Source organism: Lutra lutra, chromosome X (genome assembly GCF_902655055.1).
Source record: "Lutra lutra chromosome X, mLutLut1.2, whole genome shotgun sequence".
Taxonomy (NCBI): Eukaryota; Metazoa; Chordata; class Mammalia; order Carnivora; family Mustelidae; genus Lutra; species Lutra lutra.
In genome coordinates this window covers 50,444,543-51,012,798 of record NC_062296.1, presented here as the reverse complement: position 1 = coordinate 51,012,798, position 568,256 = coordinate 50,444,543, and the positions used below count along the sequence as shown (strand labels likewise).

Below are 568,256 nucleotides of genomic sequence, written 5' to 3'. Positions count from 1 at the left end.
TCTTAATGTCCCAAAATGGAGAGCTTGAAGGTCAATAAAAGCAGCAAAGTGATAAAAGAAGGCAGTTAGGCTTCTAAAACACTCTAGAGTGTTCCCTCCTGTAGCCTCACGGTTGAGCTTAAAACCTGGCTTAGGAACTCTGTAGTAAGATAGACCCACATTTTGGCCAAATTATGTATGTTCAAGAATAGTTATGAGTGCCTGGTTGGCTCGGTCAGTTAAGCATCTGCCTTGGGCTCAGGTCGTGATCCTGGGGTCCTGCAGCAGGCTCCCTGCTCAGCAGGGAGTCTGCTTCTCCCTCTCCCTTTGCCCCTCCCCTGCTCATGCTCTCTCTCTCCAATAAATAAATAAAATCTTAAAAAAAGGAATAGTTCTTGCAGCATTGCAAATAATAGAAATGATTAGAAGAAACTCAAATGTCATTAATAAAAGATGGGCTAAATAAATTTTGTTTATACATACAATGAAAGGCTATGTGGTCATTAAAAAGAACATGAAGAGCATTGTGTACAGAATACTTTTATTTCTTTGGGAGAAAGAAAACAGAAACACACACACACAAACATTATTTGTTTGTATTTGTATAGATATCTCTGGAAGGATATGTAAATATAGTACAGGCAAAACATAATCTGTGGAAGGATATATGTATCAAGAAATTGGCGACCAGGGTAGTCTCTGGGGAAAGATATCATGTGACTAGGGAAGGAAGGAGAGTTTGTTTTTTTTTTCCACTACAGTGGATACAAAAAAGAAAAAAGTAACAACAATCAAACAAAACTAACTCCAGGGTCTCTCAAGAGACAACCCAAAATCATCTGCCAGTCAAGGACAGCTGTACGGGAAACAACATGGCACCTGTAGTTCCCAAACCCTTGCTTGGTAAGCTGCTTCACAAAGTTATTTCCACAGTCAGCATTCCATGTCCAAGTGTACTCAGATCAGTTTCCCTCTGCTCCTTCTTGCCCAGGCCACCTCCACTACTCTGGCCAGGTTGGATTTGCTCAACTGCTAAAAAATCCTGGTTTGGGCTGCCTCTTTGGCACCCAGAAGTGAAACCTTCTAGAGATTGCTGCCAAAGTGAAAAGCAGCTTGGCAGGAGTGATGCACCCAAGACGAGTACTTAAGCCCTCCTTCTCCAAAAGTGCTTCTCTCAGTCATCTGGGAGGGAGCTCTGAGGTGAGCAGAGCCCTTGTGTCTGAGTAGGTCACCCTCCCAACCAAGGAGCACCTCCTTTACCTGACCAACGGTCCCCAGTTCAATCCAACAGACTGCTTTATAAAATCTATGCAAAGCCCTGGGCCAGGTGTTAAGGTTCCAAGGTACTGGGGACAGAAGATAAAGGACACAGAGTGCCCACCTTCTAGGGATACACAGCCTAGATTTTGAAAAAGTCTGATTTGGAAGGAATATGGGGAGATAACTGAGGTAATAGCTTTCACTCAGAGTTCTGTGGGGGCCCTTGGGCTTTACAGAGAAACTTTAAGGGTTCTGCAAACATTGGAGATGTTGGCAGATTTCAGACAGCAACCAAATGCTGTGACTGTTCATTTCAAACCATTGATTTGATCAAAAGAGCCCCATAATTCTCATTGGTTTACTCTATAATAAAGTAAATGGCATAAATTTGAACTTAATAAACACATTTCTATTAATAAAGTAATTGCTTTTAACTGCTTTATACAATAGGGTTCTGGTTAAGATTTCATGAGACGGTTGAGAGGTTCAGCTGTTCCAGAAGGTTCTCCTTATTTGACAGAGGAAGAAACAGACCCAGAGAAAGGACAGGATTTGTGCAAGGTCACACAGCCTGATGGAAGTAGAGCCTGGTCCAGAACAGGGCCCACTGCCCACCAGTACTAGGCCATGCCCCCTCTACCTCTTAAATATTGATACAAAAGCTAAATGAAGAATTGAGTTGGGTTAGATGTATCCATCCCTTTGGGATCTTAACAGGGCTAGAACAGATATCCCAGGATACTTTGGGTCTCAACCAGCCCAACAAACCATTATTTTGTCCATCATATGACCCTCTTATGGGGTCTGAACTTTCAACAGGCTTCAGGTCTAGGCTTTTTTTTTTTTTTTTTTTTTTTTTTTTTTACTGTCAGAGGCACCATTCTCCTGCTTGCTCTATTCCTTGGGACTTCCTGGGATTCCCTCAAGCCAGGGCCTAACCTAGGAAAGCCAGAATTTATTACTTGCTCAATATAGCGAGATCTGACGGGACTTGACTCCCCAAAGTCTGAGGGGACTTGGGGACTTGACTCCCCAAAGTTAGATCTGAGCTCTGAGTCTCTTGCCTTCCCTTCCTGGGGGCTCACCTTCCTTGCCTTGTTCCCACTCATTTCGCCCCCTCCTTCCCAGGTGTTCACTTGCTTCAACACTCACTTGCTGGCAGACATTCTTGTGGGCCCTTCCCCTTAGTCACCACTCCCCCTGAAACCACTATTGCTGCCTCAGACCTCCTGCCTTTTATCTTGCCCCAGAAGCTGAGTGAGCCCTCCAGTACCTTAATTGTTCAGGTTGCTCTTTTCTGAACTCATTCCAATTGAGCTCCATAAATTGAAGATAATTGGACTGTCTCGCTCAGCTTATGAGCCCCTGGGGCAGTGTCTTCTTGGTCTGGTAGAGCCCTGCCCAGAAAGGGGAGAGGGGGAGGGAGAGGGACACAGAGGAAGCCAGCCTAGGAGTCTGGCTCAGACCCCTGGGGAGAAGACACAGGGTCACAGTACAGATATTCCTCTGATGGCTAAGTTTTGCAGCCTTGATCCCTGTTGCCTGCCTTAGTGCTCACAGGTCAGCTGTGTGAGGGGCCAATCTTTCTCCACCAACAATGCTGGCAGTAATTATCTGGTATATTTTTTTTCAAATAGCGTCAAAGAAGTTCTAAGATTCTGGTTAAAAGACCCTCATTTGGGGGGCACATAAGTGAGTCACCAGTGAAGAGCTAGAGGCTTATGGGGGGAAACGGAGACTAAGGAGAATCCTGGGTAAACTGTCCCTTGGTTCCACCAATAACATCTTCCCAAAGAAGTTTATGCTGCTACCCATCTTGGGTACTGCTAGGAAAGTTGAGTTGGCCACATCCTAGGTATCCAGGGATATGGGAGATAATTGTTGTTCTAAGGGATGGCTAGAGCAGGGAGTGAGTGGCTAAAGTAATAATCTTTTGTTCCAAACTCAGAATTTCCTCTTTGCCCACCATCTTATGACGTCCCGTTGCCCTGGTGCTGCAGTGGGCCAGGACACATCCTGGGGCAGTTCTTTGTCCATTCTTCCATGCTCTCTCCCCACTACCACTAAGGTCATGCTTCACAGGCTCATCTCCTTCCTCTTCCCGATAAGTCAAAAGCTCCCACCATTATCCATCAATACTCCTGAAGGCAATGGAGCCCATTATCATACCCTCAAGGCCTGGCATGGAGCCAGCATAGAGTAAATGAATGAATTAATACACGCAAAAATTATGATCTGAATTCTTCCATGCTTTAGACCTCTAAAGAATCTACCCTTCCTTCCCTTGTGGGTGTAACATCATAGTTTTCCCTCATGGGAAGGGACAAAGGGAGAACATATTGCCTGTACTCTTGCCTCCAGTTGGGACTGCATTCAAATGCTTCTAAGCAGAAGGGTTTTTAAGACTTCCATGAAATGAGGCTGAAAGGGATGCAGCTGGGCTGTAGTTGATTGAAAGAGCATTCAAACTTCAAACCAGAAGACCTGTTGTGAGATCTGCTCTTGCACTCACTAGCTAGAACCTAAATTGAAGGAAAGGAGATGAGGCCAGAAAACAGGAAAGTCTTTTTATGGTACCCCAGAAAGCATTTGGACATCAGTTCATTCAACAAAACTTTACTGTACCTACTATGTCCCAGGTACTATTCTAAAGACTTTTCATCACTCTGGCCACTGGATGAAGCCATTATTGAGGATCAAGACTCCAGACAGGGAGACAAGTTAGGAGTCAGTAGCATCACTAGTCCTGGTGAAGAGATAAAGACCTGAGTGAAGGCAGGAGCAATGGACAAAACTGATAGAACTTGATGATGTTCATCTAGGTAACCACACTCTAGATAACTACACCCAGGTTTCTGTTGTGACAGACTGAGTGAATAATGGTGTAACTAATAAAGATGAAAATCACTGGGCTCTGGTTTCATAGTTTGATGGAAGAGGATCCAGGAAAATAATGAGTTTGTTTGGGGGCCATGCAAAATCTGAGGAGGAGGAGTGATCCAATAGATAGTCTTGAGTTGAGCCAAAAGGCTTGATTGGACTGAGGGTTTGGGGAGTCCTCCTTATGAAACTATCTAGGGAGAAGGCATATAGAAAGAAGTGATGAGGGCTAAGGGCAGGACTTTCAAATCTGCTGACTTTTACAATACACATAAAAATCAACAAGAACTGAGAAGAAGCATTCAGAGAGGTAAGAAGTGAGCCATGGTAGGGGAGAATCATGAGAGCCAAGGTAGGTTTTCAAAAGACAGTAGTGGTTAGCCCAGATAGGGTAGAGAAGCATCCCAATAAAAGAAAGGTCTGGAAATGTCCCTATGGATTTTGTCCTGATTATTGTCCATGCAGTTAGTGGGGTGGCAGGAGCCTAGTAACTGTGATCTGAGGAGTAACTGAGAGGTGAGGAATTGGAGACAATGAATTAGACCACTCTTTCAAGAAGCTTAGCTGAGATCAAACAAATTAAGTTGGTAGCTGAAGGAAAATACAAGCTTGAGAAAGTTTTTAGATGAGAGAGACTTGCTGTGTGTTTGTGTACGTGTGTGTGTCTAGAAACCAGCAGAGGTTGACAACTGAATAATGAAGGAGGTATGACGATAGGATCCAAAACACATAAAGGAGGGGTTTGAGAATGTTAAGGGAGTTTGCTTACTTTTAAGTGGCATTTAGAGAGCACACTTTGGAATAAGGGCTACCATGCTGTTCAGCTTCAGGGGTACCATTCATGTTGGGGTTGATGGGGCTGGTGAAAAAGCCAGTTCAGAGCAGTATGAGAGTGAGAAAATAAGGGAATGTGATCATATGAGACTTCTGTGCTCCTCCTCACTCTTCTTGCTTCAGGTTTTCCTTTGGCTTCATGAAGGACTGATTTTTTTTTTTTTTTTTAGTATTTAAAGCATATTTATTTTACACTTTTTATTACCTAATCATTGTGGTAGTTCTTTTATTTAAATTCAATTAATTAACATATAATATATTATTTGTTTCAGGCGTACAGGTCTGTGATTCATCAGTCTTATATATTACCCAGTGCTCATTACAACACATACCCTCCCCAATGTCCATTACCCAGTTACCCTATCCCTCCACCCCTACCCACTCCAGCAACCCTCAGTTTGTTTTTTATGATTAAGAATCTCTTATGGTTTATCTCCCTCTCAGGCTCATCTTTTCCTCTCTTCCCATATGATCCTTTACTTTGTTTCTTAAGTTCCACATATGAGTGTGATCATATGATAACTGCCATCTTCTGACTGACTTATTTCACTTAGCATAATACCCTCTAGTTCCATCCACATCATTGCAAATGGCAAGCTTTCATTCCTTTTGATGGCTGCATAATATTCCTGTGTGTGTGTGTGTGTGTGTGTGTGTGTGTGTGTGTGTGTACCACATCTCATGAAAAGCTAATTAAACAGGTTTTGTATCCCCTCATTTCAGGTGGGTCTCTCTTTTAATGGCTTTCCCTTTACATTTCTCAATTCACCTTTTCTCTTAAATTTTTCTCATGCTTTTTGGCCACTTGCTCCTCACAATGTTCTGGTAGGCCCCAGCTTGAAAGAACATCTTTGTAAATTGATTTCACCATGTCACCTTTCATTCAGAAGTCAGAGAGTGAACCCAGTCCCTTTATGGTAGTGGCCTGTCTGCAGTTTCAGACAGGCTGCCATGGTCTTTTACCAGAAGGCTCCAGTTGGGCATATTCTTCTCCAAACCTGATTTTTTTAGGCAGAAGGGATGTAGTAGAAGTCTCTGAGAGAAGTATAAAAGGACAAAAAGAATACCATGGCTAAAAAAAAGTCACAACTAAAAGAAATTTTACCTTTGGGCTTCCAACACTGCTTAATAGCTCAATGTCAGTGACAGAATATAGACTCTGTTGAAGGTTAGAAAATAGATCACAAGAGAGAATGGGCATTGCCCACATCAGTTGGGCCTACGACAACCTTCTGCTCTGAGTTGGCTAATCCAAGCTCTTAATTTTAAAAGAAAAGATTCATGTAATAGTGCTCTTCCTCCACCCTATGCTTTACTTCACCACCAGACCTATTTAGTTCAGATATGAGCACCCAGCCCTAACTATGGAAAGGAATGGCCAAATCAAATTTCCTTGGAGCTTGGGACACACTTACCCTTGGCATGTACAAATGCACCTGAAACTACCCTCAGCTCCCTGTGAAACTTTCCAAATGAACCAATCCTCACTTGGACAAGACCTTAGGGCTAGGCAGAGTTTCTCAAACCCAGGTGAGGAAAAGCTGAGTGTGAACGGATGTTCCCAACATGTAATAGACAGAATTCTAGGATGGCACCCCCAATGATCAACACACCCTTATATAATTTACTCCCTCTAAGTGTGGGTGGGACCATTAAATATGATGGGCTATCAATCCCATAATTATGCTACCATATGGGAAAAGGGATGTTTCAGATGTAATGAATGCCCATATTCAGTTAATTTTTGGTAAATCAAAAGGATGATTATCCTGGGTAGGCCTGACTTAACTGGGTGAGCCCTTAAAAGAGATAAGAAATGTTTCAACAATTGATGTTGCTGTGTTTGGATATTCATAGGCAAACAAAACAAAATAAAACTTGACATACACTTTGTACCTTATATAGAAATTAACTCAAAATAAGTCATAGATTTCAATATAAATATAAAACTATAAAACTTTTAGAAGAAAACAGAAGACAATCATTGGGACCTATGAATTAGTGAAGAGATCTTAGATTTGACATAAAAACCATGATCCATAAAAGAATTAATTTGACTTCATCAAAATTAAAGATGTTTTCTGTGAAAAACCTTGTTAGGAGGAAGAGAAGACAAGTTCTAGGCTGGGAGAAAATATTTGCAACCATGTATATGACAACACATAGTTATCTAGAACATATAAATAACTCTCAGAACTCAACAGTAAAAATAAGAAACCCAATTAGAAAAGAAGCCAAATGTACAAAGAGACATTTCACTGAAAAGAATATACAAACAGTAACTAAGCACATGAAAAGATGTACAACATCATTAGCCATTAAGGGAATTGCTAATTAAAACTACCTTTTCAAAAGGCTAAACAAACAAAACATAGTGACAACAGCAAATGCCTGGTGAAGATTTGAGAAACTGAATCCCTCATAGGTTGCTGGTAAGAATATAAGATATTATAGCACTCTGGAAAAGACTGTGGCAGTTTCTTTTAAAATTTTTTAAAACTATGCATATGGGGGGGTGCACCTGGGTGGCTCAGCTGTTAAACGTCTGCTTTTGGCTCAGGTCAATATCCCAGGGTCCTGGGATCAAGCTCCAGATCCAAATCTGGCTCCCTGCTTGGCGGGGATCCTGCTTCTCCCTCTCCCACTCCGCCTGCTTGTGTTCACTTGCTCACTGTCTCTCTTTCTGTCAAATAAATAAATAAAATCAATCTCTCTTTCTCTCTCTCTCTATATATATATAGATACCTATATATATAGATATATAGATATATATATCTTTAAATAAACTATGAATATAGGGTACCTGGGTGGCTCAGATGGTTAAGTGTCTGCCTTAGGCTCAGGACATGATCCTAGTCCATTTCTCCCTCTGCCCCTGCCCCCACTCATGCACTCTCTCTTCATGTCTCTGCCTCTGTCTCTCTCTCGCAAAAATAAGTAAATAAAAAAAATCTTTAAAAATCTAAAACTTTAAAAAATTTTTTAAAAAATTAAAACTACACATGTATTTAATATATAACTGAGCTATTGCATTCTTTACATTTATCCCACCAAAAATGGAAACCCATGTTCACACAAAAATCTGCCCATGCTTGTTCATAACAGCTTTATTTGTAATAGCTGAAATAGCAAAACTGAAAACAATCAAAGTGTCCCTCACAAGTTGATTGGTTAAACCAACTGCGGTATATCTGTACCATAGACTACTGTGGGGAGGGGAACGAACCGTTGATATACGCAAGAGCTTGGATGGATCTCAAGGGCATTATGCTAGGAAAAAACCAACAACAACAAAAGCCAGTCTCAAAAAGTCACCTACTGTGTGTTGTATAGCATTCCCAAATGACAAGATTACAGCGTTGGGGAGCAGATTAACAGTTGACAGGTGTTAGAGATGGTGGGAGGGAAAGAGGTAGATTATGTCCATAAAGAAGTAGCACAAGGGAGACTTTTGAAGTGAGGAAACAGTTCAAAATCTTGACTGCCGGTGGTTACACAAATCTATATATGTAATAAAATGGCATAGAACTGTATGCAAACATTGCACCAATGTCATCTGGCTGGAGTGGACATTGTACTATAATTATATAAGATGTAACCATTGGGGAACACTGCATAAAGGATACATGGGACTTTTCTGTACTATTTTTACAACTTCCTGTTATTCTAAAATTATTTCAAAATAAAAAGTTAAAAATGAGGGAGGAAGGGATGGAGGGAGGAAAGAAGGGGTGGAGGAAGAGAGGAAGCCTCAGCAGATGTTCTCTTTTGGGCCTTGTAGAAGCAAGGAACCACGTTGTGAACTGCCTGTGGAAAGGGTTGTGTGGCAAGGACCTCAAGGTTGGCGGCCTCTAGGAGCTGAGAATAATCCCTGGCCAACAGCCACCCAAAGGGAAGAAAGAAAGAAAGGAAGAAATGAGGGAAGGAAGGAAGGAAGAAAAGAAAGAAAATATGGGAACTTAAGCTCTACAATGGCAAGGAACTAAATTCTGCCAATAGCCAGTGAGCTCAGTAGAGAACGCCAAGCTTCACATGAGATTGCAACCTTGTGAACCCCTTGATTTCAACCTAGTGAAATCCTGAGCAGAGAATCCAGCTAAACTGTGTCCAGACTTCTGATGCATGAAAACTATGAGATAATAAATTTTTGCTGTTGTGGGGTGCCTGGGTGGCTCACTCGGTTAGTCAGCTTAGGTCATGGTCCCAGAGTCCTGAAATGGAGCCCCTTATCAGGCTCCCTGCTCAGCGGGAAGTCTGCTTCTCCCTCTGCCCTTCACCCCACTCGTGTTCTCTCTCACTCGCTCTCTGTCTAATAAATAAAATCTTTAAAAAAAATTTACGCTGTTTTAAGCCACTACATTTGTGGTAACTTGTCACACAGCAACATATACCTAAGCCACAGCCCCAAGAGTGAGGTGCCACTCAACAACTGGGAGCTTTGTTTCCAGGGGTCACAGGTGGGACCCATACACTGTGACAAAAGAAACCAGCAACATCAGTGGGGAGGAGCCAGGCTCCGAGTTGAAACAGATGCTCATGGTCTTTCCCCAAAAATACGGTTTTTCCATTCAGAGTCTTGAACTGCCTCCAAACCAACCCAGTTCTGCTGGCTGCTTGACCCAGCAGTCAGCTGTCACATCGCAAATATGCTGTCCACAATCACAAATGAATTGCACATTGATGGCACTATGCACTTGCCTTGCTTCCTGCTTCAGTGTTTCAGCTGTAGCTAATTCCTTTTGCAGCATTCCTGGCCCTGCCTAGAGAAGTGGCCTCGCACCCAGGGCCCCAGCTGCTCCAGCAGCCCTATCCAGTTCACAGGCAGCTACCTTAGGCCAGCCTGAATCTCAGAAACTGGCCCTTTCCCTCATCCTTCTAGTCCCCAGACCTAGGCCAGCAGGACACCCAGGCTGGCTCTTGGTGAATGCCAGAAAGGTCAAAGACATAGAGTAGGACTGCACAGGCTGGAAACTTTCCTTCGATCTTGCTTTCTGCTGCTGTATTTCATGGTCACTGTCTTATTCTACTCAGGCTGCCACAACAAAATATCACAGACTACAGTTTCAACAACAGAATTTGGGGCACCTAGGTGGCTCAGTGGGTTAAGCATCTGTCTTCGGCTTTGTTCATGATCCCATGGTCCTGAGATGGAGCCCCGCATCGGACTCCCTACTCAATGTGGAGCCTGCTACTCCTTCTCCCTCTGCTTGCTACTCTGCCTACCTGTGCTCTCTCTCTCTCTGTCAAGTAAATAAATAAGATAATCTTTTAAAAAAATAAAATATACAACAGAATTTATTTCCTCACAGTTCCGAAGGCTAGGAAGTCCTATATCAAGGTGCCAGCTAATCTGATTCCTGGAAAGAACTGTCTTTCTGGCTTGTAGAGAACTGCTTTCTCATTACTGTCATATTATGGCAGAGAGAGAGTGCAAATGTGAAAGAGAAAGAGAGAGAGAGCCCATAAGCTCTGGGATCACCTCCTGTTCTATTGAGTAGAGCAGCCTACGGGATTAGGGCCCCACGCTTACATCCTCATTTAACCTTTATTACCTCTACACAGGTCCTATCTCCAAATATAGTTGCATTGGTGGTTAGGGCTTCATCATATGAATTTGGGGAAGACACAAACATTTAATCCATAACAGTCACATTCCGCTGTGCTGCCACCATTCACAAATACTATTTCAGTACAGGTGGACAGGGCTGGGGAGAGGTAGAGACAAGAGCCATTCAGTCATGCCCTCATAGGTTTGAACATCTTTACTTCAAGTATTGGCAAGAGCATGGACTTTGGTGTTAGGCACCTGTTTCCTCTTACTAGATGTGAGACCTTGGCAGAGTCATTTAAACTCTCTGAGCCTATCATCTGTTAATGAAGATTAGAATACATATCCTTCATTGGTGTTGTTAGAATTAAAGGAAATAATGCATGAAATAACACCTATTAGCACCTAGTGGATATTGGATAAACATTAGTGTTATTTTCCACTGGATCATCTCTCAGCCCATTCCCTATACCATCTACCTTCACTAGGTCCAATGCATGCTCTAACTACTACACACACGGATCTCCTTTGTTCTGGGTAGAAGATAGCAATTTTCAATGTCCCTGAATTGGATGCTGTTGTAGGTAGAATTTCTAAGAATGGCCCCAGAAGTCCATATTCTTATTCCAAGAACCTGTAAATGTGATGAGATATTGCTTGCATGGTTGTGTTATATTATGTGGTCCAGTTGACCTTTAAAAAGGGAGAGTCGGTGGAATATTATTCAACCTTAAAAGGAAGGGAATTCTGACGCATGCTACAACATGGATAAACTTTGAAGATATTATGCTAAGTGAAAGAAGCCAGTCACAAAAAAAACCAAATATTGTGTGATTTCATTTATATGAAGTACTTAGAGAACTCAAATTCATAGAGACAGAAAGTTAAGATGGTGGCTTCCAGGGCCTGGGGGAGGAAGAAATAGGGAATCATTTTTTTAATGGATATAGAGTTTCAGTTGGAATGATAAATAAGTTTTATAGTTGAATAGTGGTAATGGTGGTACAACAATATAAAGGTACTCAGTGACACTGAATTGTACACTTAAAAATGGTTAAAACAGTGCATTTTATGTTATTTATATTTCACCACAATATTTTTAAAAGAAGATTTTTCTGGATGAGCTTAGTCTAATTACATGACCTCTTAAAAGCAGAGAACTTTCTCCATCTGGTGGCAGAAGAGGAAGGAAGAAGGGAAAATCAAAGTCAACACACTGTCTCTGTTTTGAAGATGGAACAGGGCAGATGAGAAGAAATGCAGGTGACCTCTCTCAAAGCAGTGAGCAGCCCCCAGGTGACAGCCCACAAAGAAATGGGGCAGACCTTAGACCTGTAGCCACAGGAAGTGGATTCAGCCAACAACATAAATCAGTGTGAAAGTGGATTCTTACTCCCAGCCTCTAGACAAGAGCCCAGACCAGCTGAAACCTTGATCTTGATTTTATAAGACCCTGAGCAGAGAGACAGTGGAGCCCATCCAAACTTCCAGACCTAAAACTGTGAGCTAATTAAATAGGTCTTGTTTTAAGCTGCTAAGTTTGTGTATATGTGTATGGAAGCCATAGAAAACTAATATAGAGGTTCTGAGATTTTAGTAATACGAAGAGCCTCCATCCCAAATCCTAGAAGTTTGTTGCTGTAAGCTTTATTCATATAGATATTTATGCATGCACTTTTCTACATATTTATTGAGTGCCTCCTGTGTGCCAGACATTGCTAGGCCTTGAGGATATAGCAGTGAGCCCAGACAGAACTATGGAACTTCCAGTCTAGCCCAGGGGCAGTATTCTCTCCCTCCTCTGGCCTAATCTGGAAGCAAGCATTCTGCCCTGTTATCAAAATCCCGTTAGGCCTTCCCAGCACCCGCAGGCTGGTGCCATTCCTAAATGGTTGTGATGGGAACGGCAGAAAAGGCATTGACAGAAATATACAGGCCGGGAAAATCTCTCTGAGGCCCAGGGTCCGGGCACAGCAATTTTGTTCCATACCATATAAATATTCCTCAGAGATGCTTGTGGCAGTTGGGTAGGGCTTTCAGCATCTTGGGACAAACTGAGGTCCAAACTACTCAAATCGAAATTTCTACTTGGGCTTCTGAGAGACTAAGAGTGGGAAGGGGAGAGATGAAGTGGGTGTTATCTGGGGCCATTTTCAAGGTTCATATCAGGTATTTGTAAAGGAGGCCCATTGAGGGAGGCACATGGTGGTAAATATGCTTGAGGAGTACTGGGAAAATAGCTGGGAGCAGTGAAATACTGGCAAGAGATGGCAAAAGTGCACTAGGGAGATGGGCAAGAGCCCAGGCTTGAGAAGCAAAAAGACTTGGAGTGGGATTCCAGGTGGAGAAGCCAAGGAGAAAGGGGCAACAGTGAAGAGAGGCCCAGGTCTCGCCAAGCTCAGGGCTTCCCTCAGCAACTGAGAGGCTGGGTGGAGCCTGGGCTTTGGACACCCAATGCCTCTTCCAATCCCTCCTGGGCAAAGCTGGGGCCTAAGTTTGAGGGGAAGTGCCAGGGGTGGGGCTGGGGACAGCTCAGCTCTCCAGCTCCTTAGCAGCCCTTCCAGACTAACTGGTAATCTGTTTATGTGTTTATTTACAAGATTGGTTCTGCTTCAGTGAGGGGGAACTTGGCACTTTGCCCTCAGGCCCCCAGTTCTGAGTAAACTCCCCTGCAGGGCAAGCTGCCTGCTCCCTGTCCCATTTGGCTGACTTTCTCCTGCCTTTTCTGTTCCTTTGGCCCCCTGACTGGTGGACGAGAAAGTTTTAGGGAGCTGGTCCTCTGGGACTGGTTAGGGCTCTGGTTCCCTACAGGCCCCAGACATCTGGGGTGGGGGCGGGTTGGGTCTGGGCAGGAACTCAGACTCCAGAAGAACCCTGAGAAAATCACACTGAAATCCTGCCCAGGGAAATCAGCAATTGTCCAACAAGAGCTTCTCTTTAATACATGTGGTATTTGTGTGTGTGTGCTTATTCTGACTGTAGCAGCTGCAGAGGGAGAGGTCTGTGAGGGGGGCAATGTGACTGGAGTGGGGTGACAGGGTGGAGAGAAGGTAAAGACTGGGTTGCCACCAAAGGCCAGAGCCTAGTGTAGGGTGAAGGGGAGAGATACTGGCAGTTTGGGGTATAAGAGAAGAAATTATCATGAAATGCAGGACTGTGTCTGAAGGGAGAGAAGCAGGGGAGGTGCAGCGGCAGCCAAAGGGTGGGGTGAGGGCCTGATTGGGGTGGCACATCAGGCAGAGCAGAGGAGGGAAGGCATGAGAGAGCAACCCTTTTACTGTTGATGAATATGGTCTATTATTATAACTCAGCATGTGAAGTTTTTCTATTGCAAAACTGAAGAGATAAAATTCTAGAAGGTCATTCCCAAGGATAGGAGAGGGGCACTTGAATGAATCATCAGAGAAACCCTGGGGAAGTGGGGGGAGTTCATAACCTGAACTGGGAAAAGCCTGATGATTCACTGGGCTCAAGACCTGTCAATCCGCTCTCCTCTACCAACAGACTGAGAACTGGAGGGTTTCTTCAGACAAGACTCTGGACCTCAGTTAGTGCTATAATGGAGGAGGCGAGTGAGTTTTGAAACAGGAAGAAAAAGGGAGTGATCTTTGAAAGGGCCTGATCTGAATTGTAGAACTAGAAAGGACCTCATGATCTCTGATCCAACCTCTTTATTTTACACTTAAGGAACTGGAGCTCAGAGAAGGAATGTGATTTGGCCAGGGTCACAAAGTTGTGTTAGTGAACTAGGCAGATGGACAGGCTTTAGAAAGAGGCCATATAGGCTACCTTAGCTTCAGGTATTAGCCTAGATGGGGTCTGCAAACACTTGGTGCCACCAAACTACTGCAAATACATAGTGCCACTTAACTACTCTTACACCTGTTGTGAACATTGCTAATTAGTCATTGCACCCCAACTTCAGTGCTGACTCTACCTGAAAGTCCTTCTTAACTGAGTAATCTAGGCAATGGGTCAATATTGACCTAGAAAAGAAAGCAATTTGTAATCTCAGGACTAGAACAACAGCTGTGTGTCACAAAAGGTTAGAGTAGTCCTAATATCTAATCAGGTAGATATCATTATCTAAGGTTCTTCTGGTTGCAAGCAACAAAAGGAAGAATTGCCTCCCAGGAAGGGCAGGAACCAGGATGGCTCTGTAGAAGCCATCTATGACCCTTCTTCATTAGAGCACTGCCACCTCCGGGACTCAGCTCCAATAACTGGCTCCCATGCTTTGTGTCTCCCATTACCAGTTTTAAATTCCCCACAGTGAAGTTGATTGGACAATTTGGAACAGATTTTTAAACCTTGGAACAATAAGTGATGGAGGGAGGGCAGGGCCAACTTGACCACTGGGTTTGGGAATTGGGGCATTCCCAGAGATGCTTTCAGCTGCAATTAATAGAAAACATATCAAAAAGTGACATAAGCTATGAGGGAAATTTATTGTCAATACAATATCCAGGGTATGGGGTTCTGGGATTGGTTAATTCGTCATCAAGGACACAGCATATTTCCATCTGTTAACAAAAGGAAAGGGAAAGAGCTACAGGTAGACAATAAGCAGTGACTGTCACAGGGGTGTTGTGAACCAAACCACCACTGTCAGCGGTGTCTACCCTTGATATGCTTCAGGAAAACCAAAAGGGACCAAGAAAAACAGGCTAGGGGTAAAGGTGAAGATGGGCTTTTCAGAGACCAGAGCCATAAAGGCTCTGTAAAAGGAGTTACAGAAACACCTGTGAGGCCTCTTGCAATTCAGGAAAGGCCTCTCTAGGGCTAGATGAGGAAGTGCTTTCATCGCTCTTGGGACCAAGAACCAGGGTTTTTCTCTCAGGGGGCCAGAAAAGCTACTCAGGACAAGTACAGACTTTCCTGGGACCTGGACGCAATCTGAAAAATGTTCCCCATATCATCCTCCAAAGCTAAATTAACAAAGCAGGTTCAGGAAAAGATGGAGAATAGCACCAGCCCTACTGGTGGCACCAACCCAAACTTTCCAGGCAATGAGTCCGAGTAGTGTGGTTAAGCATCCAACTGAGACAGGATTGAGGCCAAGAATAGGAATGGGGATTGAGTGCCCTATAAACTGTGCCAGCCAAGCCCATCAGGGGAAAGATCTGAGTTCTATTAGGAAAAAGGAATCAATCTTCTGTAAACTCATTTATTTCTAGGGTTTTGTAATTAAAAAAAAAGTTGTGTTCCCCTCAGCTTCTGAGAAAAGTTCCTTTTGAGAACCCCCATCTTGTCTCAGATCAATTCAAGCAAAAAGGCATTTGGCCAGATGAATCATAACAGCTAGGAAGATTATCAAGCTCCTAAAGGGGAGGAATGGAGGTGGCTGGGATGGGCCACTTGAAGTCTTGAGATGAGAAGATGAATTCGAGGTAGATCAAGAGGTCGCATTTCTCTGAAGTTTAAAGGTCCTTCCTGGACTTTTCCCTCATGGAAGTGAAATGATTGTGGTCTGTAGATAGGATATTATTTGAGGGCTCTGAGCCTGAAGGCCAGATGAAGCTGGTAAGAATTCAGGTTGGGGCCCTTTTAAAGAAAGACTAACCCTAGGGAGGCTCAATTCTTTTCTCTCTCTCTCTCTCTCAACTTATCTCAAAGAGTCCCAATTTCCTCATTTCTTAAGATGGAGATAACAGGTAGGGATACTGTAAGGGTTAAATGAGATAATATATGAAGTGTTTAACATTCTTGGACCCAAGCAGGTGGTGAAAGAGTCAATAAAGTCAATAAAGTATACTTTTTCCTCCGTAATTCAGAGTGTGTGTGTGTGTGTGTGTGTGTGTGTGTGTGTGTGTGTCTTTGGGTCAGACTTTGGACCACTGGACACTCTGCAGGGAGCTGGATAATCAGAGATGAAATTATACAGTACCTTCCCTCAAGTATCTTGCAGTCCAGGAGATAGTTAATGAAACATCATTTATAATTCAGTTTCTAGTAAAGATATACACATACAGGCTCATTGGCAATATGAGGTAAGTGAGACCAAAGTCTACCTGAGGAATTCACAGAGGAAGTGGCATTTAATTTGGGCTCTGAAGGATGAGTAGAAATGTGCTTAGTGTACAAGCATGGGAATAGTCTTCAAGGTAGAGAAAACAGCATGTGCAAAACACAGAGATACAACAGAGCAAACTTAATTTAGTATTCCTGGAGCGTTACCGGTTACCATAGGTAACAAAAAAGGTAAATTTTTCTATTAAGTTTTTAATTTTAATTCCAGTATAGTTAACATACAGTGTTATATTAGTTTCAGGAGTACAATATAGTGATTCAACAATTTCATACATCATCCGGTGCTCATCACAAGTACACTCCTTAATCCCTTCCCAATCCCCATTTCACCCATCCCCCCAAACACCTCTTCTTTGGTAATCATCATTTCACTCTATAGTGAATAGTCTGTTTCTTGGTTTGTCTCTCAAAGAAGTTAAATTTAATTCTATAGTCCAGGACATCTTACTGAAGATTTTGTGTAGGAAAGTGGCTTATCACATTAGCAGTAATATTTAGGATGATTTTGAGGGATAGTGAAATTAGAAGTTAGATGAAAAATTACTATTGGGGGCAAAATGGCACTGGTAAATGGAGACGAAGAAGAGGAGATGAATTAGAGTTATTAAGAAGACAGAACCTTTAGAACTTGGTGATGAATTAGAGGTGAAGAACAAGAAAGGAAAGGATTCTAGTATTTGTCTGGTATATGGGCAACTGGATAGATTAGGATGACATGCACTGGGATAGGCAACACAGGAGGAAGAGGGAATACAATAAGGGGCAGGAAAGAGATGATGAGTTCTGTTCTGAAATGTTATGTTGAAGAGCCTGTGGGATGTCCAGGTAGAGATGTGCAGGAGAAACCCAAGCTGGAAATGGAAATTTAGAAAATGCCAGCAATAATTATGAAGGGAAGAACAACAACATTAAAAAGGTGGACAGATGCCCTTTGAAAGATAGACTGATAATTCTTTAAAAGGCTAATATAGAGTTACCATTTAACCCAGCAATTCTGCTCCTAGCTATATACTCCAGAGAAATGAAACGTTCATGCAAAGCCTTGTACGTGTGTGATCATAGCAGTACTATTCACAGTAGCTGAAAGTTGGAAACAATTTAAATGTCTCTCACTGGATGAATGGATAGCCAAATTGTGTCACATTCATACAATAGAATATTAATCAGCCAAAAAAAAAAAAAAGGAATGAAGTACTGACACAGGCTACATTATGGATGCTAAGAAGCTAGAAGCAATTTGCTAGACACAAAAAGCCACATAGTGTATAATTCTATTTATATATGAAATGTCTAGAATAGGCAAATACAGAGAGACAGAAAGTAGATTAGTGGTTGCCTAAGGCTGGTGAGGATTGAGAAATTGGGGGCTGATGCCTAAAGGGGTATGGGGTTTCTTTTTGTATTAACGAAATGCCCTGGAATTAGTGCTGAAAGTTGCACAACTTGGTATATATACTAAAAGCCACTGAATTGTATACTCAAATGGGTGAGTTGTATGGTATATGAACTATACCTCAAATAATCTATTGCTAATTTTTTAAAAAGATGAGCACAGAAAGAAAGGCCCTAAGTGGAAATTGTAAAAAAAAAAAAAAAAAGAAAGAAAGAAAAAGAAAAAAAGTCCAAGAAGTAGGATAAGCCAGAGCAAGTGCCAGGGCAGATACATGGAAAATCAGAGCAGGTCAAGAAAGCATTCCAAAACAAGGGTCAAATGCCATGGACAACCCATGCAAGATCACAACCACCTTTTTTCTTCCCTCCTCTTTTTTTCTCCCATCTGGATAAAGAGGTATCTCCACTAAGGTCCCTAGAAGGCAGGAGGGTCAGAGCCCTCTCATACTCAGACATTAGGACCTGTACTTATGCAAAAGCCCAGGAGTGTATGAACAAAACAGAAACTTGTTTATCCAAAGGCAATGATCATATGAGAGGAAAGGACAAGATCCTTACTAATGAGAAATATTAGGATAATCTCCAGTCTCTTCAGGTGACCATTTTTTTTTTTCCTGGAAGAAATATGATTTTGTCACCTGCTGGTTCCACAAAACTAAATTTCAGTGGGGTGTGATATGAGGGGTAGAATGGCCCTTGAGTACCCTTTACTTTGGCAAAGTCATCATCAAAGAGCACTGAAAAAGTCATTTTCTATACACAATTCTACATAAAGTGTTTTAACTAAGTGGATCTTTTGCCTTCAATTCTTCCTTGAAAAGAGTTTACAATCCAAATCAATGAAGGATATGTGTACACTTAGACCATGAGTTCCATCACTGAAAATATCACTTGTGGGACACCTGGGTGGCTCAGTCAGTTAAGTGTCCCACTCTTGATTTTGGCTCAGGTCATGATCTCAGAATCTTGGGATTGAGCCCTGCATCAGGCTCTGCACTCAGCGTGGAGTCTGCCACTCTCCTTCTGCTTCTCTCTCCCTCAAATAAAGAAATAAAATCTCTAAAAAACTAAGAAAAGATCACTTGTCATTCATTTCTATTTGTCCAGCATCCCACATGGGACCTGACACAATATAGATGTTCCTTAACTGACCGATTGACTGACTGAATAGAAAAACGAAGCAAAGGGACATACGTTGACAAAACAGCAACATGTGTAAAGGTTGGGAGATTGGAGAAGTTAAATTTCTATGGTAGAGGGGTAAGGAAGTGAGGGAAGATAATGAAAGTTCCAGCTGCAGTTGAGTAAAGCCTAGTTGCCTTGCCAATCAGATTAAGCAGGAAAAATTCCTGAGTGAAGCTGACCTAATCTGAGACAGCAGGGAGAGATGGACCTGGGAAGAAACAGAGAGGCATGCCCAGTCTATAGGCACTCCAGTTCCAACTTTTGAAAGCATTGTGCCCAACAAATAAAACCACAAGCTTAAGGGCCATACTTTGTAACCTTTAGGAAGTCTTCTTAAGAGGAGGTGGCAGTCAGAAATGTTTGAATGAAGGAAACAAGCAAGCTCATTAAGTTGCAGGAAGTGGGCGTTCCAGGGTCAAGTTGGGGCAGATTGCTCAGAGAAAGGGGAATTTGATTTAGGGACACTGAGAGGCCAGTCAAGCGAGAAAGAAGAGACTGAAAAAATAAGGTTAGCTGGAGACACTGGATAGGAGACAAAGTCCCAGTGAACAGCCATCCCAGGAGAAAGAGGCAGAATTTATCACTCCCTCCATATACAGCATAATATCACAGTTATTTGCTGAGGTGTTTGTCTTACCATAGACAGCACAGAGCCTTCATCTGATTGTTCTGAGCATGTGCCCAAAGGCTCTGAAAATGCTTGCAGACTGAATAAACAGTTGGATAAATGGATGACCGGATGAGAAGAGGTGTATTTAATGAGATAGACAGTTTAAGAAACTATCCAGAAGAAGAAAAAGCTCTACGTATAAAGATATTTATTGCAGCATTATCCATAATAGTGAAAAATTGAAAATACTTGAGTAAATGATGGTGTGTCCACTCAATGGAATATTACATGGCCATTAAAATGATAATTATGAAGACTGTAGCAACACGGCAAATGATTATGATATAATAATGCTAAGTGACACAAGCAAATTGCATCTATGTTATGATTACAAGTACGTAAAAATGATATATGCATATAGCCAATCTCCAGAAAGGAAAGCATAAAAAATAAAAACAGATGCCTCATTGGAGTGGCAGGATTATCAGTGAATTATTTTTTCTCTTCTTTTGATTTATGTTAATGTCAGTTATGCCATTACGAAGAATAAAATAAATTTGATAGTTGGGAAAGAAATGAAACCATGGCCTTGAAAATTGGACAGAGAGGGCAGTTACCAGAAATGGGAATCCTCACAAAATGATGTTGTTGAGGTGAAAGATGGCTGAGGCTGAGGCTGCTGTCATAGAAAGAAGGGGTGAGTTTTGGAGGTATATATTGTTATTGTCTGCCTGCTCCTACTTCTGCAAATCTGTGGCCTTAGCAGGTTGTACCTGTGCTGGAATCAAGAGAGCAGGGAGGGGCATCTGGGTGGCTCAGTGGGTTAAGGCCTCTGCCTTTGGCTCGGGTCATGATGCCAGGGTCCTGAGATTGAGCCCTGCATCAGGCTCTCTGTTCAGCAGGGAGCCTGCTTCCCTCTCTCTCTCTCTGCCTGCCTCTCTGCCTACTTGTGATCTCTGTCTGTCAAATAAATAAATAAAATCTTTAAAAAAAAAGAGAGAGAGCAGGGAATTCGAAATCAGAAAACCAAAGTTCTACTGCTTACTAGTTATGTGATCTTTGAGGCAGGTTTATTAAACTCTCTGAAACTCAGTTTGATAATATTTAAAATGGAGCTAATAATCATTAACTTGCAGGGTTCTTGTGAGGATTAAATAGAAGAGAATGCATATGAAAGCCTTTTGTAAATGACAAAGCTTATACAACCATAAAGAGTTGTTATTACTGTTATCAGTGTCATAATAGTTATTATTATGCCTCCCAATTTGGCCTTAAATTCTATTAATTAGAGACTTATTTCCATAACAAACAAATGCTTATGGAAGAATTTGAAGGAGGACTATCAGTCATTCAAAGAGTCAATATAGCCTAGTCCAGTGGGTCTCAAATCTGGCTGCTATTAGAATCATGTGGGAGAGGGGTTTTTTAAATTGATGCCCAGGCCCCACCTCTTACAAATTAAGGCAGAGTCTCTGGAGGTGAAACCCAGACAAGGGTATTTTCTAAAGCTCCTAATTTGCAGCTAGGATTGAGATCTACTGGCAAATGGGCCCTGAAGCCAGAGAGCCCTGACTTCAAATCCATTTTAAATTTTGTTTCCTCCATTTACTCAGTGTGTGAACTTGGAGTAGTTTTATAATCTCTCTAAACCTTACTTCCTTTATCTTTGAAATGAAAACAACAATGGTAACTACCTCACTATGGTTGTGCTGAGGATTGAATCAATTAATACATATGTACCACTTTAGTACAATTCCTGTCACACAGTAAGTGCTGTGAGATGTTAGCTAGTTTTGTTGTTGTATGTGGGCTCTGCTTTCAGCCTCATTCTGAAGGACGAATCTTGACCTCATCAGGGGAAAGAGTACAGCATGGAGTCTGTTTCATCATCAGTCTTGCTCTGACTTCCTAGCACCAGGTTCCCCCTGACTAGCTTCTTGGCTCAGATGTTCTAACACCTGAGACTTGAGTCCCTAGCAAATGACTTTTATGGCAGCCCCTCCTTAATGAAAATTGGCTTTGCCTGGAGATCTCACATGCCCATTTTTCTCAATATCTAAGCCAACCATGTGTTATGCACTCTAGTCTTCATTGTTGCTTAAATAACAGGCAACAGAGCTTGTCTGTTAGGCCAGATCTCGCCTGCCCACTTTCACCTAAGTCTTGCCCAGTCAGCTCCCATACAACCCAAATCTTTCTTCTGAAGCATTTCTGAAAAAGAAAAACTGCCAGATTTGTGCACTCTATGTCTTTCGGGAACAAAGGATAGAGATAAGACAAGTGACTCCAGATTTCTAATTTATATGGGAACTGAGAAGGTAGTAGAAAAAAAGCGAGGCACCTGTCTTCACTGTGTATAATCTATATTAGTGACAGAGTATCTGCAATAACTCAAAATGTCTGAATATGTTTTGTACCCTGTATTAAATTCCTATAGTTGCTATAACAAGTTACCACACACTTGGTGATTTAAAACAAACACTTTTATTTTATTCACCTATCTTTGGTCAGAAGTCCAAAATCAGTCTCACTGGACCAAAAGTAAGGTGTCAGGGCCATGCTCTGTCTGGAGGCTCTAAGGAGGAATCCAGTACTTTCCTTTTCCAGTTCTGGTGGCTGCCAACATCCCTTGGCTTGTGACTACATCACCCCGATCTCTACGTCCTGGGTCATACAGCCTTGTCAACGTTTTCTCTGATTCCCATTTGTAAAGGATACATGCGATTGCATTTTAGGACCAACCCAGGTAGTCTAGGGTAATCTCCCCAACTCAAAATCCTTAGCTTAATCACATCTGCAGTGTCCTTTTCTGCCATATAAGATAAAAATTATAGTTTCAGGGAGTTCAGATGTGGATCTCTTTTAGGGGCCATTATTTAGCCTACCACATACTCCATGGTGCTTTCTCCTTTAACTCCCCTCAAGCTCTCTGCTTGTTCCCTTCTACCTAAGAAATGAAGCCATTCAAGCTTTATGGATTTTGTGTCTTTACTGCGTGTGTTTATGGTCTGTTTGCTGTCTGTTATACATTTGAATGGCCATTGCAGGGCCCTGAACACTCAGTAACCTGGGAATTTGAGCATTTTTGTGAGAAATTTCCCTTCTTTGGCTGTATGGATCTGGGTCTCACTGGGGCAGAACTCAAAGGAGCTGAGTGGTTTGTTTCTCTGAAGAAACTGGACAATTTCTGGCCTGGAACTTCCTGCCTCTTCCTGAGTCCCTTGCCCACTTTTTGATTCAGCTCCTTCATACTAGTAACAACTTCTGAGGCATAGCCCAGTAGTCTACTCTGCCATGTAAGACTGCTGTACTGGGGAGATAGATGAGAGATAGGTGAAAAGTAGATAGATAGATAGATAGATAGATAGATAGATAATACATGATAGATAGATAATAGATAGATGATAGATGATAGATAGATGGATAGATAGAAGTAATTGACAGGGGAGAGAGAAAGTAGATATGATATCAATGCAACATGCTACGTGTGATACCAGCAATCCTAAGTTATTATGACTCCACAGAGTAGAGACCCCTGACCCAGATGGAAGGTGTGTGCAGGTGGTCAAAAATGCCTGAGCTGCCACAGATAGAATGGCTATCTCACTTGCCACGATTGTCCCTGCTCCCAGATGCTCCAGGGCATAGTACAGGTATAACAGTCAGTACACTTGAAGTGGAGTCCTGGCTTTCTCATATTGTTGCATGACTTTGCCAGGTTACACTATCTTCTGAGCCTCAATTTCCTCTTGTGCTAAAATTGAGAAAGGAGTGCTTAATCATAATAGCTATACTATCAGTCTGTTGTATGGATTCAGTGAACAGTATAAGCAAAGGGCTTTATAAAATATAAAAAATCATAACCTGTTCTAGTTGCTATTCTCAGTTCACCATTTAGTCTTTTCCTTCCTTAACCATTCTCCATCTTCCTTCAGGCTATTTCATGCTGATCTTTTGGTTTAGCTAATTCAATCCTGATTCTTTCATTGTTTCCTGACTCATTCCTTGCTCCACACACACCAGGGAACAATTTGTTTCTCACCTATTATTCTGCTTTCAATCAGTCTCTTGCCAGTCATACATTAACATTTGCAAACAACCACATTTATAGAGAAGCACTACTTCAAAGGGGGTTATCAGTCTTCCAAATTTGTGTTCAATCTAGATAAAAATTTTCTATTGAGTTCCAGCCACTCATGCAGTCAACCAATACTTATGGAGCACCTATTATGTACCAGGTACTACATTAAGCACTAGGGTACAGATGAGAATAAGACAGTCGTGGTCTCTGGCCTCAGGGAGCTCATAGGCTAGTGAAGGAGTCATACAAGAAAACAAGTGTATTTCGTGTGTAGGTACCATGAGAAGAAAGCACAAAGTCTGTGGAAACAAATAAAAAGATAGCAGAACACAGACCCAAAGGGTAGGGGTGATAGAGGGGAGTGGGGGGAAGAATTTTCTGAACAGAAGGAATGGCCTCTATTCTGGAGGAATGGAAAGAAGTTTAGTGTAGCAAGAGTGTGGAAGGTGAGGAGGGGGCTGGTGGGTGGTGACCAATTGAGGATGGACTGAGAGAGTGGCAGCAGCCTGATTGTACTGGTCCACATTCAAAGCCATATTTTGACTTTACTTCAAGGGAAACGTGAAGTCATTAAGGAGTTTTCAAGATTACATATCATATCTACATTTAAAAAATCCCTCTCGCTGTTTTATAGGAAAGAGATTGAAAGGAAGCAAGAATTGGATGCAAGGGGACTGGTTAGGAGATCCACGCAGGGATCCAGATAAAAGAATATGGTGACCCAGATAGGGTAATGGCAGTGGGAAAAGAGCAAGTTAGAGAGAAATCCAGTGCAGGTGCAAAGAAGAAAAAATATTTAATTGAATTTTGGACCCTTAAATTGTCTGCAACTTAACTATAAGAAACAAACTGAGGGTTGCTGGAGAGGAGGTGGGTGGGAGGTTGGGGTAATTGGTTGGTGGGCATTAAGGAGGGTACATGATGTGACAAGCACTGGGTGTTATATGTAACTGAAAAATTATTGAACACTATATCCAAAACTAATGATGTACTGTAAGTTGGCTAATTGAACATAAATTTTAAAAAGTGTCTGCAAAATATCCAAATCTGTAGAGATACAGAACTAAAGATCAAGCAAGAGAGTTGTGGCATCAACTGAATAGGGCTGATCACTGAAGTCATGCAAGTCAGTGGGATGGCCCAAGGAGAGTATATAGAGAGAAATTAGGAAAGGGGTTGAGGACAGAGCCTTTAGCAACCCCAGTTTTTAAGGAATGAGGCAAGGAATAAGAGCATAGAAATTGCCTCATAGTAAATACATAGTAAATATTGCTGCATGAATGGAAGAAGACTGAGCAGAATAGGTTGGCGATAACTAACCCTCTTTGAGATGGGGAAAAAGAGAGACAATGCTTCAGAAAGGAGGTCAGACTTGAGCTAAACTGTGAAAAATAACAAGGAGTTCACCAGGAAGAAAAGGGAGAAAAATCTCATTTCAAGAAGAGTAAAGAGCATGTTCAAAGGTTCAAGAAAACAGAAAAAGTCATGGCCTTTGCAAATGGATTCCTCCAGATTCTACTCATATCTTTTTCCCTGCTGACCTGGCTGTGTATTCTTAATAAATCTTAACATCCTTAACAAACCCTTATAATAAATCTTAGCCATGAGTGTGAAAAAAAGTCAGGGTGTACTCAATGAAGATTTTCTGAGCTACTGTGTCAGTGTCTTGGTTTTCTTTTAGAGCTGTACTCATGGCTCTCCCTATAACCAAAGGGACCTGGATTCAAGACTGCAAATACACTTCATGTTGTGCCCCAACAGAATGGTAGGGATTGCTTACAGTGATATGCTGAAAAGGAGTCTGAGGCTGCAAGTAAACTCAGTGGTAGAGTGCTATGATTGATTAATGATGTCTGCCATGGATGAAGGAGAAAGGAATTGTAGTACATGTGCCTTATGTTTGTCATGCTGGCCAACTCTTGTTGTCATGAATTGGCAACTCTCTATTCCTTAAGAATATGGTCTACATGAGAGAATAAATATTTGCTGAGAATATACCCACTGCTCAAACATTAACTGACTGTGTACTATACACTGAGAACTAAAGCTAGCCCCTAAGGGTTCCATATAGAATACATAACTATCCACCTAACCACAGGCTTCATAATGTTGAATCAATGGAGTAAATCCTAGATTTTGGGCTCCATGTTCAAAGAAAGCTTGGCTATTTTTATTCCCAGGTCCTGAGAAATGTTCATATTTAACTTTAAGGTACTAGCATGTAGTAAGGGTCTGTTTATTGTGACCTGGTTCTACGTTCTACCTTAGCTTATTCTGTGGTTACTGGCCCAGTGTACACAGGAAAAAGAGCTACTTGCTCTTTTTTTTTAAATTTTTTTTATTTTTCAGCGTAACAGTATTCATTATATTTGCACCACACCCAGTGCTCCATGCAATCTGTGCCCTCTCCAATACCCACCACCTGGATCCCCCAACCTCCCACCCCCCGCCCCTTCAAAACCCTCAGATTGTTTTTCAGAGTCCATAGTCTCTCATGGTTCACCTCCCCTTCCAATTTCCCTCAACTCCCTTCTTGCTCTTAACAAAGATATGTAAATCATACAAGCATAGTCTGTGCAGTTGAGCATACTTTTTCTCACAGAGAAACTGTTCAAAGCTTTTTTTGTATCCTCTTCATTTTACATGAAGGTGATGCATCCCTCATCCTTTCTGTTCTTGCATAAACCTCTGTAGTGGTTCTAAAACACACTGCAGGATTGTTCTGTGTATTGTGTGATGAAGGTCTTGTTATATTGTGGACCTGAAGTGGGTAATAAAGAGGGCTCACTAAACCCTTATAGAAGGCCCCAGGGCCCATTATGGGGACTCAATGATGGCAATCATTTCTTTCCAGCAAACTGGCTATGAAATAGGTAATTGCAGCAGGCCAAACATCAGAATTGAAAGCGTGAACCCTTTCGAGGCCTGGGAAATTTGAAACAGCAGAGCAAGGTTTTTGGCAGCTGATAGATGGAAATTGAGAGACAGAGGTGAGAGAGATTAAGGGCTGGGAAGTCCAGAAGTCCTCATGACCAAGCAGCAGGTAAGGTGTATGGTGGTAGAAAAGGAAAAGGTGAAGCTCCCTGCCAAACCACAACAGCTCATCAGTGCATTTCAGTTAACTGGTTGTGAACAGAGCTGTTGTTGAATGGAGCATGTTGTGCATGGGAAAGGTGTGGAAGCAGGGAAAAAGTCTTGAGAACCCCTGGCCTAAACAGTAAATCTATCTCAAGGGGGAGGGTTTGGGAACTCCATAAAGAAAGCTTTCACTGCTTTAACTGGGTTCGTGGAATTCAAAATCCATAGTGTAGAAACATGACTGTGCTGTTACTATTTTCTTTTTTTTTAATATTTTATTTATTTATTTGACAGAGATTGCAAGTAGGCAAAGAGGCAGGCGGGGGGAGGGGAGAAGCAGGCTCCCTGCTGAGCAGAGAGCCCCATGTGGGGCTCAATCCCAGAACCCTGGGATCATGACCTGAGCTGAAGGCAGAGGCTTTAACCCACTGAGCCACCCAGGTGCCCTATTTTCTTTCTTTTTTCTTTCTTTCTTTCTTTCTTTTTTTTTGAGATTTTACTTATTTATTTGTCAGAGAGAGAGAGAGATCAAGAGAGTGAGCACAAGCAGGAAGAACAGCAGGCAGAGGTAGAAGCAGGCACCCTGCTGAGCAAGGAGCCCCATGTGGGACTCCGTCCAAGGACCCTGGGATCATGACCCAACCAAAGGCAGATGCTGAACTGACTGATCCACCCCAGAGTCCCTGTTACTATTTTCTAAAATTATTTACTGTTTTCTCTTAGGCTTTAGTAAAATTCCCTTAGGTAGGTAAGTTATGCTAAGGAAAACCAAAAAAAGGGATTTTTTTCAGAGTGGGCCTGATTTTAAAGGGAGAGTGGAAAACCCCAGAGGGTTGGGCATCATTCATTCATTAATTCATTCATTCATCAAATAGTTAAGTACTTACGTGTGCGAGGTACTGTACTAGGTGCTAAAGATTCAAAGAGGACTAAGATATATCAAGAAACTTCAATTCTGGGGTGCCTGGGTGGCTCAGTTGTTAAGCATCTGCCTTCGGCTCAGGTAATGATCCCATGACCTTGGCAGGAAAACTGCTTCTCCCTCTCTTACTCCCCCTGCTTGTGTTCCCTCTCTCGCTGTGTCTCTCTCCATCAAATAAATAAATAAAATCTTAAAAACAAATAAAAAGGAAAAAAAAAAGAAACTTCAAATCTAATAGATGAAAGATTCACATAAACAGTAGTTGTACTAAATGATTCAAAATAGCACAGATATATAGCCAGGGTAGAGGATGGTATAATAGTTACATAAGGCTACTTGCTATAACATATGAATTCCCAATTTAAGGGACTTACAGCAAAAATGTATTTCTTGCTCACATCAAAGTTTATTGTGGGCCAGCTTAAGAAGGGAGGCTCTACTCCACAAAGTCATTTAGAGATCTAGGCCTGTTCCATCTTCCACTGAAGATCACTAAGCATCACCTAGCTGGCATATGGGGAGAGCCAGAGTAGAGAAGATATATCTTCTTATAACCATTTTGTCCTCTAAGTGACACAGCATGTGGTTATGTGGCCCCATATAGATGCAGGAGGGCCAAGAGTTACAATCTAACAATGTGCTGAGGAGGATATTTGAAAACAGGGTTTGGTGAATATATAGTTAGACTGCCACAGATGAAATGGTCTATTCTACCTAGAGGGGTGAGAAAGCCTTTATAGAGGAGATAATTTTGAGTGGACTATCTAAAGAGAAGTAGGTGCTGGGTATTAGCATGAAATAATGGTGTGGGAAAAATAAAGCTCCAGAGGATGAAGTTGGAGTTAACTATTACAGCCACATCTTCCCATCTTGAAAGTCTCTTTCCAGAACTCATTTGACTTAAATCATTTAACTCTCCCCCACTACTCACCCACCGTCTTCTTTCCTACTCATCCCAAAAGTCTTAGTTTAAATGTCACTCTTCCCGAAGTCTTACCTGATCATTAGACTGGGGGAGGTTCTCCTATCAGGTGGTCCCACAGTATCTGCTGTTTTTGTTGTAACTATTTAAATATCTGTCTTTCTTCTTATACTGTAAGTGCCATGAGGACAGGGACAATGTCTGGTTTTAATCACAATTGTATTTCTAGTGATTAGCACTGTGCCTGTCACATAGCAGATCTTTGGTAAGTATTTGTTGAATGAATGAATGAATGAATCTACTTTCCAAAAGCATCTCTTATATAATACTATCCTTAGTCATTCATGTGGTTGATTGGTCAATAGATATTCAGTCCTCATTAAGTGCTAGATATTCTTTTGTGTATTGGAGTTAGTGATGAATGAAATACTGTCATTTTTGTTAGATTGTAATTGCTTGTACCCCCATTCCCTTAAAAAAATAGATAGGGCAGCCAACTCATTCTGGTTTGCCCAGGGCTTTCCTGGGTTCGGCACTAAAAATATCATATCCCAGGAGCCCCCCACTCTCATCCCCAGTCCTGGGCAACCTGGGACAGTTGGTCACTCTGCAGTATGGTTTGTTTCCTATCTAGCTCCCAGATATCTAGCATTATATCTGGCACATTAGAAATTTTTTTTTAAAGATTTTATTTATTTATTTGACAGAGAGGTCACAAGCAGGCAGAGAGGCAGGCAGAGAGAGAGGGGGAAGTAGGCTCCCCGCTGAGCAAAGAGCCCAATGCGGGGCTCAATCCCAGGACCCCTAGATCATGACCCAAGCCGAAGGCAGAGGCTTAACCCACTGAGCCACCCAAGTGCCCCCACATGGTAAGTTTCCAATTAATATTTGTTGAGTATAGGTGGGTAGGTTGGTGGGTGGATGTGGACTTAAATGAGTGAATAAGTGGCTGGGTGGGTGAATGGATATGCTTGCTTGGGGAAATTTTCAGAATCTGGAGGAAAGGGAAAGAGACACCTAGAAATCTCAGAACACTCAAGAAAGGTCTACAGCAAAGAGCTGAGAGGGCAGAGGCAGCCTTCCAGGAGTTTAAGGTAGTAACACCCTCCTTTGACAACTTGTCTGAGACTGATCTGGAATGTTCTATATACCCAGAAGTGAGGAAAGTTTGGCCACTGAAGGAAACTCCCAGCTAGGATTATGGGTGTCAGGGTGACTTGGCACAGAAAGTCCCCATTCTGATTTGCCTGCCACTGGCATTATTATCTCCTGGTGGCATCCTCAGAGGAGGTCGAGGTATAAGTATTTCAGGACCTTACTTTGGGGAAGAAATGTGACAAGCTTTGATGCTACTGTGTAGAGGAGAGATGTGGACAGGTAAGAAAATAGCTAAAACTTTATTATTGTAGTTAATTATATTTTCAAAATATTTTCATGAATTTAATACAGCTAATAAAATTACATTTACGTTTTTCCTGCTCAAATTCCTGGTGGAGAAGTTCAAGTTCTTCAAATCATTATTTTAAGGACATTATGGTAGCTATTTTTTCTTAGAAATTCATTCTCTTCTGTTTTCTAGAATACCTCTCAGCCCAGTTTTGCCCTTATTCCTCAAAGATGAGTCACTATGGAGAAGCCTTTTTGATCCCTCCTAGCACTCAGAGTACTCTGTTAATACCTTTTACGGCATGTACCCTTGAGTAACACTGTGAATTATAAATACCTGCTCTTCCCATTAGATGGACACTGCCTATGCTACAGGTATAGATTCAAATACCTACTCTGCCACTTATCAGTGTGTAACTTCCAGCTAGTTACTTAATTTCTCTGAGCTTCACTGTTTCTTTCTGTAAAAGAATAACATTATTTGTCTCATAGGGTTGTTACAAAGATTGAATAAGATAATATGAGATATCTCCAAACTGCCTGGCACTAATGGGCCTTGCACAAATGTCAGTTGCCTCCTTTTTCCCCTTCTTTGAGGAAGGAACTGTGCATTACATACTTATTTCTGGGTCTCCAACATAAAGCTTGTCACACAGCATGCCTCAAATGTCAAAGAACCACAGTTTCATTGGAAGATGATATTAAACAAAGGATCAATTACAATGACATGGTGTAAAACATAGTAAACAGAAAATGGAAGCTCACACAAAACCATTCGCAAAGTTTAACATGAGCCATATCCAGCTCATCTATTTCTTTCTCTACTGATTCAGTATTATGGCTTTTATTCACTTTTTTGTTCACACTGTACTACTGGCATACTGTGTCTTAGTAATTATCATATTATGATAAAATTATATATTTACACTTTCTCTCCTCAACTGAATTATAAATTCCTCAAGTACAAAGAATGTGCCTTATGCATCATTGTGTCTCCCATACCTAGAATAGGCACCCATTTGTTTTCTTCCTTCCTTCCTTTCTTTCTTTCTTTTCTTCTTCTTTTTTTTAACCAGTTGAGCTGTTTTCAGTTACTCTGACATATCTTTCTTTGGTGAGAAACTTCTCCCTAATGTGCAGCTGAATTGAAAGTTCTTTCAAGTAATGCCTGGGTGGCTCAGTCAGTTAAGCATCTGTCTTCCACTCAGGTCATGATCCCAGGGTCCTGGGATCAAACCCCACATTGGGCTCCCTGCTCAGTGGGGAGCCTGCTTATCCCTCTGCCTGCCACTCCCCCTGCTTATACTCTCTCTCTCTCTCTCTTTATTTAAATAAAGAAATAAAATTTTAAAAGAGAAAGTTCTTTCAAGATTGGAAACCATGTTTTTCCTGTAAGACCCAGCACAGGGTGAGACCCACAGTGGGTGCTAATTGCATATTTAGTTGACCAGTGCATATTCTCTCACAATAGGCAGATGTCATTCTACATCATAAAGAACATTTCTGTATGAATTTAAGATATACAGGGTTCTGATATGGCTCATTAATGTCATGCCTTATCAGATAAAATTTGATTCCAATACAACCAAAGAACAAATACAGTTTTCTTTCTTCTGAGGAAGGAGGAAAAAAATGATATTACTGTTTTCATAAAAATAAAAAAGCAACAGATCACCCAAAATTCTACCATCTAAAAATAATCAGTGTTAATATTTTGCGAACATTATTTCAGACATCTCTCTATGTGCATATTCAGAAAAGAGATGGATGGATGGCTAGATAAAAATGATTTTATGAAAATAGGATCATAGTGTGCAGGCCAGTTTTATTAAAAATATTCAATCTAATTTTACTTGAATTTAATAGAAGACTAAAATGAAACCAAAGGAATTGCTAACCTTTGGATAAATATTATTTCACCTCAAGAGATACTGACTTCACACTAGGGAAGATAAGATTATCACTGTTATACCTCCTCTCATCTCCTCTCCCCCAACCTCCAGATTTTCATTAGTTATATCATCACTCTGTCAATGTTATTAACTGTTACATGTTGCCTGGCTACCAGCATTACCTCTGTCATTTAGGGGATGTATATGTAGTATAAATATTTACTTATATGAATTCAATGCTCCACCAGTGTTCTTCAATCATGGTTTATCTGTTCCCAGACTTTTTAATTTGATTTTTCCCTTTTGGTTGGCTGGATTTTGTAGAAGGTTTTATGAATGCTATTTTCCCTGAGTTCTACATGTTGCGTTTTTATTTGAAAAAGAAGTTGGCTGGGTATGATATCTTTAAGTCTCACTTAAACCTTCTTTCAACATTTTAAAGGCCTATTCCATTGTCTTTTGGTATTGAATATCATTGTGAAGTCTGAAACCAGGCTGATTTTTCCTTCATATGAATATCTTGCTTTTTTCTGTCTATGCACCTGAAAATCATTTCTTTATCCTTGATGTTCAATCATGCTTTTCTTTCTTTCTTTCTTTCTTTCTTTCTTTCTTTCTTTCTTTCTTTCTTTCTTCCTTTCTCCCCTCCCTCCCTCCCTCCCTTCCCTTTTTCCTGGAGCACAGTAGGTCTTTTCTGCCAGCATTTTTGGTTCTTCTTTTATTTCAGGGAAGTTTTTCTTTTTTTAAGATTTTATTTATTTATTTGACAGAGAGAGAGACAGCGAGAGAAGGAATATAAGCAGGGGGAGTGGGAGAGGGAAAAGCAGGCTTCCCACTGAGCAGTGAGCCCAAGGATGGGGGGGGAGATGACACACACGTTTGGTCGCAGGACCCTGGGATCATGACCTGAGCCCAAGGCAGATGCCTAACGACTGAGTCACCCAGGCGTCCTGAAATTTTTCCCTATTACCTTCCTAAATATGTTTTCTGGACAATTTTTTGAATTCACCTAGACTTTAGGAACCCTAGATGGTTTTCATTTTTGATGGATATTATCCTATGAGTGAATTAATCCCTTTGTTCACTATGATTATCACAATACTGCCTTTCATTATCAGTGATTCTATTTTTAGGCATGGGTACTTTAAGCCATGCTGTTTTCTAATTTATTAGGTCTAAAATGGTATTTTCTCTCTTACTATGTTTCTTTTTCTAAGATTTATTTATTTATTATTTATTTGGGAGAGAGAAAGAGAGAGAGAACGAGCAGTGGAAGGGGCAGAGGGAGAGGAGAGAGAGAATCTTAAGCAGACTCCCTGCTGAGCACAAAGCCCCTGTTTTATTGAGTTCTAAAATATGCAACGCTCAGAACTTTTGGTGTGTTTCTTCGGTTATGTTTTCTTCCATGTGTTTTTATTTTAATTGAACTTTTTATGAAGATCATTGTAGCTTCACAGACACTCATAAGAAATAATACAGGCAGATCCTGTACACTCTTTAACCAGTTTCTCCCAGAGGTAACACTTTGCATCTTAGAGTACAAATCACAACCAGGATATTGACATTGATACAATTAATCCATTTTATTCAGATTTACTTATATTCATTTGTGTATGTGTAACTTTAGGTAATTTATTGCATGTGTAAGTTTGTGTATCCATCACCACAGTCAGGATATAGAACAGTTCCAACATCACTAGGATCCTTTGTGTTGCCTTTTTATAACCACACCCTCCCTCCTGAGCTTCACTATCCCTAACTTCTGGCAACCACTAATTTATTCTCCATTTCTATAACTTTGTCATTTTGAGAATGTTTTATAAATGGAATTATATAGTATGTGACTTTTAAGGATTGGCTTTTTTCACTCAGCATAATTACCTGGAGATCTATCCGAGTTATTGTACATGCCAACAGTTTGTTCTTATTATTGCTAAATAGTATTCCATGGTATAAGTGTACCATAGTTTGTTTAACCATTTGTTCATTGAAGTACATCTGGGTTGTTTCTACTTTGGAGCTATTATGAAGAAAGACCATTCATGGACAGGTCTTTGTGTGACTATGTTTTCATTTCTCTGGGATAAATGCCCAAGACTGCAATCGCTGCTCCATATGGACTTTTTAAAATTTCTTTTCAGTGTCCCAGAATTCATTGTTTATGCACCATACCCAGTGCTCCATGCAATATATGCCCTCCATAATACCCACCACCAGGCTCAACCAACCTCCCACCCCCATCCCCTCCAAAACCATCAGATTGTTTCTCAGAGTCCACAGTCTCTCATGGTTCATCTCCCCCTCCAATTTCCCCCAACTCATTTCTCCTCTCTAGTTCCCTATGTCCTCCATGTTATTCCTTATGCTCCACAAATAAGTGAAACCATATGATAATTGACTCTCTCTGCTTGACTTATTTCACTCAGCATAATCTCTTCCAGTCCCGTCCATGTTGCTACAATAGTTGGGTATTCATCCTTTCTGATGGAGGCATAATACTCCATAATATATATGGACCACATCTTCCTTATCTCTATATGAATTTAATCTCTTCTTTGCATGTTGTGTTTCTTCCTTTTTCTTCTTTGGTTGCAGTGGTATGTTGGCATGGTAGCCATGTCTTTTCTTTTCCCCTTGCTTGTGCTCAACATGATCTTTCCAGGGCTTCTATTTGTTTTGATTTAATTTAGTTGAACCTTCCATGACAATCATCCTAGTGTATCTAGAACCTTTTCATATACTCTTCCAAGGTCTCCTTTGAAAGCAGAATGTTCTGTTCATTATTCTGAGCCTTCAAGTAATTTATGGGAAGTGAAAACAGCTAAGGTTGTGCCTCTCTTGCTGAGGAGCCTGGACTCTGATCTCTGTCCTCTGATGTTTTATTAAATGTCAATACATGACCTATTTAAGCCTGCCAGGAGTATATTCCACTCCAAAAGCTTTAGGTCAATACTTTTAAGATACAGGGATGGAGGGAACCTCTGGCAAAATGCCAAACCCTCTTAGCACCCTCTGCCTTGGCAGACATTCTACAGTAATATGTTGGGACTTCTCCTCTTGAAGGTATGTTCTGGACCCTTCCTCAGATGCAGTGTTCCTCAACCGTTTCCCCTGTCCATTCCAAACTCCTGTTGACTACTCTCCAAATTGGTGAGGTTTAGTGATGACTTATAGATTTTGTTGACTTGCCTTTTCCTAAGTGCTGTTCTGGGGCTTGGAATGGTTAGGAACACTTTGGCACTGTTCCAAGGTCTTCAGTTTTCTTCCTTGGCTGCTACTTTTACAAATTTAAATTTTGAAGTTTTACTCTTTTCTTTGTTTGTTTATTGCTGTTGAAACTGTTAGTGTTTTTAAAAATTATGATTTATCTTTGTTCGTTTTGTTAGGTATGTGGTAGGAGTGGTAAGAGTTTAAGTAAGAGTCTGTAGGTCAACATTATTCTATCAGCTTTCGCAGGAAATCTCAGTTGGTGTTTTTTTAAACTCCTCTTCAGTGCTAGAGGGCCTGAGTCTGGAGAAGAGCAACACTTTTAGGAAAGCAAGGAAGTATAACAGAGTTGGGCAGTCATTGCAACCAGGACCAGGAAGGGAGAACATAAGTTAGGAAAATGTAGCATGGCACACTCAAACATGGAACTAACCTGGGACCCCTTAAAGTATATGAACCTTCCTTCTCTTCACTCTCCTTACCAAACTCTTTCCAAGTTCTGTCATTTTGCCTAGAGAGTCTTCTCATGTGTGTCCCTTCCTCTCCATCTTACTGTCATTGCTTTTAGTCAAACCTCATGTTTCTCTTGGTTTCTGCAACATTATCCTAACAGGGCTTCATGCCTCTAGTTTCTTTCCCATGCAGGCTATCCTCCTCACAATGCCACTGAGTCAGTGTTCCTAAAACACCATTTTGTGTATACCCTCTTCATTCAAAGGCCATCAGAGACTTCCCAATTGCCAAAAAAATAAGTTCAAACTTATTAAAATGGTCTAAAAGCAGCTAACATTTATATATTTCCCTAATGCTGAGAATATTCTAATTGATTTTTACATATTCAATAATTTCATCTTCAAATCTTTGAGGTAATTATAATTATCCTCATTTTACATATGAGAAACCTGAGGTAGGGAGATCCCATAATTTTCCTAAGGTCACACTGCTAGTAAACTGAAGAAATGGGATTCAAATGCTAGCAATGTGGCTCCAGAGTCTATGCTTTTAAATCACCTACATTGTTCCCCAACAATGGCCTTCATTGTCTGCCAGCCTACAGATACTTGTAACCTTATCACTCTCTCATTACCACCCATACATGAACATTCTGACCACATCAAGCTACTTGCAGTTCCTTGAACACACCGCATTCTTTCATACCTCTGTCCCTTTTCACATGCTATTCTCTCCATGGACCACTCTCACTATACCCTACCAAATCCACTTGGTAAACTCCCATTTATAATTTTTTCTTCTGCTGTTTTTGCTAAAGTATAAATCTAATTTTGCAAAGCCTGGTTTTCTTTCAGTGAGGATTCATGGTCGTTAGGATACACGCAGCTTTCTCAGTACAGTAGATAAGGCTCTGCAAGATCCAGGTCCTGTCTACCACACAACTGTCACCTTTTCACCTCTCCCTTCATACTTCAAACTCCACCCATACCAAACTACTTCAACTTTCCTAACCAAACCATTCTATTCTATGTCTCTATGTTTTTGTCCTTGTTCTTCCTTCTGACTGGAACACCTGTACACCTGAAAGACTCTTACATGTGCATCAAGACTCAGTACAATCATCCTCTCTGCAGTGAAGCCTTCCCTTCCCTGACTCGCATGCCCTCCTTTACTTTGTTTAAGCAGAATTGGCTATTCTTTTCTCAGTGCCACCCATGCACCTTGTACATTACTTCTATTGTAGCATTTGTCACACCATGGCACAATTTTTTTTTTTTACATAGCAGGCTCCTTTATTAACTTTCTTGAGGAGAACGGCTATATTTTTATTTCTTTAAAGTTTATTCTAACTTGTACCTGGCATATAATAGTCACTCCCAAAATATGTGGTGAATGAATAAATTTTTTTTCAGATTTTAAGGCTTTTTACTTGCATATTTTAAAAAATTGTGCATTCCAATAATTAAAGTCATTTGAACAACAACAATGGCACTCTGATTAAATGGCATTTTACAGCCTGCAGAACACCTTGAACCATCCTGGGGACCTGGGTGGCTCAGTCATTGAGTGCCTGCCTTTGGCTCAGGTCATGATCCCAGAGCCCTGGGATCAAGCCCTGGACTGGGCACCCTGCTCAGTGGGAAGCCTTCTTCTCTCTCTCCTACTCCCCCTGCTTGTATTCCCTCTCTCGCTGTCTATCTCTCTGTGTCAAATAAATAAACAAAATCTTAAAAAAAAAATAGAACACCTTGAACCACCTTGGTTTTTACTCTAAATTTCACTGTCATCCCACCCAGCTTCTTCCTTCACCAACACGCAAGTTCTTTTCCTACTCTGCCAGCCAGACAGTCATATGGGAGAGGAAGGCATGGCCTTCATTATCAGTAGTTCTTTATCCTTCGATGTGAAAAGGGGCAGCACAGTCATTTAAACTTGATACAAACTCTTGCATCTTTCAAAGTTAAACAGCTAAAGAAATAAAATAAGAAGGGAGTGCTTGTGGAATGTACAGTGCATATTGGCAGTGCATGCCTCATTAAGATTTGCCTGATTGCTTCTCCCGTTCAGTCATTTCTTTTGAAGGCAGTAGATTTTTCTCTTGCGTTTTTGTCTTCTTCAATTTCAACTTATCGAATTTCTCAATCTCAGCCATATTGAGTTTGTCAGACATGGTTGCTGAGGAAGCAGAGCAAGGCCAGTGAACTAGTGATGCCTGGTTTGTGCAGTGGCCACTTTCAAGTCATGAATGAATCTTAATATCCTTAGCACAGTTCTAGGACACAGTAGGCACTCAATAAATAGCTGTTTACTTAACAAATAAATGTTTATACTCTTTTTTTCACTCTTATGTGTTTTCTTTCCAGATACTTTCCTACATCTTCAAATAAATCCTTTAGTGGGAGCCCTTAGTGCCTCAGAGCCAGCTTGTGGGTTGTTTTTCAGAGCAAAGGGTGACCTTGAAGAGAACAGCACAACCTAAGGAAACATGGCTAGAGGAAAGAGGCTGGTTCAAGCTGGGAGGAGCAGAGAAGTGTAGAATATTTGACAGGACCTAATAGGCTTGGGTGTATAAAGGTAGCTCTGTGGGTATGGCAGAGTCTTTCTGGTAGCAATGATTCCAAAACTTGAGTGGCCATTAGAATTAGGGAATAATTCTCCATAGATTTCTGTATGTCCTGTGAATAGAGGCACTGATTGCTTGTGCTCCAGACTTTCTTTCTAAGGGTGTTTACCCAGTGAACAGCCTTGGAAGATAGATTGTATTCCCTTCCAGGAAAAAGGACAGGTTTATTTCTGTCACATATAATAAAGTTAATCTCTTCTTCTAGAATAAAGATCAGGCATACTTATCACCCATCATAAAAAAGTTAAGTTCCCTCAGCTTGGTGTCCTTCTTTTGTAACACAACTCACTGCATGTTCCTGCATCACTTAGCCCTCCTCATGCCATCCTGTGAGAACTAAGGCATGGAAAATGGACACACTGATACTCTGGCTATAGGTATTGATGAGTAATAATAACTACATCATCATCGTCATCATCAACAACAACAACTCTTGTCTCTGACCCAGGAATTTCATGTGTTCTATCAGTATCCATGAAACCATGACAGGCTAACTTGTTAACTTACAAGTAGGGTAAAATCTCACAGTTCTTGACAAGGATCACCAGGAGAACTTGTTTGAAATGCAGGCTCTTGGTTCTCCTCCCAGTTATGATTTGATAGTTTCAGAATGCATTTTAGATAAGTGATTCTAATGTTAGAGGTCCTTCAATTTCCCTTAAGAAACATTGTTTTCAGGAGTATGCTAATCTATAGACTACAGATTTTACTATAGACAGAAGACAACCCTTTCTTCTTGCATACATAGAGGTAATCATAGATGAGCACATGAGTTCCTTTGGCAATTGTTCTGGTTCAAAAGAAACTGTTAATGTAGAAAATGTCTGCTCACTATAAGTAATATCTAAGAGAAAGTTATGTACTGGCTAGAGTAAAATAGAAAGAAATAGAAATGCAAGTACAAACTTGTAGCTTTGTCACTAAACTCAATTGTTTAATCACTGTCAAAATTGAACTTGGGTTTTTCTTTCTCCTCTGAGAAAAAGTGGGAAGTGGTTCTTCACCCTTAACTCTTTATTAGATTGGTTAATTCAGCCTGACTTTCAAAAAATATTTGCTGAACACCTATTATGTGTTGAGCACAGTTCCAGGAGTCAAAAATATATCGATGAATAAGGCAAAGTCCTTGCTTTTGTGGACCTTATATTCTAGTGGAGGGACATAGAACCTCACATATTTTCAGATGATGAAGAAACCAAAACAGAGTAATGGGATAAAGAATGACTTGATGAGTCAGTGGTTAGTGCTGAGGGACATTTTAGCTACAGTGGTCAGAGAAGACCTTTCTGAAGAGGTAACATTTGAACTGAAATCTAATTAAACAAGACATGTAGTTCTAACTGTCGGTCTCTGCCTACTAGAAAATTATGCATTTGTAGGAAGTGAAGCTCTTTAGCCTTCATGAGGCTTTCCTTAGCATAGCCTCACTCACCTCCTGCCAAGCCCAAACACATATCAGGAACTTCTCACTGGTAGCCTACTGTCTGAGTGATTAAAGATAGCAGCAGAGTAGGAGGACCCTAGGCTCACTTTGTACCATGAATACAACTAGATTATTATTGAATCTTCCTAAAATACCCCAGAAATTGACCTAAAGACTGGCAAAACAAACTCCACAACTAAAGGTAGAAAAGAGGTCACATTGAAGAAGTTAGGAAGTATGGAGCTATGTTTTGGGATAGAAGTGGATCATGGCCACTATAATGGGGAGGGAGCCATAGTCATGGAGAAAGGTGAGAGGCAGACTAGCACATATGAGAGTGCACAGTGGAAACTCATCCCCATAGCAATGGTGTATGGAAAGAGAAGAGCCAAATTTCATGACTTCCGGCAGCCAACAGGGCTAGAGTTTTAATGGTCAGAGACCTTGGCTGAAATAAAGCCTGGAAGACACTACACTGCTCTTGGAAAGAAGGCAGGCAAACACCTGCAGACATACAGTGTGGAAACAGTAATCTGAATAGTGCCTGGGGCACAGAGTGGGGAGATTATTTGCTCATTTCAGAGCATATCCCAGAGAGGTAGTTTTCATAGGGAAACCCCTCAGGGAACAAAGAAACTAGCAGGTGTCATTTCCCTCACCCACCTCTCAACATATGCACAGAGTCACCTACTGGACCCACTGCAGCACTGACACCTGCTACCTAACTTGCTTATACCAAGACCCACCTACCCCCACACTCCAGTGGATCCACCCTTCCCAGTCACACTTGCCTCAGTTCCAGCATGACAGGCTCCTTCCCCCAGAAGACTGGTCCAAAGCTCTCTTCACACTGGTCCCATGACATGGGAGTTCTGTGGGACTCATTCCCAGTGGCAATAGCAACAGGTCTCATTTCACAAAAAGACCAGAGCACACCTAGTTAAAATACACCACATTCAGGCCGGGGACCAAACACTGCCAACAACAGGCAAAGAGAGCCTCTGCAGATAACTGATCTGAAGAATAAAACAGCCAGGACAAAATACCAGAGCTCACTCAGCACACATTGGAGACATTCTGGAAGCAACAGGCCCTGAGGAAAAGGAGGCACTACATGGCAGGGCATTACAAGACTTATTCTTCATAAGGTCATTACACTCAAGTACCCCATCTAGAGGTGTAGTTGATGTTCCTAACACAGAGAAAATAGGCACAGAGACTTAGATAAAATGAGAAGACAGAGAAAATTATCCCAAATGAAAGAATAGAACAAGGCCATGGCCCAAGAGCTAGGTGAAATGGATATAAGTAACATGCCTGATGGAATATTTAAAACAATGATCATAACAATACTGGATTCAAGAAGACTGGAAGACATGAGTGAGACCCTTAATACAGAGATGAGGAATAATATAGAAGAGATATAGGTCTCAATAAATTAAATGAGAAACCCATTTGATGGAAGGAACAGAAGGCTCAAAGAAGCGGGGAATGAATTAATGACCTAGAAGACAAAATAATGGAAACTAATCAAGCTAAACAAGAGAGAAAGAAGAATTAAGCAACATGAGAATAGATAGGGAAACCAGAGACTCCATTAAACATTTGTATTATAGCAGTCCCAGAAGAAGAAGAGAGAGAAAGAGGACAGAAAATTTATTTCTAAAGTAATAGATGAAAATGTCTCTAAAGTAGGGAAGGAAATAAACATCAAGGTACAAGAAGCACAGAAAACTCCCATCAATATCAACAAAAGCAGACCCACACAAATCATATTGTAATTAAATCAGCAAAATATAGCGATAAAGAGGGCACCTGGGTGGCTCAGTTGGTTAAGCAACTGCCTTCAGCTCAGGTTATGATCCAGGAGTCCCAGGATCAAGTCCTGCATCAGGCTCCCAGCTCCACGGGGAGTTTGCTTCTCCCTCTGACTTTCTCCCCTCTCATGCTCTCTCTCACTGTCTCTCTCTCAAATAAAAACATAAAATCTTTTTAAAAAATGAAACCTTTGAAAGAATATAGTGATAAAGAAAAAAATTTAAAATGAGCAAGAAAAGAAGATGGAAATATACAAAGGAAACCTCATAAGGCTAGCAGGGGATTGTTAAGTAGAAACTTTCCAAGTCAGAGGGAGTGGAATGATCTATTCAGAGAGCTGAATGGGAAAAACCTGCAGCCAAGAACACTCTATCTGGCAAGTCTATCATTCAGAATACAAGGAGAAATAAAGAATTTCCTAGATAAATAAAAACTGAAGGAGTTCATGACCACAAAAGTATCCCTACAAGAAATACTAAAGAGAACCCTTTGAGTGGAAGGGAGAGACCAAAATTGACAGTATAAAGGCAGGAAACACAAAAGCAGTAAAAATTAATATTTCTGTTAAATGTCAATCAAGGAATTCAAGAAAAAGTATATAAAATATAACATATACCTAAAATGTGGGGAGGAGAGGAGAAAAGAATGGGCTCAAACTTAAAAAATAATCAACTTAATATAGAATAAAAGGTTATATACAAACCTAATAGTAACTACATATCAAAAATGACTAATAAACATGCAAAGAATAAAGAGAAGGAAATCCAAATATATCACTAAAGAAAATCAGCAAAACCTGAAAGAAAGACAAGAAAGCATCAAAGAAAATCTTCAGGAACCACCACAAAACAAGTAACAAAATGGCAATAAATATATATCTATCAATAATTACTTTGAATATAAATAGTTAAATGTGAGAAGATATAGGGTGTCAGAATGGATTAAAAAAATGAGACCCGTCTACATGCTGCCTGCAAGAGACTCATTTTAGACCTAAAGACAAATGAAAAATGAAAGTAAGGGTATTAGAAAAGCATTTATCTTGCAAATGGATTTCAAAAGAAACCTGGTTTATCAATACTTATATATAACAAAATAAACATTAAAACAAACACTGTGACAAGAGATGAAGAAGGACGCTATAGAATAATAAAGGGAAAAATCCAACAAGAAGATACAACAATTGTAGATATTTATGCACTCAGTATCGGAGTACCCAAATACATAAAACAATTAATAAGAAACATAAAGGAACTAATTGATAATAACACAATAATAATAGGGACTTTAACACCTCACTCAAAACACTGGCTTTGAATGATATATGTAACAGATGGACTTAACAGATCTATTCAAAAATTTCAATCCTAAAAGACTAGAATACACATTCTTTTCAAGTGCCTATGGAACATTTTGCAAGAGAGATCACATATTAGGTCATAAAACAGGCCTCAATAAATACAAATAGATTGAAATCATACCATGCACCTTTTCTGACCATAATGCTGTGAAACTAGACATCAAACATGAGAAAAAATTTGGAAAGACCACAAATACATGGAAGTTACATAACATGCTACTAAACAATGAAAAGGGCAACCAAGAAATCAAAGAAGAACTAAAAAAATTACATGGACACAAATGAAAATGAAAACATAATTGTCCAAAATCTTTGGGATGCAACAAAAGTGGTCTCAAGAGGGAAATATATAGCAATACAAGTCTACCTCAAGAAGCAAGAGAAAGTTCAAATAAATAAACTAACCTTAAACTTAAAGGAGCTTAAAAAAGAACAACAAATGAAGACTAAAGCCAGCAGAAGGAAGGAAATAATAGATTAGAGCAGAAACAAATCACATAAAAACAAACAAAAAACCCATAAAACAGATCAATGAAACTAGTAGATGTATCATTGAAAAAAACGAAATAAAATTGATAAACCTATAACCAGACTTATCAAAAAAATAAAAAGGACACCCCCAAAAATAAAATCACAAATGAGAAAAGGGAATAACAACCAACACCAAAGATATAGAAACAGTTTTAATAGAATATTATTAAAAACTACATGCCATGGCGCCTGGGTGGCTCAGTGGGTTGGAGCCTCTGCCTTCGGCTCGGGTTGTGGTCCCAGGGTCCTGGGATCGAGCCCCGCATCAGGCTCTCTGCTCAGCGGGGAGCCTGCTTCCTCCTCTCTCTCTGCCTGCCTCTCTGCCTGCTTGTGATTTCTGTCTGTCAAATAAATAAAGAAAGAAAAAATCTTTAAAAAAAAAAAACTACATGCCAACAAGTTGGACAACATAGAGGAAATGGATAAATTCCTAGAAACATAAAAACTACCAAAACTAAAACAGGAAGAAACAGAAAACTTGAATAGACCAGCCAGCAAAAATATTGAATCAGTAATTTTAAAAACTCTGAAGAAACAAAAGTCCAGGACCAGATGACCTCAGGCCAATTCTACCAAACATTTAAAGAAGAGTTAATACATATTCTTCTCAAATTATTCCAACAAACAGAAAAGGAAGGAAAACCCAAATTCATTCTATGAGGCCAGCATTACTCTGTTTAAAAAAAACCAGGTGAAGACACCATTAAAAAAATAGAACTACAGGCCAACATCCCTGATGAACATAGATGCAAAACTGTCAACAAAACACCAGCAAAAAATATCCAACAGTACATTAAAAAATCATTCACCATGACCTTCTCTTTTCAGCATTCTGTGAATGCTGACCCAGCAACCCGCGCCCCCCTTTGTCTTCAGAGAACATCACATCAAATTCGGAATTACAGGGGGGAGTCAAGATGGCGGAGAAGTAGCAGGCTGAGACTACTTCGGGTAGCGGGAGATCAGCTAAATAGCTTATCTAAAGATTGCAAACACCTACAAATCCAACGGGAGATTGAAGAGAAGAAGAACAGCAATTCTAGAAACAGAAAATCAACCACTATCTGAAAGGTAGGACTGGCGGAAAAGTGAATCCAAAGTGACGGGAAGATAGACCGCGGGGGGAGGGGCCGGCTCCCAGTGAGCGGCGGAGCAACGGAGCAAAATCAGGACTTTTAAAAGTCTGTTCCGCTGAGGGACATCGCTCCAGAGGCTTAACTGGAAGCCCAGGCGGGGTCAGCGCGGCCTCAGGTCCCGCAGGGTTGCAGAAGGATCGGGGGTGTCTGAGTATCGCAGAGCTTACCGGTATTAGAACGGGGAATCCGGCTGCAGAGACAGAGCCAAGGAGTGACTCTCAGCTCGGGGTTGCCTTGAACCGGTCGCAGGCTCGGTCAGCTCAGAGCGCGGCCGGAGGCCAGGGTGACGGGAGTCATTGGGCGCTGTTCTCTGGGGGCGCACTGAGGAGTGGGGCCCTAGGCTCTCGGCTCCTCCGGGCCGGAGACCGGGAGGCCGCCATCTTCATTCCCGTCCTCCGGAATTCTACGGAAAGCGCTCAGGGAACAAAAGCTCCCAAAAGCAAACCCGAGCGGATTACTCAGCTACTCAGCGCGGCCCGGGTAAGGGCGGTGCAACTCCGCCTGGGGCAAAGACGCTTGAGAATCACTACAACAGGCCCCTCCCCCAGAAGATCAACAGGAAACCCAGCCAGGACCAAGTTCACCTACCGAGGAGTGCTGTTTCAATACCAAGGAGAGCTGCGGAATTCCAAGGAGAAGAAAGCAAAGCACGGAACTCATGGCTTTCTCCCCATGATTTTTTAGCCTTGCAGTTAATTTAATTTTTTTTCTTTTTCAATTTTTTTTTTCTTTTTCTCTTCTTCTGCTAACATTTTTTTAACGTTTACCGTTTTCTTTTTTAACGTTTTTTAAATAGTTTATCTAATATATATATATTTTTTCCTCTTTTTATATTTTTTCTTTATCGGCTTTCTTTTTTTAAATAGTTTTTTTTTCTTTTTGAACCCCTTTTTATCCCCTTTCTCCCCCCTCACGATTTGGGATCTCTTCTGATTTGGCTAAAGCATATTTTCCTGGGGTTGTTGCCACCCTTTTAGTATTTTACTTGCTCCTTCATATACTCTTATCTGGACAAAATGACAAGGCGGAAAAATTCACAACAAAAAAAAGAACAAGAGGCAGTACCAAAGGCTAGGGACCTAATCAATACAGACATTGGTAATATGTCAGATATAGAGTTCAGAATGACGATTCTCAAGGTTCTAGCCGGGCTTGAAAAAGGCATGGAAGATATTAAAGCAACCCTCTCGGGAGATATAAAAGCCCTTTCTGGAGAAATAAAAGAAATAAAATCTAACCAAGTTGAAATCAAAAAAGCTATTAATGAGGTGCAATCAAAAATGGAGGCTCTCACTGCTAGGATAAATGAGGCAGAAGAAAGAATTAGCGATATAGAAGACCAAATGACACAGAATAAAGAAGCTGAGCAAAAGAGGGACAAACAGCTACTGGACCACGAGGGGAGAATTCGAGAGATAAGTGACACCATAAGACGAAACAACATTAGAATAATTGGGATTCCAGAAGAAGAGGAAACAGAGAGGGGAGCAGAAGGTATATTGGAGAGAATTATTGGAGAGAATTTCCCCAATATGGCAAAGGGAACAAGCATCAAAATTCAAGAGGTTCAGAGAACCCCCCTCAAAATCAATAAGAATAGGTCCACACCCCGTCACCTAATAGTAAAATTTACAAGTCTTAGTGACAAAGAGAAGATCCTGAAAGCAGCCCAGGAAAAGAAGTCTGTAACGTACAATGGTAAAAATATTAGATTGGCAGCAGACTTATCCACAGAGACCTGGCAGGCCAGAAAGAGCTGGCATGATATATTCAGAGTACTAAATGAGAAAAAAATGTAGCCAAGAATACTATATCCAGCTAGGCTATCATTGAAAATAGAAGGTGAGATTAAAAGCTTCCAGGACAAACAAAAACTGAAAGAATTTGCAAATACCAAACCAGCTCTACGGGAAATATTGAAAGGGGTCCTCTAAGCAAAGAGAGACCCTAAAAGTAGTAGATCAGAAAGAAACAGAGACAATATACAATAACAGTCACCTTACAGGCAATACAATGGCACTAAATTCATATCTCTCAATACTTACCCTGAATGTTAACGGGCTAAATGCCCCAATCAAAAGACACAGGGTATCAGAATGGATAAAAAGCGTTGGTGGTATAGTGGTGAGCATAGCTGCCTTCCAGAATGGATAAAAAAACAAAACCCATCTATATGTTGCCTACAAGAAACTCATCTTAAACCCGAAGACACCTCCAGGTTTAAAGTGAGGGGGTGGAAAAGAATTTACCATGCTAATGGACATCAGAAGAAAGCAGGAGTGGCAATCCTTATATCAGATCAATTAGATTTTAAGCCAAAGACTATAATAAGAGATGAGGAAGGACTCTATATCATACTCAAAGGAACTGTCCAACAAGAAGATCTAACAATTTTAAATATCTATGTCCCTAACGTGGGAGCAGCAACTATATAAACCAATTAATAACAAAATCAAAGAAACACATCGACAAGAATACAATAATAGTAGGGGATTTTAACACTCCCCTCACTGAAATGGACAGATCATCCAAGCAAAAGATCAACAAGGAAATCAAGGCCTTAAATGACACACTGGACCAGATGGACATCACAGATATATTCAGAACATTTCATCCCAAAGCAACAGAATACACATTCTTCTCTAGTGCACATGGAACATTCTCCAGAACAGATCACATTCTTGGTCCTAAATCAAGTCTCAACCGGTATCAAAAGATTGGGATCATTCCCTGCATATTTTCAGACCACAATGCTCTAAAGCTAGAACTCAATCACAAGAGGAAATTTGGAAAGAACCCAAATACAGGGAGACTAAACAGCATCCTTCTAAAGAATGAATGGGTCAACCAGGAAATTAAAGAAGAATTGAAAAAATGTATGGAAACAAATGATAATGAAAACACAACGGTTCAGAATCTGTGGGACACAACAAAGGCAGTCCTGAGAGGAAAATATATAGCGGTACAAGCCTTTCTCAAGAAACAAGAAAGGTCTCAGGTACACAACCTAACCCTACACCTAAAGGAGCTGGAGAAAGAACAAGAAAGAAACCCTAAACCCAGCAGAAGAGAAATCATAAAGATTAGAGCAGAAATCAATGAAATAGAAACCAAAAAAAAACAATAGAACAAATCAACGAAACTAGGAGCTGGTTCTTTGAAAGAATTAATAAGATTGATAAACCCCTGGCCAGACTTATCAAAAAGAAAAGAGAAAGGACCCCAATAAATAAAATCATGAATGAAAGAGGAGAGATCACGACGAACACCAAAGAAATACAGACAATTATAAGAACATACTATGAACAACTCTACGCCAACAAATTTGACAATCTGGAAGAAATGGATGCATTCCTAGAGACATATAAACTACCACAACTGAACCAGGAAGAAATAGAAAGCCTGAACAGACCCATAACCAGTAAGGAGATTGAAACAGTCATCAAAAATCTCCAAACAAACAAAAGCCCAGGGCCAGACGGCTTCCCGGGGGAATTCTACCAAACATTTAAAGAAGAACTAATTCCTATTCTCCTGAAACTGTTCCAAAAAATAGAAATAGAAGGAAAACTTCCAAACTCATTTTATGAGGCCAGCATCACCTTGATCCCAAAACCAGACAAGGATCCCAACAAAAAAGAGAACTACAGACCAATATCCTTGATGAACACAGATGCAAAAATTCTCGCCAAAATACTAGCCAATAGGATTCAACAGTACATTAAAAGGATTATTCACCACGACCAAGTGGGATTTATTCCAGGGCTGCAAGGCTGGTTCAACATCCGCAAATCAATCAATGTGATACAACACATTAATAAAAGAAAGAACAAGAACCATATGATACTCTCCATAGATGCTGAAAAAACATTGGACAAAGTACAGCATCCCTTCCTGATCAAAACTCTTCAAAGTGTAGGGATAGACGGCACATACCTCAATATTATCAAAGCCATCTATGAAAAACCCACCGCAAATATCATTCTCAATGGAGAAAAACTGAAAGCTTTTCCGCTAAGGTCAGGAACACGGCAGGGATGTCCGTTATCACCACTGCTATTCAACATAGTACTAGAAGTCCTAGCCTCAGCAATCAGACAACAAAAGGAAATTAAAGGCATCCAAATCGGCAAAGAAGAAGTCAAACTATCACTCTTTGCAGATGATATGATACTATATGTGGAAAACCCAAAAGACTCCACTCCAAAACTGCTAGAACTTGGACAGGAATTCAGTAAAGTGTCAGGATATAAAATCAATGCACAGAAATCAGTTGCATTTCTCTACACCAACAACAAGACAGAAGAAAGAGAAATTAAGGAGTCCATCCCATTTACAATTGCACCCAAAACTATAAGATACCTAGGAATAAACCTAACCAAAGAGACTAAGAATCTATACTCAGAAAACTATAAAGTACTCATGAAAGAAATTGAGGAAGACACAAAGAAATGGAAAAATGTTCCATGCTCCTGGATTGGAAGAATAAATATTGTGAAAATGTCTATGCTACCTAAAGCAATCTACACATTTAATGCAATTCCTATCAAAGTACCATCCATTTTTTTCAAAGAAGTGGAACAAATAATCCTAAAATTTATATGGAACCAGAAAAGACCTCGAATAGCCAAAGGAATATTGAAAAAGAAAGCCAAAGTTGGTGGCATCACAATTCCGGACTTCAAGCTCTATTACAAAGCTGTCATCATCAAGACAGCATGGTACTGGCACAAAAACAGACACATAGATCAATGGAACAGAATAGAGAGCCCAGAAATGGACCCTCAACTCTATGGTCAACTCATCTTCGACAAAGCAGGAAAGAATGTCCAATGGAAAAAAGACAGCCTCTTCAATAAATGGTGTTGGGAAAATTGGACAGCCACATGCAGAAAAATGAAATTGGATAATTTCCTTACACCACACACGAAAATAGACTCAAAATGGATGAAGGATCTCAATGTGAGAAAGGAATCCATCAAAATCCTTGAGGAGAACACAGGCAGCAACCTCTTCGACCTCAGCCGCAGCAACATCTTCCTAGGAACATCGCCAAAGGCAAGGGAAGCAAGGGCAAAAATGAACTTTTGGGATTTTATCAAGATCAAAAGCTTTTGCACAGCAAAGGAAACAGTGAACAAAACCAAAAGACAACTGACAGAATGGGAGAAGATATTTGCAAATGACATATCAGATAAAGGGCTAGTGTCCAAAATCTATAAAGAACTTAGCAAACTCAACACCCAAAGAACAAATAATCCAATCAAGAAATGGGCAGAGGACATGAACAGACATTTCTGCAAAGAAGACATCCAGATGGCCAACAGACACATGAAAAAGTGCTCCATATCACTCGGCATCAGGGAAATACAAATCAAAACCACCATGAGATATCACCTCACACCAGTCAGAATGGCTAAAATTAACAAGTCAGGAAATGACAGATGCTGGCGAGGATGCGGAGAAAGGGGAACCCTCCTACACTGTTGGTGGGAATGCAAGCTGGTGCAACCACTCTGGAAAACAGCATGGAGGTTCCTCAAAATGTTGAAAATAGAACTACCCTATGACCCTGCAATTGTACTGCTGGGTATTTACCCTAAAGATACAAACGTAGTGATCCGAAGGGGCACGTGCACCCGAATGTTTATAGCAGCAATGTCTACAATAGCCAAACTATGGAAAGAACCTAGATGTCCATCTACAGACGAATGGATAAAGAAGATGTGGTATATATACATAATGGAATACTATGCAGCCATCAAAAGAAATGAAATCTTGCCATTTGCGACGACCTGGATGGAACTAGAGGGTATCATGCTTAGCGAAATAAGTCAATCGGAGAAAGACAACTATCATATGATCTCCCTGATATGAGGGAGAGGAGATGCAACATGGGGGGTTGAGGGGGTAGGAGAAGAGTAAATGAAACAAGATGGGATTGGGAGGGAGACAAACCATAAGTGACTCTTAATCTCTCAAAACAAACTGAGGGTTGATGGGGGGAGGGGGTTGGGAGAGGGGGGTGGGGTTATGGATATTGGGGAGGGTATGTGCTATGGTGAGTGCTGTGAAGTGTGTAAACCTGGCGATTCGCATACCTGTACCCCTGGGGATAAAAATATATGTTTATAAAGCTGTAAAAAAAAAAAGAAAAAGAAAAAAGAAAGGATGAATACCCAAGTTTTGTAGCAACATGGACGGGACTGGAAGAGATTATGCTGAGTGAAATAAGTCAAGCAGAGAGAGTCAATTATCATATGGTTTCACTTATTTGTGGAGCATAACAAATAGCATGGAGGACAAGGGGAGATGGAGAGGAGAAGGGAGTTGAGGGAAATTGGAAGGGGAGGTGAACCATGAGAGACTATGGACTCTGAAAAACGATCTGAGAATTTTGAAGGGGTGGGGGGTGGGAGGTTGGGGGCACCAGGTGGTGGGTATTGTAGAGGGCACGGATTGCATGGAGCACTGGGTGTGGTGCAAAAATAATGAATACTGTTATGCTGAAAAAATTAAAAATTAATAAAAATCATAATAGAAAAAAAAAATCATTCACCATGATCAAGTGGGATTACTCCTAGGTTGCAAGGGGGATTCAACATTTGTTAATCAATCAACATGATACACCACATCAATAACAGAAAGGGAAAGAACCATATGGTCATTTCAATAGATGCAGAAAAAGCATCATCCATTCATGATAAAAACCCTCAACAAACTAGGCTTAGAGGGAAAATACCTCTACATAGTAAAACCCACATCTAATAATGTTCTCAATGGTGAAGAATTGAGAAATTTTTCCTCTGTGCTTAGGAACAAGACAGGGATGTCCACTCTCACCACTGTTATTATACATAGTACTGGAAGTCCTAGCCACAGCAATCAGAAAACAAAAAGAAGTAAAAGGAATACAAATGAGCAAGGAAGAAGTAAAGTTTTCACTATTTTCAGATGATATGATACCATATATAGAAAACCTGAAAGACTCCACAAAAAAACTGCTAGAACTGATAAATGAAATCTGTAAAGTTGCAAGATGCAAAATCAATGTACATAAATCTGTTGCATTTCTACACCAATAATGAAGCAGCAGAAAGAGAAATTAAGAAAACAATAACATTTACAATTATACCAACAATATTAAGATACTTAGAATAAACCTAACCAGAGGTGAGAGACCTATACTCTGAAAAGTGTGAAAAACCAATGGAAGGAATTCAGGACAACATAAAGAAATGGAAAGACATTCTATGCATATGGATTGGAAGAACAAATATTGTTAAAATGTCTATACTACCTAAAGCAATCTATGCATTTAGAGCTACCCCTCTCAAAATACCAACATCATTTTTCACAGAACTAGAACAAACAATCCTAAAATTTGTATGGAACCACAGAAGACCCCAGATAGCCAAAGCAATCATGAAAAAGAAAAGCAAAGCTGAAGGCATCACAATTCCAGATTTCAAGTTATATTACAAAACTATAGTAATCAAAACAGTATGGTACTGGCACAAAAATAGATACATAGATCAATAGAACAGAATAGACAACCCAGGAAGAAACCCACAACTATATAGTCAATTAATCTTTGACAAAGCAGGGAAACCTATCCAATGGGAAAAAGTCAGTGTCTTCAACAAATAATGTTGGGGAAACTGGACAATATGAAAAGAAAGAAACTGGACCACTTCCTTACAGCATACACAAAAATAGATTCAAAATGGATTAACGACCTAAATGTGAGACAAAAAAAAACATGAAAATCCTAGAAGAGAACACAGGTAACAACCCTTTGACATTGCCCTAGCAATTTTTTTCTAGACATGTCTCTTTTGAGGCAAGGGAAACAAAAGCAAAAATAAGCTATTGGGACTACATCAAAATAAAAAACTTCTGTACAGTGAAGGAAACAATCAACAAAACTAAAACACAACCTATGGAATGGGAGAAGGTATTTGCAAATGATGTATCTGATAAAGGGCTAGTATCCAAAATATATGAAGAACTTACACAACTAAACACCCCAAAAACAAATACTCCAAATTGGGCAAAAGATATGAAGAGATATTTCTCCAAAGAAGGCATACATATAGTCAACAGATACATGGAAAGATGTGAATCATCACTTATCATCATGGAAATGCAAATCAAAATTACAATGAGATATCACCTCACACCTGTTGAAATGGCTAAGGGCAATAGCAGAAGAAATAGTGATATATCAAGAAAAAGGAACCCTTTTGCGCTGTTGGTGTCAATGCAAACTTGTACAGTCATTCTGGAAAACAGCATGGTGGTTCCTCAAAAAGTTAAAAATAGAACTACCCAGCAATGGTACTACTGAATAATTTCCCAAAGAATACAAAACATACAAAAACACTAGTTCAGAGGGACACATGCAGCCCTCTGTTTATAGCAGCATTATTTATAATAGTCAAGATATGGAAGTGGCCCACATGTCCATTAATTGATGAATGGATAAAGATATACCACTTCTATATCTATATCTATATCTATATATCTCTTATATCCTACTATTCATATATATGTTATTATTTTTGAATGGAATGTTATTATATATGTTATATATATAACATATATGTTATATGTGTATATATATGTATATATATGTTTTATATATATAACATATATATATTATTGTTTTGGAATTCCATTACATCTAGCGGAATAATATGCCATATATAATTATATATATATATATATATATATATATATATATATATATATGATGACACATTATTCAGCCATAGAAAAGAATGAAATCTTGCCATTTCCAACAACATGGATAGAGCTAGGAGTATAATGCTAAGTGAAATAAGCCAGTCAGAGAAAGACAAATACCATATGAGTTCATTCATATGTGGAATTTAAGAAATAAAACAAAGGAGCAAAGGATAAAAAAGAAGAGTGACAAATTAAGAAACAGATTCTTAATTATAGAGAACAAACTGATGGTTACCAGAGAAGAGGTGGGTGGAGGAATGGGTTTAATAGGTGATGGGGAATAAAAAATGAACTTCTTGTGATGAGCACTGGGTGATGCATGGAAGTGTTGAGTCACTATATTATATACCTGAAACAAGTAAAACACTATGTGTTTTTTAAAAAAAGACATATGACAAATCAAGGAAAGTAAATAAATAAATTCAACATTTGTTAAAAAGAATTAGCCTGCTGCCCTAAGGACCTATCTGGTGTGTTTGAGGAAAGCTTTAATCTGAAGAACTGGGCTTCATTTTTCTGATATATATTTATGGTAAATGTATCTGTGTCAAAAATTATTCTAGGCACTGGGGATATGTCAATCAGTGTATAAGAGAGACTCCAAATTTCACAGGGCTTCTAGAAGTTTCTATGGCAATTGCTGGTTTAAATCCCCCCTACCCCACCAGCCAACTGTGAGTTTGAATCTTTTTCAATGCAGATTAACCCCTGGAATTTAGAAACCTCTACTCGAATTTCTGTGATTATTACTAGTATGCAAATACTACTGTTCTGGTTGCTAGACTCCAAATTGACTCTCAAAACAAATGCAACTAAGACTTTAATTAGCCCCATCCCCTTGGACCCTGTGATTTGGACTTTTGTTCATCTCCCTTATTCAGGTTGGGACCTATACCCTAGAGGTTTCCTTCTCCCCATCACTACTTGCCAGTCTTCTCTGTCCTCCCCCTGTCAGGGTCCCTTTTGCTGTGCCTGTGCCCATGCCTGTTGCTGTGGTTTTGACACTGACTCCCAGAACTGCTTCTAGCTTGCTTGCTCATTGCCTGATGATCAAAGCTAAATGAAAACAAAGATGATGGAGGCAGCAGCGCCTGCATCAGCAGCTCCTGTCTAGTGAAAGGTTCCTTCCAATCAAGAAGAGGTTGCTGTGGAAACCAGACCTCTTATTTCTAACCTACTCTAATCCCTCTCTTACCAATTCTGATTACAATTGAATGAATTTTGTTTCAAGAGACAACTTTCTCAACCATTTTTACAACCAGCTTTTTGGCATCTAATTGGGGCCAAAGGCTAATTGCCTTTCCTTAAAGGGAACAAATCCTTTCTCTTTCTGAATGCTTTCCAGTAATTATTTCAGTGCTTATTATACACAAGGCAGTGTGGTGGACCTTGGTGGTAGATATAAAAATGGAAATTTTTATATGATGTGTGCAATTTAAAATCTGGACCTATATTACCAAATTCCTCTCTAAAATAACTGTACCAAGCTACTGTCTTTCCTTTGGATATATATCAAGGAGTGAGATTGCTGGATCATATACTAGTCCTATTTTTAATTTCTTAAGGAGTCCCCATACTGTTTTCCAAAATGACCATACCAATTTACATTCCCACCAAACAGTGTGCAAGGGCTCTCTTTCATCCTCACCCTTGCCAACACTTGTTTTTTCTTGTTTTCTTGGTAATAGATAGCCCTGGTAACTGGTGTAAATTAGTATCTAAGATTTTAATTTGTATTTCCCTGATTAGTAATCTTGAACACTTTTTCATATACCTTTTGTCCATTTGTATCACATCTTTGTAAAAATGTATATTCAGGAAATTTACTCATTTATATTTTTTATTTTTTAATTATTTATTTAGAGTCTACTTAGTTAACATACAGTTTAATATTAGAGTCAGGTGTACAATATATTGATTCAACATTTCCATACACTTCCCAGTTCCGACACTTCCACACAACACCCAGTTGCTCTTCACAAGTGCACTCCTTAACCCCCATCACCTATTTAACCCATCCCCCTGCCCTCCTCCCCTCTGATAACCATCAGTTTGTTTTTTATAGTTAAGGTTTTTTTGTTTTTTGTTTTTTTTTTTAATATTTTATTTATTTATTTAACAGACAGAGGTCACAAGTAGGCAGAGAGGCAGGTGCGGGGGCAGGCTCCCTGCTGAGAAGAGAGCCTGAAGCGGGGCTCAATCCCAGGACCCTGGGATCATGACCTGAGCCAAAGGCAGAGGCTTAACCCACTGAGCTACCCAGGCGCCCCTATAGTTAAGTTTTTTATAGGTTTTTTTTTATGGTTTCATGGTTTGCATTTCTCTACTTCTTTCTTTTTCCCTTTGTTCATTTGTTTCTTAAATTCCACATATGAGTGAAATCATATGGTATGATTTTCTCTGACTGACCTATTTCACTTAGCATTATGCTCTCTAGCTCATCCATGTCATTGCAAATGGCAAGATTTCATTCTTTTTTATGGCCAAATAATATTCCTATAGATAGGTAGATAGATGGTAGATAGATGATAGATAGATAGATAGATAGATAGATAGATAGATAGATAGATAGATGATAGCTAGATAGATAGATTCTATATAGATATAAATATGTCAAGGAGTGAGATTGTTCACTATATGTGGGGTGTGTGTGTATGTGTGTGTGGGGAGGTGTGTGTGTTTCTTCTTTATCCATTCATCAATTAAGGGCCACTTGGGCCACTTCCATATCTTGGCTATTATAAACAATACTGTTATAAACAGAGGGCTGCATGTGTCCCTCTGAACTAGTGTTTTTGTATTCTTTGGGAAATTATCCAGTAGTGCCATTGCTGGTCATAGGGTCGTTCTATTTTTAACTTTTTGAGGAACCTCCATTCTGTTTTCCAGAGTAACCGCACCAGTTTGCATTCCCACCAACAGTGCAATAGGGTTCCTTGTACTGCATATCCTCACCATCTGGTGTTTCTTGTGTTGTTGATTTCAAAAGAAATGATTTAGGAGAAGCAAGCAGGTAAATCCTAATGAGGCATGTGCCACCAAGACAAGGTTGTCCCTTGTAAGTTAAGGACTTCCTTTGTCTTGCTGCTTTCTTAAAGCACTACATTTTGTAAATTTACTTACAACAAGTCTTGGTGTTGGCCTGCTTTTGTTGATTTTGATGGAAGTTCTCTGTGCCTCCTGGATCTGGATGTCTCTTTCCTTCCCTAGATTAGGGATGTTTTCAGTTAAAATATTTTTTTCTTCAAATAAATTTTGTGCCCTCTTTTTGTTCTCTTCTTCTTCTGTGACTCCTATAATATGAATGTTATGTTTGATAGAGCCACTGAGTTTCTACATCTACTCTCCTAATGCATAATTCTTCCTTCTTTCCCAGCTTCATTATTTTCCATTGTTTTGTCTTCTCGGTCACTAATTTGTCCCTCTGCTTCTTCCAGTATTCTGTTCATTACATCAAGCCTTCTTTCATTCTCATTTATTGCATTCTTCATCTCAGTTCTTTCTCTGTGTTAAGGTTCTTGCTGATGTCTTCTATTATTTTCTCAAGCCCTGTGAGTATCCTTATGATTATTGCTTTAAATTCTCCATCAGACATGTTATATTGATGTCTGTTTCACTTAGATTTCTCACCATGGTCTTATCTTATTATTTTATTTAGGATAAATTCCTCCTTCTTGGCTTTTGTCTAAGTCTCTGCCTTCTTCTCTGTGTTTGAAAAGCCAGTTATGTCTCCTGCTCCCAAAAGTAATGGCCTTGAGAAATGAATGGGTAAAGAAGATGTGAGACACACACACACACACACACACACACACACACACACACACTGGAATATTACTCAGCCATAAAAAAATGAAATCTTACCATTTGCAATGAAGTGGATGGAAATAGAGGGTATTATGCTAAGCAAAATAAGCCAGTCAGGGAAAGACAATTATCATATGATTTCACTCATATGTGGAATTTAAGAAACAAAACAGATGAACATAGGGGAAGGGAAGGAAAAGTAAAATAAGATGATATCAGAGAGGGAGCCAAACTGTAAAAGACTCTTAACTATAGGAAAAAAACCTGAAGTACTCTAGAGGGGAGGTGGATGGGGGCTGGGGTAATTGGGTGATGGGCATTAAGGAAGGCACTTGATGTAATGAGCATGGTATTATATACAATTGATGAATCACTGAAATCTATCTCTGATACTAATAATACACTATATGTTAATTAATTGATTTTAAATTTTAAAAAAGCAAAAAATAATAGAAGCAATGACCTTATGAAGAAGATATGGTATAGTGTGCAAGGCCTGGTGCTTCAGGAAGTGTCTCCTGTGTGGTTTATGTACTTTCCTGATGTGTTTTGGCTGTTCTATCCTTCAGCATAGTTTTCTGCAAAGGCTCTCCTTGTCTGCTACAGGCAGTGTTTGGTCCCCAGCTTGAATCTGGTGAGTTTTACCTAGGTATGTTCTGGTCTGCTTGTGAAATGAGACCGGACACCACCTTCTCAGGAACTGATGCCCTAAAGAACCATCTGGTTGGGAGACATGGTGTAGGCAGGGGTTTGTACTAGTCTTCTGGGGGAGGGCCCTGATGCACTGGGACTGAGGGATACTTGGCTGAGAAGGGTAGTCCTGCCAGATCACCATGGTGTGGGGCTTGGTGTCAGGCAGTGTGGGTGCGCACTTCCTTCTGCAGGTGGCTGTCTTGTTCATGTTGAGGGGCAACAGAGGGAAACAGTGCCAGCCAACTTCTTTGTTCCCAGGCAGCTGTGTCCGTGAATGCTCTCTCTCAGGGATGTGCTCAAGAAGAGTGAATAATCTCCCCATGGTGTGCCCCAGTTGTTCTTCAGATAGCTATTTCCGTGGGGTCTGCCCCCAAGTTGTTTGCCTGCCTTCTCTTCAGGAGCAGCACAGTGCCGTCTTGGGCTTTATCAGAGCCAAACCCATGGACATTTAAAGTTCCAGTCTTTAAGCCCTGCTGGTTGCAAGAATGCACAAAATTTGTCCTCTCTTGTTTTTTAGCCAATGGCTTTGGGGAAACCTTCTTATGTGTTCTCCTGTGTGGTCCTCTCTCTTGCTCTTCTCCTTAACCATGTCTCCCTGCAGCACCTGTGATCCATTCTCCCCCAAACCATGTTTCTGCACTTTCCACCTTCTTAGATATGGCCTCTTCTATCCCTTTAGTTGTGGAGTTTGTTCTGTCAGTCTTCGGGCTGATTTCTGGGATATTTAGGATGATTTGATAGTTATCTAGTTGTACTAGTGGAATGAAAAGAGCCTAGGGTTCTACTCTGTTGTCATCTTCCTCTTTTGTCCCTCCTTTGAACCCATTTTAAAATTATATATATGTATATATAATTTAAATTATATTTTAAATGTATAATTTAAATTAAATATATATAAATATATAATTTATAATAATATAACTTAAATTTTATATATATATTGAGTTCCTTATATGTTTTGGATATTAACCCCTTATTAGATATATGTTTTGCAAATATTTTTGAATTTTGTTTCTTTTGCTGCATAGAATATTTTTAGTTTGATGCAGTCCCACTTGTTTATTTTTCCCTTTTTTTGGTCTATGCTTTTGATATCATTACCAGAACATCATCAACAGGACCAAAGTCAAGGAGCTTTTTTCCCTGTTTTTTCTAGGAGTTTTATGGTTTCAGTCTTACATATAAGTTTTTAATCCATCTTGAGTGAACTTAGCTGTCCAGTTTTTCCAATGCCATTTATTGAAGAGGCTGTCCTTTCCCCGTTATGCATTCATGGCACCCTTGTCAAAGTTTAGTTGACGATGTATGTGTGTGTCTATTCCTGGGTTCTCAATTCTGTTCCATTGATTTACCTTTCTGTTTTTATGCTAGTGCCATACTATTTTGATTACTATAGTTTGTAGTATAGTTTAAAATCAAAAGTGTGATGCCTCCATAGTCTTTTGTGTTTTTATCCAAGGTTTTGGATTTTTTTTTCTATTTCTGTGAAAAATGCCATTGGAATTTTGATAAGGATTGCATTGAATCCGAAAGCATCCAAATCAGAAAGGAAGAAGTTAAATTTTTTGCAGATGAAATGACCTTATATATAGAAAACTCTAAATCTTCCAGCAAAAACAAAAACAAAAACAAAACAAAAATAAAAATAAAAAACAGTTAGAATGGACAAATTCAATAAAGTTGCAGGATACAAAATCAACAAGCAAAAATCAGTTGCATTTCTATACACTAGTAAAGAATTATCTGTAAAATAAATTAAGAAAATAATATGATGAATAAGAGGTTTCATTTAATCCATTGTCCCTGGAGATGCCCAGTGGAGATAGGGTGGTAATTTCCAGGAAAGGGGTGGACCTGGCTCTTGCTTTGGAGGGTAATAAAGGAGAGGGAAGGAGATGCAAACATTCATTCTTTCTGTGAGTGCTCCATAGAGCTTCCCATACTCACATCAGTTGGGTGGCTGGCATGAGCATTGATAGTATTGCTTTTGGGTACTTTTGTCCTTAGGAAGAGATGGTCCCCAAGGAACTCTTTATTTCTCAGGAAGTCCCAGGCACCAAAACTTATAGGCTCTCCCTTCCCAATTCATCTGAAGCTGGATATGAGTCCAGAAACAATGTCATATTGGGAGTTCAAGGATGTGGCAAAAGAGAAAAGGGAACTTAGAATTCCCTTTCTCCCCTTATTTGCAAGAAAGCCTATTACAAAGCTCCCTTAATATAAAGGGAAGAATGACAAGAGTGGTTAAAAAGATCAACATGAAAATATTCTAGGTGCACCTGGGTGGCTCAGTCAGTTAAGCATCTGCCTTTGGCTCAGGTCATGATCCTAGGGTCCTGGGATCGAGTCCTGCATCAGGCTCCTTGCTTAGTCGGAATCCTGCTTCTCTCTCTGCATGTACTCTCTCTCTCTCTCTCCCCCTCTGACAAATAAATAAATAAAATATTTTTAAAAAGAAAATACTCTAATAATGTCAAATATGATTTAAAATAATGTCCTTGGGGCGCCTGGGTGGCTCAGTGGGTTAATCCGCTGCCTTCAGCTCAGGTCATGATCCCAGGTCCTGGGTTCGAGCCCCGCATCGGGCTTTCTGCTCAGCAGGGAGCCTGCTTCCTCCTCTCTCTCTGCCTGCCTCTCTGCCTACTTGTGATTTCTCTCTGTCAAATAAATAAATAAAATCTTTTAAAAAAATAAAATAAAATAAAATAAAATAATCTCCTTATGTAAAGATTTCAAAAGTATTGTATGAAAGTATGAAAAAATATTTTTTCAATTAAAAAAGGGAAAACAATTCTATTTATAATAACATCAAAAAGAATAAAGTACTTGCGAATAAATTTAACCAAGGAGGTAAAAAATCTGAAGACTGAAAATTATAAGATATTGATGAAAGAAATTGAAGAAGACAAAAGTAAATGGCAAGATATCTCCTATTTATGGTCTGGAAAAGTTAATAATATGATGCCTTTTCTGATGTGTCAGTTGGGCTAGGTTACAGTTTCCAGTTACTTAGACAAACACTCTTGCTGTGAAGATATTTTGCAGGTAAAACTAAACCCTCTAATCAGTTGATTTTAAGTAAGGTATTTCCCCCCCCCCCCCAGATTATGTGGGTAAACTTAACTGAATCCATTGGAAGGCCATAAAAGCAGAGCCGGTATTTTCCTGGAACAGAAAACAATTTCTACTTATGGATCACAGCTTTGGCTGGTATGACCATAGAGTTCCACTGTGCTTATGATCTTCTCTTCTTGACTTCCTAAAGACAATTGTTTCAGCCTGTGCCATGGATTCTAATGTGCCTGCGATCTTCCTTTTCTGACTGCCTGTTCTATGCATTTAATATTTGCTTAGCCACTCCTCACATAACTTCATAGTTGTATGAGCCAATTCCTTGTAATAAATCTCTCTCTTTCTCTCTCTCTCTCTCTTTCTCTCTCTCTCTCTCTTTCTCTCTCTCTCTCTCACACATACACACACACACACACACACACACACACACACACATCCTACTGGTATTGCTTTCTGATGTAAGTCACCGTAAGACTCCCAAGTCATCCTTCAATTTGAATGTAGTCAGACAGCTCTGCTTATCATTTATGGCCCCATCTTCCTCCTCTCCAACTTCTGAAATCCTCCACAATGTTTTGTGGAATTTGTGGGCAATCATCACCAAATTCCCCTATATCTGCAACTACTTCTCTGCATATTCCCTTCATCTTCTTACTTAACTGAAATTAGCCTCTTCTGTAAGGTCCTTAGTGTCCCTGAAACCCTCTTAAATGGTGTTATCTTCTCTCCCATGCCACAAGGCCTGGAGGTAGAAAAGATGCCCTTGTTGTCACTTACAAGACATCCAGGTTGTCCTCAAAACAACCCCAGGTTTGTTATTATATCATTCACTATCTGTCCTCAGGGTGATCATTGACCCTTTATTCCTTGAAGATTTTAGCACCTGGTTCACTGTTACTCCCTGTAATACTATTCCTGTCATAATTCTTGGTTATTTCAGTATCCACATAGATGATCTTTATGATAGTCTGGCCTCTCTGTTCCTTGACCTCTTCTCTGCAAAATGTCTTATCCTCCACCCTACTTTATCCATTTACCCACTAACTCACATGGCCAAACTATTGACCTTATAATTAATAAAAACAACACAAAATCATTCCTCTCCTTTCTCAATTTCAAACATCCCATTCTTCAGCTACCACCTTCTTCTTTCTAACTCATTCCTTATCATTCCCCCACTCTAACAAAATTTCAACCCCACTCACTGAATTTACTACTTTCACTCCATGTCCTCACTGCCTTCTGTACTCAATGTAAATACTGTGGTCAATCATTACATTAATGTCTCTACCTGTACTCACAATTCCTATGCTCCTCTTTCATTTATTCAAATGGCTAAACCTCAAGTCTAGTTAGATCCAACTCTCCACCTATTATGAACCTAAATGACTGAATTTGGAAAAACACACAGCCATGCTGACTGGCCTCATTTTATGTTCAGGAGGAATATTGATCTGTAGTTTTCTTTCCATGTAGTGTCTTTGCTTGGGTTTAGTGTTAGGGTAACACTGGCTTCATATTATGAGTTGGGAAATTCTCCCCGCTCTTTTATTTTTTGGAAGAGATTGTGTATGATGATATTATTTCTTTCTCAAATGTTTAGTAGAATTTGTGAGAGGAAACCAGCTGGGCCTGGAAGCTTTTTAACTACAAATTACATTTCCTTAACAGATAGGAGACAATTCAGGCTATTTTCCTTTTTGAGTGAGTTTTGATAATTTGTACCATAAAGGAATTGATCCATTTCATCTAAGGTGTCAGATTTATGGACATAAAGTTGTTTGTAGTATTTCTTTATTATACTTATAATGTCAGAGGAGCCAACACCCATTAAAATAGCAAAACAAAGAGTTATAGCCAAGAATCTAAAGAAGACACAATAGAATAATTAAAATTATTTCAATAATCCAAAAGAAGGCAGAAAAAGAGGAAAGAGTAAACTAAAATACAGATGGAACAAATAGAAAACAAATAGCAAGATGATAGATTTAAATCTAAACACATATAAAATTACATTAAATAAAAATGATCTTAACATTTCAGTGAAAAAAGCAGATTGTTAAATTGTATAAAAAATCAATACCCAACTATATTTGCTACCTCCAAGAAAAACACTTTAAATATAAAGCTACAAATAGGTTGGTTAAAAGCAAGAGTGGGGAAAAATACTATGGTAACCCTGGTCAAAAGGAATCTGGTGTGGCTATTAATATAAGAGAAAATGGATTTCAGAGCAAAAGATATTACTAGGATTAAGAAGGTTATTTCATGGGGCACATGGGTGGCTCAGTCAGTTAAGCATTTACCTTCAGCTCAGGTCACGATCCCAGGGTCCTGGGATCAAGCCCCGAATTGGGCTTCCTGCTCAGAGGAGAACCTGCTTCTCCTTCTCCTTCCTACTTATGCTCTCTGCTGCTATTTTTGTCTCTCTCTCTCTTTTTTTCTCAAATAAATAAAATCTTTTTTTTAAAGAAAAAATGTTGTCTCATAATTATAAAGATTTAATTCATCAGAAAGAAATAATATTCCCAAACATTTATGCATCTAATAAAAGCTTCAAAATACATGAAACAAAAACTGATAGAACTACACGGAGAAATAGACAAATCCATGATTTTGATTGGAGATTTCAGTACCCCTCTTACAATACTTGGATAGCAGAAAATCATTTAGGATACAGAAGATTTGCACAACACTATCAACCAATTTGACCTAATTGACATTTATGGAACATTCTACTAGATGACAGAAAAATCTCATTCTTCTCAAGTGTACCTAGGATATTCATCAAATAGACCATATTCAAGACAATAAAAGAAAACCTTAAGAAAATTAAAAGGATTCAATTCATACAAAGTATGTAGCCTCACTATAATAGTTAAATTAGAAATCAATAATAAGGGGTGCTTGGGTGGCTCAGTCGTTAAGCATCTGCCTTTGGCTCAGGGTCCTGGGATCAAGCCCCATAGGGCTCCCTGCTCAGCAGGAAGCCTGCTTCTCCCTCTCCCACTCCCCCTGCTTGTGTTCCCTCTCTTGCTGTGTCTTTCTCTGTTAAATAAATAAAATATTTTTTTTAAAAAGGAAAAAAAAGAAATCAATAACAAAAAGATAACTGGAAAATCTCCAAGTATTTAAAAACAAAATAATACCTTTAAAAATAACTCATGAGTCATGTTGTATTTAAGAAACAAAACAAATGAGCAAGAAGAAAAGGGGGATGAGAGACAAACAAAGACTTTTTTAAAAAAAGTTTCTTTATTTGTCAGTAAGAGAGATAGAAAGAGAAAGAGTGCCCACACAAGCAAAGGGAGCAGCAGACAGAGGGAGAAGCAGGCTCCCCACTGAGAAAGGAGCCTGAGGTGGGACTTGATCCTAGGACCCTGGGATCATGACCTGAGCTGAAGGCAGACACTTAAACAAATGAGTCACCCAAGCATCCCAAAACACTCTTAATTATAGAGAACAAACTGATGGTTATCAAAAGGGAGATGGGTGGAGTCATGAGTGGAAAAGGTGATGGGATTAAGGAGTGTACTTGTTTTGATGAGCACCAGATGATGCATGGAATTGCTGAATCACCATATTGTATACCTGAAACTAATAAAACAGTGTATAGTTTTATTTTTTTAAAAAGGTAATTGGAACATATTTTAATCTTAATGAAAATGAAAACAAAACACATCAACATTTGTGGAATGTTGCTAAAGCAGGGAAAAAGGGGGAAATTTGTAGTACTAAAATAGCTATATAGAAAAGAACAAAAGGTCTAAAGTCAATAACCTCAGGTTTTACCTTAAGAAACTGGAAAAAGAAGAGCAAATTAAAAACAAAATAAGCAGAAAAAGGAAATAATAACAATCATCAATAAAACATAAATCTCTAGCCAAACTGACCAAGAAAACAGAGAAGACATGCATTACTAATAGCAGAAACAAGAGATGGACATCACTACATGTCCATGAAATGTTAAAATGATAATAGAATATTATGAACAACTATATGCCCATAAATTTGACAATTTAGATAAGATGGACAAATTGGGGCACCTGGGTGGCTCAGTGGGTTAGGTCTCTGCTTTTGGTTCAGGTCATGGTCTCAGGGTCCTGGGATTGAGCCCCACATCAGGCTCTCGGCTTAGCAGGGAGCCTCCTTCCCCCTCTCCCTCTGCCTGCCTCTCTGCCTACTTGTGATCTCTCTCTCTGTCAAATAAATAAGTAAATAATCTAAAAAAAAAGATGGACAAATTCTTTGAAAAAAACAAACTACTAAATCCCACATCAGGAAAATTAGATAACCGAAATAGTCCTGTATTAGTAAAATTGAATTGGTAGTTAAAAACCTTCCACAGAAAACATACAAATGGCCAACAGACACATGAAAAAATGCTCAACCTAACTCGTAATCAGGGAAATACAAATCAAAACCACTATGAGATACCACCTCACACTAGTCAGAATGGCTAAAATTAATAAGTTAGGAAATGACAGATGTTGATGAGGATGCAGAGAAAGGAGAACCCTACACTGTTGGTGGGAATGCAAGCTGGTGCAGCCACTCTGGAAGACAGCATGGTGGTTCCTCAAGAAGTTTAAAATAGAGCTACCCTACCACCCAGCAATTGCACTACTGGGTATTTAACCCAAAGATACAAATGTAGTGATCCAAAGGGGCACATGTACCCCAACGTTTATAGCAGCAATGTCCACAATAGCCAAACTCTGGAAAGAGCCCAGATGTCCACTGATAGATGAATGGATAAATAGTAATACCATGCAGCCATCAAAAAATGAAATATTGCCATTTGCAATGATGTGAATGGAACTAGAGGATATTATGCTAAGCAAAATAAGTCAATCAGAGAAAGACAATTATCATTTGATCTCACTGATATGTGGAGTTTAAAAAACAAAACAGAGGATCATAGGGGAAGAGAGGAAAAAATAAAACAAGATGAAACCAGAGAGGAAGACAAACCATCAGAGACTCTTTAACTATAGGAAACAAACTGAGGGTTGCTGGAGGGAGGAGAGTGAAAGGTTGGGGTAACTGAGTGATAGACATTAAGGAAGGCATGTAATATAATGAGCATTGGGTATTATATAAGACTAATGAATCACAGGCCTGCTCCTCTGAAACCAATAATATATTATATGTTAATTAATTGAATTTATATTGAAAAATGTTTTAAAAAAAAGATGTTCCATTAGTTGTTTCCTAATCCAGGACAAAATTATGGTGTCTCATCATCCTTGCTTTATTGTAATTCAGAGTAAAAACAACAGCAACCCACAAAAACAACAACAAAAAAACTTCCCACAAAAGAAAATGTTTTAAAAAATTAATTTTAAGAAAAGATTCTAAAAAACAAGCAAAAAGCAAGAACCTTTCCACACACGCACACACAAATGCAGGTCCCGAATGACTTCACTGGTAAATTCTACCAAATACTTCAAGAAGAAACAGTACCAACTCTACACTGGCTGTTCCAGAAAATTGAAGAGGGGGAAATACTTTCTAACTCATAACAACTGATAAAATGTTTTCTATAAGGCCAGCCCTATCTTAGTAAAAATGTTTTCTAGACAAAATTTCACCAAATTGAATCCGATAGCATATATGAAGAATAATTATACATTATGATGAAGTGGGGTTTATCTCACAATATGGATATGGTTTTACACTTGAAAATCAGTCAATGGAATTCACTATATTACCAAACTAAAAATGACAAACCACATGATCATCTTAACAAACACTGAGAAAACACTTGACAAAATTCAATATCCATTTCTGATGTAAATGCTTAGCAACGTGAGAAGAGAAGGGAACTTCCCTCAACCTGATGAAAATCATCTACAAAACACCCTACAGCTAGTATCACCTTTATTAGTAAAAAATCAGAAATAGGAAAAGGAATGTCCACTTTTACCCTTCTCTTCGATATTATATTAGACATTCTAGACAGTACAATCAGGCAGAACAAAGAAATAAAAGACATCGAATTGGAAAGGAAGACCTAAAATTGCCTTCATTCATAGACGTAATCATCTATGTAGAAAATATGATGGAATTTTCAGAAAATGTTTTTAAACCATTAAGTGCATTTATCAAGAGTGCAGAATACAAGATCAATACATAAAATTGTGTTTCCATACACTAACAATGGAAAGTTGATAATCAAATTAAGAAAACAATAGTATTTACAATAGCACCAAGCACTTAGTGATAATTAATCTGATACCTAATCCAAAATATGTAGGGATGAATTTGACAAAAAATGTGAAAAATCTGAGCATTGAAAACTACAGAATACTGCTGGGAGAAATCAAAGAAGACCCAAATAACTGGAAAGATATATCATGTTTATAGCTCAGAAGACTCAGCTTTATTAAGGTGTCAACTCTCCCATAATTGATCTATAGATTCAAATGCAATCCCAATCAAAATCCCTTCAGGCTCTTACAGAAATTAATAAGCTGATTTGTAAGCTTATATAGTAATGCAAAAGACATAGAAAAACTAAAACAACTCTAAAGTAGAACAAAAAAGACTAATATTACCTGATTTCAAGACTTCTTTTAAAATTATGCTAATATAGACAACATGATATTGGTGCAAAATAAATAAATAGATTAATGGAACAAAATAAGAAGTCTAGATATAGACTTACACATATATGGACAACTAATTTTTGACAAAGGTGAGTAGGCAGTTCAGTGGAGAAAGAATCATGCTTTCAATAATTGATGTTAGAACAATTGGATGGATATCTGTATGAGAAGAAAGAACTTGCATCCATAACTTGCACATATAAAAACATAAACTCAAAACGGATTATAGGCCTAAATATAATACTTCTAAATAGATCATAAACCTAAATATAACACTTCTACAAGAAAATAGGAAAAATACTTTGAATTTTGGTTAGGTAATAATTTCTTAGATATGACACCAAAATAGAATCCATTAAAATTGATAAATTATACTTCATAAAAATGAGAAACTTCTGTTCTTCAAAAGACTGGTTGAAGAAAATGGTCCACAGAATGAGAAAAAATTTGCACAAAGCTTGTATCTGATGAAACACTTGTATGCAAAATATATAAAAAACCATTGAGGGGCGCCTGGGTGGCTCAGTGGGTTAGGCCTCTGCCTTTGGCTCAGGTCATGATCCCAGGGTCCTGGGATAGAGCCCCACATCGGGCTTTCTGCTCTGCAGGGAGCCTGCTTCCTCCTCTCTCTCTCTCTCTGCCTGCCTCTCTGCCTACTTGTGATCTCTGTCTGTCAAATAAATAAATAAAATCTTTAAAAAAAGAAACCATTGAAACTTATCACTAAGAAAACAAACAACACAATTAAAAATGGGCAAAAGATATGAACAGACATTTCATCAAAGAAGATATATGGATGACAAGCAAGCATATGAAGAGATTCTCAAACGTCATTAGCCCTTGGGGAAATGTTAATAAAATTGCAATGAGATACAGACTATTAGAACGGCTAAGATTAAATTTTCTTATCATATTAGGAATTGGCAAGGATGAGGAGGAACTGGAACTCTCATGCAGTGCTGATGGGAATGAAAATGTTACAACTATTTTTGGAAAGCAGTTTATCAGGTTTTTAAAGTGTTAAACATGTATTTGCCATATAGGTTTTTACCAAAAATAAGTTAAAGCATGTGTCAAAATAAGTACTTGTACATGAATGGTCACAGCAACTTTATTTGTACTGGCCAAAAACTGGAAACAACTCGAATGTCCCACAATTGGAGAATCAATAAATGAACTGTGATATGCCCATACAATAGAATACTGCTTGGCATCAAAAAGGAATAAATTATTCCATATGATTCCATTTATGTGAAACTCTTACAAATGCAAATTAACATGATAGTAGAAATCAGATCAGTAGTTCTTGAGACAAGGCTGAATGGGAAGGGATTACAAAGGAGCATGAAGAAACTTTGCAGGGTGATGGGTATATTCAGTATCTTTAAAAAATATATCTTTTTTAAAAAGATTTTATTTATTTGCTTGACAGAGGGAGAGATCACAAGTAGGCAGAGAGACAGGCAGAGAGAGAGCGGGAAGCAAGCTCCCTGCTGAGCAGAGAGCGTAATGTGGGGCTGGATCCCAGGACCCTGAGACCATGACCTGAGCCAAAGACAGAGGCTTAACTCACTAAGCCACCCAGGTGCCCTTAAAAATATATATCTTAATTGTGGTAGTGTGCACATATGTCAAACCTTATTAAATTGTGTGCTTTATTTATGTTAATACCTAAAATTGCATTAAATTGTAAATGAAGTACACATTTTAGAAAATGTGAAAAATAGAGAAATGTATAAAGAAGAAAACAAATCACCTATAAGTCTGCTATTGTCATGGTTATACTTTCAGTCTTTTTCTATGGGTATAGATGCTAAATTGTATACTTTAAATATATGCAATTTTATTGTATGCCAATTATATCTTAACAAAGTTGCTAATTAAATGATCCCAGCAAAGGCTTTTCTAGACATAGACAAACTTTTTCTAAAATTTATATGGAAACACAAAGGACCTAAATTAACTAAAGCAACCTTGAAAAAGAATAAAGTGCGAGGAATCACTCTACCGAATATTAAGGCCCACTATATAGTCACAGTAATTAAAACAGTGTGATATTGGAAGAAAGATAGGCACATAGATTGTAGCAATGAATAGAGAACCATATGAATATGCCCAGCTGAATTTTGACAAAGGTGCAAAACCAATTCAACTGAGGAAGCATAGACTTTTCAACAAATGGTATGGGAGCAATTGAACATCCATAGACAGAAAGATGAACCTATATCTAAACCTCATGCCTATACAAAATTAACTCAAAATGGATCACAGACACCTTATACAGAATTAACTTATTCAATGACATGGATTACCATAATTTGTTTAATAATTCACGTAAATGCTATCTATGTTGGTGAAAGCTATCTAAACCATTTCCAAGTTTTCACTGTTATGAGTAAAGCTGCTATGAACACTTGTGTACAGATTTTTTAAAAATTGAGATGTAATTAACATATCATATCAGTTTTAGGTGTATATGATCTGATATTTTTATATATTGCAAAATGCAATACTAAGAATAAAAAGGAATGAACTATTGATACACACAAAAACTTGCCTGGGTAATTATGCTGAGTGAAAAGCTAACCCCACAAGTTGTATGCTGTCTCATCCTGTTTACATAATATTCTTGAAATGACAGAGAACAGAATTATGGCTGCCAGGAGTTCAGAGTGGAATGAGGGAGGGTGTGTGTGGAAAGATGATATGTGTGATTTTAAAGGGGCAAGAGGAGAGATTCTTGCAGTGATTGAACTGTTCTGTATCTTAATTTCAGTGGCAGGGATAAGAACCTACACATGTGATAAAATTGCACAGAACAAAATAGACACACAACTGAGTCCAAGTAAAGTTAGGATATCTGAATACATTTGGTAGAGTAGATCAACCTTGTTAATATCAAGGTTGTGACAGTGTACTATAGTTTTGCAAGATACTGCCATTGGGGGAAACTGGGTGAAGTATAAATGGGATCCCTGTATTATTTTTATAATTGCATGTGAAATTACAATTGCCTCAACATTAAAAGTTTAAAAGCAGAGTCTTTTAAAAAGATCTCTGCTTAAAACACCTCCAAAAGAATTAAATGATAAAAGTTATGTAAAAGTGTCTGGCACATTTTACATAATTTAGCAAACATTCAGGAAAAAATCATAATCATAACAAATTATCCATTCAATTATTTGCCATATATTTATTGAGGGTATACTATGTATCAACAGCCGTTCCAAGTTCTGTGTTATGCAGCAATGTAAAAAATTAAAATGTTATCCACCCTCACAGAACTTACAGTCCAGGGAATGGGAGAGAAAATAAATCAAAAAGCAAAAAAAAAAAAAATTCATTGAAATTGCAAATTTTGAGACACGCTATGAAAGAAATGGACAGGGTGCTGTAATAGAGAACAACCTGAGTGGATATCCTTTTGACAGGGTGATCTTGGGAGGCCTCCAAAAGGGATAATATTGAGGCTGAGAGCTGAAGGATGAGAAGAAAGAAGCTATACTCTCTCATATAGACGATAGGGGTAGAAAAGTGCAGGAGTCTAAAGGGAAGTCCAAACAGAGGGAACAGCAAGTGCAATAACCCTGAAACAAGAGAAGTTCTATAGGGTTAGGGAGAAGGGGTACAGAAAGAAGACAGTTGAAGCAGAGCATATCACCAGGGAGAGGAGATGAGCTCAGAGATATAGCTAAGGTCAAGACCATGTAGTGCCCTATAGACAATAGTAAGAACTTTGGATTTTATTCTGATTAAGATGGAATTCATTAGAGATTATTAAGCTGGGGAGTAACATGATCTGCTTCATATTTTAAGCAGATCATACATGCTGGTATACACACAGAATAAAGTAGAAAGTAGAAGGCCTATTAAAAGTTTGCTAAGTTAAGCGGTGTTAGTTTTGCTAGGTTGAAAAGGACTTAACTGTTAGCTTTGGGAGATGAGGAAATGGCCAATATTATGGATATATTAAGTTTCTTGTTAATAGAAAAGGTGGTGTTGAATGTGAAGTAGTAGCAAGTACCTCCAGATGGTACTTCCCAAAAGGTGGCTAGAAATCCAAGAGATCAGCAGGGACTGAAGATACAGATATGGGCATCATTGTCATTAAGGGTATCATTGAATGTGAGTCATTGTCATTAAGGGTATCATTGAACGCATGGAAGAGATGACATCACCAAAGGAGAAGAGCCGCTGGAGAGAATAAAGAGGACAAAGGGTAGAATTGGGGATAGCACCCAGATACATTTTATTTTTCTAGTAAAAACTACTTTTTAAAAGATTTTATTTAAAAAAAAAAGATATTTATTTATTTATCTATTTATTTGAGAGTGAGAGAGGGCACAAGCATAGGGAGCAGCAGGCAGAGGGAGAGGGAGAAGTGGGTTCCCTGCTGAGCAGAAAGCCTGATGTAGGGCTCTATCCCAGAACTCTGGGATCATGACCTGAGCCGAAGGCAGACACTTAACTGACTGAGCCACCCAGGTGCCCCTAGTAAAAACTAATTTTAATTACAAAAGTAAGACAACTATATCATAGGAATTTGGAATGCAGAAAAAAGGGGGGAAAATCTACAAAAATCAAACCACCTAAATCAACCATTTTATCATTTGGAACTATTTCTTCCTTGTAGGCTTTTCTTGTACATTTTTTAGTGTGCATGTAGTCTTATATACTATTTCCTCACTTAACAGTTTCAGAATAACCTACTGCTGGCAGTGGGAGAAGAGACCCCAACAAAGCCAACAGAGGCAGTTAGCAAAGGGGAATAGTTTAAAGGAATAAGTGGCATTAGACTTTTATTGGTGACCTTGTAGAGGAAATACAGGTATGTCTATAGATGACCAGTTTTTAGTTTGCTGGCTAAAGGAAAGAAAAGAACTAAATCTTGAAGTGGTGACTGGATCTAGAGATAGTTTTTAGAATGAGAAATATCTGAGTATGTTTATAGACAACGGAAGGAAGAAGAAGACAGGGAGAAATTAAAGATGTTGTTGACAGGATATAATTAATGGTCACAGCCTCTACAGAAGTGGGAGGGGTTGGGATTAAAAGCAGGGAGTGAGACAAATTTCTTTCTCTCACATAGGAGAGAAGAAGAGACTCTAACATCATCTAGTATAGTTCCTCATTTATAGTTGAGTGGTTGAGGCCCAGTTTAAGAGAGGTGAGCCAATTACACAGCTAGCAAGAGCTAGAGCTAGAATGTGAACTTAGGTCTGCATAAACCCCTGTCCAGTCCAGGAAAGCAAGTTTAATGCTTTCCTTCTGATCTATCCCTTAGAAGGGACATTCCCCCATCTAGTCAGACAAAAAAGGGCAAAACCCAGCAGCAGTTTTATTCCAGCTGTCAGTACTCTCCAAAATTTCTGCTTTCCTTCTAAGAGTCATCTTAGTGGACAATTCCTTTTTTTTATTTTATTTTTTTTTAAAGATTTATTTATTTATTTATTTGACAGAGAGAAATCACAAGTAAGCAGAGAGGCAGGCAGAGAGAGAGGAGGAAGCAGGCTCCCTGCTGAGCAGAAAGCCCGATGTGGGGCTCGAACCCAGGACCTGGGATCATGACCTGAGCCGAAGGCAGCGGCTCAACCCACTGAGCCACCCAGGCGCCCCTTAGTGGACAATTCCTATTCTAGAATATTGGAAAGCCAAGTATAGGCTTTCCAAAAAAGGGGGGTTAGAAGTCTTTTTATCTTAATAAGTTAGATAATACTTCTCAAAAGAGCTTCTTTCTGGGGAATCTGGGAGCCTCCATTGGTTAAGCAACTGCCTTCAGCTCAGGTCATGATCCCAGTGTCCTGGGATCAAGTCCTGCATTGGGCTCCCTGCTCAGCAGGGGTCTGCTTCTCCCTCAGCCTCTACCTGCCACTCCCCCTGCTTGTGCTCTCTCTCTCACTCTGTCTCTCTCAAGTAAAATATTTTTTTTAAAAAGAGCTTCTTGGGGTACCTGGGTGGCTCAGTGGGTTAAGCCTCTGCCTTGGGCTCAGGTCATGATCTCGGGGTCCTGGGATCGAGTCTCTCATCGGGCTCTCTGCTTGGCAGGGAGCCTGCTTCCTCCTCTCTCTCTCTCTGCCTGCCTCTCTGCCTGCTTGTGGTCTCTCTCTGTCAAATAAATAAATAAAATCTTTAAAAAAATTTAAAAAATAAAAAAAAGAGCTTCTTTCCTCTTCATCAGAAGGAAATAGAGACTAGCAAAAAATTGGAAACAACTCAGGATGACCAACATTAGGGACTTGGTTTAAGATTTTTTTTTTTAGATTTTATTTATTTATTTGACAGAGATCACAAGTAGTCAGAGAGGCAGTCAGAGAGGCAGGCAGAGAGAGAGGAGGAAGCAGGCTCCCCACTGAGCAGAGAGCCCGACGCGGGGCTCTATCCCAGAACCCTGAGATCATGATCTGAGCCCAAGGCAGAGGCTTAACTCACTGAGCCACCCAGGTGCCCCAGGGACTCGGTTTAATAAATAATGATCCACAGAGTAGGAAATACAATGCAGTCATTAAAATGATAACTAGGAATGCCTTAGTGCCTCAGTCAATTAAGCATCTGCCTCTGGCTCAGGTCATGATCCTGGGGTCCTGTGATCGAGTTTTGTATCAGACTCCCTGCTCAGCAGGGAGTTTAATTCTCCCTCTGCCTGTCCCTCCCTCTCCTTGTGCGCTCTTTCTCTCTGACAAATACATTTTAAAAATCTTTAAAATAATGATAACTATAGGGCGCCTGGGTGACTCAGTTGGTTAAGCATCAGACTCTTGATTTTGGCTTATGTCATGATCTCAGAGTCACAAGATCTAGTCCCACATCGGGCTCCAAGCTGAGCGTGGAACCTGTTTGAGATTCTCTCTCTCCCTTTCCCTCTGCCCCTCCCCCAGTAGCACATGCATGCATGCTCTCTTTCTCTTTCAAAAAAAAAAAACCCACTTTAAAATGGTAACAGGAAGACTATAGAAATGAAAACATGCTTATGATATAATGGTTAGAGAAAACATGATTCAAAATAGGATGTGTACCATAACTGCAGCATGTACAAATCATATACTCATTGCAGTTAACAGTCAGAAAGGGAAAATTGATTATGTGATGGAATTATGAACGTTATGATTTTTAAATGGTCTTTATTCTTATAACTTCTATTCAAGTAACATAACATTTAATAAGTAAAAAGTAACTATTATGTCCTCTGCAAAAGAAATACTTATTTTTACAGTTGCTGAAAATAAATGTATTTTATTGTTAAATAAATTTAAATGGAGACACAGAGGAGAACCTATTCCACTGAAATGCTCAACTTCTTCAACATAGTAAACTGAGACATTCAGCGGTAATAAGTCTTCTGACTGTCACAGGCATATTTTCTTGCGTTCCTCTCATTTAACAACACTCCTTTTTTCTCCCTCTCCTTCCTGCAGGATTAGAAGCAGATGGCAGGAGCTGGTAGCTCTGGAAGGGCAGCCCAGGGAGCAGCCCAAGGGCAGCATTAAGCTACTAGGTGTTAGGCCAACACAATTTCATTTATTTATTTGCTTTAAATTTATTTTAAACTTGTTTTTTTAAACTATGCTCCATAAGAGAAAAAGGAAGAAATCATTTTTTTAAAGATTTTATTTATTTATTTGACAGAGAGAGATCACAAGTAGACGGAGAGGCAGGCAGAGAGAGGGAGGGAAGCAGGCTCCCTGCCGAGCAGAGAGCCCGATGCGGGACTAGATCCCAGGACCTTGAGATCATGACCTGAGCCGAAGGCAGCGGCTTAACCCACTGAGCCACCCAGGCGCCCCAGGAAGAAATCATTTTTTAAAAGATTTTATTTATTTATTTGACAGAGAGAGAGCACAGCAGAGGGAGAGGCAGAAGCAGGCTCCCTGCAGAACAGGGGAAGCCCAATAGGGGAATCTATCCCAGGACTCCGGGATCATGACCTAAGCCGAAGGCAGTGGCTTAACCAACTGAGCCACCCAGGTGCCTGGAAGAAATCATTTTTATCCTGTAATCTCACTACCAAACACAGTTGTTTCTGGAGATACGTTTTTATAGCATTACAGTGAAAAAGTCTATACAGTTGTATGTTTTATTTTTGCTTCTTAACCTCTGAATATTACTGTATTTAGGCTTTTCTACGTTTATTACAGTTCTCAGAATTATGATTTTTATTGCCTACATAATATTCCAGTTGATATGTATCTTAATCACTTAATTACTTTATTTTTTTTAAAGATTTTATTTATCTATTTGACAGAAGTAGGCAGAGAGGCAGGCAGAGAGAGAGAGAGGAGGAAGCAGGCTCCCCACTGAGCAGAGAGCCCGATGCGGGGCTCGATCCCAGGATCCTGGGATCATGACCCGAGCCGAAGGCAGAGGCTTTAACCCACTGAGCCACCCCCAGGTGCCCCCTAATTATTTTGTTGGTTATTTGGCTATTACCAGTTTTTTGAGATTATTCATAATGGCATATAAAATGTGTTTTGTATGTATAGTTTTGTCTTATTTAAAGATTTTATTTACTTATTTGAGAGAGAGAATGACAGAGACAGAGCATGATGGGGGGAGGGTCAGAGGGAGAAGCAGACTCCCCACTGGAGCAGGGATCCTGATGCAGGACTCCATCCTGGGACTCCAGGATCAGGACCTGAGCCAAAGGCAGTAACTTAACTGAGCCACCCAGTTGTCCTAGTTTTGTCTTTCTTTTGAATGATTACCTTACTGAAAAAATTCCAGGAGTGAAATTGTTATGTGAAAGGGCATGAATTTTTTTTATGACTTTTGATATGTATTGTCAAATTGCCCTTCAAAAGAATTGTCCTAGCTTATCCTACTGCTGGGACACATGTAGATCTCTTTCTATCCTCTCCCTCCAAACCAAACCAACAGCATGGTTGATAATATTTTCTGCTTTAATAAGTACAAAATGGTTATTGTTCTTTAGTACCAGTATGGTTGAATGTGTTAAATCACATCATCTGAGAACCACAGGAATTTTAGATTATATCTAAATCTGGGATTAGATCTGGGTAGCTCCTGAATTATAATCAAGTGGGTTTCTTTTCCTAGTGTGTGTGTGTGTGTGTGTGTGTGTGTGTGTGTGTGTGTGTGTAAATTATCTGCTCCATGCCTTTCACAGTTGCCTAATGGAGTAGGTTGTTGATGGAGAGGGGAGCAGGGAAGGGATAACTTCAAAAGTGTTCATGTTACCCCCTGTCATACATTGTTCTTCCATACTATTTAAGAGATTCCAGGATGCCAGGTATCTCCAAGCTAGTCAATGAAGGAATGAGAAAAAAAGCAAGTTGATGAGTATTGCCAAAAAATGGATAAAACTGCCAATGAAAAAACTCCAGTTTTCTTTGGATTTCTGGACTTCTACTGGTTTTTAGGCATACATAAAACCAGAAGGTGTACAGGCACTTAATAGAAAATCAGTTACACAATACATGAAGTGCTAGAAAAATTGGCAGAATTCTTCACAATCCTCCCTAATGTGTTCCTGAAGTTTCCCAGTGGGCCTGTTCATGGGGATTGTATTTACTTGTACTTTGTTGCTAGGCAAGAGTCAAGGTGTTGTATTTCAACCAGATGTCGTGAGTTGGGCCCTGCAAGATAGAGTAGCAAAGAGAGCCATGTGTTTTCCTTTAAACCGACCTTCTCAGGCCATCACCAGCTGCTTTCAGTCTCATGGGTGGATCTCTCCACTTGTCAGATTTTCTAGCTCCTGAGGCTTTGGAAAAGCTACCCTTCATATCTTTAATCATTTAGTCATTGCTAATTCCCTTGTAAGTGTCAAATTACACTCCCAACAGTTTTCTTAGGCCATCCTCCTGGCTGCCTCCTAATCAGGGCCCCAAGGGTTATGGGGCCTGCTGACCTTAAAGCAGTCTTATTGCAACAGTTCTTTCTAGTGTCAAGGAAATTTGTGAAAGACTGAATGGACAAAAAGATTACCGGATTTCCTGACCTGTGCACTCTTCTGTGTTACAGGCTTTTTGTTGGCTTTGAGTTATTCAACAACTCAATAAATTGTAGAAAACCAATAGAAATGCAAAATGTTCTTATCCATAGAAATGCAAATGAATTTTGTCTGGTGTAATGCAATTGGTTATTGTCCCATGGAGATTGACCAGTTTGCATCTATTTGAAAATTCATTCCAGCTTTCATAATTACCTGTGGGAATCTATGTCCTTTGAATTTTCCTTTGAATTGGTTGTACATCCTACAGCTTCTCTCATTAATTAATGAGTTAAATAAAATGTTTGACACGTGTTCCTTTTATATTTGCATGAGAGTCATGATTTCACCTTTAAAAAATTATCCTTTAACACTAGTTTGCCTTTCTATACGCCCAAATAGGCTTCTCTTTTTTCCTGTTTGTCTGAACTGGAAGCATTCAGCTTTGTTCACGATGACATTTTCAATTTAACTTTTTTCTAAAGGAGAAGAATTCAAAACAACAACTATGTTAGCTATAACTTCAACCAATGCTTCCTCCAGCCAGCTCTTCTCAGAATTCTGTTCTCTAGCTTTCCCAAAAGACATATTTGGAAGAAGCAAATTACTTTGACATCAAGTTTTTGGCCTCATCAGATTCTGCAGAAAGAAGTTTCCTGACTTGTCCAGAATATGTCTGATCACCCCCTTGGAGATTGGGGCTTCTTATGCCAGTGGGGCCCTTTCCAAAAGGGAAATTTTATGTAGAAACCATTTGTAGTAGAAACTTTTCATTTCTTCCTCAAGTTTAAAAATGTTAAGAGTGCATTTAAGGGGCAGAGTAGCAGCTGCTTCTTCAAAAATAAATGTTATTAATTAAAAAATTAAGATCAGTTGCACAATCCTTTTTTGTGGGGAGATTCTGAGACAGTCAAGGTAAGATTAGGATTTGCATTCAGCAGGTTGATTACAGGAATAAGACTGGGTAAAATGGAGGACTACCTCAGGGCAAAGTACAAACTGGGCAAATTATTGGGAGTTGGTAGAGAATGGAACTAGAAGTCAGAAGCAAGACTGGTGATTTCCAATTTCTTGTTTCATACTTTGAATTCAGCAGAAGTTAAACAAAAGTAATTCATGTGCTTTGAAAATGCTTTAAGATTGTCAGGTATAGATACATAAGCTAGTGGTTTAGGGGGAAAACAGGGAAGAACAATTGATTCTAGTCTAGTTAATTCATTAACTCAATGGGCATCATTGTTGATCTTTCTGGGCTTCATTTTCCTCTTTCAAAAATTGGATGGGTTGGACTAGGTGGCCTCCAAAGAGCCTTCTATTTCTGACTTCTTAAATCAGCTGTAGAGGCTGAGAAAAGAAAATGGTCATGATTTTTGGAACTATAAAGGTTAAACAAAGTGAAGTTCTGTTAAACTAGGGATGTCACATCTGGTCTTGCAGGACTAAGAACTTTGGGTCCAAGGGTGGGTATTAGTGACACTTAGAATCATCTAACTTCTCTGGGTTGCCACCTTCTTCCCTGTCAGAAACCAGCCTCCTTTGTCAAGTAGTTTGGCACATGCCTAAGGGCAGCTTCTTTCCCTTGGATATGACTTGGTGTCCCAAATTCTGCTTCTAAGGATCCTACTTTCTGTTTGTTGCTAGTTAAAGCTCAACTTCCAGACCCCTCCTCCAGACTCAGTTGGTAGAAGCTTATTCTTCAGTGGCCATTGCTATAAAGCATATTTCAGTCAAGCAAAACCTGTCTTCCTAGAGTTAGAGACAGGTTCCCACAGGAAAAAACAAAATCCCTAAGTGGACAGAGTTGAACTGAACTTGTATGAAAAGACGGGTTAAGATGGTGGTCAGGACTGCTGCAGACCTATGACCGGCTGACTTGGGGCTCCTGAGTATTCACTCATTTGCTCACAATGTTCACAGAAGTTCTGTGAGCATGAATGCCTACAGCCAGTGCGCAATAACTCTTTAGAGGTGGAAAGATAAATGAATGAAATTACAAATATAAAAATGAAAGAACCAACATAAGGCCTTCTGGGAAGTTTTCACTGAGACTAATTGTGGTAATACTTTGCAAACTCCCTCTGCCACCACACAAACTGCCATTTCTCCTTGGTGCTATCTTATTTAATCTCCTGAGTCTCTATTTTCTGCTGCTAAGGTTTTCTTATTTGGTTTTGTTATTTTCAAGATCAGTTTGGCTTGGCTGCAGTATTGTAATCTTCCCATTAGACTGTAATATTATATTGGGATGAGGAAATGGTACCACCGAATGCAAGCTGGTACAGCTACTCTGGAAAACAGTATGGAGGTTCCCCAAGAAGTTAAAAATAGAGCTATCCTACAACCCAGTAATTACACTATTGGGTATTTACTCCAAAGATACAGATGTAGTGAAAAGAAGGAACCCCAATTTCATTGCAGCAATAGCCAAACTGTGGAAGAAGTTGAGATGTCCTTCAACAGATGAATGGATAAAGAAGATGTGGTTCATATGTGGAATATTACTCAGTCACCAGAAAGGATAAATACCTACCATTTACATCGACATGGATGGAACTGGAAGGTATTATGCCAAGTGAAATAAGTCAGTCAGAGAAAGACAATTATATGGTTTCACTCATATGTGGAATATAAGGAATAGTGCACAGGATTATAGGGGAAGGGAGGGAAAACTGAATGGGAAGAAATCAGAGAAAGAAAAAAAACATGAGAGACTCTTGATTCTGGGAAGCAAACTGAGGATTGTGGAAAGGGAGGTGGGTAGGGGGATGGGATAACTGGGTTTAGGCATTAAGGAGGATACATGATATGATGAGCACTGTTACATGCAACTAATGAATCATTGAACACTACATCAAAAACTAATGATGAACTATATGTTGGCTAATTGAATTTAAATAATAAAAAAGAAATGGTAGCACCATCTATTATCTAATAGATTGCAGCTTGAAATTTTCTCAAAACTCCTTATTTCTTGGGTTTCTGAGTGTGTAAAATATATTGTTTATTATGGCATAATGGAAAAAATGTGGGCTTTTCAATTAGGACAGACCTGCATTTTAATCTTAACACTACCGTTTACTAGTTGGGGGACGTTAGGCATATTACTTCACTTTTCTTTAGGCTCATTTTTCTAAACATGTAGAGAAATAAGCAATTTACCTCAAAAAGTTGTTACTGAAGTTTAAGTGAGATAAACACAGGTGATTTTGCCTAGCATAGTATCTGGCACACACTAGAGACTCATACAAGGCAGCTATTACTCTTTCTTAAGATTTATTTATTTATTTATTTGGGAATGAGAGCAAGAGAAAGAGAGAGAGAGAGAGACAGTGCCTGTGCATGCATGAATTGGGGGAGGGGCAGAGAGAATCTTCAAACAGACTTCCTGCTGAGCACAGAACCCCATGGCGGGGGCTCAGTCTCATCATGACCTGAGCCAAAACCAAGTGTTGGATGCTTAGCAGACTGAGCCACCCAGGTGTCCCAAGGTAGTTATTATTTTAAAATCTTAATCTATATAGCACTTTCTCTTTTACAAAGCATCGTCTCATACCTTCTCTTACTCATCATACACACATACAGACACAAACAAGTCTCTTAATAGACACTGATGCCTAACACTCCAGTTCAACTCAGAGTTTATCTTCAGGCACTGATTGTTGACCTTAGACCTAGGCTCCCATGTTTCCCACCCTTCCAGGAGCCAAATGGTTACTTTTTAAGTTCCTTTCCTGGGCTTTTACTTAGCAAGTGCTAAGCAGATAAGAGGGGTGTTTACATTCTAATAGACTGTTTACTTAGTGTTTCTTAAACCAGAGCTGCATTGGGTAGTTTTCCTGATTTATTTGGAGGAAAGCCTTTGAATTAGGATAATTTATACCTTTCGCTCAATGTTTGGAGATCCTGAAACTATTAGGATATGGCCCACTTAGGAGTGTACCTAAGAGTCTGGCCCAGCTCAGAGGTGCGTGGAAGGAGGGATAAGGCCATTTAAAGGCACTTTGCTATTAAATTGTATGTGAAAAACAGAGTTCTTACTTTTCAATTATAAATTGGGTGATTTTTTTTTGTCTATTGGTGTATCCCTAGCATTCAAAATGGTATCTGTCATACAGTAGGCAGTCTATGAATATTTGTTGAATGAATGTAATACTTAAACCACACAAATCCAACAGTACTCCTTCAATATAATCTAGTAGGTCAGGGAAGCTGGTGCAAGATTGGGAAACTTATTATAACTCTAAAGTCTTCCAAGTCCTGTCTCAGGTTGCTTATCACAGTGTCAGTATTGTATCCCAAGGGTCCCTGACTCTCTCAGGCTCAGATCCCTTAATCTGTTCCCTAATTCTCATGATGAGGAGATGTATATTATGAGCACGGTCAATAAACTCTTTGGCCAGATCAACTAGCAAACATAAGTGTGGTGGCCTTTGACAGTTTAGTATGAAAAAGAACCCTAGGCTGAGTCAGGTACCCTGACTGTGTGACCTTGAACAAGTCATCCTATCCATGAGGGCTTCAGTTTCCTCCCTTTTAAAATGAAGGCAAATGGCCACTCTATATACAACACATAGTTGTTTGGAGGATGTGGAAACCTATAGAAACTCTCTGCCAAAGATTAAAGCCCTACTCTGCCAAAAACTAAATCTGAGATCTCACTATAATTCTGATATAACATGTAGCAATAGCTCTGTGGAATATGCAGCCTGTTTCTAGGCTACTTAGTGGCCTGAATGGTGGGACTGACACACATTGCAGGGGATGAATGCAAATGACTTTCTGCCAGCAATAAGGTTTTCTATTTTTGAATGAAATATTCCTCTCATGAAGTGAGAGCCTCCCCATATGCTCAGCCACCCATGAGTAGCCAAAGACTTCATTGCAAAAATGAATATTCCAGCAAGAATTTTTATCTCCTTATCATTGCTTCATGGATTTCTGGAAACATTCCTATGTCAGCCATGGCTCCAGCAAGTTAGAGGTCTGCTGCTCTTCCCCTTCTTTGTTGTGTGTTTTTGTTTTTCTTCAATATGAAATGGGCTCGGCATTCCATTTTATTCTACTTATCATCTAGAACATTTGTCTTCTCTCCTTCAAACCCTTCTGCCTTCAAACCCTTGCTCAAATTAATCTCTGCAGTCTTTAGTCATTAACAAAGATTTGGGAATCACCTACTTGAGGTAGGCCACGTGGGAGCTAAGACAAATTCCCACCCTTTGAAGAGCATTGGCTATAATTTGGGAGAAGTGAGACAGTCACACAAACTGGCAGAAGGATTCGTAATTGTGAGTGGTATATTCTGAGTGCCAGAGTTTTAAAGGGAAAGTATTCTGGTTGAGAGCACTGTGGGCAGGCAGGATGAGGTGGGGAGGCTTGAGCTGGGCTTTGAAGAATGTGTTGATTTTAAATAGGCAAAGGGGAATGGATATGATATTGGAAAGAAGAAGGGGAGTAACGTTAGCAAAAGGTAAAACAGCAGGAACGTAGACTTTTGTTCCTGGACAATGAGAGTGACAGTTATGCAGAGGCTATATTTTATCAAGGCCTAGCAACAGCATGGCTGGAATGGTAGTTTCAATCTAGCCACATTGGAGGGCCTAGGATGTTAGGATAAAAAGTTTGGTTACTATTAAATATTAAGGGAAGGGGGAAGTTATTAAGAGTTACTGTACAGAAGAATGACCTGATGGGCCCAGATTTAAGCACATTCATCTAATAATAGTATTTACAGTAGCCTGTGTCAGTAGCAGCCAGGCTGATGGGAGAAGAAACTCTGACTTCCAGCTGGTTTATCACTCTGCCACTAGAGGAATCTCGCAGTCTCTGCATGTCTAGCTCTATGACGCTGAATTTTGGATTTGTCTGTAGTTGGGAGATAAGTTTGAGAACAGAGTATGGAATATTTGAGCCAGTCAGACTTGGATTTCAAATTCAGACTACTACCTAGTTGCTATATGAATTTGGGTGAGTTATCTAACCTGTCTCTTAAATGCCTCAGTTTCCTCATCTGTGAAATGTTCATAATACTAACCTCCCACAGAAGTTAATGAGCACGGCTAGCACACAGGAGATAAATATTCAATCAATATTCCTTTCCTTCCTTCCCCCCTCCTCTAGTTAGTTGTGTGGCCTTCTCATGTCTTTCTCTGAGGGAAGTTGCCTCATATACAATGAGAGAGCTACTACTTTACTATGCTGGAAGAAAAGTCCTTGCCTATGTTGTAACACATCTGACCCGTCCTCCTTTCTCCTTTCTCTTACGCCACTGGGGGATGAAGTCATTCCATCAACAAACCTTTATTGAGATTCTATTATGTGTTGGGTACTGTTCTTGGTCTAATAGATAAAACAGTGAACAAAAACAGACAAAATGCTTTGCCCTCATGGAGCTGATAGTCTAGCTGTAGCTTCAGGGGAGTCACACAATAAACAAATGCATGTATAATATGTCAGATGATGATAAGTGCTAGGAAGGAAAACATAGCAAAGGAAGAAGACAGAGAGTGATGGAAATTTGGTCAAGGAAAGGTTCTCTAAGGTGACACCTAAGAAGAGACCTGGAAAAAGTAAGGGAGAAGTCACGTAGCTATCTGGGAGAATAGCATTCCAGGCAGAAGGAAAGACAAATAAAAAGACCCTCAAGTGGGAGCATGCTTTGCAAGTTCAAGGAAGAGCAAAGAGATCAATGTGTCTGGAGCAGAATGCAAGGAGAACAGTAGTAGGAGAGGAACCCAGTATGTGGCCATCACTCACATCATGTGGGGCCAAGGCAGGGACTCTGAAGAAGGTGGGGAGCCATTGGAGGATTTGGAACAGAGGATTGATAGGCTCTGCCTTAACATGTTAACAGAAAGCCTCTGACTTTCTGTTAGTCTCTGATAGGGTAGAGAATAGAATATAGGGTGACAAGGACAAAAGCAAAAAGCATGGAGACCTTGGAGACAGCTAAAGTAGTAATCTGGTAAGAGAACATGGGAGCTTGAATGATGGTGGTGATAGGGAGGTAGTGAGAAATGGTCAGGTTCTAGGTATATTTTGTTTTGGTTGTTTTTTGTTTTGTTGTTGTTTGTTTTGTTTGTTTTGGTTTTGATTTTTAAGTAACCTCTACTCCCAATGTGGGGTTCAACTCATGACCTCAAGATCAAGAGTCAAGTGCTCTACCAATTGAACCAGCCAGGCATCCCCTAGGTATATTTTGAAGGCAGCACTTGCAGACAGATTGGATGTGAGGTGTTCAAAGAAGAGAGGATTCAAGGGGCACCTGGGTGGGTCAGTTGGTTAAGCATCCAACTCTTGATTTTGGCTCAGGTCATGGTGTCAAGGTTGCGCAATAAAGCACCCTGTCAGGATCCACACTAGGTGTGGAGCCTGCTTGGGATTTTATCTCTCTCTCCCACTCTCTCTCTCTCTCTCTAAAAAACAGAGGGGGGATTCAAGAATAACTTTCTTGAGCAGTGGGAGGATGGACTCGCATTTGTAAAGATGCACAAGAACAAGGGAAGCACATTTTGGGAGAAAAAGGCTTTGGATTTGGTTATGTTGATTTTAAGATGTCTATTAGATATCCAAGAGAAAAAGGAGAGGAGGAAGTTTGATACATGATACATGAATCAAGCATTCAGGAGAGGATGATGGGACCATAATGGTCTTATCTCAACTTCAAGAATGCAAAAAGAAGGGAGCAGGCAAGGGCAAAAGCAAGGGCAAAACATGTGGATGCTTTTCTGCATTTTTACATGTTCTTGAGTACTGTTATGTAGTTTTCCTCTCATCTCCTTTTGGAGGAAGTCTCTTATAGAACAGGGACTAATATTTACTGTGCATTTAATATGTGCCAGACACTTTGACATATAGCATCCCATTTTAAGCACAGCTATCTCAAAAACATATGTTGTCATTTCCATTTTACAGGTGAGAAAACTGAGGCTCTGCAAGACAGGTAAAAATGATCTGTCCTATGTCACACAGCTGGTAAGTGAATATGCTGAGATTTAAACCAGGATCTAAGTCCTAAGACCATGTCCCCCCGTCCCCCAGCTATCTATCTGCTTATCACCAGGTGGGTCAGAGTCAACTCTGTGATTTATAGGTCAATGATTTGTTCTGCAGATTTTTTAAAGGATTTTACTTATTTATTTGAGAGAGAGAGAGCACAAACAGGGTGGGAGGCAGAGGGAGAAGCAGGTTTTCCGCTGAGCAGGGAGCCCAACACAGGACTGGATCCTGGGACCCCGGGATAATGACCTGAGCTCAAGGCAGATGCTTAACGGACTGAGCCACCTAGACAACCCTTTGTAGATTAACCAGAACGAAGAGGTATTTAATAACAGCCCTTGGCCAACACCTTATTATATTTTGCCAGAAGTTGTCAACTTGTTTTGAATGTCTATTATTCAGGCATTGACAACTACATTATTTTAATATTAGGCCCAGACAACCAAAATTAGGAAGTTAAACTTGATGGGACAAAAAGCCTTTGAAGTACTACAAGCCAATTATATTTGAATTCATGGGTTATTTGCTTTTCTAGGTTATCCACAACTCCAACAGTAGTACAAAAAAAGAGGATAATTGCACAGTTGTCATTTGGTTCAATTTTCTTTATATCTTTCCATAATGTGTTACACAGTAGGTGCTTCATAAGTGGTACTAGCAGGCATCCTTTGGCCAACTTCCTTTTTTGGATTTCTAGATAATCTAGGTTACCATGGCAGACTTCATGCCCAATTAAGTTGACAAACAATACTGCTGTCTACTATGAGGTGGGTGCTATGCTAGTCACTGGGACTACCGAAGTGGAAAGGGTGTGGTTATTACCATCAGGGAGCTCATAGTTCAGTGATGACAAAAGGTGAAAAAAGAAAAATACAATGTGGTTAATGATATTATTGACATGCTCAGGGTACCATGAAAGCATAAAGGAAAATCTGTTTGGAGTGAGCCGTGGGTCTGTACCAGAGGGAACATGTGATTTGCTTCTTGAGGAAGTTAATCAAATGTCCAAGGTGGGGGCATTCCAGGCAAAGAAACCAGTTTGTGCAAAGACACAGATGTGGGAGAATTGTCAGTGAATTTAATTTTGTGGGAGTATGGGTTCCTTGTGGGATGGTGGCAGATGAAGTTGGAAAGGCAGATTATGGGTCATGATAAGGAGCTGATTTTTGTCTCCTAGAATACATGGGGCTAGACAGGTAGGGTAAATGAGTGATAAGGGCAGTAATGGAGACTAGAGGAAGGATATGGGTTGACAGTGTGGCACTTGATTGTTCTAAGGGGTTAGTTCTAGGTGACTGTAGCCATATGGGAATGTGGATCCAGTGTTAGCAGGTTTTCTGATTTTTTTTAGAGAGAGAAAAGCAGGAAATCTGATTTTTTATGTGAAATGTCCTAATTTCTAAATGCTGGTAATTAATTTTTTTAATTCAAAGTTTTAGCCAACACTGCACCAAATACAATCCATCTGTTTGCTGGATGTGGCCTGTAGGCTGTCATTTTGAGACCCACGCTGTAGGGGATGGGGTATTTATGGAAGCATAGAAGCTATCTGAAGTAACATTTCAAAACACTTGTAAAAATTAACCACGTAGGGGCACCTGGGTGGCTCAGTCAGTTAAGCGTCTGCCTTTCACTCAAGTCATGATCCCAGGGTCCCGGGATTGAGTCCCACATCGGGCTCCCTCCTCTGCAGGGAGTCTGCTTCTCTCTCTGCCCCTCATTCCACTTGTGCTCTCTCTCTCTCTCTCAAATAAATAAATAAAATAAAAAAAAAAATAACCATGTACATTCCTCACCAGTCTGCTCCATTTCAACATACTTATTGCATATGAAGACATGTTCTTCCTCTGGGGAACCAGAGTGAGGTTCTAGGTCAGATGCAACTCGTAGGTCTTCTGAGAGCAATGGTGCAACCCAAGGTCTCAGTCAGGCTGTTAAAAACCTAGTAGAAGAGCGTAAGCTGGGATCATTAAGGCCCTCAAGCACCACCACCAGGACATGGCTGTTAAGTTGTTCCCTTTTCACTTTAAGGAAACCAGGGGCAGTCTCTTTGAACTGTGTATACAACCAAATCAACATAGCCAGTGATAACACAGATAAAACACAATATCATAGCTGTTAAAGTGCTACAGTTGGGGAAACTAATGTTTCTGGCCAAAAAGCACAGTGACTTAATCAGAGTGACCGAGCAAATCAGTGGTAAGGTGAGGCCTACTGACTTCTAGTTTAACATTCTAATAATCCTAGGCTGTGAGGGGCACCTAGGTGGTTCAGATGGTTAGGCTTTGTCTTGGGCTCAGGTCATGATCCGGGTTCTGGGATCTGGCTCCCGGCTCAGTGAAGGGTCAACTTGTCCCTTTCCCTCTCCACTGCCGCTCCCCCTTCTCATGCTGGTGCATGCTCTCTCTCTCTCTCTCTGTATCTTTCTGTCTCAAAAAAATCCTAGCCTGTGATAATGAAGGTAAATCAGCTTTGTAGTTCCCCCTAGCACATAGAATTCCTAGGGTGCCTGGGTGGCTCAGTCGATTAAGCACCTAGAATTCCCAGATAGAACAGGCAGGACTTGAGATTAGCTTAGCTGGTAAGTGCCCTTTTACATTTTCTTATCTGCATGATGATGATATTCTTTGTAAACTTTATGCTTCATGGGTAAGGGCCAGTGAGGGGACAAATAGATCTTTCTGAAGCACTGAGATCATTCACAAAGTGTCTGGAAGAAAAGTTGGCCATGGCTAATATATTTAAGGTTTTATGACCTCTGTAGTTTTAAGACTGGCCTTTCCACCGGGTGCTTTGCTTTTGTTTATTTCTCTGCTTTTGTCTTCTTTTCTATATCTCCCTATTTTTCTTCTTTCCCCTCAGCCTAGGTCTCAGGCCTACCCTTGACAAGTCAATAAAACTGCTAATTATTCATAACATGGGAATAGAAGTACACAGTGACCAAGAAGCATACAGATTTCCCCTGCTATGGTCATTTAGCTGTCTATAATCTCAGACTAGTAACTCTTGTCATTGTGACTCAACTAATCCTTTCCATCCTTCATTTCAGGGTGTATTGTTCTGACATTTGCCTTTTTTTGGGTTTTTGTTTTTTGTTTTTTTTTGTTTTGTTTTTTTGTTTGTTTGTTTTTGCTCTGAACTATTTTCTCATTGGTTCAGCTGTTGAAGATGCTGCAGTTGCAGCAGTGTACATCTGGAACATTTGGCTGACTTGTTGAACTTCCCCCAGGGACTACTCCAGGGAGAGGAGGGGAGGGGTGGAGAGACCAGTACAGTTGCCTGCAAATAGAGAGGCCAATATTGCCTGGCTGTTCTGTGGACCACCCTTGTAAAAATGCACCTCACCCGGGCCTCGGTTTCCCCAGTTGTGCATTGAAGGCACATATTCTTCGCTCAAAACTCCTGTTGTTGAGGCAGAAGAGAAACTCCACTGGCTGTGGATTATCTCCTACAATACTTAAGGCATTGCGAAGGGACCCACACATATTTGTTGAATTTATGAATATATCAAGAAATCTCAGGGCACTGTTCGAACCTGCGTGGGACAACATCACTTCAGTTCCACTTGGCATAGGTGCACTTCTTGGCCTCTTAGATTGAGGCCCCAGATTCACTCTAGGAGTGGGGCTGCTTCAGTCCCATCCCAATCTCACTCCCTTTGGCTCCCAGGCTTCTGGGTCTCCTTTTCTTTTGGCGCGCCACAGGATTGCAAACACAGCAGGCATGGTTTCATTCCAAACCAAGAACTGTTTTAATTAGTTTAACGTCTGTTAAACTCTTTGAAGATTGAAAGCAACAGATAAGTACTGGATGATCTTATTAACAACTGCAGTTAATTGCAAACATTTCTATTAATTCTAGTTTCTGTTTCCTTTTCTTTGCTCCAGTTTCTTTCCAAGGTTCCCAAATTCTTGTCGGCCTCCCCCCTCCTCGCCTTCTCCTACCCCCCCCCCCCCACCATAAAGCGCTATAGGGTTAAGTTGGGGCGGAGTCCAGAGATGAACGACAGCGGCGGCCACCAACTGGGACAGGCGCAAGCGGGAAGAACTGGGTGGGGCAGTCAGGCAGAAGCGAACCCACACGCCCCCAAGGCCCCGCCCCGTGGCTGGGGGCCCAGGGTGGAATGGCAGGGGGCGGGGCGCCAAGGCTTGGCGGGCCGGTGGTTGGGCGCCCAGGCAGCCTCTTGGGGGATGGGGCGGGGTCGGCCTGGGCCACCTCCCTCATTCTCCCCGCGGGCCGAGCCGCCCCTCTCTCCCGCCCCTCCTCCTCCCTTTCCCACCCCTCGGAGTGGAGCTGCACATGCGGCAGCTCTCTGCTCTGTTCCGCCCAGCCTCCGTTGCTCTGGAACGGGTCCCTGCAGCCCCCAGCCGATGGCAGGGCAGTAGCCGCCTGTCAGGGGTCCTGAACGGCTGAGGCAGACGCTGCGGCTCCAGGGCCTCAGAGAGTGGGTGTCTCCGGAGGCCATGGGCTACCCAGAGGTAGAGCGCAGGGAACCTCTGCCCACGGCAGCGCCGCGGGAGCGGGGGAGCAAGGGCTGCGGCTGTCGCGGGGCCCCTGCCCGGGCGGGCGAAGGGAACAGCTGCCGGCTCTTCCTGGGTTTCTTTGGCCTCTCGCTGGCCCTCCACCTGCTGACGTTATGCTGCTACCTAGAGTTGCGGTCCGAGTTGCGGCGGGAAAGGGGAGCCGAGTCCCGCCTCGGCCCCAGCACCCCTGGCACCTCTGGCACCCTGAGCAGCCCCGGTGGCCTTGACCCTGACGGTCCCATCACCCGCCACTTCAGGCAGCCATCACCTCAGCAGCAGCAGCCGCCGCTGGAACCGGGAGAAACCACACTCCCCCCACACTCCCAGGACGGGCACCAGGTGAGTCACCTAGGAGGGGCGGCGGCGGCGGAGGCCCCTTCCCCTTGTGGGCAGGGCGGGGGCCCTCTCCGACAGCGCCCTGGGGAGGATTCTGCCACCTCCAGCCAAGTTGCAGGGCCGGACCAGGGAGGGGGCAGAAGAGCCGGGAGAGGTTGCCCCGGGGCAGGTTGTCCTGGTCTAGCTCACCCAGACTCCCTCCGGACCCCTGCACTTGGGAACCCTGGCCGGCGCCCGCCGCCTGCCGCCCCCAGCTACGGGCTGCCTTCGGAGAAAGTTGGCGGCTCTCCCGGCCGCGGAGGTGCGGGTGCTGCCCCTCTGGCGGACTAACGGCAGCAGCTTGGCCCTTCTGCTCCTGGTGAGATTCTCTGCCCGCGGTGCTTGTTTTTTCGTGTCCAGAGCTGATGCCAGCACGAGCAGGCTCTCCTTTGGAGTGGGAGCTGTAAACAGCTGTAATCACTGCTCCACAGTTCAAACAACTTTTAATCGTATTTTCAGCGCGGGTCCTTGTGCGCTGACCAGAAGGTGGGCTTGTTCGCACTTACCTGCAATTTGAGACTGATTGTCCTCCGTGTTCTAGTGAGGATCAGCGCCCCTGTGGAATTCTGGTAGAAATATGCCGTCTTGCTAGACAACTTCTGAGCAGCAATTTAAAAAATCTATGGAAATAAACTCACCCTTTGCATGCCGGTTCTCTTTTTGGGGGGTAGATAGGGTGAGTGTGAAGTCTATTCACTACTGCTAGTTTGAGAACAGGAATCTACTGATGGAATAATTAATTACTCAAGAGTAACCTTTCACGAGCAGTTTTGTTTTGTGTGCTTGTTTTGCAATCTTTATGGTGTTTGTGCCCTTCTTAGCAAACCATTAGCTTTGGTAGTTGTCTTCCACTTGTTCAGCCCTTTATTCAACTAAATTTAGTGAACTTAAAATAAGTATTCTCTTAACTACCATATTTTGTCCTGTGAAATTTAAGAGAGGCAAGCATCCAAGAATCCTTTTGAGGAGGTTAGGAGACTAATAGTGAATTTGTTCCTTTTGGGGAAGAGGGCAAGTTGTGCACATAAGTTTCTTGGAATGAGGGGCCCAGGATTTCTGTATTTACTACCACATTCAGAGTCGTCATTGTGATGCTCTAAACATCATTTGTGCTCTTTGACCACAAAGAGTGTGACAGCTGGTGTCACATTCATGACAAAACTGTAATGTTGGGACTGACATATCTTCATCATTGCGCATTGTAAAGTTACCCTGAGCCGAAAAATGTCTTGCTAGCATACTCCAACTTATATAACAGCTTATCAAAGAAGAGAATCAGTAGACATGCTTCTCATACTTGAAACTTTAAGCACTGTAACTAAATGATAATTAACTAGGATTCTGGCTCCCTTTATCTATCCACCCCCGCCCCCACAATGCCCAGTAGAAATACTTAGCAGCTGAACATTGATATTCTGTGAAAAGATGAAATAATTGAACTTCCTTAGTCAAATGGTAGCCAAAGCTTTTTGGTATTTAGGGTGGACAGACCTATGTTTATAGAGTGAGGATTAGCAGGACAGCTGCACCCTAGGGCTTCTGTGATGGTGTGGGACTCTCAGAGGTCTAGAGTGGCATTTAGTTGCCTGGTGTTTGCATGGCACTTCGAATAGTTCTGTCTAGATTTAAATACAGCTCCCCATTTTCTGTCCTTGTGTGTTAATATTTTGGAGCAGCGGCAACAAGCATACTGGCTCTTTACCTTTGCTAGCATCAGTTGGAGTCTCGGATTTTTAGAATTGTGAGGGGCCATGTGAATCCATTTTGTTTGATCCCCTTGGATAGCACAGAGGCCCTGAGGTAGGAGGGAATGATTTGTCCAAGGTCAAATGATTTGACCATACAATGATTTGACCCTACAGCTATGGTCAACGATAAAAGGGAAGTTGGTCTCTTGATTCCCAGTTCAAGAAAATTCGTTTGTTCCCCTGTAGCATACATCTCTGGAAGCCTTTTGGGAGAAAGAGGGATGGAGCTCCATAGTACAATTCTTGCAATGTAGAGGGCTCAGATTTGCATCAGTTTCTTTTACTCCACCTGTATTTTAGCCAAAGTTTAACGTGTTTTCCATACTCTTCCTGAAGATGACTTTCAGAAGAATTGAAGTATACTTTAAAGGAATTTTAGCCCAGATTCAAATTATGTTTCTCTTGAGGGTATTAGTTTTAGTATACCTCCCATTCCTCCCCACCCCCGCACAAAAAAAAAAAAAAAGGAAAAGTTGATTGGCTATTAGAGTTAAATTGATACTGCTACATCTTGGGTAAAATTTCTAGGGCCCTGGTGCACCCTCTGCTGGCTTTGCAGGGACATTTAATTGCAGTATCTGCTGACAGTCAAGATTCTAAGTTGTGCTGACAGATTCTGATTCATAAACAAGGAAGTAAACAGCCTTGTGGGATTTGGCCACGTAGGTCACATTTTTATATTTTAGTTTTTCAACATGAACAGTTGCTGTTACAGCAACTCTTAGATGGAGAGGAAGAAAGATAAAAATATACACCCTTCAGTGGGCAGAACATTCAGGTTTCTCACCAGTTTATTTGCAAGGAGTAAAGACAAACTAATGAAAATAAATTGCAGAAAGATCTCAGACCAAGTGGGCAAAACAGAGGCACTTCATTTTATAAGGTCACACAAACCTATCCATGTTTATGAGAAGATGGGCTCAGTTATGACTCAAGAAAGGGATCTAGAAATCACTGAGGAGGTTCATCTATATCTCTCAATTTAAAAACATTTAAAACAAGATACAGAGGAAATTAGGGCAGTCGGGATACATAGCAGACATATCAGCCAAGTTCTCCTAGGGGATTGTTAGAAAAGCCTCCCCAGTGGGGACACTGCTAATGAAAAAGAGTGAGAGGGTCCCCTCAGACTTTTTGGAATCATAACGGTATCCTTCAGCTGGAGTAGCTGAGGAGTAACCTGTAGGTTCATCCAGCTACTCACTGAAGGAGACCTAGGGACATCTCACCAACTTCTGAGTCAGACAGTACACAATATGATTGTTATAGTAAAAAATGAAAATAACTATTGATCATTCTGTGAAGAAGTTGGCCCAGTTGTGATTGTGGTCCTCAAAGCCAATAATATGGTAGACATCAGCAGGAAGGATGTTGAAAATGACGACAAAACAAAACCCTTATCTTTTCCACCTAAAAGACCAAAAGTGGATTTGCATCCATAATCATGTAGGAAATTCTGGCACCTGCTTCTCAAGAAAAACCCAACACCTGATAAAAGGCCCTAGAAACTCAAATTGATCAAAAGGATAGAGGGATTTTCTAGTTGTTGTTGTTTTTCCAGTCTGGAGAGAGAGAGCAGGATTAAGGGAGGGATATGATCGAAGTCTACAAAACCATTAGACAGATGAATAAGGTTAATATATTGGTATAATTTAACAATGTAGCTCAATAAATAGCCTGCTTTCAGCCAGACACTACGTCAGCTATTAGATCTCTTATAATGGTTGAAAGTTGATTTTGGAAGAGAGGCAAGTAAAAGTAGTATCTCATTCAAATGATTGCCCTAAGAGATCATCCAAACTGGAACTCAAAGATTTAGGAAGTGTTTAGAAAAATATATATGGGTAGATTAATGAGGATTTATTTGGGACCATTGGGGATATTTGGAAAATGTTCCTAATTATTTGAAATGATGACATAGAAATCAACTTTATCTTTCCACAAAACATGTCTTGGTTTAACTAGATAGAACATAAGTGTATACAAATTTTACATTACTTATTAAGGCTGGTTGATCAAGAAAATGACTAGGAGTCATTAAGTCTGAAAACTTTTTTAGGGGAATGGAATCCAGATAAAATACCTTTCTATAGGTTTAAATCTAGAGTTTTCAGTGTGACATTCATGGTTTTTGATCAACTAGCTCCATTATACCTATCCCGTTCTCATTAATTCTACTCCTGCAACCCACCTACCGTATCTTGTCTTAGGATCATTCTCTAGTTGTTATTGCTGTTTTCTGGTTTAATAACTCTTGTGTCTTTATATAGAACTCTTCAGAAATCTGCCTCCTTTTTTGTCTTTTTCCACAGTACCTGACTCAATGCTAGTTATAGTTAAGGTATTTTAATACTTGTTGAGTTAAATATTATGTTGGGCCTTTGGAGATAGTCATGTGAAACAAAGACATTTTCTCTCTATGTAACAAGCCTACTTTCCTCAGGTCTTGCTAATAAGCCTGTGTCAGCTTTGCTTAGGTGAGTAAATTATTCCACTGGCAATGTTTCATTGGTTTCTAGAATTACTAGAAAGTGAAATAGAGAGGAGCCCTAACCACATTATATTCAAAGTGGTGCAGAAAGCTTTCTGTGACATATCATTTGATGTTTTATTTTGTTTTTAATTCTCACCTCTTTCTCTCTTAGATTTTGTGAAAAAATAATTTGTAATTTATCTGTAAATGCCTTATAGTAAAGATCTCCTTATAATAGAGAGCTTCTGAAGCCACTTAATCCCCAAGAACATTACCAAGAAAACCATTTGCCTTGCCTGTTAGGGTGGCCCTCAGAGAGGACCAACTTTACCTATTGTACTTAGCTGTTCATTTTTTTCTTTATTTCCCCCACCTTTATATTGAAGTATTGCATAATTACAGAAAGGGTGACAAATCATATAGTTTGATGAATTATTACATGGTGAACACACTGATATTACCAAAACCCAGGTCAAGAAATAGAACTATCATTTCACAACCCCCACATTATGCTCCATTCCTATCATTGTACCTTTCCCCCTCCAAAGTTAATGACTATCTTGACTTCTAACATCATAGATTAGTTTTACCTATTTTGAGCCTGATATAAGTAAAATCAAACAATATATATTTTGCAGGGAGTCTGTTTTTTTTTTTCTCAACCCTGTGTTATCCATCATGTTGCATAAAACTATAATTTTTTATTTGTATTTTTGTATATTATTCCCATGTTTGAATATGCTACAGTTTATTCATTTGACTGATAATATTTGGATTGTCCCTTGTTTGGGTTATTATAAATAATGATGTTATGAATATTATCATACATACCTTTTGTTTATATATACTTGAATTTCTTTTGAGTGTATACCTAGGATTAGAATTTTTGGGATGTAGGGAATGCATATTTTCAAATTTATTGATAATGATAGTTTTTCTAAGTGATTATACCAATTTAAATTCCACCAGCAGTATATGAGAATTCTAGTTGTTCCACATTCTTGTTAACACTTGTTTTATCACTCTTTTAAATTATAGCTATTCTGGTAGATGGGTTTATAATATTATCTTATTGTAATTTTAATTGCCATTTCTCAGAATCTGATTAATGAAGTTCTACTCTTTTTCATATGTTTATTATCCATTTGGATAGCTGCTTCTATGAAGTACCTGTACAAGTATTTTGCTCATTTTTAAAAATTGGATTATTTGTCCTTTTCTTGTAAATTTGTAGGAATTCTTTATATACTCTGGCTATGAACCATTTTTGTATTTTTTATCTTGAAAGCCCTCCCCAAATCTCTTCATAGCATTCTTTGAGGAACAGATATTTTAAATTTTAATGCATCTATAGTTTTTCATTATTTTCCTTTATGACTAGTGTTTTTTATGTTTCCTTTAAGTAGTATTTTCCTACCTTGAGATCATGTAGATATTCTATGTTATCTTCTAGGAGCTTTATATTTTTGACATTCACATTTAGATCAACAATCCATCTGGAATTGATTTATGTGTATAGTGAGATATCAGGGGCCAAGCTTTGTTTTCCATATAGACATTCTACTGACCCAGGCCATTTATTATAAGGAATGTCTTTTTCTTCACTTCTTTACAGTGTCATCTTTGTCGTAAATTCTCTGTGTATGTGCAAGATTGATTCTGAACTGTTTGTTCTGTTCTATTAGTCTATTTGTCATTGTAACACTACCATAGCCTTCATTACTGGACTTTATAATAAGCTCTTGATATCTGGTAAAGCAAGTCCTTCAACTTTGTTTCTCTTCTTTAAAAGTATCCTGGATGTTCTTGGCCCTTGGCATTTCTCTATCTATTTTAGAACCAGCCTATCATATTCCACAAAAAAGAGTAATTTTAAAGGGAATGATGTCAGCAAGATGGTAGCTTAGGAAGTCCTGAACCCTTCTCCCTGCCCCCAAAACACTCATTTAGCAGTGATTCAAGGAAAAACTCCCTTTGTGAGAAATTAAGGGACTAACTGAAAGACTCCTATACCTGGGGTGAATATAAAACCAGACTTACTGATGCCAGCAGGGAGATTTGGGACACCCTCTCACCAGAGTACCTGCTACCAGCTCAGGGGCCATATGATGAAGAGAGACCCCCCCCCCCCCTAGCTTCTAGCTTCTCCCAGGGGAGGGAAGGAGTTCTTCCAGCACTCCCAAGTTTTCAGAGGACTGACTTCTGTCTTGCCAGTCTTGAAACTCTGAAGGGCCTGCCTAGGAGAAAATAGACAGTGTCTTGGGCTGGTAGATATCATAGATCATCCCTCCTGCTGAGCACAGAACAAGAAGACAAAAAAAACCCAACTCTCAATATTTCCTTGGAGAAGAAAAGTTTATCTGTGTATCTGGTGCTCCAACTTCTCCAGGGCTGCCCAAAGAACTGGCATCTGACTTGTCAGTCCAGGAGTGCAAAGATCTGGCACAGTCTAGTTATGGAGGTGAGCAGAAATGATGGCTAGGACTGATAGATGCCATAGTTCCTCCCACCCTGCTCATCAGAGTGTGTAGATGAAACATTTTTAGTGTTTAGCTTACTTCTGGAGATGGAAGAGATGATTTGTGGTTTCAGTGCCACAACTTCTCCAGGGCTGCCCAAAGATCTGGCATCTGTATTGCCAGTTTGGATCTCTGATGGGTCTGGCATAGTCTAGCTATCTGGGGAAGAATGGAGATGGCAGTTTGGACTGGTAAATGGATAGCCACTCTACTCTGTACAGAGTAAAGAGAAAAAGCCACTGCTGCTTGCTTCTCTTTGGGGAGGGAACCAGGTAACCAGAATCTCTGATTGGTGAAGTTCTTTTATATAAGACCAATCCACAGAGCTTAGGAGAGATGTTTTCTTTGTGTAATGTGTAGACACCAACACGGAGAGTCAATGAAAATGAAAAATCAAGGATGCCTGGGTGGCTCAGTTATTGGGTGGCTACCTCCAGCTCAGGTCATGATCCTGGGGTCCTAGGATTGAGCCCCATATCAGACTCCCGCTCAGCGGGAAGCCTGCTTCTCTCTCTCCCACTCCAGCTGCTTGTGTTCCCTCTATCTCACTGTCAAATAAATAAATAAAATCTTTAAAAAAAAGAAAATGAAAAATCAGCAAAGATGTTCCACACAAAGGAAATATATGTCCAGATACTGACCCTAATGAAAGACTTATGAAATATATTTGACAAAATTAAAAAATGACTGTTATAAAGATGTTCACCTCAAAATCAAGGGAACAGTGCATAAATACAGAATTCTAACAAAGAGGAAATAAAACCTAACAGAAAATATGGAGTTATAAAACACAATAATCATGAGCAGGATTCAACAGCAGATTAGTTAAAGCAGAAGAATCAGTGAACTAAGATTGGTCTTTGGAAATAATTCAGTGGAGCAAAAAGAAAAAAGAAAAATAGTGAGAAAGCTTAAACTATGGGACACCGTTAAGCAGAGCATTATAGGCATTAGGGAAATCCCAGAAAGAGAAGAGAGGAGAAAGACCAGAAAGCTTATTCAAAGAAATAATGGCCGAAACTTCCCAAATCTGGGAAAGAAAATGAACAACCAAATTCAAGAATCCCAAAGATTAGTAAATAAATAAACCCAGAGAAAGCCATACCAAGACACATTATGCTCGAGTTGTTAAAAATAAAAAACAAAATTTTGAAAGCATCAAAAGAAAACCAACTTATCGTAAACAAGGTAACTCCCCCTAGGACTATTATCAGGAAATGATTTAGCAGAAATCTTGCAGACTCAAGGGAGTGGGATAATATATCCGAAGTGCTGGAGGTGGGGGGATCCCTGCCAACTGAGAATACAATACCTGCCAAAACTGTCCTCAAAAATAACAGATACAGGCACCTAGGTGGCTCAGTGGGTTAAACCTCTGCTTTTGGCTCTGGTCATGGTCTCTGGGTCCTGGAATTGAGCCCTGCATCAGCTCTCTGCTCAGCAGGGAGCCTGCTTCCTCCTCTCTCTGCCTGCCTCTCTGCCTACTTGTGATCTCTCTGTCAAATAAGTAAAATCTTTTAAAAAATAACAGATATGGACATTCCTAGACAAATAAAAGCTGAGGAAATTTATCATCACTTAGACCTGACTTACATGAAATGCTACAGGGAGTTTATTAACTTGAAAGGATACTAAAGAGCTCTGTGATAGCATAATAAAACATGAAAGTTATTGGTAAAACTAAATATATAGACATATACAGAATACTGTATTACTGCAGTGGTTGAAGATAAGTCACTTTTATTTCTAGTATAAAAGTTAAATGGCAAAAGTATTAAAAATAACCATTAAAAGATACACAATGTGAAAAAACATATATAATATAGATAGGTATAGGATGTGACAAAAATAATAGTGTATGAGAAATGTTCGCTTGTAGAGTTTTTGTATGCAATTGAACTTAAGTTATCAGCTTAAAATAGACATAAAAAAATTAGAGCATACTAATACAAAAAACAAAGGAAGATAGCAAGAGAGACAATAAAGACAAAAGAATCTCAAGACTAATGGGAAACAACTAACAAAATGGCAACGGTAAATCCTTCCCTATCAATAATTATTTCAAATGTAAATAGACAAAACTCTTCCAATCGAAGTTATATAATGGCCAAATGGATAAAACCAAGACCCGGTCATGTTTTTCTACAAAAAAAAACTCACTTTAGATTCAAGGATACACATAGACTGAACATAAAAGAATAGAAAAATCATGTGGTATTTGTCTTTCTCTGACTGGCTTATTTCGCTTAGTGTAATACTCTCTAGTTCCATCCTTGTCATTGTAAATGATTGCAGTCATGGAATTTAAGAAACAAAACAAATGAACAAAGAGGAAAAAAAGTAAACCAAGAAACAAATTCTTAATTATAGAGAACAAACTGATGGCTCCCAGAAGGGAAGTAGGTATGGCTGGGTTAAATAGGTAATAAGGATTAAGGAGTGCACTTGTGGTGAGCACTGTGTGATGTATGGAATTGTTGAATCACTACATTGTATACCTTAATAATACTACTCTGTATGTTAACTTAAAGAATAAACTTAAAGAATTAAAAAAAATCTAGTCCATGCAAGTGATAAACAGAAGAGAGCAGAATTGGCTGTACTTCAGACAAAATAAACTTTTAAAACTATTGGAAGAGGCAAAGAAGGATAGTATATAATGATAAAATGGTCCATTCAGCAGGATGATATAACAGTTGTATATGCACTACCATCAGAAAACCTAAACATATAACACAAATATTGACAGAACCAAAAGGGGGAATAGACAGCAATATAATAATAGTAGAAAACATCAATGTGGGGCACCTGGGTGGCTCAGTCATTAAGCGTCTGCCTTTCACTCAGGTCATGATCCCAGGGTTCTGGGATTGAGCTCTGCATCAGGCTCCCTGCTTGGCGGGAGGCCTGCTTCTCCCTCTCCCACTCCCCCTGTTTGTGTTCCCTCTCTTACTGTTTCTGTCAAATAAATAAATAAAATCTTGAAAAAAAACCACAATGCTTTAGTTTCAGTAATGGATAGAAGATCTAGACAGAAGAACAGTAAGGAGACAGAGGACTTCAACAACCGTATAGACCAAATGGACCTAACATACCTGCAGAAAATTCTGTGCTACAGCATAATACATATTTTCACAAGCACATGTTCTAGAAAAGATAACATATCAGGTCACAAAACAAGTCTTAATAAATTTAAGAAGATTGAAATCATGCTGTGTATCTATTCTGAACAGAATAGAATGAAACTAGAAATCAGTAGCAGAAAGAAAACTAGAATATTCACAAATATGTGGAAATTAAACAGCAGACTCTTAACCATTGGGTCAAAGAAGAAATCAAAGGAAATGAGAAAATACCTCAAGAAAAAACAAAACACAGGGGCACCTGGGTGGCTCAGTGGGTTAAAGCCTCTGCCTTCAGCTCAGGTCATGATCCCAGGGTCCTGGGATCAAGCCCCACATTGGGCTCTCTGCTCATTGGGGGGCCTGCTTCCTCCTCTCTCTCTCTCTGCCTACTTGTGATCTCTGTCTGTCAAATAAATAAAATCTTAAAAAAAAAAAACCAACCTACCAAAACTTAAGGGATGCAGCAAAAGTAGTATTAAGAGGGAAGTTAATAACAATAAATGCCTACATTAAAAAAGAGGAAAGATCTGAAATAAATGAGATAACTTTAGTGAGCTAGGAAAAAACAATCCACAGTTGAAAGAAAGAAGGAAATAAGGATTAGAGCAGAAATAAGCAAAATAGAAGATAGAAAAATTGACAAACTTAAGAGTTTTTTCAAAGGATAAGTGGCAGCCCCTGGCTAGACTAAATTCAAACAACAACAAAGCCCTCAAAATCAGAAATGAAAGAACATTACAACTGATGGCACAGAAATAAAAAAAGGATCCTAAGAGACTACAATGAACAATTATATGCCAAAAATGGGGTATTCTAGAAGAAATGATAAATTCCTAGAAACATGCAACCTACTAAGACTAAATCATGAAGAATTAGAAAGTCTGAACATACCAGTACCTCATGTGGAGATTGAATCAGTAATCAAAATGGTCACAAGGAAAACACCAGGACCTGGTGGCTCCACTTATGAATTCTACCAAACATTGAGGGAAATACCAGGCTTTCTCAAACTCCTCCAAAAAACTGAAGAGCAGGATCACTTCTAAAGTTATTTTATGAGATTAACATTACCCTAATACCAAAGCAAGACAAAGACAACAGAAGGAAAGAAAACTACAGACCAATATCCCAATGACTATAAAATACAAAAATCTTCAGCAGAATACTAGCAAACTGAATCCAACAGCACATCGAAAGGATCATACATGGGATGCCTGCGTGGCTCAGTTAAGTGTCTCCTTTCAGCTCAGGTCATGATCCCATAGTCCTTGGGTCAAGTCCCACATCAGGGTCCCTGCTCAGCAGGGAGTCTGCTTCTGCCGCTGCTTGCTGTTCTCCCTGCTTGTGCTCTGTGCCTTGCTCTCTAACAAATAAGTAAATAAAATCTTAAAAAAAAAAAAAAGGTTCATACACCATGACCAAGTGGGACTTATTCCTGGGATGTAGGGATGATTCAATATACAAAAACCAGTTAATGTGATACAATACATTAACAGAATAAAAGATACAAATCACATTATCTCAATAGATGCATAAAAATCATTTGACAAAATTTATACTTTTATTATAAAAACTCTCAACAAACTAGAAATAAGAGTAAAATACCTCAAAATAAAACAGTGTATGAAAAGCCCACATCTAACATCATACTCAATGCTGAAAAACTGAAATGTCTTCCTCTAAGATTTGAAACAAGGCAAGGATGTTCACTCTAACCATTTCTATTCAACATAGTATTAGGAGTCCTAGCTAGAACAATTAGGCCAGGGAAAAAAAGCCATCCAATTAGAAGGGAAGAAGTAAAGTTATCTTTGTTTGCAGATGTCATGAGTAAACAAATTCAAAAAAATTGCAGGGTACTGAGTCAACATACAAAAATGAGTTGCATTTCTTTTTTTAAAAAACTCTTTGTCAGAAGAGTCCACCTACAAGCAGGGGGAGTGGCAGGCAGAGGGAGAAACGGGCTCCCCACTTAGCAGGGAGCCCAATGTGGGACTCAGTCCCAGGACCCTGGGATCATGACCTGGGCCAAAGGCAGATGCTTTACCAACTGAGTTGCCCAGCATCCTTCAGTTGTATTTCTATACACTAAAAACGAACTATCTGAAAAGGAAGTAAAACAATCCCATTTACAATAGCACTGGAAAGAATATAACATTTAGGAATAAACTAAGGAGGCAAAAGATGTCTATACTGAAAACTACAAGGCATTGATAAATTTAAAAAGAAACACAAAAAAATGGAAGCACATCCCATGTTTTTGGATTGGAAGACTAAATATTGTTTAAATGTCCATACCACAAAAAACAATCTACTGATTCAATGAAATCCCTATTAATAGTGTAATGGTATTTTCCACAGAACCAGAATAAACCTAAAATATGTGCAGAATAAAAGACCACAAATATCCAGTTTAAGGAAGAACAAAACTGGAGGCATCACATGTCCTGTTATCAAATGATATTGCAAAGCTCTAATCGTCAAAACAATATGGTGTTAAAACACAAATGTTGGTGAGAATGTGGAGAAAAAGGAGCACGTGTGCCCTGTTGGTGGGAATGCAAACTGGTGTGGCCACTTGAAAATAGTATGGAGGTTCCTCCAAAAGTTAAAAATAGACCTATCATCTAGCAATAATACTACTGGGTATTACCCAAAGAATGCAAAAATACTAATTCAGAGGAATACATGCACTCCACCATTTACAGCAGCATTATCTACAATAGCCAAATTATGGAAAGAGCCCAAATATCCATTGACTGAAGAATGGATAAAGAGGATGTGAGATATTTACTTATATATATAATGGTAGAGTACTCAGCCATAAAAAAGAATGCAATCTTTCCACTTGCAACAACATGGATGGATGTAGAGAGTATTATACTAAGTGAATTCAGTCAAAGAAAGACAAATACCATATGATTCCACTAATATGTGAAATTTAAGAAATAAATGAGCAAAGGGTCAAAAAGAGAGAGACAAACCAAGAAACAGACTCTTGACTGTAGAGAACAAACTGAAGGGTGCTAGAAGGGAGGTAGGTGGGAAGATGGGTTAAATAGGTGATGGGGGTTAAAGAGTGCACTTGTGATGAGCACCAGGTGTTGTATGGCAGTGTTGAATCACTCACTAGCTTTTACACCTGAAACTATTACACTATATGTTAATGAACTGGAATTTAAATGAAAACATAAAAAATAGAATTAGCATATGATCCAGTAATTCCACCACTGGGTATTTACCCAAAGAATACAAAAACACTAATTCAGAAAGATATATGCACCCCTATATTTATTGCAGTATGACTTAAAATAGCCAAATGATGAGAGCAACCCTAGTGTCCATTGATAGATGAGCAGATAAAGAAGATGCAGTATACACACATACACAAACAAGCACATAGAATATTACTCAGCCATAAAAAAGAATGAAATCTTGCCATTTGCAACGACATGGATGGATCTAGAGGATATAATGCTAAGTGAAATAGTCAGAGAAAGACAAATACCGTATGATCTCACTCTGGAATTTAAGGAATGAAACAAATAACAAAGAAAAGAGACAAACAGACTCCTGACTACAGAGAACAAATTGATGGTTACAATAGGGGAGATGGCTGGGGAATGAGGGAAATAGGTGAAGGAGATCAAGGGTACATTTGAGTCTTGAGTAATGTATAAAATTATTGAACTATATGGTACACCTGAAACTAATAACACTTAACTATACTGTAATTAAAATATTTTTTTAAAAGTATGGTGTTGGCCTAAAGATAGGCATTTAGGCTAATCAAACAGAATAGAGATCCCAGAAATAAATCTGTCTATATATAGTCCAGTAATCTTTGGAGAGGGTGCCATGAGTATACCATGGGGAAAGGATAGTCTCTTCAACAAATAGTGTTGGGAAAACGGGATGTTCACATGCAAAAGAATGAAATTGGACCCTTATCCATAAAAATCAACTGAAAAGTGATTAAAAAGTAAAGTGTAAGACCCAAAGCTGTAACACTCCTAGAAGATCACATAGGAAATAGCTTCATGAAATTAATCTTGGCAGTGATTCTTGGGTATGACACCAAAAGCATAAGAATAAAAAATTAAGTGGAACTACATCAAATTACAAAGCTTCTGCAGAGTGAATAGTCAACAGAGTAAAAAAGGCAATGTACAGAATGGGAGAAAATATTTGCAAACTATGTATCTGATAAGGGATTAAATTTCTAAATATATGTAAGAAACTCCTATAACTAATAGCAAAAAACAAATTACAGAATTAAAGAACAGGTTAAGGACTTGAATAGACATTTCTCCAAAAAGGACATGTAAATGGTCAGCACATATATGAAAAATGCTCAATATCAATAATTACCTGGGAAATGCAAATCAAAACCACAATGGAATACTACCTCACACCTGCCAGAATGGTTATTATCAGAAAGAAGACAGGGAAAAATTGGAACCTTCTTAGTGTTGTTAAGCATGTAAACTGGTGCAGTCACTATGGAAAACAGGATGGAAGTTTCTCAAAAAATTAAAAATAGAAATACCACATCCAGATTTTGGGTTTTTATCCAAAATAATTGAAATCAGGATTTTGAAGGGACATTTGTACTACCATGTTCATTGCAGCACTATTTACAATAGCCAAGATGTGGAAACGATCTATCCGTCAATACATAAGTGGATAAAGCAAGTGTGTGCGTGTGTTTGTATGATAGAATACAATTCAGTCTTGAAAAAAAGGGAGAATCTGCAATATATGATAACATGGATGAATCTTGAGGAATATGTTAAGTGACATAAGCCAGTCACATAAAGACAAATGCTGCATGATTCCACTTATCTGAGGTTAAAAAAAAAAAAGGAGTGGAATGATGGGTGGGGGTAAATATGGAGTTACTAATCAACAGGCATTAAGTTTCACTTAAGCAAGGTATGTTCTAGAGATGTTCTGTACATCGTTATATCTATAATCAACAATGGTATGCTTAAAATTTCATTAAGAGGGTAGATCATATGTTAAGTGTTCTTACTACAATAAAGTAAAATTAAGGAAAAAACTTCTCCGGAGGGGTGCTTGGGTGGCTCAGTCATTAAGTGTCTGCCTTTAGTTCAGGTCATGACCCCAGGGTCCTGGAATTGAGCCCCACATTGGGCTCCTTTCTTGGCGGGAAGCCTGCTTCTCCCTCTCCCACTCCCTCTGCTTGTGTTCCCTCTCTCTATGTGTCTCTGTCAAATAAATATTTTTTATAAATCCTTCTGAGATTTTAATTTTGATTACATTGAATCTAAAAAATCTGTTTAGGGGGAACATATTTTTACAGTATTGAGTCTTCTAATACCTAAATATGGAATATGCCTTCATTTATTTAGGTCCTTAATTTTTCTTCACAATATTTTATAGTTTAATGTGTGGAACTCTTATACAGCTTTCATTATATTTATTCCAAGGTATTTGGTATTTTTTGAAAAAGCCATTTGAAGATTTTATTTATTTATTTGACAGAGACACAGCAAGAGAGGGAACACAAGCAGGGGGAGTGGGAGAGGGAGAAGTGGGCTTCCCACTGAGCAGGGAGCCTGATGCAGGACTTGATCCCTGGATTCCAGGATTATGACCTGAGGTGAAAGCACACGCTTGATGACTGAGCCACCCAGGTGCCCCTTGAAGCCATTTTAAATGATATCTACACTTAATGCCATATCTATCACCAAAGTCCCACTTCGGGAATGAAAGACCTATTCCATCAACTGCTGAGAGTGCTGCAGGAAGACCTCTCAGTTTACAGTCCCCTTTTGAATTTGTCTTTGTGGAAGAAAACTGTCTCATCCATTGAGATGCCACCTTTCAGGACATCCTACACCCAATGACTGATCAGTTAGGAGGTATGAATGCTTGACTTTCCCCCTAATTCAGGAAAACTTTGAAGGACCATACCAGCTCCAGAGCTCCCTATGACTTTGCCTATGGCCTTTTGGGAATTGCTTTTTTCCTTTGTCTTACACATGTTGAACTTCCCAAAATTAGGAAATAAAAGTCCCATATGGTAATCTATGTCTCTCAGTCTGCTTCATAGGAAAACCAACCTGGGACTATATATATATATAATATTATATACTTATATTATATTATATATTATATATTATTATTATGTAATATATAATAATTATTATATATTATATAATAATATGTATAATTATACATAATTATATATAATTATATTATATATATATTTTAAAATCTCATTTTTAAGTTGCTTCTGGCTGATGCTTAGAAACATATTTTATATATTGGCTTGGTATCTGGAATCTTGCTGAACTCATTAATCCTAATAAGTTATCTGTATGCTTTTTTTTTCTGCATACATTATTACATTATTTGTGACAAAGGACAAGTTACATTTTTTTCTTTTCCAATATTTGTACTTGAAAATTTTTTCTTACCTTATTGTACAAGTTTGAGCCTTCATAACAATGTCCAATAGAATTAGCGATAGTAGGCATCCTTATCCTGTTCCCAATCTCAGGGAAAAACTTTTAAAATTTTACCGTTAGGTATGATGTTTGTTGTAGTTTTTGTTGTTGTTGTTCTTTTTTAAGTTAGCCTTTATAAATTAAAAACTCCTTTTTTAGACCCTGGGATCATGACCTGAGTCTAAGGCAGACAACGACTGAACCGCCCAGATGCCCCAAGAGTATTTTTAATCTTAAATGGACATATCACTCTATCCGTGGGTTTCCTGCATTCTTTGAGATACTCATAGGATTTCCCCCCTTTATTCACTTAATGTAGTATTATACTTACCTTGCACTTGTGGAATAACCCATACTTTGTCTCCATGTGTTGTTCATTTTATATATTGCTTGATTTGGTTTGTTAACATTTCATTGAGGGTCCTTGCATCTGTATACATGAGCAAATTAGCATGTAATTTCCCTTTTGTACCAGGTCTGGATAAGGTTATAATGTTCTTATAAGATTAGTTGAAAATGTTTTTAATTTTTTTTTGCCTATAAGAGTTTATGTAATATTAGTAATATTTCTTCCTTGAATGATAGAATTGGTGAAACACCTGGGCCTGGAATTTTGGGAGGGAAAGAAGGGGGGATTTTGGTGGATTTGATAACTTAATAGATATAACATTTTAAGATTAAGATTTTAAGATATAAGATTTAAGATTATAAGATTTTCAGATTTGGGGAGGGGGCCAAGATGGCGGAAGAATGGGGGACCCTATTTCAACTAGTCCCCTGAATTGAGCTGGATATCTGCAAACCACTCTGAACACCCGTGAAATAAGCCTGAGATGTAAGAGGACATATCACGATCTATACCATTAGAATATCTCTGGCAGCCAGTTTCAAGGTATGAGGTGGGAGTAGAGATTCTGTGAGCAGATATTGGAAGATAAATAGAAGGGAGAGGGAGCCACCATAAACGCTGGTGCTGGGAAGGTGAAATAACACAGGAGTGCAAAAGCATCCCTCACTGGGGACTGGGCACAGACTCGCAGACCACTAGCCCCAAGGAAATTAGTTCAGGGCAGCCCCCTGACTGAATCCTGCAGCTGTGGGGGTGCATAGATGACCTGGGGGCACCTGTCAGTTTTAGAAGCACAAAGGGCAGAGACATGCCTGGACCTGGAAGCGAGACCTGGGAGTGCTACTGTGGGGTGCACAACCCAGGATGCTGCAGTTTTTAGCAGCACAAAAATGGAGTCAGTGTGGCCTGGAGGGCTTTCTAGAAAACAGACTGTGACCTCTCTGTTCTGAGACAGAGTATTGGATATGGTCACCTCTGCTCTGACTCTCAGAAGAGATGAAGAGGGCACCTGGGTGGCCTTAGTCATTAAGCGGCTGCCTTTGGCTCAGGTCATGATCCCAGGGTCCTGAGATCGAGCCCTGCATCAGGCTCCCTGCTCAGCGGGAAACCTGCTTCTCCCTCTCCCCCTGCTTGTGTTCCCTCTCTTTCTGTGTCTCTCTCTGTCAAATAAATAAAATCTTCAAAAAATTAAAAACAAAAAACAAAACAAAAAAAAAAAAACAAAAAAAGAAGAGATAAAGAAAGCCACCAGAGAACAAAAGCACCACAAAACTGGCTTTCACTGAGCCCATCCCCCTCCCACAGAGGGCAGGTCAATTCTGCCCAAACAGGATTGCCTGAGTAACAGTGTGGCAGGCCCCTCCCCCCGGAAGACAGGATGAAAGAGCAAGAGGCCAACAACCCTAAGTTCCCTATAAAACAGGTACATCTTGCTTGGGTTGTGCAAACTATTGGAATCTGTATATTCCCTCAACCACCTCTGACCAGAATGACTAAGAGGAGGAACCCCCAATACAGGAAAAATTCAGAGACTATGACCTTTGCCACAGAACTAATGGATATGGACATAAGCAAGATGTCAGAACTAGACTTCAGGGTAACAGTGATGCAGACAATAACTAGGTTGGAGAAAAATATTAATGGCAACATAGATTCTCTAAGGGCAGAAGTGAGAGCTGACCTGGCAGACTTAAAAATGCTATCAGTGAGAATTAATCTAATCGAGATACTCTATCAGCTAGGGTAAATGGGGCAGAAGAACGAATCAGTGATCTAGAAGACAAACTGATAGAAAAGAGGGATCAGGAGGAGGCCTGGAACAAATAGCTTAGAATCTATGAAAACAGAATTAGAGAAAGAAATGATGCCATGAAATGTTCCAATGTCAGAATAATTGGGATCCCTGAGGGGGTGGAGAGAGAGGACTAGAAGATGTAGTTGAGCAAATCCTAGCTGAGAATGTCCCTAATCTGGGAATGAAACAAGTGTTCATGTCCTAGAGGCAGAGAGAACACCCCCCAAGATCAAAGAGGGCAGACTGACCCCCTGGCATATGTTAGTGAAACTCGCTAATCTTAAAACCAGGGAAAACATCTTAAGGGAAGCTGGGGGAAGAGATTCCTTAGGTACAGAGGGAGGAACATTAGAATAATGCCAGGCCTGTCCACAGAAACCTGGCAAGCCAGAAAGGGCTGACCAGACATATTCGGGGTACTAAATGAGAAGAACACGCAGCCAAGAATACTTTATCTGGCAAGGCTGTCATTTAGAATGGATGGAGAGATAAAGAACTTCCAAGAACAGCAAAAGTTGGAAGAATATGTGACCACTAAGTTGGCCCTATAAAAAATATTAAAGGGAGTTCTATAAAAGAAGAAAGACTCTAAGAGATATAGAACAGAAATTTACAGTCTATAGAAACAAGGACCTCACAGGCAATAGAGATGACAATAAAAACATATTTCAGTAATCATCCTCAACATAAACAGCCTAGATGCTCCCATTAAATGGAACAGGGTTGCAGATTGGATAAAAAGACAGGACCCATCCATATGCTATCTACAAGAAACTCATTTTGAACCTAAAGATACATCCAGACTGAAAGTGAAGGAATGGAGAACCATCTTTCATGCCAACGGACCTCAAATAGCTGGGGTCATAATTCTCATATCAGGTAAATTAGATTTTAAGCTAAAGACTGTAGTCCGATACAGAAGGACACTTTATCATTCTTTAAGGGTCTATCCAACAAGAAGATCTAACAGTTGTAAGTATCTATGCCCCCAACATGGGAGCAGCCAACTATGTAAGTCAACTGCTAATCAAAATAAAGTTACATTTTCATAATAATACACTAATTTTTGTAGGGGATTTTAACACTCTCAGCAATAGATCATCTAAGCAGAAAACCAACAAAGAAACGAGTTTTGAATGACACACTGGACCAGATGGACCTCATAGATATATACAGAACATTCCACCTAAAACAACAGAATATTTATTCTCCTTGAGCACGCATGGAACTTTATCCAGAATAGACCACATTCTGGGTCACAAATCAGGCCTCAACCAATAGAAAAAGATTGAGATTATGCCCTGCATGTTCTCAGACCACGATGCTTTGAAACTGGAACTCAATCACAAGAAAAAGTTTGGAAAAAATTCAAACACTTGGAAGCTAAAAACCATCCTGCAGAAGAATGTTTGGGCCAATCAGGAAATCAAAGAACATAAACAGTTCATGGAAACCAATGAGACATCAGTCCAAAACCTGTGGGATATGGTAAAGCTGGTCCTAAGGGGGAAATACTTAGCCATCCAAGCCTCACTCAAAAAGAAAAAAAAAAAATAGAAATATCCCAATATACAAATTCTCTTTATACCTTAAGGAACTGGAGAATCAACAACAAATTAAGCCTAACCCACGCATAAGAAAGGAAATAATTAAGATTAGGGCAGAGATCAATGAATTAGAAGCCAGAGATACAGTAGAACACATCAATGAAATTAGAAGCTGGTTCTTTGAAAGAATAAGATCAATAAACTACTGCCCAGACTAATCCAAAAGAAAAGAGAAAGGACCCAAATAAAATTACAAATGAAAGGGGGGTGGTGATCAGGACTAAAACCAATGAAGTGGAAACAGTCATCAGAAACTATTATCAAGAGCTAGATGCCAAAAAGGTAGGCAACCTGGAAGAAATGAATGCATTCCTGGAAACCTATGAATTTCCATGGCTGAAACAGGAAGAAACTGACAACCTGAATAGACCAATAACCGGTAATCAGATTGAAGCAGTGATCAAAAATCTCCCAAAAAACAAGAGCCCAGGACCTTATGGAGTCCTTGGGGAATTCTGTCAACCATTCAAAGAAGAAATAATACCTGTTCTCCTGAAGCTGTTTAAAAACAGAAATAGAAGGAAAACTTCTAGATTCTTTCTATGCGGCCAGCATTACCTTGATCCACAAACCAGGCAAAGACTCCATCAAAAAGGAGAATTTCAGACCAATATCCCTCATGAATATGGACACCAAGATTCTCAACATGATCCTAGCTAATAGGATCCAACAGTACATTAAAAGGATTATCCACCATGACCAGGTGGGATTTATCCCTGGTATGCAAGGGTGGTTCAACATTTGCAAGTCAATGAATGGGATAGAACAAATTAATAAGAGAAGAGAGAAGAACCACATGGTCCTCTCAATTGATGCAGAAAAAGCATTTGACAAAATACAGCATCCATTCCTGATTAAAACTCTTCAGAGTATAGGGATAGAGGGAACATTCCTCAATTTCATAAAATCCATCTATGAAAACCCCACTGGAAATATCATTCTCAAAGGGGAAAAGCTGAGAGCCTTTCTCTTGAGATCAGGAACATGACAAGGATGCCCACACTCACCACTGTTGTTCAACATAGTACTAGAAGTCCTAGCAATAGCAATCAGACAACAAAAAGAAATAAAATGTATTCAGATTCAAAGAAGAAGTCAAACTCTCTTCACAGATGACATGATACTTTATGTGGAAAACCCAAAAGATTCCACCCCCACATTACTAGAACTCATAAAGCAATCCAGTAATGTGGCAGATTACAAAATCAATGCACAGAAATCAGTTGTTTTCTTTACACTAACAATGAAACTCTAGAAAGGGAAATTAGAGAATTTATCCCATTTACAGTAGCACCAAAAATCACAAGATACCTTGGAATAAACCTAACCGAAGAGTTAAAGGATCTATACTCAAGAAACCATAGAACACTTAGGAAAGAAATTGAAGAAGACACAAAAAGAGGGATAAACATTCCATGCTCATGGATTGGAGGAATAAACATTGCTAAAATATCTGTACTGCCCAGTGCAATCTATACTTTTAATGCCTCCTGATCAAAATACCATTGGTACTTTTCAATGTGCTGGAACAAACAGTCCTAAAATTTGTATGGAACCAGAACAGACCCTGAGTTGCCAAGGAAATGTTGTAAAACAAAAAGCTGGGGGCATCATCACATTGCCTGATTTCAAGCTATATTACAAACAGTGTGGTACTAGCACAAAAATAGACACATAGACAAATGGAACAGCGTAGAGAGCCCAGATATGGACATTCAACTCTGTGGTCAAATAATCTTCAACAAAGCAGGAAAAAATATCCAGTGGAAGAAAAACATTCTCTTTAATAAATGGTGCTGGGAAAATTGGACAGCTATATACAAAAGAATGAAACTCAACCATTCTCTTACACCATACACAATGATAAACTCAAAATGGATGAAAGGCCTCAATGTGAGACAGGAATCCATCAAGATCCTAGAGAAGAACATAGGCAGTAACCTCTTCGACATCGGCTACAGCAACTTATTTCAACATGTCTCCAAAGGCAAAGGAAACAAAAGCAAAAATGAACTTTTGGGACTTCATTAAGATCAAAACCTTCTGCACAGCAAAGGAGACAGTCAACAAAACAAGGAGGCAATCCATGGAATGGAAGAAGATATTTGTAAATGACACTATAAACGGCTGATATCCAAGATCTACAAAGAACTTCTCAAACTCAACACCAAAAAAAAAAAAAAAAAAAAAAAAGTCAAAAAAATGGGCAGAAGACATGAACAGACACTTCTCCAATGAAGACATATGGATGGCTAACAGACACATGAAAAAAGTGTTCATCATCATTAGCCATTAGGAAAATTCAAATCAAAACCACATTGAGATATCACCTTACACCAGTTAGAATGGCAAAAATTAACAAGACAACAAATGTTGGAGAGGATGTGGAGAAAGGGGAACCCTCTTACACTGTTGGTGGGAATGCAAGCCAGTGCAGCCACTTTGGAGGGTGGAGGTTCCTCAAAAAATTAAAAATAGAGCTACCCTAGGAAGTGGCAATTGCAGTACTGGGTATTTTCCCCAAAGATACAGATGTAGTGAAAAGAAGGACCATTTGCAGCCCAATGTTCATAGCAGCAGTGTCCACAATAGCCAAACTGTGGAAAGAGCTGAGATGCCCTTCAGCAGACAAATGGATAAAGAAGATGTGGTCCATATATAGTATGGAATATTACTCACCCATAAGAAAGGATGAATACCCAACTTTTGTGTCAACATGGATGAACTGGAGGAGATTATTCTGAGTGAAATAAGCAGAGAAAATCAGTTATCATATGGTTTCACTTACTTGTAGAACATAAGGAATAGCATGGAGGACATTAGGAGAAGGAAGGGAAAAATGAAGGGGTGAATTGGAGGGGGAGATGAACCACCAAAGACTGTGGACTCCAAGAAACAAACTGAGGGTTTTAGAGTGAAGAGGGTGGGGGGATGTGTTGACCCATGGGTATTAAGGGAACTTTACCCACCATTGCCATCAACATACAGAATGATTTAATCACCACAAAAATATCCCTTGTGCTACCCCTTATATTCACCTATCTTCTCACTCCCCATGATTTCTTACACTAGCAATAAATCTTTTCTCTATCTCTACAATTTTGTCATTTAGAAAATATAAACATTCATTACAGTGTATAACATTTTGAGATTGCCTTTTTTTCCCTTAGTATAATTAGTATAATGCCCTTGAGATTCACACTGCTTGTTTCATGTATTAGTAGTTTGTGTACTATAGTGTGTTTTAATCATTGGCTTCTAATTTATATGATCTATAGTTTTGTCCCCTTTTCATTTGAATATATGGTGTGCACTCTTCTTGGTTAGTCTTACCAGAGATTTATCAAATTTATTACTTGGTCTACACAACGGATTGCTTGTTTTCTATTTCATTAATTTCTGCTATTTTAACAATTTTCCTATTTCTATTTTTGTTGGCTTTAATTTGCTTATTTAAAAACATATAGTGTATTGAGAAGATGCTTAAATCATTATTAAATTTAAAAAAATTTTTTAAATATTTTAATTATTTATTTGAGTGAAAGAGAGAAAGAGTGAGTACACAAACAGAGTGTAGAGTCAGAGAGAGAAAGAGGGAGAGACAGACTCTCCGCTGAGTAGGGAGCCCTATGCAGGGCTGGGTCCAAGGACCCTAGATCATGACCAGAGCCAAAGGCAGACTCTTAACGGACTGACCCACTCACATGCCCCAGACATTCTTCCTTTTTAACATGTGCATTTTAGAGTACAAATTTCCCTCCAGGTGCAGTTCCTGAATGTCACATAAATTTTGATATGCTATGGTTTCATCACTCAATACAAAGAATATTTTTGGTTTTCCATTGTAGATTCTTCTGTGCTCATTTTAAGTGTAGGTATTGATTTCCAAACATAATATTCTAGTTATCTTTTTGTTACTGATTTTCAGCTTAATTCCATTGTGGTTAGAGAACATCTTTGTATGATTTAAAGTATTGTTATTAATGGTGACTTTCTGGCCAGCATGCAGTCAGTTTTTATAAATGCCCTGTGTGTCCTTCAAAGAATATATGTCTGGTAGCATAGTGCTATTTATTTACTATATAGGTGAAATTGTGTTCTTCAAATAATTTTTGATCTCTCTCATTTTGTTTACTCATTATATCAGTTGCTGGGATACTTGTGTGAAAAATCTCTCATGATAATTATGTATTTATCCATATCTTCTTTAATTTTTAAAATTTTTATTTGTATTTTTAGATTTAAATTCAGTTAGCCAACATATTAGAACATTGTGTTCAGTGATTCATCAGTTGCATATAACACCCAGTGTTCATCACAACACGTACCCTCCTTAATGCCTATCACCCAGTTATCCCATTCCCCCACCCACCTCCCCTTCCATAACCCTCAGTTTGTTTCCCAGAGTCAAGATCTCTCATTTTTGTCTCACTCTCTGATTTCATCCCAGTTTTCCCTCCCTTCCCCATGATCTTCTGCAGCATTTCTTATATTCCACATATGAATGAAACTATATGATAATTATCTTTCTCTGATTGACTTAGTTCATTTAGCGTAATATCCTTCAGTTCCATCCATGTTGATGTACATGGTACATATTCATCCTTTCTTATGGCTGAGTAATATTCCATTGTGTATATGAACCACATCTTCTTTATCCATTCATTTGTTGAAGGACATCTTGACTCCTTCCACAATTTGGCTATTGTGGACATTGCTGCTATGAACATTGGGGTGCAGGTGCCCCTTCAGATCACTACATCTGTATCTTTGGGATAAACATCCAGTGGCACAATTGCTAGGTCATTAGGGTAGCTCTCTTTTTAACTTTTTGAGGAACCTCTATACTGTTTTCCAGAGTGGCTATACCAGCTTGCCTTCCCACCAACAGTGTAAGAGGGTTTTCCTTTCTCCACGTCCTCACAACTTTTATTATTCTCTGTCTTGTCAATTTTTGCCATTCTAACTGGTGTAAGGTGGTATCTCATTGTGGTTTTGATTTATATTTGCCTGATGACAAGTGAGGAGGAGCCTTTTTTCATGTGTCTGTTAGCCATTTCTATGTCTTTTTTGGAGAAGTATCTGTTCATGTCTTCTCATTTCTTGATGGGATTATTTGGTTTTTTTGGGCATTGAGTTTGAGAAGTTCTTTATAGATCTTGGATACTGCCTCTTATCTGTAATGTTATTTGCAAATATAGTCTCCCATTCTGTAGGTTGCCTTTTAGTTTTGTTGACCGTTTCCTTTGCTGTGCAGATGCTTTTTATCCCGATGAAGTCCCAAGAGTTCATTTTTACTTTTGTTTCCCTTACCTTTAGAGACGTGTCTTGCAAGAAGTTGCTGCAGCCAAAGTTGAAGAGGTTACTGCCTTTGTTCTGTAGGATTTTGATGGATTCTTGTCTCACATTTGTCTTTTATGCATTTTGAGTTTATCTTTGTGTATGGTGTAAGAGAAGGGTCCAGTTTCATTCTTCTGCATGTGGCTGTCAAATTTTCCCTGTACCATTTATTGAAGAGACAGTCTTTTTTCCATTGGCTATTTTTTCCTGCTTTGTCAAAGATTACTTGACAATAGAGTTGTAGGTCCATTTCTGGGGTCTCTATTCTGTTCCATTAATCTATGTGTCTGTATTTGTGCCAGTGCCTTGCTGTCTTGATGATCACAGCTTTGTAATACAGCTTGAAGTCAGGCACCATGATGTCCCCAGATTTGGTTTTCTTTTTGAACATTCCCCTGGTGATTTGGGGTCTTTTCTGGTTCCATAGAAATTTTTGGATTGTTTGTTCCAGCTCTGTGAAAAATGTCAATGGTGTTTTGATAGGAACTGCAGTGATTGTGTAGATTGCTCTGGGCAGCATAGACATTTTAACAATGTTTGTTCTTCCAATCCATGAGCATGAAATGTTTTTCCATTTCTTTGTGTCTTCCTCAATTTCTTTCATAAGTGTTCTGTAGTTTTTAGGGTACAATCTTTTACCTCTTTGGTTTGGCTTATTCCTAGGTATCCTCGGGTTTGGGGGGCAGTTGTAAATGGGATTGATTCCTTAATTTCTTTTTTCAGTCTCATTGTTAGTGTATAGAAATGGAACTGATTTGTGTGCATTGATTTTGTATCCTGCCACATTGCGGAGTTGCTGTATGAGTTCTAGCAATTTTGGGGTGGCACCTTTTGGGTTTTCCACTTAAAGTGTCATGTCATCAGTGAAGACTGAGAGTGTGACTTCTTCTTTGCCAGTTTTAATACTTCAGTATTTCTTTTTGTTGTCTGATTGCTGAGGCTGGGATTTCTAGCACTATGTTAAAACATAGTAGCCAAGTGTGGGCATTCCTGTCATGTTCCTGACCTTAGGGGAAAAACTCTCAGTTGTTCACCATTGAGAATGATACTCATTGTGGGCTTTTAGATGGCTTTTATGATATTGAGGTATGTTCCCTCAGTCCCTATACTTTGAAGCGTTTTAATCAAGAAAGGATGCTATATTTTGTCAAATGCTTTTCTGTATCAATTGAGAGGATCATATGGTTCTTTTCTTTTATTAATATGATCTATCATGTTCATTGATTTGTGAACCAATCACCACCCTTGTTGAACCACCCTTGCATCCCATGAATAAATCCCACTTCGTTGTGGTAGATTATTCTTTATTGTATTGTTGGATCCTATAGGCTAGAATCTTGGTGAGTATTTTGTCATCCATGTTCGTCAGGGATATTGGTCTGTAATTCTTTTTGATGGGCTCTTTGTCTGGTTTATTCATGTCATTTAGTTCTTATAGTTTTTGAGTCACATTTTGGGATTATGTTACTTGGTGAATGCAAATTTAGAACTGTTCTATCTTCCTTTTAAATGGAAGGAAACTTTAATTATGAAATGTCCTCTTTATAGTAATGCCTTTTACCTTAACATCTACATTGTTTGATATTAATAGTGCTACTTTGTGTGGATACCTTTTATATGATGTCTTCCATCTTTTAAAATTAAAAGCTTTCCATATGTTTTAAAAATATTTTTCATAAACAGACATATTTTTGTTTTTTAATTTAGCCTATGGAACTGGCACATTTAATCAATTTTAAATTAATGTAACTAAGTATATATTTGGCTCTAAATATACCCTCAAACTATTTGTATTCTATTTTTACCCTTTATTCATTATTTTTTCTTTCTTCCCAAGTTTCAGTTTGGGATAATTTCCTTTTACTCTACTAACAATCTTTAACATTCCCTTTAGTGTCCATATGCTGCTGATAATTGTTTTTTAGTTTTTGTCTGAAAATATGTCTTTCATATTTTTACTTTTGTCATTTTATCTTTATTTTCTTAAAGATATATTTATTTTTAGAGGCAGAGGGAGGGGCAGAGGGAGGGGGGAGAGAGAGAGAAAAGAAAGAACCATACTCCCCCTTGAGTATAGAGCCTGACATGGGGCTTGATCTCATGATCCTGAAATCATGACCTGAGTCATAATCCAGAGTCAAACGTCCAGCTACCTGAGCCACCCATGCCCCCTCACCTTTATTTTTGAAGGACATTTTTTTTACTAGATATGCAATTATAGTTTAGTAATTTTTCTTATAAAATGTTAAAGATACTGTGTCAATGATTAAAGATCTCCATTATTTCTTTTCTTTTAAGATCTTAAATATTTATTTGATAGTGAGAGACACAGTGATAGAAGGAACGCAAGTAGGGGGAGTGGGAGAGGGAGAAGCAGGTTTCTCGCTGAGCACGAATTCCCCATATGGAGCTTGATTCCAGGACCCTGGCATCATGATCTGAGCTGAAGGCAGATGCTTAGCAACTGAGCCACCCAGGCACCCCTAAAGCTCTCTATTATTTCTGTTGGGAAATTTTTATATTTGCTTTTCCGAAGGTAATGTTTGTTTTTGACATTTGATTTTGAGGTTTCTCTTTGTCTTTGGGTTTAGTTTTTGGCTTTTAAAATTTTTATTTTAATTCAAATTAGGTAACATACAACGTTATACTAGTTTCAGGTATACAGTGTAGTGATTCCACAATTTCATACAACACCTAGTGCTCATCACTACAATGCCCTACAGTGCACTTCTTAATCCCTGTCACCTATTTAACCCATCCCCCACACCATCATCCCCTGGTAACTATCAGTTTCTTTATACTTAAGAGTCTGTTTCTTGATTTGTCTTTTTTTCCTTTTTTATGTTTTCCCTTTTAAATTCCACATATGAGTGAAATCATATGGTATTTGTCTTTGACTTATATCACTTAGCATTATACTCTAACTCCATCCATGTCATTGCAAATGGCAGGATATCATTCTTTTTTTAATGTCTGAATAATATTCCATAATATATTGTATGTATATGTATTTTATATGTACTTTATATACACACACATATATAAATGTGTGTGTGTTGTGTGTGTGTGTGTGTGTGTGTGTATATATTTCTTTATACACACTACACACACACACACACACACACACATCACTTCTTTATCCATTCATCAATCAGTGGATACTTGGGCTGCTTTCAGAATTTGTTATTGTAAATAATGTTGTGATAAACATAGCAATGCATGTATCCCTTTGAATTAGTGGTTTTTTAGTATTTGGATAAATATGAAATAGTGCAATTGCTGGATTATAGGTAGCTCTACTTTTAAGTTGTTAAGGAACCTCCATAGTGTTTTCCAGAGTGGCTATACCAGTTTGCATTCCCACCAAGAATGCATGAGTGTTCCTATTTCTGCACATCCTCACCAACACCTCTTGTTTGTTGTGTTTTGATTTTAGCCATTCTGATGGGTGTGAGGTGATAACCTCATTGTAGTTTTGATTTGCATCACCCTGATGGTAAGTAATGATAAACAGTTTTTCATTTCTCTGTTGGCCATCTGTATGTTCACATTTTATGCCCATTTTTAAATTGGATCATTAGTTTTCTTTTTTCTTTTTGGTGTTGAATTGTATAAATTCTTTATGTATTTTTTTTTAAAGATTTTATTTATTTATTTGACAGAGAGAGATCACAAGCAGGCAGAGAGGCAGGCAGAGAGAGAGGAGGAAGCAGGCTCCCTGCTGAGCAGAGAGCCCGATGCGGGGCTCGATCCCAGGACCCTGAGATCATGACCTGAGCCGAAGGCAGCGGCTTAACCCACTGAGCCACCCAGGCGCCCCTCTTTATGTATTTTTGATACTATCTCTTCACCAGATATGTTATGTGCAAATATCTTCTTCCATTCCATAGGTTGCCTTTAGTTTTGCTGATTGTTTTCTTCACTGTGCAGAAACTTTTTACTTTGAATAGTCCCCATAGTTTATTTTTGCTTTTGTTTCCCTTGCCTCAGGAGACATATCTACAAAGGAGTTCCTACAGCCAAAGTCAAGAAGTTCTGCCTGTTCTCTTCTAGCATTTTCATGGTTTAGGTCTCACATTTAGTTCTTTAATCCATTTTGAATCTGTTTTTGTGTATGGTGTAAGAACATGGTCCAGTTTCATTCTTTTGCATGTTGTTGTCCAGTTTTCCAACACTCTTTGTTGACAAGACTGTCTTTTTCCCATTGGATATTCTTTTCTACTTTATCAAAGATTAATTGACCATATAATTGTGAGTTTACTTCTGGGTTTTCTTTTCTTAAGATTTTACTTACTTATTTGACATCTGGTCCTGGAGTTTTGTTTGCTGGTTGTTGTTGTTGTTGTTGTTGTTTGGTTTTTGGGTTTTGTTGTTGTTGTTACTGATATGATTTCTTTGCTGGTTATCAATCTGTTTTAATTTTCTTTTTCTTCCTACTTCAGCTTTGGTAGGGTATATGTTTCTAGGAATTTATCCATTTCCTCTATGTTGTCCAATTTATTGGCCTATAGTTTTTCATAATGTTCTCTTATAATTGTGTTTCTTTGGTGTGGTTGTTATTTCTCTTTTGTTTCCATGTTTATTTGGTTCCTTTCTCCTTTTTTTCTTGATATGTCTGTCTAGAGATTTACCACCAGTTTTTAAAATTTTTTTTTCAATGAACCAAGTCCTTATCTGGTTTTGGGTTTTTTTGTTGTTGTTGTGTTTTTGTTTTGTTTTGTTTTGTTTTTAGTTTCCAATTTTATTTATGCTCTAATCATTATTATTTTCTTTTTTCTGCTGGCTTTAGGCTTCATTTGTTGTTGTTTTTCTAGCTCCTTTAGGTGTAAAATTAGGTTGTTTGAGATTTTTCTTGCTTCTTGAGGTAGGCCTGTATTACTACAAACTTACCTCTTAGAACCACTTTCACTGCATCCCAAAGGTTTTTGAACCATTTTGTTTTTATTTGCATTTGTATCTATGTACTTTTTTTTGAGAGCGAGAGAGAGCAAGAGCATGAGTTGGGAGGGCAGGGGCAGAGGGAGAGGGAGAAAGAGAATCTTAAACAAGCTCCATGTGCAGAACAGAGCCCAGCATACAGCTTGATCTCACAACCCTGAGATCATGACCTGAGCCAAAATCAAGAGTTGGTTGCTTAACTGACTGAGCCACCTAGGTATCCCTCTATGTACTGTATTACTTTTTTTTTTTTAATTTCCTGGTTGACCCATTCACTCTTTAGTAGCATGTTATCTAACCTCCATTTATTTGGGGTCTTCCCAGATTTTTTCTTGTGTTTGACTTCTAATATCATAACATCGTGGTCAGAAGACATGTATCTTCTTGAATTTGTTGAGGTTTGTTCTGTGACCTAATACATAATTTATTCTGGAGACTGTCCATGTGCACTTGAAAAGAGGGTGTATTCTGCTGTTTTAGGATGGAATATTCTGAATATATCTATTAAGTCCATCTGGTCCAGTGTATCATCCAAAGCCACTGTTTCCTTGTTTATTTTTTGTGTTGATGATCTGTCCATTGGTGTCAGAAGGGTGTTAAAGTCCCCTATTATTATTGTATTATCATTTAGGTTTTTTATTATTAACTGTTTTATGTTTTGGGGTGTTCCTATGTTGGGTGCATAAATATCTACAATTATTATATCTTCTTGTCTGATTGTCTCCTTTATTACTATATAGTGCCCTTCTTTGATTTTTATTTCAGTCTTTGTTTTAAAGTCTCTTTTGTTTGGAAAAAAAGTATTGCTACACTTGCTTTCTTTTGACATCCTTTGGCGTGACATTCTTTGTCCCTTCACTTTCAGTCTGCAGGTGTCTTTAGGTCTAAAATTAGTCTCTTATTGGCAGCATAGACATGTGTTTTTTCATTCATTCTGTCAACCTATATGTTTTGACTGCAGCATTTAGGTCATTTATAAATAATTACTGATAGATACGTATTTATTGGCATTTTTATTATTTGTTTTGTTGTTTCAAAAGGTTTTCTTTGGTCCTTCCCTGCCTTTTTTTCTCTCATGGTTTGCCAGTATCCTTTAGTAATATATATGCATTTCCTTCTATTTATTATTTGCATATTTTTAGTATTTTTTGATATATGTTTACCATTAGATTTGTATATAACCTTTTCTGCATATAGCAAGCTATATTTAGTTCTGGTCGTTTAAGCTTAAACCCACTCTTTACTCTTTCCCTCCCCAAATTTAGATGTATGTTGTCATATTTAAACCCTTTACTTTATGAGATCCTTAACTTTTTTTTTACAGAAATATTCCTTTTTACTGCTTTTATGTTTTCTACTTTCATACTGTCACTTTTGGAATTTGCACTCAAGGAGTCCCCTTTAATATTTAATTTTTAAAATTTAATATTTCTTACAGGTCTGGTTTGTGGTCATGAACTCCTTTAGGTTTTTGTTTGTTTGTTTGTTTTTGTCTGGAATACTCTTTATCTCTCCTTGTATTCTGAATGCTAGGCTGCTAGGCTTGCTGGATTGAGTATTCTTGCGTGCAGATTTTTCTCATCCGGTATTTCAAATACGTCATGCTACTCCCTTCTGACTTGTAAATTTCTGCTGAAAAGTCCCCTGTAGCCTTATGGGGTATCCCTGGTATGTTACTGCCTTCATTTGCCTTGCTGCTTTAAAATGTTTTGCCTTATCACTATGTTTTATCAATTTAATTTCAATGTGTCATGGTGTGGATCTGGTTTTGTTTATTTTGGTGGATGCTTTCTGTGCCTCTTGGATCTGGATATGAGTTTCCTTCCCCAGATTAGGGAAGTTTTCAGCTATTATTTCTTTAACAAAATTTCCATCTCCTTTTCTCAGTCTTCTTCTTTTGGGACTCCTAAATATAAATGTTATTACATTTGATGGAGTCACTGAGTTCTCTAAGTCTATTCTTGTTTTTCATAATTGTTTTTTTCTCTTTGGTCAGCTTGAATGCTTTCCATTACTTTGACTTTTAGGTTATTAATTTGTTTCTCTGCTTATTCCAGCCTGCTGTTCATTCTGTCAAGTGTGTTTCTAATTTCATTTATTGAGCCCTTTATTTCTGGTATGTTAAAGGTCTTATCTCTGTGTTTGGGGTCTCAGTCATGTCTTCCACTCTTCTCTCAAGTGAAGTGAGTATCCTTATGATCATTACTTTAAATTTTCTCTTGGCATATTACTTACATCTCTGGCCATGGCTTTGTCTTGTTCTTTCATTGGGGATAAATCACTCTGTCTTCTCATTTTGTCTAATTATCTCTGCCTTTTTAAAAATATGTTAGGAACATCAGCTATTTTTCCTGTTTTTGCAGGTAATGGCCTTATGAAGAATGAGTCCTATGCTGCCCTGCCATATAGTGTCCCCTCTTCCACAGGGCCTGGTGCTTCCTGGAGTGTCTACAATGTGTGCTACATGTGCTCTTCTCTTTTTTTCTGGCCACTTTATCCTTCAGGCCAGTTGTCTCAAGGCTCTTTTTGTATGTTATGAGCAGTGTTTTGTCCCTTGGCTGAATGTGGTGCATTTTAATTTAGGTGTGCTCTGGTCAGTTTTTGAAATGAGACCTGTTGCCAGTGCCGCTGGAACCAAGACTCTGCAAAACTCCTGTATTAGGAGACTTGTTGTGGAAAGGGGTTTGGGCCAGCCTTCTGGGGGAGACGGCCTGCCATGCTGGCACTGAGGTAAATGTGACTGGAAAGGGCGATTCCACTGGAGCATGAGGAGCAGAGGCTTGGTGTCCACAAATTAGGTAACGAGTGTTGGCAGTGCACTGGTTCTTGCAGATGGCCCTGTGCTTATGCTCAGAGGTGGGGTGGAGATATGACACCTGCCACTTCCTTAGTTCCTAGAGTGATCTCTCCTGAATGCTGCCTCTCTGTGACACAGTCTGAGATGAGTGAATAACTGCCCCACTATGTACTCTTAAATCACCTTTTCCACACTGTATGTCTGTGGGTCATTTGCTAAGAGAGTTTTATGCCCTCCAGGCTCTATCCCAGCCAAGCCTCCTGACTTAAATCTCCAAGCTTTCAGCCTTGCTGGTTGCAAGAACTCATGAAAATTGTCCCCTCTTACTTTCCAAGCCAATTGCTTTGGGGATTTTCCCCATATTCTCTCCTGTGTACTAGTCTGTCTCTCACCCTTTTCTGTGATTACAGCTCTCTCCCTATCACAGTGGGCACTATCCGTTTGTCTTTCAACCACATCTCCACAGCTTCTACCTTCTTCACTGTGGCCTGTTCCCTACCTTTAGTTGTGGAATTTGTCCTACCAGTCTTCAGTTCAATTCCTGGAGTATTTAGGATGATTTGATAATTACCTGGAAGTATTCATCAGACAAGGTGACCCTAGGGTCTTCCAACCCTGCTGCTAATTTTCCAAATGAAAAACTTTATTTTTGTCTCTTAGTCATTTTTCCATGATGTTTAGGTGTGATTTTCTTTATAGTTATATTCACTGGGGTTCACATATTCAAGTACTTGAATCTGTGGCTTGACTTTTTTTGTCGTTTTCAAATATTCCCAGCTACTACCTCTCTAAATGTTATTCCTGCTTATCTCTCTAAGATTCATTTACAATGTGTCCCTTGTATATCTCTTATGTACTTTATATTTTGTCCTTTTTCTCTGTGTTAGATCCTGGTTATTTTCTTTTGACCTATCATTCAATTCATTGATTCTCTCTTTGGAATTGTCTAATCTATTAAACTCACCCACTTTTTTTTTTGACTTTTTTTTCCATTTCTTTTCAGTGTAAGAGTATTCATTGTTTTTGCACCACACCCAATGCTCCATGCAATCTGTGTCCTCTCTAATACCCACAACCTGGTTCCCCCAACCTCTTCAAAATCCTCAGATTGTTTTTCAGAGTCCATAGTCTCTCATGGTTCACCTCTCCTTCCAATTTCCCTCAACTCCCTTTTCCCTAAGAGACTCTTAATCATAGGAACAAACAGAGGGTTGCTGAAGGGGAGAAGGGTGGGAATGGGGTAAGTGGAAACACAAAACTAAACAAAAAATAAAAACAACAACAAAACTTTAAAAGAAGTCTCAGTGAAGTCTGTATATTTGCTTGTATTTATTATGTCATACTGGATTTTTTTTTCCTTTAATAGATACGTAAAACTCATTACTTGAGTTTTATAATTTGTTCAGTTAGTGTATGTTGTTTTTTTTTTTACAGCTTTATAAACATATATTTTTATCCCCAGGGGTACAGGTCTGCGAATCGCCAGGTTTACACACTTCACAGCACTCACCATAGCACATACCCTCCCCAATATCCATAACCCCACCCCCCCTCCCAACACCCTCCCCCCATCAACCCTCAATTTGTTTTGTGAGATTAAGAGTCACTTATGGTTTGTCTCCCTCCCGATCCCATCTTGTTTCATTTACTCTTCTCCTACCCCCTCAACCCCCCATGTTGCATCTCCTCTCCCTCATATCAGGGAGATCATATGATAGTTGTCTTTCTCCGATTGACTTATTTCGCTAAGCATGATACCCTCTAGTTCCACCCACGTCGTCGCAAATGGCAAGATTTCATTTCTTTTGATGGCTGCATAGTATTCCATTGTGTATATATACCACATCTTCTTTATCCATTCGTCTGTAGATGGACATCTAGGTTCTTTCCATAGTTTGGCTATTGTAGACATTGCTGCTATAAACATTCGGGTGCACGTGCCTCTTCGGATCACTACGTTTGTATCTTTAGGGTAAATACCCAGCAGTGCAATTGCAGGGTCATAGGGTAGTTCTATTTTCAACATTTTGAGGAACCTCCATGCTGTTTTCCAGAGTGGTTGCACCAGCTTGCATTCCCACCAACAGTGTAGGAGGGTTCCCCTTTCTCCGCATCCTCGCCAGCATCTGTCATTTCCTGACTTGTTAATTTTAGCCATTCTGACTGGTGTGAGGTGATATCTCATGGTGGTTTTGATTTGTATTTCCCTGATGCCGAGTGATATGGAGCACTTTTTCATGTGTCTGTTGGCCATCTGGATGTCTTCTTTGCAGAAATGTCTGTTCATGTCCTCTGCCCATTTCTTCATTGGATTATTTGTTCTTTGGGTGTTGAGTTTGCTAAGTTCTTTATAGATTTTGGACACTAGCCCTTTATCTGATATGTCATTTGCAAATATCTTCTCCCATTCTGTCAGTTGTCTTTTGGTTTTGTTCACTGTTTCCTTTGCTGTGCAAAAGCTTTTGATCTTGATAAAATCCCAAAAGTTCATTTTTGCCCTTGCTTCCCTTGCCTTTGGTGATGTTCCTAGGAAGATGTTGCTGCGGCTGAGGTCGAAGAGGTTGCTGCCTGTGTTCTCCTCAAGGATTTTGATGGATTCCTTTCTCACATTGAGATCCTTCATCCATTTTGAGTCTATTTTCGTGTGTGGTGTAAGGAAATGATCCAATTTCATTTTTCTGCATGTGGCTGTCCAATTATCCCAACACCATTTATTGAAGAGGCTGTCATTTTTCCATTGGACATTCTTTCCTGCTTTGTCGAAGATGAGTTGACCATAGAGTTGAGGGTCCATTTCTGGGCTCTCTATTCTGTTCCATTGATCTATGTGTCTGTTTTTGTGCCAGTACCATGCTGTCTTGATGATGACAGCTTTGTAATAGAGCTTGAAGTCCGGAATTGTGATGCCACCAACTTTGGCTTTCTTTTTCAATATTCCTTTGGCTATTCGAGGTCTTTTCTGGTTCCATATAAATTTTAGGATTATTTGTTCCACTTCTTTGAAAAAAATGGATGGTACTTTGATAGGAATTGCATTAAATGTGTAGATTGCTTTAGGTAGCATAGACATTTTCACAATATTTATTCTTCTAATCCAGGAGCATGGAACATTTTTCCATTTCTTTGTGTCTTCCTCAATTTCTTTCATGAGTACTTTATAGTTTTCTGAGTATAGATTCTTAGTCTCTTTGGTTAGGTTTATTCCTAGGTATCTTATAGTTTTGGGTGCAATTGTAAATGGGATGGACTCCTTAATTTCTCTTTCTTCTGTCTTGTTGTTGGTGTAGAGAAATGCAACTGATTTCTGTGCATTGATTTTATATCCTGACACTTTACTGAATTCCTGTCCAAGTTCTAGCAGTTTTGGAGTGGAGTCTTTTGGGTTTTCCACATAGAGTATCATATCATCTGCGAAGAGTGATAGTTTGACTTCTTCTTTGCCGATTTGGATGCCTTTCATTTCCTTTTGTTGTCTGATTGCTGAGGCTAGGACTTCTAGTACTATGTTGAATAGCAGTGGTGATAACGGACATCCCTGCCGTGTTCCTGACCTTAGCGGAAAAGCTTTCAGTTTTTCTCCATTGAGAATGATATTTGCGGTGGGTTTTTCATAGATGGCTTTGATAATATTGAGGTATGTGCCGTCTATCCCTACACTTTGAAGAGTTTTGATCAGGAAGGGATGCTGTACTTTGTCCAATGCTTTTTCAGCATCTATGGAGAGTATCATATGGTTCTTGTTCTTTCTTTTATTAATGTGTTGTATCACATTGATTGATTTGCGGATGTTGAACCAACCTTGCAGCCCTGGAATAAATCCCACTTGGTCGTGGTGAATAATCCTTTTAATGTACTGTTGAATCCTATTGGCTAGTATTTTGGCGAGAATTTTTGCATCTGTGTTCATCAAGGATATTGGTCTGTAGTTCTCTTTTTTGTTGGGATCCTTGTCTGGTTTTGGGATCAAGGTGATGCTGGCCTCATAAAATGAGTTTGGAAGTTTTCCTTCTATTTCTATTTTTTGGAACAGTTTCAGGAGAATAGGAATTAGTTCTTCTTTAAATGTTTGGTAGAATTCCCCCGGGAAGCCGTCTGGCCCTGGGCTTTTGTTTGTTTGGAGATTTTTGATGACTGTTTCAATCTCCTTACTGGTTATGGGTCTGTTCAGGCTTTCTATTTCTTCCTGGTTCAGTTGTGGTAGTTTATATGTCTCTAGGAATGCATCCATTTCTTCCAGGTTGTCAAATTTGTTGGCGTAGAGTTGCTCATAGTATGTTCTTATAATTGTCTGTATTTCTTTGGTGTTCGTCGTGATCTCTCCTCTTTCATTCATGATTTTATTTATTGGGGTCCTTTCTCTTTTCTTTTTGATAAGTCTGGCCAGGGGTTTATCAATCTTATTAATTCTTTCAAAGAACCAGCTCCTAGTTTCGTTGATTTGTTCTATTGTTTTTTTGGTTTCTATTTCATTGATTTCTGCTCTAATCTTTATGATTTCTCTTCTCCTGCTGGGTTTAGGGTTTCTTTCTTGTTCTTTCTCCAGCTCCTTTAGGTGTAGGGTTAGGTTGTGTACCTGAGACCTTTCTTGTTTCTTGAGAAAGGCTTGTACCGCTATATATTTTCCTCTCAGGACTGCCTTTGTTGTGTCCCACAGATTCTGAACCGTTGTGTTTTCATTATCGTTTGTTTCCATAAATTTTTTCAATTCTTCTTTAATTTCCTGGTTGACCCATTCATTCTTTAGAAGGATGCTGTTTAGTCTCCCTGTATTTGGGTTCTTTCCAAATTTCCTCTTGTGATTGAGTTCTAGCTTTAGAGCATTGTGGTCTGAAAATATGCAGGGAATGATCCCAATCTTTTGATACCGGTTGAGACTTGATTTAGGACCAAGAATGTGATCTGTTCTGGAGAATGTTCCATGTGCACTAGAGAAGAATGTGTATTCTGTTGCTTTGGGATGAAATGTTCTGAATATATCTGTGATGTCCATCTGGTCCAGTGTGTCATTTAAGGCCTTGATTTCCTTGTTGATCTTTTGCTTGGATGATCTGTCCATTTCAGTGAGGGGAGTGTTAAAATCCCCTACTATTATTGTATTCTTGTCGATGTGTTTCTTTGATTTTGTTATTAATTGGTTTATATAGTTGGCTGCTCATACGTTAGGGGCATAGATATTTAAAATTGTTAGATCTTCTTGTTGGACAGTTCCTTTGAGTATGATATAGTGTCCTTCCTCATCTCTTATTATAGTCTTTGGCTTAAAATCTAATTGATCTGATATAAGGATTGCCACTCCTGCTTTCTTCGCATGTCCATTAGCATGGTAAATTCTTTTCCACCCCCTCACTTTAAACCTGGAGGTGTCTTCGGGTTTAAGATGAGTTTCTTGTAGGCAACATATAGATGGGTTTTGTTTTTTTTAATCTATTCTGATACCCTGTGTCTTTTGATTGGGGCATTTAGCCCATTAATATTCATGGTAAGTATTGAGAGATATGAATTTAGTGCCATTGTATTGCCTGTAAGGTGACTGTTATTGTATATTGTCTCTGTTTCTTTCTGATCTACTACTTTTAGGGTCTCTCTTTGCTTAGAGGACCCCTTTCAATATTTCCTCTAGAGCTGGTTTGGTATTTGCAAATTCTTTCAGTTTTTGTTTGTCCTGGAAGCTTTTAATCTCTCCTTCTATTTTCAATGATAGCCTAGCTGGATATAGTATTCTTGGCTGCGTGTTTTTCTCATTTAGTACTCTGAATATATCATGCCAGCTCTTTCTGGCCTGCCAGGTCTCTGTGGATAAGTCTGCTGCCAATCTAATATTTTTACCATTGTACGTTACAGACTTCTTTTCCCGGGCAGCTTTCAGGATCTTTTCTTTGTCACTAAGACTTGGAAATTTTACTATTAGGTGACGGGGTGTGGACCTATTTTTATTGATTTTGAGGGGGGTTCTCTGAACCTCTTGAATTTTGATGCTTGTTCCCTTTGCCATATTGGGGAAATTCTCTCCAATAATTCTCTCCAATATACCTTCTGCTCCCCTCTCTGTTTCCTCTTCTTCTGGAATCCCAATTATTCTAATGTTGTTTCGTCTTATGGTGTCACTTATCTCTCGAATTCTCCCCTCGTGATCCAGTAGCTGTTTGTCCCTCTTTTGCTCAGCTTCTTTATTCTGTGTCATTTGGTCTTCTATATCGCTAATTCTTTCTTCTGCCTCATTTATCCTAGCAGTGAGAGCCTCCATTTTTGATTGCACCTCATTAATAGCTTTTTTGATTTCAACTTGGTTAGATTTTATTTCTTTTATTTCTCCAGAAAGGGCTTTTATATCTCCTGAGAGAGTTGCTTTAATATCTTCCATGCCTTTTTCCAGCCCGGCTAGAACCTTGAGAATCATCATTCTGAACTCTATATCTGACATATTACCAATGTCTGTATTGATTAGGTCCCTAGCCTTTGGTACTGCCTCTTGTTCTTTTTTTTTTGTTGTGCATTTTCCCGCCTTGTCATTTTGTCCAGATAAGAGTTTATGAAGGAGCTAGTAAAATACTAAAAGTGTGGCAACAACCAGGAAAATATGCTTTAGCCAAATCAGTAGAGATCCCAAATTGTGAGGGGGGAGAAAGGGGATAAAAAGGGGTTCAAAAAGAAAAAAAAAAAGAAACTATTTATAAAAAGAAAGCCGATAAAGAAAAAATATAAAAAGAGGAAAAATATATATATATTAGATAAACTCTTTAAAAAACGTTAAAAAAGAAAACGGTAAAAGTTAAAAAAATTTAGCAGAAAAAGAGAAAAAGAAAAAAAAATTGAAAAAGAAAAAAAATTAAATTAACTGCAAGTCTAAAAAATCATGGGGAGAAAGCCATGAGTTCCGTGCTTTGCTTTCTTCTCCTCTGGAATTCCGCCGCTCTCCTTGGAATTGAAACTGTACTCCTTGGTAGGTGAACTTGGTCCTGGCTGGGTTTCCCGTTGATCTTCTGGGGGAGGGGCCTGTTGTAGTGATTCTCAAGCGTCTTTGCCCCAGGCGGAGTTGCACTGCCGTTACCCGGGGCCGCACTGAGTAATCCGCTTGGGTTTGCTTTCGGGAGCTTTTGTTCCCTGAGCGCTTTCCGTAGAGTTCCGGAGGACGGGAATGAAGATGGCGGCCTCCGGTCTCCGGCCCGGAGGAGCCGAGAGCCCGGGGCCCCACTCCTCAGTGCGCCCTCAGAGAATAGCGCCCAATGACTCCCGTCACCCTGGCCTCCGGCCGCGCTCCGAGCTGACCGAGCCTGCGACCGGTTCAAGGCAACCCCGAGCTGAGAGTCACTCCTCGGCTCTGTCTCTGCAGCCGGCTTCCCCGTTCTAATACCGGCAAGCTCTGCGACACTCAGACACCCTGATCCTTCTGTGACCCTGCAGGACCTGAGGCCACGCTGACCCCGCGCGGGCTTCACCCCGGTTAAGCCTCTGGAGCGATGTCCCTCAGCGGAACAGACTTTTAAAAGTCCTGATTTTGCTCCGTTGCTCCGCCACTCGCCGGGAGCCGGCCCCTCCCCCCGCGGTCTATCTTCCCGTCACTTTGGATTCACTTTTCCGCCAGTCCTACCTTTCAGATAGTGGTTGATTTTCTGTTTCTAGAATTGCTGTTCTTCTTCTCTTCAATCTCCCGTTGGATTTGTAGGTGTTTGCAATCTTTAGATAAGCTATTTAGCTGATCTCCCGCTACCCGAAGTAGTCTCAGCCTGCTACTTCTCCGCCATCGTGACTGTCTTTTATTTTTTAATTTAAATTCAATTTAATGAACATATACTGTATTATTAGTTTCAGAGTTAGAATTTAGTGATCCATCACTTGCATACAACACCCATTGCTCATTATTTCAGGTGCCCTCTTTAATGCCCATCACCCAGTTACCCCATCTCCTCACCAACCTTCCATCCAGGAACCCTCAGTTTGTTAGAGTTAAGAGTCTCTTATGATTTGCCTCCCTCTCTATTTTTGTTTAATTTTATTTTTCCTTCCCTTTCCCTGTGTTCATCTGTTTTGTTTCTTAAATCACATATGAGTGAATCATATGATATTTGTCTTTCTCTAACTTTCTCTGATTTCTACATTTTCATTATCTTTTTTCCTTCTTTTTTTAAGATTTTACTTATTTATTTGAGAAAGAGAGTGCATGTGAGAGTAGGTAGTGGGGAAGATGGGGAGGGAGACAGACAGGGAGAGGGAAAGAATCCCCAGCAGATTCCATGCTGAGTGTGGAGCCCATTGTGGGGCTCCCCAGGACCCTGAGATTATGACTGGAACCCAAACTAAGGGTCAGATGCTTAACTGACTGAGCCACCCAGGTGCCCCTCTCATTTTGTTGTTTTTAAAAATAGTGTTCAGATCTTTGCCAAACTTAAGAAAAGACTGTTTAGAGAGGATTTTTGCCATTATGGAGCTTGCAGTCACATGAACAGGCAAGTGTAATACAATGTGATAATGTAATGTTAAGGTTAATCATAGGATGATCTGGAGAACTAAATAGGAATACCTGACACAGCCTTTTGAAATCAATGAACAGTTTCTGGACAAAACATCTTCCAAGCTTAGATCTGAAAAATAAGTGAGAATTTTCTAGGACAGGATTGTTTTAATCAGAAGGAATAGCCTGTGCAAAGACCTGGAAGTGAGAGAGAACTTGCCATATTTAGGGACCTGAAAACTCAGTTTCTGTAAAGCTACAGTTGTCAAGATAGTGTGGTACTAGCACAAGGATAGGTATATAAATCAATGGAACAGAATTGATTTTTCAGAAACAACCCTCACATTTATGGTTGACTGATTTTTTTCAAATATACTAAGACAATTCATTGGGAGAAAAAAATACTCTGTTCAAAAAATGGTCCTGGGATAGTTGGATATCCCAGTTCAGAAAGATCAACTTAGACCCTTGCTGTACACCGTACCCCCAAAATTAACTCAAAATGTACAATAGCGAGGTGCCTTGGTGGCTCAGTTAGTTAAGAGTTGGCCTTTAGCTTGAGTCATCCCAGGGTCCTGGGATGGAAACCTCCATTGGACAAAAATGTACAAGGGCACCTGGGTGGCTCAGTTGGTTAAGTATCTGCTTTCAGCTCGGGTCATGATCTCAGGGTCCTGGGATTGAGCCCTGCATCAGGCTCCCTGCACAGCAAAGAGTCTGCTGCTTCTTCTGCCTCTCCCTCGTGCTTGCTCTCTTTCTCTCTCTCAAATAGACAAATAAATAAATAAAATCTTTTTTAAAAATGTACAGTAGTTTTATTTATTTTTTTCTTTTTAAGATTTTATTTTGTTAGAGAGCACAAGTCAGGGGGGAGGAACAGAGGGAGAAGGAGAAGCAGACACCCTGCTGAGCAGGAAACCAGATGCAGGTCTCCATCTAGGACCCCCCGGGGTCATGCCCTGAGCCAAAGGCCATCTCTTACCTGACTGAGCCACCCAGGTGCCCTTCAAAATGTACAATAGTTTAAAATGTAAGTGTGAAAACAGTAAAACTTTTAGAAGAAAATATAGGGGAAAATCTTCAAAACTCTGGGCTAGACAAGGATTTGATAAATAAAACACCAAAACACAGTGCAAAAAATAGTAAAATTGGTAAACTGGATTTCATTAAAATATAAATACTTGTGTTTTAAAAAAGTTAAAAATGAAATAAATGTAGCAGATGAGGAGAAAATATTTGCAAAATAAGCATTCAATATACAATTTATCTGGAATTTTACAAAGGACTCTTGGAACATAATAATAAGATAACCCAAGCACAGAATGGTCAAAAGATATAAACAAATATTTCAGCTCAGAAGATATTCAGATTGCTAAATAGATACATGAAAAGATATTTGACATCATTATCCATCAGGGAAATGCAAATTAAAGCCACAATGGAGAAAATTACCACATGATCTCAGTAATATGTGGAATCCAACAACAATAACAAAACCCAAGCTCATAGATATAAGAACAGATTGGTGGTTGCCAGAGGTGGAGGGTGGAGGGTGGGTGTAATGGGTGAAGGAAGCCAAAAGGTACAATCTTCCAGTTATAAAATAAATGAGTCATGGGGATGTAATTTATAGCATGGTGACTGTAGCTAATAATACTGTATTTCATATTTGAATGTTGCTAAAAGACTAGATCTTAAAAGTTCTCACTACAAAAAAAATTCTGAAACTATGGTGAGAAATGTTAACTAGACTTATTGTGGTGATCATTTTGTATTATATACAACTATCAAATCATTATGTATAGCTGAAACTAATGTAATATTTTATGTCAATTATACCTCAATAAAAATAATAAATATTGTTTTAAAACCACAATTGTTATACCATTTCACATTCACTACAGTGGCCATAGTGAAAAAAGACAATAACACGTGGGGATGTATAGAAATGAAAACCCTCATAAACTACTGGTGGGAATGTAAAATGATGTAACTGTTTTAGATAACAGTTTAGTACTTCCTCAGTAAGTTAACATACAGTGACTACATGATCCAGTGATTCTTATCCTAGGTATATACCCAAGATAAATAAAAGTATATATGAACAACCCAAATGTCTACTGGATAAATGTAATGTGGTATAATATTTTCAATGATGGAACATTATTCAGTTATAAAAAGGAATGAAGTACAGATACATGCTACAATATGGATGATCTTCAAAAATATTATGCCAAGTGAAAGAAACAAGTTACAAAACACATAATGTATGACTCCCTTTATATACAGTATCTAGAATAGGAAGACCTGGTGCCCAGTTTAGTTTCTATGTCTCAAATGGAAATAATCCCCTGGGTTTTGGGACAAACAGATATGTAGAGACAAAAATTAGATCAGTGGCTACTTGGGCCAGCTGGATGGAATGGGAATTAAGTGAATATGGGCATGAGAGGGTTTATTGAGGGAACCTGTTGGATTAAACTATTTTAAAACTGATTTAGCAGAGTCGGGGTGGTGGCAGTGGAATTAGAAGAAAAGAAATAATCCAAGAGATATCATGATTATAGAATTTGGTAAAGTTACTATAAAGCATTGAATTGTATACCTAAAATGGATGAATTCTATGATATGCAAATTTTATCTAAATTTGTTATTTTAAGAAGTGGCACATGGAATATGGTCAATAAACATGTAGGAGGTGGTTGTTTCTGTCTGAGTGATACCATTCTTTAGAGGAAGAGAATCTTTAAGACTGTTCCTCTCAAGGACCCTCTGAGTTATCTATCATTAATTAGTGTGCCCAGGATCCCAACATAGATTCAACTCATTTAGAAGCTCTAGGGGTGGAAGTTTAGTCATGTATATTTTTTAAAAGCTCTGTGGGTGATTCTGGTATATATTCTTGGGTAAGAATCTGTGATTTATGGAATTGCGAGTGGCTTGGTATGGTTAGAACCTAGAGTGCATGTGGTGTCCCCTGGCTTCTTGCACTAAAATGGGCATACATGAAGCAAGGATCTTGATGCAAAATGATCTGTCTCTCTCCATCTCATTCTTTCCAGTAGAAATATTCCTAGATCCTACTTAGAATTTTTTTTACTACAATCATAGGGTTAAAATATATTATACAGATTGCCAAATGCAGTGGTTCTTAACCACAGGTTCTTAATGCACAGGATACATTAGGGAACTTTTTCAAATGCACATTTCCCTGGCCACACTCAGGCATACATCATCAGAGCCAGTAGAGTGCAAACATGAGTGTATATTGTTTGGGAAAAGAAAAGGCTTCTTCATTGATGCTGATCCTCATTCCATTTGAGAACTAATGCTCTAAAGGAAGGACTAAAGCAAAGAGTATAAATGAGATAACAATTGTTTTCCTATGCCTAACTTCAGCTCCTCTGTTATGGCTTATTTAGTCTTTATTATCTGTGATACTGGGACTACTTTTGAAGACCACTGGGCCATAAGCATGGGTGATAGTGGATTCTTTTTTTTTTTTTTTAAAGATTTTATTTACTTATTTGACAGAGAGAGAGCACAAGTAGGCAGACAGGCAGGCAGAGAGAGAGAGAGGAGAAAGCAGGCTCCCTGCCAAGCAGAGAGGCCGATGCGGGACTCGATCCCAGGACCCTGAGATCATGACCTGAGCCGAAGGCAGAGGCTTAACCCACTTAGCCACCCAGGCGCCCCTGATAGTGGATTCTTAATAAACATCTCTATGAAATACCATTTGGGAAATCAACTTATAAACTCTGTGTATTTGGCGAGAGAGGGGTTTCGATTGCTACTTTCTAAGCTAGATGATAGTTCTGTGTGCTTGGAATAGCCAAGGGATGAAGGTGGTTCCCTGTATCCTGTGGCTTCATGGAGACTTCCCTGCTGCTAGCTGCTGAAACAATTTTAAAATAATAGACTGTTGAGTAATCTTCTCTATGCATATCCACCTATCAATGGACCTGCACTTCAGCTATGAAGAGTAATTTTTATTGGAGTGATGGCATACAGCGGGGGTTGAAACTAAACAGCTACAATGAAATTGATTTTCAAAAGATTACTTCTGAATTTTACTTAGTGTTTTGTAGATCATTATCCTTGTTTTGTGCTGCAATACCAATGGCCTACAAGGGCAACAAAATACTGAATATTAGTAGGATTTTGGATCAATTCACAAGGCTCTGTGCCTAGAAGCACTGCATGCTTCTAAAGCACTTTTTTGCTTGGGCTGGGAGAACTTTTGAGGTTTTATTATGGAAGGAAGATTTGTAAAGCTTGTTATAGACTCAGGGAGAAGGAAGAAGAGCAGAGTTCAGGGGTTTTCTTGATTCACCCACCACTTCACTGAGTCCATATTATGTACAAGACACATTGATAGTGAGGATTCTATTCCTCAAAGCTGATTTAGCTAACAAAGACTCAACCAAGGAATGCAGACCTCCTTTGTTTTTAATGATGTTAGACAAATCATCTTGGTACAGTTTGTTTCTGCTTGGATTTCCAGCTGACATCTCAAACTCAATAAATTAAACTGAACTTATCTCCATTCTTCCCACCTCCCACCACACACACTGAATTTTACAAAATTAAACCCTAGTTTCATTCTCTCATTCACTCAGGCATAAAACTGTGGAGGTTTTTTTTTTAAATTTAGCAATCAATTGGTAAGTTGATTCATACTTTGTGGAGTTGATTTATACTATTCATGTTGTTTCTTGCATCACTCTTTCTTTTCAGTCTACTGCTACCACTCTGGGGTTGTGTTTGGCTTAAATGATCTTCAAGGTTCCTCCCAACCAAGAAAATCTGTGATTCTACCTTAGTTCCTTGTTACCTCACTCCTACAGTGGTTATCCAGTTGAGAGTTGCTTTGTTCTCTACTCCATATGCATCCCTCAATGAGATAATTTTATTTCATGTGTCGCTTTGTCATGTCACCCCCTTCTTAATCTTTTATGTCTCTCACTGTCACTGTTCAAGCTTTTTAAACTGGCATTTCAAACTCCTCTGTAATCAGGCTTGAGATACCCTGCCACTCTTCTTGCTACTCTACATCTGAATCCTATTCCATCCAGATTGGTCCATTCACAGACCTCTCACATTCTGGACTTTGTTTACCCATTCCTCAAAGTAGAGTGTCCTTGCCTCCAACCTCCCTCTTGAATTCCTTAAGGTCCTTTGCAGCTCAACTTAAACCTTACCACTTCAGCAAATTCTTCCTTGTCCATCCATCTCAACACTTTGCTACGTGCCTCATTTGGCACTGTGTTGTATTATGGGCTATCTTCACTTAGCTAATGAGCATACTTCCTCAACCAGAGGGAAAGTTTTGAAGGCAAAAACTGGGTCTTAGACTTTGTAGCTCCTACAGTTATACTAATCTGTACTCTTTAGTTAAAATTGAAAGTAAATTTTGATGGGCACCTCAGTGGCTCTGTCAGTTAAGCAGCTACCTTTGGCTCAGGTCATGATCTCAGGGTCCTAGCTTCCAGTCGGGCATTGGGCTCCCTGCTTATTGGGGAATCTGCTTCTCCCTCTACCCCTCTCCCCTGGTTGTTATCTGTCTCTCTCAAATAAATAAAGTCCTTTAAAAAAGGAAAGTAAATTTTGATATTAAAACATTCCCCTTAATATTGGACTCTAAAACACAGTTGTATACATTTATTGAGGGGAATTTCATGCTACCTTAGGAATTGGTGATTTTTTTTATTGATAATTGTTATGATTTTATTTTATTTTTTAATTTAATTTTTAAAATTTATTTTCAGCATAAAGTTTCATTGTTTTTACACCACACCCAGTGCTCCATGCAATCCGTGCCCTCTCCAATACCCACCACATGGTTCCCCCAACTTCCCACCCCCGCCCCTTCAAAACCCTCAGATTGTTTTTGAGAGTCCATAGTCTCTCATGGTTCACCTCCCCTTCCAATTTCCCTCAACTCCCTTCTCCTCTCTACCCAAAGATACAGATGTAGTGAAAAGAAGGGCCATCTGTACCCTAATGTTTATAGCAGGAATGGTCACGGTCGCTAAACTGTGGAAAGAACCAAGATGCCCTTCAACGGACGAATGGATAAGGAAGAGGGGGCCCATATACACTATGGAGTATTATGCCTCCATCAGAAAGGAATCGGTGATTTTTAATGGTGTCTATCACTAGGGCTTCTTTCCTTTTAGAGCACTTCTTAAGGTCAAACACCCTCACAAAAAGCATATGGGACTCTAGAGCCTCTACCCTCAATTTTTTTCCCTCCTTCAGATCTTTAAAAGCCTCTCACATAGCGTTCATACTCCACTTTGACCTGCTGTGAACTTCCTGATTCCCTCAACCTAGCAAGTCCTTGCCTTTACAATTCTTTTGTAATTAATTTTCCCCGTAGACTAGTAAAGTTACCTCAGTTTCTTGACCTTTGTATTCTAACTGATTTGCCAGGTCACTGGAGGCTCCATACTCAAGTTTCCTTTAAAGTTGAAAGCCCTTCCCCATCATGCATCAGAGTTCCTAAACTTCTTTTTTTGTATTTTTTTTTTTAAAGATTACGTCTGTTTGAGAGAGAGAGAGAGCACACAATCGAGATGGCAGAAGCAGGGGGAGCAGCAGAGGGAGAGGGAGAGGGAGATGCAGACTCACCCCTGAGTAGGGCTCGATCCCAGGACATTGGGATCATGACCTGAACCAAAGGCAGCTGCTCAACCAACTGAGCCATCCTGACACCACTCCCCCCTTTTTAAAAAAGATTTAATCATTTTTAGTTTTTTTTGTATTTTTAACAATATCTCATTTAATGTGTAACTATGGGTGAACACTTAAGGAAAGGTCTATATATCTAGTATAATACAAAATATGCCAGTGTTCCAAATGATAAAGGCCTAAGGAAAAATCAGAGTTGTGGTTATATGTGTGTGTGTGTGTGTGAGAGAGAGAGAGAGAGAGAGAGGTGGTGGGGGGGGAATAAGAATAGACCATGTGTGTATATATTTAAGTATTAAACACTGGAATTTTGTCCATTGGGAGATATATATCACAGCTGTGTAGGTAACTTAATTTTGCCTTTTGACATCATCCCAGTAAGAGCAATTTCAATGATTTCTTCATTTCTAATAGGATGCAAAGCATATGATTTGTGACCTGAGGATAATGACATCATAAAGTTATATTTACCAGCCATAGACAAGAGGTGTGTAGATTGAAATTTGTGCCATTAAATTATTAAATTAAACAAATAATTGCTCTGTACCTACTATGTACCAAGAATTTCTAGGACAGATGTATTCATAGTTAAAAATAACACCAAGTAGTATTGCTATCTCATAAACTACCCTCTCACACTTCCAATTAACCTATTTTCTCCTCAGCCCCTTTCTTTACTCAATTACAATGCCTTGCTTCCACCTGCTAAACCAAAGTACCTTATGCTTGTTCTGTTGTATTTTGGAGATTTGCATTTTCTTGGAAGTTGTGGAAAGAGTACTGGAATGAGTTCTGGCTCTTCACATAGCCAATTAGCATATTTCAATGTCCTTTGCAAAATAGGAAAGGTAATACTTTCTCTGTCTCCTTCACAGTGTTTTTCTGTTTCTCTGAGGATCAAATACAAGTAAATGGGAAAAATTTAAAGCTGTAGTTATTTCTTAGGGGAGTTAACGTTTAATGTGTCTCTTTCTCTCAGTGTATAAAATTTTTATTCTCATTATTCCTTTATATATTCTGTATAGTTGTCCTGTCTGTTATCATAAATTCACAGGAATTGATGGTATTGTAATTCTTCAAGTTAAATGCCTTTATGTATACTTCCTTTTTATATTTGCAAATTCTTTCTTTTAGCGAGGCCATGTCATAATTTCTTTCCATGTATGGTAGAAAAAAAACTAAATAGAAAATTAGGAGACACAGGTACTGGTCCCAGGTACGAGTCTAGTTATTCTCCCCTAGTTAAGTTGGGTCAACTTAGGTAGTACGTCACTTCACCTTTCTGGTTCTCAATTTCCTCATCTGTAAAGTGTTGGAAACTGAAGTTGATGACCGATAAGGTCTCATAATGCTAGCACTTGTGTCACCACAGCTAAATAAAACCCTCATCGTTTTCTTTTCCCCCACATTTTCTTACCCTGTTCCCCTCTTGAAAATCACTGGCCTAATAAATATAGTTCAAATGTTTTAGCTGGCCATTCAAGACCCATGTCATGTTGGTTTGCCAGCATTGTCTACTGTTCATAATAAGAACCCCCAGTTATACATAAATTGGTTATCTTACTGAATATTCCTACCTTCATTGTCACTTGTGTCATCCTTCCTATTAAAATTATCTTTTTTGGCGGTAGAATACTTACCATCTTTTAAGGGCAAGCTAAAATTTCACACTTTCCTGTGAAGCCCTTTCTGATTACTTAGCCCTTAGTGATTTTTTTTTCTGTTTCATCTGAACTCAAATCAGTATTTGACATGTTAGCCACTCTACTTGGCCTTGTAAGAGAAAGATTTTAAAAGTCCTTGACATTGGAGACAGGCTGAAATTGTGAATGAGCATTCTGAGCAAAGGGAATAGCATGAGTGAAGACTTAGGAGACAGTAGAGTAGAAGATAAGGGCTTATTAGAGCTCATGGACCTTACTCATTTGGTCTATATATTACAGCAGTTCTTGTGATAGTATGTTACCATGTAATATAAAATTACGGTTCAAATATAACACTGTATGTTAACTAACTCGAATTAAAATACAAACTTAAAAATCAAAATTATGGTTCATTTGTCATTTATTGGTCACCTAGCTTCCATCCTTTTCTTAATAGCACTGTATTTTCATTTTGGAGTAGTCCCTCCCCATTATTGTATAGTTTGATGACATGATTAAGCTTGGTGCCTGTACCCCACAAGAGAAGCCAAAGGGGTCAGGTCTGTCTTTTTACTATCCCAGCAAAACTACAGTGGTAGCCATGGGATGCAAGATCAACCAGCTTATATTCTCTTTTGAAACTCGCTTGAATTCTTTCTTATCCTTTTACCCATTATGCCAATTACCCTCTTGTAATTACTCTCAAGCCTCTTGACTCCTTATTTTCAGTATTTCCCACCTTAACAGAACTCGCAAAACTGTAGTTATTCCATTCCCCTCACTCACTGGAATACCTACAGATTGAACTTCAATTGCACCCACTCCTGTGCTCCTGTCTCCATAGAGTAAGTATGCTTCTTTGGTCCAAGTCAAGTCCTTTCACCTAGGCTTTGGATATCTCCCCTCATACTTTCTTATGGTCCTTTCTCTGTCAGTCATTTTCTCTTATTCTTGTATCTTTGGCCTCAATTTTTTTTTCTTTTTAGCATGTAATCATGTTTATATCTCAGTGGGGGAACTTACTTTGACCCATTGTTCTTGTATTTATTTATTTTTATTAATCATTTTTTAAATTTATTTTCAGCATAACAGTATTCATTGTTTTTGTACCACACCCAGTGCTCCATGCAATCCGTGCCCTCTCTAATACCCACCACCTGGTTCCCCCAACCTCCCACCTCTTCAAACCCTTCGGATTGTTTTCAGAGTCCATAGTCTCTCATGGTTCACCTCCCCTTCCAATTTCCCCCAACTGCCTTCTCCTAATTCCCCATGTCCTCCGTGCTATTTGTTATGCTCCACAAATAAGTGAAACCATATGATACTTGACTCTCTCTGCTTGACTTATTTCACTCAGCATAATCTCTTCCAGTCCCGTCCATGTTGCTATAAAAGTTGGGTATTCATCCTTTCTGATGGAGGCATAATACTCCATAGTGTATATGGACCACATCTTCCTTATCCATTCGTCCGTTGAAGGGCATCTTGGTTCTTTCCACAGTTTGGCAACCGTGGCCATTGCTGCTATAAACATTGGGGTACAGATGGCCCTTCTTTTCACTACATCTGTATCTTTGGGGTAAATACCCAGTAGTGTAATTGCAGGGTCATAGGGAAGTTCTATTTTTAATTTCTTGAGGAATCTCCATGCTGTTCTCCAAAGAGTAACCTCTTAAGAAATATGCCTGTATATAGTTTCCTCAATGAACATCCATTGCTGTTGTATTTACTTTTAAGTAATCTCTTAACTTTCTTTGATCCAGTGTCTTCCTAAAACTACCGTATTTTTCATTTACCTTAATAGTCAAACTTCTGAAAGAAATGGAATAAACTTGCTGTCTACAGTTTAACAACTCATTGATACTTCCTATGGTTAGGTTTCTATGCTCCCCTCACCACTGAATCTTTTCTTCCCAAGATCTCTAGTGACCGTCATATTGCAAAATTTAATGGAATTCTTTTGTTAAAATCATATTTTACTTTTCTGTCATGTTTGATACTGCCCAATCCTTTATTTTCTTTTCCAGTTGCTTTTTAAAAAAATGATAATAGAAAAAGTGTATAGAAGAGAAAGCTGCTTAATGTTATGAATTTACTGGTGACAGAATAGAGTTATTTCAATGATCAATTTTCCTCAGTGAATATTGAATGTAAAGTTTACATTATGTTTTGTTTTAAAATTTGTTGAGGGGTGCCTGGGTGGCTCAGTTGGTTAAGCATCTGTCTTTGGCTCAGGTCATGATCCCAGAGTCCTGGGATCAAGCCCCACATCAGGCTCCAAGCTCAGTAGGGAGTCTTCTTTTCCTGCTCCCCTGGCTTATGTTTTCTCTCTCTCTCTCTCTGTCAAATAAAATTTAAAAATCTTTTAAAAAATAATAAAAATAAAATTTGTTGAGATCTAATTCACATATCATAAAATTCACCCTTTTAAAGTGGTGATTTAGTATATTCACAGAGCTATGCAATCTTTACCACTATCTAATTCCAGAATATTTTTATTACCCCTCCCAAATATGTATCTATTAGCAGTCACTCTTCAATTTCTCATTTTCTCCTGGCCCCTATCAACCACTAATCTACTCTCTGTCTCTCTGGACTTGTCCATTCTGGATATTTCATATAAATGTAATAGTATGTGTCTGGCCACTTTTCACTTAACATAATATTTTCAAGGTTCATTCTTAATTGTAGCATGTATCTGTATTTCTTTCCTTTTTATGGCTCAGTAATATTCTATCGTATGACCATACCACTTTTATTTATCCATTTACCTACTGATGGACAACTGGATTGTTCCTACCTTTTGGTATTATGAATAATGCTGCTGTGAACAATATTGTACAAGTTTTTGTTTGAACACTTGTTTTCACTTCTTTTGAATTTATACCTAGGAGTAGAATTGATGGGTCATATGGTAATTCTATGTTTAACTTATTGAGGAACTGCCAAACTGTGTTCCACAGGTGCTGTACTAGTAGTATATGAGAGTTCCAATTTCTCCAAACCCTTGCCAACACTTGTCATCTTTTGTCTTTTTAAAATTCTATCAATCTTAATATGTGTGAAATGGTATTTAATTTATTTTAATTTGCATTTCCCTAGAGACTAAGGATACTGAGCATCTTGCCATGTGCTTATTGGTAATTTATATATATTCTTTGGAAAAATGTTTATTCAAATTCCTTGCTTATTTTAAATTGCATTATGTGTTTTTTTTTTTTAATGTTGAGTTGCAGGAGTTTCTAATATTTTCTGGATATTAAATTCTTATCAGAGAAATGATTTGCAAAAATCCCCCCATTCTGTTTGTTGTAGTTCTTTAAACTCTCTCCTCTTGGTTTGTGTGACAGTGGGCCTTCCTATTTGTTTTCCTATCTCTATGACTGTTACTTCTCAGGTTCTCTTAGAAGATCCTCTTCTGCTCGTCTTTTAAATGTTGATATATCCCTTGACATAGTTGGCTTTTTTCTCTCATTGCTCTATACATTCTTCCAGCATGACTTCTTTCATGCTTTCCTTTACTCCTACCCACTGAGCTCCAGTACAGCTTCTACTGGGAATCTCTTGAGTGTCCATACACAGTTTAAAATCAATTTATCCTAAACATATTTCTCTCTTTTATACCCCAAACCTGCTTCTCCTTTCCTGTTTACTATCTCAATGAGTAGCACAACTGTCCACTTACTTATCTAAGCCAGAAATGTTATTGTTCCAATTCCTCCTTTCTATTCCTTTCCCAACTAAATTCTAATACTGTCTTATACAGAAACTATTTTTAAATGTTTCTTCTCTCTTCTTATTTCATACTACCTCAAATTCCACTCTCGCCAGTTTAGTTTAACTTTTAATTTTTACCCCCAAAGTTTAGATGTCACCTACTCCAAAAATTTTTCCCTGACTTCTCTCTGCCAAATCTGAAATAGATGCTCCTTTGTGCTCCCAGAGTGTTCTAGGAATACTCCTCTTCCTATACTTAATGGTAGTATGCCATATTCTGTGAATGTGTTTTAATCTGCTTTCTCTACTAAAGTTCTTCCCTACTAAGACCTATCATATGTGACTTGATGTCTTCAGTGCCTTGAACAATGTTGTACACACAATAGGTGCACAAACTTTTTGTTTTTCCTTCAAACCTTTGAAGGAAGGAATGAGAGTGTGATACTTTATTATGAATTCCCAGGCAAAATAAAATTCACCCCTAGGAAAAATAATGTTCAGGGAAACTTTTTCTTGCAACTAGCTTTTTGTTATTGTAGCTGTTTATTTATTGAGAGGATTCTGTTCTTGGTGGGACCTGGACTTGTGTGAGGTGAAAAAAGAAGATCAAATATGCTCTGTCAGACATGCTATCTGACTTTTTCCACCTTGCTGCAGTGAAGTGTTGTAGGGTTGCAGCACTGTTATGAGTGGGACAAGGGATTGGAGGAAAGTCAGGACAAACAGACTTTTTAATCAGCATTTTTTTAAAGCATTGCCCTGGAAGATCACACAATAGTAGAGCTGAAGAGAATCTGAAGAGGCTGTCTTGTCCAGGACCTCTACCTTCAAGGAGGCAAATTCTAAAGCATTTGTGACAAATGGTTACTCAACAATATCCAATGTTAACAGGATGAAAAAATATAAAGAACACATATAAAAGTGCAAAAAATATGTATGTCAAGTAGTCTGCAGTTGTACTTCAATATAGAGAAGAGATGAATTAGGAAATGACTATCTAATGTGCAATTTTATATATAGAACCCTATTTTCGCATTGCCTTCCATTAACGCATGGGAGGTTTCATTTTTTAGAGAACTAAGCACTTTTTCTGGGGTGGAGTCGAAAATAAATTAGAGAACAAAGACAAACTCAAGTTGCTTCTAAGATCTGGGCTAAGGGAGTGTCCAGATGCCTTGGGAAAGACTCATAACAGATATATGAGTTATACTGCTTAGGGATCCTTAATTAATAAGCTTGAATTCTCTAGTGAGCCTTGGGTATAAAATCTGAGGACTGGTTTAAAAAGATAAGTGCAGCCATATATTTATTGCAACATTATTTGCAATAGCCAAGATATAGAAGCAGCCCAAGTGTCCATAGATAGATGAATGGATAAAGAAGATGTGGTGTATATACACATATACAATGGAATATTACTCAGTCATAAAAAGGTTGAGATCCTGCCATTTGTGACAACATGGATGGACCTACAAGGTATTACACTAAGTGGAGTAAGTCAGATAGACATAGACAAATATCATTGTCACTTCACTTATATGTGGAATCTAAAAAACGACTAAAAAAACAAAAAGCAGACATACTCATAAATACAGAGAACAAACTGATAGATGCCAGAGGGGAGGGCAGTGGGGCGAATGGCAAAATAGCTGAAGAGAGGAGGAGATACAGGCTTCCAGTTATGGAATAAATGTGTCGCAGGAATAAAATGTACAGCATAGGGAATATAGTAAAAAAAAAGTTTTGAAGACTGAGGTTGGAACATAGTGTTGTAAAAAGACTGCATTCAGGGTGCCTGGGTGGCTCAGTCAAATATCTCTCTTCAGCTCCGGTCATGATCTTGGGATCCTGGGATCAAATTCCACATTGGGCTCCCAGCTCAATGGGGAGTCTGCTTTTCCCTCTCCCTCTTACTCTTCCCCCTGCTCTTGCTCTGTCTTTTGTTCTCTCTTTCTCTCTCCCTCCCTCTCTCTCTCTCTCTCTCAAATAAATAAAATCTTTATAAAAAATAAAGACTTTGCATTCTAAGTGGAGGATTGTGGGGAGGTAGTCCACATGTCATTTAGATCCATGGACTGTGCAGCCTGAAGTCAGGATTTTAATCTAAGCTCTGCCTTTTACTAATTTCCTACTAGCCTTCTCCATTTCTTCATCTATAAAATAGAAATGAAATATCTACTCTGTAGAGTTATTATGAAAATCAAAGAGGAAATGCATATGAACCTTGGAGTATACTGCTTGGCATGTAGTAAGTGTTCTCTAAATGTTAGCTAGTCATAGTAGTTAACAGCCCCCGCAGTGTTTTAATTATTATTGTGCTGTACTGTAGAAGCAAAGAGGAAAAATCTTGGTCAGTCTTAAGTAAATGAAATTCTTAGTTATTTCATATTGGTAGTGCTAGTGATGGTAGCAAAGAAAAAGTACACTATTACACCACTAACATAAAGGCCTAGAGAACCTTCTCGTGGGTACCTGGATTCTATCACATTTCCAGTGTTAGACAACATTGCCCATTATATGTGGGTTACAGCTATTACATGGGATTTGGCATAAAAACAATTTCCACTGTCTTAATACTTTAGGCTCTGCCTCTCCTTCCAAAAATCAATACAAGCCAAAAAAATAACTGGAAACTATTTTACAAAACAACTTCCTGATAATCATTTACAGTGCAGTTAGCTATTTTCCTATTTGTAGCATGAATTTTTATTCAGCCTGGCTCATTTGAAACTGGTTTTCAGTAATGCATTTGGGGCTTGATAACTGCATAAATGGTTTTCTCAAACAGCATTGGAATGATGCCAAGCGCTCTGTGTGCTTTTTGTGGCTTCACCAAAATTTTACATTTGACCCTGAATATGCTGAACGAAGCTTCTCTGGGCTGGTCTAAACAGCAACTACTAGGCACTGTACAATTGGAGATAAGAGCATAGGCTGGAGAGTCATAGATCTGCTTTTTTGTTGTTGTTGTTTTTACTGTGGTAATATATGTAACATACAATTTATCATTTTAACCATTTTTAGGTATATAATTCAGGGTCATTAAGTACATTCACAGTGTTGTACAACTATTAACCACTATCCCTTTCCAGAATGTTTTCATCCTCCCAAACTGAAACTCTGTGCCCATTAAACAATAAGACCTCATTTTCTACTGCCTGCAGACCCTGGCTACCACCATTCTATTTTCTGTTTCTATGAGTTTGACTATATTAGATAACCACTTTAGTGGAATCATACAGTATTTGTACTTTTGTGACTGCTTATTTCACTTAGCATATTGTCTTCAAGGTTCATCCATGTTGTAACTTGCATCAAAATTTCATTACTTTGTAAGGCTGAATAACATTCCATTACATTTTGGTTATCCATTCACCCATCATTGAGTACTTGGATTGCTCCCACTTTTTGGCTATTATGAATAATGCCGCTATAAACATGGATGTATAAATATCTATGCAAGTCCCTGCTTTTAGTTCTTTAGGGTGTATATCCAGAAGTGGAAATGCTGGATCACATGGTAATTTTATTTTTAGTTTTTTAAGGAATTACCAAACTATTTTCCATAGCAGCTGCACTGTTTTACATTTCTACCAGCAAAACACAACTGTTACAATTTCTCCACATTCTTGCCAATACTTGGGTTTTATTTTTTTTATAATATCCTAATGGGTGTGAAGTATTTCTTTTATGGTTTTGATTTGTATTTTTTAAATGATTAGTGGCACATTGAGCATCTTGTGCTTCTTGGTCATTTGTATATCTTATTTGGAGAAATGTCTATTCAAGTCCTTTGGCCATTTTTAAATTGGGTTGTTTGGTGTTTTTTGTTGTTCAGTTGTGAGTTCTTTATATATTCTGGATATTAAATCCTTATCAGATAAATGATTGCAAATATTTTCTTCCATTCTGCAGGTTGTCTTTTCACTTTATTATTAGTGTTTTTTGATGCACAAAAGTTTTTATTTTTGCTGTAGTCCAGTTCATTTTTTCTTTTATTGCCAGTGTCCATGAAATCACTTTTGGTGTCATGTCCCTGAAATCACTGCCAAATCCAATGTTCTAAAGTTTTCCTCATATGTTTTCTTCTGAAAATTTTATGGTTTCAGCTCTTATATTTAAGCCTTTGCTCCATTTTGAGTTAATTTTTGTATATGGTGTAAGGTAAGGGTCCAATTCTATCCTTTTAAATGTAGATATCCAGTTTTCTTAGCACCATTTGTTGAAAACACTGTCCTTTCCCCCATTGGATTGTTTTGTCAGTGTTGTCAAAATTAATTGACTGTGTGGGGTGCCTGGGTGACTGAGTCAGTTAAGTGACCAATTCATGATTTTGACTCAGGTCATGATCTCTTGGGTGGTGGGATTGGGCCTCACATCAGCCCCACGTCAGGCTCTGTGCTCAGTGGGGAGTCTGCTTGAGAGTCACTCCCTCTGCCCCTCCCCGCAACTTACTCATATGTGTGCTTTCTCTCTGTCTCTCTAAAACTTTCTAAAAAAATGACTGTGTATATGAGAATTTATTTTTGGGCTGTTTTATTCACAGAATAAAACCTTGCCTTTACTTATAAGGTGATAATCTATGAGTTACTCCACCTCTCTGATATCTCCCCATGGTAGATAGTAAACTCCATGAGGGCAGAAATTTTTTCTCCCAAATGTTTAAATTCCAGCTAGTTAACATACAGAGCAATATTAGTTTTAGGTGTAGAATTTAGTGATTCATCACTTACATACAACATCAGCTGCTCATCATTAGTGCTCTCCTTAATACCCATCACCTATTCAACCCGCTCCCCCCAACCTCCCCTCCACTAACCATCAGTTTGTTTTCTATAGTTAAGAGTTTGTGTCTTGGGGGCGCCTGGGTGGCTCAGTGGGTTAGGCCGCTGCCTTCAGCTCAGGTCGTGATCTCAGGGTCCTGGGGTCGAGTCCCGCACCGGGCTCTCTGCTCAGCGAGGAGCCTGCTTCCCTCTCTCTCTCTCTCTGCCTGCCTCTCTGCCTACTTGTGAATTGTCCCTGTCAAATAAATAAATAAAATCTTAAAAAAAAAAAAAGAGTTTGTGTCTTGGGTTTCCTCTCTTTTCCCCCCATGTTCATTTGTTTTGTTTCTTAAATTCCACAAATGAGTGAAATCATATGGATTTATCTTTCTCTGACTGAATTATTTAACTTAGCATAATACTCTAGCTCTATCCATGTCATCACAAATGGCAAGATTTTATTCTTTTTTTTTTTTTTTTGTGGCTGAGTAGTAGTCCAGTGTGTGTGTGTGTGTGTGTGTGTGTGTGTGTGTGTGTGTGTACCACCTCTTCTTTATCCATTGATCAGTTAATGGACATTTGGGCTCTTTCCATAATTTGGCTTTTATTGATAATGCTGCTATAAACATTGGGGTGGGTGTATGTATACCTTCAAATGAGTGTTTTGTATCCTTTGGGTAAATACCTAGTAGAGCAATTGCTAGGTTATAGAGTTAGCTCTATTTTTAACTTTTTGAGGAACCTCCATACTGTTTTCCAGAGTGGCTATACCAGTTTGCATTCCCACCAACAATGTAAGAGGGTCACCTTTTCTCTTCATCCTTGTTAACACCTGCTGTTTCTTGTGTTGTTCATTTTAGCCATTCTGATAGGTGTGAGGTGATATCTCATGTAGTTCTGATTTGTATTTTCCTGATGATGAGTGATATTGAGCATTTTTTCATGTCAGCCGTCTGGATGTCTTCTTTTTTAAGAGTTTATTTTTAAGTAATCTCTATACCCAACATGGGGCTTAAAATCAACTCTGAGATCAAGAGTTGCAAGCTCTAATGACAGCCAGCCAGGTGCCCCAGCCATCTCTGTGCCTTTTTTTGAAAAATGTCTATTCTTGTTTTCTGCCCACTTTTTTTAGTATATGTGCTGCCAAAGCGAGCACAGTTTTCTGCCCACTTTTTAACTGGATTATTTGCATTTGGGCTGTTGAGTTTTATAAATTCTTTATATATTTTGGATACTTAGGGGGTAGTAATTTTTATCTCTTTTGTTTACTATTATTAGTGTTTAGAATAATCAATTAATTACAAACAAAAATTTTGTTAAATGAATGAACAGTAACCTCCCTCAGAAGGCTGTTTATAACATGGATGGAATTAGAGGGTATTATGCTAAGCGAAATAAGTCAGTTGGAGAAAAACAATTATCAGATGACCTCACTAATATGTGTAATTAAAAAAACAGGGTATCATAGGAAAAGGAGAGAAAAATAAAACAAGAAGAAATCAGAGAGGGAGACAAGCCATAAGAAACCCTTAACTATAGGAAACAGGGTTGCTGGAGGGGAGGTTGGTGGGGGGATGGGGTAACTGGGTGATGGGCATTAAGGAGGACACGTGTACTGAGCAGTGGGTGTTATATGTAACTGATGAATGAACTGAACTCTACCTCTGAAACGAATAATATACTATATGTTAATTAATTGAATTTAAAATTAAATTTTTTTAAAAGACCGTTTTAAGAATTAAACATTCAGCATACTTCCTGACAAAGTGTGTAAGAAATGATAGCTATTTAAAATATTAATATCAATTATATAAGTCCTGTGGATTAAATGAGTAATAGTAAACAGACACTATAATTTGGTGGGTCTCTCTTCAGATATAAGGCACGAGTTGGCAGGTGTGTGGAGTTAGTTTGACTTGAGTTGCCCTCAGTTGATAGGCTTACAAGAACTCATCACAACTATCTTCTCTCCCTTCTAAATTGTTGATACTGACTCCCTTATTTCTGGTACTAGAGACAAAGGTTAGATGAACACCACTTCTCAGATGCCAAAAGAGAAAATGAGGACTTTATGGTAAAGTGGAGGGATGAAAACCGGCAGCTCTTTAGGTCTGAAAGTACCAAAATTATTATCATCATTCTGTCATCATTTTGCACTAATGTCAGTCCTGGCAGGGGGATTAGAGGGATTTGGATCATTAAGGGTCTACCATGTGCTATGTGCCAACCATTGGATTAAGAGATTTATAGTTATTCTAATGTATTCTCCACAGTTTTTCTGCAAATTAGTTTTTATCCCTATTTTCCAGATAAGGAAGCAAGCTCTGAGAGATTAAATAACAGTAAATAGCAGAACTGGGTTTAAACCCATATCTATTTTGGCTCCAAGGCCTTTGATCTGAAGGAGCATGGATTTTGTTTAGTTTCCTTTTCAAATTCCAGTCCTTCTGGTAAGGGTGGGAATAGCTAATACAAATTTTTGGACTCATGTATTATTTTGTTGTTATTTTTCTGGTACATAACTGCTTAGCTTTTGGATTATCCCTGTGTCCTGGTCTCTTGTTTTAAGTGGCAAGTTGGAGGTTGCAAAGCTGCTAACAGTTTTTCTGAGAAATGTAATATTTTCTAAATTATAAGCCTATGCATTTAAAATTTTTAATTTGTGGTAGCACATCATGAATATAAATAATTTTATGAATAATAATACTTGTAATTGTCATGTCATCCTGGTACTAAGTCTTGGACCAGTTTGTTTCACTCTGCTTCTGAGCTAGACCAATCATTTTTTATAAACTCATACTATTGTTTACAAGGTAATAAGGGCAGAAAATTCATCAAAAAGTTATTACCTTTGCCATACATTAACAGGAAGGGATAACTTTGGGCAATTAGTGCCATCTTCACAGAAGGAGAGGCTTGAATGTATGCATGTGTATATATAATGGTATCACAGGAGTTATGCCAGGACTTACATGAGTGCCTTCCATTTGGACTGTAAGAAGGACAAGAGGTCACACTTCAGAGCTGAACTTCATGGCTTTGAATCTTTGTTCAGACAATAGCTTTGGGAACTTGAACAGTTACTTAAAGAAACTGAGACTCAAAGTTCATGTGAAAAGTGGGAATAATAACAGGCTATCTGCCCCTTAGGGCGGTTATCAGAATAAAATAATCCAGTTGACCCTTGAACAACATGGGCTTGAACTATAGTGGTTTACTCACATGTGGATTTTTTTTTAAATAAACACAGTACAGCACTGTAAAGGTAATTTCTCTTCCTTATGACTTTTCTTAAAAAATTCTCTTTTCTCTAGCTTACTTTATAGGAAGGATACAGTATATAACATATAATATACAAAATATGTGTTAATGAATTCTGTATGTTATCAACGAGGCTTCCAGTCAATAGTAGAGTGTTAATATTCAAGTTTTGGTGGAGTCTGAGGTTATACATGGGTTTTCAATTGTGTGAGGTATGGGTGCCCTTAACTCCCACATAGTTCAAGGGTCAACTGTACTCACAAAGCACTTATAAAAGTTCCTGGCTCACACTAAGTATTCAGTAAGTATTAGCTGTTATGGTTGTATTGTTGATTACTGTTCTTATTGTTAGTAGTCAGAGCGTTAGTAATATAGATATGTCACAGACTGATAATGGTTGAGGAACTAATACCATATAGCCACTAAATTTTAGCTTTTGAGGTTGGAAGGCCTAACTTTGATTACTGCTTTAACTTAGAACTTCTCTAATTATTCTTTCATTTGTAAATGAGTAAAATCATACTGTTAATGTTTATGTTACAGTAATGTGAAGGCCAAATTGAAATTATATATATAAATGTACTTGGTAAGGGAGATACTGTATATTATATGTGTATTTTACTATTAACTAGTTTTCTTATAAAGAACCCAAGAGCATTGAGAATATTTAGAATAACAAAGCATTGATGCTGCCACAATTAGTACCATATAAAAGATAAAGCGAGCATACAGAACCTTGAATTATTATTATTATACTATTTGTTGAGTATTTTCTTTGTACTAAGTACCGTGATATATACTTAATAAATCTTGTTTCCTGTATTCCTTGCAGTAGTTCTGTCAACAGGATTGTAAGGAAAGAGCGTCTCAGGGAGTGAGAACAACATATGTGAAGGCCCTGGTGCAAGAGGGAGATGGCACATTTAAGTAGAATTGCAGATAAAATACTAAGTGCTCAGTTAAATTTGCATAATTTTTAAGCAGAATTACGTCTTATATATTGGGACGTATTTCTATTAAAAATACTTGTTAAGTTCAAATTTAGCTGAGCATTCTATATTTTTATTTGCTAAATCTGGTAACCCTAATTTAAGAGACTAAAAGATCAGAATGGCTGGATTAGAGAAGGTGGGCAGACAGGAGACCATGCAGAGCCTTTGAAAGATTTGTGGAGGACTTTGGTCTTCATTTTAAGGGTAATGGGAAACTATTAATGATAGAACAGGAACTGGTTCAAATATAAGTTTTGAAATAGTACTGTAGCTACAGTGTGAAGACCTCCCAGAAGAAGGAACTGAATGAAATTAAGAGAGGTTAACTTGCCTATGACCACAAAACCAGTGACATAGCCAAGACCAGAATCTAGTCCTAATTCCAAAGCCTCTTCTTCTAACTGAAACTGGAAGGTGGTAATGGGATGTGAAAACATATTAAGGAAAATACTGTAAAAGATGGAGTAGAAGTTGGACATATATAGAATTATTGAAGATAGTGTGATATTGTGATGTATAATAAATATATATTTGGTCTCTGTCCCAGTTCCTAGCACAAACTCCTAAAACCTTTGCAATTTCCTTAATGTTTTTTTTATTTTTTAAAATATTTTATTTATTTATTTGACAGAGAGAGAGAGAGATCACAAGCAGTCAGAGAGGCAGGCAGAGAGAGAAGGGGAAGCAGGCTCCCTGCTAAGCAGAGAGCCTGGATGCAGAGATGGATCCCAGGACCCTGAGATCATGACCTGAGGGGAAGGCAGAGGCTTAACTCACTGAGCCACCCAGGCACCCCACAATTTCCTAAATATTGAGAGCCATCCGCATCTCTTTTATTATGTTAACAAGGTTACCTTTGCAAAGCCCCTAGGTAACCTAAGGATGGAGGCTGGCTGCCAGGGGAGCCAACCAAGGGATTAGAGGATTGGAACTTTCAGTCCCACCCCCATACCTCCTGGGCGGGAAGAGGGTCTGGAGATGGAGTTCAGTTACCAATGGCCAGTCATTGCATGAATCAAGTCTAGGTAATAACACTTCCAAAATCCCAAAAGGATGGGGTTCAGAGAGCTTCGGGATTGGTGAGCCCCTGGATATTATGGGAGAATAACTCAGAGAGGGCATGGAAGCTCTATACCCTTTGCATCTCTTCTATCTGGCTGTTCATGAGTTACATCCTTTTATTTTAAAAAAAATGGTATTCTGCTAAGAAAAATGTTTCTCAGTTTTGTGAGCCACTATAGGAAATTAATCAAACCCAAGGAGGTCTTTAGAACCTCTAGTTTATAGCTGGTAGGTCAAAAACACTGGTGACAACCTGGATTTTCAATTGGCTTCTGAAGTGGAGGACTGTCTTATAGGATTGAACACTAACCCATGGGATCTGATTTTTCTTCTAGGTAGATAGTATCAGAATTAAGTTAAATTCCAGGACACCCAGCTCCTGTCAGAAAATTGCTTGGTATAGGGAAGGAACCTGCATACTGGAAATGGTTTCAGAATTGTAGATCCTATAGAACCCCTTAATAAATGTCTTTCTCCTTTTAGAATAATACCTAGTACGTAGTAGACTCTTAACAAATAATAAGCTATTACTTTTATGTATAAAATACACCAAAACACATGATAATACAAAGAGCTAGTTATATATTGAATTCTTAAGAAATAGAATATTAGGTAATGCATATGATAGTTCCTGAAACAGTTTTGGTGAATTTTGAGTGCATAAAAATGTGAAGCTTGGTAAATTATAACCTGGTCTATTTAGTTCAATTGTCAGAGTCAGTAGGAAAATGGTAACTCTATTAACTTGTATAAAGAATGTAATTGTGATGTCTATCTGGAGACTAGATACTGCGAACCCACTCACTGACAGATTTAAGAGGTAGGGCTATTATTTCTTCATTTTTATTAGCTTATAGCAAGCACCCCAGTAGAATCATATTACATGCTATGAAATAGGCAAAGTGAATATCCAAACATAATTCCTTTGTTTCCTTATAGTATGTGAGGTATAGTGTCTCTCTCTCTCTCTCTTTTTTTTTTTTTTTTTTTTTTTTGAGGGTAAGGAAAGAGTACTTATCTCAGAGAAATTCTTCAAACCAAAGAACTGGAGTTGAGATTACCACATCTTTATGGGAAATGTAGCTCAATGAGTTTACTATAGTTTTTGTGTTCATACAACAAAGAACATTCCTGTTTGGTAAGGTAGAATAAAACAAGAGCATTAAAAAAAAAAAAAAACAAGAGCATTGAATTTGGAGTTAGATGACTTTAGTTCTACTACTTACTGTGTGACTCTCTACCTATGATATGGGATGATGATGATGGAGCAGAAGACAAAGCATAAGCAGACACCCTGCAACCACCCCTCCACTCCTGGGTGGGTTACCTGTAATTCTTCCAGGAAGCTCCCAACCGTCTTAATGTTAATGCTTTACTAGAGAGAAAAACAACCTTAGCTTGAAAATGACAAGGCCTCTGGTATCTTGTAGGTCCTTTTTAGCACAGGAAAATCTTTTTGAAACCTTTCTTTTCCTTACCTCCCCCATCTCCCAAGTATATAATCAGCCACCCCTCACAACCCCTGCACAGCAGCTCTTTCTGCCCACGGGTCTTGTCCCTGTGCTTTAATGAAACCACCATTTTGCACCAAAGATATCTGAAGAATTTTTTCTTGGTCATCGGCGCTGGACCCCACCCCACCAAACCTCACCTGTATTCCAAAACCACATCAGTAACACCTTGCTTATCTCATAGGATATTGGGAAATCAAAAAGAAAGGATAGATGTTAGCTCATATATTCCTTCCAAGGTTATTATTTAGTTTATTTAAAGTATTGTGTATTAGATGCATTTGGCAATGAACAAAACAGATAGTGTCCTAGCCCTGACATAAGTTATAGTCTAATGACAGAGATAGCCAATATATAAAAGTAAATATTTGTTTACAAAGGGCTCTAGAGTGTTCTGTGAGAGAATAATAAGGGAGGAATTGCTTTAATTAGAATGAACAGAGAAGGCCTTGCTAAGGAAATAGCACTGATACTGAGACATAGAATGAGAAGAGAATTACATATCAAGTAATGGGAAAGCTTGTTTGGAGTTTGTGAAGCAGGAAAGATCTTGGAATGTTGAAAGAACTGAAAAAAGAGCAGTGTGACTGGGAAATAGTGAGTTAGGTAGAAAGTTAGGGAAGTTGAGGTTGTAAAGTCAAGAGGATCCATATCTTCTTAGCCATAGTTAGCAGCAGAGTTTGGATTCTATTCTAAGTGCAAAGTCCTAAAACAGGAAAGAGTTTGGCATGTTCAAAGTATAAGAGGATGCCAGTGTGATTAGAGTGTAGTGTGAGTGGGAATTTGGTAGGGACAAGGAGTTTGGATTTTTTATGTAAATGCCTGAGGATAATCTATAGAGAAGAGATTGAAGATGCATGAAAACCAAAGAGGCAAAATCTTGGAAAGGTGCACGTGATGGTTTTTGAATGTTGGTGAAGTCCAGAGCTGAAGGCCAAGAAAGAATTGGTGAGATGTCTTTGGGGAAAAAGGTGATTTTATTAAAGCACAAAGACAGGACAGTGGCAAGAAAGAGCTGCTGCACTGGGGTTGTGAGGAATGACTGATTATATACTTGGAGGCTGGGGGTAGGTAAAGAAAAAGGGAGGTGTCCCAAAAGACTTTCATATGCTAAAGAAGACCCTTGGGATACTGGAGGCCTTGCTATTATCAGGCTAAGGCGGTTTTTCCCTCTAGCAAAGCATTAAGATAGTTGGAAGTTTCCTCCAGGAAGTTAGGTTATTAATAAGAATGTTTTTTTCTTTCATCAAGATATTTGTAAACTAAGGGTGCAGACTCAAGTCCTGTAGGACTGTAATCTCTAAAAGTTAAGCATTTGTTTTTCCTTCCTTTATCTTTAGGGCAGCCAGGAGTACCTGAGGACTGTCACTTATTCCACCTGGGATTGGGGTGGGGATTGCAGGGTGTCAGTTTGTGCTTTGTCCTGGGAGAGAAATGGGATACCATAGTACAAGCGGAAGGTTTGACCTTTAAGAGGGAGAAGAGAAGTTCATCTACTATAATAGGAGAAAAGAAGAGAAAATGTGTGCTGATGGAGATCAGATGACAGATTTAGGGATGAGAAGAAGGGAGTCCCCACTTCTGATGGTACCCTTCTCAGTGATTGGAGGCAAGATCATCAGAGTAGAGGGCAGAGGAGAGTGAAGGGAGAGGTTTGAGGAGAAAACAAAAATAAAATAATTATCTTGGAGCAAAAAGTTAATAGAGAAAAGGAGTAGATTTCAAACAGGCAGCATTTAGTACTTGTCTGATGTCTGTGATCATGAGTTTAAGTGTAACCTCTGAACAAGACTGTGGGATTTTCTCTAGGAACAGTTAGCTGCTCAGATGCAAATTCAGAGCAGATAAATGGTCGGATTTATCCAGGATCAAGGATTTGCCAAACTAATTTACTGACAGAGAGAGTGACCAGGACATTGAGGAAGTGATAATAATGGTAGGCCATTGAATATGCTAGATAAGGAGGGAGAAGACAGGAGGAGGTGAGAAACTGGCATGCTCAATATATTATAATCTTAAGTCTATCCGTTTATCCATTCATCAGTGAATTTGAAGGGTTAATTATACAGTAAAACATTAAAAATGAAAAATATTAAAATGGCTAACAGACACATGAAAAAATGTTCACCACCATTATCCAGCAGGGAAATACAAATCAAAACCACATTGAGATACCACTTTACACCAATTAGAATGGCAAGAATTAATAAGGCAGGAAACAACAAATGTTGGAGAGGATGTGGAGAAGGGGCAGTGCTCTTACATTGTTGGTGGGAATGCAAGTTGGTACAGCCACTTTAATACAGATGTAGTGAAAAGAAGGGGCACATGCATCCCACTGTTCATAGCAGCAATGTCCACAATAGCCAAACTGTGGAAGGAGCTGAGGTCCCCTTCAGTAGATAAATGGATAAAGATGTGGTTCATATATACAATGGAATATTACTCAACCATCAGAAAGGATGAATACCAACTATTTGCATCAACATGGATGGAACTGGAGGGGATTATGCTAAGTGAAATAAGTCAAGCAGAGAAAGACAATTAGCATATGTTTCACTCATATGCGGAATGTAAGGAATAGCACAGAGGACAGTAGGGGAAGGAAGGGAAAAATGAAGGGAGGGAAATCAGAGGGGGAGATGAATGGTGAGAGACTATGGACTCCGGGAAACCATCAGGGTTTCAGAGGGGAGGGGGTAGCCTTGTGATGGGTATTAAGGAGGGCACATATTGCATTGAGCACTGGGTGTTACATGCAAATAATGAGCCATGGAACACTACATCAAAACCTAATGATGTACTGTATGGTGACTAACATGACATAATAAAAAACTAAGTAAAACTTCAAAAGAATGGAAAAATAGTTAAAATAGCAAATTTTTACTGTATGTGTTTTACCACAATAATTAGGGAAAAAACCCATAGCAGACCCAACAGAAAACCAGCTGTCACTCTGAAAATAAAGCCAAATAAACAGCAACAACAACAAAAAAATTAAAAATAAAAATAAGATATATAACAATAAATATAAAAGATTAATGACCCAGAGAAGACAGAAATTATAATCCATAGTATTGACTAGGCTAAGAGGCAAGTAGAAGAGGTAAAAGGATCATTAGGGACAGTAGGAACATGTGTTTGGTGCAGCCAAAAAATAAGCTATTAAAATTCTAGACATATTTCATATGTGACTACATAATCCTTTATCTTGCCTTTTTTTAGCAGGCTTCCAACTTAAATATTTCCAGTAGAAAGTAGCTTCACTATTCAAAAAGCTTATCATTCTGTCTTTGACCTTTTGTCTCTGGCTTCCATGAAGCTAGTCCAGGAAATAATCTTATAATTAACACTTAATCTCTCCAACTGTCCTGTTGAACTACTGCCAATCCATACCTATCTCCTAAGAAAGAAATAAGAGATAGTACTTAAAGATAAGTATCAACATGTTAGAAAATTTTATATTGATATAATCATAGAATCAGCTTTTGTTTATATGAATTATTAAGAAAAGTCCATACTTGGTATTTGGTTAGCATTCTTGGATATAAAAGCATTTTCCTATATTCATTCACCTAAATATTCATAAGCTCCTGCTATTTGCCAGGCTAAGTACTAGAGATACACTAGCAAACAGGACAGTGAAGGTCCTTGCCTTTAGCAATCTTACATTCCTATGCCAGACCTTATGATTATGTGGGAGTGGTGTCATTACTTTCTTTTACAGATAATGAAAGTGAAGCTAGATTACTCAACTTGGACCAGAAGCCAGGTCTTCAGACCCCCAGTTTTGTCTCTCTTCTATTCTGCATCATTTCCTTATTAGCATGATGACATCTACCTTTAGTTACGGATCACTTTTGGATAAATTTGAAGGATTTTTGACACATTATTTTCCCCATGATACTGAATTCATTTCAGTTGTGTATATGTGGGTACAGGGCAGCAGAAGTTTCTCTACCATTATTTACCTCGTTAGAATATATATTATACTTTGTGATTTAAGTTATGTTACAAAAGGTAAGGGAGGGACAGACCTAATCATGTACAACAAAGTACTTGTTCCCCTGTCTCATTTGTTCATTCTTCATTATTAATCCTGTCCTAGGAGCCCATGGGCCTCTCCACCTCACTATCAGTTAGGTGATAATGTACTCCATTGTCTGCTGACTTTGCCCACCATCAAATCTATTGCCAATTCAGGCAAAATGACCTTTGCCTTCCTCTTCTAATTTCCTTAGGCCACTATTTGCCAGGTATCTTGCCTTGTCTGCACACCTCGGGTAGCTCAGCACTGCTTGAGGAAATCTAGGACTGCAGTTGACCTCTGAAATTCTACCTTTGCAGTACTTGGTGTGCAGTAAGTGTTCACATGCTATTGTCTGATTAAAACCTATTTGAGGCATTTTTGAGCCTTTCATGAACCTTAGCTAAATCCTACCAATCTGATCTTCAGAGAATCTCAGTCTTATCCTTTTTTATTTCTACTTCCACCACTCTAATTCAGGCCCCTGGCATACAAATGCTTAGCCCTCTTGCCTCCTTTCACTTGTTTTTGTTCACTTGGCAAAATTACAGTATTGGCAATTTTCTGTCTGCTTGATGCTTGTACCTATGTATTGAAAGAGGCTGGAAAAAAACACATGACCACACTACCTGGTCTCACTTTCAATTCAGGACCACCACAGAACTCAAGTTAGACACTTAGTGCTGCCCTCCCAGTCCATTTCCTCCTTCCTTTTTCTAGATTTTTTTTTCATATTTTTCATACCACTATCCGCATCCTCATTCTCAACTGAGAACTTTGCTTCCTATATTTGCATAGTACTTAAAAGTTTACAAAGTACTTTTGCATGCCTTTTCTGACTTAATCTCTTCCTCTTCTATCCCAGGAAATGGCTAGTTTGAGCAGCTGCCTTCTTTAGAGCCAATGACTCTTGGTCATTCACTTGGTTCCAGTATTTCCTTTACCTAGCTACATTTTAGAAGTCCTCACCATTTTTTTTTAAAGATTTTATTTATTTATTTGTCAGAGAGAGAGAGAGAGAGAGAGAGTGAGCACAGGCAGAGGCAGAGGGAGAAGCAGGCTCCCCACAGAACAAGGGGCCTGATGTGGGACTCCATTCCAGGACGCTGGGATCATGACCTGAGCCGAAGGCAGTGGCCCAACCAACTGAGCCACCCAGGCGTCCCAGAAGTCCTCACCATTTAAGCTGCACAGATCAACAACCTCTGCCTGCATTTTCCATTCTGAAAAAGGATCCTCATAGCCTGCTTTTTTCACTCATAGGAACACTGTGTGAACATTTGTCTGTACTCTGATCCTCTTAAATCTTACAATACAAAGGAACAGATTTGCCATCCACATTCTTTGCCAGATTAATGCACAGCACTACGAAAGATAAACACCTTAGACTGGAGATGCAGTGATTACTGTGTTTGGCTCCAAAGTATATGTTCTGCAGTTTGCTATTCAAGAAAAATACCATTTGCACTATAACCTAGACTAGCTTCTACTTAAATATCAGTGTGCCTTGTTTTAATGTCTCTGTATATTAAGTCGAAAATTTCAGAATAAAATATAAATGAACTTTATCTTTCTAAAAGTATTCCTTCTCTTACTAGAAGGGTTCCTTTTGGGTTAAGCAGGTCCTCTGTAAATTTTAAATGATTTCACTTATAGAAATTCAGTTTAAGTTTATACCACCTTTCAGGAATATACCTTTCATGAAAAGGGAGGTACATTGTAACAGGCCAGTTCTAATTTTCATCACTGTGGTCTCCCTGTAAATGGTGTCATGAAATGGTCATATTTCCCTGCAGGAACAATATTATAATTGAGGGGTTGTGTTCCTGACCAAAAACTCAGCATCAAATAAATCATTGATGTAATTGACAGTGTGGCATAAAAGCAAAGATATAGGAACTATAGATTTATAATTATTTTAAGTACTTACAAATTATGGTCCAAGTCCTATAAAATGGACATAAATGTAATATATACAGTCATGCAAGGCACACCGATGGATAAAGCTCTTAGAATACAACTTTTTTGTATAGTAAAGTTTATTAAAAATAAACCATTAGTCTTGAGAAATCTATTTTTAGCAATAAATCAATACTTTCTTTTGCTATCATGTAATATAGAAATGGGGAGGGGGCATGTGGGAAGTGACCCATCTAAATGACTTAACTTTGGTTTTCAGGCAGGACAATACATAAGAATTTTAAAAAGGCAGATTTCTGGGCCTGAACCCAGAGAGTAGGCCTGGGGGTGGGGCAGGAAAAAGAATATGTGTTTTTAAAAATTCCCTAGGTGATTCTAATTTCTAATACATGGCCAGGTTAAGAACCCTAGGCATAGATATGTCAGCACAGAGATTTTTCTTTTCTCCTCCCTTTTCTTTTTCCAGTAAGCTGATAACATTCAGGATCATTCCGTTGGCCATAAAATTTGTACAGGTAATATGTTTCGTAATGTTTCTAAGGTGTTTCTTCCATTGAAAAACATTTTTAGAAGTAAAGAGTGTCTTGAAATTTGAAAAATATTTTAATAAGTCAGGACTAACCACAATTCTCTACTCACCCACTTCTGCCTCTAGCTTTGAAAAGTCTCAGGGCTTGTAAGAAACATATGCTCTTAAATCATATTTTAGAAGGTGACAGTTTTATTGACAGCCATTAGAGTTCTTCACAGTTGATTGGGATGCAGTAAGAATTGCTAGGTCTTTAATCACTGGTCTTTTTAAGGAGTTGCACTTGTGACCTATTAGAGATACTTGTTTAATATCTTTTTCCCCCTAGTAGATTGAAAGCTCCATGAAGGCAAAGACCAGTTCTTCATATAGCCTTTAATCTCCCCCATAAATCCTAAGACACAGAAGAAACTCAGTAAATATTTATTGAACACTGAGATTACAGCACCTACCCCAATTGAGAAGACAAGCATCAGATGCTATTTCCTGACTCCTGTTTGTACACTTTTAAGAAAATCTTTTCCTGGACAGGTTGCATTCAAAGGTCCTGACATGTCAACCTAAATTTTATTACCATAGCATTTAGAGCTGGGGGACACTTAGGTAATATTATGTACCTACCTCTTTTTTTAAGATGAGGAAACTGAGGCCTGGAGAAAGTGCTTTGTTAAGGTTAGCATGCCAAGTTTTTTTTTCTTTTCTTGTTTTTATCCTTTTTCCCCATTTATTATGTATTTGAGTACCTGCTATGTGCTAGCCTTAAGGAGCTAATGGTCTCTTTCTTTTGGGAACTAAAAGGTCATTTTCAAAAAAGGGATAGAGTTGGGGGTTAGTGCTCTGGAGGTTTGAGGAGAGGAGAGAAAATATGAAAAAGCTATGCCAGAAAGTGAAAAATAATATATTGACCAGAAAAACACAGCAAGGTTAGTGAGCAATGTTCAAAGCCCTGATGTAGGTCATGACTTCAGTTTTATATATTGAAACCCATCTGCCTATTGTGTGACTTTGTCCCATAATTAGCTATTAGACACTGGTACAAAGAAAGTGGATAGTAGGAATGATCAAGGGTTGGACTTTGGCTATATGAATACAGACGTGTCATCACCCTCATCAACAAAAGCATCATAATGAGGCAAGAAATTTGTGGTTTTGGCAACAGTGTCACTGAAGTGATGCACTATGGAACCTAAGGTGGATAAGGAAGGAGGTGAAAAAAATTCTGACGAAGAGGGAGAAAATAGAGGAGGAAGAAGGATCAGTGAACTGGAGATCATAATGAGCTGAAAAAACAATAGTGATAGTGGGAGTAGTTGAACCAGCAACCTTGAAGGTTGTAGACAGAGAATGTCATGTTTGAATTAGTGATTTTGGAGATGGCATGGTAAAGGGTGATGATAATTTCCAAAATGCATGGCATGGGTGGCTGACATGGAATGGGAGAGAAAGTCATTGGAGATGAGGAGGTTAAGAAACTAAGAAGTCTCAGTGTGTTAGATGTGCTATAGCATGCTTTCATTAAGTTATCTTCCTTTTAAATGATAATGAAAAGACAAACCACACACAGCAAAATTTTAATCTATTCAGAAAAAATAAAATAGAGGTAAAGTTTATGAAGTGAGGTGAACACATTCTATAGTCTGAGGAAATTCATGAGAGCTAATAACATTCAGTAACTATTTCCTCTTTAGTAGTTTTACTGTGAAATTTATTATCTGAATCAAGCTTTTTTTTTTTAGGTGGAAGATGGAATATTTATTAATGTTCACAAGAGACACATTTAAATGTCAGCTCTAGGACAGTTATTCTAGGCTATTCAAAGTCTATTCTCCAAGGAATTTGAAGAGCTCTCAGAATGGATATGTTAAATTAGCTGTTGCAGTAAGAAAGATGTGTGGATTTTCAATCTCTGCCTCTCTGCTGTCTTCTTTGTCTTGGCACATGCTCAAGTTTCCTCTTCTAAGAAACATTTCCTCAAACCCTGCTTCCCCCTCAAGTTACCCTCTCAACTTTCTTCTTCCTTTCATTGTTATAAATATTTACTTTCTTCTTTATTGGAAATAGCTATTTTTCTTGAAATATACTGGAGGGAGGGGCGCCTTGGTGGCTCAGTGGGTTAAAGCCTCTGCCTTCATCTTGGGTCATGATCCCGGGGTCCTGGGATCGAGCCCCACATCAGGCTCTCTGCTCAACAGGGAGCCTGCTTCCTCCTCTCTCTCTCTGCCTGCCTCTCTGCCTACTTGTGATTTCTGTCTGTCAAATAAATAAATAAAATATTTTTTTAAAAAAAGAAAGAAATATACTGGAGGGAAAAGAGCTGTAATCCTGCCATCATAACATACAGCTTTTGTTATTTGAGGGTATACTTTTCTCTGTCTGTATGTATGTATATATTTTTCAGTTTTTAAAAAGATTTATTTATTTTAGAAAGTGGGCGCGTGCACAAGTGAGTGAGCGGGAGAGGTGGGGCAAAGGAGAGAGAGAATCTCCAGCAGACTCCCCATTGAGCACAGAGCCAGATGTAGGGCTTAATCTCACAACTCTGACTGAGATCAGGACCTGAGCTGAAATCAGTGGCTGGAAGCTCAACCAACTGAGCCACCCGGTACCCCTATTTGTTCAGTTTTAATCACAGACTATTAAGTTTTATGAGAGTAGAAGTCCTGTTTTGTTTGCCACTGTATATCTAGTATGTGCCTAAAATATTAGGAAGAGCTCCATAATTAAATGTTGAATAGATAAATGATATATACTTTAAATTTATATTTTTATTTTTTCTATTTAACATATCAAACATTTCCTGATTTTCTTCATATTCTTTATGATAGTTAACAAGTATTTTATTGATTTAATATATCATAAATTACTATTTTCCTATAGTTCGATATTTCAAATAGTTTATAATTTTTTATTATGCCTGACAATGTATGTCTTTCTGTGTTCATGTATTTGTTTACTGTTGTTTGTTGAACCATTTTTTGAGATAAATTCCAAAGAGTAGGATTATTAGGCAAAAGAATATAAGCATTTTTATTCTATTAAGCTTACTAAAAAAAAAAATTGTACATTTCTTAAATGCCTTAGAATTTGGCTCCTACCCTTGCCACTTGAATGAAACACCACTTCTTAAAGGTCACTAATGGCTTCCTAATTGCCAAATCAACCCGCCTGTTCTAAGAACCCTCTTGACCTCTCTTGCAATATTTAATACTAATTTACCATCACTTTCTTGAAACTCTCTTCACTCTTGGCTTGATGACATGGCATTATTTTGGTTCTCTTTCTTCCTCCCTGACTGATTTTTTTGCTTTGAACCTCCTAGATGAAGCCTTTCCTAAGTTTCTCTTCTATCTACTTCAACACTATTATCTATATTAATAACCTCCAAATCTGTATCTTTAGTGTTGACCTCTTTCTTAAGCTCTAGTCTTGCATTGCTTGACTCTCTTTAATGCCCCCATAGCATATGTCATCATGTCTTTTTAAAAAAATCATTAACATATAATGTATTATTTGCCCCAGGGGTACAAGCCTATGAATCATCAGGCTTAACATATTTCACAGCACTCACCATGGCACATACCCTCCCTAATGTCCATAACCCAACCACCCTATCCCTACCCCCCACCCCCCAGCAGCCCTCAGTTTGTTTTGTGAGATTAAGAGTCTATTATGGTTTGTCTCCCTCCCAAACCCATCTTGTTTCATTTTTTCCATCATGTCATCATGTCTTAACAATGAATTAATTTTCCCTCTCCAGTCAGTTCCCCTAACTATTTTATCTCTGATAATGCTACTGCCATCCCTGGAGTCTAGGCAACATGGAGACATTTTGACCATTTTTCCTTACTTGCTCAATCCATTGCATCAGTTGCTCTGTTACATTAAATTCTAATTCTACAGTACCCCTTTTTTCTTTTGTTTTGTTTTTCCTGAATTCATTCATTCATTCATTCATTCAACAAATACTTAGAACTGTCATATGTCCAGCACTGATTAATGCACCAAGGATATAGGCAGTGAACACGATAGACAAAAATACTGGCCATCATGAAGCTGATATTCTAGTGGGTGAAATATTAGAATGTCAGATAATGAAAGTTATACGAGAAAAAATTAGGGAAGTTGGATAGGGAAGATTGAGACAAAGTGTGTATGTGTGCACAATTTAAAATGGTATACTTCAAGAAAGTTAACTAAGAAGGTGACATTTAAGCAGAGATTTTTTTTTTCTTTTAAAGATTTTATTTATTTATTTGGCAGAGAGAGAGAGAGATCACAAGTAGACAGAGAGGCAGGCAGAGAGAGAGGGAGAAGCAGGCTCCCTGCTGAGCAGAGAACCGGACTTGGGACTCGATCCCAGGACCTGAGACCATGACCTGAGCTGAAGGCAGAGGCTTTAACCCACTGAGCCACCCAGGTGCCCTTAAGCAGAGATTTGAAGGAGGTCAGGAAAGGGTTAGATATCGAATGGCACAATTGAAGCATTCCAAGCAGAAGGACTGGCAAGTGAAAGGCCTTGAGATGGGGGAGTATAAGTGTTCCAGAAATAGCAAAGTGGCATTGTGATGAAGCAGAGCAAATAAAACAGAGTCATAAGAGGTGTGGTCAAAGAAGGTAAAGGGAGAGAGGGAGAGGACCAGATCTGGTGCCACTGGAGAATTTTGAGAAAAGGAGCAATCTGATTTGATTTTTTTATTAATAAGAAAGCTCTGGCTTCTGGGTTGAGATTAACTGTAGTGGGGCAAGGGTAAAAACAGGAATAAGGAAAGAAACTATTGCATTAAGCCAGGAGAGAATTGATGGTGGCTTGGATATGGACAGTGGTGGTGAAACTAAAGAAAAATTGTTGGATTCTGGATTTGCTTTTGAATGAATATGGGATGTGAGAGGAAACAGCCATCAAAAATGACACCAAGGGGGCGCCTGGGTGGCTCAGTTGGTTAAGCCACTGCCTTCGGCTCAGGTCATGATCTCAGGGTCCTGGGATCGAGTCCCGCATCGGGCTCTCTGCTCAGCAGGGAGCCTGCTTCCCTCTCTCTCTCTCTCTCTCTGCCTGCCTCTCCGTCTACTTGTGATCTCTCTCTGTCAAATAAATAAATAAAATCTTAAAAAAAAATGACACCAAGGTTTGGCCTGAACTGGAAGACAATGGTTTTCAACAACTTGTGTGTCTGTGTGTGTCTGTGTGTGTGCATGCACACGTGTGCCTTTTTATACCTTTTTCTTGGAACTCCCATAAATCATGTTATGTTAACTGTTACATTACATTATGTTGTATTCCTTAATTACTTTTCACTTGGGCTATGTTAGTAGTCTTAATAAATATTCAGTCATAAATCTGATCTCCTCTTCTAGCCTTTCTCCCAGTTCATCCTTTATAAAATGAGGCTTTAATCATATGACCATCTTTTTTATTTTTTTTATTTTTTTATTTTTTTTATTTGTTTATTTGACAGAGAGAGATCACAAGTAGACAGAGAGGCAGGCAGAGAGAGAGAGAGAGAGAGAGGGAAGCAGGCTCCCTGCTGAGCAGAGAGCCCGATGCGGGACTCGATCCCAGGACCCTGAGATCATGACCTGAGCCGAAGGCAGCGGCTTAACCCACTGAGCCACCCAGGCGCCCTCATATGACCATCTTGATGACTTCCAATTACACTTAATTCAGCAGGCAGACTCCTCTGTCTTGCCTTCAAGGCCCTCCATATTATAAGCCCAATCTATTTCTTTAGCTCTGTCCTTTATTATTCCCTTACATATTCTAAGTAAATTGGCTTACTGCTCCTTGAATATTGTGTTTAAATTAGCATCTAACATGTTATAGATCATTCTTACATGGTATAACAAAATGGTTAAGATCACAGAATCTATAAATGAACACACCAAATTGGAATTGTGGTTCCATTTCTCATTGTACTTTATTTAACCTCTGTGTCTGTTTTCTATCTATAAATGGGGTAATAGTAATTCTACTTCATAGAGATTTTTTTTCTTTTTTTTTTAAGTTAAGGCAGGGATTTTCTTTCCTTTTTAAAATTTTTATTTATTTATTTGACACAGAGAGAATGAGAGCACAAGCAGGTGGAGTAGCAGGCAGAGGGAGAGGGAGAAACAGGCTCCCTGTTGAGTAAAGAGCCTGACACAGGGCTCCATCCTAGGAGCCTGGGATCATCACCGGAGCACCCATGCACCCCTATAGAGATGTTTTGAGGATGAAAAGATTTTATATGTAAAGCACTTAAACAGTGCCTGACAAAGTGCTCTAATGTGTTAGCTGTTATTATGGTTATTACTGTTAGTATTTTTGTTTATTCTCATTCTCCCCTCTCACTCTCCTCACCTCCACCTCCATAATATCAGCTCCATGAAGGCAGGAATTTTTGTTGTGTTCACTGCTCTATCTGTAGTAACTACGGTAGTGACACATAAGAAACACCACTCAGTAAATATTTGTGGAATGAATGATTGCAGTTTCCTCAGCCTGAGGTCCCTACTACTGTTGCCTCTTTCTCCTACTCTGTTTCTTAAAAACTCATCGAACTTGTAAGTCTCCTCCTGAATGCCATTTATTCCATGGAACACCTTGTTATTTTTCTGATTCTTCTCCCCAAGCTAAATTTAATCTCTCATTTCTTTGAATTCCTATTATATCTTATTTATGCATTTCCTACATCCCTTACCTTTCTTTCCCTTAGTCATTTGTATCTCATCTTGCCTACTAGATAGTAAGTTCTTAAAGCACGGACTGTATTACTCATTTTTATATCACCTGTAGTGTCTGGTATAATACCTTGAACATACTAGATGCTCAATAAATATATGCTGATTGAATTGAATTTGTCCTATTTATATACATTTTATATGAATTTTCAGATTTCTAAGTCATGCTTCAAAGTATTAAATCTCTATGTAATTTATTTCTTAGGTATCCTAAGTGTTTGAATTTTTAGAAAGACTATATTTTTTATGTTCAGTTGCAGAAGAAGTACATTTGTCTTAATCAAACCTTGCTTTAATTGCCTAAAGACTGTGCCAGATCATAAATTTTTCTAATGGTAAAAGGGAGGGTTTATCAAATATGGTATCTTACAGCTGGAATTCGGTGGTCTGGTAACTTCTCCTAAGAACCAGGATGAAGAAAAAAGGCTTTGTGAAGATATAGTATGTGTCACAAAATCCATGCACTTAGGCTCATGCACTTATAGGGTAAGCTCCTCAAATCCTCACTCATTATTTACTCATCATTATGCTTAAATCATGATTATCGAATTTCCCAGCCAACAGCTGTGGTGAGGCAATTTAGAAATGTTAGGCTCATAGAAGATAGGAAGGAGGTACAGCTGACTATAAGGAAGCAGACTGAAAAAACAAAACAAAACAAATAACAGGCCAAGGACTCACAGCAGTGTGGGACTAATAACCTGTATTGCTTAAATAGGCCTTGAGGGCATCAGTGTGTTATAATATAGTACAGTAATTGATGTTCATAATAATGACCCAAATTCATCAAAAATGATTAAATTCTGATCACCATATTCCATTTATGAAAATAAGCAGCAAGTATTGTGTTTACATTCCTATCCATCAGATTAAATTAAAAATGGTTTGTTTATAAGGTAATAAGCCTTAAACTAGCTGGACAATGTGGATAATTTGATTTGAGAGATTATAGATAATCAAGGTTTTCCTGCATTTAGTATATACTTTCTTATTCAGGGTCCTCTAACTGGAATTGAAATACAGTTAGGAGGCAGCATGAGGCAGTAAATTCATAAAAATGAATTGTTCATTTACCCTACATTTATAACATAGGAAATACGATTATAGAGCAGATGTTGACTGATTGAAATGCTGTATGCTCAATCGTTAGTGTTTATTTGATAAGGAATGCCATTTGTTTAGCTTTGCTCATTTATTCAGTGACTGTGGCCTGGAATTTTATTAGATGCTATATAGCTGTACCCACCAGAATGCTGAGAGATGTGGAGCTTGAATGAAATTGGTAAGAACTTAGAACTCTTTAGTTTGGGAAATGAAAATGGAAAGAAGCCTTTAATTTGGAAAGTTTTCAATATTAAACCTCTTGGTTTTGTTTAATTTATATATGGGTACTGGAACACAGAAACGACTAATAAGTTTGGCAATATTATTTTTTAAACTTTTTTCTGAAAACGCATTTTCCTAAAAGTCTTTTTAGTGACTACCCAGAGAGAGAACCAAGAAAATTTCCTGAAATGGAATCATTTACAGCTAATGTGTTTCTGAATAATAGAGAAAAAGAAAATTTAATTTTAAAAGTACTTCAATACTAAATAGCTCTTATATTTGAAATAAATTTTCAACTAATTCTTTATTTTCCCTTGGAGCCAGTTAGAAAATATCTTTTGTATTGTAACAAGATTATAGCAAATGACTTCATGGAAACATTTATTCAAATCTTGTATTTTATTAGCTGGTAATATCTGGGCATTTGTGATATAGAAATGAGTACAATAAATATTTGAATGAATAGATTTAGGACCTAGATAATTTGGAAGGATCATTTCAAAACTTGGATTAACTATGATATCTAGAACTAGTGTTTTAGGCCTTCTTGCAACATATTGTACAATTCAAGATACAGTGAAACAGATTTTAAAAATTAAGACCTTAAGCAATGTATTTTATTTTTTTCAAAAGACTTATTTATTTTAGAGAGGGGGTTGCAAGAGAGTGGGAGATTGGAGGGAGAGGAGGAGGGAGAGAATCTCAAGCAGACTTCATTCTGAGAGTAGAGCCTGATGCAGGTCCATTTCCCCACCCTGAGATCATGACCTGGGCTGAAATCAAGAGTCGGATGCTCAACTGATCGAGCCACCCAAGTATTCCATTAAGCAGTGTATTTTGGAAAGAACTTTATTTTAAAGAATAAGATAAATAGGTTTCTAAACTCCCATCCAAATATTTTTGTGTATATTTCACCCTCTTGAGAAAGGCAGAAGAGGATTTTTTTAAAGATTTTTATTTATTTATTTGACAGATCACAAGTAGGCAGAGAGGCAGGCAGAGAGAGAGAGGAGGAAGCAGACTTCCCACTGAGCAGAGAGCCCGATGCGGGGCTCGATCCCAGGACCCTGGGATCATGACCTGAGCCGAAGGCAGAGGCTTTAACCCACTGAGCCATCCAGGTGCCCCAGAAGAGGATTTTTAATAGTTGCCATTGCAGGTCAAGAGTTTTTAACCTTTACAAGCTACACAACCTAACTGAAATTGGTTCAAAAAGATGTGGTATTTTATACAAATGTAGCATGTTATGCAGCATTACAGGTTTCTTATGATCTCTCTAAATAGCCTTTAAAATGTATTTATTTAAAAATAATAATCCCAATACATGTTAATGTGCTCCTTCCTCAAGAGCATTCCTAATGATTTCCCCACAGGTGAACACAATGGCCACCAGTGTAGTTTGGTGTGTTGCCTTAATCCATGACAAGGTGCCAGGAGTTTTACTCATCACTGCTTTTATTTTCAGCAACAGTTTTATTAAGATATAATGCACATACCATACACTTCACTATTTAAAGTACACAGTGTTTTTTAGTATATTTACAGAATTCTGCAATCATCATCAAAATCAATTTGAGAGTCACAAAAAAGTCCCAAATCTATAATCACTCCCCACTTCCCTCTAATCTTCCCCTCCTCCAATCCCCCAAAACCATTAATCTACTTTCTGTCTCTATATATCAGACTGTTCTGGGCATTTCACATAAATGGAATCATAATCTGTGTTTTTTTATTATTGTCTTTTTCACTTAGCATAATATTTTCAAGGTTCATCCATGTTGTAGCATGAATCAGTATCTTATTCTTTTTGTGGTGAAAGAGTATTCTATTCCATAGATTCTATATTTTGTTTATCCATTCATCAGTGGATGGATGTTTTTGAATTGTTTCTACTTTGGGCTATTATAAATAATGCTGCTATGAACATTTGTATGCATGTTTTTGTGTGGACATTTGTTTTCAGTTCTTTTGAGTATATACCTAGGAGTGTAATTTCTGGGTCATATGCTAACCCTATGTTTAACTTTTTGAGGAGCTACCAGACTGTTTTCCAAAGTGACTGTAGCATTTTACATTCCCACAAGGAACATATAAGGGTTCCAGTTTTTTAACCCACATTTTCATCAACACTTAATATCTTTTTTATTATGTCTATCCCAGTGAATCTGAAGTGGTATTTTGTTTGTGATTTTGATTTCCATTTCCTAAAGGCTAATGATATTAACCATCTTTTTATGTGCTTATTGGCTAATTGTTTATCTCCTTTGGAGAAATGTCTGTGCCAATCCTTTGCCTATTTTTAAATTGAGCATTCATCTTTTTATTGTTGAGTTGTAAGAGTTCTTTATATAGTCTGAGTATGAGTCCCTTATATATATATGTGACTTAGAAATACTGTCTCCCAAACCATAAGTGACTCTTAATCTCACAAAACAAACTGAGGGTTGATGGGGGGAGGGGGGTTGGGAGGGGGGTGGGATTATGGACACTGGGGAGGGTATGTGCTATGGTGAGTGCTGTGAAGTGTGTAAACCTGGTGATTCACAGACCTGTACCCCTGGGGATAAAAATATATGTTTATAAAAAATAAAATTAAAAAAAAATACTGTCTCTAATTCTACAGGTTGTTTCTTTCACTTTCTTGATGGTGCCCTTTGTAGCACAAAAGGTTTCAATTTTGGTAATGTCCAATTTATTAATTTTTTTCTTTTGTTGCTTGTGCTTTAAGTGTTATTTCTAAGAAACCATTGCCTAACCCAAGTTCACAAGGATTTTTACTCCAGTGTTTTTGTCTAAGGTTTTATAGTTTTAGCTGTTACATTGAAGTCTGTGATCCATTTTCAGTTAATATTCTTGTATAGTATGAAGAAGGGATCCAATTTCATTCATTTGCATATGGGTTACGCATGTCCCCACACCATTGTTAAAGACTTTTATTTTCCCTCTTTGGATTGAATTGTCTTGGCATATTTGTGAAAAATTAATTGATTGTAAATGTGATGACTGATTTCTGGACTCTCAACTCTACTCCATTAATCTGTTGTCTATCCTTAAGCCAGTCCCACTCATAAATGTCTATCCTTATGCCAGTACCACACTGTATTGATTACTTTCTAGCTTTGTAGTAGGTTTTTAAATCAGGAAGTGTGAGTTCTCTAACTCTATTTTTTAAAATTGCTGTGCCCCTTGGATTTCCATATGAATTTTAAGATCAGCCTGTCAATTTCTACAAAAATTCTGACTAGGAATTTGATAGGGATTATGTTGAATCTATAGATCAATTTGGGAAATATTGCCATCTTAACAGTATTAAGTCTTCCAGTCTGAACATGAAACATCTTTCCATTTATTTAGATCTTCTTTACTTTCTTTCAACAATATTTTGTAGTTTTCAGTATATTTTACACTTCTTTTATAAAATTTGTTTCTAAGTTATTTTATTTCCAGCTTCATTGCAATATAATTAACATAAAATTATATAAATCTGAGGTGTCTGACTGATGATTTTATATACATAATCTATTTCAAAATAATTACCATAAGATTAGTTAACACATAGATCACCTTACATAGTTAACCACTTTTTTGGTGATGAGAACTTAAAAGATTTGCTCTCTTAGCAACTTTCAAGTATATAGTACAGTATTGTTAACTGTAGTCACCATCCTACATTCAATCCCCAGAACTTATTCATCTTATAACTGGAAGTTTGTATTCCCCACCCCTCCCCCACTCCCCTTGCCATGGCCACCACTGATCTTTCTTTTTCTATAAGGTCAGGTTTTTTTAGATTCCACATGTAAGTGAGATCATACAGCATTTATCTTTCTCTGTCTGACTTATTTCATTTAGTGTAATGTCCTTAGGTTCATCCGTGTTGTCACTAATGGCAGGATTTCCTTTTATCATGACTGAATAACAACATGCTATTATATGTATAGAATATTCTGTATTCTATATAATAATATACACACACACATCACATCTTCTTTATCCATTCATCAATTAAAGGACACTTAGGTTGCTTTTATATCTTGGCTATTGTAAATGATGCTGTGAATGTGGGAGTTGCACATCTCTTCGAGACAGTGATTTCATTTCCTCTAAATATATACTCAGAGTGGGATTGCTGAATCACACAGTCCCTCTATTTTTTTAACTTAATTCTAGCTAGTTAACATACAGTGTTATACTACTTTCAGGTGTATGATACTAATTCAACAATTCCATACCCCAGTGCTCATCACAAGTGCCCTCCTTAATCCCCACCACCTATTTCACCCATCCCCCCATTCACCTCCCCTCTGGTAACCATCAGTTTGTTCTCTGCTGAGTTTCTGTTTCTTGGTCTGTCTCTCTCTGTCTTTTTTCCCCTATGTTCATCTGTTTTGTTTCTTAAATTCCACATATCAGTGAAATCATATGCTATTTATCTTTCTCTGATTTCACTTTACGTTATCCTCTCTAGCTCCATGCATGTTGTTGCAAATGGCAAGATTTCATCCTTTTGGATGGCTGGGTAGTATTCTATTGTATATATATAACACACCTTATTTACCTAGTCATCAGTCAGTGGACACATGGGCTGCTTCCATATCTTGGCTATTGTAAATAATGCTGCTATAAACACAGGGATGCCTGTTCCCCCTTAAATTTGTATTTTGTATTCTTTGGGAAAAGAACCAGTAGTGCAATTGCTGGATCTTAGGGTAGTTCATTTTTAACTTTTTGAGGAACCTCCATTCTGTTTTCCAGAGTGGCTGCACCAGTTTGCATTCCCACCAGCAGTGCAAGAGGGTTCCGCTTTCTCTACATCCCTGCCAAAACCTGGTGTTTCTTGTGTTGTTGATTGTAGCTGTTCTCACAGGTGTGAGGTGATACCTCATTGTAGGTTTGATTTGCATTTCCCTGATGATAAGTGATAATGAGCATCTTTTCATGTGTCTCTTGGTCATTTGGTGTATCTTCTCTGGAGAAATCTCTGTTCATGTCTCTGCCCATTATTAATTGGATTATTTGGGTATTGAGTTGTGTAACTTCTTTATAGTTTTTGGATACTAACCTTTTATCAGATATGTAATTTGCAGGTATCTTCTCCCATTCAGTAGCTTGACTTTTAGTTTTGTTGATTGTTTCCTTCGCTGTGCAGAAGCTTTTTATTTTGATGTAATGATTTATTTTTGTCTTTGTTTCCCTTGCCTCAGGAAACATACCTAGAAAAAAAGTTGCTACAACCAATATCAGAAGTTACTGTTCTAGGATTTTTTAGGTTTCACGTTTCACATTTAGGTCTTTAATCCATTTTGAATTTATTTTTTGTATGATAGAAGAAAGTGGTTCAGTTTCTTTTGCATGTTGCTGTCCAGTTTTCCCAACACCATTTGTTGAAGAGTCTTTTTCTCACTGGATATTCTTTCCTGCTTTGTTAAAGATTAATTGAACAATTAATTATGGGTTTATTTCTGGGTTTTCTTTTCTGTTTTGCTGATCTGTGTGTCTATTTTTGTGCCAGTACCATACTGCTTTGATTACTACAGCTTTGCAATATAACTTGAAGTCTGGAATTATGAAGCCTCCAGCTTCACAATCTTTTTCAAGATTACTTTGGATATTCGAGTTCATTTGTGATTCTATACAAATTTTAGGATTGCTTCTTCATGTGCTTTAAAAAAGTGCTTTTGGGGTTGCCTGGGTGGCTCCATGAGTTGGGTGGCCAACTCTTGATTTCAGCTCAGGTCATTATCTCAGGGTCCTGGGATCAAGCCCTGCATTGGGTCCCCTGCTCAGTGTAGAGTCTGCTTGAGGATTCTCCCTCTCCCCTTCCTTCTGCTCATACTACTTTTTCTCTCAATTAAATAAATCCTTAAAGAATTTTTTAAAAATGCTCTTGGTATCTTGATAGGGATTGCATTGAATGTGTAGATTGCTTTGTGTAGTATAGACATTTTAATAATATTTGTTCTTCTTCACATGGTCGTTCTATTTTTAATTTCTTGAGGAATTTCTATGTTGTTTTAACAAGTGGTTATACTAACTTACATTCCCAACAACAGTGCAAAGGGGTCCCTTTTTTCCTACATATTTACCATCTCTTGTTATCTGTTATCTTTTTGATACTAGTCATTCCAATAAGTATGAGGTAACAGCTCATTGTGGTTTTGAATTTCATTTTCCTGATATTGGCCTCCTTTTCATGTACCTGTTCACCATTTGTATATCTCCTTTGAAAGAATGTCTATCTAGGTCATTTGCCAATTTTTAATTAGATTATTGTTTATATTTTGGTTTTGATGCTACTGTAAATGGAGTGTTTTTTTTAATTTAATTTCCAATTATTCATTACAAGTATAGACATGCAACTAATTTTTATATTCATCTTGAATCTTGTAAACTTGCCAAATTCATTTTTTATAGGATTATTTATTTTAGAAAAAGACAGCATGAGTGGGAGGAGTAGAGGGAGAGACAGATTCTCAAGCAAACTCCATGCTGAGCATGGATCCTGATGTGGGGTTCAATCCCAGGACCTGAGCCGAAACCAAGAATCAGATGTTTAACTGACTATGCCACTCAGGCTCTGCAACTTCCCAAACTAATTTATTAGTTCTAGTAGTTTTTGTGGATTTCTTAACATTATCTTTATATACTATTATGTCATTTGTGGGCAGAGATAGTTTTACTTCTTTTCCAATCTGGATGTCTTTTATTTCTTTTACTGCCTAATTTCATAGGTAGAACCTCTACTACAATATTGAATAGAAGCGGTGAGAGCAGATGGCCTTGGCTTGTTCCAGTCTTTCATCCTTTCATATTACATTAACTCTGGGTCTTTCTGAGGTACCCTTTATCCAGATGAAGAACTTCTCTTCCATTCCTAATTTGTTGAGTGTTTTTTTTTTTTAATCACAAAAGGGTGTTGAATTTTGTCAACGTTTTTTTTTTGTCTTTTGAAATAATTCATTGGTCTTTTTTCCTTTATTCTATTCATACGGTATATTTCATTAACTGATTTTGTTATGTTAAACCTTTTATTCCTGGGATAAATCCCATTTGGTCATGCTGTAAAATCCTTTCTATATGTTTCTGGTTTCAGTAAGGTAATATTTTGTTAGGGATTTTATGGCTATATTTATGAAATATTGGTCTATAATTTTCTTATGATATCTTTGCCTGGTTTTGGTATGAAAGTTACACTGACCCCACAGAGTAAATGGGGAAGTGCTCCTTGCTTTCTACTTCATAGAAGTGTTTGTGAAGGATGGCTGTTAATTGCTCTTTAAATATGTATTAGGGACACCTGTGTGGCTCAGTGGGTTCAATGACTGCCTTCTACTCAGGTGATGATCCCAGGGTCATGGTATCAAGGCCCTGCATTGGGCTCCCTGCTAGGCGGGGAGCCTGCTTCCCTCTCTGCCTGCCACTCCCCCTGCTTGTGCATGCTCGCTTTCTTTCTCTCTGACAAATAAGTAAATAAAATCTTTAAATGTGTAATAAAAATTCACCAGTAAATCTGTCTGAGTCTAGGCTTTTCTTCGTGAGTTTTTTTTTTTTATAATTTTTGTTTATTTATTTGACAGACAGAGATCACAAGTAGGCAGAGAGGCAGGCAGAGAGAGAGAGAGAGGAAGCAGGCTCCCCGCTGAGCAGGGAGCCTGATGTGGGGCTGGATCCCAGGACCCTGGGATCATGACCTGAGCCGAAAGCAGAGGCTTTAACCCACTGAGCCACCCAGGTGCCCCCGTGAGTTGTTTTTTAATGACTAATCTCTTTACTTGCTGTAGTTCTATTCAGATTTTCAATTTCTTCTTCAGTCACTTTTGGATGTTTTTATCTTTCTGGGGATTTGGCCATTTCAGCTAAGTTGTCTAGTTTGTATACATACAGTTGTTCATAGTATTTTTACATCTGTACAGTCCCTAGTAAGGTCCCCATTCTCATTCCCAGTTTTAGTAATTTGGTCCTTCTTTATTTTTTGCTTCATCAGCCTAGTGTTTGTCAGTTTTGTTGATCTTTTCAAAGAATATAAATAGCCTTTTGAGAAAAGAAGCAACAAATTAAAAATTAGAAGGCAGCTAAGTAACCACTATATAGTGATGTCACTGGTAGTGTGTTATTGACTACTTGTTTCTTAATATCTGGAGACTAAGTTGCTTCATTTATAAAATGGGGCAGTGAGGCTTGCCTCACTGATCTGATTCTAAGATTAGATGAAATAACATGTAAAATCTCAAACATATTACCTGTTCATGGTAGACTTTCAATAATTGCTCATACCCTTTTTTTCTATATCATTATGCTGACCCCACTTTAACTTATTATTCTTTGGTTGCCAGTCTAATTCAATAAAATAAACATTAGAAATCACTTTTCTCCTAAAGTCTAAAATATATTTTTATGCATTTTCTGCCTATCAGAGAACCAAGTTGATGTTCATTTTCTCTAAGAGTCAGGGACACATCAATTTATGAATGTTAACAGGTGAAACAATGATAGTTTAATATTAATCTAGATGATTCTAAAAGCACAGCTGATATCCTATATAATAAATTATTATGATCTGTATTATTTTAATCTTTTTTTCTCACTTCAGTAGTAATTTCATTTTCCTATCAAATATCCATAGAGATAATTTCTCTTCTTGAAGGGGAGCACCATCTCTGTGATAACTTTAATGTTTTTGAGAGCCCATTATAACCTTTTAATGAACTTTATGGTAATTTAATACTGCTATAAAAGTTATCAAAAGTGCTTTCAAATTGTGGTATACAATTTATTTAAGTAAAGAGAGGGAGCTCTGCAGTGGGCTGGTGAGAAAGGTACCTCTGATCCAATTTTACTTTTTATTAAAAGTTTTACATCCCACAATGGAATACTATGCAGCCATCAAAAGAAATGAAATCTTGCCATTTGTGACGACGTGGATGGAACTAGAGGGTATCATGCTTAGCGAAATAAGTCAATCGGAGAAAGACAACTATCATATGATCTCCCTGATATGAGGGAGAGGAGATGCAACATGGGGGGTTGAGGGGGTAGGAGAAGAGTAAATGAAACAAGAATGGATTGGGAGGGAGACAAACCATAAGTGACTCTTAATCTCACAAAACAAACTGAGGGTTGATGGGGGGAGGGGGTTGGGAGAGGGGGGTGGGGTTATGGATATTGGGGAGGGTATGTGCTATGGTGAGTGCTGTGAAGTGTGTAAACCTGGCGATTCACAGACCTGTACCCCTGGGGATAAAAATATATGTTTATAAAGCTGTAAAAAAAAAAAAAAGAAAAAAGAAAGGATGAATACCCAAGTTTTGTAGCAACATGGACGGGACTGGAAGAGATTATGCTGAGTGAAATAAGTCAAGCAGAGACAGTCAATTATCATATGGTTTCACTTATTTGTGGAGCATAACAAATAGCATGGAGGACAAGGGGAGATGGAGAGGAGAAGGGAGTTGAGGGAAATTGGAAGGGGAGGTGAACCATGAGAGACTATGGACTCTGAAAAACGATCTGAGAATTTTGAAGGGGTGGGGGGTGGGAGGTTGGGGGCACCAGGTGGTGGGTATTGTAGAGGGCGGATTGCATGGAGCACTGGGTGTGGTGCAAAAATAATGAATACTGTTATGCTGAAAAAAAATAAAAAATTAAAAATAAAGGGAAAAAAAATAAAAAAAAAAAAGTTTTACATCCCGTTAGTAGAATTGACATTTTCTCTTTCCTGAGTATCCTTTGGCCTAATCTCCTCCATAGGTTCATACCCTCATTGCTTGCTAATAATTTGGGGAAACAACATTTTTCTTATAAACTTTGAGTCAGTGAATAATGACTCCTCTTTAGAAATAGGAATTGAATGTTATTTTCGCAAGTATGAACTCAATGTTTGGCTGAGATTCTTCTGAAATGAGGAAGATTTGATAATGCCTCACTTCATATGTGTCTGGCTAGCTGTGGTAATATGTATCTCATGAGCCCCATCACTGGCTTTACCCTGCGGATGACTGACATAGCTGGAAAAATTGAATTGCAGAGTAGGATTATAGTTAAGTTATGATAGGATCTCTGTGGTCCACATTGACACAAGTAGATCACAAAACGGTCATGATTCTAACACTGATGATAGGAAAGCACTCCATCCCTTCAGGGCCCTTATCAGTAGTTAGCAGAAGCAGCTACTCATCTCAGTAGATCCCCAACTCCAGCCATAAGACTTTTTTTTTCCCCTGTGGGATATAGATGGTGAAGACTCCTGAATGGATGAGAATTCATTTCTAAGAGACCTCTCTTTTAGACAACTCATACTTTGCTGCAATGTGATCTTAGGCAAATTGTTCAACTTCCCTGAGCTTCAGTTTTCGTATATATAAAATATAGGTGGTGATAACAGGGTGGTTGTAAAATTTTAACAAGATGTATGTAAAGTTAAAAAAAAAAGATATGTGTAAAGTACTTAACATAGTACCCAGTTAATTGTAAGGAATCTTTGTCAAAATACCTTTTCTCTAATGTCCCAGCTGGGTGTGGCAACAGACTTATTATTAAAGCTTTCTCTGACTACATTTAAAATTTTGGATTTTAGACTCTTTGATTTTAAATCTTGTTTAAATGTTTATAGATTTGTGCAAGCTAATTTACTACAAGTAACAAACCATGTTTGTTTACCCTGTCCTGTTAATGCAACTAACTCTTGCCACTGATGGTGTTTTTTTGGTTTCTGTCCAACCCATGAGTATACTAATTTATATACTGCCACAAGCTTTTAGAATCCTGCTGTACTTTTAGTACACTTTTAGCGCTACTTACTTATCTAGGATGGCTCAGGCCCCCAGCTCACCCTGGCCAAATGGTATCTTACCAGTAAAAGTAGATCCTTTTGGCTGGTACGGTTTTGTGGTAGCAGGAAATGAATCTCAGTAGATGAAGAGATTCTTGCATTATAAAAGGTGAGAGACTTACATCTACTTTGATGTTATTACCTCAGCATGTTTATGGTCCCCATAGGTTCTTAAAATTAGAAGATACTTTAAAGATTATCTTGTCCCATTCAATAATGATATCAGACATACATTGAGTTTTTATTGTATGCCAGGCACAGTGATACTTACCTGCATCATTTCATTTAATTCTCACAACAACCTGCAGAAGTATCCTATTGTTATCTGGATTTTTTGTAAGTGAGGAAATACAATCAGAGGTTAACTTGCTTTGGTTTACACTTCACATAGTTAATCAAGATCCAGGTTTCAAACCCAAGTCTGATTCTAGAACTGCATTCCTCAATACATTATATAGTAACTCTCCTATACTGCAAGTATCTCCTCTAGAGTATTCTTGCAAGATTATTCTGTATTCTGCTTGAATATCTTCAATGATGCTCAGTTTACTAGTCTCCTGAGGCAGCTCTTTTTCCATTATTTGACAAATTTAGTGGCTAGTGGGAAAAATGTTGAGCTAAAATCTGATTCTTTGTAAAAATGAAAATCATGCACTGTTAGAGTAGGAGAGACTAGGAGATTGTCTTACTCATTCTCTTCATTTTACAGATGAGAAATTTCAACCTAATGAAGGCAGGTGGACAAGATCTCACAGGACTTCCAGAAATTTTGTCCCCTGGAGCCTGACAGAGTAACTCTGTTCTATGTTCTTTAGATCAGTACTTTTAGTGTTTAAGATAGCTTTTATGATTTATGATTTCTCTTAATTTTACCTTTATGCCAAACATCCCAGTTTTTTTCATTCCTACTTTGTATGAATGATGTGCAGGATTTGTATCATTCTAGAAAGGCTACTTGGAATATACCCTCAGTTATTTATTTCCTCCTTTAAAATGGAGCACAAAGAACTGAACCTCATACTTTAGAGATTATTTGTCCAGTCCAGAGTACAGTGGGATTATGCCTTTAATTCTATCATTAGACTTCTATTAGTATAAACTAAGATTACTGTAGAATTTTCTTTTCAGCAGCTGGTTTTGTGAATTGTGGCCAGATCAAAAGAAATATTTCTGAGGCAAGAGATATTTCTGAAGTCATAGTTCTGAACCTCTAATTCAGGACTTACTTTTTCAGCACTGAATATCTGCATGGTGGTTTTATTAGTAATCTATTTGTGAATAAATAGAAAAATGAAATGGCATTTATAATTATGTATTAGATATTTTTATACCTATATATGTACATTTGATTAATTTATATGCACCAACATTTTCCACATTTGCATTCAAATCTCATCTAGATGGACTAGCTTATAGACCATTGACTTCAAATGTAATTGTGAAGTTAATTCTTACCTGGACAGTATCATTAAAAGAAAAAGAAATTGTAGAATGAAGACAGGATCAGTTCTGATTAACTTTTACTAGTCCTTGGATTATTCAGGAGGGATTTTTAAAGAAGAAATCTTAAAGAACAGGAGGGAAGCACTAAGGATTGAACCTCATTTTATCCCACTTTAGATGATATCAAAATTATTTTGTTACAGGGCACCTGGGTGGCTCAGTCAGTTAAATGTCTAACTCTTGATTTCTGCTCAGGTCATGATGTCGGGGTCCTGAGATTGAGCCTTGTGTTGGGATCTGCATTCAGCACTGAGTCTGCTTGGGATTCTTTTTCTCTCTCTCCTTCTGCCTCTCCCCTTGTTGGTGCTCTTCTGCTTGCTCTCTCTCTCTCAAACAAGTACATAATTTTTTTCTAATTATTTTGTTACATTAATGTTTTAATATGTAAATGTTTACTCATTGTAGTATATAGAACAGTTACAAATATTTAAGGATTTTGCCTTTGAAAAGTCTTAGCTTCCAAGACTACACTTTTTTGTACTTCAATTTCCTTAATTATGAAATGAGGATAAGAGTACTTAGAATGCTCCTCAGCTTCCCAGTCACCCCATACAGAAATTCCTCTGTCTTCCCACTTAACTTTTCTACTGCTTTAAACTACTCCTAGGAGCTCACATATAAATTGTATAAATTGTGATTACATGTACATATGTTTTATATCTCCTACTAAATTTTAGTCATCTTCAGGTCATGAGTTAGTTTTTGTCTATTTGACCTTCATAGTTCTGGTTTAGTGCTTACATATTAAAATACACTTAAATATTTCTTGTAATCATTTTAGTTGCTTTATTTAAATCATGATTTTTGTCTCTTTTTTTAAAGATTTATTTATTTATTTTAGAGAGAGAGAGAGAGAGAGATCCAGTGGAGGGGGTAGGCCGGGGAAGGGCAGAGGGAGACAGATTCCTCAAGCAGATTCCTTCCTGAGTTAGGAGCCCAAGTCACAGCTTGAACTCAGGACCCTGAGATCTTGACCTGAGCCGAAGTGAAGAGTTGGCTTCTTAACCAACTGAGCCACCCAAGCGCTCCTGTGTCATCTTCTAAAGAACAGCAGGAATTTATTTAGGCATATGGAGCAGAATGAATAAGAAACAAGTAGAAAAAAAGGAACAAAATAAGTATACTTGACAAAAGAACCAAATTAGGAAGCACACAAGGAACAAAAAATGTGTGTGATTTAAATTTAAGCAGAAAAGCATCAATGACTATTTTAAGAAGTCTGAGGGAGAGGACTAAGTGACATTACTCTTAGTGATAAGTGAAAATCAACTTGATTAGGCATGGTAACTGTTGTAGAGAAGCAAAATTAGAAGAGATGGGGCAGTGAGATGTGAATCACTGATGTGAGAGAACACTCAAGTCATAGTTCTTTTTATCTCTAATAGTTAATTAGTAATCGTTCCCAAGTGTTCTGAGTATGAAGAAATCCAAGGAAAGCAACTGCTTTGGAATCAAACAGCCTGGCTTTGCCACTTAGTTGTATGAACTTAGCTGAATTACTTAATTTTGTTTACATTGTTTCCACTTACATAAAATGAATTTTTTATCTACTGCAGAGGATTGCTGTAAAGATCAGATAAGGAAGTGTGCATCTCAGTGTAATTGTGTTACACATTTAAGAAACATCAGTTGTTGCTGGTTGTGTCTTCATGAAGTTTATTTACAGTAGGGAAGTAAAAAGGGATAATAAAGTGGGAGGTGTGACCAGAGATACTATGTGAGTGAGCTGGGTGACATAGAATGAAGTTTGACTGGGAAGAACTAGGTGGAATAGTAGTAATAATTACTTATAATATGTAATTATTATTATTGATATATATGTTTAGCACTTAATTTCTGAAGTGTTTTCCAGTACATTAAGTAATTTGGTCTACACTTCAACCTACTCCAGCCCTCTAGAGATCTGATTGATTTTGGTATATGTGGAAAAGCTGTTGTTTATTAAGATGGTGATATAGAGAAGAGTTGTGATTGTCAAACCTGACACCTTCTCCCCCTCCCCCACTGCCCCTTACTCATTGCCCTAATACCTGTGATTAGAGGGGGTTGACATTAGTCAGTTCGCTTACCAGAAAATGTAACAAACCCATTCACCTTTTCTCTTGCTCTCATTTTTGTGACACACACACAACCTTCACTCTTGAGCAGCACTTTAGAGTAATGTTTCAGTTTATGTGTGGAATATGGTCTTTGAGGTGTGGACTTAAAACTTCAATGAAACCACAAGAAAGTAATGAGGAGCATAGTTCAGCAGGTGGAACAAATTTGTTAAATCTGTTTTGGGAAAACAATAAACTGGTTTTAAAGTAGTAAATCAGCCTCAGGTTTACTGTTTCATAATCAGGGTGGGAACAAGGGAAGAGAGAATATATAGGTTTTCTGATGACATCTGAGAATATAAGTATTATCTCAAATATGGCAGATTCCAGTGCAGAGCAGAACTCCTACTCACATCCAGAAAAAGTGGGAGGCTTGTCATTAGCTCTACTGTGAGGCAGATATGACTTCAAAAGAACCCGTTCACTTCATCTTGTATATATTGTAGTAGATAACAATATTTCAAACTATCACAAAACAAGGAATTTGGAGGATGAGATTAAAGCCTAACATGTACTACATAGAGAGACATAATGTCTATTCTTAAGGCGGAACTGGACAGAGATATTTATTGTAGGACTTTTATTGGAAAAGAGTGATTTTTTCCCTCCTTTGTCTAAAACAGACCAAAAAAGGGGCGCCTGGGTGGCTCAGTGGGTTAAGCCGCTGCCTTCGGCTCAGGTCATGATCTCAGGGTCCTTTAAAAAAATCTTTAAAAAAAATAAATAATAAAACAGACCAAAAATATCAGAGAATCTCTGTTAGAACGGACATAAAGATCATCCAGCTTAAACCCTCATCTCCTCTGTAAATCATCTCTACAACATCTCTACCAAGTGGTGATCCTAGGCTTCAAATGTGTCAGTAATGAAGACTATGCCCTCACCAGAAATAGTCTATGTTGTTTGCAGACTAATCTAATTGTTATTAAAAGTCTTCCTTATTTTTTTTAAAGATTTTTATTTATTTATTTGACAGAGATCACAAGTAGGCAGAGAGGCAGGCAGAGAGAGAGAGGAAGGGAAGCAGGCTCCCCGCTGAGCAGAGAGCCCGACGCGGGGCTCGATCCCAGGACCCTGAGATCATGACCTGAGCCGAAGGCAGAGGCTCAACCCACTGAGCCACCCAGGCGCCCCAAAAGTCTTCCTTATTTAATTAATACTGCAGTCAGCTACCCTGTGCACCCCCTCTACAAACTCATAAACTTTCTACCACTTGACAGCCATTCAGATAGAAGACAGAAATCACCATGTACCCTTCAATTATCTCCCACCTGCTTTAGACTGAACATCTTCCAACTGTTCCTTTGTTACTTTGTTGCACTTCCCACACTGTATTTTCATAATTTTAAAGGTGTATTTTCACACATCCTCTGATTGCTGAGCTCCATAAGGGCATGGACCATATCTTATATTTGAATGTGTATGATATATAACAAGTATTTGAATGAGACAAACATGGTACTAAATCTCTTCTATGCTACTTTTGTTTGGGTGTTTTCTGGTTTGTCCTTCATAAACAAATACTGAATGCCACTATGCCAGCGTTTAGGAATGTAACAGTGAAAAGAGACAGACATAGTCCCTGACTTCCTGGATCTTAAAATCTATTGTAAAATATAGACAAGGAAATGAGCAGTACAATATAAGGTGATAAGGCTGCAAAACAAAAAGGACACAGCTCATGGCTTCCAACCAAGGCTTTTTGAGGTCAGAGAAGGCTTTTGTTTGGTTGGTTTCTTTTTTGGAAAATATTCTGTTTTCCTCTAAAATGTTTTATAAGAATAATATTTTAGATGTGATCTGACCAGGCCTGATGATCACATTCTTCATCTGGATATATGTCTGTTTATAGCTTCAGGTGTTGGGCCATTTTTTTTTAAAGATTTTATTTATTTGACAGATAGAGATCACAAGTAGGCAGAGAGGCAGGCAGAGAGAGAGCGAGGAAGAGAAGCAGTCCTCCTGCCGAGCAGAGAGCCCTATGTGGGGCTCAATCCCAGGACCCTGGGATCATGACCTGAGCCGAAAGCAGTGGCTTTAACCCACTGAGCCACCCAGGTGCCCCTGATGGGCCATTTTTAAGCTTACTACTCTACTTACTACTAATGAATGCTATTCATTCAATAAATTTTTATTGAACACCCACTATGCATGAGGAGCTGTGTTAGGAACTGGCACTACAACAATAATTAGAGGTAGATTTATGATGAAGCTAATAAAACTTAAGTTCTAAGGCCCTTCACTTGCAGGTGCCCCTTCCAAGGCCCTATAGCTAGCTTTGTATTTATAATTTTATATTATTTTTCTCTTTTTTTTATTTTTCTCTTTTTAAAGATTTTATTTATTTATTTGACAGACAGAGATTACAAGTAGGCAGGGAGGCAGGCAGAGAGAGAGGAGGAAGCAGGTTCCCTGCTGAGCAGAGAGCCCGAGTGCAGGGCTCCATCCCAGGACCCTGGGATTATGACCTGAGCCAAAGGCAGAGGCTTTAACCCACTGAGCCACCCAGGCACCCCTATATTGAACATCTTTTTCATGTACTTCTCTGTCATCTTTACATCCTCTGTTGTTAAGTGTCTTTTGAGTGCCATGTCTTTTTTCATTATCTAGGAGGATTCTTCTTTTACTGTTGATTTTTGACAGTTTTTCATAGAGTCTAAATATGTCCTTTGTCAAATATGTAGTTTGCAAATATTTTCTCCCAGTCTGTAGCCTTGTCTTTTTATCTGTTGACAAAGGCTTTCAAAGAGCAAAAGTTTTTAATTTTAGTGATATTCACTTTATCAATTTTTCCTTTTATGGGTCATGCTTTTGGAGTCATGTCAACTCTGCCTAACCCTAAGTCCCAAAGATTTTAACCTTTTTTCCTAAACTTTTTATAATTTTACTTTTACACTTAAGTTTGTGACTTATTTTGAGTTAATTTTTGTATAAGGAATGGAGATTAGGTCAAGGTTAGTTTCTTTGCCTATGGATATTCATGGTTCCAGCACCACTTGTTGAAAAGACTATGCCTTCTCCATTGAGTTGATTTTGAACCTTTGTCAAAAGTCAGTTGAACATATTTATGTATTCTTACTTCTGGGTTCTCTATTCTGTTACATGGATCTATATGTTTACTTCTCCAACAATACCACACTGTTTTGATTACAAGAGCTATATAGTAAGCCTTAATATGTGGTAGAATAATACTTCCCACTTTTTTGTTCTTTTCCAAGGTTGTTCTAGCTATTCCAGGGCTGTGCCTTTTCAAATAATTGTTGGGTAAGTTTGCCTGTCTACAAAATTCTTTCTGGGATTTTGATAGGAATTATAAACCCGTAGATCAATATGAGGAGAATTGACATCTTTACTAAATCATCTTCTAATCCATAAACACAGTCTATCTCTCCATCTATTTCGATATTTGATTTCTGTAATCAGCATTTTGTAATTTTCATCTTGTACATGCTTTGTTAAGTATGTAAGAAATCCCATTTTCTTCAGAGCAATTGTGTTTTTTATTATTTAAGTATAATTGTTTTATTGGTTTCAGATGTATAATACTATTGATTTGACAGTTCTGTACATTACTCAAGGTTCACCATGGTAAGTGTTGTCAACATCTGTCACCATATGACATTATTACAATATTATTGACTATATTCCCTGTGCTATACTTTTCATCTCTGCAGAGTGAAGGGGACTGGGGAGAAGGGTGGAATAGGTAAAAGGGATTAAGAGGTGTGAACTTCCAGTTATAAAATAAGTCACAGGTAATATTGTGTTTTTAATTTTGGTTTCTGCATATTCATTGTTAGTATATAGAAAAGCAATTAAATATTTGTGTGTTGATCTTCTATACTGTGACCTTGGTGAACTCACTCATTGGTTTCAGGAATATTTCTGTACTTTAATTGGGACTTCTACATACACATGGTATCTGCACATAGAGACCGTTTCCTTCTATACACTGTTTTTCTTCACCTTCCAGTACTATGTTGAATAACAATATTAAGAGCAGGTATTCTTGCCTTGTTTTAATCTTCTTCTGTTTTTCATCATTAAGTTTGATGTTAGCTGTAGGTTTTCAGTAGATATTTTTATCAAATTGAAGTCCCTTCTATTCCAAATTGCTGAAAGGGTTTTCTTTTTTCATGAATGAGTATTGAATTTTATCAGATACCTTTTCTGCATCAATTGATATTATCATATGATTTTCTTCTTTAGTATGTTGATTATGGTTGATTATATTGATTGATTTTTGAGCACTGGATCAGTCTTGGATTGTTGGAATAAACCGTACTTGTTCATGGTATATAATTATTTTTATGTATTATTGGAATCAGTTTATTGATATTTTGATGAGTTTTACATTTAAGTTCATAATATTGGCAAATTTTCTTTTTTTGTATTGTCTTTTATCTGATTTTGGTATCAAGATGATATTGGCCTCATGAAATGAGTTGGGTAGTGTTACCTGCTCTTTTAATTAAAATTCTTTAAATGTTTGGCAGAATTCTCAAGTGAATCCAGCTGAGCCCAGAGCTTTCTTTGTCAGGAACTTTTACAAATTGAATTTTTCTGTTGAATAAAACTGGAAATTATAAAACACACTTCTATATAATCCAAGAAGAAATAGCAAAGGAAATCAAAATTTCCCATTGCCTATTACTGATTTCTAGTTTCATTCCATTATTAGATAATATACTGTATAATTTTAATTCCTTTACATTTATAGAAGTTTGTTTTATGGGTCAGGATATGGTCTGTTTCATGAGCACTTGAAAAAGATGTGTATTCTGCTTTTAAGTGAAGAGTTCTATGTACATAAATTAGATTCTATTTGTATTTTTCCAATTTTCTATATCCTTGTTAATTTTCTCTTTTGTCGTTCTATCACTGGCTGAAGGCAGGGTGTCTAAGTTCTTAACAATTAATCCTGGATTTTTCTATTCTCCATTTAGTTCTTTCAGTTTTTTTTTTCATGTATTTTGTTTGAAGTTCTGTTGTTTGTTGTGCACACATTTAGAATTGCTACATCTTCCTGGTGGATTGGTTCTTTATTATTATGTAATATCCTTGTTTGCTTGTAGTAATTTTGTTTGCTCTGAAATCTACTTTATCTGATATTAATATAGTCATTCTTGCTTTTTTAAAAAATAAATTAATTTTTGAATGGTGTATCTTTCTCAACCATTTTACTTTCAACTTAAGTTATTGAATCTGAAGGGAGTTTCTTGTAAAGAATGTTAAGGGAAATTGGAAGGGGAGGTGAACCATGAGAGACTATGGACTCTGAAAAACAATCTGAGGGTTTTGAAGGGGCGGGGGGTGGGAGGTTGGGGGAACCAGGTGGTGGGTATTAGAGAGGGCACGGATTGCATGGAGCACTGGGTGTGGTACAAAAACAATGAATACTGTTACGCTGAAACTAAATTTAAAAAGAAAAAGTTCTTTAAAACAGTGTTGGACAAGGAACCCGACAAATTGAAAATTTTAGACCTTGTTTATTTTAAATATCCCTGGCTAAACAAATAATATTTCACATAATTTTAACATACTGGTTTTATTCACTTATTTACACTGGAACAGATCGTGCTCGCTTCGGCAGCACATATACACTGGAACAGATGCTCACATTTAATCTGTTAAGGGTTTCAAGTGGATCAGATTTACCTGTGTATTTTCTGAAATAATAATAAATTACTGATAGCTCAAAAAAAAAAAAAAGAATGTTATTGTTGGGTCATGTATTTTTAGCCACTATGTAAGTCTGTTTTTTGATTAGTATATTTAGACCATTTGCCTCTATTTTATATATATATATATTTATATTTATATATTATAATATATATTATTACCATTATATATTATATATTATAATTTATATTTTTATATAAATTTATATATTTATATATTAATTATATATTAGTATATATAATAATATATATTGTTAATATATTATATATTAAAAATTTATATATTTATATATTATAATATATAAATATATATATAAAATAGAGGCAAATGGTCTAAATATACTATGTATGTGTATCTATCTATCTATATATATATACATATATATATATTTTAATGGTGCCTCCTCTAAGGTAATATATATGTTAATGGTGCCTAAGTCTGCCATTTTTAATTTTTTTAATTTAAATTTTATTTAAATTCCAGTTAACAAACAATATTATATTAGTTCAGGTGTACAGTGTAGTGATTCACCAATTCCATACATCACCTGGTGCTCATCATTAAAAGTGCACACCACATGGATGGAGCTAGAGACTATAATGTAAATGAACTCAGTCAGTAGAGAAAGTCAGTCATTTTATTATCCATTTTGTCTGTTTTTTCTGATTCTCATTCTTTTGTTTTCCTTGTCTTGTTATGGGTTACTTGAACACTTTTAGCTTGATTTATTTATAGTGTCTTTTTTTTTTTAAAGATTTTATTTATTTATTTGAGAGAGAGATAGCAAGCAAGTGAGCATAAGCAGGGGGAGCTGGAAAAGGAGAGGGAAAGAGATGCGGGGCTTGATCCCAAGACCCTCGGATTATGACCTGAGCAGAAGGCAATCGCTTAACTGACTGAGCCATCCAGGCACCCCTATTTATAGTGTCTTTGAGTGCATCTCTTTATATAATTTTTGTAGTGGTTGCTCTGGGTATTACAATATTCATATGTGATTAACAGTCTACTGGTAACCTTTTACCACTTCAAGTGAAGTTAAGAAACCTCATTTACATTTACATCTCTTTACCTTCCCTGTAGTTAAACATCATTACCTAGTGTCAGATGGTGCTATAATTTTTGTTTCAATTACCAGAAAAGATTTATGCAACTCAAGAGAGCAAGGGTAGTCTACTGTGTTACCTATATTTCTGCCCTTTCCATTTGTTCCTTTTTCCTTCCTAATGTTCCAGGGTTCCTTCTTATCATTTTCTTTGTGAAGGAAAGAAGAACTTCGTTTGGAAGAAAAGAACTTCTTTTGGCCAGTCTTTTAGGGTAGGTCTGCTAGCAATAAATTCTTTTAGTTTTTCTTCATATGAAAATATTTGTTTCCCTTTCACTCCTGAAGGATAGTTTCACCAGATATAGAATTCATAGATGACAGTTGTTTTCTTTCAGAACTTGAAAAATATTGTGATATTTTCTACTGGCTTCTGTGGTTTTAGAATAGAAACCATTGGTCTTCAGATTGATGTTTCCCTATAGGTAATGTGTCATTTCTTTCTTTCTGCTTTCAAGATTTTGGGGCAGGGGGTGGCTTTAGTTTTCAAAGTTTTAATTACAATGTGTCCTGGCATGGATTTTTTTTTCCTTGAGTATATCCTATGTAGAGTTCGCTCAGTTTCCTGGATGTGTCTTTTACCAAATTTTGGAAGTTTCAACCATTATTTCTTCACATATTCTTTCAGCCCCACATCCTTTCACCTGTCTTTCTAGGACTTAGGTGATACAAATTTTGGATCTTTTGTTACTTTTCCACAGGTACCTGAGGCCCTGTTCATGTTTTTCCGATCTACATTTTCTTTGTTGTTCAGATTGGGTGAACTCTACTGTTCTGCCATCAAGTTCACTGATTCTATCCCTTATCATCTCCATCATTCTGTTGAGCCCTCCAGCAGTCTTATTTTTCCTTTCATTATATTTTTCAGTCCTATAGTTTCCATTTGGTTCTTTTCTTATAATTTCTATGTTGAGGTTTTCTATTTTTACATTTGTTTGAATAAGATTTGTAAAATGGTTTTTTGAAGCATTTTTTTGATGGCTGCTTTAAAATCTTGTGAAATAATTCCAACATCTGATTCAGCCCAGTTTTGGCCTTAGTTGGTTGTCTTTTCTCCTTCGAGTTGTTATTTTCTTGTTTCTTGGTAGGATGAGTGATTTTTTACTGTATCATACATAAATGCGTATCTATCATATTAGGAGATTCTGGGTCCTATTTAATTCTTTTATTTTAGCAGACAGCTACATTGCTTAGGTTTAGCATGAGGGTCTGGCCTACTTTTGTGGGTTCCAGGGTAGTTTGATTTTCATAGACTTTGTGGTATAATTTTGGTTTGTTTGGTTTATGTGGTGCTGCTGGGCTCCCACTGGTCCGGGCTGGTGATGCCTGATGGGAAAGAAGGGGTTTCCCCAGGCCTACCACTGCATGTCTCTGAGTGAAGAATGGGCACAGTGGGTTCCTCTACCTGTCTTTGGGAAGAGGATGGGAGTATTAGGTCTGTGAGACAGAGAAGCTTCCTGGAACTGGGATGTTTTTTGTGACCTGAGTCCTATGTCTGGTTTTGTCTTCCCTCCCAGTGTCTTTGGGTAGGGGTACAGAGTTTTGGGCCTGTAGGGACAAAGAGGCTTCCCAGACCAGGCTTCCTGCTATAGCTGGGTCCTTCTTGTATGTGCTGTCTGTCATCCTCAGGATTTCTGTGTGGGCAAGGAGAGTTTCAGGCTTGGTGCAGAGAGTACCTCTCCTGGCTACTTATTTCTTATATCCAGGTGAGGATCCTGTAATATTGTGATTCATAAGAAATACACATTTGGTCACCCAGATGGCTAAAATATATTTCTCCTATATGTTTCCTGTCTCACAGCTCTCCCAACACTTGGAATTTCCTGAGTGACAAGAGCAATCATTGGGAGCATCTTTTGTCGTAATATTGAGTTTCTTGTCTTCAACTCCTGAAGTTTCTTTGGGGCCATAAAGGTGAAATGGGTATCTTATTATTTACAACAAGGCCTTTTCCACCACAACTGGGTGTAAGTTAATGAGGCAACTTTTGGAAAGCACCTAAGGGTGGGAGCTGGTTGCCAGGGGAAACAACCATGATTAGAGGATTGGAACTTTCAATTCCACTCCTTGGTTTCCAGGGAGGCGAGAAGGGCTGGAGGGTTGAGTCAGTTACCTATGGACAATGATTTAATCAATCATGCCTATGTAAAGAAACTTCCATAAAAACCCAAGAGGAGGGGCGCCTGGGTGGCTCCTTTGTTAAGCATCTGCCTTCAGCTCAGGTCATGATCCTAGGGTCCTTCGATCAGCTCTGTGTTGGGCTCCCCACTCAATGGAGAGTCTGCTTCTCCTTATCCCTGTGTCTCTCCCCCCATACCACCCTCTCAAATAAACAAATTTAAAAAAACTAAAAAGAAAAACACAAAAGGAAAGGGTTCATAGAGCCTTTAGGTGGGTGCACACATAGAGATGTGGGGAGAATACTGTGCTCAGTGAGGACATGGAAGCTCTGCACCCTTTCCCCATACCTTGCCCTACACATCTCTTCCATCTGGCTCTTCCTGGGTTATATCCTTTTATAATAAAACATTAATCTAGTAAGTAAAATACTTCTCTGAGTTCTGCAAACTGGTCTAGCAAATTAATCAAACCCAAGGAGAGGGTCATTAGAACCTGTGGCCTATAGTCAGTTGGTCAGAAGCACAAGTGACAACTTGAACTTGAGATTGGCATCTGAAGTGAGGGAAGGGTCAGTCTTGTGAGACCAAACCCTTAACTTGTGGGATCTAATGCTGCCTCTGGGTAGACAGTATCAGAGTTAAGTTGAATTTTTAGACACCCTCTTGGTGTTGGGAGAATCGTTGATATAAAAACAACCTCCCTTCCCACAGGTTGGAATTGGGTCCAGAACCCCTTTGGCTCTGAATTAATTCTGTATAGTGGTGATGTTTTCAGGCATACTCCTGTTTGATTCTGGGGAGGAATGAGTCTACCTGGGCTGATCTCTTACTAGTGTAGTAGACATGGAAACACTGGGTCTGGGTGGCCTTTCTCTGTTGGGTGCAGGTATGCAAAGCATCCTGGTGTACTGTTCTCTAGTTCTCATGTCCCCAAACCATTCAGTTTCTCCTTACCACACTTCAGAGTTCTCCTTTGGTTGCCTTTTATGCCATTTCTAGGTTTTATGCTTGTGTTTAGCTGACAGAAGTAGGAAAAAACACCATTCTACTCATACCAGGAATCTTTCCATTCAACTTGCTTAGAATTGAGATTAATTCACCAGCTTGCAAACATGACTTTTTTTTTTTTTTTTTTTGAAAATCAAGACTACATTTGCTTCTCTACAGAATTCTGTCCCTCTCTCATTCTGTTTAGACAGCATTTTGAAAATCTTAGCCCAAGGTCTTTCCAGTATCCGGGAATGTGATTATTCTAGGACAACTGCTTCTTAATCTCTTCTTGTGTCTCTGTTTTCATTTTTTGTACTAATATTTGTTGTACACTTTCTTGGTCTTCCAATTGTCTTAGCAGAGGATACATGGAGATAAGTAGCAATGTTTCCTTCTTTCTCTGCGTCATTTAACATTAGATTTCTTTTTATTTCTGATGGAAATTTCATATACTCAGAATGTATCTCTTTCTAAGACTCAGGGTATTCTGAACTTTAGCTTTTTTAGTGTTTTGCCAACTCGAGATTTGTGTTTGAATCTTGCCTCTATTTTTTTTCTAGATGTGCAATTTGAGATTGGTTATTTAACCTCTGAGCTTTCATTTCCTCATCTATAAAGTAATAACTACTACTAATAGGAACTACTTTATAGGATTGTTCTGAAGATTAAATGAGATAATATACATTAACTATGTAGCACAATTCCTGACACAGAGTAAATACTCAATAAATGTTATTGCTATTGTTACACATTTTTAAAATCCAAGATTATAAAAAACTTCTGACAGCTATCTCATTTGATACTTACTGTTTTCTCCTTCTTTGCAGTTTTATAGTCAGAATTTCACGTTTGAGAGTCTTCAGTCAGCCTATATAAATTAAAGTTCTCAGGGAAGGAGATTGCATATCCTTTAAATTGTGAAATTTTATTTAATTTAATTACAACTGGCATTCTTATGCCAGTGGTGTGATGGCCTTCTTACTGAGTAGTAAATGCAAATATTTCACAGCTCTGTCTCCATGCAATTGATGTGTAGGTGTTAAATTAGCCTTTCTGGTTAACCATCCATAAACATTTCAAAATACATACCTCATGTGAGTATCCAGCTTGCTTCTACATGCTACAAAAATTCTTGCTTGTTAGACATTTCACATTATCATATGTCCTACCTGTATTTCTTGCTATATTTTAAATTAAGTTTATGGTTATAGTATATTGCATACTTCTCTGGTGAAATATGGAGTTTATCAGGCACTTAATTTGAACTCTCCAAACAAGAATCATATCTAATTTTATATTTTGTACAGTGTCTACCCTATTGTAATTCAGGTGTTTATCACTAACAATTGTCTCTAAAATGATGTAGCAGTTGTATAAAGGTCAACAAATTAACATTACGAGTGTATTCCAACTAACCTGTTTTTTCCCAAATGTTTTTTTCCTGAGTTTAAGTTGGTAATCTTTTTAATCTTGGTAAATTCTTTAGGTTTCACATTTGATAGCTATAATTCTGGAACCTCCCAAAACTATCTTAATTAGAGGCATGTTGGAATGTGTTTGAAATTTTTCTGCTGCAGTTCAGTTACTTCGGAGCAGTATTATGTAATCTTACGGATGTGAGTTTTCTTCAGGGATTCAATCTTTCCTGCTTTCTTCCACCTATATTTTTAGCTCCCCTCTCCCTCCCCTGGCAAGAATGGGAACCCAAATTGCTGTTAGTCTTTTGGTGGTGTTTGAACTATGGTCTTGCTAACTCTAACCTTTGAACATTTTAGATTGTTTTTGGGGACCAACACTGGTATTGCGGCCAAATTCTAACTTGGGTATTAGATTCTGATATCAGAATTCTAATTGAAATGGCACAAGATCTAGTATTTTCCTTCTTGCTGTCATGAAATGGTGGTATGCAGTGGCTAGGTACCATCCTTTCTCAGTGATATTTCATTGGTGAATTAATTGCTGGATGTGATTTCCTTAAATGCTTGTAGAGTTTTCTTGAAGCCTTTTGGGGGAGGGGGTAAAGGATTGATTAGTAGTTGTTGGGTGTGCTTTATGCTAAGTTACAGAATTGTAATTTGCCAGCAAAAATACAGATTGAATCTGAGAGGTCTGAAGGGGCAGGGGGTAGGAGGTTGGGGGAACCAGGTGGTGGGTATTGGAGAGGGCACGTATTGCATGGAGCACTGTGTGTGGTGCAAAAACAATGAATACTGTTACGCTGAAAATAAATTAAAAAAATTTAAAAAAATACAGATTGAGTCCTTGGGCCTGAAATGAGGATGAACCCTCTCTGTGCTTTCATGGCCTACTTCTCTTTCCTCATTCCTTTAGCCCAATCCATGACTTTGCTTTTCTTAGAGAAACATAACCTGGTTTCTTCTTTGTGCAAGATCCTCTTTCTTAGACTGTTTCCACATTGTACCATGTTTCTGGAAAAATGCCCTCTCCTTTGTCTGCCAAACCCTTTCTCTGCTGTCAACCTGTGAGAGCTAGAAATCACATCTTCTTCATTAAACTCTGTTGACCTGAGTGTCACAGAAGTGACAGTGCCCTGAGGCATAGATCATGTAAACACTTCTTCTTGTCAGTTTATGTAGGTGTTCAGTGTTTTTATACTGCTGTCTTGGTATCTTTGTGGGATGGTTATCTGTGTTGTCTAGCATCTTAGATTTTTAAATCCAAGCAAAACTCCTATCAGACATACTGGTTATTCAGCCTCACAAGTAAGTAGGCATTTAATAGATAGCTGTTTGATGGCAATGTCATTAAGGGCAAATCTTGACAAATAGCCTCTGCAAAATTAGAACTCTTGTTGTTGCTTGTTGAACTTTCTAATAGGTAACTGAGCTTTCATGCTTAGGAAATAAAACTCAAATCATTTCAATTCTTGGCCACATAGTATTTGCTACAGTATTGTAGATTTTTTTTTTCTTTATAAACTAGTCAGGTGACTCAAAGACTTGACTTCATTGCTTAGTAATCCTACTACATTGCTTAAGCAAGATAATACTGCCTTTGAATTTATAAGCCATTGACTGGAGACGTCTCAAATTTCTGTTGTTGAATTCTCCATGAATCGGACTGAACATGTGGTAGATATCCACCTCTGGGAATGTCATTATCCATAAACAATCTAAATAATAACTTTTAGGGCAAAGACAGAGCCCTCCACAATCAGAACTCTGTCTGCATTTCCTCCTTTATGTTCTGCCACACCCTATCACTCATCTAGTTCCAATAGTACCAAAGTAACTGTAATTTCTCATGCTTACCACCACACCTTTACTCATGTAATGTTATCTCCTCTTGCGGTGGCTTTCTTCTCTTGCTCCCACTCCTTTTCACCTGGTATATTATTTGTTTTAAAATTTTTATTTATTTTTAAAATTTCTTTTCAGTGTTCCAGAATTCATTGTTTATGCACCACACCCAGTGCTCCATGCAATATGTGCCCTCCATAATACCCACCACCAGGCTCACTCAATCTCCTTCCCTTCCCCTCCAAAACCCTCAGTTAGTTCCACCTGGTATATTCTTGACCTACTTCAGATATCTGTTCAGAGATAACTTTTGATTCCTGCACCAAAAGAAGATAATTACTTTCATTTCTCCTTTATAGTATCTTCTAACACCTCTAGTTTTAAACACTTCAGCATTGTATTTTCACTATTTATTTGTAGTCTCACCCCCCCACTGATTTTATTGTGAGTTTCTTAAAGACAGGACTTTTTGTTTTCCCAGAGTCTTGCACAGTTATGGACACCTACCATGTGCTTAATACATGTTGGAATGAATGGATGGATGAACCAGGGACAGGCATATCAGTGGAATTAGAAACCACGGGTATGCGGACTTACGCTTCTGACTTTGACATACTAAACTGTGTCAGACCAAATATCCCTCAGAAAGAACTAGAAAAGTTGGATAAAATTATAAAATACTTGTTTGAAAGCATCAGAAAGCTACAAGCAACTAGAGGTCTAAATCCCAGAGAGGAGAGATAAATTGAAGTGAGCACAACATTCTGAGTGATATTTCCTTTCAAGGCATTTGCCAATATAAGTGGTGTAGGTAGAGGGACTGAGAAGGCAATCTGAAAGTAGTAATTAAGAGACAGAAAGCCTGAGCAGAGGTTTTAGCATTTCACAGAGCTATACAGACAAAAATTGGAGTTTCAGGGCTATCGCGATAATCAGGACTTGAGGGTCTAAGATGCCAGAGAGAGAAATTACAATAAATTAGTCTAATATTTTACACTACCTTCCCCTTGTGTCATTTGCTGATTTCTAAGTGTTACAGGGCAAAGAAGTTGAGAAATTAAGCAGAAAGTGGCAGATACAAATCTGAGTAGCTAAGCAGAGCTTTCAGCAAGTTTCACAATGCTGGAGAGTAAAAAATTCGAGTTTAGAGCCTGCCAAAAAGGAGGGACACTGGTAATTACCTCAGGTTTTCATTTGGGATCTCCAAAGGGCTAAACTCCAGGAGAAAGGATAAACTATAAAAATGCCATTCCTCACAACGAGTAAAACACAGCTTTGAATCAGCTCAATCTCAGGTAGGATTAAGATGATCTGTCCTTCATCACCTGGCAGGAACAAAAGTAAATCTTCTCTGAACTAAGATAATATCATCCAGAGCTCCTCCAACTTGTAATATGCAATGTCTGGCATTTAATAAAAAATTACTAGGTTTACCAGTATGAGTTTACTAGGACTGCCATAACAAAGTACTACAGACTGGGTGACTTAAAAAACAGAAGTTTGTTGTCTCCTAGTTTTTGGATGCTAGAAGTCAGAAACCAAGGTATTGGCAAGGTTGACTCCTTCTGGGGACTGTCAGTGAAGGATCTATTCCAGGTGTCTCTCATGGCTTGTAGATGGTTCATCTTTTTCCTGTGTCTCTTCATACTGTCTCCCTTCTATGTATATCTCTTTGTCCAAATTTACTCCTTTTTATAAGAATACCAGTCATATTGGATTGGGGTCCACCCTAGTGACCTCATTTTAATGTAATTACTTCTGTAAAGATTCTTTCTCCAAATAAGGTCATATTCTGAGGTTTTCTAGGTCAGTAGAAAATATTCAGACTGAAGAATCAAGAAAAAAGAAATTACAAAAAAAAACACATCAACAATTCTTTGGCTTCACTTTGGTGTACTTGTTGCGAAGCCTTGAAAGCATCAACTCAGGCTGTATAGTGAATAGTAGATTTACAGTCAGACAGATGTGGTTTAGAATCCTACTTCTAGGGCGCCTGGGTGGCTCAGTGGGTTAAGCCGCTGCCTTCGGCTCAGGTCATGATCTCAGGGTCCTGGGATCGAGGCCCGCATCGGGCTCTCTGCTCGGCAGGGAGCCTGCTTCCTCCTCTCTCTCTACCTGCCTCTCTGCCTGCTTGTGATCTCTCTCTGTCAAATAAATAAATAAAATCTTTAAAAAAAAAAAAAAAGAATCCTACTTCTACCTCTAACTCTTTTACTGTGTGATGTTGGATTAGTGATTCTCTGAACCACAGTTTCTTCATCTATAAAAGGAGGACAATAAAGCCTACCTGACAGGATTGTTGTGAGAATTAAATAAGGCAATACATGTGAAAGTGCTTTGTAAACTGCAGGGCCCCACATGTGACAATTGTTCTTTAGTATGCATAATATATAAAACCTTGGGAAATTTCTCCTATTCTGAGCAGAAGTCTATAGATAACTTGTTTTCTAGAGTCAATATCTGCCTTAACAATTCAGAATAAAAACTTACTCCATCTGTTGTTGTGCATACTTGGTGAAAAAAAGAGGAGTGTTTGCTGTGCTAAGCATTATTCTGTCAAGTCTCATTTTATCATCTTTGTCAAGAGTTAAATCTGCTTCTTTAAGGTTGTTGAGATTTTCTATTTTTCTATTCCTAAAACATTTTATAGAAGTATATCTTGTTGGGTATGTTAAAGAATGTTTATTTGTATTTCATCTGTCAACTTGTATTTTTGTTTTATTGCTGTTTCTAATCTCTTCAATTCTACAGTCAACTCATTCAATAAACATTTGTTGATATACTATGTGCCAGACAATGTGCTAAGTGCTTGTGACAAAAGGTGAATAATACATCTAGTGGGGAAGTTAGATACACAAATACTTACGATATAGTGAGATGAGTGCCATAGGGGAGGCATGTTAAGCACAGAAAAGAGGTCACCTCTACATGTGGTGCCACTGAGAAGTTGACATTTGAGTTATGTCTCTAATGATTAGTAAAAATACCTTGTTGAGGAAGGGCAGGTGTGCATTTCAGGTGGAGGAAACAAGATGTAGAGGGGCAAAAGGGAATTGAAGGATTTGATGTATTCAGGGATCAAATGTAATTTGGCATGGCTAGGGTGTAGGGTATGAGACAAGAAGAGACGGAGTGATAAATTCTGTTGGAAAATTTTGCAAGCACTTAAAGAGAAAAAGGAGAGGGATAATAATGAAGGGTTTTAAGCAGGGGAGTTGAATAAATTCACATATCTGCGGTGATATGGATGATGGACTGGAGAGAGGTGAGGGGAAAGGTCAAGAGCTCAGTTAGGAGGCTGGTGCAAAAGCCCAAGTGAGAAATGATGAAAGCCTGAACTAGGGCAGTGGGCCAGTGGAGATGGAGAGAAGAGCCCAGGTTTAAGAGGGATAATAGAGGGGCGCCTGGGTGGCTCAGTGGGTTAAGCCGCTGCCTTCGGCTCAGGTCATGATCTCAGGGTCCTGGGATCGAGCCCCGCGTCGGGCTCTCTGCTCAGCAGGGAGCCTGCTTCCTCCTCTCTCTGCCTGCCTCTCTGCCTGCTTGTGATCTCTCTCTGTCGGATAAATAAATAAAATCTTAAAAAAAAAAAGAGGTGTAATAGAGCCATACCTCTTGGTGTAGAGGTTTCTCCTCAAAATGGAGTGGATAGTTTGTCCCTGTTATTCTCTTTCTATTAAACAATAGAGTACCCCCTTTGGATGAAGATTTATTGAAGGAATCAGAGCAAATAGAGAGCATAGTTGAACATCTACCAAGTAAAAATCAGTCTGGCTGGGTGGAAATTGATGTGAAGGTGCTAGGATTTGGTAAAGTGAATGACTGGATCTGGGTAAGTTTGGTCAGGGTATCTCCTTGGATGAATATTTCCTGGCCTCTTTTCTGTCATTAAATTTTCATCACATCTTTTCTCTTTACTCTCAGTTCCTCATTTCTCCTTTTACTGAGAAAAGACAAAACAATCAGTTGTGAACCTCCAAAAGTTCCTACTCTCACACCTGCTCACCTACCTGCATCTGTGCCTATTTTCTCTATCTTCTCTTATTACTATAAACTGTACATGCTTTTATCTAAAGTCAACCCATACACTTATGCACTAGATTCCATCATCTGTTGCCTGTTTATAGGGTATAAATGCTGGAGGAATGTCCTTTTGTTTTATTTGACAGTGAGAGAGGGAACACAAGGGAGTGGGAGAGGGAGAAGCAGGCTTCCCACTAGGCAGGGAGCCCGATGCAGGGCTTGATCCCAGGACCCTGGGATCATGACCTGAGCTGAAGGCAGATGCCCAATGACTGAGCCACCTAAGTGCACCATAACTGATCTTTCTGCTTCCATCCTTCTACCCTATTTTATTCTAATCTCTAAACAACAGCCATATGGTCCCTTTAAAACATATCACATCATGTTGCTCTTCTGCTCCAGTTGGCTCCTTATTCAAAACAGTCCTCAATATGGCTTACATAAAGCTATCTTTTTTACCACATTTTCAACCACACCACCCCTTTCTCTTGGTACCAAACATGCCAAGTATGCCTTTGGGGTCTCTGTACTTTCTGATCCCTCTATCTGGAATATCTTTCTCCATCTCCACAGATAGGCACCATATGGTTTTCTTCCTCACATCTTTTGGGTCTTTTCTCGAATCACAAATATCCTTCCAGACCACCTTTTATAGCAACAAAAATCTCCTGCACAATCCTTGTTTAATATCCTTGCTTGCTTTATTTTTCTTCATAATTTATCCATTACTTTACGTTTTTTTCATTTATTTGTTTATTGCATGTTTTCCCCCTAAAATGACATAGTTCTTTGAGAGAGGGGATTTTGTTGTTTGCCAAAGTATCCACAGTACCTAGATGTATTAGGTGCTTGATAAATATTTCTCAATGAGCAAGTGAATTAATTAGTGAATCAATCCTGAAGGAGAAGCATCTTGAACATTTTCACAGCTTGAAGGAATATGACTTGGTGGAAAAGAGGATGAAGGGCATTCCAGACAGAAGCAGTGTCATTTACCAAGACAAGACTGTTAGAATGAGCTCTTGAGGTTTGGGGGATAGCAAGCTTATTGTCTTACTCCTATGAAATGGCTGTAAAGATGTGAATTGAAGTAGTTAGCATTATCTTCTTGCTTTTTAAATTGTCTTCAGTCTTCAAACCCTTAAACCATCCATATCTCTCTGGGGCCTCATTTAACACTACAAGTTTTACTTTCATTACTATGCTGTTAGTTATTTGGAGGCAAGAACTTTAGTTAAGTCTTGTGTACTTGATAGATACTCAAAATGTGTGTGTGTGTGTGTGTGTGTGTGTGTGTGTGTGTGTGTGTGTGTGTGATGTTGGAAAGGGAAGTTGCCCAGTGTTGTGAGTACTTTAGTAAAAGGGCCTATGTTTTGTGACTTTTGATCAGTGGACCATAATGAAAAATATTTATGACACTTAACCTACCCACTTTATTGCTTTATATAAGGTAGTGCTACTGAACATGTATTAATTCCCAGATATAAATTTACTGCCTTTATTCTGGGAAGATAGTCATATATGTCAAACTTCTTCAAATTTTTCATTTAAATTGGTTGAGTTTATTACACTTTAGTTCTTCTTTAAATATTTAGTAGAATTCTCTAATAAAACCATACCAACCTGCTGTTTTCTTTGTTGGAAGGTTTATAACTATAAATTAAATTTATTTAGTAGATCTAGAACTGTTCAAGTTACCTATTTCTTCCTCAATGGCTTTTGTTATTTTGAATCTTTCACAGAATTGTTCTACTCCAACTCCATGTCAGATTTATGGGTAGAGAGTTTTTCATAGTATCCCCTTTCTGTCTTTTTAATGTCTGCAGGGTTGTCGTGTTAGCCCCACTTTCATTTGTCATATTGGCAATTTCTTTCTTCCTTCTTTTTTTTTTTCTTGGCTTGTATAATCAGAGGTTTATCAATTATATTCATCCTTTCAAAGATCCAACTTTTCTCAATTAAAAAAATCATTAGGGCACCTGGGTGGCACAGGCCATTAAGCATCTAACTCGGTTTCAGCTCAGGTCATGATCTCAGGGTCATGATATCGAGCCCTGTTCCATGCTCAGTGCAGAGTTCTGCATGAGATTCTCTCTTCCTTTCCCTCTGCCCCTCCCACTTGTTCTCTCTCTCTCAAATAAATAAATCTTTTTAAAAAAAAGTAATTGATTTCTTGAGGCGCCTGGGTGGCTCAGTGGGTTAAAGCCTCTGCCTTGGGCTCAGGTCAAGATCCAAGGGTCCTGGGATTGAGCCCCGCATCAGGCTCTCTGCTCAGCAGGGAGCCTGCCTCCCTTCCTCTCTCTCTGCCTGCTTGTGATCTCTCTCTCTCTCTCTCTGTCAAATAAATAAATAAAATCTTTAAAAAAATAAATAAATAAATTAAAAAATCACTGATTTCTCAGTGGAGCAGAATTGAGAGCCCAGAAGTAAACCCATGCTTATACGGTCTATTGCTAAAGAGCAAAGGAGTCAAGAATATCCCATGAGAAAAAGACAGTCTCTCCAATACGTGGTGCTGGGAAAACTGGACAGCTACATGCAAAAAAATGAAACTCAAAATGGATTAAGGACCTAAATGTGAAACCTGAAACCGTAAAATTCCTAGAAGAAAACAGAGGCAATAACTTCTTTATATCAGCCCTAGCAACATTTTCCTAGACATTTATTCTCATGCGGGGGAAACCTAAGCAAAAAGAAACCATTGGGACTACACCAAAATAAGGTTTTGTGCAGCAAAGGAAACCATCAACAAAATGAAGAGGAAACCTATTGATGGAAAAAGATATCTGCAAATGATATGTCTGATAAGGCATTAATATCCCAATATATAAAGAATTATATAACTCAACACGCCCTCCCAAAACCCCCAAATAATCTGATTTAAAAATGGGCAAAGGTCCTGAATAGACATTTTTCTAAAGAAGTCATGGAGATGGCAAACAGACACAAGAAAAGATGTGCAATATCACTAATCATCAGGGAAATACAAATCAAAATCACAAGATATCACCTCACAACTGTCAAAATAGCCAGTATCAAAAAGACGAGAAATAACAAGTTTTGGCAAGGATATGGAGAAAAAGGAACCCTTATGCATTGATGGTAGAAATGTAAATTGGTGCAGCCACTGTGAAAAACAGTGTGGAGTTTCTTCAAAAAATTAAAAATAAAATTACCATATAATCCAGTAGTTCCATTACTAAGTATTTGCCCAAAGAAAATGAAAATACTAATTCAAAAAGATATGTGCACCCCTATATTTATTGCAGCATTATTTATAATAGGATATGAAAGCAATTCAACTGTCCTTGGATAGATGAATGGATAAAGATGTTGGGGAAATAAGACCAGAGCTCTGACAGATTTTCTGCCCAGGATGTCTCAAATTCATTCTTAAGGAACTGAGAACTTCATCTCCAAAAATGTCAAAAAGACCGTCTTATGCCCCACCTCCCAACCCAGCTCCTGCAATACAAATGCTCAGCACACCAGGGTTTGTGGGATACAATCCATATGGTCGTCTCGCTTACAACCATATGTTCGGAGGTAACCCAGGCACCCATGGCCAGGTCATGGCATCCTCTGTTATTATGATTTCAAAACCCCCAAAGCCACCAAATAAACCATTGTTGCCCTACATGAGGTACGGCAGAAAGGTCTGGGATCGAGTAAGAGCTTCCCATCCTGATATAAACTTCAGGGAGATTGGCAAGATGATTGGTAGCATGTGGCTCACTCATGAAGAAAAATAAGAACATTTAAATAAATATGAAACAGAAAAGATAGAGTACAATTAATCTTTGAAGGCCTATCATAATTCCCCCACATACCTTGCTTACAGAAATGCAAAAAGTTATGCAGAAGCTGCTCTAGAGGAAGAAAGTCTACAAAGACAGACTTGCATGGAGAAAGGAGAACCTTACATGAATATTCAGCCTGCTGAAGATCCAGATGATTACAATGATAGCTTTTCGGTGAAGTGTATAGCCACCACCCATTTCCAGAGAAACCACCACCTCATCATTGAAATCCTTAGTGAGAGTGTGGTGCCAGATGTTCATTCGCTTGTCACAACAGCTAGAATGTAGGTCCTCAAAGGATAGATCCAGTCCTCAATGGTTCATCAATAAAAACTAAAGCAGAACTTCTTCAAATAGAGGAATACAGCAGGAAAAGAAGGGGAAATTCATGAAAAGTACAGACTAATAACAATGTACTTAAAAGGTGGTGTGGCTTGAAAGTAGAAGTGTATATGGAAAAAAATTGCCTCTGAAATTGCACGGGTAGAGGACCAAGCCCACAGAAGTCAGGAGAAAAGGGAGAAATAGGCTGCTGAATGTAGTCAGAGAAGCATGGTTCTTGAGGAAAAGCAAGATGCTAGTAAGGCCAAGGAGAAGAATGATAACGAGAGCATCCCACTGGGATGCACAGAGGAGACACACTTTGAAGAAGCGACAGAAAGCGGACAGAATGATGAAGAAGGCACATCTACTCCTTGAGGACAAGGAGAGCAGGCAGGAGGGGATGGACAGTATGGCTGAGGAAGGGACCAGTGATAGTAACCCTGGTTCAGAGAGCAGCAGTGCAACAATGGAGGAACCACCAACAGACCCCACAATGGAAGACAAAGAGAAAGAATAAATGCTGCCTCATTTAATGTGTTCTCAATAATTTTTAAATAAAAAAATTATATACAAATTTAAGGATTGTTCTAGCTCTGTGAAAAATGCTGTTCGTATTTTGATAGGAATTGCATTAAATGTGTAGATTGCTTTTGGAAATACAGACATTTTAACAATATTTGTTCTAGTCAATAAGCACAGAATGTTTTTCTATTTCTTTGTGTCAACTTCAGTTTCTTTCATCAGTGTTCTCTAATTTTCAGAGTATAGGTCTTTAACCTCTTTAGTTTAGTTCTAGGTACTTATGGTTTTTGGTGCAATTGTAAATGACATTGATTCCTTGATTTTTCTTTTTGCTGCTTCATTATTGGTGGGTTGAAATGCAACAGATTTCTGTATGTTGATTTTCTATGCTGCTGCTTTACTGGGTTTGTTTATCAGTTCTAGCAGTTTTACACACACACACACACACACACACACACACACACACACACTGGAATATTATTCAGCCATAACAAGAAAGAGGTCTTGCCATTTGCAATGACAGGGATGGAGCTAGAGAGTATTATGCTAAGCAGAATAAGTCAGAGAATGACAAATACCCTATGATTTCACTCAATGTGGAATTTAAGAATAAAACAAATGAACATACGGAGAACAAAAGAGAGGAAAACCAAGAGACAGACTATTAATTATGGAGAAAAAAACTGGTGGTTACAAGAGGGGAGGTGAGTGGGGGGATGGATTAAATAGGTGATGGGGATTAAGTACTACACTTGTGATGAGCACTGAGTGTTGTCTGTAAGTATTGAAACAGTGTATTGTATACCTGAAACTAATATTATACTGTATGTTAAGTAACTGGAATTTAAATAAAAACTTTTAAAAAATAAGTGTTTTTTGAGTTTTAATGGTGTTATGTGGTTGGTTTATTAATACTTTTCTTATCCATATCATACCACCAAAGGCTTTTGGAACATTTAGCATCATGAGCCAAATGACATAGTCACCTTTTTAAGCTATTGTGAAGATGGTTCTTTTCTATGGGTCTTATTTCTATTCCTCAACTACTGAAAGTCTTAGAATTTAAGTTAATTGAGAAAATGCCCATGTCTTTTAGTTAGCTATCCTTTGATGCTGCACAATCTACTCTTACAAATGCCTTCCTACGACTCACTGGGGTGTGTTCCAAAGCCATAGCCATAAATCTCCCAGTTCCTATCAACAGCTTACTGACAGTTCCTTTTCCTGTGTACTTCCACAAAGAGTAGCTTCTTGAAAACATAATCATATATAGGAAGGTATTTGTTCACTTACCCTTTTTTTATTTTTAATCAATGTCAAATGCCAAGAGTTGTGTTAAGGAGTTAAGAATAGTTACTAGCTTATGAAGTGGTCATTAAAGTGAATATTGGACATATACATTGTGTATACTACTTTTTGTTATAATTAATATTTGGAATGTTAAGTTCATCCTTATTGCACAGAAAATTACTTTTTTACCACATTTTCTAAAGACTGAATAGGTCACAAAGTTTAAGATATTGAATATTCTTATAGTGGACTGTTTAACTTCAAAACATTTAGCCCATTCCAGAAGGAAAACAGCTGGTAATTAAGTTTTCCACTTGAAATTATTCTATAGTAATCAAAACACTCAAAACTCAAGGCTCCGGATACCATAGGTCAGAGCCTACTTTTTAAAAAAAGATTGTATTTATTTATTTTAGAGAGGTAGAGAGAGAACAAGCAGGGGGAATGGCAGGCAGAGGGAGAGGAAGAAGCAGGCCCCCTGGCGGACAGGGAGCAGGATGCAGGGCTCAATGCCAGGATCCTGGGATCATGACCTAAGCCAAAGGCAGACTCTTAACCAACTGAGCCACCCAGGCATCCCACAGAGCCCACTTTTTGATAAACTCTTAATAAAGACTAGAAGCAGGATAGTTTGTGACATGTATGCTTCCCCAAAACTAGATTTTTCCCACTAGAATAGTGGTATATCTGAAAGTATATGTTTCTTTTTTAAAAAAGATTAATTTATTTTTATTTTAGAAAGAAAGAGAGTGTGTGAGTGGGGAGAGGGGCAGAGGGAGAGAATCTAAAGCAGACTCCCCACCAACCACTGAGCCTGACATGGGGCTCAATCCCACGACCTGTGAAATCATAACCTGAGTTCAAACAAGGAGCTGGATGCTCAGCCAACTGAGCCACCCCAGCACCTCTGATGGTATATCTTTTTTAAAGGTCCAAATATAATAATAGGGGAAAAAGATGTAATATATATATACAATGAAATACTATACAGCTATAAAATGAATGAGATCTTGCAATCTGCAACAACATGAATGGACCTAGAGGATATTATGCTAAGTGAAATAAGTCAGAGAAAGAAAAATGCTATATGATTTCACCTACTGTGGAATGTAAAAAAAAACAATGAACAAAGAAAAAGCAAAAACAGATCCATAAACAAGCTGATGGTTGCCAGAGGAGAGGAGGTCAGAACATGGGAAAATGGTTGAAGAGGATTGGGAGATACGACTTCAAGTTATGGAATGAATAAGTCATGGGGTTAAAAGATATAGCATGGAGAATATAGTCAATGGTATTGTAATAGCATTGCAGGGTGACAGATGGTAGCTCTCCTTTTGGTGAACATAGCATAATGTATAGACTTGTGGAATAACTATGTTGTACCCACCTGAAAGTAATGTAATATCGTGTGTCAACTAAAATTAAAGATTTTATTGATTTCTGTTATTATTTCATTTTGCTTACTTTGAACTTCATTTGCTATTTTTTTTTGGTCTAGTTTATTAAGTTGGATGCTTAGACTATTCAATTAAGACCTTTCATGTTTTCTAATGTAAGCATTTAATGCCACTAAGCACTGCTCTAGTTGTTGAATCTGAATAAGAATGTATATCCTTGTTTTTCTCTTGATCTAAGGAGGGGATTTATTAAATCTCTCACCATTAAGTATTTTGTTAGCTCTTGGGGCACCTGGTGGTTCAGGTTAGGCAACCAACTCTTGGTTTCAGTTCATGTTGTGATCTCAGGGTTGTGAGATCAAGCCCTGCATGAGGCTCCACATTCAGTGCAGAGTCTGCTTGAGATTCTCTCTCCCTCTCCCTTTGCCCCTCCCACTCCTTCTCTCTCTTTCTCTCTCTCTCTAAAACAAATAAATAAATCTTTTAAAAATTATCTTGTTAGCTCTAGATTCTTAATTGATGCTCTTTATCAGATTGAAGAGGGTTTTTTTTTCTTATTGGTAAATAACAAAAATTCAACTGAGTAAATTTAAAGATCAAATTGGCTCCATTCGACAATTCACTAATTGGACAGCATCACATCTACCAAATATAAAGGAGCTCCATCAAGTTTCAGAAAAGGAAAGTTTTTTTAAAGGAAGAGAGGGAATAAAAAGAAATTATTAGCAAAGAATACATTTTCTTGGGCAAGGTCACCCTCCCTAAGGAGAATCCATTCAGTGGATTACATCCTAGTGCTGACCAGGAAATTACAGGTTGGATGGTCAAAGGTCATATATCTGGGAGAAGTTGCAATTAGGTGCAATTGGTGGGGTTTAGCATATGTGGCTCCATTGAGGCCTGCTGTCTCCTTTTTAACACTAGCTTACTTAACATTTTTTTCAAGAATAGATGCTGAAATTTATCAAATGGGTTTTTTTTTGTTCCTATGGAGGATCATTTGCTTTTCCTTCTTTATTCTGTTTATATTGTGAATTATGTTGATTAATTTTTTAATATTTTATTGAATTTTTTGCATCTATGTTCATAGGTGATATTGGACTATAGTTTCCTTTCTTGGAACGTTTTGTTTGGCATTGGTTATCAAGGTAATACTAGCCTCATATAAAATGAGTTGGGATGTTTTCCCTCTTATTTCCTGGATATTTGTGTGAGTTTGGTATTATTTCTTCCTTAAGTGTTTGTTAGAATTCAACAATGAAGCCATCTGGGCTTAGAGTTTTTCTTGTTAAAAGGTTTTAAACAACGGCAACAATATATTTTTTTAAGCTTTTATTTGAATGAGAGAGAGAGATAGGGAGAGGGAGCCACAGGTTGGGAGGAGCTGGCCGGATGTGGGGCTCAATCCCAAGATCTTGGGATCATGACCTGAGCCAAAGGCAGACACTTATGACTGAGCCACCCAGGCCCCCCAAAACAACAAAAAATTTAAGATAGATGTGTAGCTATTTGGCGTATCTATTTCTTCTTTATTGAGCTTTAATAGTTTCTGGAGTTTTGTTTTTGTTTTTTTGTTTTTAGGAATTGGCCCATTTTATCTAAATTGTCAAACTGATGGGCATAGAGTTATGGATAAAGGAGGTGTGTTATATATATGCAGTGAACTATTTACTCAGCCACAGAAAAGAATGAAATCTTGTCATTTGCAATGACATCGATAGAGCTAGAGAGTATTATGCTAAGTGAAATAAGTCAGTTAAAGAAAGACAAAGACCATATAATTTCATTCATCTGTGGAATTTAAGAAACAAAACAAATGACCATAGAGGAAGAAAGAGAGCCAAACCAAGAAACATACTCTTAACTACAAAGAAAAAAGACCTCGTGGTTGCAGAGGTGAGGTGGTTAAATAGGTGATGGATATTAAGAACTCATTTGTCTTGATGAGCACTAGGTGTTGTATGTAGGTGTTGAAACTAATATTGCACTGTATGTTAACTAGAATTTAAATAAAAATTTAAACAAAAACCATGTAGAAACTTCCTCAGCATTTGGGAGTCATTTAGGCAAGCAAATACTAGTAAGCAAAAAGACAACATTAAAAATGAAAAATCCTCAAATGTAAGGAGAATGCTTGTTCTTGTCTTTGATATGCATTTATATGAACATGAGAAAAAAAGTATTTTAATTTAAAGGAAGTCAAGTCTTTGTGCTCACTCTTTCTTCAAATGTAATCTCCTGTCTGCATACCCCTCACTATAGAACTTCATCCATACTGACCTGCTATTTCCAGCAAGGATGATCAGCTAACTGTGAAGCTCTCTAGGTCTTATTCCTAGTGTTTTGGGGTTTTTTTTAAACCACAATTTAAAAACATTTTGGGGGTTTGTTTTATGAACCAGAATATGGTCTAACTTGGTGACTATTCCTTGTGCACTTGTAAAGATTATACATTTTGCTCTTGTTGAGTGGAGTGTTCTATAAATGTCAATTAGGTAGAGTTGGTTAATAGAGTTGTGCAGTTCTACATCCTTACCGATTTTCTGTCTACTTGTTTTATTGATTGCCAAGAAAAGAGTGATAAATTCCCCAACTATAGTTATCGATTTTCCCATTTCTCCTTTTCAGTTTTATCACTTTTTGCTTCATGTACCCTGAAACTCTGTTGCTAACAGCATGCATATTCAGGATTATTATGACTTTTTTGTGAATTGATCCTTTTATCCCTGTTTATCCCTGGTAATAGTCCTTTTTGTGAAGTCTGCTTTGTCCTTTTTTAATATAGCTACTTCAGCTTTATTTGAATTATATGTCTTTATATTTAAAGTGGATTTTTTATAGACAACATGTAGGTTCTTTTAAACCAGTGTGACAGTCGTTGTTAGGTATATCTTGACAGCTTACATTCAATGTAATTATTACTATGGCTGGATTATATTCTACCATTTTATTATTTGTTTTCTGATTGTACTATTATTCTTTTGTTTTCCATTCTTGCTTTCTTTTGGAATATTAGTGTTTTCAGTAGTCCATTTTTATTTATCTATTAGTGTTTTGCTATATGTCAAATTTGTATGTTGGTGCTTGCACTGTGGATGACAGGTCACATAATATTACATTTCTACTCTTAAATTTATTTATTTATTTGTCAGAGAGAGAGAGAGAGAGAGAGAGCACACAAGCAGGGGGAATGGCAGGCAGAGGGAGAAGCAGGCTCCCCACTAAGCTAGGATCCCGATGCAGGACTCTATCCCAGGACCCTAGGGATCTTAGGATCATGACCCTAGCTAAAGGCAGACACTTAACCAGCTGAGCCATCCAGGCATCCCACATTGTCTACTTCTTTTTTTTTTTTTAAAGATTTTATTTATTTATTTGACAGAGGGAGAGATCATAAGTAGGCAGAAGAGCAGGCAGAGAGAGAGGGGGAGAAGCAGGCTCCCTGCTGAGCAGAGAGCCTGATGCCGGGCTCCATCTCAGGACCCTGAGATCATGACCTGAGCCAAAGGCAGAGGCTTAACCCACTGAGCCACCCAGGCACCCCCCACATTGTCTACTTCTTTAAGAAAAATTTATTTTTATTTATTTGAGAGAAAGAGAGGGCATGAGCAGGAGGAGGGGCAGAGGGAGAAGGAGATTACCTGCTGAGCAGGGTGCCCAATGTGGGGCTTGATCCAGGGACTCCAGGAACCCGACTTGAGCTGAAGGTAGACTCTTAACCAGCTAAACCACCCAGGTACCCTGCATTGTCTACTTTGAGTTAATATTGTACTACATCAAGCATAATATAGATACCTTACAATTGTATGGATCTGTTTACCCTCTTGCACTTTTATCAGTGATACATGTATTTACACCTACATACATTGAAAATTCCACATATCACATCATGAGTTTTGCTTCTAAAAGTCATACATATTTTATAGAACTTGAATATAATTTTTATATTTGCCAGATACATACTATTTGTCTCTCTTCTATCATTCTTATAGATCTGAATTTTCCTGCACTCTTGTTTCCCTTCACTTAGAAGAATTTCTTTTAGAGAAGATCAGCTGGCAATGAATTCTCATAGTTTTCCTTCATCTGAAAATGTCTTCATTTCACATTTATTTCTGAAGATTATTTCATTATATATAGAAGTCTTGGTTTACAGTTCTATTTGTTCAGCACTTTAAATTTGCTTTTCTACTGTTTTTCTGACCCCATGGTTGTTTTGTCTTGTTTTGTTTTGTTTGAGAAATCCATGGTTCTTTGAATCTTTGTTCCTCTATATACAATGTTTAATATAAAAATCTGATTACAATATTTTAAAAAATCTTTGATTTTCAGCACTTCAGTTATGATGTACCTAGACATTGTTTTCTTTGAGTTTATTATGTTTGGAGTTACCTGAACCTCCTGAATCTTACAAGCATGGCTTTGCCAAATTTGAGAAGTTTTTAATAATTATTTCCTAAAATATATTTTATATGATCATTTCTTTCTCCTATGACTCCAGTGACAAGAATGTTAGAAAGCTTGATGTTGTTTCACAAGTATGTTAATATTTTTTCAATACTTTTCCTCTATTACTATTACTTGATAAATTCTGTTGATCTCTCAAATTTTACTATTTATTATGTCGTTTACATTATACTGCGAGCCCATCAAGTTATGTTTTTAAACTAATTAGAGATTTTGTATTTATTTCTAAAATTTATATTTTTATAGTGTATTTTTTTCTGCTGAAATTACTATCTTTTCATTCATTTAACATGCTTACATCATAAAGCATAATTCTAAAAGTTGTGTATTCATTTTCTATTGCTGCATAACGAATTGCCACATGCTTAGCAGCTTAAAACAACACACATTTGTTACCTCTCAGTCTTTGTGAGTCAGGAGTCTGGCCATCGCCTAGTTGCTCCGTGTCTCACAAGACTGTAATCAGAGTGTCACCTGAGCTACATTCTCATCCAGTGCTTGGGGTCTTCTTCCAAGCTTACATGGTTGTTGGCAGAATTCAGTTCCTTGCAGCTTGTAGTTCTCTCCCACATGACCTTCTCCATAGGTAGCTTCATTATAATATCTTACATCTCCAAGGCCAGCAAAAAATCTCTCTTTGTAGTCTGCTGAGACAAAGTCTAATACACCATGACATAATCACTGAAGTGGTATCTCATCAACTTTATCATGTACTATAATCTAATCAGTGGAGTGATATCCCATCACCTTTGTTATAATCTACTGCAAGTTACAGATACTGCCTGCATTCAAGGGGGAGAAGATTCCATTAAGCTGTGGCTACCAGGAGGCAAGAAATCATTTGGAGGTCTTCTTAGGATCTATTTGCCACAAGCTGCTTTTTAAAAAATTAAAAAAAATTTTTTTCAGTGTTCCAAAATCCATTGTTTATATACCACACCCAGTGTTCCATGCAATATGTGCCCTCCATAATACCCACCACCAGGCTCACCCCCGACCCCCTTCCCTTCAAAACCCTCAGTTTGTTTCTCAGAGTCGATAGTCTCTCATGGTTTGTCTCTCCCTCCGATTTCCCCCAACTCACTTCTCCTCTCCAGCTCCCAATGTCTTCCGTGTTATTACTTATGTTACACAGGTAAGTGAAGCCGTATAATAATTGACTGTCTCTGCTTGACTTATTTCACGCAGCATAATCTCTTCCAGTCCCATCCATGTTGATACAAAAGTTGGAGGCATAATACTCCATTGTATATATGGACCATATCTTCTTTATCCATTTGTCCGTTGAAGGGCATCTTGGTTCTTTCCACAGTTTGGTGACTGTGATCATTGCTGCTATGAACACTGGGGTACAGGTGGCCCTTCTTTTCACTACATCTGGATATTTGGGGTAAAATACCCAGTAGTGCAATTGAAGGGTCATAGGGTAAGTCTATTTTTAATTTCTTAAGGAATCTCCACACTGTTTTCCAAAGTGGCTGCACCAACTTGCATTCCCACCAACAGTGGAAGAGGGTTCCCCTTTCTCCACATCTTCTCCAACACTTGTTGTTTACCGTCTTGTTAATTTTGGCCATTCTAACTGGTATAAGGTAGTATCTCAATGTGATGATTTATATCTCCCTGATGGCTAATGATGATGAATGTTTTTTCATGTGTCTGTTAGCCATTTGTATGTCTTCTTTGGAAAAGTGTCTGTTCATGTCTTCTGCCCATTTTTTGACATGATTGTCTGTCTTGTGTATGTTGAGTTTGAGGAGTTCTTTATAGATCTTGGATATCAGCCCTTTGTCTGTAGTGGCATTTGCGAATATCTGCTCCCTTTCCTTGGGTTGCCTCTTTGTTTTGTTGACTATTTCCTTTGCTGTGCAGAAGGTTTTGATCTTGATGAAGTCCCAAAAGTTCATTTCCACTTTTGTTTCTTTTGCCTTTGGAGACACATCTTGAAAGAAGCTGCTGTGGCCGATGTTGAAGAGGTTACTACCTATGATTTCCTCTAGGATTTTGGTAGATTCCTACCTCACATTGAGGTCTTTTATCCATTTCGAGTTTATCTTTGTGTATGGTGTAAGAGAATGGTCAAGTTTCATTCTTCTATACATAGCTGTCCAATTTTCCCAGCTCCATTTATTAAAGAGACTGTCTTTTTTCCACTGTATATTTTTTCCTGCTTTGTAGAAGATTATTTGACCATAGAGTTGCAGGTCCATATCTGGGCTCTCTACTCTGTTCCACTGGTCTATGTATCTGTTTTTGTGCCAATACCATGCTGTCTTGGTGATCACAGCTTTGTAGTAAAGCTTGAAATCAGGCAACATGATGCCCCCAGTTTTGTTTTTCTTTTTCAACATTTCCTTAGTAATTTGGGGTCTCTTCTGGTTCCATACAAATTTTAGGATTGTTTGTTCCAGCTCTTTGAAAAATGCTGGTGGAATTTTGATTGGGATGGCATTGAAAGTATAGATGGCTCTAGGCAGTGTAGACTCTTTAACAATGTTTATTCTTCTGATCCATGAGCATGGAATGCTCTTCCATCTTTTTGTGTCTTCTTCAATTTCTTTCATGAGTGTTCTGTAGTTCCTTGAGTACAGATCCTTTACCTCATTGGTTAGGTTATTCCCAGGTGTGTTATGGTCCTTGGTGCTATAGTAAATGGAATCAGTTCTCTAATTTCCCTTTCTATTTTTTCATTGTTAGTGTATAAGTAAGCAACAGATTTCTGTACATTGATTTTGTATCCTGCCACATTACTGAATTGCTGTATGAGTTCTCGTAGTTTGGGGGTGGAGTCCTTTGGGTTTTCCACATAAAGTATCATGTCATCTGTGAAGAGAGAGAGTTTGACTTCTTCATTGCCAATTTAAATGCCTTTTATTTCTCTTTGTTGTCTGGTTGCTGTTGCTAGGAATTCTAATACTATGTTGAACAAGAGTGGTGAGAGTGGGCATCCTTGTCATGTTCCTGATGTCAAAGGGAAGGCTGTCAGCTTTTCCCCATTGAGGATCATATTCCCTGTGGGTTTTTCATAGATAGATTTTATGAAGTTGAGGAATGTTCCCTCTATACCTATACTTTGAAGTGTTTTAATCAGGAAAGGGTGCTGTATCTTGTCAAATGCTTTTTCTGCATCAATTGAGAGGACCATGTGTTTCTTCTCTTATTGATTTGTTCTATCACATTGATTGATTTGCACATATTGAACCACCCTTGCATCCTATGGATAAATCCCACCTGGTCATGGTGGATAATTTTTTTTGTGTGTATTTTTGCCAGTTTATTTGAAAAATTCAATTTCTCCCGTGTTTTACTATAAGAAGTTTCAAATATACAGAAAAGTTGAAATAATAGTAAAATGAATACTTATGTACCATCTACCTAGATTCAAAAATTGTTAATATTTTGCCATATTTGCTTTCTTTCTCTCTTTATATATTCATATACGCTTGTTGCTTTGTTATTTAAAAGTAAATTGTAAGGGAATTCTTTTTTTTTTAAAGGTTTTGGGGTTTTTATTTTATTTTATTTTATTTTAAAATTTATTTTCAGTGTAACAGTATTCATTGTTTTTTTACCACACCCAGTGCTCCATGCAATCCGTGCCCTCTCTAATACCCACCACCTGATTCCCACAACTTCCCACCCACCGTCCCTTCAAAAACCTCAGATTGTTTTTCAGAGTCCATAGTCTCTCATGGTTCACCTCCCCTTCCAATTTCCCTCAACTCCCTTCTCCTCTCAATCTCCCCTTGTCCTCCATGCTATTTGTTATGCTCCACAAATAAGTGAAACCATATGATAATTGACTCTCTCTGCTTGACTTATTTCACTCAGCATAATCTCTTCCAGTCCCATCCAGATTGATACAAAAGTTGGGTATTCATCCTTTCTGATGGAGGCATAATACTCCATAGTGTATATGGACCACATCTTCCTTATCCATTCATCCATTGAAGGGCATCTTGGTTCTTTCCACAGTTTGGTGACCGTGGCCATTGCTGCTATAAACATTGGGGTCCAGATGGCCCTTCTTTTCACTACATCTGTATCTTTGGGGTAAATACCCAGTAGTGCAATGGCAGGGTCATAGGGAAGCTCTATTTTTAATTTCTTGAGGAATCTCCACACTGTTCTCCAAAGTGGCTGCACCAACTTGCATTCCCACCAACAGTGTAAGAGGGTTCCCCTTTCTCCACATCCTCTCCAACACATGTTGTTTCCTGTCTTGCTAATTTTGGCCATTCTAACTGGCGTAAGGTGGTATCTCAATGTGGTTTTATTTTGAATCTCCCTGATGGCTAGTGATGGTGAACATTTTTTCATGTGTCTGATAGCCATTTGTATGTCTTCATTGGAGAAGTGTCTGTTCATATCTTCTGCCCATTTTTTTATATGATTGTCTGTTTTGTGTGTGTTGAGTTTAAGGAGTTCTTTATAGATCCTGGATATCAATCTTTTGTCTGTACTGTCATTTGCAAATATCTTCTCCCATTCCGTGGGTTGCCTCTTTGTTTTGTTGACTGTTTCCTTTGCTGTGCAGAAGCTTTTGATCTTGATGAAGTCCCAAAAGTTCATCTCGCTTTTGTTTCCTTTGCCTTTGGAGACATATCTTGAAAGAAGTTGCTGTGGCTGATATCGAAGAGGTTACTGCCTATGTTCTCCTCTAGGATTTTGATGGATTCCTGTCTCACGTTGAGGTCTTTTATCCATTTGAGTTTATCTTTGTGTACAGTGTACATGATTTCAAGCTTTACTACAAAGCTGTGATCACCAAGACAGCATGGTACTGACATAAAAACAGACACATAGACCAGTGGAACAGAGTAGAGAGCCCAGGTATGGACCCTCAACTCTATGGTCAAATTTCTTCGACAAAATAAGAAAAAATACACAGTGGAAAAAAGACTGTCTCTTCAATAAGTGGTGCTGGGAAAACTGGACAGCTATATGTAGAAGAATGAAACCCGACTATTCTCTTACACCATACACAAGGATAATCTTTTTTTTTTTTTAATTTTATTCATTTCATTTGACAGAGATCACAAGTAGGCAGAGAGTCAGGCAGAGAGAGAGAGGAGGAAGCAGGCTCCCTGCCAACCAGAGAGCCCGATGCGGGGCTCGATCCCAGGACCCTGGGATCATGACCTGAGCCAAAAGCAGAGGCTTTAACCCACTGAGCCACCCAGGTGCCCAAGGATAATCTTTTTAATGTACTGTTGGGTCCTATTAGCTAGGATCTTTTTGAGAATCTTAGCAGCCATATTCATCAGGGATATTGGTCTGAAATTCTCCTTTTTGGTGGCGTCTTTGCCTGTTTTGGGGAACAGGGTAATGCTGGCTTCATAAAAAGAGTTTGGAAGTTTTCCTTCTGCTTGTTTTTTGAAGCAACTTCAGGTAAATAGTTTTTATTTTTTTCTTTGAATGTTTTGTAGACTTCTCTAGGGAACCCCTCAGGTCCTGGGCTCTTGTTTTGGGGGAGGTTTTCGATCATGTCCTCAATATCATTACTAGATATTGAATATTCAGGTTGTCAATTTCTTCCTGACTCAGTTTTGGAAGTTTTTAGGTTTCCAGGAATGTATCCATTTCGTCTAGGTTGCTTAACTTATTGGTATGTAACTGTTGATAATAATTTCGATGATTGTTTCTATTTCCTTGGTGTTAGTCATGATCTCTCCCTTTTCATTCATAATTTTATTAATTTGGGTCCTTTCGCTTTTCTTTTGGATTAGTTTGGGCAATGGTTTATTGATCTTACTGATTCTTTCAAAAAACCAGCTTCTAGTTTCATTGATGTGTTCTACTGTATCCCTTGTTTCTATCTCATTGATATCTGCCCTAATATTGATTATTTCCCTTCTTCTGTGTGGGGTTGACTTAATTTGTTGTTGATTCTCCAGTTCTTTAAGGTGTAAAGAGAGCTGGTGTATTCTGGATTTTTCCATTTTTTGGAGGGAGGCTTGAATGGCTATGTATTTCCCCCTTAAGACCACCTTTGCCATATCCCATAGGTTTTGGAATGAAGTGTCTTCATTTTCATTGCTTTCCATGAATTGTTTAAGTTCTTCTTTGATTTCCTGATTAATCCTAGCATTCTTAAGCAGGGTAGTCTTTAGCTTTCAAGTGTTTGAATTCCTTCCAAACTTTTTCTTGTGGTTGAGTTCCAGTTTCAAAGCATTGTGGTCTGAGAATATGCAGGGAATAATCTCAGTCTTTTGGTATTGGTTAAGCCCTGATTTGTGACCCAGTATGTGGTCTATTCTGGAGAAAGTTCCATGGGCGCTTGAGAAGAATGAGTATTCTGTTGTTTTAGGGTAGAATGTTCTGTATATATCTATGAGGGCCATCTGGTCCAATGTGTCATTCAATGCTCTTGTTTCTTTATTGATTTTCTGTTTGGATGATCTGTGTATTACTGAGAGTGGTATGTTAAGATTCCCTACTATTAATGTATTCATATCAATATGACTTTTTTTTTATTTGAGAGAGAGACAGTGAGAGAGAGCATGAGAGGAGAGAAGGTCAGAGGGAGAAGCAGACTCCCCGTGGAGCTGGGAGCCCGATGCGGGACTCGATCCCTGGATTCTGGGATCATGACCTGAGCTGAAGGCAGTTGCTTAATCAACTGAGCCACCCAGGTCCCTCAATATGACTTTTTATCTCGATTAACAGTTGTCTTATGTAGTTGGCTGCTCCCGTATTAGGGGCATAATATTTACAATTGTTAGATCTTCTTGGTGGATAGACCCTTTAAGAATGATGTAGTATCCTTCTTTATCTTTGACTACAGTCTTTTGTTTAAAATCTGATTTATCTGATCTGAGAAACGCTACCCCAGCTTTTTTTTTTTTTTTTTGAGGCCCATTGGCATGAAAGATGGTTCTCCATCCCTTCACTTTCAGTCTGGATGTATCCTTAGGTTCCAAATGGGTCTCTTGTATACAGCATATGGACGTGTCCTGTTGTTTTATCCAATCTGCAACCCCGTGCCATTTTGCGGGAGCATTTAGGCCTTTCATGTCAAGAGTGGTTATTGAAAGATACATTTTTATTGACATCATGTTGTCTGTGAAGTCCTTGTTCCTATAGATGGTCTATGTAAATTTCTGTTCATGACACTCTTGATTTCCAGAACCTGCTTTTAAGTCTTTGATAATTCCAACATCTGAATCATATAGGGTATAGAATATGTTGATTGGTATTCCCTTGAGAACTGGTCACATTTTCCTTGTTTTGTGTATGTTGAGGAATTTTGCATTGTATCCTGGACATTTTGAAAGTTCTGTCATGTAAACTATGTCACACTATAATCCTCTAGAGAATATTTTTAGAAGGTAGTCAACCAAATTAGGGTCAGACCACAAATTTAATCCTGCCTTCTGTGGATAGTGATTCTAATTTCAGTTCAATTCCAAGTCATTAGTTTACTGTTTTATTTCTGTTCTCTGCATGTGCCATTCAGGTGTTTGACCATTGGGTAGTAGTTTACTTTTTTAAGATTTATTTATTTATTTTAGAGACGGAAAGAAAGAATGCATGAGCAGAGGGAGGAGCAGATGAGGGGGGAGATAGAGAGAGAATCTCAGGCAGACTCCCCACTGAGCATGGAGCCTGATGCAGGACTTGATCTCCCCACCCTGAGATCGTGACGTGAGCCAAAACCAAGAGTGAGATACTCAACTGCCTGAGCCACCCACCTGCCCAGGGCATAGTTTAAATCTTAGTGCATTCCTCATGCCCTTTGTTATGATCTTTTGGGTCTTCTCTGCTTCTGTGGAGCTTAGGGATGAGCATAGGACTTATATGGTTCATTCACAGAATTGGGAGATTATCTTCTCTAGCTCTCTCTCTCTTTCACAAGCCTACTCTTGAGCCCATGGTACTCCCTTTCCTAGTTCCTCTGGCCATAAAGACAGAGTATCCCTTGGATATTTGGTTGCTTACTCAGCCATCACTGCCATACCCCTCTGTGACTGGGCAATGCTGCTCAAGAAAACAAAACAAAACTGAACAGAATTACATCTTCCTCTTTGGCTCAAATAGTCCCTATTATGGTTACTTTGCCTAGTAATACAGGGGTTTTGTTCAGATTTTCACCAGTCATGTGACTATGCTGCTGTGTAACTCTGACACTGGGATCCACCCTCAGGAAAAATCTGCAAGAGAAAAAATATATATAGCATCCACCTTGTCATGGGCCCCTTCTCTAAGTTTTAACTCCCTTTCACAGTCTAACTGCTTTGATTACTTTTCAGTCTTTAAGTACTTGGCTTTTTAATTTTGTCCATCATTTTTAGTTGTTTATTAGAAGAAGAGATAGGTGATAGTTGGCTTATTCTATTTTGGCTGAACTGGAATTTGTTCTTTCACTTGTAAAGTATCTGTATATTTATATATTAAGTTGGTTTCTTATAAACAATAAATACTTTTGCTTGTGCTTTTTTTTAATCCAGTCTGACAATATATGGCTTTCAATTAGAATGTTTAGATGATTTTCATTTAATGCAATTATGGTTATGTTTGGATTTGAATCTACCATTTTGGTATTTGGATTCTATTTGTTTCATTTGGTCTTCAGTTCTTTTTTTCCTCTCTATACTTGCCTTCTTTTGGAATAACTGAATTTTTTTGAATGACTTCACTTTATCTCCATTATTGGCTATACACCTTTGTTTTTAGTGGTTGCAGTAGGATGCTCTTATTACAACCTCCCTTAATGTGATATTACACTATTTTACATACTGTAAGAACCATATATTTATTTTGCCTTTTCCATCCTTTGTGCTATTGTTGCCATCTATACATTTTACTTTTACACATACTATAAACCCCACAAAACATTGTTATTATTTTTACTTTAAACAGTCATTTATCTTTTAAGGAGATTTTTTTAAATGACAGAAGGTCTACATTTAGCATTTGTGGCAGCCTGTATTCCTTTCTATAAATCAAAGTTTGCTTCTGGAATAATTTTTCTTCTACCTGAAGAGCTTCATTTATTTTTTTTTATAGTTTAGGTCTGCTGCTGATTAAATCTCCACTTTTGTTTGCCTGAAAAAGTCTTTATATAGTGCTCAATTTTGAAAGACAACTTCACTGGATAAAAAATTCCAGGGTTGACAGATTTTTATTTCATCACTTTAGAGATGTCACTCCACTGCCTTCTAAATAGCATAGTTTCTGATGAGATGTCTGTGATTTTTCTTACCTTTGTTTTTCTATATAATACAGCTTTAATTTGAACACTTTTAGCATTTTTCTCTTTATGACTAGTTTAGTGGAATCACATTATGGATGCTTTCATATGGTTCTCTTTTTGTTTATCTTGCTTGAGATTTGTTGACCTTAAATTTTCAGGCTTATCATTTTTAATAAATTGAAAATTTTTGGCTATTATTTTTTCCTGTATCTTATTGGTAGTCCAATTATCTACTCATTTTTAAAATTTTTAGTCATTTTGCTCTTGGTACTTCATTTGGGGTAATTTCTATTGCTTAGTCTTTAAGTTTACTGATCTTTTTCATCAGTATCTAATTTATTGTTAATCCCATTCAGTATCCTTTTCATTATAGATATCATAGTTTTACTCTTTAGACATTCTATTTTATATTTCTGTAAAGTCAGTAATGATGTCCCCTATTTCTTTCCTGAGTCTACTAATTTGATTATTCTCTCTGTTTTGATTTGTCAGTCTAGCTAGAAGTTTCTCTGTTTTTTAGGTCTTTAAAAATAATCAACTTTTGGGACGCCTGGGTGGCTCAGTTGGTTAAGCAGCTGCCTTCGGCTCAGGTCATGATCCCAGCGTCCTGGGATCAAGTCCCACATCGGGCTCCTTGCTCATCAGGGAGCCTGCTTCTCCCTCTGCCTCTGCCTGCCATTCTGTCTGCCTGTGCTTGCTCTCTCTCCCTCTCTCTCTCTGACAAATAAATAAAATCTTTAAAAAAATATAATCAACTTTTGGTTTTATTGATTTTTCCCTATTATTTTTCTATTCATATTTGAGTAATCTCCATTCTAATCTTTATTATTTCCTTTCTTCTGCTTGCTTTGGGTTTAGTTTTTTCTTTTTCCAGTGGCTTAAGCTAAGTTATAGATTTGAGATTGTTTTTAATATAGACCCATCTATAAATTTGTACGTATTAGTTTAGCTATATCATAAGTTTGATATGTCATATCTTCATTTTTATACATCTCAAAATATTTTCTAATTTCCACTGTAATTTCTCCATTGACCTTTTGATCATTTAAAAGTGTGTTCTTTAGGGGCGCCTGGGTGGCTCAGTGGGTTAAGCCGCTGCCTTCGGCTCAGGTCATGATCTCAGGGTCCTGGGATCGAGTCCCGCATCGGGCTCTCTGCTCAGCAAGAGGCCTGCTTCCCTCTCTCTCTCTCTCTCTCTCTGCCTTCCTCTCCGTCTACTTGTGATCTCTCTCTGTCAAATAAATAAATAAAATCTTTAAAAAAAAAAAGTGTGTTCTTTAATTCCCACATATTTGTGAATTTCCCAAATTTAGTTCTGTTACTGATTTCTAATTTCATTCCACTGTAGTCAGAGAAGATTATTGGCATGATTAATGTCTTTAAATTTATTGATGCTTGTTTTATGGCCTAGCATCTAACCTGGGGATGTTCCATGTACATTTGATAAGAGGTTATATTCTATTTGGGGATGGAGTTCTATTCAGGTCTGTTATGTCTATTTGGTTTATAGTTTTGTTCAGGTCTTCTGTATCTTTGTTGGTCTTCTGCCTAGTTGTTTTAGTCCTTACTGAAAGTGGGATATTGATGGCATTGCCTATTATTGTTGAATTGCCTGTTTCCCCCTTCAACTGTGTCAGATTTTGCTTCATGTATTTTGGAGCTCTGTTGTTAGGTACATACATGGTTTATGATTGTTATGTTTTCATGATGGGTTGACCTTTTTATCATTATACAATGTCCCTGTTTTTCTTTAGTAAATTTTTTAAGATTTTATTTATTCATTTGACAGAGATCACAAGTAGGCAGAGAGGCAGGCAGAGAGAGAGGAAGGGAAGAAGGCTCCCTGCTGGGCAGAGAGCCTGACACGGGGCTCCATTCCAGGACCCTGAGATCATGACCTGAGCCGAAGGCAGAGGTTTTAACCCACTCAGCCACCCAGGTGCCCACTTTAGTAAATATTTTGTTCTAAAAATCTATTTTTTGATATTATAGCCACTCCAACTTTCTTATACTTGCTGTTTGCTTGATATATCTTTTTTCCATTCTTCTATTTTAAACCACTTTATATATTGAATCTAAAGTATACGTCAAACTCAACATCCCCAAGTCCAATAAATCTAGTCAAGAAATGGGCAGAAGACATGAACAGATATTTTTCCAAAGAAGAAGTACAAATGGCCAGCAGACAGATGGAAAAATGCTCACCAACACTTGTCATCAGGGAAATTCAATCAAAACCACAGTGAGCTACCACCTCATACCAATCACACCAATGGCTAAAATTAACAACTCAGGAAACAACAGATGTTGGTGAGGATGGAGAAAGAGGATCCCTCTTACACTATTGGTGGGAATTCAAACTAGTAGATCTGTTCTGGAAAATAGTATGGAGGTTCCTCAAAAAGTTAAAACTAAAGCCACCCTATGACCCAGCAATTACACTACTAGGTATTTATCCAAAGGATACAAACTTAGTGATTCAAAGGGGCACATTCATCCCAGTGTTTACAGAAGCAATGTCCACAATAGCCAAAATATGGAAAGAGCCCAGATGTCCATTGACAGATGAATGGATAAAGATATAGATACACAATGAAATATTACTCAACCATCAAAAAAATGAAATCTTGCCATTTGCAACAACATGAATGGAACTAGAGGGTATCATACTAGGTGAAATAAGTCACTCAGAGGAAGACAAAATATCATATGATTTCACTAATATGTGGAATTTAAGAAACAAAACAGATGAACATAGGAGAAGGGAAGGAAAAAAAGATGAAAACAGAGAGGGAGGCAAACCATAAAAGACTCTTTACTATAGGAAACAAACTGCGGGTTGCTGGAGGGGAAGTGGATGGTGGATGTGGTAATTGGGTGACAGGTATCAAGGAGGGCACTTGAAGTAATGAGCACTGGGCATTATATGCAACTGATGAATGACTAAATTCTGCTTCTGAAACTAATAAAGCAGTATATGTTCATTAAATTGAATTTAAATAAAAAATCTTTAAAAATAAAAAATTAAATTAAAAAATAATGTATATGCCCTATAGACAGTATATAATTGAATCTTATTTTTTAATACAGTATGATAATCTCTGCCTTTTAATTGGGTTGTTTAAATCATATTTAATGTTCTTATTGATGTAGTTTAATTTATATCTATCACTTTACTTTTGGTTTTCTATATTTTGTCTATTTTTTCCCTCTATTTGTGTTTTGATGCTTTCTTTTGATTAAAATAACATTTTCTAGCATAATAGCTTAATTTTATTATTTTTCCACTATATTTTTAGTTACTTTACTGCTTTTTGCTCTACAGTTTACCATTACATTTAGTTTATCATAATCTAGTTCATATTTTTACAAACTTAATTCGTGTGAGAGATGGACACCTTACCCATGTATAGCTTTATCCTGCCTCCCTACTTTTGTGCTATTATTGTTATATATCTGTATGTGACAAATCCAATAATATCTTATATTAATATGTTATAGTTTATATTTTTAAAGAAGCCGAGAGAATAACAGCAAGGAAGTATATCTTTATAAAGTCTGTCATGTTAATCTTTCTATTACTGTTCTGATTTGCTTCAGTTTTTCCTATAGATTCAAGTCACCATTGGGTTTCATTTCCTTACTTCAATACAGCTTGTTTTCACCCACCTCCTTTGTGCTCCTATTGCCAAACTTATTATATTTCTATATGTTATATGACAAACAATTTCATAAGACACATGTATTTTCATATAAGTAAATTAAAAGAAATGAGAAAAATATACATTTGAGTATCTTTTATAATTATGGAATTACCTTTACCAGTGTTGTGTGCTTTTTATTGTGGGATCAAATTATCTTCAGTGTCACTTTATTTCAGCCTAAATAACTTCTTTTAACATTTCTTGTCAGTCTGATTTGCTAGCAACAAATTCTCTTAGTCTTTATTTTTCTGAGAATGTCTTTGTTTTACCTTCATTTTTGAAAGATCGTTTTTCTGGATAGAAGATTCTGGTTAACATTTATTTTTCTTTTAATACTTTAAAAATATCATCCTACTGCTTTTCAACCATCATTGACTTTGATAGTACTTCAACTCTTAATCTTATTGGGTTCCCTTGTGTGTGATGAGTTGTTTATCTCGTGCTGCTTTCAGGATTTTAACTTTCTCAGTTTTGACATTTTTTGCTATTATCTGTGTGGGTGTGGATCTCTTTACCTTTATCTTATTTAGAGTTTATTGAACTTTTTGTATGTGTAAGTTAATGTTTTTGGCCAAATTTGGGGATTTTTTTCAGCCATTATTATTTGTAATATTTTTCTGCCTTTTCCTAGCTCATTCTATTACTCTCTTACATGTTTGTTGGCTTATTTAATGCCGTTCTGCATTGCTCTGATGTTCGGTTCATTTTCTCTGTTCTTTGGGTTGCACAGTTTGCTAGTCTTTCTTCAATTTCACTGATTCTTCTGCCTTTAAAATCTATATGTAACTCCTCTACTGAATTTTTCACTTCAATTATTATAATTTTAAACTCAAGAATTTCCATTTGGGTTTCAAAAAATTCTACTTATTTAGATTCTGTATTTGATGTGGCATTGTTTTTTTGTGGTTTTTTTTTTTCTAATTTAGATTTTAGTTAGTGAACATACATTGCAATATTGGTTTCAGGAGTAGAATTTAGTGGTTTATCACCTACATACAACTCCCAGTGCTCATCACAAGTGGCTTCTTTGATACCCATCACCCATCTCACCCATTCCCCATGATATAGCACTGTTATGATAGCTTCCTTTATTTCTTTAACAATGGTTTCCTTTAGCTTCTTAAAAACACACTCATAGTATCTGCTTTGAAAATTTTATTTGCTAAATCCAGTATCTGAGCCCACTTAAAGACCCTTTCTATTGCCTACTTTTCCCCCCTCTGTATGAGTCATACTTTACTGTTTCTTTGCACATCTTGTATTTTTTTGCTATTGTTGAAAACTGGACATTTTAGATGATTTATTGTAGAAAAATGAATACAGATTATAGCCCCCTACTTCCCAGGCTGCCTTTTGCTGTCTTTTGTTTATTTGTTTTGTAACTTGGCTGTACTAGTTCATTAAAATCTATTTCCCTCACTGTGTCAAGCCTCTGATATCTCCTCAGAGGGTACAGGATTGGTGTGTGCATAGTCACCTTGGTATGAAAATGGTTTTGGCAGAACATATTTGACTGTCTCTTCCTTTGGTCTCTCTGTTGGCTGTCTCTATTGGTACAATCAGCTATTACCACCATTAATTGCTATCTGGTTGTTTTATTGTTTTTCACAATGTCCTGGGGCATAAGAGTCCATCTGATCCAATTAAATTCAGGCCCTTTTGCAGGGTAGTTTGTTTGTTTGTTTGTTTAGGATATTTATTTATCTGCTTATTTTTAAAGATTTTGTTCATTTATATGAGAGAGTGGGGGAGCAGCAGAGAGAGAGATTGAGAGACAGACTCCCCACTAGGAAGCGCAGTGTGGGGCTCAATTGTAGGATCCTGAGATCATGAGCTGAGCCAAAGTCAGATGTTTAACTGAGCCACCCAGACACCCCTTATTTATTTATTTCAGAGAGAGAGAGAAGGAGACCAGGAGAGGGAGGGATGCAGGAAGAGGATGGAGCCCAGTATGGCAGTCAAAATCCTGAGATCATGTCCTGAGCCAAAACCAAGAGTCAGATGTCCAACCAACTGTGCCATTGAGGCACCCCTGCATGGGTAGTTTTGAAACCAGTATTTGAGATTTATTCTGACTCTGGGAGACCTCTTCTTACCTGTATCTTTCCCTGGTTCTCTCTCTTCAGCTTCTGGCTGATGCATGGTTTTGTTACCATGAAGCAACCAGCCCCTTCTGAAGGGCTCACCACTGAAATCTTCATCTCTATTTTATATAGTTCTCTTTTATATAGTTTGAACTTCCTCATGCTGTGTTCAAAATAGTTCAAAACTCTTCTTTGGGAGAGTTCTGGAGTTTTTAATTTTAATCATCTTCCTATTCTTTTTTTTTTTAAAGATTTTATTTATTTATTTGACAGAGATCACAAGTAGGCAGAGAGGCAGGCAGAGAGAGGAAGGGAAGCAGGCTCCTTGCTGAGCAGAGAGCCCGACATGGGGCTCGATCCCAGGACCCTGGGATCATGACCTGAGCCGAAGGCAGAGGCTTTAACCCACTGAGCCACCCAGGCGCCCCTCATCTTCCTATTCTGCTGGAAAAACATTTATACCATTTATACATTTATACCATTCCTCCAGAGCTGAAGGTATAGACTGTCAAATAAAGAAATACAAGGTGCCATAAATGCTGAATATAAGAACTTCAGTCAGAAGTTCTGAATTTCAGATTTTAAACTTTCAGATTTAAGATTTAAGACTTTCAGATTTAAAAAATCTCCTTAAAAGATAAATGACTGTTTAAAGTAAAAATAATAACAGTGCATTGTGGGGTTTATATTATGTGTAAAAGTAAAATATATATGTAGCAACAATAACACAAAGGATAGAAAAGGCAAAATAAAGGTGTATGTTTCTTACACTCTATGTAAAATAGTGTAATATTACATTAAGGGAGGTCATAATAAGAGCAACCTAGTGCAACCACTGAAAACAGTCTTGTGTTTTATTAATTATTTTTATTAACATATAATATATTATTTGCCCCGAGGTACAGGTCTGTGAATTGCCAGGCTTACACACTTCACAGCACTCACCATATCACATACCCTCCCCAAAGTCCATAACCCAAGCACCCTCTCCATACACCCCTGCCCCCCCCAGCAACCCTCAGTTTGTTTCATGAGATTAAGAGTCTCTTATGGTTTGTCTCCCTCCTGATCCCATCTTATTTCATTTTTTCCTTCCCTACCCCCCCAACCCTCCCACTCTGCCTCTCAAATTCTTCATATCAGGGAGATCATGTGATAATTGTCTTTCTCTGATTGACATATTTCACTCAGCGTAATACCCTCTAGTTCCATCCACGTTGTTGCAAATGGCAAGATTTCATTTCTTTTGATGGCTGCATAGTATTCCATTGTATGTATGTATATATATACCACATCTTCTTTATCCATCATCTGTTGATGGACATCTAGGTTCTTTCCATAGTTTGGCTATTGTAGACATTGCTGCTATAAACATTCGGGGGCATATGCCCCTTCGGATCACTACATTTGTATCTTTAGGGTAAATACCCAATAGTGCAATTGCTCGGTCATAGGGTAGCTCTATTTTCCACTTTCTGAGGAAGCTCCATGCTGTTTTCCAGAGTGGCTGCACCAGCTTGCATTCCCACCAACAGTGTAGGAGGGTTGCCCTTTTTCCGCATCCTCTCCAACATCTGTTATTTCCTGACTTGTTAATTTTAACCATTCTGACTGGTGTGAGGTGGTATCTCATCATGGTTTTGATTTCTATTTCCCTGATGCCAAGTGATGTGGAGCACTTTTTTATGTGTCTGTTGGCCATCTGGATGTCTTCTTTGCAGAAATGTCTATTCATGTCCTCTGCCCATTTCTTGATTGGATTATTTGTTCTTTGGGTGTTGAGTTTGATAAGTTCTTTATATATTTTGGATACTAGCCCTTTATCTGATATGTCATTTGTGAATATCTTCTTCCATTCTGTAAGTTGTCTTTTGTTTTTGTTGACTGTTTCCTTTGGTGTGCAAAAGCTTTTGATCTTGATGAAGTCCCAAGAGTTCATTTTTGCCCTTGCTTCCCTTGCCTTTGGAAATGTTTCTAGGAAGAAGTTGCTGCGGCTGAGGTCAAAGAAGTTGCTACCTGTGTTCTTCTCAAGGATTTTGATGGATTTCTTTCTCACATTGAGGTCTTTCTTGCATTTTGAGTCTATTTTTGTGTGTGGTGTTAGGAAATGGTACAGTTTCATTCTTCTGCATGTGGCTGTCCAATTTTTGCAACACCATTTGTTGAAGAGATTTTTTTTCCATTGGACATTCTTTCTTGCTTTGTTGAGGGTTAGTTGACCGTAGAGTTGAGGGTCTATTTCTGGGCTCTCTATTCTGTTCCATTGATCTATGTGTCTGTTTTTGTGCCAGTACCATACTGTCTTGATGATTATAGCTTTGTAATAGAGCTTGAAGTCTGGAATTGTGATGCTGCAAACTTTGGCTTTCTTTTTTAACATTCCTCTGGCTGTTTGGGGTCTTTTCTGGTTACATATATATTGTAGGATTATTTGTTCCATTTCTTTGAAAAAAAAAAAAGATGGTATTTTGATAGGGATTGCATTAAATGTGTAGATTGCTTATGGTAGCATAGACATTCTCACAACATTTGTTCTTCCAATCCATGAGCATGAAATGTTTTTCCATTTCTTTGTGTCTTCCTCAATTTCTTTCATGAGTACTTTATAGTTTTCTGAGTACAGATTCTTTTGCCTTCTTGGTGAGGTTTATTCCTATTGTTTTGGGTATAATTATAAATGGGATCGACTCCTTAATTTCTCTTCCTTCTGTCTTGTTGTTGATGTATAGAAATGCAACTGATTTCTATGCATTGATTTTATATCTGACACTTTACAGAATTCCTGTATGAGTTCTAGCAGTTTTGGAGTGGAGTCTTTTGGGTTTTCCACATATAGTATCATATCATCTTCAAAGAGTGAGAGTTTGACTTCTTTGCCAATTCGGGTGCCTTTAATTTCTTCTTGTTATCTAATTGCTGAGGCTAGGATTCCTAGTACTAGGTTGAACTGCAGTAGTGGTAGTGGACATCCCTGCCATGTTCCTGATCTTAGAGGAAAAGCTCTGTTTTTCCCCACTGAGAATGATATTCTCTGTGGGCTTTTCATAGATGGCTTTGATTATATTGAGGAATGTACCCCCTATCCCTATACTTTGAAGAGTTTTGATCAAGAAAGGATGCTGCACTTTGTCAAATGCTTTTTTAGCATCTATTGAGAGTATTGTATGGTTCTTGTTCTTTTTCTATTAATGTTTGTATCACATTGATTCATTTGTGGATGTTGAACCAACCTTACAGCCCAGGAATAAATCCCATTTGGTTGTGGTGAAATATTGGTCTGTAATTCTCTTTTTTGATGGGTCCTTGTCTGGTTTTGGGATGAAGGTAATGCTCCCCTCATAAAATGAGTTTGGAAGTTTTCCTTCCATTTCTATTTTTTGGAACAGTTTCAGGAGAATAAGAATTCATTCTTCTTTAAGTGTTTGGTAGAATTCCCCTTGGAAGCCATCTAGCCCTGGGCTCTTGTTTGTTGGGAGATTTTTGATGACTGCTTCAATCTCCTTATTGGTATGTGTTGGTTCAGGTTTTCTATTTCTTCCTGGTTCAGTTTTGGTAGTTTATATTTCTCTAGGAAAGCATCCATTTCTTCCAGATTGTCAGATTTGCTGGTGTATAGCTGCTCCTAATATGTTCTTATAATTGTTTGTATTTCTTTGGTGCTGGTTGTGATCTCTCCTCCTTCATTCATGATTTTATTTATTTGGGTCCTTTCTCTTTTCTTTTTGATAAGTCTGGCCAGGGGTTTATCAATCTTATTAATTCTTTCAAAGAACCAGCTCCTAGTTTTGTTGATTTGTTCTATTGTTTTTTTCGGTTTCTATTTCATTGATTTCTGCTTTGATATTTATTATTTCTCTTCTCCTGCTGGGTTTAGGCTTTCTTTGCTGTTCTTTCTCCAGCTCCTTTAGGTATAGGGTTAGGTTGTGTACTTGAGACCTTTCTTGTTTCTTGAGAAAGGCTTGTATGGCTATGTACGTTCCTCTCAGGACCACCTTTGCTGTGTCCCATAGATTTTGAACAGTTGTGTTTTCATTATCATTTGTTTCTATGAATGTTTTCAATTCTTGTTTAATTTCCTGTTTGACCCATTCATTCTTTAGTAGGATGCTCTTTAGCCTCCATGTATTTGAGTTCTTTCCAACTTTCCCCTTGTGTTTGAGTTCCAGCTTCAGGGAATTGTGTTCTGAAAATATGCAGGGAATGATCCCAATCTCTTGGTACCAGTTGAGACCTGATTTGTGACCCAGGATGTGATCTATTCTGGAGAATGTTCCATGTGCACTAAAGAAGAATGTGTATTCTGTTGCTTTGGGATGGAATGTTCTGAATATATCTGTGATGTCCTTCTGGTCCAGTGTGTCACTTAAGGCCTTTATTTCCTTGTTGATCTTTTGCTTGGATGATCTGTCCATTTCAGTGAGGGGGCTGTTAAAGCCCCCTACTATTATTATTGTCAATGTGTTTCTTTGATTTTGTTATTAATTGGTTTATATAGTTGGCTGCTCCCATGTTAGGGGCATAAATATTTAAAATTGTTAAATCTTCTTGTTGGACAGATCCTTTGAGTATAATATACTGTCCTTCCTCATCTCTTAGTATAGTCTTTGGTGTAAAATCTAATTGATCCAATATAAGGATTGGCACCCCAGCTTTCTTTTGATGTCCATCTGCATGGTAAATTGCTTTTAAACCCCCACTTTAAATCTGGGTTTGTCTTTGGGTCTAAAATGACTTTTTTGCAGACAGCATATTGATGGGTTTTGTTTTTTTATCCATTCTGATACCCTGTGTCTTCTGATTGGGGCATTTAGCCTACTTACATTCAGAGTAACTATATTACCTGTAATGTACTGTTACTGTATATTGTTTCTGTTCCTTTCTGGTCTACTACATTTACGCTCTCTCTTTGCTTTGTGGACCTCTTTCAATATTTCCTGTAGGGCTGGTTTGGTGTTTGCAAATTCTTTTAATTTTTGTTTGTCCTGGAAGCTTTTTATCTCTCCTTCTATTTTCAATGATAGCCTAGCTTCATATAGTATTCTTGGCTGCATATTTTTCTCATTTAGTGCTCTGAATATATCATGCCAATCCTTTCTGGCCTGCTGTGGATATGTCTGTGGATAAGTCTGCTGCCAGTCTAATATTTCTACCATTGTATGTCACAGACTTCTTGTCCTGAGCTGCTTTCAGGATTTTCTCTTTGTCACTTAGTCTAGTAAGTTTTACTATTAGATGATGGGGTGTGGACCTATTTTTATTGATTTTGAGGGGGTTTTCTGTGCTTCCTGGATTTTGATGCTTGTTCACTTTGCCATATTGTGGAAATACTGTATTATAATTTCCTTCAGTATATCTTCTGCCCATCTCTCTCTTTCTTCTTCTGGAATCCCAATTATGCTAATATTGTTTTGTCTTACGGCATCACTTATCTCTCAGATTCTCCCCTTGTGGTCCAGTAGTTGTTTCTCTTTTTTCTGCTTAGCTTCTTTATTCCCCATCATTTGGTCTTCTATATCACTAATTCTCTCTTCTGCCTCATTTATCCTAGCAGTAAGAGCCTCCATTCTTGATTGAACCTCATTAATTCCTTTTTTTAATTTCAGCTTGGTTAGATTTTAGTTCTTTTATTTCTCCAGGAAGATATTTTATTTCTGTAGACAGGATTTCTCTAATATCCTTCAAGTCTTTTTCGAGCCTAGCTAGCTTCTTGAGAATCGTCATTCTGAACTCAAGATCTGACATATTACCAATGTCTGTATTGATTAGGCCCCTAGCTGTTGGTATTGCCTCTTGTCCTATTTTTTTGTGTTGTTTTTCCACCTTGTCATTTTATCCATATAAGAATATATGAATGAGAGAATAAAATACTAAAAGGGTGGCAAAGACCCCAGAAAAATGTATGCTAACCAAATCAGAAGTAACCCCAAACTGGGGGGAGAAGATAGGGGGTAAAAAGAAATGTATTTTATATGTATTTATATGTATACAAATACATTTAATATATATGTATATATAATATATATATTAGACTGGTGAATAGAACAGAGCCACCCACTTGATTTTGGGTGTATTTTGGTCTCTTAGAAGAAACTATCTCCCAAAATTTTAAAGAAAGAAAAACATATATATATTCAAAAATAAGGGTAAACACAATGAAGGGATGGAATATGACTGTAAACATGAAATTTTTTTTTTTTAATTCCACAAAAGGAATTGGTAAGATAAGTTCGTTGGGAAGAGAAAGAAGAAAAAAAAAGGTGGGGGGAGAGAATGTGCTTAGGCTGGAGACTAGAGCAATGCCCTCTGCTAGATTTTGGGTATATTTTGATCTATTAGAAGAAATTGTATCCCAAAACTTTTTAGAAAAAAGTAAAAACCCTATATGTATACATAAGATAAGGTTGGGGCACCTGGGTGGCTCAGTGGTTTAAAGCCTCTGCCTTCAGCTCAGGTCATGATCTCAGGGTCCTGGGATCGAGCCCTATGTCAGGCTCTCTGCTCAGCAAGGAGCCTGCTTCCTTCTCTCTCCCTGCCTCTCTGACTACTTGTAATCTCTGTCTAATGAATAAATAAAATTTTTCAAGAAAAAAAGGTTACATACAATGAAGGCTAAAATATGACTATAATAATGGTTTACAAAGATTTTTTTAGATAGATATTGTTAAGATAAACTAGTTAAAAAACTTTAAAAGAGGAAAAGTAAAAAAAATAGAATAAGAAAAAAATAAAATTAAAAAAATTTAACTTTGTAAGACTAAAGGCCCATGGCGAGAAAGCCATGAATTCCATGCATTGCTTTCCCCTATCTCTGGAGTTCTGCTGTTCTCCTTGATTGATGAGCTTGGTCTTTGCTGAATATTCTTGCCTATCTTCTTGGGGAGGGGCCTGTTGTGGTGATTCTCAAATGTCTTTGCCCAAGGCAGAATTGCACTGCCCTTGGCATGGGCCAGGCTAAGAAATCTGATTGAGTTATTTCTCTGGAGTTTTTGTTCCCTGAAGGCTTTCCGTATAGCTCTGGAGGATGGGAATGGAAATGGCAGCCTTCCAATCTCCAGCCCAGAGGAGCCGATAGCTCAGCTCCCCACTCTTCAGTGTGCCCTCAGAGAAAAGGGGTCAGTCACTCCTGTCTCCCTGGTCTCCAGCCACACTCCGGGCTCACCTGGCCTGTGACTGAGTGTTTCTGTCTCTGATGCACAGCCTTGTTTGGAGTTTCCAAACCCAGCAGATTCCTGCCTCCAGAGGAGTAAGGTGAGTCTCCCTGGATCTGCCACTTGTGGGGTCCCTGCTTAAAGAGCAGTGTCCCAACTGTGCCACGGATCCCAGTTTAAGGTAACCCTGAGCTGAGAGCTCACTTCTCGGCTCTGTCTCTGTAGTCAGCTTCCCCATTTCGATACCTGGGTGCTCTGCCACACTCAGACACCCCTGATCTTTCAGTGACCCCATAGGTCCTGAGATCACACTGTCCCTGCAAGGGCTCCATCCTCGCTTAGTGTCTAGAGCAACGTCCCTCAGTGGAGCAAACTTCTAAAATTTCTGATTTTGTACTCTGCTGCCCTACCACTTGCCAGGAGCCAGCCCTTCTCCCCGTGGTCTATCTTCCTGTCACCTCAGATTCACTTATTCACATGTCCTATGTTTCAGGAAGTGGTCGATTTTCTGTTCCTAGAATTACTGTTCTTCTTCTCTTCAATCTCCTGTTGAGTTTGTAGGTGTTTGGAATGGTTTGATAACTATCTAGCTGAACTCCTGCAAGCTGATGTCATTTCAGTCCACTACTCCTCCACCATCTTGCCTCTCTCACTACTAAAAACAGTCTTAACTAGCCTGCTTCTTAGTTATATCCCTACTTTATTCATGGTGTTCTGGGTTCAGGTGGTAGCTTCTGGACTTCTTGGCTTTCCTCTCTGGAACCTTATCTTATAAGGAAGCTAAGGTGAGGGCATTCTTGATTTACCATGCCTGGAGCAGAGTTTCTGCCCTATGAGTAGTAGCTGAGTGTAGGAAAAAGATCCCAGACCTTTCTGCCATGCCCACTCAGATTAGAGCTTCTGAAAACAGGGTTGAGGGATGATGATTAAGGTGGGCATCCTTTCACACCCCATGTGACATTGTAATCCTAGGTTTTGAGTTGGGGGCAACTGCCCTGTGTTCTTGGCTACAACTGCTACAACACTGAGTTGGGGAACTTGGGGGTAAGGACAGAGAATGAATCATATTTTAAAAAGCCACAGACTGTCACTGTTCTTACCAAATTTAGAATTTCTTAAAGAAATGTTTCTTGGTTTGCTGTATATCCTTAGGACAATTTCCAGAGAGTTTTAATGGTTGTTACTTTTTTTAAATATTCACCAGTCATGTCTGTCAAGCTCTTCATGCCCGTTTCTATAAATCATTCCCTCTGTTCCTTTCTCGTGGTTTTATCCCCAGCTTTTGAGTACCTTATGCATATGTGATTCAGTAATCATCCAAAGACTCAAGGAGATCTCTTAGTAGTATCTCTGGAGCTCACACTCTCTGTCCAACTCCCTCATCTGTACTCTCCTGTACAATTTCAAACCACATTGGCCCCTCTGAACTCCAGTCTCTGTCTCTTCAACTCCATGAGCTCTGTTTGAATTCCCTCTCCTTGCACTGTGGCCTTGAAACTGCTGCCACACAGTAAGCTGGGAGAATATCATACTTACCTTGTTTATTTCCCTTTTGAAGGAGATCACAGCCCTATGTTACTTGTCTGGTATTTGAGAAAAGGTTGCTTTACATCCTTTTCTCCTGATTTTCTAGTCACTTAAGGAAGTAGAGTAAATCTGGCCCTTTTTACTTCATCTTGGCTGGAAGTTGAATTCCCCTTCCAGTGCTCTTCTGCTACTTACTTTTGCATAGTGGTTAAGAGACAGAATTCTAGGTTTGATTTCTGCCTTTCTAGTGGTTCAGGCAGGTCACTTCACTTTTCAGTGCCTCATCTTCTTCTACAAAGTGAAGATAATAGGAGTACCTCCCTTCTAATATTATGAGGATTAAGTGAGTTAATGCTTGTTAGGTGTTTATAACAGGTTATGGCCAATAGGAAGTTAAAATAAGTTTTAGGTACTATTATCACCACCACCACTATTGCTATTACTACTATCTTCATTTCCAGTATATCATTGGGGAAATTGCCTACGGCATTACTTGTGGAAGAGATATAGAAGAGGACTAGATCAAAATATCTAGCGATTATTGCTAAATATTAGAGACTATAGAGTAGCTGGATTCTTGTATGAACTCTCATTTATTTTTATTACTGTACAAATTTAAGATGGTAGACTCTTAGAGATGTAAGAGATCACATACATTGAGTCACTTATTTTGCACAGGAGCAACGTTAGGCCTGTAGATCTGATTCCCTGGGCTAAGATTATATAATATGTCAGTCTCTGACTTCCATTAAATGCTTTTGGTGTCACACCATGATATTACTTGTTTTTTCTATACCTCATGCTTTCCTTCATTACAATCCAAGTGAAAATGGTGCTAGTAAATCTCCAAAATTTTGTGATTTAAAAAATTGATGTATAAGATAATGTTGACTGCCTATATGAAATCTTGGGGTAATTCACCCTAGGGGTAGGTGAATATGTTCAATACCCAGGCATTAGCAGAGTATCCATGGCCTGTTTCTATTTTATGAAGATCTGGAAATAGTTAAGGTGGCTAATTTTGGAAATGTGTTGCATTTCCATCTGGTCTGAATCAATGAACTTGAACTTTATGCTACATGAGATGGAGACCTTTTATTTTTTTAAGTTTTTATTTAAATTCTTAATTAATATACAGTGTAATATGAGTTTCAGGTATACAACATAGTGATTCAACACTTCCATACATCACCCTGTGCTCATCACAAGTGCACTCCTTAATTCCCATCACCTATTTAACCCATCCCCCCACCCACCTCCCCTCTGGTAATTATCAGTTTTTTTCTCCATAGTTATGAGTCTATTTCTTGGTTTTCATCTCTCTTTGCTCACTTGGTTTGTTTCCTAAATTCTACATTTGAGTGAAATCATATGGTATTTGTCTTTCCCTGACTGACTTATACTGTCTAACTCCAGCCACGTCATTGCAAATAGTAAGATTTCATTCTTTTTATGGCTGAGTAATATTCCAGCATATGTATGTGTGTGTGTGTGTGTATGTATGTATGTGTGTGTGTGTGCATGTATGTGTGTGTATATATATGTATATAGATATAGATATAGATATACCAACTCTTCTTTACCCATTCATCAGTCAGTGGACAGTTGGGCTGTTTCCATAATTTGGCTATTGTAGATAATGCTGCTCTAAACAGCAGGGCACATGTATCCCTTCAAATTGGTATTTTTTGTATTCTTTGGGCAAATACCTAGTAGTGCAATTGCCAGATCCTAAGTTAGTCCTATCTTTAATTTTTTTTTTTTTATTTTTTAAGGAACCTCCATAATTTTTTTAATTTTTTGAGGAACCTCCATACCATTTTCCAGAATGGCTGCATCAGTTTGCTTTGAGGTGAAGACATTTTATTTATTTATTTTTATTTATTTTTTTTTAAAAGATTTATTTATTTATTTATTTGACAGAGAGAGAGAGATCACAAGTAGACGGAGAGGCAGGCAGAGAGAGAGAGGGAAGCAGGCTCCCTGCTGAGCAGAGAGCCCGATGTGGGGCTCGATTCCAGGACCCTGAGATCATGACCTGAGCCGAAGGCAGCAGATTAACCCACTGAGCCACCCAGGCGCCCCGGTGAAGACATTTTATAAGCACCAGTTTTAGAGACTGTTATATAATGTTTCCAGAATCTTTTTGTGTTTGAAGTTTAATTACTTATCTGGGCACAAATAATGGGGTATTCATACTATCTGATGAAGAAAGCAAATGGATGCCTTCTATTGACTTGGATACCCTGCTTTGAGCCCTCAAACTTTCCATGTATGAATGATGTACTGTATTGGGAGAACAATGCATTTGATACTTTACTGTAATACTCTTCACCATGTCAAGGTGGTATTATAATAAAACTGATAATCTGTTATTGAATATCTGTGCCCAGACATTGTGCTATACCCTTTACATGCATTATCTCCTTCCTTCTTACAGAAACATTTGGAAGTATTACATTCCAGTTTTACAGAGGAGGAAACTGAGGCTCAAAAAAGATGAAGTATCTTTTCCAAGATTACATAGCAAGCCAGGGGTAGATATGGAGTTTTGACCTTAGGTGTCTTATTCTGAAGTCCTGTGCCTCCCACAAGACTTGGAACTACTACTGTGATCTTTGGTCGTAAACTGATGGAAAGGTTTAGAAGCCACTGCACTAATAGATCACATAAGCAGTTCTTGTGGTTAATGCTGTTTGAGATTGGTGATCTTGCTAGCTAATGGTTCTGCCTCCTGTCTTCCATTAACTCACTTTTAATCAGAGCTATCAAAAGAAAAAAAAAGACAAACAAACACGTGGCTTTGAGCTCCAAAATCTTTTGACTTTGGCTGCCTGTGCTCTGGAGCATCAAAGTGACCTTTTCTTTGCTCATTAAGTAGGAAGAGACCCCATAAATAAAATACTAAAAGCCTCACTAATGGAATTGACTTATCAGAGTTCCAAAACATTGAGTGCTCCAGAAACATTTAGTCATAAAAGCTAAATTATGAAAACAAAGATCTTCTACTCCCTCTTTCTCCTTCCTTCCTTTCCCACTCCCCCTCTCATTGTCTTTGTTTCCTTTCATTCTCTTTCTCTTTTTTTCTCTTTCACTTTTTCTCTCTCATTCTCTGTCTCCTCACTCATTCTCTCTCCCTTTTCCTTGTTCTCTCTCCGCCCCCCCCATTATTCATATTGTAGCTGCCTCTCCTTTATGCAAACACTAAGCAAGAAGTATGTTTGCTTCAGGTTGCCATGGAAATGTTGCAAGTAGGCCTTTTAAAGAAAATGTGCTGTTCCATTAGTAGAATTACCCAGATCTTCTAAGGTTGGTAATTTAGGGACAGTTTCCTACATAGAAATTACAGCTCAGGACTCTGAAGTTCAGTCACCCCTCCACCTGAATTTCCATCTTCCTTCATATAGTTTCTTCTCTTCTTAGAGATTTGGGTATAATTTTATTAAAGGAAAGGGTGAATTTCTTCAGACATCTATTAAGATTTAATTTTTTTAACCCACAAAACACCTTTTGTGACTTCCACTATGCTCTTTTTCAGAGCAGAAAAGAGGGTACAAATTGGAAACTTAGACATACAAAGCCTGGCTTGGAATGGGAGCAAAAGTGTTTTGGAGTAAAGGGAGTGAAGTCTTAACTCTGGTAAGGAGGGGCAGATAGAAAAAGATTAAGGTTTTTGCTGGAAAAAGGGGGTTCCTTTCCCCTCATTTGGCACCAAACAAAAAAAAATTGAAGAGCAGCACCAGCCTCTGAATGATAGGAAAAGAGGAGGGCCATACTTTCCTGGCCTGTACAAATGGTACTGCTCTGGTCCCAAGTGGGAATGGATTTGATGTCCCATACACCCATAGAGAAGGGCAACCTCAGGAAGGCCCAAACTTCTGTAAGAGGTGTCTAACACCCAACAGGTTTCTGCCATGCTCTGCAATAGGCAGCTTTTTCTCACTTCCAAAAATATGTTCTGAGAATTTTGGCACTGGGGAGACAGCTATGAATGGACATAGTCCCTACCTTCCTAGAACTTACAGGCCTACTGTTAGAAGTGGTATAACAACAAATTTCAAGAATAGTTAAGAAAAAAATGTCAGATGGTAATCAATATGAAGAAGAATCAGCATATTAAAGATAAAGATAATAATGATGAACAGTTATGATAAATATTTAGAAGGCCTGTTTGAGGTGATAACATTTAAACTAAGCCTTAGAGATAAGATGAATCTAGCTAAAGAGTCAGGAAAGAAAGAGTGTTACAGATAAAGGAAAAGATGAGTTCAAAACCCCTGAGATTAGGATGAGTTTGGCCTTTCTTAGAACCCAAGGGAAAATATGAGTGGAATGAGACAATCAGATTGTTCAGATGGGATTTATTGGGCATGGTAAGCTATTTGGATTTGTTCTGAGTTTAGTGGGAGGCCACTGGAAAATTTTAAGGAGGAGTGCAGTTGGTCAGATTGTGCTTTAACAAGAGTACTGTTTGCAGAATGGACATTGGATTGTAGTAGGTCAAGAGTGGAAGCAGGGATACTAGTTAGGATGCAACTACTTTTGTCCTAGGGAGAGATAATACAGTCTTAGATTAGGATGGTAATGATGGAGAATGAGAGAAGTGGGAGGGTTTGGGTTATAATTTGAAGATACAGTCATCATGGCTTGCTGATGAATTGGACATGGGGCTAGAGAAAAGGAAAAAACTAAGGCTATCCTCTCTTTCTCATTTTAGTATTTGCGAAGCTCAAACTAGAGTGTTGGAAATTTGGTGGTTAGGATTAGCTGGTGAAACAGTTACTTGGAAAAATAGAAGCCCAAATAAGACTGGCAGAGCTCAGGAATTGACAGACAAACAGCAGTCAGTTCAACAGCTGCCATGCCAGTGAGGAGGGCAAGTGCAAGAGGATGAAAAATAGCCCCTTGGAGAGGAGACTGGTGGTAGAAAGCTGCTTAGCCCACTCCTGTGGTGGGGGGAGCAGTTAGCAGGTACCTGAGAGATCCTGCCTGGCCCAGGAGAGAATGGGAAAACTTGGAGATTCAGGATTTGGGTCATGGGGGACTGGGGTAGTTTGCCGTCTCTTGGTCGCCTTCACTGTGATCCAGATATCTTAATTTCAGCCCTCAGGCTACTAGGATCCATATAAACACCTGTCAAATATGGAATAGAAAAAAATCTTTGGATATGAAAAATACATTTTTCTACTTATGACAAAGAGCTGATTAAGTGCAGGGATGAGGAATAAGATTTTTTGCAAGTTCTGTTTCTACCCATCTCCAGGAATGCGCAAAGCTCTATTACTAAGGACTGTGCTAAAAAGGCCTGACATGTGGTATGTTGTAAGTGTGCATCATGTAAACAGTGTTAGGATTGGTGATGCTGGTTGCCTTTAGAGAATCATTGCTTTAATATTACTACATTTTAAAAAAAAGGAAAAGCAGGGGATCTTTAGGATAATTGGTAAACCAACAACCATCATTTGACTATCTCCTTTATGAAGACAGCATAGTATAGTAGCTAAAAGCATGGACTCTTGAGATGCCTGGGTTCTAATCTGTGTTCCACCACTTACTTGAAGCATGACCTTTGGGTCAGTTAGTTAATATTCTCTAAGCCTGAGTTTTTGTCATCGATAAAATGAGGATAATGTGGGGTGCCTGGGTGGCTCAGTGGGTTAAAACCTCTGCCTTCAGCTCAGGTCATGATCCCAGGGTCCTGGGATCGAGCCCCACATCGGGCTCTCTGCTCAGCCGGGAGCCTGCTTCTCCCCTCCCTCTCTGCCTGCCTCTCTGCCTACTTGTGATCTCTGTCTATCAAAATTAAAAAAAAAAAGATATGTTGATATTTATAAAGTGCTTAAAACACTATCCTATTAGTGTTTATTAAATAACATAAAATAAACAAGCACTTGGATAGGAGGCTAATCAAAAAAATGTAAGACTGACCTCAAATACCGGGTCATTGTGTAGAGTGAGCAGGACAAAAAAAGCAATTGACTGGGAGTTAAGATGCAGGTGTAGAGAGGCTCTGAAGTAGGACTGGGGGTGCCTGTTAGGAATTGATTAGTCTTTTCCTGGTTATAAGAAAGGAGTTAATATAGATCTCTTGAGGCCCAGAGATAGGTGAAGAATCCCTAGATTCTCTAACACTGAACTATATATAAATAATTGAAATAATGCCATGCTGACATTAGATCTAATAGAATATTCATCCCTGAAAAACCACTGTTTTTCTAAAGCTAAATATAATTCCTGTGTCCTTTTAGAAATGATGTCCTTATAGAAACCTCACTGAACTTCCTTCCTTCCTTCCTTTCACTCTCTCTCTCTTTCTTTCTTTGTTGGGGGAGAGGGAGCTATCATTTCTGTCAGGAGAAGGGATGAAGTAAAAAAAAAAAACAAACTTTTTATAGTTTATTTTCCTATTAACCAAGACATTTCCTCCTCTGTCCTATTTTATCCCAAGTGTTCCTATCCAAAAGACGTAAAATTGCATTCTTTATATATTATACTGAGTAGTGTTTATAAACATCAAATGGCAAAAGTCAACATCTGTGGATGGATCATGATAGTAATTATAAGTGGCACATTTATCTTATTCCATCTGTGGAATACACAGAGTTAAGACCCTTTTCAGAGTTATAGAGCTACATGGATTTGGAGGGGTCTCATCTATCTTCCTCAGCTCTACCTACACCTTTCTAGAAAGACGAATCTCTTTTTTTACAGGGCCCTTGGGAATGAAATTTTGTAACCTCCTCCTAAGTCCTTTATGTCATGAATATAGATGCAAAAATCCTCAACAAACATTAGCACCGAATCCAACAATACATTGAAAATATCATACACTACGATCAAATGGGATTTATTCCTGGGATGCAAGGGTGCTTCAATATTCACAAAACTCAATGTGATATGTCACATTAATAGATGAAAGCATAAAAATCATATGATCATTTCAGTAGATGCAGAAAAAGCATTTGACAAAGTATAACATCCATTCATGTTTAAGGCCCTCTACAAAGTAAGTCTAGAGGGAGCATATTTTAATATAATAAAGGTCTTATGTGAAAAACCCACAGACAACATCATACTCAATGGGGGGAAACTGAGAGTGTTTCCCCTAAGGTTAGGAAAAAGATAAGGATGTCCTATCTCACCAATTTTCTTTAGCATAGTACTGGAAGTCCTAGCCACAGCAATTAGACAATATAAAGAAGTAAAAGGCATTGCAGGTTGGTAAGGAAGAATCAAAACTCTGACTTTATTCATATGACATGATATTATATATAGAAAACCTAGAAGATTCCACCAAAAAACTGCTAGAAGTGATAAACGAATTCAGTAAAGTTGCAGAATTTAAAACAATGAAACAGCAGAAAGAGAAATAAAGAAAGCAATCCCATTTACAATTGCACCCAAAACAATAAAATATCTAGGAATAAACCTAGCTAAAGAGGTGAAAGACCTGTACTCTGAAAACTATAAAACACTGATGAAAGAAATTGAAGATGACACAAAGAAATGGAATGACATTCCATGCTCATGGATTGGAAGAACAGATATCATTAAAATGTCTATACTACCCAAACAATCACACATTTAATGCAATCCCTATAAAAATACCAAAATACAAGAAAGAGCCCAAGCTCTCATTTTTCACAGAGCTAGAACAAACAATCTTAAAATTTGTATGGAACCACAAAAGATCCTGAATACCCAAAGCAACATTGAAAAAGAAAAGCAAAGTTGGAGGTATCACAATTCCATACTTCAAGTTATATTACAAAGCTATAGTGATCAAAACAGTATGGAACTGGCACAAAAATAGACTCATAGATCAATGGTACAGAATAGAAAACCCAGAAATAAACCCACAACTATATGGTTCATTAATCTTAAAGAAAGGAAGAATGAATATCCAATGGGGAAAAGACAATCTCTTAAACAAAATGGTATTTTTTTGTTCATTCAAAAGAATGAAGCTGGACCATTTTCACCATACACAAAAATAACCTCAAAATGGATTATGGACTAAATATGAGACCTGAAACCATGAAAATCCTTTCAGAGAGCACAGGCCATCATCTCTGACATTGGTGGTAGCAACGTTTTTCTAGATAGGTCTTCTGGGGCAAGGGAAACAGAAGCAAAAATAAACTATTGGGGACTAAATTAAATAAAAAAAGTTTCTGCATAATGAAGATAACAATGAACAAAACTAAAAGGCAAGCCATTGAATGGGAGAAGATATTTACAAACCACACATCTAATAAAGGGTTAGCATCCAAAATATATAAAGAACTGATAAACTCAATACCCAAAAAACAAATAATCCAATGACAATATGAGCAGAAAACATGAACAGAGATTTTTCCAAAGAAGACATATAAATGGCCAAAAGACACACGAAAAGACGTTCAACATCATTCATCATCATGAAAAAGAAATTAAAACTACAATGAGATATCACCTCATACCTGGTAGAAGGCTAAAATAAAAACACAAACAACAATGTGGTGAAAAAGGAACCTTCTTGCACTATTTGTGGGAATGCAAACTGGTGCAGCCACTATGGAAAACAGTATGGAGATTCCTCAAGAAGTTAAAATTAGAACTACCCTATGACCCAGCAATTGCACTACTGGGTATTCACCCCAAAAATACAAAAACATTATTTCGAAGGGATACATGCACCTTTATGTTCCTATGCTTATTACAGCATTATTTACAATAGCCAAAGTATGGAAGCAGTCCAAAGTATGGAAGCAGTCCAAATGTCCACTGATGAATATATATATATATATATATATATATATATATATATATATATAATTCAGAAGTGCAAAAGAATGAAATAGTAACATTTTCAACAATATAGATGAGGTAAAGAGTATAATGCTACATGAAGTAAGTCAAAGAAAGAATATACAATATGATCTTATATGTAAAATTTAAGAAATAAACGAGCAAAGGGGAAAAAGACAAACCAAGAAACAGACTCTTAACTGTAGAGAACAAACTGATGGTTACCAGAGGTGATGGTGGTGGGGAAATGGGGATAATAAGGGATGAGGATTAAAGAGTATACTTAATCATGATGAAAAAAACATTAATAGCATTAAAAAGTCCAAACAGATGACCCAGTAATTCTACTATTAGGTATACACTTGAGAAATCAAAACGTATGTTGACACAAAAATTTGTACAAAGATGTTCAAAGAAGCATTATTCATAATAGCCAAAAAGAGGAGAAAACCTGAATGTCCACCAACAGATAGTTGGGTAAATAAATTGTGATGTCACAGCACAATAGATTATTATTTGTATTAAAAAAGGAAGTTCTGATATATGCTACAACATGGATGAAACTTGAAACATGCTAAGTAAAAGAAACTGGTCAAAAAGATATATATTATATTATTCCTTTATATGAAATATCCAGAAAGTACAAATTCATACGGACAGAAAAGTAGGTCAGTGACTGAGACCAGAACAAGGATGAGGGCTGCAGCAGGAATAAGGAATAACTGCTAATGAGTACAGGGTTTCTTTCTGGGATGTTAAAAATACTTTCAAGTTACATTGTGGTGATGGTGTACAACTCTGTGTACTGAAAACCACTAAAAACTACCATAAGCAGGTGAATTTTATGGTATATGAAATCTGTCACAATAAAAACTGTTTGAAAAGAAAAAGAAAAGAGTAAGAAGCAATCCAGCTACCCTCCTGGAAAGATTAAATGGTTCAGTAGCACTGGAACTACATGTGGAAGGAGAGATGCCCTGCCTTCCCAGCGTTAAAATCAAGCTTTTAAATAACTCCAGCCCCAGCCATCAAGTACTGCAATTGTACAAGAGAACCTGAACAAGATTAGCAGAACTGCCCAGCTGAGTCAAATCTACACATAGAACTATGGAATCTAATAAAACCAATTTTATTTTAAGCCACTAAGTTTGGGGGTAGTTTGTCATACATTGAGAGATAACCAGAACAGCAATTTGGGAAAAGATACCATAGACTCCAAATGGGTCAGAGATTTAAATGGAAACCTGAAACAGCACAAGTATTAGAAGAAAATATGGGCAAATTCTTCTATAACCAGCATAAGGGGAAAGATTTTTCTAATTGTGTTTCAAAATAAAGATGTAATAAAATAAAAGATTGATACATATAATTACTTTTAAAAAATTAAAGGGTTTGCAGGGCATAATCTCCATTAATAAATAAAGGGGGAGATGCTGCAGACCAGGAACCCGGAACTGCTCCAAGGAAGTGAGTAATAGCTCTTCACGTCTACAATAAAAAAGACTTCAAGTCTTCAAGTCCAATAAAACTACATTGCCAAAAAAAAAAAAAATGAAAGGAAAAGAAACAGAATTGGAAAGAGTAAAAAAGTAGAAGAGGCAGATCCTGAAAAAGTGGTGGAAAAGGTATTGAACTGACATGTAGTAAGTGGGAAGGTGGAGTATTTCCTGAGGAGGAAGGGATTTTACAGATGCTGACAGTACTTGGGAACCTGAAGAATTTTTTCATTGTCCAGAGTTAATTGAAGGATTTCTTAATTCTCAAAAAGCTGTTAAAGAAAAATAGGGTACAAAAAGAAAACCTGTATCTGACAGTGAATCAGATGACAGCAAATCAAAGAAGAGAAGAGATACTGCTGATAAACCAAGAGGCTTTGCCAAAGGTCCTGATCCTGAAGGAAAAATTGGTGCCACAGACAGCAGTGGAAAATTAATGTTCCTCATGAAATGGAAAGATTCAGGTGAGGCAGACTTGGTGCTAGCAAAAGCGCAATTATGAAGTGTCCTCAAATTGTAATTGCTTTTTATGAAGAGAGACTAACTTGGCATTCTTGTCCAGAAGATGAAGCTCAATAATTGTGTTGCTTTTTGTATATATATTACATGTAAAATCTAGGTTTTGGTTTTTCGATTTATTAGCATGAAGTGACATTCTAATGAAAATCAAGTTTGATATGTTCATTTTGAAGTAGTATTGGGGGAGTTGCTGGGCAGTTTTTTTTTTATCCAGAGCACTGGTTCGCTTGAACAAATAAAAGCTTTCCATTATCAGAAAAGGATATTTGATACCATGGTATATTATTCTCCTGCATTAGAGGACACCTTTTTAAAATATTGGGGGAAATCTCCATAATCATTACTCAATCAGAATTTTGTTTAACTCCCATATACCTGAGTTTTTTGTTTGTTTTAGGGTTTTTTTTGTGTGTGTACATAAAAATACATATGTAAATGATTTTCTTTCTTTCTTTCTTTTTTTAACATTCACCGAAACAAAAATAGCATTTTATCATCATAGATAAGCCTGTGTTTCTGGGATGCCATCATTTTCAGCAACCTAAGAAATCACTTGAAGTTAAATTGAAATTTTTCTGAAGTCTTAGCCTATCAAATTCTGTAACTAATTGGATAATTGAAATATAATGTAAACAATTTAAATCGGACAATTTTAAAGCAGCTATATCAGAATCCATATGCCTATCTACAGTCCTATAAATGCAAGTTTATTTGCAAGATCACTGAATAGAAAATTTTATCACGATCAACAACCTCCCCACCCAAATGAGAAAACTAGACAAGTCCTGGTACGTTTTAATTAAGTCAGTAAAACTTACTTAAGTGGACGTTTAAAGGAAGAAGTTGAAATCCTTGCTTTGCATTGATTAAAAGGTCCTGAATCATGGTATGTCTAATCCTTTGTTCATGGAAATCTAATCATAATCAGAAGGTTAGAGATGTTGACAATTTAGGACCTACTGGAATAAATGGTTAACAAACTTCTATATTCTAAATTCTTTGACTTGCGTGTTTTTCTTTACTCCAACTCATTCCTTAGACGTAGCCTCAGTCTTCTCAATATTTGAGTTACTAATTCAGCAGAAACCAGAAAAATAAGTAACTTTGCAGTAGTCAGAATGTTATCCAAATTTATATTGTTTACTTTATTGTAAGTAATGGTAAACAGTGGTCAATAGTTTTTTGGGTTTTGTGGGTTTTTTGTTTTGTTTTGTTTTATTCAGGCACCATGCCCAGCGTGGAGCCTGATGTGGGGCTTAAACTCATGACCCTGAGATCAAGACCCGAGCTGAGATCAAGAGTCAGACATTTAAGCTACTGAGCCACTTAGGTGCCCCCAAAAATGGCTTTATTTTTCTTTAAAATAAATAAAGGGCCCTTGGGAATGAAATTTTGTAACCTCCTTCTAAGCCATTTCTGAATGAAATTTTGTAGCCTCCTTCTAGGCCTTTCATTGTCAGGACATCTTTCGTTTTATTCAAGTAAAATCCCATTACAAAGATGAAGGTATTCCATACTCTCCTGATGCTCTATAGTAATAGTGCTTCTTTGCACTGACTGTAGTGGACTACATTACTACAAAAAAAACTATACAAGAAAATGCTTTTTGGGGGTTCTGATTTAGTAACAGCTTGTTTATAATACAAATATATAGTTTTATGTCTGCTTTGTGTGGGGAAGAACAGGATAAAACTCTACAAGAGGTGTGAGAAGTTTGCTTTCATAACCTTTCCTTATTACTACTAGGTTGTGATCACATCATAATTTATCATTAACAGCATGAAGTGAGTGCTCTTATTTTCTGGGCCTGATTTCTAGCACTACACCAATTATTTTTAAAAATTCTACTCAAACCAAAATGTGAGGGTTAGTTGAGGGGAGAACAATTAGTGGGGAACTCTGACCTGCATTTAATATGCGTCCCCTTTTTTTTCCCCGGTGTTTGTTAGTCTCTGGGTCCTTTTGATATTCTAATTTTTCTTAATGTAGCCTAGGAGAAAGTCCTGGTAGATCCTACTGAACTCAGAAAAAAGTACTTAAGCGAAGTCTCCTTAGTAATTAAAGGGTGTGCTGCAAATAATTTAGTAATTAAAGAGGGGGCTGACCAAACTTGGTTGGTCAAGTGTGATAGCTCACAGTTAACATTTATTTAGCCAACTTAATTCCAAGGTTGAGCATGAAATCTCTTTTTCCAAATAGTATTGATTGTATGATCCTGAGTATTCAAGATTGAATCATGTTAATCCAATATATCTCTTGTAGGTTATCATCTGGTATACATTTGACTTACTGTCGTCCATACTCCTTTCCTTATAACTGAAAAGATATTCTAACTTCATCCCAGCAGATAGTATGTTAGCTGCTTAACATGTCCATAAGGAAGAAAATCTTACACATTTAATTCTGCCTGGAGGGGGTACTGCAAAGCATTACGAACAGAAAGCTGAAATTTCATAATAAAACCATTGTAGATAAGGTGTCAAAATGCTGTTTTAATCAAATTTTAATCATCTTGACTTCACCTGTCACATCATATTTTCTATTAGTCACACACCTCTGAAATGCTCACTAAGGGGCATTGGTGATAGAATCTACACCCGTCCTGATATGTTTGCACGGCCAGGATTTGATAGATCTTTGTGCAAAGATCTCAAAATGGGCGCAGTCTCTCCATATGGAATAAACTCTTTATGTGGCTACAGATAAGAATTTAATAGCATCTCTTGGCTATAGAGTCATCCTTCTCAAGCAATTTTCATTCTTGTTGTGTATCACTCTGAAGTAGGGTTTATACTGAAATGTACTTTAGATGCTAAAATAATTCATATTTGTATCCCTCCAGTTCTATTACCATATGCTCTTTGTAACTTTTATTTAAGACTACTTGCAAATGTCAGGTACAGTGTTTAGAAGGTGTCCATCTCCATCTGTATAACAAAGAGTAAGGATTGGGCATTGTGGTTCATCTAGATAATTGAGCATAAGCTAAAAACTCCAGGGGGATGGAGAGTAAGACTATAGCTCATGAATTGGATGAAATAGGGACCTTATATGAAGTGTTCCAATGACATGGACTAGATTTTCCTAGAGAAAGAAGATTTCATGTTGAAGTGTTACCTCTATGTTTTTAGAAAGAGTTTGACAATCATAGTTTATGGATTATTCTAGTATACTTGCTTCTCCCTCTTCCTTTGCCCACATTTGGGCTTTTTTTTTCACTGTTACTTAGGCCTAGGAACAGCATTTATATTCAGCAAATACTTTTTGAGCAAAAGTTTGAGACAAGTTTGGCAAAAAAAAAAAAAAAAAAAGACATTTGTCTCTGTGTTGATGTTTATTTAACCAGTTGCTGAAGGGGATTTGGGATTATGTCTGATTCCCACTTCCACAAAATTTACATACTATTTGATCTGTTTATCTTCTAATGCATTTTTATTTTTATTTTTTTAAAAGATTTTATTTATTTATTTGACAGAGAGAGAGAGAGATCACAAGTAGACAGAGAGGCAGGCAGAGAGAGAGGGGGAGGAAGCAGGCTCCCTGCAGAGCAGAGAGCCCGATGCGGGGCTCGATCCCAGGACCCTGAGACTGTGACCCGAGCCGAAGGCAGAGGCTTTAACCCACTGAGCCACACAGGCACCCCTGCATTTTTGTTTTTAAAGTCTACCTCAAGTCATCAAATATTTGCATTAATTGAAAAATGGAATTTATTATTCAATAACTATGTATCTTAAAGTTTCTTTACCCTCTTTTTTTTTTTTAGGGAAATCAATGGCTTTATGTTTTTTAAGCAGCATTGTTCCTCTAATATAGCATTGTAACTAATGATAGTTAATCATTATATTCAATCATTCAACCAGTGATTGAATATATTCAATTCCAAGTGGACCAGTATCATTTTTCTGTACAGCGGGAGTGAATAAGATTATCTGTAGATTAGCCAGAAGGAAAATGACTTTGTGTTTTACCTTTGTAGCAGGCTCTTGGAAGGTATTTAATTTGATACTGTTATCTGTAAGAAATAGAATAAAACAGGATGAAGCATGTACATGCAAATAAATGTGTAGCTGATGGCACTCTTGAAAGCAGAAAGTGCTAATTTTTTACTTTCAAAAAAATCTGGAAGAGGGCCGCAAATAATTCAGGGGAGGAAAAATTATGTCCAAGTGAAATCACATGACTAAGTAGATAATTCCAGTGAAACCCAGGAAGAACCGCATTAGTGATAGTCTGTAAGTATGTATACACAGTACTTTACAATAGGTTGATTGCACTAAACAAAGAAGAAAATCCTTTCTCTGAGGAGCTTACAATCTAAAGATACAAGTTAGTACAGTGCAGTATAGAATGAGAACAATAAGCGAGCCCCATAGTGGGTGGTCTTCATAGCTGAAATGCTTCAAAAACAAATGCCTTCTTGGAAGGTAGAGGTTTGAGAGGGAGTGGTCCAGGCGTGCAAAGAAGTGGAAAGCTATTCTTTGGGGGCTGGGAGGTGAGGGGAAGGAAGGAGGGTTGGACCGAGTGTCTGAAAAGAGGCTCAATATAAGGACGAGTAAAGAGATCAGACTAACATTGGCATAGTACAGTTTGGTGATTTAAAGAACAAAATGAAATGCCAGTAGAGGAGGATTTAGACAGAGGGGACAAACAACATACCATCCGACTTTCTATTACAGCAAATACCACATCTTTAAAGACCCAGATATGGAGAATGCTGCTTGCAACAGCTTCTTGCCAATGTGAATGGCTTCTACAACAGAATAGTCCGGAATGGTTCCATTGAGATACTGTATGTGAAAGGGCTTTGTAAGCAGCAAAGCAGTACAAATGTAAGTCATCATCATATTGTGCTTAGCTTTGACTTCATTAAATTTTTGTTTGGTTATGTATTTTAAGACAAAAGGTTAGCAGTAGAACTTCCTATTTTCAGAGATGTTGTCAAGAACAGATTTGTTATTATAACTGCTTCATTTATTTCCTTGTTAGATTATTACAAATGCTTATAGTAAATGTTCCTCAGAGAGTTCTCTCTACTTTCCTTAGAGTTGGACTAATATTACTGAAGATCTTTTTCATCTTCATTCTTGCTCCCTCTCTTGCTACCCAGTCTTGTCTTTTCCACCTCTGTTCATGTGGTCATGTATTTTTTTTTTTTTTAGTATCATATGTCATTTTATACTCTACCTCATTCTAACAGGATTTGAGTTGGGTTATTGAGAAATTAATACAAAAACAGGATGAATAAATTGACAGAGAAATGAGTGTGAAAGAATAATAAATGTAAGAAACTGAAATGAGGCCATGGTAAGGTTTAAACCAAGTACGCAGTACTGGAGATTTTATAGCTGTGCCCTAAGTTTGGCTCTGAGTGTCTTAGCAGACAGATCAAAGAGGGAAATATTAGCTATAAGATTTGCAGGGGTCCATGAGGTAAAAATGAACAAGTTTCTCAGAAGAAGCAAGCATAGATTTTCTTTAGACGTGTGAGAAGTTCCTCCCATGGGTTTTTATGAATATCAGTTTGGTGAGTTTGGATTTTATCCTGAAGGCACTAGGAAGACAGTGAAAGCTTTTGATCCAGGGGATGACATACACAAAGATGTCTTTATAGCAGATATAGGAAAGCTCAAATGAGTTAGGGGAGATTAAATATAAGAAAACAAGTTAGAGATGAACTCTAAGGGTTGGGACGAGGATGTATCAGAAAGAATGGAAAGCAAAGGAAAGCTATAGGAAGGGTTAAAAAAATCGCCAGGGTCACTGCTTAGATATGAATGGAAAGGAAGGAATCAAGGATGCCTATAGGATTCAGTTCTACCTAGAGTGATGGCATCATAATCCCTGGCAAATATAAGAGGAGGAGCAATATGTTAAATGAGAAAGCACAGAAATTTTTGAAAAAGGTAAGATAACTACTATGGATTCTTATAGTCCCATTTTGGAGTAAGCAGAACAAAATAAATGGAAAGCTACCATTTTTTAACACTTTGTTTTACTAAGTGCTTTTATGTGCAGTATTTTATTTTGTCATTATGACAGTACTGTAAGGGAAGTAGTAAGTATACACATTTTACAGATAAAAAAAATCTGTGACTTAATGCTTAACTGATGCACATGAAGCCATATGACTAGTAAGTGCCTTGTTCACCACCCCCCCTTTGACACCACCTCAAGAAAACCTTCTGCTTGGAGTTATTCATGTAATACTATATGACAAAATCAAGACAAGGTTAGAGTTTTGCCAAAATTATGACCTCAAGTTTTTGCTTTGCTCTACTATATCTGTTCCACTGGGGACACTTAATATGACTAGAACTATTTGCCCCTACACTAAATGTCTCCAGACTGCTATGCTTTTTCAATTTCATATCTGCTTTTTATAGTTCTTTAATCTCTTCCACTGCTATCAGCTGTTATTACTTGATGTATTTGGCAGTTCCCCATTCCTAATCAGTGCCCCTGGAACCAGATAAATATGCTTGTTATTTTTAGACACAATTTTAAGAGTGACTATACATTAAAGACATAGGCAATCCTATTATGATAACCTAACCCTAATGTTATGTTTTGCTATATTTTTATGAGCAAATATACATCTTAATGCTTGATGATTAGAATGTATGTTATTGGCTGTCTTCTAGGTTATTGGCTAGATAGTTGAAGATATGGATAAGTATATATATATATGCATATATATATATATATATATATATATATATATATATATTTACTGTACAAACACTGAGCATTACTTCTCAAAAGCAGATGCTGTTGGTGGCAACAGGGAAATGTAACAATGCTTTACTCACAGAAGTTTGTGTATTTTTGGTGCATAGTAGTCTAGTTGCCAAAGGCTTGAGATGACTACCCAATCTTTATTCCAGAATGATTTGTGGCCACTTCTCTGAGTCCCCAATGCCCTCTGCTAGAAAGGTTATGGATATTCCCTTTTGTTTCCAATAAGTCTTCCCTCCTGAAACAGCTACAGAAGCTTCCAACCAGCCCTTCCCTGGTTCACTTGTCTCTCCCTTTTTCCCTCTGTGAGGAAGCTTTTAATAAAGATTTATTGACTACCCACAGGGGCATCGTGCATCTAGGAAGCACTGCACTCCTCAGTGTAAAATCTGTGTCAGCAGCTGGATGAATAAAACATTTTGTGACACATGGTACAGTATGTGCATAATTCAGATGTGTGGATTGTGGACAGCCTGGGCTTTATGAGTGCCCAGCCTACCTCTAAACACAAATGATGTTTTCTTCCAAATCTACTTTTCAAATTTATTTTATTATTTTTTAAATTTTATTTATTTGATAGAGAAAGAGCACAAGCAGGCAGAGCAGCCGGCAGAGGGAAAGAGAGAAGCAGACTTCCCACTGAGCAGAGAGCCTGATGTGTGGCTTGATTCCAGAACCCCGGGATCATGACCTGACCTGAAGGCAGATGCTTAACCCCCTGAGACACCCAGATGCCCCTCAAATTAATTTTAAAGATGATGGACAGTCAGTAACCAGTACATTCATTAAGCGAACTGAACTGGATGGAAATAATAGAGGAAGAGGATAGGAAAGGTGATCTCCCCTTATATTCTATTGGGAGATGAAATTAATAAAAGTTGTTATTATATTATTATAATTATAATTAATTATTATAAGTTATTATATATTATATAACTTATTATATATAAGTTTTTATTTATTATTTTATTTATTTATTATTATTTATTATTTATTTATATACTTATATAACTTATTATATATAAGTTATATAATATATAATAACTTATAATAATTAATTATATATAATATAATTATATACATAAGTTATATAATATATATAATATAATAACTTATGTTATAAGTTATTATTATTAAGTTATTATTATAAAAGAACTCAGCAAAGTCAGTAACTGAAACTTTTGACCTTTCAGATGTTGATAGGTAAGATTGTATTCTTCATGGTGTTAGGAAGGGCAAGTGTTTATTTCTTTGCATAGGTACTTTGTGACAAAGAAGCTACTTTTATTGTTAGCTAGAAATACCTACGTATCACCTTGTGCCCAGGAAAATGAGAATGATTTTGGATTTGCTGTGGCCTATGGAAAATATAGCTCTGCTACTAGCATCTCATGGCTTGATATTGGGCTTTGGTAGAGTTTCTGGATTGAAGGTCTTTGGAACCCATGACCACAGATAAGATTTACAAAGATGATTGGTAGAATACAATTCTTGATGCCCTTATATAAATCCATTTAAGCCATCAAAGTATTTTCTGGAAATAAACAGAGCATTCCAGCCTTCCTGAGAGTGAAGGAGATTTCCTAGAAGCTTTTGGGCTTTGGTGGTTGTCCTGATTTGCAAGTGACTGACCATTCAGGAAAGAATTTGCTTTCCATTTTTTTGTTTTTTTTTGTCTAAGTATCTATTACAGGAACATACATTTGGTGGGCAATCAAACATCTCTGATGAGATGTTTATTGGTGAATGAAAAATGTTTTCTGAAGGGAGCAAGTGGTATGAGTATGCTCTCTAAAGATAATCAGATTTATCAGTTTGAAAATATGACAATGCAACTGAAATATCTAGATTGAATGGAAAGCTATGAATTATGCCTACAGAATGCTTCAGCTCCTCCCTTATGTGACCTCGACTTTGGCAGTATAATGAAAGTAAATTATTAAACATTTAAAAGGCTTCACTAAATGAAAACAATTAGTGGCTTGATGTGTTATATTTGGACCTAGCACTAGAGAGCCTTCACTGGTTATAGTGCTTGTGAGCACTGAAGCCAGCCCTTGATATTTGAGGTACATTATGCACATTTCCCCAGAGCAGCATGATTTGGAGTTCTCTGTCTGATGCATCAGTTAGCTTTAGTGCCCTCTGACTAAAAAGGATATGATGATGGGTGATTATCAGGCATAAGATTTAAACCAATGAGGTTCGAGGCTCTAGACTTTAATTGCATTTCATCTGTCAACTGCATTGAACTTTCCTTTCAAAAACCAGACTAACATTGACCAGCCAGAGTCTATGGGGAGGCTCTGCTATAATCAATCTTGATTAGGTATCAGTAGATACAATAAGGACAAGCAATGAACCAACCAGAAAGGGAGAGGTGGGCATAAGGGACATATTTTGAGCTGAGAAGAGAATGAGATTAGTCCAAAAGAAAGTTTGTATTCCTTGTTGTCCTTCCTCTTTGCCACTACCTTGGTCTAGTACTGAACTTTACTTGCAGATCTCTTCTCGTCTTTTCCTATTTTTGTTTTCTTGCACGACTACCACCCCCATTCATTCCTTCTCTTGAGACTCTGTCTTAGTGGAAATTCCCTATTAAGTTATTACCTAATAAGAGAAAGACATCAAAGAAAACTGTTAGTTTTCCTTTTTTTTTGTATTTTTGGAAAATACTTCCTACTTTTACCCTCTTTCTTTATTAATGGTACCCAGATAAACCTTTATTAGATAATCTTATGTTTCATATTTTTATAAAGTGACTTTATTATAAATGACTGGAGCTGAGATCATTGTATTTATCTAAGGAGCAACATTTTCTTTATGGCATCTTGATTACTCTGACATCGTGTCCTCTAGGGTGGTATCTCAGAGTATTAACAATCTTATTAATGGTTAGTGTGAATTTCTCCAACCAAGTTAAAGTCACTTTAACTTAAAATGATTTGGATAAGATCACCAAATCAAATGGTCATAGGCCTAGCACTGCCTAATAATTGGTGCTTTGGAACAATGGTTTTTAAACTATTTTACTTCTGGAGAAAACAAAATTCTATTAACACTCCACCCTAAGGGGGGAAAAAAAAGAATAATTTATCACCAAAGATCCAAAATTCTGATCTCCCCTAACCATCTATCCCCTCAAAAAAGCTTTTAAAGGCTCAGATAATGTAACAATAATGACATAGATAAGAAGGAAACTGGCTTACCCATTCATTTATTCATTCAACAAACATATAGTGATAGCTTGCTATATACCATCATCATTCTCTACCTTGTTATTCAAAAGATAATGTTCCCAAGTTTGAAAATAACCATTCTCTAGTGATGTGTAACCTATACTTGAATTAGAGTAACCATCAATTTTATTTCTCTTTGGTGGTCAGTGATTCAGTACTATGTACTTTGGATACAAGAAGTATAATACTTTTGTTTTCCAACTCTAGGATGTTTCTCTGGCCTGAAGAATCTTACCCATCATTCATAACCATCATTCATATTTGTTACATTATGCTTCTAGTTATTTCCAATGTCTTGATTTTATTTTTTCTTTTTTAACATTTCATGTTAAAATATTTATTAATAGTATAATGTAAAACATACATAACATTTTAATCAATATAAAATTTAAAATAAATTTGAATACAAAATATTGAAATATTTTAAAATAAGATTTTATTTTATTTTTTTTTTAATTTTTTTTAAAGATTTATTTATTTATCTGACAGAGATCACAAGTAGGCTGAGAGGCAGGCAGAGAGAGAGAGGGGGAAGCAGGCTCCCCGCTGAGCAGAGAGCCCGATGTGGGCTCGATCCCAGGACCCTGAGATCATGACCTGAGGCAAAGGCAGAGGCTTTAACCCACTGAGCCACCCAGGTGCCCCATAAAATAAGATTTTATTTTTAAACATTCATAGGAAGTTACAAAAATAGTACAGAGAAGTCTCTTTTACCCTTTATCCAATTTCCTCCAATGTTACAGTTTATGTAACTAGAGTGCTACATCAAGCCAGAAAACTGACATTGGTACTCTGTGTGTATATAGGTCTATGTCATTTTATCACATGTGAATATTTGTATAACCAACCAAGAGACAGGACTACTCCATCACCACAAAGGTCTCCCACTTGCCTCCTATGCCTTTGGAATAAAGCCCACCCCCTCCCATCCTTCACTTATCTCTAACTTCTGGCAACCACTATATTTCCATCTGTAAAACTTGGTCGTTTCTTTAGTATTATATAAAGAAAATACCATATGTAACCTTTTGAGATTGACTTTTGTTCACCGAACATGATACTTTTGAGAGACACCCAATTTGTTGCCTGTATCAATATTTTTTTCCTTTTTATTGTTGAATAATATTCTCTGGTATGGATGTACTATAGTTTGCTTAATCTTACACCTATTTTATTGTTCTATTTTCAAGTTTTCTGATTCTTTATTCAATTTCTTCTGCCATTGAACCCATCCATTGAGTTTTTAATTTAGCTACTGTATTTTTCAGTTCTAAAATTTCCATTTGGTTCTTTATAACTTCTTTCCCCTTTGCTAAGAATTCCTATTTTTTTTCCTATTTGTTTCTGTTGTGTTCATAATTGCTCCTTGAAGCAACTTATTATGATAGCTGATTAAAAATCCTAATCCAGATAATTCTAATCTCTTGTCATCTCAGTATTGGTTTCTGTTGATTTTGTTTTCTCTTTCAGGTTGCGGTCTTCCTGGATCTTAGCATGATAAGTGATTTCTTATTTTTTTGAAGTTTTTATTTAAACTCTGGTTAGTTAAAATACAGTGTTTCAACCTTTCTTGACACTCTAGTCAGGAAGAGGATGCCTTGTTACTGCTAGGCAGAGGTGGAAGTTCAGGCTCCCCATGAGGCCTCCACTGATACCATCCTTGCAGGGAGGAGTGCCTTCTTATTATTAGGTGGAAGTGGAAGCCCAGACTTAACCAAATGGTTTCTACTGACATCAAGGAGTGGGGAAACCTTGTTATGGCCAGACAAGGATCTCTACTCAATCTTCTCTGACATCTCTCCAGTGGGGAGGTAAGAGGGGCATCTCCTTACAACTAGGCTAGAGTTAATATCTAAGTTTCCCACTTGGCCTTTACTGAGGGTGATGTGAGTGGGGCCACAGTTTTATCTGTGGTGTTTGGGTAGAGTAGGGAGATGATTGTCTACATGCTTTCTGTCTTACTAGTCTGCCATTTCCCTGGTCCTTTGGCTAGAAAGACCTGGGTTTTCTTGGGGCTTCATGTTAAACACTTAGTAATAATTATGAATAACATTGTGATTGTATTAACTATGCCATATTTTTCCTTATAGTTTTTTACACTTTTATTGAGATATAATTGACATACAATAAAACACATTTCAGGTGTACAATTTGATGTATACACCCATCACCACAGTCAAGATAATGAATATCTGGGATGCCTGGGTGGCTCAGTGGGTTAAAGCCTCTGCCTTCAGCTCAGATCATGATCCCAGTGTCCTAGGATCGAGCCCTGCATTGGGCTCTCTGCTCAGCAGGGAGCCTGCTTCCCCTCCTCTCTTTCTCTGCCTGCCTCTCTGCCTCTTGTGATCTCTGTCTGTCAAATAAATAAATAAAATCTTTTAAAAAAGATAATGAATATCCAACACCCCCCCAAATTTTCTGGTGCCTTTTTGTATTCCCTCCATTCCCTTCCCCATCACTTCCTTCCCTTCCAGGCAAATACTAATCTACTTCTTATTACTATAGATTAGTTTGTAGATTCTAGAATTTTCTATAAATGGATTCATTCGATATGAACTCTTTATCTGGCTTCTTCCACTCAGAAAAACTATTTTTATATTCATCTATGTTGTGTGTATGAATAGTTCATTCATCTTCTACTGTTTAGTATTATATGACAATCTGTTTTCCCTTTCAACTATTGATAGCTGTTTGACTTATTTTCACTTTTAGCTATTATAAATAAGGCTGCTATAAATATTTGTATACAAGAGTTTCTGTGTTCATATGCATTTATTTCCCTTAGGTGAATGGATAGTGGAATGTCTGGGACATATGGAAGGTGTATATTTACCTTTCTAAAGACTGCCAAACTTCTAAATTTTACACTACCACTAGCAGTGTTTGAGAGTTCCAGTTCTACATCCTTGCCAAGACTTGGTATAGTGTTAATTGTAGCCATTCTAGTGGTTGTATAGTATTATCTCATAGTGGCTTTAATTTGCATTTCTCTGATGGCTAATAATATCAAACATCTTTTCATGTGCTTATATGCCATCCAGATATATTCTTTGGTGATGTGTCTAAGTAGTAAGCTCAATCCCAGGATCCCAAGATCATGACCTGATGAGAAACCAAGAGTCAGAGACTTAACTGACTGAGCCACCTAGGTACCCTAGCATTGTTCTTTTTCTTTCTTTCTTTCTTTCTTTCTTTTTTTTTTTTTGCATTGTTCTTTTTTAAAACTGTTTTGACTATTGTAGGTGCTTTACATTTCATTATAAATTTTAGAATCACCCTGTTAATTTCTGCAAACATTTCCTTTTATGTGGATTTAATTTGTTCTTATTTTACTACTTCATGTAGAAAGCTGAGGTCATTGATTTGAGAACTTTGTTTTTCTTTTTTAAGATTTATTTTAGTAAGAGAGACAGGGTGCACAAGTTGGGGGAGGGGCAGAGGGAGAAGGAGAGACTATCCTCAAGCAGACTCCCCACTGAACAAGGAGCCCAGTGCGGGGCTCAGTCTTAGGACCCTGAGATCATGACTTGAGCTAAAATCAAGAGTCAGCCACTTAACCAGCTGAGCCACCCAGGCACCCCTCCCCCCTTTTTTTTCTTTTCTAATATAGGCCTTTAAGTGCTATAAACTTCCCCTGAATTTTTTATTCTAATATATTGCATATTCATCATTATTCAGATCAGTCTTTTTCTACTTTCCCTTTTGATTTTTTTCTTTGACCCATGGATTAGCTAGAACTATGTTACCCTAATTCCCAAATACTTGATTATTTTCCAGATGTATTTCTGTTCTTGATTTCTATTTTAATTCTGTTGTGATGAGATAATACTTTATGTGACTTAAAATCCTTTTAAATTTATTGAGCCTTTTTTGGGCCCAGAATATGGTCTGTTTTGGTTAATGTTTCATGTGCTGGTGAAAAAGAATGTGTGCTCTTCAAATGCTTACTAGACGGTTCTTTGCATAACAGTGAGATCACCTTGGATGATAGTATTTGCAGTCTCTGTTTCCTTTCTGATTTTATGTCTACTTACTCTATCCCTTATTGAGGAAAGAATAATGAAATCTCTCTATATAATTGTGCATTGGTCTATTTCTCCTTGCAGTTCTACCAGTTTTTCATTTATATATTGTGAAGCTTTGTTATTATGTGCATAAACATTTAGAATTTTCCATTTTATGAACTGATCACTTTATCACTATGAAATTCTTTGTTCTCAGTTATATTCTTTGCTCTAAAATCTACTTTGTATGATTAATATAAATAGCCCAGATTTATTTTGATTAGTGTTAATATGTTACATCTTTTTTTAATCCTTTTACTTTTAACCTCTTGTGTCTTTTTATTAAAGTATATTTGTTGTAGGTAGCCTATAGTTGAGTCTTGCTTTTTTGAATCCAGTCTGATAGTCTCTGCCTTTTAATTGGGGTTTTTAGAATATTTACATTTAATGTGATTGTGGACGTGATTAGGTTTTAAGTCTGTCATCTTGTCATTTGTATTCTGTTTGTCCCCTCTATTCTTTGTCCTCCTTTCCCTCTTTTTCTTTCTTTTGGATCAAATGAGTATTGTTATGTTTCTATTGCATGCATTATTAACTATAATTGTTTTATTGCTTTAGTGGTTACTTTAGGGTTTTTAGTACACACAATAAGAGAACAATCTTTCATAATTATTTTTTCTGGTGCTCTGTATTTCTTTGAAGAGATCCATATTTCTGTCTGCTGTTATTTGACTTTTTCCTAAAGGATGTGCTATAACATTTTTTATACTTTGGGTATGCTGGTGATGAATTCTTTTAGCTTTTATATCTCTAAGAATGTCTTTTAAATTAAAATAAACTTTTTACTTTGAAATAATAGTAGATTATATGCACACATACAAAATAATAGAGATCACGTGTATCCCTCACCCAGTGTCCCCCAATATTAACATTTTGCAAAACTCTAATACAATATTAAAAAACAAAATATTGACATTTATGCAGCAAAGATACAGAAAAATTCCATTACAATTATGATCCCGTTGGTTGCCCTTTTATTAGCCACATCCATGAAACCATTATGTTTAACTCATGGCAATCACTAATATATTCTCTATCTCTATAATTCTCTCATTTCTAAAATGTTATGTAGAAGGAATCTTATAATATATGCCCTTCTGAAATTGGCTCTGTCCACTCAGCAGTTTCAAGTGAATGTGTGAATCAATAATTTGTTCCTTTTATTGCTGCAGTTTAACCATTCACATGTTGAAGAGCATCTGGTCTGTTTCCAGTTTGGGGCTATAATGAATTAAGCTGTTACAAATATTTGTGTACAGGTTTGCATGAACGTAAGTTTTTATGCATCTGGGATTATTGCTCAAGAGCAAGTGTTGGTTGCCTGGTTTAGTTTTGTAAGAAACTGTCAAATTATTATCCAGTCTAGCTGTATTATTTTGCATTCCCACCAGCAATGTATAAGTGATCCAGTTTTTCTTTCTTTCTTTCTTTCTTTTTTTTTTTTTTTAAGATTTTTTTTTTTTAATTTATTTGACAGATCACAAGTAGGCAGAGAGGCAGGCAGAGAGAGACAGGAGAAAGAGGCAGGCTCCCTGCCGAGCAGAGAGCCCGATGCGGGACTCGATCCCAGGACCCTGAGATCATGACCCGAGCCGAAGGCAGAGGCTTTAACCACTGAGCCACCCAGGCGCCCGTGATCCAGTTTTTCTACATCCTTTCCTGTATTTGGTGTTATCACTTTTTTTTTTTTTTAAATTTTAGCCATTTGAGTAGGTGTGTAGTGACATCTCATTGTGGTCTGAGGTTGTATTTTTTCCATGGCCAATGAGGTGAAACATCTTTTGATGTGCTTATTTGCCATCTGTATATCTTCTTCAGTGAAATGTCTTTCTCTTCGTGACTTTTTTTTTCATTTTCTAATTGGATTTTTTTTAACCGTTGCATTTTGAGAGCTCTTTATATATTCAGCATACTAGTCTTTCGCTGGATATGTAGTTTGCAAATATTTTCTCCAGCCTGTAGCTTATCTTTTCATCCTCTTAAGGTCTTTTGAAGAGTAAAAGATTTAATAAGGATGACGTCCAATTTACCACTTTTTTTTTTTTAGTGGATTATGCTTTTGGTGCCAACCCTAAGAACTATTATTGCCTAGTCCTAAATTCTGAAGACTTGCTTTCTATTTTTTTTCAATCTCTTGTAAGTTTTGTCTTCTACAATGTTTTTTTTTTTTAATTGAAATTCAGTTGCCATACAGTGTTGTATTAGTCTCAGGAGTACAGCATAGTGATTATTTTACATGATACACCTACATTCATAGTCCATATTGACTTAAGCTTGTATAAGGGTGAAGTTAAGTTCAAGACTGATACTTTTTTTTAAAGATTTTATTTATTTGACAGAGATCACAAGTAGGCAGAGAGGCAGGCAGAGAGTGAGAGGAGGGAACAGGCTCTCTGCGGAGCAGAGAGCCTGATGTGGGGCTCGATCCCAGGACCCTGAGATCATGACTTGAGCCGAAAGCAGAGGCCTAACCCACTGAGCCACCCAGGTGCCCCAACTCTGATACTTTTTTAAGACTATGGATGTTCAATTGCTCCAGCATCATTTGTTGAAAGACTATATACTTGCCCCATTAAACTGCTTTTGCTTCTTTATCAAAAATCATTTGTGCCATAACAATTAATAAAATATTTATACATTTATACATAAACTTTCATTAATCTTGGAAACATGCTAACTAAAAGATGTTAGATGCAAAAGGCCACACACATTATTCAATTTATGTGAAATATCCAGAATAGGAAAATCTGTAACAACAGAAAGTAGATTAGTACTTGCAGTGGAAAATGTGGGAAAAGAGTGAGAAATGACCATATTAGGGTATAAGGTTTCTTTTTGGAGTAATAAAAATGTTCTAAAATTAGATACTGATGATGGGTGCACAACTCTGTGAGTATATTCAGTACCACTGGATTGTATAACATAAAGGTGAATTTTGTGGTATGTGAATTATATATCAATAAAGATGTCATAAAAAATAAAATAATTAGGCATATTTTTGTGGGTCCACATGAAGTTGTCTATTCTGTTGTATTGATCTGTGCATGTATTGCTCTGCCAATGTCACATAGTATGATGTTAGCAGCAGGTATTTTGTAGATTTTTTTTTATCAAGTTGAGGAACTTTCTCTCTATTCCTAATTACTGAGTTTTTTTCATATTTATCTGTTGATATGGTATATTTCCATATTAATAATATAATCAGCCATATTAATTGGTTTCAAATGTTGAACCAGTCATGCATACATGGAATAAGGCTTACATGGTCATGGTGTATAATTTTACTCAATGTCTGCTTCAATTTGTTATTATCTTTTTTGAGGTAAACATTACACAACATAAAACTCACCATTGTAGCCATGTTCAAATGTACCATCCGTGGCTTTTAGTACATTCACAATCTTGTATAAACATCACTACTACCCAATTCCAAAGATTTTCATCACCCCGCAAATAAACACAGTAGCCATTAAACAGTCACTCCCTATTTCTTCCTTCCCCTAGCCCTGGGCAACCACTAACGTCCAAATTTATAGATATAGGAAGTACATTTCATGTAAATGGAATCATACAATATGTTTTTTGTGACTGGTTTCTTTCACTTAGCATAATGTTTTCAAGGTTCATCCATGTTGTAGCATGTATCAGAATTTCATTTCTTTCTAAAACCAAATAATATCCCATTGTGTCAAAATACCACATTTTTGGGGTGCCTGTGTGGTTCAGTCATTTAAGTGTCTGACTCTTGATTTTGACTCATATCATGGTCTCAGGGTCCTGGGATCAAGCCCCATGTGGGGCTCCATAATCAGCAGGGAGTCTGCTTGAGATTCTCTCCCTCTCTCTCTCTGCCCTTCCCCCCCACTCACTCATGTTCTCTCTAATAAATACATCTTTTAAAAATGTCACATTATATTTGTTCATTCATTTATTAATGGACATTTAGGTTGTTTCTGCCATTTGGCACATGTAAATAAGAATACAGCTATGAACATTCATGTCCAAGTGTCTATTTGAGTCCCTACTTTTATTTTTTTTTTTTGGTTATACATCAGGGAGTGAAATTGCTGAATCATATGGTAATTTCATGTTTAACTTTTTGAGGAACTGCCAGACTTTGCCATAGTGACTGTTATATTCCCACCATCAGTGCCCAGTGATTCCAATTTCTCTATATCTTAACAAAAACTTGTTATTTTCTGAATTTTTTTAACTTAAATTTTAGTTAACATACAGTGTAATGTTGGCTTCTGGAATAGAATTCAGTGGTTCATCACTCATACAACACCCAGTGCTCATCACAGCAAGTGCCCTCTTTAATACATATTACTCATCTAGCCCATCCCCCCATATAGCTCACTCCATCAACCCTTAGTTTGTTCTCTATCATGAAGAGTATTTTATGGTTTGTTTCCCTCTTTCCTTTTTTCTTTTCCCCCTTCCCATATGTTCACCTGTTTTCTGTCTTAAATTCCACATAGGAGTGAGATCATACGGGATTTGTCTTTCTGTGACTGACTTATTTCACTTAGCATAAAGCTTTAGTTCCATCCACATTATTGCAAATGGCAAGTTTTCCATTTTTTTTGACAACTGAGTAATATTCCATTGTGTGTATATGTACCACATCTTCTTTATCCATTCATTAATCAGTGGATATTGAGGCTCTTTCCATAGTTTGGCTGTTGTTGATAATGCTACTATAAACATTGGGGTACATGCACTCCTTTGAATCTGTATTTTTATATCCTTTGGGTAAATACCTAGTAGGCAATTGCTGTATCTTAGGGTAGTTCTACTTTTTAACTTTGTGAGGAACCTCCATACTGTTCTCCAGAGTGGCTGCAACAGTTCCAGTAATGTAAGAGGATTCCCCTTTCTCTGCATCCTTACCAACAACACCTGTTGTTTCTAGTGTTGTGAACTTTAGCTACTCTGATAGGTGCAAGGTGGCATCTCATTATGGCTTTCATTTGTATGTCCCTGATGATGGGTGATGTTGAACACCTTTTCATGTATCTGTTAGCCATCTAGATGTCTTCTTTAGAAAAGTGTCTATTCATGTGTTCTGCCCATTTCTTAACTGGATTATTTGGTTTTTCAGATGTTGAGTTTGATAAGTTCTTTATAGATTTTGGATACTAACCCTTTATTAGATATGTCATTTGCAAATATCTTCTCCCATTCCATTGGTTGTCTTTTAGTTTTGTTGATTATTTTCATTCCCTATGTAGAAATTTTTTATGTTGGTGAAGTCCCAATAGTTCATTTTTGCTTTTGCTTCCCTTGCCTCCAGAAACGTGCCTAGTAAGAAGTTGCTACAACCAAAGTCAAAAAGGTTTTTGCCTGTGTTCTCCTCTAGAATTTGGTGGCTTCCTGTCTCATTTAGGTCTTTGTTGAAGAGACTTTTTTTCACTGGATATTCTTTCCTGCTTTGTCAAAGATTAGTTGACCATATAGTTGTTTTGTTGTTGTTGTTGTTGTTGTTGTTTAATAGCCATCCTAATGTGTGTGAAGTGGTATCTCACTGTATTTTGATTTGCATTTCCCTAATGATTAGTAATGTTGAGCATATTCATGTATGTCTTTGGAGAAATATCTACTTAAGTCTTTTGATGATTTTTAATTGAATTATTTGCTTTTGATTTGTTGAGTTGTAGAAATTCTTTATATATTTTGGATATAGTTTTCTGGGTGATAGGTATTTTGTATTCCATTATATATTCTTTAGCTCTGTTCTGGGCTACAATTAAATTTCTAGGAAACTGACCCTTCAAGTACTGCTTTTAAAATTAGTTAGATGCATACAGACTAACCTCAGTCTAGTACTAATTATTTACCACTCTTTAGGCCATACCATATTGGTTATTCTGCTTAGTGCCTTATGAATTATGACTTTCTATTCTAGCTGGCACAAACGGGCATTATTCCTATGTGATCATTGGGTGTAGTTCCCTCTAATCCTTTTGGATGTTTTTCCTCCCTGGTCTTGGGTAGTCTTCTCACATTCAAGGTACTGGCAGTGATACCTGCTGGATACTCAAATGGGAACCTTTAAGATCTCCAGGACTTTCTTCCTGTGCTGACCTTTCTCCTTTCTAGTACTCTATCCTGTGAATAAAAGCATGAAACCTTGGTCTTCTCATACTCTCAGTTCTGTCTTCTCAATTTCAGAGTCTTCCAACCAGTAACTGAATTCTTCCTACACTGCAGTCTGGAAAGTCTCTCATAGCACTAAACTGGGGGCAATCAATGGGCTTATTTCATTTGTTTCCAGTCTCACAGGGATTATTCTCCTTTGTTGTCTGATGCCCATGGCCTTGAAATCCTTTATGTATGTATATATATATATATATATATATATATATATATATATATAGTCTTTTAAAAAATCTTTATTAATTTGCTCTGGTTGTTACAGGCTGTTACTCCATCTTGACCAGAAGTAAAGCTGTCATATTGTTTTAAATTCTAAATTTTTATTGATAGCTCAGAGAAATCTCTGACCCCAGAGACTTTCCTAAACTTGCACAGCCTCAAGTTCTTTAGAAATATTTGGAATGTCAAACATACAGATGTAATAGAGAAATCAACCTAATCATCTCAGTTGTTCTCTTTGTTCATTTTCCAGCCCTGTTACTCAATTAACTGGAAACATTTGCCTATTTGCAAGTTACCCTCTCAAATTATTTTTCTGTGTTGAATAATGTTTATTATTATATGTGGAACAGAAGTATGTGGAATGTGTCATAGAAAGGCATGATTGCTCCTGCTGTTCCCAACCTCCTATGTTTAAAATAAGCTCCATGTGGGGCACCTGGGTGGCTCAGTGGTTAAGCCTCTGCCTTCAGCTCAGGTCATGATCTCAGGGTCCTGGGATCGAGTCCCACATCGGGCTCTCTGCTCTGCAGGGAGCCTGCTTCCTCCTCCTCTCTCTCTCTCTGCTTGCCTGTCTGCCCACTTGTGATCTCTCTCTGTCAGATAAATAAAATCTTAAAAAAAAAAAAAATAAGCTCCATGCCTCCTAGTTCCCCCAGTAAAATATATGGCTCCATTATTCATGAACTTAAACCTTTAAAATATATTATTTATATTTATATTCTGAAACATCTTTTGAGAGTATCTTAAGTTTACTGCCCACCATGGGAAGTATTCCTTCTGATTTTCTTAGTGTTTCTTAATTCAGACCCCTAAAATTTCAAACAGAACTATATTCTTCCAGTGTTTTTGACAAACATGTTTGAGTTCATCTCCCCCATGCTGTTCATATAATGATCTGTGATAATATCCCATTTTGGTCATCATCTTTTAAAACTGAAGAGAACTCATTCATCTTTTTAATCTATTATTACCACATAGGTACCTTCTTTTCTGTCCTCATACTAATCCCTTCAGTTTTTTCTCTGTTTCTATTGTAAGATATAGCTCCCAGAGTATTGTATATGATATTTAAAATATTTATATCATACTATGACGAGAAGAATATGTTACCTTTTTCCTTTCCTGAAAACTTCCACTATTTAAAAAAAAACTTTTTAAAGTTTTTAAGACATCACATATACTTGACATCACATAGGTTTGATATTGATATCTTCTGGAAAGATCCCCACATTTCTTTTTGACTTACACAACTAATTCAAAGCACATCACATTGTAAGTTATTTATATTATTATTCACCAAGTTCATTCCATTATCTATATAAAACTCAACCAATTGGTATAATTTATTTTATATGCTCAATTTTTATAATTTGCTATAAAGTCAACAAATTAGCATAACATTGTTTTAATGAACACCAAACTTTGAAATAAGGAGATTATAGATGATATTTACTACTGTATCTATCTCAACACATATATTTTTTGAAATTTTACTTTCAATGCTTAGTATGGAGAAACTCTTAATCCATGCAGATAAATAATTAAATGCCAGCAAATTTTAATATCTCATCTTAACAATCGTAGACCATTATTTAATTAACTAATCATGAAAACTGAAAGAGTACTAGGAACCATTTGAAGTTGAATCATTAACTATCTGAGTGCTCATATTCTTTTTTTAAAAATTCTCGTATTCTTTATCAAAAATAAAAGAGAAATATCCAAAACTCACAAATAAGTACATTAATAATAATATAGTGTGCTAGCATCTTTACTTGTTATTTTACAACTGACTCTTGTAACATGACAAAAGCATATGTTGAACAGATGTACACAGTCTCAATTTGATGCCAGACAAGTCTTAGGTACATAATACCATAGTACTGTACTTGATTTAAAATTTTATATGAGCAGAAATGCCTAGCCCTGTATAAGATGGAAATTATCTTCCAAATTAGACCTACTCAGAAGAATTTAATTGCACAGAAATGGCAGGCCAAGATTTATTCTGAGGTTTGAACAAACAAATTAATAATTAGGTTGTCCTCAACATTATATATTTTGTATAAAACCTAATCAGGTATTTGTATTGATAGTTCATGACTTTTATTATAGATTTTAAAATAGCTAAAATAGTTTTAAATGATTTTGAAATAAAATATTAACAGAACCTGTGAAGCAACTCTATATCCTAGAGTTTGGGTGAATACATTTTTTAAATCACTCAGAATCTAAATATTTATTATTATCCTTTGTCTAACTTATTTTTATTATTTCTTCTCCTCAATAAATTCAAATGTTTCTAGTCAGGGACTATTTTTCTTTACAAAAACTATGAGCCTTTTCTCTAATAGCATATGGCAATGGTTTCTTTTGATTCTATTTCATTTTTAAGGCAGGTTTTAGAAACTTACCCAATATGAAGTTTAAACTTTCTAGTTTGTGGTTCTGTAGAGATCTCTAATGAATGTTGGGGATGGGTGGGTATGTATTTTGTTGATAGTTCCTCAGCTATTTGATATGATGCCCATAAATCATAGCAAGCTATACTTTTATAAATGGTAATTTTGATTTCTCACATGTGTTTCTTTAAAAATTATGAGTGAGTGAGACCGCAGTTATTTTAACTATATATATAAAGTTTATCATTTGGGTGTTAGGAGTTGCCATCAGTGAATTTAGTATATCTAACGTGTGTTTCTTGAGCCAATTTGGTAATAAAATACTAATATTCTCTAAGTACTAACTCAGAATTTTTGTTTAATCTCTCTGATAGTTCTTATTTATCTATGTCTGCATCCTTTTCACTGTGATATTCAAGTGGACCTGTCACTTTCTTGTATGTTAAATGGTATGACCACAGCCATGAACCAAGATAGACTATGTTGTTTCACTTGTAATGCTGTAAGTGGAAAAAGAGAATTTTTGTAAAATTGCCCCCAAATTAAGCATAAGCCACTTCCATACAGCATAGTTTTATACTACTCAGCATACACACACAGCTACCTAAGGGAAGAAGAACAGCACTGATATTGGTTGCTTAAGTTGATTACACCAAGCCCCAATCCCCTGTACTCCTGTGGAATTGTCCTTCTCAGTCAAGCTTGCCTTAGTGAACTTAAGCAGGCCCCTTCCACAGGAAATTAGCACAAACCCCTACTAGCCCACACTACCTCCTTAAAGCCTGAGTTTTAAAGACCAATAGTCTTGACTAGGATAGAGCCAGGAGGACACTGTGTTATTGCTGGAGAGAAGTCAGGAAAAGAGAAAGAAAGAGAGAGAGAAAGAAGGAAGGAAGGAAGGAATGAAGGAAAGAAAGGAAAGGAAAGGAAGGAAGGAAAGGAAGGAAGGAAAAGAAAAGAAAAGAAAAGAAAAGAAAAGAAAAGAAAAGAAAAGAAAAGAAAAGAAAAGAAAAGAAAGCAAAGAGAATGGAAACAATGATCTGAAAAATGCCTGGGGCATACAGTTGGTAGATTATACCCTATTCTAGAGCCCTTCCTTAAAAGACAGAATTCACTAAGATATCTCTCCAGAAACAAGGGAGCTGATGGTGCCATTTCCTGGCCCTGCCCCTCAACATAAGCACAGAGCCACCTGAGGGAAACGGCTCAGTTCAGACACTGGCTGCCTAATTTGCTTACACCAAGCTCCACGACCCTGTGCTCTGGCAAGACTACTCTTCTAAGTCAAGTGTGCCTCAGATTGTGTGGTAGGCCCCTCCCCCTGAAGACAAGTACAAAACTCTGCCCACACCAGCATCTCCCAACCAGAGAATTCTGGTGGAGTTGGTGTCGGGTATCATTTCACAAGCAGACCATAGCACACCTAGGTAAAACTCACCAGATTCAGGCCAGGGACCAAACACTGCCTACAACAGGCAAGGAGAGCCTCTGCAGGTGACTGGCCTAAGGGACTGAGCAGCTAAATATCAGAGCACACACAGCAGATGAGAGACACTTCCAGAAGCACCAGGTCCTACACTACAGGACCTCTTCTTCATTAGACCATCACTTTTAGGAACAGGAAACATAACACAGAGAAGAAGGCAGAGATTTAGTCAAAGTGCCAAGATGGAGGAACTTGTCCTGAGTGAAAAAAAACAACAAGATAAGGCCACAGCCAGATAGCTAAGTGAAACAGATAACAGTAACGTGCCTGTTGGAGAATTTAAAGCAACAGTAATAAGGATACTCACTGGGCTTGAGAAAAGAATAGAAGACATGAGTGAGATCCTTACCATAGAGATACAGGAGTTAAATAAGAACCAGTCAAGATGAAAAAATATAATAAATGAGATTGGAAATAGGCTGAGACAATGAACAGCAGGCTAGAAGAAGCAGAGGAACAGATCACTGACATAGAAGACAAAATAATGGCAACTAATGAAGCTGAACAAAAGAGAAAGAAGATTTATGGAACATAACAATAGACTTAGGAAATCAGTGACTCCATGAATTATAATAACATTCATAGTATAGGAGTCCCAGAAAAAGAAGAGAGAAAAGGGGGAAGAAAATTTATTTTAAGGAATAATAGAAGAAAATTTCCCTAATGTGGGGAAGGCAAGAGCCATTCAGAATAAGGAGGCACGGAAAACTCCCATCAAAATCAGGCTAACACCAAGACATATTGTAAGAAAATATACAAAATAAAGAGCAAATCTTAAAACCAGTAAGACAGAAGAAGTCCTTAACTTACAAGGGAATACCCATAAAGCTAGCAGGAGATTTTTCAACAGAAACCTTGCAAGCCAGAAGAGAGTGGCATAATATACTCAGTGTGGTGAATGGGAAAAATCTACAGCCAAGAGTACTCCTCCCATCAAGCTATCATTCAGAATAGAGATAAAGAATTTCCCAGACAAACAGAAACTAAAGCAGTTTATGACCACTAAACCAGCCCTGCAAGAAATATTAAAGGGGACTCTTTGAGTGGAAAGGGTAGACCAAAAGTGAGAAAGACAAGAAAGGATCAGAGAAAATCTCCAGAAACAAGAAAACAAGTGATAACATGGCACTAAATGCATATCTGTCAATAATTACTTGGACTGTGAATGGACTAAACACTCCAGTCAATAGACATAGGGTGTCAGAATGGATTAAAAAAAAAAACAAGACCCACCAGTATGCTGCCCTCAAGAGACATATTTTAGACCTAAAGACACCTGCAAATTGAAAGTGAAGGAGTAGAGAAAATTTTATCACATAAATGGATGTCAAAAGAAAGCTGGAGTAACAACACTTACATTGGACATAGACTTCAAAACAGTCTGTAAAAAGAGAAAAAGAAGGGTTCTATATAATAATAAAGAAGATAATCAGGAAGATATAATAATTGTAAATATTTATACACCCAACAAGGGATCACCCAATGATATAAAACATTAATAAACATTAAAGCACTAATTGACAATAACACAATAATTGTAGGGGATTTTAATACTTCACTTACATCGGTGGACAGATCATATAAACAGAAAATCAACAAGGCAACAATGGCTTTGAATGACACACTGGAACAGGTGGATTTAGCAAATGTATTCAGAACATTCCATCCTAAAACAAAGTGCACATTCTTTTCAAGTGCACATAAAACAGTCTCCAGAATAAATCACATACTAGGTCACAAAACAGGCCTCTACAAGTACAAAAAGATTGAAATCATAACATGCACCTTTTCTGAACACAATGCTATGAAACAAGAAGTCAACCACAAGAAATAATTTGGAAAGACCACAAATATCCAAAGGTTAAATAACATTCTACTAAACAATGGATGAGTCAACCAGAAAATCAAAGAAAAAAAATACATGGAAACAAATGAAAATGATAATACAGTGGTCCAAGTAAACAAAATAATAGAAAAATTCAGTGAAACCAGGAGCTGGTTCTTTGAAAAACTGTACAAAATTGATAAATCTCAAGTCAAATTCATGAGAGAGAGGGAGAGGACTTAAATAAACAAAATCAGAAATGAAAGAGGAGAAATAACAACTGACACCAGAGAAATACAAAGAAAATATTATGAAAAAATTATATGCCAAGAATGGAGAAGATATTTGCAAATGACATTACAGATAAAGGGCTGATATCCAAGATCTATAAAGAACTTCTCAAACTCAACACTCAAAAAAAAAAAAAAACAGTTAAAAATGTGCAGAAGACATGAACAGACACTTCTCCAAAGAAGACATACAAATGGCTAACAGATACATGAAAAAATGCTCAACATCACTAGCCATCAGGGAAATACAAATCAAAACCACAATGAGATATCTCCTTATACCAACTAGAATGGCAAAAACGAACAAAACAGGAAACAGCAAATGTTAGTGAGGATGTGAAGAAAGGGGAACCCTCTTCCACTGTTGGTGGGAATGCAAACTGGTACAGCCACTCTGGAAAGCAGTATGGAGGTTCCTCAAGATATTAAAAATAAAGTACCCTTCGACCCAGCAATTGCATTTCTAGGTATATACCCAAAGATACAGATGTAGTGAAAAGAAGAGGCACCTGCACCCCAATGTTCATAGCAGTAATGTCCATGTAGCCAAACTGTGGAAGTGCTGAGATGCCCTCCAACAGATGAATGGATAAAGAAGATGTGGTACATATATATAATGGAATTTTTTAAGAAGATTTTATTTTTTTATTTATTATTTTTTAAAGATTTTATTTATTTATTTGACAGAGAGAGAGAGATCACAAGCAGGAAGAGAGGCAGGCAGAGAGAGGGGAGGAAGCAGGCTCCCCGCAGAGCAGAGAGCCCGATGCGGGGCTCGATCCGAGGACCCTGAGATCATGACCTGAGCCGAAGGCAGCGGCTTAACCACTGAGCCACCCAGGCGCCCCAAGAAGATTTTATTTATTTGACAGAGTGATCACAAGTAGGCAGAGGGGTAGGCAGAGAGAGGGGGAAGAAGGCTCCATGCTGAGCAGACAGCCTAATGTGGGGCTCGATCCCAGGACCCTGAGATCATCACCTGAGCCAAAGGCAGAGGCTTAACCCACTGAGTGACCTAGGTACCCCTACACAATGGAATTTTATTCAGCCATCAGAAATGATGAATACCCACCATTTACATACACATGGATGGAACTGGAGGGGATTATGCTAAGTGAAGTAAGTCAAGCAGAGCAAGACAATGTGGAACATAAACAGTAGCACAGAGGACCATAGAGAAAGGGAGGGAAATCTGAATGGGGAGAAATCAGAGAGGCAGATGAACCATGAAGACTATGGACCCTGGGAAACAAATTGAGGGTTGCAGAAGGGAGTGGGTTGGGGAGAGGGGGTAACAGGGTGATGGGTATTAAAAGGGGGCATGTGTTGTGATGAGCACTGGGTGTTATATATAACTAATGAATCATTGAACAGTATATCAAAAACTGTACAGTGGCTAACAAAACATAATAATAAAAAATTATATGCCAACAAGTTGGGCAACCCAGAAGAAATGGATAAATTTGTAGAGACATAAAACCTACCAAATCTAAAGCAGGAAGTAATGGAAAATTTGAACAGACCAATTACCAGTAAGGAAGTTGAATTGGTAATCAACAAACTTCCAAAAAACAAAAGTTCAGGATCAGATGGCTTCACATGCAATTTCTATGAAACATTTAAAGAAGAGTTAATACCTGTTCTTCTAAAACTGTTACAAAAATAGAACAGGAAGGAAAACTTCCAAATTCATTCTATGAGGCCAGCATTACCTTAGTACCAAAACCAGATAAAGAATACACTAAAAAGAACCACAGGCCAGTAACACTGATGAACATGAACGTGAAAATTCTCAATAAAATACTAACACAGCAAATGCAATGATACATTAAAAAATAACTCACCATGATCAATTGGGATTGATTCCTGGGTTGCAAAGGTGGTTCATTATTCACAAATCAATGTATTAAACCACACTAATTAAAGAAAGATAAGAACCATATGATCATTTCAATAGATGCAGAAAAAGCTTTTGACAAAGTACAACATCCGTTCATGATAAAAGCCCTTAACAAAGTAGTTTTGGAGGGAACATACCTCAACATAATAAAGACTATATGTGAAAAACCCACAGCTAATATCACTCTCCATGGGGAAAAAACCGAGTGCTCTTCCTTTATGGTCAGGAACAAGACAGAGATGTCCATTCTTACCACTGTCATTTAACACTGTACTGGAAGGCCTAACCAGAACAACCAGAAAACAAGAAGAAATAAAAGACATCCAAACTGGCAAGGAAGAAGTAAAAACTTAACTACTTGCAGATGACATACTTTATGTAGAAAATCTGAAAGACTCCACCAAAAAATTGCTGGAACTGATAAATGAATTCAGTAACATTGCAGAATACTCAATCAACATACAGAAATCTTTTGTGTTTCTAATAATGAAGCAGCAGAAAGAGAAATTAAGGAATCAATCCCATTTACAATAGCACCAAAAACAAAATATCTAGGAACAAGCCTAACCAAAGTAGCGAAAGACCAGTACTTTGAAAACTAAAGAACGCTGATGAAAGAAATTGAGGAGGACCCAAAGAAATGGAAAGATATTCCATGTTTATCAATTGGAAGAACAAATATTTATCAATTGGAAGAACAAATATTGTTTAAATGTTTATATAACCTAAAGCAATCTACACATATAATGCAATCCCTATCAAAATACCAACAGAATTTCTCAAAGAACTAGAAAAATAATACTAAAATTTGTATGGAACCATAAAAGTTTCTCATAGCCAAAAGAACCTTGAAAAAGAAAAAGCTGAAAGCATCATAATTCCAGACTTCAAGTTATATTACAAAGCTCTAGTAATCAAAACAGGATGGTACTGGCAAAAAAATAGATACACAGATTAATGGAACAGAATAGAAAACCTAGAAATGAACCCACAACTATATGGTTAATTCATCTTTGGCAAAGCAAGAAAGAATATCTAATGGGAAAAAGATAGTGTCTTAAGTAAATGGTGTTGGTAAAACTGGACAGCAACATGAAAAAGAATGAAACTGGGCACTTTCTTATACCATACACAAACATAAATTCAAAATGTATTAATGACTTAAATGTGAGACAGTAAACCATCAGGATCTTAGAGGAGTACACAGGCAGAAGAAACCTCTTTGACATTGGCCATGGTAACTTATTACTTGATACATCTCCTGAGGCAAGGGAAGCAAAAGCAAAAATAAACATTTGGGACTTTAACAAGATAAAAAGCTTCTGCACAGCCAAGGAAACATTCAACAGAACTTAAAAGTAATCTATGGGATTGGGGAAGATATTTGCAAATGACATATCTGATAAAGGGTTAGTATTCAAAGTATATGAAGAACTTGTAAAACTCAACACCCACAAACCAAATAATCTAATTTAAGAATGGGCAGAAGACATGAATAGACATTTCTCCAAAGAAGACACAGAACTGGCCAAGAACTGATCATCAGGAAAATGCAAATTAAAACTATAATATGCTATCACTTCACACCTCAGAATGACTAAAATCATCAGCATAAGAGACAACAGGTTTTGGTCAGGATGCAGAGAAAAAGGAACCCTCATACGCTATTGGTTGGAATACAAACTGGTGCAGCCATGCTGTAAAATAGTATGGAGGTTCCTCAAAAAGTTAAACATAGAACTACCCTATGACCCATCAATTGCATACTAATGAATACTAATTCAAAGGGATAAATGAACCCTGATGTTTATAGCAGCAATATCTACAATAGCCAAATCATTGAACCAGCCCAAGTGTGCATTGACTGATGAATTGATAAAAAAGAGGGAGCATATATTTACAGTGGTATATTGCTTAGCCACTAAAAAAGAATGAAATCTTTCCATTGCAATGACATGGATGGTGCTAGAGAGTATTATGCTAAACAAAATAAGTCAGAGAAAGAGAGATACCATATGATTTCACTTATATGTGTAATTTAAGAAACAAAACAAATGTACAAAGGGTAAAAAAGAGGGATGCAGATGAAGAAACAGACTCTTAACTATAGAGAACCAACTGATGGTTACCTGTGGAATGGGGCGAGATGGGTAAATTAAGTGATGGAGATTCGGGAGTGTACTTGCTGTGGTAAGCACTGGGTGTCGTTTGCAAGTGTTGAATCACTATACCATACTCCTGAAACTGATATTACCCTGTATGTTAACTAATTGGAATTTAAGTAAACACTTTTAAAAAGATCAATTAACATTTTAGAAAATTTTTGCAAAAATGCATGTCAAAGTTGAATGTGCAGCATATGAAAAAAGCTTATACCTTTTCTTGTCGAGGGAATGAATTTTTACTTGTACTTCCAATAAACAAGCATTCTTGTAGATATATTTCTCTGTGTGTGATGTACAACTTCTGTCATAAGAGACACAGGTGGTGTTTTGTAACAAAGTTTAAATTCCTATTCTTGTCCAATTTACATAATGACCATATTTAGTTGAGTTTCTGAGGTTTATCTTTTAATATAAACCTTTTGTATAATCTTGAATGTACAACTTTTTTCAGTGGCATTTAGATTTGTTTATAGTGTAATAGGAAAGTAAAGGTGAAGATGCAGGGATTTTAGAAATGCTGACAAAATTATTTGACTTCCTTAAATATAGTTGAGATTTTCATTAAACATTTGAATTCAAGCTGGTGAGCCAAAGCAAGAATTTTTATAGCTATAGAAAAATGAAAGGAAGTATGTTTTTATTATTAGTCCATAATATTATTGATTGAGGAAAAAATAACTAGAGGTAGGAGGTGAATCAGATTACTGAACAGATAAATAGTGATCAGAAACTCATACCACTAAAGATTTAAGAGTCTGAATGCCGTGAGGTACTTGTTAAATGTCTCCTCCATGATCTATTTAAACTGTTCTGGCTTGTGTGGTCCTTTCATTTCCTTTCTTGAATAGCTTGCTAAGTAAACTTTCTAAAACTTCTTGTGGTAAACCATGATTATGTCCTATGGTTTCAACAATTGAAGGGTTCATTGGATTTTTATGCTGGCTATTAAATACAATAATCATTAGTTCAAACAAAGTGTAAGATGTCTGGCTATCTATTTTCCTTTACTTTTATGAATTGCAGTTAAAGCATTTAAGGCCACCTCCTGTTTGATCCTGTGTCTTGGTATTCCAAGTTTTCTTAGTGATGAAATTGGGCAAACCAGTAATTGGCCCATGGAACCTTTAGAATAGTGAGGTAAAAATGCTTCCTACGATTTTCTGACCCAAACTTCGACGACAGGAGTCAACAAATATTTTCTCTAACGTACCAGATAGTAAACATTTTGAGCTTTGTGAGCCATAAGGTCTCTGTTACAGCTACTTGACTCTCTTCTAGTACATATATAGCCATAGACAGTACATAAAAAAATGAGCATAGATATGTTTCAAAAAAACTTTATTTACAAAAACAAGCAGCAACATTTCTTCAAAGAGTATGTACAAATGTCCAACAAGTACATGAAAAGATGTTCAACACTGTTAATCATTAGGGAAATGCAAATCATAATCACTTTGTACCCTACTGGGATGTATGTAATTTAAGAAAAATGGAAAATAATAAATGTTGGTGAGAATTTGGAGAAATTAGAATCCTTTTATATTGCTGGTTAGAATGTAAAATTGTTCAGCTTCTGTGGAAAACAGTTTAGCAGTTCCTCAAAAAGTAAAATATAGAATTACCATATGACCAAACAATCCTACTCCTCAGTATGTGCCCCCGAAGAATTGAAAACAGATATTCAAATACTTGTACACAAAGTGTTCAAAGAGTGACTGTTCACAGTAGCCAGTAGGTGGAAATGACCCAACTATCCATCAATGCACGAATGGATAACAAAATAGTTGTATATCCGTATAAAGGAATGTTATTCAACCATAAAAAGGAATTAACCTCAATAGTATTCTGCCAAGTGCAGGAAACCAAACACAAAAGGTCATATATTGTATGATTCAATTTATATGCAGTATCCAAACAGATAAATTCGTAAAGGCAGAAAGCAAATTAGTGGTTGTTAGGAGCTATATGAAGGCAAGAATGGGGGATGGCTGCTTAATGGGTATGGAGTCTCCTTTGGGAATGATAAAAATGTTTTGGAACTAGTTAACCGTGATTGTTGTATAACATTGTGAATGTACTAAATGCCACTGAATTGTGCCCTTTAAAATCTTTAATTTTATATGAATTTCACCTCAATAAAAAATGCAGAAAGGGTAGTAACACTGATTAGCTATAGTTTGCTGACACCTGCTCTACCTAATGCATAATTTCCTTCCATTTTCTATCTTTGTGAATTACCTTCTTCTCTGATGTCATTTTTTTTACTTGAGAATATGTTGTGAAGTAGTATAAGAAGCTTTTATGGCTATGGTGCAACTTGAGTACCACAAACTGCCAAAGTATGTACCAATAAATTTTTTATCTGAGGAATTTGTGAGTCACTTTAGTGTATCTTATTTAAATACAAAAACAAAACTCGTGGTTTCTGGTCTTAATCAAAAATATTTATTAAGTTACCTATGTATGTATATGTGTGTGTGTTTGTGTGTAAATGCTCAAAAATTCTGTACATGACCCTTAGCTCCTATAACATTTATAATGGAAGACACAAACATTAATAGAACATATACAGGTGAAATCCTGTATCTACATGAATGTTGTGTATGTGTATATATATAGCTAAGATTTCTTACAACTTTATCCTATAGAGTAGGAGTTGGCAAACAATGGCTGTCAGGCCATATCCAACCTACTTCCTTATTTTTGTAAATAATTTTTATATAGCAGCTTTATTCATTGTTTACAATAGTCAAGACTTGGAAACAGCCTAAGCTGTCCATTAACAGATGAGTGGATAAAGAAGTTGTGGTATATATACAATGAAATATTATTTAGCAGTGAGAAAGAATGCCATTTGTAACAACATGTATGTACCTTGAGGGCATTATGCTAAGCAAAACAAACAGAAAAAGACAAATATAATATGATCTCACTTATATATGGAATCCGAAAAAAACAAAAATGAAATGAAAAAATAAAGAAAAAACCAAGTTTGTAGACACAGGTAATAGATTAGTAGTTGCCAGAGGTGGGGGGTGGGGAGTGGGTGAAACTGGTGAAGGGAGTCAAAAGGTAAAACCTTCCCACTATAAAATAAATAATCCATGAATATGTACTGTACAGCATGGTGACTATACATAATATTACTGCCATTTAATATTTTGAGATTCTGGTGTTTTTTTACCATTTATCACAAAGCTTTTTATAATAAACGATGAATTATCTTCTTTTAAAAAAAAGATTTTATTTATTTATTCGACAGACAGAGATCACAAGTAGGCAGAGAGGCAGGCAGAGAGAGAGAGGTAAGCAGGCTCCCTGCTGAGCAGAGAGCCCAATGAGGGGCTTGATCCCAGGACCCTGGGATCATGACCTGAGCCAAAGGCAGAGGCTTTAACCCACCGAGCCACCCAGGCGCCCCGGGCAAGGTTAAGTTTTTAAAGCAGGAATGGTTTGGGGAAGGGATTTTCAGGGAAAAGACATGTTAGACTTCGAAGGATAAGGCAGGTGCTAAATCTTAGAAAAATCTTCACCCCTCACTTGTTCCTAGAAGCAGCTACAGACAAGTCACCCCCGCCTTGTTTTCCATTCAGGGAGCCAAATATAGACTGGGGTGACTAGAGATTTGGAAAGCTGCTGTCTAGATGATTTGTTCTTTTTCATAAAGGAAAAGACTATAAATTACTACTACCAAGGTGGAGAAGGGTGTGAATGGGGGAAAAAGTAGAAAGGTGAATCAGTCACACAGAAAACTTTATTTCTTGGGTCCTGAACAGGTTTTTTTTTTTTTCACTTTGAATTGTGTGTAGACAAAGAACATTACACTTGATAGAAAACATCAAACAGCCATTAAGAAGCCTTGGACTAAAGGGAGAGGGAGAGGTTAAAAAGATTTGCCCATAAGTTATTTTGCTCTTCTGTGGCCACACGAATTCAACTGTGAGGCACACTAGTGGTGCTTTGTGTGATTACGAAGTGGTACTTGTTTTAAACAGAGGCAATATCATTGTACAGGAGTTGTATTCCTGGAGGATTTGTTAATTGAGGTGTCCCAGTGATCGAGTTCTATCTCAAATATATTGTAAGAAATCATGGGCTTAGGGAGCAAGCCAATAAAGCACATGAAACCTGGCTTCTCTGTTGTCAGTTAACCACTGAAAAGACCTTTGAAGCCAACCCAAGACTGGGAGAACTTGACAACATATCTAAAATATAACCTGTCTGAATTCTCAAACTATTATTGGAGCAAAACAACATGTATATACATATTCAAAATGAAAATAGGTTTGAGTGACTGATAGGGTTTACTTTTTACTTCCATGACTTGTACTGCAGAATTATTTCTTGTATAGAATGAAATAAAGCCACATCAACAAATTATTTTCTGTCGATCATTCACCAGGTTACAGAAATAGTTATATTCTTCAGAATTTAAGTCTTGCTTTGATAGGCATGAAATATAAATGTACCTGTAGATCAATAAAGCATTACAAAATAAGGAGTTAACATCAGTATATGTCAGAAATAACTTCATTTAAAATTAAACAGTGGGGTTGGGGTTGAGCACACTACTGTCACTGGAGTTAAAAATTTAAGCAAAGCACGGAAATAGATCTCATTGGATGAAGTAGGGATGGTTTCTGGAGAAGCTGAAAATTTAGAACATTCTGAATCTCAGAAGAGATTTTTGGTGAGCCACTGTGGTGAACACAATCTAATCTTGTTTCTTAGCAGAACCAGAGGTAGCAGCAGAATGACCAAACAGAAGGATTTATGAAATTAACAAAGATAGTATGTGAAAAAGTCATTTCAGATTTCTTGGGGGCAAAGTTTTCAAATCAGTGCTTTAGACTAGCTATTTCTATTTCCTTGCTACCCTTCTTCCTTGTTACTTTACAGTGTATCATCCATCCACCGTCACCATTCTATTACAACCTATGTCAGTATAGTTTTAGGCTGAATTTTGAAACCCATTGGCCTTTCTCAGTCCTTATGCTTCCTGATCTCTTTGCCATATTCAATGCAATTTCTCAAAACTATTAATTGTCTTGGTGATACTTGTGCCAACTGAGCTTTCCTTCTGCTTTAAAAAATATTTCTTTTTCTATCCCTCTTTATCTCTTTTTCCTTCCTTTTCTGTATTCACTCTCTTGTAAGGCCATCCACTTTTCGGATTGCAGTTATATAGTCTCTTGTCATAACTTCAGAAAGTAGACGGTGATTTGTTACCACAGTTAAATATACCAAGCCTCTGATGGCATGGCTTTCCTAAATGAAGAGGGAGAAATCAAGTCAAATAAGTGCTTTGTGATTTGATAAGTGTTAAAATAATGTACTAATTTGGATCTAACTTTAAGTTTCTGATATGCAGGCCTGTTTTAGAGCCCTTTCGAAGATGTTTTTCTAGGTTTATTCTGTCAGCACATTTTGAGCATCCTGAGTGTTTTTTGCTTATCGTGTGGTGGCTGCTTAACTAAATTATCTAACCCTTAATACACCTTGATAGCTCTGATTAGTGAGTATTCAAATGAAGTTGGTGAATGAAAAATATAAAGGAAGCCTAGTAAGTAAATAGGACCTGTACCATGAGAAAGCATTTTATGTTTTCTTCTGTCAAGATGTGTGTGTGTGTGTGTGTGAGAGAGAGAGAGAGTTCAGATTCTACTTTTGCCCATTAAGTTGCTTAGCTATATGATTTGTTTAATCCTAGTTCAGTTGATAGCACATTAATCAAGAAAGAATATTCAGTGTGAGAGCAACTCAGTGACTGAAATATCCTGCTGCCAGGAGTCCCTTATTATATGTAACATGCCTTCTGTGTTTAATAAGACTATTTAGACTCACAAGTATAGCAGAACAAAGGATGAGTCACCTGACAACCAACTTTTGTTGTTGTTTTCTCAACTTTGTATTATATTACAGAATTATATGTTTAACATGAACCAGTGTCTGACTGTCTTTTTGGAGTAAGTGGAGCAAAACTTCTAGATAGTTTGCCCTGCACTATAATATTTAAATATACCACCAGTGCCAGCTGTTTACCTGTAGTCCAAAGTGCCTTGTAGAATTTCCTGGGTGAATTGAACATTTTGGTAGCCAGTGATTTTCTTATTACTTATTTTTGGTTTAGTCAACATATGCTCTAAAATTGTGTAATCTTTCTACACATATACCCCTCAAACCAGCAAATGGAGTAGTATATGATGAGTGAATTATAGTGCTTTGCTTTTCATTTGAATAAAATACTGCCTTTGGAATGGCATATATGCTTGTACTTAATTTATGACAGAGAAGATGTGCCTCTTTAAGATTTTTCACTCTTTTTGTTCTGGAAAATTCAAACATGTACAAATAATAGTACAGTTGCCACCCCATGTATGTGTATACATCATATAGCTTCAACAAGTATCAACCCCTGATCATTTTTTAAAAATTTGGATTTACAAAATTAGAAAATTAATTATGGATTCTCTATTTACATCTAGGAACTTGATAGAATTTATAGATAATTGGGAAGTTCTGAGATAAGAGTAATAAAAATAACAAATATTTACATATTGGTACCAAGTCCTTTTTATTTTTTTATTTTTTTTTAAAGATTTTATTAATTTGACAGAGATCACAAGTAGGCAGAGAGGCAGGCAGAGAGAGAGAGAGAGAGAGGGAGAGAGAGAGGAGGAAGCAGGCTCCCTGCCGAGCAGAGAGCCTAATGTAGGGCTTGATCCCAGGACCCTGGAATCATGACCCGAGCCGAAGGTGAGGCTTTAACCGACTGAGCCACCTAGGCGCCCCAAGTACCAAGTCCTTTTTAAATGCATTACTTATATTAGATGCTTGATTCTCACAAAACCCCATTTCATGGACATTATATTATTATAATTTTACAGATAAAAAATCATCTGAGGCACAGAATTATAATGTGTCTAAGGTACCCCACTTGTGACAGAATTGGGGTTTGATCTCAGGAAACCTGGCACCAAAAATCTATGTTTTCTACCACAAAATGGGGAATACAGAAAAAATAAATGTGATATCCAATTGAAGGTCAGTCAGAAATAAAGGCTGAATCATATGAAATTATAATGTATGCCAATAGGTAAATTCTAATTTTATAAAAATCTGATTAGCTCAACTTTTTAAGGCTCTATCTGGTTCACAAAATAAAGACATACCTGTAGATTGAAAGGGAACCCAATTAAGATTGCAGAAGCTCTCTCATATGAGTTTTATTTTTGTAGTCCGCATTCTATCATGTTGTATCATCTTTATCGGTTTAGGTCTTTTTAGCTAAGAGACAAAATACACTCCAAGTGGCCTTAACAAAATAAAGTATTTTTACATATATCTTGGTAAGGGGCTCACTATTTACACCTGTCCCTCCTTTGTTTTTTTCACTCAACAAATATTTATTAACTGCTCTTCACTCAGAAATGTTTGAGTTGAAATCTGAAGGATGAATAGGAGTTAACTAAACAAACAAAGGAGTGACTAGGAGATATTCTGGACAAAAGAAACACCTGTGCCAAAACTCAGTAGCATAAAAAATCATGGTATACTCAAGGGACTGAAAGAAGACTGGGGTGGCAAGCACAGAGAACAAAGGGAAGAGTGACTTTTTTCTTTTAAAGAACTATGTTTGTGATATAGGCAGAGGTCAGACTGCAGGGTGTTGTAGGCCATAGTGAGGGTTTTAGCCTTTAGCCTAATAGTAATAGGAAGCTATTGAAAGGCTTTAAGTAGGGGATACTGTGATCAGCTTCACATTAATTTTTTTAACTTTTTATTTGTAAATAATTTAAATTCACAAGCTTCAAAAATAGTACAAGGAGGTTCATACTCTTTACCCATATTACCCAGTGATAGGATCTGAAATAACCATAGCACAACTACCAAAACCAGAAAACTAACATTGATATAATACTAATAACTAAAGTATAGATCTTTTTTATATTTCACTAGTTATAAGTGTTTAAGAAATCCTTTTGGCTACAGTGCAGAGAATGCATTGAAGGACTAGAGTGTATGTGGGGAGACCAGTGAAGAGGCTATTGAAGTTGATGAGATGAGATGGTTTTAGCTCAAAATAAGGTGTTGGCAGTGAAGATGCTGAAAATTAGATTCACTAGATATTTAGGAGGTAAAATTAAAAAGACTAGGTGATTTATTTTATGGGATATTGAGGTGGGGGGAAGGTAAGGATAACATCCAGGTTTCTGGATTGGAGAAACGGTAAAAGGTGGTATAATTAACTGAGATAAGAACTAGATTTGTGGGGGAGAGGTTAGAAACTCACTCTTGGATAGACAGAACTGTTGAGTAGGAAGTTGGATGTGAAAGTCTGAAGTTTGAAAGAGGGCTATGTAGTATTCTGCAGTATGAATGTACTGTGACATACTTTTTAGCTCTATCTTATTAGATATCAGAATTGTTTCCAAGTTTTTCCTCCTATAAACAGTGGCACAGCAAACTTAATTGTAGCTACATCTTTGTGTATATCCTTAATTATTTCCTCAGAATAAATTTTCAGAAAGATTAATTTCTGGGCTAAAGAATACGTACATTTTATTGTTGATACCTTTCTCTAAATCATTAAAAACAAAATGATACCTCATTAGCAGTTTTTAAGCTAGAATACTTAATGTGGGAAGGTATTGAGAACTTCTAGTAGACTGTAATATTACTTCTAAGAAACAAGAGACATAACAAGTCAAAAAAGTTTGTGGTGCTATCTGTGGAATCAGTAGGTAGTCAGGCATGGGACAAAATTCAATATTCTAAGAGAGGCTGGTTAATAGCAGGCTGGTTAATGAAAGAGACTGGTTAATAACAGAAAGGAACTGAGACTTTGGGAGCTTGGGAAGATGGTGGAGTAGGAAGACCCTGAGCTCTCTCCATTACACATTTACAGGTAGATATCATCCACATCAAAGTAAATAAAGCAGCGAGTGTTCCAAAGACTAACAACAAACTCCACAACTACATATGGAGAAAAGTCTGCATCTGAAAAGTTAGGAAGTTCAGAAAGTTTGAGGGAGGCTGCCCACAGGACAGAAGAAACTGCACACATGGAGAGGGCAGAGAAATGGGCCCTCATACCAAGGAGTTCACAGGGGTATGATTAATCCCCATAATGTTTGGCTTTGAAAACCAGGGGGGTTGAATTCCATGAGTTTGTATAATCACTGGGATTTGGAGCCTGGAGCTTTAAAGGTCAACTGACTCAGACGCCAAGTTGTAGCTGAGTCCCCACCCTTAAAGAGACAGAAGACTCTATGGAAAAGCAAAATAAAAATGCCAGTTTATACAATGCTAGGAACAAATGGGAGATATATCTGAAATCAAGTTCATGCTGAATTTGGGACATGTTAGGAGGGAGCTGGCAGGCACCATTTTCCTCCCCCACTACCCACCATAAACACAGAGCTACCTGCAGGATGCAGCACTGCACAGACGCTTGCTTCCTAACCAGCTAGCAGTGCACCATGCCCATGAATTATCCTGAGGACTTGTCCACTCCAGGCCTGCTAGCCTTGGCCCAGGGTTTGGGAAAATTTTGATAGCACATGCACTCTGCCCAGCTGCCAAGTGCCCAGCCACCACCACACACTGTACCCAGCCACCAGATGCATAGCTGCCACTTTGCACCATGCCTAGCCACACGTCAGCACCCACCATTGCACACTGGACCCAACTGCACCCAGCCATTACCACACACTGTGCCCATCCTTGCACTCCCTGGCTGCCTTGACATGCAGCCCATAGCCACCTCAGTGCTTTGGGAGATCTGGGGTAGGACTAGTGGCCTAGCATAAATTTTGCTAACACCCCCAGCCCACTCCCAAGTTCCATGGAAGTCAGACACCCTCAGAGCTGGCCTGTATGGGTCCCACTAATACCATAGAGAGCAAGCACAGCCCATAACAGGCAGAGAGTCAGTGCAGACAATTACACTGAAAGGAAAAGTGACTCAGACACAATGGGGCATAAGCAGCACACATAGGATGCCCTCCTGAAGTGCCAAGTTCTGATGACTAGGAAACACTGCACAACAGGTCACTGTAAGACCTCTTCTTTGATCAGTCACTACTTTGAAAAGCAGAAGACATAGGTGACTTTCATCTAGGGGAACAGACACAGGCAGACACAAGGAGGAGACAGAGAAATTTACCCAAATGAAAGAATGGAATAAGGCCAAGGCCAGTGACCTAGGCAAAACAGATATAAATAATATGCCTGAAAGAGAATTTAAAACAATGAATGTAAGGATATTCTCTGGACTTGAGAAAAGAGTGAAAGACAAGAGTTAGACTCTTAACACAGAGATAAGGGATAACATAGCAGAGATAAAGGCTCAATAAACAAAATGAGAAACACACTTGATGGAATGAACAGTAGGCTGGAAGAAGCAGAGGAATGAACTAATCACCTGGAAGACAGTAATGGAAAGTAATCAAGCTGAACAAAACTGAGAAAAAAAGAATTAAGCAGTATGAGAATAGCCTTAGGGAACTCAGTGACTCCATCAAACAATAAATCCTATTACAGGAGTCCCAGAAAAAGGAGACAGGGAAAAAGGGACAGAAAATTGATTTGAAGAAATAGTAGCATAAAATTTCCCTAATCTGGGGAAGGAAAGAGACATCCAGAACCAAAAGGCACAGAGAACTCCCAACAAAATCAACAAAAGCAGGCCTACAAGAACACATATTGTAAGTAAATTGGCAAAACACAGTGATAAACAAAAAAAATCTTAAAAGCAGCAAAAGAAGTCAATAACTTACAAGGGAAAACCCATCAGACTACTAGGAGATTTTACAATAGAAACTTTGCAAGACAGAAGGGAGTGGCATGATATAGTCAAAGTGCTAAATGGAAAAATCTGCAGCCAAGAATATGCTGCCCAGCAAGGCTATCATTCAGAATAGAAGAGATAGTTTTCCAGACAAACAAACAGTAAAGGAGTTCATGACCACTAAACCAGTGCTCCAAGAAATATTAAAGGGGGCTCTGTGTGGAAAGGAGAGACCCAAAGTAACAGTATAAAGGTAGGAAACACAAAAGCAGTAAAAAGGAATATTCCCGTTTAAAAAAAAAATCAAGGAACTCACAAAAAAGGCGTATATGACACCACAAACCTAAAACATGGGGATGAGAGGAAACCGGAAGGGTTTCAAACAGAAATAACTATCAACTTAATATAGACTGCTATATGCAGAAGATGTTACAAACAAATGTAATGGTAACCATATATCAAAAACCACTAATAAATATGCAAAGAATAAAGAGAAATCCAAATATATCACTAAAGAAAACCAGCAAACCATGAAAGAGAAATAAGAACGGATCCAAGAGCACCTTCAAAAACAAACACAAAACAAGTAATAAAATGGTAATAAATACATATCTATCAATAATTACTTGAATGTAAATGGCCTAAATGTTCCAATGAAAAGACATAGGGTGACAGAATGGATAAAAACAAAAACAAAAACAAGACCCATCTATATGCTGCCTATAAGAGACTCATTTTATTAATTTTTTAATAAGTTCAATTAGCCAACATATACTACATCATCATAGTACATTGAGGTGTAGTGTTCAGTTATTCATTAGTTGCACATAACACTCAGTACTCATCACATCACATGTCCTCCTTAATGCCCATCACCCAGTTACCCCATCCCTCCACGCCCCTCCCTTCTGCAAACCTCAATTTGTTTCCCAGATACCATAGTCTCTTATGGTTTGTCTCTGTCTCTGATTTTTCCCCAGTTTTCCCTCCCTTCCTCTGTAGTTGTCTCTGATATTGCTTATATTTCACATATTAGTGAGACTGTATGATAACTGTCGTCTGCTTGATTTATTTCACTTAGCATCATATCCTCCATTTCCATCCATGTCAATGCAAATGGTAAGTATTCATCTTTTCCAATGGCTGAATAATATTTTATTGTATATATGAACCACATCTTCTTAATCCATTCATCTATTGAAGGACATCTTGGCTCCTTCCACAGTTTGGCTATTGTGGACATTGCTGTTATGAACATTAGGGTGCAATGTCCCTTCTTTTCACTACATCTGTATCTTTGGGGTAAATGCCCAGTCGTGCAATTGCTGAGTCATAAAGCAGCTTTATTTTTAACGACTTGAGGAACCTCCATATTGTTTTCTAGGGTGGCTGTACCAGCTTGCATTCCCACCAACAGTTTAAGAGGGTTCCCTTTCTCCACATCCTTGCCAACATTTGTCATTCTCTGTCTTATTAATTTTTGCCATTCTAGCTGGTGCAAGGTGGTATCTCATTGTGCTTTTGATTTGTATTTCTCTGATGGCAAGTGATATGTAGACTCATTTTAGACCTAAAGGCACCTGCAGATTGAAAGCAAAGGGGTGAAGAAACATCTATCATACAAATGCATGTCAAAAGAAAGCCAGCGGAGATTTTGAAACAAAGACTATAACAAGAGACAAAGAAAAATGCTGTATAATGATAAAGGGAACAATGCAACAAAAAGATATAACAATTGTAAATATTTATGCACCACAGGTGGGAGCACCAAAATACATAAAACAGTTAATAACAAACATAATGGAGCTAATTGATAAAAACACAATAATAGGGGACTTTAACTCCCCACTCACATTAATGGACAGATCATCTAAACAGAAAATCAACAAAGAATCAATGACTTTGAATAACACATTGCACCACATGAGTTTACTAGATATAGTCGGAACATTCCATCCTAAAGCAACAAAATACACATTCTTTACATGTGCACATGGAGCATTCCCCAGAATAGATCACATATTAAGTCACAAAACAAGCCTCAACTAATTCAAGAAGATCAAAGTCATACCTTGCATCTTTTCTGACCACAACACCATGAAACTAGAAGTTAACCACAGAAAAAATCTGGAAAGACCACAAATACATGGAGGTTAAATAACGTGCTACTAAATAATGAGTGAATCAACCAGGAAATAAAAAATTTTTTAAAATGCATGGAAACAAACCACAAAACACAACAGTCCAAAATATTTGGGATGCCACAAAAGTGGTTCTAACAGGGAAATTTATAGTAATTCACGCCTACCTCAAGAAGCAAGAAAAATCTCAAATAAAGAATATAATCAGGGCACCTGGGTGGTTCAGTGGATTAAAGCCTCTGCCTTTGGCTCAGGTCATGATCCCAGGGTCCTGGGATTGAGCCCTGCATTGGGCTATCTGCTCATCAGGGAGCCTGCTTCCCTTTCTCTCTCTCTGCCTACTTGTGATCTCTGTCTGTCAGATAAATAAATAAAATCTTAAAAAAAAACTTACATTAAAAAAATGAATATAATCTTACACCTAAAGGACATACAAAAAGAAGAACAAATAAAACTTAAAACCAGGAGCAGGAAGGAAATAATATTAGAGCAGAAGTGGTATAGACGATATAGAACCTAAAGCACATTAAATAGATCAATGAAACCAGGAGCTGGTTCTGTGAAAAGATTAACAAAATTGATAAACCTCTAGCCACGCTTGTCAAGAAAAAAAGAGAAAGGACTCAAGTAAGTAAAATCACAAATAAGAGAGGAAACATAACAACAAAGGCCAGAAATACAATTAAAAATATTATGAAAAAGCATATGGCAACACACTGGACAACCTAGAAGAAATGGATGAGTTCCTAGAATTGTATTAACTACCAAAACACAGGAAGAAATAGAAATAGAAACAGAAAATTTGAACAGACCAATTACCAACAAAGAAATTGAATCAGTAATAAAACAAAACAAAACAAACAAACAAAAAAACCCCTCCCAACAAAAAAAGTTACCAGCAAAGAAACTGAATCAGTAATAAAACAAAACAAAACAAACCTTCCAACAACAACAACAAAAAAAGTCCAGGACCAGATGTCTTCACAGGTGAAGACATTGCATCAATAAAAATAAGTATAAGAAATTGGGCAGAAGATATGAACAGACACTTCTCCAAAGAAGATATACAAGTGGCTATCAGACACATGGAAAAAATGTTCATCATCACTAGCCATCAGGGAGACTCAAAACCACATTGAGATACCACCTTACACCACTTAGAATGGCCAAAATTAGCAAGACAGGAAACAACATGTGTTGGAGAGGATGTGGAGAAAGGGGAACCCTCTTACACTGTTGGTGGGAATGCAAGTTGGTGCAGCCACTTTGGAGAACAGTGTGGAGATTCCTCAAGAAATTAAAAATAGAGCTTCCCTATGACCCTGCCATTGCACTACTGGGTATTTACCCCAAAGATACAGATGTAGTGAAAAGAAGGGCCATCTGGACCCCAATGTTTATAGCAGCAATGGCCATGGTTGCCAAACTGTGGAAAGAACCAAGATGCCCTTCAGTGGACGAATGGATAAGGAAGATATGGTCCATATACACTATGGAGTATTATGCCTCCATCAGAAAGGATGACTACCCAACTTTTGTAGCAACATGGATGGGACTGGAAGAGATTATGCTGAGTGAAATAAGTCAAGCAGAGTCAATTATCATATGGTTTCACTTATTTGTGGAGCATAACAAATAACATGGAGGACATGGGGAGATGGATAAGAGAAGGAAGTTGAGGGAAATTGGAAGGGGAGGTGAACCATGAGAGACTATGGACTCTGAAAAACAACCTGAGTGTCTTGAAGGGGCGGTGGGGTGGGAGGTTGGTGGAACCAGGTGGTGGGTATTAGAGAGGGCATGTATTGCATGGAGCATGTGCAAAAACAATGAATACTGTTACGCTGAAAAGAAATTATAAAAAAAAGTATAAGAAACATCATTTCAGTAGGCACAGAAAAAGCATTTGACAATGTACAATATCCTTTATGATAAAAACCTCAACAAAGCAGGTTTAGAGGGAACATATCTCAATAATGGCCATATATAAAAAACCCACAACTAACATCATCATAGGGAAAAACTAAGATCTTTTCCCCAAAGATCAGGAACAAGAAAAGGATGTCCACTCTCACCACTTCTATTCAATATAGTATGGAAGTCCTAGCCACAGCAATCTGATAACAAAAAGAAATAAAAGACATCAAAATAAATAAGGAAGAAGTAAATGTTCACAATTTGCACATGACATGATACTCTATATAGAAAACCTGAAAGACCATCCCAAAACTGCTAGAATTAATAAACAAAATCAGTAAAATGGCAGGATACAAAAATCATTGTATATATTGGAATATTACTCAGCCATCAGAAATGATGCAACATTTGCATCAACATGGATGGGACTGGAGGAGATTATGCTGAGTGAAGTAAGTCAAGCAAAGATAGTCAACTATTATATGGTTTCACTTACCTGTGGAACATAAGGAATAACATGGGGGACATTAGGAGAAGGAAGGGAAAAATGAAGGGGGGAATCAGAGGGGGAGACAAACTATGAGAGACTGCAGACTCTGAGAAACAAACTGAGGCTTTTAGAGGTGGGGGAATGGGTTGGCCCAGTGATGGGTATTAAGGAGGGCACATATTGCATGGAGCACTGGGTGTTACTGTAAACAATGAATCTTGGAACACTACATCAAAAACTAATGATGTACTATATGGTGACTAACATAACAATAAAAAATAATAAAGATACAAAAATCAGTGTAGAGAAATCAGTTGCATTTCTATACACCAATAATGAAGCAGCAGAAAGAAATTAAAACAATCCCATTTACAATTTCAGCAAACATAATAGGGTACCCAGGAATAAACCTAAGCAAAGAGGTAAAAGACCTGTGCTCTGAAAACTATAATGCAAACTATAATGAAAACTATAATAATAGAAATTAAAGGCCACACAAGCAAAGGAAAGAAATTCCATGCTCATGGATTAGAAGAACAAATACTGTTAAAATGTCTATAGTACCCAAAGCAATCTATACATTTAATGCAATTCCTATCAAAATACCAACAGGATTTCTCACAGAACTAAAATCAATGCAAAAATTTGCATGAAACCACAAAAGACCCCAAATAGCCAAAGCAATCTTTAAAAAGAAATGCAAAGTTGGAGCCATCAGAGTTCCAGACTTCAAGTTATATTGCAAAGTTGTAGTGATCAAAATAGTATGGCACTGGCACAGAAACAGACACATAGATCAATGGAACAGAATAGAGAACCCAGAAATGAAACCACAAATATATGGTCAATTAACCTTCAATAAAGCAGAAAAGAATATTCAATAGGAAAAGGACAGTTTCTTCAACAAAAGGTATTGGGAAAACTGGACCACTTTCTTATACCATACACAGAAATGGATAATGGATTAAAGACTTAAATGTGATACCTGAAATCATAAAAATACTAGAAGAGAACCTATGCAGTATCCTCTTTGACATCAGCCATAGCAACTTTTTTTTTCTAAATATGTATCCTGAGGCAAGGGAAACAAAAAGTAAACTGTTAGGACTATATCAAAATGAAAAGTTTCAGCACAGTTAAGAAAATAATCAACAAATCTAAAAGGCAAATTATGGGATGGGAGAAGATATTTTCAAGTGACATATCTGATAATGGGTTAGTATCCAAAATATATAAAGAACTTATAATACTCAACACCCAGGAAACAGATAATCCAATTAAAAAATGGGCAGAAGATATGAATAGACATTTCTCCAAAGAAGACATTCAGATGGCCGACAGACACATGAAAAGATATTCATCATCACTTACCATCAGGGAAATGCAAAACAAAACTACAATGATATATCATCTCATATCTGTCAGAATGGCTAAAACCAACAATACAAGAAGGAACAGGTATTGACGAGGATGTGGCAAAATGGAACTCTCTTGCACTGCTGGTTGGAATGTAAACTAGTACAGCCGCTCTAGAAGACAGTATGGAGGTTCTTCAAAAAATTAAAAATAGAACTATCCTATGATCCATGACTTCCACTACTGTGTATTTACCAAAAATATGAAAACACTAAACAGAATGGATATACCTTTATGTTTATTGCAGCATTATTTACAATAGTGAAGATACAGAAACAGCCCATGTACCCACTTATTGATTAATGGAAAACTAAGTGGGATATATATATATATATATATATATATATATATATATATATATAATGTTACCATTTGCAATGACATGGATGAAGCTAGAGAGTATAAGAGTAACCAAAGTAAGTCAGTTGGAGAGACAACTCAGAAACAGATAATAATAGAGAAGGAACTGATGGTTACCAAAGGGGAGAGTAAAGGGTATTTGGTTAAATAGGTGATAGGGAGTAAGGAAAGCACTTGTTGTGATGAGCACCAGGTGATAAATGGAATTGTTGAGTCACTTTACTGTACACCTAAAAGTGAATATAACACTGTATTTTATTTAACTTGAAGTAAAATTAAAACTTTAAATAAACACATGAAGCAAGGAAACCAAGTGATCAAAGATTCAGTAATTTGTTTTTCCTTTTAAGATTTTTCTTAAAGTGGCTGAAATAATTACGTAAAGCTGATACAGATACTAAGATTTCTGAGATGCATTCATACCAGTGCTTCTGTGAACACTCTCTGAATTAAATGCTTTTTGTCTTTTTAGCATTTCAAAAAGATAATTCAAAGATGATATTTTAAAACTTATGTTAGAAAAATGGTCCTCAAACCATGCTTAATGACTAACATCAGTGAATTCTATTGCCTGTAATCATCACTGTCCTAATAATCCTATCTTATATCAGTTATAAAGAATATGCTTTACTAATATTACTTTGATATAAAGTAGATAAGATTTATGTCTGCTGAGATATATAACTCAAAATATCATAGAAATCAGAGTTAAAAACACAGTTTACTCTGCTGAGAAGACTGAGATTGTGATTTAATTTTTGTCTCCACATCTGTGAAATATTATTACAAATGGATGCCAGCCACCAATTCTGTTTCTTTCATGTAGACAAAACTAAAAGGAACAGGCTGAAAGTATATTGGGAGTGTTAAAACAGGCTTAAATTTTATTGAAAGTGTTAGGTTGGTTACACGTAAGGAAAAATGCTCAATAACAAGTTTTATTAAATACTTGATCAGTCAACCAAGGGAGATAGCTGAATCTCAGTCCTGGGAAAAACCTTATGAAATAAAATAGGCAGTCATCTAACATGATTGAGTAGTGGGAATGATATTCATGTAACTAAATGGTCTCTAGAGATTCCTTCCAAACTTTGCATTCTGTAAAAATAATTTAATTAAAAACTGTTACCAAAATAAACATATAGTTTTTAATACCAGGTAGAATTGTTTAATGAATGTTCAGTAAGTGTTTACCAAATTCTTATAGAAATCTAGAATACCTTGAAGGCTTATTATAATGTTGTCATAGGATCTTTGTTATTGATGTTGTTACTGTTTAAGTTCTAACATTATTCTAATAGAAGAGGAAACTAAGGAACAGAGGTTAAATAATTTGCCTAAGGTCATAAGACTAAGGACTAGAACCCACCTCCATTTTTACTCCTAATTCAGAGCTTTCCATCTCATTGTCCTAGTGACCCTAGGCTTTCTTTCCTGGGCCTGCTTGGAGATGAGCATTTCTTTCACAGGGACTTTCTGAAACATCCTAACTAATTCCCTTGAGAAATGTCCTCGACTAACTTAATGTCAAATTCTGATCTGTATCAGAGCTACAAGAAGTGGAGGAGGAGCTTCAGCAACCTTGAAATTAAAAAAACACTCCAGGTTTTTCTACCTCTGGAAGGGCCTGTGTCGTTATATATAGTCAGTCTCACGCACTACACTCAAAGGAACCATATCTGCTTTTTTCTCACTACTGAATCTACAGTGATGGCACAGAAAAGGTACTTAAATATCTGTTGAATGAGTGAATGTATACAAATGAAATTAACCTTTTTAGTTATCAGACCTGTATTGTGGCTTTGGGCCACTCACTGTTTTTAAAGGGGGTACATTCTCTCTCTTGTTTTCCAAAATGCCTTGCCAAGATAAATAATTTTTATTTTTTTTAATTTCTTACCCTCTCTGCTTATAAAAGTTAAACAAAGGTAAACTAAACCAAAAACCATTTTACTTTTCCCCAGGTAAGAATTTCCATGTTGGTTTGCCTTTATGGTAAAGCCAAACTCACTTCAACAATTAACAACATATGCTGTTAAAATCAACACCAATACAAAATGCTTTAATTAAGCAAGGATGTTGCCCAGGAAGCTGGTTGGAATTAAGCAGCTCTGGTCCCTGCTTAAACTCTAACCCAGGGGCACCTGGGTGGCTCAGTGGATTAATAAGCCTCTGCCTTCAGCTCAGGTCATGATCTCAGGGTCCTGGAATCAAGCCCCACATCAGGCTCTCTGCTCAGCGGGGAGCCTGCTTCCCCCTCTCTCTCTGCCAGCCTCTCTGCCTACTTGTGACCTCTCTCTGTCAAATAAATAAATAAAATTTTTAAAAAAACTCTAACCCAAACATCTCTGATCAGGACAGGCTATATCTGAAAAGTAATCAATGTTTTACAAATAACAAATAGATATCCTAAATTTATTTACACATATTTGTTTGACTTGGTATACAGTGTGCCCTAATATAGAAAAGCCCAAAATACAAAAATCTGAATTTTATGATGAACAACTAAGGTTTAGGTTACAGCATATCATTTATTGACTACCTATTGTGTGCTAGGTATTATGCTGGAGGATCTGTGTGTTTTTTCTAACCCTCACATAAACCTTATATGATAGGCATTATCCTCGATGTACACACAGAGAAATAATTTGGAAGAAGTTAAGTATTTTACCCATTGCCACACTGTATATAAAACAGAATTGTAGGCCAGGTTACCTGATTTGATAATGTATGATTTTTCTTTGTACCATCTACCTTGTGTGATGTAGTAGAAGGGACACTGGAAATATAATCAAAGTATCTGAATTTCAGAACTTATTCTGCATTGAAGAAGTCACCCAAGTCACTCTAGACTTCAGTTTTTTCCATTTACATAATGGAAAAGATGAATTATTGTCCATGTTAGGGCATGCTTGTAGTGGCAGTATTTCCTAAATGAATAGTCTTAACTTTTCTACAAATGAGAGTATGTGTTATTGGGATTATCAACAGCTAAAGCCTTTTTGTATTTTGTTGGAAGTGCACGTTTATTCATCTAACAGATACTGGTTGAGTACTTAAAATATGCAAGGCACTGTGCTAAATGCTGGAATGGGGTGAAGAAAAAAAGACAATCTCATCTTCACTGAGCTTACAACAATTTAAGGGGAGAGATAAAGATCAGAAATCACCAATAAATGTAAAATTTACAACTGTGTTACATGCATCAAAAGAGAGAATATAATGCCATGAAACCATATGATAGCATGCCTTAATTCAGTCATGACAATGATTAAGACTTTCCTGAGGAAGTGAGAAAACTAACATCTGGAGGAAGAGTAGGAGCTAACTAGACAGGGGTGGGAATAAGTAAGCTAGTTCTAAGCACAGTGAATGAAATGTGCAAGGTCCTATGGTAGGAGGGAGCATGGTGAATTAGGACAAATGAAAGGATTTAGGTTTAGCTGGAGTAGGGAGAGGAAGAGGGAGAAAGTGAAGCAAGAGGAGGCTTTAAGGATAAGTAGAGACTAAACCATGCCAAGACTCACAGGCCATGTTAAGAATGAGGTTAAATTCCATTTGCTAATGGAATTTAGATAATTCCATTGTCTAATTTGCTTTAGACTTTATGAAAAAGAAATGATGCAATTTTATATTGTATACTTGTGTTTACCCAGTAGCTTTACAGAGAAATTATGTTGTTATATGCCCTCCACACCTCAACCAATTAAGGGTAAACAGTATTTGGAAATGCGACTGAGTAATGAATAACATACAACTGTAAATGGGAACTAGTAAGAAAATTTTATTTAGATAAGGGGAATTAAAATTGCTGACATGGAGTATCTTAGGAGGATTCAATCCACTATGTAGGCAAAATTTAAAATATAATATGTATTTTTCGGACAACTTTTGTACAAGATACTGTTAAATAAGAAAAATAATACTGTATATGAGTATGAGCTAAAGTGACTGGGACAGGTAAGTGCTGGTGGAAGCAAGAAAGAGGAGAAATGGCTATGGGCTAGTGTAGTCTGGGAAAACATTATCAGGATGATTAGACTTGAATTCATCCCTGAATACTGGATAGGATATAGATTACTGGAGAAGGGCACCTCTTCCATGTCTCAAAAACACAAATAATAAATTCAGATTTTGGGGCATAGAAGAGAGGCAAGTGATTTCTTAGCCTTTACCTCTGCTATCATATTTCTCCCATTCAGGGTAAATAATCTAATGACAGTTGAGAAGTTATTTCCTAAACTAGAACTTGTGTATGTCTCCCTATCAACCAATTCTAATGCCAAACAGTTTCAAAGTACAGAAGTTCCTTAGAGGCCATATGGTCTACTTCCTTAAATGAATAGATTGAGAAACAGGCTCCTGAAATGCATTGGATCAGAGCAACCAGTGTCTACCCATCTGATCACTAACAGGGAATACTCAGAAAGATATCACTTAAAGAGAGAAGTGGTAACTCAGGAACATCTGAATGTATAAGTATAAAGAACGTGAACTTTGAAATCAGATCTGGCTTCCCAATCCTGATATTGCCAAAGATCGTTGAATAGATCACATAATATCTCTGAACTTAATTTACTTCGAGGATATTTTATTTGAGAAAATCTCAAACAACCTAAACTTATACCTAAAGGAGCTGGAAAAAGAAGAACAATCAAAACTCCAAACCAGCAAAAGGAAGGAAATAATAAAGATTAGAGAAGAAATAAATGATGTAGAACCTTAAAAAAAATAGAACAGATCAGTGAAACCAGGAGCTTGTTATCTAAAAGATCAATAAAATTAATAAACCTCTAGCCAGACTCAAATCAAAAGAGAGAGAGATAATACTTAAATAAAATTACAAATGAAAGAGGAGAAATAACACCACAGAAATACAAAAAATTGTAAGAGAATATTATGAAAAATTAAAAGCCAAGAAATTGGACAATGTAGAAAAATGGATAAATATCCTAGAAATATATAACCTACCAAAAGTGAAGCAGGAAGAAATAGAAAATTTGTACAGACCAATTTCCAGCAAGAATACTGAATCAGTAATCAAAAAACTCCCAACAAACCAAAGTCCAGAGCCAGATGGCTTCACAAGTGAATTCTACCAACCATTTAAAGAAGGGTTAATACCTATTCTTTTCAAACTATTCCAAAAATTAAAAAAAGAAGGAAAATTTCCAATTTCATCCTATGAGACCAGCATTACCCTGATACAAAAACCAGATAAACACACCACAAAAAAGAGAAATACAGGCCAATACCTCTGATGAACATAGAAGCAAAAATCCTCAATAAAATATCAGCAAACTGAATCCAGCAATACATTAAAAAACATCATTCACCATGATCAAGTGGAATTTATTCCTCAGTTGAAAGGGTGGTTCAATATTTGCAAATCACTCAATGGAAAATCAATAAGGGAAAGTATAAAAACCATATGATCATTTCAGTAGATGCAGAAAAAGCATTTGACAAAGTACAACATTCATGATACTGTGAAACTGAAGTAGATTTGGAGGGAGCAGACCTCAACATAATAAAGGCCTTATATGAAAAACTCACAGATAACATCATCCTCAGTAGTGAAAAACCGAGAGCTTTTCCCCTAAGGTCAGGAACAAGACAAGGATGTCCACTCTCATCACTTTTTTTCAACATAGTACTGGAAGTCCTAGCCACTGCACTCAGACAACAAAAAGAAACAAAAGCCATCCAAATTGGTAATTAAGAAGTAAAATTTTCACTACTTGCAGATGACATTCTTTATGTAGAAAACGCTAAAGACTCCACCAAAAAACTACTTGAATTCAGGATACAAAATCAATGTTTAGAAATCTGTTGCATTTCTATACATTAATAATGAAGCAGCAGAAAGAAAACAATCCCATTTACAGTTGCAACAATCATAATTGGGTACATATGAATAAACCTAACCAAATAGGTGAAGGACCTGTATTCTGAAAACTATAAAACACTGATGGAAGATACTGAAGCTGACACATAGAAATGGAAAGACATTCCACGCTCATGGATTGAAAGAACAAATATTGTTTAAAATGTCTATATTACCCAAAGCAGTCTACACATTTCATGCAACCCCTATCAAAATGCCAACATCATTTTTCACAAGCCTAGAATAGACAATCCTAAAATTTACATGGAATGACAAACACCCCAAATAGTCAAAGCAATCTTGAAAAACAAAACTGGAGGTGTCACAATTCCAGACTTCAAGTTATATTACAAAGCTGTTATGGTATGGTATGGTAAAATAGTATGGTACTGGCACATAAATAGACACATAAATCAATAGAACAGGATAGAAAGCCCAGAAATAAACCTACAACTATATGGTCAATCTTCAACAAAGGAGGCAAGAATATCCAATGGGCAAAAGGCAGTCTCTTCAAAAATGATGTAGGGAAAAACTAGACAACTAAATGCAAAAGAATGACATTGGACCACTTTTTAACACCATACACAAAAGTAAACACAAAATGGATTAAGGACCTGGAGTTCCTGGGTGGCTCAGTCAGTTGAGCATCTGACTTAATTTCAGCTCAGGTCATGATCTTGGGGTTATGGGATTAAACCCTGCATGGGGCTCTGCACTGTGCCTGGAGTCTTCTTAAGAGTGTCTGTCTGTCTCTCTCTCACTCCCTCTGCCCATGCCCCTCCCCGACTGTCTCTCAAAAAAATGCATAAGGACCCAAATATGAGACCTGAAAACATAAAAATCTTAGAAGAGAGCACAGGCAGTAATTTCTCTGATATCAGTCGTAGCAATATCTTTCTAGAAATGTCTTTGGGGCAAGGGAAACAAAAGCAATATTGGCACTACATCAAAATGAAAAGTTTCTTCACAACAAAGGAAACAACCAACAAAACAAAAGAGAAGTTTGTCATTGAGAGAAGATATTTGCAAGTGATATATCTGATAAAGCATTAGCATCCAAAATACATAAGGAACTTAAAATGCCCAACACCTAAGAAATAAACAATCTGATTAAATTGGCAGAAGACACACATTTCTCCAAGGACATACAGATGGCCAACAGACACATGAAAGGATGCTCAACATCAGTCATCATCAGTGAAATACAAATCAGAACTATAATAAGATACCACCTCACACCTGTCAGAATGGTTCAAATTAACAATAGAGGAAACAACAGATTTTGGTGAGGATGCAGAGCACAAGGAACATCCTCTTGCACTGCTGGTGAGAATGCAAACTAGTGCAGCCACTCTGGAAAACAGTAAACAAAAAATTAAAAATAGAACTATCTTATCCAGGAATTGCACTACTGGGTTATTTACTAAAGAATATGAAAATGCTAAACTGAAGAGATATATGCATCCCTATGTTTATTTATGTTTTAAATTTTACTTAGCATACGGTACAGTATTGGTTTGTAGAATAGAATTTGGTGATTCATCGCTTACATACAACATATGCTTACATACAACAACTTACATACACTTATATACAACATCCATTGCTCATCCCAACAAGGACCCTGCTCAATACCCAGCTCCCATCCAACCCATCTCCCACCCGCATCCCTACATCAACCTTCGGGTTCTTTATCTTTAAGATTCTCTTATGGTTTGTATCCCAATCTCCTTTTTTCTTTTCCTCCTTCCCATATGATCATTTGTTTTCTGTTCTAAATTCCACATATGAATGAGATCATATAGTATTTGTCTTTCTCTGACTGACTTATTTCACTCAACGTAATACATTCTAGCTCCATCCATGTCATTGCAAATGACAAGAGTTCATTCTTTTTGATGGCTGAATAATATTCCATTACATAAACACACATATGTAGACAACATCTTCTTTATACATTCATCATTCAATGGACATTTGGGCTTTTTCCATAGTTTGGCTGTTGTTTACAATGCTGCCATAAACATTAGGGTGCCCGTGCCCCTTGTATGTGTATTTTTTATCCTTTGGGTAAATACCTAATAGTACAATTGCTGGACCATAGGGTAGTTCTATTTAACAATTTAACTGCTTAATTATTTAACTTTTTATTTATTTATAAATAATTATTTAACTTTTAAATAATAATTAACTATTTAACTTTTTAAAATTTATTTATTTAGTACTATTTAACTTTTTGAGGAACTTCCAAACCATTCTCCAGAGTGACTGCATGAGTTTGCATTCCCACCCACAGTGCAAGAGTGTTCCCCTTTCTCTGCATCATTGCCAACACCTGTTATTTCTTGTGTTTTAATTTTAGCCATTCTAACAAGCGTGAGGTGATATCTCATTACAGTTTTAACTTGTATTTCCCTGATGATCATGCACCCCTATGTTAATTGCAGCATTATTTACAGTAGCCAAACTAATGGAAGTAGCCCAGGTGTCCATTGATAGATGAATGGGTAAAGAAGATGTGAGATATATATATATATATATATATATAATGCAATATTATTCAGTCATTTTTTAAAACACCAAAAATATTTACAAAAACCCCCAAAATCTTGGCATTTGCAACAACATAGATGGTTCTGAAGAGTATAATTTTAAGCAAAATAAGCCAGTCAGAGAAAGACAGATACCATATGATTTCACTTATATGTGGAATGTAAGAAAGAAAATGAAGGGAGAAAAGAGATAAACCAAAAAATAGACTCTTAACTATAGTGAACAAACAGATGGTTGTCAGAGGAGGAGGTGGTTGTGGATATAGGTGAAATAGATGAAGGGGAATAGGAGTACACTTATCTTTTTGAGCACTGACTAACATATGGAACTGTTGGAACCCTATATTGTACACCTGTGACTAGTATAACACCACTGAAATTAAAATTTTTTGAGAAATATTTTTAATATTCCCTCCAGTATAAGAATAGGAATAAGAATAATACTTCTTCTACAAATGGGCATAAGGAGTAAGTAAAATTATACCTAAAAGTTTTTGTAGTAAAAAAAAAAATTCTAAATTATGAGACCTTATGCAAATATAAATTGCTCTCATGACAGGACCAATCCAAATTGTATAACCAATGACAGTAACTGTTCTGACCTTAGAGTTGTATTTTGGCTTCCTCTTTTTTAATTTTCCCTATTTTAATTTCATGACTTTTATTATTTATATATTGTATATTTTTTGTATGTCATTTATTAGAGGGATAGCATACAAAAATTCAACCAAAGGAAAAGACACATACAGCAATGTCAGGGAGTGCTCCAAACATAAAGCTTTCGTTGTCCTCAGGATGAGTTACCCTCCTGGCATCAATACATATCAACACCAAGTATTGACAACCCAGGAAAACTCACTAAGCTTTCATGTCCAGACTTTTTACTGGGTCTTTATTACATAGACTTGATTGATTGATTTATTGATTGCCCATGAGACTGAACTCAGTCTTTAGGTCATCTGATACTACATGACTCAAAGCTTCCAACCTAAGTGATATGGTTTGTCTTTCTAGCATGGCCAGCCCCATTCTAAGAGTCTCAGGTGTTTAATATTTTATCTGTACTCCTTGAAAAAGTTGGATGCATTTAAGGTCTTGCTGACAAAGATCTTACAACAGGGCTATTGATGTCCCCTATGAGTAGCCAGGTGTATTGTATCTCTTTGAAGGTGAAGGCAAACTGCTACTGAGCAGATATTGAAATTGGCACTGAATATTAACCAAATCTATGAATGCAAAATATTTTCTGGTTCCTGGAGTCAGTAATTTTAATATTATTATGTTGGGAGACCTTAATTATGAGAACTATGTCAGCAAGGTGATGGTAATCTACTGTTAAATGTCATTTATTTTATCAGGCATAGGCATTAGCCAAATTTGGCTATTCAAGAGGAAGACAGTAGAAATAATGGCCTCTTTATTCAGTAGGCCTTGTATAATGGGTCTATATATTTCTATAGGCCACTTTTTAGTCATATTGGGCCATATTAACTATTTTAACTATGGCTGGATGGTCCCTTGTGTATTATTTGTCACGCTTATAAGTGTCAAATAATTTTGTTTCAGTCTACTTTTTAAGATCTTATTTATTTGAGTGAGAAAGATCATAAGCAGGGGGGGGAGGGGCAGAGGTAGAGGGAGAAGCAGACTCCCTGCAGAGCAGGGTGCCTGATGCAGGACTCCATCCCAGGAAGGTATCAATACCTGGGCCATAGGCAGACACTTAACCCACTGAGCCACTCAGGGGCCCTCAGTCTATTAGTCTTTAAGTCAGAGCATCAATGTCCATTATGAGATATTTTAGGCCACCATGACCATGAGGTATTTAGGCAAGGTAAGAGTTCCAGTGGTTAAAGTGAGGCATAACTCTTTGTCCTCTATTTTATGTTTCATAATTCCCCTAAGGGGCATCTTGTTTCTATTTAGTGGGATCTTCAGGTATAATTATAACTAGAGACTCAGTATTGATTAAGTCTATGAAGATTTGCCAAGTGGTACATCTTGATAGATGTTAAAATTAATTTAGAACCTAAGTTGTAAACAAAAGCCAACTGATACCCTGTTTACCTTTCTATTGCATAAATTGTTTTAAGCAAATTTTAGATTTCTAATTGTGGTAAAGCCATGGACCTCCATTTTAGTTTCTGTTTTCTTTCCCTTTATCACAGTTTTTGTTTATTTGTTTTTGCCATTATTGGACATGCTTTGAGGGGAAGGACATTCTGTCTGCCTTGCTTGTATTTATAAGTTTGTTCTTCCAGAGGGTCTCAGTTCAGTTCCACCAAGGTTAAGGGCCTCTCCCATGGTGATTATTGATTTACTCGGTTTAAGGACCTTGGGCTTAAGTCACATTTGAATTAACCTCTTGGTACATTGACAAGCCATGGCACTCAACTGAACCAGAGTCTTTGTTGTTCGCTTTTGCATTTGTCCAATAGGGTGATGGTGTCCTCTGGACCTTTTTAAAGGGTTGAAATAAAGCATTCACAGCTGATTTTCATAAGGACCTATGCTACCAGGTGCTGTGATGTTCCTCTATAACCATGAGGATCAAGATGTTCATTGGTGATGTAGCAGCAGAAGCAGTAACAAATGCATTCAATAGGGTCCTAGTGAGCCATCTGACTTTCAGAGTGTGGACTTCAGCATGCCACATGCTGACTACTCTTCTTCACATTACCAACCATCTAATGGGCCCACATATTATACAGCATGTAGTTTTTCTCCTAAACACTCTGGGTATTGGGAAAATGAGGGCCAGTCCTCATTAAGACAGTCAATAGTCATAGGGTAAAAGTCTTTTCCCTGAGCTAGCATCAGCCATGCCTTACATTAGAATCAAAACACATGATTCAATATTAAACACACCAATAGACCCTGGCTGATAGACAAAACCAGAGTTATTTTGAGGAGGTTCCCAAACCCATACTCCTATCCTTAAATGTCACTTACTGAAACTTCTGAATCAGGTTGGTTAGATCCATAACAGGCTCAATAGGACTTGGCAAATACAGTATAGCACAACATCACACATAGCACAAGTTGGACCACAGGTAGTAGCAATGCTCAAAGTGCACCCTGGCCAGCAGACAGCAATCTAAAAGCAAGAGAAGATACACTCCCAGGTGGTGATGGTTATTGCATCAACATCCTACTCACAGTACTAGTTGTCTTGTAGTTTCCCTACAAGGGATAAAATCAATCCACTCATCTAAAATGTGGTTTAGACATCAATGATGCAATATAAACACTAAAAGGCTATGAAAACACTTATTACTCATATAATGAGGTTTTCTGGAGAGAGCAAGTCTGGGTCCCAAGCCAGTCTGAAATGGCTTGAGGAAAGGGAGCGGCAAGTGGCTTTGGTTTTGATGGTGGTTAGGTGATAAGGTTGAAAAGGGGTTTATTGTGCTATGATTTGCATAGATTGAACTTCCCTGTCAGCACCATGATAAGGAGTGCCCTACATTTTCTTAATAGTTTCCCTGATGGGCAAAAAAGGAAGAGAAGGAGGGATGGGTCTCAAAAACTATCATCAGTATACATCAAAAATGATGTCAGACTCTATTGTAATTTCCATCCCTAAAAATAAATTCCAGCACTACCAGTAGAAGGCAAAGTTGAAGCTTGCAAGCTAAACGAAAGCCTAGCATGAAAAGGAAAACGTGTAGAAGCTTTTTATTTTTATTTTTAAGTCCCAATAGTTTATTTTTGCTTTTGTTTCCCTTGCCTCAGGATACAAATCTAGAAAGAAGTTGTTATGGCCAATGTCAAAGAAGTTACTGCTTGTGTTACCTTCCAGAAATTTTTATGGTTTCAGGTCCCAAATTTAGGTCCTTAATCCATTTTGAATTTATGTTTGTGTATAGCATAAGAAAGTGGTCCATTTTCATTCTTTTGCATATAACTGTTCAGTTTTCCCAGCATCATTTTTGAAGATACTGTCTTTTTCCCATTGGATATTTTTTCCTGCTTTGTTGAAGATTAATTGACCATATAGCTGTGGTTTATTTCCAGGTTTTCTATTCTGTTCCATTGAGCTGTGTGTCTTGTTTTTGTGCCAGTACCATACTGTTTAGATTACTACAGCTTTGTAATATAACTTGAAATCTAGAATTATGATGCCTCCAGCTCTGTGTTTTTTTCTCAAGATTGCTTTGGCTATTCGGGGTCTTTTCTGGTTCCATACAAATTTTAGGATTGCTTGTTGTAGCTCTGTGAAAAATGCTCTCGGTATTTTTTTTTAAAGATTCTATTTATTTATTTGACAGAGATCACAAGTAGGCAGAGAGGCAGGCAGAGAGAGAGGAGGAAGCAGGCTCCCTGCTGAGCAGAGAACCCGATGCAGGGCTAGATCCCAGGACCCTGAGATCATGACCTGAGCCGAAGGCAGAGGCTTAACCCACTGAGCCACCCAGGTGCCCCTGCTCTTGGTATTTTGATAGGGACTTCATTAAATGTGTAGATTGCTTTGGTTAGTTATAGACATTTTAACAATATTTGTTCTAATCCATGAGCATGGAATGTCTTTCCATTTGTTTGTGTACTCTTTAGTTTCCTTCATCAGTATTTTATAGTTTTCAGGGTATGGTTCTCTCAACTCTGTTAGGTTTATTCCTAGGTTTCAGTACAGCAAAGAAAACAATCAACAAAACTAAAAGGCAATCTCTGGGGAAAAGATATTTGCAAATAACATCTGATAAAGGGTTAGTATCCAAAATATATAAAGAATTTATAAAACTCATATATTAATTATAATTTAATTATAATCATTAATTATAATTTAATTATAATCATTAATTATAATTTAATTAAAAATGGGTATAAGACATGAATAAACATTTTTGTAAAGAAGACATACCAAAGGGCAACAAACACATGAAAGATATGCAACCACTGATCATCAGGAAAACACAAATCAAAGCTACAATGAGATATCACCTCACACCTGTCAGAATGGTAAAACCAACAACACAAAAACACCAGGTCTTGGTGAGGATGTAGAGGAAGAGGAATCCTGTTGCACTGTTGATGGAAATGCAAACTGGTTCAGCTACTCTAGAAAACAATATGGAGTTTCCTCAAAAAGTTAAAAATAGAACTACTCTATTATCCAGCAATTGCACTACTAGGTATTTATCCAAAGAATACAAAAATGTTAATTCAAAGGGATACACATACCCTGATGTTCATATCAGCATTATCCATAATAGCCAAATTATTGAAACAACCCAAGTGTCCATTGACTAATGAATCAAGAAAGAAGATGTGGTGTATATTTCACTCACATGTGAAATTTAAGAAACAAAACAAATGAGCAAAGGGGGAAAAAAGAGGGGCAAACCAAGAAACGGACTCTTCACTATAGAGAACAAACTGATGTTTTCCAGAATGCAGGTGGTTGGGGGATAGGTAAAATAGGTATTGGGAATAAGGACTGCATTTCTTGAGATGAATACCAGATGTTGTATGAAATGTTGAATCACTGTGTTATACACCTGAAACTGATATTACTCTGTACTGTATATTAACTAACTGTAATTTAAATAAAATCTTTTAAAAAAAGGTTAAAGTGTTCAGTTTTTTAAAAACTAGTGTTTTGATGTACTGATATTAATAATCTCAGATTTTTTATTAAATTCATTAACCATTTTTGCCATTATGCTGAAAATTAAAATGTAGTGGTGATACTTATTTCCCTTCCACTATGTAATTCTCTTTTTAGGAGTCCTACGTTGCATTAATAGCATGTTTTATCTTGAAAATACATGGTTTCATTTGTATATATTTTTACATGTCTTAAAATAAAGCCAAATGTTGCCTCAAAGAAGCCAAGACCTCTGGTCTGCATAGAATGTATTCTATACTACAGAGGTATAGTAATAGTATAGTATGGTATAGTATAATATATTATAGTGTAGTATAATATTGTGTGGTTAACATTTTATTCTGTGTTTCATATTTTCTTCTGTAAATTGATCCATCCAACAAAATATTTTTAATTTACCATGAGGTAGATGTTGAATGAGGTGCTCAGGGTACAAAGCTGAATAAGGAAGGCATGGTCCCTTCTCTTAAAGAGCTCACAGTCTGATGGGGGACATGTATGTCTGCAGTTGCAGCATGGTATGATAATTGCCATATGAGAAGTATTCACATGGTGCTAAGAATAATAATTATATGGATAATAATCTTTATTATCCTCCTCACTAGGAGGGGAATAAATTGAGAGCAACCATATTAAAATACTTCGGGATGTATAAAGCTAAACACAAGTACAAACAAATACCCTGCATCCTTTCATCTAATTTATTCATTTTGAGCTTAAGTACTTAGGGATTTTGCTACTCTTAAAGTGTATTTTTGGAATATGAATTATTTTGGGGCAGTATTTAATGTATTTCTAATTAAGATTCAATTTTAGTTTCCAGTGTTACATTCTCCAGATTATAGGATTTGTGTGTTCCTCTTACCATAATGGCTGAATGCTGCTCTAGCAAATGACAAAACTGTGCAGACTGTAACACTATAAAATTATGGTTGGGCCCTTAGCATGCCATTTAGCAATTCTTAGGACACCATTTAGCAATTCTTGTATGTATCCTTAATTATTCCCCTCTCCTGTTAGCAGTGACTGCCCTTGGAAACTACTATCTTTCCCATGACCACGGCTCCATGCATTCTCTTTGATATAACCCCTGCCAGCCTCCTCAATCTTACCTCCCCATTCTCTAAGACACAATTTTGCTCTATCCCTATCTTCACTATTGAGTGGCCCGTGTTGCTTTAGGTATCTGTACCTTTGCACCTCTGCCTGGAATCTACCTTCAACACCAAACTTAACTTCTGCTTTTGTCAAGACTCAGCTCCAATATCTCAACTCTGCGAGGCCTTCTTTGACAACCCAAGTATAGCTGATGACTCCATTCTTTGCACCACCACTAGACATAGTATTTTCTGCTACTATAGAATATATTATACTCTGTTGCACTTGTTTAGTTTTACAACTATCTCCTCTAATAAACTGTGAAGTCCTAGGGAGCAGGTACTACCTCATTTATTTCTGAATACCCAGCTCCTATTGTAGTGCCTGGCATAAATACTTACTGAGGGAGGAAGGGGAAGAAAGCAACATAAATATTAGAAGTATACAGCTTCTTTGAGAACACAAAACTGCTTTTTAAATTACTTTCAAACTTTTAAGTTAATTTTCAATGGTATATCCCTGTTTCCTTTTTCTCTTAACCTTCAAGAAAATTTCTTTCCATTTAATAGATGCTGAAAAAAATTTTTTAAGGAACTTTAACAAAGACATCCGTCTGACAGCTGTATACCATCTGTACTTTCAGGCCTGGGTAAAAACATCTGGCTACTTGAGAATAGAAGCTCTGTACTAAAGGAGTTTTCTAGCATGGTGGTGATTAGTATTCTACAAATATGCCTTGCATTGTCCCAATTTGACATGATAATGTATACAACTTGTCCCTCTAAATTTTGGTTTCTTTTTGCTTGTATACCACAATGAAGGTAAAAAAAATGTATCCACATTTTGCCCATAAAAACTGCTTTTATAGTAAAAGAAAACATAGCAGTAAAATTAGGTGATTAATGCAGAGGAGTATGTGCATGTGTACCCACTCATTTTTGCTGTTAGGCAACAACCTATACTAAACAGAAATTTCTCTTCAGACAAAATAATTAAAGTCCAAACATCCTTTTCTTTATTTTTCTGATTTGGAACTACCTCAGAGAATATTTCCATAAAAAATACTTGGAATAAATGGAGTATAAAAAAACCTTTATTTTTTGTGTCAAAATGCTTGCAGTGCTATCTAGCTATATTTAACTCTCCTTGATAAGCCTCCTCTAAACTTGTACATACCAATTCTGAAAAACATTTTATTAGTTACCATGAGTAGCATTACACACACACACACACATACACACACACACACTGTTTATTGCAAATGTTCTGCCTTTAATAAAACTGTAACTATCAATAATAATGGCATTTTATTTCCAAAATTGTGTTCAAATACCATATATCTCAGATTTCACAAGTGTAATCCAAGTTCATTCAATATCATTTATGTTATCTTCTGTAATCAAGGGATAAAATATATCATAGGGGCACCTGGCTGGTTTAGTTGGTTAAATATCCAACTCTTGATTTCCACATGGATCATGATCTCAGGGTTGTGAGATTGAGCCCCATATCATGCAGGGCATGGAGCCTGCTTAAGATACTTTCTCTCCTTCTGTCCCTCCTGTCTGTCTGTCTGTCTCTCTCTCTCTCTCTCTCTCTATATATATATATATATATATAATCTTAGATGATTAGTCTCAGTAATCATTTAAGAGCTTAAATGATTAGCCTTGCTTATAATTTAAGAGAAACATGAATTTGGTAATTACTCTTCATTAGCTTAATTTTGATATTAGCACAGGATTGACAGAAATTCAAATTCTAGTGCCATGATTCTGATGTATGTTTGTGTGTGTGAAGATAAGAGTAAGCATCAGATGGAAGTCTAATATATTAGCATGTGGTTAATAAAACAAGGTAGAATGACAGTGGTGCCCAGTACAACACATTTTTTCTTCTGGATGCCCATTATGTTGTATCTATACCTGTTATAGAACAATTAAGTCTATGACTCTCGCTTCCACCAGAGTGCAAGTTTCTTGAGAGACCATTTTTTTTTCCTTTCTTTCTTTCTTTCTTTTTTTTTTTTTTTTTACAGCTTTATAAACATATATTTTTATCCCCAGGGGTACAGGTCTGCGAATCGCCAGGTTTACACACTTCACAACACTCACCATAGCACATACCCTCCCCAATATCCATAACCCCACCCCCTCTCCCAACCCCCTCCCCCCATCAACCCTCAGTTTGTTTTGTGAGATTAAGAGTCACTTATGGTTTGTCTCCCTCCCAATCCCATCTTGTTTCATTTACTCTTCTCCTACCCCCTCAACCCCCCATGTTGCATCTCCTCTCCCTCATATCAGGGAGATCATATGATAGTTGTCTTTCTCCGATTGACTTATTTCGCTAAGCATGATACCCTCTAGTTCCATCCACGTCGTCGCAAATGGCAAGATTTCATTTCTTTTGATGGCTGCATAGTATTCCATTGTGTATATATACCACATCTTCTTTATCCATTCGTCTGTAGATGGACATCTAGGTTCTTTCCATAGTTTGGCTATTGTAGACATTGCTGCTATAAACATTCGGGTGCATGTGCCCCTTCGGATCACTAAGTTTGTATCTTTAGGGTAAATACCCAGCAGAGAGACCATTTTTAATTCAATTTTGAATCTTCCTAGCACCTAACATTATGCATACCAAGTGATCACACACAACTGTCGAAAATGTTTAGTGAGTATACCACAACTCTGTCATTGAGAATTGGGGTCCTCCCCAGCCAGTGGTTGAAGACATGGGTCCTAGAGCAGAGCACTGAGGGGCATTATAGTAATTGCCTTTGAATATTTGAAAAGGAAGAACTAGAGTCAATAAGGAAGACTGGCATCATACCAATTTCAATTCAGATTAAGAAAAGCTTTCTAGTATCTGAGATACCTCACAATTGAGTGGGATGCTTTAAACACTGAAGTTGTTTAAACAGTAGAACAATGACTATCTATGTGGAATACATCGTGTGGGAGAGTAGACTAAATGAGTTTTAACATCCTTCTGTGATTCTCTTAAAGTTGGAAAGGCATGGAGTGGTAGTCATGTTTACTGTTATATTTTTATTAGCCCATCAGTGAAACAGTCTTCTTCACTTTTTTTTACATTGTGATGTTATCTTATTCAGCGACAGCCAGTGTACCCTTTACCTTTTTCTGTTTGCTCTGCCCATAGTATTCTTCTCCAAGACAGAGCTTCAAATAACAGTGCCATTTTTTATCACCCATACCTCAAGTCAAATGCCATCACTTCATAAAGGCCTTCCCTCACCATCCTATTTAAAATAACACACCCATCATCATTTCCCATTACTCAATCATGTCACCTTATTTCTTTCAGATAAATAATTATACTCTGTTATTTTCTTACTTGCTTTTTTTCTGTCTCTCATTGCTCAAATATAAGCCCCATGAAGGCGTGAACCTTGTCTGTCTTATTCATAAATAAATCCCTAGTTTCCAGCACAGTGCCTTACATAAAGTAGGACTTCAGTGAATATTTGTTATATAAATACATGAAGACTCTCTCTCACAGGTTGGGTTTCGTGTTATGTTAAAGCCATTTGGGGTTGCTCACAGACAGTTTGCACTTTTCCACCACCCAAATTTATGTATTTGGATGTTCAAGGTTGATAAATTTTTCAATTTTTATTATATATATTTATTTTTATTATATGTCAAAAGCAGTCTGACACTGCTTTTAATGATGAAAGGTTTTCTAAAATATAAAAACAAAAACTAGAGAATTCATGGAAAAATGATATTGCATTTGAAATTTTGTGTTCTATTTAAGAATAAATGATGGCCATATAAGATGGTTGTTTACAAAGGTGTGAGTGCTGGCTTATTTGGGCTTCATCCAGTTATTTGTTATAACTATAACTTAACTACTTAACTGATGGAATCAGAAACACCTGAGACATATGGTAGCACCTGTTTCCGAAACCACTATAAAAGTGATCTTTATGACATTTTCTCCCATGGCCTAGGGAAGCCAACCACCTCCTTATGTTGGCCTCTACTTCAGTGATCACTAGTCATGTTTCTTTTGTGTTTTCCCTTCTTCCTACCTTTAATGATTTTTAAGGATAATTTTATCAGTAAAATGTGGGCACTAGTAACATCAAGCTACATTTCTCTAAAAGCAAATTTTTTTTATCCTCTTAGTTTTCAGTGACCCATGTTACAGTTTGCTATTACTTTATTGTCTGTGTTTGATAGTATTGCCTAATGTAGTTTGAGCAGGCTTTTAAATCAGGTTTTTACTGACAACGATTGGCAGGTATTTTCATTAGCTTTAGCCTTCCTACTCCTTTACCTCTATATTCTTTTTTCTTATATTTTCATTTTTTTCTAACCAATACATTTTTTTCTATTTATCTTAAAAATATTTTTCTTGGGGTGCATGGCTGGATCAGAGGATCATGAGTTCAAGCTCCATGTTGGGTATAGAGATTACTTAAATAAATAAACTTTAAAAATATCTTTCTTATGTGCTGTAGCATTAATTGCTACTGACAAAATACTTTCTATCAATAAATGCGTTCTTGAATTTACTGCAAATTTTAAGTGAGTCATTCAGAGCCAGAATGTTGCCCTGTTTCCTCCCAAAAACAAGTGCCCACACCTTTTAATCTGAGCCTTGGATTCTTGGTCTTTTGAAAGCCACAAATTAGTGTTCAGCAAAGTTTGTGGTTTTTTTCCCCTTCAATGCCAGAATACTGGCTGCTGATGAGGTAATGATTTATTAGGCCACTTAGCCACATGTATATGTTTATCATCATGGCTATTAAATCTCCATATTAAAGTATGAGAAATCCTCAAAGCTGAAAAAAAATTCTGCATAAACCTCAAAATATTAAACTTCCATAAACACTATTTACATAGATGCCATGTAGATTGCATTTGAAAATCAAAAACAGCACCTGGCTGGCTCAGTTGAAAGAGCATGTGACTCTTAATCATGGGTAGTGAGTTCAAGCCCCACACTGGGTGTAGAGATTAGTGTAAAAAAGAAGTGAAGTACTTATCTATGCTACAACATGGATGAACTCTGAAAATCAAAAACAAAGGAAGGAATTCAAAGAAAGGTAATATTTGTATAACATCATAAGTGACATTTAATCACTCAAAAAATAAAAAGTATAATAACTGATGGTGTATCTTTTGGGTATCCCATGGAAATTTTTCTTGAAATAATGAGTAAGATAGTTTTTCATATGAAATAAGCTTTCAGAAATCATGTGGCTAACTAGATATTTGGTGAAATAGAATGTTTCCCAAATGCCGGCCTCTGGTGGAATATTCTGAGGCCTTGAATGTATATATGTTTGTAGAACAGCTTTTATCAAACTTGGTTCTTCAGAACCGTAGTGTAACACATGATATGAATTACTTGGCTTGAGAGAAATAAAGGATTTTATAGCCAAAGAAGTTTGGGGAACACTACACACTGTATTTTCCCCTTGGATCCTTAGAATACACATTAACATATTAAAGTAAGTAAAAAATACCTATTGTTTGCCTTTATTTTATCCATTGCTTCCAAATTTACTTGAAGAAAAATCCTTTTTATAATGGGTCAACTATAAATAAATTATGAGATGCTAATTTTTCTCAGAGCACAGTTTGAAAAATTCTGTTTTAGAATACCCTCCAAAATTTACTAGCTGGATAAGCCATTCTCTTAGTGCTCTAATTAGGAACTTGCCAAAACTTTTCTTTAGTAAGTTTGAGAATGTTTCTGAAGTACCTCATTAGCAAACTGGAAGAATAAAGTCTAGAAAACAGTCTAAAGATGAGTATATAGTTAAATCAAAGGCTATAGTCAGAGTTACAGCCCAGTCCAGTTCTCTGTTCCTTATTTCTAGTCAGTCCATGATGCTGCCACACAACCTTGTCCCACTGCCACAAAACCTGACTTTTATTTTGGATTCTTTCATTTTAATTGTTCCTTGAAACTTCATTGTATTAATGACAAACTGAATTACCTGGCACTGCTTAAGAGACTCATAGGCCAAGTTAAATGAGGGTTCATAGAAATTATAAAGAATGGATTTGTAATTGTTTTTCTATATGTTAACCCTTGAACATGACTTTCAACTCTGCAGGTCCACTTATACATGGATTTTTTTAATAGTACTGTAAATGTATTTTCCTTAGCTTACTTTATTAGCATTTCTTTAGCTTACTTTATTATAAGAATATAGTATATAAGTATATAATATAACATACAAAACATGTGTTAGTCGACTATTTATATTATCAGTAAGTCCTCCAGTAACATTAGGCTATTAGTAGTTAAATTTTTGGAGAGTCAAAGTTAAATGCGCATTCTCTACAGGGATGGAGTAGTTGGCATGTAACCCCTGCATTGTTCAAGGGTCAACCGTAATTGTAACACAGCTTTTTCTTTTTCTTTTTCTTTTTCTTTGTTAAAGATTTTATTTGAGAAAGAGAAGGAACAAAAGAGAGAGAGCACATGAGCATGGGCAGAGGGAGAAGCAGACTTCCTTACTGAGCAGGGAGCATGATGCGGGGCTCAATTCCAGGGCCATGGGATCATGACCTAAGCCAAAGGCAGATACTTACCCCACTCTGCCACCCAGGTCCCCCAACACAGCTTTTTCTAAAGATCATGTTTCTCTTTCTATTCTTCAAGGCACACATAAATAAATCCTGTTTCTGTTCATTCTATAACATGCCATAGAAAGTTGTCTATGTACAAGCAGCTCAACTGAAAATCAATGCCTACAATTTAAAGTGCCTGCCACTATTACTTATGAATAATCGTGGAAATACCCACTCATCAGCAAATGCATAACTCTGAAAGCAAATGGATCATATAAGAGAATCGGTGGTGTCTGCAGAATTAATTGTCCCCTTTACCATACCTTGTTGAAATCTGCTGTTATAGGACCTAGTGCTGAATTCCATATATTATTCCTCGAATTAAGCTTTCAAAGGGATCTGGTAACTCAGGAGCTAATCCCAATATCATCTTACCATTCCATCTTTAATCTGGCCTTTCCATTTTAGAGCTTGACAATGGTGACACATTTCAGACATTATCCAGATGTTAGATTTCTTTGGGGCTTTTCTGTAAAATTACTGTCTGCTTTCTCTATCATAGTGTTTAAATACGGTAAGGGGGATCTCTTACTTTTGATAGCCACATATCTCCTCGTGTTGAACTTCAGTCAACTTTATGGTAAAGAATAGGCTCTCCGTTTCAGTAGGCATATAACCTCTTAATGGAATTCTGTTTCATCTACTCTGGTAGGGGATGCTGACTTGCACTGGATGATCAAATACTCCTTACATTGGGTGGCAGTTGCCCTTGAAAGAGCATTCTATACTACCTTTCTAGTCAACTACCAAATGATCTTCTCATCTTATTTCTCTTTTGTTTGCCCTGAGAACTGCCTATCTCTCATGTTAGGCCCTTAAGTGATTATTAGTTTTAGACTGACTTTCAGATTCTCAGAATTTTCATTTGCTTTTAGTTTTTGCCAGTCTATTTGTCCATTTTCACAATGGCATTTTGTTAGTCAAGTTCTAATGTAAAGTCACAATAACAAAATTAAATCCAATATTAAACTAAATATAAATTTATTAATTAAATAGAAATTATATTTATATATTTAATATATATCTAATATATACTAAATATAAGTTAAATCAAATATAAATATTAAATAAATTAAATCCAATATTGTAAATATTTAGACACCTACTCATGTTAGATACAGAAACTATAAATTTGTGGCTCCAATTAATCAACATTTTAAATGAGATACATTCTCAGCTATATTTTAAGTCAGACTATACCATTTTGTTGAATTGTTGAATTTCTTTTTTTTTTTAAGATTTTATTTATTTGACAGACAGAGATCACAAGTAGGCAAAAAGGCAGGCAGAGAGAGAGGTGGGGAAGCAGGCTCCCTGCTGAGCAGAGAGTCCAACTCAGGGCTCAATCCCAGGACCCTGGGATCATGACCTGAGCCGAAGGCAGGGGCTTTAACCCACTGAGCCACCCAGGCACCCCTAATTGTTGAATTTCTATCCAACTGTTTTCAGTAGTATGGTAACAAATAGGCTGAAAGTTACTTTTTTGTTCAGAGATTAGGTCCAAAAGGCTTCAGAGCCATTCACAAAACCACTTCAGACATGATAACTTCTTTTGCTTATATTCATCATCTATCCCTCCATTCTCAGTAAAATGGATTTATCTAGCTCCTTCATCTTTTTTTTTTGAGCTTTAATTTTTATTTTTTCAGCATAACAGTATTCATTATTTTTGCACCACACCCAGTGCTCCATGCAATCTGTGCCCTCTACAATACCCACCACCTGGTGCCCCCAACCTCCCACCCCCCACCCCTTCAAAATTCCCAGATCGTTTTTCAGAGTCCATAGTCTCTCATGGTTCACCTCCCCTTCCAATTTCCCTCAACTCCCCTCTCCTCTCCATCTCCCCTTGTCCTCCATGCTATTTGTTATGCTCCACAAATAAGTGAAACCATATGATAATTGACTCTCTCTGCTTGACTTATTTCACTCAGCATAATCTCTTCCAGTCCCGTCCATGTTGCTACAAAACTTGGGGATTCATCCTTTCTTTCTTTTTTTTTTTTTTTTTTTACAGCTTTATAAACATATATTTTTATCCCCAGGGTTACAGGTCTGCGAATCGCCAGGTTTACACACTTCACAACACTCACCATAGCACATACCCTCCCCAATATCCATAACCCTACCCCCTCTCCCAACCCCCTCCCCCCATCAACCCTCAGTTTGTTTTGTGAGATTAAGAGTCACTTATGGTTTGTCTCCCTCCCAATCCCATCTTGTTTCATTTACTCTTCTCCTACCCCCTCAACCCCCCATGTTGCATCTCCTCTCCCTCATCTTTTTAACCTACACCCGTGGTTGAACCTTTCCAAAAACTATAACTTAGGCTTGGAACTTCCTACCCTAAACACCCTAGCCTCTTCCCTTTAGTCATTCAGAAAGTTCTTGAAATCCCCACATGCTTATCTGATCACATGGCATTAGCTAACTGAGAGAAAGTTGGTGTATCTATTGCAACTTCAGTCTAAAACTACTGTGCTACTGGGCCTTAATTTGTCATATCACAATATGCACTCATTCCTTTACCTAGTCAAAAGAATAATATGTTATTTCCTTTTGAAAAGATTCTGTTCAGTACTTAGTTATCTATATGCCCTTCATGACCATCTATTTAAATTCTTCCCTTTTTAGAGAGTATCTCACAAATGTTTGCTACTGACAAAACTATATGTGATGGAAGGTAAGGGTGAGGAGAGAAGCCAACTCTGGCATCAGAGAAGACATGATCAGTTTAATGGTGAATTAGCCAAAGAATGGCATTATCAGCTATAGTTGGGAAGCAACATGTGATCAAACTGAGTATTTCAGAATTAGAATGGACTATGTATACCAATGTTTCTCAAACTCTGCTGCAGTATGTTAACAAGTGTTTAAAAAAAAAAAAGAAAAGGGAGATGTGGCAACGTTTAACCTGCTGCATTTACTTATAGCTCTCTTGCCTAAAACTCTTCAGTAGCTACTCTTTGTATTTATAAATACTCTTGTATTTAGAGTAATTTCCAACCTCTCTAGCATCAGCTATAAGTTCCTCTCTCCTTCTAGAAACTCATGTGGTCCTTTGCTTCTCTGAATTCAACTATGTTCCAGCCTCAAACTTTCTTTTCCTCAAACTCCCCAAGCTTGTTCCTAATTCAGGCATTGCATGTGTTCTTCCTTCTGTCCGGAAAACTTTTTGCTAAGCTAATGCATGGCTGGCAAGAGAAATCACTCCTCTTTCATGTCTGGGCTCACATGCTACCTCCTCAGAGAGATGTCCAAACCTATTCTTCTCTGTTTATTTCTTTTATAGAAATTATGATGTTTAATTAATTTTCTTGTTTATTTTCTGTCAGTCTTCCCCTACTAGAATGAAAGCAGAGTCCTTGTTTAGTTTGTTTACCTTTGTGTCTGTAGAACATAGAATAATGCCTAGCTTATTATAGGAGCCCAGTAAATATTTGTTGAATGAATGAATGCATGAATGAAATGTTAGAAAGAATGTAGGAAATAACCTAAATGTCCAAAATTTAAAGCAAATAATTAAATTGTTAATAAAAAATTAAATTAAATAATTAAATTGGTTTATTATATTTTATTATATTCAAAATTGTTTTATTATATTCAAAATAATAATTTTCTGTTATTATAAATAGCAGAAATATTATACTTAAGTAACTTTGTTAGGCTAACTGAAAAATGAAGAATATACTGAAATATGTATATATGCATAAAGGAAGTATCACATATATGGAATGGGATTATAAAACCTTCACTGAAATGAAACAGTATACATGAGATGACACCATATAATCTGTATGCTACACTGAAATATGTATATATGCATAAAGGAAGTTTTTGTGGGGATAGTGGGCTCAACTGTTTTTTCCTGAATTTTAAAGTGTTTGTATTACGATCAATGCATCTAGGAATCTAGTTAGCAAAAGAAATGTCAGTGGGTTAGCCTTGTTATTATGGAGAACAGTGCTAGAAAACAACAGAACTTCAAAATCCTTGTAAATGCCAAGATCTGTGCACCAAATTTTGTCTGGAAAGGTATATAGAACTTGGAGAGGTTTAGGGGAGTCGATACAGAATTAATGGAGAAACACTAAAGAAATTCATTTTCTTCTTCAAGCAGAGTAATTCTAATTTATAGTTCCCATTGAAAACTGAATGAGAATTAAGGGATCTAAATCATAGTAAATTATAGAATATGGAAATAAACTTTGGAGATTAGTATCTTAAAAGCAGGGAATTTGTGGAAAAGGGGGCTTGTGATGTCTACAAAGGAGAGCTGTGAGCAACAAGGAATCTAGATGATTGTTTTTTAGTCAGGACTGCATTGAGTATAGTCCCACTGAAAGGAAATGAAAAGATAGGTTTTTACATGAGATTCTTTCAGGCTGGTCATTCTACTTCTCTCACTTTAAAATGATTTTTAAAAGATTTTATCCATTTATTTGACAGATCACAAGAAGGCAGAGAGGCAGGCAGAGGGGGTGGGGGAAGGTAGGCTACCTGCTGAGCAGAGAGCCCAATGCAGGTCTCAATCCCTGGACCCTGAGATCATGACCTGAGCCCAAGGCAGAGGCTTAACCCTCTGAGCCACCCAGGTGCCCCTAGTTCTCTCAAATTAAGAAGACATATTTTTACTATGTACTGTATAGAATGAATTCATTTCTTTGGATAACTTTTTCAATAAGCATTTAATTTGTTCAGGGCTTGATACTGTAAGGTGAGGAATACAAAGGTATGTATAATGAGGAAAGTGCCTAAAAAGCACTTATGAATCGTAAACTATCTTTGATAAAAATAAACAATGGAATATAATTTCCTCTACAAATTAAAATGTAACTTCCTCAAACCATCACAGCAATCCTTTGACAGTCCAAATTTGCTAATTTTACTCTTTCACAGAGATGTAGATTTTCTCAGCTTGTCTTTATTCTCTTCTATTTGACAATTCCCCAAAGAAAGATATTGACTATGTCATTTTATTATATAAAATATTTCTCAGTGCAGTACAGGGGAAAGAACACTAGATTTAGAGTTAAGGGTCAGTGTTTTTCATGCTGATTTTGCACTGCATCAGCTAAATCAGTTGCCTTACCTATAAAATGGGGATGTTAAGACTTTCCATGGTCATATGAATACTTTGTAAACCTTGAAGTATCACATGTATGGAATGGAATTATAAAACCTTCACTGAAATGAAACAGTATAAATGAGATGACACCATTAAAAAGAGGAGGGGGAAATAAAATATGAGAAAAAATGTAGTTCATAATAAATTTCAACCTAGGCTTTTATAGTTCCTAGGCATCAAGAACAGATTTCTGACCCAATTTTGACCCAGTTGAGGTGGAAAACATTAAAGAGATGATGAGAAAACATCATAGAGTCTCATTTCCTTGAAAGATAAATTCTGAATAAACTTAGTTTTTGGTATCACCATTTGCTAACTTATGAAAAAAACAAATGGGCTTTTTTTTTTTTAATTATTTGACAGAGAGAGATCATAAGTAGGCAGAGAGGCAGGCAGCGAGAGAGAGGGAAACAGGCTCCCTGCTGAGCAGAGAGCCCGATGCCGGGCTCCATCCCAGAACCCTGAGATCATGACCTGAGCCTAAGGCAGAGGCTTAACCCATTGAGCCACCCAGGTGCCCCAAAAAATGGGCTTTTAAAAAATATTCCAGTGTGGTTAACAAACACTGTTATATTAGTTTCAAGTGTGCAGTATATTGATTCAACACTAACATATATTACTCAGTGCTCATCAAGATAAGTATACTCTTAATCTCCTACATGTATTTTGATAGGGATTGAATTATATCTGTAGATTGCTATGGGTACTACAGGCAATTAAAAAATATTTGTTCTGGGCGCCTGGGTGGCTCAGTGGGTTAAGCCGCTGCCTTCGGCTCAGGTCATGATCTCAGGGTCCTGGGATTGAGTCCCACATCGGGCTCTCTGCTCAGCAGGAAGCCTGCTTCCCTCTCTCTCTCTCTCTGCCTGCCTCTCCGTCTACTTGTGATCTCTCTCTGTCAAATAAATAAATAAAGTCTTTAAAAAAAAAAAAGCTTTAAAAAAAATAAAAAATAAAAAATATTTGTTCTTACAATACATGAGTATGAAATATCTCTCCATGTCTTTATGTCATCTTCCATTTCTCTAAACAGAATTTTATAGTTTTCAGGCTACAGGTCTTTCACCTGTTTGGTTGGTTTTATTTCTGGGTACCCTATTATTTTGGGTGCAATTGCAAATGGGATTATTTTCTTATTTTCTCTTTTTGCTGCTTCATTACTGGTGTTTGATTTTGTATCCTACAACTTTACTGAATTCATTTATCAGTACTAGTAGGTTTTTGGATGAGACTTCTGAGTTTTCTATATATAGTGTCACGTCATCTGCAAACAGTGAAAGTTGTACTTACTTACCAATATGGAAGCCGTTTTATTTTTCTTTGTTGTCTGATTAATGCAGCTGGGACTTCTGGTACTATGTTGAAGAAAAGTGGGGAGAGTGGACATCCTTGTCTTGTTCCTGACCTTAGGGGGAAAGCTCTCGGTTTTTCCCCTTGAGTATGATGTTAGCTCTGGGTTTTTCATATATGGCCTTCGTTATGTTGATGTATGCTACTTCTAAACCTACTTTGTTGAGAGCTTTCATCATGCATGGATTGAAATGATTGCATGATTTTTACCCTTTCTCTTATTGATGTGATGTACCACATTGATTAATTTGTGAATACTGAACCACCCTTGCATCCCAGGAATAAATCCCACTGGATCATGGTGAATGATTCTTTTGACGTATTCTTGGATTTAGTTTGCTAGTATTTTGTTGAGGACTTTTGCACCTATGTTCCTCAGCAATACTGGCCTGTAGTTCTCTCCGTCTCTGCCTCTGTCTCTCTCTCTCTGCGGTGTCTTTATCTGGTTTTGGTATCAGGCTGATGCTGACCTCATAGGATGAATTTGGAAGTTTTCCTTCCTCTTCTAGATTTTGGAATAGTTTGAGAAGCATAGCTATGAACTCTTTCTTTAAATGTTTGGTAGAATTCACCCGTGAAGCTGTCTGGTCCTGAACTTCTGTTTGTTGGGAGTTTATTGTGTACTAATTCAGTTTTCTTGCTGGTAGTCAGTCTGTTCAAATTTTCTATTTCTTTCTGCTTCAGTTTTGGTAGGTTACTGTGTTCCTCATCTCTTATTGTTTTTTTTTTTTTTTTTAATTATCTCTTTGTTAAGGGTCTCACTGATGTCCTTCACTCTTTTCTCGAGTCCAGTGAATATCTTTATGACCATTATTTAAAATTCTCTATCAGGCATATTATTTATGTTTGTTTTGCTTAGGTCTCTTGCTATGGTTTTGTCTTGGTCTTTCATTTGGGACATATTCCTGTCTCCTCATTTTATCTAATTCTCTGTGTCTGTTTCTGTATATTCGGGAAGTCAGCTATGTCTCCTGCTCTTGCAGGTAATGGCCTCGTGAAGAAGAGGTCCTGTAGCACCCTGCAGTCAGTGCCCCGTGTTCTCCAGAACCTGGTGTTTCAGGGGGTGTCTCCTATGTGTGTTGCACGTGCCCTGCTGTTGTGTCCTGGCTGTCTTTTCCCTCAGTCCAGTCATCTTCAGAGGCTCTTTTTGCCCCTTGTGGGCAGTGTATGGTCCCTGGCCGGGGTGGGGCGTGCAATTTTAACAAGGTGCATGCCAGTCTACTTGTGAAACAAGACCTGCAGCTGCTGCCATGGGGACCAGAGCTGTGTGGGTGGGGTGTGCAATTTTAACAAGGTGCCCCTCGGGCTTCCACAGGGCCTGCTGTTGACACCACCACCACTACTACCACCACCACCACCACCACCATCACCACCAGGACCAAGGCCCCACAAAGCACTCTGGTCAGCAGATGCAGTGTTGGCAAGCTTTGCGCTGGTCTTCTGGGGGAGGGGACCCACGGCACTGGGATTGAGGCAAGTATGACTGGAAAGGGTGGGTCTGCTGAAGCATGGAGTGGGGGGCTTGGTGTAAGCAAGTTAGGTAGTGCATGGTAGGGTGGCACTGGTTCCTGCAGGTGGCCGTGTGTTTATGCTGTAGAGCAGAGGAAGGAAATGGCACCTGCCAGTCCTTTGTTCCTAGAGGTGTCTTCCTGCAATCCTGCCCCTCTGGGACACCTCTCTGAGATGAATAAATAGCTCTCTTTCCTGTGTGCCCCAGGCATTTTTCAAATTGCTTCTTCTATGCTGTATCTCTGGGGGCTGTTTGTTGTGTTGGCTCCTTAAGGTGGAGGGGGCGTTGTGGCGGTGGGGGGAGGGAGGGACACTCCATTTCCTAATGCTCTCCCAGGCTTTCCCAGAGGAAGAGCTTGCTGAGTTTTAAAATTCTAGGCTTTGTATAAGTGATGAATCACTGCATTCTACTCCTGAATCCAATATTGTTACGTTGTCTAACTAGAATTTAAATGAAAATTTGAAAGGAAAAACTTTTAAAAAATAAGACCTAGGCTTTAAGTCCCTCTGGTTGTAACAACATGTGTAATTTGGCCCCTCCTACTTTTGGAAATGAAATGTTGTGCAGATTGGCTGTCTAGTGTGATAGACTGTTTCTCACCCTTTCTCCATGCCGCCAGCTCCCATCCCCACTTCGGACAGCTGAGGTCCATCTTGTTGCCCACTGCCTCTCCCTTCTTCCTACCCTCTTCAATGTAGCTTCTCCACCGTTAGTTGTGGAGTTTGCTCTGCCAGTCTTTGGGTTGTTTTCTGGGTTATTCATGCTGATATAAGTGTTATCTCATTGTATTTGTGGAATGAGGTGAGCTTCAGGTCCTCTTACTCTGCCATCTTCCCAGCCTCCCCAAAAGGACTTCTGATTAGCCCTTTTTATAAAAGTGGTATAAAATATAGGAGGTTTTTCTAAGGCTGTTATTGTGGTAATCTGTGGAAGTAACCAAGGTGTTTGAATTTGATGCAGAATTATGCTTCCAAGCATGGTGAGTTTTCCCTGTTTGGGCAGAGCTACCTAGTATACTTAAGTGTTGCATGCTTATCGATTATACTTCTGCTTTGAGGTGAATTGGAAAAAATGTATCCATCTCTCAAGTTATAACCATTAGTCCTCTTAGATAACAGAACCAATTCTGTAATGCAGGTCTCCATGTCTCAGGATTATAGGTTGGATCTGTGTAAACTCTAGCCACCACTTGCATATGCTTTCCCTCTGCAGACATTTGTTTAGAGTACTCAACATCTGCTTTTACCTCCATAGTCCCACAAGCATGATACATTCAATCCTATATAAAAATGGCATGAAATGAGGATGATGGAACCTGGTGTAGTGATGACCATTGAGTTCTTTCACATTCTTTCCGGACATAACTGCCATCATCTACAATCTAGTTCTACTCATTGTTTCCTAGCAGTGATCTCAGCATAAGTACATTTCTCCTCTTCAGGCTTAAATTTGATTCTCATGGAATATGTAATTAAAGTCTTGATGAGTTGAGAGTAGGGAAATGAGAGAAAGGAAAATAAGTAATTATCACCAGTTGGTAACCTCATAAACTTGGCTTTTCATGGTACTCATAAAATAGCATGCAAGTGTAATGTAGTTTTTCTCCTACAAACTCTAGACATTGAAGCATGTTCATGTATTAGGGTAGCTCTAGTTCAGACAGTTGAATGGGAAAAAACATTTTTGGTTTACATTTTTAATTTGAAACAGAGACTTTGCTTGCATGGTAGTTTAACTATGGATAAGCTTTTAGATTTACCTTCATTACAGTTGGTTTTCATGGTTATCCTTTTAATACAGTGTTCTGATTCTTGAATATACTTTTCATACGTTTGGCTAACTAGAAAAGCAGTAAAATTGGTCTCTGTTCATTTGTGGATTTTCAGGATACTTATTCTTCATTTTTCTCTTTGATGTGCTTTTGTCTCTATTGCCTAATTATAGCTTCAGCCTTACCTGTACAAGACTTTATCTGTCAAATACTTGACATCCTAATGAGAAAGAACAATTATCAACCTTATGTATCATTTCTGTGTTAGCCTTCTTTTGCCAGGGGTAATTGGTTAGCCTTTGGCCTTGATCAAATCTATTAGCTTAGAAGTTATAAAATTATTTCCTTGACCTGGAATAGTGATAGTCAATCTCCAGGAAGTTCCCTATTTATCCCTATATCCTGGCATTCTAATGCCTTTGTTGTCATTCTTTCCCACACTGAGTAGGGCTGATCTGTGTAGATCATTGTGGAAATGATGGAGTCTGACTTTCAAGGCTAGGTCATTAAAAAATTGAGATTTCCACCTTGCTCCTTCTTGGATACTTGTTCTGGAAAAAGCTAATACCATGTCATGAGGGTACTCAAGCATTCTATGGAAAGCCTAGAATTGAGGCCTTCTACTGATAGCCATGTAAGTGCACCATCTTAGAAAACTCCTCCAGCCCCAGTTAAGTCTTCAGATGACTGCTGCCCCAGCTGACATCTTGATTACCATCTTATGAAAAAGACTTAAGACCCAAACTATTTAAGCTGCTCCCAAATTTCTGACCGCAGAAACTAGAAGATAATAAACATTTACTGTTTTAGGACACTTAAATTTTGGGTCTTTGATTAAGCAGCAGTAGGTAACTAATGCAGAAGTCAAATCTTACGAAATTCAAACATGGTCCAGTTTACTAATGGCCAGGTTCAGTGAAGAGGCACTTTTTTTTCTCTTTTTCAAATAAATAGGTTTTTTTTTTAAAGGTTATTGAAAACAGAGGGCTAAGGAAGGGAAATTTATTTCACAAAAGTTTTGCTTTGTCTTCTTGTTATTGTTTGGATTTATTCTGTCAGTCACCAAAATGGGGGGAAAAGGTTCAGAAGATACTACCTGTGTTAGAAGATACCAACAAAAGTGTAGCCCTCCCTTCCCCCACTTGACTTGATAGTATTGAGAAGAAGGAATATAGATTTGTTCCCATAATACCAAACATGACTTTCAGGGATATTTGGGAGATTCTGGGCCCCTAGGAAGTCTTAAGGAACATTTGTCTAATTAACTCCTGGCATATGCCAAAAAGAAATCTTGGTCTCTTCAGATTCCAGAGGAAAAAAGTACTTTGAAACTCATTGATACCAGCTTCAAGCTTTAATACTCTCTCACTCTTACCTAATAATCTTCCCTGCAACTTTGAAGGAAGAGAACAGAAAATTTTGAGTATGTGGAAGTAGTAGAGACTAAGTAGCTTGTTATGATGATGAGAGTAGAAGACTAGATACTTTGAAGAATTGATGGATAGGCAGATTATCCTGTGAAATAATTTATGTGCATGGAATTTGGTAGAATAAAGTGGATCCTGGGGTTGTAATATGAATTATCAGTGTTTACTGAGAGATATAAGATGGAAATCATCTAAGTACGTTTCTAGTACCAATGAGCAAGTTTCCTAAGTCCATCTCGCCCTCAGTGGCCTTGGCTAGACATACCAGACATTAAGAGAACTGACAAATGAATGCTTACTATTTTGGTTTTTTAAATAACATACAGTAAAATTTACTTGTTTGAGGAGGGAGTTTTACCATTCAATGAATTTTAATACGTGTATGGGTTCACTTAACTACTGCCACAAAGAGTACACAGACGTTCCATCAATCAAAAAAACTCTTCTTGTGTTACCTATTTACAGGCATAACCTCCTCTCTCCACTTATCCCTTGCAATTACTGATCTTTTCCATCACTGTACTTTTGCCTTATGTATAAATCTATAAATATGGCATAAAGCCTTTTGAGACTGGCTTCCTTCATTCAGCATAATGCCGTTGAGATTCATCTAACTTTTTTTTAAATACATTTTCTCAAGATGCTTAACTCTTTTGTTTTGTTTTTGAGATTTTATTTATTTATTTGACAGACAGAGATCACAAGTAGGCAGAGAGGCAGGCAGAGAGAGGAGGGAGCAGGCTCCCCGCTGAGCAGAGAGCCTGATGCGGGGCTCCATCCCAGGACCCTGGGATCATGGCCTGAGCGAAGGCAGAGGCTTTAATCCACTGAGCCACCCAGGTGCCCCTAACTTTGCTTGTAACAAGAGCTCATTCCATTTTTACTGAATAGTATTCCTTGGTTTGATGTGTGAGTTTATCGGTTCACACACTGAAGGACACTTCAGCTGTTTCCAGTTTACATCTAATAAACATTCATGTACAAGTTTTTGTGTGAAAATAAGTTTTCGTTTTTCTGGGGTGAATACCTAGGAGTACAACTGTTGGTTTGTGTGGTAAGTTTATGTTTTCACTTATAAGAAACTGCCAAAATGTCTTCCACTTTGGCCATGCTATTTTCCATTCCCACCAGTAATGTAGGAGAGGACTACTTTGTCCACATCCTTGCCACCACTTGGTATTTTCACTTTTTAAAAAATTTTAGCCATTCTAATAGGTATATAATTATATATTTGTAGTGGCTTTAATTTTACATTTCCCTAATGGCTAATGATGTTGAACATCTTTTCATATGCTCATTTGCCCAATTTTTATTTTGCAAAGGACATTTAATAAATATAAAAGAATATTTTAACATAAGAAAAGTAAATAATTGTAGTTTCACAAAGGCTCACTACATTGTCTCAATACTTTTCATTTTACCTCAGGTCAGTTGAGATAGGATTGTGATTATGCATTGGTCTCCTTACAAGCATTTGGGAGCCCTATAGTCCGAAACTTGTTATTTTGGCATTGGCATTATTGTAAGAATGCTTGGATCCATTGTAGTCAATTTACCTTACTGAAAAGTCCCACAGGCTAAATCTTCACTGTCTCTATTCCATTTATAGGGTCACATTTAACTGGCACGGTCACATCTAACTGGCATGACAGTTGAGATACATAATTTTTCTTCCCACTTCCTTTTTCAGCTTTATCTTCTACCATTCCCTCTACCACTTTGCTTCCAGCAACCTTACTTATCTGTCTCCCATGGAATCATAGTTTCATCCTTGTCAAAAAAGCCTATTCAAATCCTACTTATTCTTTGGGCTTTTTTTAAACTTCAGTGTTTTTATATCATGATATACAAGTACAAAATACTCTATGAGTATAAGTTTTACTACATGGAGATAGAATAATAAAAACACAAATTTATTATTCTGTCAGAATCTGTATCACCCAATGCCAACCACTTTACCAATGGCATTCCACAGGGATTTTCTACTATTCCCATGAGGTTTTATCTTTAACTCAGTGTTTCACAATGTATATTCTGAGGAACATTGGCATTGGAGTAATCTGGAATTGCTCTAAACATGTAGTCTTTTGGGTCCTCTTCTGGCTTTACAGAACTAAACTTTCTGGTGATGGACCCCAAGAATCTGCATTTTAACAAATGTTCCATATATGATCCTTAGTCACAATTAAGTACACCTGAATCTAGATTTAGAAACTAGTTGCTGAGGTCCTGCCTCAGTAAAGCTATCCTACGTGACTTATGGTTCACAGTGATTTCACCTTCTTTTGAAAGACTGTTGAACTCCCTTCCTATTTCAGTTCATCAATAGCACTCATTTGGGCATTTCTTCTGTTATGTTATTTTGTGATTTTAATATTAAGTATGATTCATCTTATAATCCCCTGAAGGATAGGGATTATTTTCATGCCCTCTTTAACCTGTAGCATAATATAGCATGATATAGTACACACAAAATCTTTATATATTTACTGAATTGAGCTTAAAAAGTAAATAAAAGAATGTGAGAAAAAGCAGTGAAAGAGAAAACAAAGCACAAGCATGTGTATACTGCGTGTGCATGTACACACACACACACACACACACATTTCCTGACTGTATAATGAAATCTTACATATCCTTTTTCCTCTTCCATTACTCATTTCTTGAATTTGCCTTTTTTTTCCCCTGGAACCTCTTTGTCCCTTGAGAAAATAAGCAGAAGTCCTATGTATATACACAGTAGTTAGAAAAGGTCATTTTATTATGTATAGTAAGTGAAACTAGTACATCCTTCTGGGAAAGGGGGTCACACACCTTATCTTGCATCTAAGTACTTTAAATGTGTTAGGAACTTGGTGAAATATGAGGTTACACTAACCTTCCCTTATGGACATCTAAATTTGGACGTATAATTTGTATCCTTTCTGTAGTGGAGTTCTGAGTTTCAAAGAGATGAACAATTGTTTCTAATCATTTTTTTCAGAGGCATAGTTACTCTTGTGAACAATGATGATGTAAAGCTTAGAGAATCTTGCCTTTCATTTGAGATATTGTCTTTTCATAGTGCTGAGTTAATTTAATCCTTTGAACATCCTATTGATGCTTTCAAATATCTTAAATATTTTTTATTTTAAAAGGCAGCAATGTCTCATTGAATTTGTAGTGTGTTAACTAGCCAAGTGTGATTGTCCCTGAAATATACCATGATTTTTTCCCACTTGCTCCCCAGTACTTTACACAACCAAAATTGTGTATGCTATCTTCCTTTCCTACCCAAATCTTTCCCATTATTGTAGTCCCACAGCAATTTCCACCTCCTCCAAAACGTATTGTTACCACTCAAACCCACGAGAACTTCTCCCTCCTGTGAACTCCTAGTACTTCCTGTCTATAGCTCTCATTTGACACAACATATAGATTGCCTGGTAGCCTACTGTTGTTTTGCTGTGTTAACTCTTGCATTGTTTAGCTTTCCACAGGTGTCTTGTTTTGTGAGCTAGAAAAGACCCCTTGATTAGGGACCTTTATTTTGATACTTCTCTAGCATTGAAAAAAATGAATGAATGGAGAATTAAGTAATTATAGCAATACATTGACCTTTATAAGCACAACTGTTGGTGAAAAGAATGCCACAAAGCTAGTTTCTTAAGGAGGAAACCAAAAGGAGTCCAAGGAGGAGTTCAAAAATAAATATTATATATAAATAGATCTACTTGGACATGACACACAAGTTTAGTGTGTATTTTTCATTCCTTGCTTATAAATGTTTTCATAATTTGCACTGGATAATGACTAATGATGCAAGGATATGATTGAGGCCATATCCATATTGACCTGCGTACTGATCTGTGAGAAGCATGCCCAAACTACTCATTTTTGCCATCTTTATAATCAATATTAATTACTGTGGCTGAGTCCATCATATGTTGTGTCCCAATAGTTGTTAAGACAATCCTAGAAAACAGATGGCCAGTGCCTTGGTCTGTTAGTTCTATATACATGGATGTGGCCTTATATTTCAAAGGTCAGGATAAAAGTAAACAGCACTGCTATGGCTTCTTAGTAGAGTTGTTCTGCTTCAAAGGGTATACCTAGGATACTGAACTTGTTGCCCTTTTGCAAGGTTCAAAGGAGTAGAAAAGGCTTGAGCCCCTGTCATCTTCTGAAATCTCTTTGGTTCAGAGGCTGCTTATCCAATCTACAAACCTAAGAGTCACCCTTAACTATTTCCTTTCTCTGATTCATTTAATCCAATCAGGAACCAAGTCCTGTATAGTCTAGCCTTTTAATATATCTTGAGTCCATGCTCTACTCCCATTCTTACTGCTTTTTGCCATATTTCAGAATTTCCCATTTCATCAGGATTCACTTTTTCCTTGCCTACACTCTCATCTTCCTCCTAATACATCTTACACACTGTCTTGTGGGGGGGGGAATCATGTTATTCCTGCTTAAAATGCTTCTAAGACTCACTGCTTAAAGATAAAATCTAGTCTTTAGGATGGTACCCACACCCTCTAGCCACACTGGGTTGGATTTTCCTGGATGAAACCATGCTGTTTCATGCATCCATGGCTTTCACATTCTGCTCTTTGTGAATTGGAATGCCCTTCCCCAGCTTAGCTACTGCATAAAGGCTCTGAGCAAGTACTGTTTCCAAGTTGAAGCTTTTCCTGACCATTCCTATGTCATCTCTGTCTCCACTACTCCCTATACACACGTCTTAGCACCTGTAAAATGTGTATTAAATTATTTGTTTACACTCACATTTTTTAAAAGATTTTATTTATTTATTTGAGAGAGAGACAGTGAGAGAGAGCATGAGATGGGAGAAGGTCAGAGGGAGAAGCAGACACCCCATGGAGCTGGGAGCCTGATGCAGGACTTGATCCCAGGACTCCAGGATCATGACCTGAGCCGAAGGCAGTTGCTTAACCAACCAAGATACCCAGGTGCTCTACATTTACATTTTTTGATACAAAAGTGAATATTTATTTAGAATGAGAAGAGAAATGACAAAATTTACAAACTTTCAGAAGTTGACACCACAACATCACAAAATCTGTAGCAGATAGACATAAAATCTACCTTATGTGTACATACATACATATATATCCATATACACTACATATATGTATATATACCCATATATGTATATGTACACATGTATACATGTGTATACATATGTGTATATATATATGTAATGTATATATGTATATACATATATACATATATATTCATTTTTTAAGAGTAATCTTTTTTCAAAGACTTATTTATTTTAGTGAAACTGTGAGCAGGGGAGGGGGAAGGAGAAGGAGAAGATCTCAGGCAGACTCCCTGTTGAATGTAGAGCCTGACATAGGCTGAGATCACGACCTGAGCAAAATCGAGAGTCAGATGCTTAATTGAATGAGCCACCCAGGTGCCCCTATATGTATACATATTGTATATATCATTAATAGTTTAACACACTTCTTTTTTTAAAGATTTTATTTATTTATTTATTTGACAGAGAGAGAAATCACAAGTAGGCAGAGAGGGGAAGCAGGCACCCCGCTGAGCAGAGAGCCCAATGTGGGGCTTGATCCCAGGACCCTGAGATCATGACCTGAGCCGAAGGCAGAGGCTTAACCCACTGAGCCACTCAGGTGCCCCGATAGTTCAACACACTTATATAATATTTTTTACCACGTATTTTTGGCTACCTATTTTTCTAAATTGTGGTAAGAACACTTAATATGAGATCTATCCTCTTAATAGATTTTTAATTACATAATACAGTATTATTTATAGATACCAGGTTTCAAAGTATCTCTAGAACTCAATCGTCTTATATAACTGACAATTTATACCCATTGAAAAGAAACTCATTTCCTCCTTCCTCCAGAACCTGACAACCACCAACTTACTTTCCACTTCTATTTGTTACTATTTTAGATATTTCATATAAGGGGAATTGTGTAAGATTTATCATTCTCTAAATGGCTTAGTTTACTTTAGCATAGCGTTCTCCAGGGTCATCCATGTTGTAACATATAGCAGGATTTACTTCTTTTTTTAAAGCTGAATAATATTCTGTTGTAAATACATGCTATATTTTCATTATCCATTCATTTGTTGAAGGACATTTAGGTTGCTTTCCACATCTTGGCTATTGTGAATACTGCCATAGACATAAGAATGAAGACCTCTTCAATATCCTGTTTTCAATTATTTTGGATATATATCCAGTAGGATTGCTGGATAATATGGCAGTTTTATTTTTAGTTTTTTAGGTACCTCCTTACTGTTCTGCATAGCACTTGCACCATTTTACAGACCCATTAAGAATGGATAGCATTCCAGTTTCTTTACATCCTTGCTAACACCTGTTATCTCTTGTTTTTGTTTTTTTTTTTTTTAATAACCATCCTAACAGGTGGGAGGTAACATATTGCTGTGATTTTTATTTGATTTCCCTGATGATTATTGATGTTGAACATCTCTTCATATATCTGTTGACTATTTGTATGTCTTCTTTGGAGAAATGTCCATTCAAGTCCTTTGCTATTTTAAAATCAAGTTATTTGTCTTTTTGCTGTTGAATTTCAGGAATTCCTTATCTATTTTGAGTATTAATCTCTTATAAAATATATAGTGGCAAATACTCTCTCCCATTCCATAAATTGCTTTTCACTCTACTGATGGTTTCCATTGCTGTGCAGAAGCCATTTAGCTTGATATAGTACCACTTACCTATTTTTGCTTTTGATGCATGTGTTTTTGGTACCATGTCTGAAAAAAGCATTGCCTAGAACGACATCATAAAGCAGTTTCCCTATGTTTTCTCCTAGGAGTTTTACAGTTTCAGATTTTACGTTTAAGTCTTTAATCCATTCTCAGTGATTTCTAGATATAGTGTAATATAGGAGTGCAATTTCATTCTTGTGCATGTGGATATGCCATTTTCCCAGCACCATTTATTGAAGATACTATCCTTTCCCTGATCACTATTCTTGGCACCCCTGTCAAAAATGAGTTGACCATGTAAGCTGTTTATTTCTAGGCACTCTGCAGTGTTCATTTGGTCTGTATGTCTGTTTTTATGTCTGTACCATTCTGTTTTAATATATTGTATTATATTATATTATATTATATTATATTATATTATATTATATTATAATTTATTTTATTATAGCTTTGTAGTGAATTTTATTTTTTTTAAAGATTTTATTTATTTATTTGAGAGAGAGACAGTGAGAGAGAGCATGAGCGAGGAGAAGGTCAGAGGGAGAAGCAGACTCCCCATGGAGCTGGGAGCCCGATGCGGGACTCGATCCCGGGACTCTGGGATCATGACCTGAGCCAAAGGCAGTCGTCCAACCAACTGAGCCACCCAGGCGTCCCTGTAGTGAATTTTAAAACAGGAAATGTCATGCCTTCATCCTGGTTTTTCTTTCTCAAGACTTTTTTGGCTGTTTGGCTTCCTTTGAGGTTCTACTGAAATTATGGGATTTTTTTTCTATTTCTGTAAAAATGCCATTGGGGTTTGGATAGAGATTGCATTGAATATAGATTGCATTGGGTAAGATGAACATTGTAATAATATTAAGTCCTTTAATCAATGAACATGAAATGTCTTTACATTTATGTGTATTTTAATTTTTTCATCAATGATTTGTAGTTCTTAGCATACAAGTCTTTTATGTCACTAGTTAAGATTATTCCTATGAGTTTTCTACTGTTGATGATACTGTAAATGTAATTGTTTTTATAATTTCCTTTTCAAATAGCTCATGGTAAGCCTACAGAGATGCAGCTGATATTTCTATGTTCATTTTGCATTTTGCACTTTACTGAATTTATTATAGCTAAAAGACTTTTTATGGAATCTTTAGGGTTTTCTACATATAAGATCATTTCATATGAAAGCAGAGATAATGTTACTTCTTCCTTTTCCATTTGCATACCTTTTATTTCTGTTTCTTGCCTAATCATTTTGTCTGGGACTTCAAATACAGGGTGAAATAGAAGTGGTGAGAGTGTGCATCCTTGCCTGGTTCTTGACTTAAAGGGAAAGCTTTAGTTTTTTCACCACTGAGTATAATGTTAGATGTGCACTTGTCATATATGCTTTTAATATAATTTCTTAGGACAAACAAATGTGAAAACACAATGTATGAAAACTTACGGGATACAGCAAATGCAGTACTAAGAAAGAAGTATAGTGTGATAAATTCATACATTAAAAAAGATCTTAAAATAAAGAAGACAGTTTTACACCTCAAGTAATTACATAAAGAGCAAACTAATCCCAAAGGTAGCAAAAAGAAGGAAGTAATAAAGATTAGAGCAGAAATAAACTTGCAAACTAGAAAAACATCAACAAAACTATGAGTTGGTTTATGGAAATGGTAAACTAACAAGTCTTTTGCTAGTCTAAATAAGAAAAAGGAGAGAAAAAGAACACAAATAAAAATCAAAAAAAAAAAAAAAAAAACCTCCACAACTAGCTGTGGAGAAGAAGCTACACTGAAGAGGGTAGGGAGCACCTGGGTGGCTCAGTGGGTTGAGCCTCTGCCTTCGGCTCAGGTCATGATCTCAGGGTCCTGGGATCGAGTCCCGCATCGGGCTCTCTGCTCAGCAGGGAGCCTGCTTCCCTCTCTCTCTCTCTCTCTCTCTCTCTAACTGCCTCTCTGCCTACTTGTGATCTCTCTGTCAAATAAACAAATAAAATCTTTAAAAAAAAAAAAAAGAGGGTAGGAAGACCAGAGAGGCACTGGGAACAGATGGACCTCAGGGAACAAGATGGACCTCAGCTGTCCGAAGTGGGGATGGGAGCTGGCGGCATGGAGAAAGGGTGAGAAACAGTCTATCACACTAGACAGCCAATCTGCACAACATTTCATTTCCAAAAGTAGGAGGGGCCAAATTACACATGTTGTTACAACCAGAGGGACTTAAAGCCTAGGTCTTATTTTTTAAAAGTTTTTCCTTTCAAATTTTCATTTAAATTCTAGTTAGACAACGTAACAATATTGGATTCAGGAGTAGAATGCAGTGATTCATCACTTATACAAAGCCTAGAATTTTAAAACTCAGCAAGCTCTTCCTCTGGGAGAGCCTGGGAGAGCATTAGGAAATGGAGTGTCCCTCCCTCCCCCCACCGCCACAACGCCCCCTCCACCTTAAGGAGCCAACACAACAAACAGCCCCCAGAGATACAGCATAGAAGAAGCAATTTGAAAAATGCCTGGGGCACACAGGAAAGAGAGCTATTTATTCATCTCAGAGAGGTGTCCCAGAGGGGCAGGATTGCAGGAAGACACCTCTAGGAACAAAGGACTGGCAGGTGCCATTTCCTTCCTCTGCTCTACAGCATAAACACACGGCCACCTGCAGGAACCAGTGCCACCCTACCATGCACTACCTAACTTGCTTACACCAAGCCCCCCACTCCATGCTTCAGCAGACCCACCCTTTCCAGTCATACTTGCCTCAATCCCAGTGCCGTGGGTCCCCTCCCCCAGAAGACCAGCGCAAAGCTTGCCAACACTGCATCTGCTGACCAGAGTGCTTTGTGGGGCCTTGGTCCTGGTGGTGATGGTGGTGGTGGTGGTGGTGGTAGTAGTGGTGGTGGTGTCAACAGCAGGCCCTGTGGAAGCCCGAGGGGCACCTTGTTAAAATTGCACACCCCACCCACACAGCTCTGGTCCCCATGGCAGCAGCTGCAGGTCTTGTTTCACAAGTAGACTGGCATGCACCTTGTTAAAATTGCACGCCCCACCCCGGCCAGGGACCATACACTGCCCACAAGGGGCAAAAAGAGCCTCTGAAGATGACTGGACTGAGGGAAAAGACAGCCAGGACACAACAGCAGGGCACGTGCAACACACATAGGAGACACCCCCTGAAACACCAGGTTCTGGAGAACACGGGGCACTGACTGCAGGGTGCTACAGGACCTCTTCTTCACGAGGCCATTACCTGCAAGAGCAGGAGACATAGCTGACTTCCCGAATATACAGAAACAGACACAGAGAATTAGATAAAATGAGGAGACAGGAATATGTCCCAAATGAAAGACCAAGACAAAACCATAGCAAGAGACCTAAGCAAAACAAACATAAATAATATGCCTGATAGAGAATTTTAAATAATGGTCATAAAGATATTCACTGGACTCGAGAAAAGAGTGAAGGACATCAGTGAGACCCTTAACAAAGAGATAATTAAAAAAAAAAAAAAACAATAAGAGATGAGGAACACAGTAACCTACCAAAACTGAAGCAGAAAGAAATAGAAAATTTGAACAGACTGACTACCAGCAAGAAAACTGAATTAGTACACAATAAACTCCCAACAAACAGAAGTTCAGGACCAGACAGCTTCACGGGTGAATTCTACCAAACATTTAAAGAAAGAGTTCATAGCTATGCTTCTCAAACTATTCCAAAATCTAGAAGAGGAAGGAAAACTTCCAAATTCATCCTATGAGGTCAGCATCAGCCTGATACCAAAACCAGATAAAGACACCGCAGAGAGAGAGAGACAGAGGCAGAGACGGAGAGAACTACAGGCCAGTATTGCTGAGGAACATAGGTGCAAAAGTCCTCAACAAAATACTAGCAAACTAAATCCAAGAATACGTCAAAAGAATCATTCACCATGATCCAGTGGGATTTATTCCTGGGATGCAAGGGTGGTTCAGTATTCGCAAATTAATCAATGTGGTACATCACATCAATAAGAGAAAGGGTAAAAATCATGCAATCATTTCAATCCATGCATGATGAAAGCTCTCAACAAAGTAGGTTTAGAAGTAGCATACATCAACATAACGAAGGCCATATATGAAAAACCCAGAGCTAACATCATACTCAAGGGGAAAAACCGAGAGCTTTCCCCCTAAGGTCAGGAACAAGACAAGGATGTCCACTCTCCCCACTTTTCTTCAACATAGTACCAGAAGTCCCAGCTGCATTAATCAGACAACAAAGAAAAATAAAACGGCTTCCATATTGGTAAGTAAGTACAACTTTCACTGTTTGCAGATGACGTGACACTATATATAGAAAACTCAGAAGTCTCATCCAAAAACCTACTAGTACTGATAAATGAATTCAGTAAAGTTGTAGGATACAAAATCAAACACCAGTAATGAAGCAGCAAAAAGAGAAAATAAGAAAATAATCCCATTTACAATTGCATCCAAAATAGTAAGTACCTAGGAATAATCTTACCAAAGAGGTGAAAGGCGTGTATTCTGGGAGACCTGGGAGGCTCACTCAGTTAAATGTCTGCCTTCTGCTCAGGTCATGATCCCATGGTCCTGCGATCAAGCTCCCTGCTCAGTGAAGAGTCTGCTTCTCCTTCTCCCCCTTCCTTCTGTTTGTGCTGTCTCTCTCACACTCTCTCTCTCACAAATAAATAAAATCTTAAAAAAACAAAAACTAATGTCTGTCCTAAGGCTCTATTGTTGATAAAAGGACATGTACTCTGAAAGCTATAAAACATTGATCAAAGAAATGGAATACCACACAAAGAAATGGAAAGATGTTCCATCCTCATGACTTGGAAGAACAAATGTTGTTAAAATATGTATACTATCCAAGCAATGTACAGATTTTTAAAAATCCATATAAAAAAAACAATAGGATTTTAAACGATGTAGAAGAAAAAACCCTGAAATTTGTTTGGATCCCCAGAAGACCCTGTGTATCCAAAACAGTTTTGAAAAAGAAAAACAGAACTAGAGGTATCACAGTTCCAGACTTCACAGTATACTATGAAGCTATAGTGATCAAAACAGTAGGGTACTGGTGCAAAAATAGACACATAGATCAGTGGAACAGAGTAAAAAACCCAGAAATGAACACAAAATTATATGGTAAATTAATCTTTGACAGAAAAGAATATCCAATGGGGAAAAAAAACCAGTGTATTCAACAATTAGTATTGGGGAAACTGGTCAGCTAAATGCAGAAGAATGAATCTGGAGCAATTTCTTGCATCATTCAGAGAAATAAACTCAAAATGGGTTAAGAACCTAAATGTGGAACCTGAAACTATAAAAATACTAGGAGAGATACTAGGCAATAATTTCTCTGACATCAGTCTTAACATCCAGATATGTTTCCTGAGGCAAGAGAAACAAAAGCAATATGTCAAAATAAAAAGTTTCAGCATAGCAAAGGAAACAACAAAACTAAAGGACAGGCTACTGAATGGGAGAAGATATTTGAAAATGACATATCCAATAAAGGGTTAGTATACAAGATATATAAAGAACTTACTTATACAACTCAACACCAAAAAGAAAATAACCACATGAAATAATCCACTGTAAAAATGGCAGAGGACATGAACAGACATTTCTCTAAAGAAGACATACAGATGGCCAACAGATACATGAAGAGGTACTCAACATTACTCATTATTAGGACAATGCAAATCAAAACTACAGTGAGATATCTCACACCTGTCAGAATGACAAAAATCAAAAATTCAAGAAAGAACAAGTGTTGGTAAGGATGTGATGAAATAGGAACCTCTGTGCACTGTTGGGAATGGGACCTGGTATAATTACTGTGGCAGGTAGACAGTGTGGAGTTTCCTGAAAATCTTAAAATGAATCATCCATACATTCCGAGAGTCACAGTACTGAGTATTTACCCAAAGAAAATGAAAACACTATTTCAAAGCGTTTATAGAAGCATTATTTATAATAGCCCTATGCTTATAGAAGCATTATTTACAATAACCAAAACATGGAAGCAGTTTACATGTCTATTGATAGATGAATGGAGAATGAAGTGGTATATGAATGCAGTGCAATATTCTTCAGCCACTAAAGTGAATGAAGTCTTTACATTTGCAACAACGTGGGTTGATCTAGAGAGAATAATGCTAAGAGAAATAAGCCAGTTAGAGAAAGGTAAGTACCGTATGATTTGATTCTTCTGTGGAATTTAAGAAACAAAACAAATTAACAAGGGGAAAAAAGAGAGAGAAACCAAAAAGCAGACTATTAACTATAGAGAACAAAGAGATGGTTACCAGAGGGGAGGTGGATGAGGTGATGGGTGAAATAAGTGAATGTGGCTAAAAGTACACTTATCTTGATGAGCACTGAATAATATACAGACCTGTTGAATCACTATAGTGTACACTGGAAACTAATGTAACACTGTATGTTAAGTACACTGAATTTAAAATTATATCTGTAAGCCCAATTTAATAGCCCATTAAAAGAATCATACTCTATCTTCAAGTAAGATTTATCATTTGAGTGACAAGAGGATTCAATATACCTACATCATTTAAGAAGACACCCCACACTAACAGAACAACGGATAAAAATCAATGAACATCTCAATAGATGCAGAAAAGGCATTTGACAAAATTCAACACTTTCATGATAAAAACTCTCAACAGAGTGGTTTTAGAAGGAATTTACCTCAACACAATAAAGGACATACATTACTGTGTTTTAAGCAGCGTATTCATTTTATTCTTTGGTATAGTTTCCATCTCTTTTCCAAAATTATTCATGTCTTTGCGTGCTATCTTTCCTAATAAAGTCTTTAATTTATTAATCATAGTTCTTTTAAATTCTCTATAATTTCCCACATCTGCACTTGATTCTTTTAATTGATTTGTCACTTGACAATGAATTGTTATCTTCTGTCTGTGTATCTTGTAATGTTTGATTGCAGATCTCTCTCTCTCTCTCTTTTTTAGTGTCTGGACCCGTGCCTTTTATTTATTTATTTATTTTTAGTTTCAGGTACCTCATGTGTAGAACAATAGAGACTGACGTAAACAATCATCATCTTAAAAGGGGACAGTCATCTCTTTGTTCACTGTTGCACCTAGTAATCAATGGTTTAAATCTTTGTACAGGTATTATTAAATTATACAGAACTCCTTCTATTGAAGTATGGTATTTCTGTGCTCTGCTTGGCTAATCTTTTTTTTTTTTTTTTTTGGCCAGTCTTTTTTTTTTTTTAATTTTATAAATTTTATTTTTTTAAACATATATTTTTATCCCCAGGGGTACATGTCTGTGAATCGCCAGGTTTACACATTTCACAGCACTCACCATAGCACATACCCTCCCCAATGTCCATAACCCAACCCCCCTCCCCCCATCAACCCTCAGTTTGTTTTGTGAGATTAAGAGTCACTTATGGTTTGTCTCCCTCCCGATCCCATCTTGTTTCATTTTCTCTTCTCCTACCCCCTTAACCCCCCATGTTGCCTCTCCTCTCCCTCATATCAGGGAGATCATATGATAGTTGTCTTTCTCCGATTGACTTATTTCGCTAAGCATGATACCCTCTAGTTCCATCCACATCGTCGCAAATGGCAAGATTTCATTTCTTTTGATGGCTGCGTAGTATTCCATTGTGTATATATACCACTTCTTCTTTATCCATTCATCTGTTGATGGACATCTAGGTTCTTTCCATAGTTTAGCTATTGTAGACATTGCTGCTATAAACATTCGGGTGCACGTGCCCCTTCGTATCACTACGTTTGTATCTTTAGGGTAAATACCCAGTAGTGCAATTGCTGGGTCATAGGGTAGTTCTATTTTCAACATTTTGAGGAACCTCCATGCTGTTTTCCAGAGTGGTTGCACCAGCTTGCATTCCCATCAACAGTGTAGGAGGGTTCCCCTTTCTCCGCATCCTCGCCAGCATCTGTCATTTCCTGACTTGTTAATTTTAGCCATTCTGACTGGTGTGAGGTGATATCTCATTGTGGTTTTGATTTGTATTTCCCTGATGCCGAGTGATATGGAGCACTTTTTCATGTGTCTGTTGGCCATCTGGATGTCTTCTTTTCTGCTTGGCTAATCTTAAAGAATGATGACTTTTGGGGTGCCTGGGTGGCTCAGTGGGTTAAGGCCTCTGCCTTCGGCTCAGGTAATGGTCTCAGGGTCTTGGGATCAAGCCCCGCGTTGGGCTCTCTGCTTGGCAGGGACCCTGCTTCCTCCCTCTCTCTCTGCCTGCCTCTCTGCCTGCTTGTGATCTCTCTCTGTCAAATAAACAAAATAAAATCTTTAAAAAAAATGATGACTTTTTCATATTCATTTTACATCAATGTTAGTTGACCACAACTTACAGCATCATATTATATCTTTTAGATATGATGATAAAGACAATGATAGCTATAGTGAGGAGTAACTAAATGCAAGGGACATCTTTGCTGAGATAGTTGCTTGGCCTTAGCTGTTTTACTTAATATGTGAAACAAATAATTTTAAAAAATACTAAGTTGAGAGACACATTCATGAACCATTTCTACTTTCTCTTCTTTGCTCTTTTAGAATTATGAAGTAATTCACTTATCATGTAATTTAAAGTTTGCAGTTCATTGGGTTTTAGTATATTTTCTCAGTTATGCAACCATCACATCAATTTAATTTAAAACATTTTCATTTCCCCCAACAAGGAATTCTGTGTCTATTAGCCCTCATTCCACATTTCCTTGTCTTCCTCCCTCCAGCCCTAGGCAACTGTTAATCTACTTTTTATCTTTATAAATTTGTCTATTCTCGATATTTTACATAAATGGAATCATATAAAATGATGTCTTTTGTGATTGGCCTCTTTCACTTAGCATATTTTCAAAGTTTCTCCAGGTCATATCATGTACTGTCTGTATTTAATTCATTCATTTAGCTTTTTGAATAGTGCTGCTATAAATGTTCATGTACAAGTTTCTGTTTGAATACCTATCTTCATTTCTCTTCAGTATATTTCTAGCAGGGGAATTTCTGGGTTATGTGGTTACTCTATGTTTAACTTTTTGGGGGAAATGTCACCTGTTTTCCAAAGTGGCTGCAGTATTTTCTTTCCCACCAGCAATGTCTGAGGATTCCAATTGCTCCATCATCACCAAGATTTTTTTAAAAGATTTTATTTATTTATTAGAGAGAGCATGTGTGCATGCATACATGAGTGGGGATGGGGGTGGAGGGGCAGAGGGAGAGGGAGAAACAGACTACCCCCTGAGCACAGACGCTGATGTGGGTCTGGATCCCAGAACCCTGAGATCATGACCTGTGCTGAAGGTAGACTATTAAACAACTGAGCTCCCCAGGCACCCCCATCTTCACCAAGATTTATTATTGTCCATCTTTTCTATTATAGCTATTCTAGTGTGTGTGAAGTGGTATCTTTGTGGTTTTGAATCACATTTTCCTAATGACTAATGACATTAGCATCTTTTCATGTGTTTATTGACTATTTGTATATCTTCTTTGGAGAAATACCTGTTTAAATCCTTTGCCCGATTTTTTTTCTTTTTCCAAAGATCTTATCCATTCACTTGTCAGAGAGAGAAAGTGCACAAGCAGGCAGAGGGAGAAGCAGGCTCCCAGCCAAGCAGGGAGCCCAATGCAGGACCTGATCCCAGAATCCCGGGATCATGACCTGGGCCAAAGGCAGACACCCAACTGACTGAGCCACCCATGCGCCCCTCCTTTGCCCAATTTTTAATTGGTTTACTTGTCCTTTTTATTGTAGTAAAATACATATAACAAAATTTACCATTTTAACCATTTTACAGTATTGAGTTCTGGGGCATCAAGTACAGTAAGTACATTTACATTATTATGCAACCATCACCATTATCCATCTCCAGAACTTTCTCACCTTCCCAAACTAAAACTCTGTACCCACTAACCACTAATTCTCTTTCCCCTCAGCCCTTGGCAATCACCATTCTGCTTTCTATCTATATATAATTGTCTCTCTTGTTTTCTCATGTAAATGGAATCTTATATTTGTCCTTTTATGATTGGCTTGTTTACTTAGCATAATGTCTTTAAGGTTCATCAACATAGCATGTATCAGAATATCCTTCCATCTTAAAGCTGAATAATATTCCATTTTATGTGCATATCACATTTTGTTTATCCACTTGGGTTGCTTTTACCTTTTGGCTATTATGAATAATATTGATATAAACAGGAGTGCAGTAATATCTGATCAAGTTTCTGCTTTCAATACTTTTGGACTTATACCCAGAAGTGGGATTGCAGGATCATATAATTCTGTATATACCATTTTCCACAGAAGCTGCATTATTTTATATCCCCACTAGTACCACACAAAGGTTCCAATTTCTCCACATCTTTATGAACGTTTTTTTGTCTTGTTTTATTTATTTATTTTTTAAAGATTTTATTTATTTATTTGACAGAGAGAGACGGAACAAAAGCAGGGGGAGTGGGAGAGGGAGAAGCAGGCTTCCCACTGAGCAGCGAGCCTGACGTAGGACTAGATCCCAGGACCCTGGGATCATGACCTGAGCCCAAGGCGGATGCTTAGAGTCTGAGCCACCCAGGCACCCAGCCCTGTTTTGTTTTACTAACAGTCATCCTAATGGGTGTAAAGTGGAATCTCACTTAGTTTTGATTTGCACTTACCTTGTGATTAATAACGTGAACATCTTTTCATGTGTTTTTTGTTGGCTATTTGTATATATTCCTTAGGGAAACATCTACTCAAATACTTTGCCCAATTTTTAATTTTTTGTATTTTTATTATTGATTTGTAAGAATTATTTATGTATTTTGGAAATGAGTTTCTTTTCAAATATATGACTATAACTATTTTTTCCCATTCTGTGGATATTCATTTTACTTTCTTATAGGGTTTTTAAAGACAAAAAATTTCCTTCTGCTGAAGTTGAATTTATCTTTGTTCCTGTTGCCTGTACTTTTGGTATTGTATCTAAAAATCATTGCCTAGCCCAAGGGTATGAATATTTATTTCTGTTTTCTGCTAGCAGTTTTTTTTTTAATTTTTTTTTTAATTTTTTTTTATTTTTTTCAGCATAACAGTATTCATTATTTTTGCACCACACCCAGTGCTCCATGCAATCCGTGCCCTCTACAATACCCACCACCTGGTGCCCCCAACCTCCCACCCCCCACCCCTTCAAAATTCTCAGATCGTTTTTCAGAGTCCATAGTCTCTCATGGTTCACCTCCCCTTCCAATTTCCCTCAACTCCCTTCTCCTCTCCATCTCCCCTTGTCCTCCATGCTATTTGTTATGCTCCACAATAAGTGAAACCATATGATAATTGACTCTCTCTGCTTGACTTATTTCACTCAGCATAATCTCTTCCAGTCCCGTCCATGTTGCTACAAAACTTGGGGATTCATCCTTTCTTTCTTTCTTTTTTTTTTTTTTTTTTACAGCTTTATAAACATATATTTTTATCCCCAGGGGTACAGGTCTGCAAATCGCCAGGTTTACACACTTCAAAACACTCACCATAGCACATACCCTCCCCGATATCCATAACCCCACCCCCTCTCCCAACCCCCTCCCCCCATCAACCCTCAGTTTGTTTTGTGAGATTAAGAGTCACTTATGGTTTGTCTCCCTCCCAATCCCATCTTGTTTCATTTACTCTTCTCCTACCCCCTCAACCCCCCATGTTGCATCTCCTCTCCCTCATATCAGGGAGATCATATGATAGTTGTCTTTCTCCGATTGACTTATTTCGCTAAGCATGATACCCTCTAGTTCCATCCACGTCGTCGCAAATGGCAAGATTTCATTTCTTTTGATGGCTGCATAGTATTCCATTGTGTATATATACCACATCTTCTTTATCCATTCGTCTGTAGATGGACATCTAGGTTCTTTCCATAGTTTGGCTATTGTAGACATTGCTGCTATAAACATTCGGGTGCATGTGCCCCTTCGGATCACTATGTTTGTATCTTTAGGGTAAATACCCAGCAGTGCAATTGCAGGGTCATAGGGTAGTTCTATTTTCAACATTTTGAGGAACCTCCATGCTGTTTTCCAGAGTGGTTGCACCAGCTTGCATTCCCATCAACAGTGTAGGAGGGTTCCCCTTTCTCCGCATCCTCGCCAGCATCTGTCATTTCCTGACTTGTTAATTTTAGCCATTCTGACTGGTGTGAGGTGATATCTCATGGTGGTTTTGATTTGTATTTCCCTGATGCCGAGTGATATGGAGCACTTTTTCATGTGTCTGTTGGCCATCTGGATGTCTTCTTTGCAGAAATGTCTGTTCATGTCCTCTGCCCATTTCTTGATTGGATTATTTGTTCTTTGGGTGTTGAGTTTGCTAAGTTCTTTATAGATTTTGGACACTAGCCCTTTATCTGATATGTCATTTGCAAATATCTTCTCCCATTCTGTCAGTTGTCTTTTGGTTTTGTTCACTGTTTCCTTTGCTGTGCAAAAGCTTTTGATCTTGATAAAATCCCAAAAGTTCATTTTTGCCCTTGCTTCCCTTGCCTTTGGTGATGTTCCTAGGAAGATGTTGCTGCGGCTGACGTCGAAGAGGTTGCTGCCTGTGTTCTCCTCGAGGATTTTGATGGATTCCTTTCTCACATTGAGATCCTTCATCCATTTTGAGTCTATTTTCGTGTGTGGTGTAAGGAAATGATCCAATTTCATTTTTCTGCATGTGGCTGTCCAATTTTCCCAACACCATTTATTGAAGAGGCTGTCTTTTTTCCATTGGACATTCTTTCCTGCTTTGTCGAAGATGAGTTGACCATAGAGTTGAGGGTCCATTTCTGGGCTCTCTATTCTGTTCCATTGATCTATGTGTCTGTTTTTGTGCCAGTACCATGCTGTCTTGATGATGACAGCTTTGTAATAGAGCTTGAAGTCCGGAATTGTGATGCCACCAACTTTGGCTTTCTTTTTCAATATTCCTTTGGCTATTCGAGGTCTTTTCTGGTTCCATATAAATTTTAGGATTATTTGTTCCATTTCTTTGAAAAAAATGGATGGTACTTTGATAGGAATTGCATTAAATGTGTAGATTGCTTTAGGTAGCATAGACATTTTCACAATATTTATTCTTCCAATCCAGGAGCATGGAACATTTTTCCATTTCTTTGTGTCTTCCTCAATTTCTTTCATGAGTACTTTATAGTTTTCTGAGTATAGATTCTTAGTCTCTTTGGTTAGGTTTATTCCTAGGTATCTTATAGTTTTCGGTGCAATTGTAAATGGGATGGACTCCTTAATTTCTCTTTCTTCTGTCTTGTTGTTGGTGTAGAGCAATGCAACTGATTTCTGTGCATTGATTTTATATCCTGACACTTTACTGAATTCCTGTACAAGTTCTAGCAGTTTTGGAGTGGAGTCTTTTGGGTTTTCCACATAGAGTATCATATCATCTGCGAAGAGTGATAGTTTGACTTCTTCTTTGCCGATTTGGATGCCTTTAATTTCCTTTTGTTGTCTGATTGCTGAGGCTAGGACTTCTAGTACTATGTTGAATAGCAGTGGTGATAACGGACATCCCTGCCGTGTTCCTGACCTTAGCGGAAAAGCTTTCAGTTTTTCTCCATTGAGAATGATATTTGCGGTGGGTTTTTCATAGATGACTTTGATAATATTGAGGTATGTGCCCTCTATCCCTACACTTTGAAGAGTTTTGATCAGGAAGGGATGCTGTACTTTGTCAAATGCTTTTTCAGCATCTATGGAGAGTATCATATGGTTCTTGTTCTTTCTTTTATTAATGTGTTGTATCACATTGATTGATTTGCGGATGTTGAACCAGCCTTGCAGCCCTGGAATAAATCCCACTTGGTCGTGGTGAATAATCCTTTTAATGTACTGTTGAATCCTATTGGCTAGTATTTTGGCGAGAATTTTTGCATCTGTGTTCATCAAGGATATTGGTCTGTAGTTCTCTTTTTTGTTGGGATCCTTGTCTGGTTTTGGGATCAAGGTGATGCTGGCCTCATAAAATGAGTTTGGAAGTTTTCCTTCTATTGCTATTTTTTGGAACAGTTTCAGGAGAATAGGAATTAGTTCTTCTTTAAATGTTTGGTAGAATTCCCCCGGGAAGCCGTCTGGCCCTGGGCTTTTGTTTGTTTGGAGATTTTTGATGACTGTTTCAATCTCCTTACTGGTTATGGGTCTGTTCAGGCTTTCTATTTCTTCCTGGTTCAGTTGTGGTAGTTTATATGTCTCTAGGAATGCATCCATTTCTTCCAGGTTGTCAAATTTGTTGGCGTAGAGTTGCTCATAGTATGTTCTTATAATTGTCTGTATTTCTTTGGTGTTCGTTGTGATCTCTCCTCTTTCATTCATGATTTTATTTATTTGGGTCCTCTCTCTTTTCTTTTTGATAAGTCTGGCCAGGGGTTTATCAATCTTATTAATTCTTTCAAAGAACCAGCTCCTAGTTTCGTTGATTTGTTCTATTGTTTTTTTGGTTTCTATTTCATTGATTTCTGCTCTGATCTTTATGATTTCTCTTCTCCTGCTGGGTTTAGGGTTTCTTTCTTGTTCTTTCTCCAGCTCCTTTAGGTGTAGGGTTAGGTTGTGTACCTGAGACCTTTCTTGTTTCTTGAGAAAGGCTTGTACCACTATATATTTTCCTCTCAGGACTGCCTTTGTTGTGTCCCACAGATTCTGAACTGTTGTGTTTTCATTATCATTTGTTTCCATAAATTTTTTCAATTCTTCTTTGATTTCCTGGTTGACCCATTCATTCTTTAGAAGGATGCTGTTTAGTCTCCATGTATTTGGGTTCTTTCCAAATTTCCTCTTGTGATTGAGTTCTAGCTTTAGAGCATTGTGGTCTGAAAATATGCAGGGAATGATCCCAATCTTTTGATACCGGTTGAGACTTGATTTAGGACCAAGAATGTGATCTATTCTGGAGAATGTTCCATGTGCACTAGAGAAGAATGTGTATTCTGTTGCTTTGAGATGAAATGTTCTGAATATATCTGTGATGTCCATCTGGTCCCGTGTGTCATTTAAGGCCTTGATTTCCTTGTTGATCTTTTGCTTGGATGATCTGTCCATTTCAGTGAGGGGAGTGTTAAAATCCCCTACTATTATTGTATTCTTGTCGATGTGTTTCTTTGATTTTGTTATTAATTGGTTTATATAGTTGGCTGCTCCCACGTTAGGGGCATAGATATTTAAAATTGTTAGATCTTCTTGTTGGACAGTTCCTTTGAGTATGATATAGTGTCCCTCCTCATCTCTTATTATAATCTTTGGCTTAAAATCTAATTGATCTGATATAAGGATTGCCACTCCTGCTTTCTTCTGATGTCCATTAGCATGGTAAATTCTTTTCCACCCCCTCACTTTAAACCTGGAGGTGTCTTCGGGTGTAAGATGAGTTTCTTGTAGGCAACATATAGATGATTTTTGGTTTTTTATCCATTCTGATACCCTGTGTCTTTTGATTGGGGCATTTAGCCCATTAACATTCAGGGTACGTATTGAGAGATATGAATTTAGTGCCATTGTATTGCCTGTAAGGTGACTATTATTGTATATTGTCTCTGTTTCTTTCTGATCTACTACTTTGAGGGTCTCTCTTTGCTTAGAGGACCCCTTTCAATATTTCCTGTAGAGCTGGTTTGGTATTTGCAAATTCTTTCAGTTTTTGTTTGTCCTGGAAGCTTTTAATCTCTCCGTCTATTTTCAATGATAGCCTAGCTGGATATAGTATTCTTGGCTGCATGTTTTTCTCATTTAGTACTCTGAATATATCATGCCAGCTCTTTCTGGCCTGCCAGGTCTCTGTGGATAAGTCTGCTGCCAATCTAATATTTTTACCATTGTACGTTACAGACTTCTTTTCCCGGGCTGCTTTCAGGATCTTTTCTTTGTCACTAAGACTTGTCAATTTTACTATTAGGTGACGGGGTGTAGACCTATTCTTATTGATTTTGAGGGGGGTTCTCTGAACCTCCTGGATTTTGATGCTTGTTCCCTTTGCCATATTGGGGAAATTCTCTCCAATAATTCTCTCCAATATACCTTCTGCTCCCCTCTCTGTTTCTTCTTCTTCTGGAATCCCAATTATTCTAATGTTGTTTCGTCTTATGGTGTCACTTATCTCTCGAATTCTCCCCTCGTGGTCCAGTAGCTGTTTGTCCCTCTTTTGCTCAGCTTCTTTATTCTCCATCATTTGGTCTTCTATATCGCTAATTCTTTCTTCTGCCTCATTTATCCTAGCAGTGAGAGCCTCCATTTTTGATTGCACCTCATTAATAGCTTTTTTGATTTCAACTTGGTTAGATTTTAGTTCTTTTATTTCTCCAGAAAGGGCTTTTATATCTCCCGAGAGGGTTGCTTTAATATCTTCCATGCCTTTTTCAAGCCCGGCTAGAACCTTGAGAATCATCATTCTGAACTCTATATCTGACATATTACCAATGTCTGTATTGATTAGGTCCCTAGCCTTTGGTATTGCCTCTTGTTCTTTTTTTTGTTGTGAATTTTTCCGCCTTGTCATTTTGTCCAGATAAGAGTTTATGAAGGAGCAAGTAAAATACTAAAAGGGTGGCAACAACCCCAGGAAAATATGCTTTAGCCAAATCAGAAGAGATCCTGAATTGTGAGGGGGAGAAAGGGGATAAAAAGGGGTTCAGAAAGAAAGAAAGAAAAAAAAAACTATTAAAAAAAGAAAGCTGATAAAGAAAAAATATAAAAAGAGGAAAAAATATATATATATTAGATAAACTATTTAAAAAAACGTTAAAAAAAGAAAACGGTAAAAGTTAAAAAAATTTAGCAGAAGAAGAGAAAAAGAAAAAAAAATTGAAAAAGAAAAAAAAAATTAAATTAACTGCAAGGCTAAAAAATCATGGGGAGAAAGCCATGAGTTCCGTGCTTTGCTTTCTTCTCCTCTGGAATTCCGCCGTTCTCCTTGGTAGGTGAACTTGGTCCTGGCTGGGTTTCCTGTAGATCTTCTGGGGGAGGGGCCCGTTGTAGTGATTCTCAAGCGTCTTTGCCCCAGGCGGTGTTGCACCGCCCTTACCCGGGGCCGCGCTGAGTCATCCGCTCGGGTTCGCTTTCGGGAGCTTTTGTTCCCTGAGCGCTTTCCGTAGAGTCCGGAGGATGGGAATAAAGATGGCGGCCTCCCGGTCTCCGGCCCGGAGGAGCCGAGAGCCCGGGGCCCCACTCCTCAGTGCGCCCTCAGAGAACAGCGCCCAATGACTCCCGTCACCCTGGCCTCGGCCGCGCTCCGAGCTGACCGAGCCTGCGACCGGTTCAAGGCAACCCCGAGCTGAGAGTCACTCCTCGGCTCTGTCTCTGCAGCCGGCTTCCCCGTTCTAATACCGGTAAGCTCTGCGACACTGAGACACCCCCGATCCTTCTGCGACCCTGCGGGACTTGAGGCCGCGCTTACCCCGCCTGGGCTTCACCCCAGTTAAGCCTCTGGAGCGATGTCCCTCAGCGGAACAGACTTTTAAAAGTCCTGATTTTGCTCCGTTGCTCTGCCGCTCGCCGGGAGCCGGCCCCTCCCCCCGTGGTCTATCTTCCCGTCGCTTTGGATTCACTTCTCCGCCAGTCCTACCTTGCAGAAAGTGGTTGATTTTCTGTATCTGGAATTGCTGTTCTTCTTCTCTTCAATCTCCCGTTGGATTTGTAGGTTTTTGCAATCTTTAGATAAGCTATTTAGCTGATCTCCCGCTACCCGAAGTAGTCTCAGCCTGCTACTTCTCCGCCATCTTGACTCCTCCTCCTCTGCTAGCAGTTTTATACTTTAGCTTTTTCATTTAGGTCTCTATGATCTTCTCTGAGTTAATTTTTGTTCATGGTATGACACAGCAGTCCAACTTCATTCTTTTGCATGTGGATATTCAGTTGTCCCAGTACCTTTTGTAGAAAAGACCATGATTCTTTCATTAACTTCTTTTGGCATACTCTTCACTTTTTTTTTTTAATTCAAAGTGAGTGCACAAGGTGTACGGGTTGTTAGAAAAAAACAGGGGAGAAAAATTCTTATGTGGTGGTCTTTAGAAGCTCGGCTTTAAGCTTGTTAAATCTTCATATTTCTAATAAATATAATATGATAATGAACTTAGTAAGATACTTTTTCACAAAGTATTGGAGGGTACATATAACATTTTCAGAAACCGTTTAACTTACAAATATAAGCCACATATATGCTTCTTGGATTAATACTTGCCAATAATAATATAAAGAAGGTTTTTGAATGCCTTTTCTGCTAAACAGGATAGGTTCCAGTGTAAATGTCTTTTGCCAGTTGTAAACTAACACTACATTGTCTTTCAGTTTCTTCTCCACACACAATAAATGGAAATGATACAGACAGAGAGCACACATCTTGGGATTTATTTTAATAGGAAAAGTTTCTGACGTCTCCATTTTTTTTTTTAAAGATTTTATTTATTTATTTGACAGACAAAGATCACAAGTTGGCAGAGAGGCAGGCAGAGAGGTAGAGAGGAGGAAACAGGCTCGTCGCTGAGCAGAGAGCCCAATGCAGGGCTCGATCCCAGGACCCTGAGATCATGACCTGAGCTGAAAGCAGAGGCTTTAACCCACTGAGCCACCAGGCGCCCCGCTGATGTCTCAATTTTAAATGATCCTAGAAAAAAGTGTTTGCCATGTTTCTTCTTTAGAAACATGAACTAAAAAAAAAAAAAACTAAAAAACTAAAAAAAAAAAACTAAAAAAAAAAACTAAACTAAAAAACTATGAACTATAAAAAAAAAACTAAAAAAAAAACTAAACTAAACTGAACTAAAAAAAAAAAAAAAGTCGCACTTATGCTGTGACCACTGCTAATATTGTCCCCACAGTGCTAGGGAACCAAAAAATAATTTTTCAGTTCTAATCACATATTACAATGCAAGGATGAACCAAATGAAACATAGGCAACTAGAGCATTAAGAACATTAGAGATTATCTAATATTTAGTCCTCGAATTTAGTTTTTTTGACACATAGTGGTTTTAAAATTAAAATTACTTCTCTTCATTTTTAAATGAAGAAATTTCAAAGAAAAGATTGAACTTTAAATTTTTCTTGAAATCCAGAACCTTTGGCAGTACTGGGCCTACATTCCCAAAAGGTAATGATAGGCTAGACCTGAAGAGACATTCACTGTGTTTTCTCTCTGACATCAAGATACTTGTTACATTTTTATTAAGCATTACCCTTACACTTGTACTTCATGTAGCAGCCCATTTCATTCATTTATGTTACCTGCCTGGACCCTCATACCTGAGGCCATATTCACCCACTGTGTTAGTTTTTTAAGACTGTTATTTCAACTTACCACAATTTTGGTTACTTAAAACAATAAAAGCTTATTTTCTCATACTTTAGGAGGCCAGAATTCTGAAATCAAGATGTTGGATGGTTTAGTTCCTTTTGGAAGCTCTGAGTTCCATGCCTTTCTCCTAGCTTCTAGTTGATGTAGGCAATGCTTAACATTCTATGATTTATAGATCCACCAATTGAGTTGCTGCCTCTGCATTTATGTCCCCTTATTTGTGTCTGTCTCAAGTCTCCCTCCACCTTTTTCTTGAAGGATGCCTGTCATTGGATTTGAGGTCCACCCTAAATCCAAGATGATCTATAAAGACCCTTTTTCCAAATAAGGCCACATTCACTTGTTCCAGGGGTGAGGACTTGGGCACACCTTTTTGGTGGCCACTATTCAAACCACCACACCCTTGTTTCACAGGTAGGAAAACTGAATCCAGAATAGATTGGGTTACTTGTCCAAAAGTAACACAGAATCAGTTCAAGAACTGAGTCCTCCAATGCCCAAATGAGTCTCCTTTCAAAGCACCATCTTACCCAGCTTTTTCACTTCTGATCAGTTTATGTTCCAAACAAAATAAAGAATAAAGGGAAATAATAAGTTGCCTCCAGCTCTATTGCTTTGCAATTTTGTATGTTATTTTGGCTGATAGAAACCTTTAAAAGCCATAGTCCCTTTGGAAGTATTGTTGCTTTATATAAAAGCAGTAAAAATTAGTAAAGAAAAAGATGGAGAAAAGAAGGAAACCAGTTACATGTTTGTTTAAAGCTGTCTGAAGAAAATATTTTTTTAGGTTCAAATTCCAGCTCTGCTACTAACTTGTTGTATGACCTTGGGCTATCTCTTCTCCCAAGGCTTCAATTTGCCATTGTAAAATAAGGGGAAAGGACCAGATGATTTATTTCTAAGATCCCCTTTAGTTTCAACTTTGTGGGATTCTGTTTTTGCAGAATTATTCTGAGTGATGTTAGTCAACCACTTTGAGATCCAATTGTCCAGATAAGCAGTCAGTAAAAATTCTTGTCAGTAAAAATAGCTTTCAATAGGAACACCTATTCCACTACCACCCCTATTTTGCTGGGGCTACTTTAATGTTAGTTTTCAATGGTGAGGATGGATTTGTGCTGAACTATGCATAGCCATCCTCCCCCTACATTTTCTCTGTAACCTTCCCAGACCTAAACAATACACACTGATTCACACACCCTATTATCATTCTCCTGTTCCAGTCTATAGAAGAGACCCCGAATCACTAAGGAAATGTTGAAAAACAAAAATAAAACTGGCGGCATCACATTACCTGATTTCCAGCTTTACTACAAAGACAGCATGGTACTGGCATAAAAACCAGTCTATAGCCATTGAAGAACAAGCTAGCTGACAGATCAAGATAATCAAACCTGATTTTAGGCACATTAACAACATCCTGAAACCAAAAAATAAGCCATTTTGATTATAAATTAAGTAAAAGTAAAAATAAAAGATCTTACCTTATATAAATTTTTTTCTGATAAACTGTTCTCACCCTGGTTTCTGTTTATGATGTTCTAAGGTTTCAACTCCCTTGACATTTAACTTTATAGGCTACAACTTTCCACAACGGCAATTATCATTTGTTTTGTGGCTAGTTTGGGAAGCAATTCTGAAATTAGGAGCCAGGATTTATTAGCTTAGATGTAAAAACTAAAAACTTTGGAATAAATTGAGTTTTCACTCAAATGATGTACTGTATTAGTTTGCTATGGCTGCCTACAAGAAGCAACAAACTGGGTTGCTTAAACAACAGATTTCTTTATTTCATTATTTTAGAGGCTAAAAGTCTGAGATCAAAGTATTGTTTGAGTTGGCTTTGTTTGAGATCTCTTGTCTTGGCTTAGAGATGGCTTCTTCTTCCTGCCATTTCACACAATCTTTTTCTGTGTGCATGTATTCCAGGTATCTCTCTGTGTGTTTTAATCTCCTCTTTTTATAAGGACAGAAGTCGTACTGAATTATTACCTCATTTTAACTTAATTACCTCTTAAAAGGCTCTGTCTCCAAATAGTTACATTAGGACTTCAACATAAGAATTCAGCGGTGGGGGTGGGGGGAACACAACATAACATGTACCATATTATTTCACACATTTTGAAATACTAGCATTAGAAGGAACTTTAGAAACTAGTATAGTCCCCTCATTTTGTAGGGAATAGAGAGAGGCACAGGGAGGTTAGGACACTTGCCTAATGCAAGCGATGTGGAGTTAGTGGCTGGAACAAGATTAGAAATCAGGTCTCCTGGCCCCAAGTTCTATGCTCTTTCCACCATACCATGTTGCTACGTTTGTTCATTTGATTTATTCATACCTTTAATCTCTTTCTTTCTGTCTCTCTCTCTCCCCATGACTATTCAGGATAGATTTGACAGGAGAAAAAAAGATATGTTTGAAAGTATATTCGTTTTTATTTTCCTATATCTAGTCCTCTCTACAGTTCACACTTTGAAAAAAATTTAAGGGACTTTCTGCTTAACTTCTTATCACTTTCCATTTTACACATACATTTTTGATTCTTGCTTTAAAATAACAGGATTTTTTCCAAGGTAAATGAACTTGTCCTTCCCTGGATAGACAAAGGACTAATATCAAAGGAACCTCAGCCTTTTTTTCACCTTCTTGGGATCTGATGTGTAGAGAGAAAGTTAGCACAAACCTATGCTTCTCCCCTTCTTTTTGCCCGTCTTCTTTCCTTATAGGAGGAAGTCAAGCCTTCTAGGAACCTTGATATACACCTGTCCTCTCCATTCTCTCTCCCATCTACTCATCCCAAGAACATAAGTACCAATATTGGGCTGGTATTTTTAAAAACTGCCTGATTGTTCTTCTTTAGCCAGAGGTATTTAAGCTCAAACCTTGGAACTGGAAAGAAAATTCTGAGTGCAAATGTACCTTTTCATCACTTGTAAATCATCACTTGTCTTTTTAAAGTGATATACAGCAAGAAAAACAGAAGAAATTTTGAGTTATAAAGAGCAGGAACTGAACATTTAAAAGATTTATTTAACTTAGGTGTATGCTTCCATTTACTCCTTGAGAGTTTGGCTTTAACAACTGGCAGAAGCTGTTTTTCTCAACAGTCCAGCTAGTTACCTCACTAGATAGACCAGGGAACACTTTCTCTGAGAAACTCTCCAATCATTTGCTTCTTGAGAAATAGGTGCTTAATAATAATAAGTCATTCTTTAAGGAGCCTATTTGGGTTACATAGCCCCCATGTTGCCCCTCTCTTACCATCCTGATTAATAAGGGATCCATATGGTTAAGTCATCCTCTTTAGAGACATGAGAGGGGCAGGGATTCTTTCCATACTGCCTCTAGTGCAATATGTCAGAGGTTCGTCCTGTTGCCCACTTAATTTAGTACAGACCAAAACATTGGGAATAACATTGGGAATAAACTATTATAGGTGCCTTTGCCAGTGAAGTATAAAAGGCAATTAAATCCGTATTCATCAAGCAGATCTGTATGGTACCACAGTCTTAATGATGTTGACTCTCCAGGAGATAGGGAAATAGATTGAATTTGACTGGTATGATCTCAGACTAGGTGTGAGTATGAAGGTGATCATAGGTACAGGATCATACTATTTAAAAAAACACTATGGACAACATGAGATAATAAAGCAGTGATTTCTTTTTCAAACTGTATTCTAGAAATTCCTGATTCAGTAGGCAGTGTTTGGCTACATGGCTGTAGTTCACCCCCTACTCTAGGTCATTTCAACTGGAAGTTCCAATATATTATTATAGTTCATATATATATGTGTGTGTGTGTGTATATATATATATAAGCTTAAAATGTGAGCACTGGGTGTTATACACAACTAATGAATCATTGACCATGACATCAAAAACTAATGATGTACTATATGTTGACTAATTGAATTTAAATAAAAAAAAATTCTTTTTATGTTTTAAAATTTTTGGTTCTGTTAAATATTTCCTTTTTTTAAGATTTATTTATTTATTTATTAGAGAGAGAGAGAGAGAGAGAGAAGAGAAGCAGGCTCTCCACTCATCAAGGAGCCCAATGCGGGGCTTGACCCAGGACCCTGGGATCATGACATGAGTCAAAGGCAGACACTTAACTAACTGAGCCGCCCAGGCACTCTGTTGAATATTTCATTTGAACAAAAATTTCTCACCTTCTAAAAAATGTTGTAACACACTCTGAAAGAATTTCTTCCTGATCTGTGAATAATTTATATAAAAATTCTTGAATATATAAAATATAAATAAATATTGTTATATCCTTAAATATTGTTTACTGAAAAAAAAATAAAATTAGAACTGCTCTGGTTGCTGTACCTACTGAAAAATTTTCCTTCTCATAGTGATGATTCATGTGAGCCATCAGCTTGTCCCCATTCTTGTTCTCAGCAATCAGAATAGCAAGTGCCACTATGTTGTGTGATGTATCTGGAGCCAGGCTATACTAGAGACAGAGTTGTACTGATTTCTTCTTTTGCAGTTACTAAGGCTTTCAGCAGACATTTGCACCCTTGTAATTTGGTGGCTGCCACTCTTACTGTGATTTTTAAGTGTTTTCCTCTATCATAAAGTGCAGTACTAAAGAAGAGCTATGGTTCTAGTGGATGGTTCTTTTATGAGATCATGCCATCCAATAAACCACAGAAGAATGTATTGAAAGGAGATATTTGAGAACCACTTCTGTCTGTTTTCAGCACTACTGCTCATCACAAGGGATAGAACTAGTTCTGTGAGAGACAAACAATGCAAGTACATGTAGTGGGCTAGATTTGCTGCAATGCCTTATCAAATGGTCCATGTTAATAGCAACCTGTAATTGCTTTACCATAGCTACAGGTTACCATTTGTAGCAGTCTTTGATGGTTTAGTAATGAACTGTACTTAGCCTAACTGCAAACCTCAGGTCTGCTTAGCAGACCTGAGACATTATCAGAAATACACTATTCCTAGTAGCATAATCTAAATTCTAAAAGACCATGTTGCAAATAGGAGGGAGGTCATAATTCCTGAGTACTGTATATTTTGGTTATTACACATAAAATTTCTTAACTGTTTTTACCCACTCTCTTCATTAATTCCTTATAATTATATAGTACCTCCAAAGTACTTTCACATACACTCCTGTTCAATCCTTATACTCATCCTTATAAGTTTAAAATTGTTATCTATTTTATAGATTAAAAAAAAGTGAGTCTAAGAGAGATAACATATCATTGGTGGGAATGTAAATTGGTGCAGCCACTGTGGAAAACAGTATGGAGGTTCCTCAAAAAATGTAAAAAAGAAATACAAATCCCAAAATTCTGCTACTGGGTATTTACTCAAAGAAAATGAAAACACTAACTGGAAAGGATATATGCACCCCTATGTTTATTGCAGCATTATTTATAGTGGCCAACATATGGAAGCAACCTAAGTGTATAACAGTAGATAAATGATAAGGAAAATATGGTGTGCATGTATAATATGGAATATTACACAGCCATAAAAAGGATGAGATCATGCCATTTGAGTCAATATGGATGGACCTAAAGGGGATTATGCTAAATGAAATGTCAAACTGAGAAAGACAAACACTGTAGAATCTACTCATAAGTGGAAGCTTTAAAAAAATGAATGAACAATCATAAGTAGAAGCTTTAAAAAATGAATAAATAAACAAAAAGCAGAATCAGACCGTAAATACAGAAAACAAACTGATGGTTGCCAGAGGGGAGACGGGTGAGGGGTTGAACAAAATGGGTGAAGAGGAGAGGGAGATACATGCTTCTAGTTATGAAATGAATAAGTCATGGGAATCAAAAGCACAGCTTGAGGAGTGCAGTCAATGATATTGTAATAGTGATGTAATGGGACAAATGCTAGTTGTGGTGAACACAGATAATGTATAAATTTGTCAAATCACTAAGTTGTACACCTGAAACTAATGTAACATGTATCAACTATACTCAAATTTTTAAAATTAATTAAAAAATAACTATGAAGAAAAAAAAGAGAGGTAACATCTTGCAAGATTTCAGAGCTAGGAGATAGTTGGGCCTGAATTGTTTTTCTGATCTCCTAGCCTACTGCTTTTGCCTGTTACACCCACCTACCTTTGTTTCAGAGGCAGTGTGTTATAATGGAGCCAGACTACCTGGATTTGAATCACAGATCACTTCATTCCTAGTGGTGTGACCACAAGCCTCTCTGTGCCAAAATTTCCACATTTGAAAAATGGGAATAATAATATCTATCTCATAGGGTTGTTGTGAGGATTAAATGAATTGTCAAATGGAAGGTGCTTTTAGCAGTGCCTTGAGTAGTCAATGTTGTATTAGTGTTTGCTGCCATTATTACTTTTATTATTTTTATCCTTGTCATACTCAGTAGGAGCATTATCATATAACATGGTACTTAAGATTCAGTCATTGAATGCAGTACTTAAGATTTCAGTCATTGAACGCAGACTGCCTGGGTTCAAATCCAGACTCCATCACTGACTGTGTGACCTTGGGCAAGATTCTTTGATACTCTCTGCTTCCACCTCTTCATATATAAAATGCTAGTCACACAAGAAAAGTTCCCATAACTGTTAAATGAGTTAATCCATGTAACATGCTTAGCCCTATGCTCGGTGCACAGAACTCCCACTTGCCTTATTCCTAACATCTTGGCTGCAAACTCAAACCCGTGAACTATGGCAGTTGTGTATTGTATGCGGCATATGTAATTCATCAGTCCTCTATAGTCTAATCACACAAGCCAGTGGTTTGGTTGTCATGGTAGTTCTTCAGTAGGAATGTATTTGTCATATAAAAGTTATTTTTGGTCAATCAGTGTGGTGTGGTAAAATAAGCATTCACTGGAGATCTGGTTCTATTGCTGAGTAGTCTTCCAAGTGAGATTATGAAACCTAGAAAAGCTATTTTAACAAGAGTAAGAAATAATCATTCTCCAGTCATCCTCTTTTCTCTCTGCTGCTTAAGCTGCAGTGCTCTAGTTTCAAGCCTATAGTGGAATAGGCCTATACTGTGTGATATTATTATACTTAGGGACAAAAAAATATTTCTAGTTTGTAAATTTTTCAAGTATCATACTATAAGTCAATTGGACAATGAGATTTACTTAACAGTTACTTTAGAAGTAACTTTATATCTCATTCCTTAGGCACTAAAGGGAATTCTATGCACAGTTTCACAGGCAAACCCTCAGTTTATGAGATGATTTCATGTTTGGCAAGTTGGTTGTTTGGCAGTTGTATGTTTTCTTGTAGAAACAATGTTACTATGGTGGGGAAGATCCCAGGGTAGCCCACAGAATTGGATTTAACCTGTGATAGGACTGAAATACCATACATGCAGTTCATAAATCATGTGCAAGAATGCTGTCTCAGTACCAGTAATTAAAGCAAAAATATGATTGAATAAGAAGTAGCACCTTGAATGCTAAAGCCTGAGAATAGCAGACTTAATTACAGGTTGAGATAGATGGAAGCTTTGGGAGATTGTTTCTGAAGAGCACTTCTGGTTACTTTCAGTGGACATTAGAAGTTGATGGCACATGTTTTACATCTAATTTCACTTCAAAAAGGACAGCTTTCCTTTTCCTTAATATATAGGTATCTCACTAACAGTACTCTTATAGCTTCCAGCATGATTATGGTTGTTTGGGGTTCACAAAATAGAACAAAGGGGTGGAGAGAAAGGTTATCTTGAAGTAACTGGGCAAGAGAAAGGGGAAGAAAGAATGATTTAAAGGGAAATATGAAACCATGTGAGAATATATGATTGTTTAAATGGAGTCAACTAACCATAGTGAATGATAAAAGAAGGGAATGGGACCTCAGGCTGTGTACATGATCCCAGCAGAAGGAAAGAAAGTGAGAATTTTCTGTGATACCACAGCATCTTTTTAACTTGTATTCACACATTGTCCCTATACTGCAGTTCTTTGTATGTGTCTTCTCTCTCCTTCTGGACAACCTCTTGGAGGGCAGAAGTGCTTCCAACAATACCTAGCACACAGTAGGTATACAACACCATGTGTATTGAAATAAAATCAGATATGCTTTTTATTTGATCAGGGCATTAAAGAGCTCTAAAAGTGTGCACTCAGCCACCATGTAGTACATAATACTGGTATTTGCCAGAGTTGAATTCAGAATTGGGAAATTGCAAATAGAGAATTGAAGATCCACGCATGTGTTTTCTGGTTATAGACATATTCTCTTCTCCCCATTCATGGTTGACACGTTTTACTCAGCTCTTCTTTATCTGCCTACCTTGGAGCAGGGTCTGGCTAAATGAGATTATCAAATAATCCATACTTGGAGTTTTGGAGGTTCCCTGATTGACAAAGCTCTCTGCTGACATAGACATTATAGCTTCCCTCGGGAACATACAACATGCTTGTTCTAAGGAAGTAGTATGGAGTTTGACTGTTGATTCTTTGTCTTCCTCTTTGCTTTTGTTCTGTTTGACCCCATCCTTGATTCATTCCTGCTAGAGACAAAGCCACATGCTGAACCACAGGGGAATAGTCTGTAATGAAACAACAAGCTGCTCTCAATTTTAAAATATTACATGTTGGGGCAAAGGCAGAGTTCCTTTTCCTCTAAAGCTATAATGTTAAAAAAAAATTCTGTTTGATATTCAGAGTTATTTGATCTGGCAGTTTAACAACTGTTGATGTTTTAATTACTTCTTTAAAGGATTTCATCTACATTTCTGCTTTATTTTTATTTTACACTGAAGGAATGTCAATATTAGCCATCACTTTGCCCAGTAAGTTAGGATTGTAGGAACTTGGAGTAAAATCCAGTAATTACTGGAGCTGGTAACTTAAGACCCTGCTGAGAAACTTGGCAATTTCCCTTTTCCTGAGGAAGCATCTCTTCCCTGGGAGCTAGCAATCATTTGTTGATCTGAATCAGTTTTAAGCAGGTGTTGTACCTTTAAGATCAACTTTCTATGTTCCTTTGGAAGAGATTGAGGTCATTCTATTCTGGGTGAAAGAATAATTTTAAGTCATTCTTAACTCAGACAAATGTACAATTGTAGGATGTGCTACCAAGAAAAAGTTAGTGAGCTTCTAATCTATTAGGGTCTTACTTCCTTTTTATTTGCGCGTTTGTATTCTTCCAGGACCAAATAGAGTAATTTGTTAGCATATTACTTACATGTGTGGAAATAGCCATTTAAATTCTCTGAACTAAGCTACTTGCATTCAAAGCTCTTTAGAGATAAAAAGGTCTTCTGAGATCATCTAGTCTAGTCCCCTATAAATGCTTTAACTTGTATTTATTAATAAAAGGAGGCTGGTTGAGCTTACATCTTTGTTCTTTTTTTATATAGCCTTTGAATTATTCCCATGAAAAAATGTTTAAATGCTTACACACTGAACCAAGTCTGAAGCAATTTGGTTCAGATGACACGGTTCTTGGAGTTTTGTATCTCACATGCTAAAACCAACAGCACTGACATACTACATACTGACTTTCACATATTCTCTTCTGAAATTTCTTTACACTCCCTCCCTCACCACTACCACCTCCAACACACATACATTTTGAGGTGATAAAAACAAATATCCTAAACATTCATTTTTCTGCTTTGAAGCAGAACTGCCAGAAGAGGCCTCCTTTTGCAGGACATGCTTTAGCCTTGTCAGGGATAATCAAAGGTTAAATGAAAAGACCAGCCAACTGATTGATGGGGGGGGGGGGCACTGTCTAGGATGTTTGGGGAGAAGTGGGCTTAGGCACCAGGTATATTCTTCAGCTGTCCATTATCTTTTCCTGCTTTTACCCTCTCTCCCAAATACTAGGAATATAAGACTTAAGACTTTACTTACAGGGGGGTGCCTGGGTGGCTCAGTGGTTAAACATCCAACTCTTGATTTCAGTTCAGATATTGATCTCAGGGTCATGAGATAGAGCTCCATGCTGGGAGTAGAGCCTGCTTAACATTCTCACTCTCTCTCCCCGCTGCTACTCCCCCCTAAAAAAAGACTATACTTACACAATGCTATGAACAACATTTTTTTGGGAAATGGAACCAATTATGAGTTCAGCTGTCTGGTTCTTCTTCTGAGATACATTTTTTTAAAAGTGCTTAGAACTAGAAACTTTCATATGAGGCTCCCAACTTTTTCTACTTGTCATTTCTTATGCTTCTTTACTAGGCTTAAGTTCATCCTCTTTTTTGGGCTATGACCTTATGATTGTAACTCTAGACTATTTTTTTTTTTGGAGTCCCTTTTCAATAGATAGCACTTAGTCACTGAAAATTTAAAAGACTGCTATCATGTGAGGAATTCCAGAATATAAACTATGGTAGTTAGAAAATTATATATATAAATGTTAAAACTTGTTTTTGCCTTTATCAGTTTTACTGAGTCTGCCTCTTTCTGCCAGTGTTAACACATTCTAACTCTCCTCCGCCCAAGTGTTGTTTTTTTCCCCTAGACTTCACTAGACTATAAACTTCATGAGTGAGGAGAATACCCTGTCTGTTTTATTTATTATCTCATATGCCTAACACAATCCTTTGTACATAGAAGGTACTCAGTAAATACTTATTGGCTGAGTTAAGCAGGCAATAGTCTTATCCTAGCCCCTATATTTGTTTCTATCACAAGCGTAGATAGAGTTCTCTGGCTGAAATCTACCTGGTTATTGGTGAAGGACCTCCATTGTTCTCTGTTTATCTTTGAGTATAGACTGCACTCCAGCAACCCTCTGCTACCTTCCTATTTCTTTTTTTTTTAAGATTTTATGTATTTATCTGTCAGATCACAAGTAGGCAGAGAGGCAAGCAGAAAGAGAGGGGGAAGCAGGCTCCCTGCTGAGCAGAGAGCCTGATTGCGGGGCTTGATCCCAGGACCCTGAGATCATGACCTGAGCCTAAGGCAGAGGCTTTAACCCACTGAGCCACCCAGGCACCCCTACCTTCCTATTTCTAATGGCAATATTTTTCGGTTACCCACTCTTGAAACTTTTCAGGTACCCTCTTCTCACACCAGATTTCTCTCCTAACCATCCTCTTTCATTTCTGATTCATTCTTTCCTTTATTTATTGTATACTGTTTTTTTTTTTTTTCAAGATTACCTGGTTTCAAAACATTTCATGCAGTGAACATCCTTACAGTCAGTCTTCAGCTTGATATTCTATAGAACACAAATTTACATTTATAATTCTATTTACATAAGGGCCAACTTATTTCTAGCCTCCCCCAAAGGGCTACCCCAAGTCACAAACAGTGAGAAGGATCTTTTGAGCACAAGGACACAAGGAAACAGGGTAACTCCATTTTTTAAAGCAATTTTTTAAAATATCACATTGAGGTGATGGTGTGAAAGTACTTCCTAAAGTTAAATTTGCACGTGCCTGCCTTCTTCTCTCCTCTGGATATCACAGTGGCACATCTGCCATTTGAATTGGATTTTGTGAAGCTTTTGAATTGGGAGTGGTGACACAGAATACTGTGGATTTTGGAATGTCTTTCTATTGTTCCCTCCTGAGAGCCAGGAAGATGGGATATATTACATTGATGCTGTCTGTACTCCCAATCATCAGTGCAAATTGACAGCAGTACCATAAAGTCAGGTTTATTGGCAAAAAAAAAACCCCACAGATTGTTAGAGTAAGAATTCTGCTCTATTTATGTAAAGGAAAAAAGAAATACTTTTAGCTGAAGATAATGTCTTGTCTTCCCTGTATTGCCACACAGAGCTGGGAATATAGAAGACATTCAGTGAGTATATGACAAAGATTAAATTGTTATCTTGATGACAGTTTCATTTCTCAAGATGTAGAAAAATTCAAGCAAAGAATTGCTACTTTGGTCAGTAAAGAAGGGCTGTTTGGTGAGATAGTGGTGATAGGAACCTTGGGAGAAGGTGAGTCTATCATCAGAGTTTGTAGTAATGAAGGAAGGAAGTGCTGTTTATGGTCCACATCTATTACAGCCTTTAGAAAAGCATATTTCAAAAAAAAACATATTTCAGAAATTAGGGAAATGAACGGTAAGTATGACCCACTTGTCCTGATGTAGTACATTTTTTAAAGGATGGGAGATTCTCATAATCAAATACTCCTAATTTCTGAGTGATAGAAAGGGGAAGGAAGTATATGAAACAGTCATACTCAACCCCTTATGCCCCAGCACACCAGAAGTGACATACCAGAAGGGACATGACAGATACCACGTAATTGTACTCACTTCAGGAACTACAAAAACACACACCACAATTTGTAGAGAAGAATATGTAGTTTGAAATCCCACCAAAAAGAGCATTCTTCCTTCCCTAACCCAAACAGTATCATTGATCTGAGAGACTGCACAGGAAGTTATTTGATAAGTCAGATTTGACATGATAATTGGAAGAGCATAGAATCAAGCACACATTATAGAGAAGGACATAATTTTTAAAATCATGTCATGAAGGCCAGAGCCATGTAAAAACAGTGCTAAGAACCACTAAATATGTGCATATATTTAGTTCCATTTAAAGCTGAGAACAAAGAAGAGTTAAACCTACTTGGTCATGCTATTAAAAGTGACAGCTATGCTGAGTGAAATAAGTCAAGCAGAGAGTCAATTATCATATGGTTTCACTTACTTGTGGAGCATAAGGAATAACACGAAGGACATGGGGAGATGGAGAGGAGAAGTGAGTTTGGGTAAATTGGAGGGGGAGACAAACCATGAGAGACTGTGGACTCTGAGAAAGAAACTGAGGGTTTTGGAGGGGAAGGGGATGAGGGGTTGGGGTGAGCCTGGTGGTGGGTGTTAAGGAAGCACGAATTGCATGGAGCACTGGGCGTGGTGCATAAACAATGAATGCTGGAACACTGAAAAGAAATAAAATAAAATAAAATAAAATGAAAAAATGCTAAAAGGAAAAAAATAGAATAAAGGCAATATTGTTATAGCAAAAAATTAAATTAAAAAAAATAAAAGTGACAGCTGACAGAGCAATTTGCCTAGAACTTTTCATCAGCGGGAATAACATTCTAACAGAAAGGGTGGATAGAACATGGTTAAGAAGGAATTTGAAGCTCAAGAGAGATGAAATTACTAAATTAGATGTTAAGGGAAAGACATAAAATTGGGATCTAGTAGACAATTAACCCTATATCTTGTGTTATCCTTGTGGAAAAGAGGAAATAAGAGAAGTTTTATAGCAATTAGGGGGATTTATAGTTAACTGAACTCTGTATATTTATTTCAGCCTTGAGAAAATTATGTAATGGTTTACCATGGAGCTCTACCCTATTCAACATTTTTATCAATAACTTTGAAAAGATATTGAAGGTATATATATTAAATTTTTTGATCATACAAACCTAGAAACAATAGCTAATATGTGCATGGCAAAATCAAAACTCAGAAGATTAAGAAAGGCTTGAATTACAGCCAATAAGATGAAAACCAAAGTTACCATATTATTTTTTCACTGGCTTGTCTGGTAATAACCAAGGCTGGGTAGCATACTTCAAGAATATAGCCAAACTGTGGAAGGAGCCAAAATGTCCTTCAACAGATGAATGGATAAAGGGGCTCCTGGGTGGCTCAGTTGGTTAAGTGTCTACCTTTGGCTCAGGTCATGATCCCAGATACCTGGAATCGAGCCCCACATCAGACTCTCTGCAGGAAGCCTGCTTCTCCCTCTCCCACTCCCCCTGCTTGTACTCTCTCTGTGTCAAATAAATAAATAAAAATCTTTTTTAAAAAGATGAATGGATAAAGAAGATGTGGTTCATATACTATGTGGTTCCATATACTGTGGAATAGTACTCAGCCATTAGAAAGGATGAATACCTACCATTTACATCTACATGGATAGAACTGGAGGTTATTATGCTAAATGAAATAAGTAAATCAAAGAAAGAGAATTATCATATGGTCTCATTCATGTGGAATATGAGGAATAGTGCAGAGGATCATCAGGACAGGATGGGGAAAATTGAATGGGAAGAAATCAGAGAGGGAGACAAACTATGAGAGACTCTTGTCTCTGGGAAACAAACAAGGTTGTGGATAGGGAGGTGCAGGGAGGGATGGGGTAACAGGGTGATGGGCATTAAGGAGGGCACATGATGTGATGAGCACTGGGTGTTGTATGCAACTGATGAATTATTGAACATTACATTAAAAAATGATGCACTATATGTTGGCTAATTGAATTTAAATAAAAAAATAAAAATTTTTTAAAAATGTACTTCAGAGCATAACCACCATACAATAAAACATTAACAGAAATCATTAAAATAGAACCATACCTTGTCAAGATAAAAAAATATATATTGCATCTGGACAAAGGTTTATTTAGAGGTTGGAAACAATGTCCAATGACAGAAGGAACTTTTAGCCTGGAGAATAAGAGACTTTAATGGGACAAGATAGTGGTCTTTAAATATTTGAAAAACTGGAATATATAGGAGTAGTTAGAATGATGAGGGAAGAATTGAGACCAGGTGGAGGCAATATAGGAAGGAAGATTTTAGTTTTGTTCAAGACAAATTTTCTAACAATTTTAGCTGTTAACATTGCAGTGGTCTGTGTAGTAAGGTAGTATATTCCCTATCAGTAGAGGAATTCAAGCAGAAACTAGATGACCATCTTTGGGATTATTAAGATACTTCTTTCATGGGAAGAAAATTTAGACAAGATGAGTTCTAAAGTCCCTTCAACTCTGTGATTCTATGATACTGTCTATACTGACAGTTTCCTTTGTCAACAATAGTTTCTATCATAATTTTCAAAGGAAAACTTGTAATTCCGAAAGCCTCATCACAGATACATACAAAGCTTTAATCCCCAAATGTTTATTTTCCCTTTTCTTATACCTTTCCTCCTTTCTTTCCTTCACCTGTACCCATTTAAAGATATTCTGTATTATTAATATACCCATAGTGATAATCAGAGCCCTACTTGTTTATACTTTGCACAAAAGACTATTTGTGCCATCAGAATAAATTATAAATATTTTTGTTCTTTAAATGTACAGGCATACCTTGTCTTATTGTACTTCACTTAATTATGCTTCACAGATACTGTAATTGTTTTTTTACAAATTGAAGGTTGTGGCAACCCTGCACCAAACATGTCTATTGGTGCCATTTTTCCAATAGCATTTGCTCATTTCATGTCTTTGTGTCACATTTTGATGATTCTCACAATATTCCAAACTTTAGTAGTAGTAGTAGTAGTAGTAGTAGTAGTTGTGATGATCTGTGATCAGTGATTACAAGTTGTTTAAAGCTTAAATGATGGTTAGCATTTTTTAGCAATTAAATATTTTAAAATTATGGGATATACAGTGTTTTTTATTTTTTTATTTTTATTATTTTTATTTTTTTAAAGATTTTTTATTTATTTATTTGACAGAGAGAGATCACAAGTAGACGGAGAGGCAGGCAGAGAGAGAGAGAGAGGGAAGCAGGCTTCTTGCTGAGTAGAGAGCCCGATGTGGGACTCGATCCCAGGACCCTGAGATCATGACCTGAGCCGAAGGCAGCGGCTTAACCCACTGAGCCACCCAGGCGCTCCCACAGTGTTTTTTAGATGTACTACTATTGCACACTTAATAGACTACTGTGTAGTATAAACATAACTTTTATCCACACTGGAAAATCAAAAATTCGTTTGACTCACTTTATTGTGATACTTGCTTTATTACAGTGATCTGGAATCAAACCCACAATATTTCCAAAGTATGCCTGTATGTGTCTGAGGAAAAAAGAAACTCTGACAACCACAGTTTTTTAAAGATTTTATTTATTTGACAGAGATCACAAACAGGCAGAGAGGCAGGCAGAGAGAGAGAGGAGGAAGCAGGCTCCCTGCTGAGCAGAGAGCCCGATGTGGGGCTCAATCCCAGGACCCTGAGATCATGACCTGAGCCGAAGGCAGAGGCTTAACCCACTGAGCCACCCAGGCGCCCTGACAACCACAATTTTAAAGAACTAAATCAATAATTATTCTGTATAAGTAGTATATTGCTCTGTCCTCACCATATATTCAATGAAATATTCTGTTTTATGTCAAGCACTGTTTTGTAACTTAGGAAGTTGCCTGAAAGGATTAAGGCTATAGTCCAAGCATTCCCGTATCCCCTATTAAGCCACCGTGGGTTTCTCTCTTTTTTTTTTAAAGATTTTATTTATTTATTTGACAGAGAGAGAGAGAGAGAGAGAGAGTTCACAAGCAGGCAGACAGGCAAGCAGAGGGAGAGGGGAAAGCAGGCTCCCCGCCTAGCAGAGAGCCCGATGCGGGGCTCAATCCCAGGACCCTGAGATCATGACCTGAGCTGAAGGCAGAGGCTTAACCCACTGAGCCACCCAGGTGCCCTTGTGGGTTTCTTTTTTACCTACAAATGTATATAAACTTCTCTTGAACCTTTTCTTAAGTATTTCTCTCTCCAGTCTAGATAATTTCTCAGTTATACTGATAATGAATTCATAAACCTTGAGTAAAGTAGTATATCTTTTCTTCGGCACAGATGTTTAGTATTGTTGTATATCTCTTTTAAGTGAATAATTTAACAGTTATTGAGCTGTATTCTAGTTATTACCTATGTGCTAGCCAGTTTTATACCCATTATATTCGTTCCTTTTAAAAAATGCTTGTTGAATTGTGATGCCACCAACTTTGGCTTTCTTTTTCAATATTCCTTTGGCTATTCGAGGTCTTTTCTGGTTCCATATAAATTTTAGGATTATTTGTTCCATTTCTTTGAAAAAAATGGATGGTACTTTGATAGGAATTGCATTAAATGTGTAGATTGCTTTAGGTAGCATAGACATTTTCACAATATTTATTCTTCCAATCCAGGAGCATAGAACATTTTTCCATTTCTTTGTGTCTTCCTCAATTTCTTTCATGAGTACTTTATAGTTTTCTGTGTATAGATTCTTAGTCTCTTTGGTTAGGTTTATTCCTAGGTATCTTATAGTTTTGGGTGCAATTGTAAATGGGATGGACTCCTTAATTTCTCTTTCTTCTGTCTTGTTGTTGGTGTAGAGCAATGCAACTGATTTCTGTGCATTGATTTTATATCCTGACACTTTACTGAATTCCTGTACAAGTTCTAGCAGTTTTGGAGTGGAGTCTTTTGGGTTTTCCACATAGAGTATCATATCATCTGCGAAGAGTGATAGTTTGACTTCTTCTTTGCCGATTTGGATGCCTTTCATTTCCTTTTGTTGTCTGATTGCTGAGGCTAGGACTTCTAGTACTGTGTTGAATAGCAGTGGTGATAACGGACATCCCTGCCGTGTTCCTGACCATAGCGGAAAAGCTTTCAGTTTTTCTCCATTGAGAATGATATTTGCGGTGGGTTTTTCATAGATGGCTTTGATAATATTGAGGTATGTGCCGTCTATCCCTACACTTTGAAGAGTTTTGATCAGGAAGGGATGCTGTACTTTGCCAAAGTTGGTGGCATCACAATTCTGGACTTCAAGCTCTATTACAAAGCTGTCATCATCAAGACAGCATGGTACTGGCACAAAAACAGACACATAGATCAATGGAACAGAATAGAGAGCCCAGAAATAGACCCTCAACTCTATGGTCAACTCATCTTCGACAAAGCAGGAAAGAATGTCCAATGGAAAAAAGACAGCCTCTTCAATAAATGGTGTTGGGAAAATTGGACAGCCACATGCAGAAAAATGAAATTGGATCATTTCCTTACACCACACACGAAAATAGACTCAAAATAGATGAAGGATCTCAATTTGAGAAAGGAATCCATCAAAATCCTTGAGGAGAACACAGGCAGCAACCTCTTCGACCTCAGCCGCAGCAACATCTTCCTAGGAACATCACCAAAGGCAAGGGAAGCAAGGGCAAAAATGAACTATTGGGACTTCATCAAGATCAAAAGCTTTTGCACAGCAAAGGAAACAGTGAACAAAACCAAAAGACAACTGACAGAATGGGAGAAGATATTTGCAAATGACATATCCGATAAAGGGCTAGTGTCCAAAATCTATAAAGAACTTAGCAAACTCAACACCCAAAGAACAAATAATCCAATCAAGAAATGGGCAGAGGACATGAACAGACATTTCTGCAAAGAAGACATCCAGATGGCCAACAGACACATGAAAAAGTGCTCCATATCACTCGGCATCAGGGAAATACAAATCAAAACCACCATGAGATATCACCTCACACCAGTCAGAATGGCTAAAATTAAGTCAGGAAATGACAGATGCTGGCGAGGATGCAGAGAAAGGGGAACCCTCCTACACTGTTGGTGGGAATGCAAGCTGGTGCAACCACTCTGGAAAACAGCATGGAGGTTCCTCAAAATGTTGAAAATAGAACTACCCTATGACCCTGCAATTGCACTGCTGGGTATTTACCCTAAAGATACAAACGTAGTGATACGAAGGGGCACGTGCACCCGAATGTTTATAGCAGCAATGTCTACAATAGCCAAACTATGGAAAGAACCTAGATGTCCATCTACAGACGAATGGATAAAGAAGATGTGGTATATATACACAAAGGAATACTATGCAGCCATCAAAAGAAATGAAATCTTGCCATTTGCGACAACGTGGATGGAACTAGAGGGTATCATGCTTAGCGAAATAAGTCAATCGGAGAAAGACAACTATCATATGATCTCCCTGATATGAGGGAGAGGAGATGCAACATGGGGGGTTGAGGGGTTAGGAGAGGAGTAAATGAAACAAGATGGGATTGGGAGGGAGACAAACCATAAGTGACTCTTAATCTCACAAAACAAACTGAGGGTTGATGGGGGGAGGGGGTTGGGAGAGGGGGGTGGGGTTATGGACATTGGGGAGGGTATGTGCTATGGTGAGTGCTGTGAAGTGTGTAAACCTGGCGATTCGCATACCTGTACCCCTGGGGATAAAAATATATGTTTATAAAAAATAAAAAAAAATTATAAAAAAAAATGCTTGTTGAAATAAGTCAGAGAAAGAACAATAAAGGATTCCACTCATGGGGAGTTTAAGAAACAAAACTGATGAACAAAGGGGAAGGGAAGGAAAAATAAACAAGACAGGGAGAAGAACCATAAGAGTCTTAACTATAGGGAACAAACTGAGGGGAGGTAGGTGGGGGGATGGGATAATTGGGTGATAGGCCTTAAGGAGGGCACTTGATGGAATGAGTACTGGGTGTTATATGCAACTGATGAATCACTAAATTCTACCCTGAAACTAATAAATTATTATATGTTAATTAAATTGATTTTAAGTAAAAAAGTTTTAAATAATAAGAAATAACAAGGGAAGTAGATGAGATTACTCACAGGCTTTAACTTTGGTTTTCAGCACATTGTCTGTGAAGTGCCTAGGTAGGGTGTGTGTGTGTGTGTGTGTGTGTGTGTGTGTGTGTGTGTGTGTGACTCTTGCTAGGAGTTTACTGTACTTCCTTAATATTTGAATCTATAAATTTATATCTTTGACCAAATTTGGGGAAATTTTGACCATTTCTTCAAATATTTTTCTACCTCATTTTCTCTCTTCTTCTAGGATTTTAATTACACATATATTAGATCATTTGATGTCTCACAAGTCTCTGAGGTTCTGCTTATTTTCTCCAACCTTTTTTCTCTGTTATTCAGATTAGACCATTTCTATGAGTCTATTATCAAGTTCACTTACTATTTTGTCATTTCCATAGAGACTGCTACTGTTAAGTCCAGAGAGTGACTTTTTATTTCAGATATTGGCTATTTCTGTTTTGGAATTTTTATTTGGTGCTTTTTTTAATAGTTACTACTTCTTTGTTGAGATTTCTTATATTTTCATTCATAATAATTGTATTTTCCTTTATATCCCAGAGCTGCTTTAAAAATCTTTTAAAATCTGGGGTGCCTGGGTGGCTCAGTGGGTTAAGCCTCTGCCTTCAGCTCAGGTCATGATCTCAGGGTCCTGGGATCGAGTCCCGCATCGGGCTCTCTGCTTGGCAGGGAGCCTGCTTCCTCCTCTCTCTCTGCCTGCCTCTTTGCCTACTTGTGATCTCTCTCTGTCAAATAAATAAATAAAATCTTTTAAAAAAAATCTTTAAAAATCTTATCTGATTTTCATTTTTCTAAAAAAGACATACAGATGGCTAACAGGCACATGAAAAGATACTCAACATTATTCATCACCAGGGAAACACAAATCGAAACCACAATGTGAGGGCGCCTGTGTGGCTCAGTGGGTTAAGCCGCTGCCTTCAGCTCAGGTCATGATCTCAGGGTCCTGGGATCGAGTCCCGCATCAGGCTCTCTGCTCAGCAGGGAGCCTGCTTCCTCCTCTCTCTCTGCCTGCCTCTCCATCTACTTGTGATCTCTCTCTGTCAAATAAATAAATAAAATCTTAAAAAAAAAAAACCACAATGTGATACCACCTCACACCTGTTAGAGTGACTAAAATTAACAACACAGGAAACAACAGATGTTGGTGAGGATGTGGAGAAAGGGGAACCCTCTTACACCATTGGTGGAAATGCAAAGTGGTGTAGCCACTCTGGAAAGCAGCATGGAAGTTCCTCAAAACTTTAAAAATAGAACATAGAACTACCCTGTGTAATTGGTAGGTAGTTGTACTACCTACCAATTGCACTACTAGGTATTTACCCAATAAATTGCACTACTAGGTATTTACCCCAAAGATACAGAAATACAGATTTGAAGGTATACGTGCACCCCAATGTTTATAACAGCATTATCGACAATAGCCAAACTATGGAAAGAGCCCACATGTCCATAAACTGATGAATGGATAAGGAAGCTGTGGTATATTTTCAATGAAATATTACTCAGTCATCAAAAAGAACGGAATCTTGCCATTTGCAGCCATGTGGATGGAGTGTATTTTGCTAAGCCAAATACTCAGAGAAAGACAAATACCATATGATTTCACTCATATGTGGAATTTAAGACAGAAAACAGATGAACAGGGATGACTGGGTGGCTCAGTTGGTTAAGCGTCTGCCTTCAGCTCAGGTCATGATCCCAGGGTCCTGGGATTGAGTCCTGCATTGGGCTCCTTGCTCAGCAGAGAGCCTACTTCATCCTCTGAGTGCCATCTCTCTCTCTCTCTCTCTCTGACAAATAAAAGAAAGAAAAAAAGAAGGAAGGAAGAAAGGAAGGAAACAGATGAACAAATGGGAAGGGGGAAAAAAGAGAAGAAAGCAAAACATAAGAGACTCTTAACAATAGAGAACAAAGGGAGAGTTGATCAAGTGAGTTGGATGGGGGATGAGTTAAATGGGTGATGTGTATTAAGAAGGGCACTTGTTATGATGAGCAGTGGGTGTTATATATAAGTGATGAATCATTAAATAAAATCTTGTCTGATTTCAAATGCATGTATTATTTCGGAGTTGGCCTCTGTTGATTGTCTTTTCTCTTGAGAATGGATCACATTTTCCAGTTTTAAAATATGTTAAATAATTATAGGTTGTATACTGGATATTATAGAACATTATGTTATAGATTTTCTGGATTCTGTTATTTTCCTCCAAAGAGTATTATTTTTTTAAGTAAGCATTTAACTCTGTGAAACTTAAACTGTAAATCCTATCTTCTCTGCAGTAGGAGGCAGCTCAGTTCTAACTTCAGTACTTTTAGGTTTAGCTGGGCTTCCTGTAGTCTGCCCTGCACATGTACAACTCATGGGTCAGCCAGAGATTCAGAAAGGAGTTGTACATATAATTTGGGTTACTTCCCTGGCTTTCTCCATTCCAGGATTTCCTCTCACTTTTCAATGCCTATGGTTGCCCTTGAACTCTGTCTTCTAGTTCTTCAAGCCGGTGAGATTACAGATCTCTATCTGAGTTTAAGCCATCCCATGAGGTGCTTAAACCCATTTTTAAAAATGGGAAATTCACTCAGTGTCACTCCTTTTAAATGTCAGTCTCTCCATAAATGCCATTTGCCTATTTTTGTTTATTTTCCAGTACCATCAGGTCGTGCTTTTTTTTTTTCCTCCCTATTTTATCCAGAGTGTACACTTGCTATCTGCAGGAGGGTTTGGTTTGATGGGAGTTTATCTGACCATTACTAGAAGTGTAACCATCTTGCAATGTATCTACTTAGACATTTTAGAAGAGGAAACTGAGACTCAGAAAGCTACAGCTTAAATACAGATTTTCTAGATCCAAATTCAGAGCATCTCTGTATTTTTTAAAATATTGGTAATACTCTTCCTCAAGCATTATTCTCCCAGATAAGTGAGTCATGACTCTGCTGTCTCTCCTCATGTAATACCTATTCTTCCTATCACCTTAATTCATTTTTCTTATAGATGTCCATTAAACATTTTTAACTTCCTCCTAATCTCCTGTAGGTTCCCGCCATATTACTGCAGTGGGTTTCACTGCGTAAGAGTAAGAAACTTGATTTTGCCTTTCTTTCTAATGATCTTTCTAAATAATGCCCAGTAATGATTTCACGGAATAGTTTGTGGTGCTTTTAGACATAACTTCTTTGTTAAAAGTAGAAGCTCAGAGACTATAGTCTTACATAATTCAAATTATTCTCTTTCCTCCTAAAATGTTACCCTATTCACCCTCACAGGAAATTTTACCTTTTCTACCTCTTGTTGTAATGTTTCCCTGTTGTTATATCATCTTATATGGAGAGAACTTTGTTTCATCTACAATCTTAAACCCACAATTTTCCATAGCATAAGCAAAAGTCTTAAAATCGACTCAGTTATAATGAATAAAAAGAGCATTACTACAGGTATACATTCATGAAAAACTATTTTCTGAGTGCCTACTCTGTACTCAGCACTTTACTGAGTGCTGGAGATCCAATAATGAGCAAAGCAGGCAATGCTTGACTTCTTCGGGCTTTTACAGTCTAACAGAGAAGTCAGACAACTAAATAAGCAATAAGAGAAAAAACTAAGTACAGACATGAGGGGGAGTAGAGGGTACTACTTTCATAGAAAAATTTGAGAAGCACTGTGTGAAAATACCTAGGGTATACCTATGTCTGGTACATAACAGGAGCTCAGTAATTGATAGTTGTTTCAACACAGATCTGGTGAGTGTTCATCATTTACATTTTTTCATCTAAAACCATCTCCTTTGTTTATTATCTTTAAAATTGTTCTCCTGGTCTTACAGCTCCTGTGTTAACTCATTTTTAAGTAATCTTTGGTATGTGATCTTGAAAAAATACTTACTGAAAACCCAAGTGAGTTGCATCCATTGGTTTTGTGTCAACCATACCCTTATTTACCTCCCCAAAAGGACTCATAAACGAATTAAGCCATGATTTCTTTTAAAAAAAATATTTACTTATTAAGAGAGGGGGGGAGAGGGAGAGAGAATCTCCAGCAGACTCCCTGCTGAGCACAGAGTCCAATGTGAGGCTCAGTCCTATGTCCCTGATATCATGATCTGAGCCAAATCACTGACTAAGCCACCAGTTGCCCCAAGACATGATTTCTCTTTATAGAAAATGTGTTCCCTTTTCCCCAATAGGTTATATTTCCATTTGTATATTTGATCTCCTATAGATTAAGGTGTTTGAACTGAAAACTAAGAGAATATTTCATAACCTAACTCTTAGTGTCTGTGCTAATAGGCAAAGGAATATAATAACCATGGATAAACATGATCCACAGATAACCCTCAAACTTTCCTTTTAGCTGTTGTTTGAACACATTTTCTCCTCAGAAACTGCATGACAGAAGAGAAAAATTGACTAATCTCACTTTTTATTTTCTCCACCAAGTCATCCCAGATTAACTCTATCTTATGCTAATGACTCCTTTACACCTAATTCCCCTGCCACTTAGGTTTTCTATTTTTTAATAATAGCATTTTTAATGTAATATGTTTTAAGTCAGTCTCAGATTTTTATATGCCTTTTATTTTACTGCCCTGAAAATATCACCAACCCCTATATAATTATGAAATGTATTTTAGGGTAGCCTATTCTGTAATGTCTGGTAATTAACAAACTTTGCACAATGTTAACTAACTGCATACCTTCTTGTGGGTGTAATTACCCTGAAAAAGGCAAAGGAATATCAGGAGGAAGGCAATAAAAGGGAATTAATGATGGTAAGTAATTGTGGGGATGAATTACACCTAAACTGAATTATTTCCCAAAATCAAGACTAGACTAACCCATCATTTCTCCTAAAGGAAGATGAATACCTATTGAAAGTGAAAGGTAAATTGAGCTCTCTGGAAAGAAATCATTATTCTGAAATAATCTGCCTTACTATGAAGTGACAGTTCTCTAAAAATGTATTATCTTTCTTCCTAACAAAAAGAACTTTCACTCCTTTAGGAGTCAAGTGAGTTAATTTCCTTTCAGTTTTTTCAAAACCATTTCTAAACTTCATCTTAGTTTCTCCAGTAAAAACAGTCAACTTTGGTGGTATTGGTATAAACGACTGGTTTTTTAAAATATCTGCAAGAATTAAACATAGGGTTCCTTTAAAAGTAACTGGTTGGACTCAATCTAAATAGATTTATTTTTGACAGATACTTCAAGTATTTGTGACTGGTTAACAGCAGGAATTATAGTAGAGCCTATAATTAGCAGGAGTCAAAACTTGAGAAATGGCCATTGATAATGAAAACCCTTAGTTGAAGGATAATTAAGCATTTGGAATACCATAAAATCAGTCAGAAAAGGCACTATTAATTTATTACATTTTTTGTCCCCGTTACAAAAGACCCTTTGGTGCATTTACAAACACACAGACTTGAAACATAACTGGGATCACACCTGGACTATTCAGCTTCTCCAAACTCATTAACTGAAAAGATATAGATTAATTGGAGAGAGTTCAGAGAGGAGTAACAGAAATGATTATGGGGCCAGAGGGATTGATTTATGAGCAAAGATTAAAAGAATTTTGTCTATACAATTTAGCTAAGTGATGACTAAGGGGGAAAAGGGTGGGGATACAACTGTCTGAAGGGTGTAAACACCGAGGAGAGAGGAGAATAATTTACTATGCAACATGAGAATATAACTAGGGCTAATAAGCTATAATTACCCAAAGGAATAACAGAATAAATATTTCAGGGAAACTCAGAACCATAAGACCGCCAACTTGTTTCTCAAGGAGATAGTTACAGACATTTATAACCCTAGTCTCATCCAGATCAACAAGTATATGTAGTGTGAAATAATCATCTAATGCCACTGATCTCCCTCCTCTCCCCACCCTCTCCAAAGGTCTGGCCTTTAACATTACTATGGCATTTTTCAAGTCCAGCCTAACATAAGGGTCTACATAGTTTTTTCTTTATTGGTGCCAGTGAGTCTTTCAAAGTTCAATTCCAATAATGGCCGTAGCAGAGCCCTTTCTTTTGGATTTACTGTGGATTCCACTGTAGAGCATGAAAATAAGGAATTAAAAACTGGTATTGTAAACTTGGGATTGTAAACAAATCAAAAGTCATAGTGTTTTGTGTTTGGAATCTCCACTAATGAAGTTTCAAATTGTATTCCATGTCCTAAAAAGTTCAATTTTAGCATTTTCCAAAGGAAAAAATAGGCACTAAAAAAAAATCTTTGTAGGCTTCATGATTTGTGTAAACTTTGGAATGTGGTTCTTCAGAAAACAAATTAGTCTGTGGGTAACTGCAGGCTAAGTCATTTGGCTAATTCCTATTGTGCTATCATGACATTCCAGAGCATTGCTATTTAACCTTGCCAGATAAGATTTTGCATGTCACTGCAGTGAAAGCTGCTTCTTTTGTATGCATACTTTTCTCCTTTTCTTTTGTGTTGAGAATCTTCTTAGGGTGATCCCACTTGAGAAATATCTTTTTCTACACCATTGCTTTGACAAGTTCTTCTGGTTTTTATCTTAGATTATATACTCGGGAAATTTTTTTTCTAGGTAAATCGTATCTCAATGCAATATTTTAAATAAATTTTTTATTTTACAGTAGTTTTAGATTTACAGAAAAGTTGCAAAACTAGTACAAAGTTTTCATATACTCTATCCCTAGTATCCTAGTATCACTTATTACCTTAGCATGGTACATTTGTCACAACAAATGAACTAATACTGATATAATATTATTAACTAAAATTCATATTTTATTCACATTTCCTTAGGTTTTACGTAATGTCCTTTTTCTCTTACAGGGTCCCATCTAGGATGCCATAGTACATTTAGTCATCATGTATCCTCAGTTTCCTCTTAGTAACTATGGCAATTTCACTTTCCTTGTTTTCAGTGATCTTAACAATTTTGAGGAGTACTAGTCAGCTATTTTGTTGAACATCCATCAAATGTAATCTGGCTGATGTTTTTCTCATTATTAGACTAGGATTATTTATAGGTTTTGGGGAGGAAGACCAAAAAGGTAAAACATCATTTTCAACACATTATGTCAAAGGTAAATACCATTAACATGGCTTATCACTCTTTTTGTTTTAACATGGCTTATTACTCTTGATGCTAACCTTAATCACCTGGTGAGGTAGGGTTTGCCACCCTAAAATTACTAATTTCCCCCTTTTTCATGCTGTATTCTTTGTAAGTCATGATGTACAGTTTATGCTTAAGGAATGGAGGGAGAGTTAATGTCCACCTTCCTGAGGGTGAGGTATCCACAAAAATTATTTGAGATTCTTCTGCATTGTTGGTTTGTCTACTCTTGTTTGCTTAGTCATTTATATAAGTGCAGACATAAGGATATTTATTTTATACTTTGAATTATAATCCAATACTACTTTATCTTGTTCAAATTGTTCCACCTTGGCCACTGGGAGCTCTTTCATTTGGTTCCTGTGTCCCTTTGACATGCAACTGTCCATGTGGACTTTTACTGAATACTTCTCTTTACTTTATGGCACTATAAGATGGTACTACAAGATGCTACAGGCTCATATGTATATTTCTTGCCCCATTCATTCCTATCATCAACCAATTCTCCATGGATTCCACTTTCTATTGAAGAATGGTATTATAAAGCAAGATCTGAATGCTAGGTGTGCTTGTTGCTGCTATGGTATTATCACTTCTAGGCCTTCCCAGCTGACAGAAGAAGGAAATATATGAGTATATCCTAGCCTGCATTTATACACTTATCTATAAACATTTCTAAATGTAGCTATTTGTATCTATATTAAGCTAAATATGAGTTCATATCAATTTCCCCAACTCTAATCCTTTACCATGTGGATCATTCTAGAATGAATAGTCCCACTCCCATCTACCATCCATTTACTTGATCATCCAGTTGTATAGTAGTTTCAGAACTGTCACCTACACCTGTGAAGAGAAAACTTTATCAAATAGAGTCATGCTTATTTGCAGTTTCTTTTGTCTTCAGTCTGGGAAACTTCACTCATTTCCAAAGTTACTTTAAAAAAGTTACTTTTTCTCCCTACCTGCAATTAAGTGTTTGGAACATATGTGATATAATTAGATTCTTAAGTCACATTCTGCGACTCCATCCTGAAATCAATCCTCTGACTTTTAAATTTCTGCATTCATTGAGATTCACTCTTTGTGCTATAAGGTTCTGTGGGAATGTAGGATCATATACCCACCATTACAGTATCATACAAAATAGTTTTACCAACCTAAAAACCCTTGTGCTTTACCTATTCAATCTTTTCTCCTCTTCCTCAAACCTCTGGCAACCACCAATCACCTGTTTATCTAATCTTTATGGTTTTGTCTTTTCCAAATGTTCCAGCCATGCGGTATGTAGCCTTTCCAACTGGCTTTTTTTCACTTAGCAACATATACTATAGAATTATCCACATCTTTGTGTGCCTTGATTGCATATTCTCTTTTTTTCACTAAATAGTAATTCATTATATGTATGTGCATGCTTTGTTTACCCATGTACCTATTGAAGGACATCTTGGTTGCTTCTAGTGTTTGGTGATTATGAAGAAAGCTGCTATAAACATTCACATGCTACTTTTTGTGTGGAAATAAGTTTCAAATCAGTTGTGTAAATACTTAGGAGAGAAGTTTCTGGGTTGTATGTTAAGACTATGTTTGTTTGTTTAAAAAAAAAAGACCTTTTAGCTTTGTAAGAAACTGCTAAACTGTCTCCCAAACCATTTTTGCATTCTCACTAGCAATGAATGAGGGTTCCTGTTGCTCTGCATCTTTCCAGCAATTGATATTGTAAGTTTTTTGGATTTTAACCTTCCTAATGGGTGTTTAGTGGTATCTTATTATTGTTTTAGTTTGCATTTCACTAATGACAACCTTGCTTGCTTTTGATTGGCAGTCTACAGGTGTTTTTTTTTTTAAAGATTTTATTTATTTATTTGTCAGAGAGAGAGAGGAGCAAGAGTGAGCACAGGCAGACAGAGTGGCAAGCAGAAGCAGAGGGAGAAGCAGGCTCCCTGCTGAGTAAGGAGCCCGATGTGGGACTCGATCCCAGGACCCTGGGATCATGACCTGAGCTGAAGGCAGCCGCTCAACCAACTGAGCCACCCAGGCATCCCAGTCTACAGGTGTTTTAAACAACAGTTTTGGTTTTATTTACCAATTCTTTCTTTATGGGAATTGAAGGAGCATATATTATAAAGTATGACTTTATACTTTAGACTTTGTTTATATGAAAACAATTGTTTAAAATTCAGGTGATTACCTTTTTATAAGTGTGTATTAATTAGCTACAACATAGGGAAAGGAAGCATCTGCTAAAGTAAATGCTAAGTCACTGGTGGCACGGAGTCAATTCAATGTGATTGTTGTGCAGAAAGTAGAGGGAATTTTATTGGTAAGCAAGATGTCTATAAGATAATTATTTTTCTGAATATTTCCAAATCTTCCCTTTCTTCTTCCCTCCCTTACTACCATCACCATACACACCCTAATTTCTATCCTCCCCACCTAATATATACAACATGATTTCTTCTTACTAAATTCCTTATCCCATCAGAATGTGATTTGCAGATACATAACTTCTTCTAAAACTATTAATCACATCTGATTTTTATTGCCCTGTACCCCAAACTTAGGTCCTCACTTTCTGATATACACATGCTGTCCCTATCTCTTCCAGGCTGCAAACTTGTCTTTCCCCTTTTAATCTCAATTGTACCTTATCCATTCTATGTTCCATTCCTTCAGGGTCATACTAGCTAGGGAAAAAAAAAGCTAATTGGTTAAATCAACTTTATTTTAAATGTTAGAGCAAAGAATGCCACTAACACTGAACATTTATAATGCACAGGAACTTTCATACGTGTTCTCAATTTATTCTCACAATAGCCCCATGAGGTGACGGTTTTTCCCTTTTTATAGGTGAGAAAATTTAGAGTTAAGGAGTATGCTGTAATACTTTCACACATGCTATTCCCTCTGCCTAGGACACCCCTTTAGTTCTATCTCTATCAAACTACCAAACCTTCAGAAGCCACTTCAGATTCTACTTCCTTGGGTGGTGGTCTTAGCACTGCATAAGTAAATTTTGAAAAGACTTTATAAGTAATTATTTTGTTTGTTTACTGCCACTGCCTTTTTTTATTGATATAACATTGTGTAAGTTTAAGGTGTACAAGGTGATTATTTGATACATGTATGTACTGCAAAATTATTAACCACAACAAAGTTAGTTAATACTTCCACCACCTCACATAATTACCATTTTGTTTGTAGTAAGAACATTTAAGATCTACTCTCTCAGCAACTTTCAAGTAGTCTGTAATACAGTATTGCTAACTATAGTCATCACACTGTACATTAGATCCCCAGAACTTATTCATTATAGAAATTAGCATATCTCTTTTTAAAAATTTGAGTACAGTTGAAACACAATGTTACATTAGTTTCAGGTACACAACCTAGTGAATTGACAAGTTTACAGATTATGCTATGTTCACCATTAAGTATAGCTACGATTTATACCATTACATCACTATTGCAATATCATTAACTGTATTCCTTGTGCTCTGCTTTTTATTCCCATGACTTACTCATTCTGTAACTAGAGGCCTGTATCACCCTCTCCCCTTCATCCATTTTTCCCAACCCACCACCTCCCTACCTTCTGGCAATCATGCATATTTGTTCCCTGTATTTATAGTTCTGATTCTGCTTTTTGTTTTTTTCATTTTTTTTAGATTCCATTTATGAGCAGAATCATATGGTATTTCTCTTTCTCAGTCCAGCTTATTTTACTTAGCATAATACCCTCTAGGTCCATCCATGTTGTTTCACATGGCATGATCTCATCACTTTTATGGCCATGAATCATTCCATTGTATATATACCACATTTTCCTAACCCATTCTTCTGCTGATGGACACTTAGGTTGCTTCCATGACTTAGCTATTATAAACAATGCTGCAATAAACAGAGAGATGTATATATCTTTTTGAATTAGTGTTTTTGTTTTCCCTGGGTAAAAACCCATCAGTGGAATTACTGGATCATATGATATTTTCTAAGCAATTCTGATACTTGCCCCTGGTTAAGAGCCATCATGCTAAACTATGGGAAGTTGACCAGGGCCATATCTTACTAATATTCATATTCCAGTTAAATTGCATTGTATCTTTTGCATTCCACAGCATTTTCTCAGTCAGTATTTATTAAGTGAATGATTTGGGGGTTTATGGGAATGTATATATTGTGTGTGTGTTGCACTGGGTTGGCAGATTTACAACCATTTGAGTAAATATATTCAGATAACTGCTAGACCTTTAAGGAGCAATAGAAAGAAATGAACAAGCAAATGAAATAAAAGACAAAAAAAAAGACTCTTAAATATATAGAACAAATGTGGTTGCCAAAGGGGAGGTTTGTGGGGGAATGGGAAAAAGAGGTAAGGGGAATTAAGAGTACACTTATCTTGATGAGCATTGAGAAATGTATAGAATTGATGAATCATTACTTTGTACACCTGAAACTAATATAACACTATATGTAAATTACATTTGAATAAAAAAAGGAAGATGGTGATAACTATGAATGAAACCTATACAGACACAGGTGATTATTTTTAGAATGAAGAGAATGCTTCTCATATTTTTATTCTATTTTAGAAACAGACCATCTACTGGCCTCATAATACAAGCTACAAAAAGTAAAGTCACAAGAGACTCTTAAATATAGAGAATTAAACTGAGAGTTGCTAGAAGGGAGGTGGGCGGGGGGGAATGGGCTAAATGGGTGATGGCCATTAATGAGAGCACTTGTTGGGATGAGCACTGGGTGTTGTATGTGGGTGATCAGTCACTGGGCTCTGCTCCTGACACTAGTGCTGCACTGTATTTTAACTAACTTGAATTTAAAGAAATAAAGAAAGAAACAAATCTAATGAACAGAGACAAAAAAAGAGACAAAAAAAAGAGACAACCCCCCCGCAAAATCAGACTCAACTATAGAGAACAAACTGATGGCTACCAGAGAGGGGATGGGGCAGGATGGGTGAAATAGGTGAAGGGGATTTACGAGGACACTAATCCTAATGAGCACTGAGCAACATATTGAATTGTTGAATCACTGTATTGTACACCTGAAACTAATATAACACTGTATGTTAACTATACTAGAATTTTAAAACTTTTTAATTGAATAAAATGTGAAGTCTGATAAAGTCTATTTAGCTGGTACTGATACACAGCAGATAATTTTAAGCCATTCCTTGGTAAATGAGTTGCCATCAGAAAGAGGGATTGTACATTGTCACAAATGGCATGATCTCATCCTTTCTTATGGCTGACTTTCTAGTATTACATTGTGTATTATACATATGTCACACAACATTCATCTACTGATGAATGCTTAGGTTGCTTCCATATTTGGGCTATTATATTAATGTTGCAATAAATATAGGAGTGCATATATCTTTTTGAGTTAATGTTTTGGTTTTCCTGGGTAAATACCCAGCAGTATTTATTTATTGGATCATATGGTATTTCTATATTTAATTTTTTTGAGGAACCTCCACACTGTTTTCCACTGCAGCTATACCACTAACAGTGCACAAGGGTTCCTGTTTCTCCACATCCTCACCAACACTTGTTATTTCTTGTCTTTCTGATTCTAGCCATTCTGACAGGTTTAAGATGATATCTCACTGTGGTTTTGGTTTGCATTTCCCTGGTGATTAGTGAATATTTTCATGTGCTTTTTGGCCGTCTGTATGTTTTCTTAAAAAAAAATAGTTTTTTGTTTTGTTCTATTTTGTTTTTTGGACCTAGATGGTATTATTCTAAGTGAAACAAATCAAACAGAGAAAGACAAATACCATATGATTTTACTTATTGAAATCTAAAACAAAACAAATGAATAAACAAAAAACAATGAGACCTATAAATACAGAGAACAAACTGATGACTGCCAAAGGGGAGAGGGGTTGGGGGATGGGCAAAATAGGTGAGGGTGGGAGATACAGACTTCCAGTTATGGAATGAATAAGTCACGGGAATAAAAGGTATAGCATAGGGAACATAGTTAATGATATTGTAATACCATTGTAAGAAGACAGATGGTATTTACACTTCTCATGAGCATAGCATAACATATAGACTTGTCAAATCACTGTGTATACACCTGAAACTAATGTAACATTGTGCGTTAACCATACTCGAACTTTTAAAAAGAAGGACTGCATAAAGTGTTAAGCATTTATTAAAGTGCATAGATTAAGGGCATCTGGGTGGCTCAATTAAGTGTCTGACTCTTGATTTCGGCTCAGGTCATGATCTCAGGGCGATGAGATGGAGCCCTGCATTGGGCCATGTGCTCATTGCAGAGTCTGCTTTTCCCTTTCCCTCTGCTGCTCCCTCTGCTCCTCCCCCAGCTTATGTTATCTCTCTCTCTCTCTCTCTGTAATAAATGAATAAAATATTTTTAAAAATACGTGCGTACATTAAATTTTTAGGTATTCCAAAAACACTACAGTAGGAACTCATAAAAGTTTTGGTAGCCTAATATCCTTTATAAAAAAACAAAATCCTTATGATTCATATCCTTTGGTTGCCTTGAGCCCTATTATATTGAATGTTGCTAGAAATAAATGTGCCACCAAATTACACCTGGAAGTTTCTTCATTCTACAAAAGCTCCCATTATATGTTTAAAATATTTGTTTTAACAGAATTTTACCATTTCTAATCAATTCTCAAGCAGGATATGGCAGCACTTTTCACATGACTACATATCAACTGATGAGAGATGAGTTCTCTTGATAATGATTTCAACAGTTACCATTAGTATCAGTCAAAATGAAAATTATGACTGGCAAGTGATCAAGGATCTCCATACTAATATAATTCCTCATGTTATATATTGCTTAAAACTGGGCTCTACATGGTCCCAGTTCGATGTCAGTTGAAGACCCCAGCAAGATACTATACAGTTAACTTGATTTGCCAAAGAAATTTTAAAACTTGTTTAAAACCATTAAAAGCATTCTTGCTGTTTTTGGCAGTGCTAGGTAGAACTTGGCTCATCATGGACCTGGGGTAATCAGAGAGTGAGCAAATGATAATTTAGGTCCTTAGGCAAACATACAAGCTTTGAAGCTAGAGTATTTCTAATTGCATACCTAATGCTTGATTGACATAATTCTGAGATTAGACAACTACCCCCAAGAAACTGCTTCTAGTTTCTGATTGTTTACCAGTGACCCTCAGGTCCTTCACACCGAGCTCTGCTTCACAAACTGGAAATGGTCTGCCAGCATCCAGAATTTGTCTTTCTGGAGCATAGACCCTACTCTGGGTTAAAGAAAATCATTATATTTAAACAAATATATATTGTTATAGAACACAAAATTATTTTTGAATGAGTGGGGAGGACATTAGGAAGATCAGAAGAACTTCTAAAGCACTGCTGTAAGTTATGGCCTCTTTTCTGAAATATGCTTCTCTTTCACCTCTGCCTAGAAGTCTCCTGCTTACTTTTTAAATGCCAACTCAGAAGTCATTTTCCCCAGTTTCCCCACCCTAAGCAGAATATCTCCATCTTTTGTGACTCCATTGACTTTCCTCAATTATCTTAATATGGCATACATCCCATTAATGTGATTAGCTATTTATCTCCTCACTAGATACAGTGTGAGCCTCAAAAACACAAGGTCTACAATGTTCTTTATTTCCCTAGTTCCTTGCACAGGATTTGGCCAGAGCAAGTACCTAGTGGACAGATGGATGGATGATAGAAAAGACAGACAAAAATCTATTCGTCAAGGTCTACTCACTTGAACAAGATTTTGAACTCTCCTAACATTCTAGTTGAATATAGAACTAGATGCCTACTGGGTTGTTTCAACTTGTGTGTCAGTTATGCCTTAATTCTATTTTAAATGTGAGGAAATCAATGTGATTCACCCTACTACAAGGCTCAGGAGGGAAAAAAAAATCATACGTTAACTCAAACAAAACATTTAACAAAATATAACACCAATTCATGATTTTAGAAAAAACTCAGAAAACTAGGAGTAGAGGGAACTTTATCAAAAACCCTATAGCTAACAACATACTTTATGATGAAAGACTGAAGGCTTTCCTTCTAAGATTGGAAACAATATATGCCTATCTGCTCTTATCACTTCTAGTCAACATTGTGCTGGGGGTTCTAGCCAGTGCAATAGGAAAGAAAAATAATAAGAGGCAATAAGTGTTGAAAGAAAATAAGACAATCTTTATATGCAGACAGTGTGATCATCTTTGTAGAAAATTGTACAAAAAATCTACAAAACAACTACTAGAACTAATAAGTGAATAAGTTCACAGGACACAAAACTGCTATTAAATAATCAATTATATTCCTGTATTCTAACAATAAACAGAAATTGAGATTTTTATAAATACCTTTCATGATAGCATCTCAAATATGAAATACTATTAACATGTCAGTTCTCCCCAACTTGATCTACCCTAATTTTTCTTGTAGAAACTGACAATCCAATTCTAAAATTTATCTGGAAACTAAAATTTATCTGGAAAGGCAAAAGACCTAAAATATCCAAAACAAGTTTGAAACAGAACAAAGTTGGAGGACTTATGCTACCTGATCTCAAGGCTTATTAGAAGGCAACAGTAATCAAGATACAGTGCTCCTAATTAAAAAATAGATAGTATATCTTTTCAAATTAGTGTTTTCATTTTCTTTGAGTAAATACCCGATAGCAGAATTACAGGATCATATGTTTATGATACGCTTATCGCAGCATTGTTTACAATAGCCAAGATACGGAAGCAACTCAGATGTTCATTGATAGATAGATAAAAAAGTGTGATATATATATATATATATATATATATGTATATATATATATAATGGAATATTACTCAGCCATAAATAAAATGAGATCTTGCCATTTACAACAATATGGATGGACATAGATGGTATAATTCTAAGTGAAAAAAGTTAGAGAAAGATATTTATCTTTTATATTTATTTTATTTATTATCTATTTATATTTATTTATGCCATATGATTTCACTTAAAGGTGGAATCTAAAAAGACAAAACAACAAAAAAGCATACTCAAATACAGAGAACAAACTGATGACTGCCAGAGAGGAGGTGGTTATTGGCATGGGTGAGATAGGTGATGGGGATTAAGGAGTGAACTTGTTGTGATGAGCTCTGGGTGATGTATGCAATTGTTGAATCACTATATTGTACACCTGAAACTAATATAACAGTGTATGTTAACTAACAGGAATTAAAAACTTAAAAAAAGTAAAGTAAGCAATTGAGTAAGTCATCTAAGAAGAATTAAAGTAGCTAGTGTGGGCATTTGTGTCCCACAACAAAGATTTACATTGTGGAATTTGGAGGTCCTCAAGCATAATGGTTCTATCATATAGGGGTGGGCCTTACAGGCATCATATTTGGGGTAGCCAGTCATTTCGCTCAATCCCTAGACACATTATGAAACTTCAGAACATCAACAATAAAAAGAAGATCCCAAGAGCTCCCACAGAGGTAAAACATTAACAATTACAGGAACAAGAATTGGAATAGATAGATCAACTCATCAGCAACACTGCATATTAGACAGTGAAGAAATGCCTTCAAAGTTCTGAGGGAAAATTATTTTGAGCCTAGAGTTTTATTCCTAGCCAACTATAAGTTGAGCTTGATAGTAAAGAAGCACATTTCTAGATTTCAAAGACTTAAAGTTCACCTCTCACCTTTTTCTAAAGAAGTTACTTAGGAATATACTCCAGCAAAATGAGGTAGTAAAGAAAGACAAAGATATACAATGGATTCTGGAAACAGTGGACCTAATACCAAAAAACTAGTAAAAGTAAATCCAAGAGCAACAGTTACACAACAGACCTAAGGAGCATTCTGTCCAAGTGGAAGAAAGGAGGGCTCCAGGAGGGGGCATCCAAAGGCAAACGAGGAGAACCAGGGGCTCAAGATTTTATCCACCTTTAAGAAATTAGAGAAACTATAGATGTTGCAAACAATGCAAGAAAAAAAATAAAGGTGATTAGAAAATCTAAAAGATAGTAACACCTCAAAGAAGGAAGAAAAATTCTAGATAGCCACAACAATATAAACACTGCATACTGATTTTCAACTTTCAGAAAAAACCAATGTACACAAGCACAGGGTACTTAATTATAGAGGTAGTTAATTATAGATAAAGAGCAAAACACAAATGTTATCCCTCTTAGCAATGTGAAAAGTAAAAGTACAAATGACAAAAATTGGTAGATAGAATAGATAAGAGATAATAGGAAGAGCAGGGAACTATTAGCCTTCCCTAAAAAAACAGAGTTAAGCGATACTGTCTGTAGTTTATGAAACAAGAAATAAAGGTCTAAGTATATCCCTCAAACAAATAAATACAGGAACTAAAAATCACAGTAACTACATTGGGATGAGAGGTAGAATAATTGAGGTAAAGCCTCATTTATCACAGCACAAAATTAATAGACAAAATCTAAAGTAGATAAATCAAATAATAGCCATATATAAGGAAGAAATCACCAGAAGAGCTAAACAGAAACAGTTAAGAGGGTTAAAGATAATAATCTCAGAGGATTAGGACTGGGGGTAGGGAGGGTTAGAATAGTGAAATGTTGCTTACATTACTTTCCTTTGTGTACATACCTCATATTTTTTAAAAACCATGTGTGTGTATGACTTGGCTACATCAAAAGCAGCTGGGACATTGAAACACAAATCTTTTGCCACTACGAATCCTCACCTGAAAAAGAGTGCTGGCGAGGGGCTGTCTAAGCAAAGCTAGCTCCTGACTCTGTTAGTCAACTTGCCTCTCCCTCAACCCCTGCACCAAAGCTTATGGTCTTTCTCTTATGACAGAAATTTAACACAGGCTATGGATTAATTATGAGCTGCTTCATTCTCAGCCATGGAAATTACTTTTTATGGCTTTATATGGATATAATAAACAAATATTTAAACGTACAACTTGTTAAATTTTGACATATGTATGTACATATATGTATACTGGTGAAACCAGCCTCATAATCAAAATATCCATTACCCCCAAATGTTTCCTTATACCCCTTTGTAATCTCTTTCCACTCAGTCTAGTCTCCAATGACCTCTGCATTCCTAGGCAACCACTGATCTGTCACTATAGTTTTTATTTTCTAGAGTTTTATATAAATAGAAACATACAGTGTTTTCTCAATTTTTGGTCTGGCTTCTTTCATTCAGCATAATTATTTGAGATTCATTCATGTTATAACATGTATCAGCAGTTTATTCCTTTTTATTAATTAACACTATTTTGTTGTATGGATGAAACATTCACCTATTGATGCATTCCAACTTCTAGTTACTACAAATAAAACTATTACAGACATTGGTGTACAAGTGTTTGTGTGGACATATACTTTCATTTCTCTTAGAACGTGCTTAGGAGTGTTAACTGTTGGGTTGTACGGTAAGTATATGTTATAAGAAACTGCCAAACTTTTCTGAAGTGAATATCATTTTACATTCTCACCAGTGTTGTATGAGAGTTTCTCATATCCTCGTCAAAAGTTGGTATGGTCAGACTTTCTAAGTTAGGCTGTTCTGATAGGTGTGTAGTGGTCTTTATGTGGTTTTAATTTGCTTTTTCCTAGTGATTAATGACATTGAGCATCTTTTCACATATCTTCTTTGGTGAAGTATCTGTTGAAATCTTTCACTCATTTCTAAAAATTGAGCTCATTTTAAAATTTTATTTAAATTCAGTTAACATATAGTGTATCATTAGTTTCAGAGGCCAAGTTCAGTTATTCATCAGCTGTATGTAACACTACTGGGTACTTACCCAAAAGGTAAAAATGTAGTGATCCAAAGGGGCACCCCAATGTTTATAGCAGCAATGTCCACAGTAGCCAAACTATGGAAAGAGCCCAGATGTCCATTGGCAGATGAATGAATAAAGATTACACACACACACACACACACACACAATGGAATATTAGCCATAAAAAATGAAATCTTACCATTTGCAATGACATGGATGGAACTAGAGGGTATTATGCTACATAAAATAAGCCAGTCAGAGAAAGACAATTATTTCACTCATACGTGAAACTTAAGAAACAAAACAGAGGATCATAAGTGAAGGGAGGGAAAAATAAAATAAGATGGAATCGGAGAGGGAGACAAACCCTAAGAGACTCTTAACTATAGGAAACAAACTGAGGGTTGCTGGAGGGGAGGTAGGTGGAGTAATGGAGTAATTGGGAGTTGTTTCTTATTATTGAATGTTCAGAGTTCATTATATATTCTGGATACAAATTCTTTATAGAATATATGATTTGCAAACATTTTTCTTCTATTCTGTATCTTCTATCTGTCTTAACAAGAACAGAGTTCTTAACTTTGATGAAGTTCAATTTATCACTTTTTTTCTTTTATAGATCCTCTTTTTGGTGTCATATCTAAAGAATCTTTGCCTCATAGTTTTATAATTTACATTTAGGTCTATGGTCCAACTTGAATTATATTTTGTAGAGTATGAGGTATTAATCAAGGGTTTAAATTTTTTTAAGCTTTTAATTCCAGTTAGTTAACATACAGTATTACATTAGTTTCAGATGTATAATATGGTGACTCAGCAATTCCATACACCAGTTTGTGCTCATTACAAGTGTACTCCTTATCCCCATCACCTATTTAACAAATCTCTTCACCCACCTCCCCTCTGGTAATCACCAGTTTGTTCTCTGTAATTCAGAGTCTGTTTCTTGGTTTATCTCTCTATTTAACTATGCTCATTTGTTTTGTTTCTTAATGCCACATATGAGTGAAATCATATGGTATTTGTCTTTCTCTGATTTATTTTGCTTAGCATTATACTCTAGCTCCATCCATGTCATTGCAAATGGCAAGATTTCACTCTTTTTTATGGTTGAATAGTATCCCATTGTATATATATATACCACTTCTTTATCTGTTCATCAATCAATGGATGCTTAGGTTGCTTTCATACCTTGGCTATTTAAATAATGCTGCTATAAACATGCAGCTGCATGTATCCCTTGGAATTGGTGTTTTTGTATCCTTTGGGAAAATACCCACTAGTGTGATTGCTGAATCATAGGGTAGTTTTATTTTTAACTTCCTAAGAAACCTCAATACTGTTTTCCAGAGTGGCTGCACTAGTTTGCATTCCTACCAATGGTGCAAGAGTGTTCCTTTTTCTTCACATCCTTGCCAACACCTGTTGTTTCTTGTGTTGCTGATTTTAGCCATTCTGACAGGTGTGAGGTGATATCTAATTGTAGTTTTGATGGTAAGTGATGTTGAACATCTTTTTCATTCGTCTGTTGGCCATCTCTATGTCTTCTTTGGAAAAATGTGTGTTCATGTCTTCTGTTCATTTTTTAAAAGATTTTATTTATTTATTTGAAAGAGAGAGAGACAGCAAGAGAGGGAACACACGCGGGGGGAGTGGGAGAAGCAGGCTTCCTGCTGCTCAGGGAGCCTGATGCGGGGCTCAGTCCCAGGATTCTGGGATCATGACCTGAGCCGAAGGCAGATGCTTAACGACTGAGCCACGCAGGCGCCCCCTTCTGCTCGTTTTTTGATTGGATCTTTTGTGGTTTTTATGGTGTTGAGTTGTAGAACTTCTTTATATATTTTGTATATTAACCTTTATCAGATATATCATTTGCAAATACCTTCTCCCATTCTATAGTTTCCTTTTAGTTTTGTTGATTATTTCCTTTGCAGTGTAGAAGCTTTTTATTTTGGTGCAGTCCCAATGGTTTATTTTTGCTTTATTTCCCCCTTGTCTCAGGAGACATATCTAGAAAAAAGTTGCTATGGCCAATGTCAAAGAGGTCACTGCCTGTGTTCTCTTCTAGGATTTTTATGGTGTCAAGTCTCACATTTAGTTCTTGAATCCATTTTCAACTTATTTGAATGAATAGCATATGGTGTAAGAAAATGGTCCAGTTTCATTCTTCTGCATTTTGCTGTCCAGTTTTCCCACCATTTGCTGTCATTTTCCTGTTGGATATTCTTTCCTGCTTTGTTGAAGATTAATTGACTATATATAGTTGTGGGTTACTCAATCTCTTTAAAAAGGAACCTTCTGAATTGTTTTTTTTTTCCTGCCTTGGGAATAAACACCTGAATACTAGGAATTCTATGCACAGGAGCAGAAGATAATTCAGTACGTACGGTTTCGATGAATTTTTCATGATTTATTCTTACTGACTCCCTTACTTGGCATTTCCAAGTGTCAAACTTCTCTAGGGTCCTACAGAGCAGAACAACATCATCCTAGGCTGTAAGCCCCCTCTGTCACTTCTCTGAACTTCTTTATCAATCAGCATCATGTCTACTGTCTTTCAGAAACATATTGAAATCTATTTTCTCCTAATTCCTTCTATTATTACCTTCATTTAAAAAATTTGTTTAATGGGATCTTGACAGGGAGAGGAAATAAAATTGTTTGGTTAGTCAGCCACCTTGATCCACAAGTCTATATACTTGTCAAATTTTAAAGTTCAAAGTGTTTTCTGAATTTGGGGGGGTATATTTGTAATCAGGGGCAATTAGTGATAAGCTGGACAAACCTTACATTGTTTACCCATTTGTAGAAATTGGAGGATTCATTAGGGTTAAAGCTCTGTAAAAGAGATAAGTAGACAGCAATGAAATCTAATTCTCCATTGCTCCATGGAAAGATGGATTTAGTCCCTAAACAAACAGTCAAATAATGGATATGCATAAAATTGACTCTAATGAGTAGAGTATTTTTGCTATACTTCATTTCATTTGTTTATATTTTATCCTAATTTCTTTTTGAGTGGGTAGCTCTGTTGAGATGCTATGGAAACGATTTATGAGACAATACTCAGCATGGGGCTTTCTTCACTCACTGTCATGGTCATAAGCAAGAGTTGGGAATTTTCCTCTGAGAAAAGAAGATTTCCATAGAAACACTCTAATGCTGGAGTCTAATCAACAGCCATATTGAAAAAAAATTCTATTTTATAACTACTGAAACAGTATTGGTCTGCCATTATGTCACATAACCAGTTGCTTTGTATTTGCCTCAAGGGAGGGCCTAGACACACTTGGGTACAAGAGGCGCTAAAATGCCAAGTTATCTAAGGACAAGTTTGCAACTCTAGATTTATCTGATCTCACAGTGAAATGGTTTTCCTGGCCTCTCAGTTTTATTGCCAGTCCTTTTCTCCCCCTTGGTGATTCTAGTTTTACAGTGTTTAAAGTTCTGAACTTGTGTCCCAGGCCCTTTACTGTTTTTCCCAACAGTAGTTTGTGCTTCACCACTAATTAACCTCCTTGCCTTTGAATTAAATTTACTAACCTCTCTCTCTGGACCGATCTCTGAGATTCACTTTCTATACTCACATTTCTGTAAGCCAGTCCTTGATTAATAGTCCACTAGGCATGTATCTATGTTCATATTCTTATCCACCAACCCCACAGGAATGTTTGGACCATTGTTTTTTAGCCTTTTGAACTTTTGTCCACAACATATTTCAGCATCAACTTAAACTGATAATATGTCTTTTCCTAAAATCCTTCCCAGTGCTTAATTTTCCTGCAATGTTTAGAGCATTTTTGCCCTATTACAACCAAGAGTCATCTGTTTCTTTTCTTTTATTAACATATAATGTATTATTTGTTTTAGAGTATAGGTCTGTGATTCATCAGTCTTACATAATTCACAGCACTCACCATAGCACAGACCCTCCCCAATGTCCACCACCCAGCCACCCCAGCCCTCCCACCCCCTCCACTCCAGCAACCCTCAGTTTGTTTCCTGAGATTAAGAGTCTCTTATGGTTTGTCTCCCTTTCTGGTTTTGGCTTGTTTCATTTTTCCCTCCCTTCCCCTATGATCCTCTGCCTTGTTTCTCAAATTCCTCATATCAATGAGATCATATGATAATTGTCTTTCTCTGATTGACTTATTTTGCTTGGCATAATACCCTCTAGTTCCATCCATGTCATTGCAAATGGCAAGATTTCATTTTTTTTGAGAGCCATACGTTTCTTAATTTGCTTCTTACTTGTGTCCTGTTCCCCTCTCCCTCAAGTTCTGACTGTTGCAACTTTCTTTTCACTAGATACTTCTCTTTTACCCTTCCTCCATACTTGCTCTTGAGTGTTGTGTTCAAATATGTCTTAGAGATAGTTTATGTGATTTAGGTCTCCATTGGGAACCAGAATGGATTTTGTAGAATGCTAATGATAGTGAAATTTTGGGCAAGGGGAAAATCTTAGTTTAAATTAAATGAATACCATGGGCAATCTCATTTTGGTCATAATCCTACTCTAACCTTCACTGGTCCAGCTTTGTAAAGGTAAATTGCAATATTGTTATAAAATTGTCAAAAGTAATTTAAGAATTCATAATTAAGAGGATGTATTTGAGCTAATGTTTTCTGAATCCAGAGCTCAGGATTACTGGAATGGTTTTATCCTAGTGCTTCTATATATTCTATAGGTATATCCTAATTTATAAACTGATTCCATTCACAAATGATAGTCTTTAGTAATTTCCAAGTATTACAAGTGGAAGTGTGTGTTTTTTTCTCATATGTTGAAGTGTCTTAAACTTCAGAAGTTTGGGGAATTACAAATTAAACAGACACTACCAAGGGAAGGCAGTGACATCCAGTATATACTGCTGACTTTCTTATTCAAAGATGTCACTGATTTTACCCACACTTGTAGGGAACAAAGCCTAAATCTTCAACCAGAAGCCCTTTATATATGACATACATACAAACTGCTTTTTGATTTGTGACTGCAGCTGCTACTTGTAGAGACTGTCACCACTGGTATTTCTGTGTTCAAACTGTGGTCAGCTAAAAAAGCTTTGCTCAGAAAGCTTCCAAATTCCATATTGTTGCATTCCAAGCTTGCCTCTGCTGCTACTTTCCCAAGCATCCCACAACTATGTCATGTTATTTTAAGCTATGCTTTAGTGCATCCTTTAGAATATTTCTTATGCCACCCTTACTTATGGTTATGCCATAAAGCTCACTGTACCAAAGATGCTTGGGTATCCTTCTGTCACTGCATCTCTGCAAATGTCAGCATTGAACATTGTTTAAATGCTTACAGACCAACTGACATTCAGAATCTCAGTAATGGTAGTCCTCTCTTGCTATTTCACATTAAACATGATTCTGACTCTGACAATAGAACAGTGCAATGAGGTAAATTGACATCTGTGGTGGTTATGGATTTCAAAGTCATACAAAAGTTGGACACAACTTACATTGTCCATTGATGAGAATCAGTTCAGTAAGCTTCTATGATTCCAGCTTTGTTCTGGATATTAGGAATAGAACTGAACCTAGAAACAGATGATCAGAGAAGGAGCCCATTTCCCCCCTTTGTGTTAATAGTTGTGTGTTTGAAATAACTCATCTTTCCCCTTGATGTGCATCTTACACAGATTTCACCTTGTTCAGAGGACAGGTTCCTTTAAGGAGCTTCTTATCAATTGAAGGAAAAATTACTATTTAAGATATGGAAGGCATTATTTGGCAAGTGTTAGATGATCCATAAGCCCAAAACTAGGAGGTAAGAAAAACCAGAGATTGGAGTGGTTTGTCATATAATTTCTTGCTATGGTAATCTCCTCAAACAAAGGTACTGTTCTTTTTTATTCTTTCTACTTTCCCAGTTACTTTGCATTGATGGACAGTGATTTTTAAGTCAAACTACCTAGGAAGCAGAATTCAGTGACTGCTTTTAGCTCTATTGAAAACTGTTGATTATGTTTAGGTTACATGTTTAGTTTTACTACATAATTTCAGTCATCATCAGACATATTTACAACAGGGGATGGCAATCCCTGGCACTCACACCAGAGATGTCCAAGGTACCAATTTCCTTTGGCATTTGGGCTGATTGCTGCCATCTCTAGCCCCACCCCACTGGGGGCAGCTTCCACAAAATGCTGTGACCAATGTTGAGTGCTCTTGTTTGCTTGCTCTCAGCAGCTGGCACACTCCGTTCAGCAACCGGAACATATTGTGCTTCTCTTCTTGTCACACTGCTTTTTAAAACTTTACTATCTCCTGTTATGTAGTGCTGTCACTGTACTACAAATCAACTTGGGATGTGTGTTTTTTAACTGTATCTGTTAAAGATAGTATCTAATTCACTGTCTTCCATATGGTAAGACTCAGTGCTTATTCAGCAAACAATACTCTGAGTGACCACCTCCAGACATTTTCTTGAAAATCAGAGCATGTTAAGGGTTTTTATAAGATTGGAAGTGTGTTCAGTGCCAGCTTCTGTATTCATTTTGTATCCATGACATACTCATCAAACTTGTTTGGGCAATCCTACTTCACTCATTGGTACTGGGACACTCACAACTTTCCATGGTAGAATCACCTGGAGATTTTGTTAAATACCTCAGGGTATAAATAGTTTTATTTTATTTATTTAAAGGTCCCTGATGATTGCTGATGGGTGATGGTAGTAATTGCAGTGATTGCAATAAGCAAAACAGACTTATGAACATTGAAAGATAAATCCTTAAAAACCAGTGATTTACCAATTTTAGAAATCCTGGTAGGTACCCACCTCTTCTTGAAAAAGATGAAGTACTGGTTTCTATAAACACATTAACTCTAGGAATGACAGAATAAAAGGTGAAAACCATAATCTGTATGAGAGTCCTATTTTACCAGTAGCAAAAGAAGACAGACTTTTCAGTCTCCAGATGAACCAGTTAAGTAATGTAGCAATATAGCAGTCTCTAAATGTGGTTCAGGGACCTCGTGCATCAAAATCCCATAGTGAGCAAGTTGAAAAGTCAGACTCTAGTGTCTCACCTCAGCCTGTTCAATCTAAATTTGGAGAGGAAGAGGCTGCATTTTAACATCCATACCTAGTGATTCTGATGCACAACAAAGTATGAGAGCCACTGACCTACCAAGTCTCTCACTCTCAAGATCCCTTTGATTTTATTACTGCCAATAGTGGTTTTTAGTGAGTTTTTAGTCTACCTTGCCATGGTTAACCCTAAGAAATAGGTCCAATTAGGGTCCAATAAGATTCTGGCTTTAAGGAATGGTTTATTGATAATCCTATTATTCTTCCAACAGGTAGATATTTATTAGGGTCCTACTATGTGCCTTTAACTCTCAAGAAGTTTATGAATAATTTTCTATGAATTATCCATATAATCAAATACATTAACCATAAAACATAAATTAAATTTATTTTGTGTCATGATAAAAGGACAGAAAAGTACCCAATAATTTTGTTGGTTTAGATATTAGAAAAAAATATGTACCAGTATCTGGAGGGTCACTAGCAGTAATGGGTATATCCCTCATGTCTCACTGTTAACGAATTGTTTCCAGCTGAGATACCTGTAATCTGCAGGTGCTGTTTACCATGTAATTTTACCATAAGAAACAAGGGTGTAATCAGTTAATAAAGTGTAAAGAATTAGATTTTTTTCCCTTGAGCAACATGTCCGGCTGTGACCTCCTCTTTATGCAATAGGAAAGCAATATTCAAAGAGAGAAGGCTGTTTTGTTCATATTCTTCACCTTGCCTCTGGAGGCCTTGCTAATGAATGAAAAACTCAAGCTAGAATTCTAGACTTTTTGTATGAACAGTCACTGATTTTTGTCTTTGCCATTGTACTAAACAGAATATAGTTTCTCATCCTACCTCTAATTGAGACTCAAATAAGGGCATTATGAATAGGGATCCTCTTTCAGCTTAAGTAGTGTTTCATGTTGTTTTCATCTGTTTTTTATTGAGAAAATAGAAACTATATTTTTTTTAAAGATTTTATTTATTTATTTGACAGAGATCACAAGTAGGCAGAGAGGCAGGCAGAGAGAGAGAGAGGAGGAAGCAGGCTCCCTGCTGAGCAGAGAGCCCAACGCGGGACTCGATCCCAGGACTCTGAGATCATGACCTGAGCCGAAGGCAGCGGCTTAACCCACTGAGCCACCCAGGCGCCCCAAATAGAAACTATATTTAAAACATTTTCATATACAGTCCATACCCTTCTAAAAAACATGATTTATGAGTGTTCTATACTCCTCAGCAGCCTCTCTTAAGGGACTTTAAGCTACTCCTACTACCCATGGAAGCTACGGTTGTTTCTGCTATCTGGAAGGAGTTTGTTTCTCCCTTAGCCTTCCTCCTCTGGAAGCTTGAGTTCTCACAAACTCCCATCAGACCCTTTGGAACAATTAATATATGAGCATGTTCTCCTACTATGACCACCAGGATACAAGAATGTGATAAAGGCCCTACCAGAACACCCACAGAAACTGAGACCATGAGGGAACACAGAATATGAAAAAAAAAATCTGGAATATAGTTGGTGATGGCAAGGAGGGTCTCCATCTGGACTTCAAAATATCTTTCCCCCTAGAAATGGCATATACTATAACATACTTCTGTAAAACTCACTTACCTGGACAAATTCACCTATCCAGACCACAACCAGGAATCAAGCAGTAAACAAATGGCCTCTAAACTGCCAGAGAATATGTATTTTACTTACTGGAAAAGCCATTCAAAAATGCACTGACTGCCTGTTTATTCTGTTTGTACATTTTTCTAATTAGTTTTAACAAGATATCAAGCCTATAGCAGATTATAAGCAGTAAATTTAAAGGGACTGGAAAAGATGTTATAGGTAGGTGAAGTGAAATCTGATAGTTGACAGCAAGAGAAAAAAAGCATTTTAAAAAGTTAAGAATTCAAAAACCAACCAACAATGAAACACTATATCCACAAGAATGGTTAAAATTTAAAATACTGACAATGTCAAGTATAGTAAAGATGCACAGAATCCGAACTCTCATACATGGCTGATGGGAGTATAAAGTGGTACAGGTATTCTGGAAAACAGTTTTGCAGTTCCTCACAACAAATACATACCATATAAACCAGAAGTTCTACCCTGGGGTGTTTACCCAAGAAAAATGAAAATATATGTCCTCAGAAAGACTCATACATAAATGCTCATGTCAACTTCATAATAGCCCCAAACTGGAATTAACCCAGATGTCCCTCAATAGATGAATGCATTAAAAATTGTGGTATATCATATAATAAAATACTATTCAGCAATAAAAAGGAAGGAACTACTGATACCCAAAATAACATGGATAAGTTTCATAGACATTATGTTGAAAGGCAGAAACAACACACAAAAATAAGTCAATCATATTGCATGATTCCATATACTTAAAGTTCTAGATTGAGAAAAACTAAGTTATGGTGATAGAAACAAAAACAGTGGTTTCCTGGATTAGGAGATAATGCTGAAGAATGACTGGAAGGGTCACAAAGGAAAATTCTGGGGTGATGGAAATGTACTATATCTTGATTTTGGTGGTGGTTACAAAGGTGTGTATGTTTTTCAAAACTCCTTAAACTGTATGTTAAAAATGGGTGCATTTTGCTGTCTATTAATTAGTTCAAATTTTCATAAGGTACAAAAATTTACAAAGGAAAAACCTTCAGAGGATACCTCCTCTTGCAGGATAAAACCTAAATTTCTTAACATGATCTGGCCCTTATTTAATGTCTCTTGGCTCATTTTTTGCCATCCCACCCCACCTCATTCCATCTATTCTAAGGTACTTGTGTTTTTAAAAACTGCCACTCTCTTTCCTTTGAACTTCTAAACACAATGCTCTCTTTGCCTGGAATTCCTTTTTGGCTTCCCATTCACCACTGAATCTTCAACATCCTTCAGGACTCAGAGGTAGCACCTCCTCCAAGAAAACTTGTCCACTCCCAGTCTGTATAAGATGCTTTTCCCTTGCTTTCAGAGAACTGTACAATTCTAACAAAGTATGTATTGCTCTGTAATACAGTTATACTTTTTAAAAACTTAAAACTGTAGTGGACTGGGGCCATTTACTGTACAAGCAAATAGTCTTATACATATTCAGTAAACCCTCAATTAAATCATAGATTGTAGATATGTTTCTCTCCAAATAGCTGAAGTTTCAGCAAAGTTATCAAGAAAACTTTTTATCCAGGGTGACTTGTTCTTCTAGAGTTGCAAATGATTGAGATTTTATTGTAAATAGCGGTTTGGGTTTATATTATTAGTAGTATGATAGCTTGTTTATATTATAGGTTAAGTAACTATTTATGGGCTTTATTTGGAAACTTTATTAAGTTGATTCTATAGGAAAATCCATTTTAAATTCCAATCAAATGATTTAAAAATACTGCTCAGTTTAACTGTGTGAAATTATTGATATTCAAACATTTTGGATACAAAAAAATAATTTCAGATAGTTCAACCTAAATCTTTTTAAATACAACCCTATGGCAAGTTGGAGATTATCTATATATTCATTTATTAATTTTATATGTAATACATGAATATATTCTGCAAGACACTAATCATGTATGGCTATTGGGTATAATAGTTCTATGTAAATAGTAAATCACAGGATTTTGAAGAAAGTTTGTGTAGAATGGTAAGGCCTTCTTAAGTCCCACCCATTTTTTTTTTCAATTCATCAGAGATGCAGCAGACATGAGTGTTCTGGAATTGTTTCTTAAACTAACACTAGGATGAAAATGCAGATTTATTTCCTCTTTTTTAACCCTCAAACTATCTAACCAGTGTAATTGGAGATTAATTTTAATAATAGTAATACTAGCATTTATTGAGTGCATATTAAATGCTGGATTCTGGATTCTGTACTAACCCTACAACTACTTTATGTGCAAACTACTATTATTATCCCTATTTACAGAAGAGAAAATTAAAATTTAGATAACTTGGCCAAGGTTACACAGCTATGAGTGTCAGAGTCAGGATTAGAATCATTCTCAATCCTAATATTCAGTCCACAGTTTACCTCAAGCATATTTTTTTAACCACAAAGAAGCACTCATACTGCAAGATTATGATTGACTTAAACAACTATATATTTAAGCTATGATTATCATTAGTGAAACCAGGCCCATTCACATACGAAACATTATATTATTATGAGAGATCGTCATAAGACAGTAGAGGACTAAGTATCAAATGAGTCTTATAGACTGTGAGTGCTGTAGGAGTTCTGTGGAGTCTAGGAAAGGAAGCACTTGTGCGCTATGTCATGGCAAACTCCCAGAAGACTGTTGACATAACTGGTACTATCCAATCATAATTGGATGCATAGCATTCTGGGAACAAACCAAAAGTTCATCACAAATAGGAATGTGAAAAAGTTGTGCATGTATAATAATGCAGTCCCAGAGGGAGGAACAACCTGAAGTCTAATTCTGGGCAGACATCAGTATAGTATGTGAGGGAAGTTAGAAATTTGTGACTGAGCTCTCTGAACCCCGGAACTATGTGGAGAAATGGGACTTGAAGGATTACTTATTAGATATTTGGAGCAGAAGAGAAGGGATTCAGAGATTAACCAAAATTTCCTGGTGGGAATGATTGGAATAATGCATCAGAAGTAAAAGGATTTGGGGTAGAGGAGGAGTTAAGATGATGGGGTAGGAGAACCCAGGGCTTGCCTCTTCCCTCAAACATAGCTAGATAATGCAAATCATTTTGAACAACTAGGAAATTGATCTGATAAGAAAACAATCTGCACAATTGTAGGGAGAGAACTGGCAGATGCAAGGTTTGGAGACGTGAATTGGGGGAGGAAAAGGCCATAGTGCTGGGCGGGGGGAGGTTAGTGAGAGCCTTTTTCATGGAGAGAATTCAGGGAGAGAGCAAGAGAGCAGCACATAGGGTTCGTGCAAGATGCCAGGGTACAGGGATCCCCTGGATCACACTGGGAGAGAATATTCCCCTTCCTGTAGTACATTTGGAAGAGGGTATATTGCCTCTCCAAGGACAAAAGGCCCACCAGGTGGGTGCCATTGAGCAGCCATTTAACAGCAGATGACAGAGGTGCACTGAGGGCAGATAACAGTTGTAGCTGTTTGCTGTGCTTCACCATAGACTCCTGGCACGTGGGCGACCATATGACTATTTTCTGGGACAGAATGGTGCCTAGCACAGTGCTACCAGTCTCTCCTCTAGGGAGAGCATATCAGCATCTTGCCCTGTACCTTAAGAGTTGGAGTTTTGAATACCAGTCACTGGCCAAAGATAAAACATAGAACTGTGGCCGGCATTCCAATGGCCCAGGCACAGACAGGTTGAGTGCAGGGATCTGATGAAAGCCTGGGACACTGGAGGGGAGATTGTTCACTTTTCTGTGATGTCCTCCTGAACAGCAGTGGCTGGGAGTTCCCCTACCTTGGGACTAGAAGGCAGGGTGATGCAATCTACCCCCCCACACAATTCCCCCACCCGCTGGCACAGTCAGACATCAGAGCGTACCTCCAGTGGAGGACAGATTCACACCAAAGCTTGACCCCTTCACCCTACAGAAGCATCTTTGCTAGGGCAGTTCTGACTATGAGGCAGCATAGCAGGCTTCTGCCGCACAAGACCAACACAGGCCCCCCCACACATATAAGTCTACTGATCATAGAGTACTCAAAATTGTCAGTTTTACTTCTGGTGGAAATAGGGCCAGGCTTCTTTTTTTTTTCTTTTTTTTTCCTTTCTTTTTCTTTTTTTTCCCCCCTTTTTAAAAAAGTTCTTTATTGCCTTTCTTTTTTCCTTTTTTTTTCTCTTTTTTTTTTCTTTCTTCTTTGGAATCAGGCTTCTAGGTTTTTTGTTCATTTGTTGGTTTCTTTCCTTTTCTCTCTCTTTTTTTTTTTTTGGATCAAGCTCCTTTTTTTCTTTTCTTTTCTCCTTGTTTCTTTTTCTTTGGAATCAGGCTTAGAGTTTTTTGTTTGTCTGTTTGTTTGATGTTTTGTTCCTTTTTCCTTTTTTCTTGGATCAAGGTTTGGTTTTTTTTTTAATCAGACCTATCCTAACAAAAAATTAGAGGACACCTATTTAAAAGTCCAAACACCAACTGCAAGGAGGAACTCTGCACAGGACTGAACTGTAGAAAAGAGTAGCCAAAAGACAACAGCAACATGCGCACAGCATACACCAGAAACATATCCTGAAGAGCCAGGCCCTGGACTGTGTATGACACCTTCTTAATATAGTATTACTCTCAAGAGCAGAAAATATAATGAGCTTTCATAACACACAGAAAGCAGAAACCTAGATGTAATGACAAGATGGAGGAATTCTCAAAAGATAGATCAAGAAGAAATCACAGCCAGGGATTTCCTCAAAATAGACATAAGCAATATATCTGAATAAGAATTTAGAAAAACTGTCATAAGACTACTAGCCAGGCTTGAAAGAAGCATAGAAGACACCAGAGAAACCCTGGGTGCAGAGATAAAAGACCTAAAAACTAATCAGACCAAAATACAAAATGGTATAACTAAGATGAAAAATCAACTGGATGTAATCACAATGAGGATGGGAGAAGTAGAGGAACAAATAGGTGACAGAAAGAAGATAAAATTATGGAAAATAATGGAGCTGAAAAGAAGAGGGAAAGCCCCTATTAGATCATGAACATAGATTTAGGGAACTCACCAATTCCACAAAGCACAATAATATCCATATCATAGGAGTCCCAGAAGAAGGGTAGGAAAGGAGGAAGAAGGTTTATTTGAACAAATTATAGCTGAAAACTTCCCTAATCTGGGGAAGGAAGCAAGCATTCAAGTCCAAGAGTCACAGGGAACTTCCCTTAAAAAATCAACAAAAATAGGTCAACACCAAGATATACTGAAATTTACAAAATACAAAAAGTAGAATTCTGAAAGCAGCTAGGGACAAAAGATCATTAGCCACAAGGATAGACACATAAGGTTAGCAGCAGACCTCTCCACAGAAACATGGCAGGCCAGAAGAAAGTGGTATGATATATTTAACATGCTAAATGGGAAAAATATGCTGTGAAGAATACTATGTCCAGCAAGACTGTCATTCAGAATAGAAGGAAATATAGTTTCCAGAACAAGCAAAAACTAAGGGATTTTGTGGAGACTAAACCAACTCTGCAAGAAACATTAAAGGAGACAATTTGAGAGGGAAAGAAAGATCAAAAGCAACAAAGATTAGAAAGGAACAGGGATAATCTACAGGAACAGTGGCTTCACAGGTAAAACAACGGCAGTAAATTCATATCAATGATTACTCTGTAAATGGACTAAATGCTCCAATCAAAAGATATAGGGTATCAGAATGGATTTAAAAGAAAAACAAGACCCATCAATATACTGCTTACAAAAGACCGATTTTAGACCCAGAGACATCTCCAGATTGAAAGTGAGGGTGTGAAGAATTATCTCTCATGGTAATGGATATCAAAAGAAATCTGGAGTAGCCACACTTAATCAGACAAATTAGATTTTAAACCAAAGACTGTAATAAGAAATGAAGAAGGGCACTATGTCATAATAAGGGGGTCTATCCAACAAGAAAATCTAATGATTCTAAATATTTATGCCTCCAACTTGGGAGCACCCAAATATTTAAATCAATTAATAACAAACTTAAGGAAACACACTGATAATAATACAATGATAGTATTGGACTTATATTAATGGGGAGATCATCTAAGCAGAAAATCAACAAGGAAACAATGACTTGGAATGGCACACCAGACCAAACGGATTTAACAGCTATATGCAGACCAATCCATCCTGAAGCAGCAGAATACACATTCTTTTCAAGTGCACATAAGACATTATCTAGAAGAGATCACATGCTGGGTCAAATATCAAGCCTCACCAGTACAAAAATACTGAGATCATACCTTCAACATTTTTAGATCACACCACTATGAAATTTGAAGTCAACCACAAGAAAAAAATTGGAAAGACCATAAATATGGAGGTTAAAGAACACTCTACTAAAGAATGAATGGGCTAACTAGGAAATTAAAGATGAAATACAACAATACATGGATGAAAATGAATATGAAAACACAACACTCCCAACTTTTGGGATACAACAAAGGTAGTCCTAAGAGGAAAGTATATAGCAATACAGGACTTCCTCAAGAAGCAAGAAAAGTCTCAAATACACAATCTAACCTTACAACTTAAAGAGCTGGAAAAAGAACAACAAATAAAGCCCAAAACCAGCAGAAGGGAAATAACTAAGATTAGAGCAGAAATAAATGATACAGAAATTTTTTAAAAAACAACGGTATGACAAATCAATGAAACTAGGAGCTGGTTATTTGAAAGAATTAACAGAACTGATAACCTCCTAGCCAGAGTATCAAAAAGAAAAGAGAAAAGACCCAAATGAATAAAATCACAAATGAAAGAAGAAAGATCAGAACAAACACCATAGAAATACAAGAAATTATAAGAGAATATTATGAGCAAATATATACCAACAAATTGGACAATCTGGAAAAAATGGATAAATTCCTAGAAACATATACACTACCAAAACTGTAACAGGAGGAAATTGAAAATTTGAACAGACCCATAACCAGCAAAGAAATTGAAGCAGTAATCAAAAATCTCCCAACAAACAAGAGTCCAGGTGGCTTCCCAGGGGAATTTTACCAAATACTTAAAGAAGAATTGATACCTATTTTTCTGAAGCTGTTCAAAAAAATAGAAATGGAAGAAAAACTTCCAAACTCACTCTAGGAGGGCAACATTGCGTTGGTTCCCAAACCAAGGACCCCACTGAGTACAGATCTATGATGAACATGGATGCAAAAATTATCAACATGATACTAGCCAATAGGATCCAACAGTACATTAAAAAGATTACTCACCATGACCAAATGGGATTTATCCTTGGACTGCAACTCTGGTTTCACATCCACAAATCAATCAATGTGACACAGTACATTAATAAAAGAAAGTACAAGAGCCATGTGATCCTCTCAATAGATGCAGATAAAACATTTGACAAAGTACAGCATACTTTCTTGATAAAACCCCTCAAGAAAGTAGATGTAGAAGGAACATAGCTCAACATAATAAAGGCCATATAAGAACCACAGCTAACATCAACCTCAATGGGGAAAAACTGAGAGCTTTTCCCCTAAGGTAAGGAATACAACAGGGATGTCTATTCCCATCAATGCTGTCAACATAATACTGGAAGTCCTAGCCTCATCAATTGGAAAACAACATCAGTAAATAAATAAATAAATAAATAAATAAATGGCATCCAAATGGGCAGGGAAGAAGCCAAGCTTTCACTCTTTGCAGAAGACATGACACTCTCTGTAGAAAACCCAAAAGACTCCACCAAAAAATTGATAGAAAGATTCATGCATTCAGTACAGTGTCAGGATATAAAATCAACATACCAGAATCTGTTGCATTTCTATACTCCAATAATGAAGTGCCAGAAAGAGAAATCAAGGAGTAGATCCCATTTACCATTGCATCTAAAATCATAAGACACCTCGGAATAAACCTAACCAAAGTGGTAATAGATCTGTACTCTGAAAACTATGAAACACTGATGAAAGAAGCTGAAGATGACACAAAGAAGTGGAAAAAAATGTTCCATGCTCATGGATTGGAAGAAAAAATATTGTTAAAATGTCTGTACTACCCAAAGCAATCTACACATTCAGTGCAACCCCTATCAAAATACCACGAGCATTTTTCACAGAGCTAGAACAAACAATCCTAAAATTTGTATGGAACCACAAAAGATCCCAAATAGCCAAAGCAATGCTGAAAAAGAATCCAAAGCAATGTTGAAAAAGAAACCAAAGCTGGAGGCATCACAGTCCCAGACTTCAAGCTGTATTACAAAGCTGTAATCATCAACACAGCATGGTACTGGTACAAAAATGGACGCATAGATCAATGGAACAGAACAGAGGTCCCACAACTATCTGGTCAACTAATCCTCCATAAAGCAGGAAAGAATATCCAATGGCAAAAGGACAGTCTCTTCAACAAAGGGTGCTGGGAAAACTGGACAGCAACACACAGAAGAATGAAACTGGGCCACTTTCTTACACCCACACACAAAAATAAATTCAAGGGGTGCCTGGGTGGCTCAGTCAGTTAAATGTCTGCCTTTGGCTCAGTTCGTGATCCCGGGGTCCTGGGATTGAGCCCCACATCGGGAATCCCTGCTCAGCAGGAAGTCTGCAGCTCCCTCTCCCTCTGTTGCTGCCCCTGCTTGTGTTCTCTCTGTCTCTCTGTCAAATAAGTAAATAAAACCTTTAAAAAATAAAATAAATTCAAAATGGATGAAAAACCTAAATGTAAAACAGGGAACCATCAAAATCCTAGAGGAGAAAACAGGCACCAACTCTTCGACCCTGGCCACAGCAAATTCTTACTAAACATGTCTCTGGAGGCAAGAGAAACAAAAGCAAAAATGAACTATTGGGACCTCATCAAGATAAAAAGCTTCTTCACAGCAAAGGAAACAATCAATAAAACTAAAAGGCAACCAGTGGAATGGGACAACATATTTGCAAATGATATATCTGATAAAGGGCTAGTATCCAAAACCTAGAAAGAACTTATCAAACTTAATACCCCCAAAATAAGAAAATCCAGTTAAGAAATGAGTGGAAGACATGAGCAGACATTTCACCAAAGAAGATTTCAAGACAGCTAACAAACACATGAAAAGATGCTCAACATCACTCATCATCAGGGAAATACAAATCAAAACCACAATGAGATACAACCTCACACCTCTTCTGAATGGCTAAAATTAACAGTATAGTAAACAACAGATGTTGGCCAGGATGCAGAGAAAGAGGAACCCTTTTGCACAATTTGTGGGAATGCAAACTTGTAGAGCCACTCTGGAAAACAGTATGGAGGCTCCTCAAAAAGTTAAAAATAGGGGCGCCTGGGTGGCTCAGTGGGTTAAAGCCTCTGCCTTCGGCTCAGGTCATGATCCCAGGGTCCTGGGATCGAGCAATCCCAGGGTCCTGGGATCGAGCCCCACATCGGGCTCTCTGCTCAGCGGGGAGCCTGCTTCCTCCTTTCTGACTGCCTCTCTACCTACTTATAATCTCTGTCTGTCAAATAAATAAATAAAATCTTTAAAAAAAAGTTAAAAATAGAACTCCCCTACCACCCAGCAATTGTATTACTAGGTATTTATCCAAAGGATACAAAAGTGCTGATTCAAAGGGGCACATGCACCCTGTGTTTTAGCAGTGTTTATAGCAGCACTATCAACAAAGCCAAATTATGGAAAGAGTCCAAATGTCCATTGACTGATAAATGGACAAAGAAGATGTGGTATATATATTCAATGAAATATTACTCAGCAATCAAAAAGAATGAAAGCTTGCCATTTGCAGCAACGGGGATGGAACTACAGTGTATTAATAAGTCAGTCAGACAAATGTCATATGATTGCACTCATATGTGGAGTTTAAGAATCAAAACAGATGAACACAGGGGAAGGGAAGGAAAAATAAGATAAAAACGGAGAGGAAGGCGAACCATAAGAAATTCAAAGTGATAGAGAACAGACTGAGGGGAGGTCAGTGGGGGGATGGGCTAAATGGGTGATGGGCACTAAAGAGGGAACTTGTTGGGATGAGCACTGGATATTATATGTAAGTGCTGAATCACTAAATTCTCCTGAGACCAATTCTACACTATGTGTTAAATAATAATAATAATAACAACTGGTGGGAATGATGGTACATCCTTATCATGAAATACAATATAGTCATTAAACATGAAGACACAGATTACTTGGACCATAGAAAATATATATTTTGAATGAAGAAAACAGGGTATAAAAAGTATAAAACCAAATGAAAATAATCTCACTTATGTAAAAAATATATGTATAGAAATATAATGGTGGTTATCTAGGAGAGATGAGATTCTTGTGATTTTTACTTTATTCTTTATTTTTAATATTATTTAAAGTTTTACAATAAAAATAAAGCTAAGCTATGCTCCAAAAAATTAAATGTATTTGTACAGTGGAGGAGAAGATGGGTTCAGGTTTCAGGTACACTGATTTCAGGTTAAGTTAGACTGTCTACAGAAAGCCAGTTTTTTTGTTTTGTTTTGTTTTAATTATTATTTTTTATTTTTTTATAAATATATAATGTATTTTTAGCCCCAGGGGTACAGGTCTGTGAATCGCCAGGTTTACACACTTCATAGCACTCACCATAGCACATACCTTCCCCAATGTCCATAACCCCACCACCCTCTCCCAACCCCCCTCCCCACAGCAACCCTCAGTTTGTTTTGTGAGATTGTCTCTTATGGTTTGTCTCCCTCCCGATCCCATCTTGTTTCACTTATTTTTTTCCTACCCCCCAAACCCCCTATGTTGCATCTCCACTTCCTCATATCAGGGAGATCATATGACAGGAAAGCCAGTTTTTTATGTTGGCTCTGGCTGATGGGGGTCAACCTTTAACTCATCTCCTTTTTATGTTTGTAGATGGCCCTTCTGAATTTCTTCTTCCCTGAAGAAAAATCATACTCTGAAGAGGAAAGTAGGCGTGTTCGCCGCAATAAAAGAAGCAAAAGCAGTGAAGGTGCGGATGGTAAGTCTGTTTGGGTGATCTTTTATCACATGTTATGATAAATGAGGAGTACCCTTTTGAGCACTGCCTTCTCACGTGTGCTTCACTATCTCACATATTGTCCATTGACCAAAGGTCACAGAATTTTTTTTCCAGCCTAAACTACAAATCAGTCCATATAGCTTGACACAAAACTGACTATACAAGGATCCTCTCTCCTCCAACTCCAGATATTTTCAGTCCTTTCAAGTGTATCTGAGAGCCATGGTAGCATTTATATCTCTCAAGATCACACTCCATAAGGACCTCACCTCTCCTGGGGACACCCCATATCTATCTACTAAGGCCACCAAGAAGATTCAGTCCTATTCTTGAAATTGACAGAATGTCATGGTGGCACTTAACATGGTGTGTTAATCCCAATGGTAATCATGTCAATGTTGGTATGAGCTACCATTCTCAAATATGAATTAGAACTTCGAACTCATCTGTAAACTCCTTGAGGGTAGGGGCTCATTTATCTTTATATTACTGTAGAATCTATCCCAGTACCTGGCAAATTGTTGGTGTTTGTAATGAAAGTTGATGATGTTGATTTCCCTGTCAGAAAGTTTATGATGTGCCATTAGAACCCTTCTTACTGAGGGTGAAACAATTTTGAATTGACTAGCTATGCACTTTGCGGGGTATAACAAAATGCTGCACTAGCTCCTGGGCAGGGTCTTTGGATGCTATTTCAACATCACTCTGTCAAATGACAGAATGTACCTCCTTGGACAGGAATTTGTGGAACGCAGAGCTCTGGACTGCTGCAAAGCCATCTGGATTTAAAGACAGGATGTGTCTGTCTACCCCTATCAAAATATCACCAGCAAAATACATTTAGGTTTTTCATCCATTTTGAATTTATTTTATTTTTTAAAGGTTTTATTTACTTATTTGACAGAGAGACAGAGAGAACACAAGCAGGGGCAGCAACAGAGGGAGAGGGAGCTGCAGACTTCCTGCTGAGCAGGGATTCCCGATGTGGGGCTCAATCCCAGGACCCCGGGATCACGAACTGAGCCAAAGGCAGACATTTAACTGACTGAGCCACCCAGGCACCCCTTGAATTTATTTTTGTGTGTGGGTGTAAGAAAGTGGCCCAGTTTCATTCTTCTGTGTGTTGCTGTCCAGTTTTCCCAGCACCCTTTGTTGAAGAGACTGTCCTTTTGCCATTGGATATTCTTTCCTGCTTTATGGAGGATTAGTTGACCAGATAGTTGTGGGACCTCTGTTCTGTTCCATTGATCTATGCGTCCATTTTTGTACCAGTACCATGCTGTGTTGATGATTACAGCTTTGTAATACAGCTTGAAGTCTGGGACTGTGATGCCTCCAGCTTTGGTTTCTTTTTCAACATTGCTTTGGATTCTTTTTCAGCATTGCTTTGGCTATTTGGGATCTTTTGTGGTTCCATACAAATTTTAGGATTGTTTGTTCTAGCTCTGTGAAAAATGCTCGTGGTATTTTGATAGGGGTTGCACTGAATGTGTAGATTGCTTTGGGTAGTACAGACATTTTAACAATATTTTTTCTTCCAATCCATGAGCATGGAACATTTTTTTCCACTTCTTTGTGTCATCTTCAGCTTCTTTCATCAGTGTTTCATAGTTTTCAGAGTACAGATCTATTACCACTTTGGTTAGGTTTATTCCGAGGTGTCTTATGATTTTAGATGCAATGGTAAATGGGATCTACTCCTTGATTTCTCTTTCTGGCACTTCATTATTGGAGTATAGAAATGCAACAGATTCTGGTATGTTGATTTTATATCCTGACACTGTACTGAATGCATGAATCTTTCTATCAATTTTTTGGTGGAGTCTTTTGGGTTTTCTACAGAGAGTGTCATGTCTTCTGCAAAGAGTGAAAGCTTGGCTTCTTCCTTACTTATTTGGATGTCTTTCAGATATTTTTCTTTAAACAGTATACTTAAGAGGAACCCAAGAGACCTTAGAAGTAGGAGTATAGAATGTCTAGAGGTCCTGGGATTCAAATAAATTTCTAGCCTTTCACCTGGGAAGCTACAGAACCATTTCTTTTCTTTAAATTTGAGCCATTCCTATTACTCTATTGAGTGTATGCTATATTTATTCAATGCATTCATCAAATACTTACTGAGAAAATATAGCAGCTTATTATAATTATATAATGGAAATGCCAGGATAGTGGCATTATCTGTTTGGTTCACTTTTATATCCCCATGGCCTAGAAAATGACCTGGCACATAGGAGACCCTCAATAGATGTTTCTTTTTGCCCTCAATGAGCTTAACTTACAGTGTAAAAAAAATAGGCAATAAATAAATAAATTTGGTGGTGGTAAATGTTGTGGAAGGAAATATAGCAGGGAAAATGGGAAAGAAAGTGTGTTGTGTGCTGGGAAGTTATCAGGGAAGATCCCTCCAATAAGGGAGCATTTGAGAAGAGTTTGGAATGAAACGAAGGTATGGGCCCCGTGTATATTTTGAGGAGGAGAAGAGAGGGAAGAAATAGTAAGTACAAATGCTCTGTAGCAGAAATTTTCTTGGTACGTTCTAGAAAGATCAGTGTGGCTAGGAGCAAAGTGAGCAAGAAAGTGTAGGAAGGACATGAGAGCAGTGGGCAAAGTCAATATAGACCCTTGTAGGACAAGGTAAGTACTCTGATATTTATACTATGTAAATAGGGACCAATTGGAGGATTTTGAGCAGAGACTCGACAGGTCTGGCCTCTGTTTTAACATAATATCTCTTTCTGAGGTATTGAAAATAGCTGCAGGCAATTTTGGTGGGAATGCAAACTGGTGCAGCTACTGTGGCAATTAGTATGGAGATTCCTCAGAATGTTAAAAATAGAATTACCCTATGATCCAGCAATCCCACTATGGGGTATTTTCCCAAAGAATACAAGAACACTAATTCAAAAAATACAAGGACACTATGTTTACAGCAGCATTATTCACAGCAGCCAAGATATGGCAACAACCCAATTGTCCATCAGTTGATGAGTGGATAAAAAAGATGTGGTATATATACAGTGGAATATTATTCAGCAATAAAAGTGATGAAATCTTGCCATTTGCAATGATGCGGCTGGAGCTAGAGAGTATAATGCTAAGTGAAATAAGTCAGAGAAAGAAAAATGCCATATGATTTCACTCATATGTGAAATTTAAGAAAAAAAACAAATGAGCAAAGGAAAAACAAGAGACAAACTAAGAAACAGACAATAGAGAACAATGTGATGGTTACTACAGGGTAGACGTTTGGGAAAATGGGGATTAAAGAGGGCATTTGCCATGATAAGCACCAGGTGAGGTATGGAATTATTGATCACTGTATTGTACACCTGAAACTGATATAATATTGTATATTAACTGTACTGGAATTCAAATAAAAATCAATAAAAAATCAAATGAGAAAATAGATGCAGAGAGAAAGAACAGAAGCAGGATGACCTGTTAGGGGAGTATACCAATAATCCAGGGAAAAGATGAGGTTGCTTTAGACCAAGATGGGGACCATGTGAGTGGTGAGATAGTGGTCAGATTCTGGGTAGATTTCAAAAGAATAGCTGACAGGATTGTCAGATTGATTAGATAAGTAGTATGAAAGACAGAGAAAAGCCCAGGATGATGCCACAGTTTTGGACTTAAGGTACTAGACTAGTAGAACTGCCATTTCTGAGGTAAGAAAAAACAGAGGAAATACAGGGTAAAGTGGTACAGAGAAAGAATAAAAAATTCAGTCAGGTGAAAATGGAGGGGCATAAGGTTTAGAATGAGTCTAAACTTAAGTGACTATCAACTGAATATAGGCTGCTGTATGCATAAGATGCTTTATATGAGCATAATGGTAACCAAAAATCAAAAACCTATAATAGATACACAAAATATAGAGAAAGGGATCCAAGCACATCACTAAATAAAGTAATCAACCACAAGGGAAAAGAACAAGAGAAGAAAGGAAAGGAAAAGAACTAAAGATGGGGCACCTGAGTGGCTCAGTCTGTTGAGCATCTGACTTCTGTTCAAGGCATGATCTCAAGGTCCTGGGATCAAGCACTGCATCATGCTCCCCAGTCAGTGGGGAATCTGATTGTCCCTCTGACCCTCCCTCCACTCCTGTGCTTGCTCTTGCTTTCTCTCTAAAATGAATAAATAAAATCTTTTTTAAAAAACTAAATACATAGGGGCGCCTGGGTGGCTCAGTGGGTTAGAGCTTCTGCCTTCAGCTCAGGTCATGGTCCCAGGGTCCTGGGATCGAGCCCCGCATCGGGCTCTCTGCTCCGTGAAGAGCCTGCTTCCTCCTCTCTCTCTGCCTGCCTCTCTGCCTACTTGTGATCTCTCTCTGTCAAATAAATTAATAAAATGTTTAAAAAAAAACTAAATACATAGATAAATAAAATAACTAAAAAACATAATACAAGTAACAAAATGGTACTAAGTATACACCATTTATAATTATTTTGAATGTAAGTGGACTAAATGCTCTAATCATAAGACATAGGTGACTGAATGGATAAAAAGGCAATGCTGCCTACAAGAGACTAATTTCAGACCTAAAGACTCATGCAGATTGAAAGTGGAGGGATGGAAAAACATTTGCCATACCAATGGAAGCAAAGAGGGAACTGAGGTATCAATAGTTCTATCAGATATATCAGACTTAAAGACAAAGATTGTAACAAGAAACAGGACACTACACAGGGACACCTGGGTGGCTCAGTCAGCTGAGCGTCTGCCTTCAGCTCAAGTCATGATCACAGGGTCCTGGGATCAAGCCTCACATTGGGCTCCCTGCTCAGTGGGGAGTCTGCTTCTCCTTTAACTTCTCCATGTGCGCCCGTGCTCTCTCTCTCTCTCAAATAAATAAATAATTCTTTTAAAAGAAAGAAACAAACAAAAAAATGAAGAAACAAAGAAAGAAAACTTGTTAAAAAAAAGGACACCACATAATGATAAAGGAAGCAATCCAACAAGAGGATATAACAATTCTAAATATTTATGGACCCAAGATAAGACTATCTAAATATAAAAGGGAATTATTAAAAGATATAAAAAAAGAAACTGACAGTAATACAATAATAACAGAGGACTTTAACACTCCACTTACATCAATGGATAGGTCATCCAAACCGAAAATCAACAAGGAAACAGTGGCTTTCAATGACACACTGGACCAAATGGACCTAACCAATATATTTAGAACATCCCATCCTAAAACAGCAGAATGCACATTCTTTTCAAATGCACATTCTCCAGAATAGATAACATGTTAGGCCACAAAACCAATCTCAGTAAGTTTTAAAATATTGAAATCATATTGTGCATATTTTTTTACCACAATGGTATGAAACCAGAAATCAATCATAAGAAAAAAATCTAGAAAGAACACAAATACATGGAGGTTAAATAACGTGCTTCTAAACAATGAATGATTTCTTGAGGAAATCAAAAAAATACATTAAGACATATGAAAATGGAAAAACAATGATCCAAAATTGTTAGGATGCAGCAAAAACTATTCTAAGAGGGAAGATTATAGGAATATAGGGCTGCATCAAGAAGCAAGAAAAATCTCAAATAAACAACCTAAACTTTAACCTAAAGGAGCAAGAAAAATAAAAACAAATAGAGCCCAAAGTCAGTAGAAGGATGGAAATAATAAAGATTAGAGCAGAAATAAATGAAATAGAGGCTGAAGAAATAATAGAACAGATTGCTGAAACTAGGAGCTCATTCTCTGAACAGATAACATGGAACTGGAGGTTATGCTAAGTGAAATAAGTCAATCAGAGAGAGACAGTTATCATATGTTTTTATTCATATGTGGAACATAAGGACTAGGACAGAGGAACAGGGGAAGGGAGGAAAACTGAATGGGAAGGAATCAGAGAAAGAGACAAACCATGAGAGACTTTGGACTCTGGGAAACAAACTGAGGGTTACAGAAGGGAGAGGGAGATGGGTAACTGGGTGATGGGTATTAAGCAGGGCATGTTGTGATGAGCACTGGGTGTTATAAGCAACTAATGAATCCTTGAACACCACATCAAAAACTAATGATATGGTGACTAAGTGAACATAATAATTTTTAAAAAGGTAAACAAAAGTGATAAACCTTTAGCCAAACTCACCAAAGAGAGAGAGAGAAAGAGAGAGAAATTACTTAAATAAATAAAATCAGAAATGAAGGACAAATAACAGCCAGCGCCAGAGCAATACAAACAATTATAAGAGAATATTATGAAAAATTATATGCCAACAATTGAACAACCTAGAAGAAATTTCTAGGATAAATTCCTAGAAACATATAACCTTAAAAACTGAAAAAAAGAAGGGTTGCCTGAGTTGCTTATTCGGTTAAGCAGCTGCCTTTAGCTCAGGTTATGATCCCAGGGTCCTGGGATCAAGTCCCACATCGGGCTCCCTGCTCAGTGGGGAGTCTGCTTCTCCCCTCCCTCTGCCTGCTTCTCTGCCTACTTGCGCTCTCTCTCTGTCTCTCTGTCAAATAAATAAATAAAAATCATTAAAAAAAACTGAAAAAGGAGGTGTTACAAAATTTGGATAAACTAATTAGTAGCAACGAAATTGAGTCAGTAATTAACAACAACAAAAAAAGAAACTCCCAACAAACAAAAGTCCAGGACCAAAGGACTTAACAGGTAAATTCTGCCAAACATTTAAAGAAGAGTTAGTACCTGTCCTCTCTTTTTTTTTTTTTTAAGATTTCATTTATTCATTTGACAGAGATCACAAGTAGGGAGAGAGGGGGAAAGCAGTCTCCCCGCCGAGCAGAGAGCCTGATGCGGGGCTCAATCCCAGGACCCTGGGACTATGACCTAAGCCGAAGGCAGAGGCCTTAACCCACTGAGCCACCCAGGCGCCCCAGTACCTATCCTCTTAAACTATTCCCAAAAAATAAAGAGAAAGGAAAGCTTCCAAATTAATTGTATAAGGCCAACGTTTTCCTGATACCCAAACCAGAAAGAGGCACATCAAAAAAAAGAAAACTACAGGGGCGCCTGGGTGGCTCAGTGGGTTAAGCCTCTGCCTTTGGCTCAGGTCATGATCCCAGGGTCCTGGGATAGAGCCCCACATTGGACTCTCTGCTCAGCGGGGAGTCTGCTTCCCCTTCTTTCTCTCTCTCTCTGCCTACTTGTGATCTCTGTCAGATAAATAAATTAAATCTTTATTTTAAAAAAAGGAAAGAAAACTACAGGCCAATAGACTGATGAACACAGACACAAAAATCTTCAAAATATTAGCAAACCAAATAAAACAACACATCCAAAAACTCATTCATCATAATCGAGTGGATTTTATTCCAGGGATCCTAGTGTGGTTCAATATTCATAAATTAAACAATGTGATACATCACATTAACAACAGAAAAGAAAAAAAATAAAAATCAATGCAGAAAAAGCTTTTGACAAAGTACAACATCCATTCATGATTAAAAACTCTCAACAAAGTAGGTTTAGAGAGAACATACCTCAACATAATGAAGGCCATATATGAAAAACCCACAGCTAATATCATTCTCAATGGGGAAAAACTGTGCTTTTCTTCTAAGATTAGGAACAAAACAAGTATGTACACTCTCACCACTTTTCTTCAAGGTAGTACTGGAAGTCCTAGCCATAGCTATCAGACAACAAAAAGAAATGAAAGGTATCCAAATCAGCCAAGAAGTAAAACTTTTGCTATTTGAGGATGACATGATACTATATACAAAAACCTGAAAGACTCCACCAAAAACATGCCACAACTGATAAATGAATTCAGCAAAGTTGCAGGGTACGAAATCAATGTAAAGAAACCTGTTGCATTTCTATACACTAACAATGAAATAGTAGAAAAATTAAGAAAGCAATCCCATTTGTAACTGCACCAATAATAATTAAGTACCTAGGAATAAACTTAATGAAGGAGGTGAAAAACCTATACTCCAAAAACTATAAAACATTGGTAAAAAAGAAATGAGGGTAACACAAGCAAATGGAAATATATTCCATGCTCACAGATTGGAAGAACAAAATTGTTAAAATGTCAATGCTGCCCAAAGTTATCTAGAAATTCAGTGCAATCCCTATCAAAATACCAACAAAATTTTTCACAGAACTAGAACAAATAATCCTAAAATTTTTCTGGAATCACAAAAGACCTCAAAAAACTAAAACAATCTTGAAAAAGAACAACAAAGCTGGAAGCATCTCAATCCCAGATTTCAAGATATAGTACATAGCTGCAATAATCAAAACAGTATGGTACTGGTACAAAAATAGACACATAAGTCAATGAAACAGAATAGAGAGTCCAGAAATAAACCCAAGCTTTCCTGGTCTACTACAAAAGAGGCAAGAATATACAGTGGGGTATACGGTTTCTTCAACAAATTGTGTTGGGAAAATTGGACAGGTACATGCAAAAGAAAAAACTGGACCACTTTCCTACACCATACACAGCAAAAAAACTGAAAATGGATTAAAGATCTAAATATGAGACATGAAATTGTAAAATTTCTTGAAGGAAACATAGGCAGTAATTTCTGCCAATGAAACATTTTCTGCCATAGAAACATTTTCCAGATATGTCTCCTCTGACAAGGGAAACAAAAGCTAAATTAAAATACTAGGACTATACCAAAATTGAAAGCCTTTGCATAGTGAAAGAAACCATCAACAAAAAAGGCAATGTACTGAATAAGAGTAGATATTTCCAAACAATATGTCCAATAAAGGGTTAATATCTAAAATGTATGAAGACATCATAGAACTCAACACCAAAAAGTAATCTAATTTTAAATGAGCAGAGGACCTGCTTAAACATTTTTCAAAGAAGACATACAGATGGCCAACACACATGCAAAGATGCTCAACATCACTAATCATTAGGGTATTGCAAATTAAAGTGACAATAAATATCATTTTATACTTGTCAGAATAGTTAAAATAAAAAACAAAAAAAATAAAAACTGTTACCACGGATATGGAGAAAAAGGAAATCTGAATAATAATAAGAAAATGAATAGATTTTAAAAAGGTGTGGTATATATACACAATGGAATATTACTCAACCACAAAAATAATGAAATTTTGCCATTTGTAACAACATGGATGGATCTAGAGGGTATAATGCTAAATGATATAAGTCAGAGAAAGACAAATACTATATGATTTCACTCATGTGGAAGTTAAGAAACAAAAAACTGTAAAAAGGAAAGAGACAAAAAACGATGCTTTTATATACAGAACAAACAGGTGGTTGGTGGAGGGGAGGTGGACGGGGCAGATGGGTGAAACAGATAAAGGATAAAGAGTACACTTAACTTTTTTTTTCAATGGCAAACATTTTTTGAAATTTTATTAACATATGATGTATTATTAGCCCCAGGGTACAGGTCTGTGAATCACCAGGTTTACACACTTCACAGCACTCACCCTACCACATACCTTCCCCAGTGTCCATAACCCCACCACCCTCTCCCTACCCTCCTACTCCCGGCCACCCTCAGTTTGTTTTGTGAGATTAAGAGTCCCTTATGGTTGGGGCGCCTGGGTGGCTCAGTGGGTTAAGCCGCTGCCTTCGGCTCGGGTCATGATCCCAGGTCCTGGGTTCGAGCCCCACGTCGGGCTTTCTGCTCGGCGGGGAGCCTGCTTCCTCCTCTCTCTCTACCTGCCTCTCTGCTTACTTGTGATTTCTCTCTGTCAAATAAATTTAAAAAAAAATTTAAAAAAAAGAGTCCCTTATGGTTTGTCTCCTTCCCAATCCCATTTGTTTCATTTATTCTTTTCCTACCCCTCAAATCCCCCATGTTGCATCTCCACTTCCTCATATCAGGGAGATCATATGAAAGTTGTCTCTCTGCGATTGACTTATTTCGCTGAGCATAATACCCTCTAGTTCCATCCACGTCATCACAAATGGCAAGATTTCATTTCTTTTGATGGCTGCATAGTATTCCATTGTATATATATACCACTTCTTCTTTATCCATTCATCTGTTGATGGACATCTAGGTTCTTTCCATAGTTTGGCTGTTGTGGACATTGCTGCTATAAACGTTCGGGTGCACGTGCCCCTTCAGATCACTACATTAGTATCTTTAGGGTAAATACCCAGTAGTGCAATTGCTGGGTCATAGGGTAGCTCTATTTTCAACTTTTTGAGGAACCTCCATGCTGTTTTCCAGATTGGTTGCACCAGCTTGCATTCCCACCAACAATGTAGGAGGGTTCCCCTCACCAGCATGTCATTTCCTGGCTTGTTAATTTTAGCCATTCTGACTGGTGTGAGGTAGTATCTCGTTGTGGTTTTGATTTGTATTTCCCTGATGCCGAGTGATGTGGAGCACTTTTTCATGTGTCTGTTGGCCATCCGGATGTCTTCTTTGCAGAAATGTCTGTTCACGTCCTCTGCCCATTTCTTGATTGGATTATTTGTTCTTTGGGTGTTGAGTTTGCTAAGCTCTTTATAGATTTTGGATACCAGCCCTTTATCTGATATGTCCTTTGCAAGTATCTTCTCCCATTCTGTCAGTTGTCTTTGGTTTTGTTAACTGTTTCCTTTGCTGTGCAAAAGCTTTTGATCTTGATGAAGTCCCAATAGTTCATTTTTTGCCCTTGCTTCCTTTGCCTTTGGCGATGTTCCTAGGAAGAAGTTGCTGCAGCTGAGGTCGAAGAGGTTGCTGCCTGTATTCTCCTCAAGCATTTTGATGGATTCCTTTCTCACATTGAGGTCCTTCATCCATTTTGAGTCTATTTTTGTGTGTGGTGTAAGGAAATGGCCCAGTTTCATTTTTCTGCATGTGGTTGTCCAATTTTTGCAACACCATTTGTTGAAGAGACTGTCTTTATTCCATTGGACATTCTTTCCTGCTTTGTCAAAGATTAGTTGACCATAGAGTTGAGGGTTTGTTTCTGGGCTCTCTATTCTGTTCCATTAATCTATGTGTCTGGTTTTGTGCCAGTAACATACTGTCTTGATGATGACAGCTTTGTAATAGAGCTTGAAGTATGGAATTGTGATTCCACCAACTTTGGCTTTCTCTTTCAATATTCCTCTGGCTATTTGAGTTCTTTTCTGGTTCCATACAAATTTTAGGATTATTTGTTCCATTTCTTTGAAAACAAAAATGGATGGGATTTTGATAGGGATTGCATGAAATGTGTAGATTGCTTTAGGTAGCATAGACATTTTCACATTTGTTCTTCCAATCCATGAGCATGAAATGTTTTTCCATTTCTTTGTGTCTTCCTCAATTTCTTTCATGAGTACTTTATAGTTTTCTGAGTATAGATTCTTTGCCTCTTTGGTTAGGTTTATTCCTAGGTATCTTATAGTTTTGGGTGCAATTGTAAATGAGATTAACTCCTTAATTTCTCTTTCTTCTGTCTTATTGTTGGTGTATAAAAATCCAACTGATTTCTGTGCATTGACTTTATATCCTGACACTTTACTGAATTCCTGTACAAGTTCTAGTAGATTTGGAGTGGAGTCTTTTGGGTTTTCCACATATAGTGTCATATCATGTGCAAAGAGTGATAGTTTGACTTCTTCTTTGCCAATTTGGATGCCTTTAATTTCTTTTTGTTGTCTGATTGCTGAGGCTAGGACTTCTAGTACTATGTTGAGTAGCAGTGGTGATGATGGATATCCCTGCCCCTGAAGTGTTCCTGACCTTAGCCAAAAAGCTCTCAGTTTTTCTCCATTGAGAATGATATTTGCAGTGGGTTTTTCATAGATGGCTCTGATGATATTGAGGTATGTACGTGCTGTCCCTACACTTTGCAGAGCTTTGATCAGGAAAGGATGCTGTACTTAGTCAAATGCTTTTTCAGCATCTATTGAGAGTATCATATGTTTCTTGTTCTTTCTTTCATTAATGTATTGTATCACATTGAGTGATTTGCGGATGTTGAACCAACCTTGCAGCCCTGGAATAAATCCCACTTGGTCGTGGTGAATACCCCTTTTAATGTACTGTTGGATCCTATTGGCTAGTATTTTGCTGAGAATTTTCGCATCTGTGTTCATCAAGGATATTGGTCTGTAATTCTCTTTTTTGGTGGGATCCTTGTCTGGTTTTGGGATCAAGGTAATGCTGGCCTCATAAAATGAGTTTGGAAGTTTTCCTTCCATTTCTATTTTTTGGAAGAGTTTCAGGAGAATAGGAATTAATTCTACTTTAAATGTTTGGTAGAATTCCCCCTGGGAAGCCGTCTGGCCCTGGGTTCTTGTTTGTTGGGAGATTTTTGATGACTGCTTCAATCTCCTTACTGTTTATGGGTCTGTTCAGGTTTTCTATTTCTTCCTGGTTCAGTTTTGGTAGTTTATACGTCTCTAGGAAGGCATCCATTTCTTCCAGATTATCAAATTTTCTAGCGTATAGTTGCTCATAATATGTTCTTATAATTATTTGTATTTCTTTGGTGTTGGTTCTGATCTCTCCTCTTTCTTTCATGATTTTATTTATTTGGGTCCTTTCTCTTTTCTTTTTGATAAGTCTGGCCAGGGGTTTATCAATCTTATTAATTCTTTCAACGATCCAGCTCCTAGTTTCGTTGATTTATTCTATTAGTTTTTTTGTTTGTTTTTTTCTATTTCATTGATTTCTGCTGTGATCTTTATTATTTCTCTTCTCCTGCTGGGTTTAGGCTTTCTTTGTTGTTCTTTCTCCAGTTCCTTTAAGTGTAGGGTTATGTTGTGTATTTGAGACCATTCTTGTTTCTTGAGAAAGTCTTGTTCTGCTATATATTTTCCTCTCAGGACTGCCTTTGCTGTGTCCCACAGATTTTGAACCATTGTGTTTTCATTATCTATTTCCATAAATGTTTTCAATTCTTGTTTAATTTCCTGGTTGACCCATTCATTCTTTAGAAGGATGCTCTTTAGTTTCCATGTATTTGGATTCTTTCCAAATTTCCTCTTGTGATTGAGGTCTAGCTTCAGAGCATTATGGTCTGAAAATATGCAGGGAATGATCCCAATCTTTTGATACCAATTGAGACCTGATTTATGACCCAGGATGTGATCTATTCTGGAGAATGTTCCATGTGCACTAGAGAAGAATGTGTATTCTGTTGCTTTGGGATGGAATGTTCTGTATATATCTGTGATGTCCATCTGGTCCAGTTACACTTAACTTTTTTTTTACATTTTTATTTAAATTCCAGTTAGTTAACAAACAGTGTAATATTAGTTTCTGGTATTCAGCACTTACATGCATAACCTGGTGCTCATAACAAGTGCCCTCCCTAATCCCTATCACCTATCTTTTTTTATAGTTATTTTTTAAATTTTACATTATTTAAATTCAGTTAGTTAATATATAGTATATTATTAGTTTCAGAGGTAGAGTTCATGATTCATCAGTTGCATATAACACCCAGTATCATCTGTGTTCTTTATCCATTCATCAGTTGATGGACACTTGTACTATTTCCATAATTTGGCTATTGTACATAAGGCTGCTATAAACACTGGGGTGTATGTGTCCCTTTGGATTAGGATTTTTGTATTCTTTGAGCAAATAACTAGTAGTGGGATTGTTACATCATAGTTTATTTCTATTTTTAACTTTTTGAGGAACCTCCGTCCAGTTTTCCAGAGTGGCTGTATCAGTTTGCCTTCCCACCAACAGTGCAAGAGGGTTCCCCTCTCTCCACATCCTCACCAGCACCTGTTGTTTTTTGTGTTGTTGATTTTAGCAATTCTGACAGGTGAGAGGTGATACCATTATAGTTTTTTTTTATTAATTTTATTTTTTATAAACATATATTTTTATCCCCAGGGGTACAGGTCTGTGAATCACCAGGTTTACACACTTCACAGCACTCACCATAGCACATACCCTCCCCAGTGTCCATAATCCCACCCCCCTCCCAACCCCCATTCCCCCATCAACCCTCAGTTTGTTTTGTGAGATTAAGAGTCACTTATGGTTTGTCTCCCTCCCAATTCCATCTTGTTTCATTTACTCTTCTCCTACCCCATTATAGTTTTTTTTTAAGATTTTATTTATTTATTTGAGAGAGAGAATGAGAGAGAGAGCATGAGAGGAGAGAGGACAGTGGGAGGAACAGACTCTCTGGCAAGCAGAGAGCCTCATGTGGGACTCGATCCCAGACTCCAGGATCATGACCTGAGCAGAAGGCAGTTGCTTAACCAACTGAGCCACCCAGGAGCCCCAATACCATTATAGTTTTGGTTTGAATTTCTCTGATGATCAGTGATGTTGAGGAGTTGTTGGTTGGCCATCTGTATGTGTTTTTTGGAAAAATGTCTATTCATGTCTTGTGCCCATTTTTAAATTGGATTAATTGGTTTTTGTGTGTTACATTTATATTTATTTATATCTATATATTATATATTTCTTATATATGTATATACACACAGGTATAAATATCTATTACACATTATATAATACTTATATATTATATAATATAATACATAATATATTATATATTATTTATAGCTATAAGTTTATATTATGTTGGTTACTAACCCTTCATCAGATAAGTCATTTGCAAATACTTTCTCCCATTATTTAGGTTGCCTTTTAGTTTTATTGATCGTTTCCTTTGCTATGCAGAAGCTATCTATTTTAATGCAGTCCCAATAGTTCATTTCTGCTTTTGTTACCCTTCCCTCAGGAGACATAACTAGAAAAATGTTGCTATGGCTAGTGTCAAAGAGGTTATTTCCTATGTTCTTTTCTAGAATTTTCATGGTTTCATGACTCACATTTAGGTCTTTCATCAATTTTGTGTTTGTTTTTGTCTGTGGTATAAGAAAGTGCTCCAGTTTCTTTCCTTTGTATGTTGCTGTCCAGTTTTACTATCATTTTTGAAGAGACTTACTTTTTTCCTGCTATGTTAAAGATTAATCGACCAGAGTTTTAGGTCCCTTTCTGGGTTCCAATTCAGCTCTATTTATTGATCTATGTATCTATTTTTGTGTCACTATCATCCTGTTTTGATTATTACAGCTTTGTCATACAATTTGAAATCCAGAACTGTGATGCCTCCAGGTTTGCTGCTCTTTTTCAAGGTTGCTTTGGCTATTCGGGGTTTTTTTGTGGTGCCATACAAATTTTAGGATTGTTTATTCTAGCTCTGTACAAAATGCTGTTGGTATTTTGATAGGTATGGCCTTAAATGTGTAGATTGCCTTGAGTACCACAGACATTTTAACAATACTTGATCTTCCAATCCATGAGCATAAAATGTCTTTCCATTTCTTTGTCTCATCTTCAGTATTTTTTATCAGTGTTTTATATTTTTCAGGATACAGGTCTTTTACCTATATCATTAGGTTTACTCCTAGGTATCTTATTATTTTGGGTGCAATTGTAAATGGGATTGTTTTCTTAATTTCTTTTTTCTGGTGCTCCATTACTGGTGTATAGAAATGCAACTGATTTCTGTACTTTGATTTTGTATCCTGTGAATTACTGAGTTTGTTGATCAGTTCTAGCAGTTTTTGGTGCTAATTTTTAGTGAAGTCTTTCAGGTTTTCTATATAGAGTATTATTTTTTATTTAAAGATTTTATTTATTTATTTGACGAGAGAGATCACAAGTAGGCAAAGAGGCAGGCAGAGAGAGAGAGAGGAGGAAGCGGGCTCCCTGCTGAGCAGAAAGCCCAATGCCGGGCTCTATCCCAGGACCCTGGGATCATGACCTGAGCTGAAGGCAGAGGCTTTAAGCCACTGAGCCACCCAGGCACTCTTCTATATAGAGTATTATGTCATCTGCAAATAATTAAAATTTTATTTCTTTCTTGCTGATTGGGATGCCTTTTATTTTTGTTGTTGCTGTTGTTGTCTGATTTCTGTAGCTAGGACTTCTGGTACTATATTCACTAAAGGCAGTGAGAGCGGATATCCTAGTTTTTTTCCTGAGCTTAGCAAAGAAGCTTTCCATTTTTCTCCATTAAGGATGATACTAGCCATGGTTTTTTAATATACAGCATTTATTATGTTGAGGTATGTCCCCTCTACAGCTACTTTGTTGAGGGTTTTTATCATGAATGGATGTTGTAACTTTGTCAAAATCTTTTTCTGCATCTATCCAAAGAATTATATGGCTCTTCTTTCTTTTATTAATGTGATGTATCAAGTTGATTGATTCCTGAATATTAGACCACATTTGCAGCCCAGGAAAGAAATCCCACTTGATTGTGGAGAATATTTTTTAGTGTATTTTTTGATTTGGTAGCTAGTATTTACTGAGGATTTTTGTATCTATGTTCAGGGATATTGTGGTTTGTTAGTTGTTTTTCTTTTTCTTTTTTTTTTTACTGGGGTCTTTATCCAGTTTTGTTATCAAAAAATGCTTGCTCATAGAATGATTTTGGAAATTTTCCTTCCTTTTCTGTTTTTTTGAAATAGTTTAAGAGGAATAGGTATTAATTCTTCTAATATTTGGTAGACTTCACCCGTGAAGCCATCTGGTCCTGGACTATTTTTGTTGTGGGTATTTTGATTACTGATTCAGTTTCTTTGCTAGTAATCAGTCTGTTCAAATTTTCTATTTTTCCTGTTTCGGTTTTGGTAATTTGTATGTTTCTAGGTATTTATCCATTTCTTCCAGGTTGTCCAGTTTGTTGGCACATAGTTTTTCATAATTTTCTCTTAGAATTGTTTGTATTTCTATGGCACTGGTTATTATTTCTCCTCTCTCATTTGTGATTTTACTTATTTGGGTCCTTTTTCTTTTCTTTTTATAATTCTGGGTAGAGAGTTATCAATTATGTTGATCTTTTCAAAGAACCAGCTCCTCTGTCATTTTATCTGTTCTATTATTTCTTAGTTTCTGTATCATTTATTTCTTCTCTAGTCACCATTATTTCCTTCATTCTGCTGCTTTTAGGTTTTATGTGTTATTCTTTTTCTAGCTCCTTTAGGTGTAAGGTTGTTTATTTGAGATTTTTCTTGCTCCATAAGGTTAGCCCGTATTGGTACAAACTTCCCTCTCAGAACCACTTTTGCTGCTTCACAAGTGTTTTGGACTGTAGTGTTTTCATTTTCATCTGTTTTCATGATTTTTTAAAATTTATTCTTTTTGTGTATGTATCTTTTTCATGTATCTTTTAATTTATGGTTGAACCATTAATTATTTAGTAGCAGGTTATATAAACTCCATGTGTTTGTGGTCTTTCCAGATGTTTTTTTCTGGTCAATTTCTAGTTTCATAGTGTTGTGGTCAGAAAAGGTGCATGGTGTGGTTCCATTCTTGAATTTGTTGAGGCCTGTTTTGTGACCTAACATGTGATCTGTTCTGGAGAATGTTCCATGTGCACTTGAAAGAATGTATTGTGCTGTTTTAGGATGGAATGTTCTGAATATATCTGTTAAGTCCATCTGGTCCAGTGTGTCATTCAAAGACATTGTTTCCTTGTTGATCTTATGTTTAATCTGTCCATTCATGCAAGTAGTGTGTTAAAATCCCCTACTATTACTATGTCATTATCAGTTCCTTTATATTTGTTATTGTTTTATGTACTTGGGGGCTCCCATGTTGAGTGAATAAATATTTACATTTGGCATATCTTCTTATTGGATTGTCCCCTTTATTATTATATAGTTCCCTTCTTTGTCTCTTGTTACAGTCTTTGAAAGTCAGTTTGTCCAATATAAGTTATTACCACTCTGTTTTTTTATATCCATTTTCATGATAGATGTTTCTCTATCCCCTCACTTCTAATCTGCAGGTGTCTTTAGGTCTAAAATGAGTCTCTTGTAGGCAGCATATAGATGGGGCTTGTTTTCTAATCCATTCTTGCACCCTACATCTTTTGATTGGGTGAAAATACATTCACAGTAATTATTGATATTATATTTATATTATATATATATATATATGTATATATATATTTGCATGTTTAATAGTGGTTTTTGACACATGGTTTCCATTAGGTTTATATATAACCTATTCTGCATACAGCAGTCTATATTAAGTTAATGGTCACTTACATTTGAACCTATTCTTTTCTCCTCTCATCTGCACATTTTAGGTTTATGTTGTTATATTTTATCCTTTTTGTGTGTGTGAGTTCCTTGATTGATTTTTACAAAAATACTTATTAGACTACTTTTCTGTTTTCTACCTTCATACTCTCACTTTTGGTCTCTTCTTTCCACTCAGAGTCTCCTTTATTATTTCTTGCAGGACTGGTTTAGTGGTCAAGAACTCTTTGAGTTTTTGTCTGGGAGACTCCCTCCTTCTATTCTGAATGATAGCCTTGCTGGATAGAGTATTCTTGGCTGCAGATTTTCCCATTCAAAACTTTGAATAAATCATGCCACTCTTCTGACTTGCAAAGTTTTTGTTGAAAAATCTGCTAGCCTTATGGTTTTTCCCTTGTAAGTTGCTTACTTCTTTTGTTTTGTGGCTTTAAAATTTTTTTATCATTATATTTTGCAAATTTAATTATTACGTTTTGGTGTAGGTCTGCTTTTGTGGATTTTGATGAAAGTTCTCTGTCTTGGGGATCTAGATGTCTATTTCCTTCCCCAGATTAGTGATGTTTTCAGTTATTATTTCTTCAGTCAAATTTTCTGCCCCCTTTGTTCTCTCCCTGTTTACGGGACTCCTGTAGTACATATGTTATTACATTTGATGTAGTCACAGGGTTTTCTAAGTCTCTTCTCATTTTACATAATTCTCCTTTCTTTCTTTCTTTCTTTCTTTTTTTTTTTTTAGCTTCATTGCCTCCATTACTTGTCTTCTAGGTCATTAATTCATTCTTCTGCTTCCCCCAACCTATTCATTGCATCAAGTATGTTTCTAATCTTGTTTATTGCACTCTTCATCTCTGATTCTTTTTTAACTCTTTTGTCTCTGTGGTAAGGGTCTCACTGATGTCTTCAGTTCTTTTTTCAAGACCAGTGAGTATCCTTATGATTACTGCTTTAAATTCTCAATCATGCATGTTACTTATATCTGTTTTACTTAGATCTCTGGCCGTGGCTTTAACTTATTCTTTCATTTGGGATGAATTCCTCTGTCTCCTGACATTTTCAACATCTCTGCCTACTTTTTTTTTTTTTTTTAGAAAAACCAGATATGTCTCTACCTCCTAAAAGTAATGTCCTTATGAAGAAGTTATGTAGTGCCCATGGCTTGGCAGTCCGCTGTGTGTTGTGTGTTCCCTGCTTTTGTGTTCTGGTTGTTCTATCCTTCAAGCCAGTCATCTGCAGAGGCTCTCCTTGCCTCCTGTAGGCAGTGTTTTGTCCCTGGTCTGAATGTGGTGAGCTTTAATTAGATATGCTCTGGTCTGCTTCTGAAATGAGATCTGTCACCACCTTCACCAGAATTAGGGCCATGAAAAATTCTCTGGTTGGTATATGTGGTATGGACTAGGTTTTGTGCTGGTCTTCTGGGGGAGGGGCCTGCCACATGGGGAAAGAGGTAAATGTGACTGAGATGGGTCTTTCACCCATAGCACGGGGGGGGTGGCGCTTAATGTAAGCAAGTTGGGCAGCCAGCGTCTACAAAGTGCTGCTTCCCACAGGTGATTCTGTGTTTATACTAAGGGGTAGAGTAGGGAAATGGTGCTGGCCAGCTCCTTTGTATCTACATGAATGCTGCCTCTCAGGGTCCTCCTCTGGAAAAAGCAAATAATCTCCCCACAGTGTCCTAGGCATTCTTCACATCACTCTTTCAAAGCTGTATGCACCTGGGTTGTTTGCTGCCTTTCTCCAAGAGCAACACTGTGCCCTCTAGGCTCTATCCCAGTCTAGTCTAGTCTAGCCAATGGCAGGAAAACATTCACTTTGTTCATTCCCCTGTATGCTCCTCTCTCACACACCCTTCTCCGCGACTCTGGCTCACTCCCCTCTGCTGCAGCCAGGATCTGTTTTCCCCTTAAACCACATCTCTGCACTCCCCACATTTTTTGATGTGGCCTCTTCTTTCTCTTTAGTTGTGGAGTTTGTTCTGTCAGTCTTCAGTTTGATTTCTGGGGTATTTCAGATGACTTGGTAATCATCTAGTTGTATTAATGGGACAGGGTGAGCCTAGGGTCCTCCTACTTCAGTGCCATCTTCCTATCTCCAAGAGTACACTTAACCTGATGAACACTGAGAAATGTATAGAATTGTTGAAACATTATATTGTACCCCTCACACTATTATAACTCTAAATATTAATTATACTTGAATTAAAAAAAGAATTCAGAAGATGGAGTATTAGGAGGACCTTAGTCTTGCCTCATCCCTCGAACACAGCTAGATAAATATCAAATTATTCTGAATACCCAAGAAATCAATCTGAAGACTGAAAGAACAAACTGAACAGCTAGAGGGAGAGAGAAGGCCACATCTTTGAAGGTAGGAGGTATGGAGACATTGTTTGGGGGAAAAGCAGATCACAGGTGCTGTGGAGAAGAGGGAGCCCTGGTCACAGAGGGAGACATGCACATGCATGAGAGAGAGAAATACATAGGAGATCACACAAGGAAGACTGTTCCCCAAAGTTATTGACTGGGAAAATGAGAGGGGCTGATTTTCATGAGTTTTTACAACGAGTGAGGTTCAAAGACAGGAGTTTTAAAAGATCAGCAGTGTGGCTCATGTGGAGCCATGAGAGTGCTGCATTGCTCCTGTGGAGGAGAGCAGATAGCATGGGGGCAAAGAGCGTAATCTGAGGATCCCCTGGGACACATTGGGAGGCAGTTTCCCCATACTGGAGTGCATCTGGGAGAGGTGGCAAATTCTCTCCAGGGACAAAAGAGCTGGCAGGCACCAATGCCTCCCCCACACCCCCCACCTCTTAGCATATGTACAAAGATACCTCCTTAGGCCAGCGAATCTGGACAGTGGCTCATTGCTGCACTTGACTCCAAACTCCATGCCTCTGCACTTTGGTGTGAATGCCCTTCTGGAATAAACCTGCATCAGTCCCAGGACAGCAGGACCCTCCCCCAGAGGACCAGTAAAGGTCCCTGCCATGCCAGGTCCCTACAGTTTAGAGTTTTAAAACTCAGACTGCCTGCCTAGGATAGAGCCCAAGGTGTACTGTTCTGCTGGGCAGGCAGGTAGCCTGGACACCGATAGGGTCAAGGCACCGATCTGAGGGATGACTGAGACATAGGAGGGGAGATTCTTTACTCTTCCAGGAGGGCTTCCTGGACAGCAGAGGATGCAAACACTCCCTCTCTGGAGATTAGGGAGCTGGCTGGCCCCATTTTTCTCCCCTGGCATTCAGCATAAACTAACTTCAGCAAGAAGCACAATGCTAACAATAGTGGGCTAAACTGCTTACACCAAACCTTGCCCCCCTACACTCTCCTGGTGCTGCTTTTCTGGAGCAAGTGTGCTTGAGAACCTGCACAGCAGGCCTCTCCCCACAGAAGACCAGCACAACTACCCCCATGAACACACCACATCTACTGACCACAGAGTTCTGCAAAGCTTCAGCTCTAGTGGAACTAGTATCAGTATCTTTTAACAAGCATATCAGAGCACACTTAGTTAGAACTTGCGACACTCTGGCCAAGGTCCAAACACTTCCCACTGAAGGCAACGAGAAACACTACAGAGGACTTACCTGAGGGAAAGAGCAGCCAAAACGCAGCAGCAGAGTGCACACTGCATACACCACAGACACATCATGAAGCACAGTCCCTATATAGTATACAACTTCTTCTTTATAAAGCTATTACTCTCAGGACAGGAAACATAACAGGATTTCCTAACACACACCAAATGCCAAGATGGAGGAATCCATCCTAAAAGAAAGAGCAAGAAAAGGTCACGGCCAGAGAGCTAACTGAAACAGATAAAAGTAATATGCCTGGTCCAGAATTTAAAGGAACAATCATAAGGATACTAGCTGGGCTTGAGAAAAGCACGAAAGACACCAGGGTGTCCCATACTTTGGAGATAAAAGACCTAAAAACTAGTGAGGCCAAAATGAAAAATGCAATTACTGAGATTCAAAACCAACTCTATATAATGACAACAAGGATGGAAGAATTAGAGGAATGAGTAAGTGAAATAGAAAGTAGCCTAGCAAGCCTGCAGCTCAGGTCATGACCTCAGGTCATGAGATTGAAGCCTACCTAGTATGGAGCCTGCTTAAGATTCTCTCCCTCTCCTTCTGCTCCACCTCTCTCTCTTCCTCTCTCTCTCTCTCTCTCTCTCTCTAATAAATAAAATCCTTTAAAAAGAAGCTAAAATTATGAAAATGAGAAAGCTGAAGAGGGAAAAAATATTAGAGTACAAGTGTACATTTTGTGAACTCAGCGAATCCATAAAGCATAATAACATTTGTATCATTGGAGTCCCAGAAGAAGAAGAGAGAGAAAAGGGGACAGAAGGTTTACTTGAGAAAATTATAGCTGAAAACTTCCCTCATCTGCAGAAGGAAACAAATATCCAAATCCAGGAGGCACAAAGAACTCCCATCAAAATCAAAGAAAGTGGGCCAGCACTAATACATATCAGTTCAATTTGCAAAATAGAGAGAGAAAGAAGAATCCTAAAAAGCAAGACAAAAGAAATCCCTAACTTATAAGGTAAAACAAATAAGGTTAGCAGCAAATCTTTCCACAGAAACATGGCAGGCCAGAGAAAAGTGACATGTTATATTCAGTTTGCTGAATAGGAAAAATCTGTGCCCAAGAATATTCTACCCAGCAAGGTCATCATTCAGAATAGGAGAGATAAAGAATTTCCAAGACAAACAGGGGTTCCTGGGTGGCTCAGTTGGTTAAGTGGCTGTTTTCAGCTCAGGTCATGATCTCAGGGTCCTGGGACTGAGCCCCACATCAGTCTCCCTGCTCAGCAGGTGGTCTTTCTGCTTCTCCTTCTCTCTCTGCCACCCCACTCATGCTCTCTGTCTCCCTCTCAAATAAATAAGTAAAATCTTTCTAAAACAATTCCAAGACAAACAAAAACTAAAGGCATTCATGACCACTAAACCAGCCCTTCAAAAAATTCTAAAAGGGACTCTTTGAGTGGGAAAGAAAGACTAAACACTACCAAGACTAGAAAAGAACAGAGAAAATGTCCAGAAACAATAACAAAACACGTAATAACATGGCACTAAATTCAAATCTATCAATAATCACTGAGAATGTAAATGAAGTAAATGCTCCAGTCAAAAGACATAGAGTGTCAGAATGGATTTAAAAAAAAAAAAGGCCCATCTATATGCTGCCTAAAAGAAACTCATTTTAGACCTAAAGAGATACATGCAGATTGAAAGTGAAGGTATGGAGAAACATTTATCATGCTAGTGGATGTCAAAACAAAGCCAGAATAGCAATACTTATGTCAGACAAGCTATATTTTAAACCAAAAAGGGTGCCTCAGTCAGTTGAGCATTCAGTTCTTCATCTCAGGGCTGTAAGTTTGACCCCCCACATTGGGTGTGGAGATTACTTAAAAATAAAATCTTAAAAAAATAAAATAAACCAAAGACTGTAACTAGAGATGAAGAAAGGCACTATATCATAATAAAGGGGTCTATCCAACACAAAGATCTAACAGTTGTAAATATTTATGCCCCCAACTTGGGAGCACCCAAATATATAAAATATAACAAACTTGTGAATCATAAAACATAATATTAGAGGACTTTAATACCCCACTTATAGCAATGAACAGATTATCTAAGCAGAAAATCAACAAGGAAAAATGGCTTTGAATGGCACACTGGACCAGATGGACTTAACAGTTATATTCAGAACATTCCATCCTAAAGCGGTAGAATACACATTCTTTTTGAGTGCACATGGGACATTCTCCAGAATAGATCAAATACTAGGTCACAAATCAGGCTTCAACAAGTACAGAAAGATTGAGATCATACCATACATATTTTCAGACCACAACACTATGACACTTGAAGTCAATCACAAGAAAAAAATTTGGAAAGACCACAAATACATGGAGACTAAAGAACACATGAATGTGTCAACCAATAAATTAAAGAAGGAATAAAAATACATGGAAACAAATGAAAATGAAAACATGATGGTCCAAAACTTTTGGGTTGCAGCAAAAGCAGTCATAAGAAGGAAAGTATATAGGAATACAGGCCTACCTCAAGAAGCAAGAAATATCTCAAATACACAACCTAATCTTACACTTAATAGAGAAAAAGAACAACAAATGAAACCTAAAGCCAGCAGAAGAAGGGAAATAGTAATGATTAGAGCAGAAATAAATGATATGGAAACAAAACAAAACAAAAACAAAAACAGAACAGATGAAACCAGGACCTGTTTCTTTGAAAAAAAATTAATAAAGTTGATAAAGAACTAGCCAGACTTATCAAAAAGAAAAGAAAAAGATCACAAATAAAATCATGAGTGAGAGAGGATAAATCATAACCAACACCACAGAAATACAAACAATTCTAAGAAAATATTATGAAAAATTATATGCCAACTAATTGGGCAATCTGGAAGAAATAAATTCCTAGAAACACATAAACTATAAAAAGTGAAACAGGAAGAAACAGAAAACTTGAATAGACTGATAATGAGCAAAGAAATTGAATCAGTAATCAGAAAACTGCCAAGAAACAAAAAGTCCAGGGCCGGACGGCTTCACAGGTAATTCAGCCAAGCATTTAAGAAGAGTTAATACCTATTCTTCTCAAACTATTCCAAAAAATAGAAATGGAATGAAAACTTCCAAACTCATTCTAGGAGACCAGCATTACCCTGATTCTAAAACCAGACAAAGACCCCACTACAACAGAACTACAGGCCAATATCCCTGATGAACATGTATGCAAAAATTCTCAACAAACTACTAGCAAATCAAGTCCAACAGTACGTTAAAAGAATCATCCATCATGATCAAGGGAGATTTATTCCTGGGCTGCAATGGTGGCTCAGTATTCACAAGTCAATCAATGAGACACACCACATTAATAAAGGATAAGAACCATATGATTCTCTCAATAGATGCAGAAAGAATATTTGATAAAATACAACATCCATTCTTGACAAAACCCCCAACAAAAAAGAGATAGAGAGAACCTACTTCAACATAATAAAGGCCATATATGAAAAACCCACAGCTAATATCATCTTCAGTGGGGGAAAACTGAAAGCTTTTCCTCTAAGGTTAGGAAGAAGACAAGGATGTCCACTATTACCACTGATATTTCACATAGTACTAGAAGTCATAGTCTCAGCAATCAGGACAACAAAAAAAAAAAAATAAAGGGCATCCAAATCAGCAAGGAACAAGTCAAACTTTCACTCTCTGCAGATACTCTATAGTAAAAATCCCAAAAGACTCCACCAAAAAATTGGTAGAACTGATAAACAAATTCAATGAAGTTGCAAGGTACAAAATCAATGTACAGAAATTTGTTGCATTGCTCTGCACTAATAATGAGGCACCAGAAAGAGAAATCAAGGAATTAGTCCCATTTACAATTGTGCCTAAAACTCTAGGATACCTAGGAATCAACCTAACCAACATGGTAAAAGAACTGTACTCTGAAAATTCTAAAACAGAGAGGAGCGCCTGGGTGGCTCAGTGGGTTAAGCCTCTGCCTTCGGCTCAGGTTATGATCGAGCCCCACATTGGGCTTCCTCCCCTCTCTCTGCCTGCCTCTCTGCCTGCTTGTGATCTCTTTCTGTGTGTCAAATAAATAAATAAACTCTTTTTTAAAAACCTATAAAACAGTGATGAAAGAAATTGAAGATGACATAAAGTGGAAAAATATTACATGTTCATGGATTGGAAGAGCAGATATTGTTAAAATGTCTATACTACCCAAAGCAATCCACACATTTAATACAATCCCTATCAAAATCCCACCAGCATTTTTCACATATACGTATGTATGTATGTATATATGTGTGTATATATGTATAAATATGTGTGTATATATACATACATAGAATGGAATATTAGTTCATAAAAATGAATTAAATCTTGCCATTTGCAATGACATGGATGGAGCTAGAGTGTATTTTGCTAAGCGAAATAAGTTAGAGAACTACAAGTACCACATGATTTCACTCATCTGTGGAATTTAAGAAATGAAACAGATGAACATGGTGGGAGAGAGAAGCTAATGAGAAAATAGATTCTTAATTAAGAGAACAAACTAAGGATTGCTGGAGGGGAGGTGGGTGGCAGGATAGGATAAATGCATAATGGGTATTAAGGAGGGCACTTATGATGAGCACTGGGTGTTTTTTTTTAAATTTTATTTTTTGAGCACTGGGTGTTTTATGTAAGTGATAAATCTCTAAATTCTGTACCTGAAATTAATATTACACTGTATGTTAACTGGAACTTAAATAAAAACTTGAAACTAAAAAAAATTTCAGTTAGGCATGCTGTGTTTGAGGTTTCTATTATACAACCAAGTATATATGTTAAGGAGGCAGCTGGATATATAAGTCTACACTGTATATCACCATGTCTCAAGACAATAAGCTGATGGTTTTATAAAAATAAGTAACTTCTCTTTGAAAAAGTGTATCTGTAAACCATCTGAACAGAGAAAGAGGTAGGATGGGATAAGAAAGAGTGGTTGTGTTAATGAAAAAAAAAAGCAAAAAACCTCACAGATGTGGATTTGAAATCCAGAAGTTACTGATATTATAATAATTTAGCTATTCAGCTCATGTTTGCATCACAAGTGTCAAAGAAAAAAAGTCATTTACTTCAAACATTTAATAACATGAGAGATTTCAGGAAGAAAACATTTTTCAAATGTCAAAAATAGGGATTAAGTTTAAAAAGAGCAAGAAAATTTGTTGTAGTTCCTTTATAAATTTTTTGGTCTGTTACTACCCTTTCATTTTCCTTTAACTCCTAAAATTTTATTTTATTATTATTTAACAAGTCTCTAGGCTCTACCAGAAAAAGTATAAAGATAAATAAGACCCTCTGAAAAGCTTATACTTTAATGAGGGTGCAGATACATTTATAGGCAATAGATAAAAATGAAGAAAGGTAGGGTGGTGAATGCAGATCCTGGAGTTACCTTACACAGCACCAATACATAGAAGAAAGTTTGATGATCTTCAGTAATCTCTATAGGAGAAACAAGTTTGACAAATAGTTCATTCACATTTTAAGAAAAGAAAGGTATATACTGATCCTCAGGAGTTTGCATAAGTTCACCAAGAATAAATCAAGCTACAGAAATCTTTTTCCTTGTTTCCACTGGACTACTAAACTAGTTAGAGGCATAACATAGGCATAGTATACCTTGCATTTTAAAATGTCAGTGGCCATATCCAGGACCTATCCAATCTTTCTGACCCACCATTCAAGGAATTCTTGGATGCATCTCAGTTTCTCCATTTGAATTATTCTATAAATGAAGGCATTGAATGGGAAGCAGGAGTTCCAAACACAGGATTAGTTCTCATCCAGTATAAATCTTGGTCCTATATATCATCAACTCTCAGAAAATGAGTGACGTCTTTTTCTTTACTACATCTCTACCTTAAATTCACTACTGTTTTGAGTTGTCCAAAAGCATTTGATACAGGTCTTCAGCTAATTTTTGCTAATTATATGAGATCTTTTAGCTGTGTTGTTCTGTGAGGAAAATATGATCCCTTCATTGTAGGTGTTGTGAGTCACAACAGTTCCAAAAATCTGTGCCAGGAGTTCCTGCTGAGACCCATCGTTGTGATGTGTTTCTGAAGTAATAATAGTAATAATAGCTCTAGGTGACTTGCTTCATCGTCTTTTGCAGGGTTCTCCAGAAATTTGTAGACCTTTATTTTTTAGTTGGAATGAAATGTAGGATACATTCAGACTGTCATGAGGTCTTAGAATCAGATAATATGAATTCAGAATTCCCAGGGGGGTGTTTTCTATATTTTATAAATATTATTGTAAAATCATCTGTTCTCTTCCTGTAGGATCATTTTCAGGAATCAATCAGAATATTAATTCCTCTCCAAACCTGCCTTCCTCCCATATTTCTGTCCTTGTAAAAGAATAAAAATTAAAGTGCAGCATGGTGTAATAGAAAAGGTACTAGACTGAATCACAAATTCTGGATCCCAATCCTCATGTCACTGCCCGCACAGTAGCCATGTGACCTTGGAAGAATGACATCCCTCCAAGCTTCAGTTTCCTTAACTTTAAAACTTTAAAGCCTTATTTACCTCATGCTGTTGTTGTAATTATTAAAAGCATTAATGTACGCAAAAATGTTGCAGAAATTATTAACTGCTATTACTATATTCTCTCTGGAAAACAAATATAATAGCATGGTCTCACAGGCATTTTAGGTACTCATATTCATTAATTTATAGATAACCCATTATAAATTTTGGAGAGATACTCTCTTTCAACCAGTTTGTCCGTTTTGTGCTCACTAATAGTATCCAAGTCCATAGGAAGAAGACTCTAAGCCTCAAACTATGGCCTACCTCATAGCAACAAATGATCACATCTGTATAGTTCTGTGTCACTCTCTTACACTCTGTCTGGCTGTATATATGTGTCCCTTTTTGTCATTATCTCTTCTTTGTAGTTTACTTTTACACAGATCAAAAAAGTATCCTTTTTTGCTATTATAAAAGAGTAAAATGGAGAAGCAAGATTGAAATATACACTTTATCCTTTGTTTCATAAAAATAATAATGAAATAGAGCATAGCTACCACTAAGTTAATACAGGTGAACATGAAAGGCTATGGCCTCAAAGAAACAGATTTTCTACCAATACATATGTTAGCTAGAATTAATAAGTGTCCTCATTCTAGTATTTCTCTTATATTGATTGCTTTTCAGTGAACCACACTGTGCTGTTATCAAATGAGAAAGAATAAAATCATTTTGAGAGCTTATAGGGGTTTGTTCATGAGGCTGAATTAAAGCTTTTGAGGGTTTACCATGTGTGTAGACTTGAAAAGGATTGTTGATTTCAGATATAGAGTCCCCAAGGTCATCTACTGGTCATGGAAGCCAACTGCGTAAGTGCCCACAGCAGAACCCTCTGGTAAATGTCTTTATATCAAATAAGATATTAAGTAAGCTAAAATGTCTTAGCTTGCTCATATTGCAAAATACCCTTTAAAGCTATATTTTCACTGGTGGAACTAGCTCTGCAGTAGATGATTTCAACAAGCTTTTACCACTGATATTTGATTAACAAACATTTTTAGAATACCAGCTACTTGTAAGACATTGTACCAGGCTCTACAGTTGGAAGAGCTACCAAATTCCTGTCCTCCATACCTAAGTCCTAAAGTGAACTGGGTATAAAGTTAAACATTAGGCTGCTTAAAAATATCTGTGTAATTTTTAAATAATAAAAATAATACATACTCATTAAAACAAGCGTAAACAATACAGCATCGTGTAAGGTAAAATGTGAATATGCCTGCCTCCCATTAGAAAATGTTGTAAAGGTAAGATATCTTTGAGGAATCTCTTACTTGCCTGAAAGAGGTCAGAAGCCCACTTGACCTGAGGTTCTCTAAAGGTATTTCTGGTCTGTCTCACTGTCTTAAATTCCTTCTAGTTATTTGTTTCTAAATATTATGAAAAATGATGAACTCTGAGCCAGGAGGCCCAGATTATAGTCCCAACTCTGCCAGTTCTACTAGCATTATGATCTTAGGTAAGTCTTTACTTCTCTGATCTCAGTTTTTCTAAAGTTTAAATTAGAATCAGTGACTCTCAACTCTGGTGTAAGAAATTGAAAATCATCTAAGGAGGTTTTTTTCAAGGTATACTCACTCCCTGGAAATTCTGACGACTCTGCCCCCATTAAGAACTCTATAATGAGATAGTACCCTTACTGAAGAGATTATATCATATCCCTCAGATATACAAGGGTAAGAAAAAAAATGAACTACTAGAATAGATGATCTAATTGTTTCCTTCTAATTCTCTTTTCATTTTCTCCTAGCTGTTCTTGATTTCTATAATATAATAGGTAGGGTAGTCTTAGCCAATTAGATGATGTCTGGATGATTAAATACTCAGGATTTCAGTTTAGATGGTCAAATGTGCCTTTTCATTAACATCCATAAAAGGCTCAGTAAGGTTTTAAGAAGTGAAGGCTGTAAGGTTAACCTGTTGGCCAAGTGATAAACTGTCAGTTCCCTTTTGTGTGGCTCCTCAAAATGCCACAGGAAGATGTAGATATGCAGGCAGATGGCTCCTATTGGATCTGTAGTGGATTACTTATGCAACCCTGCCTTACTCTAGATTCTATTCCTAAACGTGTAGGTCCTCTTTTGTCTCACATGTGAAGAGCTACTAGGGCTTCCTCCCCACCCCCATTCATTCATTCAAATAAATGTTTATTAAGTACCAACTAGTTGTTGAATAAATGTTTATTGATCTCCGTTTGAACCACTATGGACACAGAGTTGAATGAGATAAGACCCTACCCTCATCAGTCTCACAGCTGGATAGTTTCAACACTGTATAGTAAGTGATATAATTGGGTAAACACAGGATGCTGTGGGATGCAGCAGCACCTGATCTACACCTGGGAGATTCAGGAAGGTCTCCTAATAGTCTCTTGAGCTACAACCTGACAGATGCTGGAGAGTTAGCCAAGTGAAGATGTGAGGGAGGGGTAAACCAGGCAGAGAGAACATAAATGTTAGAAGGCTTAGAGTAAGAGGGGCTTGGTTCATTTGAGGAACTGAAACAAATTTGTATGGTTAATATAAATTCTTAAAGGGGAAGTGACAAATGAGCTGACCAGCAGGGGACAAATCATATAGGGACTTGGAATCCATTTTCTGGGGCATAGAAATTATCCTAAAGGCAATGGGGAAGTACAGGATCAATGTCAAGAATAGATTTTATGGAAAATATTTTCAGATGCTAAATGCATATACTCTGATCCAGTAATTCTAATCACTTTTACTTCTAGACATACTCACATGTGGGAAATCATTTATCAACAGTGATATTCTTTACTGTACTATGTGAAATAGCAGAGTATTGGAAATAACATAAATGTCCATTGTTTAGGAAATGATTAACTAAATTATGATAAATCTGTAACTGGTAACTGGTTGCTTGGGGGAAGAAAACTAAGTTTGTGGGGGGAGAATTAATTTTTACATTTCTGTATCTTTGAATTTTTAAAATATCTATATGTACTACTAATTTAAAGTAAGAAAATTTAATTTTTAAAATATGCACGATATGTCATTTTTCTACCCATCACCCAAATATATTAGCAATAATTTTATAATATAATAGCCTCCCATGGTAGTTAGGAGGTGGGGTAATCCATGTATTTGTGGAAAGAATATAAATTGGATTTTATCCAGCTTTATGGAGATATAATTGACAAATAAAAATTGTGTATATTTTGGGCGCCTGGGTGGCTCAGTGGGTTAAGCCACTGCCTTCGGCTCAGGTCATGATCTCAGGGTCCTGGGATCGAGTCCCGCATCGGGCTCTCTGCTCAGCAGGGAGCCTGCTTCCTCCTCTCTCTCTCTGCTTGCCTCTCTGTCTGCTTGTGATCTCTCTCTGTCAAATAAATTAAAAAAAATTGTGTATATTTCAGGTATACAATGTGATATTTTGATATACACTGTGAAATGATTACCACAATCAAGCTAATTAACATTTCTATCTCCCCACCTAGTTCCCTCTTTTTTGTGGTGAGAACACTTAAGACTTAGACTTTCAGCATATTTCAAGCATACAACACAGTAATAGTAACTATGGTCACCAAGCTGTGCATTAGGTCTCCAGAACTTATTCATCTTGCAAAACTCATATTTTGTACCCTTTGACCAACACTTCCCCATTTCCCCTAACACCCAGCTCCTGTCAACCACCATTCTGCTCTGCTTCTATGAGTTTAATTTTTTTATATTCTACATATAAGCGATATCAACAGTACATATCTTCCTCTATCTGGCTTATTTCATTTAGGATAATGTCTTCCAGGTTTATCTGTGTTGTTGTAAATGGCAGGATTTTCCTCTTTTTTAAAGCTGAATAATATTTCATCACATGTGTGTGACCAAATTTTCTTTTTCCATTCATATGACACTTAGGTTGTTTCCATATCTTGGCTATTATGACTAATGCTACAACAAACATAAGAATGCAGATATCTCTGATTTTATTTTCTTTGTATATACACCTAGAAATAAGATTACTGAATCATATGGTATTTCTGTTTTTAATTTTTGAGGAACCAATTTTCCATAATGGCTGTACTGCTTTACATGCCTACCAACATTGTACAAGGGTCCTGTTTCTCTACATCCTAACTGATATGTTGTCTCTTATCTTTTTGAGGATAGCCATCCTAACAGGTGAAAGGTAACATCTCATTGTGGTTTTGATTTGCGTTTCCCTGATGATGAATGATGTTGAGCATCTTCTTATATGCCTGTTGGCCAATTTTGTGTCTTCCTTGGAAAAATGTCTATTCAGGTCCTTTGCCCATTTTTAAATCAGGTTTTTATTATTTATGCTATTTTTATTATTATTTACTATTGAGTTGTTTGAATTCCTTACATATTTTGGATACTAACCCCTAAACAGATGTATATTTCCCCCATTTCATAGGTTGTCTCTTTACTCTGTAGTTTACTTCCTTTGCTGTGCAGAAGCTTTTTAGTTTGATACAGTTCCGCTTGTCTTTTTTTTTTTTTTTTTGCTTTTGCCACCTATACTTTTGGGATAATATCCAAAAAATTATTTTCCTGACCAATGTCAAGAAGCTTTTTCCTGGCAGCCTGAGTCCTGACCTCTTGACTTCCTCCCTGAACAGAGGAGCTTCACCACTCAGGGCTCCATGCATTCACCTAGCCATCAGGTCTGCCCTGTCAGCAGTGTGGCCAACACTTATGCAGGAGCTAGGGACTCAGACTCCTGGATCTCTGTGTCCTGTTCCACCAGCTTCTAGAGTGGCTGGAGGTCTGGGTGCCTGACCACAGGAATGACCTGGGGTCTGGTGGGCATAGGGGATATTCAGGGTGAGAGGGAAACCATCAAAGACCTGAATGATGACCTGTCCTCCTCCCTAAAGAGGGTGAGGAGCCTGGAGGCTGATAATCAGAGACTGGAGATCAACATCTGAAAACACCTGGAAAAGAAGGGACCACAGGTCAAAGACTGGGGGCATTACTTCAGGATCACCAAAAACTTGAGGACTCAAATCTTTTTAAATTCTGTAGACTATGTCTGCATTGTTCTGAAGATTGACAATGCCTGTCTTGGTACTGATAACTTCAGAGTCAAGTATGAAACAGCTGGCCATGCACCAGTCTGTGGACAGTGATATCCATGGGCTCTGCAAGGTCATTGAAGACATCAGTGTCACTCAGTTGCAGCTGGAGATGGAAACTGACTCTCAAGGAGGAGCTATTCTTCATGAAAAAGAACCATGAGGAAGAAGTAAAAGGTCTACAGGCCCAGATTGACCATGAAGTTGGATGCCCCCAATTTCAAAACCTCAGCAAGATCATGGTGAACATCCAACCCCAGTATGATGAGCTGGCTGAGAAGAACTAAAAGGAGCTGGACAAATACCAGGCTGACCCCAGCAGATTGAGGAAAGCACCACAGTGATCACCTTACAGACTGATGAGATAGGAGCAGCTGAGTCCTTGGAGATCAACCTGGACTCCATGAGAAATATGAAGTCCAACTTGGAGAACAACCTGAGGGAATTGGAGACCTGCTATGTCATGCAGATGTAGCAGCTCAATGGAGTCCTTCACCTAGAGTCAGAGCTGTCTCAGACCCAGTCAGAGGGGCAGCACCAGACCCAGGAGTACAAAGCCCTGCTGGACATCAACGCCAAGTTAGAGGCTGAAATCACCACCTACTATCACCTGCTGGAAGACAGAGAGAGGGCTTCAATCTTGGTGACACCCTAGACAGCAAAAACTCCATGCAAACCATTTAAAAGACCACCACCTATAGGACTGTGGATGGCAAAGGGGTGTCTGAGACCAATGACATCAGTTTTGAGGCTTTGAAGCAGCAGAAGCAGTGTACTCTTTGGGGAGCAGGACGCCAATAAAAAAGTTCAGAAATCAAAACAGTTTTCCCCTATGTTTTCTTCTAGTAGTTTTACAATTTCAGGTCTGTGTATCCATTTTGAGTTGATTTTTATATACGCTGTGAGATAAGTGTCCAGTTTCTTTTCTCTCTTTTTTTTTTTTTTTTTTGCATATGGATGTCCAGTTTTCCCAGCAGCATTTATTGAAAAGACTGTCCTCTCCCCATGGTGTGCTCTTGGCATCCTTGTTGAAGATGGGTAGCTTATAAATGCATAGATTTCATTTCTGGGCTCTCTATTCTGTTCCATTGGTCTATATGACTGTTTTTACACCAGTACCATACTGTTTTGATTACCCTATCTTTGCAATATATTTAGAAATCAGGAAATGTAATGCCTTCATCTTTGTTCTTTTTGCTTAAGTTTGCTTGAGGTATCTGTGGTCTTTTTGTGGTTCCATATGAATGTTAGGACCTTTTTTTCTATTTCCATGGGAAAAAAAATGTCATTGGAATTTTGATAGAGCATGAAATCTATAGATGACTTCAGGTAATATGAACATTTTAACAATATCAATTTTTCTAATCCGAGAACACAGGATATCTTTCTAATTTTTGTGTATCTTTTTCAATTTCTCTCATCAGCATTTTATAGTTATCAGTGTACTGATATACTATATATAGGTTTATATCATCAACAGACAGAGACAATTTTACTTTTTCCTTTCCATTTTGGATGACTTTTATTTCTTTTTCTTGCCTAATTGCTCTGGCTAAAGGATTTCAAGTACTATGTTGAAAGAAGTGGCAAGAATTAGTATCTTTGTCTTTTTCCTGGTCTTAGAGGAAAAGCTTTCAGTGTTTCACTGTTAAGTGTGATGTTAGCTGTGGACTTGTCATATATAGTCTTCTTATGCTGAAATACATTCCTTCTGTATCTAATTTGTGAAGAGTTTTATTTTATTTTATTTTTTATAAACATATAATATATTTTTATCCCCAGGGGTACAGGTCTGTGAATCGCCAGGTTTACACACTTCACAGCACTCACCATAGCACATACCCTCCCCAATGTCCATAATCCCACCCCCCCTCCCAACCCCCCTCCCCCCATCAACCCTCAGTTTGTTTTGTGAGATTAAGAGTCACTTATGGTTTGTCTCCCTCCCAATTCCATCTGGTTTCATTTACTCTTTGTGAAGAGTTTTTAATCATGAAAGAATGTTGAATTTTGTCAAATGCTTTTCTAAGTCTATTGAGATGATCATATGATTTTTAGCCTTCATTCTATTAATGTAGTATATAATATTGAGAATATAAATTATTACACCCATATTGGATATTAGCACAACTATCCAGTCAAATTAAACATTTGGATACCTTTATAATCTAGCACTTACAGTTTGGGGAATCTATCATACAGAAATAAGAATACTGGTACATAGGCCATATATACAAGGATATTTATTATAGGACTGTTTTAGTGGCAAAAAGAGGGACAACCTTAGTATCTATAAATAAGGAAATGGTTGAATAAATGATGACATAGCCATACTATTTAATCCTAGCAGCTATTAAAATGAATATTTTGCAGTTTTATGTATGGACTTAAAGAATAACCATGTTCCTTTGCTAGGTCATAAAAATTAAGTTGCAGAGTAATGTGTAAAATATAATCCCATATCTATAAAAAAAAGAGAAAGATTCTGGGGTACCTGGGTGGTTCAGTTGATTAGGCAACTAAATAAAATCAACTAATTGATTTCGACTCAAGTCATGATCTCAGGATTGTGAAGTCAGTCCCCACATTATGCTCTTCACGCCAGGCAGAGACTGGTCAGGATTCTCTCTCTCCCTCCCCCTCCACCTCTCTCACTGCTCACTTGCACTCTCTCTCTCTCTCAAATAAATAAATAAATAAAATCTTTTAAAAAGAGAAAGATTTTAACCCCCTAAAAATGTCACTAGATACAGGTATATGGATATAAACATAGAAACAGATATGGAAAGCAGAAGCACCAAATTCTGAATTATTGATTATATCAAGTGGAAAGAGGTTGGATGGGAACGGGATAACTCTTAAGTGGTTCTTTGTGTAGTTCTGTACTGTTTGACTTGTTACAGTAAGTATGTTACTGTAATTAAAAATATAATGAAAAAGTGGAGAAAATAGAGAGAAAAATGGACTAGAAGGGGTATAAGGGAGACAAGGCAGCTGGGAGGCCAATGCAATGATATACATAAGAAATGACAGTGACAGGGGCGCCTGGGTGGCTCAGTGGGTTAAAGCCTCTGCCTTCGGCTCAGGTCATGATCTCAGGGTCCTGGGATCGAGCCCCGCATCGGGCTCTCTGCTCAGCGGGGAGCCTGCTTCCCCCCTCTCTCTGCCTGCCTCTCTGCCTCCTTGTGATCTCTCTCTCTCTCTCTCTCTGTGTGTGTGTGTAAAAAAAAAAAAAAAGAAAAGAAATGACAGTAACATAATTAGAGTAGCATCAATGGAAATAGAAATAGATTTACTTAGTGGGTAGAAAAATTAGGACTTGGTGATTTGATTGAAGGGAGAAAAGGGGGGGGGTCAAGAAAGCCACCCAGGTTTCTGGCAAAGTGCTATTATTATTCACAGAGATAATGATCAGAAAAGGAAGATGTGTGGTTTTAAATAAGTTTTGATGTTCAGGTACCTGTGGGAAATTCAAAGAGAAGAAATCTTGTAAGCAGTTGGGGATATGCACCTGAAGCTCAGGAAAAATATCTGGGCTGGAAATATAGAAATGGAGATCATTAGCTAAGTTAGGGCTCTCTCAGTTGCCAGATAGCTGGCCTAAACTGATTAAGATTTTTTTTAAGAAGAGGTCATGGGATTTATTGGCTCATTTACCTGTAAAGTCCTTGATGAAGCTGGCTTAAGATATGCCTGAAACTTGGAGATCAAATGATGTCATCAGGTCTCTCTCAACTCTGCTTTCCTTTGTAGTAGCCTCATTCTTCAGGCAGGTTCTCCCTATAAAGTGGCAAAAATAGCTACTAGCTTACAATTATCCAACTTAGCAAAACCAATGGAAAGAGTGTGTTTGACCCATCTACTTGAAATCAGAAGGATGTTGTTGACAACATTGGTGAGAGCAGTTTTAGTAGAGTAATAGGACAGAAAGATTGAGAGTCAAGTTAGATGAGTAAGTAGAGAATAGCACATACAAATGAAAGGGAGGGAGATAACAGAGTAATAGCTCGAGATTTACTAACCATCTACTATGTGCAAGTCACTGTGCTACGTAACATGCGGGCATACAAAAATGAGTAAGATAAAGTTCCTTAGTTCTGGAAGCCCATGGTCTTCATAAAAGAGAGAATCTTATAAATAATTCCCAGAGGTGATAAGTACTTATATGGAGGTATAAGATCGCGTGGAAGTATAGAGGAGGGAGCTGCAGAATGGCCAATCAAATACATTAAATACATCTCCAAGGAGAAGTGCATAATGGCTGGCACATACCAGACATGCATACATGAGTGGATAAGGTGGCATTTGAATTGGATTTTGGAGGATGAATAGGACTTTGATGAAAAAAGTGGAAAATGCATTTCTGACAAAGGTAACAGCAGGTGCAAATACCCTGTATGTTAGTTCTTCTTATGCCTTAAAAAAAAAAAAAAAACTCGTGCATAACGTAGGAACTTGGAACAAGTACTGCGGGAAGCCACAACCGTTGGGCAGAGAAAATGTGACAAGAGCCCAGAAAGAGAAGGTTTCAAATGCCCACTTAGGCATTTGATAAATGGCATTTTAATCCCAAATTATCTTGGTATCTTCCCCACCTCACTGTATCTTCTTTCTACCCTCCATACACTTGAGAAAGAAATATTAGCAAGGCCAACACAACTCTTCCTTTTTACAAAATACAATATATATAAGCCATGTGTAATGGTTTTTAACTTTGGTAGCAGTTTTAATTTCCTTGATATTCTACCTATGCATCTCTGGTGCGAGGTAGCAAAATACATTTAGAACCTCAATATAATTAGAATCAATTATTGATCCTACTTTCTTGTTTAGGACTCTAAACTGACTTAGAAGACATAGATCCTATGCCATTAACATGTTCAGAGATGTAGAGAGAGCCATTTTTGAAATAACGTATCGGGGATGCTTTGCTGAAGACGAGTCTTGGCTGCATTTTAGTACTGCTACTAGTATACAGCCCCTTTAATAAATCTAGTACTGTGGTCAGTTCTTTTTTTTTTTAAGATTTTATTTATTTATTTGTCAGAGAGAGAGAGAGAGAGAGCACAGGCAGACAGAGTGGCAGAGGGAGAAGCAGGCTCCCTGCGGAGAAAGGAGCCCGATGTGGGACTTGATCCCAGGACGCTGGGATCATGACCTGAGCCAAAGGCAGCCGCTTAACCAACTGAGCCACCCAGGCATTCCCTGTGGTCAGTTCTTGAGAGTCTAGCCCAACTCAGGCTCTATGTACTCAAGCCAGGGTTCTAGCCAATGTATGCTATATATCAAATGGTGTACTAGATAGAAGGTGGCTTTGTGCAGATCTCTTCTCCATATAGCAAAACAACTTATGGACCTGGCCTGCTGCCAGAAAGTTAGTAGTGTCATCTTTATAGATGAAATTCAGTGCATCATTATCTTACATTGTGCCAGAAGAGAGGGAAGAAGATTGACTTGGTAATTCACTATGTTTTGATCCTAATCTGTTTAGAAATATGATTTCTTAAAAAGGAAATGGAAAAAGAATGTTTCTCATGAGAGCTTCACAGTATCTCCTGAGAGGATGTTCAGTTATTGTAAATACAGCACTTCAATTATCTCCTCAAATCTCAGATATATTTCATCTCTTTAAAAAAAAATAAACTATAGGTGATGGGGTTATGGACATTGGGGAGGGTATATGCTATGGTGGATGCTGTGAAGTATGTAAACCTGGCAATTCACAGACCTGTACCCCTGGGGCTAATAATACATTATATGTTTATAAAAAAATAATTTAAAAACTACATTGAAACGGTCAAATTTTAAAGTATGATTTGCATGCTTTCAAAAATTGAATTTTATATTTCAGGTCGCACATATAAATCTCTGTTTTGTCCAAAAGAAAAAAAAACAAACTTCTTACATGAGTCACAAAGTCTTTGGTTTGTATCATGCATTTATCTTTTTAAGTCATCTCCAAAGCTCTTTATAAACAGAGGTTTACACTGTAACCTATTTAAAGGAGAAGGGTATATTTGTGGTACAAATATTTTAACTCAGAGGTGGTTTTCAAGTTTCAGTTCAACATTATGAATCTAATCTGTTCTTCCCAGCCCCTAGCATAGTATGCAAAAATCCAGAAGCTATCAGAAATAAGGCCCAAATTTAGTTCAGTAAGCTCCCAGTGCATGGATAAAATATATTACAGAAAAGAAAAACTCAGTTGACATTAACAAGCAATCTTTCTGACCCTTGATTTCTTTCTCAGACAGCCTGAGGTAAAGAAAAAACATAGAATTTAAAGCCACATAGACCTGATTTCAAATTTTAAATCACAGAGACGTGGGGCACCTGGGTGGCTCAGTTGGTTAAGCATCCCACTCTTGATTTCAGCTCAGATCATGATTTCAGGGTCTTGAGATCAAGCCCCAGGACAGGCCCCATGCTCAGCGGGGAGTCTGCTTCTCTCCCTCTCTTTCCCTCTACCCCTAGCCCCACTCCCACTCTCTCTTTCTCTAAAATAAATAAATAAGTGGTACCTGGGTCACTCAGTCTGTTAAGCCTCTGCCTTCAGTTCAGGTCTGATCCCAGACTCCTCAGATAGAGCCCCACATTGGACTCCCTGCTCAGTGGCGGTTCTGCTTCTCCCTCACCCTCTGGCCCTCCTCCCTGCTGCGATATCAGCCACAGCAACTTCTTTCAAGATATGTCTCCAAAGGCAAAGGAAACAAAAGCGAAAATGAACTTTTGGGACTTCATCAAAATCAAAAGCTTCTGCACAGCAAAGGAAACAGTCAACAAAACAAAGAGGCAACCCACGGAATGGGAGAAGATATTTGCAAATGACAGTACAGACAAAAGGTTGATATCCAGGATCCATAAAGAACTCCTTAAACTCAACATACACAAAACAGACAATCATATAAAAAAATGGGCAGAAGATATGAACAGACACTTCTCCAATGAAGACATACAAATAGCTATCAGACACATGAAAAAATGTTCATCATCACTAGCCATCAGGGAGATTCAAATTAAAACCACATTGAGATACCACCTTACACCAGTAAGAATGGCCAAAATTAGCAAGACAGGAAACAACATGTGTTGGAGGGGATGTGGAGAAAGGGGAACCCTCTTACACTGTTGGTGGGAATACAAGTTGGTGCAGCCACTTTGGAGAACAGTGTGGAGATTCCTCAAGAAATTAAAAATAGAGCTTCCCTATGACCCTGCAATTGCACTACTGGGTATTTACCCCAAAGATACAGATGTAGAGAAAAGAAGGGCCATCTGGACCCCAATGTTTATAGCAGCAATGGCCACGGTCGCCAAACTGTGGAAAGAACCAAGATTCCCTTCAACGGACAAATGGATAAGGAAGATGTGGTCCATATACACTATGGAGTATTATGCCTCCATCAGAAAGGATGACTACCCAACTTTTGTAGCAACATGGACGGGACTGGAAGAGATTATGCTGAGTGAAATAAGTCAAGCAGAGAGAGTCAATTATCATATGGTTTCACTTATTTGTTCTCTCTCTCTTTCTCAAATAAATAAGACTTTTAAAAAATTAAATTAATAAAGAAATCTTTTTTTAAAAAATCACTGAGACCTAATTTCAAATCCTAGCTCTACTACTTTTAGCTTTGTGGCCTTGGCCAAGTCATGTAATCTCTGTCGGCATACATTTTCTCATTATATAAAGACAATAATGGTACTTTCTTTGATAAGCTATTAGAAGGATTAAAGGTAGTATAAAATTCCTAATTCAGTGCTGACACATAACAGGATCTCAATACTTGGTAATTATTAATATCAACTGTAAAATGAGAATAGTACTAATCTATCTACTTCTCAGGTTGTAGATAAAATAAATGAGAATGCTTTTTTTTTCAAACATCACAGTCTCTTAGCCACTTTTGTAGTTGAGAAAAGAAGCTACTCTGCTTATTTCACATGATTCTGACACTCAAAAGAGATAGTATATACTAAAGTACTTAGAAAACATAAAGTGCTATTAAAGATCAAGGTGAAGTCTTTGGTTTAAATAAGCCTTGTCTTAAGAGTTCTCTTTTTCTTCTCCCACCAAGGAATTAAGAATTAAATAATAAAAATTGAATATCACAAACTGATATTGACAGTTTGTTACATCTGATTTTGTCCATTTGCAGAAATATATATATATATATATATTATATATATATAATATATTATTTACAATATATATATATATTGTAAATAAAATATATTCTCAGTATACCTGATTATTCAAAGGTCTTTTATTTAGCAACTTTAAACGTCCAGAACACAGCCTGGATACCCAAAAGGAGGTGGGATGAAAGCCATATGATCTGGAAACAAAATCTCAAACCAGTGAGTCCTCTCACTCTACACCTGTAAGATATGAATAGTACAAACTTTACTAAGCATATATAAAAGGTTGTATATAAAAGGTTGTATATAAAAGGTTGCTTACTGATAATGAGCTTAGTTGTCTTGACAACCAATTAAAATGAGAGAAGGGATCCACTAGATGTGAGAAAACTAATACTCTATGAAGGTGCACTTAGCAGTATAAAGAACAGAAAAATTCTAAAGACAGAACTAGAAAAATGAAGTCACGTGGACCATTCATGTAGGGGTTTAAACTTCACCTTGTGCTTTAGTAGACACTAGCACCTCATTGTATGGTCCAGTAGGGGATTTTCATAGTGATGCTTAGTCCTCAACAGACAACTATATCTGACAAAACAAGACAAAGAAATCTCAAATCATTTTAGAAAGATTTCTGTCAGATTTCAAAGTTTGCTCATTTGGAGTCAGTTTTAGTTATACAAAAAACTCATTTCTGCACCCCCACTTCTATGGTGGCAAGTAAGTGAGGTGTTAACTATGCATACAGCTGCTAGGTGAAAACTATATAACATTGTAATTATATAGAAACCTGATTTTTTAAAAATCTGATATATAGTATTTAACCAACTCTACTAGAAGCCATCTTAAAGGTTATATAATAAATTCTAAAATATTTGATATGGATTTTTTAAAATGTGAATAACCAAACATGCTAAACCTAAATAATGACCCATGACATAATTTTATAATTCCTGATGTTAGAGATAGATCAGAATCTTATAAGACTTCAAGAATATCATTTATGAATTACAATTATTGGTCAAACCTGTACATGTAAATGATGAAGATTGAGCTGAATCTAATCTGGATTTAAGTCCTGAGCTCCCCCACTTACTGGTTCTCTAACTTGAGGGAAGTCAGCTTCCATGTCATTTTATGGGATTGTGTAAGGGTCAAAAAATGGTGTGGATACAAATGCTATGTAAACTATACAGTGATGCACAAATGTGAAGTGTTACTTCTCATGAATGTTGAATACAGAAAAAAATATGTTTTTTTTAAAGATTTTTATTTATTTGACAGATCACAAGTGGGCAGAGGGGCAGGCAGAGAGAGAGAGAGGAGGAGGAGGCAGGCTCCCTGCTGAGCAGAGAGCCCAATGTGAGGCTCGACCCCAGGACCCTGGGATCATGACCTGAGCCGAAGGCAGAGGCTTTAACCACAGAGCCACCCAGGCGCCCCCAAAAATATGTTTTTTAAGAGGTAATTGGTTTGGGGATCTCAAAGCAGTAAGGGATAATAAAAAACCAACGTTTTATTCTTTTTTTTTATTATGTTATGTTAGTCACCATACAGTACATCATTAGTTTTTGATGTAGTGTTCCGGGGTTCATTATTTACATATAACACCCAGTGTTCCAAGCAATAACTTCTACTTATTCTTAATGTATCATGTAACATTGCCATGGATGGCAACCACAGCAGAAAAATAAGTGGTCTTACTTTTTTCACCAAACCTTGCTGGGTATAGCCTCTTGCTTTTACTAAATTAGTCACCCCTTGCCCATCTTGTCTTATCCATCTGTTTAGAATCCAGCTCTAAATTTTCATAGGCTTTAAGAGGCTTTAATGGATGGATTTCCAGACAGCTCATCTTCTTAGTTTACATTCTTCCATGTGCACACACACACACACACAATGGAATGTTGTTTGGCCATAAAATAGAAAAAAAATCTTACCATTTGTTACAACATGGATGGACCTTGAGGGCATTATGCTAAATTAAATAAGTCAGAAAAAGAAGTTGTATGATCTCACTCATATGTGGCATCTAAATAAAACAAACTCATAGAAGCAGAGAACATATTGGTTGCCAGAGGCAGAGGGTGGGAGATTGGGGAAATGGATGAAGATGGTCAAGAGGTACAAACATCCCGTTATAAGATTAATAAGTCCTGGGGATACAACGTACAGCTTGGCAACTATAGTTAACAATACTGCATTGTATATTTGAAAGTTCTTAAGAGAGTAGATCTTAAAAATTCTCATCATAAAATAACACGGAGGACATGGGGAGATGGAGAGGAGAAGGGAGTTGGGGGAAATTGGAGGGGGAGAGGAACCATGAGAAACTATGGACTCTGAAAAACAATCTGAGGGTTTTGAAGGGGCAGGGGGTGGGAGGTTGGGTGAGCCTGGTGGTGGGTATTGTGGAGGACACATGTTGCATGGAGCACTGGGTGTGGTGCATAAACATTGAATTCTGGTACACTGGAAAGAAATTTAAAAAAATTTTTTTAAAGTTCTCATCATAAGAAAAAATATTTGTAACTATGTGTAGTGATGGATATTAACTAAAATTATTATTGTAATCATTTCACAGTTTATACATATATCAAATTGCTATCTTGTACACCAAAAACTAATGTTATATGTCAATTATATCTTAATAAAACCAGAAAAATAAAATAAAAACAATATGTATTAAATGCATTTAAGAAACAAATCACCATGGACCTATCATAATAAAAAAGCTATTTGAATGCTAAAATATTCCCAAAATATTAAATACAGTATGATAACTATTATATAGTTACAAACAACTAAGATTTTTTTTTCAAAGTTTTTAGGTATACATATAAGTGTGATACAATTATATGAAAAGGAAGTCGAGGGAATGATGAACACAGGATTCAGGATAGTTTACCTTTGGTGGGGGAGAGATAGGGAGATGAGAGTAAGAAGTAACTGCATGATTGAATGTAAGTTTTTATAAAGTCCTAGTTTTTGTTTTGAGTGATTGGTTCCCAGGTGTTTGTTACACTGTTTTTTAAAACTAACTAAATAGGGGAAGGAAAGGAAAAATGAAATAAGATGAAAATCAAGAGGGAGGCAAACCATAAGAGACGCTGAACTCTAGGAAACAAACTAAGGGTTGCTATAGGGGAGGTGAGTGGTGGGAAGAGATAATTGGGTGATGGGAATTACGGAGGACACTAGATGTAATAAGCCCTGGGTGATACGTGCAGCTGATGAATCACTAAATTCTACCTCTAAAACTAATAAAAATCCTAAATAAATAAAGTGAGTTACACATAGACCAGTATGAATCACGATATGCTATAAATGTAAAATACATGCAAGATTTCAAAGATTTTGCAATAAAAACAGCAATGTAAAACATTTTCTTAAAACATTTTTACATTGATTATGTGTTGAAATTATAATATTTTGGATTTTCTTTTTTTAATTTTTATTTATTTTTAAAATTTCTTTTCAGTGTACCAGAACTCATTGTTGATGCACCACACCTTGTGCTCCATGCAATACATGCCATCCACTTCCCACCATCAGGCTCACGTAACCTCCCACCCCCCGCCCCTCCAAAACCCTCAGTTAGTTCCTCAGAGTCCATAGTCACTCATGGTTCGTCTCCCCCTCCAATTTCCCCCACTACCTTCTCCTCTCCAAATTATAATATTTTGGATACATTGAGTTAAAATTTAGTATTAAAATTAATTTCACTTTTTTACTCTTTAATATGGTTAATAGAAAATTTAAAATAGCATTTGTGGCTGAAACTTCTGGCTTACATTATATATCTGATGGACAATGGTGGTGTAAGAACTCTAGAGCACTAGTCTTTATATTTATAACCAGATGTTTTCAGACTTAAAGCTATTTAGTTTGTCTTTTTAGGCTCAATAATTCTAATTTACTTATTTTAGCCTTCTGAAATCTCAGTTGAAAGGTTTTTCTTTTGTTTTGATTTTTATTTATTTTTTATTAACATATAATGTATTATTAGCCCCAGGGGTACAGGTCTGTGAATCACCAGGTTTACACACTTCATAGCACTCACCCTACCACATACCTTCCCCAGTGTCCATAACCCCACCACCCTCTCCCTACACCCCCTACCCCCAGCCACACTCAGTTTGTTTTGTGAGATTAAGAGTCTCTTATGGTTTGTCTCCTTCCCTATCCCATTTGTTTCATTTATTCTTTTCCTACCCCCCAAATCCCCCATGTTGCATCTCCACTTCCTCATATCAGGGAGATCATATGAAGTTGTCTCTCTGCGATTGACTTATTTCGCTGAGCATAATACCCTCTAGTTCCATCCACGTCGTCACAAATGGCAAGATTTCATATCTTTTGATGGCTGCATAGTATTCCATTGTATATATATACCACTTCTTCTTTATCCATTCATCTGTTGATGGACATCTAGGTTCTTTCCATAGTTTGGCTGTTGTGGACATTGCTGCTATAAACGTTCGGGTGCACGTGCCCCTTCAGATCACTACATTAGTATCTTTAGGGTAAATACCCAGTAGTGCAATTGCTGGGTCATAGGGTAGCTCTATTTTCAACTTTTTGAGGAACCTCCATGCTGTTTTCCAGATTGGTTGCACCAGCTTGCATTCCCACCAACAATGTAGGAGGGTTCCCCTCACCAGCATGTCATTTCCTGGCTTGTTAATTTTAGCCATTCTGACTGGTGTGAGGTAGTATCTCGTTGTGGTTTTGATTTGTATTTCCCTGATGCCGAGTGATGTGGAGCACTTTTTCATGTGTCTGTTGGCCATCCGGATGTCTTCTTTGCAGAAATGTCTGTTCATGTCCTTGATTGGATTATTTGTTCTTTGGGTGTTGAGTTTGCTAAGCTCTTTATAGATTTTGGATACCAGCCCTTTATCTGATATGTCCTTTGCAAGTATCTTCTCCCATTCTGTCAGTTGTCTTTGGTTTTGTTAACTGTTTCCTTTGCTGTGCAAAAGCTTTTGATCTTGATGAAGTCCCAATAGTTCATTTTTTGCCCTTGCTTCCCTTGCCTTTGGCGATGTTCCTAGGAAGAAGTTGCTGCAGCTGAGGTCGAAGAGGTTGCTGCCTGTATTCTCCTCAAGCATTTTGATGGATTCCTTTCTCACATTGAGGTCCTTCATCCATTTTGAGTCTATTTTTGTGTGTGGTGTAAGGAAATGGCCCAGTTTCATTTTTCTGCATGTGGCTGTCTAATTTTCGCAACACCATTTGTTGAAGAGACTGTCTTTATTCCATTGGACATTCTTTCCTGCTTTGTCAAAGATTAGTTGACCATAGAGTTGAGGGTCTGTTTCTGGACTCTCTATACTGTTCCACTGATCTATGTGTCTGGTTTTGTGCCAGTACCATACTGTCTTGATGATGACAGCTTTGTAATAGAGCTTGAAGTATGGAATTGTGATTCCACCAACTTCGGCTTTCTCTTTCAATATTCCTCTGGCTATTTGAGGTCTTTTCTGGTTCCATACAAATTTTAGGATTATTTGTTCCATTTCTTTGAAAACAAAAATGGATGGGATTTTGATAGGGATTGCATGAAATGTGTAGATTGCTTTAGGTAGCATAGACATTTTCACAATATTTGTTCTTCCAATCCAGGAGCATGGAACTTTTTTCCATTTCTTTGTGTCTTCCTCAAATTCTTTCATGAGTACTTTATGTTTTCTGAGTACAGATTCTTTGCCTCTTTGGTTAGATTTATCCCTAGGTATCTTATGGTTTTGGGTGCAGTTGTAAATGGGATTGACTCCTTAATTTCTCTTTCTTATGTCTTGTTGTTGGTGTATAGAAATCCAACTGATTTCTGTGCATTGACTTTATATCCTGACACTTTACTGAATTCCTGTACAAGTGCTAGCAGATTTGGAGTGGAGTCTTTTGGGTTTTCCACATATAGTATCATATCATCTGCAAGGAGTGAGAATTGGACTTCTTCTTTGCCGATTTGGATGCCTTTAATTTCTTTTTGTTGTCTGATTGCTGAGGCTAGGACTTCTAGTACTATATTGAGTAGCAGTAGTGATAATGGACATCCCTGCTATGTTCCTGATCTTAGCAGAAAAGCTCTCAGTTTTTCTCCATTGAGAATGATATTTGCAGTGGGTTTTTCATAGATGGCTTTGATGGTATTGAGGTATGTGTGCACTCTCCCTACACTTTGCAGAGTTTTGATCAGGAAAGGATGCTGTATTTAGTCAAATGCTTTTTCAGCATCTATTGAGAGTATCATATGTTTCTTGTTCTTTCTTTCATTAATGTATTGTATCACATTGAGTGATTTGCGGATGTTGAACCAACCTTGCAGCCCTGGAATAAATCCCACTTGGTCATGGTGAATACCCCTTTTAATGTACTGTTGGATCCTATTGGCTAGTATCTTGGTGAGAATTTTCGCATCTGTGGTCATCAAGGATATTGGTTTGTAATTCTCTTTTTTGGTGGGATCCTTGTCTGGTTTTGGGATCAAGGTAATGCTGGCCTCATAAAATGAGTTTGGAAGTTTTCCTTCCATTTCTACTTTTTGGAAGAGTTTCAAGAGAATAGGAATTAATTCTTTCTCAAATGTTTGGTAGAATTCCCCTGGAAAGCCGTCTGGCCTTGGGCTCTTGTTTGCTGGGAGATTTTTTTTTTCTTTTCAATGTAACAGAATTCATTGTTTTTGCACCACACCCAGTGCTCCATGCGATACGTGCCCTCCTTAATGCCCACCACCTGGCTCCGCCAACTTCCCACCCCCCCCCGCCCCTTCAAAACCCTCAGATTGTTTTTCAGAGTCCATAGTCTCTCATGGTTCACCTCCCCTTCTAATTTCCCTCAACTCCCTTCTCCTCTCCATCTCCCTATGTCCTCCTTGTTATTTGTTATGCTCCAGAAATAAGTGAAACCATATGATAATTGACTCTCTCTGCTTGACTTATTTCACTCAGCATAATCTCTTCCAGTCCCATCCATGTTGCTACAAAAGTTGGGTATTCATCCTTTCTGATGGAAGCATAATACTCCATAGTGTATATGGACCACATCTTCCTTATCCATTCATCCCTTGAAGGGCATCTTAGTTCTTTCCACAGTTTGGCGACTGCTTCAATCTCCTTACTGTTTATGGGTCTGTTCAGGTTTTCTATTTCTTCCTGGTTCAGTTGTGGTAGTTTATATGTCTCTAGGAATGCATCCATTTCTTCCAGATTATCAAATTTGCTAGCGTATAGTTGCTCAAAATATGTTCTTATAATTGTTTGTATTTCTTTGGTGTTGGTTGTGATCTCTCCTCTTTCATTCATGATTTTATTTATTTGGGTCCTTTCTCTTTTCTTTTTGATAAGTCTGGCCAGGGGTTTATCAATCTTATTAATTCTTTCAAAGAACCAGCTCCTAGTTTCATTGATTTGTTCTAATTTTTTTTCTATTTCATTGATTTCTGCTGTGATCTTTATTATTTCTCTGCTCCTGCTGGGTTTAGGCTTTCTTTGTTGTCCTTCTCCAACTCCTTTAAGTGTCAGGTTAGGTTGTGTACTTGAGACCTTTCTTGCTTCTTGAGAAAGGCTTGTATCGCTTTATATTTTCCTCTCAGGACTACCTTTGCTGTGTCCCACGGATTTTGAACTTTTGTGTTTTCATTATCATTTGTTTCTATGAATTTTTTCAATTTTTGTTTAATTTCATGGTTGACCCATTCATTCTTTAGAACGATGGTCCTTAGTCTCCATGTATTTTGATCCTTTCCAAATTTCCTCTTGTGATTGAGTTGTAGCTTCAGAGCATTGTGGTCTGAAAATATGCAGGGAATGATCCCAATCTTTTGATACCAATTGAGACTTGATTTATGACCCAGGATGTGATCTGTTCTGGAGAATGTTCCATGTGCACTAGAGAAAAATGTGTATTCTGTTGCTTTGGGATGGAATGTTCTGTATATATCTGTGATGTCCATCTCGTCCAGTGTGTCATTTAAGACCTCTATTTCCTTGTTGATCTTTTGCTTGGATGATCTGTCCATTTCAGTGAGGGGAGTGTTAATGTCCCCTACTGTTATTGTATTATTATCAATGTCTTTCTTTGATTTTGTTATTAATTGGTTTATATAGTTGGCTGCTCCCATGTTAGGGGCATAGATATTTAAAATTGTGAGATCTTGTTGGACAGACCCTTTGAGTATGATATAGTGTCCTTCCTCATCTCTTATTATAGTCTTTGGCTTAAAATCTAATTTATCTGATACAAGGATTGCCACCCCAGCTTTCTTTTGATGTCCATTAGCATAGTAAATGGTTTTCCACCCCCTCACTTTAAATCTGGAGGTGGCTTTGGATCTAAAATGAGTTTCTTTTAGACAGCATATTGATCACAATTTAAGGTAATCCCGAGTTGAGAGCTCACTCCTCAGCTCTGTCTCTATAGCCGGCTTCCCTGCTCTAATACCTTTGATCTCTGTGACACTCAGATACCCCCAATCCTTCTGTTACCCTGCGGGACCTGAGACCACGCTGTCCCTGTGTGGGCTTCACCCCAGTTTAGCCTCTGGAGTGATGTCCCTTGGTGGAGCAGACTTTTAAATGTCCTGATTTTGTGCTCCATTGCTCCACCACTCACCAGGAGCCGGCCCCTCCCCCCATGGTCTATCTTCCCGTCACTTTGGATTCACTTCTCTGTTGGTCCTACCTTTCAGAAAGTGATCAATTTTCTGTTTCTAGAATTGCTGCTCTTCTTCTCTTCGATCTGCTGTTGGATTTGTAGGTGTTCGGAATGGTTTGGTAAGCTATCTGGCTGATCTCCTGCTACCTGATGTCTCAGCCTGCTACTCCTCCACCATCTTGACTCCTCCCCCAAAAGGTTTTTTTAAATATTTCTTTATTTATTTGAGAGAGAGAGAGAGCATGAGCAGGGGAAGAAGCAGAGCGAGAGGGGATGTAGACTCCCCACTGAGCAGGGAGCCCAATGAAGGGTTTAATCTCAAGACCCTGAGATCATGACCTGAGCTGAAACCAAGAGTCAGATGCTTAACTGAGTGAGCCAACCACGTGCCCCTCAATTGAAAGTTTTAATAAATAGTAAAGCAGTGCATGCTCCTTCTAAAAAAAAAAAGTTAGGCATTAGAGTAATTTGATTTGACAGAGGAAAGTAACACCACAACCTTAGTTTCCAGGCATAGCTACTATTAACAATTAAGTAGCTTTCTAGGTATGCGTGCTTTTAATTTTAGAACCTGAGCATCAGCATTATCCTTCTCCTTTTGAGAATTCTCTGTGACCAGAGAAGCATTGGAAGTTCATAGCTTGGTTTTATGCCAAGCAAAGAATTAAATCAGTGATTCCTACTTCTGTAGTGGGAATACTTTCATGTTAGCTGGATTTTGGGTTTCTTTCCCTGGCCCAGACTCTTCTCCTCCCCAAAATAAATGCCATTTCACATATATTTATACTGAAACTAATGTAAACTGAAATTAATTTTTCAAGAATTTCCTGATATCCCTAGAAAAAAATCAAGAAAGCCAATGGGATATTATAAAACCAGAATTAAGAATCACTCTTTCAGTGTATTGAATTCCAACAAAGGCTTCTGGTGAGAGTGTAACGATCTGAAGAAAACAAGATGCATACATTTCTCTTCTGTCATAGGTTCCTCTCTACTCTTAGGAAACAGTTTAATGGAGGTAACTGAAGAGAAAAAAAGAATACAAACTCAGATTTGGATTATATGCTAGATCTTGAAAATATTCTTTCCATATTGCCTAGGGCTCTGTATAAAAATCATTAATAGAGGAATAGCTTCTCTTTCAAATGCCATGGAAATTACTGAAGCTATTTTCTTTGTTCACATTATTGATTGATAAGTTCAAAGATTCTGGATGCACTTCTTGGAAAAACAACAAATAATTTGACATTTTTTCCTTTTTGTCCATTCAGTGAAGTGAATTCATGCAATGTTATATTCTTAAGAAATATGCCAGTGAACTTTTGAATTGCATTCTATATGATCTCATTTTGGGCATTTGTTGAGACCTGCATGAGAAAAATAAATACAAGCTGCACTCTTAGTACTATTCTGATTAGGATCTCTTTCCTCTCCCTTTTACAGTGAAATGACAGACTTGAAGTAGGCATTCCCACTAAAGCTTTTCTGAAACTCTTTTTAAGTCATTGTTCAAAGCCATCCTATCTACCCTCAAGTCCACTATCATTTTTCCTCTAATATAACTCTCTTTATTCTTCAGTTCCAATTTATTTGTTTCTTTATTGGTCATGTGTTTGTTTTTGTCTTATCTCCTTTTCCTGTTAGATTGTCACTTCCTTAAAGTTAGAAACCATGTCTAGATCTAATGCACATATACAGAAAATACTTATGAACAATATTATTACGTAGAACCCATTTGCCCTGAACCTTGCCTGAGTTTGTTTTTGCTATACAGAAATGTGTCCTGTTTATGGAGCACTGTGTGATCTAATTGATTGAACAGAATATTAGATTGAACAGAGCAATTGGCAGAAAATAGATTTAGAATTCAGATCCAGTCCATCTACTAACTGTGAGACTTAGATGGATGAAACCTCTGCTTAATATCTTGGGCATGGGAGGTACATGGCCTAACACTCATCCTGATCACTTTACAAGACTAATTAACAGCATAAGTACATCAGAAAATATATCAGACATGGATAAAGAAGATGTGGTATGTGTGTATATTTTTGATAGATGATAGATACAGATATAGATACACAATGGAATATTACTCAGCCATCAAAAAATGAAATCTTGCCATTAGCAATTACATGGATAGAGCTAGTGTGTATCATGCTAAGGTGAAATAAGTCTGTCAGAGAAAGACAAATACTGTATGATCTCACTCATATGTGGAATTTAAGAAAGAAAACAGATGAACATATGAGGAAGGGGGAAAGAATAAAAGAAGAAGAGAGGGAAACAAACCAATAAGAGGCTCTTAACAATAGAGAACAAACTGAGGGTTGATGGAGGGATGTGGGTGGGGGCTGGACTAGATGGGAAATGGGTAAGAGGACACTTGTTTTTATAGCACCGGGTGTTGTATCGGTGATGAACCACTGAATTCTACTCCAGAAACCAATATTGCACTATATGTTAACTCAGTAAAATTTAAATTAAAAAAATATATCAGAAAGTGCTTTGTAAATTAAACACCATATAAATATGAGGTTCTTCAGATGTGATTACATTTGCACTTCCAACATTCAGAAGAAAATTCTTTTCCTGAAAGCTTCCTTTGTAAGTTTGCAGATATAGCCACAAAGTACTTTGGCCTTTGTCAGTATAGTAAAAAATGCTAGCCCTTTAGACAGATGTAATTTATTGGAGAAAATGATATTAGCTCATGTTTATGTTTTTTTAATTAAAATAGAGCATTTTGTTAAAATAGCTAAACCTAATAATACAAATATTATATTAATATTATACACACAGCAAAATTCCAAAGCACCTAATATATTACTCACTAATTATTGACTGTTATAATCCTCATTATTGCTTTAAAGCAGCTTTATTGAGATATAATTCACATACCATACACTTCACCCATTAACATGTACAACTCAGTAATTTTTAGAATATTCACAGAGTTGTAACAAAATCAATTTTAGAACATATTCATTACCTCAGAAAAAATATTTAGCTGTCATCCCCCAACTCCTCTATTCTCACTCCCAGCCCTAGGCAACCACTAATGCATTTTCTGTTTCAATACATTTGCCTATTCTGGACATTTCATGTTAATGGACTCATACAATGATTTTTTGTGTCTGACTTCTTTCCCTTAGCATAACAGTTTCAAGGTTCATCCATTTTGTAGCATATATCAATATTCCATTCCTTTTTTGTGGTCAAATATATGTAACATAAAATTTACCATTTAACAATTTTTAAGGATACAATTTGGTGGTATGAAATTCATTCACAATGTTTTGCAACTGTCACTACTCTCCATTTCTAAGACTTTTAACCTCCCAAAGAGAAACTCTCTATTCATTAAACTATAACTCCCCTTTCCCCACTCCCACCAGCTACTGGTAGCCACTCTTCTAATTTCTGTCTCTATGACTTTGCCTCTTCTAGGTTCCTCATATAAATAGAATCATACAACATTTGTCTTTTTGTGTCTGGCTTATTTTAATTAGCATTATGTTGTAACGTTCATATATATTGAAGTATATATCAGTACTTCATTCTTTTTATGGATGAATAATATTGTAGGGATATACCATATATTATCCATTCATTAGTTTATGGATGTTTGAGTTGTTTCCACTTTGGGCTGTTATGAATAATACTGTGAACATCCACGTATACATTTTTTTTAAGATTTTCTTTATTTATTTCACAGAGAGAGATCACAAGTAGGCAGAGAGGCAGGCAGAGAGAGAGATAGAGGAGGAAGCAGGTTCTCTGCTGAGCAGAGAGCCCGATGCGGGACTCGATCCCAGGACCCCGAGATCATGACCTGAGCCGAAGGCAGAGGCTTAACCCACTGAGCCACCCAGGCGCCCCCCACGTATACATTTTAATGAAAATATATTTTCATCTCTCTTAGGTATAGACCCAAGTGTGAAATTATACATTTTAATGAAAATATATTTTCATCTCTCTTAGGTATAGACCCAAGTGTGAAATTCAGGGTCAAACAATTATTCTGTGTTCTCTCTTTTGAGGAATTTCCAGACTGCTTTCCAAAGCAGCTGCACAATTTTACAGTCCCACTAGTAGTATATGAGGGTTCCCATTTCTCCATATCCTCACCAACACTTGTTATTATCTATCTTTTTTATTATAGCCATCTAGTCGTATGAAGTAGTCTCTCGTTGTGGTTTTGCTTTATGTTTCCCTGATGATTGATAATGTTAAGCATCTTTTTATGTGCTCATAGGCTCTTTGTATACAATCTTTGGAGAAATGTCTACTCAGATCTTTTGCCCATTTTTTTTTTTAAAGATTTTATTTATTTATTTGAGAGAGAGACAGTGAGAGAGAGCATGAGCTAGGAGAAGGTCAGAGAGAGAAGCAGACTCCCCGTGGAGCTGGGAGCCCGATGCGGGACTCGATCCCGGGACTCCAGGATCATGACCTGAGCCGAAGGCAGTCGTCCAACCAACTGAGCCACCCAGGCATCCCTCTTTTGCCCATTTTTGAAGTGGGTTATTTTTCTTTTTATTCTTGAGTTCTTTTTTAAATCATATTTATTTGATAGAGAGAGAGCATGAGCAGGAGGGCCCAAGGGAGAGGGAGAGAAAACCTCAATCAGACTCCACACTGAGTGTGGAGCCCAATGCAGGGTGTAATCTCATGACCCTAAGATCACTACCTGAGCTGAAACCAAGAGTTGACACTTAACCAACGGCATCATCCAGGTGGCCCATCTTTTTATTATTGAATTCTCTATATATTCTGGATTGAATTCTTGTAAGATACATGATTTGTAAATATTCCCTCCCATTCTGTAGGTAGTCTTTTTACTTTCTCGTTGTTATTATTTGCAGCATGTAAGTTTTTAATTTTGATGAAATCCACTGTATCTGTTTTTTCTTTTGTCACTTGTGTTCATCATTATTTTTATTGCTTCTGTTATAACTTAAAAAAGAAAAATCCAAGGTATATTTTTTACTCCCCATGTGATTTGATGTTCAGTCGCAACTCAAACCGCTCTGATTTTACCATGATTTCAGGTCTCCGTAGTTTCTTTGACAGTAGTGGTCTACCTTTGCCACATTAGTTTCCCTACAGAACTGAGTGGTCTAAACTGAGAAACAAGAAGTCACTACTTCCTCTCCCTCACCCTTTTGTAAGGACCACTTCTTTCTATGATTCAGTTGGCAGAAATTGAGTAAGATTATAGTATATTGATATCTGTGCTTTAACATCTAACCAATATACTTGGTCTCTTTATTAAACTGATTGAATTTTGCCTACAAAGACCTACTATAGTAAGTATGCTATAACACTTAACAATGATGTTAACTGTTAGGCTCTAATAACCCATATTTTCTTCTGAATAACTTAGTCATATAGAGTATGGCAGCAAAAGAATTTGTCTGAGCTCATTACAACATAAGATCAAATTTCTGCCAAAACAAAACTCTTACACATTTAAATCAAAAACCTTCAATGACCTCTAGGGTTTCTTCCAACTATGAAATTATGTTCATTTTAGGCCGACTTAAAGTTGTTTCATAAAACTATTTAACCTATCTAATTCATTTATTATGGACTAAATAAACCAAGTGCTGTGATATAGACCTCAGACTCAGTTCTAAAAATAACTTTCATCTATTATATTCCTACTATGATCTGGACATTGTGCTAGGCATTCTATTTTTTTTTTTATTAAGATTATTTATTTATTTATTTGACAGGCAGAGATTACAAGTAGGCAGAGAGGCAGGCAGAGAGAGAGAGAGAGAGGATGAAGCAGGCTCCCTGCTGAGCAGAGAGCCCGATGCGGGGCTCGATCCCAGGAACCTGGGATCATGACCTGAGCCGAAGGCAGAGGCTTTAACCCATTGAGCCACCCAGGCGCCCCTGTGCTAGGCATTCTAATCCTCACATTACTCTTGCACATGAAATGGAGGGTATTCTCATTTTACATACAAACAGAATATCAACCTCAGAAATCCTAAATAATTTGAGCAGAGGGTGCAGGTGGTCAGAAAAGATAAGAACAAAAATGAAGTCTTCCTGTGTTAGTTTGCCCCTCTTGGCAGATGTTCATTTTGCCTTTTGATGCTTCCAGACCTAATCTTAACCTTAAAGTATTAATGTTGACCTGTTCTTACCTGAGTTTTGGGTACCCTTTTTAAAAGAGCTTTTTGGCTGGAAACTTCTTCTAGCCATAAGCATTCCACTAGGGTTGCAGGGCATGAACTTACTTTAGTGTTTCTGGGTGGAAGAAGCCAAAAGTGAATTTTTAAGTTTTTATTTAAATTCCAGTTAGTTAACTGACAGTGTAATATTAGTTTCAGGTGTACAATATAGTGATTTAACACTGCCATATATCATAAAAGTGAGGTTTTTTTAAATGAAAATTTAGAATCTTAGTAAAGCCACCCATTCCCAAACTACTGTCTTGGTGATGTTCATCTCTCTTTACCATTAATGAGATGATGAGATAAGACCTTGGACATTATACTAGTGGTATACAGTATCATTAATACCCCATTACAACTCAAAATTTAGGTTCAATTTCCCCATTCATACACATAAAAGCAATCTTGTACTATAGAAACAAACTTGTACTATAAAATATAAGAGAACTGAGCAAGATATATTTCAGTTGCATTGCAAAATTTTTTAAATTGTTGTTTTTTCCTTTGAGCATCGTGGGCTTCTATTCTGAAGACTGGGGGTAGTAACTATAAATATCAGGATAAAATGAGCATTTCAGTATTTTCCTGTTCCAAATGAATGATAGGTTCTTTGTCCCATTAGCTGTAACATGCCTAAGTACAGGGATTGAATTTAAAGCATGGGAGAAGGAGGAAACAAGTTGTTACATGGTCAAGTGGGAGAAATATTGGATGAATATAGACATAATTGTCAGAGGCTAGTCGTGTTCCTCAGAAGCTTTTTCAGAGTTGTTGAACACCAAATTTAGGCCCTTACTTTAAGTGTAAAGAATTCAGTGAATTCTCATAACCATCCTGCAAAGTCAATATGATTGTTCTCATTTTACAGATGAGCAAACTGTGGCTTGGAAAAATTAATTAGCCCAAAGCCACACAACTAGTTAGTAGCATATTCAGTAATTAATCCATGGTCTTTTTTACTCCAAAGTTCTTTCAAATACGCTGCTCCAAGTGACTTAGCATGGTCAGACACTTGGTTTTTTCCTTGTAATATTTAATGCTATAATCAGTCTGGTACCAGTAATGCAGCAACATCTGAAGCATTCTGGTTTGAGGGGGAGGAAAGAGTTTAAGGACCAGAAAATGGCATATAAGACAGGGTTTTTAAAGTGAAGACATTGGCCTTTTCTGAAACATTGAATTTGAGTTATATAGTTTACACCAAGAATCCCAACAAGTAAAAGTCACTACTACTTTGAGTTGAGAACGTGTGTATGGGAAAAATGTTCTGCTGTTGCTTTTGAGACTTAAAGCTGCTGCTATGACAATACCCTAGGAGAAACTACTTCCACCAGTCTTACTTTTACTTAACAATAACTGTGAATGTCAAATCTTGTTTTATGTACATGGAGCCAAAGTTTCCCTGCCACTTATATCTTTCCCCCAAGAAAAAAAAAGCTTTATAAACCCACAAAAGAGAACTTGGACCACACCGAGAGTAATTGGTTTAACATTCCACAAAATTTCCCTTAAAATTAGGAAAGGTATTTTGCACTGCCTTTCATAAACCTAGTAAATTTCCATCTCTTTAAGTTTTCCTAGACACTCTTTCAGTATGGTTTATTCCTTAAATCATTACTATTGTCAGAAATCCACTTAGATGTCAAAAAAATCCATTTTTGAGGATATTGTATGCTCTGCTGATTTTTTTTTTCTTAAAAACAAAATAGAAGGACTTACATTTCTGTCAAGATGAAGAAACCTCATTCCTTCTAGGTTTTTCCTCTTACACTAACATCCCTTGGGCATTAGACACACAAACAATACTGAAAAGTGGAAACAACAGGCAGATGGCCTCAGAACTTGAGGAACAATACAGTGGTACACTCCCTGGGTTTCCTTTTTATCTCCCATATATCCCAGACAGGTCACTACAGAAGCCTCCAGTCCACAACTGTCAATAGGTACAGACAAAAACATCTCTAAGAAAAGCCTGATCCCCATATCTAAAGGAAAGGAGGAAAAGGTTGCCTAACAACAGAAAACCTTTTTGACAATACCTGCTCTACTGTAGCCAAATACCAACAGAAAAATCACACCCTCCCCACTGCCCCCTTATTTCAATGGAGCCTAATAGGAAGGAATATTTCACTCCACTCCTTCCCACAAAAAAGCAGGCAGCATGCTCCTATCCCACTGTTGGGGTGGTGTTGGCAGAATTGGACAGACAGTCTTTCTAATCCCCTATTTGGCAGAACTAGGTGGTGCTCCTATTCTCCTTCCAGAGTATTGTCATCCCAGTCCAGTGGCAAGCTAAGCTGCCTCATTCACAGCCAGAAGCAAAAAGAATTAACAACTAGGTGCAATGCAGGGCTAGTCACCACTGGATTCCATCACCATCTCTGTATTAATGGGGCCCAGTGGAGAGGCTGAGCTTCCACCCCCTTCACATTAAAGAGACTGAATAAAGGGATGCATATCAAGGCTAGTAAACACTCTGCTCCCCGCCCCCGCCCCTGTTGTCAGGGACACCCAGTGGGAAGCTGCAACTGTACACCCATCTGGCAGCAATGAGACTGAAAGAGGCAGTGTGAACCAAGATTAGTCAGCACTCCTATGCCTCACTGCATCCCCATTTCAGGGGGGCCCAGTGGAAAGCAGAGTCTTTATCCCCAGTCAGCATCAATGAGTCTTACATTAATGAGGTGGTAAAGGTAGAGCTAGTTGGTACTTTTCTTTCCCTTCCACTGGTGTCAGCAGGTCCCATGAGAGAACTGAGCTTATACTTCCATTCAAAGATAACAAAAGCCAGAAAAAAAAGGTAACAAAAACCCAGAAGCCCTGTGGATCAGTGGCCCACTTTCACTGGGATAGTATCAGCAGAGGCAGAGAGGTAGCTGAACTTCCATTCCACCCATTTGCAACAAGGAAGTATGAGTCAGTGCCCCACTTTTACCAAGGTCATGTCAGTGAGATGCAGCAGGAACATGCACACATACTCAACTCTCACATTATACCTCGACACCACCTCCTTAAAAAGAAAATTAAATATAATCTTGTCTAATAATACAGTATCCCAAAACCTCCCATTTTTAAAAAGAAATAACTCATGAATGAGAACAGACACCAACACTCAGATGAAACAGATTTTATCTGACAAGGATTATAAAGCACCCATAATAAAAATGATCCAACAAGTAATTACAAATTTTTTGAAAAAAAATACAAAATCTCAGCAAAGAAATAGAAATTATTTTTTAAAAAGAAACAAATCAAAAATATAGAATCAAAAAATAAATGAAACAAATTCAGTGAATGGGCTCAATAGTAGAGTGGAGATAACAGATGATAGAATCAGTGGGCTTGAGGTCAGAGCAGTAGAATTTACTCAGTCTGAACAACAAAGAGAAACTAGACTGGAAAAAAAATGAACAAAGCCTCAGGGAATCTGTGGGATAATAACAAAAGTTTTGCATTCATATCATCAGTGTCCAAGAGGAAAAAAGAGAAAAAGAAGTACTGAAAGAGGACTTGAAGAAATGGCTGATTTTAAAAGGATAGAAATTCTGATGTGCTAAAACATGGATGAATCATAAGGACATTATACTAACTGAAATAAGCCAGTCACAAAAAGACAAATACTGCATGACTCCACTCATATGAGGTACTCAGAGTAGTCAAATTCAGAAAGAATTGGATGATAACTGACAGGCGCTAGGGGTAGAGGGAAATGAAGAGCTGTTTCATGGGCATAGAGTTTTAGTTTTGCAAGATTAAAAGAGTTTTGGAGATTGAGTGTACAAAAGTGTGGAGGTAATTAACCCTACTGAACTATACACTTAAAATGGTTAACATGGTAAATTTTATGTTATGTGTATTTTATCACAATTAAATTTTTAAAGAAATTCTTAAAAAGTAATGATGGCTAAAAACCTGAAATTGGCAAAATACATATTCAAGAAGATAAGTGAAATACAAATATAATAAACCCAAATAAATCCATGCTAAGACACATAATAATTAAACTTCTGAAAACTAAAGATATTTTTAAAATTTTGAGAACATCCCAGAAAAAAATGATGCTTATAAGGGAAAACAAGTTAGACTGTCAACAGATTTTTTTTATTTAAAAGCATAGAGGCCAGAAGGAAATGGTACAATATTTTTCAAATGCTGAAAAATGGTCAACCACAGGTCTGTATCAAGAAAAATCCCTTCAGGAATTAAGAGAAAATAAAGGAATTTTTAGATGAAGAAGAATATTTGTTGCTAGCAAACCTGCACTTAAAGATTGGCTAAAAGAGAGGCGCCTGGGTGGCTCAGTGGTTAAATCCTCTGCCTTTGGCTCAGGTCATGATCTCAGGGTCCTGGGATCGAGTCCTGCATCGGGCTCTCTGCTCAGCAGGGAGCCTGCCTCCTCCTCTCTCTCTCTGCCTGCCTCTCTGCCTACTTGTGATCTGTCAAATAAATTTTTTAAAAAATCTTTAAAAAAAAAGATTGGCTAAAAGAAGTTCTATTAACAGAAATGTTAGCAGAATAAGGCTCAGAACTTCAGAAAAGAAAGAAGTACATCTTTATGGTGAAAAGAGGAGTAAACATAATAGACTGTGCTAGTTCTTGTGAATTTCTAAAATCATTTCTGATGGTTGAAGCAAAAATTATAATACCATAAGATGTGGCCAAATGTATGTAGAGGAAATACTTAAGGCAATTAAGATATATTTATATTGAAAAAGAAGGGAGAGTACTCAACATCATTAGCCATAAAGGAAACATAACTCAGAACCATAGTGAGATACAACTTCATACCCACTAGGGTGGCTATAATCAAAAAGACAATATAACAAGAGTTGGCAAGGACACGGAGAAATTGGAACTATCATAAACTGTTGGTGGGAATGTAAAATGATGCAACCCTTTTGGAAAAAAAAACAGTCTGGCAGTTCCCCAAAATGCTAAACATACAGTTACCATATGATCCAACACCCATTCCCAAGTATAACCAAATAATTGAAACAGATATTCAAATACTTGTACATCAGTGTTCATAGCAGCATTATTTATAATAGCCAGAAAATGGAAACAGCCCAAATATCCATCAACTGAGAGATGGATAAGTAAAATGTGGTATATTCATACAATGGAACATTGATGTATGGTACAACATGGATGAATCTTGAAAACATTACACTAAGTGAAAGAAGCCAGTAATATGTTCTGTGATTCCATTTATATGAAATGCCCAGAAGAGACAAACCAATGCAGACATAAAATAAATTAGAGGTTCCTTGGGGCTGGAGGAAGTTGGACAGAAATGAGGGTGACTGCTAAGGGTTATAGGGTTTCTTTTGGGGATGACAAAAAATGTTCTAAAGTTAATTGTGGTGAGGTTTGCACATCTCTGAAAAACCATTAAATTGTACATGTTAAAAGGATGAATTGTGTGTGTCAATTGCATCTCCTTAGAGCTATTATCAAAAAAATTAAATTTCCCCCAACTCCCTTCTCCTAACTATGGACTCTGAAAAACAATCTGAAGGTTTTGAAGAGGTGGGGGGGTGAGAGGTTGGGGGAACCAGGTGGTGGGTATTAGAGAGGGCACGGATTGCATGGAGCACTGGGTGTGGTACAAAAACAATGAATACTGTTATGCTGAAAATAAATTTTAAAAAATGATAAAAAAATTAAATTCAGAAAAAAGTAAAATAAGACAAAAACAGAGAGGGAGACAAACCATAAGAGACTCTTAAGCATAGGAAACAAACTGAGGGTTGCTGGAGGGGAGAAGGGTGGAAGGATGGAGTAACCAGGTGATGAACATTAAAGAAGGCATGTGATATAATGAGCACTGGGTGTTATAGAAGACTGATGAATCACAGACCTGTACCTCTGAAACCAATAATACATTATATGTTAGTTAACTGAATTTAAATTTTAAAATGTTTTTAAAAAATTAAAATGCAGAGTATAAATGGATCTAATTAGGAATAAGATTTCTGTGCTTCATTTGAAGTACTAAGTCATCAATACCAGTAGACTGTCATAACCTATGTATGTATCATAATTCCTAGAGCAACCACAAAAACTATATTGAGTGGAATACTCAAAAGTATTGTAAATAAAAATGCAATCCTTAAAAGATATTCAAGTGACCCACAAGAAGGCAGTAAAGAGAAAACAGGAATTATACAGAGGAAACAAACAGAAAACAAAATACAAAATGGCAGATATAAGTGCTAACAGATCAATAACTACATTAAATATAAATGATCTAAATATGCCAATTAAAAAAGATTAGCAGAAGAGATTATAAAATATTATCCAACTATATGTTGTCTACAATAAAATCATTCTGAATACAACCAAATAGGTAGATTGAAAGTAAAAATGAAAAAAAGGTGTATCATGCAAAAATTAATGAAAAAAAGCAGGGATGATTTATGAATAAAGTGTAATATGATACAGTGTGATTCCAAGCAAAAGGAATAACAAAAGTACTATATACCTATAATAATCCCCTGTTTTGTTCCTTATACTGGTGATTTGTGTCTATTCTACTTTCTTAATAGAGACAAAGAGGGACAATATGACAAAGGATCAATACATTGGGATAATGTAACAATCATAAAAGTATACACACCAAACAACAGAGCCTCAAAATACATAAAAATCCACAAATATAATTGGGATATCAACAACTTGTAACATTTCATAGAACTAGTGGACAGAAAACCAACAAAGACAGAGAAGAACTGAACAACACAATGAACCCACAAAATCTAATTAACATATACAAAACACCACTCCCAACAACAGCAAACTACACATTTTTTTAAGCACCATGAGACATTTATCAAGGTAAAACATATATCCTGGACTGTAAAACAACCCTCATCAAATTTGAGAATTGTAATTAAAGAGTGTGTTCTCTGATCATAATGGAATTAATAAGAGAAAAACAACAGGAAACTCTCTGAACACTTAGAAATTAAATAACATGCCTCAAAATAATCCATCAGTCTAAGAGGAAGTCTCAAATCAAGTTACAACATACAGAGAGCTGAATGTAATTAAAATCTCTTAAAAGGAATCTCCAAGCCCAGATGATTTCATGGAATAACTCTACCAAATATTTTAAGAAATAGCACCAATTTTACACCATCTGCTCCAGAAAGTATAAGGGAAGGGAATATTTCCCATTTCATTTTATGAGACCAGGATCACCCTGATAACAAAATAAGTCAAAACAGCACTAAAAAGGAAAACTAAGGACCAATATCTCTCACCAAATTAAATGCAAAAATCCTCAACAAAATATTAGCAAATCAAATGTCACAATATACAAAACAACTATATATCATGACTAAGTGGGATTTATTCCAGGTTTTATGTAAGAAATTAATAAATTTAGCCCCACATATCAATAGACTAGAGAAGAAAAATTATATGATCATATCAATTAATGCTGAAAAAGCACTTGACAAAATCCAACACCCATTCATGATTCAAACCCTTAGCAAACTGGGAATAGAGGAGAACTTCCTCAGATTGATCGAAAGCATCTACAAAAAATTATATCTAACATAATTCTTTATGGTTAAAAAAACTAGAATAGTTTCTAAGATGGAAACAAGGCAAGAATATATATTCTCCCCATTCTTAACATAGTACTGGAAGTACTTTGCGTACTGATCAGAAAGAACTACTGTTTAGACCATTTACATTTAAGCTAATTATTGATATGTTAGGGTTTTAATCTGCCAATTTTTTTTTCTCTTTTCTTTATTCTCTGTTTTGTGGTGTTTTTTTTTCCCTTTTCCTGCTTTCCTGTGAGGTATGTAAGGGGGATCCATTTTTAAAAAAAGAATTTAGGGGCACCTCGGTGGCTTAATCAGTTTGGCATCCAACTCCTCGTTCCAGTCAGGTCATGATCTCAGGGTCATGGGATTGAGCTCCTACATCAGGCTGTACACTCAGTGTGGAATCTGTCTGGGATTCTTTCCCTCCACTTTTCTTCCCCCTGCTCACACATGTGCCCACTCTCACTCTTTCTAAAATAAATAATAAAATCTTTTTAAAAAAAGAACTCCATTTTAGTAACACTTTTGAATGTATCTCTTTGTATTGTTTAGTGGTTGCTTTTTGGTATTACATTGTGTGTATATAATTTATTAGTCTACTGGTATTGACATTTTACCAGTTCAAGTAAAATTTAGAAAACTTACTTCTTTTTAAGTCCCTTTATTCTCCCCCTCCTCCATTTATAATATAATTGTCTTAAATATTACCCCACATAAATTGTGAAACACATAAGACAATGTTATAACTTGACTTAACTGTCAAATGCAACTCAGAAAGTCAAGGAAAGAAAGTCTATTGTATTTACTTTATTTTTGCTCTTCTTTTGCACTTTCTTCCTGATATTCTGAGATTCCTTCTTTTATAATTTCCTTTCTCTTCCAGAACTTCCTTTAGCCATTATTTTAGGTGAGGTCTGCTGGTGACAAATTTTGTTAGTTTGCCAATATCTGACATGTCTTGATTTCCCTTCAATTCCTGAATAATATTTTCACTGTGTATAGGATTCAGTGTTTGGCAGTTCTTTTCTTTCAGCATTTGAGAAATATGCCACTTTCTTCTGGGTTTCCTGGTTTCTTATAAGAAATTCACTGCCATTTTGTTTTTCCCCAAAAGGTAAAGTTTCAACTTTCTCCAGCTGCAAAGGTTTTCTCTCTGTCTTTAGTTTTCAGAAGTTTGATTTGATGTGACTGCTGTTCGAGCCCATGAACTAAACTTTTTATTTCAGTTGTTCTTTTTCAATTCTAATATTTCCATTTGGTTCCTCTTTATATCTTCCATTTCTTTGCTGAGACTTTCTATTTTTTGTAAGTCTTTAATTTTTTTTTTCATTTATTTCAAGAATATTCATAATTCCTCACTGAAGCATTCTTATGATGGCTACTTTATAAATATTAGTTATAGAATCCTACCATCTCTATTATCTTACTGCTGGTTTTTATCTTTTTTCATTCAGTTTGAGATATTCTTGGTTGTTGCTATGACAAGTGGTTTTTTTATCAAAACCTCAACATTTTACGTTTTATTTTAAGGCTCTGGATCTTATTTAAACTTTCTGCTTTAACTGGCTTTTTATGACCCTGTTTTGCCAGGGGGAAGAGGGATTTTTCACCTCATTATTATCTGAGAGAGATAGAAGTGCAGGTTCCACACTTGGTCTTCTTTGACACTTGAGGGAGAAGGGGCTCCTTATTACTGCTGCAAAGGGATAAGAGTTCCAGCTCACCACGTGGTCAGTCTTTTCTGACATTGCAGGTGGGGGAGTCTAGTTACTTGCTGCTGGGGATGAAAGTCCCAGCTCCTTATTTGGCCTTCTCTGACACCACATCAGCCAGGGGTTGGCATACCTTGTTAAAACTTTATTAGGGTGGAATTTTACGGTTTCCATTTGGCCTTTGTTGGCATGGGTGGGATGAAGCCACGGGTGTTTTCCTGTAGTGTTGCCTGGAGTACAGTGGTTATTGTCTAAAAGTTGTCTCTCATGCTAGATTACTCCTTTTCTGGCTCTTTGGCTCAAAGGGGATTTTGTTAGGGCTTTTTCTTTGCTCCTGTTGGTATTTCTGGGCTTCTGGCTTCTTCGGTTTCAGGCCTGGAAGAAGCCTGGAAAAAAACCTGGAAAACTTATCATTCTGTTATCTTTGGGTTCCAAATTTCCTAGAGAGTTTGCCTTCTTCTGTCCACCTTTCTGAATCTTCTTATATTTGTTTTATTATATAATGTCCAGGATTTTTGGTTGTACTTAGTGAGAGGAATAAGGAAGAGTATGCCTACTTCAGGAAACTTATTATCCATTTAATGGTTATAGGATCTATAGTAATCCCCTGTTTTGTTCCTTATACTGGTGATTTGTGTCTATTCTACTTTTTTACTTTTGTCAGTCTTGTTAGAGATTTATCAATGTTACTGATTTTTTACAAAGAACCATATTTTTATTTCATCGATTTTTCTCTTTGTCTTCCTGCTTTCAGTTTCACTTATTTCTTCTCTTGTCTTTATTAATTTCTTCCTTCTGATTATTTTGGGTATATTATGCTCTTCTTTGTTTAGTTTCCTGAGATAGGAATTTAAATTTCTTTGAGACCTTTCCCCTTTTCTTTTTTTCCTCTTTTCTAAATGTAAGCATCCAGTGCTATAAATTTCCCTGTTATCATTGCTTTAGTTGCATCCATAAATTTTGATATGTTGTGTTTTTATTTTCATTAAGTTCTGTGTTTTCCCTTTGAGAATTCTCTTTGATTCATGGGTTGTGTAAAGTGTGTTTTTTAAGTTTTCAAGTGTTTGTGGATTGTCCTATTTTCTGTGTGTCACTGATTCCTAGTCTGATTCCCGTTTACTCTGTGAACATATTTTGCATTCTTTCAATGCTTCTAAATTTGTTGAAGTTTGCTTTTTGACCCAGGATATAACCTGACTTGGTGAATGTTTCGTCGGTACTTGAAAAAAATGTATTCTTCTGTTGTTGAAAGACTATTACAAAAATGTAAATTAGGCTCTCTTGAATAATTGTAGTGTTTAGTTGTTCAATATTTTGTCTAATTTTCTGTTTAGTAGCTCTAACAATTGCTGTGAGTGGAGTGTTAAAGTCCCTAACTATAATTTTGGATTTGCTTATCTGTCTTTTCAATTTGGTTTTGGTTTCATATATTTTGAAGCACTGTTGTTTAGTGCATACACATTTAGGATTGCTGGGTCTTTTTGGTATCTATACTTTTAACATGTGGTGACCCTAACTCTCTCTAATTTTCTTTTCTCTAAAATCTCCTTTATCTCATAATAATGATCTTCATTTTTTGCCTAATGTTAGTGTGATATTATCTTTTCCATCCTTTTGTTTTTTACCTATATCATTGTGTTTGCAGTGAGTTTTTGTTAACAGGATATAATTGGATCATATTTTTTAAATATACTCTCCCAATCGCTGTTTGTTAATTGATGTATTTAGACTATTTATGTTTAAAGTAATTATTGATATGTTAGGGCTTAGGTATGCCATTTATTTATTTATTTTTGTTTCTCCCCCCTCCTTTTTTTTTTTTTGCTTGCCTTCCTGTGGGTTTCTTACACATTTTTAAGGATCCTATCTTGTTTTATTATGACAGTTTTTAGTCTATTACTTAGTTGCTCTAGGTATTTGTGTTTGTGTGTGTATATGTAAATTATCACAGTCTATGCATATCAACAATTTACTGTTTTGAAGAATTGAAATCTTACTACATAGGAACATTTAAATCCTTCCTACTTTTTAAATATAATTGTGTCAAGTATTTTTCCTACATACATTGAGCACTAAAACAAACACTGTTACAATTTTTACTTCAACCATCAAATACAATTTAGGAAACTCATGACAATTAGAATAGTGTATTACATTATTTATTTTTACCCATTCCATTGATCTTTTCTTGGGACTCTGAGTTTTTGTTATCATTTCCTTTTTGTTTAGAGAGCTTCCTTTAGCTATTTTAAAGGACATATCTGCTAGCAAGAGATTTCTCTAGTTTACCTTTGAGAATCTCCTTAATTTCTTCCTGAATGATAGGTTTGCTGGATATAGAACCTGTGGTTGACAGTTTTTTCTTTTAGTATATGAATAATATTGTACCACTTCCTTCTAACCTCCATGCTTTGAAAGAAGAAATCCTCTGATCTTCAGATTGATTTTTTATTGGCAATACACTATTTCTCTCTAATTGCTTTTAAGATAATTTCTATGTCTTTAGTTTTCAATGTTTAATTATGATGTTTATTGGTGTGGGTGTCCTGGGTTTATCTTATTTGATGTTCATTCAGTTCATTGAATCAGTGGGTTTATTTCTTTTGCCAAAATGTGGGTAGCTGTCAGTCACTAATTCTTTGAATATGTTTTTAGTTCCACTCTTTCTTCTCTCTCTGGGCCTCCCATGATACTAAATGTTAGCTATCCTGTTACTGTTCCATGGGTCCCTAAGGTTCCTTCTTCACTCTTATCAGTGTTTTTGTTTATGTGTTGTTCAGATTGAATAAACTCTATTCATCTGTCCTCAAGTTCCTTATTTCTATCTTCTGTGATCTCCTAATATTGAGTGTATTTAGAGAATTTTTAATTTTAGTTATTTTGATTTTTAGTTCTAGAATTTCCATTTCATTTTTTATAACTTCTTTTCTGGGTTTTTCTATTTTCTTTCATTTGTTTCAAGGGAATTTATAATCAATTGTTGAAGCAACTTTATGATGGCTACTTTAAAACCTGTTTCAGATGGTTACAACAATCTTATCTATCTCAGCATTGCATCAGTTGATTTTCTTTTCTTGTTCACGTTGTGATTTTCCTGGTTCTTGGTATGATTAGTTATTTTACTGTATCCTTGGATATTATATTAGGAGATTCTTAGTCCTATTTAGACCTTCTACTTTAGCAAGCAGTAAGCTGGTTAGGTGTAGTTTGTCAGTTCTGGCCTACTTTTTTTTTAAGATTTTATTTATTTATTTGACAGACAGAGATCACAAGTAGGCAGAGAGGCAAGCAGAGAGAGAGAGAAAGAGGAGGAAGCAGGCTCCCCGCTGAGCAGAGAGCCCGATGCGGGGCTCAATCCCAGGACCCTGGGATCATGACCTGAGCCGAAAGCAGAGGCTTTAACCCACTGAGCCGCCCAGGTGCCCCACTGGCCTACTTTTGTAAGCCATAATTCCAGTGACAATTTACTTTTCTGAGTCCTTACAATGCTACTCTGGTCTGTTTCATGGCACTACTTGAGCTCTGGGGGCAGAAGATACTCCCATGGGCCACCCAGTGTCATAAGGTAGAAAGTCAGGAATACCAGAACTATGGGCAGAGAGCATTTCCCCTTGCCTATTCTCTGGCTATCCAGTGCTGGTAGGATCTCCACTCCATCTCTACTGGTGTGCCTACAAAGGAAATAATCACCTAACTGGGTTGCCTATTGCCAGGTAACACAGGCTCTGTATAGGTCTTTGCCACTCTGTGGAGGTAGGGGAATCTTTGAGGCTGGTTCATCTTCTGCCACACATTATAGCACCAAGAGACATTTTGAATAGGAATGGACATCATATACTAAAAGTACCTAATGTAATGCTAATGTTATATCAGCCCCTGTATGATTTTATCATATTACCACTACTGGATGTTGGTTTCTTATTGACCAATTATATTTCCCTTTTTTTAAATCAATGTCCTTTGCTTTCTGAGACTTAAGAAGAAAGTTGTACAGGTGGCAAAAATGACAGATTTGTCATCAAATAACCTGAGTTCTGCCTTTGGCTGTGAGATCCTAAACAAGTGATCTTCTCTTCTTTGAGCTTCAGTTTTATTCCTTATAAAATTGACACACTGCCACCCACCCACAGAGCTAATGTGAGAATTAAATTAAAATAATTGTAAATTCACTTTGTGAAATGATATACAAAAAGAGGCAGCACTTTTCTTACTCATCTATTGGTCTCTATAATCATTTCTGTTTCTGTCATATCTACCTGTACCACCAGTACCCCACTAGATAGCCTTAATGCACCAACACTAATACCCTTGTTTTAAAATTCTAATCCTTTAACTGGTACCAGGTTGACTATATAAGAATCACCTAGGGCATGTTTTTGAAATACAGATTCTCTGGTTGACCCCCATATTTTACTTAGCAGATCTGAGATGAGATCCAGAAATCTGTGTTTTAAAAATTATCTCCAAATAGTTCCTTAAACACAGACAGATATGGGACCCACTTTGCCTTAAACACTTAGCACCAACCTTGCACATGGCAGACAGTCAGAAAATGGTTGATAAATTAACGAAATTCTGGAAAAGAGCAATCTATATGGCTAAAAGGATAGAAAGTGGGTTCTTGGGAGGAGGGGAGAAAGGAGATAGAGCATATGAGACCAAAGATGGGGGACAGTTCATGGCTGTTTTCTATAGCACAGTGGATTATTTTGAAGACTCGAACAAATTTTTCCCCATTTGTGCAGTAAATTAAACAATAGGCAATGAGCTTAAATGGTAACAAGAGCAATTTCCATTATATACTAGGACGAATTTCTTGACACTTGGTGGGATTCAGGGTTAAATCAGGTCACAGTAAGAGATGGAAAACCAGCTTTTCATGTTTCAAACTCCTACCCCTCCTAGGTCAAAGGGGACCTGGCCACATGATCTCTTAACATTCTCTCTCACTTCTATGATTCCAGCTACATCATGGGTCTTTAGAAGCAAAGCCTGGTAAATTAAACCAGCAATTATTGCCTTTTAAAATGCTAGTGATTTTAAGGGTTTTCTTTGAAAAGTCTTAGTCAATAGGAGTATAAGACTATGAATAACACCAGAATATTTAGCTGTCTATTGAAAATTCTTTACAGTATCAAATAAAATGGGAACAGATGCAACTAGATCAGAGCTTGGTTAGTAGGTAACAGATTTATTGGACTTGCTCATTTTAAAAATTAAGGTTATAAACAACATATGTTAAAAATCCTATAAAAACTGCTCTGGAAATCATCTTCCTGGAAAGCCAAAATCCCTGCTAATGTTCTGAATTTGCTTTTCAGAACTGAACAATGACATCGTATACATTTGCAGCACTGTTTGAAACAATGCTTCTTTGAAACAGAGCTTACTCTGTGTGGGTGTGCGTTCAGTAGCAACCCCAAAGTTTCAAACACCTGGTCTCTTCCCAGAATATAATCCATCCACTCCCTTGAGAAATACAGGTGATGTTGCTATGAGTTACAGTTTTCATACATAGTTCATGATTTTAAAGGAAAAACAAGTAATATGAGAGTGAAATCAACAGATCTTTGGTCTATCCCGACAGCTAGAGACTTGAGGAGAATCTCAACTGGCTCTTTTTATTCTTGCTGTCACGTATGCAAGTCTCCTGTTGAATCTCTCTAATCCACTGCTCTGTCTAATGAAGTCATGTTCTGTGCTCAGGGCAGTAATATCCTCAGAAGCAGATGTCTCCCATAAAGCATGACCTCATTCCTTGGAATACAAGAGCCAGCAGTAGACTGTTGGGGTAATGTGGTGGGGGTGGGGGGAAGGGCTTTGTTTAAAAATAGTTTTCTCAAATAATTTGTTCAACTTTTTTATAAATTTCTATTAAATGGCAAATCTAGTTGCTTTTGTTGTTGTTGTTGTTGTTGTTATTGTTGACCTCACTTCTCAATTCCAGAAGGGTCAACCACTAGGTCAGAAGGAACAGAATCCTCATAGAGCATAGTCACTTCCATCCAATTGTTTGTCAAAGACAGAATGACAGATTTGGGTATAAAAGGGTAAAACTTGGGATTTTCCAGATGCTAAATCTAGGCTATATATCAGACCCTACTGAATCACAGCCTGGATTCCAACAAGCATTTGATAACAGGCCTGGAGCTCAAAGGATATAAATTCAAGTACCCAAGGAAAGTTACTGACCCAGATGCTCTTAGCAAATTAGGCAAGTGGGAACATTGTTAGAGAAGGAAAAGATAGGGAGAAAGAGTATACCAATTAGAAAGATGAAGTTTGAAACCAATCCATACTTGGTTGGGAAGATGGCTATTCCTGTTCCAGATGTAGGGGCAGTTCCTGAGCACTAACTTCTCAAATTATTAGGAATAACCAAAATTCATGACATTCTGCACTCTCAGTCATCCTATAACCAGGCCTTTTGGTCATAGCCTACATGTCCTAGTGTGCTCCTCACTTTTCTTTGTGTCTATGCAGAAAGTGAGCACCCTAAGAAAAGGTCTGACAAGCTAATTTCCTAAAGAAAAAAGGGAAGTCCTTTCCACAAACAGCATCACAAGGAAATATAATGTACTTACCATCTGAGCTCAGCACCTACAATTTGTAAGTTTAAACACTACATCCCATAAGAAGTTTGTTTTCATTACAGTTGTGCATTAAAAAATGAAGAAATGCCAATAATGCTATAAATATTAATTGACAATGATAAATACTGAAATTATATTTCCTTCTCCAACTTCCTCATTAGTTGCCTTGGCTGGCAACTAGTAATCCTTCAAAGAATAATTTAAGCCTCATCCCTACCATAAAGCAAATCTTTCCAGAGCAAAATATCCCAGACTTCATTTCTCATGCTCCTTGAGGCCATCCATCTTCTTTCCTGCTTCCACACCTCATCTTCACCCCTTCTACATTGGCTTCCTCTGGAGGCAATGACATTGGTACTTAAAATGAAAGTACACAGAAAACAGATAAGAGATCAATGGTCTTTTGTAAAGTTAGTGTGGCTGGGAAAACTGTTTAAAAAACTGAGGTCATATATCAGTTGTCCCTCAAGAAAGTGCTACAAACTAGAAATAGCAGTAAATTTTTTAAATGAAGGCTACTGTACATTTTTTTTTTCTGCTGGTAATAAAAACCACCCAATGATATCCTAGGAGAGAAAGGAGTTAAGCCCAAGTCAAGATATTACAGAACAGATATTTCCCATGTTCTGTTAGCCATTGCAAAGCATAGAAAGAGAAGGAATGTTTCCTGGCTTATTTTACGAAATTGGTATGACCTGATAACAAACTCTTCCAAAAACAGCATCAAAAAGGAAATTTAAGATGTCTCACATAAAAATCCTAAACTACTAGCAAATCAAATCCTGCAAAATAGTTAAAGTATATATTATACCCAAGTAGGGTTTGTCTTAGGAAAGCGAAGATGGTTCAATAATAGGAATTCTTAATAACACGTTACATCATCAGCTCAAAGAATATAAGTCATATGGTCAGCTCAGATTTGATAAAAACTTAACCCCCTTTACTGATAATTCTTAGTAAACCAGGAGTAAAAAGATATTATTTAATATTATAAGAATTTCTTAGCCTAATAAGTAGCATAGTGCTTAATGATAAATATATTAGAGGCATTCCTGACAAAACCAGTAAAAAGACCAAGTGATCATTTTTTTTTACCAAGATACCCATTATAATTGCTGATGTTTAACATTATTCTTTCTTTTTTTATTTATTTTTTTATTTTCAGTATAACAGTATTCCTTGTTTTTGCACCACACCAAGTGCTCCATGCAATCCGTGCCCTCTCTAATACTCACCACCTGGTTCCCCCAACTTCCCACCCCCCGCCGCTTCAAACCCCTCAGATTGTTTTTCAGAGTCCATAGTCTCTCATGGTTCACCTCCCCTTCCACAGTGATCAAAAACCTCCCAAAAAACAAGAGCCCAGGACCTGATGGATTCCCTGGGGAATTCTACCAAACTTTCAAAGAAGAAATAACACCTATTCTCCTGAAGCTGTTTCAAAAAATTGAAGCAGAAGGAAGACTTCCAGACTCTTTTTATGAAGCCAGCATTACCCTGATCCCCAAACCAGGCAAAGACCCTACCAAAAAGGAGAATTTCAGACCAATATCACTGATGAATATGAATGCTAAGATTCTCAACAAGATCCTAGCAAACAGGATCCAACTACACATTAAAAAGATTATCCACCATGACCAGGTGGGATTCATTCCTGGGCTACAAGGATGGTTCAACATTCGCAAATCAATATGATAGAACAAATTAATAAGGGAAGAGAGAAGAACCACATGGTCCTCTCAACTGATGCAGAAAAAGCATTTGACAAAATCCAGCATCCGTTCCTGATTAAAACGCTTCAAAGTATAGGGATAGAGGGAACATTCCTGAACTTCATCAAATCTATCTATGAAAAACACACAGCAAATATCATCCTCAATGGGAAAAAGCTTGCAGCCTTCCCGTTGAGATCAGGAACACGACAAGGATGCCCACTCTCACCACTCTTGTTCAACATAGTATTAGAAGTCCTAGCAACAGCAATCAGACAACAAAGAGAAATAAAATGTATCCAAATTGGCAATGAAGAAGTCAAACTCTCTCTCTTCACAGATGACATGATTCTTTATATGGAAAACCCAAAAGACTCCACCCCCAAACTACTAGAACTCATACAGCAATTCAGTAACGTGGCAGGATACAAAGTCAATGTACAGAAATCAGTGGCTTTCTTATACACTAACAATGAAAATACAGAGAGGGAAATTAGAGAATTGATTCCATTTACTATAGCACCAAGAACCATAAGATACCTGGGAATAAACCTAACCAAAGAGGTAAAGGATCTGTACTCGAGGAACTACAGAACACTCATGAAAGAAATTGAAGAAGACACAAAAAGATGGAAGACCATTCCATGCTCTTGGATCAGAAGAATAAACATTGTTAAAATGTCTATACTGCCTAGAGCAATCTATACTTTTAATGCCATTCCGATCAAAATTCCACCGGTAATCTTCAAAGAACTGGAGCAAATAATCCAGAAATTTGTATGGAATCAGAAGAGACCCCGAATCGCTAAGGAAATGTTTAACATTATTCTTGAAGTTCTAGCCAATGCAATGAGGCAAGAAACTGAAATAGAAGTCATAACTCTTGGGGAATTATATAAGCTATTATTTTTTACAGATATGATTTTATAGCTAGAAAACTCAAGACAAATTGATTGAAAGGATATGTTAAATAAGACAGATCACCAAGGTTGGTGAGTCTTATACTGTCTGTTCTCATAATACAAATATGGTACTAAACATCTTTTATTCAAACAACATTTATAAGTTGAATATAATTGAACAACTAACTAAAAAGAAAAACTTTCTGCAGGAAAAGAATCTTGCTGTGCCTTAGGATCATCATTCTGAACATCAATTCATATTAGATTAAAAGGCTTAGTTAGTTGTTTGCTTGGATTTGGGGTGAATGAAATTCATATGATTATGAAATTTTGCAAAGAAATGAACTTGTAATTTTTGAGTGCTTAGAGAATATCTTAAATATGCTATTTATGTTATCTTTTATAATCCTTACAATTCTGTAAGATTAGTAATAGTGTCTCCATTTTACAGTGAGGGTACACTCAGAGAAATGAAGCCATTTGCTCAATGTCATACCACACTTAGTAAGTGGTGGAGCTGGAACTTGAATTCAGTTATGTGGCTTACAATTATGCATCCAATTTCTCTGCAAGGGAAAAGGTATTTCCTGGAACAAAGTTCTGCAGAGTACAATGTATAGAAGATGGCATGAACAATGTGGGTGACAATACTGAAGATAGAAAAGGCAAGCTAACATTTACCAGATTGAAAGATAACCTCAGAAATAAGCCAAGTAGGTATACCCTTCTTGGGGAAAAAATAAAATTGGATTGGCTTCTTCCTAAATCAAAGTATTGGGCAGCACTTCCATCCTAGGGAAGTAGGATGTAAATGACCAGGGTACACACAAACTGAGCATTAGAAATCCCCAGTTTGTTCCATCATGAGAAAAAGCCAGTGTGATTCAGACTGAGTCCCATCTGATTAAAGGGGCACTACTACATGCACAATGACACAACAGCTAGCCATCTTGAAGTATTCTGGAAACCAGCTTAGAGCCATGTTGCAAATGTGTAGTTCTCAATATAACTGTGGTTTGTGTTTTGGCTGACCACTTGTTGTGGCTGCACTCCTCCCCAGTAAAGGGGGAGCCAGAGGACCACCTAACCACTTTTAGCAGGGCTGACAGAATTGCTTCTGGGAACAACACAAGGCACCTGTGGGTGGAACATGTCATGATGGGGTTCACCTGCCCACAGAAGGATAGTGTATCTCTGAAGATTTATGTCATATCCCAAAAGTAGATTGGTTCTGACTCCTCTGAGCAACAAAAAGGTTAAGATGATAAAAATTGTTAGTGTAACCTTTAACATGTTTAATGAGTTAACACATCTCAACTACTAAAGCAATCTACTTAATTCTTGTGCATGAAGTAATTCATGTGCCTAAAGTAATTCCTTGCATTTCCTTAAAATGTCACACTTTCCAAAATTTGATTTTGTTTCCATTATCTCATTGATCCCCAGAACTGAATATGAATACCCCCAATTTCAAGCCCAAGGGAAGAGGAGAATGGTGCTACCATTAACAGAAATGAAGGAAATGGCACTCAAAGATTGACTTAGAACAGTGGTTCTCAACCTTGGCCACACATTAGAATCACCTGGGGATCTTTAAAGAATTCTCGTGCCCATGCTTAGCTCCAGAACAATTGCATCAGACTCTCCAGGAATTAAGTTTTGGAAGCTTCCAGGTGATTTCAATGGATAGCCGGATTTAAGAACCAATAACTTAAAAGATGAGTTTGATCTGAAGTTTATGAGTTCCAGGTAACAGGAATGCATTCAAGTGGAGATGTCATGTAGTAATTGGAGACATGGGTTGTGATTTAGGGATTGGGATTCTCCACAAGGGCTGACGCCCTGGAAAGAAATATACTTGTGAGAAAGTGTGTGAATAGAGAAAAGGAAGGGCCTGAAGGCTAAACTTTGATATTCTAGTGTTAAGATTTCTGTTAACCTAGCTTTTTTTTTAAAAAAAGGCACATGTTTTCATAATAAGAAAAAATGACTAATAGAAACCTTTGTAGAAGAAACTGTGCATGTATCTAAAGGGATCAATGGGTATGATTTATTTAGACACTAAAAAAACCTTTAATTAAAGTGCTACAGCAAAGGTTGTTATGCTTTAAGTTGTGTCATCATGCATCCTATGGAGAGCGCTTGAATTCATATCTTGCTAGGTTGGGAAGCATAAACAGTAGAGTTTCTGTAATAGCTGTTTTTGGTTTCATTTAACATTTTCATATATGGTCTAAGTGTGAGCTTCTAGTGAAATCTCTAAGCTCATAGATGACAAACCATTTAATCCACTTACTCATTCAAAGCTCTGCAACTTACTATCTGTGTGACCTCTGACAAGTTACTTAACCTCTCCTTCTTCCCCAGCTGTAAAATAATAAAATTGGACATAAACATCTCAGCTAGAAATTCTGTAGCTTAGCTTAACTCAGCTCCTCATTTTGTGTCTACAATGAAAACAACACACAATCAAGTTCTTTAGTTGATTAGAGCAATGTTAGAGAGTGACAATTATGGGGTCAAGGACCAGAGAAAGCAATTGTTATACAGAACTACTCACTATACAGAGTTCATTGTAATCAGATTGGCAAAAACTGTTTCTGCTAGCCATCTGCTGGATCATAAAAATAGCTTTGTTATACAGGACCATCCTTTATAATTGGATTTAACCTGTACCACAGATTTCTTCAACAATAAATTTATAAATCTCTTACATAGTATTTTAGACTTGAGGTTCATAAAATTTTGTAGTAAGAAGTCGCCTAGTCCATATCTGTATTTGGCAGAAGGAAAGAGAAATGCAGACAAGTGAAGTGATGCGTGCAAGGTCAGACACCAAATAATAAGTCATAGAGCTATATTTCTGAACAACTAGTCCAGTTCTCTTCTTCCTATACTCAGATCCCAACATGATGAGAAATATAGCCCTTTGAGACTCTGGCTAGACCTATTTTGAAGCTAATTTTGGCAAGCCTGTCAGGTAGGCATGTGGCTTGATAATAATAGTGATGAAAAATAAGTGTGATGATTATACCTACCATTTACTGAGTACCTATATGTGCCAGGCATGTGCTAAGTACTGTGCATTATCCCATTTAATACTCCTGAAATCCCCTTTGAGATAGATATTATTGTCCCAATTTTCATAAATGAACAAACTGATTTAGAGAAGTGAAGTCACTTGCCGAAGGTCACACAGCTGTTGAATGTTAGATCTAGAATTCAAATCCGGTTCTGAAAGAATAACAAATCTCATGCTCTTTCCATAATCTCAGTATTTTCCAAACAGCATAATCCAGAACATTAATTCAACAAGAGACAGGTATTTCTCATAAAAAGTTCTGTGGTCCAATAGCCAAACTATGGAAAGAACCTAGATGTCCATCAACAGATGAATGGATAAAGATGTGGTATATGTATATATACAGTGGAATACTATGCAGCCATCAAAAGAAATGAAATCTTGCTGTTTGTGATGACGTGGATGGAACTAGAGGATATTATGCTGAGCTAAAGAAGTCAATCAGAGAAAGACAACTATCATATGATCTTCTTGATATAAGGAAGTTAAGAGGCAATGTGAGGGGCTTGGGGGGTAGGAAAGGAATAAATGAAACAAGATGGGATCGGGAGGGAGACAAACCATAAGAGACTCTTAATCTCACAAAACAAACTGAAGGTTGCTGGGGGGAGGAGGGGAGGAAGAGGGTGGTTGGGTTATGGACACTGGGGAAGGTATATGCTATGATGAGTGCTGTGAAGTGTGTAAACCTGGTGATTCACAGACCTGTACCCCTGGGGCTAATAATACATTATATGTTAATAAAAAAATTAAAAATTATTTTTAAAAAGTTAAAAAAACATTCTGTCGTCAAATCAGACAAGGAAATGCTGCATTTCATATTCTATTTTGGAGAGTCACCTTTCCCCTTCATATATTAAAAGATCAAGAAGTCTGCAGTGAAGAAATCTGTTTATTTTTCTTTAACCCTGTATTTCCCAAACTCTTTTTGACCAAGGAATCCTTTCCCTAAGAACAACTGTTAACATCACAAAGGACTCCAGTGTTCCATGGAGCAGTGTGAAAAACACTGCAGGAGACCACACAATCCATTCCATTCATCTTTCCAATCTTCTGAAATTGCTGCTCTTAGGCCTGGCTTTTTCATCCTAACCACTAAAGAAACCAAAGACTGGGTGTTGCAAAATATTTCCTTAGTAAGAGCACACACCTGTCACTTTGGGAGCATCTTTGGTAACATGAAGAAACCTATACCTCATGGAACTTTGAGAGATCATTAAGCTTCTGAAATGTCAGCGGTTAGTGGTACTGTTACAGTGTTGCCTGAACCACAGTAAGATTTTTTATAATATTTTTGAGTCTTTCCCAAAGCAAGCCAGAACTGAGCCAGAAAAGTTTCACCCTGATCATAACTTTAAGTCAGGCTTGTGGAGCCGGAAACCCCAGGCATGATCCCCTACTGCAAGGGCTAGAGAGAAATCCTTGGATGAAGGATGCAAGCCTTCTCATATTGGAAATACTTTAGAGATTGGGATGGGATGGGGTGGGAATCAATATATACAGCCCTACCTTTTCTTGCCTTTCTGTCATGCTTACAGCAGATGTTGGAAATGTAATCTGGGCTCTGAATATGGGCATTCCATGTGGTTCTCATTCAAAATTCTCACTCCTCTTTGAAACTAATGGCTTCCATCTTCTTCAGATGTATTGAACATGCCACATATATCTGTGCATTCTATTTACAATTCTAATGGTGTGAGACAGAACGTGAGATAAACTCCTAAGGTTACAAGATTTGAAAATGTGGACTATGGTGATGGTTGTTTTGCTTTTTTTTTAAACAGAAAATTCGAGTCCTATATCTGCTCCTCTACCAGCCACCATCCCTACTTTCCTCCTTACTGTTTCACTATGGTCCTGAAGAAATGTTGGCCATGTCCTCTTCTCTGGTGTAGCTCTCTATATCAAGGAAGGAAAGCATGAAAGCAAGAAGCTACTACCTGTATAATCAAAGAACAAATGAAATTAAATAAACATTAATTGAGTACCTACTATAAGCACATCACTTTTATTCCTTTAGACTGCAAAACAACTCTATAAAGTGAGACTGTAGAACAGCTCTATAAAGCAATAGAATTATGCTCACTTTTCAAATTGACAATTTTTAATGTATTTTTAGCATGACTGTGATTGTATTCATGATTTTTATTAATATATAATGTATTATTTGCCCCAGGGGTACAGATCTGTGAATCGTCAGGCTTACACATTTCATAGCGCTGACCCTACCCAATGTTCATAACCCAACCACCCTCTCCATATTCCCCCTCCTCCCAACAACCCTCAGTTTGTTTTGTGAGATTAGGAGTCTCTTATTGTTTGTCTCCCTCCCAATCCCACCTTGTTTCATTTTTTCCCTTCCCTACCCCTAAAACACCCTGCCCTGCCTCTCAAATTCCATATATCAGGGAGAACATATGATAATTGTCTTTCTCCAATTGACTTATTTCGCTAAGTACAATACCCTCTAGTTCCATCCACGTCATCGCAAATGGCAAGATTTCATTTCTTTTGATGGCTGCATAGTATTCCATTGTGTGTGTGTGTGTGTGTGTATATATATATATATACCACTTCTTCTTTATCCATTCATCTGTTGATGGACATCTAGGTTCTTTCCATAGTTTGACTATTGTGGACATTGCTGCTATAAATATTCAGGTGCATGTGCTCCTTCAGATCACTACATTTGTATCTTTAGGGTAAATACCCAGTGGTGTGATTGCTGGGTCATAGGGTTGTTCTATTTTCAACTTTTTGAGGAAACTCCATACTGTTTTCCAGAGTGGCTACACCAGCTTGCATTCCCACCAACAGTGTAGGAGGGTGCCTCTTTCTCCACATCCTCGCCAACATCTGTCATTTCCTGACTTGTTAATTTTAGCCATTCTGACTGGTGTGAGGTGGTATCTCATTGTGTTTTTGATTTTTATTTCCCTGATGCCAAGTGATGGTGAGCACTTTTTCATGTGTCTGTTGGCCATTTGGATGTCTTCTTTGCAGAAATGTCTGTTCATATCCTCTGCCCATTTCTTAATTGGATCATTTGTTCTTTGGGTGTTCAGGTTGATAAGTTCTTTATAGCTTTTAGATACTAGCCCTCTATCTGATGTGTTATTTGCATAATATCTTCTCCCATTCTGTTGATTCTCTATGGTTTTGTTGACTGTTTCCTTTGCTGTGCAAAAGCTTTTGATCTTGATGAAGTCCCAATAGCTCATTTTGCCCTTGCTTCCCTTGCCTTTGGCGATGTTTCTAGGAAGAAGCTACTGCAGCTGAGGACAAAGAGGTTGCTACCTGTGTTCTCCTCAAGGATTTTGGTGGATTCCTGTCTCATATGGAGGTCTTTCATCCAGTTCGAGTCTATTTTCGTGTGTGGTATAAGGAAATGGTCCAGTTTCATGTGGCTGTCCAATTTTCCCAACACCAGTTGTTGAAGAGACTGTCTTTTTCGCATTGTACAGTCTTTCTTGCTTTGTTGAAGATTAGTTGACCATAGAGTTAAGGGTCCATTTCTGGGCTCTCTATTCTGTTCCATTGTTCTATGTATCTGTTTTTGTGCTAGTACCATACTGTCTTCCTGATTACAGCTTTGTAATGAAGCCTGAGGTTCGGAATTCTGATGCCAACAGCTTTGGTTTTCTTTTTCAAAATTCCTCTGGCTATTCGGGGACTTTTCTTGTTCCATACAAATTTTAGGATTATTTGTTCCATTTCTTTGAAAAAAATAGATAGTATTTTGATACGGATTGCATTAAATATGCTGATTGCTCTAGATAGCATAGACATTTTCACAATATTTATTCTTCCAACCCATGAGCATGGAACATTTTTCCATTTCTTTGTGTCTTCCTCAATTTTTCCATGAGTTTTCTGAATACAGATTCTTTTCATCTTTGGTTAGATTTATTCCTAGGTATCTTATGGGTTTGGATGCAATTGTAAGTGGTATCAACTCCTTAATTTCTCTCTTCTGTCTTGTTGTTGGTGTATAGAGATGCAACTGATTTCTGTGAATTGATTTTATATCCTGACACTTTACCTAATTCCTTTATGAGTTCTAGCAGTTTTGGGGTGGAGTCTTTTGGGTTTTCCACATACCATATCATCTGCAAAGAGTGAGAGTTTGACTTCTTCTTTGCCAATTCAGATGCCCTTTATTTATTTTTGTTGTCTGATTGCTGAGGTAGGACATCTAATACTATGTTGAATGGCAGTGGTGACAGTGAACAGCCCTGCCATGTTCCTGACCTTGGAGAAAAAGCTCTCAGTTTTTCCCCACTGAGAATGATATTTGCTGTGGGTTTTTCATTGCTCTTGTGATATTGAGGTAGGTACCCTGTATCCTTACACTATGAAGAGTTTTGATCAAAAAAGAATGCTGTACTTTGTCAAATGCTTTTTCTGTATCTACTGAGAGTATCACATGATTCTTGTTCTTTCTTTTATTAATGTATTGTATCACACTGATTGATTTGCAGATGCTGAACCAATCTTGCAGCACAGGAATAAATCCCACTTGGTCATGGTGAATAATCCTCTTAATGTACTGTTGGATCCTACTGGCTAGTATTTTGGTGAGAATTTTTGCATCCATGTTCATCAGGGATATTGGCCTGTGATCCTCCTTTTTGATGGGGCTTTGTTTGGTTTGGGGATCAAGGTAATGCTGGCCTCTTAAAATGAGTTTGGAAGTTACCCTTCCATTTCTATTTTTTGGAACAGTTTCAGGAGACTAGGTATTAATTCTTCTTTAAATGTTTGGTAGAATTGCCCTGAGAAGCTGTCTGGCCCTGGGCTCTTTTTTGTTGGGAGATTTTTGATGCCTGCTTCAATCTCCTTTCTGGTATGGGTCTGCTCATATTTTCTGTTTCTTCCTGCTTCAGTTGTGGTAGTTTATATGTCTCTAGGAATGCATCCATTTCTTCCAGATTGTCAAGTTTGCTGGTGTATAGTTGCTCATAATATGTTCTTATAATTGTTTGTATTTCTTTGGTGTTGGTTGTGATCTCTCCTCTTCACTCATGATTTTATTAACTTGAGTCTTTTCTCTTTTCTTTGGATACATCTGGCCAGTGGTTTATCAATCTTATTAATTCTTTCAAAGAACCAGTTCCTAGTTTCATTGTTCTACTATTCTTTTGGTTTCTATTTCATTGATTTCTGCTGTGATCTTTATTATTTCTCTTCTCCTGCTGGGTTTAGGCTTTCTTTGCTGTTCTTTCTCCAGTTCCTTTGGGTGTCGGGTTAGGTTCTGTACTTGAGACCTTTCTTATTTCCTGAGAAATGCTTGTACTGCTATATACTTTCATCTCAGGACCACCTTTGCTGTGTCCCAAAGATTTTGAACATTTGTTTTTTCATTTTTATTTGTTTCCATGAATTTTTTAAATTCTTCTTTAATTTCCTGGTTGACCCATTCATTTTTTCGTAGGATGCTCTTTAGCCTCCATATATTTGAGTTCTTTCCAACTTTCCCCTTTGATTGAGTTCTAGATTCAAAACATTGTGGTCCAAAAATATGCAGGGAATGAGCCCAATCTCTTGGTACCAGTTGAGACCCGATTTGTGACCCAGGATGTGATCTATTCTAATGTTCCATGTGCACTAGAGAAGAATGTGTATTCTGTTGCCTTGGGATAAAATGTTCTGAATATATCTGTGAAGTCCATCTTGTCCACTGTGTCATTTAAAGCCTTTATTTCCTTGTTGATCTTTTGCTTAGATGATCTGTCCATTTCAGTGAGTAGGATGTTAAAGCCCCCTACTATTATTGTATTATTGTCGATGTGTTTCTTTGATTTTGCTATTAATTGGCTGATTTGGCTGCTCCCATGTTAGGGGCATAGATATTTAAAATTGTGAGATCTTGTTGGACAGATCCTTTAAGTATGATATAGTGTCCTTCCTCATCTCTTATTATAGTCTTCGACTTAAAATCTAATTTCTCTGATATAAGGATTGCCACCCCAGCTTTCTTTTTATGTCTATTAGTGTGGCAAATGGTTTTCCACCCCCTTACTTTTAATCTGGAGGTGCGTTTAGGTCTAAAATGAGTCTCTTGCAGACATCATATTGATGGGTCTTGTTTTTTTATCCATTCTGATACCCTGTGTCTTTTGTTTGGGGCATTTAACCCAATTACACTCAGGATAACTATTAAAAGATATTAATTTAGTGCCATTGTGTTGCCTGTTAGGTGACTGTTACTGTATATTTTCTTGGTTCCTTTCTGGTCTATGTTACTTTCAGGCTCTCTCTTAACTTAGATGACCCCTTTCAATATTTCCTATAGAGCTGGTTTGGTGTTTACAAATTCTTTTAGTCTTTGTTTGTCCTGGAAGCTTTTAATCGTTCCTTCTATTTTCAACGTAAGCCTACCTGGATATAATATTCTTAGCTACATATTTTTTCGCATTTAGTCCCCTGAATATATCATGCCAGTCCTTTCTGCCAGGTCTCTGTGGATAAGTCTGCTGCCAATCTAATGTTTCTACCACTGTAGGTTACAGACCTCTTGTCCCAAACCACTTTCAGGATTTTCTCTTTGTCACTGAGATTTTAAGTTTTATTATTAGATGATGGGGTGTGGACCTATTTTTATTGATTTTGAGAGGAATTAATTTTGATGTTTGTTTTTGTCCCCAAATTAGGGAAGTTCTCTGCTATAATTTGCTCCAATATACATTCTGCCCCTCTCTCTATTCTTCTTCTGGGTCCCAATTATTCTAATATTGTTTTGTCTTATGGCATCACTTATCTCTCTAATTCTCCCCTCATGATGCAGTAGTTGTTTATCTCTCTTTTTCTCACCTTCTTTATTCTCCATCATTTGGTCTTTTGTGTCACAAATTCTCTCTTCTGCCTCATTTGTCCCAGCAGTTAGAGGCTCCATTTTTTATTGCATCTCATTAATAGCCTTTTTTATTTCAACTTGGTTAGATCTTATTTCTTTTATTTCTCCATAAAGGGATTCTCTAGTATGTTCTATGCTTTTTTCAACCCCAGCTAGTTTCTTTATACCCATCATTCTCAACTCTATTCCTGACATCTAACTAATGTCCATATTCATTAGGTCCCTGGCAGTCAGTACAAGCCCTTGTTCTTTTTTTTTTTTTTTTGAGATGAGTTTTTCAGTTTTGTCATTTTGTCCAGAGATGAATAAATGAATGGGGTAACAATGACCCCAAAAAATATACACTAAACAAATCAGAACAGACCTGAAACCAGGGGGGAAAGGAAAGGGGGGAAAAAATAATACCATCAGGCTGATGAATAGAAAAGAGCCACATACTAGATTTTGAGTGTATTTTGGTGTGTTCAAAGAAACTGTCTCCGAAAGTTTTAAAGAAAGAAAAAAATATATATATATATGTGTGTGTGTGTGTGTATATACACATATGTGTGTGTATACATATATATACACTAAAATAAGAGTAAATATGATGACAGGATGGAATATGACTGTAAAGATGAAAATTTCAAAGTATTTTTAAAGAGGAATTGATAAGGTAAGAAGTTGGTTGAAAAAAGAAAGAAAAAAAATTTTAGAAAAAAGAGAGAGAGAGAGAGAATGTGATCAGGCAGGAGACTAGAGCAAAGCCATACACTAGATTTAGGGTATATTTTGGTCTGTTAGAAGAAACTATATCCCAAAATCTTAAAGAAAGAAATATATATATATATATATATATGTATATATACATGTATATATATTAGGTTAAACACAATGAAGGGATAGAATATGACTGTAAAAATGAAAATTAAAAAGATTTTGCTTTTTTAATTGATAAGGATTTGGTAAGATGTTGCTTTAAAAAGGAGAACAAAATTTCAAAAAAATAGAAAAAGAAAAAAAATTAACTTTGAAAGACTAAAGAATCATGGGGGGAAAGTCATGAATTCAATATGCTGTATTCCCCTAGTGCAAGAGTTTTGCAGTTCTCATTGATGGGAAAACTTGGTCTTGGCTGGATGTTCTTGCTGATCTGGGGGAGGGGCCTGTTGCAGTGATTCTCAAATGTCTTTGCCCAAGGCAGAATTGCACCACCCTTGCCAGGGGCCAGGCTAAGTAATTTGCTTGGGTTTGCTCTCTGTAGCTTTTGTTCCCTGAAAGCTTTCCATACAGCTTTGGAGGATAAGAATGAAAATGGGGGCCTCCCAATCTCTGGCCCCAGAGTAGCTGAGAACTTGGGGCCCCACTCCTCAGTGAGCCCTCAGAGAAAAGCAGTCAGTCACTCCTCTCTCCGTGGTCTCCAGCCACACTCTGTGGTCACCAACCTTTCTATCTCTGGCTCATAACCCCGTTTGGAGTTTCCAAACTCAGCAGATTCCTATGGTACACTCCTGTGCCACTCCTCCTGGGGGAGGAAGAGGAGTCTCCCTGGATCTGCTGCTTGTTGGGTCCCTGCTGAAAGAGAAGTGGCCCAACTGTGGTGTAGATCATGGTTCATGGTAACCCCGAGATGAGAGCACCCTCCTCAGCTCAGTCTTTTCAGCCAGTTTCCCTGCTCTGATACCTGGGAGCTCTGCCACACTCAGGCACCCCCAGTCTTTCTGTGACCGCAAGGGTTCTGAGACCACACTGTCCTAGCAAGGGTTCCACCCCACCCCACCCCACCCCACTTAACCACTGAAGTGACATCCTTCAGTGGAGCAGACTTCTAAAAGTTCCAGTTTTGTGCTCTGCTGCTCTGTCACTTAACAGTGGCCAGCTAATGGAGGGTCCCTCCCCCATGGTCTATCTTCCCATATATCACCTTGGATTCACTTCTTTACACATCCTACCTTCCAGAAAGTAGTCACTTTTCTGATCATAGAATTGCTCCTATCCTTTTCTTTGATCTTCTGTTGATTTTGTGGGTTTTCAGAATGGTTTGATCACTATCTAGCTGAATTCCTGGGACCAGACGAAATTTAGGTCTCCTACTCCTCCTCCACCTTGCTGCTCCTTGATTTCATTCTTTTTTATGGCTGAGTAATATTCTACTGTGTACATATACCACATCCTCTTTATCCATTCCTCAGTCAGTGGACACTTGGGCTGCTTTCATAATGTGGCTATTGTAAATAATACTGCTATAAACATTGGGGTGCATGTATCCCTTTGAATTAGTATTTTTCTATTCTTTGGATAAATAACTATCACTGGGATTGCCAGATTATAGGGCAGTTCTATTTTTAACTTTTCGAGAAACCTCCACTCTTTCTTTTTTTTTTTTAAGATTTTATTTACTTATTTGACAGAGAGAGATCACAAGTAGACAGAGAGGCAGGCAGAGAGAGAGAGAGGGAAGCAGGCTCCCTGCCAAGCAGAGAGCCCGATGCGGGACTCGATCCCAGGACCCTGAGATCATGACCTGAGCCGAAGGCAGCGGCTTAACCCACTGAGCCACCCAGGCGCCCCTCCACTCTTTCCCACAATGGTTGAACCAGTTGACATTTCCACTAACAGGACAAGTGGGTTCCCCTTTTGCTACATCCTCCCCAAAGTCTGTTGTTTCTTGTGTTGCTGATTTTAACCATTTGGGCAGGTATAAGGTGATATCTCATTATAGATTTGATTTGTGTTTCCTTGATGAGTACTGTTGAACATCATTTCCTGTGTCTGTTGGCCATCTACATGTCTTCTTTGGAAAATTGTCTATTCATGTCTTCTGCCCATTTCTTAACTGGATTTTTTGTTTTTTGGGTGTTAAGTTTGATAACTTCCTTATAGATGTTAGATACTAAGGCTTTATCAGATGTGTCATTTGCAAATATCTTCTCCCATTCCAAAGGTTGCCTTTTACTTTTGTTGATTATTTCCTTCATTGTGCAGAAGCTTTTTATTTTGAAGAAGTTCCAACAGTTTATTTTTGCGTGAGTTTCCCTTACCCCCAGGAGACATACCTAGAAAGAAGTTGTTATGGCCAATGTCAAAGAAGTTACTGTGTTCTTCTTGAGAATTTTTATGACTTCATGTCTCACATTTTAGTCTCCCATCCATTTCAAATTGACTTTTGTGTATGATGTAAGAAAGTGGTTGAGTTTCATTCTTTTGTAAGTTGCTGTCCAGTTTTCCCAACACCATTTGTTAAAGAAACTATTGTTTCCCATTGGACATTGTTTCCTGCTTTGTCAAGGATTAATTGACCATATAGTTCATTTCTGGGTTTTCCATTATATTCCACAAATATGTGTGTCTATTTTTATGCCAGTACCATTCTGTTTTGATCACTATAGCTTTGTAATATACCTTGAAGTCTGGAACTGTGATGCCTCCAGCCGCTTTTCTTTTTCAAGGTTACTTTGGCTATTCCAGGGTCTTTAGTGGTTCCATACAAATTTTAGGATTATTGTAGCTCTGTGAAAAATGCTAGTGTTGTTTTGATAGGGATTGCATTAAATCTATAGATTGCTTTGGGTGATACAGACATTTCAACAATATTTGTTCTTCCAATACAGGAGCATGGAATATCTGTCCATTTCTTTATGTCCTCTTCAATTTCTTTCATTGGTATTTTATAGTTTTCAGAGTACAGGACTCTCACCTCTTTGGTTAGGTTTATCTCTAGGTTTCTGTTGTTTGGGGTGCAGTTGTAAATAAGACTGATTCCTTAATTTCTCTTTCTGTTGCTTCATTATTGGTGTATAGAAATGCAACAGATTCCTGTACATTGATTTTGTGTCCCACAACTTTACTGAATTTCTTTATCAGTTCTAGCAATTTTTTGGTGGTCTTTCTATAGAGAGTAACATGTCATCTGAAAATAGTGAAAGTTTTACTTCTTCCTTATCAATTTGGATGCCTTTTGCTTCTTTTTGTTATCTGACTGCTGTGGCTAGGACTTCCAGTACCTTGCTGAAGATAAGTGATGAGAGTGGGTATCTTAGTCTTGTTCCTGACCATAGTGGAAAAGCTCTCGGTTTTTCCCCATTGAGGATGCTATTAGCTGTGGGTTTTTCATGTATGGCCTTTATTATGTTGAAGTATGTTCTCTCTAAACCTACTTTGTTGAAGGTTTTTTTATTCAAAAAATGATCCTGTGCTTTGTCAAATGCTTTTTCTGTATTTATTGAAATGATCCTATGGTTCTTATCATTTTTTTATTAATATGGTATATCAGCTTGCTTGATTTATGAATATTAAACCACCCTTGCAACCCAGAGATAAGTCCCACATGATGAAGATGAATGGTTTTTTTTTAATGGATTCAGTTTGCTGGTATTTTATTGAGAATTTTTGCATCCACATTCATCAAGGATATTAGCCTGTAGTTCTCTTTTTTAGTGGAGTCTTTATCAGGGTAATTCTGGCCTCAGAGAATGAATTTGAAAGTTTTCTTCCCTCTGCTGTTTTTTGGAAATGATTGAGAATAGGTATTAACTTTACTTTAAGTGTTCGGTAGAATTTACTTGTGGAAAAAAAATTTTTTTTTTATTTTTTTATTTTTTATTTTTATTTTTATTTTTATTTTTATTTTATTTTTATTTTTTATTTTATATTTATTTTTATTTATTTATTTTTATTTTTTATTTTTTAATTTTTTTTTATTTATTACAGGTCCTGGACTTCTGTTTGTTGGGAGGTTTTTTGGTTTTGTTTTGTTTTGTTTACTGGTTATCAGTGTGTTCATGTTTTCTATTTCTTCCATTTACAGTTTTGGTAATTTATGTTTCTAGGAATTTATCCATTCCTTCCAGGTTGTCCAATTTGTTGGCATATAGATTTTCATAATTTTCTCTTAGAATTGTTTGTATATCTATGGCACTGGTTATTTCTTCTCTCTTAGTGATTTTATTTATTTGAGTCCTTTCTCTTTTCTTTTTGATAAGTCTGCTAGGGATTTATTAATTTTTTTTAATATTTTCAAAGAACCAGTTCCTGGTTTCATTGATCTGTTCCATTGTTTTTTTAGTTTCTATGTCACTTATTTCTGCTCAGATGTTTATTATTTCCCTCCTTCTTCTGGCTTCATTTGTTATTCTTTTTCTAGCTTCTTTAGGTGTAAGGTTAGGTTGCTTATTTGAGATTTTTCTTGCTTCTTGAGGTAGGCCTGTGTTGTTATATACTCCCCTCTGAGGACCACTTTTACTGCATCCCAAAGGTTTGGGACTGTTGTGTTTTCATTTTCATTCATTTCCACATATTTTTTATTCCCTCTTTGATTTCCTGGTTGACCCATTCATTCTTTTGTAGCATGTTGTTTAACCTCCATGCATTTGTGGTCTTTCCAAAAAGTTTCTTGTGGTTGATTTCTAATTTCATAGTGTTGTGCTCAGAGAAGGTGCATGGTATGATCTCAATCATTTTGTATTTCTTAAGGCCTGATTTATGACCCAATCTGTGATCTATCCTAGGAATGTCCCATGTGCCCTGGAAAGGAACGTGTATTCTGCTCCTTTAAGATGGAATATTTTGAATATATCTATTGAGTCCATCTGGTCTAGTGTGCCATTCAAAGCCATTGTTTCCTTGTTGATTATCTGTTTAGATGATCTATTGGTGTAAGTGGGGTGTTAAGTCCCTTACTATTATTGTATATTATCAATTAGTGCCTTTATGTTTGTGATTATTGTATATATTTGGGTACTCCATTGTTGGGTTCATAAATATTTTCAATGTTATATCTTCTTATTGGATTGTCCCCTTTATTATGATATTGTGATCCTCTTTATCTCTTGTTACAGTCTTTGTTTTAAAGTCTACGTTGTCCAATATAAGTATTGCTACTCCCTCTTTCTTTTTACATCACTTTGCATGAAAAATATTTCTCCATCCCCTCACTGCCAATCCACAAATGTCTTTAAGTCTGAAATGAGTCTATTGTCAGCATATAGATTTTTTTTATCCATTCTGAAACCCTGTGTGTTTTGATTGGAGCACTATTTCATTTACATTCTAAGTAATTATCGATAGATAAGTATGTATTGCCATTTTATTACTTGTTTTATCATTGTTCCTGGAGATATTCTCAAATCCTTTCTTACCTTTTGTCACTTTTGGTCTACTCTTTCCACTCAAAGAGTCCCCTTTAATGTTTCTTGCAGAACTGGTTTACTCACAAGCTCTTTTTGTTTTTATCTGGGAAACTCTTTATCTCTCCTTCTATTCTGAATGATAGCCTTGATGGATAGAGTATTGGCTGCAGATTTTTCCCATTCAGCACTTTGAATATATCATGCCACTCCCATCTGCCTTGCCAAGTTTCTGTTGAGAAATTTCCTGCTATACTTATGGGTCTTCCCTTATAAGTTAAGGACTTATTTTGTCTTGCTTCTTTTTAGATTTTTTTCTTTATCACTATGTTTTACAGATTTAGTTACAGTGGGTCTTGGTGTTGGCATGATTTTGTTGATTATTTTAGAGAGGGAGGGGGAGGGGCAGAGGGAGAGAGAGAATCTTAAGCAGGCTTCACACCCAGTGCATAGCCCATTGCAGAGCTCAATCTCACAACCTTGAGATCATGCATGACTTGAACTGAAATCAAGAGTCAGATGCTTATCCAAATGAGCCATCCAGGTGCACCATGCTCTGTTTATTTTGATTGGAGTTCTCTGTGCCTCCTGGATCTGGATGTCTCTTCCCTGCCCCAGATTAGGGAAGTTTTCAGCTACTATTTCCTTAAAAAATTTCTGCCCCCATTTTCTCATTCTTCTTCTGGGACTCCTATAATATGAATGTTATTATAGTTCATGGAGTCACTGAGTTCCCTAAATCTATTATCATATTGCATAATTCTTCTTTCTCTCTTTTGTTAAGGTTCATTATTTTCCTTTGTTTTTTCTTCTTTGTCACTAATTTGTTCCTCTGCCTCTTCCAGCCTGCTCTTCACTGCATCAAGTCTGTTTCTAATCTCATTTATTGCATTCTTCCTCTCTGATTGATTGGGGTTTTTTAACTGTTTTATCTAGGTGGTAAGGGACTGCCTGATGTCTTCTATTCTTTTCTCAAGGCCACTGAGTATCCTTATGATTGTGGCTTTAAATTCTCCATTAGACATGTTACTTATATCTGTTTTACTTAGATCTCTGACTATGGCCTTACTTGTTCTTCCATTTGGGATAAGTTCCTCTGTCTTTGCATTTTGTCTACTCTGCTTTCCTCTTCTGTCTTAGAAAAGACAGTTATGCTTCCTTCTCATGAAAGTAATGACTTTATGAAGAAGAGGTCATATAGTGTCCAGGGTCTGGCACATCTGGGTGTTTCTCTGGTGTGTGATACTTGCACTCTGCCATTGTATTTTGTCTGCTCCATCCTTTAGGCCAGTCATCTGCAGAGGCTCTCATTGTCTGCTGTGGGCAGTGTTTGGTCCCTGACCTGAATGTGGCAACTTTTAACTAGGTATGCAGTGGTCTGCTTGTGAAATGAGACTTAATATCACTTCCACAAGAACTAAAGCCTTACCGACCTCTCTGGTCAGGAGACATGGTGTGGGCAGGGGGTTGTGCTCATCTTCTAGGGGAGGGCCCACTGTGCTGAGATGAGGCAAACTTGACTGAGAGGGGCAGACCCACCAGAGCACAGGGGAGTGGGTCTTGGTGTAAGCAAGGTAGGCAACTGGTGTCAGTGCTGCTCTGCTTCCCACAGGTGGCTCTATGTTTTTGCTGAGGGGCAGGGTGGGAAATGGCATCTGCCAGCTCCTTTGTTTCTGGAGAGATGTCTCCATGAACGCTGCCTATCAGGGAAGAGCTCTGAGAAGAGTGAATAATCTCCTGCCTGAACACCCCAGGCGTTTTTCAGATCACTGTTTCCTTACTTTCTGCCCCTGGATTTATTTTTTTTTTTTTGCCTGCCTTCGCTCCAGGAGCAGGGTAGTTACCTCCAGACTCTATCCCAGCCAAGCCTGCTGACCTTTAAAACTCTAGTCCTTAAGCCCCCCAGTTGCAAGAACTCATAAAATTCAGCCCCTCATTTTCCAAGCCAATGGCTTTGGGAAAAACTTCTCCTTGTGCCTTCCCCCTGTCTGTTCCTCTATTGCCTTTCTCTGTGAGCATGGCTCCCTTCCTCTGCATCACCTGAAATCCATTTCTCCCCTAAACCATGTCTCCACACTTTTACTTTCTTCAGTGTAACCTCTTCCCTCCCTTTAGTTGTGGAATTTGTTCTGTCAGTCTTCAGGTCGATTTCTGGGGGTTTTAGGATGATTTGATCATTATCTAGTTGTGTTCATGGGGTGAGATTAGTCTAAGGTCCTCCTACTCCACTGTCATCTTCCCTCCCTCTCCAGCTCATTTCTTTTTATCACTGAATAACATTCAATTGTATAGATGAACCACAGTTTGTTTATGCACTCACTATTGAATGATAGCTTGGTTTCTTCCAATTTTGGGCAATTATGAATAAAGGTACTTTAAATGTTCATACGTTGGTTTTGTTTGAGCATAAGTTTTCAACAAATTTGGGTAAATACCTAGGAGTACAATTGCTGGATTGTGTGGTAAGAGAGACTCTTAACTATAGGAAACAAACAGGGTTGCTAGAGGAGAGGTGGATGGGGTGATGGGATAATTGGGTGATGGGCTTTAATGGGGGCACATGATGTGATGAGCACTGGGTGTTATACACGACTAATGAATTATTGAACTCTACATTGGAAACTAATGATGTACTATATGTTGACTAATTGAATTTAAAGTTAAAAAAGAAAGAAACTGCAAAACTCTCTTCCAAAGTGGCTGTACCATTTTGCATTCCCACCAGCAATAAATGAGCATTCCTGTTGCTCCACATTCCCGTCAGAATTTAATGTCATCACTATTTTGGACCATAGTCATTCTAATAGGTATGTAGTGTTATCTTATTGTCTTAATTTGCATTTCATGTACTTATTTATACTCTAAATATGTTCTTTGCTGAGGTGTCTGTTTAGATCTTTTTCCCATTTCTTTTTTTTTTTTTTAATAAGCTCCATGTTGGAGCCTACTTAATGTATGGCTTGAAATCAAAACCCTGAGATCAAGACCTGAGCTGAGAGGTGCCTGAGTGGCTCAGTTAAACATCTGCCTTCAGCTCAGGTCATGATCCCTGGGGCCTGGGATCAAGCCCCGCATTAGGCTCCTTGCTCAGCATGGATCCTCCTCTCCCTCTCGCTCTGCCTGCCACTCTGCTTACATGTGATCTCTCTTCTTCTCTCTCTCTCTCTCTCTCTGTGTGTGTGTGTGTGTGTGTGTGTCAAATAAATAAATTTTTTTTTTTAAAACACCCAAGCTGAAATCAGGAGTCAGCTGCTTAACCACCTGAGCCACCCAGGTGCCCTCTTTTTCCCATTTCTTAATTGGATTTTTTGTTTCTGATTGTTGAGTTTTACGAGTTTTCTATTTTTGATACAAGTCCTTTATCAGATATGTGTTTTGCAGATTTTTTTCCCATTCTGTGGCTTTTCTTTTGATCCACTTAACAGTGTCCTCCATGCAAAAGTTTTTAACTTTAATCCAAGTTATCCATTGTTTTTTTCTTTCATGGTTTGGGTTTTTAGAGTGCTACCTAGAAGCCCATTGCCAAACCCAATGTCACTTATATTTTCTCCTTTGCTATCTTCTAGGAGTTTTAGAGTTGCTGATCTATATTGAGTTCATTTTTGTGAGTGGTATAAGGTCAGCGTCTACATTAGTATTTTTTTCATATGTGGATGTCCATTTGTTCCAAGACCATTTGTTGAAAAACCTGTCCTTTCTCCATCGGATTGCCTTTGCTCCTTTGTCAAAGATTAGTTTAATATATTTGTTTCGACCTATTTCTGATCTCTATATTCTGATCCATTCATCTGCCTGTTTATTACTCCACCAATACCACACTGTTTTTATTACTATAGCTTTATGCTAAGTCTTGAATCAGGTGGTGTCAGCCTTCCAGTTTTGTTCTTATTCTTCATAGTGTACTAGATAATCTGAATCTTTTTCCTTTCCATATAAACTTTAGAATCAGTTTTTTTTTTTATATTCACAAAGTAACTTGCTGGGATTTTGACTGGTATTGTATTGAATCTATAAATCAAGTGTGGGGGATGACATCTTGACAAGATTGAGTCTTCTTATCTATAAACATGGAATATTCTTCTATTTATTTAGACTTTGATTTCTCTCATCAGAGTTTTGTAGTTTTCTCTAAGTAGATTTTGTACATATTTTGTTTGATTTATACTTAAATCTCTCTCTCTCTCTCTCTCTCTCTCTCTCTCTCTCTCTCTTTGGTGCTAATGCAAATAGTGTTGGGTGTTTTATTTCAAATTCCAGTTGGAATTCATTGCTAGTATATAGGAAGGCAATTGACTATTATATATTGGGTTTGTATCCCACAGTCTTATTATATTTGCTTGTTAGTTCCAGGAGATTTCTTTTGTCAATTTTCCTGGACTTTTTATATAGAAAATCATGTCATCTGCAAACACAATTTTATTCCTTCCTTCCCAACATGTATAACTTTTATTTCCTTTTCTTGCCTTACTACACCAGCTAGGTGTTCCAGTATGATTTTGAATAGGAGTGGTGAGAGTGAATATCTTTGACTTGTTTTCTACCTTAAAGGAAAAGTATCTACCTCTCACCATTAAGTGTAATGTTAGCTGTAGATTTTTTGTAGACTCTTTTTTTTTTTAAATCAAATTCATGAAGTTTCCCTCTCTTCCTATTTTGATGAGACTTCTTAGCATGAATGGATGTTGGATTTTGTCAAATGATTATTGAAATGATCGTTTGATTTTTCTTCTTTGTCCTGTTGATGTGTGATGGATTAATTCATTTTTGAATGTTGAATCAGCCTTGCATACCAGGAATAAATCCCATTTGGTTGTGGTGCCTAAATCTTTTAATACATTGTTGGAACTGACTTGCTAATATTTTCTTGTGGATTTTTTAATCTATTTTCAAAAGAAATGTTGGTCCATTGTGATGGAACTAGAGTGTATTATGCTAACCGAAATAAGTCATTCAGAGAAAGACAAATATCATATGATTTCACTCATATGTGGAATTTAAGAAACAAAACAGAAGAACATAGGGAAAAGAAAGAAAAAATAAACTAAGATAAAAACAGGGAGGCAAACCATAAAAGACTCTATAGTTAAGAGAACAAACTGAGGGTTACTGGAAGGGAGGTGGGTGGGGCTAAATGGGTGATGGGCATTAGGGAGGGCACTTGATAAATCACTAGATTCTACTCTTGAAACCAATACCACACTATATGTTAACTAATTTGAATTTAAATTTAAAAAATGAGGAGAATGGATAAACAAATTGTGGTATAATCATACCATGAACTGTTACTCAAAAATTATAAATATTTCTCCAGTAATGTATTTTGACTTCTTCAAAATTTATATATGAAATTTTTCCTAATTTTCTCTCACTTTTCCCTTCTTAATAAATGAAATTTACTATTGGCATTTAATTGAAAAAAAAAAGAGAGAGAGATGTTGGCCTGTAGTTTTCTTTGTTATGTCTTTGGTTTTGATATTAGGGTAAGCATTACCTTATGTGATGAGTTAGGAAGTGTTCCATCTGCTTCTGTTTTCTGGAGCAGGTTGCAGAGAATTGATATAATTTTTCCCTTAGCTTTTTGGTAAAATTCACCAGTGAAACCATCTGAGCCTGGTTCCTTCTGTTTTAGAATGTTATTAACTGTTGATGTAATTTCTTTAATATATATAAATGGATTATCATTTATATATTATGTATTCAAGTTATATATTTTGTTTTGTGTGAGTTTTAGCAGGTTGTGTAAATTTGTGGGCATAGAATAGTAGTAGCATTTCTAATATTAGTCATTTGTGTCTTATCGCTTCCTTTCTTGGTTAGCCTGGGTAGAAGTTTATCAATTTTATAGATCTTTACAAAGAACCACTTTTTGGTTTCTTTGATTTTTTTCTATTGCTTTCCTGTTTTCAATTTCATTTATTTTTGTTCTTATTTTTATTATTTCTTCTTCAACTTGCTTTGGATTTAATTTGCACTTCTTTTTCTGTTTCCTAAGGTAGAAGCTTAGATAAGATATTTTCCAAAATAACTTAGCTCTTTCTCTTGTTCTAATATATTATTTTCAAGCTATCTTTCTGTTGTTGACTTCCAGTTTAATTCCATTGTCATGCGAGAACATAGTTTTTATGATATCTATGCTTTTAAATTTTTTGAGGTGCATTTTATGACACAGAGTGTTTATCTTAGCAAATATTCCATGTGAACTTGAGAAGACTGCATATTGTTGGATCAAGTATTCTATAAATGTCAATGAGATTTAGTTGATCATGATTCTATTCAGCTCAACTGTATCCTTAATGATTTTCTACCTGCTGGATATTTCAATAGTAATTGAGGGATGTTGAAGTCTACTGTAATAGAGGATTCATCAGTTTTTGCCTCATATTTTTGACACTCTGTTATTTGACATATACACATTAAGGATTGCCATGTCTTCTTGGAATTTGTCTCTTCATCATTATGTAATTCCCCACTTTATCCCTGATCATTTTCCTTATTCTAAAGTCAGTTTTGTCTGAAATTTATATATATATATTTTTTTTCTTTTTGATTATTATTAACATGGTATAGCTTTCCCCATTCCTTTATTTTTAATCTACCTGAATCTTTATATTTAAAGTGTGTTTCTTATAAATGACATGTAGTTGTTTCATGGGATATTTTATCTACTGTAACAGTGTCTTTTAACTGGTATATTTAGAACATTCACATTTAAAGTGATTATTGATATAGTTGACTTAATTTCTACTATATTTGTAACTAAATTTTTATATATCTACAATACTTGCTTACTATTCACTGCCCGTTTTCTTTGGGTTTTTTTTTTTTTGTCTTCTCCTTTACTGACTTTTCTGATTTTAATTAAGTATTTTATATAATTCCATTTTCTCTCCTCTTTTAGCATATCAATTATACTTCTTTTTAAAAATTGAATGATTACCCCAGAGTTTGAAATGTACATTTATGGGGCACATTATAGGAGGCACAGTCAGTTAAGCGTCCAACTCTTGCTTTCAGCTCAGGTCATGATCTCAGGGCTCTAAGATCAAGCCCTGCATTAGGTTTCATGTTCAGCATGAAGTCTGCTTGGAGCTTCTCTCTCCCTCTCCCTCTGCCCCTCCTACCCACTCTCACTCATTCTCTCCCTAAAATAAATAAATAAATCTTTTAAAAAAGAATATACATTTATGACTTAACCAAATCCACTTTCAAATAACACTATGCCACTTTACTGGTAGTGCAGCTACCTTATAGCAGAGTATTCCCAATTCCTCCCCATTCCTTAGAGCACTGCTGCCATTTCTCTTATCCATAAACTATAATCACTAAATACATTATTGCTATTATTATTTTGAGCAAAATATTATCTGTTCAATCAGTTAAGAAAAGGTAAAACAAAATATTTTATTTTACTTTTATTTATTCCTTCTCTAACATTCCTCCTGTCTTTACATAGATCCAAGTTTCTAACTTATTCATTTCCTTTCTCTGAAGAACTTTTCACATTTCTTACAAGGCAGTCCTACTAACAATAATTTCCATCAATTTTTGTCCAAGAAAGTCTTTATTTCTTCTTCATTTTTTGAAGGCTAATTTTGCTGGATATAGAATTCTAGCTTGGCATGTTTTTCTTTTAACACTTTAAATATTTCACTGCACTATCTTCTTGCTTAGTTTTTGAAGATAAGCCAATGTAATTATCTTTGTTCTCTTATAGGTAAGGTGTCCACCACCACTCCCAACTTCTCTGAATATTGTCTCTTTGTCTTTGTTTTTCTGCAGTTTGAATATGATGTGTCTGGAATTAGCTCTTTGGTATTTATCCTACTTGGTGTTCTCTGATCTTTCTGGATTTGAAATTTGGTGTCTGTAATTACTTCTAGAAAACTTTCATTCAATATTACATCAAATAATTCTTCTGTTTCTTCCACTTTTTTCTCATTCTAGTATTCCCATTATGTATATGTTACACCATTTGTTAATTGTCCCACAATCATTAATTATCCTCTTCCAACTTTTTTATTCTTCCTTTCTCTTTGTATTTTATTTAGGAAGTTTCTATTAATATATCTTCAAGGTCCCTGATTCTTTATCATCAAATGAATTCTTTTATAATATTTTTTGATTGCCAAAATTATTTTTTAATTTAATTTTTTAAACTAAAAACAAAAACAAAAAATAGTTTATTCACTTCTCCCCTGCCCCACCCACTGCCCCAGCTCTGGCAACCACCAATTTGTGTCTGTATTTATGAGTTTAGTTTTTTGGTTTTTATTTTTTTAGGTTCTACATATAAAGGAGATCGTATGGCAGTTGACATCCTCTGGCTTATTTCATTTAGAATAAAACCCTCAAGTCCTATCCATCTTGTCACAAATGGCAATATATTATTTTTTATGACAAAATAATCTATTTTATACACAAACACACCACATCTTCTTTAACCATTCATCCATCAATGAACACTTAGGCTGTTTCCATATCTTGGCTATTGTAAATAAATGCTTCAGTGAACATGGGGGTGCATATATCTTTTTGATTCAGTGTTTTCATTTCCTTCGGATAAATACCCAAGATTGGAAATGCTGGATCATATGGTAGTCCTATTTTTTAAATTTTGAGGAACCTCCTTACTGTTTTTCATAGGGACTGCATCAATTTACATTCCCACCAACAATGCACAGGGTTCCCTTTTCCCTATATCCTTGCCAGTACTTACCAATTTTTTGTCTTTTTTTAAAGATTTTATTTATTTATTTGACAGATAGAGATCGCAAATAGGCAGAAAGGCAGGCAGAGAGAGAGGAGGAATCAGGCTCCCTGCTGAGCAGAAAGCCTGACGTAGGGGTCGATCCCAGAACCCTAGGATTATGACCCAAGCTGAAGGCAGAGGCTTTAACCCACTGAGCCACCCAGGCGCCCCTGTCTTTTTTTTTTTTTTTTTTAAGAGAGAGCACAAGCGTGGGCATAGGCAGAGGGAGAGAGAAAGAGAGAATCTTAAGCGGGCTCCATGCCCAGTGTAGAGCCAGACACAGGGCTCAGTCTCATGACCCTGAGATCATTACCTGACCCAAAATCAAGAGTCAGATGCTTAACCAACTGAGTCACCCAAGCACTCCCAATTTTTTGTCTTTTCAAAAATGACCATTCTGACAAGTATAAGGTAATATCCTATTCTGATTTTGATTTACATTTCACTGATTAATGATGTAAACCATGTTTTCATATGTCTGTTGGTTATCTGTATGTCTTTGGGGAAATGTATATTCAGACCTTATGCCCATTTTTTAATTGGATCGTTTGGGGGCTTTTTTTGCTATTGAGTTGTAAAAGTTCTTTATATATTTTAAATATTAACCCCTTATCAGATAAATGATTTGCAAATATTTTCACCCATTCAGTAGGCTGCCTTTTCATTTTGTCAATGGTTTCCTTTGCTGTGCAGATGTTTAGTTTGATGTAGTCCACTTATTTGTTACTTCTCTTGCTTTTGCCTTTGATGTCAGATTCAAAAAAATCTTTGGCAAGACCTTTTTGTCAAGGACCTGACCACCTATCTTTTCTTCTAGAAGTTTTCTGATTTCAGGTCTACATTCAAGTCTTTAATACATTTTGAGTTAGTTTTTTAATATGGTGTAAGATAGTGGTCCAGTTTCATTCTTTGCATATGGATATCCAAATTTTCAAACACCATTTTTTGAAGAGACCGTCCTTTCCCCATTGTATATTCTTCACTCTTTTGAAAATTATTTGGCTATATACGCATGGATTTATTTCTCGGCTCTGTATTCTGTTCTATTTATCTATATGTCTTTTTTATGCTGATATCATACCATTTGAATTACTAAAGCTTTGTAATATAGTTTGAAATCAGGGAGCATGATGCCTCAAGCTTTGTTCTTTTTTCTCAAGATTGCTTTGGCTATTCAGGGTCTTTTGTGGTTTCATACAAATTTTAGGATTGTTTGTTCTATTTCTGTGGAAAATGCCATTGGAATATTTGTAAGGATTTCATTGAAATTTTATTACTTGGATAGTATGAACATTTTAACAATATTAACTCTTCCAATACATGAACATAGTATATCTTTCCATTTATTTTTTTTTTCTTTTTCCATTTCTTTCATTAATGTCTTCTAGCTTTTAATATACAGGTCTTTTACATCTCTGGTTAGGGGTATTCCTAGGTATCTTATGGTTTTGGGTGCAATTGTAAACTGTTCTCTTAATTTCTATTTCAGATAAACCATGTATAAATTCTATTCTATTTCAGATAAACCATGTATAAATTCATGTATACAAATGCAACTGATTTTGTGTATTGATTTTGTATCCTGCAACTTTACTGAATTTATTAATTCTAAAAAATTTTTCAATAGTCTTTAGGGTTGTTGTATATAATATCTTGTCAACTGCAAATAGTGACAGTTTAACTTCTTCCTTCCCAATTTAAATGCCCCTTAATTCCTTTTCTTAGATAATTGCTCTAGCTAGGACTTCCAATACTCTATTGAATAAAAGTGGTGAGAGTGGACATCTTTGTATTTTTCCTGATCTTAGAAGAAAAACTTTAAACTGTGGCCTTTATTATGTTGAGGTACATTCTCTCTATATTCACTTTGTTCAGAGTTTTTATCATAAATGGATGTTGAATTTTGTCAAGTGCTTTTTCTGCATCTATTGAGACCATCTTATGATTTTCATGTGGTGTATCACATTGACTGATCTACAGATGTTGAACCATCCCTACATCCCTGAAATGAATCCCACTTGATTCTGGCATATGATCCTTTTAATATGTTGTTGAATTTGATTATCTTATATTTTGTTGAAGACCTTGGCATCTAATGTTCACCAAGGATATTGTCACATAGTTTTCTTTTCTCGTGGTACCCTTGACTGGTTTTAGAATCAGGGTAATACTGACTTCATAAAATAAGTTCCCTCCTCTTGTATTTTTTGGAAGAATTTGAGTATTGATATTATTTCTTCTTTGAGTATTTGGTAGAATCCACCAGTGAAGCCTTCTGATCCTGGACTTCTGTTTATTGGAAGGTTTTTTATTATGGATTCAGTCTCCTTACTAGTAATTAGTCTGCTCAGATTTTCTGTTTCATCATGATTCAGTCTTGATAGGTTGTATGTTTTTAGGAATTTATCCACTTCTAAGTTGTTCAAATTGTTGGTATATAATTATTCATAGTAGTATTTTATGATCCTCTGTATTTCTGTGGTATCAGTTGTGACATTCCCCCTTATTTTCTGATTTTATTTATTTGAGTTATCTCTTCTTCTTGGTGAGTCTAGCTAAAGGTTTGTCAATTTCATTTTATCTTTTCAAAGAACCAGCTCTTAGTTTCACCGTTTCTTATTGTTAATATTTTTTTCTTACTTACATCTACTTTTTTTAGAACAGTTTTGTGTTCACAGCAAGACTGAAGGGAAAAGAGAGATTTCCCATATATACTTCCCCCTGCCCATGAAAAGCCTTCCCCTCATTATCAACAATCCCCCACCAGAGTGGTACATTTGTTAAAATTGTTGAACCTACATTGACACATCGTATAATCACCCAGCTCATAGTTTACACTCCTGTTGTACATTCTGTGGGCTTGGAAAAATGTATAATGACATGTATACATCATTATAATATCATAATGACCTGAAAATCCTGTACTCCAACTATTTGTCCCTCACCCCCAATTTCTAGAAACCACTGATCTCTACTGCTATGTTGTAGAGTGTGTGTTTAGTTTTGTAAGAAACCACAAAACTCTTCCAAAGTGGCTGTACTATTTTTGCATTCCCACCAGCAGTTAATGAGGGTTCTTGCTGCACCACATCCTCAGCAGCATTTGGTATTGTCCGTATTCCAGATTTTGACCATTCTAATAGGTGTGTAGCTTTATCTCATTGTTGTTTTAATTTTTATTCCCCTAACGAGAAATGATATGAAGTGTCTTTTCATATGCTTGCTTTCCATCTGTGTATCTTCTTTGGTGAGATGTCTTTTAAGGTCTTTGGCCCATTTTTTTAAATTGTTTTGTTGGTTTTCTTTTTCTTTTCTATTTTTTTATTATGTTATGGTAGTCATTATACTGTATGTCATTAGTTTTTGATGTAGTGTTCCATGATTCATTGTTTGCATATACCCAGTGCTCATTGCAATACATGCCCTCCTTAATACCCATCACTGGGCTAACCCATCCCCCCATTCCCCTCCCCTCTGAAACCCTCAGTTTGTTTCCCAGAGTCCATAGTTTCTCATGGTTCATCTCCCCCTCTGATTTCCCTCCCTTCATTTTTCCCTTCCTTCTCTTAATGTCCTCCATGCTATTCCTTATGTTCCACATATAAGTGAAACCGTATGATAATTGTCTTTCTCTGCTTGACTTATTTCACTCAGCATAATTTCCTCCAGTTACATCCATGTCAAGGCAAATGGTGGGTATTCATCCTTTCTGATGGCTGAGTAATGTTCCATTGTATATAAGGACCACACCTTCTTTTTTTTTTTAAGATTTTATTTATTTATTTAACACAGAGAGAGAAATCACAAGTAGGCAGAGAGGCAGGCAGAGAGAGGAGGGAAAGCAGGCTCCTTGCTGAGCAGAGAGCCCAATGCGGGGCTCAATCCCAGGACCCTGAGATCACGACCTGAGCTGAAGGCAGAGGCTTGACCCACTGAGCCACCCAGGCGCCCCATGGAACCACACCTTCTTTATCCATTCATCTCTTGAAGGGCATCTCAGCTCCTTCCACAGTTTGGCTCTTGTGAACATTGCTGCTATGAACATTGGGGTGCAGCTACCCCTTCTTTTCACTATATATGTATCTTTAGGATAAATACCCAGTAGTGCAATTGCTGGGTCATAGGGTAGCTCTATTTTTAACTTTTTGAGGAACTACCATATTGTTTTCCAAAGTGGGTGTACCAACTTGCTTTCCCATCAACAGTGTAAGAGGGTTCCCCTTTCTTCACATCCTCTCCAATATTCGTTGTTTCCTGCCTTGTTAATTTTTGCCATTCTAACTGGTGTAAGGTGGTATCTCTATGTGATTTTGATTTGAATTTCCCTGATGGCTAATGATGTTGAACATTTTTTCATGTGTCTCTTAGCCATTCATATGTCTTCTTTGGAGAAGTGTTTTCTAATTGTGGAGACTTAAGAGCTTTTTGTGTATTTTGGATAACAGTCTTTTACCAGGTGTTTCTTCCATAAATACTTTTCTCCCAGCCTGTGGCTTGTCTTCTTGACATTCTCTTTCAGAGAGCAGAAGTTTTTAATTTTAATTAATTCCAGGTTACCAATTATTTCTTTCATGGATCATGGTCCTGTATCAAAAAAGTCATCATAATGCCCAAGGTCATCTATATTTTCTCTTATATTATCTTCTAAGAGTTTAATAGTTTTGTACTTTAAATTATGAGTCTGATCCATTTTGAGTTAATTATTGTGAATAGTTTAAGGTTTGTGTCTGTATTCACTTTTTTGTATGTCAATCTCAAGTTGTTCCAGCACCATTTTTGAAAACACTTTTTTATCCTACTATATTGTCTTTATTCCTTGTCAAAGATCAGTTGACTACATTTATGTGGGTTAGAATTTCTTGTTTTATTTTTTCTTAGAGTTTTCATCTCTCTGCTTACATTACCATCTGTTCTTGCATGTTGTCCAGTTTTTCATTAACACCCTTTTAATATTAATCATAGTTATTTTAAATTCCAAGTCTAATAATTCCAAAATCTCTGCCATATCTGAGTCTGGCTCTAATGCTTGGTTGTCACTTCAGACTATATTTTTTACCTTCTTGTATGCCTTTTAAATTTTGACTGAAATCCAGACATAACATACTGGGTAAAAGTAATAGAGGTACATAGGCCTGCAATGTAGTATTGAATGTTTATCAGACTAGGAGTTAGGCTGTGTTTATATTTGCTGTAGCTGCGGTATCAGAGGCTAAAATTTCCTCTTTTATTTTTTTTTGTTTTAGTCTCCTCTTGTTATGTCTGGGTGTCCCTAGAAACTCCTAAAGTATAGCATGAAACTTGCAGGGTCTTTAAGTTATAATCTGCTGTTACTATATAGAAGTCCTGGGCGCCTGGGTGGCTCAGTGGGTTAAGCCTCTGCCTTCGGCTCAGGTCATGATCTCAGGGTCCTGGGATCGAGGCCCGCATCGGGCTCTCTGCTCAGCGGGGAGCCTGCTTTCTCCTCTCTCTCTCTATGCCTGCCTCTCTGCATACTTGTGATCTCTCTCTCTGTTTCAAATAAATAAATAAAATCTTTAAAAAAAAAAAGAAGTCCTGTTGATGTGGTGGTAAAATGTAAGTGGAAGGGAAGCATTCTGTAGTCCTATGATTAGGTCCCAATATTTTACTATGCCTGAGCTTGGTATTTCCTGTTCCTCGGGTCAGTTAGGCTCTGATAAAACCCAATCAGTTAGGATCTGATACAATAATTTTCCTTCAGAGCAGTCCTTGTTAAGGAGAATAGAGAAAGCCAGGTACATTTTTAAATGGCTACTTTTCCTCTCCCCTTGCCAGAAATACAAGGGAAATTTTCTCCAATCTTCACAGTGACAACCTGGTAGGTCTATTGAAGGTAAAACTCATGAAAGTGTGGGGGCCCACCTAAGACTGGACTCCCTTGAGGTTTTTTGCTTTTAAACTAGTTCACATTGAGCCTGTAGCAATCTGTCAATTACAGTTTTAAAGTGTTCTTACTGATACTGGCTCCAGCAACAGGCTTCTACTCCTCATAAGCTGTGATTCTCTATATCCATCAGAACAGCAGTCTGCCTTATGACCTCAGTTCTTTAATGGATCTAAGAAATGATTTTAAGTTTGTTCAGCTCTTTTATTTCTGGGAATATGGGAGTGATGACTTTCAAGCTGTTGACATGTCAAGCCAGAAATGAGAAATATATAGATTTACTTTTAAGTTTTCAAAACACATCTAGAATAATATGAATCATTCTGAAGTTTCAGTTTATCTTAGAATATCTATAGATTGTGTGACCTTGTAAATGTATTTATTTATATTTTATTATTTATAAATTTATTTAATACATCTCTTTATCTATAAAGTAATAATAACAAAGACTACTTTGCTGGATTATTGTAATTCCTAAGTAAGTTATCTAAAACAACTAAGGCTCATATATATTCAATAAATGTTAGCTGTAGTTATCACATTTTTATCTCCATCAGAACCCTAGACCTTGAATAAAGACAAACTATACAAATATTTCCTAACCTAGGAAATGAAGAATCAAAAGAAAAGTGTCACTTGCCCTATCATAATTTTGTGGTTCACTCAGGACCAGAATCTGACTAGGACTGCTGCTGGCCTTCATGGCCCTGATGCTGTTACAAGACCCCTCCTTCTTAATGTCAAATAGCAAATTCCGTGTTCACCTTGATCAAAACCTGTCAAATCTCAATTGTACTCCTAGCAAATCCTTCTTGGACTGGACAGCTGTCTGTCCTATTCTGATGAATTTGTGGGTTTTGCCTACAAAAAGCATGATGGTTACAAACAGAGGGAATTGGAATGATATAGAAATATAGCCTGTTACCACAGAAGCAGACATGAGCCAGTGGTAGTACTCTGAGTGGGTATGAAAAATGTTCTGAAGTACATAGAGAAAATAAATCAATATATCTAAGATGATACAGAACTCAGTAGAAGCTGCTGCTTTTTTCTGGGTCAAGCTACCCATATCTAACATGAGATAGTTCTAGTTCCCTGGCATTTTCTCTCTTGAAGCTGGAAAACTACAGTGGTCTCAAGTGAAAGAAATGGGTATGGTGGCTATAGAGCCAGGGCACCGAGATCCATGTTAAAACTCATAAAAATTATTTACTAACTGTGGTGAGCTATATCAGAATAAGAAAGAAAGATGATGTACTCACTACCATTTGTGAGAAATGTAAGACAGTCTAGTGAAAATCTTGTCTATAACTCTTCATCCTCCTTTTTTTCCAAGGGATATGCCAAACAGCCACTGAGTAGAAGCTCTCTGATAGCCCTTCTGTGACACAAGTTGAAGTAGAGAAAGGACAGGCTTTAAGACCTATTGCTCTCAGTACTCTTCATTTCATGGTCATTTGGAAAGTAAAAATTTTAATCAGCTCTTTAGCTCATACTGTATACTAAAATCTGTATTAAATTAAAGATCTAAACATAAAAAGTAAAATCATAAAATAAGTAGAAAAATATGAAGAATTACCTTTATGATGCTGATGTATCCATATTAAAAATGATAATGCAGAAATATAGTTACTGACATAGAAAAAATTTTCTAACATTTTTTACTCTATTTTGCAAAAATACATGTACATACGACTTAAGAAATTTCTAGATACACATTAAGATGTTAATACTGGTTATTTGTGGGTAGTTTAATAAGCTGTTTTGTTTCAAAAAAGATACAACTATATGCTGCCCACAAGAGACTAACTTCAGACCTAAAGACACATATAGACTGGAAGTGAATGGATGAGAAAAAATACCATGCAAGTGGAAGAAAAAAAAAAGCCAGGGTAATGATACTTATATCAGACAAAATGGACTTTAAAGATTTGATTGATTGATTGATTGATTGATTAGAGAGAGAGATCACAAGTAGGCAGAGATGCAGGCAGAGGGGGAGGGGGAAACAGGCTCCCTGCTGAGCAGAGTGCCTGAAGCGGGCTTGATCCCAGGACCATGAGATCATGACCTGAGCCAAAGGCAGAGGCTCAACCCACTGAGCCACCCAGGCACCCCCAAAATGGACTTTAAAACAAAGACTGTAGCAAGAGGCAAAGAAGGGCACTACATAAGGATAAATGGATCAATCCAACAAGAGGACTGAAGAGGATATAACACTTGTAAATATCTATTCACCCAACATAGAAGCCTCTAAAATACATAGAGAAAATTTTAATAGACATAAAGGGAGAAATTGACAGCAACACAATGATAGTCGGGGACTTTAACACACATGTACATCAATGGAAAGATCATCCAAATATGTAATCAACAAGGGAATAGTCTTTGAATAACACATTAGACCAGATGGACCTAACACACAGGATATTTCATTCAAAAACAGTAGAATACAAATTATTTCTCAAGTGGAACTTTCTCTAGAATAAATCACATGTTATCCCACAAAATAGGTCTCAATAACTTTAAGAGACTGAAATCACATCAAGCATCTTTCCAGACCACAATGGTATAAAACTAGAAATCAATTACAAGGAAAAAAAACTGGAAAAACACAAACACATGGAGGCTAAACAACAGATGGGTCAATGAAGAAATCAAAGAGGAAATAAAAAACACCTGGAGGCAAATGAAAATGAAAACACAACAGTCTAGAATCTTTGGGAGACAGCAAAAGGAATTCTAAAAGAGAACTTTACAATACAGGCCTACCTCAAGAAAGAAGAAAATGTTATATAAGCAATCTAACCTTACACCAAAGGAGCTAGAAAAAGAACAAACAAAGCCCAAAGCTAGTAGAAGAAAGGAAATATATATTAGAGCAGAAGTAAATGAAATAAAGACTTAAAACAGAAGAACAGAGAAATGAAACCAAGAGCTGGTTCTTTGAAAAGATAAAATTGATATACCTTTAGCTAGACTCATCAAGAAAAAAAGAGGATTCAAATAAATAAAATTTAAAATGGAAAGAAATAACAACCAACACTACAGAAATAGAATTGTAAAACAATATTATAAAAAGTTATATTGCCAAAAATTTGGACAACCTAGAAGTGGATAAATTCCTAAAAATATATAATCTTCCAAAACTGAAGAGGAAAAAGTAGAAAATTTGAACAGACCAACTACTAGTAATGAAATTGAATCAGTAATCAAAACACTCCCAACAAACAAAAGTCCAGGACCAGATGGATTCACAGGTGAATTCTGTGAAACATTTAAGAAGAGTTCATACCTATTCTTCTCAAACTATTTTTAAAGAAGGAAAACTTCAAAATTCATCCTACAGACCCACCATTACCCTGATACCAAAACCAAAAACATTACAAAAAAAAGAAAGAAAACTACAAGCCAATATTTCTGATGACCACAGATGCAAAAATCCTCAAAAAATATTAGTGAACCAAATTCAACAGTACATTTAAAATGTTGTTCACCAAGTTCAAGTGGGATTTATTCCTGGGACACAAAGAGTGGTCCAATATTTGCAAATCAATGTTGTAAATCACATTAACAAGAAGAAGAATACAAACCATATGTGGTAGTAGTCTTAATATGTAGTAGATGTAGTAAAAGCATTTGACAAAACACCATATCCACTCATGACTAAAAACTCACAACAAAGTAGATTTAGAGGAAACATACTTAAACATAATAACAGCCATATATTGAAAAAAGTACAGCTAACATCATTCTCAATGGTGAAAAACTGAAAGCTTCTTCTCTAAGATCAGGAAAAAGACAAGAATGTCTATTCTCACCAGTTTTATTCAAGATAGTACTGGAAGTTCTGGCTGCAGCAATCAGAAAAGAAAAAGAAATAAAAAGCATCCAAATCAGCAAGGAAGAAAGAAAACTCTCATTATTTGCAGATGAAATGATACTATATGGAGTCTTAAGGACTCCACCAAAAAAACTGTTAGAACTAATAAGTAACTTCCATGAAGTTGCAGGATACATAATTAATATACAGAAATCTGTTGCATTTCTATACACTAATAATGAATTAGCACAAAGAGACATTAAGAAAACAATTACCTTTACAATTACATAAAAAAAGGAATAAGCTACAGGAATACATTTAACCAAGGAAGTGAAAGGCCTACATTCTGAAAACTCTAAGACTTTGATGAAAGAAATTGAAGACCATACAAACAAATGGAAAGATATAGCATGCCCATGGATTGGAAAAATTAGTATCACTAAAATGTCAATACTACTGAAACTACCTACAGATTTAATGCAATCCCTATCAAAATACCAATAGCAGGGGCGCCTGGGTGGCTCAGTGGGTTAAGCCGCTGCCTTCGGCTCAGGTCATGATCCCAGGTCCTGGGTTCGAGCCCCACATCGGGCTTTCTGCTCAGCAGGGAGCCTGCTTCCTCCTCTCTCTCTGCCTGCCTCTCTGCTTACTTGTGATTTCTCTCTGTCAAATAAATAAATAAAATCTTTAAAAAAAAATACCAATAGCATTTTTCATAGAAATAGAACAAAAAAATCCTAAAACTTATATGGAACCACAAAAGACCTCGAAGAGCCAAAGCAATCTTGAGAAAGAAGAACAAAACTAGAGGTATCACAATCCCAGACTTCAAGATATATTACAAAACTACAGTAATCAAAACAGTATGGTACCAGCACAAAAATAGATACATAAATCAATGGAACAGGATAGAAAGTCCAGAAATAAACCTATGCTACATAAAGAAAGCAAGAATATATAATGGAGGAAAGACAGTCTTTTCAATAAATGATGTTGGAAAAACTAGACAGAGGCATGCAGAAGAATTAAACATGACCTCGTTCTTTTTTTTTTTTAAGATTTTATTTATTTATTTGACAGACAGAGATCACAAGTAGGCAGAGAGGCAAGCAGAGAGAGAGAGAAAGAGGAGGAAGCAGGCTCCCCGCTGAGCAGAGAGCCCAATGCAGGGCTCGATCCCAGGACCCTGAGATCATGACCTGAGCCGAAGGCAGAAGCTTTAACCCACTGAGCCACCCAGGCGCCCCCATGACCTCGTTCTTATACCACACACAAAAATAAACTTGAAATGGATTAAAAACCTAAATGTGAGGCTTGAAACCATAGAGCTCCTAAAGGAAAATGTAAGCAGTACATTTTTGGACATCAGCCTTAGCAACATATTTATGACTCTGTTTCCTCAGGCAAGGGAAACAAAAGCAAAAGTAAATGACTGGGACTACATGAAAATAAAAAAGACTTTTTCATAGCAAATAAAATTAAAACACAAAACAAAAAGACCAAATGAAGATATTTGCAAATTATATATCCAACAAGGAATTAATTAAGGAATTAATATCCAAAATATATAAGGAACTTATACAACTTGGAGTCCAGGAAGACAGCAGCAGAGTAGGGTGACCATAGGCTCACTTCATCCTGTGAATACAACTAGATAACTATCAAATCATCCTAAATATCCCAGAAATCAACCTGAAGACTTACAGAACAAACTCCACAACTAAAGGGAGAGAAGAGACCACATTGAAGAAGGTAGGAAGTACAGAGATGTTGTTTGGGAGAGAAACAGATCATGGCCACTGCAGTGGGTAGGGACCCACAGTTGCAAAGAATGGCAAGGGACAAACTGACATACTGGGGAATGCAAAGAGAAAATGCATCCCCCATAGCAACTGGCTTAGAAAGTGAGAGGGGCAAAATTTTGTGAGTTCTTGCAACCAGCAGGGCTTAAAGCCTAGAGTTCTAAAGGTCATCAGGCTTGCTCAGAGAGAGCCCAGAGGCATTGGAGCTGCTTTTGGAGAGAAGGCAGGGCAAACAGCCTGCAGACATACAGTGTGGAAACAGAAATCTGAAAAGTACCTAGGGCACACAGCGGAAAGGTTGTTTGCTCATCTCAGATCATGTCCCAGAGAGGTAGCATTAATGGAGATACCCCTCCAGGAACAAAGGAACTGGCAGGCACCACTTCCCTTCCCCGCCCCTCAGCAGAAACACAGATCCACCTGCAGGAATCAGGGCAGAATGGACACTCACAACCTAAGTTGCTTACACCAAGACCCAACCCTCGTGCTCTGGTGGAACACCCTTCCTAGTCATGCTTGCCTCAGTCCCAGCATGGAGGGCTCCCTCCCCCAGATAGACCAGCCCAAACCCCTGCGCACACCATGTCTCCTGACCCAGGAATTTAGCAGGACCTAAGTTCCAGCAGCAATAGTTTCAGGTCTTATTTCACAAGTAGACAAAGCACATGTAGTTAAGACCCACTGCATTCAGGCCAGGGACCAAACATTGCCCACAACAGGCAAGGAAATCTTCTGCAGATGACGGCCCTAAAGGGTAAAGCAGCCAAGACACAACTGCTGAACACACACAGCACACACTGGAGACACTCCCTGTAGTTCTAGGCCCTGGGAAACAGGAAACACTACACTGTAGGGTACAAGTCCTCTTTTTAAGGCCATTACTGTCCACAACAGGAAAAGTAGCTGACTTTCCTAACACAAAGAAGCAGGCACAGAGACTTAAACAAAATGAGAAGAGAGATGAATTTGTCCCAAATGAAAGAACAGGACAAGGTCATGGCCAGAGATCTAAGTGAAACAAATATAATGTGCCTGATAGAGAATTTAAAGTAATGAACATAAGGATACTCTCTGGACTTGAGAAAAGAGTAAAAGACATGAGTTTGACTCTTAACACAGAGATAAGGGATAACATAACAGAGATAAAGTGCTCAATAAACAAAATGAGAAACACACTTGTTAGAATGAACAGGCTGGAAGAAGCAGAGGAATGAACTAATGACCTAGAAGACAGAGTAGTGGAAAGTAATCAAGCTGAAAAAGAGAAAATTATGAATTACAAGAATAGACTTAGGGAATTCAGTGACTCCACCAAACATAATAACATTTACATCATAGGAGTCCCAGAGGAAGAGAGAGAAAGGAGGGCAGAAAATATATTTGAAGAGATAATAGCTGAAAACTTCCCTAATGGGGAAGTAAACAGATATCCAGATCCAGGAGGCACAGAGACCCCCAGGAAAATCAATAAAAGCAGATCCACCCAAGACATACTAGAATTGTAATGGCAAAATATGGTGACAAAGAAAACAATTTTAAAGCTGCAAGACAAGTTTCTTCAACAAATGGTGTTGGGAAAGAAGTGAGCGACCTGTACTCTGTTGGCAGGAATGTAAATCAATGCAGCCACTACAGAAAATGGTAAAGAGTTTCCTCAGAAAATTAAAAATAGAAATAACATATAATCCAGTAATTCTACTACTGGGTATTTACCCAAAGTAAATGAACACAGAGACTCAAAAACTCCTATGTTTATTGCAACATTACTTACAGTAGCCAAGATATGAAAGCAGCCCAAATGTCCATCAATAGATGATATGGAATATTATTACTCAGCCAGAAGAAAAATTAGATCTTGCAATTTGTGACACTGATGGACCTAGAAAGTATAAATGCTAAGTGAAATAAGTCAGACAAAGAAAGATAAATGCCATTTGCTTTCACTTACTTGTGGAATCTTAAAAGTAAAACAAATGAATAAACAGATAAAAAGCAGAATCAGAGCTATAAATACAGAAAACAAGGTGAGAGTTGCCAGAGAGGAAAGGGGTAGAGAGATGGGCAGTATGGGTGAAGGAGAGTGGGAGATACAGGCTTCCTTTTTGAAATGAAAAAATCATGGGGGCAAAAGATACAGCATAGGGAATATAGTCAATAATATTATAATAGCAATGTATGCGGACAGATGGTAGCTACACTTGTGATGAGCATAACATAAAATATAGAGTTGTTGAATAGCTGTTATACACCTGAGTTAAAAATAAGATTCACTGAAAAAAAGTGAAATAAAGCTAGTTTTGTTTAAAAAATAAATTTTTCCTTTTTTCTTCCCCCTTTTATGTATGTATGTATGTATGCACGCATTTATATACGTACAATGAGTTGGTTCCCGGTAAACCCAACAGAAGTTTAAAAAAAAAAATTCTAACTTCCCTTTCCCTCTTTTCAGTTGTTGATTTAAGTCACACTTTCTCCAGGAAGTTTGGGTTTGTTGGTTTTTTTCTCAAATAGCCAATATAATTCCTTGTCTCCCCTCTTTGATATTTTTGTATCCAACTGAACGGTCTTTTCAGGTAGAGTTGTTTCCTTATTTACCTTGCCGCCTTCCAGAGGCACGCTTGGTGAAGACTGGTTGCTTGTGATAATCTGACTTCCTCAAAACCTGCTTTGAAGGGTGATGTGACAGTGCTGAATCTTTAGGCAGCTGAAATGGTCAGAACCTTGTCCGGGGCTAGCATAGCTGGTTTGTGAGTGCAGTGTCGCTGCACTCTCTGTGACCCCACTGCTCTGCCCTGCGGAGGTGGCTGGCTCTCTGGCTCGTTGCTGGCTGATGCGGCTGGGCCTTTCTTCATAAAGCCTTCCTCCAATAGCTTTGTTTTTGGTCAAAGAGGTGGCCCTGCTTATGTTGAGTTGTTCCATCTTTGTAATATTTGCACAGCTGTGCTTCCTTGCCAGAAACCCCATGCACATTATCAAGGACTCTCAGTGCCATTAAACACATAAAGGATAAGCAGCAAAGACAAAGGCTGAGAGGAAGAAAAAGGAGGAGCAACGAGGATAAAACAATGGGGACTGATGACCTTCAGTGCGGCAAGTTGCTGAACCCAACCTAAAACATCCCACGCACATAATAATACCTACTGTTACACGTGAAATTTAACAGGGAAGTTACGAAAATAAAATTCTTTTGCAAGGGAAGGCCACACAGACATTTGTTTTCAAGGGACCTATGCCTGCCTCTGATAGAGCCTGCTCTTACAGGTAAAGATCATTCTAGGCTTGTTGTAAAAATAAAATGAGATGATAAATGGAAATAACCAGGTTTTATGGGTTATAAAACAATATACAAATGCTTGGTGTTCTTTTTGTAAGCTCCTGAGGACACTGACAACAGTTTAATGTTCAATAGTATCTTCATGGGAGTTTGGAACAGATTTTAAACACCTGCATCTAAAGAAAATCAAATCCACCTACAGAATGAAGAGAATTGGGTCCCCAGGAGGGGAAAACGTGTGGAAGATACCTAAATTGTGTGTGTCTGGGGAGTGGTTGTCACCTAACCATGTAACAAAAGCCTTGGGTTTTCCCATTGAGTATCCTCAATTGATTAGAATTGTTTTCTTTAGAAGGAATTTCTAAGAAAACGCCTGTGATTTCATTGTCAGTGAAACTGTTGACACTTCTTTTTGAAGTGTCTGTTAACTTATAGTCAATTACAACAGGAGTGCATGTGGTACCCACATGAATGTATTTTGGTCACACTGCTTTAATAACTAACAATTGAAATCACAATAAGTGACTCCAAAGTCTGCTGCTGCTGCTGCTGCTGCTGCTGTTCCTTCTGTGAAAATGACCCTCTTTTCCATTTAGCTTCAATGCAGGAGACTTCATACCAGTTCTTCACCTGAATGCGTGACTCTTCAATCTCAGGACTCGCAGAATTAATGGAATGCCGTCCTAAGGTTGTTGAGTTCTGCGTTTATGGGCATTTCATCTCTACCAAGAAGTACCCATTCCCTTACTGCAAAGATGAAGACTGAAAGAGTTTTCTGTGGAAAAATCTTTCTTGTAACGTTCTTGTTACAACAGTCAAAAAAAAGAAACAGACTGGAGAGGTCTGATAATTGGGAGATACCTTGCCAATGACCTGACCCTTGGTGTGGGGCTCCCTCAAAATCTGCAGTGTCTTCGGAGTTTCTCCTATGACTGTCTTGGAGAATAAACACTTTATGTTAATTTCCAGGGACTTAATTTTCCATTTTCTTTTTTAACAGGTCCAGTTAAAAACAAGAAAAAGGGTAAGTTAAGCTCCTGATTTTATAAAATTGTTCTCATGTCTTTTCTAAAATTAGAAGGAAAAAAACCAAGGGAGTAATATTTTTATATATTCTTTCAATGTTGGTTGTCCATTGTTTTAGTCAATCACCTGTGTCCTCCTTGAGTATGGTAGCTTCCATGAAACAAGAAGTAGAGATTATTTTTCAGTGATGATTCATGAAATTGCTTCTCTAGCAGTATATGAAAGTTGTTTTTATTATTCTTTCTTGCTCCCTCTTTTTTTTAAAGATTTTATTTCTTTATTTGAGAGAGAGAGAGAATGAGAGAGAGAGAGAGAGAGAGGTCAGCGGGAGAAGCAGACTCCCTGCCGAGCAGGGAGCCCGATGCGGGACTTGATCCCGGGACTCCAGGATCATGACCTGAGCCGAAGGCAGTCGCTTTAACCAACTGAGCCACGCAGGCACCCCTCTTGCTCCCTCTTTTATACAATTAAACTTACATCTCTTTCCTTCATTCTTCCTTACTCTTTCCCCTTTCCTTTTTCCTTTCTTTACCCTCCTTCATGGAATCAATAATCACATATAAAGTCCTAAGACAGCTTGTGGGGACTAGGTATACCACCTCCCCAAAAGACGTCAGTACCCCGTACTTGGCCTTAAAGCTATCCCTATCCTATGCCTTAGATAGTCAGAGAAAGTATTTCTCACTTTGGGGTTTCAATATCATTTTCTCTGTGATGGGAAAAGGAAAGCTGGAAGAATACCCTGATCTTTTGGTCCTTTCAAAGAAGCTTCTGGTTGAGCAGATCCATTGTGCCACTGTTGGGTCAGTATGTTCCTAATATACTTGCAACAAGACTGGCCCAAGAGCTTGTACAAGCACTTGCATACTTGAATAGGAGAACCTAAAAAACAGAACAAGTTCCAAAAGACAGAATTAAGCTATATGGTCCACTCCTTAGGACTAAAAAAAGAAACCAAATACAAAACCAGTTTTAAGTAACTATTTCTGTGTTCTGACCTGGAAAGAAAATAAAGTGAAATTATAAAACACTTTAAGTAGGGGCACCTGGGTGTCTCAGTTGGTTAAGTGTCTGCCTCTGGCTCAAGTCATGATCCTGGGGTCCTGCTCAGTGGGGAGTCTGCTTCTCCCTCTGCCCCTCCCCTATGCTCCTGCTCTCTCACTCTCAAATAAGTAAATAAAATCCTTTAAAAAATAAAAAATCAGGGCACCTGGGTGGCTCAGTCATTAAGCATCTGCTTTCAGCTCAGGTCTTGATCCCAGGGTCCTGAGATCAAGTCCCACATTGGGCTCCTTGCTCAGCAGGGAGCCTGCTTTTCCCCTGTCTGCCATTCCCCCTGCTTGCTCTCTCCCTCTCTCTCCTTCTCTCTCTTTCTTTCTCTCTCTCTGTCAAATAAATAAATATATTTTAAAAATAAAAAGTAAAATGCTTTAAGTAAAATGATTCTGTTAAGATTTCTGGAGCTTTATAGAGTAGATTATCAGTCCCAGAGTAGACCAAAAGACTGGCTTCAGCTGCAGCCTACTCCTTCTCTGAGCACGAGGGTACTCTGGTGGCTCACAGTACCATAGCCTACATGGAAAACCTGTGTCCCTGTTGTAAAGAAGCTGAGGATTGGCCTGGCCTCCTGAGGACCTGATCCGAGCAAAGTTGGAAAACAGCCAGAGAGCTGGGGTCAATGAGGAAAACTTTCTCCATTGGGCCTGGCCATTAACCAAGATATTATGTATTTACAAAAGTACATTTGATTTTTTCAGCATGTTTTTTTCTAGTAGCTTTTTTCTAGTTTTTTCTGGTAGCTTATTTTTTAGAGCAGTTTTAGGTTCACAACAAAATTGAGGGAAAAGTACAGAGCATTCCCATATATTTCCTGCCCCACACAGGGACAGCCTCCCCCACCAGATTATGTACTACCAGAGTAGTGTATTTGTTATAACTGAGGAGCTTCCATTGATATATCATCATCACTCAAAGTACATAGTTAACATTAGGCTTCATCTTGGTACTGTACATTCTAGGGGTTTTGACGAATGTATAGTGACACAGATTCCCATAGATTACAGTATTTACAGAATAGTTTCACTTTCCTAAAAATCCTCTCTGCTTTGCCTATTCATCATTGCCTCCCCCTAACCCTTGGCAACCACTGATCTTTCTCTTTTTTTTCTTTAAAGACTTTATTTATTTATTTGTCAGAGAGAGAGAGTGAGCACAAGCAGGGGGAGTGGCAGGCAGAGGGAGAAGCAGGATCCTCACTGAGCAAGGAGCCTGATGTGGGACTCAGTCCCAGGACCCAGGGATCTTGACCTGAGCAGAAGACAGATGCTTAACAGACTGAGCCACCCAGGCATCCCACCACTGACCTTTCTGTTGTCTTAGTTTTGCCTTTTCCCAAGTCAGTATGTAGCCTTTTGAGATTGGCTTCTTTTACTTAGTAATATGCATTTAAGTTCCTCCATGTCTTTTCATGGCTCAATAGATCATTTCTTTTTCTTTTTTTCTTTTTTTAAGTTTTTATTTTAATTCCAGTTAGTTAACATCCAGTGTTATATTAGTTTCAGGTGTACAATGTAGTGATTCAACAATTCCACACATCACCCATTGCTCATCATGACAAGTGCCCTCCTTTATCCACATCACCTATTTCACCCAGCCTCCCCCCACCTCCCCTCTGGTAACCAACAATTTGTTGATTATAGTTAAGAGTCTGTTTCTTGGTTTCTCTCTCTCTCTCTCTTCCCATTTGGTTATTTGGTTGTGTTTTTTTTCCTTAAACTTCACATACATGTGAAATCATATGGTATTTATCTTTATCTGACTGATTTCACTTAGCATAATACTCTCCACCTCCATCCATGTCATTGCAATGGATGCATTTCTATGGCTGAGCAACATTCCATTGCATATATATGCCAAATCTTATTTCTTGACTCATCAGCCAGTGGCCACATGGCCTATTTCCATAATTTGGCCAGTGTAGATACTGCTGCTATAAACATCAGGGTGCATGTATTCCTTTGAATTAGCATTTTTGTATCCTTTGGCAAATATCTAGTAGTACAATTGCTGGATTGTAAGACAGTCCTATTTTTCACTTTTTTTGAGGAAACCTCACACTGTTTTCCAGAGTGGTTGCACCAGTTTGCATTCCACCAACAGTGCAAGAGGGTTCACTTTTCTCCACATCCTCGCCAACCAACACCTGTTGTTTCTTGTGTTGTGATGTTAGCCATTCTGACAGGAGTGAGGTGATATCTCATTACGTTTTGATTTACATTTCCTGATAGTAAGTGATGTTGAGCATCTTTTCATGAGTCTTTTGGCCATCTGTATGTCTTCTTTGGAAAACTGTCTATTCATGTCTTCTGCCCATTTTTTTTAATTGGACTATTTGTTTTGAGGGTATTGCCTTTGAAAAGTTCTTTATAGATTTTTGGATACTAACCATTTATCAGATTTGTCATTTGCAAATATCTTCTCCCATTCTGTAGGTTGTCTTTTAGTTTTGTGATTGTTTCCTTTGCTTTGTAAAAGCAGAAGGATTTTTATTATAAAGTGTATTTTTTTGTTTCCCTTGCCTCAGGAGACATATCTAGAGAGATGTTACTATGGCCAATGTCAAAGAAGTTACTGCCTATGTTCTCTTCCACGATTTTTATGGTTTCAGGTCTCAAATTTAAGTCTTTAATCCATTTTGAAATTATTTTTCTGTATGGTGAAAGAAAGTCGTCCAGTTTCATTCTTAGGCATGTCACTGTCTAGTTTTCCCAACACCATTTGTTGAAGAGACTTTTTCTAACTGGATATTTTTTCCTGCTTTGTCAAAGATTAATTGACCATATAATTGTGGGTTCATTTCTGAGTTTTCTACTATGTTCTGTTGATCTATGTGTCTGTTTTTATGCCAGTACCATCCTGTTTTGATTACTCTATCAAGCATGTACTTTTTAACTTTTGTCACATCCCCTTTAAAATGGAAATTGTAGGGACGCCTGGGTGGCTCAGTTGGTTGGACGACTGCTTTCGCCTCAGGTCATGATCCTGGAGTCCCGGGATCGAGTCCCGCATCGGGCTCCCGGCTCCGCGGGGAGTCTGCTTCTCTCTCTGACCTTCTCCTCGCTCATGCTCTCTCTCACTGTCTCTCTCTCAAATAAATAAATAAAATCTTTAAAAAAAATAAAAAATAAAAAATAAATAAAATAAAATGGAAATTGTAATAAACCTAGAAAGCTCACCTGGCTTTGACAAGGACACCCTCTGCTCCTAAACAAATCCAAGGGTGACTTCCCTTCTTAATAGGTAGACTTGAGAACACTCTCTAATTACAGCTACTAGTTTTTTCTTTTCACTCATTCACTGGACCGTGAATAAGCACTTTATATTTGTCAGGAATAGAGATACCAAGATAAAGAAAAATGGTGCCTGCCCTCAAAAATCTCCCAGTGTAGCTGGAATAGTGGAAGTACACACAAATAATTACAGTATGGTATCAAAAATGCTCTCATTGAAGCATGAACAGCGTGCTGTGGGAGCACAAAGAAAGAGCAAGTAGTTCTCCCTGGGGGAGTGAGGAGCCACATCGCAGGGAAAAAAAAAAGAAACAGCATTTAACCTGGGCTTTGAAGGATGGGGGGAAATGGAGGGGGAAGGGCATTCCAGCAAAGGGAAGAGCATACTCAGATCCCTCAGAAGCGTGAAAGAACATGGCCTGTTTGGGGCAACAGCAAGTAGGCTAGCGATATACCGAAGTGTAGGTCATGTGTGTGGTGGGGAATGGCAACCAGTTGTAGGGTCATCCAATGAGTGGGCACTGAGAGAACATACTTGCTAGTGACAATAGAAGACAATTGCCTAGGCTAGAAGCCCTATTATTACAATTCTGAGAATCCAATGCCTCTGGCAGGGACTCGGATCACTGCCCAGCACTGCCACCTTGTATATGGGCCACTATTAGAAGGAGAATGCACATAGGCCTTAAACATTTCCTTTGACTGAAAGTGATTTAGAAGCCATTTAATACAGATTTCCTTGGACACAGTGAATAGGCACATGCCTGAAGAGGTAAATTGAGTTGTTCATTTAATTTCCATCTTTAATAGAATTTTCCCCTCCTACAACTAACTTGCTAATGTTCATTCCCTCTCCCTCTCTCCCTCACCCTCCCTCCACCCTCACTTTCATTCACTTGTTTTTATTTGTTCTTTCAACAGTTTGGCCTTCACTAAAAGGTTAGTGAAGTTTAGCTTGGAAAAGAATGTGAACATTCTGTCATCTAAGACCGCACTGGAGAATTTTCTAAGTAGAGAAGTCTCTGGGCTTTTGTATCATGAAGTGTTCTGGCAACATCAGGAAATCTGGAGAAGGAATTCAATCCTCTAAAGTCAACCTCTTGTCCAGAGGTCATTTTGTACCTGTTCCTCTCTGGGCCAACTTTCTTCTTTTTTTTTAAGATTTTATTTATTTATTTGACAGAGATCACCAGTAGGCAGAGAGGCAGGCAGAGAGAGAGGAAGGGAAGCAGGCTCCCCACTGAGCAGAGAGCCCGATGTGGGGCTCGATCCCAGGACCCTGGGATCATGACCTGGGCCGAAGGCAGAGGCTTTAACCCACTGAGCCACCCTGGGCCAACTTTCTGTAAGGATGCAAGTATGAGAAGTACACTTGCCTAAACCTAGTTACAGAGGAGCAAAGAGGACCAGCTGCAGAACAGGAACTTTTTCCCAAATGTCCTCTAACATTTTCATAAGTGAAAATCCTCTGTTTTCACTGCAACCATTATTCTTTCTGACTAGAGAAGTTTCTGGCTGTAATTATTCCAGAATTACATTAGCAATCACAGGAGAGTCACAGTCTTGACACTGAAGTTTGTCCTACCCACAGAACACCCTCCAGCTTCAAAGTCAGTTAGGCCTGGAAATTCTGGGACATAGAACAGTCTAATATGCACCTTTCTCTGTGTCTGTGCCAGTAGACACAGAGGAAGAAGAGGGAGAATAGAGAATAAGGAGGGAGAAGCAGACCTTACAATCAGGCTAGGGAAGTTTCCTGACTGCCAGGAGCAAGTCAGCCTTCCTTACGGTACCTCAACCTTGGGAGGAAACTTAGAGAAATCATCAAGGCCAAACTCCTCATTTCACCAGTGAGAAACTAAGGCTCGGGGAGAGAAAGGAATTTGCCCAAAGTGCATCTGTGGCAGGGCTGGGGCTTCGAGCCTTATCTCCTTACTACAGATTTTGTGTTCCTTCCACAGCAGTAGCTGGAATTGAAACTTGGGTGCTGAATAAGCCTGACTTGGAAGCTGCCCAAATCTGAAGAGAAATGGCTTTCCTGTTCAGCATCTTGAAATTGGCTAATCTAGAAACTGGGCAGATCCAGTCTTTTGCGGCTGCTACCTGCAGGGAAAATAAGAAAGCTCCCTCCTGCCTCTAGGGCTCTAAGGCTACAGGGAGTCTCCCCAGGGCAGGAGCCTCACAGTGACCCCGTTGTTTCATACCAAATGCAGAAGTCATTAGACATGGACAACTGGCCTCTTGAATGGCATTGCCATTGAGTTTCCGGAACACAAGGCATTATTTTTAAAGGGGGGCCTGATAAATCAGGACAGGATTCTCCTAAGAGCCTGGGGAGCAAGAAGTCAGAGTTGTTAAGGAGGTGTTTCAGTGAGACTTAAGAGGGTTACATTTAGAACTCAGACAGTACCATGGGTGGAAATACTGTCGCGGAGTCTGGTCAAACCCCTCTGTTCCTGGGGTTTCCACAAATTGTGAGAAAGTAGTGAAAGGTAAAAGACACCCCCCTCGGGGTCACCAGTCGTGCATGAATTGGGCTGCACAGAGCAGAGGAAATAAACAGGAGCTGTGGGTTTTGGTACAAGACCACAATTATGACTCTGTCAAATAGCTACATCCTAGTGGGAATGTTGGAAGGACTGGAATATGGAATAGAAGGGCCGGGATCGTTCTGAAAGGATAGCGAGGAGGGAAAGGGAAGGAGCTGGTGGGCTTAATTAATAATATGTTGGAGAATAGGGCCTCAGAGGAAAGAAGCTGGAAAGCCAGATTATTTAGCCTATTAAAAATAAGAGGTTGACAGGTGACTTAATGTCTGTAAGCATATGAGGGTTATTATGTGTTTGATGGTAACTATTCTTCTCTATCTACACAAAGAATAGAATAAAAGCTCAGATTGCCACAGGAGGGATTTCAGCTAAATATACGGAAGAACTTCCTAACAGTGAGGGGGTGATAACCACAGGAACATGTTACCAGAGGAGTTTACAGAATTGCCTTTCCCAGAGATCTTTTAAAATAGGGTTTAGAGAGGTCAGCTGAAAAAGCAAAAACTGCCAGCTGCCTCCTCGGCTTTTTCTACTCTGTTTCCCCTTCTTTCCTTCTCTATCTCCCTCTCCCTCCCTCTCCCCCATCCCCTACCTCTCATCTCCCAAATTCCTTCCCGATCCTCATTCCCAGCTACCACCACCTCTATACCAACCCCTAGTTCCTGTACATCCCAACTTCTGTAGGAAACCTTCCTGGTGTTGATATTATTCCCAAGGTCAGGGCTGTCCTCCTAGCTCCCTCTTCTCATCGCATCAAGTCCTCCAAACCGGGCAGCAAACATGAAAGCCCACTCTTCAACGGTAGCCCAATTCTCCATTCAAAAAGGTGACCTGGTCACTTGGTAATTCTAATCTTTTGGACTCATCTGAAAGGTAACCTCCTTTATGAAACCTTCTCTGACCTCTTAAGCATTTGTCCCTACTACTAATATGGTACTTAGACTCTCCTGTGACTGTGTCTGTGTCTGTTTCCCCAGTAGACTGAGCTCCTTCAGGGTCATTTATTTCTGTATCTTCAAACCAGCTCTGTAAATAATTATTCATGAAAGGGGATAGGGAGTGTGTGTGTGTGTGTGTGTGTGTGTTGTATAATAAAGTGTTCACCTTTTTAGCAGCAGGAATTCCCAAAGGGCTGACTTTGTGTCCTTGGAAGTCTGTAGAAGTCCTGACAGTATATTTGTTTTGAGTCAATAACTACAAATGTAACACTGAATCTTGTCTTTTAGGAAAGAAGGCAGGACCTCCTGGGCCCAATGGCCCTCCGGGACCTCCAGGACCCCCAGGACCCCAGGGACCCCCAGGGATTCCAGGAATTCCTGGAATTCCAGGAACAACTGTGATGGGACCACCTGGCCCTCCAGGTCCCCCTGGTCCTCAGGGACCCCCTGGCCTACAGGGACCTTCTGGTGAGTTCCTCTGCCTTTCCACCTGCCCCTAGGCTCCTTGCAAGTACTTAAAAAGAGCAGGTGTGGACTATCCTGAAGGCACTTTCCAACAGTGGTGATGGCTTTGGTGAACAAGAAGAACAGGTCTCCTATCTCAGTGGAGAGCTAGGACTTGAACAAGCCAGTAGGGCCTGACCTTCTCTAACTCTGCCTGCTCTTGACCTTTCCATTACAAGCCCTCCCTGACTCTAGGCCTCCCTGTAGTGAGCCAGGAAACTCCCATAAGCCAGAACCAGAGGCCCCAAGGATTTATACTAGATTTCCAGTGGGGAATGGATTTGGTTCGCTCTGATTTCCAGCACGTAGCACCAAATGTTTATGTCTGATTGGAAACAGGCTATGAAGAGGAATGTTGGGGACTGGAAGAAATGACAAGCCCTAGAACAGTCTCATCCCATGAACTCTGAAGGGCCTTTCCCGTAGAGGTAGACAGTCACTGGTGACCAGGGAGTTAGAAACTTACAAGTCACCGGGGCTGGGGAAGAAGCAAACACTGTCTCTAAGACTGAGGAGCCAAGTGCCTGTTCAAATAGCATCAAATCTCTTTGTGTCATTCCTCTTGGGTCCAGAAGGGCATCCGGAAGGTAGAGATGCCAATCCAAACCCGCCTAATTGGAACTGACAGGAGTCATACTGCCAGGGCTTGGGTCAGTTGTTATTTCCTCCTGCTGCACCCCTCTTGTTTCTTGGGGCTTTAAGGAAATTGGCTCTTTACACAGCTGATTTCTCTGGGTCCGAAAATTCTGTAGCAGGACTCAGATTCTTTGACTCAGAGTTCAAATGGGGTTAATCAGCATTACCATGACCATAAGAGATGGAGTTAGAGGTTTTTGGTTTGTTTCTTTTGTTTTTTGTATCCCAGTCTTTCTACAGATACTGAGCACCTTCTGTATGCAAGCGATATATTGATAAGTGGGCCCCATTCTCACGGAGTTTAGGTCCCAGGGGAGGAGAGAGGCAATTAAGGAAGCAAGATATTTACAACGGCAATGCTTTCTATGAGGACCCTGAAAGAAAGGGAGCAAAAGACTAAAGAAGCAAAGGGCACCGTCTTGGGGTCACGGGGTCACTTGGTGGCAGGAATGCACTGTCCTCTGTCTCTACCAGTGCTCAGTGAGGCTTGCCTTGGAGCCAGCGTTAGCCAGAGTCCACTTTCCCTGCTGGACGCTGGGCCCACTGAGGAGGCAGGTCAGGGAGGAGGAAGAGAAGGGAGTGGTATCCTCTCCCATCCCAGGGCCTGGCTGCCCAGAGGAAGGTTCACTGCCACTCGCTGCCTAGCTGAGGAGAGAGAAAGGGAAGGAGCATGCCCTCTGATTGTCCTGTCCTATTTTGCAGGAGCTGCTGATAAAGCTGGACCTCGAGAAAACCAGGTTGGCTGGGAATTGCTCTCTTCCTGGGGAGGAGGAGGGAAGGCCATAAGGCTAGGACCACGTTCCAGTGGCTCCCTGTTAAGTTTGTGAAGATGCCCTTGAGGGGGGGTCCCAAAGTTGTTCACTCACAGCCCCCTCCCATCCCAAGGAATAGAAAAGCTTTGCCCCAGGGCCTGCCTTTAACTCAGCCTTTCCATGGCCATTTCTCCCCACCTCCCCGCACAGAAGACAGAAGGTCATCATATCCAAGCACAGTCATACCCTGAAATGAGCTGTCAATCAGGCCTATCCACCCAAGCCTCCAACCTCCCACCCACACCAGACACCTTGTGGGCACTCAGACCACCGGGGATCAGGAGCTTGAAAATCAGCCAACCAGCTCCAGGCCAAACATAGCCTGGGCTTCTGCCTTAAAGGCCTGAAGGGCTCCTCCCTTGTCTTTGAGCTTCCTAATCTGTCTGTATTGGCAAGTTGTGCTGCCTTGCCTTGGCTCATCCCAGCCCTCTTCACTCACCACAGCTGTTTGGCCACAATTATAAATCTACATGGCGGCACAGTGCTTGATAGCTTGCAGGGGATTGTAGATCTGTCACCTCATTTGATCTTCAGACATCCCTGTAAGAGAGGCCAGACAGAGATTCTTAAAATCCCCATTTCACAGTTACGGAAATGAGACTTGGGGTGGGGGTGAGAGGATTCCATTCCGCTGAGGTCACCTAGCCAGGAAGGGGCGGAGCTGCAAATCACATGACCCACCAGCAGAGATGTGCTCCCTGGCCTCCCAGGACGGGAGAAAGGGATCCGAATTGGGAAATGAAAGGAGACTGGAAGTCAGAGGTGGGAACACGTTGACTGGTGGCTAAGCAGGCAGCCATTTCTCTCAGTGACGACTCTCTCTGTCCTTATCCTCCCAGCCAGCTGTGGTGCATCTACAGGGCCAAGGGTCAGCAATTCAAGTCAAGAATGGTAAGAGTCAAAGTCGGCTCTCTCCCTAAGAGGAGCTTCTCCTGTCTTCCTTACTCGCAGCCTTCAAAGAATCACCAGCCTAGCTCCTCCGTGGGCCCTTGGAAGTAACCTGGGCGGTTGGGGGGCGGGAGTGGGGGGGCGCATTCGCTACTCCGTCTGCCCTCTGCTGGCTGTCTTGGGTAATTGCTCGCACCTAGACTGGTCGCTACACACAAATTGCATTTAGAGTCACTGATGAGGAAGCGGAAAGGGACTTGAGAGATCACGGAGTTGGGGAATTCTTGGCAGATGGAGGTGGTATCAGAGTCACCAAGGGGACATGTACAGTTTGATCAACATCTTCACAATACATGCTAGAGAAGGTAAAACCACAGAAAAGTAAATTGTTGTCTGATGGGTATCCGCAGAAAACAGGTGGAGAGAGCATTTCCCGGGGTTGGGGGAGGGAGGAAGCATGCCAGACTCTCCTGGGAATATGAGATGCTAGTATCTGTAAGAAGGGAAAACAGGTTTAAGGGGCTTAAGAAAACTGACTTAATGTAATCCCTGCATTTAAAAGAGGGGGGGGGCTGGGTGGCCCAGTGGGTTAAGCCGCTGCCTTCGGCTCAGGTCATGAACTCAGAGTCCTGGGATCGAGTCCGACATCGGGCTCTCTGCTCAGCAGGGAGCCTGCTTCCTCCTCTCTCTCTGCCTGCCTCTCTGCCTGCTTGTGATCTCTCTGTCAAATAAAAAAATAAAAAATAATAAAATAAAATAAAAGATGGGGAACCAGAGTCCCAGTGAGAATGGATAATACCTTAAGAAATCATACTGCTGGGGCGCCTGGGTGGCTCAGTGGGTTAAAGCCTCTGCCTTCCGCTCAGGTCATGATCCCAGGGTCCTGGGATCGAGCCCCACATCGGGCTCCCTGCTCAGCGGGGAGCCTGCTTCCCTTCCTCTCTGCCTGCCTCTCTGCCTACTTGTGATCTCTGTCTGTCAAGTAAATAAATAAAATCTTTAAAAAAATTTTTTTTAAAGATTTTATTTATTTATTTATTTGACAGAGATCACAAGCCACTGACAGAGATCAGTGGCTTAACGACTGAGCCACCAGGCACCCCTTAAAAATTTTTTATAAAAAAAAAAATCATACTGCCTTATATTTGGATGGTCCTTTGGAGTTTTCAGCATGCATTCTTTTGTCTTTCTTTTTTAAAGATTATATTTATTTGAGAGAGAGAGAGAGATAGCACAGGAGCAGGAAGGAGGGACCGAGGAAGAGGGAGAAGCAGGCTCCCCGCTGAGCAGGTAGCCTGATCCCAGGACCCTGGGATCATGACCCTAGCCAAAGGCAGCCACTTAACTGACTGAGCCACCCAGGCACCCCTTGTCTTTCATTTCCTGTGCTCCTCACAGCAACCCTGTGCTGCAGGTATTAGTTCCTTTTTGCAGAGACAGAAACTGAAGCTCGGAGAAGTTAATTCCTTGGCCCAAGAGTTCAGTTAAGTGTAAGAGCTGGATTCAAAACTATGTCTGTCTGAGTCTTTCCACGGTGCTGGGCTCCTTCAGTGATGTGCATACACTCCACTGAATGATTAGGTTCATTTTCTCCCCCAAAGAGACATGAACATTCATTAAAGAACAGCACTTCGAAATAATGTCCAGTCCCCAGGGTGCACATAGCCTAAAATGCCTGACCTCCCCCTCCCCCCCCGCCCCCGCCCCAGGACCCTTAGGAAGCAGCAAGCCAGCCAGGATGCCAGATGCTTAAGGAGCCTGGAGAGGAAGGGAGGGGCTCCAAGTGCAGAAACAGTGAATGCAGGTTAGGAAACCTGCTGCATGGGGACAGCTCCTAAGAGTCCAGTCTGCCCTGAACCGGCTGTGCTGAGTTGCCCTAATGATCAGGCTTAGCCACAGCCTGGACTGCCACCTGGATGCCTGAAATTTAATCGCCTCCAAAGTAGAAGGAGGAACAGAGCAGTAGCAAAAAACAAAGAGTCCTGCTGGGACCAGGTGCCTTGGGCCCTGGGGCCCTGGATGGGCCATAATCACCATCTGTCCAGGGAGGAGTGAGACAGGCAGGAAATAGATTCGTCTGGGTGGATGGGTGGCCTCCATGCTCAGTCTATGCCCGAAGCTATGGATTTTGCTCCCACTACCATGCAACAAGACCAGCTCCAACCCTGTGGGCCAATCCCTAATCCTAGTTTATGCTGATCTTAAATTGCAGTGAAAGCAGAAGGGAGGGAGGAGGGGTGGAAGTACACCAAGCAGAGCAGTCACCTGGATGGGCTGCACCAGGGCATCTCTTCCTAACTCCAGTCCCACCCGCTGTCACCTCAAGCAAGGATGACCACCTATTCCAGAAGGCCAGTTTCCTCACACCTCTGAGAGGCAGGCCTCCTGAGACTAGCGAAAGATGAACATTCACAACATGATTCCTTGGGTGAAGAAGGGAAGGTTTTGAGAAGGAACAGTCCCCTGGGCTTAGACCCTCTCCTCCAGTGGTGGAAGGAGGGAACATCCCTCCTTCTGCAGGATTGAAAGGGAAGCTTTTCCTCCACCTTGCCATACTGGCTCTCATTGTCCAGCAAAGGTGGTAGGATAACCCCTCTTCCCCCAATGGGGTTGGGCTGGCAGATGCTTTACCAGAGGTAACTCAGCTCCCAGATACCCTTGCTGGTTCTAGTGCTGCTGGCTGGTCTATCCCTCACTCTCATAAAGTTTCCCCTCTCCTATGGAGCCTTAGGACGGGTGGCCACTCATTCCAGCTGCCATGAAGTCTGACTCGCCCCCGATCACTAAGGTTCTCCAGGTAGACAGTTCCTTGGGCTGAGTGGTTTCCTGCATGGGGCAGGGAAGACTTCCAGAAGGGAGCGGGCACGAAGGAACTGTAAAAAGGAATCTTTAAAGGAGAAAGAAAAAACCCATGAACCTGAGAGCCAGAGGAGGGATTCAGGAGCTAGGGCTAGAGAAATAGAATGGAATATTAAGACCTAGCCTGCCACTCAGTGTCTGAATGTTGCCTGTGCAGGCCCCAGAGCAACAAAGAAAATAGGGCAGCATGCCTACTCTCTTCTTGCCTTCACCCCTAATTCCAGCTGCAAAGTGTTGGTTAAAGACCCTTCTAGATGGAGCGGTCAGGAAAGGAGGGAGGGAGGCAGACAAGGCCCCCCAGGGGCCTGAGGCAGGCCTGGCAGCTGCTCGACAAACAGAATGCTTTGTCTGCTTCCACACACTGTTCGGAAAGCAAACAGCTTGGCCTCTGGGGCTGTCCACCTTGCCCTGGGATCTGGGTGGGGGTGGGGAGGGGTGCTGCTCCCTATCTCTTGTTTCTGTTGCCCGGATTCTTCGGACATGTACTGAGTGACTGCCCTTCTCTCATACTGAGATCTTTCAGGTGGAGTGCTCAATGACTGGTCTCGCATCACCATGAACCCCAAGGTGTTTAAGCTACATCCCCGCAGCGGGGAGCTGGAGGTACTGGTGGACGGCACCTACTTCATCTATAGTCAGGTAGAAGTGAGTACGGTCTCAGGCCTAACTCTTCTTATATCCAGAATGCAGATCCGGTACAGGCCACATAGGGGCACTGTGGAGCCAGCCAAGACCTGCTAACTTCCCGCTCTCTAGGGAGACTGGGGTGGGGGCGCTACGCGGGGAGGCAGTTGAAAAGGGGAAAGAGAGAAGGGCCCGTTTTGGTTGGGGTCCCCCCCCCCAACAGCCGGTTATCCTTGAAAAACTGCAAACGGGCCCCTCCCACACCCCCGCCATCTGATCCCCTCCTGCTGGGCCCCAGGCCCTCGTTGCCCCATTCTACTGCCAAACTCCATCTCTGGGTCAGTATATATCCTCTGAGCATACCCCCTTCCCCCCCAACAGCGCTAGCTTCACATTAAATAGTGCTCCTGAAGGCTTTCTCTCCACCTCAAAGCCATTTATTTGGGATGGTCTTTCCTTCCTCTTTCTCCCTCTCCTGTCCACCTTTCTGTGTCTCTGTCCATTCCGTCCTCCATCCTGCCACCGTTCTCCCAGCCCTTGGGGTTCTGTCCTTGCCCTCCCCTGCCCCGCACTGGATCTGCTCCCCAGGTCTGCCCAACCACTCCCGCCCCTGTTGTTTGCCTCAGAACTAGAGGTTAGCTGAGCCCTGATGCTGGGGCTTCTGTGGGGTGGGCAGCGAGTAGGCAGATGGACAGAAGGACTACAGAGCCAACAGAAGGGTCTCTCGGGAGAGTGGCCAGAGAAGATGGGTTAACAAACATTCGATCAGCCCATCCTGGCATAGAAATACTGCACCTGTATACACTGCTCCCTCCTGAAGAGCCTATGGAGGGAACAACCTTTCATAAAGTGATTGAGGACGACTGATAGCCCCCTGGGGGGGGGGTCAATCCCCAGGGGGCACATGGGTATAATCCTATAGGCATAGGCCATTTCTTCTAAGCTCCTTTGTGTGTGGGGGGGTAGGGAATCAAAGCTTGGGGTGGGGTTATTTTCCAGGCCCAGAATAGATTGGGAGAGGCCTCAGGCCTTGAATGCCATGAAAACTGGGAAAATCCCCCTTGAAAGCAGGCCAGTGAACATGGGTTGGCACTTCCTTCTGGCCACAAAGTCAAGTCAGGGGCCTAGGTTTTGTCCTTCCAAATTCCTTAGCTCATTTATGGTAGATAGCACTCCATCTCTCCGGATATGTTTCCTTGATCATCAGGGGGCCAAGGGGCACCATAAAAATCCGGGAGAGAAATTCAGCCACAGGGGAGGGTGAGCTGCAAGCTCAAGGCCCTAAAGAGCCAAAGAAACGGCAAGATGTTACCGTGCCCTCTCTCAGGAATCAGCAACTTCCAAGGTCAGCCGCAAATAGTCCTTGGGGCAGGCATGGGAAGTCAATTTGTATCCATTTGTCCATAACACTGATTGATCCCCTACTGTGCGCAGAGCCCTGTTGCCTCTTGCTGGGGCTGAGCAGGGTGGAGGGCAGGGGAGGGGCTGGGGGAGCTACCTGAGTGAGAAAGGCCTGGATCCTACCCTTGACAGAGCTGACAGCTGGCGAGTTTTTGCAAAGAGATTTGCAGCCACCCAAGCCCCACGGAGTGCGGAGAGAGTGGGGTGTATCAGCCCATCATCTTGCCTTTCCTGTTGACCAGCGAACACGTCCTCAGGTGGCACTGCCCCCCTTCACGAGGTGTATGGGCCAGCTCCTCCAAGAAGGTCCCGTGGGTCCCGGGCAGGGAAGGGCCCCACCCTCTCCTTTGCCTCTCCCCCAATCCCTTCTCCTTGCCTTTCACCCAGGTCTATTACATCAACTTCACCGACTTCGCCAGCTACGAGGTGGTGGTGGACGAGAAGCCCTTCCTGCAGTGTACCCGCAGCATTGAGACAGGCAAGACCAACTACAACACTTGTTACACCGCGGGGGTCTGCCTCCTCAAAGCCAGGCAGAAGATTGCCGTGAAGATGGTACATGCCGACATCTCCATCAATATGAGCAAGCACACCACCTTCTTTGGGGCCATCAGGCTGGGCGAGGCCCCTGCATCCTAGATTCCCCCCACTTTCTGCCCATGCTCCCACCCCTGCCCCAGAGCTGGGAGCTGGGACTCCCAGAACCTCTCAGTGCTGCTGTGGAATGAGGTGTGATGGGTGTCACAGCCACAGAGATCGATAATCCAGGGCTATTTATTCCCCAGTGACTCCAGGATGATGAGGAGGCCCGCTTGACTTTCCAGAATGACCTTGAGTTCACAGGAGGGTTGATGGAGCCCCAGGGTTTGTAGGAAGCAGGACCTTCTTCCTTGGCTCCGTGTCAGCTGGCTTATGGCTCGACTCTTCAACCTCAAGGTCGCTTTTGTCAGAGTGATTGTTTCTTGCACTAAGGTGGGGAGTCCAGGGCAGCAGGCAAGAGAAAGCAAAAGTGGACTCCAGACTGTGGGGGCAAGCCTCTGACCCTAAAGGGGCTGCTCTTCCTCTCTTGGGTAGGGCTGGGGGCAAGGGTGGGGCGGGAGGGGAGCAGTAAAGCCTAAGCAGATGGATGGGGAGGGGAAAGGCAGGCACTGGTGGCAGAGACCCAGGGAGAAACCTGCCAAGCCTCAGGGTCCAGGGGAACAGGGCAGGGGGGCTCTTCGCACTCTTCCCACTCAGGCTGTGAGCCAGCTCACAGCAACTTGCTGGGTTTTGGGGGACAGGAGGTTGGCAGGGAATGGCCACACACTGCTGGGCGCCTGCGCAAGAACCTGAAGGCAGACTTGGGGCCACGTGTCTTCCACTTTGTTTACAACCATGTTCCACACTCAGAAAAATCTCTGGGTTCCCTTCCAATTGCCCCCTTTCCCACCCGGACCAGAACTCCTGTCTTGTTTCTCCACAGAGCCTACCTCTGTCTAAGACAGGTGCCTCCCCTGGGACCTGTGCTTATGTGAGTCTGGGACACTCTTCCCTTGACCTGGGCGCAAAGAGTCCTTGACGTTTATTAAGCGACACAAATATTCATCTAGTCGAGTTGTGTCTGGGGGCAAAGGGTTGGACTGGGTGACCTCTGGGAATCCCTTCAAATTCAAATACTTAGGCAGCTTCCAGGATAGCCTACAAAAATTCCCAAACCCCAGCCTGCCCCCTAGGCATCAGCAAGGCAGAAATTTTCTGCCTGACCCCAAAAAGGGCAAAAAGTGGGTTTTTTTCTTCTCAAGGTTGCTGTGACCTAAGTGGCCATGAGCCTAGATGCTATCCAAAAGGACAGCCACCAATGCCCTGCACACCCACCTTTCCTCACTCTGGCTTCAGAAAGCCATAGCAGAATCACTAGAGATTCCAGGGCCGTTCACCTGAATCCAGACTCAAGAGAAGCCAGCATCTAGGCATCAGGCAAGGCTCTGCCCTGTAGCCAGGTCCAAAGATCCCTTACCCACCCACCCACCCACCCCTCGACCCCAAGTTCCCCACTGGATCACATTGTAGGACCATTCAAGGGCCTGATCTCTTACTGCCGGGGGCCAGCCTGGTTTCTGGATGCTGGGTCTAGCCCAAAACTAGGGAGGGCCAACGTTGTACAGTCTGCTACTTTTGCTCCTGAAACAAATTTCCTTCGGAGGAGAGGAGAGAAGGGGAGAGGAGAGGACAGGAGAGGAGAGGAGAGGGAGGGGAAGGGAGGGGACGGGAGGGGAGAGGAAAGGAAGGGAGGGGAGGGGAGGGGAGGAGAGGGGAGGGGAGGGGAGAAGGGACTTATCCTTCAGGCAGCTGAAATCCACCAAGAACTGGTACTCATTTCTCCACTGTACCTTCCCTTTCCAAACAGCCACAATGCTCGCCCCATGGCAGGTCCAGACCAGAGTGGCAGGCTATGAACCAGGCTAAGGATCCTCTCCTTAAAGTCTGGAAAGTACTTTCTCATTATCTCCTTTGAGGATACTATGAATCCCATTGTGTAGACAGGGCCCGGAGAGGTGAAGTGATGTTCCAGGATCCGCACCAGTTTAGGCCACAGCCCGGGGCTTCAGGCAGATCCGCCTCCAAAGCTATTCCATTATGCAGCATTGTGTTGAACTTGCAGTCTAGAGAGAACCAACAAAAATGGGAATAAGGACCCCAGATCCTTCAGCATCCCAGAGAGAAACCCAGAGGTGCTTGTTTTCGTTCCTTGATGGTAATTCCTTGATGTTCTTTTGGTTCCTGGGGACTTTGTGGCAAAAAGAGTAGGACATTTCTTTGGGAAACTGCCATCAGCCTTAGGGCTCTTGTGGTCAGAATTGTCTCGGCACCATGTCGAAGCAGCAGGCCTCCAGTACCCCCAGAACTATACCCCTCATGCTCTTCCACCCACCCATTGAGTACTGGAGCCCCTGCCATGGGCAAGGGCCTCCACTGGTTACCGTACAGACAGGCCACGGGAGCTGGTCCACTTTCCACAGCTACTCAGTGGCTCCTTGGTTCTTCCTAACATCCCACGGAGGGCTTTGTTCTACCAGGATGTCTCCTGATGGAGGAAAAGCCCCAGAGAGATGCCTGGCTCTAAAGCCAGATGTGTGTGAGGAGAGGGGAGGAGGAGGCTTCCTAACTGTACCCCTAAAGGACATTCTGACTCCCATTCGGAGGTCCAGATAGGGAGGGGATTATAGGGGCGATAGGCTTTTGCATGGGACCCTGTCTTCATTGTGAACCCTCCTAAGGAACTAGAGGGAAGGAGGCGAGGACAGAAGCAATAGACAGCTGGGGACCTATTGCAGTGAACTCGTCAACAACGTGGTGAAACAATTCACTAGCAAGAGGATGTGGGAATAGATTTACGGTCTGAAATGGCACTGACGTGAGTTCATCACAGGCCCAGGGCTAGCACTGGAAATGGGATGAGGACATTTGTGAGCAAGCAGATGGCAGAGGTTTGAAGGAGAATTGTATGGCTGGGGACTTGGCCAGCTGCTTGGGCTTCAGTGGCCAAGGCCGGCATAAAAGCCAGCCATTGGGGGCTGTTCACCTCCTGGTTCCTTGGGAAATGTCTTTGCCTTCTGGCCCCCCTCATCCATCCTGAGCCAGATTCCTTTCACCGGAGCAGGAAAGGGCTAAGAAGCCTGGAGGCGAGCAGAGGTTGGATCCCTGTGCAAGCACCTATGTTTTCTGTAACTTCCAGTGGATACGAATAGAGTCAGAGAACTTTAGAGCGAGACCCAGAGGCCCAGAGACGGAAGGTCATCTGGCCAAGGTGACCGAGCCCTGACCTGCAGACTCAAAGGAGTGAGGGGGTGGAGCAGCCTCTGTCCTGCACCGACCCCTCCCTTCTTCTACCCCCAGACTCAAGACTGGAAGTGCTGGGCCCCCTTCGGGAGCCCGGCCAGGCAGGGGAGAGAGTCCCCTTAGGGGCCATCAGAACTCTTTCCCCCTCCGCCCAGGCATTCTCCCTGCTGTGGTCTCTGTACTGGAAGGCTCTGGACTGGCCCAATACCAGGAAGTCCTAGGCTACCCAGGCTCTCCCTTGGCCTGGCCCGGAGGATCCCCTAGGCCGCAGTGAGCACAAAGAAGGAAGTGGATTGTTTCTTTTAACGCCCTTGGCGGCTCTCTCCAGGGGGACTCGGGGTATGTCATTTCTTGATTCAAAAAACTTCCACCTGGGGTGGGGGGGTGGGCTTTGTGGTGAGAATGGCCTGGAGCAGGCCCAGTGCTGCTTTGGGGGGTCAGCTTCCAGTGTGAGATACTATGTATATAAACTATATATAATGTATATAAACTGGGATGTAAGTTTGTGTAAATTAATGGTTCATTCTTGGCAAATAAAGCTTTTTTTTTTCTTTCGCCCCCCTGTTCTTGAAATCAACTTAAGTGCTTCCTGTGTGCCAGGGGCCGCTTTGCATGTGCTGCCACAGGTGAGCCTGGGGAAGGGCCAAGGCACCCATTTCAGAGGGGGCAACCAAAGGTTGACGGTTCCTGTCAGAACCTCTCACATCCTCTGTGTGTCCCAGACCACACACGCCCCCATCCCTACCACCTGAGGTCTTTTCCCATCACCGCTTGTCCAGGAAGTTAGAGGTCCTGTGGGAAAGAATCACTGTCCTGAGGGCAGAGACACAGCGTGCAGCTTCTCTCAGCCTGACACTATGGCATCTGTGACAGACATCTCAGGCCTGAGGCCCTAACAGCATGGGAAGATCCAGCCTCCAGCTCCCCATGAGGTAACCTCCCATTTGGCAGATGAGGAGACCAGTGCTCGGGGATTTTCACGTAGCTCACCCAAGGTCACCCAACTGTAGAAAGGTGACTTTAACGTTCAAAGGGCTGCTGACCAGAGCTTACTCTGTACACTTTCTTTTAAGCATCGAGATGCCATGAAATTGAGGACAGAGTCTGCTCAAGGACAGGAAATGGGCAGAATGAGTGGAGGACCCTAATTTGGGGTAGCTGTCCCATTTCCAGAGGTCAATCACATTCAGTATCATTGGCCTTCCCAGTAGCCTCTGAGGTAAGCAGGGGAGGGAGGGATTCTGGGTTCTGTGTTACAGGTAAGAAGCTCAGCCTCAGAGATGACAGATTGTCCTGTGTCACACATGGCTTGAAGGCAGCGGAGCCTGAATTCCCAAGCGCACAGGCTCCTAAGGCACCCAGTGCTGCAAGAGCCTCGCTGCAAGGAGATGGGGCAGCTTGAGAGCTAGAGAAAAAAGCCATGAACCCAGGGACCCTAGGCCCTTAAAACAGATGAGTTGGACCACAAGCAGTATCAGAAGACGAGCTTTTTATTCTGTCCATTGTTCTCCTCAGTACTGATGCTGAGCGGCCGTGGGTGAGGCAGACTTCGGGCTACCTCTCAGCTAGGGCTTTCCCTGCCTTTGGGGGCTACTTCCCTGGTAGCCCCGAGGTGAAAGCAGAGAAGAGCTGGAAGGAGGCAAGAGATGAAGGAAGAAGCGGGACCTAGAGAGTGGCCTCCTCATATCGAGGACTTAGCCAGATCAGGAGGAGGAGGCCCACAGGTGACTTCTGTCCTCCTGTTCCACAGATTCGAAACCTTCCAGCCCAGGCCAAGAAGCTGCTGGGGGTGTCTGTCAAACAATCACCAGTTCCTGGTCCTCTGAGACGCCATACTTGGTCTTATGCTGGTCAAAGAGTTGGCATAGGGCATCGATGTAGAGTGCATGGTATCTAGCCACAGTCTCCTCGCTCGGATTCTCAATCTTGGGCAGTGGTAGTGGCTTCCCGACTGCCAGAGGAGACAGAGAAGAAGGGAAAAGCACCAGAACTGCTCACTCTTCAGACTGGGCCTCAGCCGGAGTCTCAGCCCTCAAACCCAGGTTCTCCCCGCCCTTCCCCCCACCATACCCCTCATCCCAGTCTACCTCCCTGTCTCTGGACACAGCCAGAGCTAAGGTGAAGCCCCGGAAGTGGATCCCATATCCTAGACATGGCTACCAGTGGGCAGGCTCACTCACCAACAGTAGTCACAGGCCGGGCGAAGGGCAGTAAGCCCCAGGAGTTCTCCGTGAGGCCGCGCCCATAAAAAGCACAAGGGTAGATGTGTGTCATACGCTGAACCCACTTCTGGAAGCGATTCACCAAGCCCCCAGGGGTGAAAACGTGCTGATTGTAGAGGTCTGTCTCCCCAAAGGCATAGGCAGGGATTAGAGGAACTCTGCGGAGGAAAGGCATATCCTTCAATGGCCAGATGCACTGAGTGCTTGCAGTCCCCAGGTCTGCCTCTAGACTTCTCGGCCTGTGACTTAGGGGGGCTGTGGTCCAGACTAAGTGCGAATGCCCCGCTGTCTACCCCAAGCTTCCCGTGGGGGCAAAATAGCAGCAAGCTAAAGGAAGCAGGTCCCAGACCCTCCTGTGAAGCTACAGGTCTGAAACACTGGAAGAGAAGACCCAAGGGCCATTTCATTTGGCTTTCTTCCCTCTAACCCACACAGCAGTTTGGGTTCTCTCTGACATGAGCTTGTGGCCAGTGGCCTTTTATAGAGGGACCGGCCCAGATGAGAGCCTAGTGTGAGGGAGAAGAGCCAAGGGCTGGCCCTCCAGCCCTTCCTCATAAGCAGAAATGCCTAGAGGACCCAGCCCAGACTCTACTCCCACATAGAGGCTGCTTTCTACCTCCCTTTTTAAGTATCACTTCCTCAAAAATCCCTTACTCCTTCCATGCTGGGCTTTCAGAGCTGTCCTTACCCATGATGAAGGGCCACACGTACAAAGCCAGTCCGTTTCTTCAAGAACAGGGTAGTAGAGCCCGGCAGGCTGTAGCTGCACTCTGCCAGGCCACCAGCCACCACAATCAGCATGTTGCCTTTGCCTTTGTGTGTGAGCAGAAAGTCCATGGACGCTTGACTCACTGAGCAGGCCTCTGGAGGGGAGGGGCAGAAAACACTGAAAGCTCATTAGCCACCTCCCCAACCTCCTAACTTTCCTCCCTACCTCTTCAAAGGAGGGAAGAGCCTCATGTCAGGCAGGTGAGCCTAAGGTAGCTTTCTAAGACTGGAGAGGATCACCAAGTTGGCCTTGCCTCTCTCCCATTCCCCCAACACTTCTCCCTGGGGGAGCCATGTTTCCTTTGGCTTTACATCTTAGGAGCCAACTCACCTGAAGTCATGATATACTCTCTGAGAAACGGCACCCAGAAAAAGGCTCCCAGGGTGAGAATATGAGGAGTGATACCGGGAAAGATCTTGGAGAAGCCTGAGGTATCTGTGGCAAAGTGACCAAAGCATGAGTGGGACAAGAACCCATGAGGGTGGCACACAAGGATGTAGTTGTGGTTGGGGGAGATATCATGAGTCTTCAAAAGCTGTGTAGGAGAGGGGAGTCAGGAGGGGAATGGCCAAGGAAGGGTACTCCTCTTCCGGCCAGAGCCCAGACAGGGAAAGTGTGGCCATGTCCGGCCAGGCAGGTGGGTAACACACAGTGATGGGGGGCATCATTCACATGGGGCTCAATGGGAATGATGCCCCCAACCTCCATCCTGGCCCAACTGCTGGCCTGGAGTTGGGGCTGGGCCCAGGACACAAGTTAGGGGTGGGAGGACCTGGGGCTATTCACCTTGAGGGGGAAGTAATCACAGTACTGTTTCTATATGCACCATCTCCTCACACAGTCAATTCGGCAGCCCCCTGAAAACAGAGATAAAGTAGCCATGTTTTTGTTTTGTTTTGTTTTTTAAGATTTTATTTATTTATTTGACAGACACAGCGAGAGAGGGAACACAAGCAGGGGGAGTGAGAGAGGGAGAAGCAGGCTTCCCAGCAAGCAGGGAGCCTGATGCAGGGCTCGATCCCAGGACTCTGGGATCATGACCCGAGCTGAAGGCGGATGCTTAACAACTGAGCCACCCAGGTGTCCCAGTAGCCACGTTTTGTCCACCCCCATTGTCTCCTCCAGAGCCCCTTTGGGCCAGCTGCAGGGTATCCCCTCACACCCTGCTGTCACCTGGCCTTGTAAGCAACAACCGAGGCGAGTGATGTCACATCCGGGCCGATTTAGGACAGGCCCAGCTTGCTACTTTACCCACTGCTTTTCCCCGAACCCACTCCCGGTCTGTTCTAGGCCTTTCCAGCATTTTGAAAAGGCTTCTTCCCTCAGCTTCTCTAACCCAGGGAGCGGAGACAAGCTAAAGGGCCACGTGGGAGTTGACCAGAGCCTCTCAGGACTATAAGAAGAAGAGAGAAGAGAGCGTGTGGCCAGTGGCAACACAGCCCCAGAGGGGCCCTTACCTCGCTGGGGTGTCTTCCAGTCAAAAGCCAGCCAACTGAGAAGGAGCACAGTGACGGGCCAGTATGACGTGAACAGCACCAGATGTTGAAAGAGATTACCATGAAGACTGGAGGGAGCCCAGCCCAGAGTTAATGAATTGTAAACAGTCCTCCCCACTTGCCCTCCCTCCAGGGGCTCTCCAAGGTTACACACACTCACCCACACTCACCTAACACTCTTGCTTCCTCACCCTAGCACAGGGTCTGCGTGCCCATGTCCCCAGCCCTCCCTCTCCTGTCCATCCTAGGGACCCCTGTTTTGGATCTGGAAAGCAAGGCGCTTTCCTCTCCAGCTGTGTCCCATGCTATAAGCCGTCTGCTCCCCAGGACATGCCCTGGCCCTGCTCTGAGCTGTGTTCAACAGCGGGGAGCCACCGATGGGCCGCTCTGATCTAAGATCTAACCATCGGAGGCTGGGAGTCCAGGAAAGACAGAGTCAGGAACGGTTTTCCCCCGTGCTCACATTTTTCTCTCCAGATCTTCTCTGTGAGGCGTCAGTGGAGGGAATACCAGAGAAAGAGAAGACCCAACTTCCGCCAGGCTGGGAGCACACCAGTTGGCAAATGAGAAACAAAAGACAACGCAAGCTGGGACCCAATAAGGACCTGGGCTGTGTCAGGCTCCAGTGAGACAGGAGCACTGTAGGGTATAGTAGTTAGGATGGACTTCATGGAGACGAGTCCTAGGGAGCCACACTCAGAAATATGAATGGACTCCATTTTTAAAACAGCTGTGACTAAGACAGCTAGCTGTGAGAGAAAGCAGGTAAAAGCAAAGGCTAGAAAAGACAGGACACACTTCTAACTGAGCGTGGCAGACTGAACACAAGCTGTTTTTTTCTTTTTTCTACCTTGACTCCTTGCCAAGCCCTCATGAAAATTATCCTAAGAGTTTGTTGTTGTTTTTTAAAGATTTATTTATTTGACAGAGAGAGAGAGACAGCAAGAGAGGGAACGCAAGCAGGGTGAGCGGGAGAGGGAGAAGCAGGCTCTCTGCTGAACAGGGAGCCTGACACGGGGCTCAGTCCCAGGACCCCGGGACCATGACCCAAGCCAAAGGCAGACTCCCAACCAACTGAGCCACCCAGGCACACCCCTAAGAATGTTTTTAAAAGATACAGCTCTGCAGTGAAAAAAAGAATTCGACAAAGACCAACAACAGTGGACGGGAGATGCCAGCAGGATATTCACATGCTGGAAAGTAGATGAAGGAGGCAGTAACTGACTTCAGACAAAGAAAACTGAAATCTGGTCACCCACCTAGGAAATGGCTATAGGACCAAGCCTGTTTGTGCTGGAGAATCTGGGAAACACTCAGAATCTAGAGCCAGCAGGTGTCACACAAAAGCAGTGTGAGGCACGGGCCTTGACTGAGAGTCTACTGAAGAGGTAGTTAGAGCTCCAGGTCCCCTTCCCTCCCCTACACAGTTGGACAGTGGGAAGGACTACTCTCCACAAATGGAACCAAAGAGACTTTAGACTCAGACACTTGTACTCAACACAGACAGCTAAGATGAACTCGGTATGCAGCCAAATTATTAATCAAGCATAAAAGTAGAATCAAGACAATCTCAGACATACAGTCTGAGATGGTTCGTCTCCCATGTTTCTTTCTCAGGAAACTACTGGAGGATGGGCTCCTTCAAGATAAGGGAGTCAGCCAAGACAGAGGAAGTCACGGGATCAGAGCAGGGGGCAGGGAAGGAGCCAATGGAGGGAGGAAATGACCAGGTCCAGGGCTAGGGCAAAGCCAGCCAGGTGCCTAGGGCACAAAATGGAAGAAAACACTCCCAGGGTCAAGCAAGTACTGACCCAATACTCGCACAACCTGGAGAGTGAGCACCTTCTTAAATTGTGCACCTGTGATGCCTCAAGGGCCCTGGAGGTGAGAGCTGTGCGTTAAGAAGACCAGTGCTTCGTAACAAGAGGATGCTGGGTTCCAGTAGCCATATCCTCCAGGAAATAAGCAGTGGGGGAGGACCTATAGATTCCTGATGTGTTCACACATATGGAGAGATCACTATGTCTGTGGAGGATTCAAAGATGACTTGGTGTAGTTAATGGATATCTGATAGATAACAAAAGAAATTTAGAATGAGGCGACGATGAGTTCCAGGGAAAACAGAAAGTTGTCACAGGCAAGGACATAGACTCTCAGTACACAAAATGGCTCCACTAGTGATATTCCCAGTCATAGTTAGGCATTGAGCCAAACTATTACAGTGTCGGGAGGATGGAGGAAGAGGAAAGATCTAGCAACAGCAGGTAGAGCCAAATTCTCAATCTTCCACATCAGGAAATCAGTGACAACGTCTAAAGCCATCCAGTCAGAAATACCATAGTAATCTGTAGACATCTTAAGCAGTAAAATGTAGGAACCTGGAGATAAATACCAGAAGAAAGATCTAGAAGTGACTGCCTCTAGGGAAGAGATCTAAGGCCCATGGTTTTAGCCTTTTGATTTGCCTTTTGATTTGACTACTGGACTTTGTCAAGAAATAAAGAGAGGAATGGGTCTAGTCCAAAAGAGACCTCCCTGTTTCCCTGAGGCTTTGCTTAACCCAGACAGTGTCGGGGACATCTTGTGAGGCAGCGTGGCCTCAGGCGGAGTGCTTGGGCAGTGAGATGAGTCCCTGATCCACCATTTCCCAAGAGTGTGAGCTCAGACAAGTCGCTAAACTTCACCCCCCACTGGGACTCACACGGCCCCTATCTGCCTTCTCTTCCTCACAGACTTAGTGCAAGGGTCTCTTCTCGAGGCCTTCAGGGTCCAAAGAGATATGAATCCATACACAGGGTGAAGAGCTGGGAAGGCTTCACCCACCCCACGTGAGCTAGCACGGATCGGGGAAGCACTGGAACCTCCGTCCCCTGAGGCCCAGGCCTAGAGCCCTTCTGCCTGCTCCACACCACATCTCTGTATGCCCCACCATTGGACTCTAATGAAGGGTTCCCTGGCACAGTTTTCTCCCTGTACTAATGTTCCTTCCAGCCGCTCTCCTCCTTCAGCCTCCTCTGCCCCCTCACAGAAGGCCCTATGCCCTCTGTCTTGCCTCTTCCGTTTCTGTCTCATGTGTCTTCTGATCATCAGGGCATATTAATTCCATTCCAGTTTCTCCAGTCTCCCCTTTCCTCCCCTCCTGTGTGCATCCCTCTTCCTAGACGGATACAGACAACAGCCTCTTCCCAGAACCAGTGCGCTATGCAGAGCAAGAGTGAGCTCTTGAAAACACAAACCCGACGTTGTTGCCCTGTGCCAAACCCTATCATGGCTCCCCATGGCCCTCAGGAGAAAGCCCAAACTCTTTTCCTTAGTTGGCAGTGCCTGGCACAATCATCCCCTGTCTGCTTCTCCAGCATCCTCTTCTCTCTCCCATTCATTTATTCGATACACATCAGGCGTCAGTTCTGGGCCTCTTGCCCCTCACCCCACTTCACCACCCACAGCTCCTTGGATGCTTTACACTCTCCCCATCCTAGCCTTGCCTCGGGTTACCCACGCACTGCCCCGAACACTCGTCCTTCTTCCCCGACTTCCTATGTGCCCTTCAAGAGTCAACTCATTCGGGAGAAAAATGGGCAAAGGTCATGAACGGGCAGTGAACAGAAACTTAAAATGAGACAATTAGGGATTAGAGCATCCTCTGGCTTAGTATGTGCTCCAGGGACATGCCCAGACCCAGCTGCAAGGATTAGCGGTGAACGAGCCGATGCAAGAGGTAGGGAAGAGATCTCACTGGCTGGAATCGGGTCCTTGTGGGCTCAACTCCCAGGCCAGCCCCTCGGCTTCCTCAGCTCTGTGATCTTGGACAGACCACTTAATGCCTCGTGCTCCTTAGCACCCTCATCCATACAAATGGAGCTTATTAGCCACACAAGGGGCTTAGAACAGCGCCTTACACGAAAACAGGGTACAATTAATGTTAGCTAATATTATTCACACTTATTATGTGTGTGTAGCTATTAGTATATATTATTATGCATAATGATAGCTTCTACCTCATAAGGCTGGCAGGAGGCTACAAGGAAATAATAGGTGTGAAAATACCTGGTACGAAGTAGCGAATACATATGAATTCCTTTCTGCTGGGCTCTTCCAGCTCTGACTGCTAATCATTCCTAGAGTAATACCGCTCTTTCAGCACAGAGGGGTTCTGGTGTCCACTCCAGGCAGGCCTCTGAGCTTCCCCTTCCCTGTCCTCTAGCCCACTCTCCTTCCCAGTTATCTTACAAGATCATTGGTTCACACCCTTGCCTCCTGCTTATCCTCACCTAGACCACCTGACAAACGAGAATTTTTTTCCAGCTTCCCCCCACCCACTCAAACACACACACACACAGGGCTGCTTTTCTCTAAAACCCAGGACACAATGGCCAGTGTATATGTAGTTTCCACAAAGCAATTGTGGTGTAGACAGTAGGGGAAAATGGCTGGATAGATGGATGAACTGTTCCAGGCAATGGGCTCTCAGAGCCTCCGTCCACCACCAGGCAGCTGCTCAAGTGCATGAGGTTGTAGCTAAATCCTTTTCCTTGAGGAACCTCCATGACACTGCTCCCCATCTTCCCCACACATGCCCTGCGTGCCCCAGTGTAGACCCAGGAGGGCTCACCATACACATTGGCATCAAGGCTCGTTTGCATACACACACACGCACACGCACTCCCGCATAGGCACACACCCACACATACCCTCTTGTACGACGTAGTCCCCGAGTACTGTTCCCTGGCAAGTCAGGCGAGACGCCGAGGTGATTAGTCACCTGGATTTGTCTGGGACAACCCAGGTTTTGGCATTCAAAACCACGCTCAACCCTAAAACTCCTCAGTCCTGGGCAGACCACACCAGGTGATAACCCTATGGAAGGCTGGACTCACCGATGAGAAAGACACTCAAGGCCCACTGGAAAACAGCAAAAACCTCCAGGGCAGTCTTAAGGTCCTTTTTGGAGGGCAAGACAATCGTGTTCAGGGTTTCAGAGGCTCCAGGTAAGTGCTGCTCCTTTGGCTTCCCAGCCCCTGTTGTTCAGGAGCCTTTGAGGTTTCCTCTTTTCATGCTTTGTGCACCAGCCCCCCACTAGTCTCCACCCCCCCACTCCCACCCCTACCCATGACAGCAGGGACACACATCACCTCTGCTTGCCCAGCTCCTTCCAGCTGTCTACCCACGGGCTTTTTTACCCATTTGGGCACAGCCTCGGCTGAGATTGTGACACACCCTGGCTCACCTACGCAGAAAAACGTCAATGAAGCTCTGGTGTGGGAAGTGAGTGGGAGGGGCTTGTGGTTGACCAGGGTCCTCCAGAGCCTGGGTGGACGGGGAGAGAGGCGGGCAGCCAGGAACCCAGTGGTCTGCATTTCTATTTATGAGTCCCAGCTGTGTGTGTGGTCTCTCAAAGACAATGCAATCACAAGGGAACAAGAGAGGAGGCCAGGGGCGCCTGGGTGGCTCAGTGGGTTAAGCCGCTGCCTTGGGCTCAGGTCATGATCTCAGAGTCCTGGGATCGAGCCCCGCATCGGGCTCTCTGCTCAGCGGGGAGCCTGCTTCCTCCTCTCTCTCTGCCTGCCTCTCTGCCTGCTTGTGATCTCTCTGTCAAATAAATAAATAAAATTTTTAAAAAAAAAAAAGGAGGCCAGAGGCCATGCCTAGAAACACCTTCAGTCATTTGGTCAGTCCCAGAGAACTCATTACTCCCCGTGAACAGACATCAGATATAGGTCTACAAGTGTCGGGTAGGTGCTGAATAAATTTTTGTGTGGAATGAATAAATAAATGTGAGCACCTATCAAATTATTCTGTGTACATGGAATTCCAGAAGAGGCAAAAAATAATCTATGGTGAAAAACATCAGAGTAGTGGTTGCCCTGCTAGCAAAATGACTAGGAAGGGGCATGATGGAAATTTTGGGGCTGATGATGATGTTCTCCATCTTGACAGAGCTTTGAGTTACACAGGTCAAAAACTCGTTTGTCAAAGCTCAGTAAGTGTACGCTTAAGATGCATGCATTTCTTTACACGTTCATTTTACCTAAAAAGCAAACAAATATTGAATTCTCCTTAATGCTGAAGTATTTAGGGGGAAAGAATGCCAATGGCTACAATTTACCCTGAGATGCATATAAGATGTATTGATGGATGGACAGAGAAATATGTGGGTAGATAGATGTACAATCAATCAAATGTAGCAAAACATTATTTGTACAATCTAGGTGGTGGCTGTTCACTGTGCAATTCTTTCAACTATTCTGTAGGTTTGAAATATTTTTATAATTGAATTTTGCTAAAAAAGGTTCCTCAAGTCAATATTAAAATTTAATTTAGGGGCACCTGGGTGGCTCAGTGAGTTAAGCCTCTGCCTTCGGCTCAGGTCATGATCTCAGGGTCCTGGGATCGAGCCCCACATCAGGCTCTCTGCTCAGCAGGGGGCCTGCTCCCCTCCCCCCCACGCCCGCCTCTCTGCCTCCTTGTGATCTCTGTCAAATAAATAAATAAAATCTTTTCTTAAAAACTTAATTTAAGGGACATTTGGGAGGCTCAGTCGGTTAGGCATTTGCCTTCGGCTCAGGTCATGATCCCAGGGTCCTTGAATCAAGCCCTGCATCGGGTTCCTCACTCAGCAAGGAGTCTGCTTCTCCCTCTCTCTCTGCCTGCTGCTCCCCCTGCTTGTGCTCGCGCTCTCACTCTCTCTCCCTGACAAACAAATAAGCAAAAAGCCCTTAATTTTAAAAATGTGATTTTTCCATGCCTGTGCATGTGTACATGTGGCCTTTGCATGTATATATATATATATATATATATATATATATATATATATACACACACACACACACACAAAGGGAAAATTGTCTAGCTATCAACTTACAATTATATATCCACACCAGTAGATGGCTTCTCCAAGCATGTGTCCGTATGCTCTAGAGAGGTGTGAGTATGAATGCATCTAAGTCCAGCCAGGTGTGTGATGTGAGCCAAGTGGATGAAATTGTGTAAGACTGGAAGGGTTTCCTGATGCAACATATAATTACTGAAGGCATAGTATATGCCAGGGACTGTTCTAGGCAGCTGGGTTAGATCAGTGAGCAAAACATATTTTTAAAAATCATGCTTTAGTAAAGTTTATGTTCCAGTACGCAAAGACAGATGATAGAAATCAATTAATTAACTAATTACATCGTGTGTTATGAGGTGGTAAGCGCTATGAGAAAAGACAAAGAGTTTGAGCAAAATGAGAAGGATCCAGAGTGCCAGTGTGGTTGGAGGAATTAGGCAGGAATCGCAGGCCTCCCAGTTTTAAGAGGGAACGCCACACATGGAAAAGGTAGCATTTGGGCAAAGGCTTGAAAGAGGTGAGGAAGTGAGCCATTCGGATGTCTGAACTGAGAATGTTCCAGATAGAGGGCACAGTCAGTACACACACCCTCAGGTGGTGGTTTTGAGGAACAGAAGATTCCAGCTGGGTGAGGAGAGAAGAGGAGGAAGGAGAGGTCAGAGAGCTTGCTAGGGCCAGATGGTGTGCAGCATTGACCTTTCACTCTGATTGAAATGGGGGAGCCCATGTGAGGTTTTGAGTGACAGATTCAAAAAAGAAGGAAGGAAGGAAGGAGGAAGGAAGGAAGGAAAGAAAGAAGAAAAGAAAAGGAAAGAAAAAAGAAACAGGATTTCCTTATGGTTTTAAAAGACCAGTGAAGAAGGAGGAGACTTTTGAGGGACTAGGGCAGTCATCCATGGGTCAGATGATGGTGGCTCAGGCCAGATTGATGGCAATCAGGATGGTGAGAATTGGCTGGATTCTGGGTGTTTCTTCTGAAGCAGAGGCTCAGATGCCTCTCCAGGGGAGTCCCATTGGTCAGCACCCACCATGGGTCCCACCTGGGCCTCGGTAACTTCCTTGCATCCAGCCTAGTCCCATCCAGTTTTTTGGGAAATACATGGAGGGTGTTAGAGGGCAGCTGCCCTGCTTGGTGGGAATATTGGTTCTACAAAGGGGCTAGTGGGAATCGAGGCTGCCAAGGGTAGCAGAGACAATCTCTGAAAGAGTCTGGACACGGGGACAAGGAGTTTGGTCTTAATCTTGTGGACACTGAGGAGGCACGATTAGCTTCTGAGCAGGGATGGTGACTCGTGCCAAATGCCACATGAGGACAACTGTAGGGTACAGGGTGACTATCAAGGCCCAGGGTCCAGGATGTTCCTGTGACTGACACATAGGCCCACATGTTTCTCTTCGCCGACGCAGACTTGCAGTCCCAGCTCTGCCTCCACAGAGAGTAAGTTGATTGGCTCCTTGGGACTTTCCCCAGGCCAGAAAGGCCTACTGGCCCAAATTTCTGTCTTCGTTAAATTGACTTTACTGTTTCAGATAGAAGTAGCCTATTCTCTATTTAGGTTCCTGTTAGGGAGACCTTCTGAGACTATCCCCTCCTAGGGAACAAAGCTCCATGAACATTAAACACAGGTGAGAGGCAAGGGACAGAGAAGGCCTGACAGATGAGAAATCGTCCAGCTGGGGCATTTGGTGTGGAGGTGAGGATAAAGAGGAGCTACAGGAGATGATCAAGGTTCTGACTCCGTCCCTGAGTGGATCGTGGGGATGGGGAATATAGGAGAAAGAGCAACTTCTTGCTGGGTGGGTGGAACAAATTAGAAGCTTAATTCGGGCCACCATTTGGGAGAGGGGATCTGTGAGACCAGCGGTCCCTAAGGTGGCTAGCAAGGCTAGTTGCTGGTTTCTAAGATGTGTCCTCCTAACCCTGGGCTTTTGGAGACCTGCTCCAGGGGCAAATACAGCAGGGATGGAGCAGAGGACTTGACTTGCCAGACCCAACTGGAAATAGCGCATCAGCTCTGTTTTAATCTGCTTTCAGTTGGAATTCCACAAAAGACAGTATTTGACCAAAGAGCGGCTGGGGGAGGGGAAGGTTCTGCATGACTCTTAGAGAGTTAGCAGGAAAGGATCTGCACTTCCCTGCCAAGAAGAAACTGCCTCTGCCTGGCTGGGATGGGCTGCAGGCCAACTGTATTGGGCCCAGGGACATGTCTGGGGGCCAGTGCTATGGTAGCAAGTGGAGACTGTGGCCTGCTTGAAAAGAGGAAGAGCTGTCTGCTGGAGAGGAAGAATGTGAGGAGGGGGAAGTGGCAGGGGGTCGGGATTGGGGGAGGTTTGTGGGCTACCCCCTCTACTGAGCCACTCCTGAGAAAGTCATCTTTCACATCAAGCCTGGCCCTAAGGACTTGTTTTGTTGTTGTTGTTGTTGTTGTTGTTGTTTTAAGATTTTATTTATTTATTTATTTATTTATTTATTTATTTGAGAGAGAGAGCATGAGAGGGAGAAGGTCAGAGGGAGATGCAGACTCCCTGCGGAGCAAGGAGTCCAAAGCAGGACTCAATTCCAGGACTCTGGGATCATGACCTGAGCCAAAGGCAGTCGCTTTACCAACTGAGCCACCCAGGCGCCCCCTTAGGACTTGTTTTGTTATCCCTGTGCCTCTTCATGCATCTGTCCACCAATGCTGGCTCCTCACCCTCCCAAGCTTGTCTGAGAGCTCTTGGTGGGGTGGGGGAGGATAGTGGCAGAAACCGGATGGTACTCTGTTTTCATACGCCCAGCTCATGACACACACAGTAGGCATACTCTGACATTTGTTATCAAAATGCCCAAGCGGGTGGAAGCTCAGCCTGGATAAATCTTTGGGGCTTGATATCCTCAAAGGTAAATGTGAGAATGTGAGAATCCAGACAAGTGATAGATGGACAATTTCTTCATGAATGGTGAAATGGTGTCCACATGTAGGTTGCTGCTGTCACAATGATTGAGAGAAATGGAGAGAGGAGGGCAGGGCACTGAGGAGAGCCCAGAGTTCAGCTGGGCCTGCCCTCAGAGGAACTTCTCTCCAAGCAGAGCTACCTTGGAGAAAGGGTGTCAGAAACCCAAGAGCAGATTCAATGACAGTGTGAACATTTGGAATATTCTAGAAACTCTCCTTCTCCATAGGCACAGAGAAGCCATGTGCCCAGACGACATATCTGGCTGTGTTCCACCATCCTAACACCAAAGAGGGAAACAACCCAGACTGTTTGAGAGCTTCCAGTCCTCAGTCCTATCCCCCTCGATTATGCCCCCACCCCATCCTCTCAAAATCCCTGGAGATCCTGAGGCTCAAAGATTATCAGAGCTGGAAGGGATCTCTGAGGTTCCTAATTCCAAGCCACCCAAGGAGGGCTCCCCACAGCCTTCACTGAGTCCCCTGCCAATGAAATCCTTCTTCTTGCTCTTAGAACCTGGCCCAATTCCCCACTGGTCCTATTCTAGGCCTCTGGAAACAGACAAAAAATAGTCCTTCCCTTACATAGCAGTTCTCACTTCAGCCAGAAAGGGTTACCAGATAAAATGCAGGAGGCCAAATCTCATATGGGACATGCTTCTACTACAACATTATTCATTGTTTATCTGAAGTCAGATTTAATTGAGTCACGTACCTTTATTTGCTAATTTTGGCAGCCCAGTAACCCAGGATCACATGGTTAGCAGTTGGCATACTGTGACAGTCACAGCCAGACCATGTCCACCACATCCACAGACCAGACCCCACTCAGTGGTCCAGGAGGTCTGTGTGTAACCTTTGCTTTTCCAGCTGCCCCGGAAATCAGGTTAGCTCCCCATCCCTTGCACTGAATGGTTTAGTTAAATTCTCTCAAAGGTGTTGATGCTATGCTAGGGGATTTTTCCTACATATCTCATACTCACCCCCATCCCATCCATCTCTTCTGCTTGCTAGACAAGGCTTTTAGGTATTCTGGCTTACATGCCATTTTCCCCTTTCTCTCATCTGGCAAACTAAGAATGATCAGGAGATAAGAGGCCTGACCAAGAAACCGGAACATGAGGCTCATGAAGGAGGACAGGCAAGGCCAAGACTCATGCAGCTGGAAGGTGCTGGAGCCACTCTTTAATGCCTTAGAGGGTTGCGCAATGGATACCTTTCCTATTTCCAAATACCCCAGCCTTTGTGAGCCCACACAGCCATTTCTCCCAGATGACTCACCCCTACCTACAGTAATGAGTTTCAAACTCTCCCATGTGTATTCATGCAATCCCTTAGCAGGTGTGGAAGGGAGACAGGAGAAGCTACTCCTAGTATATAAACCATCAATGAGGAGGAACAAAGGAAGAAGCAGGACAAAGACCCTAGTGACAGTGAACCTCTGTCCAAAAGCTCAGCTTCAATTTTGCATATCATTGTGTAGTTACTTGTTTTCATGTCTGTCTTTCCCTATTCAATCACAAGCTCCTTGAGGTTAGGGATCTTAGTCTATTTTGTTCACTGTTATATCCACAGTGAACAATGCCTGGCATATAGTAGGATGGATGAACGGCAACTGAAATGAATGAATAGGGTAGCAAAGCAGGTGAAGGGTAAGAACAGGGTCAGGAACAAAAGGGTCAGTACAGAAATCAAGCATGAACACAGCAGGAAACTCATGTGACCTTTGATCCTTAAGGGCTAGGTTAGGATGAAGAAAGAGCAAATCCTTGATGATGAATTAAAAAACCCTCAATGACAACTTCCCTGTTGTCCAATCTCACAAAACCCCTTACACATTCCAACACCTACAGCCCAGTGAAGTAATCCCTCATCAGCAAGTGTTTGAGACAGAGTAATTCTCCAGATGTTCAGGAATTGTGAGCCCTGGACAGGATGAAATAATTTCTTTTTTTTTTTTTTAGGACCTTATTTATTTGTCAGAGAGAGAGAGAAAGAGCATGAGCAGGGAGGAAGGGTAGAGGCAGAGGGAGAAGCAGGCTTCCCACTGAGCGGGGAGCCCAATGCAACCTCGATCCCAGGACCCCAGGATCATGATCTGAGTCAAAAGCAGTCATTTAACCGACTGAGCCACCCAGACATCCCAAGATGAAATAATTTCTTTATATCCTCTCTCTTTACACTGAAATATCATTATAACAACTTAAATATAATGGCTTGTGTGTGACAATTTCTCAATAGCTCTTGAGCTCACTGGAAAGCTCCTTCTGATGTGAGCTGGGAACCCAGTCCAGATAGACGCTAAGGGACCGTTAAACTCCAGACTAATGGAGAAGCTGATTACTATGGAAACTACCTTGTCTGGTGGCCTCTAGAGGGGAGGAGAAATGGGGGTGGTGAGGTGGAAAGGGGAGGATGTAGGAGAGTGGAGTGAGGAGCAGAAGCTGGGAGGTAGGCACTAAGGTACAGTAGAGGGAAGAAACTGCTGTTTATTCCTATCTTTCTTGGTGCCAGGCACTGAGCTGGGTCCTTCACATACATTTAATCATAACAAGCCACCTGCAAGATAGACATTAATTCTCTTGCCCCTCCCACCTTACTAACTGGCAAAGCATATGCTGTTCATCGACAAGACAGCCCATCACCATTCCCAGAGCTTATTATTGGAAAAGGTAACCTTGTACTCCCTGCCTTCTCAAATGTGAGAAATGACATTCAGAGAGAGCTGCCTGAAAAGCAGGCAGTCCATCCATTGCTGGAGATGTGTGGCATGTGCCCTGGAAGTTGAATCATAATCTCCAGCTGAGAGGTCGTGTGTTGTGGGAAGGTGGGGGAGGGTGTTATGGGGCAGAGCTAGAGAGTGCAGAGCTGGAAAAGGCACATTCAAATTACAATAGCTATGGTTTCCTTACACAAACTACAGACAAGAAAGCTCAACATTTGCAAAGCTGGTTTTTCTTCAGTTCCGGCCACAAAAACAAACCCATGCAATGGGGTTTGACATTCAAAGGGACCTGTTATCCTTTCTGCAGAATCTGAAAAAGCAATCTTGATTGCAGCAAATAAGCACACTCTGCGTGACCATTACTATCATGCTATCAGAGTCTAGAAGAAGTCTCTTTCAGGATCAGCATAATGGTTTTCTAAAATTATCATTGCTTTGATGTGTTTTAAATCACAGTATTTAATTTCTTTGAATCATGAAAATGACAGTATAGGAGAGTGTGAAGTATTTTTGTTCATTTAAAATAAAAAGGGGGAAGATGGAATAGATGTATTTTGCCTATTCCTCTTGCTACAACTAAAAACCCTGGGCATTATGTACAAAACAAACATAAGAAGACTCTGAAAGGTGGAGAGAAGAAGGAAGACCCCTTAGGTTCTCAGCATGGGAGGAATGACATGAATTTTCTTTTTACCTCCTAGATCCCAGAATTGGTACTGAAGAAACTAATAACCCAGGTTTGCAGAAATCCCCTCCCCCCCAAAAAAAGCCTCAGTCAAAGTCTGTTCTCTCTAGCAGAAGAATAAGGAACACATCAACCTAGCAATACACAAATTGTTTAGACAAGAATCACTCTACTCCAACCAAAACCAAAGAACAAACTGTGGCACTCTCCCCAGCCCCACTAGCAAAGACTAAGTGGGGAGCTTAGACTTCCCCACTCATGAGGTTGTAATGACAGGCTCCAACAACCCCAACCCCATCCCTTGCTGGCATGGTATCAGAGAAGGCCAAGTACAGAGCAAGGACTTCCATTGCCACTGGCAAGTAACAAGTCCTACCTACATACATTAGTAGAAACAATGTGGACAGCCTAGAATTCCACCTCCACTTGGCAGGAATGAAGTACCCCCTCACTTCCCCTGAGCTGTGTCAGAGAAGACCTAGTGGAGAGTTAGGACTTTTACCACTGCCCAAAGATAAAGTGGGTCAGATGATGTAATAACAAAGGAAGCAGTAACTCAGCACTCCAACCCTTCCCAGTCAGAAAACCATCAATAGAGGCCTCCTGTGAAGCAGAGACTCTCAGCCCCATCCAGCTGTAATGAAGGGCTTCCCTTTGGATCAGTGGAGGCCAAGTGAGGTACCTGGACTTCTATTTCTATCTTGCAGTGATGATACAACACTCCTCCTTCCTAATGGCGGCTGTGTCAGAGGAGACCAGCCAAAATAGATGCTGTAAATGCGTTTCAGATTCTCATGACATATACCCAAAATATGCAGGTTTCCATCAAATAATACTTAGAAAACAGAAAGATCCCAAACCGAATTAAAAAAAAAAAAAGACAATAGACAGATGGCCAAACTGATATGACAGAGCAAGTAGAATTATCTGACAAAGACTTGTAAAGGGGGGGTCGCCTGGGTTAAGTGTCTGCCTGCAGTACAGGTCATGATCCCAGGGTCATGGGATCAAGCCCCACATCTGGTTCCCTTCTCCTCAGGGAGCCTGCTTCTCCCTCTCCCCCTGCCTTCTGCTCCCCTTCTTGTGCTCTCTCACAATCTCTGTCAAATAAATAAGTAAAATCTTTAAAAATTTTTAAAATTAAAGGGTGCCTGGGTGGCTCAGTGGTTAAAGCCTCTGCCTTCGGCTCAGGTCATGATCCCAGGGTCCTGGGATTGAGCCCCGCATTGGGCTCTCTGCTCAGCGGGGAGCCTGCTTCCTCCTCTCTCTCTGCCTGCCTCTCTGCCTACTTGTGATCTCTGTCTGTCAAATAAATAAATAAAATCTTAAAAAAAATTTTTTAATTAAAAAAATTGTAAAGGGATCATCCTAAAGATGCTTCAATGAGCAACAAACATGCTTGAAACAAATGAAAATGTAGAGTCTCAGAAGAGAAAGAAAAAAAGAAAATTAGAGAAAAACAAAGAGATAGAAAGTGTTGCCATAGAAATAGAGGATATAAAGAAAAACCTCATGGAAACTTAAGAACTAAAGTATAATAACCAAAATAAAACAAACAAACAAAAAAAGCTCAATGGACAGTCTCAACAGCAGAATGGAAGGGAAACAGAAAAAATTAATGACCTTGAAGACAGAACAATAAAAATGACCCTATCTGAACAATAGAGAGAAAATAGACTGGGCGGGGGGAGCGGGGAAGGAATCAAGAGAATGAGAAGATAAGCCGAACTTGTCAGGAAATAGTTGCAAAATATATACCTGATCAAGGACTTTTACCCAAAATACTAAAAGTGGGGTGCCTGGGTGACTCAGTCAGTTGGGTGTCTGCCTTCGGCTTGGGTCATGATCCCAGGGTCATGGGATCGAGCCCTGCCTTGGGCTCCCTGCTATGTGGGGAGCCTGCTTCTCCCTCACCCTCTGCCTACTGCTCTGCCTGCTTGTATTCTCTCTCTCTGTCAAATAAATAAACAAAATCTTAAAAAAAAAAAAACAAGATACTAAAAGAATCTTAGAACTCAACAATAAGAAAATAAACAACCCAATTTTTAAAATGTGCAAAAGACCTGAAAAGACATCACTCCAAAGAAAATATAAAGATAGCAAGTAAACATATGAAAAGGTGCTCAGCATCATATCTCATTAGGGAATTATAAAAAAAAAAAAAAAACAATGAGATATTACTATACACCTATTAGGAATGCCAAAACCCAAAACACTGACAAATACCCAAACACTGGCATGGATATGGAGCAACAAAAACTCTTACTCAGTGCTGGTGGGAATGAAAAATGGTACAGTCACTTTGGAGGCAGTTTGGCAGTTTCTTTTCTTTCTTTTTTTTTAAGATTTATTTATCTATTTGAGAGAGAGGAGGGAAGAGGCAAAGAGAGAGAGAAACTCAAGCAGACTCAGTGCTGAGCCTGACGTGGGGCTTGATCTCACGAACCCGAGACCATGACCTGAGCTGAAACCAAGAGTTGGACACTCAGCCGACTACACCACCCAGGTGCCCAGTTTGGCAGTTTCTTATAAAACTAAACCTACTCGGGGCACCTGGGTGGCTCAGTGGTTAAAGCCTCTGCCTTCAGCTCAGGTCATGATCCCAGTGTCCTGGGATCGAGCCCCGCATCAGGCTCTCTGCTCAGCGGGGAGCCTGCTTCCTCCTCTCTCTCTCTCTCTCTCTCTGCCTTCCTCTCTGCCTACTTGTGATCTCTGTCAAATAAATAAATAAAATCTTTAAAAAAAAAACAATTAAACCTACTCTTACCATATGATCTAGCAATCACACTCCTTGGCATTTACCCAGATGAGTCGAAAACTTGGGTCCACCCACAAAAGCCTGCTCATGAAAGGTTATAGCAGTTGTATTCATAATTGCCAAAACTTGGAACAACCAAGATGTCCTCAGTAGGTGATGGATAAATAAGCTATGGTACATCCAGACAATGGAATATTACTCAGCACTAGGAAGAAATTAGCTATCAAGCCATGAAAAGACATGGAGAACTATAAATGTATACTGCTAGGTCAAAGAGGCTGGCCTGAAAAGACTACCTACTGTATGATTCCCACTATATGACATTCTGGAAAAGGCAAAACTATAGAGACAGTAAAAGGATCAGTGCTTGTCAAGGGTTAGAGGGGAAAGAGGAACAACTAGGTGGAGCACAAAGGATTTTTTTAGAGGGAAGGGAAAGGGGCAGAGAGAGTAAGAGAATCTTAAGCAGGCTCCATGCCCAGCGCCAGCCTGATCTCAGGACCCTGAGATCATGACCTGAGCTGAAATCTGGAGTTGGATGTTCATCTGACTGAACCATCCCTTGCCCTAGCACAGAGGAATTTTTAAGGAAGCAAAACTATCTTGTGTGATAATGTAATGGTGGATACATGTCAATATATTTGTTTCCAAAGCCATAGAATGTACAACACCAAGAAAAACCTCTAAAGGAAGCTGTGAGGGGCACCTGGCTGGCTCAGTCAGTAGTGCATGACACTCTTGATCATATTGTGGGTAGAGATTAAGCTACCCGTATCAGGGGTAGAGATTACTTAAAAA

At 38.2% G+C, this 568,256-nt stretch overlaps 2 protein-coding genes and 2 pseudogenes across 5 annotated transcripts; 3 read left to right on the top strand and 1 right to left on the bottom strand.

Annotated features, from left to right (window-relative positions):
* Positions 1 to 89,584: 89,584 nt before the first annotated feature.
* On the top strand, positions 89,585 to 547,596 carry EDA (ectodysplasin A). Of its 4 annotated transcripts, none has more exons than XM_047716098.1 (8): positions 89,585 to 90,281; positions 412,347 to 412,452; positions 527,697 to 527,720; positions 535,787 to 535,966; positions 537,341 to 537,375; positions 538,290 to 538,341; positions 541,721 to 541,836; positions 543,610 to 547,596. In XM_047716098.1, exons 1-8 carry the CDS (start codon positions 89,883 to 89,885, stop codon positions 543,859 to 543,861), a joined length of 1,164 nt encoding a protein of 387 aa, XP_047572054.1. In that variant the 5' UTR covers positions 89,585 to 89,882; the 3' UTR covers positions 543,862 to 547,596. The 4 variants fall into 4 exon arrangements, with proteins under 4 accessions (XP_047572054.1, XP_047572053.1, XP_047572052.1 ...); XM_047716097.1 differs by having other exon boundaries at positions 541,721 to 541,842; XM_047716096.1 differs by having other exon boundaries at positions 89,586 to 90,281; positions 541,712 to 541,836.
* On the top strand, positions 205,118 to 206,336 carry LOC125091936 (SWI/SNF-related matrix-associated actin-dependent regulator of chromatin subfamily E member 1-like; annotated as a pseudogene).
* LOC125092172 (chromobox protein homolog 3-like) lies at positions 247,375 to 248,307 on the top strand (annotated as a pseudogene).
* A 923-nt stretch (positions 547,597 to 548,519) lies between the features above and the next one.
* Positions 548,520 to 556,639, bottom strand: AWAT2 (acyl-CoA wax alcohol acyltransferase 2). Its single transcript, XM_047715114.1, is given in 9 exon segments — positions 548,520 to 548,992; positions 549,222 to 549,421; positions 549,952 to 550,126; positions 550,363 to 550,567; positions 550,819 to 550,889; positions 551,490 to 551,596; positions 556,220 to 556,300; positions 556,406 to 556,448; positions 556,636 to 556,639. Coding segments are annotated over 9 exon segments (1,041 nt in total). The 3' UTR covers positions 548,520 to 548,837.
* Between the last annotated feature and the right edge of the window lie 11,617 nt (positions 556,640 to 568,256).

Coding starts and splice junctions, on each gene's coding strand:
- EDA (XM_047716095.1), top strand. CDS start 89,883: ATGGGCTACCCAGAGGTAGAGCGCAGGGAACCTCTGCCCACGGCAGCG. Junction 527,721..535,786: donor AGTTAAAAACAAGAAAAAGG/GTAAGTTAAGCT, acceptor CTTGTCTTTTAG/GAAAGAAGGCAGGACCTCCT. Junction 541,843..543,609: donor TCATCTATAGTCAGGTAGAA/GTGAGTACGGTC, acceptor CCTTTCACCCAG/GTCTATTACATCAACTTCAC.